Below are 576716 nucleotides of genomic sequence, written 5' to 3'. Positions count from 1 at the left end.
AATGTTAGCTTCACCAAAACATTTGAACGAAGCCACCATTTTCAGTTGACTATCTATGCGGTAAACAAATGACGATCGCAAAATATGTTTTATAGTACCGTAAAAATTAGCAGTTTGAAATGTTGGTAAACAAAGAAACAAATGGTAGGGAGGTGATAAAAACAGAAGAACAAATGTAAACATTAGAAGAAATAAATTACTCTAATACAATGAAATAGGTATTAATTTACTTACTAAAATTATATTTCACTAATGTTAACTTCACCAAAACGTTTGAACAGACCCGCAAACTTCAGTTGACTCTATATGCGGGAAACAAATGACGATCGCAAAGCATGTTTTATGGTACCATAAAGAATTTACAGTTTGAAATGTTGACAAACAAAGAAACAAATGCTAGGGAAGTGATAAAACAAATACATGCTAGGGAAGTGATAAAAATAAATGCTAGGGAAGTGATAAAATTGTAGCAGTAATGGCCATGTTCGGTTGAAACACATTCTTTGTGGTCAAAAGTAGTATAACGTACTAAAATTGCTATACTCAAAGTTAAAATCTGGTCGAGCGTAAAGCAAACTACTGATTTCTAACACCAAACGCACCATTAAAAATAAGTCACTCAGAAGGACACCGATGCAGAGATTGCTTATATCGTGAGTATTTATGTGTATCTAGTTTATTAAGTTGCCATAAATGTAAGACACAAATGCAAAATATTACGAAAGCAATAGTGAAATAAAATTAACATAACGTGAAAAAATAAACTTAAAAACAACATGCAGTCGTTGGGGATAGAATACGATAACATTTGTTTCGTAGTTAGCCTATCAATAAACCATTGAGCATTATAGCACACACTTCGAAAAGAAGCCTTTGAATGTTCCTTTCCAGAGTAAGCGCGGCGAAAGCGCAGTTACATGGAAAATTATTTTTTTTTAATTTATGAATTTGGTAGTTCCGGCATTTTATAAAATCAATATCTAAATTAAAAACAGATAATGACATAACAGGGTTAGGTTCGTTCTAATGGCGTGGGAAGAAAAACAGTAAGTGGAATCTTCATCAGAATTAGGCTATGTTGCAAAATTTCGGCATAGTTGTAGGCCTACTGCAGTCCCTATATGAAGCATTCCGTAAGAGAAGGGCGAACCCGCCAAATGTACCTGTAGAGGTAATCAGAGTTCAAAGTATTTTACCTGTAAATGAGATAAGGGCGAAGCCGCCAAGGACACGTTTGTAAATAATGATAATTTCTTTATACACTGAAAAACGAATACCTTTATTGAAAATTGCAATTAAATGTTCAATTTAATATTCCAACTTAATGGTGATCATAGATGACATTATGAATTCATCAATATTATGGGAATAATTTGAAACCAATATATTAGAAAAAAGCAAAGGGCATAGAATGAACTCAATAGTGGCAGACATTAATAATAATAATAATAATAATAATAATAATAATAATAATAATAATACTAATAAGAAAAAGAAGAAGAAGAATAAACACTTAATCGCACTGTGATGTGACATTATTTACAAACTGTCTGAAATTATTAATAAACAAAAATAAGTAGATGCCTGTCATGTTATTACTCTTGCTATCAAAAGTGGTCTCACTTGTTCTGGGAACAGAGGTGCTAATAATCCATTACATCATCTTCATGAAGATGTTCCTCTGAGTCGGTCACTGCTAGTTGCACGTTTTGTTTTCTGATCACGTCATCCAGAAACGTTCTGTGGCACATAGATAAGGAAAGCTTTCAGATACTTTATCAGAAGTGAGATTTGTTGGCTTGACATAGTACATCTTTGGCGAAACCAGCTGAGAGAGTTCGGCCTGTTCTTAATGCGACATTCGTTCACATCAACACTGGTTACGAGCTTAGAAATATTGGCATTCTGGAGGTCATAGTCACTCAACTACCAGAAATTACGATATACAGGTTGTATTTTCTCCATACCTAACGCGTTGAAGCATCCACAAGTACATGGCGGCCCTATACCGCGAGCTTGCACATGTCGAGATGTTTTCGTACTAATGTACGGTTCACCTTCCTTTTAATCTTTGCTTGTACGTTTATCCGTTTTTCGACATGTCTCTGACGTTTCCTACAAAAACCAGATAAGCCTGGTTGATTATCACTGTCACTATTACTCGTAATAAGCTATTACAATGGCCATAAATACACTTAATTCCTCACTACGGTTGTACTCCTCTGTGTAGTTACAACAACACTGAGACAATGAATGGCGCGCGCCTTCAGGCAGAGTGGCGTATTCGCCCTTCTCGTACGGAGTAATATGAATATTAAGAACCTGTCGCAGACTACGCAATTTCTCCAACATTACAAAAAGTGATAATTTCGATGTAGTAAGGGCGAGCTCGCCAACATCTGCCAGACTTATTTTGCAGATATGTGTCTTAAATATTCGGAGGAGTAAAAAACACAAAATTCAACCCTTGGCGGGCTCGCCTTCTCTTACGGAACGCCTCATATGAAGACGTTTGTAAGCAGCCCGCTTTTTCTCTCCATGAGTGTAGGTGACTCCATTTCATTTCAAGTTCTTTTTTAACAATGTCTTGGTGAAAGTATTGATCGAGTCCTAAGATATTAGGATGGTACTCTAAGAGCCTTCGATTCAAATTATTATGCCATCTGTCAGTGAGATTGCTCTATCTGTATTTTTCACTAGCTATACACATTCCATATTAGTCCGTATGAGTGTGTTTTAAGCCATGCTGAACAAAGTAATCGTTAAACTTTGTCTAGTTTTTATTTTGACGAGAATTCCCTATAATGATGAATCAGGCTTGTCGATGTAGTGACATGAAACATGTAAACATTATTCCTCTTTATCTGCATAATATTTTGCAAGCTCTAACTATTGTAGCTACTTTGCGCCACAAACACTGCAACGAAGTTGCATCTACTCACTTTCGTTCCAGGAAATACGCGTCTCTAAGCTTGTGCCATAGGCGTTTTAAAGTCCATTTTGACAATCTCTGATTTCGACTTCCGGCAATGGTTATAGATTAAATAGAGCAATCTCGTTTTGGTTGTATTTTTTTTTTTTTTGCAAGAAGCGCATAAACCAATGGAACAATCAAACTCTTGCAACTTTCTCACTGAAAAGTTCACTCTTTATAATGAATATCTGATTAAATTGCTTCCAGCAACTCTTGGAAGTTATACTGACGAAAACTAGCGTTAACTACTGTATTTGAGAGTTTCGCTAGCGATTTTCCTTCCAAATATTATTATTCTTTCATCTGTCCAAAAAATATCATTTCCTCCGATTAGTTGTATAGACAATGTTATGCCAGTTTTATTATTTTGTTTGGACGCAGTTACCAGCTCCTTTCTCTATGTCTATACACTGCTAGCGCTAGAAAAATTTGTCACATACTCGTAACCTAAACTTGATTCGATCGATGCGTTTACAGTAGAGTATGGGCTATGGAAATGTTAAACTGCCTGTTGCCCTATCTCCTGATTAGTGAACCTAGTAGGTATACAGGCAATAAGACTGAATAAAAATTACAATAAAATATTTAAATAATAATAAATTAATCAACCAATAAAATAAAATACAATTTTAACAAACTATGTTGTCTATAAGAATATAAACATAAAGTATAAGCAGCACCATAAAAGATAAAAAAATATGTTAGTATTTATCCTCTAGTTGAACGGAACAGTTAACTTATAAGTAACTGTGTTGTTTTCATAATAGCACAAGACAAAAGTAAATACATTAAAAAAACTGAGGAGGAAATTCAAGATGAGGCTGAACAAAAATATATTAATTTTAACCCTAGGTACTGCTACCAAGGATTTTCACAACTTACTACTACCAAGGGAGGTAACACAATTACACCTATCCTCTAGTTGAACGGAACAGTTAACTTATAAGTAACTGTGTTGTTTTCATAATAGCACAAGACAAAAGTAAATACATTAAAAAAACTGAGGAGGAAATTCAAGATGAGGCTGAACAAAAATATATTAATTTTAACCCTAGGTACTGCTACCAAGGATTTTCACAACTTACTACTACCAAGGGAGGTAACACAATTACACCTATCAAAATCATATACTGATCTTTGTTAAGCATTTTTGATATAAACAATTTATGTATTATTGACGATATACTTACAAAAAGTGTAAAATAACAAATAATCATTATATTTAAAAAAATACAGAACGATTCAAAAGTCCTGGTCCATTTTGTTGAAAACGTATACCTACCAAATTTAATGAACTTAAGATATGTTACTGGTGACACAATGAGGTAATTTAAAGAGTAAATTTAAATTTGTCTCCATTTCATATCAAAACAAATTCTTCAACTGCCTTTGACATGGTGGAAAACACATTTTTTCACGATAGTGTGTTTTCTCGTCGTTACAGTAAATGCCCGCCACAATTGAAAGTTGATTTCACAGAATTCAGTGTTTCCAACCAAGATAAGTATGTTGAAATATTACAAATTAGTGCTCTAGAGTAGCAATGAAAACCAGTGCCTCCTATGTGTGCTACAATTCTGCAATGCATGTAAAATTCATACGCAAAAGGCAGTGTTAATTAATCTATATTACACTACTAAATAGCTGGACTAGTTCGAATTATTGATATATTATTTATGTAGTAAAATCCCTTCATTTCGTGTTAAAATAAAATAACGTATCTAAAGTAATGTAAATAAATGATAAAAAGCTATATATGAGGCATTCAGAAGCAAAGTGATACATGTGACATTTAGTAAGTTTTGAGATAAGTGACTTTGAAGTTGAAACGGAAATTATAAAATCTGTTACAGTACTATGTTGCTGTAAATTTACAGTTGTATATGTTGGTACCTATATTTTAACTTCTAAATAGAAATTATCTATTTTAAAACAGTTTAGGTAAAATAGGGTCCTAAAGTCACTTGTATTATTTTGCCATTTTGTGGAAAAGTAATATAAGTACAAGGGTTTTCAGTATTTTTATATTATTTAAAACAAGAACAAGGACATTGCTTACAACATTGAAACATTTCTGTCTTAACAGCAATTGAGCTTTCTTATTATCATATTATAACAAAAAATGTGTCTGTATAACCGAAAGAATCAATCAATCAATCAATCAATCAATCAATCTTCTTAATGTATCCAGTTGTTTGCATACAACATAAAGTCAACTATAGTCCACTGTAGTATTTTCAGTTCTTCTTTTTCTTAGTAAATTAGGGGTATTTTGATCGGTGTTCATTATAGACGCATGTTGCTATTAGCCATAGTTGGGGTGTAGTCAATATATATTGCAGAGTTGTGTCTTCTGCAACTGATACTGATGATTTTAATTTACTTCTTTCGTGGTTTATGGATGGACAGTATAGAAGAATGTGTTCCATATCTTCATCATGATTATTACACCACATACCAGTAGGAGTATCAGAAAGGTGAAATCGGTGTAGGTATAATTATGTGACAATGTGATCTGTTCTGACTCTTGTTAAAAATGTTTGAACATGTCTGGGCAAGTTTTTGTAAATTTCCAGGTCATTCAGTTTCTTTTTAACGGACTGTAAAATTTTTCCTTTGTCAGAAGAGAGCCAATTGTTGATCCATAAGTTTATAAAATGAAACTTTACTGAAGTAAAGGCATTGGATAGAGATATCACTTGAAGAGGTCTTGGTTGCAAATATGTTGCCTGTTTCGCAACGTTATCGACTTTCTTGTTTCCAGGTATACCAAAATGACTAGGTATCCATTGAAATTTTATTTTCTTTTAGAATTTTTTTTTAGTTCACTTAGTTGTTTCTGAATTGGAATAATTCTATGTGCGTATAGGTGTGGTACATATTTGATTATATTAAATATAGCCCCCTTGGAGTCGGTAAATATTCAAATAGATCTTTCAGAAATTTGAGTAACACACTAAAGAGCAGCATCAATAGCTAGCAATTCAGTGTCAAGACTGGAGGAGGCTGAACATGGTATGAAGTAATTTTCTTGATATTTTGGAATATAATCCCCTGCTCCTGATGTTGTAAGCTATGTTCTGGAATTATCCATTTTCATGGAGGAATTTCATTTACAACTGGAGTTTTAGCAATGTGTGTGTCTGTGATATAGACTGGTATTTCTTCTTTGTTTATTTTGTAGAAATTACATAGGATATTATCCGACAGTTTGAAGAACATCTGAGATCTGGATAAGGCTTGTAATTTTAAATGTATTTTAGACCCTTTTTTAATACATAGTGTCTGTTTGGTTGAATATTATATTCAATTTCTAGGGTAAGAGTTGATGTGGTTTTTGGTACTCCGAAAGATGAGGGCTAAGAAAATTTCAAATTTTAAATGAAATTCAGCCTTAGTCGCTGTTCATTACGTCACTAGCCTCATCTAATGAAGTCACAACTCTCTCAGCTGAAACATCTATGTTTCTGTCATGAAGTGCATCTGTAGTGTTCCTACCGCGAATATTCCTTCAACTTCCTCTTCCACGCACTTTTCCACTTCCTACAGTCCTTATTATAGGCCCATCCTAATGCTTCAGGTCATCAAGGAAAGAGTGGGATGAATTTCATTAGTTATTGCAAGTTGCTCCACTTAGCAAAAGTCATCTTTATTGGATCACTGTATAGTTGGTCCAGCTCAATGTGTGCAGGCCTTCCACGAAGATGTTTCGAATATGTAATCTATTACCTCTCTCCATTATGGCAAATGAATTAGTCATACACAGAAGAAACGCAACAACAATATGTAAACAACGCACTTGTATTAGTTTGCCTCTCAGCCAAAACTCTGTATGCATTGTAATACAAGTGTAAGGCCAACATGGAGCAGCACTGACTGGAACTACACTCATATTACTTTTTCTCTGAACAGAAGTGACGTCAAAGATTTAGAATGTATACGTATCTCACTTAAAAAGAAAAAAATGTCACTTATATTACTTTGCTTCTGAGTGCCTCATATATCGTCGCTTATCTGACAAAGTGATGTAAGCGCCAAAACCAAAAATTTGGAGATACTTCGCCAGCACACTTCGTTGGACCATATCTATATTCTGACGAACTGGCGTACATCCATCTCTAATGGTTACTTGGCAGTGAACATCGTGTTATCGTCGTAAACGCCATTGCTCTTTCATTCTTTTTCAGACGAAATGGCGTATCAGACTCGCAAGTCGCTTACGTCTCTTCGTTAGGTATTACCATTTTTAAAATTGGTCGTTACGTCTATGTGTGCAGTGTATTGCTAGGCTCCCTATAATCCATGGATTGCCACGTGATGCCAAAAATGAACATTTATTTATAAATTCGAGCAAACTAACTATTTCAACATTATTAAGATGTCTAGAGTATGAAATTGGCACAAAAAGAAACAGATTGAATGGACTACAGTCAGAGAAGTCAGAGTGACCAAAGACGACCCTAACTGCGTTTTTGTAAAAACCAGTCATTTGGACGAACATTATGAGCAGCTATCTCTGAAATCACGGAATATTTCTGAAATTTTGAAGCTTCCTCTGCCTCTTCTTAATGTCACCTCTCCAAAGATTTCGGTTGAGAAGTACAACGATTTGCAGCAGCTATGCAAAGGGTCAACACCAGTAATAAGAGATGATTATAAAACGTTCTACAAGGAACTCCCACATTAATTCTAGGGTACAATAATTATTATTAACCCATGAACAATTTCAATATTTGTTTGTGTTTCTTAAAATTGTTTGTAAACAAATAAATACATTGAATAATTTCAAGGGAAAAATTGTTCCGGGGCCGGGTATCAATCCCGGGACCTCTGTTGAACGTACCAGCGCTCTGCCAACTGAGCTACCCGGGAACTCCACCCGACACCGTCTCAACTTTTCCCTTTATATCCACATAACTCGCGTGGGCTGACGAAACGCCAGAGACTCACATCGAGTGCACACATTCTCTGTGTGACTTGGAATTGTGGTTTTCTGTTAACGTACACAGTAACGTATATATTATGCAAATCTAATCTTTCAGGTAAAGCTCCCTGTAAAGCCGATTTGAATAATTTCAAGGGAAAAATTGTTCCGGGGCTGGGTATCGATCCCGGGACCTCTGTTGAACGTACCAGCGCTCTGCCAACTGAGCTACCCGGGAACCCCACCCGACACCGTCTCAACTTTTCCCTTTATATCCACATCGCGTGCACACAATCTCTGTGATTGTGTGCACTCGATGTGGGTCTCTGGCGTTTCGTCAGCCCACGCGAGTTATGTGGATATAAAGGGAAAAGTTGAGACGGTGTCGGATGGAGTTCCCGGGTAGCTCAGTTGGCAGAGCGCTGGTACGTTCAACAGACGTCCCGGGATCGATACCCGGCCCCGGAACAATTTTTCCCTTGAAATTATCCAAATCGGCTTTACAGGGAGCTTTACCTGAAAGATTAGTTTTGCAAATAAATACATTATTCATTAACCCATATATGCCCAGAATAATTTTTTGTTTTCAAATTTAATAAAATTGAATTCCTGAATGCATTAGCATTTATGAACGTAGAATTTTCAGAAATTTTTGTTATCGCATTTCTAGTTCCTGAGATATGATGTGTTGCGAAAACGCATCACCGGGCACATAGGGTAGCAATTATTACTCACATTGTGTTTTAATATGATGAATTAATAATTAAACAAGACGACATATTTTGACCTAACCTACTTTATTACCATGCACAGAATGTATTTTACATGATCTGAGACATTATTTCTGAAAATTAAATTCTTGAAAATATTTAACATTGGAAGAAACAAGATGAAAAGTTTCCATTTTATCTCATTATTTCTGAAAAAAAAAATCTTGGAAATATTTAACATTGAAAGCAACAACATGAAAAATTAACATTTTACATCATTAGATACATTATTTTTGAAAAGTAAATTCTTTGCAAGCAACACCTTGAAAAGTTTATATTATTTACATCGTTAGAAACATTATTCCTGAAAATGAAATTCTTGGAAGCATTTATAATGCAAAGCAATGTCACATTTTAGACATCGTTCAGTTTGACACAACAGTCACGACAGAATTGTCATTCCAGCGACATATCAGTAATTTAGAACCTTCATCGTACTTCATATCAAAGGAACCTCTCTGTTTTCTTCATATCAGCCAGATTTGTTAGTGGACACTTCTGTCCCTGTAAGGCTCATACCTATTTCTGTGAATATATCTACAACGTTCAGTGCATTTCATTAAATGAGGAAAATGAAAATTATGCATACAGTAGGCAACACTGTGAGACAATAAATCCAGTATTGACGAGGCTATGATACTTTATTTTGGAAGACATGGACTAAAACAATTTATGCGAGGAAAGCGAATTAGGTTTGGCTACAAAGTTCACTTTCTCACATAAGTTCATCTAGAAAGGGCCTCACCTTAGACAACCTATCGCTCTTGTCAAGTTGTGTGTTGCCATTTAGATGAAGGTTTCTTATTATTTCATCAAATCTATTGCGTCTCATAGCTCTGACTAAATTGAATCATTTCTTGTGTCGCTGCTCTCTTCACAGTATATTCGACAGAGTGGGACTTTAGTATATCCACTTACAAAAAGAATCCCAAGGAATGTTTTGAAATCATTTGGGGAAAAAATAAATTTATCCCTGCCTTTCTGCACCGCATACGCAACACTTTGGTTTACAATATCAAGTACAAAATTTTCATGGAAAAATAATTGAAAAATATCAATTGGCAATAAGTTCTTTTCATGTTGGGATTCGACTCACAATTTTCAAGTTCCTCATTTACTTTTCTTTTCAGTGAACAGTAACTTGGTAAATCACTCTTTTTCCATTTTCTTACAATAGTCACTCTATCCCCTGACAGGCTCTGATATTTCACGTATTTCTGCACCTTCTAGCATCTATTCATTCTGTGCCTGATTTTATATTATTATATATATTTTTCCATATAATCCCTTCGGCCCCCAGTTGATGACAATTTAGATTATTTATGTTTCCATCGAAGTCCTCGTCAGCACTGTCTTCATCGATATCACTTCTAGCTTCCGGTGGAGATATAAAAACATCTGTAAAATCTGCCTGAATTTTTGGTTCTCTTCCATGATTGTCATTATTTCATGTTCACTCAGGCCCCTTGTATATAAAACATGAATAGAATAACTATTTCATGCGAAAAATCGAATTCCATCAGTAAATATATGTAATTATTTCACTAATCTCAGAAAGACAGTTTTGATATTCCATATGAACGGTGTTGCAAAAACGCAACACCAACATTCAGGCATACATTACAGAAGTAACGTTTCATGCAATGTCCAGCTACTTTTACAAGACGTGTCCTAAGAGTCTTTAGATTGTAATATATACAAGAAAAGGTATAATGAAATTATAAAAATAAACAAAAATTGCATTCATTTATGACAGTCTGCAAACATTTCAACACTTGTAATAATCACTTCTTTTCTTCTCAAGTATTGCGCCAACAATGAATCAGTTACCAAATGTTTTCAATAAACCAGGTCTACCAACATCAGTATAATAGATAATATGTGCCATAAACTTAACAAATACTAAAAACCATATTTCACACACGTTTAATAGCAAAGAAGTAAAATGTTGCGAAAACGCATCACCGGGATAATATGGGTTAATTTTATGTAATTTTAAAAAATTCTTGATTTTGCTTTATTAAAATAAGTTTATAATCCTCTTTATTTCCTAGAATTTCAAATAATCATAATGTATAATAAAAATAAAAAATAAATAAAATTAGTCAAAAAATAAATAAAGAAAAATACAACTCAAAGAACAGCATAAATTAGTATTATACGATCAGTCATGTGTATGGCGTAAGTGCCTTCCTATTATGAGTGAAATCTTTCGAACAGACGTATCTCCAATTAAGGCCTTCTTGGCCTATAAGGTATCAAAATTTTAGAGTTTACCATTAGTCCTTATTAAGAGAAACAATAAACGAACTGAATCAATGTATTATCTTTGACTTGTCAATTTATTACTTTGAGTTGTAGGTCCGCATATAAATACACTTTTCTTTCAACTGCTCTCCTGTAAAATTACACATTTGTCGCTTACGCCACTTCGTCTTTTTAGCGACGATATATGAGAATAAGTTAACCTGAGATAGCCACCGGCGTAGCTCTGTCGTCTAAGGCACTTGCCTGCCGGTGAGGAGTTGTGCTTGGACATGTGGTCGATTCCCGCTTGGACTGATAATCTGGTTGGGTTCTTTCTAAGTTTTCCACAACCGTACGGCAAATGTCAGGTAATCTCAGGGGCGTATTTTGCGGACTACCGGGGCTACCGGCGTTAGCCCAAGGAAATTACAAAAGAAAAAGTTTATAACATAATGTAATAATTTTGTATTATTAGTTTTACCATAGTAATTAAAATTAAAGTAATTGTTAGATTTATATGCGCTCTCTGCTCTCGAAAAGAAACAAGTTGTCAAGGCGGCATCGCTGGAGAAACCGCTTGCTACGTGAGGTAGCCTGTGACCGTACCGCGCACGCTGTCCTGTCGCACAACTGCCCGTCCCCCCCTCTCCCTTCCGTTACCATCGTGCAGTGTAGGCTGGGCGAGTTGCCGCTCTCGTGATCGGTTTCTTCGCAGGCGCGAAGCAGCAATACGCTTAGTACGCTAGCAATTGAATGTGATTGTGTTCTTGCAGTGCATTATTTTAAATCTGTGATTTGTTCGAGTGTCTAAGAGTTATATTAATTGTGAATTATTAAGTTTTTAATTTCCCAATTAAGTGATATTGTGAAAAATATGGCAGAACAAGTTTCTGGAGACGTTTGTGTTGAAAATGACTGTGTAATAGAAGGTTTATTAAAGTGCCTCTTAACCGTCGTACATAACAACGAGAAAGTTGAAATTGTGAAAATGGAAAGACCAACTCCTGAGTTAAATTTGTCCATGGACGTAAAAGAAAAACAGCGAGAGTACACACGCCATTTCACTTCAACATCATACGGTAAGTGGAATTGGTTGTGTGGTACTTCTAAACTGTCTAAACTATTTTGCTGGCCATATTTGTTATTTAGCCGCGAAACTAATGTGTGGTCAAAAGAGGGGTTTTCTAATATGAACTCCCTTCGAACGTCAGTCCTAGAATACGACAAATCAAAAGCTCATATTTGTAGTAGCATGAAATTTGCAAACTTTGGGAAGACAAAAATTGATTTACAGCTAGATAAGCAAAAAGCTCTACACATCAACCAACACAATGCTCTTGTGAAAAAAAAATCGGGAGATTTTACTGCATCTTATTAACGCAGTCTGCTTTCTAGGAAAAAAAGAATTGGCTTTTCGGGGTCATAACGAGAGTGTGGAATCAGACAATATAGGAAATTATATTGAATATTTAAATTCCTTAAGTGAATTTGACCATTTACTGGCCAATCATCTTGAGAGTTCAACAGTATTTCGTGGTACTTCTCTCGCAATTCAGAATGACTTAATATTTGCTATAAGTGGGGTTATGATAAAGAACATAAAACCTTTTGTGGCCATTGTTGTTGATGAAACAAGTTACTGCTCTAATCAGAGTCAATTGTCCTCTGTTTTAAGATGCGTCAACAGTACTACCAATGTTCAGAACGGTTTATAGGATTCACAAATGTCAGTTCGGACAAAACTGCTGCTGCTTTGTTTCAGCATGTGGAAGGTGTTATAGCAGAATACAATGTCGGCAATAAGTTAATTGCACAGACATACGATGGTGCTTCAGTTATGGCGGGAAATATTAATGGCTTAAAAACAAAAGTTCAAGAAAAGTATCCTCAAGCACTATTTGTCCATTGTTACAGCCATGTTCTCAATTTAGTTTTGCAACAAACTACTTCATCCATTCCATAATGCCGCATATTTTTCAAAACACTGTCGGGTTTAGCTGCATTTTTCTCATCATCTCCTAAAAGATCAGAAAACTCAAGGAATTTATGAACAAGAAACTCCCAAAAGTAGCACCAACTAGATTGAATTTTACATCTCGGCTTGTAAATACAGTAAATGAATACAGATAAAAACGGACTGCTTTCTTTAAAAATATCATTTGTAATGACTCTGAAGAAAACTGGGATGATGCTGTAAATGTGCAGGCTCAAGGATATTTGAATTTTTTCACACAGTTTCAGAATATATTTCTTCTTGAAGTCTATGCTAGAGTGTTCGCACATACAGATGTGCTCTACAATATTCTTCAGACAAAAAGTCTAGACATAGCATACTACTTGCAAGAAGTATCAAAGTTAAAAAAAAAATACTATATCCGAGTTCAGACGTAGTGGGTTCCCGTCCATATGGAGTAATATGGAAAATGAAAATTCTTCACCCAATACAATGGAACCACCATTAAAGCGAAGAAAAGGAGATGATGAATTTAAATACAGGCAGCTGTACTACAGCATACTAGATCGTATGCACATGGAAATTACTGACAGATTTTCTGATTATGGAAAGCTTCAGTTCACACATCTTCCAGATTCTCAAAAATTTTCTGCTTATAGAGAAAACTTCCCGGATGAGGCACTAAACAAATTATTTCAGTCCTATAGCAGTCATTTTGATCAAGTACGTCTGAAAAATGAATTAAGTGTAATATATTCAGCAGAAGTCTTTGATTTTCCGAACAAACCTATCCATGAAATATTATCTGCCATATATGAAAACCAGCTGAACCAAGTTATTCCTGAAGTCCTTAAATTGGCAACATTAATTGTGACAATACCAGCTACGTCAGCATCGGTAGAAAGAACATTTTCTGCGTTGAAGAGAATAAAATACTACTGTAGATCAACTCATACACAAGAACGTTTATCCGGCTTGGCACTAATATCCATTGAAAAGTCATTTCTACATAAACTTTGCAAGTGGCCCAACTGTAATTTCAAGGACGAAGTCATCAACGTATTTTCGTCCCAATCAAGACGTCTGGAATTCACATAAATATGTAAGGAATTTTATTATAGGGATTTTAAAATATATTTTGTGTAATAATAGGGTCAGTGGTAGCCCAAACCCTTTAACCAGTATACGCCACTGGGTAATCTATGGCGAATCCTCGGCCTCATCTCGTCAAATACCATTTCGCAATCACCAATTTCATCGACGCTAAATAACGTCATAGTTGATACAGCGTCCTTAAATAACGTGAGGCTCGAATATGTGTCCAATTATACTACGACCTTTTACTTTACCAATACTCTAAAGAGAACTACGTAGTAAAACTGTTCAATTAGGAGATATGAATGCTTTCATGTTTGCTCCCTATTATGTTTAATTTTAAACAAAAATGAGTTTTATGCCATATAGAGGAACTATATTCATTTCACTAGATATATTCTATCAACGATCGTTCCTCGTATTATATAATTTTCAATTAACATTACTTTATTTTGGTAGCAATATGACCGAAAGAAGATGTGAAAATAAATGAAGAGCGTCTTTGCGTTTGTGGAAGCTAGACCTTGGCAATGTCGAATCGGCGGGGTCTTGCGTCATTTTAACGTTAATCGTAATCAAATAGATGGAGATTGTATTTGCCAAACTTCAACGAACTTGACCTTAACGAAATGTAACGTAAACGAACGTTGATCATAATCAATGGCTTAAACAATTCAAACTTCACTTAATAAAAATAAATAAAAAATATTCCAATTTAACACGAAATATTAGTAATCTACGTAAAGATTCTTATTTTTTGGTCCTACAGAATATATCTGTTATGGTAAAAATTAATATTAGAGGAAAAAAATTCGCTCTGGAGCCGGGGATCGAATCCGGGTCCTTGGTTCTACGTACCAAACGCTCTAACCATTGAGCTACGCCGAAGTTCAATCCACAGCACCAGATCGAATCCCTCTCCTCCAGTGTTTTTCCTTTTGTGCCCTGACTCCATGTTCGACATGTATGTTGACATTTTTATAAGTCAACCGCCATTATACAAGGAGCACACTCAGTTGAGTGACTTGGTGGCCAGGATTCCACAGTAAGGAGTACTGTTGCTCGAAATATCTATGCAAAGATTAATTTTTTTGGTCCTACAGAATACGTCTCTTACGGTAACAATTAAAATTAGAGGAGAAAAATTCGCTCCGGCGCCGAAGGTCGAACCCTGGTCCTTGGTTCTACGTACCAAGCGCTTTAACCATTGAGCTACGTATTTATACCTAATATGTGGAGATAAACCCCAACTGTGACCTTGTCCGCCACAAGTGTCACTATGGATTTTTCAAATGAAAAACCCCAGACCTGACCGGGACTCGAACCCGGCGTGGGTGACGGTGCGTGACAGGCTGAAGGTCTGACCACCCAGTCACCGCAGAGGGTTTGTAAGAACTAACATCTTCTTCATATAGTTTGGAACGAGTCAACTAAGTGCAGTTTATGTAGCGGCATGAAACACATAAATTCGAGAACTAAACTCGTTCAGTTGAACGGAGTTAATCATGCTTTAAGAGTGGGACGTTGTGGAGGAGCAATGGTGATATGGAAAGGATGGGAGAAGGTCGTTTGTTTTTCTATTTATTTCAGTTGGCCCATATACTGTATGTCTGAGAAAGTTAGACAGACGAACCCTAGGGTCTTCCTGACTCTCCACTGTATCAATTTAAAGGAGAGAGAGCGCATCGGAGCTACATGACACGACTCCCACAGTGCTGTGCTTATACTGTATCTATAGGTACAAATCCACTTTCCAGTAATGTGGCCAGTTTTTTGTTACGGTACCAGATTCGACTTCGCCTATTCCTGTCAGTTTCGTAACGGTTTTGAGGGACACTGGGACAGTTTTTATAAAAATTGTCAAAAAATGAATTTTCATATTCTCTTGTACGAAAATGTTGCTCGGGCACTTAGGAAGTTGATAGTAAGAGGTTTTTGCCTCTAAGTCTTCATTGAGATTCAGGAGCAATTTTTATACTGTATAGGAGTACTCCATACTGCATCCCATTTAACAAATTTACCATTTCCTCGAACTTACATTTTTAGATGTTCTAAATACTCCATGCGCATTCAGTTTTCTACAAATTCAATGAAAATTTTCCTAAGTGTCGATGCCTATATCAACAGAGATCTAACATTGAGAAATTATTTATCTTGAAAATTAAGATATAAAAACTATATAGGTCTAAAACAAAAAATGTAAAAAAAAATAAATGTCTGAATTTCAAAATTTTATTACGCCTAACTAATGAATTTATCAATGTTGAAGCATTGTCGATGAATCAGGGTCCATACTGAAAATAATATGAACTTGCTGTATTTAAATTTAATATGATTGGAACATTTTGAGTATATCACTAAATTGTCAGTGCTTAGTTTAGCTTGATTTGGCTATATTCAACGGACAGTCTATGGGGACCTTACAAACTCGAGCACAGTTTCGGATCAGTAGGCCATATATTATATATAATCATTTCCTTAGAAGAATTGGATACTTTAAACTTCTTTCCTCCATTTTAAGAGGATTACATACATACATACATACATACATACATACATACATACATACATACATACATACATACATACAGAACATATTAAATTAAATACATATGTTATAAAACACAATTGGATGCTCAGTAAGAAGGACATGCAAGTATTATAATATGATTATTATACTAGTACTTACGTTATACTACTTTTCAACAATAAAACGGTACGAAAGGACGTATTTGAACCAATCATCGCTGTTTATCGCTACAATTTTATAACTTCCTTAGCATTTGTTTTTTATCACTTCTGTAGCATTTGTTTGCCAACATTTCAAACTGCTAATTTTTTATGGTACTATAAAACATGCTTTGCGATCATCATTTGTTTCCAGCATAGATAGTCAACTGAAAATGGCGGCTCCGTACAAACGTTTTGATGAAGCTAATATTAGTGAAATAGAATTTTAATAAGTAAATTCATATTTTATTGCACTAGACTAATTTATTTCTTCTATTCTTTTTATACTTTCTTCTAATCGTATAATAGTCAATTAAATCCCATTCGAGTTTTTATTTTCTATAGATAAATCAAAACCTCTAGTGAGATTACTCTTGATAAAGCAATGTACAGGTACTATGCATCATGAAGATTAGTAATACAGAAATGTGAATATTAAATACGACTTATTTTTTCACATAATTTCTCCATGGCGATCGGCAGTTAGTAAAGGAATTCTCTGTGCTAATTGTGATGCTATGATACGGTTGGTGCTAATAATTTCATTTGCGCTACGAACAGTGAAGAGTTATTATTAGACTTCGTTGAATTGCCACACGCAGCATGCAATCAGGTTGCCGATGTACGGTAGTATAGAGGAGGTGAGCGACCGCCCGGTCTCGTAGTATAAGCAGTTCATGTTAAGAGTTGTGACCAGTCCAAATAGATAGAGGAGCTACAGTTAATGTATACCTAAGTAAGCACTTGTTTTTAGATTACTGTGGTTGGAATAGTCAAAGCTTAACATTTCAGTACAGACAAGAATTCAATCAAACATACTAAAATGAGAGTGTCGCTGTTCCAAATAATTGCCCCTGAAATACCCTTATCCCCGCAGCCAATCTTGACCCGTTGGGGAACGTGGTTGGATGCTGTTAATTATTATGCAGAACATTACGGCAAAATAATGGAGGTAATTGATGCATTGGATAGCACAGACAGTTCCGCTGTTGCAGCTACAAAACCATTGCCTTCTGAACAGCTATTGGAAGATATTCTGTTCATTGATTCTAATTTTAAAATCGTGTCCAAAAGTATCATCTTGTTAGAATCGTCTAAGCTACAACTCTTATAAGCTGTTAATATAATGGATAAAGTATCACAAACCGTTATCCAAAATAACAATTCACTAATTTCAGAAAAAGTGAAATGTAAGTTGAGAAACATTATTGCTAAAAATTCTGCCTATTCACAACTTCGTGTTATAAATGATGTACCATCAGGTCACGACAAGACATCTGAAGTTGGTGTATTAAAAGGTAGTGATTTCCGTTCTTTAAATATGTAGATATTACAGCGTGTGATGTTGAACGTACATTTTCCCAAAATAAAAATTGTTTAAGTGACCATCGCTCAAAATGTACGTAACTCTTCACTGCAATGCACATATTAAAGGATGATGTGAGTATCTTACATTAAATTTTAAGAGTTAATATATCTCACTGTAAAATAATTGTGTATTTAATGTTTAGACATATCCTACTTCAAAGATCATTCATTATATTTCTTGAATGCAAGATACAGGTTTTATTGTAATCGCAGTATACTGCTCAGTGTTTACATCAGAAGCATACTCCATCCTTTGCACGCCCCATTCTCATACAGTCTATACCGCGTGCGCAGTAAACCTTGCGATTTTCGTGGCAATTTCACGAAGCCTAGTTATTATATAGGGATCATTTAATCATGTATTGGAAGAAACTATTAAATTTCTGTAGGGTAATTAATTGATCATGTGAGGTATTAATTCATGAAACATAATTTTCTTGCTTCAATTTTTCTGCGCTAATTCCTAGTATATACTGTATGTAGATAACAATTATGTTTACTATTGAGATGTCCGCAACGAAATCTTGGCCACTGCAGTCTGATTCAGGTGTTCAGCGAATAACTGTATTTTTAAATTTTTTAATCTTATACAGTGACATCATTTTATTTTTACTTCAATTTTTATTGTACCTGAGTTTTTGAATGTACTTCACTCCCACCCCTTCTACTAAGGAAGTTCCAACTCCACACAGAACCAAGACCGCAGATAATAAGCAGTACTGAGTTACTGAGTATAGTACGTTCCAGAAATATGTTCGCGTTTTCCAGTGACGAAAGAGCTTTCAATATTGAATCATATTTTCGCACAGGTACTGTCCGTTTGCCTACGTCGCATCCCGATTTCCCCCACCTGCTTCTGCTCGCCCCTCTGTAATAGCTGGGCTGTCTTAGCTCTTTTCTGAAAACATTAATTTCTCTTAGGAATTGGAAGTTTACGTAATATTTATACAGCTGTTTAATTTAACTTAAATAAAAGGGCCTCGTTAAGTAATTAACTGTCACGTGATTTCCTCCCTTTCTACAATCCTGCGGCATAACCTCTTGGACGTACAGTAGATAGCATGTCTGAGTAATTTTATATTTTCGGGTCGGGCAGAAGTGAAGATTGAATTTACAGTACGTAGAGTAGGTACAGAATTATTTCAACATGAGTTACTAGTACGAAGGACGAAACTGGCAATTGGAATTAGATGCAATAGTCTATAGTGTGATAATATGCACAAAAGAACTGAAGCCTGTATCGAAATGAACGGCCACCATTTTCAAAATTGTGTTTAAATATTCATATTATGATTATTTTTCAATTTAACTTCTTTCTCTATATTGTACGCTAATGTGCTGTAGACAGTATAATATACACTGCATAATGAATATGTTCGCATGGATAACTCAGTTCGTGAGTAAAAACACTTATTCTTAATACAGTACTGTACTTTGATTAAAGAAAAACCTAATGAAAATTGTCAAACTCAAAATCGCGATATTTCCTACTTTCCGTAAATGGATGAACTACTTTTCTTCCTTCCTATACCTAGTAGAGTGATTTGTGTTTTACGCCAGTATCATCGAACTCCAGTCTTGGAGGGGGGAGCAAGCGGTGTTTTCGGTTTTCTAAAAGTATAGAGAGGTTAATATTAAAAATGTTAGTAAAAATAAAATGATGTCCCTGTATAAAATTGAACTACGTTAACAAAAACGAAATACTAATAAATGGAAAACAGTACTCTTTTTTGCTGATTCTGATGCGTTTATAACGGGTTTACGAGCGACACACTAGGCAGGATTTGACAGACTGTGGCGTGCGTAAGCTTTGTTATTTAACGATAAATTCCTGACAATATTACATGCTGTTACTGATCTATCCATTGTAGGGGATTACAGAACCCTGTTATCACGAACCATATTGTTTATTCCCCTCGTTTATCATCCAACATATCTTTCCTACCAGATAGAGGCATAGTACAGGGAGTGTAGTAATATATTATACAATCTTCTCTGGAACATTCAGTAAGGTTTGCAATTTACAATGCAGTTGTGAAGAAGAGCTTTGGCGAGTATTACACCTTTCCCGCTTTTGAATTTATAGTTGCTGTTTCATCTCTATATATAGCAGTATTATATCCGATTCAAAGGAGCGTCTGTGGGGCGAATGTGTATTACATAATGATGTACAGGTTGTTCATTTCACATAGAGTTCGCCTCCAGACCGTTGTAGCCTGAAGCGGTACATCGTTCGGAAACTACAGTAAATTATATGATTTGCATAAAAAATCCGGGACGTCGAATGTTTATTTGAAATTATGATACAACTGATTGATTCTGGATGAAAACTTGTGATATAATAGGACTAAAGGGATACGAAATATAAAGAACCGAAAAAATAAAAAATAGTAAAAGAAATATAAACTTCATTTTTTCCGCTTGTACCAGTCACTTAGCTGGAAACCTACACACTGAAGGTCACGTTATGAACCGGTTTTATCGATCGATAACTTCTCCGCTCAAGGCTACACGTGTCATCATACACTTGTGAGTTTGCAGTTGTAATATAGAATAATGTAATTTTGTCTGTGTCTTATTTCCAAGTGTAACTACTGTCTGTTTGTTTGTTTGTTATCAGTTACAGTTTGTTAGTGAAGTAAATTGTAGTTTATTTAAATGTTGCCACGGATATTAACACCAGAAAAAAAAAATATATATATATATATAATTTATGATACAAGATGTCAAACTCATGTAGGAAAATATGTCGTAGGTTTTTATAGATAAATTTTCCGAGTAGCCACTTCCACATATAAAGTACGAAACCTTGTTCTTATACTGTGTTGCATAATGTCTGACAATCTACGTAAACATTTCCGACAGAGGAAGGGAGAGGGATTACTGCTATTTAACCAGTGGCAAAGGTCACATTCCAGATTTACCCTGAAGTTGGGAAGTCTGATGGTTTTATCTCCGCCCAACTTCAAGAAAATCCTGGAATGTGACTTTTTTTATTTTAGTAGGTCATTTTACGACGCTTTATCAACAGCTTAGGTTATTTAGCGTCTAAATGTCATGAAGGTGATAATGCCAGTGAAATGAGTCCGGGGTCCAACACCGAAAGTTACCCAGCATTTGCTCATATTGGGTTGAGGGAAAACCCTGGAAAAAACCTCAACCAGATAACTTGCCCCGACCGGAAATCGAACCCGGGCCACCTGGTTTCGCGGCTAGACGCGCTAACCGTTACTCCACAGATGTGGACAGAGGAATGTGACTCCTGCCATTGTTTGAATAGCAATTTTATTACCCTTCTTCCCTCCTCTCTCGGAAATTTTACGTCGCCTGTTAGGCAATATGAAACGCTGTATAAGTTTAGGGAAACGATCTACAAACGAGATAATTCCTAAGCTAAAACATCGTGTTGTAGAAGACGGAAATTTTAAGGAATTCGATAAATATTAGTAAGTTCCCCAAAAAAAATTATGGTTTATTTAACGACGCTCGCAACTGCAGAGGTTATATCAGCGTCGCCGGTATGCCGGAATTTTGTCCCGCAAGAGTTCTTTGACATGTCAGTAAATCTACTGACACGAGTCTGTCGCATTTCAGTACACTTAAATGCCATCGACCTGGGCCGGGATCGAACCCTCAACTCGAGCACAAAAGGCCAGCGCTATACCGACTGCGCTATCCAGGCCGACTTCCCAAACAAATTTCTACTTATTTGTGCTTATTCTTGGATAGGAGATATGCGGCTCAAAATTTTCTACATCTTGAGGATTCTCTATAGTCCACGGAGGTAAAATAGCACAGCATTATATGCCCAATATATTTCTGCTATTGGATTTTGCAGGACATTACTAATGGGATTATCGATATACTGCATAATAAATAAACATTGGCTATGATCTACTCGTATGATATGCTGTAGCTCTAATAAGAATTATAGGGCCTACACTTTTTGAAGATAGGTACTGTAAATGCAGATGGTATCGCATGTAAATATTAGCACCGTTTTTCAAACGTATCTGATATTGAGAGATTAGGCCATGCCTGCTAAACTCGCGCTCCAAAGACGCAAACTAATACGGAGGTGGTGGTTACTAGTCTCCTGACTGCTTCATGTCTCTTGCATTGACTCAACGTAAGATAGGGCAGAGCGTGTGAACATAAACAGAGCTGTTTAACTAGTAATAGTGGCGGCTGGTACTGTGCATATACTTTGCATTCCTATTTTGGTAGATACTTATTACTGTAATAATTTTATCATCATCCACGTCATTCTCAGTAGGCCTATTGGTCTGTAAAATGTATGCAGGGTGATTCACGAGGAATTACCCCCACTTACACAGCATATTCGCGAAGACATTTTGAACAATCCTCATCATCATCATCATCGTCATCATCATCACTCATTCCAGACACTACACTTACACATACACTCACCCTAGCACACGACATAACTCTCCACAGATACACATCATGTACAGCGTGACCCGCCGAAGTGGTGTACAACTTGAAAATGGGTCACAGTTCTGCCACTATCCGCAGTCTGCGAAACCCGAATCACGCAAGTGAAGTGGGTGGGCATTGGAAACACACACACACACACATTCTGAACAAAACATGTCATACATATACATGGATCCATTTTTAAATATTTTCAGAGTTACACTAATTTGAAGTTATTAGAAATATCTTTTTTCCTTAAGTTTTAAGGTTAAAATAATATAATAACTATGGAATGAACTACTCAGAAGTATAATTTCTTTAATTGGCTATTATTCTGAAGCTAAAAGTGTGTTGTTACTTCCATAGTTGCTTCGTACAGATTTTTTTTATCAATGTTTAACTGAAAAATTACATTTTTCTTACGCATTTTTCACAATTGTTATAAATCACGCCATTTTTATAAACTCTCTAACACTGTACATTACGATGTAAAATTGAAATGTAAAGAATCAAGTCTTTAGCTTCAGGATACTAGACAATTAATTCTCTAAATTTTAATATTCTTTACCATTAAAACTAGAGACAGATACAAAACCTGCATCAACATATAAACAGAATACACCCAAAGCTACATTACACATTAGGAATTGAAAACAACAAATACATAAATTTTCTAGACATCATAATAACAAAAGTCAATAAGAAACACAGAAAACCCACAACAATAACAACACACATACAAAACACATCCAATCACCCAACACAACGCAAACAAGCTGCATTCCGAACAATGGTACACATACTGTTCAACATACCAATGAACCAACATGATTGCAAAGAAGAGCTAAACACAATCAAATACATAGCACAAGAAAACAGATACAACCCCAACATAATAGACAACATAATGCGAAACACAAAACATAATCACAAAAAACATAAGAATACAACACAAACACAAGAACACAAAAATTACATCACACTAACATACAAAAACAAAAACACACAAGATTGCAACCTCGTTCAAGAAATTAAATTACAACATCGCATACAGAACAAATAACACTCTACAAAAACATCTCAACACACAAACAACACAAACAAACAAATACAACCACACAGGCGTATACAAACTCAAATGTAACACCTGCAAAAACTTCTACATAGAACAGACAGGCAGATCATTTCAAACACGTTACAAAGAACACATCATAGCCATAATAAAATTACAAAACACTTTCATATATGCAGAACACATCACAAATTCTAATCACACCTACAGAGACATGAACACATACATAGAAATTCTACACATTCAACTTAAAAGCCAGAAACAAAACACACTAGAACAATACGAAATATACAGACCCACAAAAACACATCCAAATGAAATTCTCAACACACAACTCAATATCAGAAGGAGCACACTCTTTGACTCCACATTACACTACACAAACACACACCCATAGGAAACAAAACAAAAGGCGCCAAGATCAGCAACAATCAGTTTTGAAGATGGCCAACAGCAGGCCGAAACATGTCAATAAGGTAATATAAAATTTAACACGTGACAGCCACAGGCGTGGCTCAATCGGTTAAGGCGCTTGCCTGCTGGTCTGAAGTTGCGCTCGGGGGCGGGTTCAATCCCCGCTTGGGCTAATTACCTGGTTTGGTTTTTTCCGAGGTTTTTCCCAACCGTAAGGTGAATGCTAGGTAATCTATGGCGAATTCTCGGCCTCATCTCTCCAAACATCATCTCGCTATCACCAATCTCATCGACGCTAAATAACCTAGTATTTGATACAGCGTCGTTAAATAACAAACTAAAAAAAATAACACGTGAAAGACACTGATACGTTTTCCAATTGATATAGTGTCAAAAATTGTGTAATGAAATGTATAAAGAAAAAAAGTATTTTTAACAATTTCAAATTAGTGAAACTCTGAAAATATTGAGAATAGTATACATGTTTATATGGCAGTTTTTGCCTAGAATGTCTTCAGAAATAAGCTCTATAAGTGGCAGCAACTCCTCGCGAATCATTTTATACACATTTTACGGACCAATAGGCCTATTTAGAAAGACGAGGATGATGATAAAGTTATTACAATAATGAGTATATACCGAAATAAGGGTGCAAAGTATATGCACGCACAGTACCAGCCGCCATTGTTACTAGTACAACAGCTCTGTTTACGTTCACTCGTCCGGCCCTATGTTACGTTGAGTCAATGCAAGGGACATGAAGCAGTCAGTAGACTAGTAAACACCCCCTCCGTATTCGTTCGCGCCTTGGGAGCGTGACTTTGACAGACATGGATTAGGCACATCTTCCACAATATTGTGTCTCAGCGCACATTCCCCAATTATTAGGAATTACTTAGGAATGATGACCAGATTTTTGCTAAAGAATTATGACCACCACATTCTTCAGATCTTATTGTATGTATTAGCGTCGTGCATTACAGGCGCTATGTTCGGTTCAAGTCTGTCGAGTATAGCGAAGTTCGATATTCGCCGATGTTCGCTCTGCAGGAGGAGGCCTGTCGTGTTTGTTCCGTCTTGTTATAAAAAGATTCGCTGTCCTAGACTCCCGTCTCTGCACGTTTTTAACCGCTTAAGGAATTCAGCACAGATCTTGCATTAATTTCTATATGGAATAAGAAGAATTTTGTAATATCTTGGTTGCCTTTCTCTTGTTCGAACATAGCTGGACACGAGTATGTACTGTATCCCTGTTTAGTTAACAGTGCGAAGACTGGTTGGAACCTCAAAATTGTCATCAATAACATGTCACTCATGTAGCAACTAAGCAAGGAGGTAATGTGGTAGGGTGACCAGTTCCTTTCGGTCATGATACTAAATAGAAAAAGAAGGAACCAGGATGTAGATATACAGATCTTCAACCAAAAAATAGAAGTAGTAAATGAATTTAAATATTTAGGTATAACTATCACGGATGTCAATGAAGAAAATTTAGAAATCCAGAATCGAATTAAAGTCGCTAATAAAGCATAGTATTCACTTATCCCTCTAATTAGGTATCGTGGAGCCAATTGAAGAAGTCGAATTTAACTATATAAAACAATGATCCATAGTATAATTATCAGGTTTGATCCTGGGCACAGAAATGCATGAAGTTCAGAACGCACGACGATAGTGTTGTGTTGGTCGGTGGAGTGCGAGTGGAGCGCGCTGTTACTTCGTGTCTCAAAATGTAAACAGTCCGTCACAGTACGGCACAAAATATATTTCACCCTGTACAGATGCAGTATATACAGTACATTCCTAGTGTAGACAATAAATGTCTACCATTAAAGTATTAACGTGAGTTGTAACCTTCAATCAGGTGTCCCTACACCGAAGCCTGTTGCACGTACCGCAGCCAAGCAGCTATACACACAACGGTAATGCACATTACGGACCAACCTGTGCTGTTGCAGTCAGTTCTCCACACGGGTCATGACGTCATTTATACTCCGTGTAGGTACTGTAAACCTCATACTGGTTGCTCTGTGTCCCTAGGGCGAAGACGGATAATTATATATGGAAGTGAAAATTGGACTTTCACAAAAAAATCACAGAATGCAGTTGACAACTTCGAAAGAAAGTTGTTAAGAGGGATATGTGGACCAGTGGTAAGGGAAGAAAAATGGAGAATCCGATATAATCATGAATTATACACCTTACACAATGATATAGCTTTGTCAACTTTCATACTGATCAGGAAACTGCAATGGGCAGGACATATAGTCAGGATGGAGAAGGGAAGAATACCAAGGAGACTTTAGAGGGGCAATATGGAGCAAAAAGACATGTTGGAAGACCACGGAATAGATGGAAGGATATGGTTCAAGAAGATACTACCAGTTTGCTCCGATTGTGGAACTGGAAGTTGGCAGCAAGGGACAGATAAGAATGCAGAGGAAGAATTGGAGAGCCATGGCCAGAAAATGGGCCGAAGAGTCATAGGCAGACAGACAGATAGATAGACACATACAGACAGATAGACATATAGATAGATAGACCAGTTCCTTTCCCCTCCATTACATACACCGCTGACTAGTAACATATTTTATTAATCAGACTTAAGATGTAGCCTATGTAACAATTGTTCTTCCTCTTATACATACAGTATACACAAATGAGGTATATATTTCTTATTTGTTTATTTAACGACGGTGTATCAAAAACTCGGTTATTTAGCATCGATGGAATTGGTGTTAGCGAGATGGTATTTGTCGAGATGAGGCCGAAGATTTGCCATAGATTACCTGATAGTCGCTGTAGTGTTGGGGAAAATCTCGGAAAAAATTCAATCAGGCAATCAGCAGGGGTGAATCGAACCCACGCCCGAGTACAACTAATGATTGGCAGGCAAGCGCCATAGCCGACTGAGCTACGCCGGTGGCTCAACTGAAGTATATTTCTTGCAATAGATGTATCAGCTAGAACCTCAATCAGATGCAACAAATGTTGTATGCGATTAACATTTGGGGGAGCCCTAGAAAATTAACTATACAGGAATAATATACAAAATGTTAAATTTAAAGAAGCTGTCATAACAAAAATGAAAAGAATAAAGGTATGGTCACACGTCGCTACTTTTGCAGCGCTGCAGTACAAAAAACTGCGCAACTCTCGTACTGCGACGTGTGAACAATGGTGCAACCCGAAAAGTAGCGGCTGCCGAACCTGCTGCTCGCTACTTTTCCATGCTGCGCGCAGCTTAAAAGTAGCGACGTGTGAACAGGGTTCTCAGGTTTGCAGCCGCAGCATTTTTGATATCAGTTTTGTTGAAACTTTTGCTGCGGTTGCGACAAGTGTTGCCACCCAAATGTGGCAATGATACTTTTATTGTTTGGATGTATTTTAATGTTAGATGTGGTGAAAATAAATTATTTGTAACAGTTATTAAATGCGCAACACAGTCTGAGCATATTTGCTGACGATATAATTCACTTTTTTAATTTTCTGTTGCGTAGTTTCAAATAGGAGGGTTGCCAACATTGATTACGTGAATATGCTGTTGGTTATCATTTAAGTATATAGGCGTTTTTGAAAGCTTTATAGTAAAAATAATGCCAATTTCTGAATACTAGTTAGGACAGAAAAGCAAATAATATATAAGTAAGCTTTCGCATGAGTTTATTAATAATGTGTACATAACCACAAAATGTATATTGAGAAGTCAACACGGAGATGGAAACCTGCAGCATGACTGCTGCTGCAAAAGTAGCGCCTTATGTGTGAACAGACTCGTAACCTCCAGTTGCAACTTTTGCAGCGCTCGGGTTGCGCAGCACGAAAAGTAGCGTGCAGCGCGCTACTTTTGGCTTACGTGTGAACACGACACACAACTTTTGCAGCTGCAGTACAAAAGTTGCGCAGCAAAAGTAGCGACGTGTGACCGTACCTTAATATTATTGGTGGAGATCATCTGAGAGTGAATGCAAATTTCATTTCAAATGTTAGAAATGTTTGGATGGAGACGGATGCCACTTCGAACGAATCATGTGACACAGGTTAATAGACATTAGCTATTAAAAGTAGAAATAAAATTGTGTCCATGCTATTACAGATCAAAGCTTTGCGAGTATAAATGAAGGGTTCAGAGCCTTAGGGGGCCAAGCGTCATTAATTAAAAACGGAGAAATCAAGGGTTAAAGTTAAGTGAATACCATAGTTTAGTGAATATTGACATACCATTTAGTTTTAATATGAATACTTTATATTATCTGCTATATGTTTCACTGAATTATGGAAATCACTTAATTTTAACCCTTGTTTTCTCCGTTTTTAATATATTGCGCTTGGCCTACTATGGCTCTGAACCATTCAAATGTGCGGGTATTATCGATCTCAAAACCAATTCTTACACGGCCTTCAACCGGGAGTTTTCCCGCGCTCTTATGAACATAGGCCTAAGAAAAATATATGTTGTATAACAAAGATACATGTGTTATTAGAGAAAGAGTGCATTACATAATACATTCTTCACATTGAAGTTAATACAGAAATTGAAATGGAACGATCTCTTTATATTTGTTTGAATTTATATATAACTTCATTTATTAAAGTCATTAATTTGGCCACGAAACCATCTTTTGATGCGACGACAAATATTCCTCTACCGGTACTAATTTCTGATTCGCTAAAATAAGGTTAGTAACCACTTGGTACGATCTACAGAAAAGTTTCCCCATTCTCCTTTCCCCTTTTCCGACTTTTCCTGATAATGGAACTAGCATGTAGCTCTGAAACGTTGGACGGCTTCATAACTTGTCTTACACAGTCGAAGTGAAAAAAAAATCCCCGCACCACATTGATCACCGTGAAAGCCTCAAGTCATAATTCACTGGTAACCACTCTTTCACAACATCAAGTTTTCAAGTTGTATGAAGATGAAGTGGCTTATATCAAAAAGGACCGTGGGGAAAATTTCACCTGTGTAGTCCCGATTCCTTTGCCATCATCACACTATTATTCTTCTTCAATAATAACCATCATTTTCATCCATCATTCTTATCATTGTTATAGAAGTAATGGGTAATGACTGCGCTGTACCTCTTTCACCAGAAGAACCTTATAAAATCCTTCGTCCACACCTGTGGATTAACGGTTAACGCGTCTAGCCGCGAAATCAGGTGGCCGGGTTCAATTCCCGGTCGGGGCAAGTTACCTGGTTGAGGTTTTCCGGGGGTTTCCCTCAATCCAATAGAAGCAAATGCTGGGTAAATTTCGGTGTTGGACCCCGGACTCATTTTACCGACATTATCACCTTCATCTCATTCAGACGCTACATAACCTAACATGTTGATAAAGCGTCGTAAAATAACGTAATAAAATAAAAATAAAATCCCTCTGAGATCATTCAAATAACCACAGGAAACTCGTGTTGACGGAGACTGAAGTATTTTGGTAGCTGTATATCATGACTAGGCAACCCATTTTCGTTTCCAAACGTACAGAGGATTGAGTAGTTTCGTCTGGTAGCTTCGTCTGGTAGCTACATCTGATACGTTACGTGGATACTTAAGCAAGGTCGAATTGCAAGCAGGTGCGCATGGGGTCATTAAATAATAATAATAATAATAATAATAATAATAATAATAATAATAAAAATAATAATATTCAATTAACTCATTTAACGAAATCAATTCCGTTATGGTGAACAAAAACATATAGGCCTATATTCTGAGAGTATCAAATTCTTATATTTTACTATAACTGATAGTAAAACTTTGTTTAAGCTAAGAAAATGTTCTTTCTACGTCACATGACGTTACAGAGACAAAACAATAATAACAAAAATCAATATACAAATTAACAATATTTATATTTTACAAAATATATACAAATAATTCGTTTATCAAAACCTATCCCGTTGCAGTGAGCGAAAACATATATTCTGAGATTATGAAATGAAAATCTTTTACGAACATCACATAGGCCTAACATTTGTTTAAAGTAAGAGAATGTTGTTTCTACGTCATATGACTTTACAGGGCCATTTTATAATACATTACATCATTATTATTTAATGGCCCCATGCGTACCTGCTTACAATTCGGCCTTGCTTACGTATCCACGTGACGTAATAGATGTAGCTACCAGACGAAATTACTCGATCTTCTGTATGTTTGGGAATGAAAGTGCGGAGCCTAGTCATGGCATAATCGAAATAACTAACGCAGATATCTCCCATTAATTTTAGTTAATTGCAGAACATATCAGTGATCCCTAAACTTTGCAGTTAAAATTTGTTTGGCATATTATATTATGTTGTGAATTATTTCTAGATTCACATTTGCAGTGTTTATATGTGCAGTCGAGTTCTGAGTACTTAGATTTTCTTGTTATTATCGATATATTTCATATATCTGGATATCTCAGTACCTCAAAAGGACTATTTACAGACTTAATCACTGGCCATAAACAGAGCGGAGTTGCAAGACGACTGCGCTCAAAGTTATCAATTTATCAAGTGCATGAAATTATTTTAACGAGAAACTGACCTCAATGTACACTTAGCGGCAAAAAGAATGGGCCGGCCGACAATTTCTAAGTTCCAGAGACATATATTGCGCGTGCTCGTCTCGTCAACGCTGTAGTTTACTAGGTAACACATAATTAAACCATTTAAATTTGCTGTATTTTGTTTAAGAGTCTAAAATATGTAATAAAATCGAATGGCGGGTTGCTTCTAGATACATCAAAGCCCTTGAAGAGTGAAATAGTAATAAAATTGATAAATACAAAATCAACCGGAGCGAATATGAACAGGAAAACCATGTATTATGCCGAAGCGATATAAACAGTTACAGTAGCGTAAGTTGTTACGGCATTGGTATATTAAACAAGTTAGTAGTAGCTCAAGGTTCGAATCTCCCACAATCTTCTTTTTTTATTACAAAATTGCCATCATATGTGTTTCGCAAAGCTATAATTATGTGGCGATATCTCTTAGTATATGCCCAAACTCTAATAAATAATAAACCTCCCTCTCTCTTTCAAGTAATACTGCTATCTGTTAATATAACGTTCTGTCTCGTCATTTCGCTTGAAGATGGCACAGAAACAATAACTCATTGCCCTGGTTCGCATAGATTATTCTGCGTATGCTACTCTCCGACAGGACTTCGATTGGAGAAATGTCATTTTCTCCGACCAGGTAATTGTCTCCAGTAATATTCTGTGTATGCTACTCTGCGACAGGACTTTGATTGGAGAAATGTCATTTTCTCCGACGAGGTAATTGTCTCCAATAGCAATGATAGTACTGCCCTAGTTGATTGTATGAATGACCACCGATACGCTTCGCGTAAGGGTCGTGTGTTGGGGGTGGATGTCATACGATAGGGCAGGACTTCTGGAACGCATCCACGGTCTGTTTACGGCAGAAGTCTACGAACACATTTTGGCAAATGTAATGATCCCTTCCGCCCGAAAAAGATATCCAGAATGAACACTTTTCTTCCAGCAGAATAATCATCCGATAGACTACACACCGCCAACCGGATTCAAAGATGATTTACGAGGAGGCGTGATGTCGACCCAGTCGACTGGCCTCCAAATTCACCAGATATGAATCCGTTTCAAAATTTGTGGGCTGCAGTCAAAAGGATCCTACGCTCTAATTGGGCAGAACAACCACCCGTTCGGACACCTGAGGAATTGTGGGACAGAGTTCTGGATGCGTGGGAGAAGATGGCCAAGAATTTAGACCTGTTCCATAATCTTGTGGACTCCATGCCGCGCAGAATGAGGGCAGATGTTGACGCAGGTGGTTTGTGGACGAGATACTAGTCCCCACCACAGCCTTGTTTTGTTAATATATTAATACATTGTTTGTTTTTGTTAATTTAATTATTTATTTGTGTTTGATATGTGTCCGTTTTTTTTAGGATGTGAAACAAGTATTTTTGTTTATACAGACCAGGTCTCACCTACTAATAGCCCACAGGTGATGGCCAATAATATTTTTAAAAGGCAGGCATAACGAAGTTTGTTAACAAATGCCATTTCACATTTAAACTAATAAATTAAGTAAAAGTTAAAATAAAAAAAAATAATAATTTTTCTGTACCAGGAGGCGAACTCACAACCTCTGGCATGGATGTCAGACTTCTTACCACTGGGCCACACACTGCTCGTAAGATTTATTACGTTATAGACGGATGACTTTCAATGAAGAGACACAACAGCAATGACTTGCACTGGGTTACGTTTACACGAGTGAACCGCGCGATAGAACTTAGCATTTCTATCGACCAAAAGTCGGCCCATTCTTTCTGCCGCTAAGTGTACATATTTGCGGGCGCACAGGCAGAAAGGGTAGGAAACAACATTGATTTCTTCATAATACTTTCTTGGAGTAAACAGAAAAAAAAAACTTGTTGGGAAGAGCACGCTTTCTTCTAGAATTAACTGTTAGCTATGTTTGTTAACTTGCTGTGTAATAGTGTTGTGCCCCAATGGTCGCGAAGCCGCAAGAATTTTCATTAATCGTTAAATCCAATTTATAGTGGACAGGCATGGACCTGGCAGATGTTGGAATTATCGAAGCAATCTTGGTCACTGCCCTGAACAACACGTAGGGATTAGCATGACTGGTCGGCGACAGATACACGACTATCAACTTACGATTTCCGGCCATCTGCAAGAATAGTCAGTGTAGTCACGTAAATTATATTCCATGCATTGCTGGCTAGAACCTTAGAAACATTCTCTAATCTTACATATGTGTATATTGCATCTAGGACGATTTATTTACTAATATCTCAATATCTCTGTGGATCGCAATGTATGAAAATATTGTGTTATCATAACCCGTGATAGGAAGAAAGACGTATGGAAGTTCTGTCTTTCTTGATGCGTCTTAGGTTACTTACTTACTTACAAATGGCTTTCAAAGTACCCGCAGCTTCATTGACGCCCTCACATAAGCCCGCCATCGGTCCCTATCCTGTGCAAGATTAATCCACTCTCTATCATAATATCCCAACTCCCTCAAATCCATTTTCATATAATCCTCCCATCTACGCCTCGGTCTCCCCGAAGGTCTATTTCCCTCCGGTCTCCCAACTAACACTGTATATGCATTTCTGGATTCGCCCATATGTGGTACATGCCCTGCCTGTCTGAAACGTCTGGATTTAATGTTCTTAATTATGTCAGGTGAAGAATACAATGCGTGCAGTTCTGCGTTGTGTAACTTTCTACATTCTCCTGTAACTACATCCCTCTTAGCCCCAAATATTTTCCTAAGAACCTTATCCTCAAACACCCTTAATCTCTGTTCCTCTCACAAAGTGAGAGTCCAAGTTTCACAACCATACAGAACAACCGGCAATATAACTGTTTTATAAATTCTAACTTTCAGATTTTTTGACAGCAGACTAGATGATAAAAGCTTCTCAACCGAATAATGACAGACATTTCCCATATTTATTTTGTGTTTAATTTCCTCCCGAGTGTCATTTATATTTGTTACTGTTGCTCCAAGATATTTGAATTTTTCCACCTCTTCGAAGGATAAATCTCCAATTTTTGTTTCCATTTCGTAGAATATTCTGGTCACGAGACATAATCACATACTTTGCCTTTTCGGGATTTACCTCCAAACCTATCGCTTTACTTGCGATACGTCATAGGTGGTGAAAAATATTCAGTTGCGTAATTTGGGTGTGGAAACGCCTGTTAGACAAGACTTACAGAAACGAAATGCAATCAGACGAGGCGCGTATTTCTCCAAGTCCGAGCCCAGCTAAACTGTCCAACAGAGAAGAATTAACGAAGTGTCCCCTGCCAACTATGGCTGCTAATATAGTATAACACCTGTTACTATATGGGATTAAGAATTATTGCAGTTTTGTCAATTTAACTGTGTATAACTTAATTTTACGCCTATGATTGGGGTTCTGGATGATATAGGCCTATACATCTACTATCAGGCAGTACATCTCACTTCAAGATATATGTGAGAAGAAAAAATATTTGCATACATCCGAAGTCTGATTAGTGTAGATATTACTAGTCAGCGATGTATGCAATGGAAGGGAAAACGAACCGATCACCTTACCCCATTATCTCTTGACTTAGTTGCCTCATTAGTGATGCTTTATAGATGTCAGTTATGAGGTTCAAATCTGTCTTTCGTCAGTTAACTAAAGAACAACAAGTTAATAATTTGAAACTCCAATTTTCGGTACTTAAACATTTGTAATTATAATTTTTCAATTTTTGTAAATTTAATACATATTTGACTCCAAATTTTGATACCTAATAGTCAAATAAATGTAATTTAATTCGACTTGAATTTACGTAAGTATTATTCATAACCCTGGAGCAAGTAAAGCGATAGGTTTGGAAGTCAATTCCGAAAAGACAAAATATATGATTATGCCTCGTGACCAGAATTTTGTACGAAATGGAAGCACAAAGATTGGAGATTTATCCTTCGAAGAGGTGGAAAAATTCAAATAACTTGGAGCAGCAGTAACAAATATAAATGATACTCGGAAGGAAATTAAACGCAGAATAAATGTGGGAAATGCCTGTTGTTATTCGGTTGAGAAGCTTTTGTCATCTAGTCTGCTGTCAAACATTTGCAAGTTAGAATTTATAAAACAGTTATATTACCGGTTGTTCTGTATGGTTGTGAAACTTGGTCCCTCACTTTGAGAGAGGAACACAGATTAAGGGTGTTTGAGGATAAGGTTCTTAGGAAAATATTTGGGGCTAAGAGGGATGTAGTTACAGGAGAATGTAGAAAGTTACACAACGCAGAACTGCACGTATTGTATTCTTCACCTGACATAATTTAGAACATTAAATCCAGACGTTTGAGACGGGCAGGGCATGTAGCACATATGGGCGAATCCAGAAATGCATATACAGTGTTAGTTGGGAGACCGGAGGGAAATAGACCTTCGGGGAGGCCGAGGCGTAGATGGGAGAATTATATGAAAATGGATTTGAGGAAGTTGGGATATTATGATAGAGAGTGGATTAATCTTGCACAGGATAGGGACCGATGGCGGGCTTATGTGAGGGCAGCAATGAACTTTCCGGTTCCTTAAAAGCTATTTGTAAGTATTATTCATAATCCGTGAACAGTATTGTTTTCGATTTATCCTGACAAGATTAATAACACTTAACTTAGCTGGACCCGGGACGAGACCGTAAAATTAGGCAGCTTTGGCCCATTGTGGGTCCTCTATATATGATGATTGTCAAAGTCCGACAGGTGACCTTGGTGGCTCTCGTGAATTCGACGCTGACAGGTAGACCACCTTCTTCATCCCCGAGAAAGCCAGGTCGCATTTCGCAGATGAATATCACATGATATGAATGGGCTCGGAGCTTCAAGCCCTTCCTGATCAGCGAAAGCTAGCAGTTGGTTCATCCTGCCTCAGACCCTGCTAGAGCCAGGTGCCATACATACACGAGTAGCGTGATAAGCATCAGGGTCTCGGAATCCTAAATTCTTCCTCTATTAGCATCAGAAACAGGAATGTCCTCAAAAGTTCACATCAGCATATTTTTGATATTGCAGATGATAGTTGAAATAAGGGGGATGTGGAGAGTGTTGGTGGAATGTTAAATGGCACCTCGAGAAAACCACTCTGCAAGTTCTGTTTTGTCCACCACAAATTCCAACACGACCTGGCCTGTAATCGAACCAGGGCCACCAGAAGACTAGCGCGCCATCACTTGAGCCACAGACACGTCTTGTTAGTAATCTATAAACACTTTGTTTCAGTGCAGACCCATGTATCTCAGTTAAATCAAATATTCAGTCTACCACAAAATATTACAGTTTCTTTTTAATTTAATTGGTTTGATTTTCGGAAGGAGATACTACGATTCAGCACTGCAAGATTTCAAGATTAATTGCGCAACCCTGAAGTTAGACTCATTTTCAAACTCAAACCAACTGACTGCGCTAAGGTTCGGTTCGCTGCGTACTCAGGTTTCGAACAGGCAACCACACTTGTCCCTTGGCTGGCCCCCTCCGCCACACATTGCGCAAAAACGCAAATCTAACTGGATAACACTGATAACTTCTCTGCATTCTAACCGATTGTTAAGAAACTTTGTACAGACCTTAGAAGTAGCAAATATTTTTTGTGTACAAGCTCTACGTTTGTGTAGTAGGAAGTACCCCAGTATAGGGGTGGTTTTAGACAAAATTAATAACTTCTCTCCTATCAGACAGATTTTTATGTACTTTGTACGGAAGTTACAGGTAGCGTATATTTTTTGTGTACAAACTATATAAACGGTTCAGTAAGAGGAACTACCCCTTTCTAGGGAATGCATTTACACAAAATTAACTTCTCTTCTACATAAATCAGACTTTGTATACAAAGAATATATTCCACCTGTAAAGTCTGTATGAAATTTCATACAAATCTATTAGATACGAGAGAAGTTACTAATTTTGTTTAAATGCTTCCCCTATAAAGAGGTACTTCCTGTTATGCAACTGTAACTGTAATTTGTACACAAAAACATACGCTACTTGTAACTTCCGTTTAATTTTTCATAAAAATTTGTTAGATAGGAGAGAAGTTATTAATTCTGTCTAAATACATCCGCTATGAAGAGTTGTTTTTCTTATGCAAATGTGAGCAGAGTTTGTACACAAGCAATATCTAACACCTGTAAGGCCCGTACAAAGTTTCATAACAATCCGTTAGAATGAAGATAAGTTATTAATAGAGACGAGAATTTCATGCACTATAAAATTAAGGAGAAAGTACATTAAAACATGCACATTCATTTTTGTTCCAAATTTCTTATTTCACTTCATTTTTTTTGCGAAGTTAACGACTAACATTTCTAAATTGGTTTCTGTGAGGTTCCTGTGCTTGTCAGTCAATATGTTTTTGTAGGCAGAGAATGCCCTCTATACATCGCAAGAAGGTAAGGGTGCAAACTTAAATGAACATATTTGTGAAAGTGTCAGGTCAAATTCTTTATTTAAGTTTTCGCCACAAATAACATTCTTCATTGAACAAAAGAATCCGTAGTCCAGGTTCGCGTTAATGACTCTGTTCAATTTATTTTTAAAATGTTTTATAATGTTTTACAAAGAGCTGTCATAGAAAATATTCGGAAACAAAATAACAGTGCTTACCTCTTTACTGCAACAATCGAAGAATACGAAATCCCTAAATGATCTAATAAAATCACTTCCTTTAATCCACTGTGCAAGGAGTACAATTTTGGAACCTATAATTGGAGGAATATTAGAACATTAAAAACGCAAACAGAATAAACAAACACATTAACCACTTACGTGGTTCACACGCTGCAAAGACAGTTTAGCGAATGATTCCAATTTTAGAAGAATCTAAATTGCTATTGGTACTGGAAAAGGGAGAGCATATTTCCAACCTCCCTGAAAAAGGGTGCTTTTCACCTAAATTATTTGTCGGCAGTTTCCTTGAGCTTTCTATTTTTCCTTTCTACTCTTCTCAAAATATCTAACATAATACATCCATTTATGACACGCAGTCTGTAGAGGGTCGTCGGTAAAGATTTGTAAAAGTCAAATTCCGCCGTGGGTAAAGTGTTGAAATTTCGTATAGGGAAAGGTCCTCTAACATTTTACTGTGGAAATTTTAACGTTTTATTTCATTTTTCTGTTACTTAGTTTTTTCTTTACCTTCATCAATCCTGATTCCTGAAGCTAAAATAAGGGACATAAAAATCAAGAAACTGAGGTGTCCACTCAAAATCATTAAAACATGCGTTTAAACTCAATATAATGCATATTAGGCTATAAATTGCTTAAATATGCATTATGCATGTTTTTATCCCCAAAAAGGCCAAACAATGCAAACATGCACAGAAAAAATACACATTTTTGGAACCGAAAAGTAATGAAATGGATAAGTAATAAGTTTGAGTTATGTCCTGTGTTCCTATAAAACATTCATTTGCATGGAATTCTCGTCTATAGTTATTAATTTTGTCCAGCTACTAGATTTGCGTTCTAATTCATGGTGCGCTTGTTAAGGTTAGATAAAAATGTGTCCAATGTGTTTCTAACGGATATTCGATGTCATGTGGAAAATTTTGCAGGCCTAAAACTCGCACAGTGATCAAAATCTTCCTTATTACACGAGTCTTTTCTGCTGTTAAACCAAATATGGAATAGTTGCCGCCGCGTTACCGTATGTCCCACCACCTATAGTTATTTATGTAAATTCTTAAGAAAGCGAATGAATATGTAGGGTACGAGTGAGATGTTTACGGACGGAACGTCAGGTGAATCCAGGATATCGTCGTGATGAATACCGTTAAAATACTTTCCTGAGGCGTTACGTACAATATTTTGTTTCATACTATGTATATATATATATATATATATATATATATATATATATATATATATATATACGTGAAACGCAAGGCGGGGGCTGTCCTAGGAACGAGGAGGATTGCCTGCTCGAAACCTGGATAGGCGGCGAATCTTAGTGTAGTCAGTCGGAATGCGTCTGTCTAGCTTGAGGGTTAGCGCAATAGATCGTTAACGGTAGCAGTGCTGGGTCGTAGTGCCCTCCCCCCTGAAATTCCATTTCATTGTATTCTATCATTATGAAGATACCGCATTTCGCGTCTTGTTTGCAGTGGAAAGTCTCCCAATAGTTCCGACAAGGTCAATTCAAGAAATTACAGAGACAAATGACTTGTAAACCTTTGTCGACAGATAATGTTGCTATCAATTATTGCAAACTCTCCGCCACGAGAATCTCGAATGTGAAATTCTGGCCATTTATGTGCTAGACTATGAACCACTGACTAAACTGCTGCCTTGATTCTGTCAGACGTTTTGAAACAATTACTAACTGGTTAATTTATTTACACCAAGTCTCCCTACCATCCCTCTTGTCAAAGTAGAGCGTGACTGCAATGTAAGAAGAGCGTTGTTAACAAGCAAATTTCCATGTTTAAAATCAGAACATCGTTCTCCTGCTCTACTTGTAAACTACCTTGTAAGGAGGTAATAAGTTACTGTTCGCCATGGAAATATTAGGGCCAGACAATTAATTATTTCGATTACATTTCAAGGAATATTGAAACGACAGAAGGCTTCTTTATAAGCTACTTTCGGGTTTTCTATCGATTATTAATGTATCTGCACTTTTATCATGTGCAGCCTGTAACTGCGATGATTTCATATGCCAGACACGTGGCTTGGAAGGACAGACATCCTACCTGAGCCATCCTATCTGAGTCCTGACAGAGCCAGATTCTATCCTTAGGCGAATAGCCTACATGATTAGTACCAGGGTCCAAAGCACCAAGCACTTCTTTCTACGTCAGTCTCGGAAAACCCTACTAGTCAAGGGTCCACCCCAGGATATTTTAACTGTTGTAGATAACAGATGAAATGACGAGAAGAAGTGTGTTCGAGAATAATAGAGGGAAACGGTAGTACCTCAAGAAAACTCTCTGCAACTTCTTTGTAAACCATAGATTCCGCCATGACACGGCAAGATATCGATTCACATTTCATATGTATTTGAAATAGGAATTTCAAATGAGGAAATAGTGACGAACAGAATAAATTCTTTCAGAAAAATAACGCAGTAACATCGTCCAATTCTTACCTACTCGTTTTGCCGACTGAACTTCCTTGGTTTATCGGAAATTAAAACAATTAAAAGGAGAAGAAATAAAATTTCCATGATATATGTGCTATAGGCTATGTCTGATATATAGGGGGATTAAGAAACGGTTCCCGCCTACAGAAGTACTGTCGCTAAACCATATCTAAGGAACTGTGGCTATTTTATAATTTCCGGACGTCGGTCGCGTCGCGTGCCTGAATTTTCAGACAGCGCTGTCTCTGTGTGGAGAATGGAGTCCATTATACAGTACTCAGAATCTGTCTTTTTCTTTTGCTTCCCGCGTGATATTTGTAGGTGAAATTTCGGAAATGAAGTATTCCTCGAAGAATACTAGGTTCCTGGGTTCAGTTAAGATTATATCCGTGTCTGTTCTTAATCATGTTTCAGTTCCTCTAGCACGTTTTCCCTCAATTTTCCTTATCGTACCCTGGTGATTCCGATTCACATTTTCACTTGTTTCTTAAAATGTATGTGATGCTATATTATTACCATGGCAAATTCCGCTTCTTCCACAACGACATTGCTTCCTTGGTCGAATTGATAGCATGTAAAGTTGTAGCTGCCTACGATATTAAATCACGCTTCAAAACTCGAGACCTCAAATCCGCAGCATTACCCATCTACGTAGTCCAGTTATTTAGCAGTACTTCGAAAGAAGATTACATTGGCGCAGCCAGAATTTGGTCCTGGGGAGGGGAATTTTCTTTTCAAAGACTGACTATAATACATAGGGTAACAAAATTTTAATGTGTCATTACTTATAATTGCAGTTTGAACGAAACAGAAATTAACATTGGAATAAATAGATTCCCACTAAAGTAAACAGAATTCTATTTACTATTGAGTCCAAATAGACACAAATGCAGCATATATGCTTTTTTCGGGAACAATGCAATTATGTACAGCTGTCAAAAAAATGTGGCCGCATTCGTGAACAGCGAATATTTTCTAAGTCCACTTCTGAACGGGGTGACGTTACAAGATGCATGCGTTTATAAAAGCAGTTTCGGAACTATGGAGTCATTCAATATCTGCGTCTCGTAGAGCAGTGGTAGAGTGCCGCTTGATGATTCAAGCCTTGTTCGAGTTATTTTATTTTATTATCGTTCTTTAGTAATATGAATAATATTCAAGTTATCATTTATATTCTGTTATCATTCTTTAGTTAAACAAATAATATTCAAGTTACCATTTATATTATGTTATCAGTCGTTACAATACATAAATAATATAAATTTAATGTCAGATTTGGTACAATAAAGTTGCATAATACTAGTGTTAGTTATTTCTTGTTGTATTATTACATTATAGTATCCTGACACAATAAAATGAGGCGTGTAGTTGCAAAATCAGATACATCACTTTTTTCGAAAATGAGTTAATGTTATACCTATTTCATATCTTCATATGATTCTACAACTGCTATAGCACTGTTATGCTTCAAATTCAGATACATCACATGGATTTGTATGATGAAAGAATAGTATTCGTTGCAAATCCTTGGTTCCTTGCAAACGTTTTTCCTTCATACTGAAAAATTATGTTTTAGTGATGTATCTGATTTTGCAACTACATACCTCAAATGTAAAGGGGTCACGAGGACTTGAACCTAATACGTTGACATATAAATTCACACATTTTTTCGACTGAGCTACAGGGGCACAAGCAAAGAAACATACACGGAAAAATTGGCCCAATGCCCCTCCAAGACGTCCTGATGATTTGTGGAAGCTTGTCCAAGATGCCTGGGATGCCATGTCTAAGAAGAGTCGATATTTCAAAAGATTAGCCCATTCCATTCCCACTCGACTGCAAGATGTGATCGAGATGGTAGGAAGATGGACTAAAGATTGAATTGTGGCTTTTCGTTCTGCTTTTTTCTTTTTTAACTTTTAATTGTTTGAATTTTCTAAGCAAAAGCCAAGAAAGACATTTTTGTATAGAATAAAACCTTTCTTTCTTTTCATTTGCAGCCATAATGTAATAATAATAATAATAATAATAATAATAATAATAATAATAATGATAAAGTCATGGCATAACACATTCATGAACCTGATGTTAATTACTAAAACAGTCATAAAAGAGACAGCAGCAATTATATTTTCTCTCTCTCTCCTAAAAAAAACCAAACATAAAAGCACTAAGTTTGTGTTCGAACACACGACCTCACGAATACCAGCCTGGAACGCTACCATTAGGCTACAACACCGACAAGTAGAATATTTTAATTATAACTGTAGGTAACAGGCGACGTGTTCCAACAACATGTAAAATCGTCTGTCACCGAATTGTAGCGAAGATAATCGAAGGGAACTCCGCTTGTAGAGAGCGGCCACTTTTTCTTTTGACAGCTGTACATGTGCAATCCCTTATGACAACAAGCCAGTACCGTAAAAGAGAAAGCATTTTGAGTTTATCTTTCACACAACGTATCGCTTATTGCTTTGATGCGTAAACATGAGATGTAAAAGTTTCTCGCCTCCAGTTGATTTCGTTGCAATTTACCCTTAGACCAAATGTTTAATTTCACCCCACTTATTTTAATGTACGCACATTCAGAATTCAACATGTTTGGTTTGACAACGCCGTACAGTGTAGTAGATTGTAGCCTATCTCGTAGACAAAGTGTGCTTTTGTTTAGTCTTAGGGTAATGTATAGTAGCGCGTTTGCTTTTTTTTTTTTTTGTATAGTGATTATGGAATTAACGTGGTTTCAATGGCCTATAGCCCCAAAGCATTTTAGCGAATTTATTTTAACCTTCCAGTGATCGCGCTCGAACTGTCGCTCCACTGAGAATTATTAATATGGTTTTCCCATGTACCTGTAGGGGAATGTCGGGTAGGGCCGGACGGCGGGTGTGTCCGGACACTTACAGTTTTCGTAAATGCCGTAAGATGGAAGCATGTTCTTGAGTGCGTTTAGAAGCCTCCCTCCAGAGTACTGAATACACATCAGTGTGTAGCTCTACCTCCTGGTGTTAAGTGTGTAAGTCATTATTCGTGATTTCCATTGTGTTTGCTCTCCGCCTCAGTATTATTCAAGACATCACTACTTTGAAATAAGGTAAGTGAAGTGCATCTGCCAACTACTGTTGTTTTTATAGAAGTGTTAGGGAACTAATTGTAGAAGTGCGCTTTAAAATTCAAGTAACTTTAGAAATGGCGGGAATTCTTTCGTTGGCGTGTGTATCGGGTAAGACCGGACAGTGCTTTGTCGGGTAGCACCGGACACAGAAATAAAATGCTTTTCTGTGTTACAGAGCTCACTGTTGGAGGAGATAATGCCGAAATCTGAAGAAAAACATAATAAAAAGGGATGTTGGACCGAAGAAAATATGAAGCATGCCATGAATGATGTACTAATGGGAAAAATTAGTATTATAGAAGCAGTTAGGGTTTATGGCGTTCCGAAGAGTTCTCTGCATGACAGAATTAATAAAATAAAGAAAGGGGAGGAAACTAATGTACCGCCTAAATTAGGCAGATTTGAACTTACTTTCTCCGAAACATATGAAGAGGAACTATTAGCCCATATCAGACAGCTCGACGGCATGTTTATGCCACTAAGCAAGAAGGAATTCTTGAAATTGGCATATGATCTAGCCGTGGAGTTGAGATTGCCACACAGGTTTAACAAGACAAAGAAACTTGCCGGTAAAGACTTTTATTATGGATTTCTGAAAAGGCCTCCTGAAATAGCATTAAGAGTACCTGAATCCACTAGTATGATGAGAGCAGTGGGTTTTAACAAGCCCCAAGTAGACCTGTTCTTCAGCAAGCTTGTGAATTGATGGAGAAACATTCATTTCCCCCTTCACGGATATTCAATGCGGATGAAACTGGTGTTTCTTCAGTGCATGATAACTGTAAAGCGATGTCCGTGAAAGGAAAAAGGCAAGCGAAGGTGTAGCTCAGCCAAACGGGTGGATGAATGGTGACATATTTCTTGGATGGCTGAAACACTTTGTAAAGCATGTGTGTCCAAGTAAAGATAGCCCTATGATGAAGAAAATGAGAAAATGGATGAAGTGGTTTTCACAAAACCACATGTCGAAGAAAGTCAATAGTCAGTCAGCACTCCGTGCAATGATTCTGCGTCAATTGAGCCTCTCTTGAAGAAACTGTCCCCAATCCCTGATGCAAGCAAACGAAGACTTGCTACGAGAAAACGAAAGGCAGAAAAGAGTCAAATTCTGACTGGAACCCCCTACAAAGAGTCGCTGGAAGAGAAACAGGTTCAAAAGAACAAAAAGGATGAGAAAAAAACGCCGGAAATGCGCAAAAACTCTAAATTTGGATCAACCTTCAACATCAGTTCAGGCTTCTGCTTCCAGTGTGACTTGTTGCATATTGTGTGGTGAGAGATTTGAAGAAGACTGGATTCAGTGTGAAAAGTGCAAGAGTTGGGCGCATGAAAAGTGTGCAAATTTAGAAAATGCGACCTTTTATTATGAGTGTGACAAGTGTATGCAAGTGCAATAACTCTTTCTTTTCAATTCATACCATCTGTTGTACTTTTTTTAAAAACTTTTTGAATGTCCGGTACAACCCGCCAATATCCGAATCACTAGGCAAAATGTATATTTATAAATAGGCCTTTCCTCAGATTATTGTCTATTCATCAATAACAGTACACGTATATTGTTTTACAGCCAATCCATTTGTAACGGATTCTACATGTTCACACCTTAAATCCCTTTTCTTCTAAAAAAATAATTCAGTTTTACGAAATATTTTATAATTCTCTGATTATATGGAAGCCAAACATTCATTCTGAAAAATTTTGTTTTACAGTTCTTAGTTATAAAGGAGACTGACTGTTTTTAGCTGCTGTAACGGATGCTACCACCTCTCTGTTAAATTCATGACTTACCATTATTCTCACTGAAAGTTCAGGTTCTAGGATGAGGTTAACAAATTCATCTCTTTCTTGTTTATATATTAAGAATTGCACTTCATTTCTTTACAAGAATTTTTTAGAAATGACAAAAAGGTAATTTATTAATGAATTTTATACAGTGTAACGGATTCTACATTCAATTGTAACGGATTCTACAAGTCACTTTGATATGTAGCTATGGATCTTTTATGAAGTATAAGATAGTAAAAAATTAATTTTTGAAGTGTAGTAATTTAATATTTACTATTTTAAATTAAATAAATGAACTCTGACAATAAATTAAATTATAAACTTGAAAGGAAAAATGTATAGGAAAACAATGTAATACTGTTGGTTAGATATAGCATGCACTAAAAAAAGTTTTATTTTTGTGTACAAAGAATTATTAGCTGTTTTTAGTCTCATTAATACTTTCAAGGTTACTTCTCATCATAACATTAACATCGTTGAGAAACTCTTACATTTAAGCTGTGCTGTTGAGTCCTGAAATCAAATGTTGGGAATATTTCTACAATTTCTCCGAAAAAAAAGTACTTATCACTTAAATTTGTTATAAACTTATACCATACACTAAAAATATCTTTAATTTATATTTACAGTCTCATTAATATTTACAAGTTTATTTCTCATTAACATTAACGTCTTTGTGAAACTCGCGCATTACTCTATGTCCTTGAGTCTTGAAATCAGGAGTTGGCAATATCTCACCACAACATATCACTTCCTCATTTGGGAGCCATACACAGCATGCCCTTTTCTTTGAAGGACTCAGTGGTAGGCCTGAGTACATTTTGTACTTTTTTTACAGCTTTTCTTAAAGTGCTGGTACATTGGTAAGACCCAAAAGCCTTTTCTGGTTTTGACCCATCTATTGTCTTATTTTCTTCTGCTTTCTTTTTTCTATATTTCCTCATTGCTTCTCTCTTTGCCCGTTTTAGCATATCATCCAATATTCTATCTGACTGACGCCTTACCTTTAATTGGTCCCTTTTACTTTAATCCCCCTAATGATAATAAAGTGACGAATATTAGGACTTTTACTGTGGATATTTCATTCCCTATTAAAAATGTTTGATTAATAAATGAAATTTGATGTGATCTAACGATTGTAATGATTGCTAAAGTTAGTATTGAATAGATTAGAAAGTAAATGAATAATATATTTTCTCCAATATTTATAGTACTAATATTCACCCTATATGATTAATTGAAGAATATGTCAAAATTTTTCGGATTGAAAATTGGTTTAATCCACCAATATTTCTATCTCGATCTTTCTTCAGATATTCAGTCCATTTTTTTAATCTTCTTTCTTCTTAGTCCTAAATTTCAGCTTAGCCATATGATTATTGTATTTACTGTGATCTGCCATGATTCTGTAGAAAATTAGGCCTAGAAATCGTAAAAAAAGAAAACAGGTTGTCATGTAGAATCCGTTACAGTCCATTATGTTTTTAATTCACTTTAGAAATGCAAAAATATATGTAAAGGCAATGTTGGAACTGTATAATTACTTTCATGAGCTGTGGTTTTGTTTCTAACAATACTTACAATGTTATAGTAAAAAAGACAATTTTCATGTAACGGATGCTACATTGGTTAACTGAATTTCAAATAAGATTTAAATATAATTTGGTACATACCTTGAAAATGTAACAATCAGTTCAAGAAACTACAATCTTTATGCCATGCTTTAAAACAAAAATGGCCGATATCAGCTGATAAGATTGAATGCTATAGGCTGCCCATCCCACATATTTTGGAATCAATGTTGGGTACATGAAAAGTACCTACAAGAAAGATGCCTAAAACTTCTTTTACCTCTATAAAATTGAGGAAATCAAGATGGAACCTTAAAATTTAATGTGTTTTAAACTATTTGTAGTATGAAATAATACTTCTTTCTAAATTTTATATTTTTAACTACAATTCCCACTTTTCGTGGAATGACTGTTTATGATTCTTGAATAGTGTTATTAAAGAATTTGTTCTTTTCGTTAACATAAAACCAAATCAATATGAAAGAAAAATCTTAAGTGTCCGGACCTACCCGACTCTCCCCTAATCCCAGTTTCTTCCCAATTTTCATAGATTTCAACAATCAACTTCTCATTACTGACACAAATTTTAAGCTCTGAACTCGCATTTATGTATCAGTTTTTAACGGTTGAGAAGCGAGAGTCCGCAGCGACCTCTAATGACAGTTGTAACTGCAGCAGTTACTAACGTTACTATTAACAGTCTAGTATGTGCAGTCACGAAGCTTGAGTTTATGAGGGTACTAGGAACAATAGACTGTGCAGGTGCTATTTCGAATTGTCTCTAATGAGAAGATTGTAGCGATCCTAGTGGTTAGCAACTATCTATGGATGCATATTTACTACATATTGAGCTTCGTGACTGTATATACTAGACTGTGCTATTAGACCGCGCTAATCAGTATAGGTTAGTATAGGTTAGTAGGCCTATATATTATACATATATATTGATATTTTCTTTCCCGTGCGTTGCGACTAAAATGAAACTCGAGATGCAAGCTAAAATATTTCGGCTACATTGAGTGCCTGCAAAAATATCGGAGCGTCTTGTCTCTTGTCGTCCATATAATTACAATTGTATTGATTGAATGATTTCGCACATAATTTTTTCGAAGACAGGATATATTTTCTAAAACGAAATATTTGTCCATAACTTCTTTAAGATTGTAAATAAATTTTAGTCCTTTTATTTGCTTGCGAAATGTCAGTCCGCAGCGATTAGTCGGTGACAGTAACTTACAGCGACTACTGTAGGGTTAAATAAATGATCTTTTATAGTGCTATTCATAGACATTTCGCTAGCCCGCGTTACGAGCGTGCTAAACTAACCCCGGTTATCGACTGGTTACTTGTACGGGAATCATATGGTATCATATCGCTAACACTGGTTTATGAATTCGAAAAACGTTAGTTCGCTGATCATCCACCGGAAGCCCGCGCTAAGAATGTCTATGAATACGGCCCATAGAGATTTAATTAAGTGTGCATTTTGACGTGCTAATATTTAATATATATATATATATATATATATATATATATATTACATAAGTGTGTATTCTAATGTGTTAAGATTATAGAGGGTCATCATTTTATTTTTACTGACATTTATAATATTAACATGGCTATACTTTTGGATTAAGGGTTGAGAATCGGAAACATCCTTTGCTGCCCACTTCCACGACAGAAGTTCGATGATACTGGCGTAAAATACAAACAAGTCGCTTTACTAGGTATAGGAGGGAAGAAAAGTAGTTAATCCATTTACGTAATCTAGGAAATATCGCGATTTTGAGTTTGATAATTTTCATTAGGTTTTTGTTTAACCAAAATACAGTACTGTATTACCGTAACAAAAAGTGTTTTTACTCCATTCGGGCGTATTCATTATGCAGTATATATCATACTGTCTACAGCACATTAGCATACAATATAGAGATGAAGTTGAATTTGAAAATAATCATAATATGGATATTTAAACATATTTTTTAAAATGGTGGCCGTTCATTTCGATACAGGCTTCAGTTCTTTTGTGCATATTATCGCACTATAGACTATTGTACCTAATTGCAATTACCACTTTCCTCCTTCGTACTAGTAACTCGTGTTGAAATAATTCTGTTCCCACTCTATAAAAGAGTACTTTACGTACTGTAATTCAATCTTCACTTCTGCCAGATCCGGAAAGATAAAATTATTCAGACATACTATCTACTGTCCGTCCAAGTGGTTATGTCGCAGGGTCGTAGAAAGGGGGGAAATCATGTGACAGTTAATTACTTAACGAGGCACTTTTATTTAAGTTATTTTAAACAGTTGTATAATATTACATAGACGTCCATTTCCTAACAGAAATTAATGTGTTCAGAAAAGAGCTAAGACAGCCCAGCCACTATCCTTTACAGAGGGCGAGCAGAAGCGGGTAGGGGAAAACGAGAGCGACGTAAGCAAACGGACGACAGTACCTTTGCGAAAATATGATTAAATATTGAATGCTCTTTTGGTCACTGGAAAACGCGAACATATTTCTGGAACGTACTACACTCACTAACTCAGTACTGTTTACAATGACCGTAAGGCGAATTTGACTGCATACGCGGCCTTGGTTCTTTGTTGTGGACGGTTGGAAGTTTACTAGTAGAGGGGGTGGGAGTGAAGTACATTAAAAAGCTCAGGTACATTAAACATGGGAGTAAAATTAAAATGTTGTCCCTTTATAAACATGGACTTTGATATAATCAAAATAATTAGAGAACAAGACGTGGAAGTTTACAGTAAAACTTACAAGGGTTGTACTTGACGTCGAACACTCAGAACCGCTCAAAAACATGTTTATAATATAAATCACTCATAAAAAGGCGGTGGTATGAGTCAATTCCGTGCAAAACTGCGCGTCTTACCATGAGAGACATTTGAATGATCGCCTATTCAAGGTCTAAGACAGAGATGTGTAAATACTATATGTGACTCGGAGAGTGATTTCCCCTCATTACTTCCTCCTACAATTTAGGTGCGCACGAGGGAGGATGGCGTGGCTTTGACAAACACAACCCCTCTCTCAGAATCACATCATTGTTGCGGAGGGGGATAATACATCACGCACGATTACTTCTCATTTACATCCCTGGTCTAAGAGAAAAACTTTGGTAATTGAAAGAAGCAAAATATCGGTATAACAGCTCAAGAACACACGTATTTAAATGTCGTAACTATATTGCTACATTTCCCTTCAACAATGTTACAAAACCTCTGCTTAAAATATTTACGATACCCGGACAATATTTTTTTCTACTGATATGGTAGTGTTGCACAACTATTCAGTCTTCAAAGTACAGGTGTGAGATTTCAATGACGTGATCAAAGTAAATTGGAACTGAAGAATATGCACATCTGACGAAAACCACTGAGCTACGCCGATGGCTATAATAATAATAATAAAAAAAATAATAATAATAATAATAATATTATTATTATTATTATTATTATTATTATTATTATTATTATAACTAGTGTGCAATACAAGGCACGCACACTACAATAGTCTATATAGGGATATCTTCTTTCCTTACCTTTAGAATATTTTCTTTAAATATGGATACTCAATCTTTTTCTGAATATATCAGTGGTACTATACACAAGTTCACAGATCATTTTCGCCTACTTAAAACATGTGTGATGTGAGGAGATAGGTTTCGAAAATATTACCATTTCCTTGATTTTATAATTCATAAACTACATAAGTGATTGGAAATAAAATTTTCAAGCGTGTGTACATATTCTAAGAGGAGTAGGCCTACGTGTGCAGAAAACAAACTCTCTAGTTAAAAATAAGTAGAGAAGTCAGACTTTTCGCACATCTTCTCCCTTAACGACACTTTCAACTGTAGATATTATTCAGCGACGGATTTTAACAGGGAGAGCTATCTTCTAGCCGCAAATCTGTGACACGGCAACCGACTTTATTTCGGTCCCGGAAAAATCAACGATAGAGATTATATCGCCCACTAAATTCCACAGCATTTCGCACGGATTTGGACCCGCGAACATGGTATCCTACGGCCAGCACGACAGAATGACCGCCGAGTACGACGTATTTTACCACCCTCCATTCTTCTAAATATAATTAGGCTAAATTGTACTTCGCTCGAAATCTTTCATGGATTCGCTAATCACCTGTCACCTAGCCCTGTGGTCGACCACTGTCAAGTGGAAAATGTTAATGCGTGGGATGTTTCCCGTTCCATTTTCACTACAGTAGAATAATAGTGCCTGTCACGGTGTGTTAAGAGAGAGACCGTAACTTCAAATCAATCTTGGAATGGAATGCAATGGAATTGAATTGAATTTAACTGAGGGGGGGCACGGATTGCCCAGCACTGAGACCTATTAAGATCTATTATGCTAACCCTCGATATGGAATGAGTTGCATGCCACAGATCCCCTACGCGCACCGCCCTAACCACGATTCCCTTAACGACCGGTCCCTACAGCCGACAGAATCCATATACCATTCCTACTTCTGCAAATTCCCCTAAGCCCCCCTGTCGGTCCGAGCGAAACTCCTCCCCCGAGTAGATCCGCCTCGGGTGCCATTGCAGAAGCCATTCCCAGTTCAATCTTACTTGCGAAATTCAGTTTTTGTCACCATATAGGATGTTAAAATAGGCCTACTTAAAGCTTCCGTGCAATATCCTATTTCAGTCGTTAGAATATTCGCATGGTAGCGATGAAGAATGTGGAATCTCATTAAAGAACTGAGGTGACATAACTCAGAAGCTCTTAACCATACAGAAAATTCATCTTCCTCATGTGAATTCCATGCCATGTACGTACAGGTATATAGGTCTACACTGTCTAGAGCTAAAACACAAAATACGGCTATTTCATTTTGTACATTTTTCTAAGATTTTGTGTTGATCCTGGTGGTAGTGATGGTGTCACATAATGCGGAGCGTTACGGTATAACGTTAACGCACTTTTAGATGGTTAATTGATTGGCGTTCAGTTGTATAAAATGTGGTTGATGTTGTAAATTGGAGGTTTATTCATCAGATGATCTCACATACTATTTTCAAGAATTTAGTGAATTTTTTCCAGATTTTTTATTTCGCAGCTTTTATAGAACATATTATATATTGTCAAGTATCAGAATGGTATTAATTTCTTATATTGTTTTGTTGTGGGAGTGCTGCTTTATATGACGTTAGGTGGATTATATAGCGTACGGTTCTTGTTTATACGTCTTTGAATTTAATGGAGTGAATAATTTGAGGTGTTCTTATCCTTCTTTTGATATTACGTTGTCATGTGATGTTAATGTTCATAAATAAAACGTGAGTGGTGATCCTGTTTTTTTCAATAATGTTTGCGGGCATTATGTATGACGTAGATAGGCCTGTATACGTACAGTTTCCCTGAAAAGGATTGAGACGATTGAATATTCCTAAGTCTCAGATGTAAAACACTGCGCATGATCAGAGACCAGAGCACTGATACACAAGATAACGAATATTGAGTTACTTAGATTCAAGCTATTTGGTTTGTTACTAGCATCGTTCCGGAATTCACTTCAAAAACTGCAAAAATATGATAATATTACGTAAATAAGAGATAATATATACGTAAATTGTGTAGTTAAATCGACAATGGATCTTCATGACTAGATCGACACTCCGCACAGAAAGTGAAGTTTTCGTGTCGTTCCAATAGCCCAGACGCTAAGATCTCTGCGTGTTGCGTAGAAGAGAGCGAGTTCGATTCTTAGTCTATGTCAACGATTTTTTTTTCTAAATAACGTTGAAATACAGTTTTACAAAGTCCTCAGATTAAGTGTTAATGATCACAGAAATTACAAAATTACAAGTTATGATATTATAAACGTTAATCTGATGAATGCATTTATACACACACATACAATGTATGTATATATATATATATATATATATATTAAAAACTAACAATTAAAATTAAATTAAAAATATATTCCTAAGTCACACAGACAAACGATTACAAAGGTTTAGAGTCCTTAGGCCATGTCATTTGTTGAGTAATTATTACAATATTTTATTAGAAGCTTTCCCATATGTGTAATAAATGAGCTCGCACAAAACAATTTTTGTTAAAAGTATGGCTTTGGATTATTTCATTCTCACCCCTTCAGCTGATTTTAACTATTTTATCTACGTGTTTAATTTAATGTGCATTCAATTTAATTCATGTTATGATTGAATGTATAAGCACTGTTGCAGTTATTGATTAATTACATATATTAATACTAACTATTAAATGCATGTGTTAAGTAACTAATTGCAGTATCTTTTGCAAAATCTTGAATGTTCAAGTTGTCAATAATATTTCTGTACTATATACTATAAGACGTTAAAAGAATTTGCAATAGAGTTGAGATCCTCTACTTTATACTCACAAATTTTAATGAAAAAATATTTTCTTTCTTAGGATAACTACAAGTTTAACTTTAATAATATTCCGAATAGCTTTAATTTCATTATCTGGATTTTGTGCTTTTCTATTCAAATGTGTTTTATTTCCCTCTTTCATAAATTTTGATAAATTACACTGTACTTCTTGTAGTATTTAAGAATAAGAGGATAGTTACATTGCAGCTCATTACATATAGATTCTTCTTTTTAATACATGAGATTTGTAAGTCCCTGCATTATCTACATGTTCTTACTTTTGAATTTTTTCACAACATTGAGTGGAGAACATCCACTGAAGTGATTCTGAAATGAAGTGAAAAATACAATACATTTTACTCTTAATATCAGTAGTACCAGTAACATATACGTTTTTCCAAGATTCATTTTGTAGACATAAATGTAAATAATCACTAGATACAGCATTTACGACCCTTTTTTAGTTTTTAAATTAATATTTTGAAATTGTTCAGTAATATTGGAAACAGGATTTGTTTATCATGTTCATACAAGCCATTGATTATAGGTGCTGCCGAATAGGAATTCAGTCTAATTCAGTGTACAAAACTTTTATCAATGGCTGTGCTACTTCAGGTTGTATGCTGGTGGGGAAATGAGTCTACGACTAAGATTTCCAGTTTCAAGGAGTGAATTTAATTTACTTTTGCAGAAAAGTTCCGAGAGATAATCTATGTCTATATCACTACAGATCACAAATTCCATATGAGATTTCTAAAGTCTTTTCTTCACAAATTCAATGTTGGCTATAAATATTAATAAATATTAAGAAATATGAATGATTGTAGTTATAAGTCTGATTTACATTATAAAAAGCAAGACGTTACATTCCTCGGAAAGATTCGAACTTTTCGATGTTTGGTTTTGTCGTCCAATACATAAGCACGGACCTATTCAATGCTTATGTTAATAACCTACAATTTAGCTGTAGCAATGTGGTGTCATAACTTGGGGTTTGTTTACTTAATGTAATTAGATTTAATTTGATTAGCTTCGCAACAATTAGACTTCCTGTTATATCCTGTTATTTAAATATTTAAGTTAGAGTTGATTTATTAACTCTTACTGTGCAAGATGACCCTTATTTCAATAATTCTATATCACGTTAAAGAGTCATTGTCTACACTAAAGTATTATCATCACCCCACATTTCTCATCTTAATGGCGAACCGACGTGACATGAGACAGCGAGTTATAGCTCTAGTTGAGGCTGAATATGGGACTAGATGTGCTGGCCGTTTGGTCGGTGTTTCTGGAAGTACAGCCGAGAGGTGGGTTCATCGTTACCATAATTCAGGGGAGGTCGAAAATCGCCCTATTCCTGGGCGTCCCCGGATTTATTCATTGGAAGAGGCTGCTCTCTTATTCGAGGAAGTTCGACAGGATCCCTTTCGGACTGCTAACGAAATAAGAGCAGCATCTAACTTTCCCGGTTGTTCACAGACTGTGATCAGCAGGTTGAGGAACCGCGGTATTAGGAGCCGGAGGGCTGCGCAAATGGAAATATTGGGGGAAGCACAAGCTGTCGACCGTCTTGCCTTCGTTACCAATCGAGTGGATTTCTATTGGAGAAATGTAATTTTCTCCGACGAAACAACCATCTCGAGTGATTACGAAAGACCTGTCCGTGTCTATCGTGAGGAAGATCTCCCTCATGATCAGAGATATGTGCACCGACGTGAAAGATCGGTGCGCTTTAGCATACTGTCACAGTCTAGTATATACAGTCGCGAAGCTCAATACGTAGTAAATATGCAAACATTAGATAGTTGCTCACCACTAGGATCGCTAATATCGCCTCATTAAGGGCAATGCAAAATAGTATCGTCACAGTCTATTGTTTCTAGCACCCTTAAAACTCAAGCTTCGTGACTGTATATAGTAGACTGTGAGTAGAATACAAATGACGGGAACCCCCTGGTGGTAGGCTGGTGGTATGGTGGTAGGGGGTTCCATGTGACGTCATTGTGGGCGTGGCCAAAGTATTACGTCAGACGTGGGCGTGGCCTAAGTATTGCGTCATGGGCGGGGCTTAAGTTATGACGTCACGGAGGGGGTGGGGGGCTTAAATTATGACGTAGGAAAGGGGCGTAACTTAAATTACGTAAAGGTTAAAGTGTGACGTCATGCACACGTCAGGTATGTAATTGAAGTTGTGGTATGACAAGTTCATACATGTTTATCTCATCAATGTTGCTATGTGTGCAAATATAAAGCTGAGTCATATCCGGCAATTGTTCTCAGGTGAAAGACACAAGTTCATACATGTTTGAAAACTGCTATGTGTGCAAATATTACACATCGGGCGAAGAATTAATCTATCACACTTAAACACATACATTCTTTTTCTTAAGATTCTAATGTAATGGTAATTTAATTGATTGGGGAATGGGTGTTGGAATGTTGGATATAAATGGATAAAAAATTAATCTAGCACACTTGTAAATTAAACAGGATGTGGCTGAAGTGACGTTATAAATTTGTAATTGAAGTTGGAAATGGGGGAGGGGGGGTAAAAATTTGAAATACGAACGGCATAACTTAAAGTGTGGCGTCATAAATTTTTAATTGAAGTTGGAAATGTAATAATTTGAAATGCACATGTTCATACAAGTTTGTATAGTGGGGGGGGATAGACAAGTTCATACATGTTTGTATATTTGAAAGTGAGTTGTGAATGTTAAAATAATCACTATCTGCTATGTGTGCAAGTATTATGCAAGGTTGCTTGGTTGTACTTTAAGCCAATTGCTGAGTAATTGATAAAACATATTAAGATTCTAATGTACTGGTAATTGAATTGATAAATAGTAATGGGAAATGGAATTATTGATGGCGTAAATGGTTGTACTTTAAGCCAATTTATAAAAAAAATTAATCTAGCACACTTGTAAATTAAACACATACATTCTTCTCATATTATTCCAGTGTAATACATTTTGAGTGGTTTGTTTAGCGTATTTACCAACATTCAGAATGTGATATTATTATTTCGTAATACAGTAATTGTAGCAGATAAATCAACGTAGATGTATATGTTGAAGTGTGCAAATATTATGCAAACTTGCTGAATCACTTCCGGCGACGATGCAATTGCTGAGTAATGATAAAAGCATGTTCTTTAAGCACCTGCAACGTGTCATATTACACAAATATTGCATGATGCAAATAAAATGCAAGCTGTTAATTCACATCCGGTGAAGACGCAAGTGCTGAATAATGGCTAGCTGTGGTATGTTATTTTACACAAATACTGTATTGATAATCGCCATCTGCCATGTGTTATGTTGTGCATTAGGGATGTTGATAAAAGAAATCAGTAACAAAATAAAATTATATGTATATATTGAGTAAAAAATAAATACAATACAATGATTATTCACATACATTTTCAATTAATGTGTCCACCAAAACTGAAGAACTTTTACATTTTGAAAGGCGCATTCCACATTATTGTCTCTGCAGTGAAAGAAGCACATGTTCCTTATATAACACACTAATTCCACATCACTGTAATTAACCACAATAGTCCATGGTGATATTCGATGAAGAAAAACAGCATCCTTGTCCCGCGGAGATGATGAGTTCTTTTAAAATGAAGTTGTTTGCCTGAAACAAAATAAAAGCGGTGTAGAATGATACCTAATGTAAATTGTATAATAAGGGAAAAAAGTAACACATACTTACATTTTTCTACCCCACCATGTTTGTGAGAGGTGTAAGAGAATAAGACAATGAACATCAATGGATGTCCTGAAACAAAATAAAAGCGGTGTAGAATGATACCTAGTGTAAATTTTATAATACGGGAAAAAAGTAACACATACTTACATTTTTCTACACCACTGTTTGGACCATGTTTGTGAGAGGTGTATAGTTGATAGCACAGTCGTGTAGGATTAGGCAATATGCGGTTGTGTGTGCTGCTATAGGTACGCTTGTCAATACGTACATATACTCGTACAAATATCAATTCTAATTGAAGATATATTATGATATTTATAAAATGTTCGGCTTATTGCAATACATCATCCTCGTCAATCCAACTATTCTTTGAGTTAGGAAAACCATACCACTTTACATACACCATCCCAGCCTTCCTCCTCAAAATTTTTTCAACCAAATAAACATCTTGAAAGTTTGTCTTTTGAAGTTCCTCGGTGTAAAACGCTCCTAAAATAGGTGCACCGTCTAGATTATGAAGTATGTAAGTCGTTGGCTGAGTCTTTTGCACTTTTTTCACTTGGAATATTTCAGTACTCCATGATGGCAGATAGCCCTTGGTAAACATCTTTTTGTACTTTGATATTCTCACTAAATCACCAACCCGAAACTTTAACCTTCCTTCTCGCACTGTTGCTTGTACACTGTTTGAAGGAGTTGATTGTTTGCAACATCCATGGGTCTCTTCTTTATAGTTGAATGTATAGTAGCATTGTACTTCTTAATCAGTTGTGGCAATAGCTCTAACCAGCGATATGATCCAAGCGTTGTAAACTCTCGAAACATGTGTGTCTAGAGTGTTCTGATGAATCTCTCGGCGATACATGCTTTTTTTGTAGAAAACACCGAGTAGTGATTGATATTGTAATTTTCCATTAGTGATTTAAAATGCTTATTGTAATATTCTTTTCCCCAATCTGTTTGTAAATTTTTCGGAGTGTTTACCATTCCCCTTAGCAAGGAGTGCATAGCATATGTCACTTCTTTGCCAGTTTTATTTTTTAAGTTCTTTTGCCCAAGCGTATTTGGAATAAACGTCTATTACCACAAGTATATATTTATATCCTTTATTTTGTTTAGCATAGGGAATGAGTTCAATGAGATCGCTCTGGAAAAGATCCCATAAAGCTCTAGTGATGACATGACGCCTTTGAAAATGTTTGCGAGCTGGTTTATGAAGTTCTCGCGCAATCTTTGCTTTACTCATTCTATGTATCCACCTTCACGCAATTCCTCTTCTATAGCATGAATTTCGTTATCCACACCAGTATTCCCAGCACTGCGTGATGACACGAGAAGGACAAGACGTTCAACTAATTCATTTGGGTCATCCCAATGTTTATATTCTATTTTATGATTTGGTAGGGAAATATTCCAACTTCCACCAGTCTTCCGAAATAATGGAGCAATAATATTGTCATATTTCTTTGTATTTGATCTCCTAAATTCCTGTTGTGGGTCGTAATCAACACGATGTGCATTAGTGGATGTTAAAATATTTTTGTATTTATGTAAAACCTGATCATCATAACTATCAGTTGGGGGATCCATGAGAAACAGTAAATTATATAAACCAGATGTTCCTTTGTATCGTATATTGTTTACAAATACATAGCCTTTTTCAAATTTAATGGGTGTTTTGCCAATCACCAATTTGTCATCAATATAGCGAACACCATATATTTTATCATATGCTTTATGTCTTGTACGTTTTGAGATATTTTGTATATGCTCGCTAACAATGGAATTGTCCTCCTCATCCTCTTCTTCTTCTTCTTTCGCTTCCTTTTTGATGTAATCCATCATTTCTCCTCTATCATCTACATTTTTCTTCGTATTCCGTATTTCCTTTATTAACATATTTAAAGGTGTAGTAACTGGTTGAAGCACTTCGTTGAGTACATGTTGAGAGCTCAATTGCCCCTGTCTTAAGGCTATAAATTTGTGTTTTATAGCCTCAGAATGTCTTATGATATTTCTTTTCATCATTTCTTGAGATGTTGTAGCAGTTGACATCTTGCACTGCAATGACAAGCAGTTATGCCATAGTTCTTATTTTATACACAAGCTCTATGGTTGCAGTTAATTGCTGCTTGTGACCATATATATGAAACGATAGCCTATCACCCTTAGAAACAGGTGTTCCATTTTCGAATGCATTACCATTTACTTTTACGATTACATCAGCTGGTGTTGTAGTAACAGTTACTACACAATTTATTGGAATTTCAAAGTAAGTTAGTCCACTGGACAATTGATATACATTAGTAATATCATCCCACTTTACAGTTGAGAAAATATGGAAAAACATAACACCATAGAAATTATTTTTTATTTCACTAATTTCTTTTCGTATCTCAGCTTCTTCAGCATTGGTGATATATTTACAATCTTCATCATGTTCACTTAATTTTTATCCCATTGTGCATCCTGTTGTAACATGCGTTCATGGACATGTTTTACTGTCAGCTCATTCGATTCATTAATATATTTTTTAATTCGCGTTTCAAAATTATCAATAGCTGCACCAACAAGAGTTTCCAAAGAAGACTTAATTTTATCATCATTTTCGAGTACATATTCTTTAATTTCCTTAATAGATCTATCCACATATATTTTATTCGCAGCATCATCTGACACATCTGGATCATTGACACCTTTTAGTCGTACGTTACCAATAAGATAGTTGTTAGCACTATCGCGCGGGAAATCTTCTCGAAGAATATTAACTAATCTTTCTCTTCTTCTGTAAACGCTCCGTCCAAATTTATCAATACTCATACTTAATCAACGTCTTGATACCGAATAAAGATAAGAGTGATCATTTCCATATTATATAGCAATCCAATCCTTTGCGATATCTTCCCTTGTGTAATTCGCTTTCTAAATTCATTATTAAACACCGGGCATCACTCTTCCAACAGTTGGAACACATGTCTTTAAATTTATCAAAAGTCATATCCGGATTGACAAAATTCTCAAATATATGTTTCAGGTTCATACTGTCCTGTTTGAAGAGCACAATTAAGTTGCAATTGTCTCGAATAAGATGCTTGGGAATCTTTGCATAAGTCTGTCCGAGATAAAATAAATCGAGGTTTTTATGTCTTCCCATACTAAACAATTTCGATATTGTTTTTTGTGAATCAGTCATTATGTCATCAAAAATAAACTCAGAGTTTTCTTTTATGTCTTCAAATGGTACAATATCCTCGCTGGCATAATATCTAAAAAGCTCAATTTCTGGCACTCCTTCCAACACTTTTGCTAAATATTGATATTTAGGTTGGAACAGGGATTTCGAATAAATGTAGATATTTTCGAATTTCAATCTGGAGCTATGAAGAATCCAATTTAGCAACAAGTTTGTTTTTGCAGCATTACTCGGACCACAAATGATACATCGAATATGATTGGGAAATAATGTACTATGTCTTATGTTATTTGTATCGTTTTCATATTCTCCTATAACTTCAATTGGTAACGTCTGTGATTGTTTTACAACTTCCATGTTGCTTGATTGGTGTCAAGCAGTGTAGTGATAGATACAGGTGTAATTACAACTTTTAAATACTTCAACATATATGCAACAAGAATATGATTTTCGACATGGCGTTGCATTATCGCAACACGAATACGATTTTCGACATGGCGTTGCATTATCGCAACACGAATACGATTTTCGACATGGCGTTGCATTATCGCAACACGAATACGATTTTCGACATGGTGTTGCATTATCGCAACAAGAGTACGATTTTCGACATGGTGTTGCATTATCGCAACACGAATACGATTTTCGACATGGTGTTGCATTATCGCAACACGAATACGATTTTCGACATGGCGTTGCATTATCGCAACACGAATACGATTTTCGACATGGCGTTGCATTATCGCAACAAGAATACGATTTCCGACATGGCGTTGCATTATCGCAACACGAATACGATTTTCGACATGGTGTTGCATTATCGCAACACGAATACGATTTTCGACATGGTGTTGCATTATCGCAACAAGAATACGATTTTCGACATGGCGTTGCATTATCGCAACACGAATACGATTTTCGACATGGTGTTGCATTATCGCAACACGAATACGATTTTCGACATGGCGTTGCATTATCGCAACAAGAATACGTTTTCGACATGGCGTTGCATTATCGCAACAAGAATACGATTTTCGACATGGCGTTGCATATATGCATATTTTCAACAAGTTTTTGCATATATGTCACAAGAATGCCATTTTCGTATCAGTTGCAATGATGAAGGTAAAGAGACTGGATGTGCGACTAATTTGTATCCCGATTATGTGTAATGATGAAGAATCTCGATATGATTCTATAAATAATTGGGTTCAATATATTCCATTTGGAAAGAGAAGGAGATGTGCGCAAAAAGGATGTAGCAGCATTGTTCGAACGCAATGTTCAAAGTGCGTTGTTGGATTATGTATAAAGTGTTTTTACTCATATCATAGCAATGTAGAGTAGTACAATAAATTTTCGCTGTGTATATATGGAGTGCGTTTTCTTAAGTTATTTTATAGTATGCTTGTCAATGGTGGGGGACACATCGTTGGAGAACGTGGTATTTTAAATACAAATTATCAACAAGCCGGATATAAAGTGTGACAAGATAAAGCCCGAGCACCTGGTGAAAGAGCTTCAGCCTTTTTTATCTCGAGAGCGATGGGTGATGGAAAGCGAGAAATGACACTCTCCAAGTTGAAAGCAGCAATGAAAAGAAAAAAACAATACGTCTAAGAAGCAAAAACCTCGAGTGATAAAGGCACCGAAAAGGGGTGGTATTCTACCACTGCTCCCAATATTTGCAGGTCGCAGCGCATTAGGAGCTCTGTCCGGTGGTGCTGCACAAATAGCGAAAGCTGTAAACTCTGGAAAAAGTGATAAAAAACAACTTTCAGAATCTATGAGGCATAATAAAACTATGGAAGCTATTGCAATGGGAAACAAATCTGGTGGCGGACTACCTCTCCCTCTAATATTGGCCGGTTTAGGAACACTTGGAGCGGTTATTTCACAAAAGAAACCACCTGCAGGAAAGGGTTTGTATGTAAGAGAATACAAGGGTGGTAAGGGAATGCGATTAAATAAAAAGCCCTAAGCGATGCTGATATTCTTAATTATGCTCGATTTCTTGGCATACGAAATTTTCGCGGTGTTTTTATGAGAAATGCTTTGCCTAAGAAACCGTGGTATAAAGAAAAAATAATAATAAATTTAGATTCTGATGAGGGACCTGTTACGCATTGGGTAGCGCTTAATAAAATTAATAATAGTGAAGCATTTTACTTTGATTCCTTTGGAGATCTCCCCCCACCTATAGAGATAAATAATTACTTACGAGGTGTAACAATGAAATATAATACTAATCGATATCAGAAGTTTGATACAGAGTTATGTGGACAGTTAGCCCTTCAATTTTTGTTATAAATGTGAACGTAACAATATGTATGCTATCACAATGTCTTTCACAGTGACAGGTAACACATCAGAGATATCTTGTAGCTATCATCCACCAATCGAATTGGATGAAGATGCAGATTATGAGATAGGTCTCGTAAATTTCTCAACATATAACACCATACCCAATGTTTCTGATGGGAATAACAAATTTACATATATTACAAATGAAAGGAATGGAAGTAAAACGAAAACAATTACATTACCCACTGGGACGTATGAAATCGATGATATAAATAATTATATAATACATACAATGATGATCACAGAGAATCAGACTCGGCCGAGCGCCTTTGAATTAGTTGCAAATAATAACACATTACGCGCAGAAATGTATTGTGAACATGAGATTGATTTCACAGCTCCAGATTCGATAGGTAAAATGCTAGGATTTAAAAGCAAAAAATTTGAGGCTCACAGTAGACACATATCAGATTATGCTGTTAACATATTTCCAATCGCTCTTATAAGAATAGAATGTAATTTAACTGGAGGCTCATTTTTAAACAATCAGCCAACCCATGCAATTCATTCGTTAATTGTAAATGTTGATCCAGGGTTCCATTTGACTGAAAAGCCATTCGAAATTCGATATTTTAAAATAAATAATAATAAATATATTGATAATATTACTATCAGAATAGTTGATCAAAACGGAAAGTTGGTTGATTTTAGAGGTGAGACTATTACTCTAGAGTTACATCTTCGAAAAAGATGGGATTACAATTCCCTCAAAACTTCTATATCAGGACTAACACACCAACTAAACACGTTAGTTCAACTTCTGAAACCAAGAGATTGACATCTCACTCGATAAACTTACTTACAAAATTTGGATATAAAGTAAGGATATGATGGATCCCTTAAATGTGACTAAATCACCAATATTTGAGGAGAGAATAGTGAAAAAAGAAACGCATTCCTTTCTCTCGCAAAATCCTTCAGCCTTCAATGAAAATGATTCCATCAATATTCGTATTAAAAGTGAAAATTTATATATGCTTCCTTGTGAAAGCTGTATTTTTATTGAGGGAAACATTAAACCTCATGGCACTGCAACTAGTGCAAAATTGGTTAACAATGCAATGGCATTTTTGTTCGAATCTATACGACTGGAACTTAATGGGCAGCTTATTGACAGCATTAAAAATGTGGGCATTACATCAACGATGAAAAATTTGATTTCTCTGAATTCGTTTGAATCCGACATGCTTGGAAACAGTGGTTGGGTCCACCCCACTAAGGATGTTGATATTGTCACCAATACTACATTCAACGTATGTGTCCCGCTGAAAACTCTTCTTGGATTTGCCGAAGATTTTACAGATATCATAATAAATGCACAACTAGAACTGATACTTGTACGAGCAAAAGACTCTATTAATGCTCGAATGGGTGAGGATTGCAAGGTTACGTTCACAAGACTTCACTGGAACATGCCTCTAATTGCAGTATCCGATCCCGAAAGACTTCGACTTCTACAGATACTTAGAAGTGACTCGCCACTCAGCATTCCCTTTCGCTCATGGCAGTTGTTTGAATATCCATCACTACCTGCAACTAAACAGATTATGTGGAATGTTACAACAACCAATAAGCTTCTTAAACCAAGATATGTGATAATTGGATTTCAAACAGACAAACATGGAATTGACAAGGATAATAGCGTCTTTAATCATTGTAATGTTACTGATTTGAAAGTATACTTGAATGATGAATTCTATCCATAAAATAACCTTAATTTGGATATTGAAAGTGGTAAATTTGCTCTATTATATGAATTGTACAGCAAATTTCAAAATTCATATTACAACAAGCCAAATAATCCATTGCTATCAAGAAAAGATTTCATCGATAAAGCACCACTTTTTGTCATTGACTTCTCCAAACAACATGATGAAATAAAAATTGGAGCAGTAAATGTACGCATTGATATATTGACAAGCGTACCTATAGCAGCACACACAACCGCATATTGCCTAATCCTACACGACTGTGCTATCAACTATACACCTCTCACAAACATGGTCCAAACAGTGGTGTAGAAAAATGTAAGTATGTGTTACTTTTTTCCCGTATTATAAAATTTACACTAGGTATCATTCTACACCGCTTTTATTTTGTTTCAGGACATCCATTGATGTTCATTGTCTTATTCTCTTACACCTCTCACAAACATGGTGGGGTAGAAAAATGTAAGTATGTGTTACTTTTTTCCCTTATTATACAATTTACATTAGGTATCATTCTACACCGCTTTTATTTTGTTTCAGGCAAACAACTTCATTTTAAAAGAACTCATCATCTCCGCGGGACAAGGATGCTGTTTTTCTTCATCGAATATCACCATGGACTATTGTGGTTAATTACAGTGATGTGGAATTAGTGTGTTATATAAGGAACATGTGCTTCTTTCACTGCAGAGACAATAATGTGGAATGCGCCTTTCAAAATGTAAAAGTTCTTCAGTTTTGGTGGACACATTAATTGAAAATGTATGTGAATAATCATTGTATTGTATTTATTTTTTACTCAATATATACATATAATTTTATTTTGTTACTGATTTCTTTTATCAACATCCCTAATGCACAACATAACACATGGCAGATGGCGATTATCAATACAGTATTTGTGTAAAATAACATACCACAGCTAGCCATTATTCAGCACTTGCGTCTTCACCGGATGTGAATTAACAGCTTGCATTTTATTTGCATCATGCAATATTTGTGTAATATGACACGTTGCAGGTGCTTAAAGAACATGCTTTTATCATTACTCAGCAATTGCATCGTCGCCGGAAGTGATTCAGCAAGTTTGCATAATATTTGCACACTTCAACATATACATCTACGTTGATTTATCTGCTACAATTACTGTATTACGAAATAATAATGTCACATTCTGAATGTTGGTAAATACGCTAAACAAACCACTCAAAATGTATTATACTGGAATAATATGAGAAGAATGTATGTGTTTAATTTACAAGTGTGCTAGATTAATTTTTTTATAAATTGGCTTAAAGTACAACCATTTACGCCATCAATAATTCCATTTCCCATTACTATTTATCAATTCAATTACCAGTACATTAGAATCTTAATATTTTGTATCAATTACTCAGCAATTGGCTTAAAGTACAACCAAGCAACCTTGCATAATACTTGCACACATAGCAGATAGTGATTATTTTAACATTCACAACTCACTTTCAAATATACAAACATGTATGAACTTGTCTATCCCCCCCCACTATACAAACTTGTATGAACATGTGCATTTCAAATTATTACATTTCCAACTTCAATTAAAAATTTATGACGCCACACTTTAAGTTATGCCGTTCGTATTTCAAATTTTTACCCCCCCTCCCCCATTTCCAACTTCAATTACAAATTTATAACGTCACTTCAGCCACATCCTGTTTAATTTACAAGTGTGCTAGATTAATTTTTTATCCATTTATATCCAACATTCCAACACCCATTCCCCAATCAATTAAATTACCATTACATTAGAATCTTAAGAAAAAGAATGTATGTGTTTAAGTGTGATAGATTAATTCTTCGCCCGATGTGTAATATTTGCACACATAGCAGTTTTCAAACATGTATGAACTTGTGTCTTTCACCTGAGAACAATTGCCGGATATGACTCAGCTTTATATTTGCACACATAGCAACATTGATGAGATAAACATGTATGAACTTGTCATACCACAACTTCAATTACATACCTGCACGTGTGCATGACGTCACACTTTAACATTTACGTAATTTAAGTTACGCCCCTTTCCTACGTCATAATTTAAGCCCCCCACCCCCTCCGTGACGTCATAACTTAAGCCCCGCCCATGACGCAATACTTTGGCTACGCCCACGTCTGACGTAATACTTTGGCCACGCCCACTTGTGACGTCACATGGAACCCCCTACCACCATACCACCAGCCTACCACCAGGGGGTTCCCGTCATTTGTATTCTACTACTGTGATATCGTGTTGGGGTGGATGTCTTATGATGGACCTGGCGTTATAGAACGCATCGATGGCCGGTTTAATACGGTAACTTACGAACACATTGTGGAAAGTATATTCCATCCTTCCGTCCCTAGAACGTTTTCCCGAAGGAACATTGCTGTTCCAACAGGATAACCATCCCGTGCACTATGCCGCAAGCATTCAAAGATGGTTTCAAAGTAGACCCGAGATCGAAATCATTAATTGGCCTCCGAAGTCACCTGATTTGAATGTCGTCAAAAATTTATGGGCGGAATAGAAAAAGAGAACGATAGCCACCTATGCCCACCGACGCCATCGAAATCGAGACGAATTGTGGGATCAAGTTGTTGAAATCTGGGAAGATCTTGCCGGGGATTAGAATTTATTACACAATCTCGTGACATCCATGCCGGACCGACTTAGAGCTGTAATAGAAGCTGATGGCATGTGGACAAGATTTTAAGTTGACAGGTCTCTTTTTGTTTCTTGTGATTTTTGTTTGAGGAAAAATACTCTTAACTTTCAAGAAAGATTTAGTTTTTTAACGAAGTTCAGCCCACTTGTAAGACCCAGAAATTGGGCATAAGTTATTCATATTTTTCGACAAATTAGATAGTCTAGGAACTCTAAAGAAATTAATTACACCTCAATAAAAAGAAGTTTCACCTGGGATCGAACATGAGACGTTTCGACTAAGCAGTGGAACCGACACGCTACTATATGAGCTACCGAGACAAGACAGTGACAACAGCAGTCTAGAATGTAGATCCCATAGTAGGTATTTGCCATTCGGTACAGAGAAGCAATGATAGCTTTTGACCCTAGCTATGTTGTGAAATCGTGGACTTAAATGGCTGTCTTCTTCGTGATTCTTATTTCGGTCCTTGTCCTTGTTTTGGTCCACGTAACAATTCTTGCTGTATTTCTCATGTTATGTATCGTTACGTCGATATCGAGTGAACCGCGCTGTAGAACTTTAACTTCCGACGAACAAGAGTCGTCTCATTCCTTTTCAGGGTAACTGTACATCGACAGCTAAGTAAAAAAGGCCGAGTGCTATGACAAGGTTACAGTGGGTTAAATAAGGACGTAGATAAATGACAGGATGCGAAGGATTGTGACGAGTTAAGTGGGTTAGATGAAGGGGATGAGGGGTAACTAAGTGACATATCGATGGTGTTTGAATAAAGGGGTCCGAGTCATAAAAATGAGTTTTGAGATAAATTAAAATCAAATTTCGCACCCTTACTAAAATCAGAGAATATTAAAAAAATAAAACACCAAATGATAGTATTATTTTAGTTTTTACTCACTAAACATTAAATTGACAAGTAATTTTAAATCGAATAAGTTTTTAAGCAAAATACAAAAAAAAAAAAAAAAAAAAAAAAGAATTGACGTCTTTCCCCCATAAAATTGGTAACATATCCATTTGAACCTTTAAGTAATTACTTGTAGTGAAATAATGTAGGTGTAGGAAAGTGAAATAACCATATTGTAGCATGTATTGAATAACTCAAATTCTTTCATTTTAAACATTAATATTTTCATATTACAATACTCGACTGTTTATCAAACTCGTATTGTAATAGGATGCGTTACGATACTCATATCGCATGCTGGCCGTAGAATCTCATGTTCGCGGGTTCAAACCCGTCCGAAGACAATGGTTTTTAAACGACGATAAAATCCTTAGCATGGTTTCCTGTGGGAGAGATGTAAAGCTGCGGGTAGCGTGCTGTAATTTACGGAGTATAAAATAACTATGTTCCTGAAGTAGAGTTCCAGACAAATTTCGTCGCTCATGTTGAATTTCATGTACAATGAACTCAGCAGATTAATGCATCGCCAATTAAATTGTAAGATTATTATTGATTTCACAACATTCCAGTCAGAAGCATGACAGACATCGCACGCCTAATTTTCCACTATACACTATAATAAAGAACTACTGAAGGCATTTTTAAACATGTGCGAACAAAAACAACTGTTAAAATAAATACTAAGTTGTTTAATTATCGATTACATGTCGTTATGGGCTCCAGTTGAAAATAAGTACGTAATAAATAAATAAATAAATAAATAATAATAATAATCCATGGCGCCACTACTCTTGAAGGGCCCAGACCGACCAGCCGGCTGCTGGCCTCACGTCCACATGCCGAAGCAGAGGTGGACGATCATACAACCAGAATGGAGATATCGTGTGATTAGCACGATGATCCCCCAGCCGCTATAGCTGGCTTTCACAACCGAATTTCGCTATCTATCGTAGCTCCCCAAATGCATCACGATGCTGGGTGAACACAGGTCCAATACACTGGCCGAAATTTCATGAGAAAATTTCTTCCCTCATGAGGACTCGAACCAGTGCGCATTCCGTAACACGAGTCCTAGGCAGGATGTTGAAATTAATTAATATGTGTCTTTCAGGTTATAATGTGTAGTCCTACTCAAATAGCTCTAAAATTAAAATTGTGCAGCGTCGGTATCTCAAGCTCTACTAGGCTGGTCTTCCATCGAAGCGGCGCGGGTTTGAACTCAGGAAAGGTTGTAATGGAATTTGTGCTGGATAAAGCAAATGATCCTGGTGGGTTTTCTCTTCTATCATTCCACACTCTCTACCTTCCCCTCACACCACCTAGTTAAAAGTAGCCTGGATTGAAGTCTTGAGGGTAGTTCGGGATTCCAATGTCGATTTAGGAAGAGCTTGGAGCTCCGAACCATGGGGCTTATCTAGTACTAGTCCGAGAATAAGGCCTGACCCTGTCAGGTTTTGGACAATCGCTGCATACACAATGGACCAACATAAGCCTAAGTGCAAGAATACGTCCTGTGTTCGGTCTTCGAAAAGTCAAGCAAGCTAAGACAAACTTCCAAGAAATGGATAAAATGTGACAATATCCACACGAATTCACTGTTTTGATATTTGAAGTTATGCTATTATTGATATAACATACATGTCTGCGCAACCGAGATAATAATTTCATACGGTCCTTGGTTTCACCATTTCGCCTTATTTTGAAGAATAACATTTCAGCTGACATTTCCGAGATCCACTTCAACGTTAACCTACATTTACGTCTCCATCTACCAAACACGACTTTCTCCTTGATGTTTTCCTGTCTTGAGTTTACAAAGTTCTCTGTTTCCAAGCCGAGTGACGAAGTATAGTAAGCAAGTCGAGCTTTATAAGGAACCGCAGGAAGGTATAAGAATGCTTTTCTTGTTCTTTGCAAATGCGCGGGCAAGTACTCGTTGTGAGCAGCTCCTGAATTTTCATCTTGAAACTTCTTAGGTTTGAGAACTAAGTTATATTTCAGAGAAAAGGGAATGCAGGGAGTATTACTTATTAGTCTTATTACAATTTAATTGCCCTGCTGAGAAGTTGAGATTGTGCATCGATTAAAGTCGTGCACAACCGGTTACGAAAAACAGAAATTATATATTGCTATTGAACGCCTTGTGCTGTAGTCAGTATGCAAAGCTCTTCCTTCTCGTGGAGTGTCTCAGTGTTCGGCTTAACGAGTATTCTAGTTGCTTGTCACTCTCTGTGGATGGATGTCAAAACCGGAACACATTAAGCCATGCAGGAGTTCCAAGAGACCTTACAAGGACGCAATTTCCATCGTGTAGGCCTACTATTTAATTCATAATTCTTCCTCTCTCACTACATTCAATGAATGAATCAATAAGTCATCCATCCAACTATCCATCGGCTCATTGAATCATTCATCCATCCATCAATTCGTTGATTCATCGATTCATTCATCCATCGATTCATAGATTGATTCATTGACTGATTTATTGATTCACTGATTAGGTCATTAATTAATTGATTAATACATTGTTTCTTTCATTCATTCATTGATTTAATTATTGATTCAACAGTTGATTCATTCATTGTTTCATTCATCCATGTGAAAGTACTAGCATTAGATCTTGAGAGTAATTTCCTTTTTCTTAATAACATTCTATCTTCTTAAAAAATGATTTATTAATGAAATAATAATGCATCTGCTTAGAGTAATTAAAATGCATTGTATATTAAGAAATACTGTTTTAGAGGTATGAATTTTGAGTTTAAAGTGTAAACATTACTATAGAATATAGGTACTTATTTGATATTCTATTTAGTAAGTAATTGTAATTTATTCTATTCTTTCATTTCCTTACACATCACATTTCACATTATGCATTACACTTTTTCCCTTTGTTTTTACCGGTGTTCATTTGTCCATTTATATTTTAGTTATGAAGATAAGTGTATTGAAGTGTCCAATCAATAGTAGTTATATATCAAACAAATACAGTTCTTTTTTTTAAATTACACATAGTAAATTTCTTTCAATAGTTACTCCGTTGTACTCAGAAAATGTCAGTCTTCTGCCTAGCCTGGAAAGCATTAGGAGTGACCGGTTTAATTTCGAACATTCGGTCGGATGATCTACCTTGTCGGATGTTTCGGATGTTCTCTGATCTGTCGAATATAAACCGGTTGCAAGTCCTATTCTGCAAATTTCTAGCATCGGTGGTAGGCCTAACAGGATTTGACGATGAGAATATAACAATGAAAAATTAAATATTGGCAAGAGAGAGATGTAGGCCTACTTCAAATCGACTGGTCTTACAGCAGGGATGTCAAAACGCCTGTATTACGTGCTCATATTACAATCAATAAAAATCCAACTAGGTTTACTTTTCAGCAAGATAAAGTGGATTCATCGCTCTTAATGTGCGGATTCTTCAGAACACGCAGTACAGTCGTATTGACATCCCAGTCTTAAAGCATGTCTGACAGAAAATTAAACTCAAATGCCTTCGGTGAACTCGTTAGCTGAATTAAAATGAACCAAAAAAGGCGTGCACACTACAACGGAATGCACAAGAGAGGACTGATTTAAGGAATAAAGAATCTGATCCGTTTTCTAGATATTCGAATATCAATATACGTAGTAGAGTACCTCCTCTCGCTAGTTTAGAATATGGTCGATAGCTCTTGCTTCCCCCTTTCTTTCCTTACCCTCAATTCGGCCTCGTCCTGCAGGAATGGCACCGCACCAAGTTATTTCACAATATCTTCCCAGCCCTTCTCCGTACTACCATTGCAGAAAGTGGAGAAAAAAAGAAAAAGAAAAACATTATTTGGTTACCATTTTTTTTAAACCTGCTTCCATGAAGCGCAACGCATTATACATTGAGTATTATCACGTTTCACGAAGGAAATTTTCGGACGAAGGATTAAAATTTCCTTGTATTCCACTTCGATTTCATGTGTCCAACAAATATCAAATGAGTGTGTTCGCGCTTTAATTTCTCATTTCCAATGTTTAATTATCCAATTTGAGAGAAATATTGCTATTCTTTATCTAGAAGAACATATCCTTTGTGGTCTCGATTGAAAGTCCCAATGCAATGAGTTTAAAGCAGCGGGGACTAAAGCGGTTGTCGTGATTACATTGTGTAATCACAGACTTTCAAATGGGTACAAGGAGTTTCCTGTACATTGCTGTGTGTTTCATTCACGTACTGAAGGCAAGCAGTGGCTGGATCATGTCGCTCTACAAACTCTGTCTCTACAAGCAGTAAAAGGTGTTTTCGTAAAGAATGAGAAGAAGAAATTTTTTGTTGTTCTGTCGGACAAAATGTAATATGTTTACTTTGCTCAAGGATTCAATTAGGAGTATATAGAAATATTAATTGCCACGCTGAATAATATATTATTATTATTGTTATTATTATTGTTATTATTATTATTATTATTATTATTATTATTATTATTATTGTTCAATGCAGTGGCACTTGACTGGAGTCATTGGCCGTACAATGGCGATTAAAACTAAAATGAAAGATAGAAAACAAAATAAAGTGAACAATGTGCAAAGCGAAACTACGAAGGAGAAGATATCAGCATTGCTGCATTCTTTCTCTGGCCTCCCAGTATCTATCCACAAAGCTGACATATGAAAGCGCTGGACCAGTCTTAATGTAGCTTGAGTCCATTTTGTCTGAACAGCTACAGAGCATGCAATGGGGGATGGATAGTACACCCAGGCTGTATTATTATTATTATTATTATTATTATTATCATTATTATTATTATTATTATTATTATTATTATTATTATTATTATTATTATTATTGACCACTAAGTATGTATTGTTTCTATAGTCCAATTCTTCTGTCCGTGCATGAATATTGATATTTTTAGATCTTCTCCCTAGAAGGATAAAATTATTAGATTTTGTGTCACTAATTTTAATCTTCTTAATCTTTAGATAAGGTTAACTATTTATTAGCTATTTAATAATAATATTGTAGAAAAACTGATTCAATATTATGTGCCAACGAACTGTTAAACGCCAAGAACTGACACGTCTTAAATCATAGCCAGGCAAAGAAAGATGAAGTAAATAAATGTAAGGAAATGGGCTATCTAATGGGGTTTGAAATATCTCGTGCTCTAAAGCCTTTTAATAGAACAGAATTTCTCAAAAGAGAAGGCCTAATGATTAAAATAGCTTAAGTAACTTGTCCCTACGAAGGTTTTAATTTCGTAAAACTACGAACTTCTCGACCAAGTATCGAGAGAAGAATTTAGAAAATTTTCCTGATTATATTCAAGAGGAAGGTTAAAAAAGAAGTAAGAAAAATTGTGTGTTATTCACTGGCTATTGATGACAGCAGTGACATTACTGATCAGAGGCGGCTCTACAATATGAACTGCAGAGCTGCAGAACCGCCAATTATATGGACCTGTAAAATAAAAAAAATGTAAAACATGCCTTTATGTGTACTCTACTTCGTTTCATTTATATTTCCAATTAATTCTCCTTCGATTCGAGATTTTACTGTCTGTAGGAGCCTTGAACTGTTAGAGAATTTTGTCTGTAGTGTACTTTTCGGAACTGTGCTCGGCAATTCCTGGACCTCAACGTAGGGTAGTCGCTGGCATAAAACTGGTTTTCTTCGCCACCCCGTAAGACAGCATTAGAGCTGCAAGTGACGCAGCTAACCCTCGCAATAGTATACAAAAAAAACCGCCACTACCCCCATCTCCTTATGGCCTATTTTAGGAGAAAGCGTACACTGGGCACTGAGTTACTTTCAGTACATAAATACAGTTCCAGTGTCGAAGTAGATTGTGTTACAGTGCTGTGTGTAGTGTGTTTTGTCGGTTTTGTCAGTGTTTCAAAGTGTAAGTTTTGCTTTAAAATGAATGAGGTGAAAAAGCTTATCCATCAACCATTTTCGAAATTAACATATGAAGAGAAATTACATGTTAAAGAATTAGGACGTCCTACACCAAATTTGAATATTGAAATTTCTGGAAAAAGTCGAGGCAAATCATATTGTAATTTTATTTAAACTCACAACAATGAAATTTTATTCTTCCAACAATAATTCCTTTCTACAATTCGCCTTAAACGCTCTCGTCAACAATTGGATTTTCACTCAACACAGTATTCGTTATAGCACTCCACCGACGACAATGACAATTTACTTGGACTAGTACAAACAACAATGAACTGTTAATCTCAACTAATATTTACACAGCACTATTTACAAATCAGAACTGTTAGTTCTCAGTTCTTCTAGCTCAGTCACTCGAGTATCTCACAGTATCTCGAACCACAGATCTTCAGAGACAGTTCACTGTACTCGAACTCAGGTCCCTCCAACTGCGGTCCACTGCACTCGAACTCAGGTCCCTCCAACTGCGGTCCACTGCACTCGAACTCAGGCCTTCGGATGCTGACGCAGATGCGGACGCACACTCGAGTCGAACTCCGGCACACAAGACTGGCTTGCTTGCTCTGGCTTTCTCACTGACTGGCTGACTAATCAACTGAAAACTGCTGTCGTTCCTTCGCGACCGTAATTTATAATCACAGCGACGTAGCCTCGAAAGTTCCACTCGTCTCTAGAGATGGCACTCCAGAAAAAATCCAGAGCCCTCTCCTCTCTACCAGCACCAGATGCGCGCGCACTCTCTCTCCACTCTCTCGCCGCGTTGGCCCTTTCCCCTCTCCGCCGCGCGCCATCCCAAAGTGCTCCGCGCGATCTTCTCTCTTGCGGGACGCTGGTCGTGAGTTCGGATCTCACGTCGCTGTCACAATATATTAGGAATTTTAATACCGAAATTTATAATAGAAACGATTGGATTTGTGGTTGTGCTCATGAAAACGCTCTTTTCTGTTTCCCATGCCTTCTGTTTGGAGGAGAAAATTCATGGACAAAAACCGGAGTGAAGGATTTAGTTCATTTGTCAGAAAAAATAAAGAAGCATGAAAATTCTAAAACTCAATTGAACAATCAAACAGATTTGTCTCTGTTAGGGACATTAAATATTCAAACACAACTGGATTCTGCGTATTGGGCTAATATTCAGAAGCACAATGAAAATGTTTCTAAGAATAGATATGTTCTATCTAAAATAATTAATTGTGTGAAATTCTGTGGCGCATTTGAATTAGCGATGCGAGGACATGACGAATCGGAAGATTCAACAAACCGTGGTATATTTCGGGGTTTGAATGATTTCACCGCAGATTTAGATCAAACTTTGAAAGATCATTTACAGGGCTCGTCGCAATTCAAAGGTACTTCAAAAACAATTCAAAATGAATTGCTGGATAGCATGTTAGCAGTTATTCATGAAGAATTGTCCAAGGAAATTAAAGAAGCTCATTATATTGCGATAATGGCAGATGAAACAACGGACACTGCCGCAAAATCACAAATGGTTTTAGTCCTTCGTTATGTTAAAGATGGAGTACCAGTGGAAAGGTTTTGGAAATTTCTCTTACCACCAGGACATAACGCGGAAAGTTTGGCGCAAACCATCTTAACGGAAATTCAACCAGTTATTTAACCACAAAAATTAATTGCGCAGTGTTATGAAGGGGCTAACGTAATGAGTGGGAAACATGGAGGGGTACAGCAAAAGATTAAAAACGTGTATCCTGCAGCTCATTTCTTGCACTGTTATGCCCATCAAATAAATTTAATAATGGAACAAGCATGCTCACAAAATAGTGAAGTTAGGATATTTTTTGCAAATCTGCAAGAAATCCCAGCTTTTTTTTTCACATTCTCCTCAAAGACATGACGTCCTTGACAAAAAAGTGAAAAAAGAGTGCCGCGATCCGCACCCACCCATTGGAATTTTAACAGTCGGACAGTCAACGTGGTTTATGAGCATCGGGAAGATCTTCTAGAATGCATGATAGAAATGCAGGAAGATTTCACTCAGCCGGCTGTCATAAATCAAGCTTCCTCTATAGAAAGAATGCTGCACAACCAGACCTTCATTTTCTGGCTTACCTTTTTCCACCACCTAATGCCTCATGTTGATATTTTGTATAATCAGCTGCAAACAAGACAGATTGATCCTCAGTTTGTAGAACAAGCCATACAGTCTTTTGAAGATAGCGTTGGCAAAGTGAGGGAAAATGTAAACAAGATAATTGAAGAGATGGGAGCATATCCTTCCAATTCCGATTCAAAACGAAGACGGAAAGATGACACGGAAGACAGTCGCCGTATTGCGGCAATAGAATTATGCGATGTAATTACTGTCAGTGCGAAAAGCCGGTTTAAATTCACAGGTCATTTTGGTAGCATCTTCTTTGCTTTCATCATCCCATTTCGAAATTTATTCTAAAGAATTTCCTTCGAAACAACTGACCGCAACTATCCAACAATATTCAGGCTTAGAAAAAGATCGTCTGCAAGCGGAATTGTCAATAGTGTATATGAGGCCAGATTTTAGAAATATTCAGGGTGCTACACCGCTTCTGAATTTCTTTCTAAGAAATATTTTGAAGGAGAGCTTCAGAGAGACAATTAAGTTGTTGGAAATCCTCATAACAACCCCCATGAGCACAGCCGAAGCAGAACGCTGCTTCTCTACGTTAAAGAGAGTTAAGACATTTTTGCGAAGTGTTATGTGCCAGGACAGACTGAACGCGCTAGCAATGCCATCCATTGAATGTGACTACATTGCAAGTATTCCCAACTTCAATGACAGGGTAATCGAGAACTTCGCACATCAGAAGGAAAGACGAATGGAGTTTATATACAAAAGATAAGGTAAGAAATGCATGGCTTTCAAAATTATTATATTCTTACTCAACATTGTTATTCAAAAGCTTTTCTTTTAATATAGATTGTGTTTATCACACAGAATTAGAGATTTAGGCTATATCAATGTCATTCTAATTCTTACTTATCTATAGCTGAAAATTGTTTCATGCAGAACTGCCAACTATTTTAACTGCGAGCCGCTACTGTAATACTGATACAGCAAATCTTGAGATTTTTATCCGCGGGATTGATCAAGATGTTAGTACAGGAACCACATCTGGTTGTAGTTTTAATGCCAAATACCTTTCCTCCATCTCCTTACTTCACAGGCTGTCTGTCGCATGTAATCACTGTAGCTCGAGTTTTGGTCACCGCTGGTTTAAGCCCAAACGGACGAACAAATCCTATGTGCGGCTTTTTCCGTTAGATTTGTAAAATGCGAAGTCCCATGTCTACGCTGAGAATTTGGATGCATGCATCATATTTAAGGAGGACTCGTATAACTTTACGTTTCGAACGAAGAATATAATCCAATAATACCAGTTTTAATTTGAATATTGTGTGTATTTAAATAGTTTTGGTGAGAAATGTAGGCTATATTTTGATTTAATGTTGCATATAATTACTTAATTTGGCATTTTTCTTGTTTTCCACACATTTTTATGGCGTAACTTCGAAATGTTCTCTGAAGTTAGAGAAGTGATCGTCACAACCATGTTCAAGAAATTCGCGACTCATGGAGTGGTTAGATATTACAACATGCTTAGTTGTTTATATGCTTGGTTTTATCCAACTCCCAAGAAAAAGAAAAAAAAAAGTGACTATTTACACTTCAGAAACTGACGACTACGGGTAATCGACTCTTGAGTTCCGGCGAACAACTAGGCCTATTAATAGAGGACAGGGCGCAGATTCGCCTGGTCTACAGGAGGGTCTGTAATTGAAGGGTTCATAACTAAGCGGGCCAAGCGCGATTTACTAAAACCGTAGAAAACAAGGGTTAAAATGAAGTTATCACAATAATTCAATAGAAGCATATAGCAAGTAATATAAAGTATACACATTCAACCTAAACGATATGTCAATCTTCATTAGACTATGGTATTCACTTATCTTTAACCCTAGTTTTCTCCGTTTTTTAAAAATGGCGCTTGCCCCACTATGGCTCTGAACCCTTCAATTCCTAGTGTCATATCAATCGTTGCTGCCATTGAAAAAACTGGAGATCAGGGGTCTATCTCTCCTTGTCTCCTTAGTGGTAGTTGAAGTTGCAGAGTAGAGGCTGAAAGGAGCATAGAGAAATTCTCTAAAAAAAATACATCATAATGTGCCAGAAAAATAACGGAATAAGTAATCTGGGAAAAGTTATATCTGTGTTGAAGGGCAGATGAACTCTGGGCTAAGTATTGGCGACCTCACAAATTATCCTCTTTTTAAGTTTGTTTCAGTTGTATCCTGTGATGTTCAACGTAGCTACATTTTCAGTAGACGGGCTGGTCTTGACTTAGAAAAGGCGCTCTTTCACAAAAGAAACTCTGGGAAAATCTTTATTAATTTATTGCCATTTAAACTGCGGCTAAACAATTTATTTCATATTTGTTATTACATTTTTTAAACATAAAATTGCAATCAGACGTTACTTGAATCTCATTAAATTGGAATAAACTGTTCCAGATTGTTTTTAAATATTTATTGCATATTAGTAAGATCTTCAGTATATAGTTGCATGCATATTTTGGCAGTTTTTAGTGCATTTAAATCCTCGGTTTTTGCCATGTGTAACAATTGTAACATTCGACCGCCTAATGTCGTGAAAAGGACCCTACAGAAAAATGGCCTTTATATGATTCGCCTGCAATTCAGCTGCAGGTATTTATTTATTTATTTATTTATTTATTTATTTATTTATTTATTCTGATGTAGTTAAGGCCATCAGGCCTTCTCTTCCACAACACCAGGAATACAAATACAATAATAGAAATAAACAGAAAAAAATACACTATATACAAAGTAATGCTACACAAGAACAAAGAGAGAGAGAGAAACACTATAAACAAGGTAAAACCACAGAAAAATATACACAGGTTGCAGTCACACAAACTTTAAATGAGTGATTAAGTAAGTGGTTATAATTGACAAAGACAACCCTACGGTGGCGTGGATTTATGTTAAAATTCCCTAACGATACTTCGCTAAGAACAAGCATCTCACTTCTAAAAAAGTAGACTACATTCGTAAGGGATTCCTCACAATTGTAGCGTTGTACAAACAAGCTATAAATATTTAATTTCTAACATTGCTGGACACATGGCGGCGTGCAAAGCAAAATTTCAAATGAAGGAAAAAATGACGTAGAAATATTCCGGTTTCTTCTCTTTCCTCTATAGGGGCTTTGGTCTATAAAAGTTGCGACTATACTTAAAATGTCAGTACAAAGAAAGAAAGGACCTTCTCAATCTAAAGCACTTCATTGAAAATCTGGGTTACTTTTACTGTTTTTTTTATTGTTGGAATAGTATATTCAAATCTATTTACACGCAATCTGGAAATGAAATTGAGAATTCGCTAATACCACTTAACGCAAGGACTTAATTTAAATGCAAGTAAATCGCAGGCTATCTTAATAGAACATCAAAGATCGAAGTGTTACAAACAAAATTTGCCACCGATAATTGTAAATAATACTACTATTCCATACAGCTCGATTGTGAAGAACCTTGGCATTTATATGGATTGTCACCTGGAAAGAAATGAACAAGTGAATCACACTTCTAAATAAATATTTTCTATTATTCACTCATTAAAGCAACTGAACCACTTTCTGATAAATTAAAATTAATCCTTGTACAAACATTCGTTATGCCACACTTCGACTACTGCGATATTACATTAAGTAACCTAAATCCAAATTTGAGCAGCAGGCTACAACGTGTGCATAATGCGTGAGTCCGTTATACTTGCAATATTCGTAACTATGATCATGTTTCCGCGTCTTTCCAAAATTTGTCTTGGCTAAGGCTAAGTGACCGACGAGCCCTGCATTCTCTTACTTCAAATTCTCCGCGCCGCTACCCCAATTATTTGGCTTCTCGTTTTCAAAATTTATCCGCATATCATCAGCTAAGTACCAGGTCTCATCATAATTTACTCATTATACCCTAACACAAGACATCTTTATATTCATCTTACACAGTTTCAGTTGCTAGAAATCTCGCTTCCGAGTGATGTAAGGGGTTATTGGACAATAACTTCATTTAGGTCAAAATATAAATTCTTACTTAACAGACTAATTACTGATTAATATTTGTTGAAACTATCATCTGTCCAGTCTTATTATCATTAATTTTTCTAAATACTGTACAAAACCTCTAATGGCAAAATTTCATTACATTAATATTCTTATTATATAAATATATTTTAGATTTATATTTTTCCTCCCTATAACATAGTTCTAGTGAACTTATATTAAATTAATTATCATCATTTTACTGGCTATCTCAAATTAATTATAATTGATCGATTTAAATTAGATCATAAATTAAGTTACTACTTTATCTTATAGGTTTATCTAAATTTAAACAAACATATACTAGTCGTTAAAACTTAATTGAAGAATATTTCTGGAGAATCTTTTAAGTTTAGTGTAAATATTCGTAATTTAAATATGTATTGTATTGATTAAGGGTGGTTGAGTGGAAGAGAAGGCCTTATGGCCTTATCTCTGCCAGCGAAAATAAAACATTCTATTATTATTATTATTACTATTATTATTATTATTATTATTATTATTATTATTATTATTATTATTCTCCCCTTAAAAGCAATTTGTATGTAAGTAAGTAAGTAACCTTTTGTACTGATGGACATGACGTTATGAGACGAACATTTCATAGAATGAGCTTCTTATAAATAGAGCATTTTAGAAGATGGAATGCGTGCTCGTATGTTGGCGTGTTGTAAAGTCTCTGAAATGGGATAGATTGAATCTAGACTTACAGCAATCGTGTAATGCCTGTGTGGATCTGGAATGTACAAAGCCAAACATAGGCAGCCATTTCACAAAAAACCGTTTGGCCAAATTGCTATTGCGCTGTTCTGGTCATGCGATGTGATCTCAGCGAAAGGACGGAGTCTAAGACCATCAGAAACGGATAACAAGGAAAAGAGAAATGATAGTAGAAAGGACCGAGTGTTTTTAGACAAATAGCAGCCTCCAAGTTGCACTGAAGGTTGTCGGAACAGGGCTACTTAGCTTCCGAGTTCCGTCTCGCCGCACCAAATAATTGCCACCTATACACGCAACCTCCACTAAGCCTTTACGACATGGTCGGGTGCGAAAACAGGCCACGAGGCACAACTCCCTCATTCTCCGTCTCTCTTCATCAGGAACATTAGAATGGCGTTGTGGGTTACTTTCCCATTAGTAACTTTAAAGAAGCCGCCCATGAGTCTTTAAAGTGAGGCGACTAATGTCACAAAACGAGATCTACATTCAACTCAGCTTGTTTGAAACATTATTTCTTCAAGAAATTCCATTTATCTGGAATGCCTTTTATTTAGTCGCTCTCTGTTAACTTGTTGGGCACTAAATGTAACGCTAAAACAGCCCAGACATATTACTGAACACACTATCTCTTGAATACATTTAAGGACAAATTGTTCCAAAGCCGAGTATCGATCCCGGGATCCTTCGCTTAGCGCACGAATGCTCTACAGACTGAGCTACCCCAGGAACTATATACGACAACGTCACAATTTTTCCTTTATATCCACATAACTCAAATGGGCTGACAAGACGCCAGAACCCAAATTAGAGTGCACACAAATTGTGTGGATATAAAATAAAAATTGTGACAGTGTCGTATATAGTTCTTATGGTAGCTCAGTCGGTATAGCATTCGTGCGCTAAGCGAAGGGTCCCGGGATCGATACCCGGCCCCGGAACAATTTTTCCTTGAAATTATTCAAACCTGCTTTACAGGGAGCTACTACCTGAAAGCCAGATTTGCATTAGCCTACACCAGTGATCGTCAACTCGACTGAAAATGGGAAAGGGCGCTCGGCACTGCTTCCGTGCGGTGGAAGCGTGCATTACTTCGTGCTCGGCATTATACAACCCTATCTCCCGTTCAGTAGCGGCTCTTGACAGAAGCTAGCTGCAATGTTGAATAGAAGTAGTAGGCTATGTCTCAACAGTCGTCAGGAAATTCATTCACAGTTTCAAGAGCTGAACGTATGATGTCAGATTTCAAGATTTTCATAGCCTAGCTTTGGGAAAAATCATTCTTTTTCTGGAATTTTTCCAGAAAAATCGTTCTTTTTCTGGAACTTTTAAAAGAGTTTCGTTTCCAAGAAAGTACTAGTTTCAAAGAAGAGTTCAGAAATAACAGCAAGGGTCTGACATAACGTAATAATCACCCAAATTGTATATTGTTTCGGAACTAGTTCCGTTTTCAACAATCTTATACCATAATGCAATTCCAACCACGACAGCTGTTACAGTCAGGTATAACAGCAATAATTTGATCATTCCTTCTGTTAAATAAGGGATATTACTACTGCGTGATATTAGTCTCTAATAAAGCTTATTAATTTATTTGTAATAAACATTGAGATTAGTTTGGCTACATTTGCACTGTTCTTACCGTAGTCATTCATTCATAGTGTTCTGGCCAAGGGCAGGTATTTCACTGCAAATCCAGCATTCTCCAGGTTTTCTGTTTTCTGCCTTCCTCTTAGTCTCCGCATATGATCCATATAATACCTTAATGTCGTCTATAATCTGATGTCTTCTTCTGCCCCAAACTCTTCTCCTGTTCACCATTCCTTCCAGTGTATCCTTCAGGAGGGCTATACGAATTTTATAACACAATACAGTGCGGTATGTAAATTTGTGTAATTTTTTTCATTTTATATAGTAAAACAGTGACTTTGAAATAGTAGTAGTAATAATAATAATAATAATAATATTAATAATAATAATAATTATTATTATTATTATAATTATAATAGGCACAATCTCACAATTTGGTTTTCTTTCCATTCTTATTGCTATATTAATAGCAGACAATGTAACTGAAGCTGATTCGCCAATCAGATTAATTATTTAATATTGAAACGCGCCCTGCAAATTCATTGTAGTAAAAAATTTCGCTCTCCTTCCAACATACTCAATTCTGAAGGAACTACTGTACAACCAAGGAGAACATTTAGGCTGGAACTGTTATGGTCTCTGAGAGAGTATCTGGAGTGTTCCAGGCAAGTTAGTTGGACGGTACGTTACACAATACTCCAGTTCCTATGAGAAAGTTCTGTCAGAAACTCCTATTGTTATTTTGGAACAGAGTGTTCCGACCTATATTTCTTTTTCTGGAACTGTTATTTTCTCGTAACTGTTTCGAAAGTACTGTTATCTCATTTTTCCCTATATCATAGACCTATCTATTGTGGATGTAGATTGTGCTCGTGCTTAGCTTCAGCTAGAAATAACAGACTGATAGTGTGATAATGAACTGAAGGTGATATACGTACTGTATAAAAGCAGGAAAAAGCCTGTTTGATTTTTATTCACATTTTCCATTAGTCAGATTTCTCAGGCTTCATCAGCAGCTTTCGACAGACTGTGCATGTTCGGATCCACATACACATACGAACATTGTTTTCTTTAATGAATATAAGTAAATCCCACCACAGAACTAGCTAATTCATCTGACTACAATCTACAAAATTTTCTCAGTTCATGCACTGCTCAGATCATAGTGCATAATATTGAGCAATCAGTACGCAATAAAGAGGCTAAAAATCTCGTAAAATTAGCATTACAGAAGATCAGGAAATATTTTTACTAATGGTCATGCAATAACAAAATGAAAAGAAAAAGTAGAAATATAAAATGCAGTACAGCATTTAGTTTTATTCAGCTTTCATTTCATCCCTAACTTATCAACCAATTGCTTTCATACATGTAAATACCAGTATTAGGCATTCACATTACTTTAAGTTTAATTTGATCAGTATGAGGAACATTTATTATCACGAAAAAACAGCCACCATCGCAAGCCTCCGCTGTGCCCGCGGCAGCGAAACATGAGTGCAGCGGGCTTCAGAGCTGCCTGAGATGACGTCACAGGGCATCGAGTTGACAACCACTGGCCTACACCTTATCTGTCTAAGAAAATGGGGTTCATTACCTATAATAATGCCAATGTGGTGGCTGAGTGGTCAGATCTTCAGTCTGTCACGCAGACGGTCCGGATTCGAGTCCCGTTTAGACCTGAAAAATCCATACTGACACTTGTGACGGACAAAGTCGCAGTTGACGTTTTTCTCGGGGTTCTCCCGTTTCCCCATATTAGGTATCTACATCATTCCATCAACATCTCTGCATTTCTTCATCATTCCATAGCATTCCCCGAACGCTGGATGGCGACGCACAGTGTGTAATTTTCCCAGTCTAGTTGGACAAAAATCAAATTTCGACTTGTCTAGATATATACAGATGAATATGAATTCATGTTCTTTAACATTTGAAGAATATTGTGAAGGATAGCTTTTGCTGTTTTATCAGCAGCAAGTAATTTTTAGAACGGTATGAACAATGAGTCCTTTCTAACAATTCTCGCTCCTGTTCAGTCGTAAAGAGGCTTACTATATCAGTGAGAAAGAGCCAATTGTTCGTAATTTATTGTGTTGATAGACATGGAAACTGTTCAGGTAGGTACGTTCTTACTAATGTAGCTCCAATTTCAAGACCGTAAAGTATATTTCTTCTCTCAGTACGGTTTAAATATTACAATTAAAAAAATATGTTTTAAAGTTCTCCAAATACAATGTGAGTTTCAGCATAGTCTGTCACGTTCGGTTACAATTATTTTACCATTTAATACATCGTCAGAGTGTTGGATCCTTATTTTAAAGTTTGAGCGTTCTTGCGCATTTATCATTAATTGTTTTTTTTTTCTTTCAAACTGTATGAAATTTTACTTCTTTCCGTACTCCAACCCAGTACGGAAAATGAAACTTCACGTTACAGTTACTCTCCGGACTCCAGACCTACGAACATATGAATACACCATGATAAGCCTAGTATGAGAAAACTCAATTATTATCCTTTTGGACGGGTCTATGTTATTAGATGTTATTACTATAACCACAACTATGAGTTCAACATAAAATATTTAAAAATAATAGTCATAGAGCACAAAACATATACTTCAAATCATTTTTATGAAAACAAAGAGATAGCAAAGCTTCAGTACAGAGACATACTACCCAGCAAATCTTCATTATCGATCGGAGTGCCCTGTAATGCGCATTATATATACACCCTTGAATTTACCTAATTGAAGTGAATAAATTAAAGATACATATGGTATTTCTGTCAGGTCGCATTAACTTCCAAACTAAACTAAATTAATTTACTTACATAAATATTTATTTCACCTTTGTTGCACCGTTTCATAATATCTTTTATAATTCTCATTTTTACAATTGCATTTACAACATGATTCTCTCAAGGCCTCTGTATTGCATCGTGAAGATTCTGCCGCTGTAAGTCAGCTTATTTCCCTGTACCTCTACGATCACGTAGGTAATGACCAATATATAATGCTGTTCTCATTTCGTACGTTATGGGACATGAAGTCGCTACAGAGCGGCAGGAGTCAATATGACCAACCAACATTAATTAAATAAAGTAATTTACTGTTGTATTGAACTAATGGCAACATTTAACATAAAATCGCAATAAACTTGATTTACTGTTTTTCATGAACAGAATCCCTTATACTCCTTCTCATACCTCATTTTTTTGTTTGTTTGGATTTAATTTTCCCATTGCTTCGTTGCATTTTTCTAATACTTCTTTTGAAATCTCAAATCCATCTCTTAAACCTGCCGGAATGATTATTCGCAACAATTCTCTCCTGCTCGTCAACTGTTTGTTCAATGACCGGAACTATGGACCTTTTAATGACAGTATGGTCTGCCTAAATTTGGTGCATTTCCAACAAGCAATAATTAACAAATATTAAATATTTTATACTGTATATATATAGTTGTTTATTTAACGACGCTGTATCAACTACTACGTTATTTATAGTAAGTTTGAAAATATTACACCATGGATTACAAATGGTATAGTTAAATCAATCCGTACGAGAGACAAACTTGCAAGCAAATTAAGAAAAGAACCATTTAATATTATTAAAAAAAAAAAACAAATTAAAAAAATTTCGTAACATATTATCTAACGTAATAAAGAGAGCGAAAGCTAATTATTTCTCTATCAAATTAGAAAAATATAGCAATAATTCTAAAATGTTGTGGCAAACTGTGAGAGAAGCGGCAAATATTGAAGTAAATAAAAAAAGAACAATTTACTGAGATTGTTTCTCGAAATGGTTTAATCTTAAGTGATAAAAAACATATTGCAACAGAATTTAACTCGTATTTTACAAACATTGGCTTGGATATTGTATCGTCTATAAAAATAACAATTTTCTTAACAATGTAACTTCAGCAAATGTTTGTATGTATCTTTACCCCGTAACAGATGACAAAATAATCAATATAGCCAAAACTTAAAAAAAAATAATTGATCACCTGGTACTGATAACATAAGTACTAAAATACTTAAGATTGTTATAAATTATATTGCCAAACCTCTAACTCATATTTTTAATTTATGTTTTCTAAATGGCAAATTCCCAAATAAATTAAAAAATGCAATTGTGAAACCGATTTTTAAAACAGGAGACAAAAGAAATATGAACAATTATACACCAATATCATTACTTTCATGTGTTTCAAAATTACTAGAAAAATGTATTAAAATTCGATTAATGAATTATCTTGATAAACATAATATATTAAGTGATAATCAATTTGGTTTTCGAAAAAAAATCAGTACAGGTAATGCAATGTATTAAGTTACTAAAAAAATTGTTAGAGAATTTGATCAAGGTAAAAAATGTATTGGTATTTCCCTGGACATAAGAAAAGCATTTGATACAGTGAAACATGATATCTTAATTGAGAATTTAGACTTATTAGGAATCAAAGGTAATGCTCTAAACTTAATAAAATCATATCTTAACGACAGAGAATTCAAATAACGAAAATTGACAATTATTCAACTGAACCTTCAACTATTAATTTTGGTGTTCCCCAAAGCATAGTTCTAGGCCCTATTCTATTTTTAATATTTATTAATGAATTATTAAAAATTGACTTACAACAATACAATGGTGTTCACTATTCTTATGCAGATGACACAGTTTTACTTTTTGGTGGAAAAACCTGGTCTGATGCATATAATAACTCAAATAATGGACGTAAATTAATGAAAATGGTTTGACATAAATTATCTTCCTATCAACGAAAATAAAGCTATAATTATTCCATTCTCACTATCTGAAAAATGTAACAAACCTCATACATTTATATTAAGTATTAAATTACATAATTCTGATTGTTGTGTTATACAGTGTAAATGTCCGATCATTAGAGTCCTCTGAAGTTAAGTATTTAGGCATAATTTTCGATAATCATTTAAAATGGAACCAACACATAAATTACCTTTGTAATAAATTACGTAAAACAGTATATTATTTTGTTTTATTGAGGAATTACTTGTCAATAAGTTTGTTACGCACAATATATTTAACTTTATTTCAATCGGTAATTATGTATGGAATTAGTATGGGGTAGCTCATTTAAATCCAATTTTAATCCACTTTATTTATTACAGAAGAAAATAATTAAAATATATATTCATAAACCTATTGATTTTCCATCTCAAAATTTGTTTCTAGACTTTAATGTACTTAACGTAAGACAAATTTATTATATTGTATTAATAAAATTCATACATAAAAATCGAAATAATTTTGAATTGTATTCTCATAGTTATGAAACAAAAGGTATGAATTCTTTAAGATTGTTTGAACCAAAATGCAACACTGTTACAGTATTTAATCATAGTAGTAATTTAGGTCCAAGAATATACAACAAATTTATATTTAAATGTCCTAACCTTGTCAATTCTAACAGTTCTAGTATTCAATTAAAAAAATTATATATGGATTTTATAAAAATTGAAAATTTGTAAATTTAAATTTATATACTATAATTAGATAGTAGACATAAGACAAATTGTATTCTATAATTATTAATTTCAATTCAGGAATCCGCCCCTGAGCACGAGTTCTACTCTTTCAGGGGCGAGCTAAAGTTTTTCTGTATATATTATAATTCATGTTACGATTATTGGCAAAATAATAAATAAATAAATAAATAAATAAATAAATAAATAAATAAATAAATAAATAAATAAATAAATAAATAAATAAATAAATAAATAAATAAATAAATAAATAAATAAATTTAGCGTCGATGGGATTGGTGATAGCGAGATGGTATTTGGCAAAATGAGGTCTAGGATTCGCCATTGATTACCTGGCATTCACCTTACGGTTGGGGAAAACCTCGGAAAAAACCTAACCAGGTAATCGGCCCAAGCGGGGATCGAACCCGCGTCCGAGCAAAACTTCAGACCGGCAGGCAAGCGCCCTTAACGTGGCTCGTTGTACGTATATAATTCATACCTTGTATAGTGCGCAAAATGGGCCAAAACAAACCTAAGTTTAAGGATCCATGCAGGGTCCAGCTCTAGAAAAGCTAAGCCAAGAGGACTGTGTAGACCTCTCATCACAAGAAGTAACGAGAATCATGTACAGTTCGCGGGATAAGAGAGAAGTTTCGCTACACATTATTCTGAAATATTAGCCTACTCTATTAATCTTCCTATTTTGTTCGAAACTTTGACACACATATGGTGAATGGCTCAGTTTGAAGATTATATGAGCGCATATGATTTTTGAAAATTATTTTTAAGCCATTGTAAAAGAAAACAAAGTCTCATTCACCAATATACTAACGTATCAAATAACTACAAAATTATTTAAACTATGCAACTCTTACAATATTTATTTTCATTGTCTGGAAAAAGAATTCTTTACACGCATTGCATTTTTTCCTTTGCATTTTATCGTTCCTTCTATGAAAACACTCTTTACAATGGTCTCTTTTTTCGATTTCAATTTATCTCACTGATGAAATTTTTTCGAAATTTCCTTTTACTTTTTGAGAGACATTTTGTCATTCTCTCCCCTCGCATTAGTTGATCTAACTCATAGCCCAATTCCATTAGGAAATGTTTTCGTCTACTGTATACTGGTTATGTGGATTGAATTTTTTATTTATATGAACATAAAAACATAATCATTAATTCCTGCAAAGTAGGCCCTACAGGGTGTATACAAATTGGTGTCAAATATTGTGGAAACGTATTTCGAACAACAAAACATCGAAAATTTTACATATGAATCCTATGGGCTAGATTCAAAAGTCCCTAAATCCACTTTCACAAAATGAAGAATTCTAACAATAACTGAATACAAATAGAGGGAATTTTTAACCTAACAGTGACTTTTAACAAACTTTTTGCTTTTTTGAATTGAAACTATATACAGTAAATCATTTGGATTAATTGTTAGCAAGCAATATGTGGGCATAAATCAATTGTGAACAAAATTGTCCTTAGAGGGTTTTGAATCTAGAGGATTCATATATGGTCCTTAAAATGCTTAATTTCAGAGCTATGCTACTTTATTGCTAACAAACAAGCTCATAGCACAAGCGGCAGTAAGCTACTTATTACAAGACAAGATGTACGTCCCGTATTAAAAAAAAACACTTGTCACAAAAATTCCTCAAAATGGCCTCCTCCTGGGTCGACTCATCCTCTGTACCTGTGTTCCATGCTTTGACGTGATCTGTTAAAAAAGCCTGGAGTATTTCGTATTTGTTCAAATCCATTTAGGATATTTCAGAACATCAAATTAACTACAGAAGTTCAATAAACGTGGACTTCAAATGTTCTTAGACATAAAAAAAAATCATTGGATTTATATCTGGCGAACGGGAATCCACTAAAACCAACTCATCTTTGCGGATAACGGCGATTAAAATGACGATGTAATCTCAGACTAAAGTGAGCTGAAGCGACATCATCCATTGAATGATGCAATTCGTTTCTGAAAAACCACCGATATCTGGGTCCATTCAGATGTAAGAAATAAGGACCAATAAAATGACATTCAAAAAAAGGGAAAACAAATCTCATGGCCTGTTCTAAAGAAATGTTACAACATGAAAGCATATTTGAATTGAAATCTCTTCAGAAGTCAATGGAGTAAAGACAAACTCATAACTTTCACACTAAAAATTTTCAGTACCATATTTGTATGAAAGTTTTTCAATTATTTATTGTTAGGAATATGTACATAAAATAAGTGATACCAATTTGCATACACCTGGTGTATTAGGTAAATTGGAAAATTTCCTCAAAGTCTGACATACATTGGAAGAAAACAAGTGTGTTATGAAAGTCACAAGCAGGTACTCGTTTTGAAGCAGTAGGTAATGGCGAGTTTATCTGTGGTGTCAACTCCTCTCTTCGTTTTGTTGTAACTTAATGTAATATTATCTCAGGCTTTCTGTGTTCTTCTGAAGACAGACTGCACTCTTGTTTCATTGTGGCCAGTAATTTTGTTGCTTTATTGCTCTTAGGCACATACGACATAATTGCAAAGTCAGGATGAAATCCAATGATGGTTTAAAATATCGGTCTTTTACGTTTGGCTGCATGTCCACTAATATAAACTTCGTGACATTTACTACAAATGTTAGATTCTTGTTCAGAAGTTCTTTAACCGAAATATAATCTGCAAATAATTGTTGGTGGTGACGTTTCAACAGGTCTTTTCAAAGTTACAAACAGGCCTTACAACAACATTAGTTTATGACTTCGTTTGTTTCTCCTGGTACATTTTCTCGCTTACCTGTGTGCATTTCCGTTGCAAAAATTATATATATATATATAATACTATTATCACGTCAAAAAATAACCACAGCTGTATTCCAAAATTCCTCTGAATTTTGAAGGCATAGGTATATTGACAGAAGGAAGAATTCCCTCTGAATTCCACTAATTGATCATCTATAGTGGCATATTGGTGGGGCATTTATATATTTTGCATTTGTTCCGCAAATATTTTAAAAAGAGATCTAATAGCAGACAAGTTATCAAGACGTCGCCCAAGCTGTCAAACTTGAAATCTGCTAATATTATGAAAATACTGAGGTGACATTGCTGCACGAAATACACGTCGAAAATCATTGATCTCCAAGAGATATTGAAGAAATTCTCAGGCAGATATAGACACCAGCTAACATTAGAACATCCAAATAAGCTCTCATTTTATTTCCTAATGAAGAGCTCGCTATCCAGGGCTTTCATTAGAGCACTGATTTTCAAGCGCCTAGGTTTATTTTGTTTTCGCAGCCAAGCTGTAGGGGAGAGTCGGGTAGTATCGGACAGTGCGTTTCTTTCATCTACCACCATATGGTAGTACATGAATGACATGGTTACGTTTCTCTATGAGACATCACAGAAACGTAACCATGTCAATCAGGTACTATCATCATGTGGTAGATGAAAGAAACTCACTGTCCGATATTACCCGATGTCCGATACTACCAGACTCTCCCCTACTCCATAAATACCTACTGCACATTTTTGCGGGTTACTTGGAAACTATGTGTTCCTAGCTTACAATAGCGAATAGATAGGACAATGTTTTTTTTTTATTAAACAAGAATCGACATGTATTAAGAGTATGAAGTATAGCTACATTTGTTAAATGTACTCTTACTTTATTTGTGATAGTTAAATAAAATACCTATGAAAGAGAATATTGTAAGAGGACTGCCATTACCTAGTTTCATAGAGCTGTGTGGACCTATATATATGACAATAATAATAATAATAATAATAATAATAATAATAATAATAATAATAATAATTATTATTATTATTAATTAGTTAGTGCATGCAATTGGTATGACAATGCCTGCCGCTCTATAGAGTTTTCATTGTTAATAAATTTAGTAAAATAAAAGTTAACATTGATATCTCTCCAATGTTAAGTAAGATCGCTTTAATTGCAAAATACCTTTTATTTAGACAATATTTTACAAAATTTTACAGTTCAGTAAATAGAGAATACATAATGATAATTTCTATCACTATATTATGCGAAATGAAATAGTACTATTATACTCCGCTGCAAACATCTTTCATTTTACGAGAACCAATAGCGGAGGGAAGCGAATTAGCCACATCATTGTCTCTTACAATAGAGAGAGAGAGAGGGGGTGAGTGTGTGTGTGTGTGTGTGTGTGTCTGTCTGTCCCCACGTTACTTCCTCTGAGATCATTTGTAACGACGGACATTTGAGACAGTTAATAAGTAAATTCGACTATCTGAGATATTCTATAGGGCTGTCGATCATATCTTACTGACAGAAATTGCCTCCGAATGGAATACCATATCGCCAATTTCGACATTCGTGCAAAGTCCCCGAATTTTCTTTTGAAACAATAGGAAATAATCCAAAGAATAGTTACTTATGAGACTATTGTGCCGGTTGCCAAATCAAGTGTCGGATCCCGGATGATCCTGAATTGTCCTCTTACATTAACCCATTGTGCACCATTATATAATATGTATGTAAGTGCTGTTGATCGATCAAAATATTTAATCGATTATTTCAATTTATCGAGTTGAAAAATGTTTATTATACTGTAATACACAATTATTGTTAATTTAACTTGTGTTCGGTGATAAGCATACGTATTAGATGTTGTAGGCCTATATATGTATATGAGCCGTTCAGAGCAGAAGTGGTGTAAGTCAATTTTGACTTACACCACTTTTGCTCTGAACGGCTCATATAAACTAGGCTAATGATTCGGTCGTTATTATACAAATTTAAATGACATGAATATAAATTTTGCCTGTAAATGTATATACGAAAAACAGAGAGATTGCGAGAGAGAGAAAAAAAAACAAAGAGAAAGTAGGAATTGTATTTTGTATATTATTTATTTGAGCCGTTCAGAGCAAAAGTGGTGTAAGTCAAAATTGACTTACACCACTTCTGCTCTGAACGGCTCATATATTGTATCAATATATTACAAAACAACTATTTTAATTACTTACTAACATATTTACAATGAGGCTTATAATTTATTGTGTCAATTTATCCGTGAATTTTTGAGACAAACATAAATAACAATAAGTATGAAGAATCACCTAGTTAATACTGCTTCATTCATGATTTTAAACATCTGAGGGCATTCAGATGCTCCGAATTAAGTGCCGCTCTACGTTTAGTAACAATGTTTCCTGCATCACTAAACACGAAAAAACTTTTTCCTGTTAAACACTTCTCCACGATCGTCCAATTTAAATCCAAACGTTTCACAAAGTTTACCTCTCAAATTCTCATATGACATAATTGGGTTTACACTTCACAAACCACAGAAAACTGAGATTTTTTTCTTTGTCAAACTAAAACACACAACCTTCTTATGCAAACTCAGTACAGAAACTGCAAGCACCTGCAAAACTACAGCGGTCGAAACAGAAGACTGGCCCCTATTGTAAACGAATTACCAGATTTTAGAAAGAGGAAATAGTTACGCTCTCACTTGCATACAGTGTAGACATGGCTATTTTAAAAGCGATGAGGGGGATGAATCCCAGAAAAGTAGTATATGTATTTCATATGATAGGAAGATGAACTGACAACAATGTGGAAGTTTTCTTGGAAAACCATAAAACTTAATAAGGGTTTCGCATGGTTTTTCATCTTTCAATAGAGGTAAACTAGGTCACTGTCCTCATATCTCCATCTCTTTCTGAAGTGTTTGTGCAAAGATTTTCCCTAAGCTACCTGGTTTACAGTTAGAAACTAACAGTACTATTGTGCTTTTAAGTAAGCAATTTCCGAGGGAGAAATATTGTCGGAATTTTTAGTACGAGTTTGTATTAACAAAATAATAATTAATATTAACTACAAACGATTAATTTTAATCGACCCGATTATTCGATGTAATATTTATGATCAATTACTCTTACAACAGAAATTGATCGATTAATCGATTATTCTAATCGAGTCCACACCTGTGGAGTAACGGTCAACGCGTCTGGCCGCGAAACCAGGTGGCCCGGGTTCGAATCCCGGTCGGGACAAGTTACCTGGCTGAGGTTTTTTCCGGAGTTTTCCCTCAACCCAATACGAGCAAATGCTGGGTAACTTTCGGTGCTGGACCCCGGACTCATTTCACCGGCATTATCACCTTCATTTCATTCAGACGCTAAATAAACTAGATGTTGATACAGAGTCGTAAAATAACCCAATAAAATAAAATTCTAATCGATTAAATCCCAGAACTCAGACACACACATATGTATATATGAGTGTAGATGGGCTAATTATCATTCGTAAATCAGATACTGACAGGTGACCATTCTGCCTCAGCCCTGACAGACAGAACCAGATCTTATTTCCAGATAAGTACCTGATGAACCTCAAGGCTCTTAACCTAAATCTCTTAGGGCCGTATTCATAGACATTCCTAGCGCGGGTTTTCGGTGGATGATCAGCGAACTAAAGATTTTGCTATTCATAAACAATTGTTAGCGATATGAAATGATATGATTCCTGTACAAATAATCGCTCGATAGCCGGGGCTAGTTTAACACGCTCGTAGTGCGGGCTAGCGAAATGTATATGAATAGTACCCTAAGAAATTGTACCAGCACTGGAAACCAGTACTAGAACTGAGACTTCACCTGCTCTCGGGCTTGAATTCCATTCCCGGTTGCTCTGATTACCTGGTTGGGATATTTCAAAGGTTTTTAATAACTGTAAAGCCAATGACAGGTAATCTATCGCAAAACCTAGGTCTCATCTCGCCAAAGAACATCTCGCTATCAGCCAATCCTATCGATGCTAAATTACCGAGTAGTTGATACAGCGTCGTTAAATAACCAACTAAAAGAATACTTCACCTCAGCCTATTGTTACGATAGTGGATGGTAGACGACATTAGAAGGACGTGAATAATGTAAATAGAATGAAAGAGGACAGAGGACTACCCAGAAGGAACCTTTCTGCAAAGTCCACTTTGTTCGCAAAAAGACCATCATGACCAGGCCGGGAATCGAATCGATTCGTGCGGTTGGAAAGCTAGCGCTGTCTCACTGAGGCAGACACGCTGCTAGAAAAGCATCGTATGGAGAGCGAGGAAAATTTCCTGTTTTCGTTTTTCGGTTTGGAAAAATTTGGTACCTGGCTGCATTCACTACTTTTGCCTATTTGAAGTTTTATAGAAGTGCGTATTTCAAAAGTCTGTTTTGTGAAATATGTCACACTTAATTAACAGAAAATTTTTATAGCCTTATTTCCTGTTATCTGTGCATTTCGAACTGGCGGCTCAAGGTCAAGCAATGGACTGCATTTGCCACGTGTTATTACCCCAGTCCTGGACCTTTCTCCTCAACTAAAGTCAGCTGCGACAGCCGGAATTACCAGTGTTTCAGTTCACACTTTTCAGTTCAGTGACTCGTACGTGGTTTGTACTTTTCTATGACATCGATCCGCCAGTTCGAAATCCACGGATAAATAGCTATTTTTATGCTTTTAAGATTGTTAAATTGAGACGAGGGTGTAAACGACATTCTGACAGATACGTTGTTAGTAATAACTAGTGTCCTCTGTTTGGTTACTTTGAGTACAAGTTAGTGTACATCAGGGCTGGGCACCGGGAGCGAATCCAAACTATAAACGGGGACGCTTAATATATATCTGTCACGGTCACAACACTGCGCGAGGTTCGGCGGGGAAGAAAGGGGTTGAAGAGAAGTCATATGGCTCCCCGTGAGAGAGTAAATTATCTCTTGGTGCCCAGCCCTGATGTACATGGATTACAGGCCTACTAGCCTCGCTTGGAACGGAGAGTTGTGACTCGTTTCTCCTTGTCCTAGATCATATAAACCCAGATTGCTCTGCGTTATAGGCTTTGACGGTAACAACTTTTGTCAGGTTTACTATGCTGCCATCTAGTTGTTACATAAGGAGTCACGTCATAACTCCCATTTGAATTGCATTAGCGACTGTACTGCCATTAAGTGTTCGTTTACGGCGGACGGGTGGCGATCCTGGCGGTTGTTCTTTTCAAAGTGCAACCGATTTTAACATAGGAATGAGCAATATATATGTGATCTAGGGTTTCGTGTTTTTAAATCTACGTATTCCTATAGGCGCTAAAGAAAGGGTATAATACTAAGGTATAAAATATATTGTCACGTGGATTTAATAACAAACTAAATATTTATTTAAAGCACTTTATGGGCAACAGAAGATTATACTCACAATACGTAAAACGCATCTAAATTCTAGATAGGCCTACTTTTTTGTTTCGCAATCTATTTTCATCCAAGACGTAAAAACCAATATTCACTACTTTTCCCCTATTTACAAAGTTTTGAATATTTCAATTGAACTTTTTAAAATAATTAAATATATTTTATCAAAGTGAAAATGAGTTTACAAGTAATTAATATAAGTTATTGAAAGAGTTTAAATTTGAATATTCACAATTGAAAATGAGTTAATAATGAAATATGTAAAATATATTCCTGCCCTAATGTTTAAACTTTTGTTAATTTAGAAATGTTTGTAGGTTTTTGTATCCATATAGGCCATTACCTTCCTTAATGCCAGATTGTATAAGTTAATTATGAATAGACCTACTTGTTTTACACATTAATGTTGTAACCGAACACAGCCTATTTACAGTACATACATATCTACAGGGTGTTTCCGGGCTGGTGTTACTGACTTTCAGGGATGATAGGGAAGGGCACATGTATCAATTTGAGTTAAGAAACCCTGGTCCGGAAATGACTGAGTGGAAAGATATGAGCAAAAATATTTTTTTTTGGAAATGAAATAATTTTATTCCTCTGTGCACCTTATTTATGTGTATTTATCTGTATATCTTACACATACCGTATTCATCTGACGTTGTTTACGTTGTCCACTTACAGTATTCCGTTCAGTGCGCTGTCTGAGGGGTGGGGACAGGAAACTACACTAAAGCAATGCAGATGGAGTAATGTGTAACGGACATGGTCGGTACTGGTATGCACGTCTGTAGGCAGCAGTATATGTGTACAAGTTGCAGTATCCAGTCGATCAGTCCTAGTGAAATGGAGAAGTACACGAGAGCGGAATATGAAGACTTGAACTTCGAATACGGATGAGCAAATGGGAACAGTAGGCAAGCTCACATATTGTATCGGGCCAAGTACCCACGCAGGAGATATCCTGCCCATACCATCTATCCACGACTGTTTCAAAGGTTACGGAAAGGAGGGCACGTGGTGCCAAATTACAATTTAATTTCCACACAAATATTTTTGCTCATAACTTTCGACTCCGTCATTTCCGGACTAGGGTTCCTCATCTCAAATTGATACATGTGCTCTTCCCCATCATCCCTGAAAGTTAGTAACAACGGTCCGGAAACACCCGGTATAAATAAATAAATAAATAAACAAATGTTATATTTTATTTAACGACGCTCGCAACTGCAGAGGTTATATCAGCGTCGCCGGATGTGCCGGAATTTTGTCCCGCAGGAGTTCTTTTACATGCCAGTAAATTTACTGACATGAGCCTGTCGCACACTTAAATGCCATCGACCTGCCCGGGATCGAACCCGCAACCTTGGGCATAGAAGGCCAGCGCTATACCAACTCGCCAACCAGGTCGACGAATGAATGAATGAATGAATAAATAAATAAATAAATAAATAAATAAATAAATAAATAAATAAATAAATAAATAAATAAATAAATAAATAAATAAATAAGTAAATAAGTGGTGGAAATTACAATAATACAATAAATCACAGTAAAAGGCAAAATCATTTACACTGACTACTTGCTTCACGAGTCTCTACTCATAACCCTTTAAATGTTTCAAGTGCAAAATTTATTCTTCCTCCTGATATAACACATTTTCTCCTTTCCTAACGAAGTACTCGCTACCAAATCCTTCTATTAGAGCACTGATCTCCGAGTGCCCAGCTTTGTTTTGTTTTGGCATGTTCACTTGAACAGTAGACCTGAAGTGTGTATACCGCGCAATACTCCATACATATCTACAATGTTCCGGGTTGCTCGGAGCATCTCTAGGTAACCAAATAATAACTTACAACAAAGCGAGTGTAGTTCGTTCATAGACGCTGACATGTTGGCAATGTAGACTGTAGGGCCAGCTGGAGCGCTCTGTACATAACTGAGATGGTAACAAGGTAGCAATTGAGTGATGGAAAGCAGTTTCGATTCAATACGTCTACTCTCACCTTCAAGCAGGAGTGAGTCCATTTCAATAATCAGCTAATTATTTACATACTGTAGGCCTAATAGGGCTGTGTATATTCTCATGATTAACCAATTGACGTCAGTGTCAAGGATTCCTTATCGGTTTTTTTGTGAATCGCTGTGAAAGCATGAACTAGTACAATTCTAAATAATTCCGCTCCTGTGATAAGTTATACAATATATTTAACTTTTAGTAGTTCTCTGTTACATCTAGTAGGTACCGTATTCTGTCCCATAGCGTATGGAGATAAGGTTACGTTTGCTCGTAGACTACATTGGCGTGACGTAATTATTTGGAGCGTGGTACAAGTGCTGTCAGGGAACACTTGGCATTTGGTTTGTGATGAAGTTGACGTTATATTCATGATTTAAAATTAGACCTTGAGAATTGTGCATTATACTGATAAAGATTGATAGTACGATGACCTTTCCTATAATTTAAATTATTTTTCATTTAGTCATTTAATTTATTTTTACTGGTACTGGTAGAGTTAAAGCTATGAAGCTTCCTTTCCATTCAAACAGTATAAAATACAGTGCATAGCAAATATAAGTAACATCAATACAGAAAACAATGAAATAATAATAATAATAATAATAATAATAATAATAACAATAATAATAATAAGATCAAAATGCAGATGTGCTTAGTTACATGTAATTCTAAGAATTAAACAATTATAGTTTAGCATAGACAGGTTCAGGGAGGGGCTAAGAGGGGTTTTAGCTAGCCGTTATGACAACAGTTATATTTATCTTAACGGAGTTATTTTGCCTTGATGAAATTGAACCATACAATTTTAATCCTACCCCTTGAAGAGCAACTAGTGCATGCTTGCAGAACTGCGAACCAATTGTAGCGTTACGTTACTCATCGGAATACGTCATTCACCCCATTCATTGTATGTTTGCGAACATATACTACAACAAGGGAGCATATTTTTTGTCCACTTACACAAATTGTCGTATTTTAGTAAAACTAAAAGTGAAAACGGTTAAACAATAACACAATAAGATAGAAGGATTCATAACTGACAAGAAATAATATTTTCATATTTTTAATATATCAATTACTTACTTACAAATGGCTTTTAAGGAAACCGTAGGTTCATTGCCTCTCTCATATAAGCCCGTCATCGGTCCCTATCCTGTGCAAGATTAATCCAGTCTCTATCATCATATCCCACCTCCCTCAAATTCATTTTAATGTAATCCTCCCATCTACGTCTAGGCATCCCCAAGGGTCTTTTTACCTCTGGCCTCCCAACTAACATTCTATATGCATTTCTGAATTCGCCCATACGTGCTACACGCCCTGCCCAACTCAAAAGTCTGGATTTAATGTTCCTAATTATGTCAGGTGAAGAACACAATGCGTTGCAGTTAGTGGAGACGGCCTCCAGATGTGAAGGGTATCTGCGAATATATTGAATAAGCAGTCGTGGACAGCCGATGATTGGTCCTCCAGCTTGGTGGTAGGGCGAAGGGCTAACAACTCGTCTTCTTATTATAAATAAATTATTGTATGGTTTCGTAACAAGCTGTGTTTTACGGAGATGGATTGTCACAATAAGCCTCGGAATGGGATTGATTCCCTGGCACGACCACAGCAAAGGAATAAGGTTATGAGATTTGTTACTTAGAACGTAACTAGTCTTTATAAAACAGGAGGGGTAACATTAGTAGCAAAAGATCTAGCTCGATATAGAATAGACTTCGTGAGAGTACAAGAGGTTAGGTTAGATGGGAATGGCATATCATACATAGGAGATTACTTGTATTATATGGAAGGAAACAATAATCACCAATTAGAAACAGGATTCTTTGTTCATAAAATGGTAAAATCAGCAGAAAAAATGGTCGAATTTATCAGTGACAGGTTATCGTATTTAGTACTTAAGGGTAGATGGTGCGAGATCGTAGTTACAAATGCTCACGCCTCTACAGAAGAAAAAAGACGACCATATAAAGGATAGCTTCTCTGAGGAATTGGAACACACTTTTGATCAGTTAACTAGGTATCATATGGAAATTTTGTTGGGGGATTTCAATGCTAAAGTAAGACGGGAAGATATTTTTAAACCGATTAATAGAAAAGGGAGGCTACACGTCACTAGCAATGACAATGGAGTTAGGTTAGTCATCTTTGCCACATCAAAAAAATTTAATTGTCAAAAGTACATTCCCGCATAAGGAATACATAAATATACTTGGACTTCTCCAGATGAATTGACACACATCCAAGTAGATCACATATTGATAGATGAACGGAGACATACTAGTATAGCAGACATTCGACCTTCCAGAGGGGCAGACTGTAATAATCAGACCATTATTTGGTAATTGGAGAATTAAGAGAAAGACTATCAATAGCCAAGCGAGTAGAGCAACAAGTTAATATTAGTAGATTCAATATCCTGAAATTGAAGGACGAGGAAAATAAGCAACATTATCAGGTTGAAATTTCAAATAGGTTTGCAACTTTAGGAAGCTCCGACGAAGTTGAGAAAGAGTTAGATGTTAATAGCGTGTGGGAAAATATCCGAGATAATATCAGAATTGTAGCTGAGCAGGGCATAGGTTGTTATAAAACTAAAAAATAGAAAACATGTTTCAATGAAGATTGTTTCATGGTAGTAGAAAGAAGGAAAGAGGGAAAATTGAAATTCTTTAATATATCAATTACATATTTAAAATATAAATTTTGTAGAAGATGGACACAATGTACTCCTTGTTGGTATTACTAGGGTTAAGATAAGAAAGGGAAATTTATATATTAAAAATAAATATTCTACAAAAGTCATATTTGAAGATAGATCATAATATTCTAGAGACGAAAAACAGTCTTTGTGATAACCGACTATTGAAAGTAATCAATGTCTGACGGCCCTTTACACTATGTAGAGTCTACACTAAAATACGCTATTTTACTATTTACACTATCATAAAGAATGATCAAACATTATTTACACTAATGTACACGCTTTACATAAGAATATTATAATATAGTATTATGAAAGAAAATACTTCTTATTACAATACACAAAACTATACATAAGGTTAATAGTGTACATAGTGTAGATAATATAAATTTTAAATATTAATGTAACTGTTAAATGGGGCCATGCTTTGTTCTGCCCCAATTGACTAAACAAGAGTCGCGTGAGGCATCAGTGTAGTACTTCGCTTGCTGGAGGCACGTGTGTCGTCCACTTAAAATCTAAAGTAATATTTAATGTACGGGATAAAATACGGTCCCTATTTATAACATTGCACTCTATTAATTTTCTCGTTTTTTCCAATCGTATACAAATTAATCATGCCATAGTGTTCAATTCAGAGAAACATAATGAAAATGACGAAGTTGCAAGATGCTCAATAAACTTTTTTTTTTTGTTTTGTATCCGAAATAAGTGTTTTTATCCACCTTTGCAATTGCTCTCTACACATTACTCAGTCTGAGAAGCTGATATCACAGTCTAGTACATACAGTCACTAAGCTTGAGTCGTGAGGGTGCTAGGAACAATAGATTGTGCCGGTACTATGTCGCATTGTCTGTAAAGAGGCGATAGTAGCGATCCTAATGGTTAGCAACTATCTATGGATGCTTATTTACTACGTATTGAGTTTCGTGACTTTATACTAGACTGTGCTGATATATTGACTTTTCTGGAGGCAAGCACATTTCATATCAAGTAAGGCTCCTGCTTAAGAGAAAATTTTTTCTCAATGTTCTTTTTTCATTGTAGAATAGAACGAGATCTCGCTACATCATAATAATGATGATGTTTGTTTATTGCGATGTTCTACTGACTTATGTAACTTCAAAATTAGCCTTAAAACTATTAACTGTTATCACCTTCATCTCATTCAGACGCTAAATAACCTCAGAAGTTGATAAAGCGTCTTAAAATAACCTACTAAAATTAAAAAAAAAAATGTAATAGCAAATGTCTGTAAATTCACGCTACAGTCTTTTCTTTAGGAAGTCACTTTTTCTAAATGACTGACCAGATATGAATCCATTACCATGTTGGATGATTTTGAGTGCCGACTGGCAAAGTCGGCGTTGGAAAGATATTAATAACATAATGAAGAATTAGTGGCATTATTACGGACATAAATAGCCTAAAGAATGGGAACATGCAAATAAAGAATACTCGACGAATCTTCTGGAAGGTTTTCAGTCAAGTCACCCTTGTAACAGAATACTGTTTTTCCTGTAGTATTAGAGAGACTGTTGTTACTTGTTTACTCCACTCTTACAATATAACTTGAGACGATACGGGAACCAGGTACGGGTTTCTTATCAATAAAAGCGTGAAGAAATAGAACATCACAACCTCCTTGACATCATAAACAATCTTGACATTATGGACAGCAGGGCGGTGGGGGAGTTCAAATTCCCTCCACTATCTTATATTTGTCATTTTAGTTGGTCGCATGCCTACTACGGAAGAAAACCAGATAAGGGGAATGAAAGCGATACGTCCCCCGTAGATGAATTGAACATCATGACAGCTGAAGTATTTCCAAACAAGTAGTTAAAGCTATAACCAACCCAGTGAGGGAGAGAGCAGTCCATCGACTTGCTCCATCCAATCTTGTATTGTGCTTCCCATCAAAACGAAACCGTGTCGAACATTGAAACTGCTCGGATCTCTTCACCGCTCACGGTTACAAACATTCTGACGTGAAACATGTCTGTTAGAGGTAAAAGAGAGAGAAATTATAACGTTTTGACAAGAAAAGTATATCCTGACGTCTCTCGCGGTAGCATGGAAACAGAAGTGTAGAGGTATCGTATCGCACTCCTCGGACGAATCGCACTCCACGGATATTTTCAGTGCAGTGCGTTCACTGTAACGGCTCTACCTCATCGTCTCAACGGATTTCCTATCAGCTACTTAAAACATATGACGTACGATATTGACATTGCTGAAAACAGAGGAGTTTCGAGGTTAGGTCTATTAATCATGAGTGTTAGCGAATACGAATTTGTAATTGTTTCATGTTTCTTAATTGAAGAGGAAGAAACGAAAGAGATATTGTATACATAATGTATATATATATATGTATATATATAAGAAACGACTTGATTACTATAAGAAACATGTCTGTTGTATACATAATATATATATGTAAGAAACGACTTCACTACTATAATGAGAATGCCTCAAATTATATAATTCTTCGCAGTTTTCTACAAGCGAAATAAGTTTTCCGTCTGGCATTTTGGCGCAACACTGAACATGGCACAACAAAATAGTAACAGTTGAGCAATTAAAATTGTTTTATTAAATAAGGCCATGGTCGCATGTATCGGAAAAGTTGCTCATCTGAGAAACGTAGAAGGATTTACCGAGAGCCGATGCTTGCGATACGATGTTGTGAACGCGGTTACATAACAAGTACAGCAAAGGTTGTCATTTTCCGATCCGTGCAATTCGTCCGATGAGTGCGATACGATGTACTGAACGCTTACCTTAAGACAGGGCTGGGCATCGGGAGCGGAACCAGTATCTAAACGGGGACGCTTAATATACATCCGTCACTGAATTAACGCTGCGCGGTGTTCGGCGGGGAAGAAAGGGGATGAAGAGAAATTATATGGCTCCCCGTGAGAGAGTAGAATCCGTTCTTGCTGCCCAGCCCTGCCTTAAGATAATTCGAGCCTCGTGGTTTTTCACGCGATCCGACTCACTCCATTCTCTATTTAATGTACCTCGAGGTTTTGTAACTCATCCTACCTCTGGGTTTCCGTGGTTTTCTAAGGCGCTAAGGCAAATGTCGAGATGAGCCCCAAAAAATTTGTCCACGGATCTACTCCAGCCTCCACATAAATTTCGGTATTTCCAAATTGAAGTCTTCGTACTCGGAAACTTGGGTTTCCTGCATCATTTTGGGTACTTAGGGTGACCTTGTGTAATCGTCACTCGCCCAGCTGAAGGGGGCTCTGATGCCTTGTCTAGAGAGGACAGGGACAACCCCCTTTAATCACTCGCTCTGCTACGGCTTTTAACAACTTCAGCGATTCTCCCTTGTTGCTGCTCTGTCTTGCTGTTGTTCAGTCGTGCTTGCGAAATTCCTCCCTAACATTAGGTAGCTATTATGTTACGTCCATTTTCGACTTCTCCTTTTGAAAACTCCAACGAATAGATGAATAAAGGTGTGAGGGATGTGGCGAACAGTCTAGAAACTCGCATAGATTATTCTTCGCAGTCCCAAATTGCCTAGTAATGACGCACGCTTGCGCAGCTAACATTTCAAGTGTTTCTCTTTCCACATCCCTCTTCATTCATTCATGAGTTCTTCTTTCTTTCTTTCTTTCTTTCTTCCTTTCTTTTTTCTTTCTCTCTTACTTTCTTTCTGTCGGATATCTATACATAGTTAATGAAATATTAGGTAATATGGGTTATGTTCAGTATGGAACTAAGCTCATCAGCTCTGGAGTGAGAGGAATACAACAGGGAAGTCTAGGAGTGGGGAAGAGGCGGTGTGAAGGGATGACTTAAGCGATGCAACGTGTATAATATGAGCTGTTCAGAGCAGAAGTGGCGTAAGTCAAAATTGGATGATGAGGTTTAAAGTAAAAATTGTGTAAAATACAGCGCAAAGTAGCAATTAATATTCAATTTATTTGAACTATTGTTAGTCAGAGGATAGCACGAAGGAATTATTAATTGCTACTTTGCGCTGTGTTTTACAGATATTATTGCTGAGGTCTAGTCTTGTAAAACTCACCAGACTAGTAGTATTATTGAAACGGTCTTTAGCCCTTAGTCCATATTGAAAATCAAGCTGTAAATCGTATGACACTGTTTCAACTGGTGTTGAAGGAATTTTTTATAAATTAAACATTTTTCCGATTAAGACAAGATGTTGGAACCTAAAATTAAATTTATTTTGAATTTCAATTAATATTTGCATATAATCGTGTAACATGGCTTCATCACGAGCAGTTTCTATCTTTGCAAAATGAGCCATATTACCTTCCCGAAACGGACTTACGAAAAGTGTAACTTTACGACTGAAATCCCGTAATTTATTCAACAATGAGCTGGCCTTTTATCTGAAGAGAGACATTTAAATTGTTGAAGATTAATAAATTCTAATGCACCCTACCTCATGTAATAATGCAACTTTCATTCCTGAACCTTTTACTGCGATCTTCACCAACAAAACCATCGTATTTGTATGTGTGTACTAGTAACGCCGCATTATATTATGTTTTCCTCTTTCTTTCAAACTTTTGTGGCAGATAAGTTTTGACTCCAGCTGCTGTGAAAAAAATAAGCATTTTCCCTTGCAGTATTGAAAGAATTTGCCTGATGTTCACTTTTCCGTCATTTAGATTACTCCATTATGTAACCGTAGATAGGCAGAGTGAAATAGCTACTGATAGTACGCAGATAGCTGCGTCGACTATCCTCTACCTATATCAGGCCTACGTTATTCCGACGTGCCTTTCCGGCGAGCTGTTACACGGCTCTCGCGCTCCAAAGAAGCGGCCGCGCTCAATGAGCGCCGTTTGTGCAGGCCTCGTCTAGGATCTTTTATCTATTCCTTCAAGATATATATTTTTATCTTAATTATTGTTACCTTTAATATTAAATTTTCTAAAAAATTGTATCAAGGAAGTATGTTTCCTGAAGGAATATGTAAAAGCTCCTAGTCATACATACATACATACATGCATACATACTCACTCTCACACAGAGATACATAATGGAAAGGATTGTGCGAATAAAGTGTAAAGAGTATGGATAAGTAATTACTTATGAAGACATGGATAAATGTAAGGACAGGAAAACAAATATATTGAGGAATATAATAATGAAATAATAAATAAGTAGAAACCTATTACAGACAGTAAATAGTGCATATTTAGAAATACAATTTTCTTCTTTATGTAATGACAAGCAAGTGAAGATTCAAATAAAGAGTTAAAGTAAAGGGAAACAGAATGCTATGTATGGGTATAAATTCGTGAGATAAATGAAACTATAATTAGTGTTATATACGCGCATTTTGTATTTGGCCTAAGTGAGAACTTATTAATGACAGCACAGCATCATAAAAATAATAACTAAAATAATAACTATATCAAGAAAGGAAAGCGATTAAGAAAATTATACAGAGTGTTTAAAAAATACGGGGCATAATTTCAGCTATGTATTTCCCACATGTAGACAATCAAAATAGTTCATTACAACATGTGTCCGGAAAAGCTTTATTTCCGAGTTATGGCCTTCACAACATTGAAATTCATCGGAACGTTTTTCTTTCCGCAGGTCGTTGCCGTCAAAGGAGACATTAAGAGGCCACTCTGACAGTTCATTCCGAGGCGAAGGTTACATTCAGTGTTGTGTAGGCGTTAGACTGTGCGACATGTATTCAAATCAAGAGCTGGCAGAGATACACTTCATGTACGGTAAGGCGGACGGCAATGCTGCGCTGGCTCGTCGTTTGCACCAGGAGAGGTACCCACAGCGACAATGTCCAGATCGGAAGTCATTTGTACGTCTCCATTACCGTCTGTGCGAGTATGGAAAATTTAACTCTCCTGGTTAGGGAAGGGGACGACCAAGATCTACAACTCCAGAAGTACGGGAGGAGATTCTGGAGGCTGTGAACATGACTCCCTCTATCAGCACACGAAGGGTAGCGTTGCAAGTCAATGTTCCTCATACGACTGTCTGAAGACTGTTGAAAGAGTATCAATTGTATCCTTATCATTTGCAATGTGTATAGACCCTGTCACCAGCAGATTACCCTGCACGAGTTAGGTTCTGTCAGTGTTATTGCAGCAGTGTGGTGTAAATCCGAACTTTCCTGCCTTAGTATTATTTACAGATGAAGCACAGTTCACACGAGATGGCATAACAAATTTCCACAATCAGCATGTATGGGCGTATGAAAACCCACGTGCAACTGTTCCATCTCATCATCAGGTGCGGTTCTCCCTCAACATGTGGGCTGGTACCATTGGTGATCGATTAGTTGGACCCCATGTACTTGTAAACAGTCTTACGGGGCAGGCGTACACAAACTTCCTGGAAAACACCAAACCTCATGTTTTAGAAGACAAACGTCAACACATTCACTTCTTGCATGAAGGCGCTCCTGCACACTTCAGTCGTACGGCTCGCCGGTACTTGGATCGAAGGTTTCCTGATCGATGGATAGGTAGAGGTGGCCCAATTGCTTGGCCTCCACGCTTACCTGATCTGAACCCTGTCGATTTGTACTTGTGGGGGCCATTTAAAATCATTGGTTTATTCATCTCCGGTGCCTGATTTGGAATCCCTTCGGAATCGAATTGTGGCATGTAATGAGGACATACGCAATACTCCTGGAGTTTGGGATCGTGTTCGCAGGTCAATGAGACATCGATGTGAGGTCTGTATTCAAGCAGGAGGTGGACATTTTGAACATCTTCTGTAATGACAACGACCTGCGGAAAGAAAAACGTTCCGGTGAATTTCAATGTTGTGAAGGCCATAACTCGGAAATGAAGCATTTCCGGACACATGTTGTAATGAACTATTTTGATTGTCTACATGTGGGAAATACATACCTGAAATTATGCCCCGTATTTTTTAAACACCCTCTATAACTGCGAAAAGAAATTTCAATCTAAATGCGTCAATTAATATAAGCTTATACGTTGAATACCAATGGTGACAAGATAATTGACACAAATAAATATGATTACGTTGGACGTACTGATCGCATATTAGACCTTTAATTTGATTTCCACTGTAGGCCTACTTGAAGTAATTTTGTGTGCAGAGCAGATCTGCATTTGTTTGAGTTCAAGGATTTTTTAGTAAAAAGTGATCATTTACATATATTTTTACAGCGTGTCTGTCACTTTAGTCTGTAATAGCTGACCTCGAAAGAATTTCAATATGAATTCAGATTTCAATAATATTCGTGCCAGAATTAGGTCATCTTCGTGAGTAGCTGTCTGACAAGAAGTAACTATTTTTATGTTGTTTGGATCGGCGATCCATAATCTTGCTGTGAGGCCGTTTAATGTAAAATATACGTGACTCGTGGATCGGAAATGAGGAAGTACACCTGCCCGTTTAACTTTCAGTAATATTCCTTTTCTCTGACTTAATGTTTGTATTAAGACGTGCAAATTCCAGCACGAAAGGTTGGAAAATATTTCTCTTTTTCTGTTAGTATATATATGGGTATTCAACGTTGAATGTCTATACGATCCAATTGAAGAGTCTACACAAAATATTCTCTGTATTATAAAATGTTAATTTCAAGAGGCTTCAAGGTAGCAACTGTATGAATGAAGGAATTTGGAGTGGGAATAACGAATAGAGTAACTGGTATAAAAGGCAAGTTACAAGTGAATAATGTAATTTTTAAATGGAATTGATGATAACAAAAAGAAAGTAGAGCCGAAGAAGTGTAAAAAATATCCATGTAATATTCGAAGTTCCCCACATAGCTTACCGAGAAGAAATTCCAAATACTAGTATTCCACAATAAGTTAGTTCTAAAATTTAGATTTTAGTTGCTAATGAGAACATCTTAACCCTTACACTATGTTTGGGGACTTTTCTGACCCCAATGGTAATATTAAGTTCATTATCAACTTATAGCTATGCCATAGTAAACACTTTTAGGGCAACAAATAAATAAATAAATAAATAAATAAATAATTGACGTGTTTTGTATTCTTCTGTTATTTACATCCATGATGTTCATAAAAATGCATAATTATGTTGGGGTGATAAACGACCCCATATTTCTTTAAATTTGAAAATGCTCAACCTGAACATGGAAGTACTTGCTCCGTTGATACAGGAGAAAGTGTTCACTAGAGTTCAACAACGATCGAGAAATCAAGACTAACAGCACCCGCAAAGCCGAAAATCCGCACGACAATATTGCCTACGCCGTTGACTACTTGTAACGAACGATCAAGTCATCGGCAATGGTCAACTCTCGAACGTCAAGCAGCCCTGAATCATCACAGTTGATTATACCAGACTGAACTTCTATGTTTTAGTCTACTTGAAACAGCATCTCTACCTTCCAGTGTATAATAATCGGTTTCGCAATCTTTATTTAATTAGTAGGCCCTTATTAAAAGGTTAGATTTTTTTTCGTATGTTTGAGATCAAGTGTACAATCTCAAGGAAAAAAAATATATTAACGCTTTATTCTTAGAAATGCAAATTTATTTGAGAATTCTTTTTCTATTTATATAAGCATAGATAATATCTGTTAATAGAACCAGAATATTTTGATAATTATTATACTGTTTCGTTTTGTCTTTTTGTATCAGTAAAACATCTCTAATGCTATTTATTTCAATGATGTATGTTATTCAAAGTTACGAAATCTTTCCATGCTATTTCGAGAATAATGGGTAAGTCTTGAAGCGCACGAAAGTTACGAGACGAGACTCCAAAGACAAGTGAAACGAACACAGCGAGCGAGAGCGACAGTTACTTTTGTTCATCTCTAGTGTACACCTACTTAAATATAACACGCGGAGCAAGTTTCCTGCAATCGGCAAGCGGTAGAACTTGAAAGTCTAGAAATATTATGAACAGGAAAACGTCGATCATACGGGAATGTGTATTCAAGAGTTGTTATTTCATTACGAAAAAATGAGTCTGTTGGTGAATGAATGAATTAATTAATCCATGACTTTATTAATTCATGAATTAAATAATATATTAATGAATGAATAAATGAAGGATTGAATAAGTAAACGAATGAACATATGGATAAATGAACAAGTAAATAAATAAATAAATAAATATATATATAAATAAATAAATAAATTCTCCAGCAATATTTTCTAGGTATTCAATAATATTTACGTTGTCAGAAATACTTAGGTGTGACTGTGTTGTGACCTGATACCTTACCGGTGTGCGTGGGCGTGGATTCTCGTCACAAGAGACTACGTTGTACTGTTTTCTGCATTCTCTAGACTCAAACGCATTCTACTAAATCGGCGGAGTAGTTTACTTCTTTCACTATTTATTTAATAATAAATTGAATTTCCTTTCATTTTCTATGAAATAGATTCAACAATCAGCTCCTAATTTTTTGCAGAGTTTAGAAATTATAGCTGCTTTAGGGACATTTGTCTGAAAATTCTGAATAAATTATACAGTTTCTGTGGGACAGAATGATATTTAATAACTTGTTGCCAAATAACATTAGTCATACGCAAATTTTTCTCTTGTAGAGCTGATGAACTGGCAGAAAGACATGTAACTTTTGGGAAACAGATGCACATTTTCTTATAAAATAGTTTAGTTAGCAAAGAAGGAGGTTTCTCGCCTTAAAATTAAACTGTAACTAAAATGATGTTCCTTTTTCCAATGGTCCAGAAAAATATTACATTTTTAATTATGAAACCACAAAATAGAATTTGTGTTACAATAACGAGGAACTGTACTGTATGGTATGATTTTACAGCTGTCTGACTGAACTAATACCTTAATTATTTAGTGAGTATTTTTTTAAAATTACATACTAACTTTATCTTGATTAACACGCTAAATGCATTTAATTGACTTAGCTTAAAGGTTCATTTAATTGACTTAATGCATTCATCTCAGTTGACTTACTAATTCACTCAATTGGCTTAAGGCCATAGTCCTATCTAAAATCTGCTTCAAAGATTGACGGAATGGATCTTAAAAAGCAGGATAAACCATAACTATGGACTGACTTCAATTTAACAGACTTTCTTAAGCTTAACGATACCGGTACACTTAGGGCCGCTATTATAAACGCCATTGAAATCTTATGTTCAGTTTAAACTCAAAATTTTCATTCTGCTTCCTATTATTAACCTGAACTACAAGTTAATCTTGAATTAACTTGAGTTTAACTTGATCGGCAGTCTTCTGCCGTTGAAACAGCAGTTCATGGCTCAACACTGCAAGCCACTATACCATGGACACGAGAGATATTTTCCGAAAACTTATGAGTGACGGTGAGAAAGTGATCATTATTACTGAGCGACGACGGTGGCCAAGAACTTCTCGAAATAGAGTGCACCACTTTGAAATATAAATGAACGTAAATTTTAAAACAGATTCGGCTTTCGAAGTAGACAGACCTAATCTTCAAAAAAAAGCTTTACAGTGCCATGAAATATTGGGATCTGTTTTATAAACACACGAATAATATTACGTAACAATACTAAACTCATAAAAATAATTTTGTTATTTCACAAACTTCTGTTTCGTAAGCATTCTACACAACTTATAAATTACTCACACTAATATTATATTCAGGACCATCACATGATGGCTAACCGAATACATGTTCCATACGATTATACGTATATATAGGTGTTAAAAGGAATCCAATATTTTGGAAGGTGCTAGTATACATCAAAATAAGAAAATAATATCTAATAAACATGGGTCCTACAACACATAATTTCTCAGATCTGAACACTTGTTCATAGTAGGTGGTCAATGTGACGTCCATTCATGACAATGCATTCCTCTCCTCTTCGGCGTAAGGAATCACGCATTCTTTGAAATTAACCTTGTTCCTTCATGTGTCCCAATAACCAAAAGTCTAGGGAGTATAGGTTTGTGGAACGAGCAGGCCTATGTGTGGGGCTTCCCCGACCAATACAGCGGTCCTGAAATATCAGCGTCAGATGTTCATGCACATTGCGGAGAAAATGTGCTGGTACGCCATTGTGCATGAACCACATCTCTAGTCTCTGTTGACATGGCACATTCTCCAGCAAGGCAGGCAATACGTTAATAAGAAAGTCTGTGGTAGCACGTATGGCCCTATTAATCTACCACCAAGAACGCCTGCCCATACGTTGATTTAGAATCGGTGCTAATGCTTTGTTTCTTCAACTGCATGGGGATTTTCATCAGCCCACACATGCTGATTACGAAAATTTACATCATCTTTGCTGAACCTCACTCATATCCGCTACCAGACTTTGTTTTCAGTATTCCTTACGACATATCATTATTCCATGCCGAGGGTGTCAACTACGGTATGATTATTTGGTAGTCTATTGTATTGTAGGACAGAGAAATGCATTGCCATAAATGGACGTCACATTGAACACCACCTATGAACAAGTGTTCGGATCTCAGAAAGTATGTGTTGTAGGACCCATGTTAATTAGGTATTACTTTTATTGTTTTGATTTTGATGCATGCTATCACCTCCTAAATTATTGGATACATTTTTAACACTCTGTATATGTATTTATGTATTTATACATTCACATTCATAGGCTGTGTCCAGTTACAACATTTACATGTGAAACAAGTAGGCCTATTAATGTTTAGGTTAGGGGTTTGGACTTTTTCCATTTCTGGTTGTCACAATCAAAAAATTAACACACAACGTTTCGAAGGGTAGTTCCCCTTTTGTCTTCAGGTGGAAGGAAGTAGGGAAGAGAAAAAACCTATTGTTGGGATCGTTACGTACAGCTATTCTGTATGACTGATCGTCGATTCCTCGAATCGAAAAAATCGAATCGAAAAATCGAAAGAGAATTGGGAGGACAAATTTAAAAGGTACGCAAAACGCGTCCTTGCAAGGGGTTTGGGGGCTGTACAAGACTAAATATGTGAGCTCCAAGCCTGTTGGCCACTAGTCTCACTCCGGGTTACAATGCTCCACTGAAGGAACTCTAGAAAATTTTGAAGGGGAAGCCGAAATTGGACGTAACCTCTTAGGTACCACAAACGCGAGGGGGACTGAGATTTGATCAAGTGATCACGGAACGGGAAGAGGAAGAGCTGGCTGGTGTTTGCCGTTAGGATGGCAAGACGCTGTCATCTGTTGTTCGATGACAAAGCATGTGAAGGCCGTCGGAAGAAGCGCCGTGAAATCTAAATCTGCAATTTGAGAGGTCCCTGTCCTTTCAAATTGCGACTAATTGAGTGACCCCATATATTTAATAGACAATTTATAGGTTCTGAACTAGGGCATACGTCGTTTATATAAAGGGGAATATATATGGGGAAGGGCATATAGGTCCGTGGCCCATTTCTTATAGGGCTCATCCCGACATTTGTCTTACGCCTGAGGAAAACCACGGAATACCTTGGGCAGGATGAGTTGTCTCATATAAGAGACTAGCCAATTTGGCTATTATGTAGGAGGTGATTGTTGTCATGAGCCTTGTTGAATCGTCTCAATTTCGAGACCAGCCATTTGGCTATATGATGGCTCAATTACGAAGAGGGGTGAGAGATGTAATTGTTAATTAATTTGGAGTTAATTAGGGAGATTCATGGGGATATGAGTCCAGGTCCGTGGCCCATTTCTTTTAATAATAATAATAATAATAATAATAATAATATTAATAATTTATTTAATCTGACAGGATTACGGCCATAAGGCCTTCTCTTCCATCCTACCAGATAGCACATATAAATACAAAAAAGAAATACAAACACTGATGAAAATGATACAACTTAAGTTAAAGCCCTATAGAGGGTCAAGAGAGTCAACAGTTTTAGGGCTCATCCCGACATTTGTCTTAGCGCCTTAGGAAAACCACGGCAAAACCTTAGGCAGGATGAGTTGTCTCATTATCAGAGACTAGCCAATTGGCTCTTAGGTTGAATGACTCTATGAATCGATGGATCTATATTAGCCAATTAGCTCTATGATAGTTCCATCGATCAACAAAAGTAAATATTGTTAGGGAGGGATTTTGTTTAGCCCAGTTAAGACAAGGTCATTTTAAAGCGGTTGCACTATCCAAGGAGTCTCATGGAGTTGAGTCGTGGCTACCAAAACCTGGGAGTAACGCCAGCCTCCCTGTCCTCCTGTCTCAAGAGTATAGCTAATGGACCTGTCTGGTGTCTACGCCGTAACCTAGGATCATACTGGCCGAGGCCAGATAGAGCGGGTTGGGGTTAGCACGAGCTTCCGCATACAGGTTCCTAGCCAGTCGAGCAATGAACTCGTCTATGGTTGGCAACTCTAGTTCATCATGGAACTTTCTTCTCGTGGCGACTCGGGGGAGATGGGTAAAAAGTCGAATCACCTGGTTTTGGATAACTTGGAGTTTACGGAGATGGGACACTGCCGCAAACCCCCATGCGGGTGCGGCATAGGTAATGACAGAGCGAATGAGGGCCTTATACATGGTAAGTCCTACCCTCAGGTTGTCAGGAGTTAAGGCAGCCAGAATGGGATAGTGTCTATCAGCCCGTTGGCCTTACTAAGAAGGGATTGGATGTGATCTCGGAAGCTGAGATGAGAGTCCATAATGATCCCTAAATATTTAATTAGGTTCATCCACGGCATTTCTTGTCCGAAAAGTGTGGGTGGTGGTGGTATGTCTTCGAGCCTCGCTCTTAGTGAAAAGAGTATGGCCTGACATTTCTGTACATTGACCTTGATTCTCCAGTCGTGGAATCACGGCTGGAGGTTATCTAAGATCGACTGCAATCTACGGGACGCTAATCTATAGGTTTTGCCCATCGTCAAAAGGGCAGTGTCGTCTGCATAGGTATACACATGACTACTTCTGCCGTGGATATAGCGAAACGGGAGGTCATTAATGAATATATTGAAAAGTATGGGCCCGATAATGGAACCCTGTGGGACTCCTGCGTGAATTTCACGGGGGGTGGAGAAACTAGTGCCTACACGGGTTTTGAATGTACGGCCTCGGAGGTAGTTAGAAATGAGGCGTATCATTCCATCTGGGACTCCCATGCCCAGTAACTTAAGGAGGAGTCCCTCATGCCAAACCTTGTCGAATGCTCGCTCGATGTCCAGGTAAGCTGCAGCTACTACACGCTTCGTGCTCATAGCCCAGGTAATGTCCTCCGCCATGCGGAGTGCCTGGAGTGTAGTGGAACGACCAGGGTGGAAACCAAACTGCTCGTTCCTGATTTGGGGCAACACTACTTCAGTGAGGCGTCTATGTATGACCCGCTCCGCCAGTTTGCTGAGACAACTGAAGAGACTAATAGGCCTATAGTTGCTTGGATTCGGCTTATCCTTTCCGGGCTTTGGAAAGAGAACTACGTGAGTTTCTTTCCAGGGAATGGGATAGTGACCGGAAGTCAAGATGTTATTAATTATCTCTGCTCGTCGATTCCTGGCTTCGATGGAGATTATAATCTAGAAAGACCCGAAGTCATTTGCAGTATGTTGGCACTAAAACCAAACGGGATAAAGAAGATGGGCGTGAAGTGGCTAAAAATTGATGAAAGACACACAAAAGGAGGGGGTGGGGAACTGAAAAAATGAACAAGTGTTATGATACCGCGATAAAAAATAATAGAAAGCTAAAAAGTAAAAAACTAGTAACAAGGGACAAGATAAAAACTACTACTGCCACCTAGCGGTAGCAGACACTACTACTAATTACTAAGCTGCAACGCTAGGTTGCGTTGTCTAATGGTGGTGGAGATGACCCCAGGTGGTCTACGTGGTGTGGGTGACAGCATTCTTCCTCTTGTATTGAATATTTCTGATGTCTTGTTCAACTATGGGTAACCAAATATCCGGAAGAATTAGACTAGGTTGACTAATGGCATTGTCCGAAAAACTCATATGTGCGGCTTCCTTGTATTTCCTCTGAGTCAGAGGACGCTCAGTTTGTAGGATTGAAGTATTTTCCCACTTTATTTTGTGTCCGGATTCAAAGCTGTGTTGTACTATTCTTGATTTATCTATTAAGCATTGTTTGAAGTTGTACTTGTGCTCCTTAATTCTTGTGGACAGAGGTCTGCTCGTTTCACCTATATACACGCGACAACATTCACACGGAATGTCATAAATGCAGTCTCTGGTGTCCATGTAATTAGGTTTGGGTTTGTTGGACAGGATTCGGCTGAGTGTACTCTCTGATTTGAAGACCGCTCTGATCTTATATTTCTTGGAGATTTTCTTGAATTTTTCGGAGGTGCCTCTTACATATGGGATAACTATGGTACTCAGGGGGTCAGGGTGGGATCGTTCTTGTTTTCTTGGTTATGACTTATGACCTTTTTGATGAATTCTTTGGGATAACCATTCGTTACAAAAGTGTTAGTAAGTGATTGTACTTCATTTTGAAGGTCGGATTCTTTATTACAGATGTAGTTAGCCCTGTTGAGGAGGGTAGATATAATGCCTCTCGTTACATGTGTGGAATGGTTGGACTGGAAATGAAGATACCTCCCCGTATGTGTGGATTTCCGGTAGACTGTGGTTGCCAGTCATAATAAAATTTATGTAATCTGGCACAATAGACGGTAATGAGCCAAAATTGAAACATCAGTGCCGAAATGTATTCTTATATATTTCAATATTAACTCATTCTTAATTGTGAATATTCAAATTTCAATAATTTAAATATATATATATATATATATATATATATATATATATATATATATATATATAATTTATTTCTAAACTCATTTCACATTGATTAAATATATCAATTTATTTTTAAAAGTGCAATTAAAATATTTGAAACTCTGTAAATAGGAGAAAAATAATGAACATTAGTATTTACTTTCTGGTTGAAAAATAAATATATTTTTAAACAAAAACGTAAACCTATCTAGAATCTAGATGCGATCTACTTATTGTGAAAATAATCTATTGCCCATAAGATAGCTTAAAATAAATATTTTGTTTGTTTTTAAATCCACTTGACATTACATTTGGTACGTGAGTACTATTCTCATTGTTCAGTGCCTATACTGTCCTGTACTAATAAGCAGATGTCAATACACGAAAGGGTGCGGGGAGACGAGTTAGATCTCTCCATTCCAAGCTACGTAGTATGATCCATGTGCAAATAACTTGTACACAAATAACGAAGCGCAGAACTCAACGCAGTAAAGCTTTGCATGTTTTGGTTGACAAGGGTCATACAATACACACATTGATGTATCACATTTTATGTATTTACCAGTAACTTCTTGTGAAATTGAAAGAAGTTTCCACAAGTACAGGAATATCATTTTATTTTTACTAACATTTCTAATATTAACCTGGCTATACTTTTGGATTAACGGTTGACAACCGGAAAAACAGTTTGCAACCCCCCTTCCACGACTGGAGTTCGATGGTACTGGCGTAAAATACAAAGAAATCATTTCGCTAGGTATAGGAGGGAAGGAAAGTAGTTCATCCATTTACATAAACTTGGTAATATCGCGATTTTGAGTTTGATAATTTTCATTAGGTTTTTGTTTAATCAAAATACAGTACTCTATTAACAATAATTGTTTTAACTCACGAACTGAGCTATCCACGCGGACGTATTCATTATGCATTGTATATTATGCTGTCTACAGCAAATTAGCATACAATAGCGAGAAAGAAGTTAAATAGAAAAATAATCATAATACGGATATTTAAACACATTTTTTAAATTGGCGGTTGTTCATTTGGATACAGGCTTCAGTTCTTTTGTGCATATTATCGTACTATGGACTGTTGTACCTAATTCCAATTACCAGTTTCGGCCTTCATACTAGTAAATCATGTTGAAATTATTTTGTACCTACTCTATGAAAGAGTGCCTTACGTACTCTAAATTCAATCTTCACTTCTGCCCGACCCGCACAGATGAAATTACTTAGACATGCAATCTACTGTCCGTCCAAGTGGTTTTTCCGCAGGGTCGTAGAAAGGGGGGAAATCACGTCACAGTTAATTACTTAACGAGTCCTTTTTATTTGAGTTATTTTAAACAGTTGTATAATATTACGTAGACGTCCAATACCTAACAGAAATTAATGTTTTCAGAAAATAGCTAAGACAGTCCAACCACTAGACTTTACGGAGGGGCGAGCAGAAGCGGGTGGGTGAAATCGGGATGCGACAGTACCTGTGCGAAAATATGATTCAATATTGAAAGCTCTTTCGTCACTGGGAAGCGCGAACATATTTCTGAAACATACTATATTCACTAACACAGTTCTGTTTACTATGACCGTAAGACTACTTTTACTGTAAATGCGGTCTTGGTTCTGTGTGGAGGACAGTTGGAACTTCATTAGTAGAAAGGGTGGCAGTGAAGTACATTCAAAAACTCAGGTACAATAAAAATTGAATTAAAAAAATGATGTCCCTCTACAAACATTTCATACCCGAAAGAAGGGCTCTTTCGTTTGAAAACTTTGAATTGTAGCCTACATATTCGTTACAGGCTTAATGGATTTAAATAGGACTGCTGAATATTAAAGTCGTAATATTTATTATCTTTTTTACGTTTAAACAAAAGTTATAGTTTTTATTGTTGTGGAAGTATTGCATTATTTCATTTATTGCTATTATATTTTCCTATATAGCTCTATTTGTTTTTTAATGATATATAACCATGTATGTTTTTCTTATAAAATAAACAATCATCATTTCCTGAAACACTGTTTTCCAGATGAATTACACTAACATTTTCTCGTGAGCTCGCTGAACAATTACATGTATGCCCAGTAACGGTAGTTGAGACCTTGCAGCATCGTTCGTTGTTCAAATCAGTAGAGGGCACAGGTATGTGTTCACTAACCTTGTAGTTCAATGTGACCAAACACTGGGTTTTAGTTATAACTCATCACTTATTTTATGCTTTATTGAGGCCTGCTTAATATTACTAAGTAAATGGAGGACTTAATTAAAATTATACTTGTGAATAAAGTATCTTTATTAATCACTTATGAACTGTATTATTATATAACGCACTTATTTTGGATAGTATAGGATTTGGGAATGAGATATTTAAGTGTGTATTATTTCATACATTTAGCATGAATAATTGAAGAGTTTACGATGAAATATTATGTTAAAAAAAGTGGATTTATTTTATTTCAGTAGGTTATTTTACGACGCTTTATCAACAGCTTAGGTTATTTAGCGTCTGAATGAGATGAAGGTGATAATGCCGGTGAAATGAGTCCGGGATCCGGCACCGAAAGTTACCCAGCATTTGCTCATATTGGGTTGAGGGAAAACCCCGGAAAAACCTCAACCAGGTAACTTGCCCCGACCGGGAATCGAACCCGGGCCACCCGGTTTCGTGGCCAGACGTGCTATCCGTTACTCGACAGGTGTGGACTAAAAATAGTGGAATAGTAATTAATAGTTTGTTGCATATTTTCACTTCTTATGAACTACTAATTTTATCACGAATAATCACACTCCCCCCCAAAAAAATTAATAGTCGAAGCGCATTTCCTACATTTCTGCTGCGGTCGACTTAATAAATATGACGGATGAATTGGATAATTTGACAGGACTGATAGAATGTCATTTCACTGCGGTATAAAATTGTGTCCCCTTTGTTTGGTTTGCGGCGTGAATGAACGAATTTGATGATTAGACTTCGTGGAATTGCCACGAGAATCGCAAGGTTTACTGCGCACGCGGCATAGACTGTATGAGAAAGGGGCGTGCAACGGATGGAGTATGCCTCTGATGTAAACACTGAGCAGTATACTGCGGTTACAATAAAATTTGTGTCCTGCATTCAAGAAATATAATGAACGATCATTGAAGTAGGAAATGTCTAAACATGTAAATACACAATTATTTTGTAGTGAGATATATTATCTCTTAAAATTTAATGTAAGATTCTCGCACCATCCTTGAATATGTGCATTGCAGTGAAGAGTTACGTACATTTTGAGCGACTGCAAAGTGAACCTCCTCCGATGGTCACTTAAACACTTTTTATATTCGGAAAATGTACGTTGAACATCACACGATGTAATACGTGCATATTTTAAGAACGGAAAGTCACTACTTTTTAGTACATCAACTTCAGACATCTTGTCGTGAACTGATAGTACATCATTTATAATACGAAGTTGTGAGTAGGCAGAATTTTTAGCAATAATATTTCTCAACTTACATTTCACTTTTTCTGAAATTAGTGAATTGTTATTTTGGATAACGGTTTGTAAAACTTTATCCACTATATTAAGGGCTTCTGAGAGTTGTAGTTTAGACAATTCTAACAGGATGATGCTTTTGGACACGATTTTAAAATTAGAATCAATGAACAGAATATCTTGCAATAGCTGTTCAGAAAGCAAAGATTTAACAGCTGCAACAGGGGAACTGTCTGTGCTACCCAATGTATCAATTACCTCCATTATTTTTCCGTAATGTTCTGCATAATAATTAACAGAACCCAATCACGTCCCCCAACGGGTCAAAACTGGCTGTGGGGGTAAGGGTATTCCAGGGGCAATTGTTTGGAACAGCAACACTCTCATTGTAGTATGTTTGATTGAATTCTTGTCTGCACTGAACAAATGTTAAGCTTTGACTATACCAACCACAGTAATGCAAAAATAAGTGATTACATAGGTATACATTAACTGTAGCTGCTCCATCTAATTGGACCGGTCACATCTCTTAACATGAACTGCTTATACTACGAGACCGGGCGGTCGCTCACCTCCGCTATACTACCGTACATCGGCTACCTGATAGCATGCTGCGTGTGGCAATTCAACGAAGTGTAGTGATGATAATTGTCAGTATGCGTTTCAAGGCTTTCACGTGAATGTGACCAAAAAAGTCTATTGAGAATTTCACCGTGTCCTGGAACTTGACATTTCCAATGTTTCGGAACTACTTAAAGGTTCCATCATTAGGGCAGAGAAGTGAGAACCAGAGCGGACGTCTACTCTGTTGGGCTCGTTCATTCTGGCGACTGCGTCAGGCTCAGTAACAGTGTCATGAATGAATGAATGAATGAATGAATGAATGAATGAACGAACGAACGAACGAAGGCACGAATGAAGAAGGAAAGAATTAACAAAGTAATGAAGGAATGACTGGTGGGAATTGGAGCAGAAACATTTGAATGGCACGTAACACGCCTGTGCATGAGTAATTATGGCTGAGAGGAATTGTCTCGCTCTTATTTTCGCCTTTTCATATGAAGAAACATTGGAAAATTTAGAAGGAGAAAGCTGATAATGGACGTAATTTAAAGCTACCACATGAGTTTATGAAAATGAAGCATAGCAGAACAGTAACAGAGAAGGATCGCCGAAGTTATTAGAAGCGTGGGCAGGAACTTTGGAGACGAGTTTGTCGAGCCCTTAAACCAGGGGTCGTCAGCACAGAGCACGCTGGGGCTAGCCTCTCTTACCCGCAGAAAACGCAGTGCACTATAGTGCTCTCGTAGCTGCTAGCGGGTATGCTGTCTATCTCTCCCTGTTGCAAGACGGAGCGCAGGGGACGGCACCGCGTACCCATTGCACATTTCAGCGAGTGCCGACTACCACTGCCTTATGCTGTGCCGGTTTCCTGGTTGCAACATACGTCGCGCTTGATGAGGAGCTAGCCAGGAAAGTGTCCAACCCCGTGAACCAATCTCCGAATTTGGGAATGTGTAAGGATGAAGAATAAGATCTTTGGTGTGTAAGTAGTACCCCGAACTGTATTTGACAATGACATAGAATATCTAGGTATCACCAATCACATCCACGCTAAATAATTTAGTAGTTGATACAACGTCGTCAAAAAACTATCTAAAAATATGATCCATTGCACCTTTGCTCTAGTAGACCAGAACTCGTGTAACAGTAGTCCTGCAACTGGGAGTCCTAGAACTTCGTTTTCGAACTGGATTTAATTTTAATGGCCGTATTTTTAGACATTCTTAGCGCGGGCTTCCGGTGGATGATCAGCGAACTAATGTTTTTCGTATTCATAAACCAGTGTTAGCGATATGATATGACATGATATGATATGATATGATATGATATGATATGATATGATATGATGTGATGTGATGTGATGTGATGTGATGTGATGTGATGTGATATGATTCTAAACCTGTGGAGTAACGGTTAGAGTGTCTGGCCGCGAAACCAGGTGGCGCGGGTTCGATTCCCGGTTGAGGCAAGTTACCTGTTTGAGGTTTTTTCGGGGTTTTCCCTCAACCCTATTTGAGGTTTCTTACGGGGTTTTCCCTAAACCCAATATGAGCAAATGCTGAATAACTTTCGGCGTTGGACCCCGGTCTCGTTTCACCGGCATTATCACCTTCATCTCATTCAGGGGCAAAATAACCAAAGATGTTGATAAAGCGTCGTAAAATAACCTACTAAAATAAAAAAAATAAAAAACATGATATGAATCCCATACAAGTAACCAGTCGATAGCCGGGGCTAGTTTAGCACACTCGTAGCGCTGTCTAGCGAAATGTCTATGAATAGCACCCAAAGAGTTTGAATAAGTATTCATTGAATAATTTCGAGGAAAAAATTAACTTTACAGGGAGTTATTCCTGAAAGCTTGATTTGCAAGTATTCATTGTTATAATAGAGAGAAGTTACTAATTCCCCCAAAACAGTAATAACTACACCCGTAGGGCTAAGTCGTCAATGTGGTACATTAGGAGTAATATTCGGCACAAAACGTTGCTGAATATGACGAACGTAAATTACATAATCGAGGATCAGTGTAGGCCTATTGATATTTAATTACTTTTTTCTTCCTCCTCAAAAATGTTTTTCTCTACTGTCACATAATAGGTTTCATAAAATCAACAACGCTATATAAACTCAAACATGGGTAAGGCATTCGTAATTTTTCTAAACTGTTTTCTTTGACATACCGCAGTCAATTGAATACAATATTTATTCATTATTATGAAATTATAACTCTTGTAAGCTGCTTGTAGATAGTTATCAGAAAAATAAACATCGTATTCTGGAAATCTGTCAGGTAAAAAGAGCATTGCTGCTGGAAGATGACCTTTGAATTCAAAGCAATAGCAATAGCTTGTTCAATAATGCATATTTGTTTTTTCATTTCGAATATGTCATCAATTGTCTTTGGTGTTAGAAATGAAATCCTCGAAAGTCAATTCAGCACGAAGTCTCTTTATGTCTATGAATTTATAACTCTTGTAAGCTCTTTGTGTCTGGTTATCAGAGAAAAATGTATGATATTCTGAAAATCTGTGAGATAAAAATGGCATAACTACTGGACGATGGCCTTTGAATTGAAAGGAGTTTCTAGCTTGCTGTACTGTATCACATATTTCTTTCGCCTTCTGGGTTTTTATTCCCAAGTTGTCATCAATCCTTTTTTTTTTATTGTACCCTTCAGTAGTAGAAACTTCCACATGGTCTCGAATCCTGGAAACAGCACCTCATACTCAAAGTCTGGATTTGTTTATAGAGATATTATTATGAATCGCAAGTTCCTGTTTGGACATGATTGAATAGGATGTCAATGAAAGGAGACATTATTCGATGAAAAAATTAAAGCAACAATTTTTTAACTTTTCATTCTTCAGAAATTTCTCGTAACCACTGTCTTAAATGATTGCAGGAGAATGTAATATGTTATCTTTATCCCGAATTGCGTTGATATAGTCATTACTAGGCTTCGTGGAATTGCCACGAGAATCGCAAAGTTTACTGCGCACACGGTATAGACTGTATGAGAATGGGGCGTGCAGAGCATGGAGTATGCCTCTGATGTAAACATTGAGAAGTATACTGCGATTACAGATCTTTGAAGTATGAAATGTCTAAACATGTAAATACACAATTGCTTTACAGTGAGATATATTAACTCTTAAAATTTAATATAAGATACTCACATCATCCTTGAATATGTGCATTGCAGTGAAGAGTTACGTACATTTTGAGCGATGGTCACTTAAACAGTTTTTATTTTGGGAAAATGTACGTTCAACATCACACGATGTAATATCTACATATATAAAAAACGGAAATCACTACTTTTTAGTACACCAACTTCAGATGTCTTGTCGTGACCTGATGGTACATCATTATAATACGAAGTTGTGAATAGGCAGAATTTTTAGCAATAATGTTTCTCAACTTACATTTCACTTTTTCTGAAATTAGTGAATTGTTATTTTGGATAACGGTTTGTGATACTTTATCAACTATATTAAGAACTTATAAGAGTTGTAGCTTAGACGATTCTAACAAGATGATACTTTTGGACACGATTTTAAAATTAGAATCAATGAACAGAATATCTTCCAATAGCTGTTCAGAAGGCAATGGTTTTATAGCTGCAACAGCGGAACTGTCTGTGCTATCCAATGCATAAATTACCTCCATTATTTTGCCGTAATGTTCTGCATAATAATGAACAGCATCCAACACGTTCCCCAACGGGTCAAGACTGGCTGCGGGGGTAAGGGTATTCCAGGGGCAATTATTTGGAACAGCGACACTCTCATTGTAGTATGTTTGATTGAATTCTTGTCTGCACAGAACAAATGTTAAGTTTTGACTATTCCAACCACAGTAATCCAAATACAAGTGCTTACTTAGGTATACATTAACTGTAGCTGCTCCATCTATTTGGACCGGTCACAACTCTTAACATGAACTGATTATACTACGAGATCGGGCGTTCGCTCACCTCCTCTATACTACCGTACATCGGCAACCTGATTGTATGCTGCGTGTGGCAATTCAACGAAGTCTAGTCATTACATTTATCTCTGTGTTCAAAAATGTTTGCGAAGCGTTGGAGATATTAAATTTGACCACACAGTGCAATACCCAAAATTTTCAAATGACCTCAGGAAAATTGCAAGGTTGGAAATATAATTCGAAAGAGTCATCACATAAAGAAACAACCCAAAAAGTGCAAGTTTTGTTGCTGCAGTATGATAAATCTCACGTTTTTACGACATTTTAAGAATTTTACTCTTAGATTAAGATGTAGTGATTGCGTATTTCAAATCTAGCTTGCGAGATAAGAAACTGGTATATTTCAAGCTGTCGCATTAACAATTTTCAGAAAAAAAATTTGGATTTCCAGTCTGCTATTAGGCTTAATATCTCCAACCGTTCGGAACACTTTACATTCTAATAGAGTCCAGTCCAGTTCACTCCAGTTCAGTTGACCAGGCACAACTCTTGCAACAGAATGGACAAATCATCAGGTCTTGGGCAGTGTAATCCTGACGGCGAAACCTGCTTTAGTTTCATAGTGTTAGAGGTATTAAACCAGAACACACGTTTGGAGCTTCCGATTTATTTTGATGACGTTTCATAAATTATTACATATCCCATTTTCATGTATTAAATTAATGAAAAATTATTTTCCTTCATACATTTAATTTTCATTTATAATTAATAAATTTTTATTTGAATTTTAATTATCGCTATGTCATATGTTTTTCAAGGACAAATACAACACGTAGCAATAATAACAAGATGACGTCACTGCCACGCGATGCATAAAATTGTTCGCAATTGGTTGAAGCGAGAACTTTGAAGAAAAGTGGAATAAAAATAGAAGTTTATTTTGTCATAAATTGTGAACATAATTGAAAACATATTATGTGACTTTCACGGGTTAAATTTTAAGTTATCTTGTTAACATGTTTCGGCCTGCTATTGGCCATCATCAGAAATGGTTGTTGCTGGTCTTGGCACCTTTTGTTTTGTTTCCTGTTGGGGTGTGTTTTTGTAGTGTAATGTGGACTCAAAGATCGTGTGTGTTCTGAAACTGAGTTGTGTGTTGAGAATTTCATTTGGATGTGTTTTTGTGTGTTTGTATATTTCGTATTGTTCTAGTGTGTTTAGTTTCTGGCTTTTAAGTTGGATGTGTAAAATTTCTATGTCTGTGTTGATGTCTCTGTATGTGTGGTTAGCATTTGTGATGTGTTTCGCATATGCGGAAGTGTTTTGTAATTTTGTTATGGCTGTGATGTGTTCTTTGTAACGTGTTTGAAATGATCTGCCTGTCTGTTCTATGTAGAAGTTTTTGCAGGTGTTACATTTGAGTTTGTATACGCCTGTGTGGTTGTATTTGTTTGTTTGTGTTGTTTGTGTCTTGAGATGTTTTTGTAGAGTATTATTTGTTCTGTATGCGGTGTTGTAATTTAATTTCTTGAATGAGGTTTCAATCTTGTGTGTGTGTTTTTGTTTTCGCACTGTAGTGTGATGTATCTTTTGTGTTCTTGTGTTTGTGTTGTATTCTTATTTTTTTGTGATTGTGTTTTGTCTTTCGTATTATGTTGTCTATTATGTTGGTGTTGTATCCGTTTTCTTGTGCTATGTATTTGTGTTTAGCTCTTTTTTTTGTAATCATGTAGGTTGTTTGGTTTTTTGAGTAGTCTGTGTCCATTTTTCGGAATGCAGCACACAAACACACCCCCATAGGAAAGAAAACAAAAGGCACCGAGACCAGCAACAACCAGTTCTCCGAAACATGGTAAAAACGTAACATAAAATTTAACACGTGAAAGACACATACGTTTCCCAAAGTGATATAATGTTAAAAGTAAGAGTGCAATCAAGATGTATAACTGAAAAGTTAAAAATTTGCTGTAACTCTGAAAATAAAGAGGCTAAATAGGACATTTTTCTAGATAAAGTAATTGTATTGCATTACCTACACAATTCATCCATAAATGTTCCTAAATATTAAAGTTACAATTTTTACCGTAGCTTCTATGTCAACCTCTATTTGTACGGGTATGTAATGTAATGTAATATATGTATGTATGTGTGTATGTTCATCATACGTTTATGTTATGTGTATGTTATGTATTTTAGTACACATAATCGGAATGCACCGTTACTCGTTGGTAACACTACAAGTCTGTCTAAACATTTACATTGATTCTTACTTTAATTACAAATCGTTATAAATTGCTTTTGCTTTACCTATCTGATTGTTCTTTTGTTGTTTTATATCTGGACCTAGTCTGTCTCTTAACTTTGTAATTATTCATAATTTCATTATTAAATAACATGTCTTTAACGTATAACTTTCGTAGCCTATTTTAGGTCAGTAATCCATTCTATATTATCATCTCCATACCGTTATTACCATTTTCATTATTAAATACTTAGCCCAGCCTACTAACGTGTCTTTTCGTTATCTATAAATGATTAAGTTTCTCAAAGTCCATTGAATTTACAAATTGAAAGAAATAGTTTCTACAGTTCTTTATTAACCAATTTTTCGACACTGGTCAGTTTTCCCGTTTTAGTACACTGTTCATTAGTTTCTGTCTTCCACTTCATATGACTTGGCATTTGAAGAGGATGTGATCCACTGTCTGGTTCCCTCTATTGCAGGGGCACATTGGAGAATTTACTATCTTGAAGCGGTGGAGATATGATATGTATATGCATGTGAGTTTAATCTAGTTATGTATTTATGAAAAGTGACTATAGGCTAAAATGAAAATCTTTCGTTCCGTTGTACGTGCTCTGCGCAATATTTCCGCAATGCGTGCTTGTATTTACTAGTTGCTGCTGAGAAGCTGATTTCATATTTAACTCTCCAGTACTTCTTCTGAATTGCCGCTTCAAGTAAATTATTACAGGTCGTGCTAGGAAGTTATTAGAGACGTGATGCGAAACTTGAATGAAACGCTACTACTTCACTAACTCAGAATATGAATTTCAAACCCTGAGGCCGACTTTCGCGAATGACGATTTTATTTCCGTAAGACCACTACATTAGTGACTCAAAATTCATTGAGTAATATCTGAATTAGGTTAAAAATGTTTTATAGCTTTTCTTCGGTTCATATTAAAAACACAAACTATTACTTACTTACAAATGGCTTTTAAGAAACCCGCAGGTTCATTACCGCCCTCACATAAGCCCGTCATTGGTCTCTATTCTGTGCAAGATTAATCCACTCTCTATCATTATATCCCACCTCCCTCAAATCCATTTTAATATTATCCTCCCATCTACGTCTCGGCCTCCCGAAAGATCTTCTTTCTTCCAGTCTCCCAACTAACACTCTATATGCATTTCTGTATTCGCCCATACGTGCTACATGCCCTTCCCATGTCAAACGTCTGGATTTAATGTTCCTAATTATGTCAGGTGAAGAATACAATGTGTGCAGTTCTGCGTTGTGTAACATTCTTCATTCTCCTGTAACTTCATTCCTCTTAGCCCCAAATAATTTTTGCTAAGAACCTTATTCTCTAACACCCTTAATCTCTGTTCCTCTCTCAAAGCGATAGTCCAAGTTTCACAGCCATAGAGAACAACCGGTAATATAACTGTTTTATAAATTCCAACTTTCAGATATTTTGACAGCAGACTAGGTGACAAACTTTCTCAACGGAATAATAACACGTATTTCCCATATTTATTCTGCGTTTAATTTCCTCCCGAGTGTCATTTATATTTGTTGCTGTTGCTCCAAGATATTTGAATTTTTCCACCTCTTCGAAGGATAAATCTCCAAATTTTATGTTTCCATTTCGTACAATATTCTTGTACAATATACAATATACTTTGTCTTTTCGTGATTTACTTCCAAACCTATCGCTTTACTTGCTTCAACTAAAATTTCAGTGTTTTTCCTAATCGTTTGTGGATTTTCTCCTAATATATTCACGTCATCCGCATAGACAAGCAGCTGATGTAACCCTTTCAATTCCAAACCCTGTCTGTTATCCTAAACTTTCCTAATGTCATATTGTAGAGCGAAGTTAGAAACTAAAGATGATATTCCATCTGCTTGCTTTAGCTCGCAGTGAATAGGAAAAGCATCAGATAGAAACTGGCATATACGGACTTTTCTGTAAGTTTCATTGTGACACATTTTAATCGAACTAATTTAAAAACACAAATTATATTCATTTTAATTAAACATTTACGCAAATCATTTATAGTTGTAAAATGACTTGCTTTACCAAAGCATGATACCCCTATAGATGTCAATAATGAAATAAATTTAACGAAGTAATGAATTATAAATATGAGCACTAGTACATATGTACATAATAAGTCCGTTGTGTTTTCTTTTTCTCTCATAAAATTCAGCTAACTCTCAAATTTATCGGACGTAAAAATGAGGATAATGCCATGAATTTACTCTTTTGACATACACTTACTTACTTATGGCTTTAGAGGACCCGAAGGTTCATTGCCGCCCTCACATAAGCCCGCTATCGGTCCATATCATGAGTAAGATTAATATAGTCTCTACCACCTCCCTCAAATACATTTTAATAGTATCCTCCTCTCTACGTCTCGACCTTCTCAAAGGTCTTTTTCCAACCGGCCTCCCAACTGACAACCTATATACATTTCTGGATTAGCCCATACGTGCTATACATGCTCTGCCCATCACAAACGTCTGGATTTAATGTTCCTAATTATGTTAGATGAAGAATACAATGCGTGCTGTTCTGCATTGTGTAACTTTCTCTTTCTTCTATAACTTCATCCCTCTTAGCTCCAAATATTTTCCTAAGCACCTTATTCTCAAACACTCTTAACCTCTGTTCTTCTCTTAAAGTGAGAGTCCAAGTTTCACAATCATACAGAGCAACCAGTAATGTTGACATATAGGAATATTTAATCAACAATATTTTAAAACGTTTTAAAATAACTTTTAATACTATATTAAATAAATGCAATATAATGAATGGGTTGAGAATTACGTAAAAACGTATTCCTTATCGTGACGAATATTCTTATTTGAGCGTCTTTTGAGAGATGATTTCTTCGATATGACGTAAGTGCTTACATATTCCGTATTAGCGTCACATCGGGGAATACGTGAAGAATCTCCTGTTTTGTATAATATGCCTGGTTAGTAATGCATTTATTAGAGCAAGGAAAACATAACGACTTTTACTAGTAGCTGATTTTTCTTATATCTTCAGACATAATACCCCGTGGTTGGTGTTGAAATCTCTACTTATCCCAGTTTAGCGAAAACATACTTAACCCCCTTTACACGAGCACCCGCGAATTAAGCTGACGCAGGTCTCTTTGGCCTCGTTCATGATGCTCAATGATAATTAAGTTGATGATTGTGATTATGAAACCTGTATAGGCCTATTGTTCCAGAATTAAAAAAAATTTCTGATCGTATAACTGGACCTAGGAACTGGTCTGTAACTTTGCTTGTAGTTTTCTCGTTCAGCAATAAAATTCGTAAATCTATTAAATGGATCAAGGAATTGTCTCTTTCCGAAAAATCTCAAGGTTTAATGGTATCAGATTTCAACGCGCGAAATTCGAACCTAATAACAAAAATGCTAACCACTAGACCACCGATGGCGACATATGAACTCAAAGTACTGGAAACAGAACTACACAATATTATCACAGTCTAGTATATATAGTCACGAAGCTCAATACGTAGTAAATATGCATCCATAGATAGTTGCTAACGACAAGGATCGCTACTATCGCCTCATTACAAACAATACGAAATAGTACCTATAGAGTCTATTGTTCGTAGTACCCTTATAAACTCAAGCTTCGTGACTGTATATACTAGACTGTGATATTATCGTCATTCACGTATGATACACAAATTGAGACACGCATCGAGCTGAGATAAATGAATCCATCTGATTTGAAAGCAGAAAAATTATCTCTAACACTTTGGATAACGATAACAAATTAAAGTTTTGTTTATCTATAGAGGTTAAAATAAATATTTGAATGTTTGCATTAAACTCCCCTCTCAAGGAATGAGCTCTGAAACAAAGGAATTAAGTTAATTTGCTCATATGAAAATCTCATTCCCCCACCCCTCGTTTCTCGAGTCCATTTTGTGTAGAAGCGAAGGTTTAGTTTTATTTGTGTGCTCGAGGCGTTTCTTCCATTACGAATATTGTGTTTAACGATGTGAAGACTTTTGAGAGGTAGGCTTATGGTTATTCTATTTCTGCCTTCTAGTCGTACCTTATCACGTGTTCTGTCTCAAATTGTCTCAGTTGTCATTGCAACACAACTTTTTTTTAGTACAGGTAATCTGAATAATTGGACACATTTGCATCATTCGTTTAAATCAAACTCAAATGTCAAAAGTTAAACTTTACATCTGATCCATTGTTATCATTATTATTATTATTATTATTATTATTATTATTATTATCATTATTATTATTGTCAGGTGTTATTTATTTCACTGTGAAATAATTTATTGAAGGGCTGAGTATTATAAGGGGGTTATCAGCCATATTATGAAATGTCATTTAACCACAATGTAATTCTCAGCCCTTCAATTTCAACATCGTCTACTACACAGACACTTCACGGAATTCCTGTGAAATGGGACCTGTCTGATTCATTTTAACAATCACCTGTGTCCGATACGGATTTCAGATTAATGGCTGTAACTTTAAAGCAAGCCAAAGGTGCCTCTTAACATTAGCGTACAAGACTACAGGCTGTACTTTTCTCATTTCCGTAACATGGAATTGTGATTACCGGAGGAAGGAAAATCAGAAATTAAAAAAAATGTTTGTACGTTTAGTTTATTTGTAAACGGGAAATAGGCCTATTCTGCTAAAATAGTAGTTGGTTTTTGTTGTATCTCTGCTAGTTAATTATCTACAGATGATTCAAATTAATTGAAATAAATATTTCCTCTAATATATTGTGTTGAACAGCCCTGGATCAAGTAAGTGTTGATCTGAAAATTTTCTTGAATAATTAAGTAGCTATTATCTCTTAAATTTCAACTCCGATCAACAACGCATTATAATATAATTACACTGGTCAAAAAAGTTTTGCATAATACAGAATTTTTTATTTCTGAATAAGATGTGCCACAAATTTCTATGCATTTCTATCACATTTCAATTGCTTAAAGAAAAAACAAAATAAAGCTGTAAACTTCTTACACACATAACGAAAAAACTGTCTTATTTTGCAAAAAAAATCAAAATCTCAATGATTTGCCAAAACAAAACAAAAACATATCTTGAGTCAATTCAATAATGTGTGGCCTCCACGAACTCACAGACATTCCTGGACACGACGTGGCATGCTGGAAACCAGGTTATCAAATTCCTTTTTAGGAAGATTGTCCCTTTCCTGTATGGCAGCTGATATCAGAACCTTATGGTTTCTGGAGGGTGTGAACGGTTGGCAATTGCTAATTCGATAGAAGACAGACACAGAGCAGGACGACCACGTTGGAGTAGACAGGTGTCTACGTATTTCTGCACAGCGACGCCCTACATACATTGCAACTCAGTTACAGGTGTCCATTGCAGGGCTACTGGGGCCACTGTGTCAACTCAAACAGTATAAAATAGACAGCACGAAGTAGGGCTACGTTCCCAAAGACCTCTACAGATTCCTCGACTCACTCCACAGCACAGATCATATCATGTAACATGGGCCAGAGACCATGTAAACTGGACTCGAGAACAATGGAGGCAATCATTATTTACAGATGAAGTAAGGATTGGCCTTCATCCAGATAACAACTTTTTGTGTTTGTAAATCCAGTGGTCAACGTTACAATGAAGTGTTTGTGGCTGAACACTAGCAGTAGCAAGGTGGTTCAGCACTGTTCAGACCAGGAGTCGTATGGGGACGTCGCACACCATTAGTTCACATACAGGACAACATGGATGCATAGAAATATAAGAACAACGTTCTTCGACCCATCGTTACTAGATATGTATAGGATATTGGAGCAGGATTCACGTTCATGGATGACAACGCCCGTCCCCACTGTGCCGGTGTTGTGAATGACTTATTGCAGATACTTGGAATTCATAGGATGAATTGGCCAGCAGCTTCTCCAGATATGAACTGTGTAGAATAGGCATGACACCTTCTCAAAAGAGCAATTGCCAACCATTCACACCCTCTAGAAAACGTAAGGGTTCTGATACCAGCTGCCATACAGGAATGGAACAATCTTTTTTAAAAGGAATTGGGTAACCTGGTTTCCAGCATGCCACGTCGTGTCTAGGAATGTCTACGAGTTTGTGGAGGCCACACACATTATTGAATTGACTCAAGATATGTTTTTGTTTTGTTTTGACAAATGAATGAGATTTGGATTTTTTTTTTTTTTGTAAATTAAGACAGATTTTTTTTCGTTATGTGTGTAAGAAGTTTACAATTTTATTTTGTTTTTTCTTTAAGCAATTGACATAAAATAGAAACGCAAAGAAATTTGTGGCACACCTGCTTCACAAATAAAAAATTATGTTATATGCCAAACGGTTTGTTTTACCAAAGTATGAGAGTTACAGAACATCATACATATGTTTGGGATTACGTTTTTAAATATTATCCCATTTTCTGAATTTCACAGTTTCGCAACTATATGCAACTTTTGTATCAAGGCAGATAGGAAAGACCAGAGAGGTAGCCTGTTGGGCTCGTTATGCCTGGCTAATATAAGCGACTGATCTTCGGTATCGTGTTCTAATCACGGCATCTTCAAAGTAGGGTTGGAGGGCATAATAATTTTATTTCCCTTTTCAAAATTAGCTGTTCAAATTTTCTAATATTACTGTGTATTTCTTGCCCATAGACGATGATTATATACGGGTAGTAAGTTTTTAGGCTTCCAATGTTAATGTGATCAGGATTATTCACTTCGGTAGTCTATTCCACGTACTGGAACTTGACATTTCCAACGTTTATTATATATATATATAAGGTTCTAGTAACAAGGCAGATAGGAATGACCAGACAGGTCACCTACTCTGTTTGAAAGTGTATATAGCTCCGAAATGTTGGAAATGTCTAGTTCCAGGAAAAGGTGGAATAACCAGAAGCCTAATCCTGACCATATTCATCGTGAAGGAATACGGTAAATATGATGAATAAGTCTATTTACATAATAACCGGTTATTATTCATAATTCTCATAGTAATTGGGTAGAAAACGTTGGTCAGTATGACAGACATCAATGACTCATCGAGGATCGATGACAGGTTAGGTTTGGTTTATTAAGTTTCTTTTGATTTTGGTAAGCACACGAAGCGAGATGGCTCATACGTTCAGCACGGGACTCGCATTCGGGAGATCGGCGTTTCAAATCCCCGAATCAACCAAACTTTCTGTGGTTCTGCACAGTTTCTTAGTCAAATGCCGGGTTGAAATTTTAATTTCCACGGTCCATTTCCCTTCCTCTTCTCCGTAGAAAACGAATTTGGACTACATTTCATATCATTCATCTTTATCATTCCATTTCATAGACATATTCAGGTCGATACATGTCTTCGTCCTCTTGAAGGAGTTGCGTTCTCTTCGGAACTGTTTCTAGGTTCAAGCCTTTCGCGATATCGCTGCCAAGATTCATTCCTTCAGAGGACTTCCGAGAACACACAAAATAATTTTCCTTAAAAAAGAAGAAGAAGAAGAAGAAAAAGGAAGAATTAAAACCACTACCAAACCGTTTATTCTCATGCTAGACAGTTTTTTTTATTTTCCTACAATTGGCTAACTTGGCGCTTGACTGGTTTCTGAAATAACCGATTCAATTGGCGTGAGGCGTATCAGATGGGCAGTTTATTTTCAGCTGATCGGTCACTCTTATGAAGTGCTACGGTAAACAATTGAACTGTTGTGTTATGAACTTGTGAATTGTTATACTTAACGAGAATAATATTCATTTATCAGTAAATTTATATAAATAGGTCTAGTGAATTTTACTGTGTTGTGAGATTATTATGGGAGAGGAGTGAATTGTGTTCGGAGTTGTGAATTATGTGATGGGAGACGAGAAAATTCGTTTCCACCCATTTTTCCGAATCCTCATTCCTGAAGCTACCTTTTCCCGAAGCCAAGTTCCCGAACCCACGGTCCCGAATTTCATTTACTATTCAGTTTCCCGAATATATGTATTATGCGAGAAATTCAGAAAACAGTAAAAGACGAACTGACAATCACTACATGTTGTCACGTACATCAGTGACACACGAGCTCGTGGCAGAAGACGACCTGTACTTCCTCGATATTGCGGAATTCACATTGGGTAGACGCGTGAGGGCACAACCGAAGAGTGGCTATAACTTCAAACACGAATACGAATTATCTTGCAGGATTATCACAACTATGCATCCGACAACAGACACCTCGATTACCTGAGGGCAGTTGAACAATATTTCACTTTGTATAGAGAATATATAATTAATTATACAAGAATTATATTAATTGTTTAAAATACATTTGTGTGGTAATATAGCCTACACTACTTTATTATCGGGAAAATTGAAATAAAAAATCGGGAATGTGAATTAGGAAATTTATGCGGGAAAATGAAAACCAAAGAAATGTGCAAAATGTCTGTCGGTAATGTGGATTCGGGAATTTTGTATTCGGGAAAATGGATGTTCGCGAATGCGGATCGGGAAAATGTCCGGGAATCAGTGAATTGTGCCCAGAGTTGTGAATTATGTGAGAGGAAATTATTTATCAGTACGCTCTGCATAATTATAATGAATTATGCTGTGTGTTGTGATAATGTAAGCTTATTTTCTGATTGTATGCTACTGGTGTAGGAGAGAATTAAGGCAGAAGAAGTTGCAGATACATCTGTAATGAAACATAAGCGAAGGAAGCACCTTAAAAGTGGAGGAAAAATACATTAAATTAAGACGTACAAACTACTTGAAGTGAGTAATTTGCTATTAGCTAAGGCCTAGGTTATCTGAGGTTAAGACATCTAGAATATAGATGACAAAGCGCTGTTCAACCTGTTACAAGGAAGAAGATAAAATGTGGCAGTTGGACGATCTTGCAGACAATTACGATTACGACTACTATGACAGATGATACTTCCAGTGATAGCAGCTCATCCACTGATTTCGAATCTGATTCGGAATTGGCGTGTTGTTTGATAGCGACTAAGTTATTCACGTAAGATATATGATTTTGATTTAGCCAACCTATCTTAACCTGCCAACATCATATCCAAAATATAATATATAAATAAAGTAGACTAATATGCTGATTCACTTGTCAACAGTAATTTTGCGCTAGACATAAAAATAACAAATTCTTACTAATTTCGACCTCCTGAATTCAAAAAATAACTAGCATAATGTTCCATCAGTTCGGGTTCTCGAGATACACAATATAATTAATTTTCCATGCATTTTATTTAAAAGAATTGCTGTATTTCATGTATAACTATTCTGTTTTATAAATTTGACGACTCGTTATGTGAAAACAATATTAGTATAAGTAAGTCTCCATGTTAGAAACACTTGTAGAAACTGAAATTATTTTATTGCCCTTTTACGAGTCGATTTGGAGGGTGTGAAACAGGTTCGCGAGTTTACCTGATTTTACTTGTGTGTATTTCTTTCACTGTGAGATTTAATAACATTACTGTAGTTTATATTTTGCAATAGACCACCCTGTCAAAATCACTTATAGAAGCGGAAATTGTTTTATTGCCTTTTCGGTTCCATTCGGAGGGGGGAGAAACAGGCTCGCCGTATGAAATCGCTTCAGTTAACCAGGAGATTTCCGTGGTATTATTATTCTGTGTAAGACGTGTATTCCTTTAAAGTGTGCTTTAATGATAATATTCAAAGTACAATGGTTTATATGTGCGGATTTGAAGGTTGTAGCATTGCTTCTTGGAATGCAATTGGCTACACAAAATGTTGCTGCTTTCTGTGCGAATGGGACAGTCGCGCTCGAGATAAGCATTGTAAAATAAAAGTATGGCCAACACAACAATCACTAGATCCAGGGAAGGAAAACATTATACATCAATCTCTTGTACCTCAAACTCAAGAAATTTTTACCCCCTTTACACATTAAGTTAGGGTTAATGAAGAATTTTGTTAAAGGAATGAATCATGGAACTGAAGCATTTAAACATATCCAGGAAAACTTTCCTGCTATTGGTGACAGAAAAATAAATGAGGGAGTTTTCAATGGACCAAAAATTAGAGAAGAAATGGACAATCACTCGAATCTTTGTTGGAAAAAAAAGAGAGAGCCGCCTGGATTGCATTCAAGAAGCTTGTATTACATTTTCTGGTTAATCGTAAAATTGAGAACTATGAAAAACTAGTACAAAATTTACTGTTGGCGTAAGAAATGTGGGTTGTAACATGAAAATTCATTTCCTTCATTCCCATCTTGACTTTTTCCCCGATAATTGTGGTGATTTCAGTGATGAGCATGGTGAGCGCTTTCATCAAGAAATGTTAACTATGGAAAAAAAGATACCAAGGACATTGGAGTACCAATATGCTAGCAGATTATTACTGGACTTTAGCTCGTGATGTACCAGATGCCCAGTATAAAAGAAATATCAGAAAAAGAAAGCTGTAATCTTGTGAACAGTGAGCATTTAACCTTATTGTCTTTATATAAAGAAGTATTTTGAATGTATATAAATTTGAACATTTGTAAAAAAAACTGTAACCAACAACTGTCTTTTATTGTCATTTTCGTAATCAGGAGGTTCAAATTATATACAAAACATGTATCACATGTCCAGCGCAAAGAAAGTTAAAATTTGTTACGCAGTGTTATAATTTAATAGTGCAACTTTTTTATACTAACGTCGGTTACTTGACTTTGTCATTATATTGTGTAGATCTATTTATGAACAGAGTCGTTGCCCGTGGTGCTCCATAGGAGACCTGAATTGTATTATAATAAATTAATGAATAATTTGTAACTTCATATTTATACTTGCATATATGCATATTTATAATATTTTACCTCTATCATAATTATATTTATTAGACCTATTTTATTTTGAAATACATGTCCATTTTCAACACTGACCTGCTTGTACTGTGCTGTGTGTTACCACCCCAGAGATATCACGCACAAATGAACAGCGAGTAATATATTAGAAACAACCACGTGCTTTTGTTTATACGAGAAACCATCCTAAAAACGTGCCTAGTTTAGGTTATGTGACTTTACCACATCCAAACACGATCAAAATTATTGTACCACCTTGGAATACAGATTAAAATCATAGAGACTTCTTGCAAGTACAGACAGTAAACTTGATTGGTTGAAATGAATTAATGATTGATTGAATGTACTTATGTGAAGACTTATAGGGTGCTATTCATAGACAATTCGCTAGCCCGCGCTACGAGCGTGCTAAACTAGCCCCGGCTATCAACTGGTTACTTCTACGGGATTCAAATATCATATCATATCATATCATATCATATCATATCATATCATATCATATCATATCATATCATATCATAATCATATCATATCATATCATATCATATCATATCATATCATATCATATCATATCATATCATATCATATCATATATCATATCATATCATATCGCTAACACTAGTTTATGAATACGAAAAACGTTAGTTCGCTGATCATCCACCTGAAGCCAACGCTCAGAATGTCTATGAATACGGCCCATACTGACTAAACGGATGACAATGTAGTGGTAAAGACAAATGGTCATAATGTTTCCATACAAATATATTTAGCATATTTTGCCACTGAACAAAACCGAAGCGAATGAGTTATTCTCCTTCGTAAAGGAATTGCTACGGAAGTTGCATTTTCAAGTCACAGCTGTAGTTTATGGCAACAATAACATCAGCAGAAAAGCAATAACTAATTTTGCAAGTCTTTCAACTGAAATATTATTCATTCTAATATTTATGTCCAACCGCACCCTTTCCTTTTCTCTGCATGACTCTTGATATTGTGAAATGAATAAAAAATATTTGGTTAAAATAAGAAATGAAGGCTCCACAACTACTATACAAATTATACTCACACGTTATGTTCCTAAACATTTTTAGACCTCAAAGCATTATTCATTTAAGAAAAAATATATAATATGCACCATTGTTTATAGCTTAACTATAAATGCACTCTATTCTTTTTATTTTGAAAAGCAAAGTGGTAAATTTGTTTCGAAATTCTTCAACTAGCACATTTCCAATAGATTATTGGAATTAACTATATCAAACCGTGTCTCAAACCATGAGGATACTGCGAAGTTTATTATCATTATTAGTATATGACCGTCCATTATTAATATAAAAACCGTTTTCTACGTGAATGACTGAGTAATCGAAAAGCTTCTGACCCGTTACCCTGACGAAGCAAGATTTAAATATTTGAAACAATTTCTTGTTGGGCTTGGCTAATGGAAGGAGAAAAGTTGACGACTCAAACACACACTGCTCTATATTTACCAATTTACGGCATCATGAAGCAAAAAATATTGTTTAGAACCTAAGTTTGCACTTCATCGTCGAGTAGGATATCTGGAAAACTCGTCACAAGTTTTTTGTGATGGGTAACGTTCGTCATACATTAACGATTCGTCATATACCGTACTCGTCACATAAATTCAATTCGTGAGAATAGCATTAGTCATACAATTACGATAGGCCAAGTGACTTGGAAGCCACTTTTTTCAACGGTTTTATGTTTTCTGTTAAAAAATCATTTTGTTCCATAGTGCTGTGGTTTCTATGGTGTTAAATATTTCAGATAAACAGTTTCGTAACACTCACTTCAAAATTTACTGTGGAATATTTTAAGTACGGAAGAAGAAGTAAGGTTCACTAAGATAGGGAGAGATGTAAATAAATTTACTAAGGGTGCGTACAGATACGGAATTAAAATTTGGACCGAGTCTCGATGGGAGTCCACTTGTATGTAGGCAACAATTTCGCACGACTGTCCACAAGTAGCATATATACAGGGGCTCTTGTTTACTGCACATGCGCATTGTGGTGTAAGCGAAACTTCTACAATATAAGGGAGCTCCAAATTTTATTTCCGTATCTGTACATAATAAATCAAAATTCAAGAGAGTAGGAAAAAGGACAGTTTAACATTATGATCCATTATCTGATTGTATTTCCACTATCACTATTTTTCGTGATGGAAGTTTATTTATCAAAAAACCAACAGCTCATTCAAACCATTGTGTTACTGGGATATAGTTGAGGCATAAATTGTGTGGAAGCCATGAAAAAGAGCATTGAGATAAGTTAGCGGTTTACTAGGAGAGAAAACATGCCAGCAGACACAAGAAGCATTGATGAACTTCAGTATATTGCCACAAGTTACACTAGAACGCTTGAAGACGATAGATGGTTACTGCACTTCAACCCTAAGGCTGAACAGAAGGTAATTATTCTTGTCACCGACAGACTTCTCAATCATTTATCGTCATCCCACCATTGGATAATGGACGGAACTTTTAAACTTGCACCAAGAATTTTATTGCAACTAAGTATAAACCTTTCAAATTCGTTGTCTTGAGTAATGGGTTTCAATGGTAATGGTGTCAACGGAAAGAAAAACAAGACAATCTTATGATATCTTCTTTTCTCTTCTAAACGACGCTAGATTATCAAAATTCCAACGATAACCTATATTCAAGACTTATCTCAGTGGACTATGAAAATTCTAACACTACTGTTATAAGATCAGAGATTCCTGAAGCTGGGATATCCGTTTTTTTATTTCATCTAACAAGCAAACATTCTGATGGGGCAGATAAAAAACTTAATATTTTTTCACCATGTTGATAATGTCAAAACAAGTTCTTATACAAATTTTGGCCACTCAACAGCAATTACGAGGCCATCCAGAAAGCGATTTTCCCTGGGGTCGTTTACAGAAAGAAGCATAGTTTCATGGAAAGATTCATTAAAACAGATATAGCAATTGTTACGCTATTTGTCAACATATCCCCCACTGAAATTGAGACATTTATGATACTATAGGATCAATTTTTGTATCCTTATGTCATAAAATTCAGCCGCCTGAGATCGAAACTAACGTTTGACAGCCGTCTACACCTGTCTGTCGATTCCATGATATGACAAATGTCTCAATTCCGGTGGAAAATATATTGAAAATAGCTCAACGATTGCTGTGTCTGTTTCATTAAATTTTTCCAATGAATTTGTGTTTTCTTTCTGCTAAATTTGAATAAGTTCTTCTTTTGAAATTATTAACTTGGTAAAAAAAATAACATTTTTATCTGCCCCCATCAGAATATCTGCTTGTAAGCTAAAATTTCTGGAATCTACAAACAGGACGTTTAGCGGTAGATTATGTGAGAGAAGACAGTCATGAAGTGAGAGAGCAGTTTCAATCTACTGTAGCTCTTGGTTTTCTTCCTCAAGAGGATGTCGTGGAAGTATTCGGTGAATTTCAGCGGACAATGTAAAATTATTTAATTACAGTGTTCGACTGCGGAATTCACGGATATCTAGAATGATGCAGCATTATGGACATTAAAAAGGAGAATTGATAAGACGGCACCAAACAGTGACTTACGTAATCGCAGTCCTAAAGACTTCAATAATCACCCCACAATAAGACGTTCGGCACAATAAACTTCAGACTGCGATGCAAGTGTAATCCCTTATTCATCTGTCGTAAAAAATCTTGGCTTCTTTTTTGATAATAATCTAAGTTGGAATTTTCAAGTTAAAGAAACGATAAAAAAATCTGTTCCTCCATTCAATGTTTGAGTCGCTTGAGAAACTTCTTGCCCCAGCAACTAAAACTTACCCTAGTACAAACCCTAGTAATGCCGCACTTCGATTATTGTGACGTTTTGTTAAGTGATCTAAGTTCTGAACTGTCAGTCAAGTTACAGCGAGCTCAGAATATGTGCGTCAGATACGTGTGCAACATCCGACGATATGACCACATATCACCGTCCTTCGCAAGTCTTTCGTGGCTCCGACTTAAAGAACGCAGAACTTTACACTCTTTGTCTTTACTCTTTCGAATTCTGCACACCTTAACATCAAATTACCTTTCGTCTCGTTTCTCTTATCTATACTCTAACCACGACGTAAATACCAGATCACTTATCTGTGGCACGCTAAGTATACCTCTTCATAGAACATATTGTTATTCATAATCTTTTACAGTATCCACCTCGCGCCAATGGAATTCCTTGTCACAAAGTATTAGGGGCTGCAAGACAATAAACACCTTTAAGAACAGATTTAAAAGATATCCTTATTAGCATTTCACTCCAATCATACTGATTTAAACTATCACTGACTACATTGTTACTTCTTTCTTTTAGACGTCATCCTGATTGTGCTGTACTTTCAAAATTGTCTCATAATAATCTCTTTCTATTATCTAATATTATTTGAAATATATTAACAACATTCTATGTATTTTAGCTTAATTCTGCTACACAGTTTATTTCAGTGTTTAATTAATAGTTCATAGTATTTTGTTGTTTAATTCGTAAATAACTCTTGTATACATGTAACTCTAATCTAAATCAAATTGTTGAATTCTTTGTAAGTTCATGCATATGTATATACTCTTTTTGCTGGTTGAGTGGAAGAGAAGGACTTACGGCCTTAACTCCGCCAGCTAAAATAAATCATTATTATTATTACTATTATTATTATTATTATTATTATTATTATTATTATTATTATTAAAACAAATCTTCGGACACTCCTCAGAAAGGAGAAAAAATGGAAAATTGGGCTGAAAGACTGCGTAGTTTGGCAACAGCATGTCGCCGGCTCACCTACGAATACACACGAACTCAAGTGTAGATAGTTCACCGTTGTGGCTGAGGGGTTAGCGAGTCTAACTCCGAAGCCAGCGGTCCCTTGTTCGATTCCCGATCAGGAAGAGTTGCCTGGGCGAGGCTTTTTCGAGGTTTTTCCCTCACTCCTATGGATGAATATCAGGTAACTTTATCAGGCGATTGGAACCCCACTCATCTTCCCCACTTCCTTTCCTCCCCCATTATCCTTTCCTCATCATCCCGTTTCTGGTTTTTCAGATCAGATGTAGTTCAGCGATGTTGGATGGCTTCTGCAATGGCACCCGAAGCGGACCTACTCGGGGGAGGAGTTTCGCCTCGGACCGACAGGGGAGCCTTGAGGGAATTTGCCGAAGCAGGAATGGTGTATGGATTATGTCGGCTGTGAGGACCGGTCGTTAAGGGAGTCATGTGGTTAGGACGGTGCACGTAGGGGATCTGTGGCATGCAACTCATTCCGTGTCGAGGGTTAGCGCAATAGATCTCTATAGGTCGCAGTGCTGGGCCATCCATGTCCCCTCAGTTAAATTCCATTCCATTCTATTCCATGTGTAAATAAGAGCATTCCATCCCTTAGTCACTGCGGTAGGACTGACAGACTTCCTAATGACAGGAAACAGCGATAGGCCAACGTGTTATTCTCTTATTTAATTTGCAAGGAAACCGTCCATTTCATTGAAATAATGCAAAGCAAAAAATTACACTTTATCAGTATCTATAAAGATGAGAGTAAAATTCAGAATCCAACGGATATTGTCGGCCTGGTTGGCGAGTTGGTATAGTGCTGGCCTTCTATGCCCAAGGTTGCGGGTTTGATCCCGGGCCAGGTCGATGGCATTTAAGTGTGCTTAAATGCGACAGACTCATGTCAGTAGATTTACTGGCATGTAAAAGTACTCCTGCGGGACAAAATTCCGGCACATCCGGCGACGCTGATATAACCTCTGCAGTTGCGAGCGTCGTTAAATAAAACATAACATTTAACATTCGAACGGATATTACTTTCCAGTAAAACATTGTTAACATTTGGGACTAATATGGTAGAGCTATTAGAATTTTTTGTAGCACTGTATCCAAGGAATAAACTCTTAAAATCTCCGCAGTTATATCATTTCCGCTCTCTACATATTCCATGTCCTAGTTTACACTGTACACCGATTAAAAAAAACTGGAATAAAGTTTTCTTCTTAAAGTTCATCTAGCTGAATGTCTCTTACGAAATTTTCGTAACTAACATTTGGGTGGTGTTGTTATTGAGGCCCCACGTTGGAAGCCATTTGTGGGTGATGTCGTTGTTGAGTTCCCACGTTGGACGCCATTTGAGGGTGAGTGGTTATTGTGACTACACGTTGGGCGCCATTTGAGGGTGGGTGCGTCTCGGTGTTGCGTGAGATTCACTCAGGGTAGCCGAGGTACGGTTGTGGTGTAGGTTGATGTCGGGAATAATCCCAAGCCGGCTACTTATATAAAAGGCAGTGTAAATTCCAAAACTATAAGTTTATTGTCGTATTCACTTGGTAAACCCTAGAGTATGTATTTCCGGCTGACTTATAATTCAATCGTTGGTCGCAATTCTGTATCGACTCAGTTGCAGCTCTGAATAAGCTCTATCCGATACTATAAATTCAATACTCTGTCCCGTACACTACGATCGAAGCTCCTAAACGTTGGCGAGTAGTCTCGCCGATGACAAAGTTCAATCTATCGAGTCTTCGCCTGAAGAAAGACTATTAAGTTGGGCCGCCGACACGATGAGATGTTGTGATTGTGTCGACACGAAGCGAAATAGTAGTCCTGTCGACACCAAACGAAGTAGTTATTGTGCCCTGTATGTAGGGCCGCCGACACGATGTGAAGTTGTTTTGATGATCTCCGCTCCCCGTCACCCTTATTTATAAAAACCTATCCTACGCTAAAACTAACTATCCTATTGGCTAAAAACTACGTCACTAACTGGCCTAAAATCTATTCCCTATTGGTCCAAAGTGACCTCATAAGCTGGACCAAGATCTCTTCTTATTGGGCGCGAAATATGTCATCTCTAAATTTAGACTTTGGATTTCCCATAACCTCAAATTAGTTTGTATATCTCACAAGAATACCCGTTCTTTGGAAAACCCAAGCTTGGCAGTATCTTTCCCACGGGTCTAGTCCGACTTCGGCTTTTATGCTTCATCGAGTCTCTATACGAAACCCCGCTCAAGGTGGCCCTAAATCTGTCCGATGCTGACAAGCGACGAAACACCTGTGTGGGGAAGCTAATTCTAACGAAGTCGCCAGAACATCCCCGCGAATACATGTAATAGAAATATGGAGATATCACTTCGCTAATAAATCGGTCTCTCCCTCTCCTAATTACTGCTTCAAATGCCCATCTACATAACCATTGGAAATTCCCGAAAGAGTTTCCAATGTTATGAGATGTCCCCGCTTTCTGCCTATAACTAGCCTCATATTTCCCATACGCGATCAGCCGGTAACACATTATTTACAATACAATCTGATTATAATATCACTACAAGCAATTACAATAAATATTACATATATCTTCACAAGCCTTTCTATGTACACAACTCTCACACAATAAGCACAACAATGTACAATTTATATCCACATTTACATATGTACAGTCCCATTCATTCACATATTTACATTTGTTTATTCATTGATCAGTTACACACTCTGCGTGCTTGGTTGTACCAGCCGCCCTGTACATGTTCACCTAGCTGTACGCGTGAGACTAACTATCCTTACTCTTTCTCATTCCTGCCTCCTTGCCTCTCCTGTTTGAAAGGCCGCAAGAGTTGCTTGTGGTACCTTCCAACAGGTTTACTTTTTCCCCTTTCTACCAATTCGAAAGTATGGTCTCCGTATTTACTTTTAATTTCGTAGGGCCCCTTGTACAGTAGCTCCATGCGTGAGTAACGTCCTCTAAGGGCGGAGGATAACTTCACGTCCCTTAGCAATACCAAATCGCCGGGTGTGGGCTCCCATTTATGGCGATATCTTTTAACTTTACCGAGTCTATACTCAGCCTTTTTCCTGATTCGGTCGAAAGCTAGTTTACACAGTAGTTCCGCACTAGGAGGCTCACCCTCCTGTATTGCCTGCGGCAAACTCTTTATCATAGGATCGGGATCGATCCCTAACATAAGTTTGATCGGAGCTATTCCGGTCGTTGGATTGATAGAGTGGTTCATGACTCTCTCAATCACCTCACATTGCCTAAACCAGTCCTTATGGTTTCGGTGACACAGAATACGGAGGTACAATGATATATCCCTAAGCGCTCTTTCGCAGGGATTACCGCTGGGAAAGTATGCGGAGCAATTGTATAGCTTCACGCCCGCATCTTCCAGCCTTTTGCAAAACACTTTCGATTTATGTACCGACACATTGTCACTGAGCACCGCTGTTACCGGACCGTAAGTCGGTATGTAATCTCTAACCAGCTTGTCAGCACACAACTTACTAGAGATCTTTCTTAAAGGGTAAATCTTTACAAATTTTGTGAATACATCGTACGTAACAAATATGTACCTGTATCCGAAGGACGATGTGGGCATTGGACCGTGTTCGTCCACTGCTACAAGTTCATTCTTTTTACCCCTAATAATGATCTGTGGTACATTGTCATACCTTACATTTAGAGGTTTCGCCCTCTGGCAGACCTCGCAACGAGATATTGCCCTTCTAACCTTCTTTGACAGTTGCTTAATATAAAATGATTCTGACATAGTTAAAATGATTCTATCACTCCCAGAGTGACACATAGATAGGTGAAAGTTATTTATAAGTTCATTCCATACTCGCAGGTATGTATATCTTCCACTTCTGGATATCCCTACCATGCAATTTATACAAGATACCAGAGCGCAATCCATACACTTCGTCTTTCACCTGTGAGATTTCTCTAGCTTTGTCCATTAAGGCCCTTATCGTGGAATCCTCCTGCTGCAAATCTGCAATTCTCCGAAATTTTCCCGTCAGAGCTCCATTCCTCGTGGAATCAATTTTCATCACGGCAATTTCGTACGCGGGGGCGGTGATAGTTTCCGGTAGCCCCGATTTGGAATTCAAACGAGAGAGACAATCACCAAAGATATTGTCTGCCCCCGGAATATGTCTAATCGTCACATCATGAGCCAAAATTTCGTGCACATACCTAGATATTCTAGAGTTCGTCAATTTGCATCTACTCAGAAACGCTAGGCTCACATGGTCAGTAAATATGATTATCTGGCTATTAAAGATATACTGACGGAACTTCTGTAGTGCGAAGTACACAGCAGAAATCTCTAGTTCCGTGATTGATGCGTTGCTTTCGGTACGCGACAGTCCCCTAGAAGCTGTGGCAATCACATGTCGCTTATTATCTTCATCTGTCTGACATAGAATTGCTCCATATCCATATGAAGACGCATCAGTATAAATCTGAAAAGGTAGGCTGTCGTTAGGCCTTTCCAGCAGAATTGAGTCGGCGAAAAGCAGTTTCGTTCGATCGAATGCTTCCTGCTCTGCCGACCCCCACCTGAAGGGTGCATCCTTCTTCAATAATGCTCTGAGTGGGGCTACATGCTTAGCATAATTGACGAGAAACCGATTCTGGTATTGTAGGATACCTAGATATCTACGAACCTGTTTCCGGTTCCGCGGCGGCGGGATCCTCGCAATGCTCTGAATTCTCTCTTGGTCCGGTCTAATTCCGTCAGACGAAATTACGTAACCCAGGAAAACCGTCTCAACTTTAAAAAATGCTGTTTTCCCCAGCTTGACTGTCATACCAGCCTCTCTCAATTTAGTAAGTACAAAATCAATATCCCTAATATGCCTATCCACATTATTGCCATATATAAGAAAATCGTTAATGTACTGTGCCAGAAAACCTTTCTTCGAATCACCAAAAATTATGTCAAGTGCCCTTAGTAGCGCAGATCCAGAACTCGCGATGCCGAATGGGCATCGGGTATACTGATAGACTTTCCCGTTATGTAGGAACGCTGTGAATTTTCTCGAGTCCTCGTCCAGCGGAATCTGCCAATACGAACTGGTCAAGTCTAAACTAGTGAATATAGAACAGTCACCGATACGGCCTAACAAAGTGTCCACTGACTCCGTCCTGAAATTATCTTTAACTGAAAACGAGTTAACGTGTCGGGCATCGATCGTTACTCTTAAGCTTCCATTGGGCTTCCTAACCCAGCACAATGCATTTACATAAGGCGAGTCTGATACTTCTATAACGCCATCTTTTAACATATCATTAATGACTTCGTCTGCCTGATCCCTTAAAGATAGAGGGATGGGTCTACATTTATGCCGAAATTCCTCCATTCCTACCACCTTAATTTTGTGTGTATACAATCTACACAGACCCGGCGCGTCTGAAAAGACATTTAAATGGCTACCTACAACATCCATTAAGTGTTTTCTTTCACTCTCACTCAGGCCGTGTGCCTGGCTAACTTTATCTCTCACTATTTCGAAAGTATCTGTCTTCCTATTGTTAGACGCGACTACCTGCCTAAGATCGCCAAGCGAAATCTCATTACAATATCTGGCCCTACCGCTAATGAGATTACGTCCTATTTGTCTCGCCTGGACTAATTCGCCGATACATAACTCGCATTCTCCGCAGCCTACTTGACACACTCCCCTAGTTACCTTGTTACCTTCCCACGGATTAACCTCTATAATTACATTCTTACAAATTTTTAGATGCTCTACGAAAAATAACTCTTCCGGTAATCCTATCTCTTCCGCGGTTCTTTCGTCTACCTCAGCTCGAGCGTTATTGCTACTGAATGGGACATGGCCTACACTGCCGTTACCTGCCGTAACCCCTAGTCTGTTTTCCCTGAAATCTAATAGCGCGTGCCATTCATAAAAGCTTTCTACTCCAATAATGATGTCGGTAGTCAACCTTTGTATCACAAGAAAAATAGCATTTAATTTCACGTCTCCGCACTCTAACTCGAACCATACTTGATATTTTACCTTTTCCTTCTTCTTGCTTAGGGCGCCTGCACAGTACAGTGAACATATGGGTAACGTTTGCAGTTTTATTCCTGAATCCCTAACCTTTTGAAAAAATTCCAAGCTGCATACATTATTTGTGGAGCCCGAGTCCAACAACACACAACACTTTATCCCAAATATTTTAGCATCTATATAAGGCAATACATACGTCCCATTATTTTCTAACTCTGGGTTAGTAATCTCGCTCTGTCTCTTCACGCTTACCGCGTTGGTGGATTCTTTTGACAGTGGCTTACTGCACTTAGCTACAGAAATCTCCGAACCCTTGAGACTTCTGTCTAGCAGTTTCCCGAGTGCGATGCAGTCGGTTCCACTGCTACCTCGTCTCTATTTCTACAATTTATAGGCTCCCGGCCCATATTCATTCTGACCGGACTTTGCTGACGTCCGTTCATGTCTCTATTCCTGCTTTGTCCCACGTTACACTGTGTAAGTGGCCTATTGCACCCTTGTGAGGCCATTTCTTGTAGGACGTCTCGCCTATCTCTCTCCTGCTCCTGTCTCCTCCAATCGCCTCGATTTTGCGGTCCCCTGCTAAAATTAGGCTGCCAGAATCCCTGTCTGTAATTCCTGTTCCGAAGCCAGTGTGGTTGGGTTCTAAGCCTATTATTTCCATTTTCTTGTCTTCCCGTGTACCATCGTATGTGGTTAACTCTACGCACGGGACCAACACCTCCTAGATCGTTCCTCATCCTGTTATGACTACTCTGGTTATTCCTACTATTATTGTAAGGACCCCCAAAGGGCGGGTCAATCCTTCTCTCCCTGTTGGGACTTTTCCCTCCGTTATGGCCATTATGGTACCGACTATGTGCATTGTTGGGGCTCCTGTCACCACCCCAGTTACTCTGATTTTGGGCTCCTGTCCTTGGGGATGAAAAGGCCGTACTTGCCCCCTTCCCCGCTTTCTGGTCGGTGGGGCTTGAACCCTTTCCTTTGCCATGTTCATAATCTGCCTGTCCACTACATTCATAGTGCGTGGCGTCCGAACCATCCAGCGCAGTCAATAAATCTATTGTTTCCCCGAAGTCTCGGGGCCCTGCTACGATCAGATTATATCTTATGTTCTCGGGATACTGCGAAATCACAGTTTGGATCAGCTCTGAATCCGGTATTGGCGGATTGAGGCTTTTCCCTTTCTTAAAAATTTCAAGGAAATAATCTATCATAGAGACGCCTCTTCCCGCGTCAAACCTGCTCTGATTAATTTCCTTCCTAATTCTTTGTTGTTGTCTTTGTCCCCAGTATCTCTCCGAAAATTTTTCTCTGAATTCCTCATAAGTGACATTATCCCCTAGGGCCACTAGCGCCCAGTTGAGTGGTCGGCTCTTTAGGCTCTTTCGTACGACAGTCATTTTTAAGTCATCCGGCACCCCTCTTACTCTAAAGTACGTTTCTAGCTCACTTATGTAGTTATGTGGGTTTGAAAATTCAACCTCATCAAAAATAGGGTAACCAATCTCATTCAAAATGTGAGTGGGGTACTGGGGACGGCCTAAATATGCCTTGTCGTTTACACTTATGAACTCACTACGCACGTCATCACGTGAGGTCTGACATTCCTCACTGACACTATTGTTGACATGTCTTACATTTATGTTACTACCTGATGCCGGGCTCTCACTTGTGCCCTCTTGTCTAGAAACTGCACGGTCCGAGCTGCTATGTCCGCTTAAATTTGCGGGACTACCCCCATTTAGTACGTCGTTTATTGAGTTTAATTTACTTCTTAATTCTTCCAAACATTCGTTATCCGCCCTTTCTTTATTCTTTATGGCTCGCTTGAGACCGTCCACTTCCTGATCCATCTCACCTATTTTCTCTTCTACCGAATTCTGAATTTCTCGAACCTTCTCCACTATCGCTTCCTCAACAGCTGATTTTAGATCGCTATTCTCTCTCGTAGCGCTATCTCTAACCCTAACTTCTAAATCCTTCATACTTTCTGACATCCTATCCATAGCTATCTTCAATTGGTTCTCCATTCCGATCCCATTTTCGGTTAATTTCCCCTCTAGCTTCTCTATTTTGTCCTCCATCTTGTTTCCTCTTTCCGCTAATTTTGCAATATGATCTCTAATCTCTCTCGAACTTTCCCCCAATCTATTTTCCATTTGTTTTATTTGTTCTCTACTTTCCCTCAGAATCTGCTCTCTACTTTCCCTTGAGTTATTCTCTAATTTAGTTTCCATTTGTTTTATTTGTTCTTTACTTTCACTCAGAATCAGCTCTCTACTTTCCCTTGAGTTATTTTCTAATTTAGTTTCCATTTGTTTTATTTGTTCTTTACTTTCCCTCAGAATCTGCTCTCTACTTTCCCTCGAGTTATTCTCTAATTTAGTTTCCATTTGTTTCATTTGTTCTCTACTTTCCCTTGAATTGTTGTCTAATTTATTTTCCATTTGCTTTATTTGTTCTTTACTTTCCCTTGAGTTATTTTCCATGAATTGTCTCATCTGCTCCCATAACTGTTCTAGCGTCATTTCCCCTTTGTCACTTTCTCTCCTCTGTTGCTTTTCCACCGATCGCTCTCCCTCTATTTCCTGTCCTGCGTTACTCTCGACCTCCTCTCTGATTTCCATAATTTCCTCGTCCTTCCTTTGCTCCATGGTTCCCTTGTTTCTATTTCCTCGTCTTTCTCGTATTTTCCTAACTACTTTACTCCTATGGCTACGTAGTATCATCTATATGCTACTCTGTCATCTATCCGACGCTTGCTTTCCCAATAATAATCTAACTAGGCCTGTATTTGCACTCTACTCACTTCCAACAAATTACGCAATGCACTTATTTCACTTTCCCCCAAAATATCACACACAAAAAAAATACATATATATACCCAAAATATCACACCAGAAATTGAAACATATACACTTTATAATTATTCCCCCAAAACATCATACATATATATACATTTATTCATCTTCCCTTCATACTTGCCACCGCCTCTCCGAGTTGCCTTCTCTGTTGGTCTCCGTGTGGCCTTCACTGGTGGTGTAGTGATATCGCGATGGCCTGGTTCTATTCCCGCCTTCCAGCGTCGTTCCTCGGCTATGCAGGGCTGAAATGCTCCGTCCGGTCCTCCGCGTTGTTTGGTGCTGTGTTCGCACCCGGGGCCGGTCACTGGAACAGCTGTCTTCCTTCGAGCCCCACGTTGGAAAGCGCCATTTGTGGGTGGTGTTGTTATTGAGGCCCCACGTTGGAAGCCATTTGTGGGTGATGTCGTTGTTGAGTTCCCACGTTGGACGCCATTTGAGGGTGAGTGGTTATTGTGACTACACGTTGGGCGCCATTTGAGGGTGGGTGCGTCTCGGTGTTGCGTGAGATTCACTCAGGGTAGCCGAGGTACGGTTGTGGTGTAGGTTGATGTCGGGAATAATCCCAAGCCGGCTACTTATATAAAAGGCAGTGTAAATTCCAAAACTATAAGTTTATTGTCGTATTCACTTGGTAAACCCTAGAGTATGTATTTCCGGCTGACTTATAATTCAATCGTTGGTCGCAATTCTGTATCGACTCAGTTGCAGCTCTGAATAAGCTCTATCCGATACTATAAATTCAATACTCTGTCCCGTACACTACGATCGAAGCTCCTAAACGTTGGCGAGTAGTCTCGCCGATGACAAAGTTCAATCTATCGAGTCTTCGCCTGAAGAAAGACTATTAAGTTGGGCCGCCGACACGATGAGATGTTGTGATTGTGTCGACACGAAGCGAAATAGTAGTCCTGTCGACACCAAACGAAGTAGTTATTGTGCCCTGTATGTAGGGCCGCCGACACGATGTGAAGTTGTTTTGATGATCTCCGCTCCCCGTCACCCTTATTTATAAAAACCTATCCTACGCTAAAACTAACTATCCTATTGGCTAAAAACTACGTCACTAACTGGCCTAAAATCTATTCCCTATTGGTCCAAAGTGACCTCATAAGCTGGACCAAGATCTCTTCTTATTGGGCGCGAAATATGTCATCTCTAAATTTAGACTTTGGATTTCCCATAACCTCAAATTAGTTTGTACATCTCACAAGAATACCCGTTCTTTGGAAAACCCAAGCTTGGCAGTATCTTTCCCACGGGTCTAGTCCGACTTCGGCTTTTATGCTTCATCGAGTCTCTATACGAAACCCCGCTCAAGGTGGCCCTAAATCTGTCCGATGCTGACAAGTGACGAAACACCTGTGTGGGGAAGCTAATTCTAACGAAGTCGCCAGAACATCCCCGCGAATACATGTAATAGAAATATGGAGATATCACTTCGCTAATAAATCGGTCTCTCCCTCTCCTAATTACTGCTTCAAACTTCACAACACTCAAAACTGGTACTACTTTTTCTTTGGTCCTTTAATTGAAGTTAACATTTAATTAAAGAAAGTATTCATACATAATGCCTCTATTCATTTATTTGTTTATTCAAATTTTCTATATAGGTCTAATATCTGAACACAATACAAAACACATCTACTAAATTACGTTGTATTCTCAGATAAGACCACCACATGATTTTCAAATGACAAATGTATAATATATTTCCCACTGGTTACAGACCTCAGTCGCAATAATTTCGAGATATCTGGTATTCCAGTTGAGTGTAGTTTGAGAAACTCTCTTCTTGCTCTGCTTCGTCTACATTTTAGTGACAAATTTCACCTATGTGGAAGCATGCGACATAAAATAATAATCTGTGCCCTTCATTTTCTATTCACAACTACCACAAAACGTTGGTTCGTTAATCAGGAAACACCAGTGTTCTCGTGGGGGAAATCTTACGGTTACTTAAATATGGTTCTAATCTGCCATGTAAACCGCTTATCGTCCTACTTAATTCGCCGATAATATGTAAAAGTGAGTTCAGATAAAATCCTGTAGGTATTGGATATCGTGCTCGCTTGTTTTCTTCACTGTTCTATATCATGCCACAGTTACTAGCCTAGGCACACTTCCAGTTAAAAAATCGATCGATCTAATACCAACACACTTTTTTCTTCATAGATTACACTAGGGACTACGATCTTTACCTTTCGAAAACTAATACGTTGTTTTTTTGTCAATTTTTATATGTAGAAACCGAATAAGTTCCCGGGTTCTATACCCGGCCCCGGAATAATTTTTCCTTTCAAATTATCAAATCAGCTCCACAGGGAGCTATACCTGAAAACTAGATTTGCACAAGATATCCAGCCCGAGAAACATTTTGGTAGATAATAATTGTACAAGATTGTAGCAGATCATATTGTAATTTCTGACATGATAATCCAAGTTTCATATTACGTAAATTGTTTTGGAGTGTGGCTTACAGAGGGAAGATCGTAACTGAGTATCAATTGGTAAAATCGATTGACTGCAGTTCTCCTTTCCCCGATTAATTAATTTACGTGTAAAGACTTTTCTTTCGGTACCGCAGCCTGAGGCTTATTGTACCTATACCCACAATTATACACAAGACACGCACACACTGCAGGATAGTCGGGGGTCACGCACTTGGGAAATGGACAGAAAAACAGTCCCCGATATGAGGTCCGAATTAAAATCGCCCTGATTTCTAACCGGGAATCGAACGTGGGCCATATTGATCAGAAGTCCAGAACGCTACTTCGAGACCAAGGTGGTGGACAGATTTCCTCTTACTCGATTTATTTTCTTACAGTATAATATAGGCACGAAATTCGGTTTTAGGTTATGCTCTGAATTTTGAACATTGTGAACATTATTTATGGCAAGTAGAGCATCGCAATTGAGGCGCGTGAGATCAAAATGGGCTATGTTGTCAAAAGTAATTTTTAAGAAAAATTTAAAAAAATCCTACACCAAATACAAGGAAGATACAAATGCGGAAATGGCTCTAATTTATGAAGACGTCAATATTAAACATGCCTACCATGTTTATTCAAGTCATAGTGTCCAAATATTGGCTTTATAAGAAAATTTAAATTCTGATATCAATTTGGATGCATTTGTTTTGAAACTCGCTACTCTAATTTTACAACACTAGCTATAATGATGCTTTTGAACACGATTTCTTTAGAACAAAGATCTGAAAATGAATTGATTATATTTTTAATAGCGATATTCTGAAAATAGTTAGAAAACAACTTCAAGAACTGGAAGTCTTTTAGTAAATTATTGGAGAAATTGCAAGGTTTTACAGAAATTATAATAAAAAATAATTCTTCAAACATTTTCACAGGAAACTTTAACAAGAGAAAAGCATGTGCCAAGGCTATCGGCGTTCTCTTTTTCATCTTGTTCGTTTGCTGGCACTTTCCAGGTTATACGGATTTGCAGGTTTATCTGCGGATGGTGTTCTCCTTTCCAGAACAATCCAAAATATTTCTACAACTATCTTTCTACATCTGTGGCGTCGTGGTATAAGGCATCCCACCTAGGACCCGCGTTACGGAATGCGCGCTGGTTCGAGCCCTCATGGGGGAAGAAATTTTCTCATGAAATTTCGGCCAGTGTATGGGACCGGTGCCCACCCAGCATCGTGATGCACTTGGGAGCTATGATAGGTAGCGAAATCCGGTTGCGAATACCAGCTATAACGGCTGGGGGATCATCGTGCTAACCACACGATACCTCCATTCTGGTTGGATTATCGTCCACTTCTGCTTCGGCATGTGGGCGTGAGGACAGCAGCCGGCTAGTCGGTCTAGGCCCTTCACGGGCTTTAGCGCCACGGATTATTATTATTATTATTATTATTGTTGTTATTATTATTATTATTATTATTATCCTTCTACATCTACGATTTTGAAGTGATTGATAGTTCCATTGATATTGATACCCTACGGAAAATTTTCCTCGTTTGTGTAGTCAATATGATAAATATTGATTGCTCTAAAAGCATAAGCATGCTTCTCCTTTATATAAGATGCAAAAAAAAAAACGAACAGAGATATCTTGAATGGAAGGTAGCTGGTCGGTTTCACCGTGTCTTTTGTAAATTTCTTTCACTTGCGGCTTGGATATTCTTCGTAGCTAACCTTGAATACAGTTGCATGTTTCCCAGTGATAGTGTAATATTTTTTTCATAACATAATTACCTCTTCTTTTTTATTTGCTTCTCCACTTTTCCGAATACTCTGTCACAGGGTAGAAAACTGTTTAATGTACTCTCGAATTATAACGTAAAAAAATGAAATATGGCCCATTTTGTTCAGTTCAGTTCAAATAGCGGTTGGCATATTCCATTTTGATCAATTCATTAATAATAATAATAATAATAATAATAATAATAATACTAATAATAATAATAATAATAATATGTCCCATCTTGATCCATGTACTGATTTTCTGTATGCATCTTGCACGTCTAAAATAAACCATTTTGAAACTGAACCTTTCACTGTGTAAAGTCTTCAACCCAAACTCGCCAATGGCGCCAATAACTCATTTTATAAAAAAATGTCACATAGCCCACTTTGATCTCGTGCGCCTCAATTGTCGTATTTTGTGAATAGCTTCTACTAGTTAACTTACTGTTACTGTCTTCTTCAATTTGCCGGCAAACACCAGAAAGTGGTCTTTTTAAAGTGTCACGTATCCAACAAAATTATACCAGCCGTAGCGCCATTAAGTCACACCTAGAGTACATCTATCTTCCATATTAATAAGTGTAACAGTGTTTGACGAATCTGTTTATTACTCATAAATAAGGACTCTCTCGAAACCATCTTCATGACGCCTCTGTGGCTCAAGTGTTAGCGCGCTGGTCTTTCATTCAGACGGCATTTGTTCTATAAGAGGCCAATTTATCATGGAATCAGTGGTGCAGATGTTTTTTCTCTGGTATTTCCATTCCCATCTATCATTCCACGAATATTCTCAACTACTCCCTCATTCACCTCTCACCTGCAATATTAAAACTTAGCAGAGGTGAGGCCTTGGAAGTAGTGCCTGTGTCCAAACTAAAATATGAAAGCTTGGTCCCCGGACCACTGGGGCTTATCACTTTGTTTTTGAGCAGATGGGACCTTGGTCTATGAGGGGCTGAGTGAGGATGGCTCAGAGGTCAGACCTGAGGGCACGTATAGGACTTCAACAATCATCTCTTAAGTACACATGTAGGCCTGCGTGTGCGTGCGTGCGCGTGTGTGTTTTTTCTACTTTTCATTGATATCGGACAAATAGGAAAAGTCACAACTCTTGATACAGACATGGAAGATCAATTTTAGTTCGTCTTATCCTTTACCTTGATTCTATAGTCTATATGGATTAACAATTAATGACGTAGGAAAATTGACATCTTGACGTACTGAAGGATAACATGTTTGAGTACGATCTGGTTCTAGCCGAAAATTTATGTGACATTTGCGTTTAAGAAGAAATTACCACTCCTTTAAGAACAACGCAGACACCATCTGTACAAGGACATTTAGGCTTGCCTAATTCCTCACCTACTGATACTTGCTTTGAGAAATTGTCGCCATTTCCCCTGCTAACTCTTCATCTGCTGGCAAAAGAGAAAACTGCAAGACTCAGACGTAATAACGTCTGAAAACTGTAGGAAGGAGCTGAAGGAGACTAAGCAACAAAAGAAGTTAGGTTTTCCCACATATGGAAGCCATAGCAATGTTCGGCGTGTATGGGGAGGAAACTAGTTCATCAAACAATCTGGACAATAAAAACCCTATTTTGCCGCATATAGCGGGTATTACCACGATGGCAGTGCTACAGAACTTTGGTGTCAGTGTGTTGGAGAATGCCAAAAATTGTTTCACGAGGCGTGAGTGGAAAATGGCACCGATGAAAAATTCACACTTTAACAACGTGAGTAAGAGTATTATAAAATATTTAGGTATATTTCAGGAGAAAAATTTATGTTGTAAATGTTGAGTTTTAATCCTGTGTTTGTCATACTACGTTGAAATCTCCCCCATTATGGGAGAAGTCAACACTTCGGCGTCGATATGTATTTTCTTAAATACAGAGATATAAAACGATCACATTGTTACCAGATATATGAAATGTACGGAAACATGTTATCCATACATATTAGGGGAAAACGTAGAATAAAAATTGCATAAATGAGTGTCGAGATGTCCCTAAACGACCCTGTTTGCTTTTAAAAAAAATTAATTCACTTGAAAGATGCAATTTCGAATAAATGTGAATTAGCAGTTCTTCGGAATTTTTTAAATTTTAATTTTGTAATTTCTATTAATTTCTCTGTCTTCGAATAGTTTCAACAATGTTGTGTATATAATAATAATAATAATAATAATAATAATAATAATAATAATGATGATTTATTTTAGCTGGCAGAGTTAAGGCCGTAAGGCCTTCTCTTCCACACAACCAGCAAAAAGTGTATATACATATGCATGAACTTACAAAGAATTCAACAATTTGATTTAGATGAGAGTTACATGTATACAAGAGTTATTTACGAATTAAACAACAAAATACTATGAACTATTAATTAAACACTGAAATAAACTGTGTAGCAGAATTAAACTAAAATACATAGAATGTTAATATACTTCAAATTATATTAGATAATAGAAAGAGATTATTATGAGACAATTTTGAAAATGCAGCACAATCAGGATGATGTCTAAAGAAAAAAAGCAACAGTGTAGTCTGTAATATTTTAAATCTGTATGATTGGAGTGAAATGCTAATAAGGTTATCTTTTAAGCTGTTCTTAAAGGTGTTTGTTGTCTTGCAGCCCCTAATACTTTGTGACAAGGAATTCCATTGACGCGAGGTGGATATTGTAAAAGATGAGGAATAACAACATGTTCTATGAAGAGGTATATTTAGCGTGCCACAGATAAGTGATCTGGTATTTACGTCGTGGTTAGAGTATAGATAGGAGAAACGAGACGAGAGGTAATTTGGTGTTGAGGTGTGCAGAATTCGAATGAGTAAAGACAAAGAGTGTAAAGTTCTGCGTTCTTTAAGTCGGAGCCACGAGAGACTTGCGAAGGACGGTGATATGTGATCATATCGTCGGATGTTGCACACGTATCTGATGCACATATTCTGAGCTCGCTGTAACTTGACTGACAGTTCAGAACTTAGATCACTTAACAAAACGTCACAATAATCGAAGTGCGGCATTACTAGGGTTTGTACTAGGGTAAGTTTTAGTTGCTGGGGCAAGAAGTTTCTCAAGCGACTCAAAGAGTGAAAGGAGGAACAGATTTTTTTTATCGTTTCTTTAACTTGAAAATTCCAACTTAGATTATTATCAAAAAAGAAGCCAAGATTTTTTACGACAGATGAATAAGGGATTAGCGTGTTGTTAAGGGTAACAACTGAAAGATTACTGTTATTAAGGGAGTTAACTAAACGCTTATGTCCAATAATTATGGCTTGAGTCTTACTTGGATTAAGTGCAAGTCCGAAATTGGCCGCCCAAGTGGAGACAGTGGCTAGGTCACAATTTAACTTGTCAATCGATTCATTGATCGTATTGGGTCTGGAATGTATGTAAAGTTGTAGGTCGTCGGCATAGAGGTGATATCGGCAATACTGTAAGTTCTTTGATACGTCATTAATGTAGATAGAGAAAAGTAGTGGTCCTAATTCCGAGCCCTACGGCACTCCCGCCTTTGTGTATCGCCATTGGGAGAATTGATTATCAAGTGAAACACACTGTTGGCGGTCCCGTAGGTAGGAGTCCATCCAGCTCAAGGTATTGTCTGACAGGTGCAAAGCCTCATCTTTGCAAGAAGCAAGTCGATATCAACAGACCCAAAGGCATTGCTACTATGTAGCTAATTTAATAAATGTATCAACTTTCGTTTTTCTGAGATATGAGGAACATACATTTTCCACCACATCGTTACAAATACGCTAGAAATAATTTCTGCATTGTCACTAAGCTCTTGTTCCATTGAATAAATATTTGGTTTCATTTCCCATCTTACAAGAAGATAGTTTCTTAGCACACCAGCACATTGGCAGGAAGAACATTTACCGTTAATTTATCAGGACATTCTGCTGTGCCTCTTTATCCTAGAGTATCACCGATGTCTCACAATTGTTTAGTCATTTTATTACTGAAAATGAAAATATTAACTCAAATGAAAGAGTTCAACAATTTCAATTTAATCAGAAACTGACGACGTAGCATAGCCATTTAACTTGATTTCAAGAACTTTATAGAATTGGAGCCCATCTAAATATCAAAATAAATTATAACATTCGTCATAAAATAAAAACTTTTAAAAGCCCTGCTCATTTAAAATTATGAAATATATTTTATGCTCGACCATGCCGAAATGTAGTAATTATACACCTGGTAGCAGACCTTTAATGCATGTCATTAAAGTACACCTACTCATTAAAGGTCAGGTCTTTCAGCCAATAACGACTCAGGTTACAACTGTTCAGCCAATGACAGGTCAGCTTTCTACCGTTATAAAACCGCAAGTATCGATTATTCTCGGATATGCAATCGAAAGAGAATTAGCGAAAAGTCACGGAGGCTGGAAATCCAATACTGTCGCAGAAGGTTATGTTCTGTTACTATAATAATTAGCGTTAATTGTAAATAATATTCAAATAAATTCAATTTGTCATCTCGTTTTTCAATGTCTAATTTAATTTCAATGTTATCTCTGTAGGTTCTTATGGCCTAGCAAGGTCAATGTGAACATCTGTTCCTCGGAAAAAATCAATACTTTCGCGTCTGCGCACATCTCACAACATACGGGACATTGGCCAAGGTCAGATACAAAGAAAATTAATAATATCAAGTTAGAAATATGGTCGAGCATAAAAAGTTGTATGAAATTCGCCTATAATGGTAATTAAGAAGCTCGTATGAAAATTATGAAACTCGCTTGCGCTCGTTTCATAAATATCCATACTCGCTTCTTAATAACCTTCATTATAGGCTCGTTTAATAATGTACTATTATATTCCGTCATATTATTGCCACGGGTCTAACAAAAGCAAAGCCTCCGGTAGATAATATCAACTTGTCACTCAATAGTCTAAATGAACATTTCGTCACTGCTCCACCTGAACCATTACATAAACAAGAGACTCTTGAATTTCTCAGATCTTACCCCCAACCTGTATGGGATAAATTCTTCTTTAAATACATTAACCCGACTGACGTAATAAAGACGCTGCGACGTATGAAATCTAAAGCCCAAGGTGTAGTCAATATAAATATCTCTCTCCTGAATAAAATATTAGATATGATCCTGCCGACCATCACCCTTATATTCAATGCATCTATTATGACTGGGTCCTACCCCTCACTCTGGAAAATGGCATTAGTGAAACCTTTACCTAAATCTAACACACCTTCTACAGTAAACCAATACAGACCGATATCAATTCTTCCCACTCTTTCAAAAGCATTAGAACATATTGTACACGGACAACTTACGAACTATCTCGACGAACGCAAACTCCTCGATGACTACCAATCGGGTTTTAGGCATGGTCACAGCACTACTACAGCCCTACTTAAAGTGACTGAGGACATCCGTGAAGCTATGGATAGGGGTGAAGTAACGGCACTAACTCTTCTCGATTTCAGCAATGCCTTTGGTTCTGTTGATATCGACTTGCTTCTTGCAAAGATGAAGGCTTTGCACCTGTCAGACAATACCTTGAGCTGGATGGACTCCTACCTACGGGACCGCCAACAGTGTGTTTCACTTGATAATCAATTCTCCCAATGGCGATACACAAAGGCGGGAGTACCGCAGGGCTCCGTATTAGGACCACTACTTTTCTCTATCTACATTAATGACGTATCAAAGAACTTACAGTATTGCCGATATCACCTCTATGCCGACGACCTACAACTTTACATACATTCCAGGCCCAATACGATCAATGAATCGATTGACAAGTTAAATTGTGACCTAGCCACTGTCTCCACTTGGGCGGCCAATTTCGGACTTGCACTTAATCCAAGTAAGACTCAAGCCATAATTATTGGACATAAGCGTTTAGTTAACTCCCTTAATAACAGTAATCTTTCAGTTGTTACCCTTAACAGCACGCTAATCACTTATTCATCTGTCGTAAAAAATCTTGGCTTCTTTTTTGATAATAATCTAAGTTGGAATTTTCAAGTTAAAGAAACGATAAAAAAATTTTGTTCCTCCTTTCACTCTTTGAGTCGCTTGAGAAACTTCTTGCCCCAGCAACTAAAACTTACCCTAGTACAAACCCTAGTAATGCCGCACTTCGATTATTGTGACGTATTGTTAAGTGATCTAAGTTCTGAACTGTCAGTCAAGTTACAGCGAGCTCAGAATATGTGCGTCAGATACGTGTGCAACATCCGACGATATGATCACATATCATCGTCCTTGGCAAGTCTCTCGTGGCTCCGACTTAAAGAAGGCAGAACTTTACATCTTTGTCTTTACTCATTCGAATTCTGCACACCTCAACACCAAATTACCTTTCGTCTCGTTTCTCTTATCTATATTCTAACCACGACGTAAATACCAGACCACTTATCTGTGGCACGCTAAATATACCTCTTCATAGAACATGTTGTTATTCCTCATCTTTTACAATATCCACCTCGCGTCAATGGAATTCCTTGTCACAAAGTATTAGGGGCTGCAAGACAACAAACACCTTTAAGAACAGCTTAAAAGATAACCTTATTAGCATTTCACTCCATTCATACTGATTTAAAATATTACTGACTACACTGTTGCTTTTTTCTTTAGACATCATCCTGATTGTGCTGCATTTTCAAAATTGTCTCATAATAATCTCTTTCTATTATCTAATATCATTTGAAATATATTAACATTCTACGTATTTTAGTTTAATTCTGCTACACAGTTTATTTCAGTGTTTAATTAATAGTTCATAGTATTTTGTTGTTTAATTCGTAAATAACTCTTGTATACATGTAACTCTCATCTAAATCAAATTGTTGAATTCTTTGTAAGTTCATGCATATGTATATACACTTTCTGCTGGTTGAGTGGATGAGAAGGCCTTACGGCCTTAACTCTGCCAGCTAAAATAAATCATTATTATTATTATTATTATTATTATTATTATTATTATTATTATTATTATTATTATTATTAAGTATTTCGATAACTATTTTGCTTTGCGCAGCTAAATGAAATACACATAATCAATAAGACAGTGAAATAACTCATAGTTGAATGTAAATGAATAGAGAAAAAAGAGATGTTGTGAGACATCATCCTTTCAGTCACATTTTCCAAAACAAATCTCAGGATATCCTAGCGATTTAAAATGTAGAATCCTAAAGTGCTGGAACTAGAAATTGTTTCATGTAAGCAAAAAAAAGGAATTTATACACAGGTAGCATTTTCTCTGTTTGTGGGAAGCGAAAGGAATTAACTTTATTCTGTACATTGAATCCAGTTGTATAATGTAGAATTCCTTCTGTCGGTTAATGACGATGAATCTAACACCAGATTATTTACTGCCTATGGACTTGATGTTACCGATATTATATTTGGCCAATTGAAGCTGACGATTTGCTTTATGGTTACCTGGATTCACCTTATGGCAGGAATAATCCTCGGAAAAAAACCCCGCAATGTAATCAGCTCAAGCGGTAGTCGAACCCGGAGCATAGGTAAAAGAGCTACGTCGGAGTCTGTAGCATTATTCATTGTGAATTAAATTTGGCTTGTATATTTATGTGCGAAATGTGTAGGCTATTTCATTCCCTTTAATAACAGTCTTGCATGTTTTTTTCAGATTTTCTTGAAAACATGCTAATAAAACTGGAAGCAGTTAACGTGGCTTTTCCCATATTCTGCGTTAGGCTCGCGTGACGACGCTAAAGTAAGTTTGCAAGCACCTAAGTAATGGAGAAAATTTCCTGAACCCACATCGCATAAGTTAAGTTTATGTTCACATTATCTCAACAAGAGATACTAAGCAAGTTTTAAGTGAAACTTTTTAAGGTTTAGCCCATTCTCATGTAGGTTTTGAGTAAATTGTTTCTCCTTTAAACACCAGCTAGCCTCAAGTCGTAAGCCTGGTTTACACCCACCTACTGAAGCAATAAGCTCGAATAGTGGGAACGATATTGTCGACAGGAAGAAAAGCACCAACCTGTTATAATTTATAGGAGCTAAACAGAGTCGTGGTTAAGAGATTGCGCTGCAATGGGGGAGGTCGAGGGTTCCATTTCCGATGGGGTCATGCATTTGTTCTATCGATATGAACATTCCAAACTTTCCGGCCTCACTATGGTCCTGAAGTCCACTAAGGGCCGGTATTATAAACGCCGTTTAAACCTTACGTTCAGTTTAAACTAAAGTTTTTCGTTCTGCTTCGTGTTATAAACCTTAACAACCAGTTAATCTTGAGTTAACATGAATTTAACTTGATCGGCAGTCCCCTACCGTTTAAACTGCAGTTCAAGGTTCAACAGTGCAAGATGGCGGTTCCCGCAATAGCAGATGTTTTCCAAGAACTTATGAGTGACGATAAGTGAGTGATCAATATCACTGAACGACTACGGCGCCCAAGAATTTTTCGAAATATAGTGCGCCACTTTGAAATATAAATGAATATAAGTTTAAAAACAGATTGAGGCTTTCGAAGCAGACACCTCTAACCTTCAGAATTAGGCTTTATATTCCTAACCTTGTTTTGAAAAATTGAAACTCGGATACAACATGCAACAGAAAAATGAGAAAGTAAAAAAATATGTGTTTTAGGGATCGAATTTAAAGATTATTTGAAAAGATAAATTATATCTTTTTTACTTTTGAAAACATTCTGTTGAGTCTCTGCATCAATTACTAGTTGCTCTGCGCTATTTTTCCTCTGGAAGTCCTAGGCATACTGAAAACGATGGAATATTTCGAAGGTGTCCATAAATCTACTACAAACCTATTGAGCATTATACTGTGTGTTGCAGACATTCTCCTGGTGAGATTTATTATAGGACCTGATTCAAAAATACACTAATAATATGTATTACATAATTTTACTAGACTCATAATAATAATAATAATAATAATAATAATAATAATAATAATAATAATAATTGTATTGTTTGACTCAATCCTGTTTCATAAACATTCTAGACAACATAAAATACGCACACTAATATTATTATTTCATTACTCAGTTGATTTTGTATGGAATTACGTCGCGGTTGGTCATGCAAGGTTTAGTTTGGTTGCATTGTGTTTGGTAATATAACGTTGGTAGCCAGCGTTAAGAAACTATTTGAGGTTAAGCCTGACAAGCATACTGAAGTAAGCGGTATTTGTACTCTATAGGTTTTCTCTGATATCGAAGAACACAGACGTTTCTCAATGAAGATTCTCCATGGGCGTCGGCTATTTTAAATCGATAATGTAATTAAACGGCTACGATCGTCTTCTTTTCTTTCCTTGCAGTAATACTAATCGTATTCCACTACGGTTTAACTTAACCGAGACTCTGTAATACGGCACTTTGAGTTAAACTCACGGTTAGGTTTAACCAAGGTTTAACATAATCTTTAAATTAACCGTATTTATAAAACCGGGCATAAGATATATTTCTTTAGGGGAAAAAACGGCAAGCACGACTTCCCTACGGCTATTAAAGCCAATTACTTATAAAGGAAGGACCTTTAACCTTCTGCCATTCTGAGTCTCCATGGACTGTAACAGGGAACAGTGATGACCAACTCCTGCTCTTTTTGCAATAGCACTCTTCGCTGCACACGTCCAGTATGGTGTGCAGTAAGCATGGGCACCCTTTATGACGAAACTGTTACTGAAAGTTGCCAGTTGCTTCGTATTTTTATAGTATGGCATATTATACTTATGACAGGAAGTTGCAAATAGATAAGAATGTAGAGGAATATAGGGGATGAATAAACTCACTTAGAAGGACGAGCTGGGTTTATCTTAGGTTTCTTATTGTGAGGAAGGGACTAAGATAAACATATAAAACAAGAATTCATTTACAGTAGATCTCCTCAGTGCCTGAGAAGTGTTTCGGAATGCAGATGTGATTTACTAACAGATAAAACTCAAGTAAAAACTTCGTCTTAAAACGCTACAAAGAAATTTGTGACATAGTGTAAAATTAATTTATAATAGTAAATAGTAAATTAATAATAAATAATAGTGATAAAATTTTACGTGTTGTTAACAATGCCACGTAAGTGCATAAATGATCCTAACAGTTTTTGTTACATTTGCGGCGAAGTGGTGTTTGTTGTGCAGCGGAGAAATATCACTCCTGTTATAAAACAGCTTACAATCTTTATTTTGGTGAATTCTGCAAATTAGGAGACCAAAATAAGAGTTGGGCTCCACATATCTGTTGTAAGACTTGCTACACGAATCTTCTGGATTGGTTGAATCACAGGAGACCTTCGATGCCTTTTGCCATTCCAGTTATTTGGTTGGAGCCAAGAAATCACACTGACAACTGTCTATTTTGTATGGTACCACCACTCCGAGGAATGACGAATTATAAAAATAAGACCATTGTATAACCCAACATACATTCTGCTACTCGTCCTGTACCCCATAGTGATGAGCTGCCTGTTCCTACACCCCCTGAATCATATTCCATAGATTCGGAAGAAGAGCCTTGTGATCCAGAACCATCCACATCTACAGATCCTGACTTTGCACCTGATGTTAAATCTGAACATCACAAAATTAGCCAAAATGAACTAAACGATTTAGTGAGAGACCTGGAACTTTCTAAAGCCAAGGTAGAGCTGTTAGCCTCCAGATTCCAACAATGGAACTATCTTGCCGAAAATGTGAAAGTGATATTTTTTCGTGACCGTCAGAAACATCTTGAGAAATATTTTTCTGTGGAAGGCGATTTAGTGTTTTGTAGTGATGTTAGTGGCTTATTGAGTGCTCTGAACATTAATCACATTTCTGATCAGTGGCGGTTGTTTATAGATGCCTCAAAATTAAGTCTCAAAGCTGGCAATACTCCATAATGGCAATCAGTTGCCGTCAATTCCTATTGGTTATTCAGTGCATATGAAGGAATCATATGACAGCCTGAAACTCCTTCTTGAATCAATTCATTATAACACTTATCAATGGAAAATATGTGCAGACTTCAAAGTAATTGCAATATTAACTGGACTCCAACTAGGCTACACTAAACACTGTTGTTTCATATGCGAATGAAACAGTAGAGATAGAGCTTCTCATTTCATTAAAAAGGAATGGCCTTTACGTCAAGCTATGGAAACTGGAAAAATGAATATTAAACATGAACCTCTGGTGGAATCTGAGAACATTTTAATTCCTCCACTACATATAAAACTTGGTCTCATCAAAAACTTTGCTAAAATGTTGGAACAAAATGGACCGGCATTCAAATACCTAGTTTCAAAATTTCCTAAAATGAATGAGGCCAAGTTAAAGGAAGGAGTTTTTGTTGGCCCACAGATTCGTCAACTTCACCAAGATGAGATATTTGAATACCTTTTAAATGATGTTGAGAAGTCGGTAAATAATTTTTTGGGAAACAAACAAGCTGGAAACTATGAGGACCTTGTTACGAATTTGCTGTCTTCTTATCACAAAATGGGATGCAACATGTCCCTTAAATTACACTTTTTACACTCCCATCTGAATTGTTTTCCTGAAAGATGTGGGGAAGTAAGCGATGAACATGGGGAACGTTTCCACCAACAAATATCATTAATGGAAAAACGTTACCAGGGAAAGTGGAGTGCAAGAATGCTTGCTGACTACTGCTGGACAGTCATCAGGGATGCTCCTCAACTAGACTACAAGAGGGAAGCAAAGAGAAAGCACATTTAGAATAGGTAAGCGATGTTTTACAAGACATCAGACAGATTTTCATAGAAAAAATTACTATCGAATTTTTCTTAATATTACTCTGAAACCAGAACCAACCTAGCATTTTTGTTGTCATATTCGTGTTCAGCATAGTGTGATCCTTTAGAAAAGTGAGGTTTCATTCATGTCGCAAACAAAAGGTCAAAACTTGTTGTCCAGTGTTATTAAATGTGGCTGTGATGAAAGCGGTGGCCACACCAATAATAAAAAACATATTGCTAACAGGTATGGAAACACAAATGTCGGTAATACAGCTCGCCAATTTTCTCGCAATAAGTCACTTTCTCAATATCATTGCCATTAACGAAACACATATAATCCGATTTGGTACTCTCTTACAAGCATTATCCACTGGATTCAAAATTAATAGCAAAGCTTCCAATAAATATGCACAAGAATCTGCAATACTACTTAGTCTTGGTATTTAATGCTCGCAACCGTACATGAAATTTTAATTCAGGGTTCGAACTTAAATGAAGCAGGAGTAGTTTCTGTAGGCCAACTCTCAGAGGAAGCCCAAGAAACCAGAAATAAAGATTGCCGTATATATAGAGAGAAAGAAATACACGCAAATTATCACGAAAATATACAATGCAGGATTTACTGCACATGCTGATATTGAGCTCTGACCAAGTTCTCTCTTTTCTGGAGCACCCTTATCCTTGAAAAAGAAAGACAGAAAATTAATTTCCGAGGCCCGAAAATTATTGGAGGAACCACAAGTGATATTCTCAAGTGTTTTTGACACTGTTTACAGTTATTAGCTGTGGTGATAATGACAGCAGTAGTTCAGAGTATTTAAGTGATTGATATTAAGTGTGGTAAATTATGAACCGATATAGGCCCTACTATTTTCAGTATGATATACCTGCAGTGCATATAAGAAAATAAAATTTAAATATAGCCTAACGTTAAAGACGTGTTGTGTCAAGAATGTGAAGTGTTTCATATTCTGAACTACTTTTCGGTAAGTACTTTAAATATAATTGAAATAGTTGTTAAGAAGTGTATTTTGAATTAAACAGAATAAATTACTGGTAAAATGATCATAGGAACATGATTCACACAAATGTGAGTACAGTAGTGGCAAAAAAAACCGGACCAACCCTTGTAGCTGATTTCAGAGCCTTGTTCACTCCAGAGCACGATAGACTGACAACTAAGACTTTCGTGGTTCGAATCCTGCCTGGGAAAGAAACTTTTTTGTTCATTATTCAAATTTAATCTCAATACTTTTCGATTGGTAGTAAAATTCATGTTCTGTGAGTAAAAAGTTAATTAAGTAGTAAAATATCGCTGCAATCGAAAAGTATTTGGAATAAATTTGAATAAGGAACAAAAAAAGTTTCCTTCGCAGGCAGAATTCGAACCACGAAAGTCTTAGTTATCAGTCAATCGTGCTCTAGAGTGAACAAGGCTCTGAAATCAGCTACTAGGGTCGGTCCGGTTTTTTTATACTACTGTACATAACCAATACTATACAGAATTTTCGATCCTAATTCTTATAGACATATCGTCAATAATAATAATAATAATAATAATAATAATAATAATAATAATAATAATAATAATAATAATAATAATAATAATAATAATGATAACGATAATAATAATTTATTGTTAGGCCTATAGGCCAATAAAAGTATAATAATAATAGTAATAATAATAATATAATTAGTCTTAATTATAATAATATTATAGTTATAGTCTTTATTCTTCTTTTAACCCTCCTACTACCATGGGTTCGTGTCCACATCTGTGGAGTAACGGTCAGCGCGTCTGGCCGCGAAACCAGGTGGCCCGGGTTCGATTCCCTGTTGGGGCAAGTTACCTGGTTGAGGTTTTTCCGGGGTTTCCCCTCAACCCAATATGAGCAAATGCTGGGTAACTTTCGGTGCTGGACTCCGGACTCATTTCACCGGCATTATCACCTTCATCTCATTCAGACGCTAAATAACCTAAGATGTTGATAAAGCGTTGTAAAATAACCTACTTAAAAAAACCATGGGTTCGTAAAAGACTCCAAGAACACATTCAAAGTAGCGTATCTTTTTTGTTTTCTTATTTATAATTTTGAAAGTAATTGACTTACTTCCTTCGAGTGCGATATTTCGCTTTTTCTTACATTTTAAACACATGAAAAATTATTAATTGTTATTAAACTGAATACCATTGTGGTATCTAATGATCGCACAAAAGTTGGTGCTCCTTTTCATTCTTTAGTTGTCCTAAACAATGAAATAATTTGTTATATCCAGTTTATAAAGCACATCATCGTAGTCCTCATAAACTGTCTCCCATAAGGAATGTGTTTGAGACATGGGTAAACACATTAAATGATTCATGTGCCATATGAGAACGTTACAATTGATAGACAACTGATGATTATTAGAGGCAGAAATCCCTTCCGGCAGTACATTCTCTCAAAACTGGGCAAATATGGCATAAAATTACAAGCTGCATCTGATAGAACTACTTACTACGTCACGACTATAAAAGCGTATAGAGGGAGAAATGAGAGAACGGACCTAGAGAAGTAAAATATAAGGGGAAAGGAGTAGTTCTTGACATGGCAGAAGAATTATAATGAAGTTGAAGGAAGATCAAAACAGATAATTTCTTTAGAAGTTTGAACCTAGCAAGAGAGTTAGAAAGAAAACGCTCATCCTACTTGGAACAATATGAAAAATCACCGAGAATTTGCAGCTGAATTATTTGCTTGACAAACGGAAGAACTTCCTCTTTGTTTGCATTCCAAGAATAAACTACTATAGTTTCATACTGTCCAGAAAGAGTCTGGTGGTAACATTGCTCAGTACCATGAACTTCAAAGAAAAGGCAGAGAAGAGTGGAGCATGAAAAATATTGTAACTTTTTATTCTTCTTTTGCCACCACACACCCGTCAACAATGTGAGTTTAATTCTTAATAATTCACCCTACAACAATGGGTATTCCACTCAACAAAGCTACAAAATAGTCGTTATTGCACTCCACACGACGACAATGACAATACACTTGTACTATTGAGAACAACAGCAATGTACTCCTAATTTCAACTAATGTTCACAAAGCACTATGTGTAGAACAAAACTGTCAGTTCTCAGATCACAGTTCGTTCGCCTTGGCTAGATCTTCTAGCTCACTCACGTCGAACCCAAGCCTTCCAGATTCGGTTCTCTGCACGTCGAACCCAAGCCTTATAAATGCAGTACTCTGCACGTCTAACCCACATGTAGATTTACTGAAGACTAACTAACTGACTTTTGTCGGCAACTCACGGTGTTATTTACTTACCACGAACATCTAGATTGTTTTGCATCTCGAAGCTTCTAGACCTCCACAACAATCCGCTCCCAGATGCTTCCTTACTTCCGCCCAGTCACGGTCGCTTTTTCTTTCCTCTCACTCCGCACCGCGGCTAGGTCAGGGTTTCGTGTTTCCGTTTCCCCGCGCCCTCTTTCACGCCAGACGCGCGCGCAACTCCCCGACGCGATCAGAATATTCCAGACGGATGCCACAATATAATGATATTCGACAGCAATGCTACGAAGTCAGGTGTAGACCCTATGGACAAATTAGTAAGAGCTTACACAAACCGAATGACAAGACAACGGCCTACGATTATTTTATACAATATATTGAATATCAGCGTACTCAAAGCATTCAAAATTTGGATGCGCATAAATTCTGAACGGAAACAGAACAGTAATTACAAAAGAAGAGACTTTCTCCTGGAGTTGGGAATATCTCTAACATAACAAAACAGAAACCGATTGAGTGAAATTTCAGTGGCCTCTAATATCATACAGAAGGGAACAAAACGCAGATGATGTCACCTATATGAACGTTTTGTGGACAGAAAACATCAAGAGAGATGATGTACATGTTTACATGGTTTCTATTGTGCATAAGCAACATTCAAATTTGTGTGTAGTGTAAAAATGATTATGTTACAGTTAATGGAAATATAGTTATTGAAATATTGTAAAACTACTCAGTTTTATCAATATAATGCTGTGTATAGATGCAACAGTACATTAGTACGACCATATAGAAAAATTTAGTTCTTAAAAAAATCTTACTCAGCCCTTAAGGGAGGAGATGGGTGAAATTTCTAACTTTTGTACTTTTTGAGCTACTTAGTTCATTTTTGGCACACATACTTCACATAAGATATGTATGCGTGCTACAAATTTTCATCAATGTCACCCAGATATTTTCTGAGCTATGCCCTTCTTCTAAAAATTGGGGCATATTTTGAAAATTTATCTCCTCGCATAAATTTTAAGTATATGATGTAGAAAAAAATTACAGTATCTTCGATGTGCCTAGAAAAACACTAAGTATCCATATTTTAGAAATATATCTTTAGAATGGGGATAAAAATTATTATTTTGTCAAAAGTTATTTTTTTCTAATTTTCTAGTACTGTCGTTATACAAATTATTTTTTTTTATTTAAAAAGTATTTACATATAAAAAATCTCGTAACCTAATTTTTAACCATACTTTATAAAACATGTAAAAATTTCATGACCCTAGCACCAAAATTGTAAGAGCCTGGCGAAATGTGCTGAAAAGAAAATTGTGAGAAAACATGGTCCAAAATTTGCATGGAATTGAAGTTGCGTAATTTTTATTTTTCCGAGCGCCGCAAAACATTGAAACTTACTCAAGATATAATTAAGAGATTGCTAATTCATTTTTACAAGAAAACGAAAATGCTATTTTGACTGAAAATGACCAAAATTCCACCAATCGCAATCGTGCCTAACTTTTTAACATTAAAAGTCGCGCGGGGTGTTGCTGACATCCCAAATATAATGGGTTGTTATGAGTTATTTTCTAGTAAACAATTAAAATATTGTTCTTTTTTATTTATACAACCCTGTGAAATACTTTAATACATATCACATTGTTATAATTAATTAATGTACAGTAATGGTAATATTTCAATATTGGTTCACATGTAATCTTCGAACGTCTATTCACTCCTAATCATAATTGATATTTTGTCTTACAACGTAATAACAATGTCAGACAATCTGTCCATCTCAAACCCTATAACGCAATCGAACGGAGTTCTACAGGGAGACCCAATGAGTCCTATGCTGTACATCCTCGCCACTGAGGAAGTCCTACGTATTCCAGAGAAAGAAGAAGACGTACACATTTATGCATATGCAGATGATATAGTCGTCGGATCAACTGACATACAGAAACTCCAAGAAACAATAGGGAAAATAGACGAATGGTGCACTAAACACGAGTTGCACATAAACATACCAAAGACGGAAATGATGATATTTAGAAATGGGGGCAAAGCATCCGCAGCAGCTGAAATTAGTATCAGAGGACAAAAAATCAAAACCTCACCAGACTTTAAATATCTCGGAATGACATTGCAGCCAACTGCCATATGTTTCACAAAACACGTGACAGAGAGGACAGCCCAAGCAGTAATGGCAATGCACGACATAAAGAATATACGACTACTCAGCCTAGAAACAGCCCTATACATATTCAAGGCCAAAATCATGCCGATACTATGCTACGGAATTGAGGTTATATGGAATCATCTGACAGAAAGTAACCTAAATGCATTAGAAAAGGTAAAATCAACCTATCTAAAAAGAGCACTTGGACTATAAAAAACAACTAGATCACGATTGGTATATATCCTTGCAAGAGAACCTTTCCTAATAGAAGACATCAAACTTCGGTATTTGTTGCAACACACCAAGGCTTTTGGAAACCAAATGAAGATCATGGAGAGGAAAAGAGAAGAAGTATGGCCTGAGTTCTACGGCACCGGAGCCATGACAGACCGAACTTGGACGAGCCCAAATTTCGAACTGCGGCACGTCTTGACAAGACTGGCAATCCACGGCTTCCATCACCTAATCTGTACCAACAAGACGTATCACGACCCAACCCAAGCATGCGTGTGTGAATTGTGTAGTAAAGTCTGTGAACGCTACCACATAGAACTATGCACAAAAAGACTAAGATCAATACGTGACTACGCAAATGCAAACTAACTAAGGTTGAAACAATGCACATTTGTGCGCTTTTCAGTTTATTGTTATATTTTGTCTTACTTTCCAAATCACTTTCTTGATTTTTCAGTGAGCACAGTCACTACTTAACATCCATTGCTATTATTTGGTACACTAGAACGGTCAGTTTAGTCGCTGTCACTATTTACAATAGACCATTGTTGCAGCACTTCGTCACCCCATATCACTTAAGTCGTTATTATCTCGAATATGCGAATTCCAATTTCAAACATATTTACGGTAATTGTTACCTTAACAATTCTAAGAAAGGTACTGAAAGTTTAAGAAGTACGGGCTTACTCAATATGTAGTTAACAGCTCCATATATACGAATAGCATGCTCACACATCCACGCGACTACAAAAAGAGTTAATTTACTTGGGGTCACCAATGATACCAGTGGTATTCGAAGCAACAAAACAATCCTGGTGTAGTAGGATAACTTCGTTTATCTTTCAAGCCTCCAATGAAGATTAAATTTACGTAGTTCCACGATTTAAATAATCGGAATTATTCTTCATCTAACAAGCAAATATTCTCATGGGGGTAGATAAGAAAGTTATTTTTTCCCACCATGTTAATAATGTCAAAACAAGTGTTTATACAAATTTTGGCCACTACACCACAATTACAAGGCCGTCTATAAAGTGATTTTCCCTGAGGCCGTTTACAAAAAAAATCATAATTTCATGTAAAGATTTATTGAAACGGATACAGCATTTGTTGAGCTATTTTTTTAATATATTCCCCACTGGAATTGAGACATTTGTCATACTATGGGATCAATATTTGTATCCTTGTGTCGTGTTATGCACTTCTCTGGTTGATCCCACGGTATGACAAATGTCTTAATTCAGGTGGGGAATATGTTGAAAAACAGCGCAACAGTTGCTGTATCTTTTCCAATAAATCTTTCCATGAATTTTTTTTCTGTAAATGGCCCCAGGGAAAAGCACTATCTGGACGGCTTCTTAATTGCGGTGGAGTGGCCAAAATTTGTATAAGCACTTATTTTGACATTATTAACATGGTGGAAGAAAAAAAAAACTTTTTTATCTGCCCCTCCCCCATGAGGATGTTTGCTTATAAGCCGAGGTTTCATAGGCAGTGTTACAATATTCTTACTGTATTAACATAAATATTGCCATAATGTGTTGTTTCTAGCAATAATATAAAAGTATGGCTGTTATAAAAATCGATTTATAGTGAGACATAATATTGTCGCACCAGAATCTCAATTTCACCCACTGTGACTTGCTTGCAAAGCCAACGTTGCTCGTTTTTGCTCGCGAGTACACATACTGCTTCGTAAGAGCAGATGAGTTATCCACTACTGCTATAGAACTACACCGGTACAATTAAGATAATATGAAATTAACTATTTTGAAAATTACCGTTAGCTCTTTGTTTCACAGATATTTTTAAAGCCTGATATTGAACATATTGCCACGTAAGGAACGAACACATGTTTAACTATGACTTCTTACTAGAAATAATTAATTTACTACACAACGGTGTGAGATATTTCTTGCGCTCAGTCTATGATATTAACTTTTCAATCACCATTAAATTAGTGCTCTGACTGAATTTCATGTTTAGTGATAGGCCTAATTGAAACTGGTTTTTCTATCGAATTATAAGCATTTCAGTGATTCCTGCAGAAACTATGGTTCACCCCACATTTTGAATGACATTTATATAATTGTCGTCGTAACATAAATTCATGTATATAATTTTTATTTAGAAATTGTAGCCAGTCAAAACAGAAAGGAATATCAATTCGAGATTATATAGATGAAATATCTTACAAAATTATTTTACGTTTCACGTTCTGCCAAAATAATTTGTTTTCTAATCTGTATGTTACCATATGTAGGAAATGAGACGCCAATTCGAAATTGGTAATTTTACTAGAAAGAAAAAACGACCTGTCAGAAAAAAATCGAGTTCTGGACATTAGCACTATCTGTTAGATTGAACTTTGAACTATGTGACCTCACGGCCATCGATGTCTGCTATACAACAAAAATTATTTTTAAAAGGCCTGCACTTAACTTTAAAGCCATTTTTGCAGAAATTATAATTTCGCAATATTAACTTGAAATCCTCATAAAATGTTCAATTTCTTTACTTACCGTACGACAAACGTTTTTTAAAATCTTCAGAATTTAATTCTGAAGTAGAATTAAAAAAAATTGATTTTTCCGAATTAAGGTCTCATTTTCTAGACAGGGTCACATATTGAGATCAAAGTGCAAATTAAAGCTAGTTTCTCTTCTTACAAGTAAGAAATATAGGAAAACCTGAAAAAGCATTGGACAAAATTCCATGAGTTCGAAGATGACGTGGAGAACAGTATGTAGGCCAACCAGTCATCATGATTTCTCGTTTTTCACTATGCACGGTCAATTTCCGATACAACGCCGATAAGCTGTAACATGGGGGAGTGTGAAATACGACTCCCAACAGCTATGTTATATCGGACTTTTATTGTAGTATCATGATCAGCAGCAGCAACATCGTACTTAAAAATTATTTCTTCGTTATTCTAAACCAATATAGTGTAAGGTTGCCTATATCGCACCACTTTAGCATTTATAATATTTATTGAATAATACAGTTTTTATTTTCTACATTACTTTACAGAAATACATTCCCGGAACATTTACCTTTCATGTAAAAAAGAATCCTTGAATTTGATTTAATATTTTTTAATTAGAATGTCATTTCCGAAACACTTGTCAGTGGTGCCATTTACGCAACTAGTTTCCTAAATAACACCTGCAGTTTCTTAGATCGCACCTCTTTATCTGCAGGGAACAGGTTGAAGACAAGCTTTTAAGATTGAACATATTGAACAGTATTTAATATGAATAATATAATAAATGCAAATTTATTGAAATTAATGAAAGAGAGTAACGTTTTTTCAAATGAAATTGAAAAAATAGAGCATAAATTATCTAACATTTAAACTGCCTGAATGCGTTTTTTTATTGTTACACTTTCGCCATGTGCTTAACCAGGCAGTTCAGACTATAAACTGCGTCACCTTTTCTCCACGATTATCTCGAAGTCACCTAAGAACTGCTTCATGATATAGCTGTCTGAAATGGTTTGAAGATGGAAACATCTAAGGGCTCAGCCTATGAGTATTTTGATAAGGAAACTGAAGCAGGAGCACACCATTTTCCCCGAGATAATCTAATAGCTTCTAAATTGTTGGAATGGGTCGTATAGGTGGACATACAGAAGCAGCATTTTTTTCTATGGCAGGTTTGAGTGGCGAATAAAATGTTTGAGCTATTCGACAAATACTTCACTGTTAATGTAACCTGACTCAGAGCAAACAACTTACGATCCTGGAGGAGCACCAGCTGATAAAGCAAGATGCACTGTTTGACGTTTAAAAATTATCATGGGTAGCACAAAATACTTGGTGCGGTTGTACAACACACACTTGTTGTATTAACGCCCTTCACACCACTTGATATTGCACCCACCTGATAAATTCCTCGGTCAGCTAAAATTTTGGGGACTTCTTTTGTACGGTTAGAATTGCTACAGTTGCTCATATTGCACCGGTGCGAATTAGGCACCTATAAAGTGGTGCGAATTGAGAAACTACGTCATAAGTTATTATTTCCTTCATTCTAGCCTATATTCACTACATATTCGAAAATCGTACTAAGTTAAATGTATTTAATATTTCTTTAAACCAATAAAATCTTAGGATTATGGATTGCTTTGCATACAAATACAAAGACGTTATTTAGTTACAAGATGTTAGCTAAATATACATCCACCTGAGCGATTATATTATATACACTATCACCACACTGCAGACACAAAGAAGTGGCAGAAATCAAGTTACAGGGTGGAAGTTGATATGGTAGATCGTAACAATACCACTAAATGCCACACTACTACAGTAACTTATTTTAAGCTTGCAGTGGTGCCATTTAGGAAGCGGTGCGATTTATGCTACTCTACTCTATTCCAGTCGAAAATGAAATGTGGAAGATTTGTACGTACAATCTTTCTTACATTTTCATTGGTATTAATCGCCTATTTTAATTAGGTTTTGTATATTGAATTCCTCTTGACTGCCTAAATTCTGATTTTCTCCATCTATGTATGTCTATACTTTCACTTATTTTTACAGTATAATATTGAAATACTTCCATATATTTATTTCATTACTAAAATTGCCTAGAGTTCGGTAAGAACAAGCACTACTTTTTAATCAGACAAATTTCTTCATATATTATTGCAAAATCTCGTAACAAAAATGAGGAGTCAAACATAGATCTCTAGTAACAGTTTTTAGTGAATGTAAAATTCAAAACGTAGAAATAATATAAAAATTACATAATTTTCCATTACTATACGTAGATTAACAATTAGTTTACGGTTTATAATTAAGTACACAACCTTCCCTGTTATTTCACAAACTTCTCATGTCACACATCACAACACCAAGCACAATATTTTACAGAAATCTTCGGACTCAAATGTATCAAAGCCAGAAATTAATTTAGTTTGTCTACATATTCTAGAGTGTATTGCGTATGTCTTTAATGATCCATCAGCAATATTTTCTCTTAATTTTTACTGATTATCTAGCGACGCTGTAAGAAGTACGAGGTCTCAACGTCGATGGAATTGGTTTTCGAAAGATGGAGTATTTGAAAGATATACCGCTATTCTTCATTTGAAAACCCGAAATTCGCCTTGCGTTTAGGAAAATTTCAGAATAAATTGTTCTGAAATTGGATTAGGATTCACACTGGTGTGCAACCATCTTCTCGTATTAATTCTACAAAATATAATAACATATTTTTATTGGAACAAATGACAAACACAATAATGACAACAAATGGCAAGTGAATATAGCCTACATAATATATTTTAATTCTAAATTTATTGGATTCCTACTCAGTGTGGAAAGTCGGAAGAAAAAAATTAAAGGATGAGGCTGTTACTGCAAAACATTCTATTCTTGCATTTTCATTTATCTATCATTGGTATGTGAAAAGCGTTTATATTATGATGCAGGATTCCATTTTCAACAGCACAACAGCACCATTTGCTGAGTTTATCAATACTGATATACATATTTACGGACTTTTCACTAAAACGGTAATCTTAGGAAGAACTAGTAACAGACGATAAAATGAACCGTATTGGTAAGGTTCCATATCCTTACTGTTACTGAGATTTTCTTCATTCGCCCTAATGTAACCTCATCCCGCAAGGGTCGTTCAGCAACACGCACATCAGCAGTAGTCTACATGCAAGCATTCCGAGGTAGTCATATCAGACTTTCCCTAGATTTAACGATCACCTCGAGTTCAAAGTATGGCATTACCACTTGATAATCGTTTCGCATCTCTGTAATAATTTGTATCTGGCCCACACGTCCTGCCATTGTGATGTCACAGTGAATGTCTCAAAAAAGTATTTTAGCAATTAATAATTGCATAATTGAAGGAGTCAGTGGAAGACAATGCTAACCCACATCAACCCTATTTTGAGGTATAGTGCTTCTAAAGTTTGACCAAATCTGCAAATTTATTTTTACCACACTTATTTTGTTTAAGGGGAGACTGTACGTTCTATACAAGCAATGTTAAATCAGTATAATTTAGGAACAATTTTCTCAGAAACTATTTGTGACATTTTAACCAAATTTTCGGCATTATAATTTACAACTTTTCTGTATATAAAATACATATACATTTCTGTATATAGTCATTTTTTACTCATTTAAACATGAAGTGTATTTTTTATGATTTTTATCTCCAAGAGACAAATATTTTGAACTTTTATACCCAAAATCAAAATTGAGTTATGACTATTATGGGTTCAAGAGCTTCCAAAGAATAACAAAACATTGTCAGATGATGCACAAACATGCTGTAAAAATTTCATGGCTCTATGGTTTATAGCTCCTGAGAAAATTGTTCCTTAATACCACAAAAATAACTTTTCAGAAAAACTGGATTCAATTTTCAACATGTTATGGCTGACCTCAAAACATTCCTGCTCCATATGCTTGGTCATCCTGATATTCTTTTTCTTCTCTTGCCTTTTTCAGACCTCTGGAGTGTTGTCTTGTCTTCTTCCTAATCAATTCCACCTCATAGTCTGCCTTCTTCACACTCAGTTTGTCCAATTTTGAACAGATTCTACTATATTTACTCCTGACTCCATTCCTAACAATCCAATAACCTCTAGCTCTCCAGTGTTACCGTCATTAAAAGCTAGGACTGCCTCATAGACTCCAAATTACAAAGTTTCATGACCTACAAATACATTTTTTTTGGCAATTTGGTCCATATCACATTGTTTAAGGACTCGTTAGGATTTTGTGCTCATCCACGGAGACATTTGCGAAGAAGACATGGGTCTGCTGAAGATCGGAAAATTGGCTTGATGGCGAAACATACTGCTTCCGGTAGTGAATGTTGGTGTTTGTACTGTTCTCCTGTTTCCAGAGCACTGTTGTATTTGCATCAAGATGTTGATCCCGATAGACAGAGTTGATGAAATGGTGAGGCGTCAGTGGAAAGTTTGTGAAAATATATTGCCCAGATGTCTTGCTGCATTTTCTTTTCATTATCTATGTTTCAAAACCACGCGATTTGTACAGGCGTGAAATCGAAGCGTTGGCAGGCGGTTGTAAATAGTGAGGGTGAATATATTGTTGATGATTAACTTCTTTCTTATGTATCTCTGATATATTTATTGAACTAATGAAAAAAACGCTACGAACTTATGCATAAACCTAATATTACCGAAATGTTTCTCGGGCTGGATATTAAACAAGAAATATTGTTTTCTCTATATGCAGGAAGTTGATTTATTTTTGTCATCAGCCGGCACAGTGCAATAAATACACTCAGAAATAAATGTACATGTAGGCCTACGCTGGGGAAAATTTTTTCCAGTGTACAAATTTTCGCCAGATGAAAACAGAGACAAAATAATCGTACTAAAACGGCAAAATATAGTATCTTAGTATGGAGATGAATGCAAAATACACATCTCTGATCTTTCCTTTATTTTTCAACTGTATTTCATTCTATGCACATCTAATTCATTTTTCACTTTCTTAGATAAATAAGCTATAGAAGCTAAAGCGTTATCAAGCGGACAGGCCGACAAATTACTGAGATAAGTAATTGTTAGATTTTTTTCATAATAGCACCGTTATAAAAAAACGGAAAAAGCTAATGATGGCCAGCAGAAATAAATTATGTTGCCAGAATAACGGTTATCTGAAACATAAAAATATGTAAACGTGAAAATCTAAAAATTACAAGTAATTAAAAAAAATTGAAATTCTCAAAATGAAACTAATAAATTAATTGAAAAAATAAAAAATACACGAAATTAGAAAATTTCGAAAATATCTAAATTTTCCAAGATATCCGAATTATTCAAAATAGGTCTTCGTTAATTTTCAAAAATTTAAATAATAGAGTAAAAATAAAAAAAATTGAATATCTAAATTTCTTAAAAGGAGGGAACTTTTTTTAAATTTATTGGAAAATAATTTTTCTCCATTTTTTTGTAGAAAATTTTTGTTTTAGAAAAAGTTGTACTTAATGCAGAGTGTGTCAAATGGCTATGTTATTTTTTCCCAGGTTGTCCACAACCGTAAAGCGAATATCAGTTAATCTATGGCGAATCTTATGTCTCATCTCAACAAACACAGCCTTCCTATCAGCAATCCAATCCCATAGACACTAAATACGTTCGTACTCGATATAGTATCTTTAAATAGACAAGTAAGAAGTAAACAAATAATTTAAAATTAGGGTGCTATAAGCTATTGGTGGTAGTAACGTGTTACCCATGCTGGTATAGGAAGCGCTTGTGGCTGAGGGCCCCCAGAGATTGTCAGGCAACTCGTCAGCTGATGGTACATTATCATAGTTCTATCAGGGACTGAGTCAGGATGGAACACCTTTTAGTGCCGGATTCACGAACGCCACTGTGGGATTTAGATAATTAAATTATCGCATCACGCCTTTCAAATTCACCCTGTTTGCATACATACATACATACATACATACATACATACATACATACATACATACATACATTACATTACATTACATTACATAAATACACGCATACATACACGCACACACACATACATATATACCCATGGGCAGGTCTTTCACTGAAAACTCAACATTCTCCAGTCTTTCCTATGGGTATTTCTGCCTTCCTCTTAGTCTCCGCATAAATATTGGTATATAAAGTTTAATTAAGATTGGCTGAATGGGAGTTTAGTAGTTTCATACATGCAGGCACAGAGAGAAAAACATATATACGGAAAAAATAACACTAAAAAGCTCTATGAAGAATTGCGAACTCTCGAAAGGCAAAAAAAAAAAAAAAAAAAAAAAATGTTGATAGAGACAGCCCCACAGGTCATCTAAGAAGGACCACAAATGAAATCGACATATGTATATATCTCCTCAAAACACAGTGTCGAAATCTTCCAGAGTTACATCTTCATTCAAAAGACGACAGCAAAACCGAAATGAAGATGTATTTTTTGGACAAATACTAGTAAATAACCTGTAAAATATATGTAGAATAATTTTTGCATCTGCTAATATCATATATGTCCGGTCAAAGTACAAAAACTAGACTCTATGTTATATTTCATTATCGAAAATAAAAATGTAATTCACATGTATTGTATTTATTGTCTTTTGTGAATGTAAAACTTAAGTTGGAGCGACGAGATTCAGTTACACAAAGATTACAAACACAGATCTCATGTAGTTCGACTTTTTTCACTAGGAATAGTGGTCGCAATGGCTACTTTTCTTAAAAGTGTCGAGATCTCCCAGAATGATCCTATATGGAAGTAAAGAAGGTTCAAATTATTGAGCAAGAATTCATTGTCGATGTGAGGACTACGAGAAAATTAGTGATTGGTTCTTTTCACTCGAAGAGGTTCCTATATAATAGGAGAAGGGAGGATCGAGTGATAAATTCAAAAAGTAATATGAAGAATCGTATCGAGGTTTCTTCAAAATATATTTCATCTGAAAACAATTCAGAATCAAAGGACGAGAAACAAAATGAACTTAAAGTGAAGCCATCAACCAGTATAAATGACTCAGATGAGATTGCATCTTCTAAACATGGCACGGGAATGTGATCAACGCGGACTCTGAGATCGGGCCGCTGGCTGCCTCAAATGCTAGTGTTGTGCACTTAGGCTGGTAGACTTGATTTCATGCAGTTAGATATGAATTAGAAGTTTACCTTAATTCATTATATGTTACGACATTTTATATTTTGAGTTAATCGTATTTTGATTGAAAAAAAATTAAAATATTTAACCTCACAACGTGCATAATGTGATAATCTTTGTGTTACATATTTAATAATAATTGAGTAAATATATAACTAGGGTTTATTTGATATTGAATGTGATTAAATTGTTTTGGTGTAGGTTGTATCTGTTATAAAATTAATTAGCTATATTTCTTTAGAGTTCTTTAACTTTCTCTTTGAACTAACACAACGTTAGCTGAAAGTCAAATACAAGGGTTATCATGTAATCCACTCATCACACGACCTATATTTTTATTGTACGCTACTTCTACACTCCTCGTATTGTTACATTGTTTTGGGTTTTGATAGCCGCAAACTCCCTTTAATACTGCTAAACTTTTTCTTCTTTGTATAATCGTTCAATAATATAAACAATAAGATTTGTAAAACATTTTTTAATTCTGTTTCATTTATCTTTTATAAGATTTTGTGAAAATCTGTTTATTTTCGTTGTAATCTCAAAACTTTACAGTATCATTTAAGATACAAAAACGTGTGCGTTCTGCATTAGAAAATAGTTTCCAGAGTTAAACGTGGCAGAGGGATTTTTTACTATAATATCAAAAACAGTTAGCTGCCATGCTTCCTTTCGCGATACAATTTACCAATTCTTGCTTCTCATGACTGTATAACTATAACTCTTTCAGTAGTTTTATTTAGAAATAATCTTCTGAGATTTTATCTTGTCCCTCACAAATTACCATACGTCGACTTGTAAATGTAAACCATGTATAGTGATAATCAGAGCTAGGAAGTTTGTACAGAACTCATAAGTTATGTGAGCTTGGACTATATCTCTTCCGAATGAAATGTAGTAGAACAGCTCTTAATGTCAGTGAACCAGAACGATAAACATGTACAGCCGCGTGGTAACCAAACTTGTGCTACAGTCGTCCTCGGCCTTAGAACAAGACAAGAATAAACCAATAACATAAAAAAAATAATTTGTATTGATAAACTTCGTAATCCCAATCTAATGTAATTGACACATACGTATAAAAATAACATACAAATCATACAAATATGATCCTATCCTCATTATAACAAATAACAATGAATATTTACATTCTATCGAAAGAAATACTCCTTTTATGTTCAGAAAAGAAAAACAATATTGTACTCTGAAAATATTCGTTGTACGTCACAAAAGTTACTGGAGAAAATCTGAAATGTGATACAGTATTTCTTACTATCATCGGGTGAACAACATTGTGGTTTTAATATTGTATCTCGTATGTGGCACATAATATTAAAACCATAATACATTGTTTTCAATAAAATTTTTCATTTCTATTGTAATGTCAGCTAGGAAGTTCGTACCATAAATTTAATGTTGAATTAACTTTGACTGTAGCGCAACCGAATACATAGTAGCACAGCAGCACGAAACGTCAACAGACCAGGAAAACAAATAAGTATAAGTATTGACGGCTGGTAAATAAACTTTTCTTTCAATCAACGTTTATCGAAGAATAATCCGGGAAAAAATAAACGTGTTACACACTCCTGTTTCCATAATCATTCAGTAACAGATGAATTTACTTTGTATTAACATTGCATAAATAATAAAATAATAACAGAGTAGCTCATTTTGTTCAAAACCTAAAATATTAAAATAAATTGACAATATTCTTCAAACTACTCACAACTGTACACAGCTCCACAGAATGATACTAGCGTTGTTTATGTGAACTGCGTATAGTCTCTAGCGAGCGAGAGTAGGGCAAAGCGCGGGTGACATCTATACTCCTCGCTGTACTCAACTGAAATCTACTGTTTTGGTACGAACATCCTACCAATGGTGATAATCGTAAGCTTAAATGGAGTATTTAGTATACAATAACTTATTGATTTATGAAGCAGCTCCGTCTAAAAACTATCGGTGCGATTTTTTTTTCGCGTAGAATTATGATACGGTTATGGTCATGCCACAGTCTGCTATATACAGTCACGAAGCTTGAGTTTTGAGGGTGCTAGAAGCAATAGACTGTGACGGTACTATTTTGCATTGCCTGTAATGAGGCGATATTAGCGATCCTAGTGGTGAGCAACTATCTAATGTTTGCATATTTACTACGTATTGAGCTTCGCGACTGTATATACTAGACTGTGGTCATGTGTTGTTACAGAAGGGACTTCATTCGATCTACATCAGGCTCCATATTACCATGACTGAGAATTTTTCACTGTTATATTCAGGCGATCGGTCACTTACAATGAAAGCTGAAGAAACGACCACCTTGTCACCCCACTATGTAAACTAGAGAAAATCTTGGGGACAATTTCAGAGAATGCAAGACTTTCATAATATAAAATATGTATGCTACTTATCCATTTTCTCAGCGAAAAAGTTGTCTATACTCTTCCTCCTTCCTGTTTTAGAAACATAACGTATATTTGCAGCTTTTCAGTTGTCGGCCGTATTTCTTAAGACAAATTTGAGAATTTATTTGCGTGTGCCGAAATATTTCATACTAGTAAGTCATATAATAAATTATTCCAGACAAACAGTCTGTGAAGGAAACATCTCTTAATGATATAGACCATATAGCAATAACGTATAAAATATCAGAGTGTGTAGTATGGAATATTACGAAATAATAAAAAAATGACATTATTTCCCTACTTTGAGGGCAGTACACTTTCGAGGAGTTACAACTAATTCTGGGGTTAAATAGTGTTGACCCAATAATTTGGTTCTCTTGCACTTCTCCTTGTGATAGTCAACAGTCATCCTGAAACTTTTTCCCAGTCTTCGTGTTCTGAGTCACTTCCGCTCATGTTCTTAGACTTATTATAGTATTAGCAACATATATTTTTAACAAACAGCTAATTAGCCTCCGCAGCAGACCAATTTGTAGAACCAACGTTTTAATTGGAGGTTGAGGGCTAGTGTGTTAACAATAGCTCTGAAAGTTCTGCTATCACTTGATAATGAGTGTAACAGAGAAGAAAGTCCAAAAAAGCTTTCCCTTTTCTTCACAATGCCAAAGCTTAAAAAGACATATAGCCGTGCATTTAATTCGAATGGTCTTTCTTTTTAAACCAAATGATGTCCGATGGCTTATGCAAAGTCAAATCACTAACTCGGTTCATTCTGACGGGAGTTAAACTTTGTTTTTTTTTTCTAATGAGAATTGTAGTTTTAAGAACGATTAGTATATAAATTTAAATAAAGTAGGTCATTTCCAGAACTCAACATACCCACCGCCAACAAAAATTGAGATAATGGTGCTTTATTTTTTATTGACTTATTTTACTACACAGTATCAACATTTCAGGTTATTTAGCTTCTGAATGAAATGAAGGTGATAGTGCCGGTAAAATCAGTCCGGGGTCCAGCACCGACAGTTACCCAGCATTTGCTCATATTGGGTTGAGAGAAAACCCTGGAAAAAACTCAACCTGGTAACTAGCCCCAACCGACATGGTGGTTTCGAAATCTTTGTTATAGCCCTTATAACATATTATAACATTTCTTTACTCGTTTTCTTTTCTTGTTCTCGGCTGTTTTATTTTGTTGAGTTGTTCATTCTCTTAAAATTGCCGCTAGTAACAAAACATCCACATTCACGATTTCTTTTGAAATCTTTGTGTACAGACCGATTATTTAGTCCTGACAGCTCAGCGACGCGAAATAGGGGAAGTAGTAGGAGTAGTGAGGAGAGTTTCGGAGTAGATATAAGGGCGAGTGATCAGTAAAGGAATGCAGTACAGCTTAACTGTACTGGAAACACAACGCTATACCGTATGCGTGACATCTGATCGCTCTAACTGCAGGCGACAGACTAACCTGAACATCGCTTGGTGTAACTTAATGGACTCGCCTGACTCAGGAGCACATTGTCATCGACTGTCAGGACTAAATAATCGTACTATACAACGTGGTGGTTACTTTATCCGCTCAAATGTATGATGCGGAACGACCAACAGTGCAGGCAGCCAACGAATAAACTAAAGCAGAGTTTAACTTTGGTCGCTCTCGTTTATGGGCAACGAATATTTTCTTGAATCCTTATTACACGAGTGAATTTACACAGCTACATCCAAAGTAGCCATGAAAAGCGAATGAATACGCCCTGTGTCATATGCACTTTACCAGCTTATTTTGATCGTCGAAACTTTCAGTTTACTTGCTAAATGTACGTACGTCAATTAGAAAGGTCAAATTTGTATATAGAGTGCGAGTGAAGATTTTCTTTAGTGTTTCTAGTTGTCACTTCTTTAGTGAAACTTAGTTTCTTTTTGTTTATATGATGCGTCCATTTCCAAATGCGCCCTTGTCCATAAATATACGAAATTGACATATTGGTATCCTTGCATTTAGGTGATCATTTTCTATCTAAATATAGACGTCGTACAGTTTCAAAACGCATTTAAACCTGTATAAAAAGCATTTGAAAATTACGAACAGAATCAAATGCCCCTTGTCCACAACAGAGAATCAATCATGGCTGACTATAGCAGCAGTCATTAGTACAGGAACAAATGGAATCTTGTCCAATGCGGAGCTTATGAAGAATGTGATATTTACTTCCAAAAGTTCTCTTGTCCATTCCTCATTTGGATTTGTCATCTTAGGTTTAATGCTTAATTGTACAGAGAATTAAACATCTTTACACAATAATTTAATATGATTCTGTTAGTAATACCTCAATAGGCATAGAGCATAAGGAACTCATAAATTTGAACGACCAGTACAGCTGTAAACATATGCAAAGTTGTCTTGTTTTGTTGAGGTAAGTGGTGCACTGCAGGTTTTTATTTCTCTTACCGTACTTAATTTTTCTCACATATTCTCAGTTTAATCATTGCATTAATTATTACGTTTTAATTCATCATAGCTTTTATCAAGAATATGGATTAACGACAGCAGCCGTCTACAAGATTTGAGAGTGAGATTAGGCGAGTATCTGGTGCAGGGACACTCTCACTTAAGGCAAAGGGTCCATCGCTTACTGAGTCTGCACTTTGAAGAGGCCTGGGCTTACTTGCAATAGTTGGAATTTTACAAAGAACTTAAGACTGTCAGTGATGTTCAAGTTGAGTTGCCATCTGAAGATGAAAATGAGGGGGGTTTCATGGAAGATCTTGAAACTGCCAATGGCTAGAGAAATTGTAAATGCTATTTGTTATTTTCCTATTAATAGGTAACTATGATTTATCAAAATTCTGAATAGTGTTTCACTCATTTTTCATTAATTTTGTGTTAATGTTATTGATGGTCTTTCTTCTTTGCCTTAGTGGAGATGACCGATGTATACATTTATTTTATTTAGGCTTATAAATTGCTTTTATTTTTCAGTATTTGTATACCAAACAAGATAACATAGATTCTTTAATATTATTATTATTATTATTATTATTATTATTATTATTATCATTATTATTATTATTATTATTATTATTATTATTATTATAACTATTATTAAATATTACATTCTTTTCTGTCACTAATAAAATGTTTCATAAATAAAATGCCCCTTGTCCATTTTAAACATTTCCAAAATCACCCTTGTCCATAAAACAATTCCAAAATGAACCTTGTCTAAGTAAATAACCTTATTTTCAGCAAAACCAATAATAACTTGAAGTTAAATCTTTCAGAATGTCATTCTTCAATCAGGAATAAACAAAATACAAAAGTTTTATTAACATTTTCCAATCAAAAATATCAATAAAAAGCTTTTGTCACATTCCCTAAAATTAAACAGCATGAACAAGGATCCTTTTGGAAATGGACGCCTCATATAATCAATTCCTAGTGAAGGAATAGAGACTAATATGTTTTTTCCTCCGCGGTGAGGTTTCTTCGGTGACTAACAGACTTTCAGTTCTCGTGTATATATTGTTTTTTGAATATATAAAATAGCGGGGCGGACACGAAGTGCACAAAATGAAAGTTAAAAGATGGTTACTGATGATAGCATATTGCAACAAAGTGAAATTGAAGACGTATTTCAAAAAGATAATCAGTTTACTGTGAATGAATTACTCTCTATTAGTGACAATACTAACATCCCAGTTGCACAGACTATTGAAATTACGACAGCACCAGAAATGAATTTGACTTACGAGACAAAATTAGCCACATCTTCATCACTCACTAAAGAAAGTGATTATGCTTATCCGAGTAGGAAAGATAACACAAACTGGAATAATACTTCGGAAGTAGTAAATACATCCACCTATCTATATAATATTTTGGATTCAGGGCCATACATATTTATCCTACAAGCTAAAGACCGGGCATCACAACCAATGCATGCCCTCAAATTAGGGAAAATACTGTATGAATATTACCAAACCACTAATATCACTAAATTAAAACGAGCTGGCAAACACAGATATGAAGTGATATTCAGTTCCTATATAACGGCAAACGAATTCCTAAAGTTTGAGTTTTTGAATACGTATAAGCTTGAAACATTCATTCCGTTCGCTCATATTCATTCAAAAGGCATTATTAAAAATGTCGACATTGATATTTCGGAGGAAGAGATCAGGAATTATGGTCAGACAGATGAACAATATATTATTACAAACGTATATCGTTTCAGGAAAACGATTACAACAGAAGCGGGAAAAGTTCAGTTGATACCTACGTGTACATGTTTAATCATATTCAGATCGCAATTCCTGCCGCAAAAATTAAAACTGTTACATAGTTGCCTACCAATAATTCAATGTGAAGAACGTATATTACAATGTAAAAATTGTGCAAAATACGGGCATTCGACAAAGATATGTCGAAATCAAACTATCTGCTTCCAGTGTGCAGAGCACCATAATATCAAAGAATGTCAATCCAATGTGATAAAATGTGCCAATTGCACATGTACTCATAAAGCTGACAACCCTATTTGTACTGTTTTCAAAAAAGAAGACAACATAATGGAGAAAGTAAATGAATTAAAGATATCACGTTGTGAAGCCATTCAGATCCTTAAAGTTTCGGAATCTTACGCGGCGAGTTTTGGAACTGACGCAAGACCTTCCACACATTCCTTCGTTACATTCATCTCCAGAACATTTACACAAGATATTCCAAAATAATATTCAGCAGACACAACAGTTTCCACAATTACAAAGACCACAAGAAAGTCCATTAACTAGAAGTTAGAAACGGAAGATAACGCCAGGTATTTCACAGAAGAAGGATCGAGAAGCAAAAAAAAAAAAGACGTCCATACAAAAAACGACGTGGCCGAACCAAACGAGAGAAAAACAGATACATTCTGGACCTGTTACTCACATACTTCAGCTGTAAAAAATCACAAGAAAGCCATAAATCTACGAATTAAAACAAACTAGAAGTACCGCAGTATTTGATGGTTGAACTATCGCAATACAAACAAATAATTGCTAACCTACAACAACATTTACCTCAGACATCAGATAACACATGCTCACTATTGGATGCACAGATTAAAATGTTACAGAAAGCATTATCAGCAGAATGATACCTAGACTGAATAAGTAACAAAGAAATTATCCGTCCCGCAATGGAATGCATGGAGTATTAATTCCAAAACATCCTATCTATACCATTTTTTACGAAATAAAACTTTCGATATTATAATTATTCTTGAATCGTGGTTAAAACACCAACATATATTCAAATTCTCACAATTTAAGATTATTCGTCTCGACCGAACCACAGCAGGTGGGGGAGTGATGACACTTAATAGGCAGAATATGGTTTCCTCTCTTGATAAAATCCAAACTTTTATTGAAAATTTCCAGGCAACTGTTATGAAAATCCCAAATTTAATTGCTGTCTGCAATACTAGCGATGATTATTTTTCACAAACGTTTTGGAATAACTCATTTAATTTTCATGATAGTGAGCACGTTTTAATTCGTGGGGACTTCAATCTTGGGCTTTCCCCTGCACACATTCGAGACCAAACATATAATTGTGCATTTCTACATTAATTAAACAAAGATCAATTACTTCTCCTGAACACAGATGATTTTACGAGAATAGGTAATTTAACTCAAAATACCTCCTCTCCAGATCTCACATTCATAACAGCTACTCTTTATCCCAAAACCAATTGGACCATGCATTCATATCCTATAGGTAGTGATCATATACCAATAGAAATCTCAATCAATACTGCAGGTAGGTCGTTGTGACTTAGAGACATATTTGTGCAGGAAAAAATAAAAAACTGGGACCATTTTTCTACGACATTATTACCAATTGCTTCTAATAGGATACCGAATAACTCTAATCAGATTTGGATTCAATATATTCATAATTATATAACAAAGTATTTAAAGGATTTTTGCCCAATACGGAAAATCTCGAATAAACAAAAAAAAAAAAAAACCTCTCTCCTGGTGGACACCCGAATATGCGAAGGAAATAGCAAAGAGACAGATGCTATTTCATCAATATAAACATAATATAACACGACTAAATTTCCTACTATTAAAAAAACGGCACGCACAATTAGACTCTTAAAAACACGGAATCGACAGGGATGGAGAGAATTTTGTAATTCTATATCAGCAGAGCAATCTACTACAGATCTGTGGAAAAAATACGATGGTTTACAAACAAACGAAGTTATGAGTTCCAACGTATTGATGGAAATATATAAATACAAAACGTATTCTTGATAATGATAGCACCTCCATCTGCTAGGCATAAGGAATATTGCACACAACTGAGTGGTCAAGAGTCAGAGGATCATATGTTACTTATTACATCCTGTATCTCCCCACGAAGTTCAGATTATAATTAAGAAACATAAAAATGACACAGCACCTCGCCCGGATAAAATTTCTTATTCCGTGATAAATTATTTACCTCATATTTTTTTCAATTATATTGCACAAGGTTTTCATGATTTGATAACTACACAGGCTATTTCGATACAATGGCTCGAATGTTATGCTATCCCGATTTTAAACCGGGTAACAAAGCCATATAGCTAATAATTAGACCAATTTAATGTTTTTCGGAAAATTTTTGAAAAAATCCTAGCTCAAAAATTAACATGGTATTTAGAACGATACGGCCTATGACCAAAACATCAATATGGATTTCGAAAAGATTGCAACACCATCTTTAACTTAACACACATAACGACTGAAATACATAATGCATGGAAACAACAATCCGAGGTTTTTGCTACTTTTTAGATCTTGATAAAGCATATGACTCGGTATGTGTAGATATTATGCTAACTAAATTACATAGTTTTAATATCCCAACCCCGATTATCCATCTTATTGCTCAGCTATTTTATAATAGTAGGATATCTCTACATCCTTGGTTTCATAATAAAAATGTCCGCATAACATCACAGGGTCTACCACAAGGATCAGCTTTAAGTCCAATCTTATTTATTATATATATATATATATATATATATATATATATATATATATATATTCAGGCAATCAGCGAAATTCCCCTTTTAACTAGTTATGTTTTATTGTTTGCCGATGACATGGTTCTGTTATCCTGCATATTTTTTTTTTTTACAATTTAAATATAATATGTCTGATGTTCAAGAGGATATAAATTCTTTAATTGCAGTGATAAATAAGCTTGGACTTTCAATTAACCATGATAAAAGTGCGGGTATCTTTTTTAAAAAGGGGAAGACATATACCAACAACTCTAAGATGTACTCAACTTGGGTCCCGATGGTAAGACAAACTAAATTTCTTTCTATTATGTTTAATCACAAGTTAAATGGTCTGAGTATGCTACTAATTTACACCATAAATTAGTATCGAAGGGTAAACTGTTTCACTTTATTTGCGGACGCAATTGGGACACACACCTACGAGCTCTGTTTCGAATATTCAATAACCTTATTCAATCGACAATAGAGTATGGTGATTTTATTATAAACTCTTTACCATTGTATTGGATTAGAAGATTACGATCAATGTTATATCAGATATATAAAAACTTACTGGGTATACGAGGTAAACCTGCTGTTGCTGAAAATTTTCGAACTATAGAATTATAACCTTTCTTTTATAGACAAAATAAAAACACGATAAACTTCATTCGCAAACTATGGTCATTCACCGATTTACCACTTTTCCACAAACTTACACTCGCCATCCAACCACATATTTATACACCAGACCAAACCGATAATCCTATTTATTTATGCAGTTTTTTTGATTTCTCTAATTATGTGGGATGCCAAAGATTTAATCGTCCTTCGATTTATTGTATAGATTTTTCCATTCTAGTAAACTCTTGGATATTAGATACGAAACAATTTAACAAAGCTGATACATTTAATTCGCAAAGATTTCTGGCGTTTCTCAACTGTATACAGTCTAATAGTCTATTACCATTGATAATAATCTATTATGATGGACTAAAAAAACTAATGGTGTAGGGGCAACATTTTATAATTCAACCAATGAGACTTACGAAAAATTTCGATTGTCATCTACATAGAATAGTTACTCAGCCGAAGTACTAGCAATACGGCAAGCTTCGATTTCTATTAAACATTCTATTCAATCCAATATATATATATATATATATATATATATATATATATATATATATTTTTTTTTTTTTTCAGATTCCCAAAGTGCTATGTATAATATAACATCGCTACAAACTACACCATCATGCGTATGGCTAGAACTTAATTGTAAGGTTTTAATAAACTTACAATGCAAGGCAAGTATTTACTTTGTGTGGATTCCTGGACATTGTAATATAATCTTGCAAAAATGTACAATAAACGTTTGTGAATTACATTACAAAATCTCGGAAATTGAAAAACTCGCTCTGCTCATTTCTCAAACTCTTTCTAGACTTTCTTTAAAGCAGTTCCCAAACTTATGTCGTAATGTATTATTACATAATTATAACGATCTATTTAATTACTAAAACAATACACCTAATTATTCAGAAAAGCTACGCACAAGATAATGCAGACATTTTAAATATTTTTATTACTTATTAGTATGGAGAAGGAGTTTTTATTTTACGGTCGAAATTGGCATTCACAAAAAACAGAAAATAATGATATCTGCAGGACAAGAAAATGGAACATAGCCTCTAGAATTTAGACTAACTGCATACATTTCGATAGCGTTCTCAGATCTTAATTTTGTTATATTTAACTATCTATTTTACACAAGTATATCCGTAGTCACATCAGTATTATGAAATTTTGTATCATGGTACAGGGTAGGAGTTCTTAGGAAAATATTTGGGGCTAAGAGGGATGAAGTTACAGGAGAATGGAGAAAGTTACACCACAGTCTACTATATACAGTCACGAAGCTTGAGTTTTGAGGGTGCTAGAAACAATAGACTGTGATGGTACTATTTTGCATTGCCTGTAATGAGGCGATATTAGCGATCCTAGTGGTGAGCTTATTTACTACGTATTGAGCTTCGTGACTGTATATACTAGACTATGGTTACACAACGCAGAATTGCACGCATTGTATTCTTCACCTGGCTTAATTAGCAACATTTAATTCAGACGTTTGAGATGAGCAGGGCATGTAGCACGTGTGGGCGAATCCAGAAATGTATATAGAGTGTTAATTGGGAGATCGAAATGAAAAAGACCTTTGGGAAGGCCGAGACGTAGATGGGAGGATAATATTAAAATGGATTTGATGGAGGTGGGATATGATGATAGAGACTGGATTAATCTTACACATGATAGGGGCCGATGGCGGACTTATGTGAGGGCGACAATGAACCTGCGGGTACCTTAAAAACCATTTGTAAGTAAGGCACAGGGAAGGATGGATTTATGAGATTTTTTTTGTAAACGTAGGCTATAACACTTGCAGATTTTTATGAGACTAGTAAACTTGAACTATCAAGTTCTTAACATGAAAACATATAAATAAATAAATAAATAAATAAATAAATAAATAAATAAATAAATAAATAAATAAATAAATAAATAAATAAATAAATAAATAAATAAATAAATAAATAAATAAATAAATAAATATATATATATATATATATACTGTACATATATATGTATATGTATATAATTGTAACAGCAATTCCAGTGTTTGAGCCCATTCAATTTTTTTCAAAAGTTGACGCCACCGGCAATGATGACAATGGTATTTGAATTAATGATGACTGAGTCAGTGGTCCAACGCCTAAAGTTACCCAGCAATTGTGTTTCAATTGGTTCATGAAAACCTCGGGAAAATTCCAAACAGCTGTCTTGTCTCAATCAGGATTTGAACACGGGCCTGCTCCTTTTACGGCCAGATATTGTAACCTTTAGTCAATTGCGGTAAATTGGATATCCCTTACAGCAGTTTCTAATTACACCAACAGACCATAACCTACAATATCCAGCTGCTAATCTGTTTAGTAGATATCCTGATTTCAAGCGAATGGACATCTTGTTTGAACATGTGAAGGATCGAGTATAGGCTTACCGTATGCAAGCAACGGGAACAATATGAATGAACTGAATATCAGGATTAGGCAGTCAGTGGCTTATGCCAAGCCCAACGTGTTGGATATCACATCGGAGAACATTACTTTATACTTACACTGTTCAGAGAAGAACTTGGATTGACGACAGTCTCTAATTTCGTATGTGCGGTTTCTTCCTTGTAAAATCTAAGAAAAATCAATTTTAGTTAAGAAGCTGAAGCTGAAGTTTGAACCGAGTAACACATGGTGAATAATGCGAGTAAGGCTAGCCGAGACAGTGGGTCACCTCACGTATTGGTAATACCCCTACCATTCCACTTAAAGTCCTGTTGTTTACGTGATTGCGTGCAACAGCCAAATTTTCACTTAACTGTCACGCAAGTTCACGAAATAATAGGTTGGCATCACGCAGGGAATCCCTTACCTCTGTGCTTGGCCGCCCCTTGACTGCACCCGACTGCCGCTTTGCCAGGCTCCGAACGTTGACTAGATTACAATGATTGATTGATTGATTGATTGACAACTGGACTGACAGTGGACTTAATGACTGTCAAAATGCGTGTGGTTCGCATGGTACGTTATTATTCCCATCATGGCGTAATTCATTGAGGACATAAAATCCGGCATTATTATTATTATTATTATTATTATTATTATTATTATTATTATTATTATTATTATTATTATATAAGGTTATTCAAAAGTACGTTGACATTTTGAAATGTAATAAGTTTTTCTAATGTTTAGATTCCACAAAGATAAAAACACCAATTTGTTCGTAAAGAAATGGGATTTTATTAAACACGAAAAATTAAGTATGACCAGCACCGTGTTGTTCAATAAGAAATAGTCTTTCTTCTATGCTATAAACGGCATTAGTAAGCACATTCCTAGTGATGTTTTCAATGACATCCGATATTGATTGTTCCAGTTTCTCACGTGTAGTAGGTCTACTAAGAAATACCTTTTCTATAAACCATAACCAGTAGTCAGATAGATTTATGTCTGGTAACCTAGAAGGCCAACTCTTCGGGAAATGCCTACTAATTACACGATCACCCAATGTGTTGCGCAATAGTGTTTTTACAAAGCTTATCTTGTTCTTTGAGTTCAAAACGCATTTTCATTTTATAAGGATAGAACCGAAGCTGTCTTCTCAGAATTCACCACACTATTGACGCTTTGCAATTTTATTAGCAGTACAAACATTATAGTCTTAATTTTCACTAACTTCCTGGACTTATCGTAAAACTAGAGCTGCACTCACCTCGTTTTCTACTAATTTTGGTCCACCCGATCGATTTCTATCTGCAACTGAACCAGTTTCCTTAAAATTGTTCATGAACTTATGAAATGATTTTACAGAGCACGGTCCATTTCTCAATCCATGTAAAGTTCGATATCTTCTCAGTGCATATGCATATTGTCTATTGCATTCGTAATGGCACTGAAGGAGGCCAACTCGTAAAGGTAAAACCATTGAAAAAATTATTAAAATGACTCTCCTACAACTGCCGTCTGTATTCAGAACAACAATTATTGTTTGTACAAGCGTGACACAGTTACCATAGCAACGAAACACGTATGGATAAAAAAACCGCAAACTTTATAAACAGTAATGGTACCTATATGAAACCAATTTGTTGATACGTACACAAGATACAGCTGTTTCAAAATGGGAACTTACTTTTGAATAACCTTATATTATTATTATTATTATTATTATTATTATTATTATTATTATTATTATTATTATTGTTGTTGTTATTATTGCTTTAAATTCATTATCTTATATTTTGCATCTACAACTAAATTTTCATTAACTTCTTTTGGTTGTGGCAGCTAAAGGTCCATTCATACTTTATAATTATTTCTATTGTGTTCAATATGTGATCGGCCTTATTCCAAAGAGAGTTTTTTTTTCTGTTTTGAGATAGAGTCTTCATTGGTATCTTCATTGGTATCTGATTTCAGATGTATCAAATCATTTACAGAAATAAGTATTAATATTATATTTTGAATGTTTTAATTACAAAGATATTTAATCTGACTAGCAAGCTCGCCATATTTTGTACCTCGTCTCTTTTTTTCTACTCAAAGATTTTCATAAGTGGACGTAGGTCTTTTAATTATATCAGCGGTCTGTTTTCGCGGATTACCATCAACATTCCTGCATTGTTATCAACGAGATATCTCTTATGAGAGCCTTTGTGTCTCTTCTTCATATTTTTCTGCCCAAGGACAGGACATCTACTGCGAACTCGACAGTTTCCAATGCTCCAATTGTCCCTTCTTTACGCCTTCCTCTTAGTCTCCGCAGATGTTTAATATATCTTGAAATTGTTTATCAACTAACATTTTCTTCTTCCCCTAACATTTTTCCGTTCACCCTTCTTTCCAGTGCGTCCTTCGATAGGCAATATTTATTTTCCAGTGACCCAGCCAACTCCTTTTTTTCTCTTCCTGATCGGTTTGGTATTATTCTTTCTGTATCAAATCTTTCTAGCACAGCTTCATTTCTTATATTCTCTGTCCACTCCACACGCTACACCCCAGATCTACATTTAAAGTGTTTCTAGTCATTTCTCTTCACTTTTTCGTAATATCCATGTTTCTACCGCATACAGTGTTTCACTCCACACAAAGCACTTAACTATCATCTTACTTGGTCATTTCTCCAAAGGTCCACAGACTCTCATTTCTCTGTTAAAATATTCCGTTGCCATTGCTGTCCTTCTGACGTCCTGGCAGCAACTCATATTACTGCTTATAATACATCCAAATTACAGTATTAGGAGCTGTCCACTTGTCTATTGCCTCATTTGGAATTTGCACGTTTACTTTCTTTATTTTCTTCTGATAACCATGGAATTCATGTTTACTTGTCTCCCTATATTTTAAAATTTTAGTAGACTCATAGGCAAAATATGAGTGTCTTATTATGCAAAGTTTGGTACCAAGTAATTCTCAAACACGTGTAGAATATTATATAGGATTACTATTAATTTTTATATTGGTTATTTAATGATGCTGTATTCAACTACTATTTTATTTAGCATCCATGTTATTTGTGATAGCGAGATGTAATTTGGAGAAATGAGGCTGGGAATTCGCCTTGTGCTTGACTGACATTCGCTTTACAGTTGAGGAAGACCCAAGTAATTATCCAAACGGGAATGGAACCCACACCCTAGGGCAACTCCGAATTCGTAGACAAAAATGCTGTCACCCAAGCTACTCTACCATATATACATTTATGTTATATGGTGTATGTATGGTATGTATGCATGCGTGTGCGCGTGCGTGCGTAAGTTAAAACAGGTAAATGTAATTCTTGCAAATCAGGGATTTCGAACGTTTGTTTTTGCCTTTGTGAGAGTTGTGAGAAGCGATTACAATTTTTAAAACTCCTGATAAAAAAGTACCGATATATAGGCTAATTTGCCGATTTCCACCATTTTATTCAGATGTTTTGAAACGATATATGCGAATGTCATGAATTTATAAATTATGATATAAAAATTCTATTAATATATCGTATATAATTTTCATAGTTAAAACTATTATACAATTTGTTTTCATATCAATGTTATTATTTGTACATATTGCACAAATTACAACATGTATGTGTATTTCTTCGAAAGTTAAATATTTTCAGAAATTGAATAGGCCTACTTAATTCTTAATTCATTAAACTTTCTTACTCCAAACATATGTTAAAAAAATATGTTTTTATTTAACGACGCTCTACTATTATAACTAACATTAATTTATCGTGTTAAAATTGTGAAATTCAATATTAGTAAGCAGTCTTGAAGTGTATTTTTAATTGTTTTAATTTTACAACATTTTATCAAATGCGACGGTCATCTAGTATCTGTGTGAAATGAAGGTGATTATGTCAACGAAATGAGTCTAGGTCCAGCGCCGAAATTACGCAGAATTTGCTTTTAGTGTGTTGAGGGAAAACCCCGGAAAGTCCCCAACCAGCTAACTTACCTCAAACTGAATTTGAACCCGGGCTCGCAGTTTCCGACATGCAGATCACTACCGCACGCGGTGGACAAGTAGGCCTACACTCGTATGTAATGTAATACTAAAATGGTACTATTATTTCTTAAGAAATAGTTAACTAATTTATGCTGTGGTGAATATACTTTAACATTTTCTCATTATTTGCAATTCATTATCTCAGGAAAGGAAAAGTTAAGACAAGGGAATCACTCCATTAAGTAAACTCATAAACAACGAACCCGTTCCCCGACAGGCAAGCCTACGAACTGACTGCTGGCCTCAAATCCATATGCCTCAGCAGAGATCTTCAAACCACTAAGGAGTTAAATTGTGATTAATTAGCAGGATGATCCCATAACGTTCGCCATCTCTTGGCGTAATCCCCTCGTCATGTTTCACTGAACTACTACCTGTATCTGTTAAAGATTTGAGTGCAATGTTCCAAAAAGGATATTGCATTTGCAGAATAATGTCTCATTCTGCATTACATGATGCATTAAGCATCTAGGTGGAACACTTCGTGAAAATTTCGCTATGTAGTCCTAAGGAATTTGTCTCCTTGGAAGATAAAACAGTACAGCAATTTCGTGGCAATTTTTACAGTGCAAATTAGAATAATTGTGAATTATAGGAAAATGTAATTATGACAGAAAAGATCGAAGTAAGCCGAGAAAAACTTCTCAATAACATCTTAAGATGTCAGGAAGGAATTAACGCAAACCATGATGGCAAAGCGCTGAGACATATTACTGTACTGTTGTGCTGACCCTCGAGTTAGGCATATTCCCAAACCGCACCGGCTGGCTACATTGGTACTTGTCGATGACAGAGCTCACCTGCCCTGGAAGGAATTCGGAGTTGGGGGTAGTTTTTCTCTAGTAGTGGATGGAGAGAGAGAGAGGAAGTTTGAAAATAGGAATACAATGTAGCATGCATTATAAAAACGTTTCCTGACCAATTCTGCACCGCATTACAATGGAGTAGCTAATTCTGAATCACTTTCATCATAATCACCATCACCACCATCATCATCATCATCATCACCACCACTATCACTGTCACTGTCACTATCACTATCACTATCACTATCGTCTTCGTTATCCAAAGAAGTAATCAGATTATCCACTAATGCAGGCACTGTATTATGTGGAAATCTATATTGACTTTCCACTTTTAATGTATGTTGACAATAGCCATTCAATTGCTCTTTGGGGCGATCACGGTTTCTTTCCAAATTTTCTTTTCTAATTTGTTTTACCGTAAATTCAGACAAACCAGTGTAATATGCGCGCGTTTAGTGGCCTGAGTAAATGTGCAAGACTCTTATTTTTGGCTTCATTATCACAAATTTCTATTACTTTTACTATTAACGTACTTGGGAAATACTTTTTTTCTTAGGAGGCTGCATGATTAGGTACACTTAATTTTAAGCTCATAAATTTAGTTTCTATATACAGATACGCTTAGAGATACACTTAATCTCTATATAAATACAAACACTACGGACGAAATGATTGTTTGAATATATTATATTTACATCACCAATTCTATTAACTAGAGAAAGCAAACGTTCATCTTCATCTTCTACGTATAAATGGAGAGAAATATATATATATATATATATATATATATATATATTTAAGAAAATAAAAAGTGAATTAAACACAGTGTATTCACATCAAAAGTACCGTAAGCCAGCCGCTTGCTCCAATGTTAGCCTCATACCCCTCAAAACAATCACCCCTAACTTCTCCAAGGTTCAGGGCAGATGATCTGTGTCACCGACAGTATGCTGGTGTCGAGCAGGCAACTTCTTTCGTCGCTAGACCAGACTTCTCCCTTGCGCTTCCAGCCGGCGTTCGAGGAATATTATGCAATGATACAAGAATGGAGATCGGACGGAACAATGTTGGTACTTAACGTGGGGAAACGGGAGAATCCCAAGAAAACCCCGAATTGAAGTCTTGTCCGCAAATGTCAATATGAAATTTTTAAATTAAATATCCCAGGCCTTGCCTACACTCGATCTCGGACCACCTGCGCTATAGGATTAATGTCTTACTACTCAGCCGCTACCGAGTAACTGGAACGAACTATGAAGCCTACTATTTGGAGGGTTTCTAGCCAAAGGTGACTAAGCCACAAGGAAAAGGTTTGGAGATATTGAAGGGTAAAGAAAAGAAGCAATTGTTAAATCCACAGCAAGTTCTTGTATACACAACATTTATTTGGAACCAACAAGTGCCAAATGGAATATATAGTAAGAGAAATGCTAAATTCTTAATTAAGAAGTCTTGTTTCTAAAGCACTGAAAATGTTAGTCATGTATGGCTTAAAACGGAATGATATTTTATTTTCAAACTGAAGATATTAATTATATCTGACATAAAAATAAACATATTTTTTTTCAAACTAAAATGAATGTCACATAATTTGATTGTTTTTGGCATACAGTTGTTGAAAAAATAAATTTACTTATTTTATGAAAATGTAAGAAATATGAAGTTGACTATTTCATTTGGATTTATAAATGGGAATAATATCTTCAGTGTTGTCACTTCTAAGTTTTCTAAAAATTCATTATGAACAGGTGGGATGTAGTGGCACAAATAGATCAGTGTTTTAAGGGAGGGCTACACAAATATATTAAATTTTCTGACAAAAAATTGACTTTTTTAAGTAAATCGTTCCTAATACCACAGTCTACACGTTTCCAAAGTTTAAAGTGCGTAATATGAATGGAAACCCTCCTAATGTCGTTATAAGTAAAGGTCCGCGCACCTGAAGCGTCAACTTCAAAGTCATTTTTCTCCGCTATAATGTTTTGTGCATTTCTCTTTATCCAAATCACTAAGGTTCTCCAATTCTCTAGCTAAGAATCTGATTTTTTTTCTATATTCACTGTACCACACTTAATAATTTTGCGTACGATATTTTTTTCATAACTCTACAACTTGTAAAGGGAATATATGGCATAAAAATAATTAAAAATATATTGTGCTTATTTCACAATTTTTTTCTCTGTACTCTGGGATTACTATTTAAAAAATGAATGCATAGTTCTCTTCCTAACGTAGCAGTGGAGCTGTGTGAAATATTCAAATTGACTGAATGAAGTTTGCATGAGAAGCATAAGTTTGAAAATTTGACCCTCCCTTTTTTAAATTGAGTAACTGAAAAAAATAAGTATATGACGAAAGTCAAATTTTGGTAACTCTATTAGGTTGTTAAGATACATATCTGTACCTAAAATGAAAGCTGTGTCTCAAAAAATGTAGGAAACATCTATTTTATATTTGAATTAGCCTTCATACTGTAATGTGAATGGTACAATTGAAATTCATTGATGAACTCGCATACAAATTTATTGTCCTCTTCACCTGTTTTATTGTAGGGTTCATGATTACCATGTCTGCCCGCAGTTGGCCCCCTCTTATCTGCTTCCTTTTGAAGGAGAGGTCAATTTTACCATCAGAAATCTGTTACCAGTATGTTTATTTCAAAAGAGTTTTGTATACAACAATGTCCTCATTATCATCAAATGCTGGCAGCTTGTAGATTCCGGTGTAATTACGCCTTGAAGAATTACCCTTAGTATAATGTTTTCTTTTATTAGCAGATTCGACATAATTCATAATGAAAGCTGATTTAAGATCTCAGTCCAGTTTATAATAATCATTGAATATTTTCTGCCTCCTATCTGCTGTTATATCTTGGTTACAGTTTAGTGAACAATTGCATGATGAATCCATAAATACTTTTTTAGAGACAAGATTTCCTCTAGTGGTGTGTTAACATATTCCTCACCTACTCCTAACTTCCGTTTTCTTTCGCTTTTCTTCGATTCTCCTTCCTATTTCAACAATAATAATTCCAAAATATAGTAACTATTTCTTATAAAAAATACACCAGTACTCTTTTAACTTCTTGATTCATGTTTAGTAAACAACAAAATGACTGTCAATTCATATGCATTTGTTTTTTCATGTCATTTGATATGATTCACTAGATGTTTCTGGTTGGTTATGTGTGGCTTGATGGAATTAGCATTTACTATATTATGTCTATCCAATTTCACAGAGTGCAGCACATTATGTTTGAGAAACATGTTGATTGAAATTTGCAAAGAATAGATCTTTGTCTTGAGAACTGATTATATATATATATATATATATATATATATATATATATATATATATATATATATCAATTTTGAGGGATAGTCACCTTTGGCTTGAAACCCTTCATTTAAGTCTGGCAACTTGAATTATTGTGCGGCAATATGCTTTAATATTGGAATGAAAATGTTCTGAAATTAGAATAAAAAAAACTCCAGTCACTTCATAGGAGTAATGGAGGACTATAGAATTCAGAATCCTTTTTCCTTCATTAAAGTCGGAAAGTAATATAATTACAGTTTAATTGAATTTAGTTCACTCTTTAATTAAACACTTTTTCTCCAAAGCTATGGTCATCAGTGAGTGAAACATTTTGATGTACAATTAGTTTTGAAAATTGATGCAGTTTTGTGAACAAATTACTTAAGCGTTGCTGTTTTCTCCGCACTTGGCGTGCCTTTTCACTCCATTGTTCCATGTATTTCATCCTAAAAGTCAAAATTTGCAAATCATATATTTGAACTACAAAACAGAGACCATTAGAGAGTTTTCTCAAGTAATTTATGCCTATATATGTACAGTAGTAGTAAAAAAACCGGACCGACCATTGTAGCTGATTTCAGAGCCTTGTTCACTCCAGAGCACGGTAGACTGGTAAATATAAGACTTTCGTGGTTCGAATCCTGCCTGGGAAGGTAAGTTTTTTGTTCCTTATTCAAATTTATTCCCAATACTTTTCGATTCCAGCGATATTTAACTACTTAATTAACTTATTATTCCCAGAACATGAATTTTACCAACAGTCGAAAAGTATTGCGAATAAATTTGAATAAGGAACAAAAAAAGTTTCCTTCCCAGGCAGGATTCGAACCACGAAAGTCTTAATTACCAGTCAATCGTGCTCTGGAGTGAACAAGGCTCTGAAATCAGCTACAAGGGTCGGTCCGGTTTTTTTGGCTCTACTGTACAATAGCAGTTGGCGAAGCATTTGCGGGTCTCTTTGCTACACTGGAGACACGATGTAAAATTTCTGAGAATCGAAGTGGAATGTGTGATAGGAAAAGACGACGGTATGGATAGTTTGATTTCATATCATTCCACAGTCTATCTGTAACTACCAGAGACAATTTTTAAATGCAATGGAAAACTAAGGCCTAGTGCATAGTGCCATTTTCACAGGAGATAAACTCCCACAAGATTTCTATGACGAATGCGTCATGAGAATTCCTGAATTTTGTGCCATCATGGAAGTTTTCATTTATGGCACACAATGAAAGTGAAGTAGAGTGAAGAAAAGTTAAGCTGAATTATCCATTATTCAAACTATTGTAAGTGGCTTCGAAAACAGCATAGGATTTCCCACCCTTGTGCAGCCCAGCCTTCAGAGCTATTTTTTCCCCAAAACGTGGGAAATGTTACGAGTAAAAGATAAATTCAGCACTGATTATATTCAAATCTAGCCTAACTGTTTGGACACTTATTTCCAATCCGTCCTCACTTCGTGGTAAAATTTCGACAGAACTTCGTATATTCGTAAACATTCGTAAGTATTGGGACGCCCTCCTAATGCGTTTGGCGTTGGCAACTAACAATAAAATAAACATAAACGTGACGGAACGCTACGTCTGTATAGATAAAAGAAAAACTTGCGTATTCCCGACACTATATAGATGGTTATTATTGATGCATGCTTTGCAATGCTTCTGATGTGGCTGCAATAACTTTGAATGCGAAACAAAGCATTAAATTTGTACAGAGTTGAAATAATATAACTGTGCAAATTTTAACAGTTTATTTCTTGGATAAAGTACAAGAAAAAGTTGTAATACCATATTAATCCCAAGTGAATATTTTACTAAGAAAAAATGGTTTTCCTTTCAATTAGTACTATCTGTACAATTCTGATTTTACTCTTATCATTAAAGAATTTAATAAGGAATAATTTATACTTGTGGTAGCAGTGAGCGTTTACATTCGAGGGTCGAAGTTAACCTGATTTTCAATGCACTTGGCTTAAATTTTATACACAGTATTAGTTCTTTGCTCTTGATTAAGATCGGTTAATACAATTTTATTTTATTTTAATTTAAGAATACAGCCCGTCCTAAGACTATCAGGAATGATATTTCATTCGGATAAGACATTTCCGAATCATCACAGCACCATTTCCCCATCATCACCCCCTGAAGAATTTTCGGCTTCTCCAAGAAACACAGTAACATAATTTCTGACACGCTATAAGAATTTGATTTCTGAGTCTCTGCTGCCACTCAGAAACGGGATCATATATTCGTGTTGTAGTGCAGCCTCGGCAAATTTCGTGATAGTAATATTTTGGTGTAAATATATGGTTCAATTTTTTATTATTTTTGTTTTAATATACATACATTATTAGGTTTCAGGAAGTTGTATGTCAGCATTCTTACCTCAAATAAATTTATACAGTAATTACAAACATGTAATACAAATAAACAAAAAAAAATATCACTCTAGAAGGGTTGGTATAGTCCTTAAATTCAAAATATTTAGGGATATTCAGTCAAATTTTAAATTCCTCATTAAGATTCATACCTGCAAATCAATGAGTTATTTCAGTATTTTGAAAGGTAACTGATATTATGTATCTTGAAACAATTGATTACAACTGACACACTGAAGCCATTTTTCACCATGCTTGTCATCCTCGAATTTTCGTGAGCAGGATCTGCACAAGAATCGTTATGTTTATCATTCGGATTTTTCTTTAACCCTTCAGTACTCGCGTGGATTACAATAGTAATCCACTGATATTTAATCCTGTATTACGTCACCGCCTGCAGCACTGCGTAGCTGAGCGTCAATGCAATTTCTCGTCACAGTCTAAGTGAGGCATTACTGGTGTTTAGACGTATTTGTCGCAACGCTTTGGAAAGTTATACGGAGTTTTATCAAGTTATACGCAGTTTTTCCGAGTGGATTACCATTGTAATCCACGCGAGTACTGACGTCAGTTTCTTGCTCAGGTAAGTGAAATAGTTTTTATATGGTTATGAGTGATGCAATGCAGGAACTTTATGAAAAAAGTGTGTGATATCGTTCAATCCTCTTTGTAGTTGGCTCCAATGGGTACGGAAAATACAAGCAATATTTGCAAGTGGCTAGATGAAGATCTGGATGTTGGCATTGAAAATGAAAGTGATGATGAAAGCAACAAAGAAGATCTTTTGAATGAAGTTCACGATTCTAATTCAGAACAAAACAATGAGGAGGAGGATGATGATTATGGTGATGGTGATGAAAGACTAATGTCTATAAATGATGGAAACTGCTATACGGGAAGAGACAACACTACAATTTGGCAGGAAGAACCAGTATCTCTACGAGGGAGAAGAAGAGCACAAAATATAGTGATTCATTTACCGCGCCCTAAAAGAGCTGCAAAAAATGCGCGGACACACACAGAGTGTTTTGACTGCTTTATTGATCAGACAATAATCAATGTAATAGTAAGGTGTACTAATATTTATATTGAAAAAGTGAAGCGTAATTACGGACGTGACAGAGATTGCAAATTAACAAATGACGTTGAAATTCGAGCACTCTTAGGTATTTTGTATCTTGCCGGTGCTTTGAAATCGGGAAGACTGAACGTAAGAGAACTATGGGATAAAAATGGAACAGGTATAGAGTCAATTTACCTGACTATGACCTACAATAGATTCCAATTTTTGTTACGATGTCTACGCTTTGATAACATTCATGACAGGAAGGAAAGGAAAGAAATTGATAAACTGGCTGCTGTACGTGAAGTGTTCGAGTTATTTGTTCAGAATTCACAAAGGTGCTACATTCCAAGCGAATATGTAACTATAGACGAGCAGTTGGTTGCATTCAGAGGACGATGTCCCATGAAAGTGTATATACCTACTAAACCAGCAAAATATGGGATCAAAATTTTTGCTATGGTGGATGTGAAAACATATTACACTCATAACTTGGAAATTTATGCTGGTATTCAACCAGATGGTCCATTTCACCAAAGTAACAGTGCACATGCAGTGGTGAAGAGGCTGGTTCATCCCATCAAAGGAACAGGAAGAAATGTGACCACCGATAACTGGTTCACGAGCATACCTCTGTGTTTAGATCTTCTAGAAAATGACAAAATTACACTTGTAGGAACCTTGAAAAAAACAAAAGAGAAATCCCTCCTCATTTCACAACTACTCAAGACAGGGAAGTTAACAGTACATTGTTTGGATTCAATGAAAACTGCACAATTATTTCGTATGTACCAAAGAAAAACAAAACAGTGTTAGCATTATCAACCATGCATTATGATAAGGCAATGGATGAGGAAACAGGAGGAAGCCAGAAGCCTGAAATAATATCTTTCTATAATAGAACTAAATGTGCTGTGGATGTCCTGGATCAGTTATGCTCAGCCTATGATGTAAGCAGAAATTCACGCCGCTGGCCTCTGACTATTTTCTTTGACTTACTAAACATAGCAGGTGTCAATGCTCTTGTTGTTTATTCTGCAAACAAACAAAAAATTCTACGGAAAAACTTCCTAAAAACCCTTGCTCTGGACCTAATGAAGCCACTAATTTCCGAGCGTATCACCCAACAGACAATTCCAAGAGAAATAAAGAGAAGAGGAGAGCAACTGTTAGGCATTCCACAGACAGGTCAAGAAGAAGGAACACGGCCAGAAGGTATTGGTAGGTGCTACATGTGTGGTAGAACAAGAAACAAGAGCACAAGACAATCTTGTTCCCAGTGCTTGAAGAGAATTTGTCCTACTCATTCAGATGTAATTTGTTTGAACTGTGTAGAAGAAATGCATAGGCCTACTCAGATAATTGAATCAGATGTAGATTAGACTCACGTGTGTAAAGTGTGAAATGCAAACATAAACATGAAAGTGCATCAATATCCTTCTTACAATACACAAAAACATCTGTAAAATATTACAAGTGAAGTGAGAATGATTGTTACATCCCTGAATTTTTTCATTGCTACACCCCTGAGTGAGGTATTCGGTTATCAAATATGACGTAAGTAAGGTCAGCAGTAGTGAACTTGCGTTTCCCGTGGGAGAGATTAAGAGAGATCAAGAGTTCAGATGACCTTCAAACATCGAGTGAGCAACAATGCTAGATAACCTACATAATTATGATGATAGTGAACTAACTCATAACTATGATGCAACAATAAATGATGACTCAAAGACACGACCAGTGTTGAAATATTATGCAAACATGTCACTTGAATGCAATTTGTGTACTATCCATTTCATTATTAATATTTATATTTAATACGTTCCGTTATGCGTACCATATCTATTCTTATTACTGTAATAACTGAAAACAATATATTTCTTAACATTTAAATCTAATTCCAATGTTTAAACCTTGTCTGTAAACAAAAACAAATGTGGATTACCATTGTAATCCAGGTGAGTACTGGCGTTACGGATTTTAACGCGAGTAACGAAGGGTTAAGTACAGATGTTCTATGTTTGCCTCCTGAAAATGATGCTATTTCATTCTCTACCTCTTTTAACTCACTTAAGAGATTGGAAGTGCCATCGTTCTTGACTGCTGCTTTCGTACCTTTCTGGTTCTCGTCGAACTTGCCAAGAAAAATTGGCTCTTTGATATCATTTATATTATATTTCTTTCCACATTTGACCCTGCGATTATCAGCTATCTGCAACATACACAACATTCACAATATATTAAGGATGCTATGAATACACACACAAATGTTTTCTGTTTCATGCATTTGATGTTTTTTCCACTTGAGAATGTTGTTATACCATAGAAAATATTTAAAGAGAGAAGAAATTACCTCGTGGAAGGAGAAAAAGTCTAAGAAAATTACCTCCCAAAGCTGTGTTACATAATCAGTGCATTGATAAGTTTATATTTTTCAACAAGAAATATAAAATGTTAGTACTTACCATAGAATACAACTTCGAACACAGAACACAGCAAAAAACTATTCTTTTAACAAATGAAATCAGGTGGTGTATTCACTCACAAGTTAAAAGCTATAGAACTCATAACTCAAGTAGTTTCAAAATATATATATACGCTCACGTCACTGCAAGAACGTAGTGAACAAAATCTATGTTATAGTACAGCTTCTGCAATATACAGAGTGTTTAAAAATACGGGGCATAATTTCAGGTATGTATTTCCCACATGTAGACAATCAAAATAGTTCATTACAACATGTGTCCGGAAATGCTTCATTTCCGAGTTATGGCCTTCACAACATTGAAATTCACCGGAACGTTTTTCTTTCCGCAGGTCGTTGTCATTACAGAAGATGTTCAAAATGTCCACCTCCTGCTTGAATACAGACCTCTCATCGATGTCTCATTGACCTGCGAACACGATCCCAAAGTCCAGGAGTATTGCGTATGTCCTCAGAACTTGCCAAAATTCGATTCCGAAGGGATTCCAAATCAGGCACCGGAGACGAATAAACCAATGATTTTAAATGGTCCCACAAGTAGAAATCGAGAGGGTTCAGATCAGGTGAGCTTGGAGGCCAAGCAATTGGGCCATCTCTACCTATTCATCGATCAGGAAACCTTCGATCCAAGTACCGGCGAGCCGTACGACTGAAGTGTGCAGGATCGCCATCTTGCAAGAAGTGAATGTGTTGACGATTGTCTTCTAAAACATGAGGTATGGTGTTTTCCAGGATGTTTGTGTACGCCTGCCCCGTAAGTCTGTTTACAAGTACATGGGGTCCAAGTAATCGATCACCAATGATACCGGCCCACATGTTGAGGGAGAACCGCACCTGGTGATGAGATGGAACAGTTGCACGTGGGTTTTCATACGCCCATACATGCTGATTGTGGGAACTTGTTATGCCTCTCGTGTGAACTGTGCTTCATCTATAAATAATACTAAGGCAGGAAAGTTCGGATTTACACCACACTGCTGCAATAACACTGACAGAACCTAACTCGTGCAGGGTAATCTGCTGGTGACAGGGCCTGTACACGTTGCAAATGATAATGATACAATTGATACTCTTTCAGCAGTCTCCAGACAGTCGTATGAGGAACATTGACTTGGAACGCTACCCTTAGTGTGCTGATAGAAGGAGTCATGTTCACAGCCTCCAGAATCTCCTCCTGTACTTCTGGAGTTGTAGATCTTGGTCGTCCCCTTCCCAAACCAGGAGAGTTAAATTTTCCATACTCGCACAGACGGTAATGGAGACGTATAAATGTCTTCCGATCTGGACATTGTCGCTGTGGGTACCTCTCCTGGTACAAACGACGAGCCAGCGCAGCATTGTCGTCCGCCTTACCATACATGAAGTGTATCTCTGCCAGCTCTTGATTTGAATACATGTCGCACAGTCTAACGCCTACACAACACAGAATGTAACCTTCGCCTCGGAATGAACTGTCAGAGTGGCCTCTTAATGTCTCCTTTGACGGCAACGACCTGCGGAAAGAAAAACGTTCCGGTGAATTTCAATGTTGTGAAGGCCATAGCTCGGAAATAAAGCATTGTCTACATGTGGGAAATACATACCTGATATTATGCCCCGTATTTTTTAAACACTCTGTATACTCTACTACCAGAATTACATTATATGTTACTGGTATAATTTCATTATATATATATATATGAATAATAATATCAGAAAATTATCAATGTCACGAAATTATCCGAATTTGCACTATTTGTAAGGCTAGTGTTGGAAGAAGTGCCCCTATGATAGGTATTTCGTTGTTGCATACATTTCGCTAATTTGTTTCATTTTTCCCTGAAGAGGATATTAATCCAGATTGCGATACTATTACATGTAATGTATTGCTGTCAAATATTTACTTTCTCGCCGGGTTCGATCCCCTGTCAGATCTGTGTGGAATTTGGGAACACAAAACGAGGTATTCTAGTTTTCGTCTTTCATTCCACCAACGCTGTCCACTTTCCACCATATCACCAATAATCTGTAATAGTAAAAATAGAATGAGTGATATCTGGGGGTGGTGCGGGTTTTCGATGCTGATTTTGTTCTAAAGGTTTGTTTCACCTCTTAGTTTCCCTTTAGTTGCCAACCCTCATGCACTGTCTCACAGATTTGTGGCAGTGGCACAGTGTCCAACATACTCCGCTCCACCCTTCCTTCATCATATGGTAATGCATAATTCCTGCACGGAAATATCGAATGTACTTCGGTACATCATAATAATATATTTTAATTTAGTTATGCCTTACGAATATTAGTTTGAAAACAAGTAAAGCGTACACTGTAATGTCATTCACAACGTGTTGAATGAGCTGAATTTTCTTCAAATGTTTTGGTGTCGGAAAAGGGAGTATTCGTGTAACGGGAGTTTCGAGATTTTTTTTCGGAGATGTGGTTTAATATCTTTATAATCAGAGAAAGAAATTGTTAGAAGCAAATGTGTTTGGGATATTCCGGAGCATTGCAGGGAGAAGTGCATCAATCTACTGGGGGAATATGTGGAAGCATGAAGTTTTTTTTTTATTTCAACTGTAATTTAGTCAGGGCTCTAGCAAAGGGATCAACCCTCATATATTTTGCATAAAATATTCCGCATGGTTACATGAGTATCCTTGGCGCTACAGCCCATTAAGGAAGAGCCCAGACTGACCAGCCGGCTTCTAGCCTCACGGCCATATGTCAAAGCAGAGGTGGACGATCTTCTAACCAGAATGAATTTATCGTATGGTTAGCACGATGATTCGACTAGCCGTTATAGCTGACTTTCGTAATCGGATTTCGCTATCTATCAGACTGCCCAAGTACAGCTGTCAAAAAAAAGTGGCCGCACTCGTGAACAGCGAATATTTTCTAAATCCACTTCGGGTCACGGCGATGTTACACGATGCATGTGCTTTTAGAAGCAGTTCCAGAACTATGGAATCATTCCATATCTGCGCCTCGTAGACCAGCGGTAGGGAGCTCGCTTGATGGTTTGAAGGTTGTGAGTTCGGGCCTTGTTCAAGTTTTCATTTTATTTTTTAATCGTTCTTTAGCGATATAAATACTGCATTATTCAAATTATCATTTATATTCTGTTATCGTTCTTTATCGATATGAATAATTTTCAAGTTATTTATATTTTATCGTTCCTTTAGCGATGTATAAAATATTCAACTTATAAGTTGTTATATTCTGGTACCGTTCTTTAGCGACGTGAATAATATTCATATTATCATTTGTATTCTGTTATCGTTCATTAGCAATGTATTCAAATTATGATTTGTATTCTGTTATCGTTCATTAGCGATATAAATAATATTCAAATTATCATTTATATTCTGTTATCGTTCTTTATCGATATGAATAATATTCAAGTTATTTATATTTTTTCATTCCTTTAGCGATATATATAATATTCAAGTTATGATTTGTTATTTTCTGTTATCGTTCTTTAGCGACGTGAATAATATTCAAATTATCATTTGTATTATGTTGTCGTTCGTTAGCGATATAAATAATATTCAGATTATCATTTGTATTCTGTTATCTTTCGTTAACGATATAAGTAATATAAATTTAATGATGGGTTTAGAACAATACAGCTGCCTAATACGAGTGTTAGTTTTTTCTTCTTATACTCTTCTATTATTGCATTATACTATCCTATAACATAATACATTGGAAAGTTGTCACGAGTATTTGAGCCTGATACATTGGCATTTCAATTCCTCATTTCGCGACGTCCGACTTTCCTACGTTCTTCCGACTGAGCTATGTCATTTACCTGGTATTAATGTAATTCAGCACATTGTCAGAAACACTACAACTGAACATTCATTGCAATTATATTCTGAATATTTAATAATGATATAAAAAGGTTACGTTTATGATAGTAATATTTGTAGTTGTAATACCAACTGCAACAGCAGCAATGTTAACAGCAGCAATGATTAAGGACGTATTGCGTGGATACAGTACAATACAGATTTTTCGAAAACAAATTAGGACACTGAGGTCGAGATTATAAAATAATTATATTCTTCTTAACTCTGTAGACTTTGTTTGAAAATGATATAGTTCATATTATTATTTTCTAATTGAAGAATATATATATTTTATTATAATGAATGTTTTGCTGTTATTTTAAGGCCTAGGTAGAGGCTAATTCTCTGAGGAAACCACGACGCCATTTCTGCCTGCGACTTTGACTGACATGGCTCCACAAAAAGGTGGAGGAACGAATGAAAGTGTAATACGGGCTGTTTCATCTTGGTTTTTCGGCATCCGAGGCAGGTAGGCGTTTCAACGTTTCAGAAAGGACAGCCCGGAGATGGGTGCAAAATTATTAACGCTCGGCAATTTTTGGCCGAAAACCTGGGAGTGGTAGAAGGAAAATTTCAACACCACAACAGGACTCCAGATTAGTGCCAGAGGTTGAAAGGAATCCCTTTCACACCTCTGCTACTTTGAAGGCAGATGTTAATTTCCCTGGCCACGACCAGACCGTGAAAAATCGTTTAAGGGCCGCCAATTTGAGATCTCTACGTGCCATTCGTAGGGAAGTTAATAAGAAAGAGCATATAGAGGAGCGTTTAGTCTTTGCAGTGGGAAATGGTGATCGGGATTGGAAAAGAGTAATCTTTTCTGATGAAGTCACCTTTTCTACTACAAAGGAAGGACCCACTCTCGTATATTGTCCTCCTGGTAACCGATTCGACCACAGATATGCTGTCATGCGTGCCCGCAGTGGTAGAGTATCTGTGTCGTGTTGAAATTCTTCAATTTCAGCAGGATAATTATCCAGTCCACACATTTAAATTGATTCGGGACTGGTTTGCGAGGAGACAGGATATTGAATTGATATACTGGCCTCGTCGCTCTCCGGACTTGAACCCTTTAGAGAATATGTGGCCACAAGTAAAGAAGCATATGCGGAAAAATTGGCCCAATCCCTCACCAAGACGCCCAGATGATTTGTGGAAGCTCGTCCATGGTCCCTGGGATGCCGTGACTGAGAACAGTCGGTATTTGAAAACACTAGTCGATTTCATGCCAACTCGACTACAAGATGTGATCGAGAAGGAAGAGTTGGACTAAATATTGAATCGTGGCTTTTTGTTTTTTTTTTTTGTTTGTTTTTTTATTTTTTTTTTTTTACTTTTAATTGTTTTAATTTTTTAAGGCAGACGCCTGTAAGTTTGTTTTGTTTATGCCACGAAATATATTTTTGTTGAGAATATAATCTTTCTTTCCATTTGCAGCCATAATGTCATAATAAATAATGACACAGTCATGGCATAATACATTCATGAACCTGATGTTTAATTACTAAAACAGTCATAAAAGAAACAGAAACAATTATATTTTCTCTCTCTCTCCTAAAAGAAAAAAAAAAACATAAAAAGCCTTAGGTTGTGTTCGAACGCACGACCTTACGAACACTGGCCCGAAACGCTACCATTACGCTAGAGATTAATACGCAAAAGCTTTCATTCTGACTGTAGATATCAGGCCACGTGGTCCAAGAACATGTAACATCACCTGTCTCCGAATTGTAGCGGAGATACCCGAAGGGAACTTTGTGTCTAGAGAGCGGCCACTTTTTCTTTTGACAACTGTACATCACGATGCTGGATGGGCATCGGTCTGATACACTGACCGAAATTTCATGACCAAGTTTCTTCCCGCATGAGGACTCGAAACAGGGTGCTTTCCGCATCGCGAGTCCTAGGCAGGATACCTTAGACCAGCGGTCGTCGTCAGCACTGTGCACCTTCGGGCTAGCGTCTCTTACTCGGGGATAGAATATGCACTGGCGGGTATGCTTTCTGCCTCTCCCTTCTGCACGACGGTGCATATTGCGATACACTCCTTACCCGTTACTCATTTCAGCGAGTGCTGACGACCACTGCCTTAGACGACGCCACGGTGCGGTACTGGTTTCTTGATTATTCTCATCCCTTATAGGACGCCACTACCAAGTATTCGAGACAGGGGTTCAAATTCCATTCCGCAACAATTTCTCAACTGTAATATTTCATTTTCTTTATGCATTTGTTATTTGTTACAACTTTCATTAATTTAATGGTGTCCCTACATCACAATACTGTAGTTATTTTCTGATAATAGTGTTATTATTCGATCAATATTGTATGTTCCTTCATAATATGACATTGAATGTCATAAATTTAAATTTATGACATTCAATGTCAATTACATGATGTTAATTCATATGAATATATAGCATTTAAAAATGAATCTCATAATCATTTTGCTCATAAATTAAATCATTTTATTGATTTTGTATATTTCATAATATTCTTATTGTATAAAATTGTTTGTCTATATTTCCCAGTAGCATATCTGTGCAGTTAAAAATGTTCCAAACTTCTATGATGTGTAATATGACTTTCAATAATACAAAATAGTATATTTCGCTTAGTGTACAGAACATATTGATGGAATAACGGTCTATGTTGCCCGTCCGATAGTAAATTTATGAGCGGAATTACGATGTAATATTTTTGTTCCTCCTTTACAATTAGTAGATTGTAACATAGACCGTTATTCGGCCCAACGCTTCAATTATAGAAGTTGCGTGTGAGACATTTTGGAATATGTCTGAATTTGCGTCTTTTCAGCTACACCGTTACTTAATAATTCTATAAATGAAATTACTAATTCTGCAAGTACTTGCACAATCATTCAACTGGGCGAATTAATAAATACTGGCCTCTCTCTTGCATGTTTTATTAGAAAGTCTATTTGAAAAAAAAAAAAAGGATATGACCGGTCATAGTTCTTAATTTTTGTTTTTCAGTTGACTGTGACGCTTATGGAATATTGGTGATGTACATTGTAACACACACAATGCCGCTAGACTTATCTTCCTTTCTCCTAACGGAAATTGAGTTGCTGGAGGTTATCTGCACTTTATGGTTGATTTAGTCCGTTTATTTCTGAAAACGCTGCGATTCGAATAGCGGGATAACTATCGAATTCAATAACAAGCAAAAAAGCGAAATGTATTATCGCAGAGAGCAGGGCTTTTGAGTAATGTTATTCATGACTCCACTCTTATTCATCTACGTCGTCGAACTGCCGTGTTTATTGTTTACTCCGCGTGCATTTCAATTTCAATACTTTTGTTCTGTTGTATTACTGTTCTGTTACTGCTAGTGCTAATGCTCATGCCACTAATAATGTTTAATTTTGCACTACCACTATAATCTAAATACCTGTTACGAATTAAACCGCTCACCACAGCTGGAGATGTTGATATTACTAAACCTACTACTAACGCTATTGCAGTTGCTGCTACTGCTACTTTTATACAGGATGTATCAAAAGGTCAGGTCAATGCTTAAGGTGGTAATTCAGGACCTTATTTGTAACAAAGAATCCTAATATACTTTTTCAATATTCATCTCCGTTTCCGAGTTACACGAATATCACGTACCATACCTATCCCCATTTGATTCCACACCTAATGGACCTGTCTGATCGAGAGAAGGTGGGCTAATTGTCAGTTGTTTAGAGCAGATGCACAAAATGTCCCCCTCTCGTACGAACACAGGCTTCAGCACGCCGTCTGAACTCTCGCTGGACATTATCCAATCCGTGCTGGTGTATCTCCAATGTAGCCGTGTTAATCTTTGGAACGAGCTCGTTCCTGCTTGCTACCTCCGTTTGGTACACTTTCTCCTTCATGCAGTCCCAGAGAAAGAAGTTCAATGGTGTTAGGTCTGAGGACTGGGCTGGCCAGGCAATGGGATCACCCCTTCCAATCCATCTACCTGGAAAGTAGTGGTCTAACCATTGGCTTACTGAAAGTCTGAAATATGCTGGAGCATCGTCTAGTTCAGTGGTTCCCAAAGTGTGCTCCGCGGAGCCCTAAGGGCTCCGCGAATGATTCTCAGGGGCTCCGTCCGCAGAAGTTATGAAGATGACAAAAATTGCTAATTCCATTTAGTCTCTAGAGGGGAAAACGGAAACTACTTCCATCAAGCAAAAAATATATTCTGAGAAAGTAGTTTGCGTTCTTCTTGCTACATGGAAGCATTAATATTAGATCTACTCATCACTGGAACTATCTCGATCTTTCTTGCTTGCCAAGTACTCAATGATTCTCGAAATTTATTTTATTTGTTATATACTGGGCAGGCAGCATTTGTTATTCGTGGTACATGGAATCTACAATCTATTGACTATTACGTTACCTCAAAAAAAAAAAAAAAATATATATATATATATATATATATATATATATATATATATATACCTGCATCAACCAGTGCTCAGTCATAGGGAGATAACAACAGCAATAACCTTACTTTCAAAGAAGATAGTGCGAATTCCTGGGAATTGAGTTCGGAATATGCTGAACATGATCCTGTCTCAGAGTCTACGATGCCTAGTGTAGAGGTATTGAAAGTAACAAACGAAAATATTGTGATTTATATGTAATGATAAAACACACATTTTCGGTCAATAATACAGTGTTAATTGATTTTATGAAATATATTAAAGGTGATAAGTTACAGGTGTATGAACACTACTTATTAATGTTCATACAACTGTAACATATCACATTTAATGTATTTCATTGTGATTTATATTTGGACATGGGATTCACTGAGTTTGCTGATGGACGTCCACAGTGTGTGATCTGTAACAAAGTTTTTCCCAATAGTTCTATATTCCCTGCTAAGCTTAGACGGCATTTCTCAATTCAAAAATTCACAAATAAAACTGCAGACAACTTCGAAAGAAAAAGTGACGAACTCCATGTAGTTCAGACAAAATTTTACCTCGTGTAAAAACGAACAACGAGAAAGCACTGAAAACGTCGTACTTGGTTAGTCATGACCAGGCTCTTGGTGGTGAACCTCACCCTTGCTGAAACTCTTATGAAACCACTATTAGTGAAGGTAGTGAAGTACATGGTGGACGAGAAAACTGCAAACTTGATTTGCAGTATGCCCTTATCAAATAACACTGTGCATAATCGAATCCAGAATATATGAAAAGACGTAAAAAATATTATGATTTCCCGTATCAGCTAAACGAAATTTTCGTTACAACTTGACAAATCCACGGGTTTTGCCGGATTAGCTATGTTAATGATGTTTGTGCGATATGAATTTTCAGGGTTTGTCATGAAATATTTTGTTCTGCAGCCATTGCCATCCTCTACAAGCGGTACTGAATTTTTTTCTTCTTAATTGAAAACTCGATACCGTGGGACAATTGCATTGACGTATGCACAGATAGCGCTAAGGCCATGGTAGATCCTGTTGCTGGCGCTATTGCAAGGGTCAAGAAAGTTTTAAAAACTGCACAAGTAGTCACTGTGTACTACACCAACATGCCCTCACAACGAAAAAATGCCAGCGTTATTAAAGTAGGTACTAGACAACACCTTCAAAATTGTCAACTTGTTAAGGCATGACCTTCGCAGTGTAGGCTACTTAAAATCCTGTGTGAAGATAGCCTATGGGTAGTATACACAAGTCATTGTTAGTAATATTACACACAGAAGTGCGATGGTTGTCGCGCGGTAAAGCGTTGTCCCGATTACATGAAATTCGAACGGAAGTTTCTTCACTTTTGAAATACCAGAACAGTTTGCTAGCAGATTATTTGAATGATCTGGAATGGTTGTACAAATTATGTTACTTGGCAAACATTTTTCAAAAATGAATTCAGCACATACATACAAGGTAAACGGAAGACTATATTCGATGCTGATGACGAAATTGTCGCACTGAAGAAAAATATAGCGTTCTACATAGAAAGCGTCGACAATAAGGATCTTATGTTTCTCATTGACTTCAAACTTTATAGAAGAAAATAACATAACATTGAATATCTCATTCATAGCAATAATAAAAGAACACCTTGACAATTTGCTTCAAAATATAAATTAATACTTTCCAAGGGACACTCAGGAATCGATTCTAAAGAAATATGAGTGGATTGTAGATCCATTTCCAGTGATGTCAAAACCAGCAGTCCTCACTGCTTCAGATATGAGGTCCTTATAGACATGGTTTCGAACAGCCACTGTCAGGCATAATTTAAAAGCAAACATTTCCCAAATTTTGGGCCACATTAGGGGAAGATCTTTTGATATTAAGTTCAAAAGCTAAATTTCTCTCACTGCCCTTTGGTACTGTGTATCTCAGTGAAACGACTTTTTCGAGGTACAGGCTACAAAAACAAAATATCGAACTTGTTTGGACACAGAAGACGATATACGTCTTCAACTGACTTCTATGACACTGGACATTGACAAACTCTGTCGCAAGAAACAGGCACATTCTTCACATTAACTTCGGGTGTACCTGTAACATTGTAATATTTTTTAAATATCGTAACTACAGTACTTGTTAATATCATTTTGTAGATTTAAATCAATTATAGCCAGTATATTTTTACTATTGTTTCCTTTATTAATATATATATTCCATTTATGTATCGTGTGAAATATGCTTCATAGAACGTAGACAGATAAACTAAAAAGTAAACATTTCTTGGGACTCCACGAGAAACTTTTCCTTCAAAAAGGGCTCCGTGGCTGAAAAAGTTTGGGAACCGCTGGTCTAGTTGATACCATAGTTGCCTGGCCAGCCCGGTCCCCAAACCTAACACAATTGGAATTCTTTCTCTGGGGCTGCATGAAGTAGAAAGTGTACCAAACGGAGATAACAAGCAGGGAAGAGCTCGTTACAAAGATTAACACGGCTGCAATGGAGATACATAAGCACGGATTGGATAATGTGTAGCGAGAGGTCAGACGACGTGCTGAAGCCTGTGTTCATGCGAGATGGGGACATTTTGAGCATCTGCTCTAGACAACTGACAATAGCCTACCTTCTTTCAAGCATGCAGGTATATTAGGTGTGGAATGAAATGGGGATAGATACGGTACGTGATATTCGTGTAACAAGGAAACTGGAATGAATATTGAAAAAGTTTATTAGGATTTTTTTTCAAATAAGGTCCTGAATCACCTCCTTAAGGATTGACCTGACCTTTTGATACACCCTGTATATCAACTGTCATATAAGTCATAAAATTTGGAAATTGACTCTCTCAGATGCTAAGACGAATGTTAAGATAAGATCTAGATTCTAGAAGAGAGTAGAAAGCCGAGCTTCTGAATTTCATACTTTACTTTTTTTTTTTTTTTTTTTTTGGTATTCGAATTTAATTCTGGAGACCAATGTTATAATCTCGAAGATATGAATTCAGAGTTCTAAAGACTAGCCGAGTTCGAATCTCGGCTAACAGAGGTGAAAGTTGATGATGGCAAGATCTCGTATACCGATGCCTTTTAGAAACATTTCTGATTGAAGGCGACCATGTCGTAAGAAGTCAGTTTGTATGATATTGGTAATAATTTCTTTGGCGATAGTGTATCCCACGGATGCAGAACTGGGGAAGAGAGGTGGGGAAAAGTTTGTTCATCCGTTCACAATCCTCTTGCAAAACTGATCTTTAAGTTTATAGAACTAAAGGACTTTTGGATATCTATCAGCATAATTATATTTCATTTGGGAGTGAGAAACAGTGACACAACTTGGCACAGAATTTATAGCCTCAAAATTGTTTTCATAATACTTGATTATTTAACGACGCTGTATCAAATTAGCGTCGTTGGGACTGGTGATAGGGAGATGGTATTTTCGGGATGACGCCGAGGATACATCGTAGATTACATGACATTCACCTTATGGTATGGGGAAACCTCGGAAAAACCCAACCAGGCAATCAGCCCAAGCGGAGAGCATTTTTCGAAGTGAACACTATGAACTACACTTTCACAAGTCGATAAACTGATGTATACTTTTGTGTTAAGATGAGATACATAGTACAGAAATGTTCGGGAGAGTTTGTTGAAAACTCTGGGAGCGATAGAAGACGTCAAAGGAAATAAGATTTTCACTCAAACTGTAGCTATCGGGTAGCGGTTCAGATCAACACTACATGCTCTTAGAAGTGTTGCACTTGTGTCAATGTTATTCTAAAATTGTGTCTGAGGAGATCCTACATCCCGACCACCACGCTCCCCAGATCACAACTTCTTTCTCTAGGGTATTATGAAAAGCATAATTTAAGAAATATGAGACAAATGCATGGAGAAATTTTAGCGAGAATCTCATTCAATTGTGATCACGGGAACAAATAGGCAAATATTTCAATAGTCAACATTCGGACGTTGCAATGTCTAATTTATTACTACTGTTGTTGGACGCATATCATTTTTAGAATTCTAAAGAAATTGAATTTATAAATAAGTGACTGTTGAAATACCGTTTGTTACACTTTAAATGGCAAAGCATACAAATACAGAGTATGGTCTGCATAAAATATTCAATCTAGCTCCTAGCAGCCCACTATCCATACGACCTAGAGACTATCTAATGGATAGGGATATTATAAGGCATCTTCCAAGGACATGCTGCGTCGTACTGGAGCACCGCGGGTATGGGCTCATCCATAGATTTGGTTCTAGAGGTCGCTAGTGGGATTAATTCTGAATTGTCATTTGAAAGTTGTTCCCTGTCCTTTGGGTAGTGTAGTTGTGTTGTGATGGACTTGCTAATTAAAAGTTCAAAGCCGTATTTCAATGCGATCTTTTGTGCTTAAAACAGAAGTTTATTAAAATAGTAACAAATGGTGACGTGGAGTGCCTTGTTGGCAATTTCAGATATAGAAAATAATGTAATTAACATAGGTATATATTATGCAGTGTACTGAAAAAATTGTGTGGCAACAATACAAACGAATTCGGAAGTGAGTGAAAAAGTACAACTTTGAGGCTATCATGATCATGAAAATAAATTTGACGAGGCAATTTAAACTTACGCTATTCGAAATATCTGCAAAGTTATAGCATGTGAAGAACAGACGCTCTAGCCGCGTAAAATTATATGAAGAGAACTATCGATTAATGATTAATACAAATAGAAACGAAAGATTTTGTTTAGTAGCCAATTTTAATTTTCCGTGTAATCACAAGAGACCGCAATCTCAGCCACTACTCTTTGAAGTTAGAGGCCCTGTCAACTTAAAAATAAAGCGGTGCTCAAATAAAGGTTTTGTTTAGAGAAATATAACAGTGAAAACCGCAAGTTTCTACGAGTCTCCGTTCTCTCAAAACTGCGTGTATAATGATTAAAGCTGAGACATCTAGGACTGCAGAATGAAATCAAGTTAACTCTACTGCGATGTTTGTCGAAGGTAAATAGTACGAAGGGGTGGGGGATGGTTGCGTATAAGCATGCGAGTCAGGCAACAGATCACATTTTACGTTGTGTAGTGAGCAGTCCTCTAAAGTTATATTACCTACCTTACGTAACATATAATATTTATAACAGCTGAATCATCAAATATTTCAAGTTGATAGAGGAATTAGGCCCACAACATTTCGCATTAAGTGGGGGAAATATGATATGTAAATTATGTTGCACATAAATTAAAGTTATGAAACGTAAATTCGTAACAACATTGCAATACGAAAAAAAACATAAAGCACAGATTAGAACTTCAACTGAGGAAGAAGGACATTAATCGCATGTAAGTTCCAATTCAATATGTACCACATAGAAAGAGTTTTTTCACGATTTATGTGAAATGATGGTATGTGTCAATATACCAATAAATACGGTTGAAAATTCACACTTTAAAAGCTATATGCGAAAATACGTGAACTCTCCAGTCAATCAACTTTACGGAAATACTATGTACCGAAATTCTATGACGATGTTATTTCTCGCATACGACAAAGTGTAGGAGACAGTAAAATATGGATTTCCATCGATGAAAGCACAGACGCTGCTGGAAGATTTGTTGCGAACGTCGTTGCGGCCATTCTTTCACCAGACAAACCGAATAGAACTTTTTCATTAACATCTGAAGTTCTTCAGAAAGTGGATCATTTAAATAAAATCAGTTTTTCAAACGGCTATGGCACTGTTATGGCCAGATGAAATAAAAAATGATAATGTAGTTTCCCGAAAATTTTTCATTTAACTTGCCTAGCCCATGGGCTACATCGAATAGCCGTACAAGTCCTCTCCTGCTACAATGATTGGAACAGTTTCATACCAAATGCCAATATATATATATATATATATATATATATATATATATATATATATATATATATATATATATTTTTCAAGGCACCAGTTCGGGTTACGAAATTCAGAGAAATGGCCCCGGAGTCCCTCTACCGCCACAATACAATGTAAACTGAAAACTGTTCTAAAAAATCCTGGATATACTGCAGGTAAATATAAACAATAGTTTGCAGGGTGTCCATAAGGCACATCTAGTTCACAACATAATTTAGACCTACAACATTTTATGTTTGCGCCGCCCGTGACGACATGTCATGTTGAAAGGAGCTCCACTTTCGATAGGTTCGAGAAATATATTGTTGTTTACTGCATTAGACTCGACAATCCAGTAAATGACAACGTGACATGAGGTCCAGCTTATTCGTCATGTCAGTATACGCCTTATTCTCTTGTTTACTCTGTAGGACAGCGTACAGAGTCTGTACACTGACCTTCCCAACTGTCTCTACTTGCTATACCATAGTTTCGGTGCACGTAACATAACGACAAACGTCCTAGATGTCTCAGCTTTAATAATGATACACCAGCTTAGTCGTGACGTCATAACTCTAGGTAGTTCACAGCGATTCTTCCTTAGAGCTTCACTCAGTACGGTGAAACAACTATTGCCTTATTAGTTTATATAAATTTGTGTGCTATTGTATCGGAACTGCCTCATTGTTTTTGAGTGTTCAAATACTACAAACACAGATCTTGGACTAAATATTCATGTATTTCCTAATCGCCAAAGATCACCGATTAGATTGAAACCGTGGGTGAATTGAATAAATAGGGAAAATTTCGAACCCACCCGGAATTCAGTCGTTTGTTCTGAACACTTCAATCCAGAAGATTTTGGAATTACATCCCAGCTTAGGAATTAAATTTTGCGTATCAAAACAAGTAGACGGGTTAAAAAATTGCAAGTCCTTCCTTAAAATTGAAACCGGGTGAAATTAACGAACGTCATCAAAGTCAGAGAAAGGAAGAAGATGATAAAACGAGCAATAGACAAGCCACTATCAAGTTCATGCAGCGAACTTTGTGAGACAGTGTACGAAGAAGCAGGGACCAGTGATGATGCCAAATTTAAACACACATACAAATTGCAATGAATTAGGTGTGCAATGTGAGCTGGGAACTGAAATTTTCAGGGGGATTTGAAACTCTGAAACTTCTGAAATTGAGGAGGTAAATTATATGGATATGTCCTTTTGTGAAACTACTAGTAGCAGTAGTCTTGAATGCACTGACTCCATAGAAGAAGCGGTTTTACCGAAATATAACAATTTAAAAATGAACAAGAGTGTTATATATTTTTTTGTGTGGGAATGTTTACTCTCGCTGTTCGCCTTTTGTTCAATATCCAATCAAAATTTCGATGTGTATATTGATACAAATTTATCAGTTAAAACTTTGAATTTGTTTTTAAAAATGCAGATTTTAATGTGTTTTTGAAATTGATTACTTTTCTCTGATCGAGTTATCACTAACAATGAAACAATAATAAATGACCAACAATATGTTTACTGAATGTAAAGTTATTAAAACCTTATAAAAGAAAGAAACAATTGGTAAAATAAAAACATGTAAAATTTGAGATAATTCTTTTTAATGTGCTGAGTGTTGATTGCAAAATATAATAAATTTTGGTTATTTTTTTTAAATTAACAATTTCTAATCAATCAAAATACAAAATTTCCATTCTATTACAAGTTTGAAAGTTTCTGTGTTCATTGTCAGGGTCGGGGTATTCGCGACGAATTTCTTTTATTACACATGAAGGTATGACTTTCGGTATGGCATAGTTGCGCCCCGCTGTCAATTGGGAGGCCTAGGTATGGCATAGTGCAACCCGAAGAAATCAGGTAGCAGAATGGACATGGTATAGTTGTTCCCCGAAGAAATCAGGTAGCAGAATGGACATAGCATAGTTGCGCCCCGAAGAGACAAGTAGCAGAATGGACATGGCATATTTACGCCCCGATAGGAATAGTACACACGAAAGTGATTGTCATAAAATAAATAAATTACTTAAAAATATTATAGTGGTACCGGTGTACAAACAAAAAATACAGTTCATTTATTGTGTGTGATAGACAAAAAATGTTTTTTTAAATAGCTAAATTGATCATAACCATGCTGCGGACTTACACAATTGATAGACAAAGTGTATCGAACAGTGTTAAAAGAAAAGCTACGGAAGGCATTTCTGAGAGACCCATGAAACTCATTTGAATATGTCAGTTAATAAAGTACTGCCAACTTCGTGATTCTCATTTTAACGGCATCGATAATGAATATTAAATCGAATAAGAAATCAATAAGTTTGGTTGATTACGAGGGTTGAGTTCCCCTGATGTATTTTTCTCTACCTATTTCATCAGGGCGCAAATATCCCATGCCCCTTTTCTCTACATGATGGGAACGGGGCGCAACTATGCCCACAAAACAGCGACCCTTTTTTATTTGCTGCATCTTACCTGACCGTGAGGCGCAACCATGCCATGCCAATGTCTTTTTTGTTTCCTCTTCGGAGGGGATTCCAAGAATTAATCCAGCAGACAAACTGCCTTAAGCTACATAGCGTATGTTTGTTATTTACCTCCCGTAACTCTTCCCTTTCAAAATTAGTCTCCGCCCTCGCCATCATAACATGCCTAGCAGTATTCAACGCGTCTCTGTTTAGAACAACAGCGTGAAATGCATTATGAAATGTAATACATTCAACACTACCCTTTACATCTCTTATCATTGCACTTTCACAGGAACAGAAACACTCTTGATGGGTTACTCAAGAAGCACATTCACCACAGACACACCAGTCCGTGGTTCCCAGCCGGTCTCTATTCTTACTTCTTTCTTCCCGTATTCTTACAATTTCACCTTTTCTGGGCTCAAATTGATATGATGGCCTGATTCCAGCCATGATTCGTTGAAAGAACTATTTCATATAAGATACGACACCAGAAACTTACACTACAATAGGTAGAGACTGACGCGGGAAGAAGCTTACAATTACAGTATAAGCTCCAATTGCGGTTCGCCACTGTGGAGTTGTGACATTACTTCTGTAATTCCGGGAATTTTTAACTATGGATTGTCGCCGTTCTATTAATCGTACGACGCTCGGGTTTTCACAGAAACTAATTTCTACACCTACTCTGTTAGAATCATTTTCTACCTAAAAGTGCATTTTTTAATACATAACGTATTCATTATATGAGGTCTCGCCATCCTCATTGAATATTAACACGACTACTATGAAGTAGTCAATGTGTATTATCACCATTAAATCAAGAAAAATTCGTTCCGGCACCGGGAATCGAATCCGGGACCTCTCAGCTCTGCGCGCTGAGGGCTCTTTCCAACTGAGCTATGCCGGGACACGATCCACGGTCCCGGGTTAGATTCCCGGTGCCGGAACGAATTTTTCTCGATTTAATGGTGATAATACACAATGACTACATCATAGTAGTCGTGTTAATATTCAATGAGGATGGCGAGACCTCATATAATGAATATGTGATGTATTAAATGTTTACACTTATCACAAACCGTTGTTGAATATGACCATAATTGTACATTATGCAACGAGCCTATAATGGTAGTAATTAAGACGCGAGTATGTTTGTTTATGAAACGAGCGCAAGCGAGTTTCATAATTTTCATACGAGCATCTTAATTACCTTTATAGGCAAGTTTCATACGTCTTTTTATGCTCGGCCATATTTCTAACTTGAAATTATTCGTAAGTATTCATGTAATGGTTATTTAAGTGAGGAGCGGAACTGACCTTCTAAATTGTGAGATGTACGCAGACGCGAAAGTATTGATTTTTTTTCCGAGGAACGAATGTCATTGACCTTGATATAATCTAGAGAATAACATGAACATTAATCTTCATATAACCTGGAAATTGATTTAGAATTAAAAAACGAGATGCCAAATTGAATTTATTTCAACATTATTTAAAATTAACGCTAATTATTATAGCAACAGAACATAACCTTCTGCGACATTATTGGATTTCCAGCCTCCGTGACGTTTCGCTAGTTGTCTTTCGATTGCATATCCGAGAATAATCGAAACTTGCGCTTTTATAATGCTACAATGGTGATTTCTCATTGGCTGAACAACTGAACTATAATGAATAGGTGTAATTTAATGAGGTGCATTAAAGGGCTACTACCAGGTGTATAATTACTACATTTCGGCATGGTCGAGCATAAAAGTCATTTAAATATGCGCTCCTGCATACATGACTTACATAGGTTTAAATGCAGGTAGTAGGCCGTAAAACAGTACAATGAGAGGAGTTCGACCGGCACCGTGTGTCGTGTCCCGGCATAGCTCAGTTGGAAAGAGCCCTCAGCTCACAGAGCTGAAAGGTCCCGGATTCGATTCCCGAATTTTTTCTCGATTTAATGGTGATAATGCATTTTTTAAGTTGACAGGATTTTTAAGAGAGATCGGAGTTTGTACAATCAGCCAAATGACGACGAAGAGTAGTGACGCGCGGAGCTGACATGTAAACAGACTACTTTCGCATCAAGGACACACACCACAGTACACATATAAAGTAATGTTTTCAAGAGTAGGGCTGTGTTGTGTATTACAGAAGAATAAACTTGAACTTTTAAATGAAATTGTTATTGTTTCACAGGCACTACTCTTAATGAAATGTTTAAGCCTATATTACAACTTTGTTTGATGTAAAATTTTTACTTAAAATTTTACTGTATCAGAGGTTCTACTCTTAACATGTTTAGGCCTATATTACAATAATCTTTAATGTAAATTTTAAAATTAAAATGTTACCGTTTCATAGATATCGCTCTTAATGCAGTGTTTAAGCCAGGCCTGCACAAGGCTTGCGCTCTCCGAGCCGGCTCACAGCTCATGAGCGGAATGCAGATATTGGCTGCACTCTGTACAAGGGTGAACTGGAAGAAGTAATCTCGTACAAAATGTACACAAAAGGTGTTCATGGAATGAATTGCCGTTCAGGGTTTACAAAACTATCTTGGACTATTATTAATTAATAAACAAATATTTATTTTACAGAAATAATATAAATTATATAGCTATTTAAATGTACAATATCATTTTGTTAAATTGTTATTTATCAGTACATGAAAACGGTGTTTTATGCTGTTGGCAGCTGAAAGGAACAGTAAGCCTACTGATCGTAATGAAAGTAAGTTACAGATGTTCGATGCCCCTTTATTAAAGTTGATTATAGAGTGCAGTGAAATTTGTCTCTCGAATTAGCTATAAGATTTCACTATTTGTTTGTTCCACGCCGCTTATCTTATAGCGTTAGAATATCTTCTGTTTATCAAAAACTCTATGAGACATGACACTGTAACATACCCTAAGATTCACCTTTCAGTTTCCCCCTCCCTTGAAATTGAATAATCTAAGAAACGTGATTATCATGTTCAAGAGAACGTAAACTCTGTTTTCTATTGGATAAAATGTACAATGAGAGAAAGGCATTCTCAAATTTGAAAGAAAACCCGTTTTTTTAATGGTTGAAATTCTCAGTATGTATATGTAATCATAACAACAGAATCAACTTGTTTTTACGAAGGAGTGAAGTAGAGAGGGAGATTGACTTTTAGATGGGAAATTATTATCATGACAGATTTATAACAATACGATGCCAATATATATGACATATTTTGTTACTAACAATACGGTGCCAATAAATATTGCTTCGCTTATGTATAGTCGAGGCTAAGTTGCCCTATTCAAAATATCTTACATTTCCACTTTGAGTTGTATTTTGGGATATACGTATAGGTGACAAGTTTATATTGTCGCAACGTCCAATAAGCATTCTGCAAAACAAAAAAAAAAAGAGAACTTTTATAATAGATGTGTTTACTTATACTCGTTTCAAAATATCGTTCTTTGAGAGTACATATTTCTTATTTCTTTCATTTTCGACCAAAGATATCCTTCAGTAATAAAATTTATACAATAGCGTTCCAGTAAATCTTTCACAGCGGCTTCATTTGGTAAAAAAAAACACAATTCTTTTACAAGACAGATCTCTCATATGTTACAAACAGATTGTCTCTTTGTGTTGTGTTTGGGTCATGTTTAAAACTCCTTTTTACTTGGAGATGCTTTAGAAATTCATGTATTGACAAGGGGAGAGCATGTCTAATCTTTTGTAAATCGCAATTACCCTTCTACAGAACCACGAGAAATTAGGTCTTCATACAGCATTTCAGCAAACCCTTCACCCACACTGTATTTCCGATTGTTACTGATGAACAATATTACCTGTTTTGAAAGTGACACAGGAATAAAAGTTAACTTTATGACACTGCTATAAATTTTCTTCTCGTGCACATTAAAATTGTGTGTGACCGTAATAATGTACACTAACAACACACACAAAGCGACTTTGGCTTCATACTCCATCTCGGAAGAAAGCTTCCACTACACTTCTGCTGAGTCCTGCAAAACGCAAAAGAAGTAGCTACAAATGTCTCTACGTGTGGCCACCAATTTTGCGACAATTACGGCAGCTACATTTGTAGCAGAAGACCTGCGACAAATGTAGCTCGTGTGGCCATACCCTGAGACTCAAAGTTCAACATAAACAGCGAAACAGTCGAAGACACATCAGCAGCCAATGTACCAAAAGGCACCTTAGAAGCGATCTATTATAAAATACTTCTGATAAATGTAAATTTGATTAACTTACAATAATATATCAAAGTCCATCCTCTCTCTGATAGCGGTGGTGTAATTGTTGATTGTTGTCATTTCCAACTTTTATTCGCAAGATCCAGGGTTCGATACCAGGAGCCGGCTATCCTGACTTGGGTATTCTATGGTTTCCTTAAGTCCCTCCATTCGAATCCTGGGATAATACCAATTTCAAGGACCACGACCCAATTCTCGCCTGTCATCTTACATATTTCCCCGTAAAAAGTCTGCCACCTTTCCGACGGAGTACCGCGCTCGGAAAAACTGTGCGCGGTAGATACGACGGTAAACCATTGTAACGTGAATATGTCGGCAAAAAATATGCTATAAAAATGTCACTTTCCCCAATCTCGCAACATTACAACTGCACCACTATTCTATCTATATATGTGTTCGCTGTATTGAACAGTACCTTTCATATCAATGGTGTTCAGGTAGAAGGGCTTATTCTAGAAAAGAAAAGATTTTTCAGAAGCAGCTATAATTATAATTTATTAGTTACTTTATATGAACGAATGTAAACATAATAATTGTCAAACAACGCAGTTTAACGTTCTATAATTTATTAAATTTCAACTAATTACAGCAAAAAAGTCGCATCAAAAATGAGGGTTAAGCCCTTTTACCTAAACACGATCGATATATTCCCGCCATGCATACATTGGGTGAAATGCTAGCTCGCTGGTTTGGCATAACTGGAAACGTCGAAATGGATTTTTTGATGGAATGTAAGACGTTGCAGTCTGTTTTTCTCGGGATATATCGGTTTCACTGTCATTGCGTGTACAATCTTTGTAAATGTTTAATGTTAATTAAAAATAGATCAATCTTCCATTTCAACTTCTATAAGTATCAGATTAAGAAATAATATTATACAGATATTTTAATTGAAATGAAAATTATTCCAATCGAAATGTATTAAAATCGTAGGAAACTTCAGAATTTTGGAAGATAAAATTACTCGTCAGGGAATGGTTGTCCACAATATTAATTTTGAGAGAATTTAAAAGTAAAATGTTAATTTATTACTTATCTGCGTTAAGTGCATGAGAAAGCATGTGCCATTTAAATATCACAGCTTTTTCTTTGGAAGAATTGTATTCGTTGTGCTTCGTTCCCACATAAAAGGAATAATAGACAACGTAAAGAGTTTCAGGAATAATTGCCCTAACCATACAAACGGCATGCCTGAGTCATATTTTGAAAATGTGTATTTTTGTGAAAATCTCGAAATCAATGTTACATCATTAAAATTAGTATTTTCTGTTTATACTTATATAAGTTATTGAGAAGGTACATACCAAGGAATACTGCGTATTGGAAAGATTGTGATCCCTTCATGTTTCTCTCATCAAAATTATTTTATTGTTGAATTATCTCAAACACCAATGTAATTCGTTGTCTACTGTGTTGGGACTGAGTAACAGAAACTATAAATAAGTCATCCACAAAGGGACGCGAACGTGGACGTGTGTAGTTGTAATGGCAGCGATCATCCTCACATTTTCTGGTAAATCACTTTCCATTATGCGACAGGAATAATCTACGCCACGTTGTTTTTCGTTCTGTTAGCTTTAATCTGTAAATGTACGCTTCAAATATTTTACGAGTTAATATGTTAGCAAAAGCTGGGCAACTAAATTTTGCACTGCGTTATGAGACTCCCTCCCACCCCGGAGTGATCAATTCCACAAGTATAAGAACAATCCTACTTCTATGCCGTTTTGAGCACATTACAATGAACGTTAATGATCTGTGATGTTTTACAAAGAAAGAAAAAAAAAAGAATGAAGGTTCACAATGCTCTCTTATATGCATAAGATTTTCAGATTTCCTCCTGCATTCATAATTTCATTCCCCAGTTTCAAACAAATTATGAGATTTAATATAATTACTTTGGTACTTGAAAATTCAAACTGACGTCTGATTTTCCCAGAAGATTGCGTACATTTCCATTCATATCACTTGTTTATGTAGGGCGTTGCAATCAACTAGCTAGGCTATGGAATCATAAACCTCAGATCGCTAATGATTTAGAAGTAGCTGACGTTCGTTGAAGCACGTTGCTACGTTCGCTTTGTCTCAATTAGGGTTGCGAAATGCTTTTATTGTTATTCGATAACTCATATCAGGAATGAAAATTAATAAAATAGTTGTAAGAATTGCTTGTGGATATGCTATAAGTGATGTAATGTCTGATAACTGGATTCTTAATTTACCTAAATTATATGTAGTAAAGTATATCCGCCTTTCAGTTTCGTATAAGAAAATGTATATCGAATGTGAAAGAGGACTGCGTTTGTCAACATATCGAAATTTTGGCAGGGTATAACTAATGAACTTAAAACTTTGGGATTTGAGTCATGTTTAAAATAGATATTTGGAAATTATACATTTTTTTACTCATTGACATCTGCAATTAAAAACGTCATCTCTAGAAATCTTTACACTTCTTCATGATGGGATATGTAGTTATCTATAACAATTTGAAATCGAGTATGTTACCGTTCCAAAATTTCAAATCAACATACAGTTCTAATATTAATTTTGTCACTTCTTCAGCAAGATGAACCGAGATTTCAGAAGATATATTCTTCGTAATCAACAAAATGACGAATAAAAAATATTCCATTACTTATTTTGCTTGCATTAATTTACTCAACTTATGCTTGTATGACTGTATACATTTTTTATTAGTGTTCTTTAAATATTAGTAAAATTGTATCAGCTTCTTTTGTTTCTGGATAAGTGGAAGAGAAGGCCTGATGGCCTTAACTTTGCCAGAATAAGTAAATAAATAATTATTATTATTATTATTATTATTATTATTATTATTATTATTATTATTATTATTGTTGTTGTCGATGTTATAATACAAGTCTTTCATTTTCTTAATAATTCTTCCAATTATTAGAAATAACAATGAAATGACCTTTCGTAAATTGCTTTTCAATTACTTCTGATATGGTGATAATTTAGCACCATCCTGGATTTCCATTTCCGAGATGTTAACGCTGTAAAGCGGAATTTATTACCATTTGTGTTTACAACTAGGATGTATTAGTTTTGGATTGTGAGAGAAATACCCAGTAAAATATGCAAAAACCTCTTGTCCAGGGGTCAGTATCCTATTACATGCCATGAAAAAATTGCTTGATTTGCGACTTTGAATTTATCTGCCTGATGAACAATAAGTTACGAATTTTCATCGTCGCAAAAATCGTCTTCGGCCGCACTTTAATCCGGCAATATATTGGACATTTCACGACAGAAAAGAAACTTACAACTGTGTAATTCTTCAAAAAATATATGTATGTATAGAAGGGTAGGAAGTACTTTATTGTGTGAAGTCTATTGTCGTTTAAGTACATTAGTTTTCTTGTATTAAAGAATTAGATTTATCGTAACTCCATAAAAATCTCAAGTTTAAAAGGGCATAAACTTGAAACGACTTAAGATGGACATTCCAACAAAAGTTCATATAATAGCTGAGAGCACAATTTTCATAAATATGCATACACAATATTTTACGTTGGGAGATACTTTTTCGAAAACATTTCTTCCAAACCTCTTCTTCCAATTGACATAAAATCCATGGAACCTACAGTTCTAAAACACAATTTTCTAACCCTTTCTTTCCAAACCTCTACTTCCAATTCACTTAAACGCCATAGAATCTTTTCATTCCAAACCCCTATTTACAATTAACAGTATTTCAACACCAATACTTTTTATAATTGCCATAAGTATCATTGTTGCCTATTTCCATGACTTCACATCTAATCAGGGCCGAAATGATAAATTCTCGTTGTAGAAGCTTTTTGCAAATAGATGGCTTCCAATGTTATAGACACTCGCAGTGGAAAGACAAAACATATTGAAAATGTAAAAGGACAAGTGAATGTTCATCTCGTGCTATAACTATAACTGATGGAGCGGAAATTGTGTCTTTGAAAGGTTCTGCAGAGTCTGAACACAGTCATGCGCCTGATATGGAAGAGGTACAGTCGGTTGAGATTGTTAGTAATCTAAAAAAACGAATCGCTGCAGAACATTCTGAAATGCCACCAGAACGAATTCTCTCCAATGAAATAAGAGATGTGTCTTCAGAAACCTTAACAGTTCTACCCGACCGGCAAAATCTAAGGAAAACTGTCGCACGAGAACGGGTTAAGGATATTCCAGTCAATCCTCAAACGATCGAAGAACTTCATAACATTCCAGACAGAATTCGTACAACTTCAACAGGAGACAATATTTTATAGGATTCATATTAAGATGATTAGTAAGATCTAATCTACCTTGTGGGAGAATTGTCACCTTCGGAACGAGAGATAACATACGAAGATTGATAAGAGGTGCAAATTTGTATGTCGACGGCACTTTGAAAAGTAGTCCAAATATATTTTTTTCTGATATTTACAATATTAGGTTCTGTTATTCAACCTAGCAGACAGTGATGATGAAATCTTGGCTTTACCATATGTTGTTTCTCTGCTACAATCAAAACAAGAAGCTGCGTACATAAAGGTTTTGGAAATTGTTTCGGATGCGGCAAGAAACTTTGGTTGCCAAATGACCATGCTCCGAGCTGTCGTGTGCGACTTTGAATTAGGAATAATAAATGCTGTTCAAAGCATTGTTGGGAACCATATCAGAGCATTTTCCTTCCACCCACGTCACAATGTATAGAAGCGGATTCAAGCTGAAAAGCTCCAACAGCAATAACAACCCAGAAATTCGAGAAATAAAAATATCCGTCCAGATGACGTGTGCTTTTGCATTTGTACCTACCGCGAAAGTAGTGCAGCACTATGATGACACTGCTGAACACGCACCCGAAGAAATTATTCCTGTTGCAGAATACTTCGAAATCAATTGCATTAGAGGACGACGAGTTCGAGGACGAAGGAGAGCTACTAATCCACGCTTCTCTCCCCAATTGTGGAATCAGTATGATGCCGCCCTGGAGGGACAATCAAGAACGAAAGACTTATGCGTGTTTGTTTTTTTCGGTGAAGTACACAGTTGTAAGGTTTTTGCTGTTCGATTTCACATGGAATATCCCATGTGGTCTGTTGACGAGAAATGTGTGACGCTCGATAATCGAGACTGACTTGAGCGAAGAAGCATAAATAATACTTTAATTTTAACTTCGTTAACTTTACTACTGTTAACGTTATTTCGTTTGGGCGTGTTAAAATATTTGTATGAGATCAATCGTGAAGCAGACAAGAACGTAAACTTCTGTTCTTTCCTTTGTTCTCAAAATATTATGTTCTTTGCTCTGTTTTCTCTGAGTTCATCTCTAACTATTAATTGTAGACAATACTGTAAATACTTACTTACGGCTTTTAAGAAACCCGCAGGTTCATTGCCGTCCTCACGTAAGCCCAATTTCTGTCCCTATCCTGTGCAAGATTAATCTAGTTTCTGTCATCATATCCCATCTCCCTTAAATCCATTTTAATATTATCTTCCCATCTACGTCTCGGTTTCCCCAAAGGTCTTTTCCCCTCTGGTGTCCCAACTAACACTCTATGTGTATTTCTGGATTCGCCCATACGTGCTACATGCCCTGCCCATCACAAACATCTTGATTTAATGTTCCTAATTATGTCATGTGAGGAATACAATGCATGCAGTTCTACTTTGTGTACCTTTTTCCACTCCCCTGTAACTTTACCTCTTTTAGCCCCAAATACTGTCATTACTTAGGCTCCACAATTTTCTTTTCAATTTAATCAGCATAGTAGATTTAGGTTCAATTTACGACCGACTTCAGCGTAATATATTGTGAATTGTGAAACAGTTACCTGCCCATTTTGCAGGTAGCCACCATGTGAAATAACACTATATAATTTTATATTGTCCCGCGCCGTGGCGTAGTGGACTAAGGCATCCTGCCTAGGACACGCGTTACGGAATGCGCGATGGTTCGAGTCCTCGTGGGGGAAGACATTTTCTCGTGAAATTTCGGCCAGTGTATGGAACCGGTGCCCACCCAGCATAGTGATGCACTTGGGGAGCTACGATAGGTAGCGAAATCCTGTTGCGAAAGCCAGTTATAACGGTTGGGGGATCATCGTGCTAACCACGATACCTCCGTTCTGGTTGGATGATCATCCACCTCTGCTTCGGCGTGTGGGCGTGAGGCTAGCAGCCGGCTGGTTGGTCTAAGCCCTTCACGGGCTGTAACGCCACGGATTATGAAGTTATTGTTAGACTTTCACCAATAAGCGAAGAATTTCGTATTAAATTTTATTTTGATTTTACATGATATTGTGGCACACTTCAGTGAAGCAATCCATAATTCCACTTGCTTAATCTAAGTGTAGCAAGAATGTCTTGTGTTGTGAGTCTATCGGACGTTGGTTGGAAATCTCTTCAGTTGTACATCTGGTTGATTTCTTTCGATGATTTCCACAACTGTAAGGCAAATGTCATAAAATCTCTAACCCAGTCCTTAAACTATACCCGGAAAAATATGATTTCGCTCTAAAAAATTCCATTGACACTAACAAGTAATCTAGCGTTTGATAGAGGGTAGTTAAATAGCTGTTTAAACGTATGACTTTATTTAAGAAGAAATCTGTTTTGTCTCTAAGTACAAGGTCGGGCATGGGAACTAGGTGTTTTTGGAATGGCTTTTACTTTGTCATTATAAAGGGAGAGACGTGCGGCATATGACATTCCATTCCGTGGTTCATAGCATTTCACCTGCAGTCGCATCATGGAATAGTGGATGCATGTTTTCGTACTGTTGTTTTGTTGGGAATGGGGAGTAGGTGACCATGGTACGGCATGAGTTTTGCTACTGATTCAATATTAATCGCAACGATTCTGTTCCCGTGCGTGACACAATTTTATGTTGGGTTAAAAATCTTTGAAGAAAAGGCGCAATACTGAAGAATAACCCGCCAGGCCCCCAACGCAGAGTGCTCCAGAAAATGTTCAAAGAGTCAGAGAAGCGATAATGCTCAGCCCAGGCCGCTCTGCTCGAAAACATTCAGCTACACTTGGAATCAGCAATCGTACGGTAAGACGGATTTTGCATGACGATTTACATTTACACCCATATAAGAAGAATGGCTGTTTAGAAATTCAATGTAAGGGATTATCCCAACCATGAATTTCGCACACGAAATGCTTGCACTCCACGAGCAGTATGAAAACATGATGGTTGCAATGAGTGATGAAGTCCATTTCCACCTTAATGTAGCCGTTAACAGACAAAATTTTCGGTTTCATCAAGATGGGACACGGCGCATACCGTCAGAGCGTCAATGGCAGTTCTTTGCCCCCTGATTCCCAATCGTCTCATGGCCCCACATGTGATTTTTTCTATGAGGGTACTAAAGACACATGTTTACGATGATAAGCCCAGAATATTAGCTGAATTAAAGGACGCCATACCTCAACACATCACTGAAGTCAACAGAGATCTCCTGGAAAGGTTAGAGGTCAATTTTCGTCAGCGCCTTCAACAATGCGTCAACGCAGACTGACATCACATGTCAGATGTAATTTTCTGCTCATAATTGAAATGGTATGATCTCACATGTGGTTCTACCAATAAATTGTGTTGAAAACAAAAACTAAGTATTATATGATTGTTTTAAAAAGACTTGGTTCCTATGCCCCACTCTGTATATATTTAGTTCTAAAAATTCTATCAGTATTTCAGTAATTAGACGTTGAACTCTGCATTTAACGTTCATCTTTATAGTGTTATTGACTTTCACAAACTAAAGCTCCAAAAAGAAGTTTCTGAGATGTTGATGAAAACACACTACCAAATGCACGTTTGAGATACTTCCAACAACATTTTGGCACAGGAATGAGTCACAGTTGAAATTATGACAGAGCCCATCTAGTGTGATATGTTTATATGGATATACCTTCCTTACATTGGATAAAGGAAAATTAGAAAATTAGACACTTAGCCCCTTTGGAAAGATAGGTCTTCAATTATTTATATTCATATTTGTGTTTATTAACATTTGTATATAATATACCTGACATTCGTACGCACTGCGATTTTCTAATTATTCTGTAGGCCTATAATAAAAGTGAAAATTTTTCTAAATTTCCATTCTCAGTGTTTATAATTGGTGTCAATTTTTTCCTTTAATAGCCGATACTTAATTCTACTGAAACTCGGAATGTGCATATCTAAAACCTACGTAATACGATTAGAGTCCATTCGATGAAAGAGAAGTAAGATCAGCTGTAAGGAAAATATTCCATCTTGTCATCTTCTCGTTTTGAAACTTAAGGAATTTCAAATACAATTGAGCTTTGAGCAATACACTATGAGTGTAATGCCTTGTAATACAATTTTAGAAAGAGGCCGATGTCGAAGGTTTTCTGTACTTATTTCACATCCCTATGGAAAATTCAAGTTGGATTTTATCAGTCACGGATATATGATGTGATATGATATGATATGTGATATATGACACATGATATGATGTATGATATATGATATGATATATATGATATAATATGATATATGATATGATATATGATGTGATATGATATGATATGATATGATATGATATGATATGATATGATATGATATGATATGATATGATATGATATGATATGATATGATATGATATGATATGATATGATAATTGTTCCACCAGATTACATCTTTCATGATGGTCCTTCACAAGTCACGGATATATAGGGCTAGGATATGATGTATAGGCCTACGTATATTAGTTAACATTCTGAAGATTGGTTGGAAACTCATAAGCGACACCATTCTTTCATCACTCGTGAGATAACTAGGACAGGAGATAATGGTTTATGGTGGCCAGTTCCATTTTACCTGCATTCCATACATCGCAGTATAGTAACACTGTTCACTAATCACATTTGAGTCACAACGGCTATGAATTAGCATGCAATAAGAGACCTCGGAATATTTTTATGTGAAATTCGACATATTATTTAAACGTATAAGATGTTATTGTGGCAATTTAATTACTGGATAAAAGTGAAGAGAGTCTGTACACTATAAGATTTATATTTTTTTTTTCGGTCCTGTTTAATATCCCGTTGACTGAGCACTTGAAATTCTATCTGCGGAATAATCTGGCCGAATCCTGAAGACTAACGATGGCCATCTTCTACTGCATACTTAGAAAATTTACGGGAATTATGCTTAATTTACTCCAAGAGATTCCATGTCATGAATACCGGGATACTGTTCCTTACTGTTTTTAATGAGCTAAATTTGGAACTCTTTCACTAATGACACAATTCCCATCCAGGAATAAACCATGATGTGCTGGGGGTAATGATGTGGGAAGGAAGATTTCCCCCCTATTTTTCCTGGATATTTTCCGCCTAAGTTGATGCTTTCTTCTTTCCTTTCCTTACAACCTTAAGACCTGCACAAGTATTGCTTATTTAGTATTATCATTAGCTATCGTTTTATCAAAAGGAAGTCGTAATTCGTCTAAACATTGATGACTGTGCTGAAACTGATTCCAAACAACGCAATTGTCATGTTTGCTTCGCCATAACATTACTACTGACTAAGAAACAAGCGCTGATGGATATCACCTCAGTAAAACACTAATTTAATCTAAAACTGGTCAAAACACTATTTACTCCATGAGGCTGAAGTATGTCTTACTTACAAATGGCTTTCAAGGAACATGCAAGTTCATTGCCGCCCTCATATAAGCCCGCCAACGGTTCCTATCCTGCACAAGATTAATCCAGTATCTATCATCACATCACACCTCCCTCAAATCTATTTTAATATTATCCTCCTATCTACGCCACGGCCTCCCCAAAGGCCTTATTTCCCTCCGGCCTCCCAATTAACACTCTATATGCATTTCTGAATTTCCCATACGTGCTACATGCCCTGTCCATCTCAAACGTCTGGATTTAATGTTCCTAATTATGTCAGGTGAAAAATACAATGCGTGCAGTTCTGTGTTGGGTAACTTTCTCCATTCTCCTGTAATCTCATCCCTCTTAGCCCCGAATACTTTCCTAAGCCCCTTATTCTCAAAGACCCTTAATCTCTCTTCCTCTCTCGAAGTGAGAGTTTCACATCTATATAGTACAACCGATAATGTAACTCTTTTATAAATGTTAATTTTCAGATTTTTTGACAGCAGTCTAGATGACAAAAGCTTCTCAACCGAATAATAGCATGCAATTCCCACATTTATTCTGCGTTTAATTTCCTCACGAGTGTCATGTATGTTTGTTACTGTTGCTCCAATATATTTGAATTTTTCCATCTCTTCGAAGAATAAATCTCCAGTTTTTATATTTCCATTTCGTACGATATTCTGGCCATGAGACATAATCACATACTTTGTCTTTTCGGGGTTCACTTTCAAACGTATCGCTTTACTTGCTTCAAGTAAAATTTCCGTGTTTTCCCTAATCGTTCATGGATTTTCTCCTAACATTCACGTCATCCGCACAGACAATTAAGTAGCTGATATAACCCGTTCAATTCCAAACCCTCTCTGTTATCCTGAACTTTTCTAATAGCATATTCTAGAGCAAAATTAAAAGGTAAAGGTGATAGTGCATCTCCTTGGTTTAGGCTTCAGTGAATTGGAATAGCATCAGATAGAAACTGGCCTATACGGACTCTGCTGTAAGTTTCACTGACACATTTTAATTAATCGAAATAATTTCTTCTATAAAGGGTAGTTACGTTCCAAGTACCAAATGTCATTACCTTATTCCTTTGCTGTGGTCGTGGCAGAGAAACAGTCCCATTCCGAGGCTTATTGTATGGATTCGTAACAAGCTGTTTTTTTACTGTGATAGGTTGTTAATCCTTCGCCCAACCCCGAAGCTGGAGGACTACCCCTTATTGGCTGTCCAAGACTGTTTATTCAATATATTCGCAGCTGCCCTCCATATCTGTAGGCCGTGAAATGTGTCTGAGTTTTTAAAATAATTGGTAATTTTTGGCTGAGGAAAACATTAATATGGTGTATGTTTTGTGACTCCTCGAATTCGTTATGTCTGTGAACTCCCTGCTTTATCTTCAAGGTGTATTCACAAATCAATTACCCAAACTCATAGCAAGTGCGGCTTCTACTAGGTTGTGTTAAATCTTGTACACTTTTCTGAAACAAACAGAGTATCATGTAGGCCTAGTTGTAGTTTATCTAGAGATAAAATTTATTTTAAATCTTGATCCCTTTTGAATTGCGCGTGTAGAGCTGTCGTGAAATTGCATAATAAAAATTTAGGAGATGTAAAATTTTGCCTGATTCATCAGGAATTACTTCATTTACCGATAAGTTTAAGAACTAGGCGATAATTATGTCTGTCCAAATATATCTGGCAAAGTAAATGAGGTAATAAAATAATAATAATAATAATAATAAGTACAAAAAGAAGAAGAAGAGAAGGAGGAAGAGAAAAATTTTAAGAAAAACTTATAAATGTATCAGTGAAATTATGAAACTTAGCAAAATGAATGAGAGGAAATGTAGCGTTTTAAGGGAAGTATATATATATATATATCAGTGTATTTATATTATAAGACTTAACACATTCAATAGAATTACAAAATCTCATTAATGTGAAAATATTCATAATAGTTATAATTATATCAGTACAATTATAAGACTTAGCAAAATGATTCAGCTAAAAAGTGTTCAATAAGGTTAAATTAAAAAAAGTATAATTAGCCCTATATTAGTATAAGTATAAAAAACTTAGCAAGCGCAATAAGCTAGAAAAATTACTTAGGAAGGGAATTTTTTCGAATTAAAAAATTGTTCTAAAAAACTTCATAACTAGCTCTTGAAGATGGATCTAAATCGTGCGCATATATGCTGAATGCCTACAAGGAAAAGAGCGTACTCTATGGAAACCAAGTTCAAAAGACCACACCTGTGGAGTAACGGTCAGCGCGTCTGGCCGCGAAACCAGGTGGCCCGGGTTCGATTCCCGGTCGGGGCAAGTTACCTGGTTGAGGTTTTTTGCGGGGTTTTCCCTCAACCCAATATGAGAAAATGCTAGGTAACTTTCGGTGCTGGACCCCGAACTCATTTCACCGGCATTATCACCTTCATCTCATTCAGACGCTAAATAACCAAAGATGTTGATAAAGAGTCGTAAAATAACCTACTGAAAAAAAAGTTCAAAAGTGATTTTCATACATTAAAAAAAATCACTTGTGCTCTGATCGTCGGTATGGCTAGCCAAAGCTCTTGCAGTTCGATAAATACTGCACACAATGTCTCATAACTACTGTACACATTCTATTGCATTACATTGTATTGTGACGAAAAGGTATTGTTGCATAATGAAAATATAGCAGCTCGTGTTCGATTGAAGATATATTACGTTTATAAATTTACTTATTCTTGCACAGGTACTGATCACGTGCTAATTTCCTCGTATTTGTGCTATTTTCTCATATATCCCATCCTTTTTAAAGGACTGACGTAGTCCTCGGTAGTCAAATGGTTACTATGCTAGCTCTTAGATCCGAAGTTCAAACCCCGTCGAAGGCGCGGAAATTCTTTGGACGATAAAATCCGAGAGGGGAGTAATATTATGGATCTCGTGTTGCAGCATTAGGGCTTATAAATGAACGTGTCCCAAAATTGTCGATCATTTTCCATCCATGTTTAATTTCGGCTCAAAATACACTCTGTACTTCAAAGAGTAGTAAACTACAATTCTATTACTACTACTACTACCACTACCACTACTACCACCACCACCAATGCCACCACCACCACTACCACTGCTGCTGCTGCTACTGCAGTTACTGCTACTACTACTACTGCTATTACGCCTATTACTATTACTACCACCACTAATGGTGGTGCTTTTACTATTGGTACTAATACTACAACTACGAGTATTAATAATACTAGTACTACTAGTATTGTATTTAAGTAGTGATTTTGCGCGATGATCTCAAAATTCTCACTAATTCCGGCTACTTCGGAATATGAAGCGTTGCTTTATACTGCTAACAAAAGGTCGAATGAAATTATTAAATATCTGTAGAAACAAAAATGATGTATTGTGCGGTAATATTATACAGTGTTTTATGTAATATATTGTGTAATATTGTATGTTTATTCAGCAATTCGAAGACAGGTTTCAACCTTATAAGTGATACCAATAACACATCACTCATGAGGAAAGTAGGCTCCGAGATAATGTGTTAGGGTAGCCAGTTTCTTTCTTCTCCATTGCACACATCGCTGACTAGTAACATAGTTTACTAATCACTCTGACTTGAGATGTACACGCAACAATTATTTTTCCTCTGACACATATCGTCTAGTGAGATGCACTGTCTTATAAGAGTAGAAGCATCAGCCAGAACCTCAGTCAGAGATTTATCTGGGAAATCTCAGACCACGAGTGATATTTATTAGGACTATTTCGTGAATAAAATAAAAATGTATATAATATATCCCTAAAATTCGATCACAAAATGTTAATAATTGTATATTTACGAATACTTAACCTATTCAGACATTGTGAAGTTGAAATAGATGAATATAGATTACTGCAATAAAAAAATTCGATATTATTATTCAGTAATGCCAATTGCGAAAAGCGAAATACAGGTTTAACTATGTTAATTACATGTACTGTGTTTTACTCTTGTTATTATAACATAATTACTGTAACCTGATTAATACATTAATTAAATGAAGAATTGTTGAAAACGCAGCTATCAAATCTGAATGAAGGAATGTAATTTTTGAGTTAGCCTTTAATGGACATGGAATTAGAAGATGAAGATGTAGATGTGGAAGTAGAATTTCGTAGTTTATTTAGTACTTCGTTACATTACACACTACACCGAGAACTAAGAACTATGTAATATGTGTGGCGACAGCTACATAGCAATGCTTATGTATTTACAGCGAGACACATTGCTACACAGTGAAGCCATCTCTGAATAAATAATTAAAACACGAATTTTATTACGCCATACGGAAGGCAGTTTGATCAAAGACCTTGTATACATTACTAAACAAGTTCTTTGGGTTTGATATGCGATGATGTTACATAAATTTGAACATCTGACTTTCTATTAATTGTTTAATTTCATTCATAAAATACAAATTTTATAGGCTACAATATAGGTTAAGTTACCTGTGGGAGCAGGACCAATGTCAGCTGTGCCTTACTTTGACCGTTACTCAGTACTACAGGAAAGCAATTTTTATAGCTCACAAACGCATTCTCGCTGTAGTGTGTAACGGAACTAAAGTTGGATCTACACAGTTCAATATTCCAATCACGTATGCGTGCAATCTGGGAAGAATATTGAAAGAATCAAGTTTATAATGTACGTTCAATTAAGATGCATGGAGATTTTGTGTCTACATGGTGCGCCATTTTGAACGTCGTCTTCACTGCGTAAATATATTAATTAATATTAAATATCAATCTTGCATCCATTGCTTTAGAGTTGAAAGAAAAGTTTAACCGTGTAGTTGCATCTTAATGCATTCATGATCATCAATTTACGGGGAAACAGTTGGCGACAACGACTAAACAAAAAAACGACCATGCGATAAATTGATAGCGATAAATCTACCTGTAAAAATTATCGCAAAGTGTGACTGTGATTGGTTGGAATTCAAAATTTTATTACACTTCATTGGTCGAAAATTGAATTACGTCATATAAACGAAATAATGAACTTATATTTCAGTATTTGTTTTATACCGTCTTCCGCTGTAAGGGAAGCGGTAGCGCTTATGATGCAGGTTAGATTACCGGCAAGCAATTGGGTATGTAGCTCTTGTTTGGCGTTCTACGTTTTAAATTGTAACATTGCATAACGCAGAGTACAGTCACGGAAGAAAAATCTGGCCGATGAGCAGCAAAACTCGTAATGTTACTTACGCCGGTTTTGTTGTGATTATAACAGTACAGAGTGTCTAAGAGGGATACTGTTTACTCCCCCTAACGTTGCTGGGCTCGGAAGGAGAGGCTTTCGGACTGTTTCTGTTCACATTCCATAAGGTTGAAACTCTTGTGTTCTTGTCGACATAGGCCTACAAAAATTTTCTTAGTAAGCATTGTAGTAGTAATTTTCAGATAAGTCAATATACAATACAATATAGCATAAATATTTATTTGTTATTCAGTCTAAATGACTTATCAGTGTTTAAAAAAAAAGATAAATAAAATTTATAAATATAAATATTCATTGAAGTTAAAGGTTAAAATAATGCTAACTTTTCGCCTATTGGCATCTTTAGGCATTTGAACAATATTTTATATTAGTTACTTACGATACGTATATATTATAGAACGAATTGCATCATGAACAGCTCAACTTCCTGTTGAAATCCATACCTGCATTCTACGTTTCAACCATCTGAAATTATTTCGACGTCCGCTCAATATGAAGTTCAATATTGGAATCAATAAGAACCATAATATTCTATCATTGTAATGCATATAATTACATCAATAACAACGGCACAAACCAGTAATTGGTAAAAATATACGACCAAATGTATACATTAATAAGACATTATAGAAGTAATCAATTTTTATTACAAGGTAATATTTTATTTAATTTGAATTAATTTTAAATCTACAATTTAATCTTTGTGTCCTATAGTTGTTTTAATTATTGTCGTAAATTTAAGTAGAGATGAGGATAATTAATTCAACTATCACACATATCAAAACAATAATTAACTCAACTATAGTTTATAATTTAATTTGCACAAATTATTTTAATATGTTAGTTTTAAGATTGATTAATGTATATATTCAACAGTCATGCCTTTTACTGTAAATTAATGTATCACATGATATTGTTGGCTCAAGTGCCTGAAGATGCCAATAGGCGCAAAACGTTAGCATTATTTTAACCTCAACTTAATGAATATATATTTTATAAATTTTATTGATTTTCTTTAAAACACTGATAAGTCATTTAGACTGAATAACAAATAAATATTTATGTTATATTATATTCTACAGAAATTTGTTATTTCATTGTTTTTACCATTGCGGGTATGAGAAATGTTACTGATTTCATTATCATCTCCTCTGTTCGTCTATCTTTAGTCTATAGACCAGGGGTGTCCACCTTATGAATACTGCGGGCCAATATTAAAAAGAAATATTATTGGAGGGCCACAGACATCGTCCAATAATAAATTATTTACATAAATGTCTTGCTAATTAGTGATTATTGTAATTTATATTAATTAATAATACAGGTCTGTTCAAATATTATTTTAAATTTTAAGTTTGAAACTCTAGTATCGGGCACAGCTGCTATAGACATACTACGTTTATTTATGGTTTATTCTTATTTTAATATCTTCCTGGCAAAACAGACTGCCAATATGACGAAGAGTAAACAAAATTGAGAAAGATACAATACATAGGAACTTCGTTCTAAGACGATATAGAAGTGAACAGTCAGATAAAGTAGAATAAATATAAATTGATTGACGTAATCCAATACAAATGGTATAAATGAACATTAAAATAAATTGAAATAAATATATATAAATTAATTTAGGTAAACAATAATAGTGACGAAAGAGGAACATAAATAGATTTGTTAATTAGAAATAATTTTTGTGCGATTTAAGGAAACGTTTGATTATATAAGCGGTTTATTATAACTTATTTATTTACTCTATTTTTAAACCTACAGTATTTACTTTAGTTCTGAAAATAAGGGAAAATATACATTCCTGAAGTAAAATAATTAATATTGAATGTTCTTTTTATCACAAATTAAAATGTTCTTCTTCCTATGTAGCTCTAGTGATATACAATAGTTTCCTTCTGGACTTAATAATCTGTCTAGAAACCATTGGCATTGTTCACTGTATCCATTCTTCTACTTACAGAATTAACAAGGTTGTGGATATATCTATCTGACAATGCAACATCATCCCAAGCATCTGAAACGAGATCCCACAATTCGTCTGTATTCCTAGGACGCCGACCCTGTAGTTGTTCATTAACATCGCGTTGCACTTCCGCCCCACATTTTTTATGAGATTTAAGTCAGGACTTTTTGGCACCCATGGAACCTCTACGACATCATCCCTGTGAATGTTGAACCACCGCTGCACGGCAACACGTGTGTACGGAAGAAAAGTCGTGTTGGAATTTTATTTTGTTTTCGGGCTGAAACACACGCACACTAGGTAGCATCACATTTTCCAGTATATTGGTGTACTGATGCCCATTCATATGCCCATGAATCCTCCATAGCGCGCCGCCACCATAACCAGAAATCCATCCCCACACCGACATGGACAAACGACCAATGCGTTGCCTCTGGACCACATATTCAGGGTCAAATCTCTTGGATTGTTTCGGTCGATATACTTGCACTGGCCCTGTTCATAAACACTTTCTCATTCGAAAAGATGACCTTTTGCCATGGATGGTTGTAATGCATTTGGCAAAATGCGACACGATCAATTCGATGGTCTTCAGTCAGAACTTTACCGCCACTCTTCTCGGCACAATATTGGCACTATTGAGGCTTCTACGAGCCGTTCTATTGGAAGCAGGAAATCCCGTATCGGCAACAAGCATTTTAGAAGTGTGAAATGGAAAGTGCCTCGAACGTTCTATTAACATAAGATCGTGTTGTGGTGTTGATGCCTGTCTTCCGCTACAAGGTTTACGAGTTACGTATCTTCGTTCTTGATACTGCCACAGTTTAGTATATACAGTTGCGAAGCTTGGGATGATTTTTTGCAAATCTCGCGATAGTTGCTAGACGCTTGGAGCGCTGTGAGTACTAGGAACAATAGACTGTGTCACTGCCATCGTGATCTAATACAGGCCGTAAGGCAGACCATGTAACTGGCGTAACCTGATCACGAAGGGCGGCGTTTCAACCATATAAATTAGTTATCGTCTGCTAGGGAAAGAGTCTGTGATGAGGCGATAGTAGCGATCCTGGTGGTGAGCAACTATCTATGGATGCATATTTCAACTGTCTTGTTTGCATATTTAGTAAGTATTGAGCTTCGCAACTGTATATACTAAACTATGATACTGCGCTCACCACCTGGACGCTGTTCTAGTCGCAACTCCATAGCGTTCTCCAGCTTGCGCCGCGCTAAATCCGCCTTCCTCGATCAGTGCAATTACTTTGGCTTTGACGTCCATAGCTATCGAACTGAAATACTAATGATGATTTTCGAAGTGGTTGTGGCTATTTATAGACAAAATCTGTTGGTAAAGATGGACAGGGTCACGTGTCTAGGACTCTAGAAAAAACACGAAGTAGGCTATACAGTGGTCATAAATCATCAACGTAGTATGTCTGTAGAGTGAAGACAAACGAACAGAGGGGATGAAAATTACATTAACAACATTCTTCATATCCACAATGGCAAAACCAATGCCAAAACAACTTTCTATATGTCGACTAAAACACAACAAACGTTGCAATTATACAAATACAGTATATTGTAGACTTTAAACAAAACCATTCCGAAAGTCATTCTCTCGTAGAGTAACAGCTACGAGGGGAAGTCAATAGTGTCCCTATTAGACACTCTGAACAGAAACAGTCCGAAAGCCTCTCCTTCCTAGCCCAGGAACTTCGAAGGGGAGTAAACACTATCCCTCTTAGACACTCTGCACTGTGATAATCACAACAAAACCGGCATAAGTAACATTATGAGTTTTGCTTCTCATCGGCCAGATTTTTCTTCCGTGACTGTACAATAACATGGAGTACCTCTAAATTTAGTTGTGAATAAGCATTTTTGGTTAAGAAGTTCTTACACTTTTCCAGCGTTCAAATTTCAAGATACTGATTATGGTACATTGATTTACATTACATTAATATATTGTACAGGAATTACTCTACCAAGAAAATTCGGTGAATTACCATAGTGCGTAGAGCGCTGGGCCCATAATCTTGTGGACCCGGGTTTAATCCGCGGCATACCCCCGATTTATGATTTGTGTTGTGTAAGCCTGTGGTCTAGGAAACACGGGGTTTTTCTCTGGCAGCTCCATTTAACCTGTGGCGTCCCAAAATTCACCACCATCATCTCATCAAAGGTGTAACTTAGGCTAGCCTCCTATACCGCACCCTGGACAAAGACACTGTTGGTAAGTTGGTGTACACAACTTGCTTCATATGTGTGAATAACGAAGAGTCAAGTATCCGTTATTAGTAAAACAAAAAATAACTACTCCAAAAAATTTTCTTCCTTCGTTGCGGAAGAAGTCGATTGTGCTTTTAGACTCCCGAAGAAAATCAAATCACTGAAATTACCTTTCGGTACGCTAGTCCAGTGGTTCCCAAACTTTTTTGACTGACGACACACTTTACTGAACGCCCACGATATCGCGACACACTTATTTGATTTTATTAACAATAATAATGATAATAATAATAATAATAATAATAATAATGATAATATAATAAGTAGTACATTTCTTCTGAAGAAAGAGGTGGTAGAATTCTGTGTAGAATATTTTATAGCGGACGGGGAGATGATTACTGTTCATTGCACGGGAATTTTGTCGTTTTTAACCTCCTTTTCGTATAACTAAGACTTTCAAGTTCTAAGCGGAATTCAAAGAAGAATTATATTAAAAAACATAGTTATTCACACATTTTTCGGTTCCATGATGAAAAATGCAAAAAAAAAAGTGCCGGAACACCGTTCCACCGCGTTCCGCGAGAAAAAAAATGATAAAGACTTCTATGTAATGTTGTAGGTAGGTCGATGTTGAAACGCAATCGAAAATTATAAAAGAACAAGCAGCAACTTGAGTGACAATAGAAAAAAAAAAGGTGTGTGTCAAAAATCCTAAACTCTCTATGCTGGATGTCCGATAAAAGATTATCGTTTTTGAAAACTCGCCTATTTAAATTAATGTGAAATCTGCGTTTGGTGGGTTCCACAGAGTTTCTATATACGTGGCTCTATGGTTGAAAAACTGAACAGAGCATTGTTGCAGATGTTCACGTTTCATTGGTAAAGTCTGTGTCAAAATAAAATGTACCATATCAAAAACTTCGTTGCAAATGAAAAATACGTTGCAAAGAGACTTTCTGGTGGATGGCATAAAATTTATTTTTCAAATCCAAAAATTCGCGACACACTCTATGGAGCTGCGCGATACACCAGTGTGTCGCGACACACCGGTTGGGAACCACTGCGCTAGTCGACAGAAATGAAGACCTACGTTCGCTGGGTCGAGTAGTTTCCTCAGTTGTATACTCAATTAACATTTATGAATGTAGGGCTACGGATATAGAAATGACGTAAACCAAATGAGTGTGTCCTATATTCTACACATATATCAATATCCAGTGACGTTCTCTTTAAGTTTAATAATTGTCGTGCACATTGAAGCATTCTTAAGTATTGTTTGTCGCCACATACCTGTCGACTGGTTGGGCGGAAATCATCAGTTCCTGACAGCATGTGTTTTGAAATAGCTGTCAACGCCAGATGATTGAAAATAGGACCGGAAATTATGTGGTTTACTTCAAGGGGTAGCAGGCAATCACTGTGGCGAACTCATTCCGCCGCTTCGGTCTGAGCGCCTCACTCACGTCTGTCGCGTGTATGGAAAGATTTTCCTTTAAATATGTCCCAGGAACTTTCATAGATCGAACTGGACGGACTGGAGGACTCTAGAGTCTGTTCTTCATTATGCGTTTGAAAATTTGTTAAATTATTTCACTATATGACAACGATTGCTGCTTTTATGTGAAGAGTCCCCACCTGGCCGCGAAACCAGGTGGCTCGGGTTCGATTCCCGGTCGGGACAAGTTACCTGGTTGAAATTTTTTCCGGAGTTTTCCCTCAACCCTATATGAGCAAATGCTGGGTAATTTTCGTTGTTGGACTCCGGACTTATTTCACCGGCATTATCACCTTTATCTCATCCAGACGTTAAAGAACCTAAGATGTTGATAAAGCGTTGTAAAATAACCTATTAAATAAAAAAGTGAAGAATTTACTGTTGCTATTCCTTATCATTATAAATATGTATCGGTGGGTGATTGAAACATAAGAGGCGAAGACTTATGGCATATCGTCTTTGTTCCTGCAATAACCCCTATGTGCAAAACATAAAAATTTTTAGTAGGAAGAAAAAACACATTTATTCATCCTATGGCAGCCGTACATAAGAGACTGTGAATTCTTACATTTGCGAAACAAGGAAATATACAGTGCAAGCTCTTAAGTTCGACAGAAATCAATTTCGACATCCTATAGTTTGATTGCTTACGTAGGAGAATTAGACACGCCCCTATACGTGGACTAAGAAATGGGTTTGCCATTTAAATGGGAATTGGTCCTGTGTCTTGTAGTGTTACTTTCGATAAAGGAAAACAGAATATTTTATTGATTAGGACATCCATACTGATCACTGACTTTAAATTAATGAACTCTTCTTTTTATATTTGAGAATTGTGCCCTTTGTGAGACGGAACTTTCGAAACCCACTGTGGTACTAGAAGCGCATACACAAGTCTCGGGGCGGGCAGGAAATGAAAGTACAGTACTGTATTCGTTGATGGATAACCAATAAGAATGTGTATTAATTTCACCTGCCACACCCACTACCCTTATTAGATTCAACTTTCAATTCTGTTTTGTCGAATTTAGGGGAGTCCACTGTAATTACATATAAGAGATTTTATTGTTTGCTGTAGGGTAAACATTGGTAATTTCGTGATAATTTCATGAAAATTAATTAAAAATGCAAATGTGTAAATATATCCTTAATCCGATTTTTCATCCAAAAGACGATAATTTGCTGTAAAATTCTGGAGACATAAAATATTGGACACGTTCTTGAACAAGTGCCAAAAACCACTTTTACAACTTAAGCTAAAAGGTTGGTTATTTCATGATAACATTGGTAATTTCGTGATATTACATTGATAATTTCGTGAGAGGTAGAAGAATTGTGGAATTATTCTAACATTTAGCTTTTTTTAGAGCAGACTGGATGACAGAAGCTTCTCAATCGAATAATAATGCGCATTTCCACATTTATTCTGCGTTTAATTTCTCCCGAGTATAATTTATATTTGTTACTGTTGCTCCATTATATATGTATTTTTTTCACCTCTTCAAAGGATAAATTTCAAATTTGTATATGTCCGTTTCGTACAATATTCTGGTCACGTGACATAATCATGTACAGCTGTCAAAAAAAAAAGTGGCCGCACTCGTGAACAGCAAATATTTTCAGAGTCCACTTCGGGTCGCGGCGATGTTACACGATGCATGTGCTTGCACAAGGAGTTCCCGAACTATGAAAGTATTCCATGTCTGCGCCTCGTAGGCCAGCGGTAGAGTGCTTGTTTAATGATTCAAAGGATGTGGGTTCGCGCCGTCTTCAAGTTTTCATTTTATTTTTTAATCGTTCTTTAGCTATGTAAATGCTATTCAAATTATCATTTATATCCAGTTATCGTTCTTTATGGATATCACATTATTTATATTTTGTTATCGTTCTTTAGAGATATGAATAAAATTCAAGTCATCATTTGTATTCTGTTATCGTTTTATAACGATATGAATAACAATTATTATTATTGTATCTCCAATGGTGGTTAGCCCTATTTTACATATGTATATTAGGGCTATAGTTTCATACACAAAAAAGATAAGCATAAAGAGAAATAGAAAAGAAAATTAAATTAGCTTACGCGATGTAAACAAAACATAAACAAACCGTAAATTAGGCATTGCGATTGCAAAATAAATATCAGGTATCAATTTGAAACATACAAAAACATTAACAACACACATACGTAACACTTCTATAACACAAATACGCAGCTTTCCGTACCATACATCATAAATTAATACACAATAGTCACACAAACACAATCAAACTATAATTACGACATTGCGACGACATCAAGCATCACATAACTGACTCACATACATAACAAATCAAGCATCCGTTACAACACATACACTTCAACATAGTAACCACACTTTTAAAAGTTACAAATTTGGCTCCAAGAAGAATAAATAGGACACTGTTACTAATTACTATTCTTCTACAATTTCTTAAATACATCTGCAATAAATCTGTGAAATTCCGATAGGAATAATATTCACGTTTTTTATATTGTTATCGTTCCTTAGCGATATAGATAATATTCAAGTTATCATTTATATTCTGTTTTCCTTCATTAGCATTATAAAGTAATATTCAAGTTATTTATGTTGTTATTGTTCTTCCGAAATATAAATAATCTGTATTTTATGTAAGTAATTATTATAACACAAATAACTTTCTTTCTTCGTAAAATAGGTTATTTCATTTAGATAATTAAATAAGTATTATATAATATCTTATATTAATTAAACAAACCGATATTTATCATTTATATTCTGTTATCGTTCTTTAGTGATACTGTATAAATAATATTCAAGTTATTTATATTGTAATCGTTCTTTAGCGATATAAATAACATAAATTTAATATTAGGTTTGGAAAAATCCAGTTGTATAGTACTGGTATTAGTTTTTCTTTTTGTATTATTACATTATACTATCTTGAACCACAATAAAATGAAAAGGAGTAACGAGGAATTGAACCTGAGACGTTGACATCTAAATTTCGACGTTCGTCCGCTGAGCTACGAGGGCAAAAGTGTGGAAACATTTTCGGAAAAATTGGCCCAATCGCACTCTATGATTTTCCGATGATTCGTAGAAGCTAGTCCAGGATGCGGGGGGCAAGGGCTAATTGAGATTTCCCGATCTCTGTTCGGGTCAAACATCCTGATAGAATTAATATTAAACCCTTGCCGTGACTCTCGATGAAGTCCGGAGGGCCCAATTAGTCAAATCCACTCTCCTCATCTCCACGCTTGGGTCCCCTGGAATTTAATAAGATGCGAAAGAGATAGTGATGTGCGGAAAGCAACGGGATGTTACCGCATTTAGTCCTATCCTTCCCAAGAAAAACTGCAAACATGAACAAAGGAAGCTTTTAATAGAAGAAGAAGGATATTCTGCGGACCTCTGGAAAAAGAACTAAGGAAGAGACTAGTGAAGTGCTTTGTGTGGAGTGTGGCATTGTATGGGAAAGGAACATGGACATTACGACGAAATGAAGAGAAACGAATTGAAGCATTTGAAATGTGGATGTGGAGAAGAACGGTGCGTGTGAAGTGGACAGACAGAATAAGAAATAAAATTGTGTTTGAAAAAGTGAGTGCAGAAAGAATGATGCTGAAACTGATTAGAAAGAGATAAAGGAATTTGTTGGGTCTCTGGTTGAAAAGAATAATAGACGACATTAGGATATGTGGATCATATGCGGAGACTAAGAGGAAGGCAGAAAATAGGAAAGATTGGAGATTTCTGGGTTTGCAATGAAAGACCTGCCCATGGACAGAACACTTATGTATGTATGTTCAGAATGCCTGGAATATCGTGTCTAAGAACAGTCGCTATTTGCAAAGACTAGTCGATTTCATGCCCACTCGACTGCAAGATGATCGAGATAAGAGGAAGATAGACTAAATATTGAATTGTGGCTTTTTGTTTTGTTTTTTGAACGCTTAATTGTTTGAATGTTTTAAGGCCGACGCCAGTAAATTTGTTTTGTTTAAGCCACGAAAGATATTTTTATTGAGAATAAAATCTTTTTTCTTTCCATTTGCAGCCACAATATCATAATGATAAAGTCATGGCATAATATATTAATGAACCTGATGTTAATTACTAAAATAATCGTAAAAGAGAAAGGAGCCATTATGTATAGCTTGTCTCTCTCAAAAACATAACAAAAAAGAACATAAAAAGCACGAGGTTGTAGTCGAACGCATGACCTCATGAATAAGAGCTCTGAACACTACCATTACGCTATCGAATCACAGAGGGAATACTTCAATTATAACTGTAGATATCAGGCAACGTGGTCCAACAACATGTAACATCGCCTGTCTCCGAATTATAGTGAAGATACCCGAAGGGAACTTCATTTCAAGAGAGCGGCCACTTTTTCTTTTGACAGCTGTACTTTGTCTTTTCGAGATTTACTTCCAGACCTATCTCTTGTATATTGATTATTATTTATACAATGTTAAATTAAGGACATCGCTCGTTGTGTTAATTTTGTATTGAAATGAATAGTGACATTTATATTAACTTTCAAGGTTCATTACTTAAATGCTACGAATTTATGTTTCCGTAGGTGGTGATAGGAGGATAGTTTTGTAAAATCTGAAGCAGGCTAAGTGAGAAGAAATCTCAAAGAACTACCGACAGAAAATCTAGTATAATCGTGAACCTTGAAACACGTAACGCATTATACTGAAAATACAATGACTTTATTACAACCTTTTTTGAAAATTACATTGTCGTCACTGATGGACCTTCCACGAGGAAAGAATGTCAACAACTCTATGGAGAATTCGATCATCCCCAATAGAAGTGGAGTGAATTTGACGTCGTAATTCCCTACTTACGGGTTCTGCAGACCTGACCTATACAAACAACATGTAGCTCATTGATAAATATTATTACCACCATATTTCCATTGATCTTATCCTTCGAGCCGCACTATGGCCCGCGGTCTACTTAGCATCTAAGAGAAATGAGTGCCAGGGACATTTCCTTTAGGATAAAAGCGAGGGACACGTAGAACTGACATCCCTACTGCCATTAAAAGCCGAATGTCAGTAAAGATGGGAGCCTTAACTTCTTACCACCCTCCGGGCCGATTTGGCATGTCATGGCGTTGACTTTACCTTTTTATTATTATCACCACCAATGCTTCTACTACCCGAATGCCACTACTGCTACTATCACTACTTACTACCACCACAAATATTATGTTTTACCACCTAAACTACCACTATTTCTGGAAATATAGCTTTTAGATAAAGCTCCCTGTGAAGCATATTTGCATAATGTATACGTTACTATAGGTACGTTAACAGAAAAACAACAATTTCAGTTCACACAGAGTTTGTGTGCACTCGATTTTGTTTTCTAGTGTCTTGTCAGCTCACTCTAGGTATGTGGATATAAAGAGAAAAATTGAGACGGTGCCGGGTGAAATTCCTGGGTAGATAAGTCGGTAGAGCGCTGGCGCGCTCAGCCAAAGTTCCCGGGATCAATACCCAGCCCCGGAACAATTTTGCCTTCAAATTATTCTATCATTATTTCTGTTGCTTTCACTACTACTAATTTTACCACGAACACTAAATATAATGTTACAATCGGCATTAATAATACAACTACCGCTACTATTATTACTATTAATGATAAGATCACCACCACTGCTAAGATAATCACCACCACTATAGTATGAAACCTTTACTTTGAGTATTCTCAGTCACTACTGATATAAAGAAAATCAATAACAATCTCAACGTTATCTTAACCATTATTACTACTAATGTTACGAATACCGTCAAAACGCTACTACTAACATTGAAATAAATTCTACTGTGACTAGTACCAAACCTAACATCACTGACACCCCATTACTGCCACCAAAACCTCTACTTATGACAATGTCGCAACGAATTAATTGTCGTAGGATTTCCCCCACGACCAATGCAAGTTGCTGTATACTTAACAGCAGGACTAAATGTTTTCGTCTTTACAAGCACAACTACCTGCTATTCACACCCTACAATTAACCAATAATATTACCACCACGACAATTTGAGCTGCAACAACACGGAACATTTACGACTACAGCCACTACCAGTAACTGCTATTGCCATTACCACTGAGACTATCAATACAATTATCAACAAAACTAGCCACTATTACCTGTACCATAATGAAGAGTTTCTAATCTTAGTAACATCACATACAGAGTGAAAGGTAAAAAAAATTGGATGTTAATTCTGAAGTCATTCTGAGTCAAAAAGTTCATATGAATTTGGGTCCGTTTTCGAACGGTTACGGAGATATGGCTCTTAGATTTCACAAAAACTTCTAAGATTCCATTGTACAAACTCGCATTTGGAGACAGATAACGGACAAATTTAAAGTTTATATTCATGTATGCATACATACATAATATTCTAGACGTCGGGGTCGATGTTTTCGTACATTTTCAAAGGTACCTCCTTCTGCTTCAATATACTGTTGCGCTCGGGCGTGAATCGCGTTCATCCCTCGGGAGAGTTGCACGTAACTGTTCTTTATACCGCATCCAAAATAAGGTCGATTAGCGCCTCTCTCGTTTCCTCCTTCTTTTGCTATACCAAGTCTTTCATCCAACCCCATAGACAGTACGTACTCTTCGGAAAGCGTCGTTCATATTCAGCGACGGTACGCAAGGTACTTCCATCGCACAAACCATAAACATACACAATATCGTCGTATTCCGTATTCGAAAATTTATAAGGCATCTTGTTAAACACAACTTAACACTTCCGATAACTGTACCTGTATAACTACTGTAGTGTAGGTAGCTGACTGGACTGCTGTGAATTGATGACAGTGTAGGCTATTTGTGTTATCTGTGGGTTCTGTGTCATTACATCAGACAAGGTCAGGCGATTGGACATTTGTAATGCCCCACCACCCGGTTTCTTTCTCTTATCTACATCGTTCACAATGCAGATTCCAATGTTACGTCATTCATTGCGACCTTGACCTTGTCTCACGCCTCGTCTCACGTCAGCAGCATATGGTAACGTCTGATTTACATTGAGGAGAGACGTTTTACCAAAAAAATGCATCTAGAACCGCCATCGTTCGAAAACGGACCTATGTTCATATGAACATTTTTCACTCAAAATGGTCTAAGATATCGTATCCTAAATTTTGTATCTTTCTTCGTGAATCACCCTGTATAACTATTGTAACAACTAGCTATTAGCACCAGTACCATTACGAAGAACTGCTGTTAATAAAACACGGCTAACTATACACAGACGCCTTTACCTGCAGCTACTGTCACTCTCACGACTAATTATAAATATCGCCGCCATCATGATTAACTAATAGTCTACTATAATCAACACAATCTTGACTTAACAACTACCACAGGAACCACCACAACTAACTATTCCTACTGTAATCATGACGAATAACTACTACTACCGGCACCTTAACGATTAACTACTACAGTCACCATCACAAGTAACTCCTATCACCGTCATTATCGAGGTTAACTACTACCGCCACCACCACGATTAACTACTGCTACAACGACATCATCACGATTAACTACTAAAGTCAACATCAGTAACTACTACAGTCACCATCTCAAGTAACTCCTATCACCATCATTATCGCGGTTAACTACTACCGCCACCAACACGATTAACTACTGCTACAACGACATCATCACGATTAACTACTAAAGTCACTATCAATAACTACTACAGTCACCATCACAAGTAACTCCTATCACCGTCATTATCGCGGTTAGCTACTGCCGCCACCATCACGATTAATTACTGCTACTACAGCCATAATCACGATTAACTACTACAGTCAATATCATATTGACTAACTCCTATCACCGTCATTATCGTGGTTAGCTACTACCGCCACCACGACGATTAACCACTGCTATTACGGCCATCATCACGATGAACTAGTACAGTCACCATCACAAGTAACTCCTATCACCGTCATTATCGCGGTTAACTACTACCGCCACCACCACGATTAACTACTGCTACAACGACATCATCACGATTAACTACTAAAGTCACCATCAATAACTACTACAGTCACCATCTCAAGTATCTCCTATCACCATCATTATCAGTCCACACCTGTGGAGTAACGGTCAGCGCGTTTGGCCGCGAAATCAGGTGGCCCGGGTTCGAATCCCGGTTGGGGCAAGTTATCTGGTTGAGGTGTTTTCCGGGGTTTTCCCTCAACCCAATATGAGCAAATGCTGGGTAACTTTCGGTGCTGGACCCCGGACTCATTTCACCGGCATTATCACCTTCATTTCATTCAGACGCTAAATAACCTAGATGTTGATACAGCGTCGTAAAATAACCCAATAAAATAAAACCATCATTATCGCGGTTAACTACTACCGCCACCACCACGATTAACTACTGCTACAACGACATCATTACGATGAACTACTAAAGTCACCATCAATAACTACTACAGTCCCCAATGGGTGACTCACCGTCTCAAGTTACTCCTATCACCATCATTATCGCGGTTAACTACTACCGCCACCACCACGATTAACCACTGCTACTACGGCCATCATCACGATGAACTACTACAGTCACCATCAATAATTACTACAGTCACCATCAATAACTACTACAGTCACCATCAATAAGTACTACAGTCACCATCACAAGTAACTCCTATCACCGTCATTATCGCGGTTAACTACTACCGCCATCACCACGATTAACTACTGCTGCTACGACCATCATCACGATTAACTACTACAGTCAACATCATATTGTAACTCCTATCACCGTCATTATTGCTGTTAACTACTGCTGCCACCACCACGATTAACTACTGCCGATTAACTACTGCTACTATGGTCATCATCACGATGAACTACTACAATCACCATTATGAGTAACTGTTATCACCGCCATTATCGCGGTTAACTACTACTACCGTCACCATCAAGATCTGTACAGAGCATAGAAAATGATATAGAAACACCTCCAACTCAATGTATACGTTCGAGAGGCTATTGAAACGATATTAAAGCCAAGCCAATGGTGGCAAATATCGGAATTACATCTCATGTTACATTATTGGGATCCATTATGCTAAAAAAAATATATGTATATACGTCATTACCGATACTAGTATTTTTCATATTGCTTTCTAAAGGAGTCAATTGGTTCATAAATTTAAAGAAATACTGAACCACGATATTCATACCACAATTGGTTTTTGGTTTGGCATATGGCATAAATATTATGTGGAACATTAAAATGAAAACCATTCCCTCTGCTACCAGATCTGTTCAAATCATCGGACTGTGTCTGTAAATATTCAAACTTAAAAGGTTTTTAACACCTAGTCACTGACCAACTGAACAAATGTAGCTAATATAGCTGTTTTGTTTCCGACTGAAATTGTACACCGACTGCACAAAAAAGACGATTTAATAGTTAAACAAAATAATAATAATGATAATAATAATGTTAATCTTAATGTTAGAAAGCTTACAAATCCTGCAAATAATGGTTATTCTTAACATCGCTTTCAAATTGTCAGATTGGCAACACTTAAACCAATTTCTTCCAAACATTTCCATCGGAACACATACTGCGACTCAATGCAGCAAAATATGAATTTCTGTGAAGATACAATTTTCATCACAAGAGTTAAACCCTCGTGGGTTGGCTCGTAACAATCAATCAATAGCAAGACGCTGGGGAAAACTTCAAATTAGTCTTCTAGTTTCTTAATTCTTTCAAAAGAAAGTAAATAAGTACTTTTAAAATTTAGTACCTATAAGGAACGTATTATACTGTATTGTCATTTATAACGTCTACAGTTAACCTCAACAATAAACACAAGAAATTTTCTTGTAATAGTTATTACCTTTTTATATATCAAACTTAAATTGAAATCAGGCATCAGTTGGCTCAATAACGGACATAAATAATTATTATTAACACCGACACTTCCACGCACTACAATAAAATAAATTTGTTCACTTGCTAATTCTAGAAATCTTTTGTTAAACTCTTAAATTCACTCTAATCTGCACCAGCAACACTTCAGTGTAAGTTCTTATTGGTAGAAAATGAATGAACGCACATCCTCGTTTAATAGAAGTAACGAAATGTTTCCACTGGCTTAGGTCAGTTGGTTAAGAAGTTTGCCTGCCGATTCGGAGTTGCGCTCGGGCGTGGGATCGATTCTCGCTTGGGCTGATTTATCTGGTTAGGATTTCCAGAGGTTTTCCCCAACTTTAAGGCAAATGTCAGTTAATCTATAGCGAATCCTCTGCTTCATCTCACCAAATATATTCTCGCTATCACCAAACCCATCGAGTCTAAATAACATCGTAGTTGTTACAGCGTCGTTAAATAACTGAGTAAAAATGTTTATCTAAGTACACATCCACTTTATATAAAGAATTCTTAATTACAGTAGCGTGCAAATTAATCCGAACAACGTAATTATGCAAAAACACTCAAACGGGATAAAAAAGGATCTAAGACATACTTCAGTAATCTATGTGGCCTCCCTTGTTCCTAATGACAGCTCTGAGGCGATTTGGCATGGATTCCACTAATTTCCCCACAAATATTCTTCATTTCTTCATCGTGAAACCATACACCAATGAGGGCAGAAATCATCTTCTCCTTTGTAGAACAATCCATTTTTTGCATTCTTCTTTTGCAAATTGACCACAAGTTCTCAATGGGGTTGATGTCGGTTGAGTTGCCTGGCCAGGGGAGTACCTGAATATTCTTCTTGTTGAAGAATTCTGTAGTTTTTCGAGACGTATGGCATGGTGCCCGGTCTTGTTGGAACACACCTCTGCCATCCGGAAATGATTTTTGCAGCTGGGGTACGATTCTTGTTTCCAATAAGTGAATATATTTGTCAGAATTCATCACTCCCTTGATATGTATTAATGACGTGAATATTCGCCCCAGTGGTAGCCATTAACTCGCGGGTTAAGTCGACAGCAGTTAGTCTAGGATTTAATTTACTTTTCCTCACAATTAAACGATCATCTGCAGGTGAAATCTCCCTTTTCCGGCCACAGTTTCCTTTTTTCTAGGGTGTGATGGATCTAGTCTCCCTGTATCGTTTTATGATCGAATTAACAGTAGCCAAACCGATGTGACATTCTGCAGCAATTTGCCTCTGTGTCATAGAAGAATGCTCTGCTAATGTTATAATTTTAGACCGTTTTCGTGGAGTTGTATCCATTTGTGAAGACGACAGAATGTACACAGGATTGTAGTATTAAGTCTTCAACATAACTGAAATGCTTATAAGTACAAAACGACAGACAAAATGTTACATATTATAAAAGACAGACCTTCAACAATGGAATTACACGTACTACAGATCTCAATTAAAACTGTATGAGCAGCTGTGAGGCCAACAATGACAGAAAATCTAAAAATATGTCGTGTTCGAATTAATTTGCACGCTACTGTAGTTTTTTATTCTTGTTTCCTTATCTATCTCTGTTTTTCTTTCAAATGATATGGCTACAATCTCTTTTTACATTTTATTCAGGTATTTAAATCTTATAAATACACTTCACTGCTTCTGACTGAGGTTCTGACTGGTATGTATATCTATTAACAGGCAGTACATCTCACTTGAAGATATGTGTCAGAGGAATAACAAATTTTTGTATGCATCTGAAGTCTTATTAGTGTAATATGTAGCTAATCGACAAAGTATACAATGGAGGGGAAGAGGAACTAGCCACCCTACCACATTATCTCCTGGTCTAGTTGCCTCATAAGTGGTGCCTTGTTGGCATCACTTGTAAGATTCAGACCTGTCTTCGTACAGTTGACTAAACAAACAACATACTCTTTGCCCGTAGAGGCTTGCAACTAATACACAGAGAATGTCTTTGTAACTCTCTGCAAGTAATTGCATCTATATTTTTCACAGGACAATATTTTTCCAAAATTTGAAACTATCTCCATGGATTTTTCTGAAAGATTTCTTCCATTGCATCAACAATCTCAGTACAAAATGGAGGAGGTTCAATTAGGCCACCAGAAGATAAACGTGTAACCCATGATGGCATGCAGAATGCATGTCTTTTTTAATTTTGTGAACATGCTAGCGTAGATCTGGAAATTCTCCTTTGTGCTAGCAACCTAAGCCAGTCCGTCTCTCTCTGAGTTTTGTTATATTGTTCGCATAATGGTATCTTGCATGTGTTGTTCCATATGGAGGTTGAGAATGTTTTGGAAGAAGTGGTAAGCTGTTTTGTACATTTTCCATTATGAGCTGGACGGTTTTCATGAATATTTGGTTGATTTATTCCTGCCTGTTTCATAACACTTGCCATTACATACTCACATTCACCTTCTACACATTTTATCAAAGTATTTATCGTCATATGAATAATCCCAGATTTTCTCCCCAGTAACATCATTCTCAGTCTGTATAAACTATTTAAAATGAGAGCATGATCTTGGAGTCCTCCCCTTGTTCTTATTTTGTAGTAAAGTTCCTCTAAGTAGTCTTCATTAAGTCTGTGTGTGAGAATGTAAGTCACGTTATATTTAGACGTAGGTCTACTCGTATAGAGACTGCAAAATGCTGTATATTCGATGATGTTAGAAATTCTTTCTGGAATAACTGTGCAGACCTTTATGATATACACTACATTCCAGAGACGACTGCCGTCATATCGTCTGGAATTTCGATTTGAGAGTATAGACTTTTCCTATAATATAATTGTATAATACAGTGCCTGGATTATAGGAATTCGTTAAGTGAAACCAATAACTAACTAATCAATTGAAACCAGGAAAATCTCTTGCTTGCTCTGGGTTATCTCCTGGCAAATATCGACTGAGAGCTCTTGGTACTATATTAGAAGAAAATTGAGTGGCTGATGAAATATTTTATCTCTGCGGTTCTTCACAGTTCACATGGAGTTATGTGAGCTTATGACAAGATCTGAATTTGGAAGTTGTGCTTTCAATAAAATAAAACACGGGTGCTTGCTAATCCATGTCCCATTTTGAAGACAAAACCCAGTATCAATGAAAGAGTTTCCTATTAATTAATCCAATGACAATCATCAGCGAAAAGTGTTCGTGTTCTGGTATAGGACAAAAATAATGTGTGTTTTGAGTGGTAATATCAAGGTATTTCCAGAACTCCATATTTTCTCCCCCACACTCCGACACTCTTGCTACTATATCGTAGCCTACTGCCTCTCATGCAGTGGTATAAAAATTTCATCTAGTGCCTTTCTTGTTAATTTGTCTTCAGTTCCGATATATACTGGCTGCTTCCAGTTACCAAAGGCCCTATAACCATTACTACTCGCATACACTTGCGTGGGCACAATATCTTGTACTCGTTAGAATCGTACTCATTAAATTGTAGAAACTTTAATTTCATTTCATGACTTTCTCTGTTCTTCTTTTGTGTATTAACGCTCATGAAGTAGATTGCATTTTTCAATAATCCATTCCTTAGCTGAATGTTATTTTCCAATTACCTTAGTGTAGATGTACCTGACAAAGAATACGTCAGTATCTTTATCGTATAATTATATCTTGATAGATACTGAAATATCGTAGAGAAAATGCCCTAACTATTTCGTCATCTGCCGTCTTGCCTTCTTCTTTTGTAATTATATGTATTTATTTTTTGTTGAAAGTACTTCAGTGTCTCCTGAAGTTTGCTATCGAAATTCACTTTCCATTGTTCAATTAAGGTGCGTAATTCTTAGTTTTTACATTCAAGTTTGTTTATGCTCCTCCAAGTCTTTTATGATCTACTTTATCACCTTATTTTCTTAAAGCAGTTTATTGCATTCGCTAAGAAGTTCGTTATATTTACTTTGAAATTGTTCAGAAAAAAATTGGTTCATTGTGGTTTAATGGAGTATGAACATCATTTGAATGGTTCAATAATAAAATTTCCTCTACGGCTTCTTCATTCTATTTTTAATAAACCTTTCTACATATTGAAGTGTTTTCCTGAAATAGACGTCTGTGGTAATAAATTTCTATTGGCGATCATGTTTCTTTTCGATAGGGAGTTTGTCAATTTTCATTCAATAATATCTTCAAAATTATCATCAGTAAAATGTTGACTGCAAATCCTTTCATTAATAAGATCGAAAATATTTGTTACTATAACACCACGTATTTTCTTCCGGAAATGTAAAGGAATATATTTTATTCGTCTTGCTTCCTCCTCTGCTCTGAATTGCTTGTGTAAACTGCAACATAGAAAACTGTCCCTGTTATTGTTGGAAACTAAAATAAGAATGATGAGTATAATATACTGAGAATACCTTAAATTCCCGGACCAACTGAGATAATTTTGATCATTCACATGTTATAATATTGCACATCACATTCACAAATTAACAAATAAAATAATCACTAAAACCATTACAATTTAAAACATAAACTCTCACAACAAAATGCTTACTTTTGTATCAGCACACATGGAAAGTTGTATGCGGATTTTGAGCGCTCGCAACATACTGTTGAAGTTTTGCATCGTGCTGTCATCTAATGGCAAATAAAGTTACAGGCTCACCTATCTAAGTACAGATCTTGACGATCACGAGTAACTGCTACTACCTCAATTTTTGCTGTTGACTACTAATACTACCGTCACTATCACGACTAACTACTGTATTACTATCACAAACTTTACGACTAAATACAACTAGCGCAGGCATCACGACTAACTACTACCACCGTAACCATCATAAATAATTATTACTACCACCAACATCAAGACGAATTATTACTATTGTCAACATGACGAGTAACTGCTACTATGGCAATCATCATGGTTAATTTCTACTGCTACTACTATGGTCAATCACGATTAACTGCTACTGCCGCCGCCATCACGACTAAATGATAGCACGTCAATATCACTACTAACTCGTGCTACCATCACTGTCATTCATGACGAACTCCTACTACCACCACTATCAGGATTAACTATTATTACAGTCACCATCAGGAGTAACTGCTAATACCGCTCACATTACGATTTCTACTGCCACCACAACAGTCCTGAATATTCACTAACTCTAAGCACCGTCGTCATGACTAATTACTACTACTGCCAAAATCACGAAAAACAACTTCTATCACCACCCTCACTACTATTGAATTGTATTTGAATTGAATTTAAATGGGGGGAGGACTATAACATCCCTAGCACTGCGACCTGAAAGATCTATTGCGCATCCCTGTCATGATATCCTACTAGTCCAATAGTTTGACGTTCTTAATGAACTGAATCAAACTGCGAACTGGGACAGTTGATAGCCCACCAAGCTTCTGAAAATGTTTTCGAAAGATGAGAGCTCTTTGATGAGCGGGTGCATTGCAGTCGCACAATAGATGAGCTACAGACTCATCTCCCTGTGAACAATAAGGACAGGCTGGATTGATATTATATCCCATTCTGTACAGGTTCTTCTTGAGGACACAGTGTCCTGTAAGGAATCCGACTGCCCAGCGGAGCTTTTTCTTACTCAATTTTAACAAGTCACTCGACCTGCTTTTGTTAAAATCTCTTATGAGGTCCTTAGAGTGTCTGCAGCCCTCACTTGAGTTCCAGTAGTTTTTGTGTTTCTTGAGAGCCCAGTTTCCACTGCCGAAGTGAGAGTTGTTCTAAATGCTCCCGTTATTGCTATGCAGAACACCATTTGCAATGTGTTAAGTTCAGTCTTGCAGTTCCTTAACATAACTCTTGACCACTACGTAAGTGCGGCATAAGAGAGTAAAGGTCTTACCATAGTGATGTATATCCAATACATAATCCTAGGTTTTAGACCCAAATTCTTACCAAGCAATCTTCTACAGGTGCTAAAAACTTTGTAGGACTTGGCAATGCAGTAATCGAAGTACTTTTTCCAAGTTAGTCTCTTTTCCAGGATGAGTCCTAGATACTTAACTTGTGAAGAGTAGGATTTCCTCTCATCAAAAAGAGTATGTTCCTTCACGTTCCCTACAGACCTCATTCTAGTGAAAGGTACCAGTACCGTTTTATTGAGATTAACAGAAAGTTTATTTCTGTTACACCAGGCTTCAATCTTTTTCTGTGCAACTTGAATCACTTCGAAGATTGTATTAGGAAATTTCCCGTTAACAATTACAGCAATATCATCTGCAAATCCGATAGTAAAATACCCAGCGCCATTGAGCTCCCGGAGGAAGTTATCCATAACCAGGTTCCAAATCAGGGGCGAAAGGACGCCATCTTGAGGACGGTCCCTGTCTCTAGTCACCTTTAGCGTTTCCCCAAATAGGCTTACGATAATTTGCTTGTTTTTTTAACGTAAAGTGTATCCATCTACAGATAAGTGTAGGGACATTATGCTCTTGAAGGGCTTTTGACACCACTTCGCATGAAGTTTTATCAAATGCTCCTTATATATCTAGAAATGATCCAATGGCAATTTCCTTAAAAGCCAGCGCATTCTCAATAGATGAGACAACATGATGAAGTGTTGCTTCTGTGGATTTACCTGTTTGATAGGCAAATTGGTACTTGTGTAAAGGAAACTCTTTTCAATACTTTTTCCCTAATGTGCCTATCCACTAATCACATCCCTGACTAGGTTCCAATCCTCTCTGCTCGAACCTAAACGGAGCAGATTTGGTCGCCCCAGATCAGTCAATTGATCAATGTCTACCACTTTCGAGTCCGGAAAATGAACTCTTGCTAGATGAACCAGCGTTTCCATACTGAACTGCGTGTAACTATCATCTTGTAGTTTGATTGTGCTTACTATCTTGTGATCATGTTTAGCCATTAGCTTCACTAGTCTTACACTGCTACGAATATTTCTCATCGCCTCGCAGTGCTCCCTCCAAACCTACTTTTGTCTTTGCGAATAGCCTTGTAACCGGTAAGTTTCCTCAGATGTGTGGTCCAATCACCAGTTCTTCGTGCAAGTGTGAAGAGCTTCCTTTTTTACGTCTAAGTTCGCTTAGCTCTTTAGACCTACAAGGAACTTGCCTTGGCGAGCCAGCAACCTTAGCTTAACAGTTATTATGATAGGAAAAGAGAATGGACTGTTGCAACTGGGCAACTGCCAAAACTACATCTATTATAGAACGAATGTTCCTAGAGATACCCTCTGAAAATACTTTTCTGTTTCCATCCCAATCAGTTTTCTTCGGATTCCAATTGATCACTGGATTAGTGATCAAAGAATTAATTCTAAAATAGATGTACTCTTATCGGATGCAGAAGTATCCGATGGTACCCGTTTGAAACTAGATCCTCGGCTAATTTAGTCCCTAGCGTTATGTCGTTATCTTCCCTCTGTGTATTAGCAAAAGTTGCTTCGCTACATTTGTTAAGGATATTTAGGTCAGTACTTACCAGATATTCCGCCAGCTGTTCGCCTCTTGGATTAATGGCAATGCTTCCCCACTGCACATGGTGAGCATTGACATTAGTCCCTAGGATGATTTCCTTACCTGTCTCGTAATGGGCTATTAATATCACTGTCTCCGATGGCGGGTTCGGTTCATTATAAGGTAGGTACACAGTTGAGAACAATAAAGTCCTCTTTCTGCCCCCTTCAATTACGGATGTTTTTATAGTTGTCACTTCCCTAGAACAAAACTTCACTTGGAGCAAAGCATTAATCCAATTTCTGATATAAATGCAGGTTCTTGGCTTTTCAGTATTGGGACTATAGCGTGCGCCGCCAGTACAGTTAATTCCCCTGATAAAGGCCATGTATATCAAGGTTTTTGAATAAGAGCAATATATATATATATATATATTTTTTTTTTTTTTCCCTCGGCCAGTTTCTTGCTTAATATGGCAGAACCTGACTTACAATGTTATAAATTAAATTGAATTATTTTCATAATTAACCAATCACAATACTTTACCTTAGACAGCCTCTTGAGTTGAAGTGTTCCCAGAGATTCCAACATCCATGAACTCGGAGAGTCCTCCTTCTCAGCTGTTCTTCCTGAACTGCCTTTTTACTGGCATCGAATAGGTTCTTAAAGAGACCTCTGTCCAGCCCAGTAAATGCAGTCACTCCATTGTCCTTGCTTTTGGCAGCTGATTCCTCATCAATCATTATGATGAGACGTTGCCCAGTAGAATCAGACTGCCTGTGAACTACTTTCCAGCCCCTGGTTAAACAGCTGTATGCGTTTAAGGAGCACTTTCAGATCACTGGTTAGATCCCGGGTCCTAAATGCCTCTTTAAATGGTTTAGGAAGGTCTTTAGCCTCCACCACCTTAAGAACAAAGATGTCCCTGATTTGAACATCCATTTAGAAGTTCCTGAAGCCAATTGCAGTAGTCCTGATCCTCACAGTAGTGTATCAGGGCCCCACCTAGAAGTGAAAAGTCGTGAGAAGTGGTAGAGATTCGCCAGATTGCGCTTCATCAATCCCCCTCAGGATCGCCATCTGAATGTACTTAATGTCCTTGACTACAAACTCGTCATCAAGATAGGATACCCCAATCATGGCCATCTTTTAAGAAGCTAAGGCTTTCCTATAGGAGACTCCAGGTTCAATTCCCCTGTGTCTCTTAACAGGTTAAACCTTTGCCGAAGTTGGTATGTCTGTACTGGTCCCAGTTCTTTAGTGTTGCGTAGTGCTTCCAGCACCTTTCTCCTTGACCCTAGTCCTTTGCCATTTCCTTCTAGCTATCCCTGATAACTTTTTAGTGCTCAGGTGCAGACGATTTATAGAAGAGGTAGTGATGCCTATTTCCTTGTTAGATGATAGGTTTCCTCAACTGGAGAGTCCTGTCATCCCTTTTTGTTATAAAATCTTGTAGTCCCACGAGTACCGTAGAAATAAAGGTCACCCAACACAGAGCCCCGATTGTTTTAGGAAGGCTTAATACTGCAGAGTTTCGCCTGGTGCCCTGCAGAGATTGTTAGCGACACTTATTTTATTACTCCAGTGCCATACAGCCCTCAGCAGGATGCGTTTACATCTTTGCTTGAGTAGACCAGAGCCTAAGTATGGTAGCGGTGCTCCAGCTGGGAGACCCGCTGAGGTCCTCCAACTAGCAGTCCCTTTGGGTTGGATTTTGGATGGTATTCCGCTTCTTTGTCTGGTACCTCCACCGTGACCTCTCTGGTATGAGTAACTCTGACAGTATAGCACCCGGTTTTATTGGATACACACAAGTCCCCCCCAACAGTTTCAAGGTCATGCGGCTTGTAGGGGACGGGGGATCCTCACGACTAACTGCTACTACTGTACCATTATCACGACTGTAATTACTAGGGACCGTACTTTGTCCCAGGAGGCTAAAAGATTATGTAATACTGGAGTTTTCTAGTAGACGACGAACATGCATTTGCAAGCGAAGTACTTGAATGACAGCTCACGTGAATCTTGTTTGGTAAAATGAGCTAGAATAAAACATGGGTCACTTTAACAATTACACTAATTTTTACAATTTTAATTATTTACATTATGTACACTAGAGTGCGCTGTTTTTACTATTTACACTATAAGAAAGAATGTACGGCTACTTTATTCAAACATTATTTACGATATTTAGCATATTACAGTGTTGTGTATTGTTATGTAAGATATTTTGTTTCATAATGCTATAGCCTACTTATTTTGTAAATTGTGTACAATAGTACAAATAGACTAATGTTTGATCAATGTAAGCCTTCATTGTTTATGATAGTGTAATAGTGAAAATAGCGTGTTTCAGTGTGCATAGTGTAAAGGGCTGTCACACATTTACGTCTTTCAATAGCCAATTGTCTTAAAGGTTTCTTTTCGTATCTAGAATATGATATTTCTTCAAATATTACGTTTGTAGAATACCCTATTTATTTTTAGTGCTGTATATCAATTTTTCTCTATTAAGTTAATTATTCCTTCTATCCAAATTCACTTATTTGACATTAAATTGTACTTGTTTAAGTTTTAGAATTACTGCACATTTAACTAAACACGTTTACATTTTGCTCGTACTATTATCATTCTTGTTTATTTTTACTAACATTATTATTCCGTTGTTTTCTGTATTGGTGTTTTTTATATTTGCTATATAATTTTATACTGGTAGAGTGGAAGAGAAGACCCTATAAGTATAACTCTGCCAGTACAAAATAAATCATATAAGTAAATGAGCAAATAATTTAAATTGTAGGAAAGGTCATCGTAGTATCAATATTTATCACTAGAATGCATTTTCAAAAGTCTCCGAGATCAATCAAGTTAATAGAACATCAACTGCAGCACAATATGAAAGTGTTTCCTCATAGTAACTCTGTCACGCGCCAACATGACGTCACGTCAATATAGTCTATGAACAACTAACCTTATCTCCGTACGCTCTGGGACAGAATACGGTCCCTAATTATTACCGTCACAATCACATTTACTACTAGTTCCACTATATTTTGCTTGTTTTCTTTTTCCAACAAGATTCTCTGGCAGCCACTACTTTGTGGTCGAATTTCATAGTGTTCAACAATGTATATCAATAGGAATGTGTGGTCTCCTATTTCTGCCGAAACTTTTTGATCAGCGGTCATCAGAACACTGCACTCTTGGGCTAGCGTCTCTTACCCGCGGACAAGACACTGCCCTACTGTACATTTGTCGCTGCTGGTGGGTATGCTGTCTCTCTATCACTTGTGCACGACGGAGCATATTTCCTTACTCTCCATGCACTCTACCCATTTCAGCGAGTGCTGACAATCACTGCTTTTGATCATTATCTCTGGAAAACACTAAATGACAAAGTGTACATAAATTTTTCCCCATATAATGGAAGAATTTAAATTATTACGAGGGAAAACATAGCTTCCATTTCTGAAATGAGAATCGCGGCGAGTGATGCATCACTTCTTAAACAAGTGTGACAAATGTTTGGGGGGAAAAGGAGACACAGTTTCAGAAAATCCTTTCTTAATTCGTGTGAGTATATTATGTTTTCAGTACTTATATTTACTCGCAATTTACGTTAATGATTTGTTGTATGTGAAATCGAGACTGCGCTGAGCATCACCTATAGTAAACGCTTTGCGTAACCGAAGTCTTCGAGCGGCTTCACCAAGACCCGGGTTGCTACGTTGCGGTTTCTCTGAAATCTGTTCACCCCGTATTTCTACTATCCAATTGCTTCATCATTTTAAGTACCACAATTTTGGCCTCGTCAGATCATTGCTCTTCTAGAACTTTGGTACATTTCCTCCAATATGTTTCAGGTTTTCATTCGTATTTCAATTTACAACATTGGTTTGAATTCAGTATAAAATAAGAAATGTTTCTTTCATTTGTATAAACAATAGCTGGAAATACACAGACACAGAGAACTTATATATACTCTGGATTGCATGGTTTTGCATACTTCAGTCGTAATTCAGTGTTTGGATTCTTCAAGCCTTATTGACGTTAACACCCAAGCATTAAATATTGGAGTTTTTCCAAGAACTCTTTTTCCTTTTACCCTGTGCATTTTATGGCCGACAAAGGAAATATAAACCTCCTCTGACTTGAGCCCGTTAATATTTCAGTTGAAAGAACAATAAAATAAATGAATTGAAGTTTTGTGATGTATGCTTGTTTCGAGTAAGAAAACAGTACAACACTCTTAGAGCGAAACTGTGTTTCGTGATTATAGCTACTCTTACAGGCAGTATACCTGTAAAATTGAGGCTGAAATACAACTGAATATGCTTTCTATGACGAAGATCTGCGTTCTAAATACTTTAGAAATGTTTGTGATGTTGCTGTAACGTATTTAAAATTTTGTTTTCAACTTATCACTTTGGTAATAGGTCTTCACGTGTAATATTATGTATCCGACCAATTATTTGTGGTGGAAAATAAATGGGTGTTTTATGAGGTTCCTTGTATGGAAGGACATTCTTAAGTATTACGTTTTGTCTTATACAACGACTAAAAATCGCGTTAAAATTGCGTTTAAGTCACATTTGCGTGTTCGAATCCCATCTATAGCATGAAGGACTAAATATGTGGTAAGGGGTTAGGTACAGTTTACAGGATTAAAATTTTTCAAAATATTCAACTTTTTTTCCCCCTCCATTATTGTCATCTTGTACAATAGTGAAAATTAGTATGTGTAAAACCGTGTCCTTCTGCTATATGAAAAAATAACTTTACGATTAAAAAACATATTTATACATTTTTCAAAGTTCAAAATGGTGGCAATTAACAGTGCAGTGATGAAGCATTTCTCTCATTACTCATAAACTTGGGAACTTTTTCATGTTCTTTTTTATTTTATTGCTGAGACTCATGTTTAAAACTCATGTTTCAACTCATTCCTTAATAAATAATCTTTCTTTTTATTTCGTGTTAGAAGAAAAGACTGATATTTGACCACTTCTTTAAATGAATTTATTTTTTTATCAGACAATCTATCAAAGGCAGAGAAGTGATTTTGCATCACGTTGTAGATATTACATGCATAAATACATACGAAAAATTGCATCACAGAAAGTTTAATAGTTTTTGAGTTATGAAGAAAACGTTTCATCACTGCACAGTGAACTGCCGCCATTTTGAATTAAAAAAAATATATATATATATCATATCATATAGCAGAAGGACAGTGTTTTACACATACTAATTTCCATTATTATACAAGATACAGTAATGGAAGAAATATTTTTGAATATTTCCAAACTTTTACTGCTTTAAGCTGTATCTAACCCTTAAGTGTGGTTTTTGCTACTGTTGCTATGCGGAACGGTAACATTAGGAAATATTTTTCAAATCGTCTTTTTACCTTTACACAATCACTCTTTTCCAGAGAAGTATTTACCACGAAAATCCTTTGCTCTAATTTAAATATCTGTGGTGTCATATGAGCAAGCTTATCCAAGCAATTCACTAACACAATCAAAAGAATAACACTCAATCTAACATCAACACAACCACTCCTAAATCTAAACACTTCACTAACACAATCAGAAGAATAAACGCAATCTAACGTCAACACAACCACTCCTAAGTCTGAACACTTCAGTAACACAATCAGAATAATAACATACAATCTAGCGTCAACATAACTTACTCCTCCAGAAAGCTGAACTTGAGCGTGCGGGAGACGGTTTGCCGTATGTTGAATGGCTTTCATGCCAGTCGCGCGCCTTCCGATCGACTTACATTATGTAAGCGAATGCCCTGCATTATTATTAGCAGTTGCAGCAATAATAATAACAGTGGTGGTGGTGGTAGCAAAGTTTCATAATGAGTACGTGAAATTGTTTCTATAATATTAGGACCATTAAGCCCATATTTACAAAGATAGCATAGAATTTGTGGAAGACAAATAAGCGTTTGGATTCAGTTTCTTTGAGTCAGTCCCGTTTCATTTGCTAATACTCCTATAGTTCCTAAAATCGTTACATTAAGTAGATCGCGGTGCAAAGTTGTACTTCACAGTAATGTGATTGAACATTACTGCATTTCACTTATTTAATCCATGTGAATCATTATTTTAATATTTTGCAGTATGCAAAATAAACTTATGGGTATATAAATTAATACAAATTTGTTGTTAGAAACTTACCTTTTCAATGTATTTTTCGAAGGTTTCAGTAACAAACAGAAAACGTTCATCGCCATTTCTACATCTAATTCCATAGATGATGGACAAATAAGCGATTGGTAACTTAACTTGCACCAGATGATAGCTCAAATCACCGACTTGAAAAAGAGCTATCAGGCAAACAGAATATTCTATAGGAGAGCTATAAATTCGCATGTACAATTTGAAGAGTGTTGGTGGTGCATAGTTACACTCTTGGTTCAAAGTTGTCCAGTTTTACGGTATCACGTTTCCTTCAATATTTCGCCGATAGGATACGGCTGGGAGCTAAGTCGTTTGAGAAACGATAGATGCTTGATCATATTACATTTCTATAGACGATATGCAGCAACCTAAGCTGAACTACTAACATGTCATAATTTGTTACTAGAAATCTTCAAGGGAACTTAGAAAATGAACGAGAAATGAAAATGCATATTCAAGAAAAATGGACTAATAGCCTACACATAGTTAAAAAATGAAATCAACGGCAGTATAGCGGCAGAAACTGTATAAAAATTGTCTCAGCAGTTTTCGGTACCGAAGTTACACACACTTACAGATATGTATAAATCAATCATTTTGTTACATAAAGCATGTAGGAAGTAGGTTCTTGTGTCAGATGAACAGCAAATTATTTACATTCGGTATGATATTTATGTCTCCAATTGCTTTATGCTTACGAAATCTTCACATCTAACGAAGTAAAGTATAATCTTATAATAGGTAATATTATTTGTACTATTATGTTTAAATCTGTTGCATATTTAGCAAGGAGTATTGAATTACTTGTTTAAGAAATTGAAACTTCATTAGATTTACAGTTCATGACACTAGGCCTAGAGAAAAGTGAAATATTACAGAAAATTACACTACGGTAAATAGTACTGGCACAAACTCAGTAGATACTTCAGAGATACTGTGTCAGTTGATTATTTTCTTAACACAAAGCTTACAGTGCGCGGTAGTCCAAGTATCGAACATAGGTGGGAAAAAAAAAAAATTATCTCAAAGAAATTTGTATCCTCCCTTTCTAAACACATTGTTGCTTCAGGAATAATTAAGATAATAATTATCTTTCAGCGCATGTAGCCTGTGTAAACAGACAAATTTGCGATTGCACTCGCTGCAGCAAGAAGACAACTGAAAGACTTCTGTATTTTAAGAGCATGTGTGAAGTCTGTGTTGGGAGTGTTGGTATGTGAAATGGAGACCTCATTTAAAATTATGCCATATTCTTTCCATTAAAATTAATATTTAGTGTCATTCATTTTAAGATAATATCTGTTATGAACATCTAAAAACTAACACATATTTAAGTTTAATTAGTTTTATAAAATGATCTCTGAAGATCACTGCAGAAATACTGCATGCAATATAGAAATATAAGGTAACTATTTATATGTAGTTTTAGTAAAAAGTAAATGGCTGTCAACCCCTGCCTAATAGTCAGAAACTTTACTTTCATTGCCACGGGGAACAGAATCTCGAAACGTTTATTCGAGGTATGGCTTGCTGAATGTGATAGAAAGATAATTCCAGAAAATTGTTTCCGATCTCCGATAACGATTTGAATGAAGTCATGTGCGTCAGGAATCACACTAACAGCTGAATTGCGGCGAGAGGTGACAGACCAGTAGTGAGTGATTTCATAATCAGAGTGCACGGTGTATCACAGTAGCAATGCCCAAGAAATTCGGGCCTTTTTGGGAGGGGTACATAACAACCATTTCCGATGCCAAGTACAGTTACGTGAAAATCATAGTAGCCTGCAAAAAAAGGTGGTTTCGTTATTTCCAAGAAAGGCATCTTGTGTGTACCTAATAAGACTGGCAAAGCTCGGATGGGATTAATTCCAGAGTGGAAAAGCAAGCAAATCCACCCCTGTCACAAGTCGCCATACACCACGAGATGATATAAATTAATTCTATTCGAGTTTTACCAATCTTATTAAGTATACAGAAGATGCCTTTCTTGGAAATAACGAAACCTCGTTTATTGCAGGCTTCTTTTATTTTCACTGAATTGTACTTGGCATTGGAAAGGGTCGTAATGCACCCCTCCCAAAAAGGCTCGATTTTCTTGGGAATTTCTGCTGTGAGTCGCCGTGCACCCCGACTATGAGATCACTCACTACTGGTCTATCAACTCGCGCCAAAGTTCAGCTGTCGTGTGACTCTTGACGCAGATGATGTCATTCAAATTCGTCATCGTTACATTACAAAAAACTATTTTAATTAGTCACTAACATATTTATTAGGAGGCTTATAATTTATTGTGTCAATTTCTCCGAGAATTTTTGAGACAAACATAAATAACAAAAAATATGAAGACTCACCCAGTTAATACTGCTTAATCCGTGATTTTAAACATGTGAGTGCATTCACATGCTCCGAATTAAGTGCCGCTCTACGTTTAGTAACAATATTTCCTGCATTACGAAACACGAAAAAACTTTTTTCTGTCAAGCACTTCTCCACGATCTTTCAATTTAAATCCAAACGTTTCACTGAGTTTACCTCTCGAATTCTCATATGACATAATGGTGTTTACACTTTTCACAAACCACAGAAAACTGTTTTTTTTCTTGATCAAACTAAACACAACCTTCTTATACAAACTCAGCACAGAAACTGCAAGCACCTGCAAAACTACAGCTGTCGAAACAGAAGACTGGCCCCTATTGTAATCGAATTACTAGATTTTAGAAAGAGAAGAAAGTAGTTACGCTCTTACTTGCACACAGTGTAGACATGGCTATTTTAAAAGGGATGAGGTGGACGAATCCCAGAAAAGTATGGATTTCATATTCTAGAAGATGAGTTGACAACAAGGTGGAAGTTTTCTTGGAAAACCATAAAAATTAATAAGGGTTTCGCATTGTTTTTCAACTTTCAATAGTGGTAGATTATGTCACTGTCCTCATATTTCCACCTCTTTCTGAAGTGTTTGTGCAAAGATTTTTCCTACTCTATCTGGTTTACAGTTAGAAAATAACAATACTCTTATGCTTTTATGTAAGCAATTTCCGAGAGAGAAATATTGTCGAAATTATTAGTATGAGTTTGTATTAACAAAATAATAATTAATATCAACTACAACCAATTAATTTTAATAAACTCGATTATTCGATTAAATATTTTTGATCGATTAATATTAAAACAGAAATTGACCGATTAATCGATTATATCCCACAACACTACTTTTAACTATTCTAACATACTTTCAGCTATTCGTCCTGAACCACATTCTAACGAAATTCATTTTCCACTGCCCCGTGAACTACGTAATACTGATTCCGACAACAAATCAAAATCCGGAACTTCTGATGATTTACTGATGTATCTACATCACAGGGCCCTGATTTCACGCCTACTGTATATATTTATCTCAGCTACATAGAGAACTTAGAATGCTTTAAATGATCTTGTCGGATTGTGAGACTTTTCAGAGGGTTAAGCAGAGCCCGAATTCAGCAGTGGAACGTGATTGCTGCTGAAGTGAGTTACAATTTCCGAGTAATGGATTAGATTTACAATGAATTTGAGTTACAGTGAATGCACAGTGCATAGTAGTGTAAGTTCAGTGTGTAATAGTGTGTGTGTATGTGTGTGTGTGTGTGTGTGCAGTATTATGTAGTGAAAGTGTTTTGAGCAACAGAGCAGTGTAATAAGTTCTAGTGACTCCGTATTGAGTGCAATTAACGTATAATAATTAGATAATACACAGAATGAACCGTAAGTAATGTCATTAATTTCAAGGTGTTTAACATTGTAAAATATCTTTGGAGAACGAAAGTTACATTTCTTCGCATCAAATTTCCGCTCATTTAAGGACGAAACTATAATTCGTTCAATATTTCATTATCATAACACATTGCTCTCTTAATTTGACCAAGTATATTGGAAATTAATTCAATGGCTTTCCCGAAACATGCCATGAAATTTTTCATATAAAACAACTCTTATTTCGTAAAAAGAAACAAAACGAACAAAATTGCATCAAAGTATTTTGTTTGAAATATCAAAAAGAATAACCCCTGAAATTATTGCCATTACTTAGGGTTCACTCTGTACCTATGGAGGAATATTGAAAATGTTAGTAGTGAGGAGTGTATATTGAAGTAGAACATATCGTCTTTGTTCCTGCAATAACTCCTATGTGCAAAATATAAAATTTTTCATTAGGAACAAAAGACACATTTATTTATCCTATCGCAGCCGTACATAGGAGACTTATGTCTTACATTTTCGAGACAAAGAATTATAATTACATATAGGAGATTTTATTATTTGCTGTACCTATCAGTATTTAAGTTATTTAATGGAGCAGGAATCTGAAAATCGTTAAATATGTCACATAGGAGTTATTGCAGGAACAACGACGATATCCATATATAGACTTTTGATTGTATACTTCTCTTGTTGACTCGTTTTGTTTATATTCCTGCTATGCATTTGTTTAGCTTTTCTCTCATTAGCTTATGCCATGTTTTTGTATAAAGTTAAATTTTTTGCTTTAACTACCACAATGTCAAAACCAATTTAATAAATATTCAGTCATTCAATATACAGGTTGTTAAAACAGTATCCAATATTTTAAGAGGTGCTATTATGCATCACAACAAGAAAATAATGTCTAATAAACATGGGTCCTACAACACATATTTTCTGAGATCTGAACACTTGTTCATAGGAAGTGCACAAAATGACGTCCATTCATGGCAATGCATACCTCTGCCCTTCGGGGTAAGGAATCACGCACTCTTTGAAATTGACCTGGTTGTTCTTGATAACCGAAAATCTAGGGGATTTACGTTTGGGGAACGAGCAGGCCAAGGTGTGAGACCTCCCCAATCAATCCAGGGTCCTGAAATATCGGCGTCAAGTGTTCACGCTCATTGCGGAAAAAATTTGCTGGTGTGCCATCATGCATGAACCACATCTGTAGTCTTTGCTGACATGGCACATACTCCAGCAAGGTAGGCAGTACGTTAATAAGAAAGTCCTGATAACGAGCCCCAGTTAATCTCTGTGGTAGCACGAATAGCCCTTAATCTGTCGCCAAGAACGCCTGCCGATAAGTTGATTGAGAATCAATCGTGATGCCTTATTTCTTCAACTGCATGGGAATTTTCAATAGCCCACAAATACTGATTACGAAAATTCACAACACCATCTCTGCTGAACTCCGCTCATATCCGCAACCAAACTTTTGTTTCCAGTATTCCTTGCTACTTATCAGTATTCCATGTCAGGAGTGTCAACCACGGTATGATTTTTAGTTGTCTGCTGTATTGCAGGGCAGAAAAATGCATTGCTATGAATGGACGTCACATTGAGCACCTCCTATGAACAAGCGTTCAGATCTCAGAAAGTATGTGTTGTAGGACCCATTTTTATTAGACATTTTTTTCTTGCTTTGATGCATACTATCACCTCCTAAAATATTGGATATCCTTTTTAACACCCTGGAGATATTAATGGCTTTTACTCTAGAGAAGACCTGCTATGGCTAAGTAGACAGATCCAGGCAGTTCGAGTATGAGTCCCCATTAGGTCTGATATTTCAAATAAAAATTGCTCTTGTGGCGGAATAGTCGCAGTTGTGTTTCAGCATTCCTTCATATCTCATTGTTGGGCCCCGTTAGGACGGTACGGAAATTTTTCAAATCGGGCATTTATCCCATGAATTTTAATTTTTTCCGTGAGTAAGTTCAATTTCATAAATACAAGTGGGCGATGAACGTGAATACGTTTCTGGGGTCTTACACATCAATGTTATTCCGGCCGAGCTCCATTCCATTATCAATCTGTATCCTTTTCCAATCGCCGACTGATAACGTATGAAGGATGATGATACGAAGAGAGATGGCTACTCGAAACCTGAATACTTAGCAAGACAGAGCCTGGTTGATAGCTGATAGCCTGACCGGTTGTCTAGTCGGAAGGAATGTCCGAACGTTAAGCAATGGAGACACAAAAAGACGAGGCCTGGTCGGTAGACTGCTACATAGCCTGTTAGCCCGTTGGTAGCTCGTAGAATGAATCACCTCATTTTTCCAGCTACCAGCCACCTAAATGTTAGTTCAGACTAGTGCTGCTTATGATTAGGTTTTTCTCCGGAGCAGTTGTTTGCGCGCTTTCAGTCGGATGCCTCCGATTACCTCAGATTGATGCCGCGCAGGTTGTATATGTGCTGTTGCGCAGACATACACTTTCCGCTGAGCATTCCTTTAATTGGATCAGGTAGAGATTCGGGTCCGCTGACGTCCGCGTATCTTTTAAAATAAGTGTGTAATTGTTTGTTGTTCATTCTCCCTCTTTTATTTACCTCGCCCTCTCTATCTCTCTCTCTTTGGATTTTTTCTAGTTTTGCTTGAAGTGCTACGTTAGCTGACAGATTTTTTCTAGTTTTCAAATTCATAGGATATGTGGAAGGGCGTATTAGTTTTCTGTCATTGATCAAATTAATAACATTAAAACTAACTACAAAAGTAACGCAGAAGTAAAGCTTTTCAGTAGCTAATGTAAACATTTGTGGTTCTCCTGGAAACATTCGTTTATTCACAAGCTGTTTTTGTAAATTATCATTCTAATCGGTTTAGTTTAACGTAAAATATATTAAGGGAGTTTCAGAATGGAACAAAAGAAACGTGTGGTAACATTGGGTTAAAGTTTACTGTCCAAAATAATTTATTCAGATTCTTCACCGGACAGGATTGTGATCATTGTGTTAAAGGGTGTCTGTATTTGAACTGCCTCTTCTGAAATTTTCCACTCTTCCCCTGTAATAAAAAAATATAAGCGGATATCAACTTAAGGATAATTGTAATTGTATATTTACCATACGTTTCTTTAGTTTCATTCTGAAACTCAATATTTTAATCTAAACAGTAAAATATAACTCGAGTTGCCTTTTAAATATTCTATATATGTATGTATGGTTTTTATTGCCCCGAAAGTTACGTGTTATAGAAATGTGAAGACTTTGGGAAAAATAGCACTAAAACATTTTAAAAAGAAATTGTATTAAATGTTTTGCGTAATTTTAAACCTTCGAAAACGATGACATTGCTAATTAGTCGTCAATCTGTATCTGAATGGTAACAATTTATTGTTGACAGCAAGTACGAGTATCACAACCGCGGCTCTTATTGTTAAACACGTACATACATTTTAAAATTGAGACCTACTCAGCGAATTTTTCTAACCTATCCACGCCATAGAGATTTCCAAATACGGACCTGTTATCGTCCTAGGAGCGTTTGGCATTTCTGACAACACAATCACCGGCCCATCTTTCAAGTAAGCGGCTCATTATTGAAGTTTGGAATTCCATCTCGTAACATTATGCTGGATCAATCTTAGAGGGTCCTGTTTTGCTGAAATTCTTCTGCTTTTCAGTTTTTCATTCCCAATGTTAAGCTACTCTATCTGTACATAAAACCACGAAATTATTTATTAGAACTTTTATACTCGTATATAAATCAAAGTAAACACGCATTTTAAAATAGCTCAAAAGTGTATTGAAGAGTTCAATTTACTTACTGGAAAAAAGTGATGATTGCCGAATAGTGAGAGAGAACTTCACCCAAATCTGAGGTCTTGTCAATTTCTACTTTTACTGTAAGGTTCAAGGTGTGCGTACCTCAGCCTAAATGGTAAAGATTTAATTTTTTGACGGCAGCAACCATATTTGGGGCATTGTCTGTGACAGTGGCAGAAGCTCTGTTGTTTAATCCCCATGACTTGAATGCAACCAGCAATTTTGTCGGCTATATGACTTCCCTTGATGACAGATAAGTCCAAAGAATAGAAATTAATTGGTCACCTGTCACGTAGTGACCTGTTACTGTTACGTATCCATCTTGGCTGTTGGAGGACCAACGGTTTTTACGTCCTTTAATTCCGTTCGCAGTTTATTCTGAACTTGTCATATAAGTCGCCTAAAAGAACCTGTAATATTCACGTAAATGTAGATACGAATTGAAAAAAGGAAACAAGAACCCTGGTTAGTTAAATTATAAAGAATATTTTTTATGTTAGTCAGTTCTGCACACTATCACAATGTTCTTCTCACGTAAACCACATGCTTTATTTACTTAAATGAGAAACAGTGTTACGACACGGTAGTGAATATCTTGAGTTTTGATCCTTGAGGAAATCTTTAAATCCTGCATCTTCGAGCACGCAAAGTGGTTGCATATTTTTGGACATAAATTGAATTAAAGGTTTATCCAATTTACCTTTTTCAGCACTGTTAGATGATTGTGCTGAGTGCTCGAGCTGCTGCCCAACATAATTGTCGCCGCTTTCTTCAGGTTCGCAATCGTGCGATCGCTTCAAATGGTCTAACAAGTTCGAAGTTCCACGACCGTTAGAGTAAAAGTTTACAGAGTCGCGATACAGTAATTACCAGTATTGACCTTTTGGCAATTAATACATATTATTTTATCACTGCTCTGTGTGTAACAGAATGAACTATATGGCATTTAATGAAAGGGTTTTATTATGGTGCTTTCCAGAAAAGTGAAATTATTTACGTGGTTGTTTCCGTACTGAAAATACCCAAATATCTAATGTAAGGTTCCAGTGGGTAATAAAGCCCATCAAGAAATAAGGCCCAACTTTGAAATTCGCGGATCAAGGCTAAGAGGAAGAGTGATCACTCTGTAGTCATGTTGGGGGACTAAAATAACATCTGCCTAATATTTTGCGCGCAGCTTATGTTGGTAGTAATGGAGTAACAAGAAGAAAACGCGCCGAAACATTGTTGAGGAGACAAAACTATAATATTGGAAGTAAAGTTAAATGTAATACTATATTTCAATGCTCAGAATATTGAAAATTTTATTGGATGTTATGTTTGAGAGATATTTCATCGTTCCAGATACAGGTTAAAAATAATTTTTCCAAATCTCCATGACACAGATATACCCTCAAAATCATACTAGGTCTGTGATCGTGCAATAAGGCCCAAGCAACAACAGGTAAATAAGGCCCGGGCCTTATTTCCCGACAACTATTAAAATTTACAAGACGATTAAATAAGTTAATTATATCGTTGAGTATAAACTTCCACTTCAGATTCCAAATGTTTTATTTTTATTTTAGTAGATTATTTTACGACGCTTTATCAACAGCTTAGGTTACCCAAATGTTTTAATAATAATAATAATAATAATAATAATAATAATAATAATAATAATAATAATAATAATAATAAATATGTAGGGATAAAATTAAAGTAGGCTATATAAATAATTTAAGTACAGATTACTACTTTGCTCGCAGACATTACATTTAATCTTACGTGTTTGTGAACTGCAACCACTGGATAAAACAGACTATAGATCTTTCGAACACTATTGGGATGAAACATTGCTCATATACTGAGATATTCACCCCGAAAGGCGACTACATAAAGAGAGATTATCAGCAATATTTACACCTGTCTGGAATAAATGCATGACCGTACAAAATGTCGCCAATGGTTTCCGAGCCACTGGCATCTATCTTTTTGCGCCAGATTTATACCAGAAACAGTGCTCCAAGTTTGGTCACTGAACGTCCACTGGAACAACAGGAGTCAGAAATACCAGCAGCAACTCATTCACAAATTACAACTGAATCATCTTTATTTGGTATAGATAATAAAGCATTTGGCTCCCAGCCTTCGACACCTCAATCAACTACAATAGAAGGTAGCTAGAGTGATGACAATCAGGGTGCCAGAACAAGTGGAGTACAAATAAAAAATACTGGTAAGATAACAAGCCCATTCGCAACCATTCCGAGCACACCGAAGAAAGTAGCATGGGGGAAACGGGTAATCTGTAAAAAAGAATTAAATTATAAAGCAGTCACACTTACAAAGGAATTCTTTGTGAAAGTAACCAAAGAGAGCGAAGAAGAAAGATATAAGAAAGACAATAATAAACGAATGGGAAATAAGAATCCAACCTCTAAAAGGAAAAGCACTAAGGAAGAAAGTATTGAGAAAACGAAAACAATTGGTTTGAAAAAGACCAATATCTCCCAGTCGAGACGTGATGTTAATAAGGATTGGTACTGTTTTGTCTGTCAATCAGCTGAAGCATTGGATTGAGAAGTATGTATCATGTTCATTGTGGGTCCATGAAGTTTGTTTGGGCCTCAATGCCTCTGATAAAGATGTCCTTGTATACCCTAAATGTTTGGAATAGTCAGATTTTTTCTGTGACACACTGTTTCAGATTTTCAGAAGTTTATTGTTACTATTGTTTACAAGTACGATTGTTCAGGTATTCCAGTTCATGTAATTGTTTCTTCTATACATTTCACTTTATGTTATTGTGATATTAACTCTGTTTCCTAATGTGATGAGCTAATTGAAATGTATTCTCTTTGGGCTCTATTACCCTACGGCATGGGCTTTATTAACAGACTACTCGGGAAGTAAGACCCAGTTGTAAAGATTTGCTAAATTTGGAATAACAGGGAAACATTTTGATATATCAGTCTCTTCTTTTTGTGTTTTGTTACATAAATAAACATCTTTAGACATTACCTCATTAATATATTTCTAAACCAACTTCAGTAGCGGTCATAATAAAAGATCCGTTAGGTGGGCCTTAATACCCACAGGGACCTTACGTTTAGGAGAACCGGAAGACCAATACAATCCATCCTGGCACTTTTATAAATTGTTATTGCTTTTAAAGACAAATTAAAAAAAAACAGAGTAAGTTCACCTGCACTGACTGGCAGGCGCAAACAAGCTTTGTTCTCATCACCCCGACCTTCTGCCCAGCCGCCAGCTAGCTTACGATCGACCAACACGGTAACCAGCCAGGCTTTGTCTTGTACACCCCGACTTTCTGCCTAACGACCAACTAGGTTACGAGCGACCAACTCGGTAACGAACCAGACTCCATCACAGTCTAGTATATACAGTCATGAAGCTTGAGTTGTTGAGGGTGCTAGGAACAATAGACTGTGCCGGTACTATTTCGCATTGTCTGTAATGGAGCGATAGTAGCGATCCTAGTGGTTAGCAGTTATCTATGGATGCATATTTCCTACATATTGAGCTTCGTGACTATGTACTACACTGTGGCTCCGTCTTGTACGTACCCTAAGTCTTATCAGCTGGTGCGGTTTGGGAGTGCTCTTTGCTAGAGTAAAAGCGCAGGAGTTCTAACAATTAGTAGTCCTGGTCGTAGTGAACCATATTCGTAATGTAAACTAAATGTTTAATCAAATTATAATAATATTAATTATAAGAGTTAAGATTAAATAAATAGTGATATGCCTTAATATGTATGTAACATAAATAGGTGTATTTGTTCCTGGACAAATTATTTACCTTGAGGAATGCAATTCATGCTTGTACACACTATTGGAATGTTTGATATGTATTGTATGTTTGGTATGCTGCATGGTAGTTAATATCCTAACTCATATCCCAACGCTGCCAATTGTGTCAATTGCACCATCCCGTCCCGTCCCATCGGCGACAAATTGAGAAGTGCAACACACACATTGGAGTGCACGGCCGCATTCGTCCGCATGAAATAACGGAAGGCTCCTGAGATATAAAATGTACGATGTCTTAGTTTCACGTACTAGGAAATAGATGTTTTCCGGCCCTCATTATAACAATAGAAGTCGATTTTAGTTAAGCACGTCCTCAGTTTCTTATTCTTTATAAAGTACTAAGATGTATAACTAAAATTAAATTAGTGTTACATAATATGTTTACATAATGACAAAATTACATATTTTCACGTCATTTTATACGGAATGATTCTCGAAGTTTTACCGCCACTCAGGGAGGGCATTCCTGAAGGGCTAAAATGAAAAAAAAATGTAAATAAAAAAATAAGGTCCGACTTATAAGTCGCTACTGGCTATTGAAGATTTCAAAGTAGAGTCAAAATTTAATAATATCGCTACAGAGAGTAAAAAAATGGATACAGTTCCCACTCTTACTTGTTGGAAACTTCTGCTCATCAAATCTTGGTTTTACAAGAAATTTTCAAACGTGTCTCCTATCTCCACACACTTGATCACACGCTTATGAATCGGGCGTCGCATTCTTTAACTTATCGGGGCTGTTCCTGATGGTTGCTACGGCGTCATTAATGCTCACAATTAATACTTCACGTATGTTTACCTTAACCTGGTACACAAGAACCTTCTTCCATCTCCCGTAAGCAGTAATGAAACGTTTATATTTCAGAGCTGCATTCACATCAACACGTTTAGAAAATCAATAATTATTTCTGAGTTATACGTATAAGATAGGAGAAAACTTTATTAGGAAAATATGTTCGAGAACACTTCAGGAAAATACTCCATTAGTGGCGGTTAAACTTCGCGAATCACTCTGTATAAAACCATTTTTAGGTTCTCTTAGGTTCGATGACAAATTATAGTTATTTTCGTAGAGAATAATAATTACTTCAATTCAGGGCCATCAATTGAGAAACCGACAGTTTTAAAGTTCTTTTATTAATTATTTTAGGTATATTGCAGTAACAAAATTGAATATATTGTATTAAAATGTTGTGGCGCGGTTGTGCGTAAGTTCTTCAGTCAGAATAGGTAAAGAATAGCTGAAAATAATACTCGGAATAACATACTTGCCACCTGCTTTAAAAACAATTCCGGTAATCTGCAATTCTAGCAGAAAAATACTTGGGTCAGAAATTCGCTTGACCTCATTACATGGTTGGGTTTTCATGATATTTTCCCAACTGTACGGCGGATATCAAGAAATCTCATGGTGGATCTCAGACTTATCTCGCCTAATACCAGCTTCGTACCTTCAGTTCCACCAACGAGAGTATTGGATGAATGTATCTCTGAAATGAGTTTCATAATTAGACATGTGAGATTTGTTTATTTGTTTTTTGTGTTTCTGTTTTTGTATATATATATTGTGGAGGTGAGGTGTACGATCATCCTCTCCTCCTCTACTTCTTATAGCGGCTTTTATTCGCCAGATGGATGGTACTTTGGATGATTGGATGTGCGCAGTGGAAGACTTTTAGGAATAAATAGTGTGAATTTGTATAACAGATATAATTAACAATAATGGATAACAATATTACATGAATGATAAATGAAATAACATATAGGTATGGAATTAAATGAATGAAAATATCACAAGTTAATCTGAATAACTACCAAAGCAATGACTGAATCGTGGAGACTTTAACTACACTGGGCGAACATACTATAAGTCGTAATACGATCTAATACGCCCATTTCTCAATAATCAAATACTGACCTATTAATCATTTAGTTATTGAAAGATTCTCTCAATATATGTATATATAGCAACTAGATATAAACATTAACACGAACGCTCAGTCAGTACACTAACTCATAACACATGGCCCATTCAATTACAGATAACATAAAATCTGATTAACCAAACTCAACGTACACATGAACTCAGTATAACACAAAGAATTTACCCAGTACAAACCGTCACATGACTGATCACTATATAAATTTCCAATTCCACATATGTCTCACATAAACTGTGCAGATAGCACTAACAACAATATCTGTACTTTACAATAAAACAATGCCCGAGAGAGAGAGAGAGAGAGAGAGAGAGAGAGAGAGAGAGAGATACGATATATGATAAGTAACCGACGATAATTTCAGATACCAATGATCGTTTGAATAGCAACGGAACGTCAATGCATTCGATTGCTGAATACCGGCGTGGAAACCAAATAATAACCAATGGAGTAGCAAGTACTACAATAGATAAATGAGGCCCATACTATTCTAGTTCATTACAGCGTCTAATACGATGTAAGCCAAACCGTCTTGGAACATCAATACTACCTCACATATCAAATTATACCCCATCACGTAATCCCGCAATACAATACAACGTCACATAACACAATAACATCACTTCACGTAATCGCAATTACTTAACCCAAGACGTATCATCAGCGAGTAATTTCCATACACGATCTACCACAATATCTCAAACACATACAACTAAAAATGAGAATATCACAACCCAAATTTTCCTACTCCAATGATAGCAAATCTTATAAAACTTGTTGCCGTACTAAATCCCAAGATATATTTCAAACAAGGTTTCATATAATCCATAAATACTCAAGTGAAATATAATGACACACTATTCTCGAACAATCTATCACAATGAACTTAAGTTAACAGTGTAGAATACAGTTCGAGCTCTATTTCCCGAGTGCACGTCGATTGCCTGAATGAAGCTGTCGGTACACGGCCTGGCTGCTGAGTAAAGTTGTCAATACGGGCTCCGGCTCCTAAGTGAGTTACATACCACTGCCCGTAGCCAAGTAAACTCGCTTTCCCTCTCTCTTCGTCTGACGTAGTCAACAGGCCCATAGGATAATTTGGATAAGAAAATGAAGGAAATTCGTAGCGCTATCTATAACATATCTGAGAGCACTCTGTCGGGCGAAGTGACGTACTAGATGGACAGCTACGATGTCGAGCACGGCTCAATATATATATATATATATATATATATATACACACACACACACACACACACACAACAACACATACACACAGTTGCTCACAAATATAAATGCAGAGCAAAGCAGAGCAATCATTTTCACGGCCAGCTTGTGTAGTCGTGGATATTATTGCTTAGGTTTAGTCTTGTAAAACTCAACCAGACTAGTAGTAGTATTATTCAAACGGACTTTAACCTTTAGACCACATTGAAGATCAATAAGTTCAAGCTGTAAATCATAAGACACTGTTTCAACTGGTGTTTAAGGAATTTATTACGATAAATTTAATCTCCTTTCCAATTAAGACAACATCTTGGAACCTAAAATTAAATTCCTTTTGAATTTCAATTAATATTTGCACATAATCGTTTAAGGTGGCTTCATCACGAACAGTTTCTATCGTTGGAAAGTGAGCCATATTACCTTCCCGAAACTGACTTACGAAAAGTATAATTTACGACAGAAATCCCGTTATTTATTCAACATATCAGCAATGAGCTGGCCTTTTCCTTGAAGAGACATATTTAAATTGTTGAAGATTAATAAATTATAACGTACCTTACCTCATGTAATAATGCAACTTTCAACTCCTGAACCTTTTTACTGCAATCTTCACCAACAAAACCATCTTATCTATGTGTGGAGTAGTAATGACTCATTATATTGTTTTCTTCTTTCTTTAAAACTTTTGTGGGAGATAAGGCACTGAGTATTGACTCCAGCTGCTGTGAAAAAATAAGCATTTTTCCCTTTCAATATTGAAAGAATTTGCCTGATGATCACTCTTCCGTCTTTTAGATTCCTCCGTTATGTAACCGTAGATAGGCAGATTGAAATAACTACTGATAATACACACTACAACAGATAGCTGGCGTGGACAATCCTCGACACAATGCAGGCTTACGTCATTCCGACGTATTTTTCCGACGAGTTGTTCGACGACTCCCCCGTTCCGAAGGAAAGGCCGCGCTCAATGTACACCGTTTGTTCAGGCCTGCTGTAGACCGTCCGCGATGACTGTGAAAAGGACGACACTGATACCCCTTACACCTTGTATACATATGGTATAAAACAGAAATAATAATAATAATAATAATAATAATAATAATAATAATAATAATAATAATAGTCGTTTATTTAACCTGGCAGAATTAAGGTCATACGGCCTTCTGTAACACTCAACCGGGAGTAGAACATGTACATTTGAAGAGTCAGAGAAAAAACAATCAAAGTCACAATTCTCTTAATTGTGATGTCACCTAATTCAGTACATTACTGAAAAATGTATTGCTGTTCCTATTGAAAAATGAGGAAAGTATAACTGTATCCGTGGCGATAATTCTCCGTTACCAGTTTTAATAAAAAAAACTAAAGTTTTTCAGTAATATACTGAATTCGGTGATATCACCCTTATAATAAAATATGACTGATTTTTTCCCCTTTACTCTTCATATATATGACTTGAAAAACATATGAGATGATAGTTTATATAATATTAGGCCTGCATAAAGCAATTAATACATACAAAGTACAGAGGTCCTACTTATGATAATATAAAACAGATATATTACTCGTACATACAAATACATGCAAAAACAGACATTAAATACAAACACATACTTATTACATTACAAAGTCACATTTAAATATAAATATAGACAAATTCCTTATAAATACCTTATATTACATAAAATACATACTATTACAAATATATGTTAGTACATACTATGCACACAGTGGACAGTCATAATGTAGATTATTTTTGAAGTTTACAAAAGGAAAATATATTTTTCGTTTATTGCGCGATTCATTCGAGGATAGGTTTGAATGCGACTAACATAGCGTTGAGTCAGAAGATTATGAAAGTCTGATTAAACAAGAAATTTCTTTGTATACTACATTGCGGAGAAACATGAAGCGTCAATTGGAAATATCTACAGACTGCAATTGAAGGGTTCACAGCCATAGTGGGCCAAGTGCCATTTATTAAAAACGGAGAAAGCAAGGGTTAAAGTTATGTGAATACCATAGTTTAATGAAGATTGATATATCATTTAGTTTTAATGTGTATACTTTATATTACTTGCGTCCACACTTGTGGAGTAACGGTCAGCGCGTCTGGCCGTGAAACCAGGTGGCCCGGGTTCGAATCCCGGTCGGGGCAAGTTACCTGGTTGAGGTTTTTTCCGGGGTTTTCCCTCAATCCAATACGAGCAAATGCTGTGTAACTTTCGGTGCTGGACCCCGGAATCATTTCACCGGCATTATCACCTTCATCTCATTCAGACGCTAAATAACCTAGATGTTGATACAGCGTCGTAAAATAACCCAATAAAATAAAATAAAATAAAAAAAACTATATATATTACTTGCTATATGTTTCCATTGAATTATGATAATACCTTCATTTTAACTCTTGTTTTCTACGGTCTTAGTAAATGGCGCTTGGCCCACTATTGTTCTGAACCCTTCAATTGCATCCTCGATTGAAATTCGACTCAGGCAAGCAGAAGTGAGTGTTTGAACGATTATGAGATCTCTCGAGAAATCAAACCTACATTCAAGAACACCTGCACAGGGCCTTTGTTGTCGCGGCATCATCGCACAATAAGCTTGAATTCGCACGTCAGCACGCCTACTGTACCAGACCATGGCTGATCCCCGAAGAAAGTCCACTTTGGAAGAAAGAAAGAGTAAGGAGAATAGCATTTTCCTGCTCTTCTCCACAATCTGGAGAACGTAGAGCAAACATTTAGCCGTAAGTGACCAGGATTTTATCGTACTGATCTCTTCTCCAGTTGGCATTCTGACGTGCAAATTTAAGCCGTGCAGTGTGTTGCATTCCGATTCCATAGCAACTGCAGTCTTTTGAAGCTGCCGTCACGTTGGATTTTGCTCCTGCTCCGACTAGATTTCGATCTCCAGGTAAATGAATTTGTCTCTCTGAAGCGTGTAACAGCTCTGTGGATATTTCCAATTGAAACTTCAAACGTTTTCGTGACGTAGCGGTAAGATCTTCAGAATCTTAAGTTCATTCGTAATCTTATGACGTCACGTGACGCTGCTTTCCGGAAGTACAGAAACAGCAAATCTGCCGAAAAATTTAACAACTACAAAAAACTTAGAAACAAAACCACACAAAGCATTAGGAATGCTAAACGCCGTCACGCCCTGAGTCTCGTCGACCCGTCCATTCCCCAGCGGTGTCTTTGGAATAACTTACGTGATATGGGAGTAGGGAAGAAAGCATCAGAAGCTGAAGTTATAAACATACCACTTGATAAACTCAATGAATACTTTACCTCACCTCCCACTATACGACCTGAAAAACAGTCAAAACTAAATACAATTAATACTCTCCTAGCTAATCCTCCTCCTTCTCGCGAAAAATTTTTCTTCTCGCACATTGCTGATTCTGAAGTAAGAAGGGCTCTTAAAAGCATTAAATCTAAAGCACAAGGCTCTGATAACATAAGCATAGTCTTTATCAATAAGTTAGTTGTTATTTTGCTTCCTGTAATAACCCATATTTTCAATTCTTCAGTTATCACGTCTGTTTATCCGCAACTCTGGAAAACAGCTTTGGTACGCCCTCTTCCTAAAGAAAATTCACCTTCTTCTGCAAAAGACTATAGGCCAATCTCCATTCTTCCCGTTTTATCCAAAGCCCTGGAACGCATCATTCATAAGCAGTTGTCAGACTACCTAATAGAATTTAATCTTTTAGACCCTTTACAATCAGGATTCAGAAATGGCCATAGCATTTCTACTGCTCTGTTGAATGTTACTGAGGACATACGCGCAGCCATGGATAAACGACAGGCTACTGTACTAGTTTTATTGGACTATAGCAAAGCCTTTGATTCTGTTGACTTCGATCTACTCTTGACTAAACTACAAACGCTACACCTTTCTGATAGTGCTATCACCTGGATGTACTCCTATCTTACTGGCCGCCAGCAGCGTGTCATATCTAATAATCGTTTCTCATCCTGGCGTACTGTAGATACAGGAGTTCCTCAGGGATCAGTATTAGGCCCCTTGCTCTTCTCTATTTATATAAATGGAATTTCTAAATCATTTAAGCACTGCAGATATCAAATATATGCAGACGACGTTCAATTATATATTTCAGCGCGTCCTCATGCACTAAATGATAGCATTAATAGTCTTAATGAAGATCTTGATTCCATCTCTTCCTGGTCTCAACAATTTGGGCTTAACCTAAACGCATGTAAATCACAGGTTATTCTGTTCGCGAACCGTAGATTAATTCCTGAATTCAACGACCTGAATATTCCACCTGTGAAACTGAATGAAACAATCATCCCGTTTAGCTCTACTGTAAAAAATCTCGGAGTGCATTTCGAATCTAATCTTAGTTGGGATACGCATATTAAATATACAAGTAAGAAGGCATTCTCTATTCTACATTCACTAAAAAGATTGTATCATTATCCATCTAAATTAAAATAGACGCTGCTACAGACACTCATTCTACCTCACTTCGATTATTGCGACGTTTTGTTCAGTGATCTCAGGATTGATTCCGTCCAGAAACTACAGCGTGTTCATAACGCGTGCGTACGCTTCATTTGTAATGTTCGATACTAAGATCATATCTCACCTTCTTTCGAGAAGTTATCATGGCTTAGGTTACATGAGAGGAGAAATCTGCACTCACTTTCTCTACTATATCGAATTATGCACACTTCATCCCCCTATTATTTATTCGCTCGTTTTCATACTCTCTCTCGCTATCACAATATTAATACTCGATCACAACGCGATAACACGCTAGAAATTCCACTCCACACATCATCTCTGTATTCCTTATCTTTCACTGTTGCTACCTCTCGTCACTGGAACTCTCTGCCGCCTGAAGTCAAGGGCTGCCGAACATTGAAATCTTTCAAATCCAAGTTAGAAAATTATCTTATGACGAGTTGTCAAACTAACTTACTATTATGACAAGTGTTGTATTGCATGTTTCCACGTATTCAAATTTTTTTATGTTCTAGTGATATTTAACTTATTTTATATTTTTGTTTTCATATTTTCCGATAATGGTATATCTCTAATGTGATAAGTTGAGCTATATATAAACATAATTTTCCTTACTGTGTATACTTAGAAATATTGTATTCATTGTATGCTTTGTACTGCACTCTTTTATTACTGCTATTAGTATTATTATTACTATTAGGCCTGTTATTATTTTATTATTATTTATTATTATTATCATTATTTTTCTTATTTATTATTATTATTATTATTATTATTATCAATAATTGTCTTATTTTTATACTTTGTAGGCCTCATTTATTTATGACCTGCTGTTCACATTTTATTATGCTTTTTTCTTTCCTTCTCTATGTTATATATTATGTCTGATTTCTTCTTACTTGTTGTTTACATTTTATTATTATTATCATCTTATTCAGTTTTGTGTGTACTTTGTAAATTTGTAGAGTTTCTGTATCGCAGTTTTTACTCCTGGTTGAGTGTTAGAGAAGGCCGTATGGCCTTAACTCTGCCAGGTTAAATAAATCATTATCATTATTATTATTATTATTATTATTATTATTATTATTATTATTATTATTATTATTATTAACGACATGTTATTCGGATTGAAACTTATCTCATTGAGTCAAACAATAAAGGAATCATGTTTTTATTTAAGTTAACTCCAGAAACACAGTATAGGATCGTTGTAAAATATTAACGAAAATATACCGTCACTTTCTCTTTCTAAATCCCTCCGCAAAGGTATAGGACCATTAAACTGCCTAACTGCAAAGACGGAATTTAAATTTTCAAGTTTAATCACAAAATTCCTCATTTACTAATCATCATAATTACTACTCGGGACAGCTATATTTACCGGCGACTTGTTTCTAAACCAACTCGGGAGTACACTCAACACAAAATATTGATGCAATCAGTTGCTTCTTTGTCACTGTGCAGAAAGGAAGTTACTTCGGAACAGGCTTAACTGGATTGCACAATTGGTTCCAAATTATCTTACTTTTGATTGGAGGATCGTACACTACATATAAAATAGGCCTATCTTATTATTTTATCTAAACTTTCTCCACAGTGTTTTATTTAAATGATTTCTTAAAATTCTTATAAGGAAATAATTGTTAAAAATTAAATATCTGCACATAAAATGATTTTTAAACACTTGGTTGTCTCCGTACCTTGAGAGGATCTTTAGACGGATTAACAACAGCAGGAACATAAGAGCAAGAACGTACATCTAGCCCTTTTGCAGTATGTATCATCAGATTAAAACCAAGCTTTAAATTAAGGAATTGTTTACCACAATTTTCTAAAATTTTATTTCCGACCTCTATATTTAGGTACACTGCATGTAGATTTTTGGGAGTAGGACCTGCTAGGGCCACCATCACTATCTTCTGATTCCATTGCCACTATTTCACGTCAGAACCTATCACAATAACATCTGATTTCTTACTGCCTGCACACTACCACGAAACACGACTGGCACAAGCAAGACTGTTCCTTGTTGCTTTGTATGTACAAAATAGGCCTATATATTGAATATGTTTATTTCCTTTTTCTGTTATGAGGTTCTTAAAACATTCCAACCAACTTATTTGTTATTACATTCTTATTATTTATGTTTAGACTATTGAGAGAATTGCAGAGACCATTTCTCTGAGATATTTGGAAATAAACAAAGGAATGTTTGTCAGCGTCATTTTTGAATAGCCACAAATAGTGGTCACCGCGTGATTTCTTGTCACTATATTAATGTGTACCAAAATCAGGTTGTCATGTAACCTGGGCTCGGAGACATAGGAAAGCAATGTTTATAGAAATATGTTTTGCGACATTTGACTCACCGTTCCCGCCCAACACGCATATAAACATGATAGTGGCGCCCTCGGAGAGCAGCGGTATTCCTATTTGTCCCGAGTAGTAACTTCAAGGTTTTAATTTCTTTTACAATTATGAACACACAGGAAACATTCACAAGCAGCGGGACACTGATCAAGTTATTACAGTGACACGGTGAATCGACATTTAGTACAATGCAGGACAGGTGCAAGGAAAGGAGAAAAACACCCAAGAGAGAAATGTCCATTTTTCTGTCCGGAATCGAAACCATATTCTTTGAATTTTTAGCTAGAAAGTTTTCCGCTTAATCGGGGTGCTTTGACATTAATATTTCTTTTATTTTCCTGTTCGTCGAAAAGAAAATATCTGCTTTGCTGTTTGCATCTTTTAGTGTTTAAAATATGTATATGCATTTCGTATTAATTATAGTATTTATTCATTCTGACAACATTTAATCTTTGTAATGCTTTGGCTTGTTCACGTTAATTGTTCCTTTCGCCAGGAAAATCCCTTTAATTAAGCGGTTAACAGCTTAAGTGCCCCTTCCTATAGCAACACCAAACTAAGTAAGATGGACGAGTTAAGGCATAAAACTGACGGAGATATGATTTTCCATTAGAGGTTGGAATGAAATTGATTCGTTCACCACGATTTCTCAATGACTTGGTAAATGATGCGTAAGAAGAGCGAGAAGCCATGCAATGACTCTCCATTAAAGGAGATTGGAGACAGTCTCTTTAGTAGCTCTCCTTGTTTCACATATGCGGTTCTCCTGTAACTCTGTCTCTAATTAGATAAGGAAGCTTCCGTCTTTTAAGGGTGCGGGAAACAAGATTTTGAGCTGTATGCAAATTATACATGTTCCTTTTGTGGGAGTATCATTTCCGATTTCATAAGAAAGTTACAGCCTACCTATGTGAAAAAGCAATGAAGCTGCCCCATATAACATTCCTCCAATGCTCTCATTCACACAGTGAGATGGAGACGACGTTATTCTCACCAGCTTGTTGCTCTTATCCATATTATTTGTAAAGCCTAAGAAATTTGTTTCGAACTCAGAAATAATACTTCAGTTTACTAGAATTGGATATAAACTGCCGCCTCTTACTCACGGTTAGTGGAGTATTGTTTCTGAAAGTTTATCCTTGCTGAAATCGTCATTTCTCGTTTTAACATTTTTTCTAAACTGCAATATCACACAGCAAGTACAAATTCTTGCGAAACATCCTGATCAAAATGAAATATTCTGAGATGCCTTCTTCTTTCTGTCTAAAATATACACAGTAAGATGTATTTATTAATTGGTACATAAGTACGACATATATATTTTTTTTACTAATTTCGGCACCGCAGCCTGAGGCTTATTGTGCCTAGATCCACAACGCTACTGAACACGCACACACTGCAGGACTCCCCGTTTACTGGGTCAGTGTTTTACTGCCACTATGAGACACCACACACACTGAGACAGTGGACATACAACCAGTCCCCGTGAAGAGGTTCGAATTAAATCCCCCTGACTTCACGACCGGGAACCGAACCCAGCCCACCTTGATCAGGATTCCAGCACGCTACCTCAAGACCAAGGAGGCGGACAAGTACGACATATACTCACCACATTCATTTTGAAACCAGTAGAGCAGTTGGAAATTGGTACAGTCCGATCGGGCAAGCAGGTTGAAATGAGGCTTCTAGTTGCATGATGTTTACAATCCGTGTTCATTGAAGCTATTGAAAGAGATTTCTTCTTTTTTGAGTTCGCAGTCTCGTCATGGCCTGAAACAAGAATATATCTATTTCGGAAAAATATATTTTAAATTTACAAAATAACTTTATAATGGAGATATAAAATTTTTTACAGTTTTAAAATTTTGTAATTTCCTACAATTATTTTACAATATTCTACAATTCTTACAGTACTTTGGTGAGATGTAGTGAGATGACGTGAGGCCCGAGGATTCGCCAAATGATTAGGCCTACCTGGCATTTGCCTTCTGGTTGGGGAAATCCTCGGAGAAAACCCAACCAGGTAATCATACGAAAGGGATTGAAATGAAGTGAGGGCGAGGACTCGCCATAGACCATCCGGCATTAATCCCACGGCTGGGGAAAAAAACCTCGGAAGAAACCATTCAATGAGACCAAACGGGGGATCCAACTCAATCCCGAGCGCAGCTTCAGATTAGCAGGCCAGCGAGTCTGCCGACTGAGCTACATCGATGGTTCTACTAAAAATTTGCAGTACATAGCCAATCAGAGCATTAAAGTTACAAGCGCAAACGATTATTCATCTGTTCAGCTATAACATATAATACAAAACAAGTTAATTCAATTTAAGGCATAAACAATTCAATCAGTTATATAGAAATTGGTAATACATATAATGCAAATTACTTCAAATTACAAATATCAACAATTCATCAATAGAGCTATACAGATTACTATTAAATTTAAAGCATAAACAATTCATCTGCCAAACTATACAAACATATACAATACAAAGTAAACAGATTCATTCAATATACAAGCATGCTTTCATTAAGCTACACAAATTTGTACTATTTATATCAAGTACAGTATATTAATTCAATTTATAATCATAAACAATTCATCAGTTGAGCTATACAGACTACTATACAATTTACAACATATTTTCAACGTAGTATACACCGTTGGGGCTGTACACTAGTACGATACACCCGCCAATCTCAATGCTGCCAAATTAGTGGCTCTTCCGCTAGTTATACCAGATTTTAGGTACGTAATATTTAACGGAGAAAAATAGTTAACTTGCAAAATTTTGCGGTTATGTAACTTCTCACCGTACAAAAAAAACATTTTTTGTACTAATAGCATAAGAATTCAGGAAAATTTCATTCTTGTCTGGCGGTTTCCCCTAAACTGTCATTGGCAACACTGCTAATTATCGTCATCATTTCGTAATTTATCCAATAGATTATGTATCTAAAACCGGTAGAACTAGAAGGCAGGTTGCGCAGCGACACAAATTTGTACATAAATAAATTTAACGGAATTATTAGTATTAATGCGTTGGTTGATAAAGTGAAAAGTTCGATCACAATTGGAGATGTATTTTAATTCTTGTGCATACAAATATTGTCATCTTATGACACTAGATATCGTCTGCGGGACAGCGTTCTGGTCCTTGTGTAGCGAATGAAACCGTGAGGCTGTGCTAGGATATCAGTTCGAATTCCGCTTGTGCTATTTATCTGTTAGCATTTACTTAGACTTTAAATAACTGTAAAGCAGATAGGAAGTAATGTCATGGCGTGTACTCGGCTCATGTCTCAGAATACCATCTCGCTATCACCAAATCCACCGCTGCTGAATAACCGTGTAGTTGATACAGCATCATTAAATAACCAATTAAGGAAAAGTGTGATTATAATAAATGTCATTTTTTTACATTCGATATTTCTTAACCTTAGAAATGAAATGCTTGATAATATTTTTTATGCCTTACTTTTGATTGGTGTTTGGGAACAGATCGAAAGACATATTATGCTATTACAACCGTGACGAAAGTTGTTCTTTCTATAACAACTTTACTGATGCAACAGGCTTCCTTTCATCAACTCTACCACGAGTCTGTGCTTCATTGGTATGCACCACAACTCCTACTTCAAATGGCTGATCGGTAGAACTTTGGCAGCCATCACATGCAATTCTATCCATGTTCGGGGTGCGCTGTCAGCAGTCCCTTATAACGAACTCTTTCCAGAGTTAGTAACAGCCGTGCGTCACATTGTTAGAAGTCTGTGATGAAACTCGCTACAAGACATTATTTGAACACTTAATAAGTAAGTCCGTACGTAGAGTATACAAAATTCTAAAATCGCCAAGTCGTGGGATTAAATTAATGTCCCACTTGATTCCTCTAACTCAGTTTTTTACATTTCCAGTCGATTATATCCGTTTTGTGCACCTTTCTTTTTAGAAATTCTACAAATATTCTCATTGAGAGTTATACAAATCAACTACTGGCTTCAGAGCTCACATAAATTCTACAAGTCCTAAGGAATCTGATATATGTCTGCATTTTTAGTAGTGTTGTGGGACTTATCGTATAATCGATTCGATTAAAATTAATCGGTTGTATTTGATATTAATTATTATTTTGTTAATAAAAATTCATTATAATAATTCCGGCAATATTTCTCTCTCGGAAATTGTTTACTTAAAAGCACAAGAGTACTGTTATTTTCTGACTGTGAACCAGGTAGAGTAAGGAAAATCTTTGCACAAACACTTCAGAAAGAGATGGAAATATGAGGACAGTGACATAATCTAACTCTATTGAAAGTTGAAACACAATCCGAAACCCTTATTAAGTTTCATGGTTTTCCAAGAAAACTTCCACCTTGTTGTCAGCTCATTTTCCTAGCATATGAAATAAATACTTTACTGGGATTCGTCCCATCATCCCTTTTAAAATAGCCATGTCTACACTGTGTGCAAGTGAGAGCGGCGTAACTAATGTCTTCGCTTTCTAAAGTCTGGTAATCCGATTACAATAGGGGCCAGTCTTCTGTTTCGACCGCTGTAGTTTTGCAGTTGCAGTTTCTGTAATGAGTTTGTATATGAAGGTTGTGTGTTTAGTTTGATAAAGAAAAAAAAATAAGTTTTTCTGTGGTTTGTGTAAAGTGTAAACTCCATTATGTCATATGAGAATTTGAGAGGTAAACTCAGTGAAACGTTTGTATTTAAATTGAACAATCGTGGAGAACTGCTTAACAGAAGAAAAGTTTTTTCGTGTTTAGTGATGCAGGATACATTGCTACTAAACGTAGAGCTTGTGAATGCACACGCATATTTCAAATCGTGGATGAAGCACTATTAACTATGTGAGTACTTTTTGTTATTTATGTTTGTCTCAAAAATTCCCCGACAAATTGATACAATAAATTATAAGCCTCATATTAAATATGTAAGTAATTATAAATATTTGTTTTGTAATATAATGATACAATATATACAGATATACAACATTAATTTAATACTTAATAATTATGTATTACGGTATATTAAAACATTGTTTTCAACTCTATGAAAACTCGATTCATCTATAGATTAATCGATAAAATTCAAATAGTTAATCGATTAAATATTTTGATCGATCAACAACACTAATTTTTTAGATTTTATACCGGTAATTGTTTCTCTTGCTAGTCATTACGTTCACTCACTCTATTAATTCATCCATCCATCCAATCACTCAATCACTCATTCACTCACTCACTCACTCAGTCACTCACTCACTCACTCACTCACTCGTTTAGTTTTTAGTTGCTACGTTGCCTCGTTTTTCTTTTATTCATGCAACCCTCTAGTTTGAGGGTTGGGCGAAAATTAAAATTATTGGATTTAAACGCAAATCAAATAAAAGCGAAGAGTAAGGTTTCCTATGTTTTTACGTGCCTATATGCGTCATTACTGTTAAGCAGGAGACACAATATTAAGATCATTGTAGAAATATAGAATCTCTGTAGCTTAACCAAAAATGTCGTTAGTACTGAGCCCCGAGTACATGCATCCAATGTAATATTCACAGTTGAAGATGCTATCCGAAGATCTAAAAAACTTGTCTCAGAATTTCCGTCATAGCCGGCCCCGGTGTAACAGCTGAAGTGTGCAGCTTTAACGTTTAAGCGCAAGAAATGGTCATGGATTCTAATTACAGCTGTGTTGTCTTAGGTAGAGGCTCGGTGTCGTCCTAAACACACATCACGGGAGTTCGCCATGTGTCCCTCTAATGTGAAGTTAAGAGTAATTCCCATAAATGAGTACAAACATAGGGCTATATTCGTGTCAAGTCTTATTTGTCAATTAAGGGGTTAGGTACAGCTTACAGCAGTAAAATTTTTGAGTATATTCAACATTTTTTCCTCCATTACTGTATCTTGTATCATTGTTCATCGAAACTATAGAAATGCCTACCCTCTTTCCCCTGTAGAGTACATTGAGCCACAACCATGGATGAAGCAAAATTTAACCAGTCTAAAAAAAGGAAAACCTTTGCTATTGTATCAATTTTTTGTTATCATTCATACAGCAGTAATGGGCAAAAGAAATACTGGAGACATGAAAAGAGAGATGTTTGTAATGCAAGATGTTGCACAAATAGGAATGTGGAGAATGGCATACAAATCTTTAAAGAAAGTAATCATACGCATATCGCAAACCCTGCCGAGAATCGAGTTAAGGAAATAGTCGCTCGAGTGAAACGCAGGGCTGAAAGTAACCCAGACGAACCACCTCAAGCTATTGTTATTGAAGAACTATCTGAAATATAAAATGAACTGGCCGATAGAATGACAATGGTACGGATGGTGAATAGGAAACAATGTTGGACGTCCACTCTTCCCAAGAGATTTACATGATTGTGTGTTCTTGGTTCCGTGTGATGAAACTTTGGGAGGAGCACAATTTTTACAATTCGATTCCGGGTTAAATTATCCAGGTAGAGATGTAATATTCTTTACAGATGAAGCGCTTTTGCATGTAACTAGAAGTGACATCATCTATGCTGATGGTGCTTCTAAGTCTGTACCAACCATTTTTATTAATTATCCACAGTTCATGGTATTGTACGAGGACAAGTGTTTCCTTAATTTATTGTCTCTGCACAAGAAAAGATGAACATTCTTACCGAATTATATTTCACAACGTTAAATTAAAAGCTGGAGAAAATAACCTGAATTTAGCACCATAACTTATTCGATTCTTATGGACTTTGAGTTGGCTGCAATAAATGCTGCATCAACTGAGTTTCCTCATGCTGCCATCAAAGAGTGTCTTTTTCACTTGTTCAAGTCTATCTGGAGAAATGTTTGTAGCTTGGGCTTGAAAAATGCATAAATTGATCGACAAGCTAACCGTATAAAAATGACATTCGACAACTGTCAATTACTTTTGTACCACTGGAAGATGTTCAGGCTGTTTTAATAGTCTTATAGATAATATTGAGCCTGACGTAATGTATTTAGCATTGTACATGGAAAGAACTTACATCCGGGGAACACCTACTAGAGGAAGAAGAGCAATGCCACCTAGATTCGCACCTGAAATATGGAACACTTATAATCAGGTTCTGGCAGGACAACATCGTACAACTAACGTAGTCGAGGGCTGGCACAACCGCTTTCAGAAACACATCGTCACACGTCACGCGTCGGTCTGGAAATTCATGGAATTTATCAAGAGAGACCAAAGGAATAATGAAATTATAATAATCCAATTGCTTGGCGGGCATTTGAATGTGCTACACCATATTAAAAGATCATACCAACAAAATTTAAGTCGAGTAGAAAAGATTGTTCGGAATTACAACCACTGCAATGAAAAAGGACACATCAGAACTTACCTCAAAGCTATTTGTTATCATCTGAAGCTGTATGAAGATGAACAGGCAGACGAAATTGAGTAGGGAATTGAAGTAAATTTGTACAGTAGATGGGCGTAATGTATTGTAGAATCATGTAGTGGACGTAAAAATATGGACATAAAAATTGTGCAGTTGGACTGAAATAAAGTAGACACATACTTCATTGGACATATATTTATGGACATAGTGTAATGGGCATAATAAAATGGACATTAAAATTGTGGACATTATAAGAAGGACCTAACGTCTGTGTTTCTCATATGTATAACATTACTAATTATTGAGTTCCTAAGAATTTATTCGTTACAAACGTTGTGCATGGATAACTGAATAATACTCTACATCATTGGTCAGATGCATAACAGCACAAGATCAAGCAGGAAAGTTGAGAGGGAGAAAATCTAAAAGGCTACGTCCATTTCTTAAACATGTAAATGTATCATGATTGTGCATGCCAAGTCTCTTGGCCATCGCAATGAAAGGACATACACAGATTTGAAGGGGAAATAAGGGCGATCATGAGCCTAAATGAGAACCATCTTTTACTTGAATGGACTCGAAGCGCTGATATAAGAAATTATTCACACTGTTTATGTAGGTTGAGATACAAACAACCAGAGAAATTGACACTTGAATTTGGAAGTGTTAAGGTTAATACAATTGGTTTTCTAGGTTTCTGTGCCATATCTTTTAGAAATCATCCTTTTATCTTCTTTGTTTCGGGAAAGGAGAAAAGAAAAAAATTGTGCACGACATAAGTATCATATGATATGATATATTTATTCATCTATCATATATCTGCAAGACAGACCTGTTACAATTCTAGATCATACCCCAGATCTGCCTTACTTTACAATTTTAATCACCTATGCCTAGTCTCACAACTAAAAAAATAAACGAAAAGAAAACAAAACAAGCACACATACACACTACAAGATCAATTTAATACAAAGTTACTTTTAAATTTCTCTTCCCATTTCGTCTTCACTACCATTAAATATTTGCCCTATTTATTTAAATCTGTTATATTAGTTATAGTATATATTTTCTTATATGCTGCATATATATTCATATTCAAAAATTTATTATTTATACACTTTTTCCTTGTATTGTCTGTTACTTGACATTCCAATAATAGGCCTATATGGAACGCGTCTTCTCCCATGCCGCAAATGGGGCAGATATCCTTCTCTATGGTACCCCTCCTGTTTTTCAATTTCCATATTCCCAGTCTCCACCAAGCTAAGCCCACCCTCACTTCCCTATTATTTATTCTGATATATTATTCTTGTTCCCATGACGTTTTAATGTCTTTATAGTTATGTAATGTTCTCAATTCGTTGAAATATTGTTATAATTCATGTCTCGTAGTTTCATTACACCTCTCCTGTATGATTTTACAAATTACATTTAAATTCATTACTCCAATATCCTCCCATAACCATCTTAGACCTAATCTACTCACCTTGTTCTTTAAATCTCCTAGCCAATTAGATTTCAAATTCGTGTGACATAAGAAATAGGAACACTCTTAATTGGACATTTGTACTTATAGATAATTTCGAAAATCCTGAAGTTTTGGGCCTACGATGGTTAAGATAGGTTTATGTAGCACTCAGTTCTTTGTATTTTGCAGAAAGGACATCAACACTATTAGTACAACATGTAATGAGCAAACTTTGCTAGCTGCAATAATGCGATATAAAGAGATATCTCACAAATTAGGAAGACGAAAGAATTATGCGCTTCCATCTGTGTGGAAATTGTGGTAATGATGAAAGTTGTGTGGCCTTTGTGTTGTAAGTTTTAAGTCTAGAATATGGAGATATAAGAGATCACTCATACATTGACTAGTTCTGTTATGCTTCCAAATTCATATACTGTAAACGAATGAAGTTGAGTTCAGAAACAATAGTCTATTCTGACATTAACCAATTAACAATTAATGAGTAGGCTGCCGTATCTTAGTTCCTTTTACAAACAGTCATGAAAGCGTTGTAATAATTTTAAATGTTAATTGGAAAACAGTTGAAGACAAGAATGCATACGTCTTGTGAATCCCTATTAAGTCTCCTACTTTTCAGACTGACTGCTTTATGTATAGGTTTATCAAGAACGAGCATTGTGATGAATCCAAGAATTTATATTTGTTTGTCGGAAGAACCTCCGCTGTTATTCTTCATTAAAATTTCTGCAGTTAATTGTGTGAGTCTACCAAATGAAAGAAGAGTTAGCTGTATGCACGATAGTCTCTCTGGAAACATTTTACTTTGTAATTATACAAGGTATAAAATGAAAATATTGTCATACTGCAAAGATATTGTACATTTCGAAGTTAGAGAATTGTGCATTTTCAAAGTCACTGGCATTAATGAAGAACTAGTGCTCTTCTGCATCTCTGTCTAGTCTGATTTAACCTAAACTGCTGATCGGATTTTGTTCATACATATTATCTACGAGTCAATTTATCCGGAAGTGATACACAATTGGTTACATAATTGGCCTAACATTATCAATAAATTTTAGAATTACACCCTTCTGACAGTTCGTCTCCAGAAAGTTTCACAGCTCATCTCTTCACACAGAACCAGTTCTTCCTAACATATGCCGACCTGGATGGCTCAAGCAGTAGGAGCATGGCTTGGGCCGAAAAGTTGTGGGTTCGAGTCCCGCCTTGGGCATGGGTTTGTGTACGTACTAGTTTAAGAAAGCGGAAAACAGAAAACAGAAAAAGAGAAACAAAAAAAAAACAGATGGTAGGCCTTCTCTTCACCAAAAGTATGCGTAATTATCGTTGTGCCGTTGTGATGGAATTTGTCTTGGCCATCTCCAAAACAGCATATACTTTTTCTTGCTCCTTTGCCATTTTGCTTACACTAGCGTCTTGACCGTACATAACAATGCAGCGAACGGAACAATAGCGTCCCTCACCCAGCGTAATAACAGAGTGCACGCAAAAGTTTCGCCATAAAGCCCTGGTTTTTCTGAACCGACGCATGCGAGATGCGAGGCCCCGGACTACAGGAGAGATAGTGAGTAGTTTCTATAACTGCGAGATGCGAGATCTGCGCGCCTCGCAGCTATAGAAACCACTCACTATCTGCCCTGTAGTCCGGATTTGTAATGGCCTTGGTTTTTCTGAACCGACGCATGCGAGTTGCGAGGTGCGAGACCCGCTTCGCACAAATTCGGACTACACGAAATAAAGTGAGTGGTTTCTATAACTGCGAGGTGCGAGATCTGTGTACCTCGTAGTTATAGAAACCACTCACTATCTCTCGTGTAGTCCGAATTTGTGCAAGGCGGGCCGCGCACCTCGCATCTTGCATGCGTCGGATCAGAAAAACCATGGCTTAACGGAGCGTAGGAACGCAGTGCACGCAACATTTGCGCCCTGACAGAGCGCAAGAACGCAGCGCACGCAACAATAGCGATCCTGACCCAGCGTAAAAATCCAGTGCATGCTCTTAATACAGGTGTAAACTTTGAGAGATTAGCTATCCATTTATCTTTAAGGTTTCTTATGACTAAATACGTAAATTTGTTTAACCCTTTGCAGCATAGTGGTTGTTCAGAAGACTCACCGTTTTCTTTCTCTCTAAATTTTATGGCACAGGTATTCCACCAAGGAACCATCTATTGAGTAAACATAGAGGTGCCATCTAAGTTTTGAAATTGTGTGCAGAGTTATAATGATGAAAAAAATGATCGAAGCTTTGTTATGATCCATGAAATGAAAAAAAAAAATGAATTTGTGCTGCAAAGAGTTAATTGATTTGGAATTACCCTGTATGTAGTATCTAAGTTGAGGGCAATTATTGTCTGTATTCAAATGGAAAATATATTCTGATTTAATACATACATGCTGGGTGATTCAAGATTAATTACCCGCGCTTGAGGAATCAGTTGTACACGCCGTTTTGGACATAAAATATCATATGAACATCGGTCTGATTATATCGACAGTAAAAGAGTTACAGCTGATTGAGTCCTACGAACGTGGCAGTAGTTTTGAGCAGAACTAGGAGTTATTCACTTAAAATACACAGCAGTATTAATTCAAAATACTGTATTAATCATAAAATAAACATACTCACTTTGGAAGCAGATTTTCATATATCTCTACTTCCACTTCAATATACTTAGCCGCACGGATGTGAATGGCACTTAGCGTTCCGTACCTCGCCACGGCTGTCCCTGATAAGCGCAGCTGATAATCAGACTTATCTTCCCCTTCACCACCGTACTTCAAGTGACAGCGCAACCCTCCATTAAGTTTAGGTTCCAATGTTGTTATTCTGATGCAAGAAACTTCAAATACTGATTCACAGTATGTTTGAATTTTTACGAATAACATTCGAATTAATGTTAATCGGATTCCCACTTGAGCTGATTACCTGGTTGGGTTTTCCCGAGGTTTCCTCCAACCGTAATACGAATATCAGGTAATCTACGGCGAATCCTCGGCCTCATGTCGCCAAATATCTCGCTATCACCAATATCATCGACACTAAATAACCTATTAATGGATAGGGAGTCATTAAATTACCAAGTAAAAAACTCCGGGATTGCATTGTCAGTGATTGCCAAGCTCTAGAGCAGCATATCAAAATGAGCCATAGGTAGAATTTACCATAGCCGTGGTTCAACTCTCCTACAGTGGCCAGATGATTGACTGTTCACAAACAAACATTGTCATGGGGGCAGATATTTTTTTTCCTCCACCATGTCAATAACATCAAATCAAATGCTCATACAAATTTTGGCTATTCGAGAGAAATTACAAAGTCCGTCCAGAAAGTAAGTTTGCCTGGGGCCGTTTACAGAAATAGAACACAATTTCATGGAAAGATTTATTGGAACATGTAAGCAATTATTCCCCACCGGAATTGAGACATTTGTCATACAGTGTGACAGCCTTTGTATCCCTGTGTTGTGAAAGTCTGCCGCCTGGCATAGGAAACATTGTGTGATAGTCATTTGCACCTCTTTGTTGATCCCACGGTATGACAGATGTCAGTTCCGGTTGGGAATATGTTGAAAAGTAACTGAATAATTGCTGTATTTGTTCCAATAAATCTTTCCATGAAATTGTGTTTTCTTTTTGTAAACGGCCCAGGCAAACTTACTTTCTGGACGGACTTTGTAATTTCTCTCGAATGGCCAAAATTTGTATAAGCACTAGTTTTGACATTATTAACATGATGGATAAAAAATAAATAATGTTTTTTTATCTGCACTCCCCCCTGAGAATGTTTCCTTGTCAGATGAGAGTTCAATTGCTCTAAGTTAAAGTTATTCGTCTCTACTTGTCCGTGAACGTTCAGTGTGGAAGGGCGCTTGGCGTTTATACGTTCTGATGGCAGTGTGCATAATAGGAGACTTAAGCACTTCGTCATTTCAACACGATATTTTGACAAAAGCTGGGAAAAAGAATTTCTGTGCCAAAGTTCAGGAGATCATGTTCGATGTATAATTTGTAAACAATTTTTTAGAACCAAATACAATATAGGGCTGCAGAAATACTGCGATAATAAACATAAAGAAGAATATGAAAATGCTAGTGAAGACGATCGAGAACGATATACTGTATTAAACATTTGAAAACAGACCACAACTACAGTGAAATCAGCATGTCGGAAACTCGATTTAAGTGTAGTTATCATTTAGCGTATTTAATTTCCTAAAGAGGAAAGTTTTTTAAAGATTGGGAATTCACAAGAGAGTGCCTCGTTAGTGTTGGTGATAATATCTGCAAAACAGAAAAAGATAAGTTCAAAAAAAAATATCTCGAAACATTTGTAAGTAGGCAATAGACAAGGCATCAGGTATCGAGTTACAATTGCGGGAAAGTCCCGAAGAACACAAATGGTTTTCTCTTGCGATTGACGAAAATATTGATGCAAGTGATACAGCTCAATTGTGTATTATAAACCTGTTCTCCTTACTTCAAAATATTAAAAATGTCAATAATTTAGAATGCGGCTATAAAATTTATCAATAATTTAGAATCCATTATTCATTGTGTGGGGGGAGGGATCATATATAATGTAAGTAACTAATTCGATATTAAATAAGCGTGATATTACAGTTTCGAAGTAAACGGCTTGCTTGAATCTATTTCAATACCAACATAATCTATACAGAGTTCTGGATTTTACGTATAGTATCATAATTATAACATTTAACGTAAAAACGTTTTTTTTTTACATTTTGAAGTATACCACAATTACAGTTACAACAAAGTGAAAATAGCACAAATAATTGAAGGGTTCAGAGCCTTAGTGGGCCAAGCGCCATTTATTAAAACGGAGAAAGCAAGGTTTAAAGTTAAGTGAATACCATAATTTAATGAAGATTTACGTATCATTAAGTTTTAATGTGCATAGTTTATATTGCTTGCTATATGTTTCACTAAATTATGGTAATCACTTAATTTCAACCCTTGTGTTCTTTGTTTTTAATATTTGGCGCTTGGCCCACTATGGCTCTGAACCATTCAATTCAGTTCACGAGGAAAAACCAATGCTTGCATTAAATGAATTATTTTACAAATTTAACACATGCAACAAACAGAAATCCCGTCGTTACTGGTGTTGTGAAGATAAGGGAACATATAGGCTACAACAAGATATTACTGGTATGAGTCTTCACAGCATACAAATATTCGTTGATGGAGCAAGGAAACACAGCCATCCTTATATTAACAACCAGGAACGACAACTAGATGTAGTGCAAAGATAAGAAGAGTATAAGATGGGGGACAGATGGTTATGTACATTGAAATACAATCCAACCGGGAACATTGAAGAAAGTGATAGTGAAAACGATGACGAACAACTTGTGCTTATGGCACAAAAATTCTATGTATTCATAACAAAAAAATAAAATGCAGTAAAAAATTGTCTACTTTCATTCTGAACGAAGAAATCGGTTCCCGATTTCAGTGACACAAATGATTGATCGAAAAAACGTGACCCAAATGTGCTGAGTGACCTAAAATTCTCACCAATATCCAGTGACCGAAATACAACTTAGAGCGAAAAAAAACGTGACTCTAACGTCCGAGACCAATGTGTCTGTGACCCATACGTACATTGACCGAAAAACATTGACCAAAGTCGCTGCGAATCGTGTATCAAGGTACAATTTGAATGGTGCGCGTATAGTGAATTTAAAATTTAAGTTAAAATTGCGCTCTAAATTAATTTAGCTTGCGCTCATTTGAGACTACGGAAAACGGTAAGATATGGTCATATGATGTACAGTGCCGGAAAGAAGTAATGGGCCGAACTTAAATTATGTTTTAACGACACTCGCAAGTGCCGAGGTTATATCAGCATCGCCGGCGTGCCGGAATTTTGACCCGCAGGAGTTTTTATATATGCCAGTAAATATATTGACATGAGCCTGTATTCGACCTGGTCCGGGATCGAACTCGAAACCTCGGGCACAGAAGGCCAGCACTCTACCGTCTGCACCCAGGCTGACTAATGGGTCGAATCTTGGACGTTGTTTCATAGCGCGATTCACACTCTATCGCTCGTAAGGAGATTAACACGCCTCTCAGACGCTTGATCTTGCAAGAGTTAGCGATAGAGAATTCAGCTGCATCTTTTTGCTACTTTCGAATGCCTATTTAATTTCAGATTTAGGGGCGCAGGCTATGCGAAAGGAGCTAGTAAATATCTGGCGAGAACAAATTATTTTTTCTGAAAGGAAAGAACAAATTCTTGACTACAAACTGGAGAAACTAGATTTAGTGAACTGTGCTGATGACATGTCGTTTAAGGAATATTTTATGGTAATTGGGTAAGGAACAGAAGTCATAAAAATGAGTTTTTAGATAAATGAAAGTAAAAAGTCGAAGCCGTATTATATTTTTCTAGACAAATAAAACACATCAAAAGCTAGTATTATTCTACTTTTTGTACATCCCATTTGTAGAATTTAACTTGTGTATCCAACTGGGAACAAACTCCATTTGCACAAGAAACGACAACCCCCTTTAACCCAACACCATTATATAGCAATTTATATACAGTGTTTAAAAAATGTACTGAATGTAATCGGATTCTTAGCAAAGTTCTATCTAAGAAGAGCCAGTAGTAGAATTGTACTGTAACTTGCCCGGAAAATGTGTTAAAAGCAATTAGACTTTGTGAAACACAAGTATCTTGTTCTGAATTGACACCTGGCCACAGCTGAAGAACGTCATAAGACACTGAGGAGACCAGCAAGATACCTATACACTAACTTCCGCTGATCAGTTTAGATTTCGATCGAAATACTGTAACGTCAAATGAAGTTTTAGGGAACATTCTTTTTGTTTATTATTTGTTTTGTTTATCTTTATTTTGTTTGAGGAAAAAACTATATTTGTTTTGTTCTTTTTTTAGTCAGTTGAAGGCTACTAATCACACGTAGAAAGTTCGTACCAAAACAGTAGATTTCACTTGAGGAGTATAGATCTCGCACGCGCCTCGCTCTATTCCCGCTCGCTACAGATGATACATTGGTCACATAAACAACGCATATTATGATTCTGTGGAGTTGTGTACAGTCGTGAATGGTTTGAAGAACAGTAATAATTTATATTAATATTTTAGTTTCTGAACAAAGAGAGCTATTCTGTTATTTTAGTATTATTTACGTAGGCCTAATGTTAATATTATGCATGATTCCAAAAAAGTAAACTCATCTGTTGTTAAATAATTATGCAAACAGGAGTGTGTAACACTTATTTCTTCCTCGATTATACTTCGTTACATGTTGACGTCTCGTGCTGCTATGCATTCGGTTGCCTTAAAGTCCAAGTTCAACATTGGAATTATGATAAGAAATTCCTAGCTTCCATTGCAATAGAAATACTTTTTTTTAAAACAATTGAGCCGTTAAGAGCAGAAGTGGTGTAAGTCAAAAATGGGTAATGAGGGTTAAAGTAAGCATTCTATAAAATACAGCGCAAATTAACAATCAATATTCAATTTATTTAAACTATTAGTAGTTAGTGGATAGCAAGAAGGCCATATTAATTGCTACCTTGCGCTGTATTTTACAGAAATTTTACTATAAACCTCATTACCGAATTTTGACTTACACCACTTTCGCTCTGAACGGCTCAATTATGGGTTTAATATTATGTTCCACATACGAGTTACACTATTATATTGTCAAAATAGTTGTTCACCTGATAGTAACAAATACTGTATCATATTTCAGATTTGCTCCACTAACGTCTAGTTACGTGGAACGAATATTTTAAGAGTAGAAATATTGATTTTTTTTCTGATCATAAAAGGAGTGTTTTTTGTGACAAAATGAAAATGTTCATTGTTATTTATTATAATGAGGCTAGAATCATAATTGTATACTTTGTAAGTTATTTTTATATGTATGGGTAAATTATTTTAGATTGGGAGTTACCAAGTTTATAATTACAAATTATTGTATTTTATATTATTAGCTTATTATTTTCTTTTTCTAAGGCTGTGGACGATTTGAGCACATGTTTGTTTACCACCTGGTTGTACGTGTTTATAGTTCTGGTTTACTGACATTGAGAGTTGCGTTAATACTTTTCATTCGGTAGAGATATAGTCCAAGCTCATATAACTTCCCAGTTTTGGTACCAACTCCCTAGCTCTGCTAATAACTTGTAAGTGTTGGGCAGTAGGGTGGAGTGAATCTGTATATGATTTGTATTTTCACGTAGGAATGTGAAAAATATAGAGTTACTCTATTTAATTTTTTGATGTGCCCCAAGGGCTTTGAAGTTTCTTAAAATTACGTATTTTTTGTCTCTTTGTATATTTGTTCTATTTTGTTTTTCATTACATAGCTAATAAAATGCTATAAAATCACATATTTAAACTTTATTTGGAAGACTCTGAATTGGAGTTGGAATATACAGTAATTTTGAGGGGATCCAAAGGGACAAAATATATAGTATTTTACATAAAATATGACAAAAATTCCATTTCAGCCCATTTATTTCTTTAGTTACAATTTATTCTTGTTTTCTTTCTAATTTATTTCTGAGTGGTAACTAAATTAACAGGTCCAATTATCATCCATCTTTCTCTTCTTGGATCTAGTAAAACATTCTTTCTTGTTTTGGAACACGGCTGTCTTTATCACAATTAGGCCTACAGTATTCAATTTTTTGCATTTGCAACTGCATATTATATCAAATACTTTGTGCTTCTTCCTTAAATTTTGCAATGTTGTCATTTTAGTTGTCGTCACTATGTCATTTCTTACAAGGCTTCATTAAATCTGTGTATTGATCATGTAAGCATGAATCAGTTGTAATATTCTTGTATGACTGACTTTCGGAATTTATGCCTTTACCTGGATTTCCTTAGTTTTGATAGCAAATCTTTCTGAAATCTCTCCAACAGTATATTCTTTTGATTTGAAGTCCGATTTGAATTAATTTTTGACCTATAGATAATATTTCATTACGTTATGTTATATAGATAATTGTGATAGATTCAGCCCCCCTGACAATTCGAATACAGGTAGGAGATCAGATTTCGTGCATAAATATCAGAGATATTCTGATTTAAATATCTTGCAACATAAGAAGAATGAATTTCCATTAATTTTATTGTATTAATTATATCTTACCTAAGAGTTTTGTGATCATTCCAAATTTTCTTATAAATTGAGGTTTCTGTGACACTTCAAGATAAACAACAGGGGACCAAAAATATGCAGAGTCTTTTAACATGTATTTTTTAACAATGTCCTGGTATCCTGTTCAGATTAAATCACTGGAGAATATTCACTCGCTAAAAAATTTGAACCTCAAAATTTTGTGAAAATTTCAAAATATGATGCTCTTGGTGCACCTCTAAATATTAATCTAGAGAAAATATGTTTTGCATTGTTCTTTATATCACCCCACAACATTTATCTAGTATTACATTTTGATTCCATAAACTTCATATTTCTACTCAACCCTATTGGGCAGTAATTATTTCATTTGTTCTTAAACAGACTGAAACATCGGTCCTAAGATTTTGTAAAACTCCATTTTAAATGTATGCAGTGAAATAAAAAAAATCACTGAGATAAAGTTCGAAGTCGTTCCTCTCCACATGACATGCAGACAACCTATCTGAGGCATTTCATCTACAGAGACGAAACGGAATGCTTCATTTCTGCGCGGATGTCAGTAACCTTGCAAAGGTTAAAATTTTTATTTTACTGCGCGATTTACATAATATATGCTCATCTGTTACTTAGAGCGAATCAATTTTCTTCTCATCTTTTCAAGTGCGTTTCAGAACGGGTTACGATAACATTCGAAACAACTAATTTCAATGCCTTCGTTAGTGACAGCTTGTCTATCCGTGCTTTAGATCTCTTGGCAGGCGCAGTGTTCTGTACCTGTGATTTAAGGGTGGACGAATGAGAAGTAATATTATGTTACTGAATTGCCTATAACTTTCACATTTTTGGTCCTAGGGCCTTGAAATTTGAAATATTAGTTTAAAACAGATTTTTCTTTACCTTCAATGTTTTTTTCGGAATTTTATGAATAATAGCTTTTATTGTCTAAATTTTCCATTAAAAGAATTAAAAAATGACTTACCTTTTTCTAAAAGTTTGCTAAACCAATAAACATAAAACTGTGCACATGTGTTGCCAATACTGAAAATAACGTTTCCCTGCAACCAAACGTTTTATTTGGGCTTTATATTATTTTAAAAATATATTGGTTAAGCAAATGAAACTTCTTAATTTTTTTTCTAAGTTTTGTAATGTATAAAACTCACAAATATTAAACGAATCAAAACTTTTTGAAGGGAATTATTATATATAATACAGTTTTATGCTTGTGTGCAAAATTTTGTATTTTTAAACCTAACGGTTGCAGAGAAAAAGGTACATTATCATTGAAAAATATAAATTATGGAAACGACGTTTAAAGTTACAGTACTAATTATCTACTATCTCAGTTAATACAATGCACTCAAAGTTCTCCATATCCATAAAGAAATAGTAAGGCACAGCTTTGCTAGCACTGGTTAGATATTTTGCCTGTCTAAATTCCAAGAAAAGTTCTTTAACACAGACACTCCAAAATGGCTACTGAAAGGGGGAGTGACACATTGGGCCGAGCTGTGATATTTAGGGTGGTATTCATAGACATTTCGCAGCACGCGCTACGAGCGTACTAAGCTAGCCCCGGCTATCCACTGGTTACTAGTACAGAATTCAAATCATATCCTATCGCTAACAATGGTTTATGAATACGAAAAACGCTGATAATCCACAGAAAGCCCGCGTTAAAAATGTCTATGAATACGGCCCTTAAGTTTTAAACACCACGTAAGTCCATCAGACAAGCAAAATGCACTAATATTTGTGGAAATTGCAACATCAAGAAGGATACATGTGACTGAAATTAAATTTAGACCACATATTAGGTAAATGACAATACACAAATGATTAGAATTACAGAACTGTACCTGATCTGTTACCGTGGGATTTCAGTGTGGTGTGAAGCCTCCATGTGCTGCAATCAGAGCCTCTAAGCGTCGTGCCATGGAATCAAAGAGAGCCTGGATATGTTCCTGGGGAATCTCCCTCCACACAGTTTATATGCGAGCCCACAAAGAGTCAAGAGTGGGTTCTGAAGGACCATTACGAACAAGTTGCTGACCAACCATATCCCAGGCATGTTCGATGGGCGAATGTCTGGCGAACGTACAGGCCAGGGTAACAGTGATACCCGTCATTCTTCGAAGAAAACTTGCGCAATCGTTGCCACATGTGGCCGGGCATTGTCCTACTGAAATATGGCATATGGAGTTGCCTGAAAGATGGGCAGTACCTCGGGTTTTAGAACCTCCCTAATATAGCGATTGCTGTTCAGATTGTCCTGAATACGTAGGAGACGAGATCGCATATTGTATCCAATGGCGCCTCAAACCATCACACTAGGCGTTCGTCCGCTATGCCCCTAAACAAGGCAGGATCTCAGACAGAGTTCACCACGGTAGCGCCTAACATGTATGTGGCCATCATTGTAGGACTCACGTGCTAATACTGCATACGTGGACAATGCATACTTGCACTACCTTTCACGTTTCCACTTCGTTTGGAAGCTCTGCACTGACTGAGCAAGGCATAACACTGAGCTTGCTGGTGACACAAGAGACGTCACTATTGTGCCTATGTGTACGCCATCTCTCCGGAAACGTAATCAATTAATGGTGGTATACTGTTCTACACATCTCCCGAGTTAGGAGTCGTTCGGGAAATTTCACAAACAGTAGTGTATTTCAGTTTTTAATGAAGAAACTTATGTACTATTTATTAAAGCAAAAAAGAAATTCATTTTTTCACAATTTCAGCCTTAAAATATTTAAATGATCCATTACTTTTGTGGCACTGTACACTCGCCTTAAATTCCACCCATATCAAGCGGTTTAGCGATTTTATTTATTTATTTATTTATTTTTTGGTATTGTACACTTGTTTTAAACCTCGCCCATTATTTATATCATAACGTGCTAGAATGTAACAAGTTAAATTAAGTGTAACAAGATTTCATATACCATATAGGCTAGGACTATAGCATAAAATAATGTGAAATAAAAATTTTGATTCGCAATTATAAAAGAACAATTTGTTTTTTACAGTAATTAATATAGATTCGTAATTGAAATTGCGTGTAAGATTCCTTTCACTAATTTAGCCAATTGTATTAACTTCATTTTGTCCTCGATATTATTTATAAATATAGAGTGTTTTCTTTAATCTCTACGTATACAGTACAGCCAATCTCGAGAACGCTAGCGCTAACCGTTTCGGTACTCGTCACCAGTTTTTACATAACTATTCGTACTTCCACCCTATTATTGATCTCAAAGTCTGTTCTCTAGATATTCATGACCCCCCCGCAACTCCCCCCTTACGGCCATCTCTATTCCCCCGCCTTCCTTTTTGTTTGCACTTCCTGTGAGCCTGAAGGGAACACAAGGCCACGTTTGTGGCCGTCTTGCACATCGACCGCGTCCCGCCTCATTCAAAGTCACTTTTGCATCACGCATAGACCGGCATAAAACGTTTAAGCATTGGGCGATAAAAATACATAAGCCTAGTACTCGTCACTTTTCAACTCAGTTTTCTGGCATAACTATGACACAATGCAGTGCGAAAAAGAACATTATAAGACATAAACCTACGTACACATACAGACTTTGGCCCATAATATACAGGGTGTAGCCCACACCTGTGGAGTAACGGTCAGCGCGTCTGGCCGCAAAACCAGGTGGCCCGGGTTCGAATCTCGGTCGGGTCAAGTTACCTGGTTGAGGATTTTTCCGGGGTTTTCCATCAACCCAATACGAGCAAATGCTGGGTAACTTTCGGTGCTGACCCCGGACTCATTTCACCGGCATTATCACCTTCATTTCATTCAGACGCTAAATAAACTAGATGTTGATGCAGCGTCGTAAAATAACCCAATAAAATAAAATAAATATACAGGGTGTAAGGGGTATAAGTGCCGTCCTTTTCACAGTCGTCGGGGACGGTCTACAGGATCAAAAAATGTCCATAAAACATAGCGTAAAAACTTGATAGTTTTCAAAGAAAAAATATTATTTATTTTCTTAATTTATTTGCGTTATACTGCTTGTATCATAAGTAAAATTACAAATACAATTACATCAGTAGGTATATCTAGCAAAGAGTTATTATTAGTTTAAATAGATATTTGTGTGTTCTATTAAGTTTTCATGAAATTAAATAAAAATGCATGCTTAAATTTGTTAATATTCTGGCGTGAGAGACGTGATAGAAAATACGACACTTCTAATTAAAATAAATTACACAATATTACATTATGCAACGAGCCTATTATGGTAGTAATTAAGACTAACGCATGTTTGTTTATGGAACGAGCGCAAGCGAGTTTCATAATTTTCATACGAGCGTCTTAATTACCATTATAGGCAAGTTTCATACGACTTTTTATGCTCGACCATATTTCTAACTTGAAATTATTCAAAAGTAGGTCATGTTATGGCTATGTAAGTGAGTAGCGAACTGACCTGAATTATGAGATGTGCGCAGACGCGAAAGTATTGATTTTTTCCGAGGCCGAATGTCATTGACCTTGATACAACTTAGAGAATAAGATTAGCCTTGATATAACCTGGATATTGATTTAGAATTGAAAAACGACATGACAAATTGAATTTATTTGAATATTATTTACAATTAACGCTAATTAATATAGTAACAGAACATAACCTTCTGCGACAGTATTGGATTTCCAGCATCCGTGACTTTTCGCTAATTGTCTTTCGATTGCATATCCGAGAATAATCGATACTTGCGGTTTTATAATGGTACAAAGGTGATTTGTCATTGGCTGAACACCTGAACTTTAATGAATAGGTGTACTTTAATGAGGTGCATTAAAGGGCTACTACCAAGTGTATAATTACTACATTTATATAGTATATAAATTTAAATGTACAATTTTTCAATTTTTATAAAATCCATACATAACTTTTTAAATTGAATACTAGAACTATTAGAATTGAAAATTAGGATATTTAAATATAAATTTTTTATATATTCTTGGGCCTAAATTACTACTATGATTAAATACTGTAACAGTGTTGCATTTTGGTTCAAACAATCTTAAAGAATTCATACCTTTTGTTTCATAACTATGAGAATACAATTCAAAATTATTTCGATTTTTATGTATGAATTTTATTAATGCAATATAATAAATTTGTCTTACGTTAAGTACATTAAAGTCTAGAAACAAATTTTGAGATGGAAAATCAATAGGTTTATGAAGACATAATTTAATTGTGTTCTTCTGTAATAAATAAAGTGGATTAAAATTGGATTTTAATGAACTACCCCATCCTATAATTCCATACATAATTACCGATTGAAATAAAGTTAAATATATTGTACGTAATAAACTTATTGACAAGTAATTCCTCAATAAAACAAAATAATATACTATTTTAGGTAATTTATTACAAAGGTAATTATGTGTTGGTTCCATTTTAAATGATTATCGAAAATTATGCCTAAATACTTAACTTCAGAAGACTCTTTAATAATCGGACATTTACACTGTACGTATAAGACAACAATCAGAATTATGTAATTTAATACTTAATATAGATGTAGGAGGTTTGTTACATTTTTCAGATAATGAGAATGGAATAATTATGGTTTTATTTTCGTTGATAGAGCATTCTTGTCAAACCATTTTTTTTATTAATTTAAGTCCATTATTTGAATTATTATATGCATCGTACCAGACTTTTCCACCAGAAAGTAAAACTGTTCATCTGCATAAGAATAGTGATCTCCATTGTATTGCTGTAAGTCAATTTTTAATAAGTGCTATAAATCTAACTCTCGTATGGTAAAACTCGTGTAGGGAGTAAAAATTCAGCATTTAGTTCATAGCTTAAAAATTATTACTAAGAAAGGAAAGTAATATTATATTTAAAATGAAAATAAATCAAATATTGTGTTTAGTAAGAAATCAAAACGGAATTTCTGTATGTTAACTTGAAAATAAAATAGAATAAACTGAGAATGAAATTAATTATAATAAAGTAGCATGAAATCACAAGATATTTATTTGAAATATTTCAGTCCAATATATATTAATACTAATTTCAATTACGTATTTTAAATATCTCTTTAATTTTCAAGTCGACCTGGTTGGCGAGTTGGTATAGCGCTGGCCTTCTATGCCCAAGTTTGCGGGTCCGATCCCGTGCCAGGTCGATGACATTTAAGTTTGCTTAAATGCGACAGGCATGTAAAAGAACTCCTGCGGGACAAAATTCCGGCACATCCGGCGACGCTAATATAACCTCTGCAGATGCGAGCGCCGTTAAATAAAACAACATTTTTTTTTTCAATTTTAATTCATAGACTTATTAATTTCTTAGTAATTTATCTTATATCTGAAAATCATGTTTTAAATATTTAGTCCATAATAAACTAATTTTTTTGCCAGCAGTTGCGATGCACTTTGCCTCTTTATGTAAAGTTTATTTTTATTTTATTTTCTTCTGGAAGGGAGTTAACAATGTATGTTTAAAATAACTTCACGTTGTCTCAAATGTCATAGCTTCAGTGCCAGTACGTACGAAAATTTAAACATCAACCATACGTAGACAGACAGCACAGTGGATAGAAGACAGAAAAAGGAAATAAGCCCTAGTCCAGACCTGTAGAACTGTAGCTCCTCAGAGCGACTGTCTTACTACCAGAGTCGAGCAGATCGTCCCAAGTCCACGTGCTGATACACCGCTGACCTCACTGGGCTAAGCAGTGTCGCACGGAACTAGCCCATGTCGTCACCCTGCACCACCGCACGGGTCGCGGCGGACTGCTTGTGGAGCGGTTTAGTGCGGTGAACTTTTTTGTATCAAAGCATGAGCCCAAGCTTCCGCTTCTATCAGTTACTTATGAAGTGAGTTGGCGCGGGTTTGTGCTTGTGTGTGCGGTTCGATCAACGATCAGCTACTGTTTCAAACGTTTTCGTTTTTGATTTCTGTTTTTCAAGATGAGTACAAATAATGGTGCATCCCAAAGAAATACAGTCTCTGTGAGGCTGCTATTACACTATCAAAGTTCTTTGACAAAGAACATTATGATAAAATATTTCAACAAAGATCTTTAATGAAAGATAGGATTTGGGGTATATTACACTATATAAAATCTTTTAAAACACGCTTTCCGTGGATTACTTGATACGAATATTTACGCGTTAAGTTTATGATTTGTTTATACTATTATTTACGCGGTAAGTTTATAACATCATGAATAAAAAAAAAATTATGCTTGTTTAGCTGCAATTAGTTCAATTAGGCTATTACAATATGCATGTTACTGAGAAAGAAACGCCTTTGGGTTAAACTCCTGATCACAATACAAATACTGTATGTGGTCAGGGGTTAAACCATGGATTGCAAGACGTGATAAGAGAGGTATACATCAGAACTTATTGGAAGACCTACAATGAGAGGACTTGAAAAGTTATACAAATTATTATAAAATTTAATATTATATACTTAAAAATGGCTTTTAACGAACCCGCAGGTTTATTGCCGCCCTACATAACCCCGCCATCGGTCCCTATCCTGTGCAAGATTAATCCAGTCTCTATCATCATATCCCACCTTCCTCAAATCCATTTTAATATTATCCTCCCATATACGTCTCGGCCTCCCCAAAGATCTTTTTCCCTCCGGCCTCCCAACTAACACTCTATATGCATTTCCGGATTCGCCCAAATAATATTAATATTATATTATAAAAATGATTTATTTACATTTCATTTGCTTCATACTCCGATATCAGAATTTTTGTGGTAGCAACAATCTAGTTATATTTGCGTTCCGCCATATTTGTTTCAAGGTATAGAAATCTTTTATCAAAGATAACAAGCTGCACTTACATTTAATAAAAGATCTTTTATCAAAGGAACTTTTACAAAAGAAAACCCATTACACTGTCATATAATGTATAATATATATTTTATAAAAAGATCTTTGCAAAAAACTTTGATAGTGTAATAGCAGCCCGGAAAAACTTCATCACAGACACCGGCCGTGAAAACATACTTTCTAAAATACAATCTCTCTAGAGAAAAAGTAGTGAAGGAGAAAATCGCTGCTAGAAAGTTTAAAAATACAAAATCGGATGAAAATTTCAAAAAGTACCATAGGGGTAGTTTTTAAATCTGTGTTCGACAGCAGTGGAAAATATTTTAATTTTGTACTGTGTCCTGTATGCTTATGCCACACGAAAAGCGAAAGCACAACTAATGCGCGCAAGCAGGAAAAGAATAGAATGCAATCAACTGGTGGGATGACGTCACCGCACTGAGTAGTGCGGTGGGCTAAGTTGGGCTGCGAAACCCAGCGTGATGGGCTAAGAAGCGGTCGCGCCAAGCAGTGTTAGTCTTGGGTGGGCTGGGCTGCTTAAGCATTAGGACTAACAGTGCTGCGCTGAGGGCCAGTCTGCAGGACTGCTTTCTACCCGTTCTTATCCCACCCACCTTTTCTACCAGTGCGGTCATGGCGTTCTAGTTACGCACGGCTGCATGAACATTCATTCTTGCGGCGGCAGGTGTAAACTACCCTATCACGAATTACAAATGAACAGATAATAAATCCTTAGGAACATACCTTTAGAAAGTAAGAGAAAAATGAATGAGGGAAATAAATAACTTAAAAGACATGTAAAATAAATTTAAAAATGTATCTGTGCATATAATGTAAACAGGTTTACCTATGTACAGTATATATCGTCCTATTACTAGTAAAGCCGATTAAGTCCAATTTTTGTGTAAAATAAATAAAGTACATTCCCCTTCTTGTCTTTCCGTGCTCTGCATTCTACTAAAATGAAGTAAGTCCGAAATGTTGCATGCAGGCAACGAACCAATAATTACTTTATTTGAAGAATTTATTATGATTTTTCGTGCATTAATAAAGTTTTAATTCCTATTTTTACAAAACTTGCATTACTGGTCTTAACTGGTTTTACTAGTAATAGGACGACAAATAAATTGTACGTTAATAAGTGAGTGATAGCTATATGAACGGATGTCAATGTTGTCATTCAACCTTGTAACGCACTCCAGCCAAATAAATAATTATATAAATAAAAAAATGAATAAATAAATAAATAAATAATTAAATAAATACACACTAAGCGTACTGCAGTTTAAAGAGAACTGGAACACGGAAAAATCTAAATCCCTGAAGAAATACTACTTCCAAAGGAAATGGAAATACGATTATTTTGTTGTTAAAGACGAATGAATTGCTTGTTTACTGTGTCCCATCCAATTTATTTCTACTTGTCATTTCAATATTAATCTTTATTTCAACAGAGCCCATATTAAGAATTATGGAATGCACAAACCTTCGGGTAAGTTCATTATTACGAACTGTATATTCTTTATTTATATACTGTACTGTTAAATTAAGGACGTCACTTGTTGTGTTAATTTTGAATTGACATTAATAGTGACTTTAAGGTTCATTACTTAAATGCTATAAATTTATGTTTCCGTAGGTGATGATAGGAGGAAAGTTTTTGAAAAGCTAAAGCAGGTTAGGTCCATAGAAATCTCAAAGAAACTACGGACAGGAAGACTAGCATAATTGTAAACCTTGAAACGGGATAACGCATTAGAAATACAATGAATTTATTACAATTCTTTTTGAAAATTACATGCCGCCACTGATGGACCTTTGAACGGGCAGAGAATGTAAACAACTCTACGCGGCAGTCGTTCATCCCCAATAGAAGTGGAGTAAGGATGACGTCATATTTCACCTACTTACTGGTTCTGCAGGCCTGCCCTACCCTGTTACGTCACCTCCATCCAATATCCCGCTATCAGTTGACCTGTATCACCCCGACTGGGACCTCAAAGTCGAAGTCTATTTATTGCTTTACGTCATGTTTTCCTTTCAATTTTGTACGAAGCTGATCCCACAGTCACTTAGTTTTGTACTTCTGTTTTAATTAAGTCTTGTATTACAATAGATTCAATATAAATGTGCTTCTATCGTCTAATGCTAGCGAAATTGAAAAATGTTCGAACTAAGTTTCCTAAAAATAACAAATTAAATAATTCTTATATATATATTTTTTTGTTTGTAGCATTATGGTAATCTTCTGTTATAATGGTTGAGTGGAAGAGAAGTCCGAATGGCATTAACTCTGCCACTTATAATAAACCATTATTATTATTATTATTATTATTATTATTATTATTATTATTATCATCATCATTATCATTATTATAATTGGAGCAACATACCGCCAGCCAGGCTGGGACGGATTGGCAGATAGACATCAAGAAGAGACACACTTACGAGTTTTGCATGGGTGCGAATAAAAAGATAATTACAAAATAAGGTTGAAACTAACCTATCGTTCTCAAGAATTCTTGTTGACAAACATTTCACATCTGTGCAGTTTTCATCAGTAACACAATAATTATTAGGCTGTGAAATGTACAGCTGTCAAAAAAAAAAAAAAGTGGCCGCACTCGTGAACAGCGAATATTTTCAAAGTCCACTTCGGGTCGCGGCGATGTTACACGATGCATGTGCTTGCACAAGTAGTTCCCGAACTATGAAAATGTTCCATGTCTACGCCTCGTAGGCCAGCGGTAGAGTGCTTGTTTAATGATTCAAAGGTTGTGAGTTCGGGCCTTCTTCAACTTTTCATTTTATTTTTTAATCGTTCTTTAGCGATGTAAATGCTATTCAAATTATCATTTATATCCAGTTATCATTCTTTATGGATATCACGTTATTTATATTTTGTTATCGTTCTTTAGAGATATGAATAAAATTCAAGTCATCATTTGTATTCTGTTATCGTTTTATAACGATATGAATAACAATTATTATTATTGTAACTCCAATGGTGGTTAGCCCTATTTTACATATGTATATTAGGGCTATAGTTTCATACACAAAAAAGATAAGCATAAAGAGAAATAGAAAAGAAAATTAAATTAGCTTACGCGATGTACACAAAACATAAACAAACCGTAAATTAGGCATTGCGATTGCAAAATAAATATCAGGTATCAATTTGAAACATACAAAAACATTAACAACACACATACGTAACACTTCTATAACACAAATACGCAGCTTTCCGTACCATACATCATAAATTAATACACAATAGTCACACAAACACAATCAAACTATAATTACGACATTGCGACGACATCAAGCATCACATAACTGACTCACATACATAACAAATCAAGCATCCGTTACAACACATACACTTCAACATAGTAACCACACTTTTAAAAGTTACAAATTTGGCTCCAAGAAGAATAAATAGGACACTGTTGCTAATTACTATTCTTCTACAATTTCTTAAATACATCTGTAATAAATCTGTGAAATTCCTATATGAATAATATTCACGTTTTTTATATTTTTTATCGTTCTTTAGCGATATAGATAATATTCAAGTTATCATTTATATTCTGTTTTCCTTCATTAGCATTATAAAATAATATTCAAGTTATTTATATTGTTATTGTTCTTCCGAAATATAAATAATCTGTATTTTATGTAAGTAATTATTATAACACAAATAACCATCTTTCTTCGTAAAATAGGTTATTTCATTTAGATAATTAAATAAGTATTATATAATATCTTATATTAATTAAACAAACCGATATTTATCATTTATATTCTGTTATCGTTCTTTAGTGATACTGTATAAATAATATTCAAGTTATTTATATTGTAATCGTTCTTTAGCGATATAAATAACATAAATTTAATATTAGGTTTGGAAAAATCCAGTTGCATAATACTGGTATTAGTTTTTCTTTTTGTATTATTACATTATACTATCTTGAACCACAATAAAATGAAAAGGAGTAACGAGGAATTGAACCTGAGACGTTGACATCTAAATTTCGACGTTCGTCCGCTGAGCTACGAGGGCAAAAGTGTGGAAACATTTTCGGAAAAATTGGCCCAATCACACTCTAAGATTTTCTGATGATTCGTAGAAGCTAGTCCAGGATGCGGGGGGCAAAGGCTAATTGAGATTTCCCGGTCTCTGATCGGGTCAAACATCCTGATAGAATTAATATTTAACCCTTGCCGTGACTTTCGGTGAAGTCCGGAGGGCCCAATTAGTCAAATCCACTCTCCTCATCTCCACGCTTGGGTCCCCTGGAATTTAATAAGATGCGAAAGAGATAGTGATGTGCGGAAAGCAACGGGATGTTACCGCATTTAGGCCTATCCTTCCCAAGAAAAACTGCAAACATGAACAAAGGAAGCTTTTAATAGAAGAAGAAGGATATTCTGCGGACCTCTGGAAAAAGAACTAAGGAAGAGACTAGTGAAGTGCTTTGTGTGGAGTGTGGCATTGTATGGGGAAGGAACATGGACATTACGACGAAATGAAGATAAACGAATTGAAGCATTTGAAATGTGGATGTGGTGAAGAACGGTGCGTGTGAAGTGGACAGATAGAATAAGAAATAAAATTGTGTTTGAAAAAGTGAGTGCAGAAAGAATGATGCTGAAACTGATTAGAAAGAGAAAAATGAATTGGTTGGGTCTCTGGTTGAAAAGAATAATAGACGACATTAGGATATGTGGATCATATGCGGAGACTAAGAGGAAGGCAGAAAATAGGAAAGATTGGAGATTGCTGGGTTTGGAATGAAAGACTTGCCCATGGACAGAACACTTATGTATGTATGTTCAGAATGCCTGGAATATCGTGTCTAAGAACAGTCGCTATTTGCAAAGACTAGTCAATTCCATGCCCATTCGACTCCAAGATGATCGAGATAAGAGGAAGATAGACTAAATATTGAATTGTGGCTTTTTGTTTTGTTTTTTGAACGCTTAATTGTTTGAATGTTTTAAGGCCGACGCCAGTAAATTAGTTTTGTTTATGCCACGAAAGATATTTTATTGAGAATAAAATCTTTTTTCTTTCCATTTACAGCCACAATATCATAATGATAAAGTCATGGCATAATATATTAATGAACCTGATGTTAATTACTAAAATAATCGTAAAAGAGAAAGGAGCCATTATGTAAAGTTTGTGTCTCTCAAAAACAGAACAAAAAAGAACATAAAAAGCACGAGGTTGTAGTCGAACGCAGGACCTCATGAATAAGAGGCCTGAACGCTACCATTACGCTATCGAATCACAGAGGGAATACTTCAATTATAACTGTAGATATCAGGCAACGTGGTCCAACAACATGTAACATCGCCTGTCTCCGAATTATAGCGAAGATACCCGAAGGGAACATTGTTTCAGGAGAGCGGCCACTTTTTCTTTTGACAGCTGTACGAATATTTCGCAAGGCGCTTAAGATTACCGTTTAAAATACCACCTTAACGAATGCTGCTATTTATCTGATGTCTTCACGAAATTAAAATACAGGTAAGGGAACTCAAATTTAGAGTGTAAGATTTAGGACTTGTTGAAATTATAGGGAAGTGTGTTTAATTTCGAAGTTGCGCTTTTTGAATGGGAACGTGTTTATATTCGTATCAAAATTTTAAGTGTGTAGAATTTGATGAACGAATGAGTGAGTGAATTATTTATTAACTATAAATAGGTTTTCACCCGGTAAGTAGATACCGGAAAAGCAACAATACTATAGAAAAACTAAAGAAATACAAAGTAGGAACACAGTCTACTATATACAGTCACGAAGCTTGGGATGATTTTTTGCCAACGAGTTGCATTTCTCGCGATAGTTGCTAGCCGCTTGGGGCGCTGTGGGTACTAGGAACAATAGACTGTGTCACTGCCATCGTGGTCTAATACAGGCCGTAAGGCAGGCCATGTGACTCGCTTAACCCGATCACTAAGGGCGGCGTTTCAACCATATAAATTAATTGGAATGCATAAAGAGTAACATATATTTCTTTAAAATATAGTGTAATTGCATTAATAAAATTTAAAGCAATGATTAGGGGACAATTCAGACATAATTCCTTGCGAGTTACGGTGTAATATTATTTTTGGTGTGAAAATTACGTTGTTCGTATGTGTAATACCTGCCTTTATTTCGATTAAATATTGCGAAATTTCCTGTACATTCATTCATGTACGATTCAATAATTTTCAGTCGCACCGCACGAATGCTTAGATATGTTGAAATTATAGGTTATGTTTACTGTACCAGTTGCCTCTTTGTGTCTAATTCTAGCGGTCTCCAATGCCCTGTCACTAGATATGTATGTTATATCATATGGATAATATAGGTTATGTTTACTATATTTAACTTGTATTCCTATATTCGCAATTACACATTATAATTAAACATAATGTCATGTATGACACCCCCGCCACATTCTATTTTTCTTATTTTAATACTACAATTGAGTACTGAATTATTGTATTTATCTACTACCTAACAGACGAAGTAACACAATCGTACGTACACTAATTTCATAGGATTAGTATGGTAAATATTTTGTCCAAAATTAAGGAAGGTAGATGTGCTAAACTGAAATCACAACATAAATTCTTTTTTTTATTAAACCTCAAAATAGCTTCCATTCTAAACTTGAAATGTTGACGCGAACAGATATGTTAACATGTAAAATTCTCTTCAAATTAAAATAACATAGTTTTGTAATTATTTCTGCAACATATTATGCAACAAGAAGTAAACGGAACTTATGGACAAATTACACTAAATAAAGCTGAGCAATAATAAGCAATAAAGTTATAATATAATATTTCACTGAGCTCCATACACTGAAATAGAAAACCCGAACAAACGTTGCAGCCTGGTCTAGATCGAAAAAGCATTGACTGTGCCGTATTTCGCATTTTTGTGAAAAGCTATGTAAACTGTGAAATGTTCGTTATCGGTTGTAATAACTGTAAATGGCTAAAATACAATAATTTGAATAATAATATGGGACAAGGAGACGTTTGTAGTACTATAAATTGTAAGAAAAATAGGTTAGAGTTATCCTTCTTCCAAAAGATCCAGGAAAGTGAGTTTATTGAATATAATATATAATGTATGAAAATAATATATAAACCTTATGTATTTCATATTTCAATAGTGGAAGGAAGGTGTTAATTTAAAAAAAACACGATATCGAAAGTATAATACATTTTATGGTCTGCTAGGGAAAGAGTCTGTGATGAGGCGATAGTAGCGATCCTGGTGGTGAGCAACTATTTATTTATTTATTTAAATTTAAATATACAGAATAAAGAATATAGTTACAAAACAAACAAGAGTAATAGAAATAAAATAATACAAGCAATATAAAAAGAAGATACAGTAGTATTAACAAAATTTGAGACCGAATGAGCAGCGCTCGTGCTCGGTCGCAATTCAGATATAATATTAAAATAAAATAATAATAATAAAAATAAATAAGTAAAATAAAATAGGAACTAATATATAATTACAGCGGCAATGGAATTATATAATATAATATTAACACTAGAAAAGAATAATATCGCACGTGAAAAGTAGGACTACTATATATTTCAAAATTATAGAATACAAATATAATATAGGTTGATTAATTCATACACATAGGCTATAAATTTATTTAATCAAATTGAAGATATTAACACGTTTCTAATTTTCTTGTTATATGTTAGTGGGTTACATGTTAGAAGTTCTGGGTGTAATTTAGTTAAAGCATTGTACAACCGAGGGCCAACATTTATGCTATGCTTTAGACCAGCAGATGTGAGACATTTAGGTTCTACTAATGTTGAATTAATATTTCGCTTTGTGTCATAATTGTGTGTCTGTAATACAAACATATTACGATTTTTATGATAACATTTTAACAGCGTATACTTATAAATTTGTTCAATATTAAGTACATTAAATTCAGAATAAATTAATTTAGTTGGATAATCGAAACGTTTCTTCAAACAAATTTTAATTATTCGTTTTTGTAGTAAATTTAACGGACTAAGATTAATTTTTGTACTTCCACCCCAAACAATTATACCATACTGAATGATAGACTGAATAATGGCCAAATAAACATTTCGTAGAACTCTAATAGGTAAGTAGCATCGAAGATTAACGAATTTATAAATTGTTTTACGAAGCCCCTTACAAAGATAAGTAATGTGATGAGGCCATTTTAAATTCTGATCAATAATGATACCCAGATATTTGACATACGTGGCTTCTTTCAAAGGTGGACATTTACAACTTTTGAGATCTAAACAATTTTCACTGTGTATTATTAGTCTGTATTTATCGTTAAATTTTAATTGAGATTGAATAAAAAAAGAATTTATGTTGTGATTTCAGTTTAGCACATCTACCGTCCTTAATTTTAGATAAAATATTTACCATACCACTCCTATGAAAATAGTGTACGTACAATTGTGTTACTTCGTCTCTTAAGTAGTAGGTAAATGCAATTATACAATAATACAATAATTCAGTACTCAATTGTAGTATTAAAATACAGACAAATTGAATGTCCGGGGTATCATACATGATATAAAGCTTAATTATAATATATGATTGCGAATTTAGGAATATAAGTTAAATATAGTAAACATAACCTATAATTTTTATATGAATGGCAAGGAATTGTAGATGACTAAATTTAGACAGAAAGGGGCAACTGGTACAGCAAACATAACCTATAATTTCAACATATCTAAATATCCATGCGGTGCAATTGAAAATTATTGAATCGTGCATAAATGAATGTACAAGAATTTCGCAATATTTAATCGAAATAAAGGCAGGTATTACACATACGAACAACGTAATTTTCACACCAAAAATAATATTACAACTTAACTCGCAAGAAATTATGTCTGAAGTGTCCTCTAATCATTGTTTTAAATTTTATTAATGCAATTACACTACATTTTAGAAAAATATATGTTACTCTTTATGCATTCCAATTAATTTACATGGTTGAAACGCCGCCCTTAGTGATCGGGTTAAGAGAGTCACATGGCCTGCCTTACGGCCTGTAATAGATCACGATGGCAGTGACAGTCTATTGTTCCTTGTACTCACAGCGCCCCAAGCGGCTAGCAACTATCGCGAGAAATGCAACACGTTGGCAAAAAATCATCCCAAGCTTCGTGACTCTATATAGTAGACAATGGGTGAACTATGTACTACGTGTATCTCCATGGATGTCACAAAGCAGAAACCTGGAACTCAGTTTAACAATGAATGGAAACTGTTATTCTTTTTATTTGAAGATTCAAAGTAGGGAGATGGACAGTTTCTTATTTGTAAAAAATGTGTCAGGTGCAGAAAATATAAATTAAAGCGGCATTATGATGCGTTCCATAATGAAAAATATAGACACATCGCTAGTGATGAAAGGATGAATTTACTCACTGTACTAAGTGAGGACGTAAGGCTAAGTGGTATTATTTCAATTTGTATTTCATATGTTTAACAATCTGAAGTTCGATCCTGAAGCATAATATCGAGAAGGAAAAGACTGAAGACAAATTAAGAGCAAGTGTAACGGATTGCACTTAGTAGGTTAAGAGATGTATAAGGGTACAGTACATCAATTATTCATAGATTTCAAAATAGCATATAACTATATGACTCGGTTAAGAGAGAAATTTTATGTAATATTCTTATGAATTTGGTATTTCCAAGAAACTAGTTAGACTAATTGAAATGTGTCTCAGTGAAACTTACAGCACAGTTCGTATAGGTGAGTTTCTATCGAATGATTTTCCAATTCACTGCGGGCTAAAGCAAGGAGATGCACTATCACCTTCACGTTTTAACTTTGCTCTAGAATATTCCATTAGGGAAGTTCAGGATAACAGACAGGGTTTGGAATTGAACGGGTTACATCAGATTCTTGTCTATGCAGATGACGTGAATATGTTAGGAGAAAATCATGGAATTTTATTTCAAGCAACTAAAGCGATAGGTTTGGAAGTAAATCCCGAAAAGACGAAGTATATGATTATGACTCGTGACCAGAATATTGTACGAAATGGAAACATAAAAATTGGAGATTTATCCTTCGAAGAGGTGGAAAAATTCAAATATCTTGGAGCAACAGTAACAAATATAAATGACAATCGGGAGGAAATTAAACGCAGAATAAATATGGAAAATGCCTGCTATTATTCGGTTGAGGAGTTTTTGTCACCTAGTCTGCTGTCAAAAAAAAATCTGAAAATTAGAATTTATGAAAGAGTTACATTACAGGTTGTTCTATATGGTTGTGAAACTTGGACTCTCACTTGGAGAGAGAAACAGAGATTGAGAGTGTTTGAGAATAAGGTTCTTAGGAAAATATTCGGGACTAAGAGGGATGAAGTTATAGGAGAATGCAGAAAGTTATACAACTCAGAACTGCACGCATTGTATTCTTCATCTGACATGATTAGGGACATTAAATCCAGACGTTTGAGACGGGCAGGGCATGTGGCACGCATAGGCGAATCCAGAAATGCATATAGAGTGTTAGTTGGGATGCCGGAGGAGAAAAGACCTTTGGGGAGGCCGACACGTAGATGGGAGGATAATATTAAAATGGATTTGTGGGAGGTGGGATATGATGACAGAAACTGGATTAGTCTTGCACAGGATAGGGACTGATGGCGGGCTTATGTGAGGGCGGCAATGAACATCCGCGTTCTTTAAATCCATTTGCAAGTAAGTAATAAGTAATAAAAAGTAGAACATCATCATATTTCACCCCTTCTGGTCACAAAAGACAAATCGCATTGCGAAGAAGACTTTCAATACTTTCATTATTTACTTTCTTCAGAGTCTCGGATGTCCCCATACGACTAGAAGTTAGCAGTGAACGTCATTTGTTACTACCGCTCTCTCGTAGTGCATTTATGTTATCACGCATATACCTGTGACGTCATGCATACTTCAGACAAAACTTACTTGTATCGCGTGATAACGCACATTTTTCCACCTTCTAGTCACAACGATCATGAGTAAAATGTCTCATGAAGAAATGAAGTTGAGAATATTATTATTATTATTATTATTATTATTATTATTATTATTATTATTATTATTATTATTATTATTATTGTCACCTCTCAGCTTATATATTTCATTTTAAATATATATTTGAACAGACGCCGAGGAACAGATATAGAACAACAGCGAGATATCTTATCAACTCAGTTACTGATTTTTTTAGCAAGACCTCTCAAAAATGTTGATGATGTAGATATCATTAAAACGAACACTTAATAATGTTTATAGAAGAATTTTGCCCTAACCCAATGAAAATGTATCAGTCTGTTACCATGTCACGCAGTACTGTGAGACTCAGAAATATGTTTTGCTAAAGAAATGTAAAAGTTTATTTATGACCAGGTAGCTTATGTGCTTGAAAAAAAATATATTCTAATATTATTTTATAAAAAATTGGCATTAAAAACGCGTCACTCGTTTGATCTCTTTTGTAGGTCACTGATAATATTGTAGTTTATGTACAGTAGTGGCAAAAAAAAACCGAACCGTCCCTTGTCGCTGATTTCAGAGCCTTGTTTACTCCAGAGCACAATAGACTGGTAACTAAGACTTTCGTGGTTCGAATCCTGGGTGGGAAGGAAACTCTTTTTTGTTCCTTATTCAAATTTATTCCGAATACTTTTCGATTGCTGGAAAAATTCATGTTCTGGGAATAATAAGTTAATTAAGTAGTAAATATCTTTGCAATCGAAAAGTATTGGGAATAAATTTGAATAAGGAACCAAAAAAAGTTTCCTTACCAGGGAGGATTCGAACCACGAAAGTCTTAGTTACCAGACTATTGTGCTCTGGAGTGAACAAGGCTCTGAAATCAGCTACAAGTGTCGGTCCTTTTTTTTTGCCACTACTGCATATTATATTACTCCTTGAACCTCGAAACTCTGTGTCATAAAATTCTAAAACGCACGCCACTGTCGCGGTGATCTTGGAGACAAGAGCCATACTGTGGACTCGCCTTGCCAGCTGGTTAAAATCTTGCTCATACGGGCAAAGCGTGCACGGACCTGTTGTTAGCCATTGTCCAATCATTGATCCTATTGAAATCATTCTGTAACAGAATATTATCTTAGTGGCGTAGGTCTATCATTTCCCTGTACACGATACAATCATACGCGAATAAACGAACGGTGGATAAGATGTTAACCGGCAGATAATTTACGAAAGCTAGGAATAGAAGTGGACCCAAGACACTGCACTATGGGACCCCTGAAGTAATTTCTTTTGGGCTTAATAATTCCTCTCCCACCGTACTCTCTGAGTTCGACGAGTTGAGCATTCCTTGGTTCACTGAAGTTCCCTGAAATCAATTCCCGTTGCTTGTAACTTAACCAATAATATACCATATAGGACTACATCAAATGCGCGTGAAAGGTCAACAAACACTGCATCTACGTGACTATTTGATTCTATACTGTCTGCTAAATCTTGGCAAAACGTTACTAATTGATTCTCCCTTAAAACCACGCTGTCCATTATATTACCATATTGATTCATTCCAAGGTTGCGTTAGGTACGTTGAAATCAAGTGTGCCATCTGTTTCCAAACTACAGAAATGAGGCTGACAGAATGGCAAAGAATGTTTCTGTCCCTAATGTCTCTGTTTTTCTTTCACCTTAACTTCTTTTAAATCAGAAAGTCTCGTAAGTAATTTCATTTCGGCGGCCTGTAATCTTACTATATCCCTTTCCTTTGCAATCCATGTATCAGAATTGGCACAGATTGTAAGCTTGAATGTTTATTAAATTTTTCCGCTTCGTATTATTTTCAAATTTTTCTGGTTATACCTATTAATCGACTAAATTTTATATTTTGTCCTAAAGATCAGATATAATCTTCGAAATGTGAAATAGTTACGCCAAAAATATAAATCTCTTTATCTTCTAGGAGGATGTTTTCCATCATATTCTTCGATCTTACTGTATGTCAGTACTATATATGAAGTAGGAATACGTATTAATTTTAAATTGATTTACGTACAGACATTTAAAAAAATGTAATATAAAATGAAGTCCTGATGTACCATAATGTACACTCATGGAAAGAACAAATGGCTGGCTTAGAGACGTTTTCATGGCGGCCAAACTGTACAGTTGTACCCAAATTTTACATCATATTGTCCTTATGATTCTGATTGCTGTTTTTCCTCCCATGCCTTTACAACGAACCTGACTATGTTCTACCGTTGTTTGTTTCTTATTTACGTAATGATATAAATAACGAGGCATCCAAATATACGAATTTCATAAAGAAATAATTCCTGCTTCTCGCGATGTTCACCGCTCATACATATCTATATGGAATGGATATTAGTAAATTGTTGTTGTTGAAGTGTTTGGTAGCTCGATAGTATAGTCTCTGACTACTTGAAGAACAAAAGTTACTGTTTTCGATTCCCACTCAATGCTTTAGTTTTTATGAGTGTGTATATAGTTTCAAATTACAGTATATTAATTTTATTCCATTATCGCTATTGTAACATTTGCTCATATTGTGGCTTATTGTTTAACGCAAAAAAATCGTGATATCTTATAAAGGATTTCGCATTTGTCTGACACTACAGCGGTCTCCTTCTGACAATGAGACATCCGTTTCTATGATACATGTTTTGTTGTTAGCAACCAGCAGTTGTGTTCACACTCGGCGAGGTTTTAACTTTGATAAAAACATTTATGCTATTAAAGTCTGTTGGTTTTTATTTGGTCATCGGTTCGAGGACAGGTCTGAACCACACAAATGATACCAAGAACGCACCACTTATGAGACAACTATGCCAGGAGATAATAGGATAGGTTAGCCAGTCCCTTTCCTCCTCCTTTGCATACATCGCCGATTAGCTATATATACGAGTACCACTAATCAGACTTCAAATGTATACAAACAATATAGAACAATATTATACAGGATGGAAGTGAAATAATTTTGCAGATTGAAAGGGACGATAGGGTACACTGAAATGAATAGAAAATTTATATTACGTTTTGTGATTAAATGCACTGTTAATTATAAAATTAAGTCTGGACTTTCCGACAACATCGCCGCGAACACACGCTTCTCGCGATACAGATGTAAGAGGTCAACTAACTCGGTGTGTCTCGCTAGATGAGTGGTTTTCTGGCGCTGTATTGCAACCAACTCGCAGCGTGCAGTGGCCTGAATTTGAAACTTATTCAAATTAAATTTACAATAAAACTGTCCACAATATTGAAATATGCCATAGGAATAAATTATTCTTTATCAGTTTTCCCATCGATATGGCCGAAAATCACGATCCTACTCGCAACAGTTACCGAATAAGAGATTGTTAAACATTTGAGAAAGAAAAAAAAAACATTTTTATGGAAAAAAAAAACTATCAACTTTCCGCCAATATGATACTGATTTTTTTTTTGTTACATACAACATGATGTGTTTCATTTCCACCCTGTATACATAAATTATAAAGCAGTCAAATAAGATTGATAAATTACTTAGAAGTGACAATGCCAATTTTACTTAAGACTATACTAACAGCCTTTGACAGGCTTATCGAATGATTATTTCTAAACCTCGTGTTATATTGGCTAAGATACTAGTTCAGATATTATGCCCTCGTGTTTTTCGATGTTTAACCCAATGAGGATCAATAATTTTAATGACTTATGTTTTGTATTTCGACTCTAAATCAAGGCCTAAAAAAATAACAAAATTTACAGTAATTAAATTTGTGTAATTATTTTACACATTTTAGTTCTATTTCTTCATTTGATATTCCATCGTTAACGTTCTTATAATATTAATGTTACGACATATTGTCAGTTTTGAAAAATATGAGACAGACTGTAAGTTTTATTCAAGGGAAGGAAAACTTCAGCTAGAGTCAGTAAAGTATTATTTTATTATTATTATTATTATTATTATTATTATTATTATTATTATTATTATTGAATTTATGCTCATGTTATTTAACTCGAAATATCTAATATTTTGTCCGTATGCCCGTCATTGACTTATTATGTATTAGAATAAATAGCTTCAATGCTAGTTATAAGAAGACATTATTATAAATTATTCTTCTGTTCTATATCACGTTTTCAATCTTATGATAATTATGATTCTACGAGTAGATCTATCAAACGTTGTGTATCGTCCCTTCCCACTCGACTACAAAAAGTCGCTGACGACAGAGTTCATTCCTGTTTATATTTAATGGATCCCTAAAAACAGTCCTTTTCAGGACAACTAAACATGGTCATTTCTTTGTGTAACCGTGTCCACAATTTTTTAATTATTTTCTCTTCTTTCTAGTAGAAGTAGTTTGAGAACTTGCACGCTTCATTTCAGAAAACCAACCACTGGAAACTAAAATAATGCAAATAACAGTCACAGGTATAGAAACATAAAGTGGCCGGCACTGTTCCTTTTTTAACTCATCTTTTTCGTGTTTCTGACAACTGGAACTATTGCATTGTTGTTATTGTTTTTGTTGTTGCTGCTGCTGTTGTATCAGTCCGAACACAGGTTTGAACCTCATAAGTGACAATCACTCAGGGCCGTATTCATAGACGTTTCGCAGCACGCGCTACGAGCGTACTTAAGCTAGCCCCGGCTATCCACTGGTTACTTGTGCAGAATTCAAATCATATCCTATCGCTAACACTGGTTTATGAATACGAAAAACGCTGATCATCCACCGGAAGCCCGCGCTAAAAATGTCTATGAATACGGCCCTCAATCTTTTGATAAAGCTGCTTCTTGGTTTTTGGCCTTAATGACAACAAGACTCAGAGTATTTTACTTCGTTGCGTAGAGAGGTATGTGATAATTCCCTTCAACAGGTCAAAGTGTTGAGTATTGTTCTTGACTCTAAGTTGACCTGGGAAGGTCATATTAATGACCTGTGTATTAGATTGTCAAGAGTAGTTTATTTATTAAGAAGACTTAGATACCTTGTACCTAAATAGATTCTTAGAACCTCGTATTTTGTTTTTTATAATACTATTACTTATGGTACTCATTTGTGGTGAAATTGTCAGATAATTGATCTAGTATTTCTTTTGAAAAAAAAAAAGGCAATACACATTTTGACTGATTCTGATTTTGATGCTCACTGCAAACCTTTGTTTATTTCTGAAAGTATTTTAACTGTTGTGAATTTTTATATCTTACACTGTTTGATTAAAGTTAAGTCAAAATTAAACAGTTATTATCCACACAGTGAGATCCATCATTATGGTAAATATCAATTTTTTTATTTCATTTATTATATTCCATTACATTACATTAGCAGTGAAGCTTTAAGATGTGGAACAAGTCAAAATTTTACATTACAATTACAATTTTTACAATATTTTACAATTTTCTACAATTTTTTGCAATTTCCTACAATTTTTTACAATTTCCTACAATTTTTTTTTACAATTTTCTACAATTTTTTTACGGTTTTCTACAATTTTTTGCAATATTTTGGCGGGATGTAATGGGATGAGGTGAGGCCCGAGGATTCCCCAAAAGATTACCTGGCATTTGCGTTATGGTTGGGGAAAACCTCGGAAAAAAATTCAACCCGGTAATCAGATCAAAAGGGGTGAAATGAAGTGAGGCCGAGGAATCGCCATAGACCATCCGGCATAAGTCCCACGGCTGGGGAAAACCTCGAAAACAACCAATCAATGAGACAAAATGGGGGGATCCAACCCAAGCCCGAGCGCAGCTCCGGATCAGCAGGCCAGCGAGTCTGCCGACTGAGCTACATCGCTGGCTCTACTAAAAATATACAATACATAGCCAATCAGATTATTAAATTTACAAACGCAAACGATTATTCATCAGTTGAATTATAAAATATAATACATAAATTAATTCAATTTAAGGCATAAACAATTCAATCAGTTGAGATACACAGAAATTAATAATTCATATCATGCAAATTACTTCAAATTACAAATATATACAATTCATCAATAGAGGCATACAGATTATTATTCAATTTAAAGCATATACAATTCATCAGCCATACTATACAAACATATACAATACAAAGTAAACAGATTAATTCAATTTACAAGCATTCTTTCGTTAAACTATACAAATTTCTACAATTCGTGTCAATACAATTTACAGTATATACAATTCATCAATTGAGCTACACAGATTACTATTCAATTTACAGCATATACAGTTCATTATTAGAGCTATACAGACTACTATTTATTTTAAAAGCATATACAATTCATCAGTCAAACTATACAAACATATACAGTACATAGTAAACAAATTAATAATTAAATTTACAAACATATTTTCATTAAGCTATACAAAATTGTGCAATTCATATCAAGTAGATTAATTTAATTTATAAGCTTAAACAATTCATCAGCTAAGCTATACAGTGTACTATTCAGTTTACAACATGTACAATTCATCAGTTATGCTAAACAAAAATATACAATGCATAGTAAATAGATTAAGTCGGTATAAAACATATTTTTGTTGAACTGTATCAAATTGTACATTTCAAATTAAGTAGAATAATTCAATTCACAAGCATAAACAATTCATCAGTTGTGTAGAAGATATGAGTATGTATAAATTTGGTTAATTCTTTTCTAAACTTTTTCTCATGGTTCCTCAAATCTTAAAGATAATTAGGCAGTGAATTGAAGACTGTAATACATGAATAGCGAACTCTTTTCTTATAACAGCTTAGAATAATAGAGGGTAGATGAAGATCTGATTTATGTCTTGTATTAAAATGATGAATGTCTTGATTAATACTAAATATATCTTGGTTTTAATATACAGCATAATTAGGGAAAGATTGTAGTCACAATGTAAGGTCAAGATTTCTAAATTTTGGAAAATATTTTTACATGATGTCCTTTTATGCACACCAGCCATTATTCTTATAGCTTTCTTTTGTAAAACAAAAATGTGTTTAGCTTCAGACGAGTTACCCCAAAATATTAATCCATATATCATTACAGAGTGAAAATGTGCAAAGTATGACATTTTAAGTAAGTTTATGTCACGAATAGCAGATAAGGATTTAATGCATAACAGGCACAGCTCAATTTACGAGTAATACATTCTATTGCGTTTTCCAGTTCAAATGATTATCCAACTCTAAACCATGAAACTTTGTGCTTATAGATCTTTGACGTGAGTTCCATTTAATCGAATACTGTAAGAAACCTGAGCACTATTGTGTGTACTAAATTTGACTGCACTGTTTTACCAACATTAAGTGATAGTTTATTTGCATGGAACCATTCATTCATTCATTCATTCATTCATTAGATTTAGCACTGTATTGGAAGTGTTTATGAAATTATTGTATTATTTGCTTGAGTTAATCATACTTGTATCATCTGAAAATCAACTTACATGAGATAAATTGTTTATGGTCAAGGCTAAATCATTAATATAAACTAGAAACAACAATGGACCTAAAATTGACCCCTGCGGAACACCATGTTTAACATTTCTAAATTCTGAATAAGTAACTTTGTGACTACTTGGTATATTTATTTCTATTTTTTTTCTATTTGATAGGTACGATGTAAACCAATCCATCTTTAATACCATAAAATTTCAAATTTGTTTACTAATATATTATGGTCTACACAATCAAATGCTTTATCCAAGTCACAAAAAATCCCACCGACATTTAGTTTCGAATTTAATGAATTTAGTATTTCATTCACTAACCTAAAAGCTGCATTCTCTGTCGATATTTGTTTACTGAATCCAAACTAAAACTAATATATTGTTTGACTCCAGATAATGAAATAACCTATTATATATAACTTTCTCAAACACTTTTTGAGAATATTGTTAATAATGATATGGGTCTATAATTAGCTATGGTACATTTATCTCCCTTTTTGAATATTGATCTCCCTTTTTTTATACTAGATATAATTACCATTTTGTGACACTAGGGTTAGATTAGCCAAGTCTAAACAGTGGCTTATATCAGTTGCATTGTCTATGTTTAATAAACTTGCCTATAGTGATTATATTGTTAATTTTAATAGATTTACAGTAGGTGTGAAATTCGTGACTGGCTAATCAAAAATTCTTTTTATGAAATAAATGAATTTATGGAAACTAGTGTTGATATAGTATTTTAATGTTTGTTTATCTTGTTTTTCTTATGACTTTGTCTATGTATCTGCAATAACACGACTGTTTTTTATCAATAAATAACCAATAAGACATCACTCATGAGGCAATTAAGCCAGGAGAAAATGGAGTATCATTGCCAGTTTATTTCTACCTCCATTGCATATGTCGGTAACTAGTAACATATTACACTGATCAGACTACAGATGTATACAATTATTCTTTCTCTCACACATATCGTCAAGTGAGATCTACTGCCTGATAATAAATGTACATATCAAGCAGAAGCTCAATCACAGGTTGTATGGGTATATACAGGGTGGGCAAAATAAAACTGACCCGGAAAATCTGTAATATTTACAGGTATTATGAGTCTGTAACAATGAACATTCTTTGAAGAATATTAATTAATATATAATAATCCATTATTGCATCGAAATCACAGTTTTCTGCATAGTCAGGGTCATTTCCGCTTCAGTCTTATACTTACTTACAAATGGCTTTTAAGGAACCCGGAGGTTCATTGCCGCCCTCACATAAGCCCGCCATCGTTCCCTATCCTGTGCAAGATTAATCCAGTCTCTATCATCATATCCCACCTCCCTCAAATCCATTTTAATATTATCCTCCCATCTACGTCTCGGCCTCCCCAAAGGTCTTTTTCCCTCCGGTCTCCCAACTAACACTCTATATGCAGTTCTGGATTCGCCCGTACGTGCTACATGCCCTGCCAATCTCAAACGTCTGGATTTAATGTTCCTAATTATATTAGGTGAAGAATAAATGCGTGCAGTTCTGCGTTGTGTAATTTTCTCCATTCTCCTGTAACTTCATCCCGCTTAGCCCCAAATATTTTCCTAAGCACCTTATTCTCAAACACCCTTAACCTATGTTCCTTTATCAGAGCGAGAGTCCAAGTTTCACAACCATACAGAACAACCGGTAATATAACGGTTTTATAAATTCTAATTTTCAGATTTTTTGACAGCAGACTAGATGATAAAAGCTTCTCAACCGAATAATAACACGCATTTCCCATATTTATTCTGCGTTTAATTTCCTCCCGAGTGTCATTTATATTTGTTACTGTTGCTCCAAGATATTTGAATTTTTCCACCCCTTCGAAGGATAAATCTCCAATTTTTATATTTCCATTTCGTACAATATTCTGGTCACGAGACATAATCATATACTTTTTCTTTTCGGGATTTACTTCCAAACCGATCGTTTTACATGCTTCAGGTAAAATTTCCGTGTTTTCCCTAATTGTTTGTGTATTTTCTCCTAACATATTCACGTCATCCGCATAGACAAGAAGCTGATGTAACCCGTTCAATTCAAAACCCTGCCTGTTATCCTGAACTTTCCTAATGGCATATTCTAAAGCGAAGTTAAAAAGTAAAAGTGATAGTGCATCTCCCTACTTTAGCCCGCAGTAAATTGGAAAAGCATAAGATAGAAACTGACCTATACGGACTCTGCTGTATATTTCACTGAGACACATTTTAATTAATCGAACTAGTTTCTTGGGAATACCAAATTCAATAAGAATATCATATAATACTTCCCTCTTAACCGAGTCATATGCCTTTTTGAAATCTATGAATAACTGATGTACTGTACCCTTATACTCCCATTTTTTCTCCATTATCTGTCGAATAGAAAATATCTGATCAATAGTCGGTCTATTACGCCTAAAACCGCACTGATGATCCCCAACAATTTCATCTACGTACGGAGCTAATCTTCTCAAAAGAATATTGGACAAAATTTTGTACGACGTCAGCAAAAGTGATATTCCTCGAAAGTTACCACAGTTGGTTTTGTCCCCCTTCTTAAAAATAGGTATACATATAAATTGATATATTTCATATATATTTTCCACGGGAAAGATTTAGTTTGCCCTCACCGTACATTACACTCATAAATTAAGCATGTAAATCTAAATGGCTATTCTGGAGATGTACAGTATGTGGATTGTGCTCTGACGCTTTATTTTAATAGACTGCGACCGTACAAAATTAGCACAGAATAAATAATACTGCTCTCGTTACCATTCTACATGAAATATGTTGAGCGTAAACTGTTGTGTAAAATTCCGTACACAGTGTAAACTTTGTATATGATAAAGAAACACAGATTGCGCATGCAAGCCGTACGTAGCAGACACTTTCTCGCAAGCAACGACTAATTTCTGGTGTAAAAGAAATGGACCTAAAGGCTCGTCTTCATTATTAAATATTTAACAACAACATGTTAAATATAACATGTTGAATTTAACATGTATATGGATATTTCAAGTCTCAATTGACTTAAGATGTTGACTGAGTATGTTGAAGTTAACACTTTTAACATGTTGGCGTGTTTTCCAGCAGCAATGGAAAACATGTCAAGCCAATTCATTTGCTCGTGCAGCGTCGATACAGTTCGGTAAATTTCGTACAGTTTCCATAGCAACAATTAAGTTCCGATTTTGTTGCGCGTATCTTGATCATTTTTATACTATCATTGGTCCTTGGTGTTGGCTTTAAGTTGTTCGAAGTAATGGAATGGACAAAAGAAAATACGTTAGAATAAAATTAATGCACTGATGGAAAGACCTTGTTTGTGAGATGTGTCTGCAAAAGAATACAGAGACAAAACAAAGAAGGCCGACTGTTTTAGAGAACTGGAATTATTATTTAATTGTTCTCGAAAATACAATAGAGAGTTTTCGCACTCTCGTTGTACGCTAAACGTTAATGCTATGTTGACGTCAGTAATGGTCATATTTGGTGATGTATGTTAACATTCGTAAAACTTCGGAAAGAAAAATTATGCGATATTACCCGCTACTTTAACATCTATCATGTCGTAGGTCCTATGATAGTCAATCAATCGCGCTGTATTTTTTTTTAATTCAGATGAAATGGCTGCTCTTAAATTGTGTACTTCTTTGCTGTAACAGGAAGTATTTTTGCAGCACTATATTTTTATTTATTTATTTTATTTATTTATTTAATAATAACATATACATAAAAACGTTACATTAAAATACCCCGAAAGAGCAAAGCTCGTGTTCGGGGACAGTTCCGTTACATAGATACACATACTTTGTAGACAGAATACTTAAGAAAAAAGCTTACATAAAGATTATAATAAAATTGTTAAATAATAATACTAGTAATAACTGAGTGAAAAAAGAGACGATGTTTAGATTGATGGATTAATATTAAATTATTAGTAGTAGTATAATTAGTGCAGGTCATGTTGATATAGTAACCAAGATAAAATAGAAAAATACACTTAGGATAGAAATAAACTTGTTTTACAATACATGGTACATAATATATATATACAGGGAATTCTGTCATATAAATTTTTTAGTTCTGGATCTGAAAATTTCATTGCTTAAAGTAGTCAATTCTGGATGAAATTTTATTATCGAATTATATAGACGTGGACCATAATTTGTACTGTGTTGTAAAGCAGCAGATGTGAAATATTTAGGTTAACTAATTTAAGGATTTAATTTCGTCTTGTATTATGAGCATGTGGCTGAGCTACAAATTTCATTCTATTTTTATGATAGAATTTCATTGAAGAGTATTTATAAATTTGGTCAATTCTAAAAACATTCAATTCGGAATGGATAAAATTTGTTGGATAATCCAGTCGCCTTTTCAAACAAATTTTGATTATACGTTTTTGCAACATAATTAGAGGAAAAAGAGCAGTTTTTGTAATGCCTCCCCATCCAGTTATACCATATTGGATAACAGATTCAACTACAGCCAAATAAACCAAACGTAATACATGAGTAGGCAAGTAATGGCGAAGGTTTACAAATTTGTAAATTGTTTTACGTATCCTGTTACATAAAAAGGTAATTTGTCTATCCCATTTCAAATGCTGATCAACAATAATTCCCAGGTATTTCACATCTACAGATTCTTTCAGGCAAGGGCATTTACAGGTTGTTGAGATGAAAGAGTAATGGAACGGAGAATATCTGATGACGCAGAATATCTGCATGGAAATATCATATGTACATCGGTACATTAAAATAATATATAATATATAATATATATATATAATATATAATATATAGGTTGTTGAGAGTTTACAAAATGAGTTGTGGATTATTAATTTTAAATGAGATAGTGATTTCAATTTGTTCAATCCAGAGACTGTTAAAGAAAATGGCACCAAAGTAGTTTTAGTTATATTTAGAGATAGCAAATTTGCATCAAGCCAGGTTTTGATCAAATTTATACCTACATTGGCATGTTTATAAGTGTCCTCCCAAGTTAAACCACTGAAAATCACCACCGTATCATCAGCGTAAGAATAACAGGAGCCATTATGTACTTTCAGATCAATGTTTAATAAATCATTAATATATATTAAAAATAGAATAGGACCTAAAATTGTTCCCTCAGGGACACCTATATCAATATTTACATTTTCACTGATATTATCATCAATTTTGATTACCTTTGTTCTTTTGTTTAAGTATGATTGAAATAACTTATGCGCAATACCCCTGACTCCTATATCAAATAATTTGTCCAGAAGTAAACGATGGTTAATCGTGTCAAAAGCTTTCCTTAAATCTAAGAAAATCCCTAAACATTTAGAACCGTTATCCAACTCCTGCATAATTTTACCAGTGACTTCAATAATAGCGTCATCCGTAGATAATTTATTTCTGAAGCCATACTGATGTTTGGACAGAATTTCATTTTTCCCTAAGTAATTTACTAATCTGTTTCTTAAACATTTTTCTAATATCTTTGAGAAGCTAGAGAGCAAGGATATAGGTCTATAGTTATTCAGACTTTTTCTTTCCCCCGACTTATGGACCGGTACAACTACAGCGTTTTTCAGAGATTCTGGGAAAACTCCTTGGGTGAGATAGATTGAATACATAAACAAGCGGTTTTAATATGTTTAATGATAATCTTTAATGTGTTATTTGTAATTTTGTCGATTCCCGGTGAGACATTATTTTTTAAGTATTTAACATTATTATAAATTTCTTCTTCGGTTACTGGTGATAAAAACATGGAGGAAGATGCGTGCTTATTATGGTCACTACAATAATTTTCCGTGTTAAATGCCGATTTGTTGATGTTCGATGCAATGCTATGTCCTACTTTTGAGAAATATTTTTTAAATTCATTAGCTATGTCTTTTTTGTTTTTAAATATTTCTCCCTCTTCATTTAAAATCTCTGATATGATACTATTTTGGTTCACATTTACGTCTGTGGCTTCATTAATAGTTTGCCAAAATTTCCTAGGATTATTTCGATACTTCTGAAATTGAGATTGATAATACTGAGTTTTCATGTTTCTTATAATAAGAGTTAAGGTATTTCTGTATTTTTTGTAATAATTTATTATATTTATATTATCAGGTTGTTTTCTAATATTTCTGGCTATTTTGTCTCTTACACGGATTGACTTAATGATACCTGTTGTGATCCAGGGTTTTATTCTTCTTAATTTACAAGATACTTTAAGGTAAGATACATCTGTGCTTATGTCTATATAATTAGATATTAAATTTTGGAATACTTGAAAGCATAATTCGGCATTTTCACAGTTAAGCACGGAATCCCAATTTTCATTTTCTACAAGCGAAATTAGCTTATTGTAATTTATGTTTCTTTTTATATGGAGAGGATACTGAGATGTATTCGAGTTTTTAATTCCAATTTCGAATAATGCAATAACTGCATAGTGGTCGGTAATAGCACTACAGAAAACAGCAGGTACAAATTTCCAGTTACTCTTTGTTTTAAAAAATATGTGATCAAGGCAAGACTTAGAATCAGGCCGAATAATAGAGTGTAAAAATTTGACAAATCCATATTCGTGTAAGATATTCATGTACCTATTGCCAGTACTGTCTAATTTGTCTTCTAGAATTTGTATGTTAATGTCTCCAACAATGATTTGATTGCTTGTGTCTTTAGAATTAAACAAAAATAGTTCAAAATTGTCTAAAAATTCATTTATACAATTGTTTGGGGATCTATATATCGCCACAATGGAGAATGGAGTATTATTACATATAAAATTAAGATGAATAGAATTACATTGTGGGATATCTACATGTACTATTGTGACATCAATATTATTTTTGCAGTAGACAACTAAACTATCGCATTTATTATATTTATTCGTTTTGACAAACTTTTTATAACCTGGTAAATCATAACCAGAGTCATGATTTAACGAAATCTCCGTCAATATAATGAAGTCGAAAGGATTATTAAAATTTTGCATAGTGACACAGAATTCCAGGAAATGTTTATTTAAGCTGCGTATATTTAAGTGAAATAATTTAAAATCGTGTAAATTGTTACCAATGTAACTGTTGCAAGAGTTAAAGTCTTCCAAAACTGCTGTTCGAGTGTTATTATTAGCGGAATAATAATTTAGCTCATTTATTAGACAATCCATTGTTTAGAAATATTAACATTAATAGGAAACAAAAATCAGACAGTAAGACAATATTAAAATCGAGTTCTGAAATTGTCAGCAAGTTTTTGAATCCAAATCGATCTTCAACTTTAAGCTCGTTTACTCAGTCATTTCCGCAACCACATTCTCATTTTCTTTCTTTTCAAGGCCTTGTAACAAGCAATAGAGGCAATTACAAAAGTCAAATCATCTGAGTCCATTGTCCAAGGTTTGGAAATAAGACACTACCTACATTAAAATCTCATAGACTGTTTATGGTGGACTCCGCGAAGAAAGTCAAGTTTGATATGTTTAACGGTGTGGACAAAGTGTTAAATAAAATTAGCATTAACATGTTCAATCAACGTTGGGACGTTAAGGGTAAACAATTTAACTTATAACATTTTGTTGTTAAATGTTTAATAGTGGAGACGAGTCTTAAGATACTACCCCATGAGGCTTCAGTGTATGTCTAATCAATATCTGTTCATGAGAGCTCATTGAAATTGTATGTAGTCTGTTTCTCCTTGTAAATTATTCTTTTTTAATATGGCAATTTCTGGAGAAACTTTGCTCATTTCATCTTCGGTATCTTTTTATTTTTTCTTCGTTTCATTTAACATTCATTTCCATTTATTTGCTTTTAATTAATTTCGTATTCTCTTTCCTTCTCTTTTTCTTATTCCTATTTATTAGTTACCTCAGTTAAAATTGTTATATTTCTTCCTCTTGCGTTTAATTTCAACCTTCATGTCTCTATCCCTTTCCTTCCTCGTCTTTTCATGTTTTCCTTCATATTTTCCTTTATTTGTTTTTTATCTTTACATTTTGTATCGCAAACATATTTTCGGCTGGAAGATAGCCGATGGTTGCATTGTCAAATTTCTGCTCTTGAGATCCACTTTCAAAATATGGCAAGACCAATTGGACATTTTGAGATACAAACACTATGCTAGAGAATATTTTCTAGCTGTGTTTATGTTCCTCTGTTTTAATTTTAAACGTCTTGATATTTCACAGTCATACTACCATTGGAACGTATTTCTAAGAGACCATTCAACTCTACTCCATCGGAGAACGTTTGATGGAAATACTAAAAAGAATCCGTCAAGTTGCCGCCAATGCCTGAAGGATTGCTTGTGAAACCATACAATCGAGTAATCTTAATTAGTTTAAAACATTTCCACATTTAAGAAATTACGAAAGTTCACTAGTATACCATTTACGTACATAAAGTCGTGTTCAATTCCAAATGAGATTTCGGTTGAAAATTAATTAACTTCTGATGTTGTTCACGTGACAGACGTATAATTTGAGATTATAAACTTCATCTGAAAGTAGAAAATAGTCAGTGTAAGAATTTTCTGCAAATTCTCTGATGATTAGGGCATTTTGAGGCTTCAGAGAAATCATATAAACATTTGACTTGGTGAGAATTACACTTTCGGTATTCATGAACGCTTACTGGCTTTAGTTCAGATATTTTTTTTAAACTTTAGTGTGTAAAGTAAAACGTTGGAACTTTGCAGTTAAAACAGTCACTATTGTGAGCACGTATTATGTGCTGCAAATAAACGTACGTTTTATACATGGCATGTGATTCTTTTCTACAAGTGGAACAGGTTTTTCATAACAGACAAAGAAGACTTGATCTCACTAATTAATGTCTTTAAAAACTGTTTCCCCCATTTCCCGTAATTTTACATGTTAACAGCAACTGAAGTAATTATGTCATTGTTCAACTATTCTCTAACAACTTGGAGAGCTGAATTACGTGCATAATGCAAACCTTTCAAAATAATGAAAATTGTTTACATATATATCATGAGTAATAATTTGTGGCTGACCTATAGACCTATGGTTACGGATATTTTGCTGCTCTAAGGGTCCGTTGACACGATATGAGAATTTCTCGAAACGGGCATTTATTTGAATTGATTCTGTGCGGATAGCAGTGTACACATGGTTCGATTTTTTCCCGTATATGACTTAAATTTCATTATGCACGGGAAAAAAATGAACCGTGTGTACAACAGTGGCAAAAAAACCGGACCGACCCTTGTAGCTGACACAAAAGAATCTTGTGCTGTGTATTGTGTCAAACTGTGGTAATTTCAATATGGGTAGTGAAGCCAGAGGTATGTACTGCTATTTAATGTAAAAATACGCAGTTATCTTTGCCAAATAGAGGTAGAAATGCAATATTGATGCCAGATGAAAATAAAACTCAAAGTTTTTTTCGTCTGTAATTTTGAGGCACCGAAGGAAACAAAAGAGGTAAGAATCGGACAAATGCAATAAATTTCTTTGTTACAATTAATAATACAAAATGGATGTGTTTTGTGACTAGCAAAATTTGAATCTGTGACTCTGAAATCAGCTACAAGGATCGGTCCGGTTTTTGCCACTAGTGTACACTATTTTCCGGACAAAATCGATTAGAATAAATGTCAGTTTCGAAAAAATTCGCGTACCGTGTAAACGGGGTCTTACTCTTTGGAATGTACGGTCTTTAAATTTTTTAAATAAACGAATTTTTGAAAATAAATACAGTGCAATTGTAAATATTTAATTTTGTCATAATTTCATACGTTGTTGTACTGAGAATTTCTAAATGCATATAGGCCTATGCGCCGCTTCATGAAATACTCAAATACAAAATCATTAATAATAAACACCGAATTACTATACCATAGAGTTTCCCAAACTGTGGTCGTCAGTTGTATTTTGAAGATGATAAAAATATTTTATTATGCTACTATTCTTGGTTTTGTAGTAGCTGGCACTATAATTACGTCTATTAATAATAAATGATTACCTGCCAGTAAACTGTATAAATTTAAAATAAATACATGAACCATTTACGTGCAGCGTCAGAACGAATTACAGGTAAGTCGTATATTCAGAACTACCGAAACTAATGATTGAAAACAAGGAATATTACGTAAACCGGCGCGATAATATAAGGGTAAAGCTGTTATGGCTGAGAGGGAGAAGGATTGCAAGAAGCACGAAGTGGCAAATAGACCTCGAGTTAAATTGAATTAGATGAATCACGAAATTGAGGGAATGGGTGTGTACGCTCGAGCGCAGGTCGTCACATGGTATGTGTGGGCCCATAATGTATAATTCAGGCAGAGTGTCGTGCTTAGCTGAACAAAAGAAAGAATAAAACTCCCCAACACTTTTCAATTTACACGGAAACTCGTGAGCGATATTTATCGCTCGACACGTAAACTCTGTGTCATATTCTTTTGCAACAGTCTTCCAAAAGTCGTCCAATGAACTCGCCTCAAATCTGATCAATAACAACAATTTTTTCTGTGATATCATTCCTTTGATTGATTCGAATAATACAAGTATAAACATTCGGTAAAAATAATTTACAGTAATTACGTTTAGCATCGTGTAGATCGCATGTGAGATAAGCCTACTATAGAGCGTTTGGAGTTCGGGAAATACTATTGGGTATTTAGGCGTCTCTTAGCGGAAATGGCTCCTCTTTGAAAGATATATATATATATATATATATATATATATAAATATATATATATATATAAAGTAAGCTATTTATGTATTATCTAAAATATATAAAATAGCAGAGATATATCTAAATACTGTAACAAAGCATTGTTTTAAATATAAACGATTTATATTGCTTATAAATAGAGTTATATACAGTCAACTCTGGATATAGTGAACTCGGTTATAGTGAACATTCGGCAATAGTGGACCAAAATTGTTGGTCCCGACCCGCATACATTAAAAAGTACATTAATATTCCCGTTTATAGTGAACCCTCCCTTCGGTTATAGTGAACCTTAAAAATTGAAGTTACAAGAGTTGTATCCTGACAAATTCTTATTTGAAGTCAGACCTTCTTGTATGAAATTGAAAGCTGTGTTGAGAACAACATTCAAAGTTTCTTACTCCTTAGTCGAAGACAAAGGTAGTATTAGTGATTCCTAGATAATGAGCTGTATTGTAAATTCAGAAAACACATGATGACTTTGCCTCACTCCACTATCGAAGGGTTGCCATTCTGCTCTCAGGCACACTACTCTACTCTACTGTTATTTCTAATCCTCCACTGTCAAAGGGTTGCCTTTTGTTCTCAGAAACATTCCCATTATGATGGATATCATCGAAACAACAGAAAATGAAATTGCCTTATTTTATTAAAAGGGGACGGACATTATGTCCAAAGCATTAATGAAGGTAAGATTCTGATGGCTTTCGAACTCCAACCCCCTACCAGTTTCCATTAAGTGACCCGGGAAATTCCAAGGCTGAGTATGCAGTCACACCATAACAGCGTTTGTCATTTCTACCTGATCAGTCTGTTTCTAGTGTTCGAATAGTGAATGTACTGTATAAAAATGTCGAAGCGTAAAGTTTTTTCTTTCGAAGATAAGGCGAATATTATAAGTGACATCGAACGTTATCTTTCGCAAGCGGACATGGGTAGACAGCACAGTTTGAGTAACAGTATACAGTGTAGTCCATTCCACAAAAATGAAACATTTTAATTACTGTATAGTAATTTATTTTCTTGTTCACAATTTCATTTATGCCTGTTATTTAAGGTTAGGGGAGAGAGACTTCGGATTTAGTGACCCTCGGATATAGTGGACGAAATATGTAAATCTGCATAGGTTCCCTATATCCAGAGTTGACTGTACTAGTTTCTACTATTTGAAGTAATCGAATAAATTTAATATATTTACTACTGTTATTTTATATACGTTAGAAAATACGTAAATAATTATTTTAGTTATATTACAAAGAGAGTGGAGTCCACCGCTGTGCGCTGACGGTTAGCTTGCATTTCCATGAAACGAGCGAGTCCGGGCTCAAATCCCGGTTGGGACAAGTTACCTGGTTGAATTTTTCCGGTGTTCTCCTCAAAAACTTGAAGCAAAATTTCTGGGTAACTTTAACCGTTGTACCTCGGACTCATTTCGCCTTTATTAACATCATTTCATCTATCATATTTAATAGTTACATGTTGACCAGGAGACGTGATTCCGGTATCCACCCACAGTCCTCCTCCTAGTCCTGGGAATTATATTACAGGAATGCCATGCCCTTTTGTTGTTGTTATACTCAGTACTTCTTAGCATTTTCTTCTGACAACTCTTATTGCATTACTCATTTCAATATCGATAAAGTGAACTACATATCTTCAATGCAATATGTTAACAGGTTTTCATTTCTAATATTGAATATAGGGTGAAGAAATTTAAACACACCCATAAATTGACGAACGCGTCAGTAATAAATGTAATAATATGCGTAAATATTCACTGGCAGAGTGTATTTAATCATATACAATAGGGATATCCTGAACTAGCACCAACAGATAGCGCGCGTGTACTTTGAGGAATGCGCTTTGCGTGTGCATTTGTTTTCCGGCATATAAACATTGATGATGTTGTAGTCTATTATACTCTTAAAAACAACTCAAAATGACAAATTTTTGTTGGGTTCCTATATGAAGGGTACACGGGAAAAACGATCAAGGTCCATCAAAAATCGAAATTGAGTTAATAATGCCATATCATAGTGGAAAGGAAGTACTATCATGTGGACTAGCTAGTAATAAGAAATAATCGTTCTTGACATTCCACTACGTCAATTTCTATTAAATACACACATAAGAAAGTATTAAGTGCTTAAACTTTAAAATTCGTTTTTCTCGAAACTTTCTAAAATGGACCTTGATCATTATTCCCGCGTACCCTTCATATGTAAAAACCAGGGAAAGCCTTTTGTATTCATTCAGGTCCCGAAATATTCTGAATATATGTTTTAAACCTTAAAAATTTAACTAATTATATTGCGCCTCGAAAGTGCTAGCTATTAAACAAAAAAAACTATTTCAAGTAAGGAATTGCTGGCTACAGTTTTATTTGGAAGAGGGAAAAGAAAAATTAATAGAAGCATATGCAACCTCGACAGCAATCTATGTTAGTTTAGATTGCATTCAGTACTTCTAGGACTCTTCGAAATAAACTCTCGATTAACTGGGATGTTTATTATCCAGGACGATCCATAGTGAAATCCATTTCGTGAATAATGTTTCTAATATGCTGTATACTAATTATTAAAACCATATTTTTACTTCAAATTTTCAAAATCATCGTACTTATCATTCAAAACTGCATGTCCTTAACCTACTAAACACAGGAATAAATCGTGATACCGCGATCATATTGTATCATCTTACCTAACACTGCATTTGATCTTTCTGCAACTATAGAAAAAAATACGAGGAATTCAGTCTCGAAGTCCCTTCCCTATAAAAAAACACATTGGTGGCTGCATATTTACTTTTTAGCGTACGGTACTCACAATAGTAATGATCAAAGAGGCAATATTCACCTTCGACAAAGTTCCTATTTTATTTATTTATTTTTCTTCGTGCACCTCGTTCTCAAAGTTCTCGTTTAGGTTAATGAATATTCAGTTTACTCGTACCTATAGATATATTCTGCATATTGCAGATTTCCCATCCATCTCTTAAGGGGCATCGCTCAGTATTATACAAGTTTACGCTATTACTTATTGTAAAATGAATTAAATTAAATTATGAGGTAAGAAAGTACTGAATTATATTAAATTATACTAAGTTGTACAAAATAATTATACATATTATAATTTTGACACGGACAAAAAACCAACAAGCGGGAGAATGCAATCAACTATAGCATAAGACATAATATAGCCGTACAACATGATGGGCCGCATCGAAAGCTCCTGCCATCTAACGGTAAAACTTGGCATAAGATATTCCTATTGAGGGCTTTGCCGGAAGAAAGGCGGATAGACCTATACACCCTTCTTCGGGAAAAAGGTTTAAAATGTAGTGACTCATTCGCTAATTATAGTAGAGAAATTTTGTTTAGATTGTATTGTACATACCTGCAGGACAGGGCTGCGTGCGTGTATAACATTTTATTCAGGTGAGTTTTAAAATCTTAGATTACATGTATCTCAATTCGCCATATTGACGTATACGCTCTTTTTCCGGCAAACCCTTCAATTATCGTACGACGTTATCCACATAATCAAGGACGTCAACATTTCTCTCTTTTTCTAAAGTAATTAAAAATCCCATACACACAAAAATAATGTTGCTTTCGAAAGCTTCGTTAAATATAGAAATTATTAAACAAATATAGGATGTTGTGGGCAATAATTTAATGTATTTGAGGAATTCGCTGTAGGGAGATTATACTGCTTTTATTATTTACAAGGTAGCCGATCCCTATTTTCGAAGTGATTAAACTCAACAAAGGACACATATTTTTAAATCTGTATTTTAACGACTTTTTATAAGGTACGACGTTAACTCTTAACTCGAAGTACCGATCTCCCAGGCCAGTTTGGTATTTTGTTTCTGAATATTTGCAACACTGCTTAATGTTATGTCTTATCCTTTGAGCTATCGTTTAAGTCCATTTTTCAAGTGCTGAAGTATGGTTGTAGTCTATATCTGTTCACTTCTTTGTTGTCACTGTTTCTTATTAAATATGTAGTTATTGTCTGCTATAATTGCCGGTCTAACGGACTGGTATCTCGAATTACGTTGTAGATCGTCAAATTCAGTAATGCTGTAAGTTTGTTTGGTTTAATTTATTTTCTGTAATTAGTTGTTATTAAATCCCAGAATTTTTGAAAACATAATCCACAATGTGAGTTATACCCACTGATCATAATTTTCGGAAAATAATGAAGGAATAGCGCGAAGAAGAAGATGAAGTTGGTGATGAAAATGAAGTATGTGAATGTCTACATTTTGATGATTTTTCCAAAACGCTGATTTTATCGACCCTAGTGCCGATCTGACTGAAACACATTCAGAGTCAGATGACGAGTTGTCAGAAATATATGTATATATATATATATATATATATATATATATATATATATAATACTAATCCCTAATGAAGTTGTCAGATCAAGATAAAGATGAAACAGCCCCACCTCTTTCTCCTAATACTTTCCCAACAATTAACATATATCTTGGTGAAGACAAATATGTATTGTATAACGAACCGTAACGAAAAACCAGAAAAAATCCTTCACACAATATTACATAAGGTCTACCTGGTATTACCACAGTCTAGAATATACAGTCACGAAGCTCAATACGTTGTAAATATGCATCCATATATAGTTGCTAACCACTAGGATCGCTACTATCGCCTCATTACAGACAATGCGAACTAGTAACTGCACAGTTTATTGTTCCTAGTATCCTCATAAACTCAACCTTCGTGACTGTATATACTAGAGTGTGGTATTACCACATACGCTAAATACTTCGATAGTGCAGTTACTCCTGTAAATATCTATTTTGTAACCTTCTTCTTGTTAATTGATAAAAAATTATATTAAATTAAATATTTTAATTATATTTATTGTAAAAGATGTGTTTATTAATAAGAATATATTACTTTCAATTAAATGTTGGTATAAATTAGGTCTACTCATGGGAACAATAATGAAATATGCCCGATCACCTAGACCGATCTTTCTGTAAGTTTGATTTTAATATACCTTTCGGATTAAGAGTTAACTAGCGTCTGTGAAATTGCGACATCGAAATTGTATTTAGCGAGATGAAGACAAGGATTTTCCCCCAGATTGACATTCGCCTTATAATTTTGGAAAGAATCCAAATTAATCAGCTCAAACGGGATTCGAATTCATCCTCAAGTGTAAATTTGGATATACTAGTCCACCCGTTACCTCGAAATTGCACCGGTGGCATTAAACAATTTAAAATCTACTTTCAAAAATAAATAATCAAAAGTGTTCTATATTGCAGATTTACGACACACGGAAAAATCTTTATGAATTTAAATTGATATTCTCTTAAAAGTGGAAAGGGACTTCTGGATACCAACTGATCGAACACAGAAATATTTTGAAACATTAATTCAAGATAGTTAGTAAGAATATGTACAAAAACTAAAGTCTTGAATACACACTCAGTAATTTTATGGAAAGATACTGAGATTAAGTGATTATATTATTGTCCCAAAAGAATCATGAAATCTTCACTGAAAAAAATGAATAGAAACGGCAGTAACGTACCGGAAACGGTAACCGATAGGGAGATAGAGAAAGAATGTATAACAAGTAGAAATCCGTGATTATAATGAAATTTTAATACAATAAGATTCGAAAAAGAATTGAAAAAGTTTAGATATTTTTTTAGCCTCATGCCATAATACATATACTAGAGAAGCAAGAAAGAATAAATAAAGAAGATAAAAAATGAAGAAACGAAGAGAGAAAGGATGGAGAGATAGATAAAAGGAGCTGAAAATAATTGAAAGAAGGAAGTCAGAATGAGAAAAACGAAACCGGGAAAAATTACTTACAGGAATGTGTGTATGCATTGCCTACCAACTTCACTTGCATGATATGGTGGTTCAGCATATTGCATATAGATGGCAATTCTCTGACCTATTTTACAGTTGCAGACCACTTCGGCGGACCATGCTACGCATGATGTGTATCTGTGCGGAGAGTTTTCTCGTGTTCTTGAGTGAATGTACAAGTGTTCGTGTGAGTGCAGTGTAGGGAATGAATGAGGATGATGATGATGATGATGATAATCATAATGATGAAGGAAGAAGGGGAAACTCGGTGCCGGCTCGTAGCCTATTCCTGTCGAATAGTACCGAGTGGGATCCAGGCTTAACGTCTCCGTCCGACGGACGAATCACTATCAACAGTGACATATGGCTTCTTTTCATATGCACTGCGGAGAGATTTGGAATTTAACCCAGACATATTGGTGCACACTCTTGTGATTAGAAGTTGTGCATCGCCACTTCTAGCCCCAGAGGTAGGAATTTACACGAAAATTCCTGACCCCGCCGGAAATCGAACCTGGGGTGGCTAGACTGGCAGCAGACGCGATACCACACAGCTAACTCGGCAGATCTTAAAAGGTTAATTCATTCATAGTGTTCTGCCCAGGGGCAGGTGTTTTCACTACAAACCCAGCATTCTCCAGTCTTTTCTATTTTATGCTTTCGTCTTTGTCGCCTCATATGAGCCATATATCTTTATGTCGTCTACCATCTGATATCTTCTTTTGCTCGGAACTCTTCTCCCCTTCACCATTCCTTTCAGTGCAGCTTTCAGAAGGCAGTTTCTTCTCAACCAGTGACCAGGCAATTTCTTTTCCTCTTTTTGATCAGTTTCAACATCATTCTTTCTTCACTCACTCTTTCCAACACAGCTTCGTTTCTTATTCTGTCTGTCCATTTCAAACGTTCCATCCTTCATATTCACATTTCAAATGCTTCTAGTTGTTTCTCTTCGCTTCGTCGTAATGTCCATGCTTCTTCCCTATACAATGATACACTCCACACAAAGCACTTCACTAGTCTCTTACATAGTTCTTTCTCCAGAGGGCCGCAAATGATGTTTCTTTTTGTATTAAAAGCTTCCTTTGCCATTGCTATTCTCCTTTTGACTTCTTGGCAGCAGCTCATATTACTGCTTATAGTATCCCCCAAGTATTTGAAGCTGCCCACTTGCTCTACTGTTTCATTTACAATTCGCAAGTTTACCTTTTTTGCTTTTCTTCCCATGACCATGGTCTTCGTCTTGTTGCCATTTATCTTCATTCCATACTGCTCACAACTATCATTTAGCTCTAGCAGCATATCCCTTAGTATCATCTCCTCCTCTCCTAACAACGCCATATAATCAGCAAAACTTATAAACTTTATTCTTCTTCCTCCTACTATCTCTCCTCCCATGTTCTGAAAAAGTTTTTCGGTAAATCCTCCAAGTAGATGTTGAACAGGGTAGGTGATTATCCTCACACTTTAGAGTGGACGTAGTTTTTTTTTATTTTTTTTTTTAAGAAATTGTTGTGCAAAATTGTAATTAAATTATAATTATATAAGTAAGCTATCATCATTGTGCATGTTATGAAGTGCCCTAAATACTGTTATATTGTGGGACAACACTTTCATGAAGCAATTTTTCGACTTTTAGGGTTCTTGAAACTGACTTTTGCATAAACACTTCAGAAGTTTGTCTCTTAAGATAACCAGGAAGTGTAAATCTAAATATAAATTAGAATAAATAGAGCAACCCACATTTCTCTCTTTATCTCATAAATTTTTAAAGCTACTCTATTTGCGAATTTTACGACACATTAAGGAAACTGATGAGCATAACCTCTAAACGTTAATAGTCCATATGACAAATTTAATATAGTAGGCTATTTATGAAAAAATGAAAAAGAATAAATGGAAAACTGAGATGTAAGTGCCAATTCTTGTCATTAAGTAATTCAAAGATTTGAATAATTTTTACAGAATCCACAGACGACATTCAATTTTTGCTACTACAATGGGTTTCCTATGTTAGTCTGTGAATGATATATTATTTTTATTTTATTTATTTTTTTTAGAAATTTGAAAAAGTACATTAATTTCTCAAGTATCGAAAGAAAAATTGAAATCTTATTCCCAGACTAACCTAAGAAAATTATTTTAGTTACCAAAATGAAATGGTGTCTGTAAGCTGTGTAAAGAAACATTCAAACGTTTCCACAATAGTATGAGAAAAATTGGCACTTACAGCTCAATGTTTTAATTTTTTTCATATTCTTTAAGAAATATGTACTAATATTTTGTACGTTTACTAGAGTTTTAAAATATTCATGGAACAATCACGAGGGTTTTCTTAAACTGTCTAAAAATTTTCAAATGGCTAGATTTAAAATAATTCAGATACAGAGCAACATGTGGGCTGCTGTATTTTATAGTAGATTTGCACTTCCTAGTTACTTTAAATTGGGAAACAATGTTAGCATATCATATTAGGCACTGGAGTAGCTCAGATGGTGAAACGCGCTAGCATTTGCCTCCTGGTCAGAGTTGCGCTTGGAAGTGGGCTCTATTCTCGCTTGAACTATTTTTTCTTGGCTTTGTTTATTCCATGGTCTTCCCCAACTGTAAGGCGGAAATCTGGATATCACATGGCAAATCCTTTACCTCATTTCTGCAAATATCGTATCTCTATAACAAATGCTATCAACGCTAAATAACGTAGTAGTTGATGTAACGTCGTTAAATAACCTACCAAGAAATGATAGCATTTCCTATTATATTTGACGATACAATAATTTGAAAATTGAAAAAAAAAAAGTGTATGTTTCTCAGTATGGTTCTTTGAATACTTTCCAAACGTTTCCACTATGATACTGTATTTCTAAAAAAGATTAAGTCAATAGTAATATCACACTCTTGCGATAGAACTTCCATTAAGGATCCTCTTAGATATATTTCTAGAGCAGTAAATTATTAAGTATTTGGCTTTACAAAGTATAGATATCTCTCAATTTTCAAATGTTCACCTATTACAACAGAAGTAGCTGAACCTCTTCTGGTTGCTAAGGCAACATTGAGTGCTGATTTTAAATAGTGATGGCTTAAACCAGTCCTGGACATAAGAGGAGAAGTGAAAGGAACGGAATAACCCCCGCCCATGTCCTTTTTTGCTTACACCGCCTTATTAACTAACGCACAGTAAGTCTCTGTGCATCAGTGATGGATTTTAGGCGACTGGCGAGAACCGAAAGTTCATAAAAGCTATAATGCCCGCCTGATACAACCCGTCACTGACTTTCCTGCTTACTCGTACCGCACCAAAATATTACTGTTTCAGTCGGTGAAGATAGAGTGTGGAGTTAAGGGGTGATCTGCAGTGACTCAATCGAGTTAATAACGTCCAGGTCTGGTTTAGATGTTAGGATAATTTGGAAACAATTGCATAAAAACAGACCAATAAAAAGAGGTAAATCTGAAAATTTTATAGATCTATAGTGATGATAATAAGTGAAGATATTCTTCACCTTTTCTGATCACAATTGTCCAGGAGTCGTAACGAATTTTAACTTCATTTCTGAAATGCGGGACTGTTGCCTAATTAACTAAATCACGGCTGGGTCTGCAACCAAAGTAGCTTACTCCATTGCCCGAAGCTGATCTAAATAATGGGTTGCTGTGTAAGAAGAGAGTTTTAAAGTTTGGGGACGAAGTGGCATTGAATACATATGATTTAGGGGATAACTATTCTGCATCTCTCTTTTACGACTAACAAAAAGCAGACACAGGTGTTGAAAATAAAGCAATACAATGGCGACAACGAGGGGTTAACAGAATTTAGTAACAGGTTTAAGCAGGGGTCCCATTCCTTCTGAATGAACCCAAAAGTTTATAATTGCATAGGATGCTATCAACAGAAAAAAAAAAAAAAAAAAAAAAAATATCCGCATATTGTGGCGACTGATTATGGGTTCGAAATTAGAAAAGAAAACAGTAATATATATAATTTGTTTTTATTTTATGTGTAATTACAGTTAACAGTTTAATCGCAGTTATCATTTTTTCGATACAGTTTCATTATTTGTCACAGCCCATCTCAAGCATAATCTTCCTACTTGCTCATCTATTCATCATTATTCAACCATTTCCAGACTTGATATATATTTAACTAAATACAAATATAGTACTACAGGCAATAGTTTTATTTTCATATCATATAAACTTTATAATTCTTTACCCATGAATATAAGAAATAAGTCCTATTTTACTTTCAGAAGGTTAGTGGGAAAGGCATTGTTGGTAAATCGACTCTACAGTGTCGATGAGTTTAGTATATTACGTTTTAGATACTATTGTTTTAATCTTATGTAAATGACACATTTGTACATTTTAACCTGATATTGTACCATTTCTTTCAACACTTTTAATCTGTCTTTGTAATTGTCTGGTAATTGTATACTTATCTTGATTTTATTTCCATATCTATCCATATAGTTGTAGGCCATTTATTACATATTTGTATTTTGACGTTAATATGGGCTATATATTTGCTGAATGACATTACATTATCTATTTATGTATCTATCTGTCTGTCTGTCTGTCTCCTTCCGTCCGTGTGTCTGTCCCTGTCCGTGTGTCTGTCCCTATCCCTGTCCCTGTCTCTGTGTCTGTCTTTTTCGGATGTAATACAACAATTGTAATATAACTTTATATATTGTGAGAAATTACTAATATAGTTTAAGTGTGATTTTGAATCTTAACGGAAGGGAATGTGTATTCCCTTTCTTTTATATTTGTTACTACTGTGTTGTGCTTTTCCGCTCTACTTTATTTTTCATTATATATTTTTAATTTTTTTAAATAAATAAATAAATAAGTAAATAAATAAATAAATAAATAAATAAAAATATACAGTGCTTGTATTGCAGGATATTATTGTATGCCGAGGCTCTCTGCACGTACTCATTGTTGATGGATAACAAGGACACGTGATAGCATACCTTCAGTATGAGCTCATGTTAATTTGGTATATATTAATTTATTAAGTATTTTCGTTTTACTTGTTTCTGGTTGAGTAATGTCTATAGATGTTTCAGATGTTAATTTTTAATATTATCCGAAAAAGAATATTGCTTTCTCTACTCTTAAAGAGGTTTAATGGGTATTTTGTTGATATCTTTTCTGTTTTGGACTCCATAACATACGCTCTAGAAATGACTAACAGGCTGTGCTTTTTATTTTACTTTGTAGGATCGATGTTAAATTTTGCGCCGCATAACGTAAAAAAACCATAGGACAGGAAGATTAAATTGAAGTCCAAAATTCATATTAGTAACTCATTCAGTGCCTGAGAAATGTTACGTTATTTACACAATTCACTTTTATTCCTTACTTTGAAATGTGTGTGGTTAATCATGACAAAATCTGACTACTTAGTATCTTCTAAAGCGACAATTAAACAGACTAGTCAACGCTATTAATGCATATGTCACGTCATCCTAATTTACACTTGAAATATATTAATATTATGCACTCATAAATACGATTAGTAATGCTGATTTCGCCCCAGCTCAGAAACTTTAAGATGCCTTAACTTCAATCTTATGGAGATAATTTCTTATATATTTTAATGTATGTGTCAGTGTAAATAAATATTTATGAGACCCGTGTCTACGATAAGCGTATTGGAAGGACACGGACCATTCATACTCTAGTGTCGAGCGCTATTGGGTAAATTGAGAATACAAACTTGTTCAACTGCCTTCGAGGCGTGACGAGTTTGTTACAACATGGAATAAAATTATGCTGCGTGTTGCAATAAATTTTAGATGCTAAGCTTCCTGGGGTTACAGCAATAAATTAACTTGCCTAAAGTTCTTAAAAGAGAGATATTGGCCCATTGTGGTTCCTGCTAATGCATTAAAAGTGTAATTACAGCATGTGTAGCCTACGTCATTGTGCGTGTGTACTGACAGTTTGAGCCCCGTATGTAGTACATTCTGCCGCCTTACCATATATAACGTGAGTGTGGGCGTTGTTGTTAACCCGGAATTGCGGCGGAAAGATGCATTCAGCAATGCGTTATTACCCTCACGTTAATTTTAAGCACATTTCATATTAATAAGACTCGAGTTTTGGCCGCTTTCATTTTTATAACTACCCTTTTGTGTGTTCATATGCAGTAAATGCGTCATCGTTTGGTTACGCTACCTCTGCTCAGATGTTTATATTTTTACGATAGAAGATCGCGCTCCAAATATAAACGTCATATGACAACAGTAGTAGGAAAACCTATTTCCTACCTTAGTTACATATACAATAAAACAACGCACATTTTCGTTGGAAGGTATCTATAGTCCGGGTCAGCTTACTTAATACCCTAAGTGTGAAACCTAACCATTTTCCCTCCATTACTACATATGGTGATTTTCTAGTTTGCACCCTGTGTCGATACATATGTTACTTTGGAAGAATTGCTAGGTTTTTAAAGATAGGAAATAGTAAAAGTAGCGAGAAATGGCACCTTAAGCGAGGTCGTGGATATATTGAAAACGTTGCCTAACTGGTTTGTGACAAAGCGACAGTCGATACATTTAAGGAAATTCGTAATTGTGCTGATGCTGAAAACGTGGTCATACAGGTAGATTTCGCAGGAAACTTCACAGTCCAATATCAAGATGAGGTACAAATCGCACATTAGTGTCAGGATCAAATTTCAATTTTCAAGATCGTAGTGTGGCTGAATGATAGAAAGTAAATTACGCCATAGTGTAGGATTATTTATCTTATGAAATCCTTACAGTATATTTGTTTATTGACTACAAAATGACAGACCTTGAATTCAAATAACAGACTAACATTAAAACATTTAGTTTCTTCTCAATGGATCTTCCTCGCAATATTAAAACAGCGGTTCAATTTCGTGTATGAATATTTGACAACCATAAACTGTAGGCACAATTTTGACTTGGAGTTTTTAGTGACCATCGCAAGGGTGCTGCAGACGGAGTGAGGAAAACGGTGAAGAGATTTACAAACAATAAACAACTACGTTGTTTTGAAGATGCATGCGTTAGACTTATGTTATCAGCAGGCTTCGAATTTTTGTCATACTGAATTTATCGAGAGATATACCCTTGTACGGCGGGAGTTCAAATGTCTGGTGCTCATTGCATGAGTGGCGGTACAGTAGGCCTACGATGAATGTAAATAATGGAGCATATGACAAAACTACAACTTAATTTTAATGGTTAGCACAATAGAACAAATATGTTTGCCGCTCCATTGACTACAAATGCATTTCAAAATTAATAATCTGATAATAAGTAGATAGCTGAGAACCAGATTGTTCTATGTCCAACTTTTTATAAGAAAGAAATCTGTGTTTCATTGTGTTCCAGTTTCTGTCTGCATATATGAATCGAACAAAATTATAAATATTCCTATTCATAACGTTGCTATGAAGCTATTCCAAATTGTTTCATGAAGCTTTGAATGTCAGGAGCTTAAAATAGCTCTCCTGAAAAAAAAATAGTTAAATGGACTTGAAACAGTGTGGTTCTGGGCCATCGAAATATACAACAGAAGTTTTTATACCTAGTACAGTAGAGCATCGATTATCCGAAACAAATGGAGACGGGGGGGGGGGGGTTCGGATAACTGATTTTTCGAATAACCGATCATTTACGAAAACAAATTGTACCGGTCTCATAGGAGCAGTATGAAACAAAGAAAACCTGATATTAAACACAAAACTGTACATAAATATTTCGTATCATACGTCTTACAAATAACACAGAGAACTAAGTAGCCAAGCTTGGCTAGTTCAAAATGGCCTACAGTTTAGGAAAAGATGTCCAATTTTTTTTTTTTTTTTTTTGCTTCAGAGCTGAGACTCGTTTTTTTTGCCTCTAAATCTCACAAACAGCGCTAGCGAAACTTCTACATGACGCGCGCGCAATTTTGATTTTTTTTTTAACTGGAACGCTTTCGGTTAACCGATGTTTCGGTCAAGCCCCTACAGTCTCGGCTGCGCGAAACGAGGAAACCGGGGCAAATTGAACGCTGCGCTTGCCGCCATATTGTTGGAGAGCAGACGCATAATAGCAATACGTAAATCACGCAAATTAACGCTGTGATGATCTAAAATTGACAGATTATATCCATTTTCGACATTTAACGTAAAATTAGGACGAAATAAACATATTCAAAGTTACATTGATATGCGTTAGAACATTAAAGAAAAGAAAATACGTACGCAGCAATGTATAGAAAACATACTCATACATCCATAATTAGGCCTACACAATACACATTATAGCTTGTATAATTTTACGATAATCAGCAAATTGTTAGGTTTCAGAGAATCTACAATTATATTAACATACATTACTCTTAGATCACAAGACAAATATATGCACCTCGATTACACAAGTTCTTATTATAATCAAATTCTTAAGTGAAATAAATATGTGATAATCAGTATAGACTTGTTAAGTTTTAAAGAATCGAAAATTATATTACCGATACTTCTAGACCACAGGACATAGGTAATCTGGCAAAATATAATGTGCGAAGGTAGCCAAATTACATTGAATTCATTCTTCAATTGATCTGTATAGCGCTAAATGCGCTGATCGATCAATAAATCATTTTAAAAAATCTTCAATTAATAAAGGGAATGCTATCAATTATAAAAAGTATCGGTACCTAATACATTGCAAACAATAGGTAATTTGAAGACCTAAAAACTAAACAATCACTTTATGCAAGATAAAAAACCACATTTTTTACGTGTGGATTTTTTACATATTGTATTTTTATTTTAAACAAATAAAATAGATATATTATCATTGCTTGTGGAGTGATGGTACATAATTTTTATGCACATATATTATGTAATATCAATAAGATGCCATTCCTTGCTTTTGTTAATAAAATATATGTCCGGCAAAATGTAAAAGAGTTATTTATAGGTGAACTCTGAATCATAAGTTCACAAAGAAGGCTTAGCTATTATAGCTATTTGCTTATTTATTTATTTATTTATTTATTTATTTATTTATTTATTTATTTATTTATTATCTGTATATTTATTTATCCATATATGGATCTTATGGATCTTGAATGAAAGTTTATAATCTTGCAGATACATTCATTTACATAATAAAAACAAAAATTTATCTTTCCACTATTGTTTTAACATATGATGTGTAAGTCTAAATAATTCACTCTGTATGATTTCTCTACAGTCTGATAAGTATTCTTTATTGTCGTAAACTACTGATTGATTTTAATTATATTAATATTGTAACAACAGAGATAATATTATGTCGTACCTTTTGCAAATGGCTTGGAAAAATATACAGGGATGGTATTATCGCCACGCTCTCATGGTTAACATTCGTCAGGTCTTTGAGCGGCCTCGTGCACCAACATTCGGCAGGTCTTTCAAATTTAATTGTATTATTGTTTTCAATTTCTTCCATTATTAAATGACTCTTACTTGTCTAATCCACGTGGACTAAAACCGAGGTTGCAATGTCTTGTGCTGAGGACGAACATTAAGGTATGTGATTAATAATTATTATTAAAGAGTTATTATTAAGAGTTAAGAAAGCCAACATAACAAACTAGTGCTTATTCTTATCGTGGAAGTAGACGTGACAACGTGACGCTTAGAGTGAAACCTACAGAGCAACAATCGGGCGGCAAAATTATGTTTTAAAAGCACACCGCACGTTATTGTATGATCCCGACATGTTAAGCATGAGTCCGCGGCGATAATATATCATCTTTCAAAATTCTATTGCCATTACTTTCACACTGTTCACTAAAAACACCCGAGACAAAACAAAGGACAAGTATGACAATCGTGTTTACCGCTCTATTTCTACCAGTAGCATGGTGGCGTAAACATGCGCAGACTGGTTTCAATTTTGGACAGCACACCAGCGCTCTGTGTGAGTCTAGTATACTATTATAACGTCTTTGGTTTCGGTTGATCAGTATTCGGTTAATCGATGCTCTACTGCAGGCCTGCACAAGGTTTGCGCTCTCCGAGCCGGCTCACAGCTCATGAGCGGAATGCAGATATTACCTGTGATCTGTATAAGTGTGGACGGGGAGAAGGGGTGATCTCGTACAAAATTTACACAAAAGGAAGTACTATTACGAGTGTTCATGAAGTGAATTTCCGTTCAGTCTTTGCAAAACTATCTTGGACTATTATTAATTAATAAAAAAAATTATTTTACAATAATAATAGAAATTCTATAGCTACTTAAATGTACAGTATCATTTTGTTATATTTGTATTTATCAATACTTGAAAACGAGGTTTTATGCTGTTAGCAGCTGAAGGGAACAGTTGCCTACGGATTATAATGAAACATCAGTTACAGATGTTCAATGCCTCCCTTATTAAAGTCGATTATAGAAAACAAATACAAATGTTGATCCAAACATAGCAATCATTTTCACAGCCAGCCTGTGTAGTCGTGGATATTATTGTTAATGTTTAGTCTTGTAAAACTCAACCAGGCTAGTAGTACTCTATTATTCAAACGATCTTTAGCCCTTAGGTCACAATGAAGATCAATAAGTTCGAGCTGTAAATCGTTAAATGTTAAATGTTATGCTTTATTTAACGATGCTCGCAACTGCCGAGGTTATATCAGCGTAGCCCGCGTGCCGGAATTTTGTCCCGCAGGAGTTCTTTTACATGCCAGTAAATATACTGACATGAGCCTTTCGCATTTAAGCACACTTAAATGCAATCGATCTGACCCGGAATCGAACCCACAACCTGGGGCTTAGAAGTAATTAAGAAAGTACCTCTGATAAGACAATGTATTTCAAATTCATAAAAAATGAATACCGACTGTACCTACCTCGGGTAATAATGCAGCTTTCAAGTTCTGAATCTTTTCAATGCCATCTTCAGCAACAAAACAACCGTCTGGACTCGTAATGACGCATTATGTTACCTTTCTTTCTACCTTTCCAAATGTTGTGACAGATAAGGCACTGAGTATTTACCCCAGTAGGTATGAAAAAATAAGCATTTTCCCATGCAACATTGAAAGAATTTGCCTGATGATCAATATTCCGACTTTTAGATTCCTCCATACTGTACTGTAGCAGTAGGCAAGTAACGTGAAACAGTTACTGAGAATACACACTGCACTCCACTAGATAGCTGAGTGGTCTTTTCCCTCTCCTCTACCTATAGAGTCATTCCACGTCAAATCACACAGCAATAAAACACGACCTTCTCGGAAATGGTCGATATTTTTTATGAATTCCAGACTTCAAATAAAGAGACCCGTATTGTTTTATTTTCACAATTATTAATTATTTGTGTAGTTATGACTATCTGAAATTACGCAAATTATGCGCGCACTGTTACATAAACTCACTTGGAACTCTGTGTCTACAAATAATTGAGATTTGCGGTTTGGCGCATTTTAAAGAGTAAATACAACACTTTTTATTACTTTAGGCCTATCACTAATAAATTTAAAATTTGGCGTATTTTTTAATCATTTCTTTTTCAAAGCATAATTACTATATTAAATATCCAAGTTAAAAATCTGAAAAAAATATAGACTTGTTCCCTGATGTATTATCTGTAAACTACTGCCTTTAGAAATGTGGGATCTCCACACACATTTGTAACAATTTATTTTCCGGAGGCATGCACGCGCTCGCGATTCCCAGCTATGTACTACTTGCAGCCATAAATAGACTAGAAGGCTGTCCGCGGCAATTTTTACGAAATCCCCCGTTGCATGTAATATCTGATCTCGCAACACTACGAAAGAAATGCATTCATTCATCAAATGATCAATACCTTAAGGAACAGTAAATATCTAAAGTTATCTTATTATTGTCAGAACAGCTAAGAGGGGCAGCCCTTCACAATGCTGTATGTTTATACTGTTATATAGCGAAGTGTTTAAAGATAGCAAGGCTGGGTAAGGCAGTAAACTGTATGGCAGTAAACAGATGGCAGGAGACAAAATATAGAAGAGAAAAATAATCAGTCAGGGTTTGAATTTCACGGAGTGACGTGACTTCTATACAACATGAGTGATGGTAAAGAACGCGTAATATATAACAAGTGTTTAAATCCATTTGACCTTTCTAATCACGTTTTTTAAAAGAAAATACTAAGACGCATAAGTCGCGATTTATTGATAAAGCTCAATTTAAAGGAGTCTTTGAATTTGCGAATATGTGATTCGTTCCGTAAAAAATCTATCAACTTCCAGATAGGTCAGATGAAATTATATGTAAAGCCGGTAGTTCTTCTGATATTAGTAAACATGAATCAAATAAAAGTGCTGGCAGAGAGAGTGATTATCCCAGTTCTTCTTCTAGCAGATCTATGGATACAGCGCTAGAAATCACCAATATTGAGAAATTAAACAAGAGTTTGATGTCAGTAGAATCCCCTATCAAGAAAAGAAAACTAAAACGAAAACGATACCCTCGTGAAAAGTTAAAAAAAAATAAAAGGCTTTCAAGCAAGTAAAGTTTTTCATGTAGAAGATGCATCGTCATCCCTTCAAAAGTCGCCATATTTTATTTTTGACGGGATGCAAAGAAAATGTACAACCTGAAAATTACATAGTTAGGCCTATTGCAGACTTTTCTGAAAATTATTAATTTTAATACAAGATTGAGTACAAGGTGTGCATTGGAACAAATGCCAAGACACAATACATCCTTTCGTAGTATATTTCAAAGAAGATACAGAAATTCATCACAAAAATATTGTCGTCATCTCAGAAAGCATGAAACATGACACCGAGTCCTTTCATTGTTTTCAATCCGAAGCAATCAATTTCTTAAAGCAAGAATTCAACGATATGAAAAAAAATCATTTACTTTTCCGATGGATCAAGTTAACAATACAAAAACAAAAAGAATTTAAAAATAATTGCTTACATGAAGACGATTATGGAATTAGTGCTGAATGACACTTCTTTGCAACGTCGCATGGTAAAGGTCCATGTGGTGGCATTGGAGGAACTGTTAAAAGACTTGCCACGAGAGCCAGTCTAGATACAAGATCCTATAAAACAACATAAAAAACTGTTTGATTGGTCACAAAAAACATTTCTGAAGTGTCATTTACATTTTGTCCATTGAATAAGCACAAAAACCACACTGAAAATTTGCAGGCCAAATACCATAATCTAAAACCAATAACTGATACATTAAAATTACATTCTTTCATTCCGTTGTCAAAAACTGAAGATTTAGTAAAACAATTTTCTTTCAAGAAAGAAGGTAGGCGAATGAAAATTTAAAGTGTAGTGTGAATGAAAACAAACTTTTAAAAAGCATAATTTACAAATATTTGAGGATATCATAATAAGTAAATTAGCAGTGTTTTCTCAAGTGACTTGATCCCTACTGTGTGTAATCTTGCAACGTTCACTCGATCATCCAGCGCCGATAAACCTCCCAGCGCGCTTCAACGCTTCCCGTCCACTGCTGCTGCACCGACCGCTACACATTGCGTCGTAAGTAATTAAATTTCCATTAAACTATTGGAGATCCCATTGTGATTTTTTCTGTAATTATTAAGAATACTTCAGCGCACCTAGTAGGCACTTTTAGATTTTTAATACGGCTATTTCACATTTATATCTAACTTTTATAAATTGAATCATAAAATATATTTATAATAATTATGTTAAAATTAGTTAGTAAATATTTAACAAAAGACAGTACTTTAAGCTTTTAGATGCATTTTTCAAAAAAAAATTTTAACATAAATATCCTCGGAAATATGACGCTTTAAATGTTGCATTGTGCGATATTTTTAACGAATTTTAACATGCAATATTTTAAAAACATGTGGACTTAGGAGGAAATAAAAGTACACTTGTTGGTTTATTAGACCCACAGAGTTGGTAAAAAAAATATAAACGCAATCAGAAATATGAAGGTCAAAATTTGTATAATTTTGTGCGATTTGACATGGAATGACTCTATAGCAAGTCTGTGTCATTCTGACGCATCTTCCTCTCCGTTTCGGCGAGCGGTAAACACAGCTCTCCGGCCATGAAGGAGCGCGCGAGCTCGTTGAGCTCTGTTTGTGCAGGTCAGCTCTACTGTATATACAAACGATAATTTACACCTATTTATTGAAATAACTACCATTGCAATAACAAAAAGTATACATTCTGAGATTATGTAACTGGAACCTTTTCCAATTATCAGTTGTCATCATTAAACACAAATCGCTGAAAAATTTCGAAAGGTCACAATTAGAATCTGCATCTCTTGCAGCAAGAAACAATTGCAAATGTTCTGTATGTTCTTTTACTGCCACAGTGAACTTGAATACCACGTTGTTTTTCTACCTTCAGTTCCACTTTGCAAACTTCACAGAATATGTTACCATTCTTCTTCTTCTTCCTCTTCTTTCCCTTAGTTTAACCTCTCCCTTCTAGGTTCATTTACACGACCCACGACCTAACAGGTCCGCGACCTGATGTTACCATTCCTTACACAAAAATACTCATTTCCAAATTCCGAAATAATTAACTTTCAGTGTAGATATTGGTGGCATCATTTGTCTACTGGTCCCTCCTCTATAACTGAACGGTATCACAATGAAATGGTCGACATACAAACATACATAACAACGTGCACTCCTACATAACACAAGTCAGAAATCGCAGAGGTCTTCTAACCTGCTTGTGCCTTTGACTGACGTCATTAATGCACCAGGAGAAACTACTCCATCCCATATATATCCTGTGACAAATATGCTAAGCATGGTTATCAGAAACCAAAGGGATAAATATTACGCTTATCACCGAAGGAGAGATAAAAAATAATGGATCTGACACCTCGCTGGCTGTGGGAAAAAGTGAGACTAATACTTTCGACACATAAACTACATCATATTGAGCCTATAGGAATAAGTCATATGAGGTGTTGTACTCTCTCAATGCAACAACATGGATATCTGGCGTTTGAAGTAATGTTAAGTAGGTTAATATTTGAAAAATTAACTTAAAACCAATCTCGTTATATTTTAAATAAAATAAGCCATAACAGTTATTGTGAATTCGTAGTTCTAAAATTGGAGAATAATACAGTAATACAAATTAATTACCGTATGATTACCGTATGATTGTCGAGCTGTTGAAAGTAATTGAAAATCATACGTCAATGATGCATTTGTAGTACCTAATTTGATAACAAAAGTATATTTTATTCTAAACACCTGCCAGGTTCTTCACATTGTTAGTGTAATCTTTATGTAATATAGCAGCATATTAATAAATAGATACAATTTTATAACTTTTGTAAGGGCATTTTCGGACGTCATATCCTGAACGAATTTCTCACGTCATGTCCGGAACGCAAGTTTCACTTATTTTCTGGCGAAGTTTTCTTGGTATAAAGTCCCGAAAAACGTTAAACTTAACCTCGAAGAATGAGTGACGTCCCATATTTTTTCATTTGAAAAATCTAAAAAATTTCGCATAGATTTAGAGTTTTCCTAAAAGGGGAAATAATTGTTTCTGTTGTGCATGTCCGGAACAAAATTTTGACTCCAATTTTAGTCGCCACCTCATCATAAAAACTAAATTTTTGTCTCAATCGAAAGAGGGCAGATTCAAGAACATCTGCCACATTTTTACCCCGAAAAAATATCACAGAAATAAATGTAATTAACGGATTTAACCCCCAAAAAATATAGTCCCAGCGTCAGCCCGGAACGATGGTCTCTGCGGCCGTTACTTTGTGACGTGATTTGACTTCTGAGGTTGTATTGTCAATTAGGCTTTTACAAAGATTTTTAAGAATTGTAGTCCATCCTGAAAGCAAGAATCTTTATCTTTGGACCAATTTCGTATTAATTTAATGAGGGCTTCTACAAAGAAAGTAATTTTCTCCCATTCCAATTGATGCCAACTGTGGAGTTTTTCTCCATCACAATTTCGAACTCTTTTCAAAAACACCAGATTACATCCCACGCATTCGTAAACACAAGTAACTATATATATGTTAACTATTATTATATAATGATGTTTAAACTGTATGTAGCAAGGCTCTGGTAAATTTGTTGCTTCCAATTATTAAAATGTCTTGTTCTCGCCATTACCTCAATTCAGTTATCTTGTTCTAAAACGTTATCATTTTTCCGATTATATTCGTATTCATATAATACCGTGGATTCAACGTATGACAGAACTGGGATTCTTTCTTTCAGATTCATTAACTTCACTGGCTTTTATAATGTTAACTGTGAACAAGTCACTTCTTACTTAAAAAAAAGTATTACCAGCGCTCAGTGATGCATGGAAGACTTTACGAGTGGGGGATATTTTAATGTATCCCTGATATATATATATATATATATATATATATATATATATATATATATATATATATATATATATATACACACACACGCTGTCATACTGAAATATGTTAGGGTGAAAGTCCTTGCTATCTCCTAGTTAGTCCACCTTTCCTGATTCCTTACAATAATATGTCTGTATATTTCATTCGCCTTTAAATAATCACAGAACTCTTCCTTCATAATTCTTTGAAAATTATTTTCAAATTCTTTAGTGTCTCGTACGGATCATAAGAACAGTAGATCGTTAAACTGGAAAATTGTAATATCCGATGAAGCAAGGATTTCCTCTACCACTTCTCTCAATAATTGTATCCTCTTGAAGGATTCAGATCAACTGATTGGTATTAATATTTCAAAATCTTTGTCGCGATAAGTAGTTTCGCATTATCTTTCAGCCGAATGAGTGTAGTTTTATTAGTTAGTTCGCATTCCATTTCTGAAATCATCCAATGCCAGATAATAGTTACAATTTAATGGGGAATTTGCAAAACGACTCAGTCCACATTTTGGGGGTTTTGAGTTGAGAGCATGATTATGTTACTGTGTGCAAGGGGCATCGTTTAGTAGCAGAATGACTTTAATCCAGGACTTTTGTATAGTTTTTCTTAGCGGCAGAATGTTTCGTTAAGGAGTAAAACGACTTTAGTCCTGGACTTAGTTGTTTTGCCTGTCAAGTATTGAAGAAATTTACATTATATGTAATTTTAATCATACAATCAACTGACAAAATGTTTTTTGTCTGTTGTCATTGGTAATTCTTTAGTTTAGAAAATTTAATACGTTTGAAGAACAGAGCATGAAAATGAAAAGCAATATGCTCAGTAATAGTGCTAAACTTGTAGCTGAAGTAATAAGTTTTGCAAAATGGAGCCAATTGAAGTATCGAGAGAGAGGATTTTCTTGCTGTCACATTTGACTACATGGAAAATGTATGCTTGCCTAAACACCAGTTCAGGTTATGTACTACTATTGCCACCTTACCGTCCCAGCTTTCTCTGTGCACAACATGAAAACTAGTTAAATGTCCTTTTGTGTCTACCATGAGGGACAGGCCAAGAAAAGTCTTAATGACGTAAATGTAATTTTCTCCTGCACACTACTTCAATAACTATGTTCCATCCAGTATATTAAAGAACTGTGGTTGTTTTGCGACAGTTGTCCGAGACAAAATAAGAACAACACACTAATCAAATTCTTAATGGCATTAAGTGCTAAGAAACATTTCTTCAACATCACACTTTTCTCCATCAGATGTCTGGCTCTTGTGATTAAAAAATTGTTAAAAATAATGTTGTTCAACAATTGCAATAAGGTTATTTTATGAATTTGGTATAAATACATTTAGTTAAACAAGTTTGTGTCAGTAATCTAATAATTATGATGCAGGATTCAAGTTAATTTGCAGAACAACTTAATTCCTGAAGATAATTAAATTTTTTTACGATCTGAAGAAGAGTAGAAAAGTATGAATTTTTATACAAAAACTATTTCTCTTACATATAAAAATTATATTGTAACAATGTATGGTTCAGCGAGGCCAAAAACAGTTTTCTTTAATTTCCTGAAAACTACTTCCAAGTACTTAAGTCGTTTTGCAAAGTAACTATTGAATTCTTTTATTTACAGGTTCAAATGACCTTTTCTGTAATATCTTTTTATTCACTTTTTTCTTATTTATCTTTTTCCGGTCTTTTTTTTCACTGCTTACTGTACATAGCTATTGCAAATTACAATGCAGTATATTGTCCCCGACATTGTTCACAAATACTTGTAACGATAACTATTTTATTAGAGTACGCAAGGGGTTAGAATATAAATACAAATCTTGTAAAACTGGGCACATCACAAATATGACAGCACATTTTACTTTGAAATTATCATTTATTATAAAATTAATTAACACTGAAACCAATACCACACGCACCTACACAGTAGATGGCACGACATGAACAGTGACTCATAAAGATTGACCTAACATCTGATGAGAGTTACGATGTAGTCTATTTGCAGTGGACGTACCTGAAAAATAACTTCGTTTTATCTAAAATTGTAAGACACTGAGGATGAAATATAACCTAGGAATGAGTTTGGGCCAGGCACTATCAACGTTCTGAAGAAAATCTGAAATAATTTGAGTACACTTATGTGAATATCTGTTGAATTCAGCAGGTGATTTCAGTTTCTTTGTCTAGAAAGAAAATTGCTCTAGTTCAGAAAACAAATTTACATTCACTGCTGCGAAAATGTATTAAGTTCTTTAATTTATACGAACCAAATGGCGACTGTGGTAACACGATGTTGTACTAAGAACGTTTACACGTAAAACCAATTAAATTCCTTGATCCTTTCTCAAATAAAATCCATTCCAATTGCCTCCGTTCCTTACAATGTCCTCGACTCCACCGTTATCTCCATTCCTTCTCGACGCGATCTCGGGAACCGGTGTTCCATCCATCTTCCGACCCGCTTTAGATTGCCACACAATCTCAAGGGAGAAAAACTTATCTCCAGGCAGAAGGAAAAACAACAGCGTCGTTAGGGGTGGCGGTAAAAGAGGACTGCATAGACAGAGGGACAGTAGTTCTACACCATGTGTGATGGATTTCACTTTGCTAAGCTGATGGGGAATCCATAGATACACTAAAAAATACAAAGTCCTTAGCACTTGGAGTAACCTCTCGTGAGAGTAATATAGAAACAACACTTACTCTGTCGGTAGTCTCTCAAACGCGATACAAATGTTTATAAGGCGTTTCTGGGCAAGATTTTCAATAATTCAATAAAACATTCCTGTTTGTAGAGTTGTAACTAAACAATGATGGCTCAATACGCATACTCTTTCTGCCACGGCTCATGGTTTTTAAAGAACTCAAGCTGGAGTTCTTGAAGTTACCGTCAATACTAAGGTTGCAGCCAGGGTTATTGAGCTGTAGATTTTTCTCTAATTATGTTTCCACAAATGTAAGTATTTAAATGTATCGCATCAGGAATTATTGTCCTATTTGTTATGAAATGTTGAGAAATACATTATTTGGCTCTAACAGTCTGTAAGCGAACTTAGAAGAACAGACATTGTATGTCCAATATGAATTGGTTTCACCATTTTTGCATTATTGATCCGGGCTTTTTATTTCCTTAACTACATGAGAGGATATGTATCAGTAAGTAAATAAAGTTCATAATGCTGTATGTGCTGTCATGTGCAAACTCTGGCAGTGAACACATGTATCTCCAGGACATACAATATTTGCTTACCATCAAAGTAGTGAGAGCTGAAATTATTCAATAGAATTATGGTTTGTCCGGACATGCTACAGGTATATCTGTGCCTTCAAGTGAAACGGAATAAAGTGGACATACCTAAGCTAAATATATTATAAGTGACATAGAGTATCTGTGTACTACAGCTTGTCTGATCAGGATCTACATTATTTTCATCCTGAAAATAACGTAACGTAAATTAGCTACGTAAAGATTATAATTTTTTTTGGTCCTACAGAATACATCTGTCATGGTAACAATTAATATTAGACGAGAAAAATAAATTCACTCCGGTGCCGGAGATCGAACCCGGGTCATTGGTTCTACGTACCAAGCGCCCTCACCATTGAGACACGCCGAAGTTCAATCCACAGCACCGGATCGAACCCCCCTCCTCCAGTGCTTTCCCTTTGTGGCCTGACTCCAAGTTAGGCATGTATGTTGACATTTTTTATATTAAGTCAACTGCCATTATACAAGGAGCGTACTCAGTTGAGTGACTTGGTGGCCGGGATTCCACAGTAATATGCACAGTATTCAGTACAGTAATATGGACTGTTGTTCGAAGAATCTACATAAAAACTATTTGTTTTGGTCCTACAGAATACATCTGTTATGGTAACAATTAATATTAGAGGAGAAAAATTAGCTCAGGCGCCTGGGATCGAACCCGGGTCCTTGGTTCTACGTACCAAGCGCTCTCACCGTTGAGGAAAAACACTGGAGGAGGGGAGGTTCCATCCAGTGCTGTGGATTGAACTTCGGCGTAGCTCAATGATGAGGGCGCTTGGTACGTAGAACCACGAACTCGAGTTCGATTCCCGGCGCCGGAGCGAATTTTTTCGTCTAATATTAATTGTTACCATAAGAGATGTATTCTGTAGGACCAAAAAAATAATGTTTACGTAGATTCTTCGAGCAACAGTGCATATTACTGTACAGCAGTGGTTGTCAGCACTCGCTGAAATGTGCAATGGGTACGCGGTGCCGTCCCGTGCGCACCGTAGTGCAACAGGGAGAGATAGAGATCATACCCGCTAGCAGCTACGAGAGCACTATAGTGCACAGCGTTTTCCGCGGTTAAGAGAGGCTAGCCCCAGCGTGCTCTGTGTTGACGACCCTGGTGTACAGAATACTGTGCATATTACTGTGGAATCCTGGCCACCAAGTCACTCAACTAAGTGCGCTTCTTGTATAATGGCAGTTGACACTAACATAAAAAATGTCAACATACGTGCCTAACTTGGAGTCAAGCCACAAAGGGAAAACACTGGAGGAGGGGGGGTTCGATCCGGTGCTGTGGATTGAACTACGGCGTAGCTCAATGGTGTGAGAGCTTGGTACGTAGAACCAAGGACCTGGGTTCGATTCCCGACGCCGGAGCGAATTTTTCTACTCTAATATTAATTATTGTAAATTAGCTAGTTTTTCTTCACATATTCAAAATATTTTCCTGTTCTGGGATAATAACGTAATATGTCATCATAATCATCATCACCTTTACAAAAATTTCAACCTAACCCTTGTGAAGATATTCAAGCAACACCTTTAAAAGTAACAGGCTCCCTAACCATGTGGTCAGTTTAACAAAAGACTGCCACTTAAAACGACAAGAATAACAGACGCATGTTGTCTCTGGTGAAGAAAAAAAGATTTTATATAGAATCGATCCGGAGCGCGCTCAACTTGTGGCAGTGCGCTAACACTTAACGCAAATATCATTTATCTCTCCTGAGAAATTCATCGTTAGTTGAGCAGCAAAAGCGTCAGCTGAGACTTGCATTTGAATCCAGGCATTTTTGGTTTGAATATTTAGGAGACAAAGCAGATGTTCAGACAAGAGTTGTCTCGTTCCCGTTTCCTACGACAAAATGATAACATTTTTCCACTCTCCAGAATCATCCTCCCACCTGTGGAAAGAAATACTGCGTCGTATCATTTTCGAAAATCAGGTCATTACATTCTTATAGGTTATTCTTTATCTCGTGACACCAAGTGCATTTGTGCGCCGTAGCTTACAATAGAGACCTTAATGGTGGAGGTAAGGCAGCTAGCTAGCTTCGAATAGAAGGATAGCGAGGGAGGGAAGCTTCTCAGTCCACTTTCTGCTTCCTCTCACACGCAGGTAAGTTTCACGAGATAATAAATGGTCTATAATGTGAACATTCGACGTAGCAAATACTCACGAGAATTCGTGAAGTTGACGACTGCACCAGATTATTCGGTTTTGTCTGAATGTAGGAAATCAATCTTAGGTTTCAACTTGATAAATTTCTGTGTAGTTAATCCATATTAACCCTCCTGCTACCAAGGTTTCTTTTGCAACTTACTACTACCAAAGGGGGGTTATACGATTACGCATATCAAAATCATGGTACCAATTTTTTTGAATATTTTGTTTTATTTAACGACGCTCGCAACTGCAGAGGTTATATCAACGTCGCCAGATGTGCCGGAATTTTGTCCCGCATGAGTTCTTTTACATGCCAGTAAATCTACTGACATGAGCCTGTCACATTTAAGCACACTTAAATGCCATCGACCTGGCCCGGGATCGAACCCGCAACTTTGGACATAGAAGGCCAGCGCTATGCCAACTCGCCAACCGGTTCGACTACCAATCTTTATTAACCCTTCTCCGGGCAACCAGGGTCTGTCGGGCCCTGGCACTACTATTTTTGTTAATAAAATTAAAACTATAATTTCTACCTACTTGAAATTTCATGACTTTGTTAATTTCAGTGTTTTTTATATTTAGGGAGAAGGAAAATATCGTAGTATTTTGCACAAATGTACTAGAACACTTTTACTTCTTTAAAGTGTTAACCGGGCATGCAGGGTCTATTGGACCATAGTATATTTTATTGGTTTTTCTCATTTCGTAACGAGGTTTCACTCTTTCAAACCATTCATTGATAATCTGACGGCAATGGAATGTTGGCAAAATTATTTCCGAAGCTCAACAACAATGAAATTTAAAACAAATGGACCAATTATGCTCTATAATAAATATAAATAAGTCAGTGTGAAGTTATGCTAGCCATAATACGGTGTAGTTTATAATAGAAAGAGTGACTGAATCTCTCACCTTTACTTTATTTTTATATGGGAGTAATTATTATGGAAAAGCCGAAGAAAGTCAAAGAAACAAAGGTACGATCTTTAGATGTTACAGTATATTTGAATGTATCTTAGTTATGCTGTTATACTGAAGAGTTGTAATTAGGTCAAATATTCTGACAGACTCAGCGTAAGTACTTGTGTGAAGAATCCATTCAGGATTTGCTTAGAGAACCTGACCTAAGAAAAGACGATTCTAGCTACGAGCCAGACGATAACGCCGATAATAGCAAATCTGATCATCAGAGTGAAGCATCAGAAGTTAGTAATCATCATTTAGAGCCACAATATGACCCTGAAACCCCTGATGATGAGGATCTATCTATCAATGAGAAAAGCAGTTATCACCAATGTGATCCACAAGAGGTTAGTATCGACCATCTAGAACTAGGATATGGGGGGAAGCATTTGTTCAAACTGCTAATTTCTTTGGTAAAGATGGTACCACGTGGAACTCTCAGCCTTTTCCGACAGGCCGAGCTAGGGCTCACAATATTATCAAAGGGTCAATAAATAAAGTCACTCTTTCACCTGGGAAATCTATTGATGCCTTCAATCTTTATACTGATTTAGTTGTAAGTGACATAGATAAATAATCAAGAGGCTGAGCGGCTGTATTTAGAAAGAAATGTTGCACACCCATGGAAGTGTTGTAAGGACACTGAATTGCGGCCATTTTTCGGTCTACTAGTAACTGCAGGACACCTCAAAGCAAATTACACTAATTATGACATTCCGTGGAGCAGCTTGTATGGTGTTCCAGTATTTAGAGCGACCATGGGTCTCAAGAGATTCAAATCTTTGCTAGTGTTTACTTTCTTTGATGACAAAACAACAAGATCCATTTGCCTTGAGAAGGATAAGTTTGCCCTGGATATAGATGTCTGGGAAAATGTGAATTCGAATTAAAAAAAAAATATTAGGCCTATATTCCTTGTAATGATATAACAGTTGATGAGCAACTTATTCCATTCCGTGGTAGATGTCCTTTGAAGGAATACATGCCATCAAAACCTGACAAATATGGCATGAAACTATGGTGGGCTTATGACTCCAAAACCTTCTATCCCCTAAATGGTCTGCCATACACCGGAAAAGAAAACTGTGTAAGGGTACACTCTGGAGTAGGTCGAAGGGTTGTAGAAACACTGTCTTATCAAAGAACAAACAGAAATGTAACTTGCGATAACTACTTTACTGACAAAGAACTCGCTGAAAATCTCCTCATTAATGGTTTCACCTTAGTTGGAACAGTACACAAAACATATATATATATATATTCATCTCTCCTGAGTTTCAGCCAAATAAAAGTCTGGCAGAGTGTTCATCCATCTTCGGATTTACAAAATATGTAACATTGGTTACATATGTACCAAAACCAAATAAGGCAGTTGTTGTTCTTTCTGCAATGCACCACACTCAAACAATTTCGGAAGAAGAAAAGAAACCACAAATTATTCTTCACTATAATAGCACAAAAGGAGATATTGACACACTCGATCATTAGTGAATGCCTATGCGTACAAGAGACGTACAAATCGCTGGCCATTTGCATTTTTATGAATCTTTTAGATGTATGTGGAATTACTGCATTTATTGTGTGGATGAGCCTTCATCCTTCGTGGAATCTTGGAAAAACAGAACAATAGGAGGTTGTTCCTTGTAGCTGTTGCTGAAAGTTCTCATCCAACCTCAAATTGAAAGAATAGTTAGAGTAGGACTTCAGAAAAAAACTGTAATGACCATTGATCCTTTCATGCCAAGAGCTAGTAGGCCTCTACATCAACTGCGCCCCAACTACAGGAGAGCACTGAAAGGTGCCATATGTACCAGTATGAAAAACGTCGCAAACAAAAACAAAGCTGTGACAACTGTGGCCAGTCTGTGTGTAATGAGCAGAGTGAAGTGACCCGTGTGTGTAAAAACTGTAAGAATGATGATGAGTGATGTGTGAGAGTGATGACGTGTGAGTGTGTGAGAATAATGACGTGTGGGTATGTGTGTGTGTGCTAGAAATGAGAAAATCTAAAATTTGTTTAAATGTGTGAGAGTTTTACGGCGAAAGTAAAAATAAATTGTAGATCATACACTAAACATGTTTCTTTTATCGCATGAAAAAACTACTAAAATTATATCATTTATGTATATTGTCATGGATACTTTGGTCACTATAATAAAATCGTTATTAAAGAAGATTAATATTGTTTACAATAAAGTGATTTTCTTCTGTCAATGTATTCAAATGGCATGTGGGTCCAACGGACCCTCCTTGCCCATCAACGTTACAAAAGTAGGTTGCCCGGAGAAGGGTTAAACATTTGGAATATTAACAATGCATATATTGTTGACTATGAACCCTTATAAAATGTAAAAATATAAAATAATTTCGAATTTTTTAAAAATATGAGTGATTCAAAAGTCCCGTTCCATTTTGTTAAAAACATGTACGAAAATTTAATGAACTTCAGATATCTTATTGGTGACACTATGAGAAAACATATCAATGAAATTAAACTTGCCTACTTTCCATTTCAAGGCAAACTCCTCAACGCTCTTTAATTTTGACAGGGTGGAAAACACAGCTACAAGCAATGAAAGTCTCAGTATTATAAAATAAATTGTAAATCATTTCAGTTACCTTGTACCTCGAAATTTAAATATTCAAACAAAATATGTACTTCCACGAACATCTTCAAAGCCACCGGCGTGATTCAGTCGGTTAAGGCGCTTGCCTGCCGGTCTGAAGTTGCGCTCGGGTGCGGGTTCAATCCCCGCTTGGGCTGATTACCTGTTTGGGTTTTTTCCAAGGTTTTCTCCAACCGTAAGCTGAATGCCAGGTAAACTATGGCAAATCCTCGGCCTCATCTCGCCAAATACTATCTCGCTATCACCAATCTCATTGACGCTAAATAACCTCGTAATTGATACAGCGTCGTTAAATAACAGACTTAAAACATCTTCAAGATATTTGTTTATAATAAAAAATCTTTAAAAATTCTAAAGATAAATAATAATATAAATCTAAGAAAAAATATTTTTTTTTGCTGAAATTCAGGGATATGAACACCATATATACTACAATAAATACCTCGGAAAAAGGCTTCACTAATAATTAATTCTAACAAAATCACTTTCAGAATAACTATAACACAGAGCAATAAAAATTAAAAAAAAATTGAAGCAAAAATCATGATACTCTATAGGCTACAATATAAATAACAATATGAATACTGATATGAACAGAAAATAAAGAAATTGGAAGTAGACAAGCTCAGAAATGTAGAAAATTAACTTGCAAATTGAATTTCATACCTTGGAATTTTCATGACACAGACTACCAAGAGGGTAACAAGACCACCCTACTTAAATAACGCGAATTATTTATTAAAGTAGATTAATTATTTATGTTATTCATATTTCAAAATGTTAGTAGACATAACGGACAGAGACATAGAATTTCAAAAATAAATATGGAGAAAAATGAAAGTAATATTGAAAAATCATCAGTGGGATAATCCTATTACCCCGTTGGTAGCAGGAGGGTTAATAGTCATACAATCTTGCATTATATCCGGAAAGGATTTATTTTAGTAAAAATTATTTTGTGATAACGTGATACCATAAAATTATGTTTAGGCAATATTGATTTTGAGAGAGAGAAGGTATCAAGAATTACTTTCTTTGAAATCAGTTATAATTGAATCGGTCATTGCGAAAAGGGATCATCTACTATTTTGTTAATGTATTTTTCCTATATTCGTTCCCTTGGAGGGTCGGGCCATCTATCAAAGAAAAAAAAAAAGATAATTTATTCCGATACTTCTGTGTCAAGACCCTTATCCGTCGGACAGTTATTGTGAAAACGATTCCTTTGAGGGAGACGTTTCTTCCAAATTCGATGAAATACATAGGTACCAAAATTTATTTCATAACGCACATTACTTATGCGTAAAAGACGAGCAAAAAAATATATTCCAAATTGCAAGAAACCTGTGAAAAGTGTATTCAAAACAGAGTACCTGATTAGTGTTTCGTTTATATGGAGAACCTCCCTGTGCCATTTTTGCTGTACAGGAGATCTTTTAGAGGAGACAATTGTGTCTGAAAGAATTTTATATTCAAGATTTGAAAACAGACAAAGCAATATTTTTTCTTATCGTGAAGGGGAAGGAAATAAATGTCCAAATGAAATCTGCACTTCTCTCAACCATTCAATCTATGAACACGTGGTACCAGAGATCAGTGAATTACACTTATTTTGTGATGGATGCTCAGGACAAAATCGAAACAACACCATCACTCGATATCTCTTTTTTCTTACTGTTATCGAGATGTTCACCGAAATCAACATATATTTCTCACAAGAGGGAAAATTCGTCCGATTGTGACAGGAACTTGCCATTTTGAAGTGAGAGATTTGGCGTTTAGAGCAGAATTTATACGCCAGATGAATATCAAAATCTGATTTATCTCCGTTTATATTAGAGAGATCCTTTGTGCATAAAATTCACCAGGAAGAAATTAGTGTCAAGAAGTGGTCGCCAAATTAATAAAAAAAAAATTCTGTCGGAAGTATGAGTGTTGGTATAATATAAAATAAATATTTTGCTGTAAAAGTTGTTAGATTATTTCTACCTTATTACCTCAGTCTAGTATATATATAGTCACGAAGCTCAGTACGTAGTAAATATGCATCCATAGATAGTTGCTAACCACTAGGATCGCTAATATCGCCTCATTACAGACAATGTGAAATAGTACCGGCACAGTCTATTGTTCTAGCACCCTCACAACTCAAGCTTCGTGACTGTATATACTGGACTGTGGGGTATTACTGTGGTTTGATAACTTTGTAGGAAGACGTTCTTTTAACAGTTTTGAGGAGGATGGTGAGGAAACCTTCACTCTTCTGAAATTAAACAATATCAGGAATTTATTGTCCATGATTCCACAATGCTTTCATTGTACACTGAGAAAGTGCCTATAAATATTTATAAAATGGACGGTATTAAGAAACTGGACCATTAAATTCTACAGGAGTACCGTTATTTTTATGAGAATTTGTTTCTGTGGCAATGGATATAGCTTATTACATACATTGAATTAATTTTTTTGTGTTCTTTCATTGTGGAAGCTTGAAAAAAGTCAAGCTCCTTGTAAATAACATTGTTAAGAACGCTTTCAATACAACTATGAAGTTCTTTAATGATAACATTTCAATTTTTAACAAATATTTTATCCATCGCGATAAGGAATCAATTCGGGAAACCAATTTCCAATATTGTACCTAATGTATAAAACTAGAACTATTGATTTATCGTTAATTATAAAGCAGATGAACTATGAATAAATGCCTGACAATTCTTTCACCAATTCAGAAGTGAATATATTTTACCTTCGCCTGCAAAATTTCACAATCTGTAGATGATCCATTTTTGCAATGACCGATTCAATTAAGTGTCCACTATACCCTCAGTAATGTAGAATATTTTCAGGTTTGTTAAACGTTCCCGTTTGATGATTTAAAAATTCAGATATGCTGTTCATAAAGACACTTCATCTTCATGACCTTTGAAGAGTGATATAGTCCAGCTTTACTAATCAGAAAACCGCGATTAATTGTATACCTATGTACGAAACTTTGAAGTCAGTAAAACGAAGGTAGAATGTAATCTCTTTGGTTAGCATGTTATAAATTATTTTATGAGATTATAATCTTTAACAGGCCTGCACAAGGTTTGCGCTCTCCGAGTCGACTCATAGCTCGAAAGCGGAATGCAGATATTGGCTGCGCTCTGTACAAGAGTGAACTGGAAGAAGGCGTGATCTCGTACAAAATATACACACAAGTACTAGTACAAGTGTTCATGATATCAATTCCCGTTCTGTGTTTACAAAACTATCTAGGACTATTATCAATTAATAAAAAAAATATTTAGTTTACAGGAATAATACAATAATATAATAATATTTTGTCATATTTTTATTTATCAGTATATCAAAACGTGGATTTATGCTGTTGGCAGCTGAAAGGAACAGTACTGATCGTAATGAAACATCAGTTACAGATGTTTGATGTCTGCCTTTATTAAAGTTGATAATAGAAACAATTGCCCACAAATATAAATGTTGAGCCAAACATAGTAATCATTTTCACAGCCTGCTTGTGTAGTCGTGGATATTATTACTGAGGTTTAGTATTGTAAAACTCATCCAGATTAGTAGTATTATTGAAACGGTCTTTAGCCCTTAGGTCAAAATGAAGATCAATAAGTTAAAGCTGTAAATCGTATGACACTGTTTTAGCTGGTGTTGAAGGAATTTGTTACGATAACTTTAAACTTCTTTCCAAATAAGACAAGATCTTGCAACCTAGAATTAAATTCATTTTGAATTTCAATCAATATTTGCACATAATCATTTAACATGGCTTCATCACGAGCAGTTTCTGTCGTTGCAAAGTGGGCCATATTACTTTCCAGAAATGATTTACGAAAAGTGTAAGTTTACGACAGAAATCCCGTAATTTATTCAACATATCAACAATGAGCTGGCCTTTTTTTTTTCTGAAGCGAGATATTTAAATTGTTGAGGATTAATAAATTCTAACGTACCCTAACTCATGTAATAATGCAGCTTTCAACTCCTGAACCCTTTTACTACGAGCTTCTCCAACAAAATCATCGAATTTATATGTGTGGAGTAGTAATGACGCATTATATTATGTTTTCCTCTTTCTTTCAAACTTTTGTGGCAGATACGTATTGACTCCATCTGCTGTGAAAAAATAAGCATTTTCCCATGCAATATTGAAAGAATTTGCGTGATATCACTTTTACGTCTTTTAGATTCCTCCATTATGTTGCTGTAGATAGGCAAAGTGAAATAGCTACTGACAATACACACTAAACCAGATCGCTGTGGAGACTATCCTCTACCTATATTAAGCCTACGTCATTCCTACGTAGCCTACCTTTCCGGCGAGCTGTTAGACGGCTCAATGAGCGCCGTTTGTGCAGGCCTGATCTTTAACATTATAAACGAAAATCATGCACCTTTTCTACTAACTCGATTTACATGTATACGTGATATGAAATTGAGCAAAAATGATATATGAACGCAATATTTTAGGAAATTATGTCCCGATCAGCATGCGATCTGCCATGAGTGACATTCTCAATTACGCATAGACAGTGTCTTTCCCAATCACCACCGGTGCCTTGAGAGATTGCATAAGTATTCCTTTTATTGCAGCAAAAATTTCTACAGGGACCGTAGGAAAGATTTCAGCTTAGAGTCATAATGTTAATTTATTCCCTTCACTTTGCTCAAGTTTTGAACTTCCTTCAGAATTGTAGACTGCTTCACTCTTGAAACTCTGCTCCTGTGTACTATATACAGTGGTTTTATATTGCAACGTAACGAAATTAATAATGTAATTGTTTCACGACGTTAGTTCACTCAAATATGTTACCTTCCAAAACTTTTATGTCCTGCTACTTATTGTAACCTACTTATCTGATTACCGTACTTATCGACTTCTTCCAACATATGAAAGAAAGTAAGAACGTTTAATCTCTTTACCAGTGTAATACATGTGACGAACATCTGCACAAATCCACGATTAAATTCTAGATAGATACTAAGATATCCGTGTTGTATAAGCACTGTGAGTAGATTTTCTCCGAATACTTTAATTTCTCCTAACGTTGTAATTTTGTTCCTCTCATATAATAGTTGAATTGTCCCATAATCTTGAATTGAATAGGACGGTAGGATTTCCGAGACTATGGCTCACATACAAATGAAAATAGGAAGCATCAGTATCACTTTCCTTCGGCGCTGGAACCATCTCGATAGCATTATCATCTTCATATCACTTAGACGCTAGATAACCATAGGAGCTGATACAGCGTCGTAAAGTAACCAACTAAAAAAAAATATCACTTCCTGATAGATCTTCACAGATTAATTTTGAACCTGTCATTAACGGACAATGGCGTAATATTTCTACGGATGGAAATTTCATACAGATCAGGAGGCGAGACCTGACATGTGAACTTAGCGAGAGAGGAAAGTTTGGGCAATCAGAGCGGCAGTGAGGGACATAATTGAGTAGCCTAATTGCAAATATGGCTAAGTCCACTTTTTTCGGAAGTGAGGTTAAGAGTTATTCTTATGGAAAGTTGTACGTGGAATCCGAATTTCCTCTTATTTTCTGTAAAAAAAACTGAAATAAATGTGTTAAATTAGGCTTTAAAAACAAGCCTTCGTTATAAAAACGGCCACCTCCTAACGTATGTATGACAATAGCGGCCAACTCCACGCAAAACCAATCAGAGGCTTGAATTAGGTCATGTGACTGAGCAGATGATTATGGGAGATGGTAGAGTATGTTAATAACATTGATTCCTTTTTGTTCTGTGCTACAAAGTTGGAAAGCAATAACTTTACTTTCAAAGCGTCAGTGAATTTCTCCAGTATTTTCTATAAATTGTAATGTGAAATGACTTTCTATTAAAAGTAGGCCTATATTTATAACATTGATTTCTTTTTATTGTTTGTAGCAATGCAGTAAAGCAATAATTATACTTATAAAGAGTCAGTGAATTTGTGCAGTGTTTTCTATTTATTATGTTGGATTTCTTGATATTAATTTCATGTGTTTGCACTAATATGATATACTTTTCTTAAAATAATTATGTTTCTGTTTAATCTTCAAGAGATAAAAGATATTGAAATTTTTAAATCACTCTGCTACCCTATTTAAAAACATGAGTTGTGCTGTCATTTGTTACAAAAATAGCCACCTCCCATCCCTTGTTATAAAGCTGACCAAGTCCATTGTTATTTTTAAATTATATCATTATGTATGGAAGATGAAATATTTAAATGAAGCAAATTATTTATTCTAAGTTGCCAGCATACTGCAGAAAAAATTCAACTTCCTACGTTGACTTAAACGAACCAAAAAATTTTCTGGCCTCTTCTGAACATTTTTGACAAATGGACATGGCCGTCTTTGTAACTAGGTTACTCCATTGTTGAGCGTGTCGAGGATGGCCCACCTGTCAACGTTGGATTCACGCCACTCGGGCCATTTTTGTCGGACTGGGCAATCATCACATATGTAGGGCACACAATGGGCTAAATCATATGTAAGTGTACAGATCTGTCCCGGGTCCAGCGCTCTTAAAGGCAGCCAGCCAGCTATGGTACATAATTTGATTGTATTCCTTTCAATCGAAATGGAGATACATTCTTGTGCACGTGGATTTTCTGTAAACTTTTGAGATAAATATTCTCTTTCCTAAGTGACCAACACATCTAGGATTGAAGTACAATTGTTTCGTTATATTTTTATCGTGAATTATATCGATGGTTTCAACATATTTGTGTTTAATGAAATATATTTGTCACTTGAGTATCGGGAGACCAGATGATGGAAATGTCATCCACTTATCCAAGCCTCATTTAAGTTGCATGCTGAGTATGCTGAAACCATTTGCCATCATTTAAACCAGCGGTCATCAGCACAGTGTACTCTCGGACTAGCGTCTCTTACCCGCGGGTAAGAGATGCATTGGCGTGCATCCGTTGCTACTGACGGGCGTGGTTTTTGCCTCTCCCTTCTGCACGACGGTGCATATTACGATACACTTCTTACCCTTTATCCATTTCAGCAAGTGCTAACGACCACTGATCTAAACAATTCACCATTACATTTCCACTTATTTGCATCAATACTAGTTGCATGTTACTTAAAAACAAATATAGCTACATGATGTCAGAAAACAAAATACGAATGCGTTGAAGAAGTTTGTTGTTATTCAGTCAACTGTTCGAAGGCAGGTTTGAGCCTCATAATCGTCAGCAATAAGGCAACATTCATGAGGCAACTGAGCCTGTGGGGTGGCCAGTTCCTTTCCCCTTCCATTGCAAACATCGCTGATTAGTAATATAAGAGCCGTTCAGAGCAGAAGTGGTGTAATTCAAAAATGGGTAATGAGGGTTAAAGTAAACATTCTGTAAAACACAGCGCAAAGTAGCAATTAATATTAAATTTATTTAAACTATTAGTAGTCATTCGATAGCAAGAAGGACATATTAATTGCTACATTGCTCTGTATTTTATAGAATTTTTACTTTAAACCTCATTACCCAATTTTGACTTACAGCACTTTTGCTCTGAACGGTTCATATTACACCTATGAGACTTCAGATGTAGGCAGACAAACAATTGTTCTTACTCTGACACATATCATCAAGTGAGATGTACTCCCTTATAATAGATATTAGAATACCACACTGCGCATGCTCCGCACCAAAAGCCTGGTTCATGCCATGAAGAGATATTCGTTTTCTCGTTTCTCTTTAAATTTCACATATGTATGCTTATCCAAACATCTAATATTTGAAAGCAAGCGAATTGGTCGAGGGGTTAAAGCGTGTGGGTGCTATTCATAGACATTTCGCTAGCCCGCGCTACGAGCGTGCTAAACAGGATTCTTATCATATAATATCGCTGACACTGGTTTATGATTACGAAAAACGTTAGTTCGCTGATCATCCACCGAAATCCCGCTCTAAGAATGTCTATGAATACGGCCCTATATCTCTAAATTACGGGATCGACGGTGCGCTCAATTATGTTTTGTATTTTTAACGTTTAAAAATATATACCCTTTTTATATGGCTTCATATTAAATTTTTGAGTTTCTATATGTTATGGTTTAGAAATATTATTTATAGCAGCCTTACTGTGTAATATGAATTATTATTACCACTTTGAGTTAATTGATGTATAGAATTAAAGCGAAGTATATTGGAAAGACAAGATGCTATAAATAATATTAATAGACCATAAAATTTAGGAACTCAAATTAATATAAAGCCATATGAAAAGGGTGTATATTTTTACATGTAAAACATATAAAACATATTTGATGGTGTCGGTAATCGAACCATGGATGCCATACTCTAAACATTTACGCTTTAAGCACTTGACCACTTCGTTTGCCTTCAAGCATTAGATTTTTGAATGAGTGATTAAGATATAGAGTAAGATAGGGCAAGAATGCGCATTTTGTGTTCAGTATTTTTACGCAGCTATAAAACTACATAAACATCTTCAAAAATTAAGATATATTGCACTATGCATTGCAAAGATACAGAAAATGTCATATAACCCAGTAAAGAGTATTTGAGCAGAAAAAAGAAATAAATATGATGCTGATAAATTGCGTAGACTTACCCACTGTATGGTGTAAGACTGCGCTCGCGTTCGGGTATAACTGCTCATATTAATAATATTAATGTTACAACATCTTCATTGAAAACAATCATACATACTCATTATGATATCAGAAAAAGCTGACATAAATCACAAATTAAAGTTCCTTTCTGATATGAAGTGCAGTTTTCGTGCAAACATGGCACACTGAATCCAGTCCTCAACTGGAGGATCGATTTACTTCTCAGCTCAAAAAGGATTTCTGACGTTTGCAGCTTTCAATATTTTCTTCAATAGGAATGTTGCAATTTGGTTTCACCTGCACTTCTTTCGTCTAACTCTTATAATGCAACTTGTCTTTGAATGGAGATCCGGTTGACACCTCCGGTATCTTGCCTTTCCGTTTTATTGTGCTAATGTTCTGTGCTTTTTTGAGTGGTGATATCTGTTTAACGGAAATGTACCCATAAGACCTAGTGTCAATAACTCCACTTGCTGAATCCTAATAATATGGGGTTTCAGCTGAAACCTGTGGTACTGTATATTGGATTGTTGCTGTGCATTGTTACTGGATGTTCAGCGTCTTTCACTCCACTTGTTGAAGGTTTGTTCACCTGGAGTTTCTTCTGACACATCTGTCATGGAATTTCCAACTGTAGCTTCCTTCATATATACTTCGGTAAAAATAGAAATCACTTGATATATTGTAATTGGGTGACCAGGGCGATTAAACATCTACCTATCACACTCAGATGAATAAAATGAATTCAGAGATCCAAAAATCTTTCGTGTGGCTGAGCTTTGTTGCTACTATGTGGCTCTAGGGTCAACATATGGATGTGATTTCTCTTGCATGTGTGTTGTGTGACTGTCGAGCACCAACAAAAAGCACAATCGTGTACATTCCCTCGGAAATGCTGAAGCCGCTGTAGGAAGAACACATTAGCTGCAAGCAAACCATCTTTGTGGGGCAAGACTGCCCATGTGCGCGGTCTTACCCCGTGGTGCATCCCGAAAGAAAACACGCGATGCTGTAGAGTCATTACACTATGACATGTAAACAATATACATATGGACTCAGCATTAAAGCAACTACCTTTACGAATAAACGGTGCAACATTATCCATACTTACAGTGAAGAAATTCTACTAAAACTTATAAACATAATAAATAACGAAAACCTTAAAATTTCTCCCACTTAGTCTTTCAACACAAATAATTTCAAAGATGTCTTGACTGCCAGACATGGCTAGCTTCCATCTTTAACGACATGACGTTGGAGCAGTGGTACCAACTATGACTGATAAACACCATAAAAACAGTGCGTAGTCTTACCCGATGCGCATTCTTACCTCACTCTTCTCTACAGGTAGACAAAGAAAAATGAATCCTTGCTATTTGAAGCTGCGTTCTGCTAACTGATAAGAAGACATATTTAATTATTGATTAGTTTTAATGATCTCATTACTCTAAGGTAGAGAAAGTTGGATTGTCCTAAAGACCGAGCAAATATATTTCTAATGTTACAAAGTTATGAATCTAAATATCCAACGTAGGCCTATAAGTCAGCGGTTTATTAGTTCGAATAATACAAGACTGTAGTTGTACATAAAATTCATTGCCCAACTACAACTTATCGCAATTTGCTAAATGAGCAGCTTGAGATAGTTCTGAGAACGTTACGGTATAGGTTGAATTACATTGGTTAATTATGATAGAAACATTTCATTGTAAAATCAATATTAATTAAGTGATGTAGGCTCTTTGCGGATATTCAGCGTAACTATGCCGGAACATTAATCACTGCCTCCGGAAGTGTCAAGACTGAGAGACCAGGAAATCTTCGGGCTGGCGGCAGACAGCTCTGCCCACGCACAGAACTGCGAGGTTGCTACAAATAAAGGGAGCGTTTCGTTATCTTTAGGACTAGAAACTGACTTCTTACTCTATTTACACGGAGATCATTGCTGTATTTCGGATTTCCTGATAAATATGTTAATCACCTTCTTTTAATGTTTCCGAAATTTTGCACACGGATTGCGAGATTATTATATATAGGTTGTTAAAAAGTATCCAATATTTTAGGAGGTGATAGTGTATATCAAAACAAGATAAAAATGTCTAATAAACATGGGTCCTACAGCACACACTATCTGAGATCTGAAGAAATGCTCAATGTGACGTTCATTCATGACAATGCATTTCTCTGCAAGCACGCATAGTGCAGAGGGCGGCCACTAGAGGGAACCCAAGAGTTGGAGCTTAATCTGAGACGATTCTAACCGGCGTCGGAGTTGTATCCGGTGTGGCTTAGTGGATAAAGCATCAGCACGTAGAGCTGAAAACCCGGGTTCAAATCCCGGCGCCGGAGAGAATTTTTCTCTGTTCTATTACTCTTTCATCGTATGATGACGCAGAATATCTGCATGGAAAAAATCATATGTACTTCGGTACATTAAAATAATATATAAATATAATCTGTATCATAATTAAAATAACATATAATTCTAAACATGTGTGAAATGAAGTTATATTCGTGATTTACCTGCAATTTGTAGAGGGAAAGGTTTTCTCCCTCTGTAAATTGCTCCACAATCATTCGAACTAGATACCAGTGGTGTAGAGGGTAAGTCTAGCATGTGTAATTTTCATAGCGGATAATTGGAGGTGGAATTTTAACTCTCATTTCATTATGTGTTGAAGCTTGTCTTCTTTTTTACGAGTCTTAGCTGAAATTTGACGTTTGAAAGTTTAATTGACGTTATATACAAAAGACTTTATTGTTCAGTTAAGGAAGACTTTGAATTGGCTGTCGTTGATTGGCAAGTGCTTTCGTTCTTATAAGAAATGTAATGAATAAGGTATTGGAATGATTAATTTTCCTTTGACAAATGAAAGCTGTTTAGATTGCTAGGGAAGAATATGTTCCACCTTTCTTATCAATACGAATTTGGAAATAAATGCGGGTACGCCCTCACATAATATTTGAGTATGACATTGTTGTCGGTTTCCACCGAGCCACATTTCGTATTTACTCACTTCTACATCATCCATTACAATGATTAAAATTTATATTATATCTTGTCACAAACTGAGCTTGTGTTGTTATCTGATTCGTTAAATCAATCTAATTATCTTTGAACGAAAGTACAAGAATGAGGAAACTATAGCGAGTTAAATAATATGCTTCATGGTATATAATAAGATCAGGAAAAGACGAATTACTCAGAGCATTAAATGGAAAAACCGTGAAGATTTCAGACGTATCTAAGTTTAAGAGAAAGGTTGAAAGGAAATACAGAATTTCAGAAATTTATACCTGCAATTCTCTGTATGGGATTCAAAAAGAATACCGTAAATCAGTCTAGGGGAAGGAAGAACAAAAATTAATATGTGTATCTATCAGTATTAAGCTGATTTGTGTTCGAATAATCGTAAAGCAATAGTGAAAGTAGGAATTTTCTTACAAAATAATCGACAAAATTAACAGAATTGTTTGCTAATTTTTAATTAGGTCATGTAGGGAACAAGGAACGTTTAATATAATGGCAGAAGTGAAGGAGATAGAAACAGTAGCAATGGTAATAATGCTTTAAGGGTGTCCTCAGGCTGTGGTTTTGAATATATTTAGAGATATTCTGGAATAGACTCGAGAAAGTAGATGTTTCAGATTAGTTATCCGCTTTTCCATTTCAATAATATTTCTTGTGAATATAGTATGTCTCTACGATACTCATTTTTAAATGTTGCCCACTTCTGGATCGGGAAATTTAGAAATGTCAGAGAGCAACGGGAAACAATTGGTACAGTGTGGATGAAACAACGTTTCAATGTTGAGAATCATTTCTGTTTAGCAACTTAGAAATAAAATATCGTAGCGCATCGCTGAGCAAAGGAGGATTCGTGAATCCCTTTGATTCTTGACCTTCAAGTGGTATAGATATACTGTCCGCAGAGCATACCTCCCTCCTTTGGTACCATTACTGAGTTTGCGTGTGTACAAGCAAGCGGCAGCAGTTGTAGAGCAATAGCTGTGTCTAACCCAGACATGCTAGAAGCACAGTCTAATATATACAGTCGCGAAGGTCAATACGCAGTAAATATGCAAACATTAGATAGTTGCTCACCACTAGGATCGCTAATATCGCCTCATTACAGGCAATGCAAAATAGTATCGTCACAGTCTATTGTTTCTAGCACCCTCAAAACTCAAGCTTCGTGACAGTATATAGTAGACTGTGCTAGAAGTCAGACTCTAAATGTGCAGTTATGTGCGCGGATCGTCGATCTGAGCGAACTGCATCATTGAAGCGTTGCTCTTACCAGTTCGTAGCTGGAGAGGTGTACAATAATCCATTCTGCGCTTCTAGGGTTGGATTAAATACGCATTTGGACATTACAAAGAGCAGAAGGATAAAAAAAAACACAGTTATTATCAATGTCTATTTTTGACAATTGTAATATAAGAAACTCTAGGCTTACTGAATTATACTTCACAAAGTAGTGGTTTGTAAAGCATAATTTATTAATGTGATTTTGATACAGTATTTGAAGAAAAAAATACAGTAATTTCGAAACGACAAAAAGCGAACAAGTATTTCATTTTACGTAGTAAGTACTAATTATTTTAAATTAATAGACCTTTCTCTTTTTCATTGTTCGTCATGCATTATTATTTATTGGGACTATTGGTACACAAATGTTGAAGAAAATATTATACTCCTAATTAATTACATGCAGTAGGACATTGTGAAGTTTTACACTGAAATCATTTCCTTGGTGTATAACAATATAAATTGACATTAATATTAATAAATATAAATTAACCTTAGACTTTAAATTTACATATAGTTTATTTGGAAAACGTTGAGAGCAAATTTCGACAAGTTGGAAGCGTTACTGAAAGAAATTAAAAGTGTAGTTCACAAACTGTGAAGCGACTATATTCTCTTTATGTCAGGTTTAAAGATTTATTAATGTAAGTATATTCACATAATATAGTGACGTGAAATGGAAAATTCGCTTCTTACAACTTCAAGTGCCTCACATGTATTCCTTACTATATGCTCATCACTTACCAGCTTATGAAATGAAGGTCGCAAGTCTTCTAAACTTTGATGGCTGTGTTAGTACAGACTCCAAAACAACGCCATTGTTAAGTTTATTTTGCCGTGAGAGTACTGATTAAAAATAAGCGCTGGTGAATATCATATTTTGAAAACATTACTAATCTGATCTAAACTGACACAACACTATTACATCGACATGGGCTGATAAAATCCTTTCATTTTAAAATAATTATTGTTGGCTGAGGAAAACATTGTAACAATTATGTTATGTGATTCGTAATTTCTCTTCTTCGTTATCTGTGAACTCACTTTATTTATCATAACTTATTCACAGACAACCAAATCAGCACCCGTACTGAAACTGTATTACTGAAGCAAAGGCTGATATGCTGCTGTAGGTACAGTAGCGTGCAAATTAATACGATCAACATAATTACTTATGCAAAAACACTCAAACGGGATAAAAAAAAAAAGGATCTAAGACATACCTCAGTAATCTATGTGGCCTCCCTTGTTCTAATATCTGCTCTGAGACGATTTGGCATGGATTCCACTAATTTTCCACAAATATTCTTCATTTCTTCATCGCGAAACCATACACCAATGAGGACAGAAATCATCTTCTCCTTTGTAGAACAATCCATTTTTTGCATTCTTCTTTTGCAAATTGGCCACAAGTTCTCAATGGGGTTGATGTCGGGTGAGTTGTCTGGCCAGGGGAGTACCTGAATATTCTTCTTGTTGAAGAATTCTGTAGTTTTTCGAGACGTATGGCATGGTGCCAGGTCTTGTTGGAACACACCTCTGCCATCCGGAAATGATTTTTGCAGCTGGGGTACGATTCTGGTTTCCAATAAGTGAATATATTTGTCAGAATTCATCATTCCCTTGATATGTATCAATGCTCCAGGCCCTTCATGTGTAAAACAACCCCAAAACATTACTTTAGAGGGGTATTTGGGTGCTTGTTGGAGATGAGCTGCTGTTACTTTTTCGGATCCTTTCCGTACGTAAGAAACACGGTGGCCGTGGACCTCGAAATGAGACTCATCGGAAAAAAGTACGTACATTCTTCCACTCATTCACTGTCCAGTGTTGATGTAATTTTGCCCACATTAAGCGTATTTTGCACATAACAGGGGTTAGCAGTTGCTTCTTAATAGGCTTACGAGCCCTTCGTCCAGCTTCCAAAAGCCTACGCCGCACTGTTGTGACGTGAATATTCGCCCCAGTGATAGCCATTAACTCGCGGGTTAAGTGGACAGCAGGTAGTCTAGGATTTAATTTACTTTTCCTGACAATTAAACGATCATCTGCAGGTGAAGTCTTCCTTTTCCGGCCACAGTTTCCTTTTTTCTGGGCTGTGATGGATCCAGTCTCCCTGTATCGTTTTATGATCGAGTTAACAGTAGCCAAACCGATGCGATGTGACATTCTGCAGCAATTTGCCTTGTGTCATAGAACAATGCTCTGCTAATGTTACAATTTTAGACCGTTTTCGTGGAGTTGTATCCACTTGTGAAGACGACGGAATGTGCACAGGATTGCAGTATTGTCTTCAACAGAACTGAAATGCTTATAATTACAAAACGACAGGCAAAATGCCACATATTATAAAAAAAATAATAACGACAGACCTTCAACAATGGAATTACACGTACTACAGATGTCAATTAAAGCGGTATGAGCAGCTGTGAGATCAGCAATGACAGCAAATGTAAAAATGTGTCGTGTTCGGATTAATTCGCACGCTACTGTACTGTATAGCTCTGTCGAACTCCCCTCCATGGGGAATTACTCCCTCCAGGTAAGGGAATAGAAAGTGCACTTCGCACAGAGCCAACTGCACAATGTGTGCGATTGCACAATGTGAAGGTTTTTGACATGCCTGCTCTAAACCTTCCACTTTCAGAAATGGAGATCTCTGGTAGAATGAAAGGAGGAGGTCTTTTGTTGCAAAAAATGATGAGAGTGTAAAAGGCATAATTTGTAATAAGTTGTTAAGTGTATAGCTACGGATAATGTGAGAACTGAATTAACTACACACAGATTCTGCGATTTCAGGGTCATGAAGAATAATCTTGCGATGTTTGTCAATCCTTTTTCTATAGAAGTAACTTGCAATGTGAACTTAATTGATCTACAAACAGACTTAGTAATGAAAATCAACTGCAAAGCGTTAGTAGGTAAGAATTTATTTGCACAATTGTGTAAAGTGAAATAAAAGCGTCTGAGAGATTTTGCTGCCTCCCTTACAGCCAATTTAGCTTCACATGTTTGTTAAGAATACTTTTCTAGAATGAACGCTGCTAAATCGAAAGACAGATTCTCCCTTTCAGGTGATAATCTTTCGGCACAGCTGCGTATAGCTGTTACAGACATTACATTTTGAGCGTATATCCAAAGTTCAGTTCTAATTCTGTTTTGTATTATTTATGTTTCCCAAGGGGATATTTAAATATAAATTCAGCAAACCATAGTAAATTCTGATTGAAATAAATGACAGCTAGTGCTCAATGTTATATTGCCTATATACAGAGTGCTTAAAAAATACGGGGCATAATTTCAGGTATATATTTCCCACATGTAGACAATCAAAATAGTTCATTACAACTTGTGTCCGGAAATGCTTCACAACATTGCAATTCACCGGAACGTTTTTCTTTCCCCAGGTCGTTGTCATTACAGATGTTCAAAATGTCCACCTCCTGCTTGAATACAGACCTCACATCGATGTCTCATTGACCTGCGAATACGATCCCAAACTCCAGGAGTATTGGGTATGTCCTCAGAACATGCCACAATTCGATTCCGAAGGGATTCCAAATCAGGCACCGGAGAAGAAAAAACCAATGATTTTAAATGGCCCCACAAGTTGAAATCGAGAGGGTTCAGATCAGGTGAGCGTGGAGGAAAAGCAATTTGGCCACCTCTACCTATCCATCGATCAGGAAACCTTCGATCCAAGTACCGGCGAGCCGTACAACTGAAGTGTGCAGGAGTGCCATGATGCAAGAAGTGAATGTGTTGACTATTGATCAGTGGAGTTTCTTCTAAAACATGAGGTATGGTGTTTTCCAGGAAGTTTGTGTACGCCTGCCCCGTAAGTCTATTTACAAGTACATGGGGTCCAACTAATCGATCACCAATGATACCGGCCCACATGTTGAGGGAGAAGCGCACCTGGTGATGAGATGGAACAGTTGCACGTTGGTTTTCATACGCCCATACATGCTGATTGTGGAAATTTGTTATGCCATCTCGTGTGAACTGTGCTTCATCTGTAAATAATACTAAGGCAGGAAAGTTCGGATTTACACCACACTGCTGCAAGAACCACTGACAGAACCTAACTGGTGCAGGGTAATCTGCTGGTGACAGGGTCTATACACATTGCAAATGATAAGGATACAATTGATACTCTTTCAACAGTCTCCAGACAGTCGTATGAGGAACACTGACTTGCAACGCTACCCTTCGTGTGCTGATAGAAGGAGTCATGTTCACAGCCTCCAGAATCTCCTCCTGTACTTCTGGAGTTGTAGATCTTGGTCGTCCCCTTCCCAAACCAGGAGAGTTGAATTTTCCATACTCGCACAGACGGTAATGGAGACGTACAAATGTCTTCCGATCTGGACATTGTCGCTGTGGGTACCTCTCCTGGTACAAACGACGAGCCAGCGCAGCATTGCCATCCCCCTTACCGTACATGATGTGTATCCCTGCCAGCTCTTGATTTGAATACCTGTCGCACTGTCTAACGCCTACACAACACTGAATGTAACCTTCGCCTCAGAATGAACTGTCAGAGTGCCCTCTTAATGTCTCCTTTGACGGCAACGACCTGCGGAAAGAAAAACGTTCTGGTGGATTTCAATGTTGTGAAGGCCATAACTCGGAAATAAAGCATTTCCGGACACATGTTGTAATGAACTATTTTGTTTGTCTACATGTGGGAAATACATACCTGAAATTATGCCCCGTATTTTTGGAACAACCTGTATATTTACTTCGAATTATTTCTATGTTTTTCTGTGCCATATAATTTTGTTGATTTATTTTTGCTCAGCAATAACGTACTACTCTCTCGGACATTCTCTATAATAGTAATCCGTCACTGCTAACGAGAAATAATCAGGACTTCAGCTCCTCCTTCAGTTTTGCGGTTAATGAACTGAATGTTATCCGTGTAGTTTTCACTATGGATTCGGCGCTAATTTTTTTCTGGCCACGTCTGTCGTAGCGTTTCTCTTGTACATTTATGACACCTAAAATTTTTTTTCTATTGATGAGAGGATTTGAATTAAAACAACCTATCACTCACTTCTAGGACACGTAAAACTAATTATCATTCTCGTTCGACATTGTATCAACAAGGTCCACACCTGTGGAATAACTGTCAGCGCGTCTGGCCACGAAACCAGGTGGCCCGGGTTCGAATCCTGGTCGGAGCAAGTTACCTGGTTGAGGTTTTTTCGGGGTTTTCCCTCAACCCAATACAGTACGAACAAATGCTGGGTAACTTTCGGTGGTGGACCCCGGACTCATTTCACCGGCATTATCACCTTCATTTCATTCAGACACTAAATAACCTGAGATGTTGATACAGCGTCGTAAAATAACCCAATAAAATAAAAAAATCGTATCAACAAGGTAATGTAATCCCCCATTCAGAAGCCTTCACCTCAGGTACAGAATATGACGCTATTGGGCTAGCAATGTTCCGGAGGGTTTTAATTGGCATACCTGAAAACCAACGCAGAAATTTGCTAGCATAAGCCTTGATATGCCTGTTATCTCGAATGAGATTTAAGGTTTTTATGTACGTATATAAGAAAATCGTATTAAAGGTAGAATGTAAGTATCGGTAGGTCCCAATCTCCGCCATGTTACATTGGTGCAATTTGTGTACCTTTTTCTCTGAGTGTATTTTTAGGTAGAATCATGCAATTTTGCACTCTAGTAGACAAAAATGTCTTCAATCATCCTTGGATTTTTCAAATTATAATTGTAGAAGTCTTGAGATTGGTCAACAAACATATCTACATTCTCCGCTTAAGAGCTAGTAAATAAGCATAAAATTTTTCTTGTATCTCCGAGGTTTTTCTTTGGGCATATTGTTAGGAACGAAGTTCTGAAGTGATTTCTACAGCTACCGTGTGGTTGATGAAACCTGCCGTTAACTTGTAAATTATTATCGAAATTAAATACACATTGAATGGGCAATATAAAAAGTTATTTCAATTATTTTGAATACATTTTTATTTCAGCTTTTTTCACATTTATGTTTTAGTGACAGGAGAAATAGTAATCGATATTAACGAGTTCTCTTCTTGGAGGATATTATTCAGCTTTCCACTGTGAAATTGGTGCTGTCAGTGGTGGAAAAGTCAATTGGATATGCAAGAGAGGGGAAGCGTCAAAGTGTGGAAACAGATCAAGCCATTACACTGGTTGTGGGTTCCAATAGTGGCTTCATTTCGCCAGTAGGGGACTAAAGCATTCGTTACTGTATATTTTCAGCGTCAGATAGCGCCGCAAAAAACGAAACAGTAAAGAACTGGTTTAAATCCATTCTCGAATTAAACAAAACATCCAATTTCAGTTATGTTTAAAGATTGCTGCAGTTTAGACTCGTATTGGAAATATATTTAAATTAACGAGAAACTTTGTGGTAAGTGAACATTTAAATATACTTTTTCGTATTTCATTACAGGTTTCCAAATTTGATTACCAGAGTTAATCCTTATTCTGTTTGAAAATTTGTATAATTACAGAGTGGAAAATATTTATGTGTATGTCAGTATCGAGTGTTCCACAAAATCGTACTAACCTCACAAAAAGTTTGTCCTATAACATTGTAATAGCAATACAGAAAATATTTTGACGCAACGAAAGTTCATTTCGCTAGACCTGATATTCACTCATTCATAGTTTTCTGCCAAATTCACTGCAGACCCAGCATTCTCCAATCTTTCCTATTTTTTGCGTTCCTCTTTGCCTCCGCATACGATACACATATTATCTTAATGTCGTCTATCATCTGATATCTTCTTATGTCCCGAACTCTTCTCCCGTTCACCAGTCCTGCCAGTTCATCCTTCAGTGGGCACTTTTCTCAGCCAATAACTCAACCAATTTCTTTTTCTCTTCCTGATCACTTTCAGCGTCATTCTTTTTTCATCAACTCTTTCCAACACAACTTCAATTCTTATTCTGTCTGTCTAATTCACACGCTTCGATTTTCTCCATATCCGCATTTAAAATGTTTCTATTCGTTTCTCTTTAATTCGTCGTAATATCCATGCTTCTGCCTCATACAATGGCACACTCCACACAAAGCACTTCACTAGTTTCTTCCTTAGGCTAGTCCTGATATAGGAATATTTACTTAACTATTAGGCGGACGGAGTTTGTAAATGTCTTACATGGTGAATGTGCATGAAATTAAAAAAATATATATATTTCAGTGACAAATTGATGACATACTGTACGTATTTGCGAAACTTGAAAAAAAAAAAAACGTGTGATATAGCCTATAGTACTTAAAACCTCGATATTCACTCGATTCGTCTTAGAAAAAAAGCACTAAATTAAACAGCAAATACCTATATCACATATTGAAGGTTGAGTGTCTATTGATTTGCATGCAGCATCTTCCCTTTATAGTGCTCAAGGACTTGGTAGTATTTCACTTCCTTTTTAGCACGCACAGAACTACCAGTAATTAATATAACATACGAACAATAGCCTACTCGCATGAGTAGTTTCGATTTTTCTATTTTAATGGGTATTAGTCAGGAACAAACATTTTTCAGATAAGAGATTAGTCGTTTCAAATAGTCACTGTCATTAATCACTAATACTAAGTACTGCGATCGTGTGAGATCTCGTGTGCCAACACTCCAGCTTGGCACATTCCCAAATCATACCATCTGACTAAGCTAATGTTCGTGAGAAACCAGGTTTTGAAGCATGCACCCTCCCCTCACTTCCCTAGACCAGTTCACCCGCACCGAGCGTCGGTAGCCGGCAATTTGGAGAATAAAGGCCTCCCCACACCAACGCGAAATATTCGCATCCGTGGCGGCGACGAATATTTCGCGTATACAATGGCAACAAAATTCGGACGTTATCCCACACGGACGCGAAATATTCGCAGCGCTGACGGAGACCAAATTTCGCGTATCCAGAGGAATATCATGTCATAGCTCCTATGATAGTCAAACAATCGCACTCTTATTTTTATGATTGGAAGGTGAATGTCTGAGGAAAGCATGGAACAAATTTTGAAATCGAAATTGTTTTTTTAAACAAGGGGGGGGGAAGATACTAATTTGGAAGTGATCTGTTGAAAATAGACATTTATACCTTCAGAAGTGGTTAGCGGCAAACTTTTTTATTTTTCACGTTAGATGGGGTTCAAAGCGAATGAAATGTTGAGAAAGAATGGAAATTACTATTAAAAGTTATCGCTATTCAAAATCTTTACTGGTTTTTAATTTACGGCGAGTTAAAGAAGAGTATTTTTGACTTGGCGAAGAACTCGAGACAACCTCTTGTCTGTTAATACAGAAATCTTTGCTCTGATTGCAAATCCGCTTACAAAATATTTCCATCGCTTAAATTGTTTTAATTAGGTATGTGTTTTGAAATGTAATAATAAATATTCAAATAAATGTAATTACAATATAAATAATGCAATTAAAAAATAAATGTAATCACTATATTAAAATAAAAGTAGTTACAATATGAAAATAAATGTAACTGAAATATTAGAATATATTTAATTAAATTATTGAAAGAAAAGAATCAAAATGGCGAACGATGATACCTTAGATGCCTTACATGTTGTGCTTGCGGTTATACAAACGTTGTCAAAGAACTTAAAGCTCTGGAGGAGAGAACACATAGAAAAAAGAAAGAAGTGTGGGTGAGAAAGTGAACTCCACGTAGAAAAATACAGAAGTGCATCAGAAACAAGAAGGTAAAGATATCTGAAAAGATAAATTACATATGAAACGAATATTCAGAGATTCCCTCATAACATGAATTACCATCCCAGCACATATAAATAATTGAAAATAGTGAAGTGAAATAAAAGATCCTTTATTGGTAATATATTTTTTATTCCTACTCAGAGAGATCACATTCGAAGATTCTCGAACATTTAGAAATTTTCTAGGCATTGATGAGAGTACGTTCAACAAACTCCTAACACGATATAAATCATTTTAGTGCCGTGAAATCAATACATTCACATTTGGAAACAATTATTATACTTTAATTGTCCGCGTTTCTATTATATTGTAATATAATACGTCTAAACCCCCTCAATAAATACTTTATATTTTTTTTCATCATTAGATACAAAAAGAAAACTATACTGACTTTTATTAAACTTTTTAGCAAACTAATACTCCCTTGAATATATATTGGCTACATTCACATAAATGCGCTTTCAACGCAGAAAATATCATAAAATTCATACAGTATTTGCAGTTCTAAATATATGATCGTGCAAAAATAATATACAATACACGTGTGTTAAGTGCGTAACAAAATCTCGAAGACAGAAGAGACTCTACTTCTTCTCGTCTTTTCTAACTTTTATATGATTCTGTTATAATGCGTCCTTCAAGAGAAGACAAGAGATGATGCCAAGTCTAAAATCTGGTAGGGGTTTGTCCCACAAGTAGTGATATTCGCGTATAATTAATAAAATTATCCTTCTTATGTGTAAGTGTAAGTGTGAAGCGATATCTGCTAGGTGTAGATTTTGCTAATTTTTTCGGCGATGTATGCAATGGAGGGGCAAAGGAACTGGCCACCCTACTCCATTATCTCCTGGTCTAGTTGCCTCATAAGTGGTGCCTTCTTGGTATCATTTGTGAGGTTCAGACTTGTCTTCGGAAAATTGACTAAACAACAATCCTATAATATTATATTTAATATTTAAAAATTAATTGCAGGTAGGTTATTTTAACATTATGTAGACAAATATCGCATAATAAAATAAAAATATTAGCCTAAGTCCAAAACATTGATTATTACTGATTGACCTGTAGTGACACCAAACGCGAGTACTAATGTTAGGAGATACAGCGCGATTCCGTAAGGTTTAATGAAAACAATTAATAGGTCTATTTATATTTATTGAAACAACTCTTCTGTACTAGCTAATATAAAAGTTCCCAGAGTATTTCATAGGAATAAAATATGAATGAGATTAGTTTTGACAAAAAATTTCTATTAAATATAGGCTTATATCTTTGCTTTTAAGAATGAAACCTTTCCTAAACCAAGACAATTTTAACTTTGAACTATTAAACCTTAGTAAGATGTTAAATGACGCAAAGTTCATATAGATAGGTTCTCTAGAAATATATTTCTGTACTAAGCAATGCTATGATATTCTGAAGGACTGATAAAAGTCAACAAAGATGCGAATATGAAATTATTCCTTATAGACATGCCGTATGTAGGCTAGAATTTTTCTCTTAAAATATGTTAAAGATGTGAATAACTTACCACTTTCATTAAATTTCAATTGGATTGCATCTCATATTGCCCTTTTTTCCTTACTTGTAATCCTGTAGAATAAGTCGTATATTACTGGATGTTTCCTTACAATTTCTCACAGAACCCCATCATAAAATTCGCGGCGGCAGCGAAAAAAAAAACCGCGCAGGCGGCGAATCTAAATTTCAACGCTCTAGATTCGCAGACGTCCGGCGATATTTTCGCGTCGGTGTGGGCACACTCATATACCGCAATGTACACTGAGACAGTGACAACTTTGCGAAGCGAAATATTCGCCACCGGTGAGAATATTTCGCGTCGGTGTGGTGAGGCCTTTTAATACGGAATGGAGTTCGGACGGAATGACGTTGAACCCAACGTGTGGATACAGGAGCACATTCACACCCAGGGCGGGTTTTTGTAAGAGAACCAGAAGTTCCCAAATGAAAGTACGTACAAATAATAAGCTCTAATAATGATATTTCTTTAACTTTATCGCCCACAAAACGAAGAAATTACACGTAATTCAGTAAAAGTAGCCACAGTGTTCTCGTGAAAGCTCTGCACACCACGGACCTTTGTTCTTCTTCATCGTACTCGATGCCTCAAGATTTTTTTTTTAATTTCTGAAGTAATAATAATAATAATAATAATAATAATAATAATAATGCAATATTTAACGTACGTAGTTTGTAAAGGAATTCTCCTTGCCGTTCAGTGTTTCCATCCTTTAAATCGACGTTCAGTAAACAAACATTTCTACTCGTAAACTCCTTCACTGTACTTCGTGTATCATTTGTTGTTATGTATTGGATATTCGGAATGTTATAGCTAATAAGGTTGTAGTGTTTTTATTCGTGTTTCATCTCTCAATTCTATCGAACGACACTTCAGGCTCAGAATGCAGTACTAGAGAAAAGTATCAAAGCTTCAGCTTGGTTTACTCAAATTCTTTTCAAGACAACAGAAACCATCAGCTAGTTGTGAACCTGAAGATAAGCAGCGAGAGAAAAGTAGCAGTGGAACCGAAATTTTCGGTAAATACGTTTCTGTTCTTAAGTTAAAGTGAGGAAATAATTATGTTATCAAGGCAGCCATGATACTATCTCGACATAGGATGATGCATCACTCGAGCTATTGTTAATAGGCTGCAAGCGCCTTTATCTTTACAATAAAAGATCTCCCTTGAATAAGAGTGCAACCAGCAAACTTATAATAAACGTTTCAGGTAAAAGGAAAATAATTTCAGGGGCATATTTCTTTAGGTCTATATTTACTAGCATAACCATATGACTAATAAAGGATATAACTTTATTCAGCTATTGGATGCAGAAATTTATTATAATTAATGTTTCAAAATTACTTTTTCTGCTTAAGTCACATATTTCAATAATTTAATGTTACATTATTTTTCCGGGAAGTTCTTCAATTATGCTTGCAGTTTTCTAACCATCACTTCAATCTGGAATCTGAGTATTTGAAAAGGTCATGGTTTTTCACCGTCTTTTGTACTAGCCAAAAAATGTTTGCTGAGAAAGAGACGAACCGAGGCGAAACTCCCGGTAGAAGAAGTCATAGTCACTTATTAGCAGTGAGTTCCATACGACATCGCTAATTTTGTTGTCAATGAGCTAAGAATTATTAGTGAGGAATAGGAAGTTTTCAGGATTGTGGCCACACCACGGAAATTTACTTAAACATCACAATGTAAAGAAAGTACAATTTCAAAATAAGTGTTTAAACTATTAAAAGTTGACTGAGCATTTTTTAAGTCTTATGTCTTGGTCAACAAACGTGTTGGTAACGGAGGCCTAAAAATAATGGCGGTAGATATGTTCTGAAAAATTCAGTGTAAGGAAAAATGCGAAAATAACGCACTACAAAGTACTCATCACGGGGACAATACTGAGACCGCCAACGTTATAATGAAAACTAAAAAGAAGCAAGAAGATCGAATTAATTTGCACCTATATGAAGACAGACAAAATTGGAAAACAGAAATAAATGAATGCCAATTTCTCGCATAATAGACATAAATAATCTCTGGTGAACAATTAAGTTACTTAAATTTAATAAATAACTTAATAATTCATGGGTGATATAAGTTATGTGTTAAAAGAGTATCATCAAAATTAAAGTATAAACTATGTTTTATTGGATTAAATTCTTCCTTTCGGAAAACACTACAAATATAAATATGAATAAATTAATTATAATCTTGTAATCCCATTTTCTTTAGCTGGAACAAAATTAATATTTCCTTCATCTTTTCATCAGTACAATTAAAATTTCCATAGACTTAACATGGTTTCCAAATTGTTTTTTAATCCCTGTACCTGTTATTTAACATATAATTATGTTATAAATTTTTAATTTGTAATTACTAGAAGTACATTATACACGTTTTCTAAAAGTTTTATCATTATCTTTAACATTGCAATACAAACTACTTCGTATTCTCCTTGTTGACGAAAATTATTTTTATATATATTTAATAAGCACATACTTATCTTACTTGTTAAATATGTTGCAAAATCCGATTTACCTAAATCTGATAGGCAGTAATACTTTGTTTAGAGTTTCTATTAACTCTGGTCTTTTCAAAGTGTTTCTAATTCAACATGTGCTAGTTCTATTTTATATGGAATGGCTGTTTTCGTAATTTATTAATTCCGTTTATTTTTCTTATACCTCTTAATAGACAAAGTGTTATATCTCTTTTAGCTTCATATTTAGCTAATTTAAATTTAGAGAAAAGCGATCTTGAACACTATAGTAACAAACATAAGTTTCTTTCTTAACTCTAAAATTATTTGATTCTACATTTTACTCTCACTGGAAAAAAATATTTTACTTAAACTACCATAATATTATAGCGAAATAGAACAGTAATTGGCTTGAATTCTTTTAATTTCTCTATTCTATCTCTGTAAATTGCATATCTAATATTAATTATTAAACCCTTGCTATTTAAATTGCTTGTAAATAACCATAATCCAAATATTCCGCTAGTCTCTTGAATTTTATTTTCTTGGAATCTGTAAAAGAATATTGTTTAGATTTCGCTGACAAATATTTTTCAGCTTGTGTTTGTATAAAATGAATTGTATCCAACGCAAGAAGAGAATTAAAAAAAATAAATAAAACGTTTAGTTTTAAGAAAAATAATTTAAAACATACTAAAAATTACGTTAGTTGTAACAAAGTTAATTTGTCAAAATGAGTTACTTAAGTCTCAAGGTAAAAGTAAATTAATACAAAATGTATAAAAATTAAGAACTGAGAAATTTAGCTGAACGTGAGAAGTCGAAAATAAAGTAAGCTTCGCTTGATATCTATATTATAAAACAGATCTAAAATTAATAATTGATTTTACTGAAGCATTTAAGGGTAAAACAGTTTGTCGCGTTGAACTGACTGGTAACAGAAATTAGATTTATGGTAGTAAAAACGAGACAGTTACTGAAGAAGTTTAAACAATCGCTTATTATTTCATTTTTGATACTTAATTAATGGACAAGATTAAAACCATTATAACTTCCGGTGTTGGCCCTATCACTTGTCTTTGGAAATCCTTCGAACTTATGTATTTTATGTAATTTGTATAGATTTTAGCGGAATAATGGGTGAAATCGTGAAGATCAGAAGTCGGGATGAAAGGTGAAAATCATCTCTAGGTCAAAATGTTCAATGGAACATTTTTGAAGGTCTTGTAGGATATTTGGGCATGTAGCAGGTATGGGCGAATCAGAAAAGTCTATAGTGTTAATTTGGAGACCGGATGGAAGAAAACCTTTGGGGAGGCCGAGACATAGATGGGATGATAATATTAAAATGGATTTGAGGGAGGTGGGATATGATGATACGGATTGGATTCATATTGCTCAGGATAGGGACCGATGACGGATTTATGTGAGGGCGGCAATGAACCTCCTGGTTCTCGAAAAGCCACTTGTAAGTAAGTGCCGGATATTTAGAGACATGAAGAGTAGTTAATAATTTCTTCTTTTGGAGAAAAAGGACTAATTTTTTGGAATTTTCATAGGGTGTTAGGGGTCAGTATTATAATTTTGGAGTAGCGAGTAGAGTTTTGAGGAGTAGATGCAAAATTAGTGTTCTGAGTCACAAAATTTACGAGCTGGCGTAAAACTCTCATTTTGTATCTATTTATACTGGTACTGACATGTCAGTCCGGACTACAGCGGCGGCGGCGGCGGCGGGATTATGGAACTGACCAAGATGAGCAGATTTAAGTACGCACTCCTCAATGAGAAATCTGTGTTAATATCTTAAAATTATCTGTTTATTTTACAAAGACAGAAAACCACGTGGGTTAGGATGAATTATTTGAAACTAAAGAATATTTTACGCTATAGTAGTCCACACCTGTGGAGTAACGCTTAACCCGTCTGGCCGCGAAACCAGGTGGCCCGGGTTCTAATCCCGTTTGGGGCAAGTTATCTGGTTGAGGTTTTTCCGGGGTTTTCCCTCAACCCAATGTGAGCAAATATTGGGTAACTATCGTTGCTGGACCCCGGACTCATTTGACCGGCATTATCACCTTCACTTAATTCAGACGCCAAATAACATGAAATGTTGATACAGCGTCGTAAAATAACCCACCAAAAATTACGCCATAGAGGTACAGACGAAGTGTTATTCACTTAAAGATGTATGTATAAAAAGAAATCTTCCAGTGGCTATATTCGTAATGTTACTAAAGGTATCATTAGAAAATACAGTTAATTAGAATTTTCGTAATATTACTTAGCTAATTCATATCTCTGTGTGTGCGTGCGTGTGTGGAAGTTCCTCTTGACATGTTTTGCTTTAGACCAATAAACAATTATTGAGGAGAAGGTAATGATTGCCTTCTCTGCTGTTTGCTGAATGCTCTAGCTCCAGGCTTCCATACGTTGTGGCCTACTCTATGATTGCATGGTCATGGATACCAATAGGATGGACACATTCTAATTAGTTGACTAACTTGGCATGCAGACTGAGACATTGACTGACTTTCTGACTGGTAGACTGGCTTTCTGTTGCTGTCTTACCCAGCGTTTGAGTGCGAGGCTGGCTATGGTGCTGGTTTATTTCATAGTTAGCCGTTTCTCTTCAGATGAGGGGATGTTAATGATTTCGACTTGCAGGGAACAAAGCGCCCGACAGTAGGATTCAGCCGTGCAGCATTACCTGTGATTAGAGTATTGTTGCAGCGGGTAGCTAATTTACTTCATTTCATGCCGTGCGTTCACTGCATCCACTTGGATTTAGAAGAGCTGAATCGAAGTAATCCTCACTCAGCACTAGACATCATATTGCCCGTGGTTACGCAACAATTTAACTGATTTTAAAAAGTGAACTCCTTTTTGGAAAACAGTAATTACATGTATAAAACTAATAAATAGTTACACACTCTGTCATTGTGACCTATCCAAAAATGTAATGCGTATCCCGCAACCTAACAGACCGAATTCGATCTCTGTCACGGGAGTGGATAATTATATCTCTTTCACACGAATTAGGCGTATCCAATAACTTTTACCTGTCCTGTATCGTCTTAAACTGTTGTCATTCTCCATGTTCATAGCATAACCAGGAAGTCTTCATAAATGAAAATAATAATTTTAAATCATTAATGTAATGGGAGTAAAGAAGGAAATCTCGAAAATCCTTCAAGGTAACAATATGTTGCAGAATAAAAATTTGGTGTTTATTATTATTATTATTATTATTATTATTATTATTATTATTGTGATGAAAAGGATGGCAATGGCAAAATAATTGTGACATCGTTAGGACATAGGTTTAGTTAATATCTATGAGTAATTGTGACTTTCTCGAGAAAGCTATTATTTATAATCTTGCATGAAAGGCAGTGTTATTGCACATTTATTTAAAGTAATAAATATAGATCCTATGATATCTAGTCCTTGACTTTAGAAGGTGATATTGCCATAATTCTTCAGTCGAGCATTTTTGCACAAGAGAATGGTCTCATGCTCAGTACTATAGAAAACTGAAAGAATATCGAAAGCATTGTAATATTAATGAGAATGGTATGATTTGTGTTTATAATAAACATTTATATTTAGCAATTATTACTTATTACACAATTTTTATATAGAGTGGATCGGGGAAAGATGCCTAACTTTTTCTTAGATTGAAAAATTAAGGTATTGTTTATTTAGTTTTGAATTACATATTGAAATATCAAAGTCTGGAAGGTATTTTGAAACTATACTTTTGGTACAAAACAGAAAACATTAATTACCATGTTTATAGATACAATTTCCTTCTTACCTGCATTTTAGGCATCTTTCCCCGATAGTCGGGGTAAGATGGCAATTGCAATTAACACATTTATTTATGTATGTGTTTTACCCGAACTTGGTTTGATACATGTATATAACAAAAATGACAATCTGATGCTCATGGACACTTTCTCACTCGTTTATCACTACTTAGGAACACAGTCATTGCGCATATTTTATTGCCTGTGCATGACTCGTAATGTGACTTATTGCACACAATGAATTAAATCCAGTACATTTTTTGTCATCATTCTTTTTAGGCGGCGTTTAAAGGTACGGTAAGGAATCCCGTATGGTTACGATTCTCTAAAATAGTTCATACCCCCTGTTCTAACATGTTACATAGCAAGTTGAACAATGTGCTCAATCCACTGACCTCTGTCTCTGGACCTTACGTAATGTCTACGCATTCCCTGCAATAAAACAAAATAATAGAACTCTTGTAACAAGTTGTCATCTTATCCAGAAAAAAGTCAGCATCTTCCCCAAGTATCGAGGTAAGATGCCTAGTGCTGTGACGCAACCTAAGATGGCGGAACAAGGTAGTTATTTAACACTACAAACTTTAGAACCTTTACTACAATATCCATTACAAAGTTTTGACAGTTATTACATATACAAGGTTGCATTAAAATTTTAACATACCTTTGCAATTATATTGTAGAAAAATGAGCTGTTTTCTTGCTTTTCTTCTTCTCACAACAAGAACACGTGGCAAAATGAGTTAGTTTCCACTCTCCAGACATTCAGCTGTCTCAGTGATCATGAAGACAAGCGCGTGGCGTTCTTCCTTGGAAGAATGTGAAATTACAAAGAAATAAGCATTTTCCCCTATAGTCACCTCCCCCCGATTCACTCTATACTACATTTTTCTAGTATGCGTAAGACTGGTTTTAAGTGTAGGCTACCAATAATGTTTACAGTTTTCTCGGATGTTGTGTTGCCAGTACGTGCCGATATTGAGGCTGTAGGATTCCTAATGCATTTTAGAAACGTTATAAAATATTTGAAAACAAGAAAGTAAATATATGGCGGTGTTTGTATGTTCTCAGTTTTACTAGAGTCAGTTAAGGTAATACGCTATCAATTTACAGGGATACAATTTAAAAGACAACCTTAAGGTTAGAATTATACAGAATAAACTTATGAGGTATGGAAACAAAATCAAGTGTAAAGGGATGTAATACATTTCATAAACACTGCGAAATTTTCAAACTTAGGAATATAATGTTTCGTTTAAATGCAATTATTGACATTTATAAATACGATTTCGTTGCGTCACTTCACGCATAATGTTCTAATAAGCATAATAAAGTTTACATTTATGTCATACGCAGTCTTATCAATAGTACTGTCTGTTGAGAAAGAAACCATGTATGGTGGGTCCCTATCACCACGGCATGGCGCGTCCTCAGGTTGCGGATAGAGGAGACGGCCTCCAGATATGGAGGGTAGCTGCGAATATATTGAATAAGCAGTCGTGGAAAGCCGATAAGGGGTGGTCCTCCAGCTTGGGGGTTGGGCGAAGGGCTAACAACCCATCACCGTAAAAAACAGCTTGTTACGAATCCCTACAATAAGCCTCGGAATAGGACTGATTCTCTGGCACGACCACAGCAAAGGAATAAGGTTTTGAGATTTGGCACTTGGAACGCAACTAGTCTTTATAGAACAGGAGGGGTAACATTAGTAGGAAAAGAACTAGCTAGATATAGAATAGACTTTGTGGGAGGACAAGAGGTTAGGTTAGATGGGAATGGCATATCACAAATAGGAGATTACTTATTGTATTATGGGGAAGGAAACAATAATCACCAATTAGGAACAGGATTCTTTGTTCATAAAAGAATAAAATCAGCAGTAAAAAAGGTCGAATTGATCAGTGACAGGTTATCATATTTAGTACTTAAGGGTAGATGGTGCGACATCATAGTTATAAACACTCACGCCCCTACAGAAGAGAAAGACGACCATATAAAGAATAGCTTCTACGAAGAATTGGAACATACTTTTGATCAGTTCCCTAGATATCACATAAAAATTTTATTGGGGGATTTCAACGCTAAAGTAGGACGGGAGGATATTTTTAGACCAACTATTGGAAAAGAGAGCCTACACGCAATTAGTAGCGACAATGGAGTTAGATTAGTCAACTTTGCCAAATCGAAAAATTTAATTGTCAAAAGTACAACATTCCCCCATAAGGATATACATAAATATACTTGGACTTCTCCAGATGGATTGACACACAACCAAATAGATCACATCATGATAGATAAACGGAGACATACTAGTTTAGTAGATATTCGAACTTTCAGGGGTGCAGACTGTAATTCTGACCATTATTTGTTGATTGGAGCATTAAGAGAAAGATTATCAGTAGCCAAGCGAGTAGAGCAACAAGTCAATATTACTAAATTCAATATTTTGAATTTAAAGGACGAGGAAGCTAAGCAAAATTACCACGTCGAAATTTCGAATAGGTTTGCCACTTTAGAAAGTTCCGACGAAGTTGAGAAAGAATTAGATGTTAATAGCGTGTGGGAAAATATCAGAGATAGTATCAAAATTGCAGCTGAGCAGAGCATAGGTTATTATGAAACTAAGAAAAAGAAACCGTGGTTTGATGAAGAATGTTGCATGGTAGTAGAAAGAAGGAAACAGGCAAAATTGAAATTCTTACAGGATCCAGTTGAGGAGAAGAGAGATAATTATTTCAATGAAAGACGGGAAGCAAGTCGTACACTTAGGAATAAAAAGAGAGATTACTTGAACGAAAAACTGAATGAGGTAGAAACAAATAGTAAGAATAAAAATATTCGAGATTTATATAAGGGTATAAAGGAATTTGTGAACGGATATCAGCCAAGGGTAAACGTGATTAAGGATGAGAATGTTGACTTGCTTGCAGACTCTCCATCAATCCTAAACAGATGGAAAAACTATTTTGCGCAACTACTGAATGTGCATAGGCCAAATAGAAATGATCGGGACGAAATTGAAATACAAACTTCTGAGCCATTTATATTCGAACCCACACTTTCTGAAGTCGAAATTGCGATAGAAAATCTGAAAAAGTACAAGTCTCCAGGTATCGATCAAATTCCAGCAGAATTAATACAAGAGGGTGGAAGTGCATTATATAGCGAAATTTATAAACTTGTACTTGCTATTTGGGAAAAGGAAATTGTACCAGAACAATGGAAGGAGTCCATAATTGTACGTATTTTTAAAAAGGGGGACAAAACCAGCTGTGGTAACTTTCGAGGAATATCACTTTTGTTGACGTCGTACAAAAGTTTGTCCAATATCCTTTTGAGAAGTTTAACTCCGTACGTAGATGAAATTATTGGGGATTATCAGTGCGGTTTTCGGCGTAATAGATCGACTATTGATCAGATTTTTTGTATTCGACAGATAATGGAGAAAAAATGGGAGTATAAGGGTACAGTACATCAGTTATTCATAGATTTCAAAAAGGCATATGACTCGGTTAAGAGGGAAGTATTATATGTTATTCTTATTGAATTTGGTATTCCCAAGAAACTAGTTCGATTAATTAAAATGTGTCTCAGTGAAACATACAGCAGAATCTGTATAGGTCAGTTTCTATCTGATCCTTTTCCAATTCACAGCGGGCTAAAGCAGGGAAATGCACTATCACCTTTACTTTTTAACTTCGCTCTAGAATATGCTATTAGAAAAGTTCAGGCTAACAGGCAGGGTTTGGAATTGAACGGGTTACATCAGCTTCTTGTCTATGCGGATAACGTGAATATGTTAGGAGAAAATACACAAACGATTAGGGAAAACACGGAAATTTTACTTCAAGCAAGTAAAGCGATCGGTTTGGAAATAAATCCCGAAAATACAAATTATATGATTATGTCTCGTGACCAGAATATTGTACGAAATGGAAATATGAAAATTGGAGATTTATCCTTCGAAGAGGTGGAAAAATTCAAATATCTTGGAGCAACAGTAACAAATATAAATGACACTCGGGAGGAAATTAAACGCAGAATAAATATGGGAAATGCGTGTTATTATTCGGTTGAGAAGCTGTTATCATCCAGTCTGCTCTCCAAAAATCTGAAAGTTAGAATTTATAAAACAGTTGTATTACCGGTTGTTCTGTATGGTTGTGAAACTTGGACTCTCACTCTGAGAGAGGAACATAGGTTAAGGGTGTTTGAGAATAAGGTGCTTAGGAAAATATTTGGGGCTAAGCGGGATGAAGTTACGGGAGAATGAAGAAAGTTACACAACACAGAACTGCACGCATTGTATTCTTCACCTGACATAATTAGGAACTTAAAATCCAGACTTTTGAGATGGGCAGGGCATGTAGCACGTATGGGCGAACCCAGAACTGCATATAGAGTGTTAGTTGGGAGACCGAAGGGAAAAAGACCTTTAGGGAGGCCGAGACGTAGATGGGAGGGTAATATTAAAATGGATTTGAGGGAGGTGGGTTATGATGATAGAGACTGGATTAATCTTGCACAGGATAGGGACCGATGACGGGCTTATGTGAGGGCGGCAATGATCCTTCGGGTTCCTTAAAAACCACTTGTAAGTAAGTAAGTAAATAAGTTGAGAAAGAAAAAAATAGTAACACTAAATTTGCAAATACGGTCGTCTGTGTGTGATATATTTGTGTGTGTGGGGAAACAAACCTTGTTCAGATGCTGGCACATAGGTTTTGAATTCTGTTCTCAACTACTCACAGAAGCCTATTGTACTCGTATCAACATAAATAGTAACTTAGTAGGCTATTTGTAGAAATAATGGAAGGCGGATAGGATTACAGGGACACAAAAGACGTATAGCGATGCAAATCGATGGGCAACGTATGAACTGACACTAGCATTCCCTGTTCTCTGTAATTAAATTAGAAATCTGATATTACTGAAACTCAAGGAGTATTAACACGATTGTTATAATACTACATAACGACCGGCACTGCATAGGCCTAATGTATGCAGTCTTAACAAGTGATTGTCATAATCGTTATTGTTGACGGAAAATAACAATACACACGGAACAGCTGTATAAACGAGATTTTTTGTGCTGTCTACATAATAGGAAGAATTTAATATGATAAACTCACATTAAAATCATTCCATTGTATGAGATGTGGTTCATTGTATGCAACCCGTACGCTAGGGTTGAAATTTCGACTATAGCAAATGAAATTTGTGGTGTACAAGGACTGAGTTTTATGCGTTTTGCCCGGTGCTCGTATTTATTCTATCATCCCAGAATTGTATAGGATTTGTATAGCGAAACGCGGTGGACAAGAAGAAAATCCGACAGTTGACACCAAAGCTTCTATACTATATAGCACTCGCCATTCAGAAAACTTATTCTTTCTTTAACACTTAACCAGAAAGATCTGTTTTTTTATCTTTAATTAGAAACATCTGGTCTCTCAGACCAAGTTGCAAAAAAAAAAAAAAAAAAAACACTTTCAGAAAATTAACAATCTTAAACTCAATATTTGTGAAAAATAAAATAGCATAAGGCATATAATGAACATATTTACTGTAAAATAGCCTGACGAATTAGTCTAGACCAGCTGTTATTAGCACATTGCACCCTCGGGCTAGCGTCTCTTATCCGTGGATAAGACATTGCCCTATCGTGCACCCGTGGCTGCTGGCTGTGTGTGCTTTTTACTACTCCCTTCTGCACGAGGGTGCATATTTCGATGCACTACTTACCTGTTACCCATTTCAGCGAGTGCTGTCGACCACTGGTCTAGACTATTACAGATAAAATTTGCTCTTAGTGTTTACTCGAAATTAAATACACTTACTTCTGCAAATCTGGCTTTCAGGCAATAGCTCCCTGTGAAGCAGACTTAAATAATTTCAAGGGAAAAATTGTTGCGGGGCCGGGTATAGATCCCGAGACCCCTTGCTTAGCGCACCAATGCTCTACCGACTGGGCTACCCAGGAATCATACACGAAACCGTCATTATCTTTCCCTTTAAATGGAAGTATTGAGTCGTGCGCTAAGCGAGGGATTCCGGGATCGATACCCGGCCCCGAAACAATTATTTTCTTGAAATTACACTTCTGTTTTACATACTCAACACACACTTTTCTACTACATTTTAGGCAGATTGGTTTCGAACACTGTACAGTATACACTTCAGAGCACTTTTTCTCATCTCGGAAGAGGGGCAGAAATTATATATCATCTGGAACGCCGTCTAGTAGTTCACTGGGCACTGATGTGCCTTGTAACTCCTGCTGAACAAGTAATTTCAATATCTAACAACTTACTTTAGAGTGGAAATAACATGAATTCTTCCAAAACACTCACACACAGAAACACTGGTCTGACACCATGCCACAAAAAACATACGTAATTAGAAACATAAGGTCTCCCAGACCAGTAGACTTTCAAGAAATCGTTAATTTATCATCTATGTTAATTATTATTATGACAAAAACGGTGACATACAAATAACATCGTCATAAGAAGGTACACTGGCTCGCAAAACTTTTGTCCGATATACTGTAGAGTTTTCCTCGTTCTTAAGTTGGTATTTGTACTCACCCCAGTCGGCAGGTAGCCAACCATGACCCACCCCTCCTCACAACAAGAAGGTTGACGACAAGTAAGCTAGTTGATTCTAAACTGAAAGAGAATCCTAGTGTCATATTTGAATAAACATGACATATTGTAGATCCTCCTCTAGCCACAGTTCTTTGCGTTATGATGCGCGTATAGTTTATTTTCTTTGACTGTTGTCACAGAAATAACACTACGTAAATTACATTAATTAAAGTTGGCTCTAACAATCGACAGATTAATATCCTAAAAAAATCGTCTAAATTAAGACAATTTTTTTTGGGACTGTCTATAATTTAAACCTTAATTGTCAATTGTATCCCGTGGGATATGCAGTTTAATTTACATTTTTCACACAAAAAATAGGTATGCAGATTAACTCTCATATAGTAACGGAACGAAAATGTGGATGTAACGAACAAAAAATAAACAAATCATATAGAAAATAGCAAATGTCTGTGCTTTCAACACCAAACATGATATTAGCTGACTGCTGATTTAGAACATGCAAAACATTTCTCCATCTGTATATTTTTATAAATAATAGAACGGAGAGGAAATTAGTGAAAATTTTTAATTTCAAGTAAAATCAAATTATAGTATGCCAGAGATAAACTTCATTATTTCGTTTCTTCGCACTCCAGCTGGGTTTATGACATTTATTTGAAAACTGAATTTTCATCAATTTAAGTGTTAATGAAGAAACATTTTTGTAATGAAGAATGGTAGCTAATACAGTAAATGAAATACAGCTTTCCTTTTTAATTTGTTTTGATTAATATAATCAATAGCCACTCCAGTTACCATCATATCGTATAATGTTGTCTATTCTTCTCATGGAAGTTACCAACCCATTTATATAGCATTCAGACGTAAATACATCATCCCGAGCATCCTGTAGTATTTCCCATAACTGTTGTGACGTTTGGGATCCTGTGTTATCCAGGGTATCATTCACCGTGCGCTGAACTTCGGCCCAAACATTTTCCAATGATTGAGATCACGACTTTTTGGAACCCAAGGGACGAGTGAAAGATCCATTATTACAAACTGATGTTATATTGTATTTATACGTGCAGGAAAGATGAAAAATTATCCTGGAATGTTCTATAATACTCAAGATAAATAAACAACATGTTTTAAACATTTCGCTGCAAAATTGACTTAATGTTTTCATTTATGTTAGGTTACATATACCGTTATTGCTCTAAAATGTTTTGGGTTCGATTAGCTCGGTATACCTGGGACTCAGAATTCGAGTACCTCCCTCCCCAGAACATAACTTCTTCCAGAGTTCACTTCCACGTTATTTCATAGGACAAAAGTTTTGCGAGCCAGTGTACTGTAAACAACAAATATCTTGCATAAACAATATTAATAACACAAAAGATTTTAATTTCCACCAGGGTCTCACAGACCTATGTTTCTAGTTAAGGGTTAATACGTTATTCAACGACGCTCTATCAAGTAAGAAGTTATGTAGCATCGACGGTATTGATTATAACGGGATAGAATTAGTTGAGGCGAGTCCGAGGATTCGGAATAGCATTGACTTACATTCACCTTACAGTTCGGAAAAATATTATGGAGAAAACAAATCACCTAATCAGCCAAGCTTGATTCGAATCCACGCTCAAATATTGTATTAGCCAGACGCGTCACTGCCTGAGCTAATGTAATCCGGTCGCTACTTTGTTCTTTGTACAGACAAATCGTTCAAAAGAATGTGTACGTGTCTGGAATCGAATTAATCTTTCATTGATCTTGATGCCATATAGCTACTATTGTGTTTAACGCTCTGATAGTGATGACAACCAAGCGGTATTTCAGTTTATTTCACGGTACTGTATTCCATCGATCTTACTTCAGTATTGATGTTCCAAACTTTGGAGTAAGTCAAGATTTATACAATTTTTAGCGGGATGAGATGAGGGCAAGGATTCGCTGTGCATTACCTGACATCTTCCTTGCGGTTGGCGAAAACCTCGGAAAAACCCAACCAGGTAATCAACCCAAGTGGGAATCTAACCTAAACCCGAGCGCAGCCTCGGATCAGCTGGCAAGTGTGTCTGCTGACTGAGCTACACTTGTGGCTCTACAAAATATACAGTACAGAGGAAGCAGATTAATTCGATTTACAAGCATACACAAATTATCAGTTAACTTACTTATGGCTTTTAAGGAACCCTGAGGTCATTGCCGCCCTCACATAAGCACGCCAGCGGTCCCTATCCTGATCAAGATTAATCTAGTCTCTACCATCATATCTCAGCTCCCTCAAATCCATTTTAATATTATCCTCCCATCTACGTTTCGGCCTCCCCAATGGTAATCATCAGTTATGCTATAGAAAAATATAGGCCTACAATACGTAATAAGCAGATATATATTCCATTTACAAGCATAAACAACTCATCATTTGAGTTATACAAAAATATACAACACATAGCAAGCAGATTAATTAAATTTACAAGCATAAACATTTCATCAGATGAGTTCTACAAAAATAAAGGATGCATAGCAAGCAGGTTATCTAGTTGACTTTATAAGTACAAACAAGTCTTCTGTTGAGCTATACAAAAATGAATCGCACTTTTTTTTACTACTTCCAAGACACGTTGTTTGGCGAAGAATGGAACTTAGACCTTTCCATTTGTCTCTAATATCACCGTGATGTATTTACTACGTTAAAGAAAAGAACTAAGTCAGGAAGTTAGTGCGTTTCTTCACCGCTTTGACATCGAAAACATGACAACATATCGTTTGAACTCTGTTATGCTACATTAATATTTGGTATATTATTAGACTTGCTTACGAAACGTGTTTATACAGACATCAGTGAACGTTTGTATAGGTAATAATAACGTAATAAGTTGTTTAATTTATCATTATTATTTTATTCTTAAATTATTTCCATAACAGAGAAAGTTGTGTGCGTCAATACATGACCAGTAATTTCACTAAGATGATCCATAGACAAAGACATGATGAACGCTATCAGCATAATATTATAAACCTGCCGCACACCCAAATTCCCGTTCAAGAAGTCTTCTATATGAAGAAATTATGGGTTAATATAGTATTTTGCGTTCACAATTTTACAATAGTTCTAATAGTACTTCAGAATATGAGTATCATTACTGATCCTCGTACTCGTACTTATTAAATATTGATTCATGTTTCCAACTCCCTTAGTTATCCTCATGTTTTTACTATTGAATTATTTCACAAACTTGATTAGAAAACATTCATTCAAATAATTCGTAAATATGATGAAGACTGCATTACATTAACTATCAATATCTGTGATACCGTACTATATACATTTTCCGAATAATGAATTTGCACACATGATCAATAAATTATGCGTTTATGTTCCATTTTAGATTTTTAATTAATATTCTGGAATATTTCGGTGACATTGAAAACGTTTCAGATTTGTGCATCATGATCAGAAAGATTACTGATTAAAGTTTCCGTCGCATAGGAATTCAATCTACTATAAAATTATTACAGTAGCGTGCAAATTAATCCGAACCCGACATATTTTTACATTTTCTGTCATTGTTGGCCTCACAGCTGCTCATACTGCTTTAATTGACATCTGTAGTACGTGTAATTCTATTGTTGAAGGTCTGTCGTTATTATTTTTTATAATATGTGACATTTTGCCTGTCGTTTTGTACTTATAAGCATTTCAGTTGTGTTGAAGACTTAATACTGCAATCCTGTGTACATTCTGTCGTCTTCACAAATGGATACAACTCCACGAAAACGGTCTAAAATTATCACATCGGTTTGGCTACTGTTAATTCGATCATAAAACGATACAGGGAGACTGGATCCATCACACCCCAGAAAAAAGGAAACTGTGGCCGGAAAAGGAAGACTTCACCTGCAGATGATCGTTTAATTGTCAGGAAAAGTAAATTAAATCCTAGACTACCTGCTGTCCACTTAACCCGCGAGTTAATGGCTATCACTGGGGCGAATATTCACGTCACAACAGTGCGGCGTAGGCTTTTGGAAGCTGGACGAAGGGCTCGTAAGCCTATTAAGAAGCAACTGCTAACCCCTGTTATGTGCAAAATACGCTTAATGTGGGCAAAATTACATCAACACTGGACAGTGAATGACTGGAAGAATGTACGTACTTTTTTCCGATGAGTCTCATTTCGAGGTCCACGGCCACCGTGTTTCTTACGTACGGAAAGGATCCGAAAAAGTAACAGCAGCTCATCTCCAACAAGCACCCAAATACCCCTCTAAAGTAATGTTTTGGGGTTGTTTTACACACGAAGGGCCTGGAGCATTAATACCTATCAAGGGAATGATGAATTCTGACAAATATATTCACTTATTGGAAACCAGAATCGTACCCCAGCTGCAAAAATCATTTCCGGATGGCAGAGGTGTGTTCCAACAAGACCTGGCACCATGCCATACGTCTCGAAAAACTACAGAATTCTTCAACAAGAAGAATATTCAGATACTCCCCTGGCCAGGCAACTCACCCGACATCAACCCCATTGAGAACTTGTGGTCAATTTGCAAAAGAAGAATGCAAAAAATGGATTGTTCTACAAAGGAGAAGATGATTTCTGTCCTCATTGGTGTATGGTTTCGCGATGAAGAAATGAAGAATATTTGTGGAAAATTAGTGGAATCCATGCCAAATCGTCTCAGAGCAGTTATTAGAACAAGGGAGGCCACATAGATTACTGAGGTATGTCTTAGATCCTCTTTTTTTTTATCCCGTTTGAGTGTTTTTGCATAAGTAATTACGTTGTTCGGATTAATTTGCACGCTACTGTATAAATAAACTCTTAATCTACAAAACCCTGGCCAAAAGAACAAATATGTCCGGTGCACATCACTTTGTCTTCTCTCTACAAAGAATAATCACAGACTTAATTCGCAAAATACAATAGTCTTCTGGACTTAATTCCATTCATTCCATCTGTCCATCACGAAGATTTTCGTTCCCTTCAATATTAAGTAGGAACAGCAAAGAGTGTAACAGCTAGGAATGACCTCTTCAGGAAAGTAATACAGATGATGAAAGTGACTTTTTGGATTCAGATTGCGATTTGTAGTAATCTATTATGTTTCATTTTCAATTACCAGTGTAGGAGACTGTTACATAAAGCATTAAATGTTTTCACATTGCAATTATCTGTTATTATTATTGTTATTATTATTATTATTGTTATTATTATTATTATTATTATTATTATTTAAATACAAAATGATATAACTTGTTCTTGATAAATTAATGGTTGAAATAATAATAACAAAGCATTACTAACGCAAATCCTAGCCACCTACTGAATACTTAGAAGCAAATTGTAGTACTTTTTTCTTAATGTCGTTCATTTAATTAATGTTTTCACTTGTAAAAGATAAGAGTTCTATAAAGCTGCTTACAATTTCTTTTAACCACATCACATATTATAATTGAAATTAAAACTTTACGGAATTTACGAAATCTTAAAACTTTGTCATATTTTCTTAAAAGTAACTAAACTACACCTATACCTCTTTGCTTCTGACCCCGTTAGTTTTAGTATACCTTGTTTCATATGATATTCAGCGGTTCATAATATGTGAGTTCTATGACTTTGAGATGTTGAGCAGTAATCAGTTTATCAATTATTTTGTTTTAATCCCCTGATACTTTGATGAAAAAAATTGAATCACAGTGTTCAGAATATTCATTGCTAGGAACTCATAACATTCATAATTTAATTGATCTTGTTTTAAGCACCTTAGTGGTGGGAGCTTTAAATTAACATTAAAATAACAACAGCATTAACCAACACAAGAATATTAAAACTCTGTTTTTAACGTAGCTAACTCTGAGTGCTATTAGCAATAAGAATCGAAAGTTGCTCCTTTCCCTTACCACTCAAGTGCAGCCCATGTGATAGATTCATAGCTTCTTATAGAACATAAATCTGTGAAATGACTGTGTGATATTACAGGTCTTGGATCCACAGCTAATCCCTTATATGACTTACGGTCAAATTGACGTTTAATATTTCTAGGTCGCATTAATGATTCAGTTGGAAACACTAGTTAGGTTTCAAGTGTTTCTGGGATTTCCCTTACATCAACTAGTATAATTTCGAAATTTTTCTCTATTCTTATTTCCCATAAATGGCTAATAACTATCGGCGCGTCATTTCTCACCCATTATGTATATTATATTACCTACTGGATAATACATTGTATACAACTTTTATTAGTAGTTAAGGAAGTAATATGATAAATAAGAATAAAATAAATGTAATTAAACTTGCTTACTTTAGATGATATAAACTATGACGCAGTTTCCTATAGATTCGAACATTTTCAAGACAGTCACTGTTTTTCTGCTTCACAAGCTTTCTGTGATTTTATCTTTCTATAATAAGAGGCAGAATGTTTCCTTTTCTCTGACATATTAATAAATCTCTCTTATGACACGTCTCAAATCTTTACAGATTAAAGGCAATGTCTGTATATTTGTGTGTGAACCACTTAGATAACACTGACTAACGTGTTTTCCTTTTTTACAGGTAAGTTAATTGCTGTTAATGGGATTTGCTGTGCTGTTTATTGCGCATAACGTAAGTATTATAGATTACTGAGGTCATATTACGTGCTCGTTTTTTCCCTTTCCTGTTATTGAGTACGTATGTTCATGCATTTGGTACCTATATTTATACATATTTTTGTTTTAACGAATTTACAAATACGTGGATCATTTGTACGAGCTGTTTGGCAAGAAGTTGAAATCAGACCTGATGCTATTAAAACTTGATGAATAACAAAAACAATTAAAATGAAAACATTAAGATGAAATCAAAGTGCCATAAAAATATTAAAACTATGAGAGTGGTATAGCATTCAATGTAATGTAATATTCAGTATTAATGTAAAGAATGGGAGTCGCACATAATGACAGTGAATAAAATTAGATATAAATTATTATAGAAAGAAACAGCGGTTGATATGGGGAGAAGGAGAAAAACTAGGTTATATAGGCTCTAAACCGGACTTAAAGTTTTCAATTTAGAGTAAAGCGAAAGTAAAGAGATGGTCAGAAATATAATTATGGAATAATTAAAATTAAAAAAAAAATAGAATACAATTTTACTGTTACCTCTATTCATGCGGTGATGCCTTTGTATCGCAGTGACTGAAATACTTCCGGTCGTCACAACCCACTTAAATGCCTTGTTATTACTCAGTTATCTGGATTATTAAATTAGGGTGTGCATTCAAAAGTACTGCACAATTCCAGAAAAAAAAATGACCCCCCCTGAATTTTGGAAGTTCCAGATTCAACGCAATGCACGTGCTCAATGCTCCAAAGCAGTGGTACACAATATATTGGTTTGTAAGTTATTGAAATCAATTTTACTTCGATTGTTGTCGCGAGCCGAAAAGTGTTTGAAAAGATGAGTTGAAAATAGATCTAAGCTTATGTTTAATAGTAGATGAATCTTTATAAATCGTATAGTAAAATAGAATGATGGTAAACACAATATAACCTGCAAAAATAATTAAAAAACCATTTCCTAAAAAATATACACGAACCCTAAACGTTCTAGTCTGCAAGCAAGCACGCTAGGACAGAGCTATCAAAATACTTGCGATGAATTGTCATAATCAGGGTTGGCGTACTGTATCATGTTTGTTACATGACACTTAGGTACTAATTTGATCTTATTTCAGATCAATTTCGTTTTTTTTCACAACTAATGTTTCACAACAATTTTTACAACATTGCGTAATACTATTTAAATAATACTGTGTTGAAAACATTTTTGTATATGAGGACCGTTCTTTTTCAAAACTTGCTAACTAAAAAAAACTAAATTTTACAGGAGAGACAAAACACTGTAGTGAGCAAAATTTTGCTGTAACTCTCACATAGCAGAAAGCAAGTTTTGGAAAAATGATCACATTTTGACACACAACAATGAAGAGAAATAATCAAATTTTACTAACACGCCTTTAATATCATGTAGAGGCCTGCCTTATGTTAACGAATCCATGAAAATCTCAATTTTGCAAATTTTGCAGTTAGCAAGTTTTGCAAAAACGGTCCTCATATGGTTGTGGTGTGAATCACACACTGTAAATATCTTCAAGAGTCGGACTTCTTTTTCTGGAACTGCACATTGCTTTTATTAATTGGTTATTTAACCACTCTGTATGAACTACTAGGTTAATTAACGTCGATGGAATTGGTGATAGCCAGATGATATTTGGCGACATAAGGCCGTGATTTCGCCAAAGCTTACTTGATTTTGCCTTACGGTTTGGGGAAAATCTCGTAAAAACCGAACCAGCCCAAGCGAGAATCGAACTCTGGTTCGAGCGAAAGTCCAGATCAGCAGGCAAACGCATTACCGCCTGAGCTACGCCTCTGGCCTGCACAATGTTAAGGGAACAATATTTTTCTCCATGTATTTTTTTTAATAACGTCTTTTATATTTCACAAATATCCACCGCCTTGGGGTTCTGGTCATTGTGTAAGACTGCGGAATTAGCGATCCCAGAATCGAATTTTGGTTGATACAAGTTGTCTGGTTGAGATATTTTCCGTGGTCTTCCCCAACTCCTTAAGAGTAAATGACAGGTAACTTTCGGCGCTGAACCCTGGGCTCATGCCATCCATCCTGCTCAATTTCATACTCGAGTTTTCTTGCCATATGGGGCGAACAGAATCCTACCTAACGCTTGCCCCAATTTAAGAACAGCATTCTTGATCATTGCCAAATAGTAGGCAGAGACATAAATGTCATGTAGTCTACGTATATGCGCTGCATTATACAGGGACATCATTTTATTTTCAATAACATTTCTAGTATTAACCTGGCTATATCTTTGGATTAAAATTTGAGAAACGGAAACACCGTTCGCTACCCCCTTCTACGACTGGAGTTCGATGATACTGGCGTAAAATACAAACAAATCACTTTACTAGGTATAGGAGGGAAGAAAAGTAGTTCACCCATTTACGTAAACTAGGAAATATCGCGATTTTGAGTTTGATAATTTTCATTATGTTAATCAAAATACAGTATTGTATTAACAATAACTGCTTTTACTCACGAACTGAGCTATCTATTCGGACGTATTCATTATTCAGTGTATAATATACTGTCTACAGCACATTACCGTACAATATAGAGGATGAATTTAAATTGAAAAATAATCATAATATGGATATTTAAACACATTTTTGAAAATGGCGGCCGTTCATTTCGATACAGGCTTCAGTTCTTTTATGCATATTATCGCACTATAGACTATTGCACCTAATTCCAAGTACCAGTTTCGCCCTTCGTACTAGTAAATCATGTTGAAATAATTCTGTACCTATTTATAAATGAGTAGGCCTACCTTAAGTACTGTAAATTCAATCTTCACTTCTGCCCGATTAGAAAAGATAAAATTACTCAGACATGCTATCTACTATCCGTCCAAGTGGTTATGTCGCAGGGTCGTAGAATGGGGGAAAATCACGTGACGGTTAATTACTTAACGAGGCTCTTTTATTGAAGTTATTTTAACAGTTTTGTAATATCACGTAGACATCCAATTACTAACAGAAATTAATGTTTTCAGAAAAGAGCTAAGACATCCGAGCCACTAGCCTTTATACAGGGGCGAGCAGAAGCGAGTGGGGGAAACCGGGATGCGACGCAGGCAAAAGGACAACAGTACCTGTGCGGATATATGATTCAATATTGGAAGCTCTTTCTTCACTGGAAAACGCGAACATAGGCTATTTCCGTAACTTACTATACTCACCAACTCAGTACTATTTACTATCACTGTAAGGCGACTTTGACTGCATACGCGGCCTTGGTTCTCTTTGGAGGACAGTTGGAAGTTTAATACTAGAGGGGGTGGGAGTGAAGTACATTCAAAAACTCAGGTACAATGAAAATTGAAATAAAATAAAATGATGTCCCTGTAGAACAACTTCACAATTTATGAGTTAACCGTAAGGACAATGGTAGAAAACAAGCGAAAGGTGTGGGGGGAAATGGCTGCTATTCCTTCGTTGCCAGAACTAATGTGTACAAAACAAGTTTTTGCTACTGCTGTCATCTGTATGAGTTACTGACGTCTGTTTCCATGTTGAATGATTTTAGAACATGCATTATGCTGGAGTAGAGTTTTTTTGCGATGTTTTCGCAGAAGTAAGGCGAAAGTCATGTAATTCCATGGCCAAACATTGTACTTATCTCGTTAAATTCCATTTCCAAATCACCAATTTCAATAACACGAGACAACTCAGTTGTTCAGTCGGCGTCGCTAAATAATTGGTTGAACAATTGACATGCGACAACATTCCCTCTGACTTGATCAGTCAAATTATTGTTCGTTAGCACTTTCGATGGAAATTATTGGAATGTTTGCATAACTTTTCTGGTGTTATGGGATACAAAACTGAAGTGGAGCAATCAATAAGCTCAACACCGGCATACAATCTAATATCGCAATAAAATTCTGAAATGTAACTTTTAACAGCAACACAGAGAGAGAAAATATAGGCCTATAAACGAGAGATTATTATGAAAAAAAAATGCACTGGTCACAAAGCAAAGCGAATCTGCGTGCATCCTAAAGTTTTCGGAATCTTTCCCGCTGCTTATCCTCAGATATCTTGAAGGGCAGTTTATTGAAGTAATCTAGCATTATGTTTCTTGGAAACACGGTGATAGATAATTATGGAAATTTATAATTTCGTACAAACAGATTCTTAACGCCTTTCGTAAACTGTCAAAGGTGAGCATCATAATAATATCAAATAAGGGTTCTAAATAAGAGATACTGTCTCTTAATAGGACCCCTAGGTATCTCTTATTAGGGAACGAAATAAATAAAAATGAAATAGCTAACAAAGGTTATAAATTATTATCTTTCTTATTAGCTATCTGCCTTATTATATGCAACATTTTCCCAGCAATTTTATAAAATTAATAATAAATTTGTTGTACCTTACATTAACTTCTGTTCACTTCCTCAACGAAAGTTCAAAATGTGAAAAATTACTTTTCTTGCTCTTAGCTTCGTTGCTTACTTTCAACTGAGATTAGACAAAGAACACGATGTCTTAGAAACACAAACATTGATTTACCATAGTTGTCGAGAGATGACAAATTATACCGGAGAAATTAACAATGTATCTCTTATTAGGAACCTGTCTCTTATTTGGGTACTTTACCTTGTCCTACTGATCGTAATGAAACATCAGTTACAGATGTTCGATGTCTGCCTTTATTAAAGTTGATTATAGAAAACAGTTGCTCACAAATATAAATGTTTAGCCAAACATAGCAATCATTTTCACAGCCAGCTTGTGTAGTCGTGGATATTATTGCTAATGTTTAGTCTTGTAAAACTCAACCAGGCTAGTAGTATTATTCAAACGATCTTTAGCCCTTAGGTCACATTGAAGATCAATACGTTCGAGCTGTAAATGGTTAAATGTTAAATGTTATGTTCCGTCTTTTAGATTCCCCCATACTGTACTGTAGCAGTAGATAAGCAACGTGAAACAGTTACTGGGAATAGGCCTACACACACTGCACTCCACTAGATAACTGAGTGGTCGTTTCCCTCTTCTCTACGTATAGCAAGTCTATGTCATTCTGTCGTATCTTCCTCTCCGTTTCGGCGAGCGGTAAACACGGCTCTCCCGCTCCGAAGGAGCGCTATTTGTGCAGGTATGGTCTAGAGTTTATAATGAACAAAGTCACACATATTCAAACAAAATTGAATTTTAAATGGACTAAAATTTATAAGAACTCTTCATATTCCATACAGAACAGAACGTTACTTATGTATGATAGTACAATACACAAAATAAAAAAGAACCTAAACATATGCAACTTTCTTTGAATAAACAATTTAAAACTGTCCTCAAACGTGATCCGGATATTTGGAGTTCGGCTACGCGTAATTGGAGTTCTACTCTATTATTATTGCATTTAGGAATGTAGGGTAAACGTAACAATTTTAACATGAGAGAAAATAACGAAAAATAAACATTCGGATTATAGTTTGCCTTATGAATATTTAATAAAGATCCTAATGACACGGCTTTTCATTACAAGTTTTTAAATTATAGAAGAAATTTAATCGTTGTTCCCATTTATACAATTCATTGTTTCGCTCAAGGGCCTTTGTGATGGAAACAAACAAACATTATTTATAATGTCGGTTCATTTCCAAATTTACAACTATCAGATTTTTAGGTTTCTACCATTGTCTTTTGGTTATTTATCTACCATGCAATGTTGTAATATTGTGAAATGAAATGCATTCAAAACTAGAGAGCTGCAACAGTAACTATCTATATCTCGTAGCAGAGAGAAATCAATTACAAAGTTAACTGATTAGTTAACAAGCTACTAAAACATATAAATAAATAAATAAATAAATAAATAAATAAATAAATAAATAAATAAATAAATAAACAAATAAATAAATAAATAAGCAAATAAATAAATAATGAATAAAAATGTATTAGATTTTACCTAAAGTGATACTAAGTGTTAAAATAAAACAAAATATTCAAAATTATAACTCTATACCACGATAAAATTCTATATTTATCATGACTATGCGTGAATAAGAAGTCCGATTCCATAATTCCAACCATTGCCTTTAAGTGCCAGACTAAACAAATTAGATATGTTTGTTATTGCCCATTTTTGTAATATAATTTTTCTTAAATGTAATACACTTTGTACACTTCTGACGCTTATGAACCGGCACAATACTTCTGTCCAGTATTTAACGATGCTGTATCAAGTACCAGTTATTTTTTTTGGCGGAATTCTTGATAACCAGATACCATTTGGCGAGATGAGGCCGGAGATTTGCCATGAAATTACCTGACATTCACCTAACACTTCGGTAAATCATCGGAATAAAACCCTACCATATAATAAGCCCAAGCGGTAATCAATCCCATGTCCGGGCAGCACTATATATAATCTTCTATAATACTGTCAGCATTTTGAAATTCCACAGCTTTGAATAACTAATGACGCACAAATGATAAACAGTGAAATATTCGTAAATTGGAAAGTATATAAACTTCATAAAATATAGGCATATATGCAGGGTGAAAAAAATTAATGCAACAAACTCTGGGAGGTTAACCGGGACACCAAAACAAGAAATTTTTTCTAACGACATATTATATTCCTGTCAGGTATTGCTTTGCGGGGACACTAGATCTTTATGTAATGCAAACCATTATCACCCTTCATTGCCTTGAGTCTCATACAAACTATTTGCACACCACAACCACACAAAAAAGATTCAAAGTGTCTCCATTCACCTGTACCCATACACAAAGAATACATCGGTGGGACATGTACTAACTAACACGTTGAAAGATTGCAGGATTTTCGCCAATTTCCCCTCCTGCAATTATCCGGGCCACCAGATAATCTTCTAATTCGACTGGGATTGCATAAACAATATCATGCATCTCTCCTGATACAAAAAAGTCGAGAAAGGTCATATCAGGAGACCGGGGAGACCATGGTACAGGACCACCCATCGTACTGGAACCACACGCGACGTTTTGTAGCGAGTGGCAAGTCGTCCAACAGCTTTGAAAATGCTGTCGCGAGAAAATTGCATTAATGGTCGCCATTTAACCACCTAGGTAGAAGATACGGCCCAATGAGACAGTCAACTACATCTGCTAACACATTCACATAGAACTGCGCTTGACGTGAGTGCGTAAATGTAGCATGGGAAAATATGACATTAGAAAAACTGTTGTTTTTGTAATGAAGTTTCAAATGGACCGTCTGTGCTTATCTTGTTATATAAAATAATTTTATTAATTAGTTACATTAACGTTTTCGGTACTGGTGTGTACCATCAACAGATGAGTAAGTGATACTGTATGTTAACCTAGCCAATGGATACATGTGATATCATCATGAATAATACGTATGCATAAACATGAAATGTTATACCCATTATCAATTATAATAGTTACATAAAATGCAAATAAAACACTTACATACAATTAATTGGATAAAATCAGACACTTAAAACAATTATTTAAAACAGTGTTCATTACTGCTATGTTCAACGTTGTCTAGAATACATTATGTTTTAAGTTAATATTGATGTCGTAACAGTTCAAATTGGACAACCAGTTTTCAAGTTTCACTACGTTGAATTGTTGCACTATAATATTAAATATGTATAAAGTTGAGCTTTGAAATTTTCTTTCTTAATGGATATATTCACTTATTGTCCAATGTTATTCACAAACATAAATGTTGAAGCACTTGGAGGATAAAACATGGCTTGCTGTGCATTTGCAATATGAGTTTCTGCGCGTAAATTTTTTGAATATTTTACCTGACAATGTTTAGAAGTTACAATTCCTTTAATGTTGGGGTGTCACTTTCCGGATTCCAGTCTAGCCTTGCATACTGTGAACATACATATTGAGCTATGAGATTTAGTTGATATCGGTTGGTGAACTGTAAATGATAAGTAATAAACTTACGTGCAAACAACTGGTTGTGGTATGTATTCCGCGATGGCTTGGCTCAGACTGTAAGTCGGTTGGTGCTCACAACGGCCTTAACCTAGTGAACATCTAGTGGAAACGGAAGTGGAGTAGGGGGTGGGGGGACCGAAAACGTTAATGTAACTAATTAATGAAACCGAAAACTTTAATGTAACTAATTAATAAAATTATTTATATAAGAAGATAAGCACAGACGGTCCATTTGAAACTTCATTACATTGTAATAAGCTTATAGGAAAATTCATAATAAGATGAAATTTTTGTTTTTTTGTTCCGTGAAACCTGCCAGAGTTTGTTGGTTTAATTTGGTTTCGCTCTGTGTGTATATAATTCTGAAGTAAATGAAGTGCATGAATTGCCTTTGTCAATTTGGTTATTTTACAACGCTTTATCTAGCGTCTGAGTGAGATGGTAATAATTAAAGCAAGGTCTTCATTGCCCGCGTTCATAAGTTACCTGCGCTTGGATAGTGTGGTGTATGCCTAGCTTGTTTTGTGATGGGAGGGGAAGATACGGACGTTTCCTCCGTTGTATAGGTTCGGTGCGATGAAGGACAAAGTGCACCTTCTTTACATGACAGCGTTGTTGTAAATAAATGCATTGTAACATATCCTTAGAACTTTAATAACATTATATTATTAATAGAATGCAATACTGTACAACAGTTTTCATTTATGATTCACCTATTGATGGGTCCACAGTTCCATTACAATAAAGAACAATACATTTCCGTAAAGTGTCGAAAGAAAAACTCTTCGCCTATCACTTAGAAACATTTTGAACTGAGAAAATGTGCGTTCCACATCGCAACACGTGAGTGGTGCGAAACGAAAATATGAACTCTCACACGTATCATCTGAGGGCTCGCCATTAACCGACAAAATATCTCTTATTTCACACATTGTTGAAAATCCACAGTTCTTTTTCAACACGGTCCCAAATTTCGTCTTACCCGGTTCCAAACTTGGATGCTTCACATAGATTTTGGTACAAATGTTCGAGTTGGAGACCACTGGACATTTCGATGGTTTAAGATTCTAGTTGTTTTATTGTTGTGGGTACATCTTTGTAAACATATTTCATGTACAACAGATCTTCATAGAGTGGTTCCGAAAATAACGACTTCGCAACTTTTATTGACGTACTCGCTTCATCAACAAATGTTTGTATTACAACGCAGACTTCCTTGTAGTGTTCACAATAATACAATGCCGCCTTCAACCAAGTTCCCCACCGAGTTAAAATTGGCTATGGTGGCAAAGAAATTCCTGGTATGATATCTTTGAATTGCTGTTTTCGAGACGGGGACTTCAAAAAGATTTTCTTCCCGTTGGAAATTAAGCTGTCTATATCAGGGAATAACGACCGAATTTCTTCAGCTACCCTATGCAGACCATGGGCCAAGCAAGTTAAATGTAGCAGGTTTGGATATCTAGTCCGGATTTGGCGTGCTACTTTTAACATATATGCTGCAGCATCGGTCACAAAAAGGAAATTTTCTCTTTGTATTCCATCAGGCCACAAAAGATTCATAGCAGTCTCAAAGAGAATATCAATTGTAGAACTGTTTACTGCAGTAAGCACCTCGGTTGTTAACAAGCATTTTGTAAAGGTTTGTCCGGAGATAATATTCCAACAATAACATTGTCAATAGACCTTCCTTCTACATCTTCCGTTTCGTCTATCGAAACCCATATTTTATTATTTGCCACAGATTTCCTAATGGTGTTGATGACATGATCATAGCACGGGGATAAATATCTTTTCCGTAGGGTTGACTCGCATGGAACGTTTTGTCCAGTATATTTCTGCAGAAATGATTTGAAAGTAGCATTTTGTAACTTGTGTGACGAAATATTGGAACATACCATCATATTGTAGAGGTCGTTACAAAACTGTCTCTGAGTAGGCTTATATGAATTTGAACTCGATGTTGTGTCATGTCCGCCAAACAGCGTCATACTCTTTTATGTTATTTAGACACAGTGATACTGGATGAAAATTTTTCTGTGGTCTTTAAACTATATATGGATACTTGCAAAATATATTTACTCATAATATAGTGAAATAATAACGGCCAAATTCCTCCACATATTGTAACAACTTCTGTTTCTTTACGTCTGACATTACTGGCACTCTTGTTTACAACTCTGCACGGTCTACACGTGTCCGACAGACTGCTGTACGTATTGAGAATGCATCGAGACGCCGTACTCATCGCTAGTGATGTGAACGTGACGTCAGACTCTCGGTATAGTCCTTGTGCAGACAACTTGTATCGCGACAGCAGGCAATGAAGAGGCAACGAGGTCCGCGCTTTAGTAATAATGCCAGCGAAATAGTCCAGGGTTTTTGAGAGGAGAAATTTAAAAGGTACGCAAAACGCGTCATTGCAAGGGGTTCGGGGCTGTAAGAAACTAAATATGTGAGCTCCAAGCCTGTTGGCCACTAGTCTCATTCCGGGTTACGCTGCTCCACTAAAGTAGCTCTAGAAAATTTTGAAGGGGAAAACCGAAAATGGATGTAACCTCTTAGATACCACATACGCGAGGGGACGGAATGGGATCAAGTGATCTCGGGACGGGACGAGGAAGAAATGGCAGGTGTAAATCTGCACAATGAAAGGAACTGTGTCATTTCGCAGTGCAGGAGAAGTCGAGAAGACTCGTTTGTTGCCGTTAGGATGGCAGGTGTAATCTTGCACATTGAAAGGGGCTATGCCATTTCGCATTGCAAGTGGAGTCGAGAAGACTCTGTCGATGACAAGGCAGATTGAAGATCGTCAGAAGAAACGCCGTGAATTCTGAATCTGCAATTTGAAAGGTTCCCTGTCCTTTCGCATTGCAACTAGTCCAGGGTCCAATGCCAAAGGTTACCCAGCATTTGCTTTTAGTGAGTTGAGGGAAAACTCCGGAAAAAATCTCAACCAGGTAATTTGTCCCAGCCAGGATTTGAACCCGGATCCGCGCGTTTCACATTCAGGCATACTAACCGTTACTCCATAGCGGTGGACAATTTGTCAAATGAAAATGTTTTTTTTCCAAATTTATTATTATTGTAAGATTCAAAGAAAAAACATTGTGTTATTGCAAAATGTGGAATGAGAGAATTCTAAGAAAATGTAAATTATAATATCACTAACGGAGAAAATAACATCTTTACATTATGTCCGTCTATGTAGAGCTTATTAAATCTTGTGTGTTCCAACTGTTTTGATAGTTTAGATGTAAGGCGTAAAATACATATTAAACGTATTGGAGTATATTACGGTCCATATAATGTTTATATTAACTTACTATTGCGATAAACTGCTGTAGATATTCAACAAAAAATACAAAGTAAAGAATTTAGTAGCTAAATACATGAATAAAGGAATCATTCTTTTATTTAAATAGCAGTAAACGACAACCATGTGATCCAGTCCAGGTCCAGTTCAAAATAAACAAAATCGAGGCACATAGAGACTAGCATTTTTTGTAATTCCGTGTGAAATCAACATACTGAAAATGTAGATAACTTTGTCGTATTTGGCAATGTCTGTGATGAACTAAGAGAAGTACAGTTTTATTTTACATCTTTCTTTGTGTTTGTCTAAAGTAAAATGACTTACTCGAATTACTCGGTATCAGATTGTATTTTAGAAAGATTCTAATTTGTACCATTTATTTGTCTCGTGTATTCATTTTCTGTATCAAAGTAACATCTGTATCACCTCAAAGGGTAAAATTATTTCACATCATACTTCCAATTACAGAAATTGAAGGGTTCAAAGTCATAGTGGGCCAAGCGCCATTTATTAAAAACGGAGAAAGCAAGAGTTAAAGTTAAGTAAATACCGTAGTTTAATGAAGACTGATATATCTTTTAGTTTTAATGTGCATACTTTATATTACTTGCTATATGTTTCATTGAATTACGGTAGGCACTTAATTTTAACTCTTGTTTCCTCAGTTTTTAATAAATGGCGCTTGGCCCACTATGGCTCTGAACGCTTCAATTTATAAAACTAACGTGAAGATAGTGTAGAATATTCAGTTCAATGTAACAGCAGGCAAAGGAGTACAGTGCAATGTTTGAGACTATTTTATTGAGCTATACCGTGGCACTGAATGGACGGTGCATCATATACACTATATACACAATGATATGAGGGCATTACTTTTTCATTTAACTCCACCTGGTGGTTACGTAACAATAATTAACCGATTCGTTTACAATGGGACGCTCTATTCAGCAGCTCGGGCCAATGAGCCCTTACACCACCCCTACAAGCATACTGTAACCAGCTCTTGTGGAAACAAGGGTTCCATGTACGGATAATAGCTGAATCTAAATTTATAGCGTCTATCAACAATACCATGTATCTTCCGTTATATTAGGTATTATTATTAGCGCAGATATTTTATTAATAACGGCCGGTCCTTCGTCAATTTTCTCCTTTCATCTGGGACATCAAATTTAAGTCTGTGGAAGCAAATGATTCTGCCATTGTCTGCCAGATAGCTTCTGTTTTATTTCATTCTGCAATTTGTCAACTAGTTTGAGAGTTTCAAAACCACTGTCTCACATGTCAGAAATTGTTAACTGCTCGTTGGTAGGTAATAGGAAATTACACGATTCGTTGTAAATAATATCTTGATGGTAGAACATTCTAAGTACAAAAGTGCCACATTTTGTACGAAACAAAAACCCACGGCGAAAATTGTATCGATCGTTTGGAGATAAGTATATGACACTAATGACTAGGGACCGGATTTTTTGGTTTTTAAAAAGTCCACTTTAGGTTTTTGGAATAGGTGAAATAGTTTTGTTGTTTTTTTGTGTTTTTTTTTTTTTTTTTTTTTTGGTTTTATGTCCAACCTGTGAAAAGGGATCGCAAAAACTGCCCGATCGTTAAAACTGTATCCACACAGTTATTCTTAAAAAATAAATCTATGTTTAGCCTAATAAGTCAACATGGACCACGAAACTGCCCTCTTCAAGAACCAACCTACTGTATTTATCAAAATTTATGAGATTCGAAATTTTTGCTCCTTCCCTTTAACATTACTTGTAATTTGAATAAATTATTGTAACAATTAACTTTTTATCTAATGTAATTTGCCTTGATATAAGTACATAAATTTCAATTTCCAATAGATAAAATGTACAGTACACACACAACTTTTGAATTAAATTTGTTCAAACTTGATCAAGAATTATCAAGTAACAAACAAACAAACAAACAAACAAACAAATAAACAAAGCAATATTATTTACTGGTACTCTTCCTGGTTGCAATACATGACCAAATACTTTTCAAGATTCTCGACTGTAGTTTTTTTCTGTTGTCTCTCATAATACATTTGAAGGACAAAAAGGTTCTTCTGACAACACATAACGTCATAGGTGCAAATTTCATCGCTGCCACTGCAGCAGGTACCCACGCTAACTGATAATTGAACCTTACCCCCCCCCCTGAAGAATGGAGCACTCATTTTTTCAACCCTGGATTCCTCTGCAATACTTTCTCCAGTTTTAATGTATCGACTTCACCCACGTGGGTCTCGAATCCATTCAAAGCATCATAATCCGACGCATCCAAATCCACTTTTCAACGCTCTTAAAAATTATAACATCATAGGCTCACACAGACGTCCAAAAGATTTACTAGTCAATTAATCCAATAGTTTTTGTTATGTATATGTAACATTTGTTTCCAAATGATTTTTTATTATTGGAGGCTGGTCTCCTCATGTTTCATGTGAAATCCAGACAAGGCAAACACGTCTTTAAGTGTGTTACTTGAAACAAATTGCATAACGGTTATGCGTCACGTCATGTGATTGGTTGGTTGGTTCACTCACGGGTCCTGGTACTTGTTTTGTGTCAATGCCACCATTTGCATTTTTCAGTTGTAGCGACGAAGATTCCAAGTACTCGAATGTTTTGGAAGATCACTGAAATGCGCCTTGAGAAAAGCAAGGGAGTCATAGTTGTCACTGCTAAGTATAGATTTGGCCTTAGGGATTGAGACAGCCTCCTCCACGTCGAGAGTGTTCTTGCCTCTCCCTCTCTCTCCCCCTCTCTCGAAATGTATTGATATTTCTATCAAAATAAAACAATCAATGTATAACGCAGTAAGTACATGATAGCGCTTATCAACAATGATTTAGGTTTTTTTAGGTACTAAGTTCCAATTTAGGTTTTTTAGGTTCAACAGAATTCACATATACGACTCCTACGGTCATGATTCGGGAAAGTATTGAAGAAATTAAGAGTTCAGAATCAAGGAAAAAAATATGTAAAAACCTACAAACCCGGTTCCTACTAATGACTGAAGAGTCTGGAGTTTATATCTGTCAATTTATGTTCAAAAAAATTTCATTCTTATCCCAGTCATGTGCATATTTACTCTGATTTTGATCTTCCTGATGCTGTAGTTATTCTTGTATTGCTCATCAGTATCCTTTTTCGCTATGATTTCTTTTATTTTACTTTGGACACCAATTTAGAACGCAATTTTTACTCAGCTGCATTTTACGTATTAAAACTTATCTGCATCTATTGAATTGTTTCGATGAAATGTTACCAATAATTATATTTTCAAAATTCAACGATGCTATTCCGGTTTTGAGGCCTGACGGGTCAAATTAGAATTTCTGGTGGATAAAAACTGTGCTTAAAAGTAGAATTTTTGAGGTGGTTTGTTCCCCTTATTGCCATTCTACCATTATTCCATCAACTATCATCAATTTAAGATGTTATGTAGTACGCCCTCATGTTACAGCAAGGGTAAAGCCTACGGGAATTGACGAAAATAATAATAATAATAATAATAATAATAATAATAATAATATATTTTATTGGGAGATTTAGGGTCTTGAGACCCTCTCTTGTATTGAAACCAGGTCTACAATTGAAGCGTTGCACCTAATAATGGTCTATGTTACAATGTTTTTAAATCGAGTTTTTAATGGAATAATGCTCTGTATATTCTTACACAGCTCTAATACAAATTCTTTTGCAATATCTGTCTCAGAGGCGCTTCTACATGAGTTACAACCATGAATTTCTTGGTTGGAACAACGGTCTAAGGCACTAGTCACTTCTAGCGCATCCAGTTGTTTACATCGCATAGGGAGCTATTGGACGGGAGTTTGTTGTCTTTACGAATACTGGGTACTTGAACTGTGTGTCAGGTTTGGGTTGATGTATTACGTAACATGTACGACTGAAAAACAGTGACGATTTCTACGTCAGATATTGCCTGGCTAAAAAAAGTCCAGACAAATTAATATTAATAAATGGGAAGATGTGTCACGAAAGTCTCTGAGAGATAGTGTATACAACAAGGAAGACGAAGTCGCAAGTTAGTGCGAAAGATCCCCCAGTAATGTAAGTTCCTGTCGGTTATTTTTGCAGTATTTTATTAATTGTATTTTAATTTACACTTTACCTAGTGTTAGTTGGTCTATGTTGTGTTTTGCCACTATAGTTTATCTTAGAATTTTATCAAGTTTCTTCGTTTCAGGAATAGATTTGTGGAAATTCTTGTAAGGATATATTATACTCACAGCTTGCTCTTGATGTCAGGAGGGAGCTGTTTAAAATGTATTACTCTCTTACAGTCAGCAGTTAAAAACTGTGATTGTTACTGTCTTCATTATTAATAAAATTTATACTTAACTGATAAGCCAACTGTTGGAATGAATACTGAATATTCGGGACGAGTGTTGAAATTCCATTTTCCCAACATTTTCTAAACTGTAATATTTAGTTTTCTTTAATCATTTGTTATTGTTACAACTTTCATTAACTTAATAGTGTCCCTTCATCTCGATACGGCAGTTATTTTCAAATAATAGTATTATTATTATTATTATTATTATTATTATTATTATTATTTGAGCAATAGGCTATTGCATGTTCATTCATAATAAGACACTGAGTGTAACTTTCATAAATTACATGATATTAATTCACATTTATATATATATATATATATATATATATATATATAGAGGGTGTTTAAAAAATACGGGGCATAATTTCAGGTATGTATTTCCCACATGTAGACAATCAAAATAGTTCATTACAACATGTGTCCGGAAATGCTTCATTTCCGAGTTATGGCTTTCACAACATTGAAATTCACCGGAACGTTTTTCTTTCCGCAGGTCGTTGTCATTACAGAAGATGTTCAAAATGTCCACCTCCTGCTTGAATACAGACCTCACATCGATGTCTCATTGACCTGCGAACACGATCCCAAACTCCAGGAGTATTGCGTATGTCCTCAGAACATGCCACAATTCGATTCCGAAGGGATTCCAAATCAGGCACCGGAGACGAATAAACCAATGATTTTAAATGGCCCCCACAAGTTGAAATCGAGAGGGTTCAGATCAGGTGAGCGTGGAGGCCAAGCAATTGGGCCACCTCTACCCAAGTTATCCATCGATCAGAAAACCTTCGATCCAAGTACCGGCGAGCCGTACGACTGAAGTGTGCAGGATCGCCATCATGCAAGAAGTGAATGTGTTGACGATTGTCTTCTAAAACATGAGGTATGGTGTTTTCCAGGAAGTTTGTGTACGCCTGCCCCGTAAGTCTGTTTACAAGTACATGGGGTCCAACTAATCGATCACCAATGATACCGACCCACATGTTGAGGGAGAACCGCACTTGGTGATGAGATGGAACAGTTGCACGTGGGTTTTCATACGCCCATACATGCTGATTGTGGAAATTTGTTATGCCATCTCGTGTGAACTGTGCTCATCTGTAAATAATACTAAGGCAGGAAAGTTCGGATTTACACCACACTACTGCAAGAACCACTGACAGAACCTAACTGGTGCAGGGTCATCTGCTGGTGACAGGACATATACACGTTGCAAATGATAAGAATACAATTGATACTCTTTCAACAGTCTCCAGACAGTCGTATGAGGAACACTGACTTGCAACGCTACCCTTCGTGTGCTGATAGAAGGAGTCATGTTCACAGCCTCCAGAATCTCCTCCTGTACTTCTGGAGTTGTAGATCTTAGTCGTCCCCTTCCCAAACCAGGGGAGTTAAATTTTCCATACTCGCACAGACGGTAATGGAGACGTACAAATGTCTTCCGATCTGGACATTGTCGCTGTGGGTATCTCTCCTGGTACAAACGACGAGCCAGCGCAGCATTGCCGTCCCCCTTACCGTACATGAAGTGTATCTCTGCCAGCTCTTGATTTGAATACATGTCGCACAGTCTAACGCCTACACAACACTGAATGTAACCTTCGCCTCGGAATGAACTGTCAGAGTGCCCTCTTAATGTCTCCTTTGACGGCAACGACCTGCGGAAAGAAAAACGTTCCGGTGGATTTCAATGTTGTGAAGGCCATAACTCGGAAATAAAGCATTTCCTGACACATGTTGTAATGAACTATTTTGATTGTCTACATGTGGGAAATACATACCTGAAATTATGCCCCGTATTTTTAAACACCCTGTATATATAACATTTAAAAAGTAAATGCTATAATCATTTTTTTTTATAATTTAACCTTTTTATTGATTTTCTATATTTCATAATAGTCTCATTGTATAAAGCTGTTTATTGACTGTATTCCCCAATAGCATTTCTGTGAAGTTAAAATGTTAAAAACATCTATGGTATGTAATACGACTTTCAATAGCATACAATCGTATACTTCGCTTAATGTCAAAACATATTGTTGTCTACATTGCCCGTCTGATAGTAAATTTATGAGCGGGAATCCGATGTAACATTTTTGTTCTTCCTGCACAGTTAGCAGATTGTAACATAGACCGTTATTCGACCCAACGCTTCAATTAATACAAATTCATACCTAAAGCTTTAGTGAGACGTCCACAGGAGAGGACCTTTGAATCAATGATGGAAATAAAGTGTCCATCATAAGACAAAGAACTGTTCTCTAATAACAAAGTTCCTGATTCTTTCAATTTATGACGTCCTGGCTGCGCAAATGTGAATTTCGAAACCGTATTTTTGCGACCCAAAGTAAATTTATCGTGCAATGAAGGGTTCAGAGCCATAGTGGGCCAAGCGTCTTTTATTAAAAACGGAGAAAGGAAGGCTTAAATTTAAGTGAAAAACATAGTTTAATGAAGATTAACAAATTATTTAGTTTTAATGTGTATACTTTATATTACTTGCTATATGTTTCCATTGAATTATGGTAACAACTTCACCAAGGGGTCCGTGTTCGAGTCCCTGTAATGCCTGGAGTTTTGGAATTTTTCTCGGGATTATCTTCTTTCCCCATATGAAGATCTACATCATTCCTTAAACAACTCTCAATTCCTTCATCATTAGATCATTACATAGCCTATCACGAACGTTGGCTGCCTAGGCACGAAGGGAATTGACTTAGGAACGAGTGGGGTTGAATGCTCGAAATTTATCTACTCAGCGAACCTTAGTGTTGTCAGCCGGTGTGGGTTTCAGAATGCGCTTAGCTTAGGGTCAGCGTGATAGATAAGGTCGCAATGTTGGGTCGTAGTGCCCACTCTCCTCAAAATTCAATTGAATTAAAAGAGTGAATATATTAGCTGCATTATTATCAATGGAAAGGAAACTGGAGGTCACAGTAGAATCAAAGCTACATTATTAGTACAGCTCATGCATTATGTCCAGACAATCCCCCCCACTCTTCCTATAGAGCTGCGCACGAGATCGGATGAGTCTACTTACGAATTATAGGGGAATGGGTTAGCCTTTACCTTGAACTTGGTAGATATACGCCCGACCTTCCCTTCTACTCCTATCCCCTCCACAGAAATGTTGTTCCCCTACTGCGCATCGCGAGTGTCTTGACAAAATGCATGTGCTGTAGAAGTGAACATACTTATATTAAATATGTAGAAGACACAGGAATACGTAAAAAAAAAAGTGGACGCATGCAGAATGAGAGCACGAACGAACTTTCTGTTCCTGTGTGTGATATTCAAAGGAGAGTTTGGATGTAAGTGTACGAAAAAAATTAATTTTGTTTCTGAATTACAAAGTTGTTAATGTCAAATGTTTGTTGTCTTGAGTGTTAGCAACCGCATAACAAGCTGTGATATAAATTTTCCAGATTTGTTTGTTCTACGTGATGGGATAAGACTTTTACTAGCTAATCATTAAGATGAAGGAGATAAGAGGATACTTGTGTTTGCTGTAGAAGATGAGAGGAAAAGCTTTTCTTTGTAGCCGATAAATTTGAGAGATGCCCCCAACAATTTCCCAAATTGTACATTATTTATGCAAATATGGATGTCCACACTGTGTCAGTTGCATTTATTACTGACAAATACTAAAGATCTCCGGTCGCCTATATTCTTAAATGAAGGTTAATTGTTCTGTTTGTCTCCAGAAATTATTAAAATGGATTTAGACGTTTGCATCTTGTAATGTGCAGATCAGTGTATCAAGAGAAGTCTATATTAACAGTAATGATCCTCATATTATCATCTACTATAAGAACTACTGTAATAATATTTATCACAAGATAAAAAAGTAAAAAATACGACATTAAAAGGTACAAAAAAAAGATGATATGTTGAAAGTATTTGGGATGTTATCAAAAATGAAACCAGTCGATATGAAAAGAATGAAAATATTTGAAGGGTTCAGAGCCATAGTGGGCCAAGCGCCATTTATTAAAAACGGAGAAAGCAAGGGTTAAAGTCAAGTTTAATGAAGATTGACATATCATTTAGTTTGATTGTGTATACTTTATATTACTTGCTATATGTTTCCATTGAATTATGGTAATAACTTCATTTTAACCCTTGTTTTCTACGGTTTTAGTAAATGGCGCTTAGCCCACTATGGTTCTGAATCCTTCATTTATTCAATTAAAATCAAACATTAAAATGTAGGGAATCCAAAATTTATTTCTAATGCTTTAAGAATTTTTATATAAATATTACTTACCAACTTATTCGAGATTATATAGAAGATACTGCAATTTTATTGGTTATTTGAATTCCCTAGATTCAAAACCCTCTCAAGACCATTTTGTTCATAATTGAGTTACGCCCACATATTGCTTGCTAAGAGTGAATTCTAATGATTTATACCAGTGTTTCTCAAACTTTTCTGAAATGGAGAACCGCTTTTTTAAGTCAGAACAATTCCGCGGACCACCTTACTCTTGTTCCCTTCGAAAGCAAATTTGTCATTTATGCAGCATATTTTAATACCAGTATACTTACATTTTAATGTAGAAATAATTAATTAAAATTAATTTAATTCAATTAATTTTATATTAGTATTAACTAATTAAGTTAATGTTAATAGAAGAAAATTTCCTACATCGTCATTTGCAAAAACAGAAATAAAAAATTAATACAGAAACACGGCCGATTTTCAACAAGTAAAGATACAATTTTGGTAGTTCTATTATTGGTATACGACGTACAGTACGTGACCATTTGAATGTGAAGACTGGGTGTCAGCAAAACTATTAAGAAAGTCATAAATACACGAAAAGGTTCGGTACTTTGGTCCTGTTATGAATTCGGGTGATCCCTAGCTGGGTAACAGACACAGCGCCAGATTTACACGGAAAAGATGGCGAGAAACACCACGTTCATAGTGCTTTAAATCCCTCTTTTGTTGCTGAGAGTAGAGTGGGAAGGCTATAGACGCGTAGGTTAAGTAATTTTCATCAAATGTCAGTACTGGGAGAAAAAGTAAAAGGCGGTTGCAATGAGCCATTTACAAACTCTGATATTTTCAGCTATAGTGTGATACGAAATTCGATTGAATTTTATTTTTTCTTCTGTCTTTTTTGAAGGAACACAAGGACAGACATCGAGGACCACTGGTGGTCCGCGGACCATAGTTTGAGAAACGCTGATTTATATAGTTGGAACTCAAAAGTCCAATTAATTTGAAGCAAAGGGTTGTTGAAAGTCCCTGTTACGTTGAAAATTCCCTTTATTTGTCACCAATTCATATTAAAATTCTTCAATTTGTGGAAGTGGATATAGGGGATTTTGAACTTACAGGATTCATTTAACAAATGTATTTCATACCACATTTCCAGATTTAAAATTTAATCCCACTAATTTAGTAGAATTAATCATGCATGTGATAAAAAATTTACAAAATATTCTTCTGGATAAGATGAAATAACAAGTAAAGTCATAAAATACTCTTCTGAAATATATGTCAAATACACAACAATAATCCAATATACAAAAAGTGAGTTGAATGTGCTAAATATAAACCAATATAATTTTAACACTATTTTCTGAAATGTTTGAGAATATTATGTATAATAAATTATGTCATTATTTGTAATCCAACTATATACTAGTTTGAGAGCAGTTTCAATTTAGAATACAAAAATCGACAGAGAAGTATGCTTTTAGATTCATAAATGAATAACTGAATTCTTTACATTTCAAATTATATGTGATTTGGCTAAGAATTTGATTTTTTAGATCACAATATTATATTGGTGAAATACAAAAGATTTATATCAAGGTGAAAAATGGATTGGTTTACTTATTTACGTCTTACTTATCAAATCGAAAACAAATAGGCACAAAGCTACTTACTACGCGTTTAGCAATATTAAAAAAAGAGTTCCACAGGGATAAATGTTTTAGTCCATTATTGTTTGTAAAGTGACATCATTTTATTTTTACTTCAATTTTTATTGTACCTGAGTTTTTTAATGTACTTCACTCACTCCTTCTACTAATGAAGTTCAACCGTCCTCTACACAGAACCAAGACAACATATACAGTCATAGTAGCCTTACGGTCATAGTGAACAGTACGTTCCAAAAATATGTTCGCGTTTTCCAGTAACGAAAGAGCTTTCAATATTGCATCATTTTCCATTTGCCTACGTCGCATCCCGGTTTCCCCCACCTGCTTCTATGCGCCTCTCTGTAAATGCTAGTGGCTGGGCTGTCTTATCTCTTTTCTGAGAACATTAATTTCTGTTTGGAATTGGACGTCTACGTAATATTATACAACTGTTTAAAATAACTTAAATAAAACGGCCTCGTTAAGTAATTAACTGTCACGTGATTTCCTCCATTTCTACGACGCTGCGACGTAACCACTTGGACGGACAGTAGATAGCATGTCTGAATAATTCTTTGTTTTCGGATCGGACAGAAGTGAAGATTGGATTTACAGTACGTGAGGTCTCTTTTATAGAGTAGGTACAGAATTATTTCAACATGAGTTACTGATACGAAGTACGAACCTGGTAATTGGAATTACGTACAATAGTCTATAGTGCGACAACATGCACATTAGAACTGAAGCCTGTATCGAAATGAACGGCCACCATTTTCAAAAATGTGTTTAAATATCCATATTATGATTATTTTTCAATTTAACTTCATTCCCTATAGTGTACGCTAATGTGTTGTAGACAGTATAATATACACTACATATTGAATACGTCCGAATGGATAGCTTAGTTCGTGAGTAGTAAAAACACTCATTGTTAAGCTTAATACTGTACTGTATTTTGATTAAACAAAAACCTAATGAAAATTATCAAACTCTAAATTGCGATATTTCCTAATTTACGTAAATGGATGAACTATTTTTCTTCCCTCCTATACCTAGTAAAGTGATTTGTTTGTATATTACGTCAGTATTAACGAACTCCAGTCGTGGAAGGGGGTAGCAAACGGTCTTTCCGGTTCTTAATCGTTGATCTAAAGGTATAGCCAGGTTAATATTAGAAATATTAGTAAAAATAAAATGATGTCCCTGTAGATTATATTAACGATTTAGCCTTAACCATAATTACTGTATTTTACCGCATAAATTTTGTTTGTCAATATTATAAGTCTGATTATCTCAATTAAGGAGAGGATCACTTTATAAACACATTTAGTAAGTGTTAAATCTAATGAATGTTTGCCTTAATGCAAATAATCGAGCATTTACTGTTGACTATTACACTTTTACTACGTCATACTAATTTTGACCAATAAAACGGTACGAAACAACGTCTTTCAACCAATCATGGATGCTTATCGCACAATTCTATCGCGTCCCTAGCATTTGTTTAATTTTATCGCTTCCATAGCATTTTTGGTTTTATCACTAACCTAGCATTTGTTTCTTTGTTTGCCAACATTTCAAAACTGGACTGGTCTGGATGTCAAAAAAAAAAAACAAAACAAAAAAACAAAACAAAACAAAAAAAAACGAACAAGCAGAAAATTACAAACCACTCCAATCAATGCACAGCAGTTTCAAATATGACTCGCATTGGCGTTCAAGAACAAGAAGTAATAAAGATCTCTGGTCATGGCTATGCATTTTTCCTGAAACCCTATTTACAAATAAATGAAGAGCACCATTCGGAAATCCTGAATATGTTGAGGAATACACCATGTACATCAACGAGTTCCATTTCTTTTACGCACACGTCCAATATAACATCAACTGAACCACCAACCACTAAAATATTCAAATTTGAAAATTGTACTTTCAATAATTGTTCCTTTTAAAATTATTCATGTTTATTTTTTATTTCATCATCCTTAATTAAACCTTTCCTTGTTTATTTCACCATCCCTAATTAAAACTTTTCTAACACTTGTTTATATTATTTAGGTTATGTTATAGCTTCTGCTATATGATATTATGGATAGTCTCGTATCAGAGATTGTTTAATACTAAGATTTATTGAAAATCATCTGTCAAGTGACGTAGATTACTAGGATCCGGATAATTGTAATGGAATGCAACTCTTTTAATAAAAATGAAACCACAGTCTACTATATACAGCCACGAAACACAATATGTAGTAAATATGCATCCATAGATACTTGCTAACCACTAGTATCGCTACTATCGCCTCATTACAGACAATGCGAAGTAGTACCTGCACAGTCCCTTATTCCTAGTACCCTCGTAAACTCAAGCTTCGTGACTGTATAAACTAGACTGTGATGAAACTCAATCAACAAAGCCTTCTTGACTAGTAACCGTCCACAGAGTTCAATGAAGATTCCATAGTTGACACAACTGATAACAAGAAAACAGCTAAGCATAACACACTACTGCTATCTAGCGTAATATTTGTAATAGGCCTATTGAGATGGTACAATGATACATTTGAAGACAGTTGTATTTTCGTAAGTCAATTAATATTTTATTGTATTGGAGTACTTCGTTACTTCTAATCTTTACATACTTTCTTCTAATGGTGTAATAGTCAATTAAATCCCACTCGAGTTTTGATTTTCTGTAGATAAATCAAAACCTCTAGTGAGATTAGTGTTGATAAAATCAATTTAATCATATTTAGTACATGCAAGAGCGCTGGTGAGTTTTTAACACTATTAAATTAAGATGCTGATTATGGTGATGGTAATGATGGTGATGCTGGATACTATACGATAATGGTGTTGATGCTGGTGGTGGAGGCGCTTGTAATTGTTTTGGTGAATTGAATATTGGCGGCAAGAGTACTATTTATGATGTTGGTGATTATGTTGACAGCAGTGAATACTGTGATATTTGATAGAGTTGGTGGTGATTGTGGTGTCAATGGTGCTGTTGCTTGCAGTGGTATTAATCATGGTGGTTTTGAAAATGATGGTAATAGTGATATCAATAACAATGGTAATATTCAAAGCTGTAAGGCTTTTGCTAACGATACCGGTGGAGGTGATAGTACTGCTGAGGGTGGAGATTATGCTTTCAATCATAACGTGTGTTATGTTGTTTGTACGTAGTTATCATGGACATATTTTTATTCAGTATGTTGTTAATATTACATAGTCAATTCAATTTGTCATAATTAGAAAGGAGAAAAACTGCGATTTTGTGTGACTGATGAAATTGCGACCTGGACTAATCTGCCTTATTGTTTAGGAATTCGTGTTGTACACTGGCTCGCAAAACTTTTGTCCGATATACTGTAGAGTTTTCCTCGTTCTTAAGTTGGTATTTGTGCTCACCCCAGTCGGCAGGTAGCCAACCATGACCCACCCCTCCTCACAACAAGAAGGTTGACGACACGTAAGCTAGTTGATTCTAAACTGAAAGAGAATCCTAGTGTCATATTTGAATAAACATGACATATTGTAGATCCTCCTCTAGCCACAGTTCTTTGCGTTATGATGCGCGTATAGTTTATTTTCTTTGACTGTTGTCATAGAAATAACACTACGTAAATTACATTAATTAAAGTTGGCTCTAACAATCGACAGATTAATATCCTAAAAAAATCGTCTAAATTAAGACAATTTTTTTTGGGACTGTCTATAATTTAAACCTTAATTGTCAATTGTATCCCGTGGGATATGCAGTTTAATTTACATTTTTCACACAAAAAATAGGTATGCAGATTAACTCTCATATAGTAACGGAACGAAAATGTGGATGTAACGAACAAAAAATAAACAAATCATATAGAAAATAGCAAATGTCTGTGCTTTCAACACCAAACATGATATTAGCTGACTGCTGATTTAGAACATGCAAAACATTTCTCCATCTGTATATTTTTATAAATAATAGAACGGAGAGGAAATTAGTGAAAATTTTTAATTTCAAGTAAAATCAAATTATAGTATGCCAGAGATAAACTTCATTATTTCGTTTCTTCGCACTCCAGCTGGGTTTATGACATTTATTTGAAAACTGAATTTTCATCAATTTAAGTGTTAATGAAGAAACATTTTTGTAATGAAGAATGGTAGCTAATACAGTAAATGAAATACAGCTTTCCTTTTTAATTTGTTTTGATTAATATAATCAATAGCCACTCCAGTTACCATCATATCGTATAATGTTGTCTATTCTTCTCATGGAAGTTACCAACCCATTTATATAGCATTCAGACGTAAATACATCATCCCGAGCATCCTGTAGTATTTCCCATAACTGTTGTGACGTTTGGGATCCTGTGTTATCCAGGGTATCATTCACCGTGCGCTGAACTTCGGCCCAAACATTTTCCAATGATTGAGATCACGACTTTTTGGAACCCAAGGGACGAGTGAAAGATCCATTATTACAAACTGATGTTATATTGTATTTATACGTGCAGGAAAGATGAAAAATTATCCTGGAATGTTCTATAATACTCAAGATAAATAAACAACATGTTTTAAACATTTCGCTGCAAAATTGACTTAATGTTTTCATTTATGTTAGGTTACATATACCGTTATTGCTCTAAAATGTTTTGGGTTCGATTAGCTCGGTATACCTGGGACTCAGAATTCGAATACCTCCCTCCCCAGAACATATTGAGTGGGGTATGTAGGTATATTGCCAACATAACTTCTTCCAGAGTTCACTTCCACGTTATTTCATAGGACAAAAGTTTTGCGTGCCAGTGTACTGGAGGACTGGAATGCTGAAAATCTATATTCTTTTTTAAAACAATGTGTTAAAGGAGTAGCTGAGGAAGTTTTGGGAAGGGAGGAAAAGAGTGGACGAAGGACAGAATGGATGACTATAGAAGCACTGGAAATTATTAAGGAAAAAAAGAGACTGTACCATCAGTGGTTAAACTCGAAGAGAGAAGAAGATTTAAAAAACTATAGAGAGTGTAAGAAACAAGTAAAGAAGGTTATAATAAAGTGTAAAGAAGAATCATGGGAAAAGGTGTGTGCTGAAATTGATCATTCATTAGGATACAGAAGATCTGCAGAGGCATGGAGAGCTACAAGGAGGATGAGGACAACTAATAATCCATCACCAGCCCTAAATCTTGTCAGTATGGAGCAATGGGAGAAACACTTTGAAAATCTATTAGTTGAGAGAAGAATGGAACAGCAAGTCTCTAGGTTTACTAATAATACTTCGTCATATATGGAACCTTTTTTACAGGAAGAAGTGAATCAAGCATTAAAAAAAGCAAAGAATGGTAAAGCCAGTGGTCACTGTGAAGTAATGACAGAATTGTGGAAATATGGACCCCCGTTACTGAAAAGACTCATTTGTAAATTGTTTAATCAGATTTTGGAAGGTGATGAGATACCAAAGGATTGGTGTATGTCATATATAACACCTATATATAAGAAAGGAAACCGTAAAGATCCTGGAAATTACAGAGGAATTAGTGTCATGTCGTCTATTAGTAGAGTTTTTAGTAGTATTATTACAACCAGGCTAGAACACATTATAGAAGGGAAAATGTCGGAGGATCAAGCAGGCTTCACTAAAGGAAAATCATGTATGGATCACATTTTTAGTCTAAGACAGATAACTGAAAAATCATATGCAAAGGGCCAAGAAATTCATTTAATATTTGTTGATTTAGAAAAGGTCTATGACTCAGTGCCTATTATCAAACTTTGGGATGCAATGGAGGGTATTGGTATTGATTTACCAATTATTTCTCTCATCCGACGGATGTGCCAGCAGTGTCAGGCATCTATTAAAGTGGGGAAGAGATTGTCTATACCATTCAGAACGAATAAAGGACTGAGGCAAGGTTGTAACATGTCTCCTACTCTTTTTAAAATATATATACAACAAATATTAGAACAATGGAATCAGTCTTTTGGAGGAATGGGAATACCAGTTCAAGGTGGCACAATACATTCATTAATATTTGCAGATGATCAAGTGATAATGGCTCAATCTCGTGAGGATGTGAAATATATGATGAGAAAACTCCTGGATTCATTTGAAGCAGGTGGATTGCACGTAAATATGAAAAAAACTGAATATCTTGTAGTAGGTGGAAACGGAAGAGACATCTCCTTACACCAAGGAACTATTAGAGCTGTTCAAAAATTTAAATATTTGGGGTCATATATTGATGATTTAGAGAGTTGTAACTCCGAAATAGATAGTAGATTGGTACAAGCAAGAAAAGCCATAAGGATGCTGAATGGAGTACTGTGGAGTAGGACGATATTGGATGACACCAAGAAGAGGATTTTGACGGCGGTTGTGGAAAGTATAATGACATATGGCGCAGAGGGGTGGACATTGGTAGAAAGTAAAAAATCTAAGATTTTGGCAGTGGAAATGGATGGAATACGACGTGGTGCCAGAGTTTCCAGATTAGAAAGAAGGAGAAATGAAGAAGTGAGACGGATAATGGATATGGAGGAGACAGTGATGGACAGAATTGAGAGACGAACTCTTCAATGGTATGGACATGTCAGAAGAATGGAGGAAAGTAGGTGGCCTAAAACTCTTTTGGAATGGTCACCTCATGGTAGAAGGAAGCGGGGTAGGCCAAGAACAACCTGGAGAGGACAGATCCATAGATTGATGAGTGACAGGTCCCTGGAAGGAGATGAATGGCTTGACCGGGAAGATTGGCGAATGGGAATACAGAGTAACCGCTAAATAGTGGAGAAACCCTCAAAAGTAAAAGTAAGTGTACTTAACACTGTCATTTCGCATGTAGAGCAATTAAGCTAGAATTATTATTTTAGACCACGGATCACGTCAAGTTAACCACACCTAACGTTAACCACAATATGTAGTACTAATGAGTTGCTTTAGAAGCAGCCAAGATTGTACAGATTTAAAATGTGAAATGTTAATATTGTAGCCAATACTTTCTGTTGGCTTTCATTACATCACATAATCAAAGTTATTTTAGTTAAATTCTTTATCCACGATCTTTTAACAATGCCTTCTCACTCATACACTCACACATATTTCATCATATTAAGGGCAATGATTAGCCCACCGAGTGCAATAATCAAGTCATTTCTGCATGCATTTCGGTAATAAACTCTGTACCGAGTGCCGTAGCACATTAACATTAAATAAACTCTCAATTTACTGAAAAAACGCATATAAACATGGCATTATTTATTGTATATATTAAGCACACATGCTTTCACTTACATAAATAAATTAAGACACCAAATGCTGTCAATATGATAAACATTATTAGGTTGTCACGACAATTAATGGATTTGAAGGTCTAACCTCCATTGAATTACTGTACTCTTATTTTAAAATGATTATTAAAATTACCTATTGCTCAGGACCGTGAGAGATTCAAATTCAAATTCATATTTATTCACAATTTACAATTGAAATATTACATATGAGTAGATACCCGAAATGAGCATATGCTCGTGTTCGGGTACAGTCCAGTAGGCTCTAAATAAATTTTACAGATATCAATAATAATGTCGATGATAGAAATAATAATAATAATAATAATAATAATAATAATAATAATAATAATAATAATAATAATAATAACCGTGACGGAGATAATACAAAGAGAGTAATACAAATTAATAATAATAATAATAATAATAATAATAATAATAATAATAATAATAGTAATAATAATAGTAGTAATAATAATAATAATAAAACAAAATATTAACAATCATCATCATCATCATCCTTCACGAATTAGGCCTCTGTAGACCTGTTTCGGCCCCATCTAGCAGTCTTCTTAACGGTCTTCCTGGTCGACGATGTCCTCTAGGTTTATATTGCATCATAATTTTTGGGATTCTTGAATTTTCCATTCTTCTTACATGATCTAGCCAATTGAATTTGTATCTGGTGATTTTTTCTTCTACTGACTCTACTTCTAATTGTTCTAAAATTTCTTCATTCCTTTTTCGGTCTAAAAGAGTATATCCTGCTGTTCTCCTGAAAAATTTCATTTCCGTTGCTTTGATTCTGTTCATGTCTTTTTTCTTTAATGTCCAAATCTCGCTTCCGTATAGAAGGGTGGGTAATGCTAGTGTATTATATATTTTTATTCTTGTAGATTTTTGTACTAATTTAGCTTTTAATGTATTGTTTATTATTCCTAGAATTTGTGTAAATTTGGTAATTTTCTTGTTCACATCTTTTTCATTTTGATAAGATATTTCACAACCCAGATAATTGAAATTTTGCACTTGTTCGAGGCATTGGTTATTGTGTATTATCTTACTTCTCACTGGGTCTTGTCCTAAAAATGCCATTACTTTTGATTTTTGTGCTGAAATTTCCATCCCAAAATCTTTTAATATTTCATTTAATGTATACAATCCTCTTTGTAAATTATCCTCTGAATTGGAAATTATGACTTGATCATCGGCATAGAGTAAGGTATTTAATGTTAGAGCACTGGTTATTTTGATTCCTGATGTGTAGATTTGGTTCCATTTTAAAATAATTTCATTTATATAAATATTAAATAAAGTTGGTGATAGTGGACAACCTTGTCGAACTCCATTATTAACTAATTTTCTTTCGGATATACAGTTATTTATTTTGACACTTATTTTGCTGTCCGTGTAGATTTCTATTATATTTTGGAATAGCAAATTTGGAATATTTTTTTCTTGTAATATGTCGAATAAAAGGTCTCTTCGGACTTTATCAAAAGCTTTCACAAAATCAATAAAAGCTATATGGGTTTCTAAATTAAATTCTCTTCTTTTTTCCAACAATAGTTTGATACTAAATAATGGATCTACACATGATCTTCCTTTTCTAAAGCCATTTTGACACTCCAGAAGGAAAGTTTCAGCATGTTTTTTTAATTTTTCATTTAAAATCCTACTAAATATCTTATAACATGCGTTGAGGATACTAATCCCTCTATAGTTTTCAACATTCTGTTTATCTCCTGTTTTATATATGGGAATAATTACACTATTTTTCCATTCTTCCGGTAAAGTGGCAGTCAGATATATTCTGTTTAGAAATCTTAGTAATCTTTCTTGAAATAGATCTCCTGCATATTTATACAATTCTGAATTTAGGTTATCTTCTCCAGGTGATTTACTATTTTTCGTCTTCTTTAATGCTTCTTGTAGTTCTTCTTTTGTAATGCATTGTTCATCTGGGTTTTTTGTGTCCCAGATTTTTGAATCAAAAGTAGGATTGTTCCATAAGTTTTTGTAAAAGTCTAGGAATGTTTCTATTTTGGGGCAAGGGTTTATCTTGGCGTATTCCTTTATGTCTCTGTTCATGTATTTTAAAATTTTATATGTATTGGGTTTCATTTTATAAATGTCAGTTTCTAAAAAAGATATAAACTCTTTCCATGATTGCCTGTGTCGTTTTCTAATTTCTCTGTTAGCTATCGCCCTTTTATGTTTATAATCTATTTCATCATTAACGGATTTTGTTTGAAGGTATTTTCTATAAGCTATATTTTTATTTTTTATGATCTCCTTAATTTCATCATCCCAAGATCTTAATTTTTTCTTTTGTGTGAAAGCCTTATATTTTCCGATGCTCTCCGTGGCTGCCTGTGATATTTGAGTTTTAATATTTTCCCATTCTTTGTGAATGTCTTCATCTTCAGGTATTTCTAACATTTTTTGTTCAAGTCTTTTTTGATAAAGCCAGCGTACACTGTCGTCATGGATTAATCTAATTTTGTAACGCATTAATTCTTTTTTGGGGGAATTTATCTTTGTTAAATGTAGCCATCTTGGTGTATATCTCACTTTTGCTAATAGAAGGTAATGATCTGATCCAATGTCACTTCCTCTGAAGACCTTGACATCTAAAAATAATTCGGATAATTTTCTATTTGCTATAAAATAATCTATGATAGATTTTGAGCCACGTGCTGACATTAACAATAATAAAATAAATACTAAGACTGATAAAATAAAATATAAAACCACTTAGCGACTGTTAACTCAACTTAAATTAGCATATAATAACCAGAAAAAAATAACGAACTCGAGAATCAACAAAAAAGTTCGTTGTATCGCAGACGACAGCAACCGCCACGCCGTATTGACATTGTGATGCATTATTGGCAGGAGAGGGGAGCCGAAGGTCTACATCCTGACGTTCTCTTCGAATCTTTTCATACAATCGTGGGAAGTTAATGCTGAAAAACAAAATGTCTAATGGAAGTCTCTTTGTAAAACCTCTACACAAGGTGGTAGAAGAGGGTCGATTAAGTAAGTATTAAAATTATTACTATTTAAGAAAATAACTTTATTAAACAACCGTAAGTATTTTTTCTGAAGAATTTCCTTTGTTTAGTAACAATTTTAGAAATTTTCCGACTATATTCGTGGTATTTTCCGTTTACAAATTACAGGTGTTGTATTACAGCTCAAGTTTCAAGTGTCTTTTTTATAGTGGGCGCCAGAGTACTAAAACGAAAAACAAAATAATCTGACTGTCAACATTCCAATGCTATGGCCACTGCTTGAATGTAAGGTGAGCACATAGGAGAAGGTTTATAAGACTGAGCTAAGGATGTAAAGTAAATCCGTGGAGCTACAGCCCATGAAGGGCCAAGACCGACCAGCCGGCTGCTGGCCTCATGTCCACATGCCGATACAGAGGTGTACGATCATCCAACCAGCACGATGTGTTTAGCACGATGTGTTTAGCACGATGACCCCCAGCCGTTATAGCTGGTTTGCGAAACCGGATTTTCGCTACTTATCGTAGCTTCCCAAGTGCATCACGATGCTGGGTAGGCACCGGTCACAGACTATGGCCGAAATTTCATGACGAAATTTCTTCTCCCATGAGGACTCGAACCAGCGCGCATTCCGTAACGCGAGTCCTGGGCAGGATGCCTTAGACCACGGCGCGGGACATAAGATTGAGCTAGATACTTTAAATAGGCTAGAAATATTGTTCTCTGTTTTCTGGCCTTCTGTTAGTTAATATTGTTTCGTACGATGAAACCATATCGTCACGTGAATGCAAGAACTAGGTAACTCGAAATTTACGTTTTTTAGTTACCTCTTTTACAGCTTAGAAAAAATCGCACAAAATGCAATCCAGGATCTAGGTAACTGATCGAACGATACCAGCGACATCTATTTTCCAATATAAGAAATAGGTAAAATAAGGCAATAGAGATAAAAAAAACGAGACATATTCCTTAGTGCAATAAATAAGTAACTAGGCAATGTCACAAAATATGTAAAATCAAGTTACCTAGTTCTTGCATTCAGGCGACGATATGAATCGCTATTTGTTAAAAGGGCGGAAGTCCAAAAATATAAAATTTACGGGAGAGACAAAAAATTGTCGAGAACATCCACACTTTTAACATAAATTATAAAATGTTATGTTAAATTTTAACCATTTGTACTGAATTTTTTAAAGTCCTTTTAACATAAATGGATGTGTCTAAGGTAAGTGAACACATTTCAACAAAAAAATAATAATTTTGAAAAAAAAAATGTCTTCCACCCTTTTAACAAATAGCGATTCATATGAATTTGCAAAGGCGCAGAAATCAAACAAAAAAAAATTTAAAACATTAATTACTTACACGTATATAAGCAGATACTGCAAAACTGAAAAACTTTCAACGTTTTCGAAAGAATGAGCAAAGTTGAAGCGGGACTGGCTTATTTTGTTTTGACTTCTTGTATTCATTGACACTAGGAAGTCAACGGTTTTAAAGGCGAATTTACTTGCCTTTGAGAATCCCGGAATATCGGTAAAATGGGTAGCTTTGGTTTTTCTTGTGTTTCCTGGAAAGCATCTCTATTGTCTCGTTCTAATATCTAGAAAGTCCGGTTCAATGATACTGATACTGATAATTATGGAAATATTAAATGAGGGGAAAGAATCGTGCAAAATATGAAAATGCAGATTTTTTAAATATAAAAATTTGATCAATACACTATGAAATATGATTTTTTGGTGTCAATTGCATTGTACAATTCGCAAATCTTGAAAATCTTTATTCCCATACTGCTTGCAATAATGGTTTAGAATTTTAAATTTCATATTTTGCCTGTCTCTAATAATAAACACGTAAAATAATATAGTCTAATAATTAAGATGCAATTTTAATGCTTCTAGTGGTGCCAGTTTGTCTGCCGTAAACTACGTAAGAACCAAAGAAAGATTAATTGAACTACTAATTAAAATTAATTACGAATTAGGTGAATTATTAATTATCCATTGTCCTCAATTATTAATTACAAAAATTACTAATTTAAATCATTGTCATAATTATTGACTAACATTAATTATTCATTGAGATGACAATAATATCAATTGATAAAATCAATTAAAATTGAGTAGTCTGACAATATTTAACCTTATTTAAAGATCAAAACATAAGTGCGTAATTCGTGAAATATTCTCTACATATTTCAAATAAAAATTTTCTGCATTTATTAAAACTATTAAATTTCAATGTGACTCCTGGTTTCAAAATTTCGTTGGACCTGTGTAAATATCGCCACTACAGCCAGTGCCAGGGTTCGTGGCGCGTGTCCTTGAGTAAAAAACCAGTCAGTGTGCACTTGTTGCCAGTATAGCAGAGAACGGTAACACCCAACACGTCACGAAGGTAATCTGCTAATCAGAGTTGTCAGTCTTATTGGGCACTGACAGCGTCAAAGCAAGACACTCGCAATTTGCATATCTGGAATGTGTCTTTGAGTACACTGTCTAGTCAGTGGCATCTGTTACCACTTCGGCTGAGAGTGGTACCATCTCCTAGACAGATGTAACGTCAACAATCTGCCAATCACCGTTGTCAGCTTTCATGCCCACAGACTATGGCAAAGATAAGTCATTCGCTCTCAACGTTCGTATTACTTATTTAACGTGCCAGGAACGGTGACTTTAGTTATATCACAGTTCCAGAAGCAGCAACCACCTAAAGAGCCGCAAGCTTCAACCAGTGATAAGTCGCATGTAAAGTATCCAGGGCAGGAAAGGAACTATCATAATATCAACTCTTTATCAGAAACAAATGAGGAAAAGTTTAGATAAGGAAAAACAAAGAAAAGATGGAACTAGCAAGAAGTTCGAAAAAAAAAACAAAAACCACAGAAAAAATCAATCCAAGAAGCACTGCTTGAATTCGTCCAGTGATGAAGAATCCGATGTGGAAATGCAATTAATTAACTCTAGTGACTCGGAATATGGAGAAAATTATGATGATGGATAGTGCTTGTTTTGCACTCGATTTCTTCAGAGGACACCAGGGCCCAGGAGGGAGAACTCAGTGTTCAAAATGTCGTCGTTGGACACACGAAGACTGCGGCACTGATGAAGAATTCTTATTTGTCCAACTTGCTCAATACAGCGAAATAAGAATTGTGCCAATTAAAGGGGTCGCAAGATAAGTGCAATCAATTTTAATTTAAAATATTGCGATGGAAGTTTAATATTCTATCATTTTTTCTTTCTCTAGTAAAATATTAACGTTAGCAATAGTAGCCTAAGTAAGATTAGTACATTCACATCCAATTTGACCGACTTTGTGTTATTTTCGTAAACCATATTAATTTCACTTGGAAAAATTTCAAGTAAACAACAAAATTGCTGTTGAGATGAGTTAGATCACCGTTGCAATGACCACTTCAATTTTTAAATGTTCCTGAATTTATTAAAGTATCCACATGATTTAATAATGTTATATATTGCTTCAATTTTCACCCAATGATAATAATTTGTGTCCATATTAAAAATAAAGTTATATAACACACGTATATCTTATTTGGAACCTCTTTCTAAAACATTATTATTTCCCAGTTTTATTTCTTTTATAAGTTAAAATAACAATAAAAACTGACTAAAATTTATTTTGTCAATTATAAAAATAGACGAAATGTTGTGTGTATTCCACTCATTAAGATTAAAAATTTCTATTCCCATCCTCATTTATAAGCTGTTAAAGAAAACTGTCTCTTATTTGGATACTTTACCTTACTGCTCCTTTCAGCTGCCAACAGTATAAACCTCGTTTTCATGCACTGATAAATAAAAATATAACAAAATGGTACTGTACATTTAAGTAGCTATAGAATTTCTATTATTTCTGTAAAATAAATATTTATTTATTAATTAATAATAGTCCAAGATAGTTTTGCAAACACTGAACCGGAATTCATTTCATATACACTCGTAATAGTACTTCTTTTGTATATATTTTGTACGAGATCATCCCTTCTTCAGTCCACCCCTATATAGAGCGCAGCTAATATCTGCATTCCGCTCATGAGCTGTGAGCCGGCTCGGAGAGCGCAAACCTTGTGCAGGCCTGCTCTAGACCTATAGTCATTTTGCACTTTTAATACATAGGCCTACAGTTGCTTACTACTGTTGTTTCTAGACTCTTTTCATTTCCGACCCAATTATCCAGATTGCTGCATATCCCGATCATACTACCCCTTATTAGTCCGGATAATTGGAGTTCTGCTGTACTGTATTTCGAAAATGGGATTTTTATCTTATCTTTTCTATAACCCAAAGGTGGCCTCTTTCATACAACACAGAACTAATCAAGAGCATTGCATTGACTCATTATTCAGTATTAAGGATTTCTAATGTAGCCTACCTTCATGGTAACAACGTACGTCGTAGAACTATGCCTACTCAATATCCCGGCCATACTCCTTTCCTTAAGTTATTTTCTGTTTCCTGTTTCAAAGCACTACAACAGAGACTCCGAGATTAGAAATTCAAATCACCATAAGCGAACCAGAGCAACATCATTTCTAATTTTCACTTCGTTTTGCAGTAATCATTAATTTAAACCTGTCTAACCACATAAGAAGTTTTACAGAAATTGATTAGTTCTGTTTAGCTTTTGTGTTAATTTCTTTAAAGAGTCTCTTCTCTCAGAGGATTACCTCTTATCTTAATGTGTTCAAATTAAACCTAAGGTTTCTACGATACTCTTTAGAAACCGTGCACACGGAAACGTGACTGGATATATACATAGACTCTTTAAAGTTGTGAATATAGTAATGAAAATTACGAGAAGCAATTTTCAGAGTACGTAGAATTGTTTGTAATACCGCACAATTAAAGTTCATTTATTTGAGGCACAAATCGCCATATCTAATGTTTTATCTGATTCCTCCCATCTACCTCAGTATACTAATTATCTCTTAACTTTTATCGTTTTATCAACTCCCACTGAACACCTTTCACAAAGATCTGTTCTGACAACCCCTTACAAATATCCATAGTAAGGCACTTAATTTTTCCTTATATGTACTTCAGAAATTTTAGGTATTATTTCCAGTCATGTGTGTAGGGCCTACATATATTTAATAATAATAATAATAATAATAATAAAAATAATAATAATAATAATAATAATAATAATAATAATAATAACAATTTATTTATTTATTTAATCTGGCAGAGGTAAGGCCAGTAGGCCTTCTCTTCCGCCCAGCCAGACTCTAATTCTAATTTAATACAATTGCTTACATAGTTATTACATTAATATCTAGACCATAAAACAACATGAAAGTAAATAATGAAAGTTGGATAAGTAATGTTAGTGCGACAATAATAAACATTGGTAAGAAATAGTTATAATAATAATAATAATAATAATAATAATAATAATAATAATAATAATAATAATGAGATAATTTAGTTATTTATCTGTGATATATATAAACATTAAACATTGAGAAACCTGAAACAGCTATTATTGTTAACAAGAATTGTTAGAAAAATATTTCGTTAGCCTATTCTTAAATTGGTTTGATGTCTGACAGTCCCTGACATTACTCGGTAGGGAATTCCAAAGCCGAGGAACAGCCACAGTGAAAGAAGATGTATATGAGGATGTTCGGTAGGAGGGAATGGATAATATTGAGGAGTGTTGTGATCGTGTGACTAAGTTATGATGGGTGGATAAATTTTGAAAACGAGACGCAAGATAGACAGGATTGGAGAAATGCAATATGTGAAAGAGAAGGGAAAGACAGTGGATTTTCCTACGACCTTCTAGACGGAACCAGGACAACATTTCGAGCGATAGTGTTACGTGATCAGCCCGGCGAATATTGCAGTCGAAACGGACGCACATATTATGAACACGTTGTAGTCTCTGCGCCGAAGTAACGCTTAGGTCAGTAAGCAGAATATCACAGTAATCTAAGTGGGCATCACGAGTGTTTGCACTAATATTTTTTTCATGGAAAAGGGTAGAAAATTCTTCAATCGCCTAAACGAGTGGATTAATGAGATTACTTTTTTGCAGGTTTCTGCAACTTGAATGTTCCAATTTAAACTTTTATCCATATAAATACCTAGATCTTTACTGATTCACTGAACGGAATTTCGGTGCCGTATATTTTAATCGGGGATAAATTTGGTATGGTAATAGTGCTTAACAAACGTGAATGGCCCACAATGATTGACTGTGATTTTTCTGGATTTAGTTTAAGACGGAATTTCCTTGTCCATGTCCAGATTGAGTCCAGTTCGTCATTAATTTTAGTTATTGCATCATTTATTTCGTCAGTGTGGAATTTTATGTATATTTGAAGGTCGTCTGCATAGAGATGGTGTCGGCAGTACTTTAGAGATTCTGATATGTTGTTGATATAAATTGTAAATAGTAAAGGGCCAAGAACTGATCCCTGTGGGATCCCTGACCTCACGGCCTAACAAGAGGATGAACGATTTCCATCTATCACACTTTGTTGGCGGCCATTAAGGTAAGAGGCAAACCACAGGACAACGTGCTCTTCTAGGTGTAATCTTCTGACTTTACATATTAAAAAGTCAATGTCTACAGAATCGATGGCTTTGCTGAAGTCAAGTAAAGTCATTATTGTCAATTTACGTTCGTCCCGGGCCTCGCGTAGGTCTTCCATGATTTTAAGTAATGCTGTACTTATGTTATGTCCGGCCCTGAAACCTGATTGATAAGAGTCGAGAAGTTTGTATTTGTTTAAGTATTGTCAGTTGCTTGTGTACAATGCGTTCCAATGCTTTGGATAGGGCAGGTAGGATGCTGATAGGTCTATAGTCGTTATAAGATGTCGGTGTTTTGTTCTTGGGAATTGGGTGGACAAAGCGATTTAGTCAGTAGTCCGAAGATTGGTTGGAACCTCGTGACACCAATAAGGCATCACTTATGCGGATTTAAGCCAATAGATAATGGCGTATGGCGGCCAGTTCTTTTCCCCCTCTCTCGCATACAACGCTGATTAGTAACATAGTTCACAAATCATATTTCATGTGTTGCTAAAATTATTATTTTTGTTCTTCTGACATATACCACCAAGTGAGATGTACTGCCTGATAATAATGTATCAGCCAGAATCTCAATCAGAAATAATTTTCAATCACAAGGTTTAATAATCTAAACTTTTTAATTACACATCATTTATTATTAGTTATGTAATTTGGGACCCTCGCTAAAAGTAAAGCAAAAACACGTAAAATATTTGAACTGAATAAGCAAGAAGTTCAATAAAAATTTAAGTTAAATAAGCAGAGTATTATATGAATAACAATTTTTTTATTTTATCACAGTAGGCCTACTATCATATTTAATATACTTTAATTTTAACTTATGTCTATGCTTTAAAGTCAAGAACGACAGAAAGAAAATATAGTCTGAAGTCATTTTCAGCACTGAATCTCTTTCTGCTTTAATTTTAAAGTGTGGTGAATAATATAAGCTATTTCGCACAAAAACGTGGAAGACGTTTAAAACAGAACTGTAACGGCTTTATTCGCAAACACTGGCTACTCCTTCAAATCCAACCAGGAAGCAATTTTATGAATAACAAAGATTTATACTTTTTCTGTAATTCAAATTCAGTGGAAATTCCTTTTAATACTTTTCATTCACGCCTAACCTGTAGGATTCTAAAAATTGCTTTTCTTCCAATGGATTTCGAATTCAATTACTATTATTAATACTTTGCAAGAAAATATAGTCTGAAAATTTTTCCAACTAACGTAAAAATTGGATAACTCTGCTCTTACCGCTTTCATCCTCAAATAAGCTCATATTCTACTAGGAAGTCTTGAAGGGTATCGAAACACTCAGTTTCATTTGTAAAGAAACACTTTTCCCCAAAGTTGATTTTTTTAACGTTTCGATGTGTTATTGCATAATAAAAATGTTAAAATTTAATTCCTTAAGAAGCAGGTGTCTTTGGACAATTTCTGTCATATATATATATATATATATATATATATGTATATATATATATACATACCAAAGACTGGAGCAATATGATTGATTTTGCATGATCCTTGCTTTGTGAAAGAAATGGTTGGTAAGAAAAAGAAACATTTTGTTTTCAAGTTTACGTAACCCTGTATGAGTTCCACTTCGAGATAACCACTGAAGTTCAGTGTGAGCAAATGAACAGTTATAAATGATTCCCATTTCCTCACAGTGCAACAAAAATTGTGGAACGTTTTCAGCGCCGGCATTAATGAAATCAACTACTTTATATGCATTGTCTAATACAAGAATCTTAAGCGCGGGCATTTCTAGCCTTTAAACTAGGTGCAACAGTAATGTAAAATCTCAGAATCGTATTCAATCGCACGCTTATAAGATATCCTACGTCACTGTTGCACCTCGTTTAAAGGCTAGACATGGCCGCGCTGAACATGTCTGGTCTAGTACAATTTTCAATCCTTCTGGCATGAGTTTGCCAATAAGAGCTTGTCTGTTAATGCAACTATATGTCCTAGAATCATTTGACTTTACTGATATAAGACTGGAAACAAAATCAAATATTTCAATGCCATAGATTTCGCAGAAAGTAAACGAATGACTACAAAGCGAATCCAGTCTTCTGTATTCCCAAAAAAATGTTGTTCAATTAATTTAAATAAATCTCCGGCATTTCTCCGTTTCAAGGGTCTGCAGAATGAGAGGTCTTCTATCGATTCCCCATTAATGTACATGCAAAAAGTACTAAAATAGCTAAATTTGCAACATCAGTCCATTCATCAAGTCGAATCGCAAAATGAGGACTGCCATATTTCCGACATAGTTTGCCATGTAGGCCTATATAAGTTTGTGATTGATCGTGTTATCGGACAGTGTTACTCCAGTCATCTCTTATGTGAAAGATACTCCAAACATCAAATATGAATCGTCTAGATTCAAAACCCTTTAAACGCAATTTTTGCACATTTTCATGTTTTATACAATTCGAATCTGTATAGTGAATTCTAACAACGGTATAAATACTGAGATTGAAAGCCAACTCGATTAGGCTGAAATAGAGCGTTGAAAATTGAGTTTAGTTTCAAAATCCCCTATAGAACGTGAAACTTACAAAATTGTTAGATTCAAAATCCTCTATCGACAAAAGAGCCAATCGGTGATGAGGATGCGGTCACGTGCCAATATGGGGTCATGCATTCTGTTGTAGCTTAAATACGGTCCTGTTGTGAAATACATAGATGTGTTTTTCGTTGCAAATCACAGTAAAACATGAGCGAATTTAGTGCACATGCTTCTTTTGACCCACCGGATAGATCCGGAAAGCGACAGAGACAAAGATTAAGCTGGAAAAGAAACGGAATGCGCCAAGAAAGATAATTAGGGGAGAGTCGGGTAGTATCGGACATCGGGTAATATCGGACAGTGAGTTTCTTTCATCTACCGCACGATGATAGTACCTGATTGACATGGTTACCTTTCTGTGATGCCGCATAGAGAAACGTAACCATGTCATTCAGGTACTACCATATGGTGGTAGATGAAAGAAACGCACTGTCCGATATTACCCGATGTCCGATACTACCCGACTCTCCCCTAAATTTAGTCTTTTAACATACCTTCCAAGTTTTTTACGTACGCTTTTGTGTATTATTATTGCACTTAACATCAATACGGTAATTATTTGGTATTTTAATTATTACAAGTATTCTCCAAGAGTTTTCAAATTAAGCACAAGACGAAAATATTCCGATGTACAATATTACGAATGACTTATATAATGAAGTTCCGTGAGGTTTTTATCAACAGTAATCTCACTAGACGTTTTGATTTTATCGATAAATCTGCGAGTGGAACACAAGCATATTTACCTAGAGAACATCAAACCTCGAGTGGGATTTAATTGACTACTGTATTACACGATTGGAAAAATGTATATAAAGATTAGAAGTAACAAAGTACTCCAATACAATAAAATATTAATTGACTTACGAAAATACAACTGTCTTCAAATGTATTATTGTACCATCTCAACATTACGCTAGATGGCAGTAGTGTGTTATGATTAGCTGTTTTCTTGTTATCAGTTGTGGCAAGTATGGAATCTTCATTGAACTCTGTGGACTGTTACTAGTCAAGAAGGCTTAGTTGTTTCAGTTTCATTTTTACTAAAACATTTGCATTCCACTTGAATCATCCAGTTCCCAGTAATCAACGTCACTTGGCAGATGATTTTCAATAAATCTTAGTATTAAACAATCTCTGATACATGACTATCCATAATATCATATAGCAGAAGCTATAACAAACATAACCTAAATAATAATAAACATGTTAGAAAATTTTTAATTAGGGATGATTAAATAAACAAGAAACGTTTTAATTAACGATGATGAAATAAAAAATACACATGAATAATTTTAAAAGAAACAATTATTGAAAATACAATTTTCAAATTTGAATGTTTTAGTGGTTGGTGGTTCAGTTGATGTTATATTGGACGTGTGCGTAAAAGAAGTGAACTCGTTGATATACATGGTGTATCCCTCAACTTATTCAGGATATCCGAATGGTGCTCTTTATTTAATTTGGTTGGCGGGAAAAGGCACATAAGTCAAAAAAGTTAATTTTTCAGGAAAGACTTTCTTTTTAATTTACTCTTAACTGAATATAAGTGTAAAAATGAAATTCATTTATGTTGGTTAAAATAAGACCCTTTTCAATTTAAAATACAATAAATTTTATTATTTCAAGAATTAGAAAAAATATTAAACTTATGTCATTAGGTACAACAGAAAAATGGACTTTTTTTTACATATGTGCCTTTTCCCGCCGATCAAAGATGGTAAATAGGGTTTCTGGGAAGATGCATAACTATGACCAGTGATTTTTATTAATTCTTGTTCTTGAATGCCAATGCGAGTCATATTTGAAAGTGCTATGCATCGACTGGAGTGGTTTGTAATTTTCTGTTTTTTGACGTCCAGACCAGTGCAGTTTGAAATGTTGGCAAACAAAGAAACAAATGCTAGGGTAGTGATGAAAATAAACAAATGTTAGGGACGCTATAAAATTAAACAAATGCTAGGGACGCGATAAAATTGTGCGATAAGCAGCCATGATTGATTGAAAGACATCCTTTCGTACCGTTTTATTGGTCAAAAGTAGTGTGACGTAGTGAAAGTGTAATAGTCAGTCTAAACACAAAATACAACAGGATAATTTTATTCTAGAACATTACAAATTAATGTTCTACAGTAAAGATTACTCGCGTACAAAATTAAAAGAGAGGATTAATATTTAAATACAACATTTGTTGTTAGTATACAGGTTCCCTAATTCCTGTATGTCGAAATTCCTTTCTTGGTGGTTTAGCTTTAAAAAAGACAGAGTACAGGATGTTTAAAATCATGTACCTTTAGGCCAATTTAATTATAAGAATGCAACTCATACATGTTTCAAAGCTACAGCCAATTGGCATTTCAAATTTAAACGCTGTAAAAGTTTTTTTATATACAGAAATAAAACTAATGTTAATATCATAAAAAAATGAAAAAATTAACTCTGAGACTGTTTATAACGATTGTGCTTGTGAAGGAGCTCAAGATGACATCTTGCTAAACTTGTAGCCTATATTTTTTCATTTCTACCATAGAGAAAATTTATGTTTATTGGTAACATGTCAACAATTTGGATTCATTTTTGTTGAAGTTTGGTCCATAAACCATGTCACTAATTCATTTCTTTTATTTCCCTCGCATACATTCCTTTGAATTTCAATCTTCACTATATTCTGAACCTTGAACCATAGTTAAGTTTCAAAACTCCCTATTTTACCAATTTAGGAACATAACCCATTATGTATGCAAATTAAATAGCTATCTACTTCTTTTATTGATACAGTGGAAGCTCATAAATTCGACAGAAATCAAGTTCGACATCCTATAGTTCGACTGCTTACGTAGGAGTATTAAACACGCCCGTATACGGTCACTAAGAAATGGGTTTGCCATTGGAATGGAAATTGGTCCTGTGTCTTGTAGTGATACTTTTGTTAAAGGAAAACAGTATATTTTATTGATTAGGACATCCATATTGATCACTGACTTTAAATTAATGAACTGTTCTTTTTCTATTTGAGAATTGTGCAGTTTGTGAGACGGAACTGTCGAAACCCACTCTGGAACTAGAAGCGCAGGGCAGGAAATGAAAGTACAGTACTGTATTCGTTGATGGATAACCAATAAGAATTTGTATTCATTTCACTTGCACACCCACTACCCTTATTGGTTAGAACTTTCAATTCTGTTCTGTCGACCTTAGGAGAGTTCACTGTGTATGCAATTCAGATCTTTTTTTCTAAAACTCATCTTGACACCAAATAATGTTCTTAAACTATATATACTGGATACAATCTGATTTTTTCATGGACATATAAAACATTGCAATTTCTATAATATCATGTTTGAGGATTATTGAGGGTTTTGAATCAAGATGACTCGTATTATTTAAGCTCACTCATATGCAGTGGTGCACTAGACGTTTCGCAATCGAATAAGGTTTTGCAGTTTTAGCAATTCTGTAATTAACACAATAAGACGCTTCGAGAGGTATCTCATTGTCATTATTTGCAATAGATACAAACTATGATAACTTATTTTCACACTCGTTCACTTTTCTCAAAAAGACCTATCACAATATTACTCATATCACGTTACCAACCTTTACCCTACACACGGCTGACCCTTTTGGGATAGACCCACATCACTAGAAGTTACATGACTCGATAAGCTTAACTCAGCACTAACCACCGAATTTTCCACTCTGTTGTTTGTGCTTCAAACTAACATTTTCAACCACTTACCGATTTCAGATGCGAACGAATACTGCTTTACTCGAACTAGACTGACTCATAACTGAATAGCAAAGCACAAGCAGGCATGCACAATAATATTATTGTTGAAAATATAAAATTATTTCTTCTGGTTCCTTTTATAAGACTAGACAACGTTACATGAATTTAGAAATTTGTGATTGATTAGTTAACATTTTATTAGGCGGAGCTTAACCACTCCTCAGACTTAGTATGAATTTTCGAATATAATGCAATAGGTCCTATTATTTTCTATGAAACCTAATTCAAAATAAAATTCAGAGCTTCAAACATATCTGTAAACGTTTGAGTGGTTTGAAAGACAAAAATTATATCAGAAAATTATGCTTCATTGCCCATGTATTGTAGGCCTATATATAGGCCTAATATTATCCTCTGCATATCTATTAACTCAAAATGGGATTTGTAAACGCTGTGAATGGGGTGTAATTTCTGGCATTATTATTAAAGTACTGTAGTTCTGTTTATAGTAATAATGATAATAATAATAATAATAATAATAATAATAATAATAATAATAATAATAATAACATAACCTCAACTCCGCCATTAAGGACATATTTTAACGGATCCTGGAAGATGTGAACCACGATTTTGAAACCTCTGATATATGTATATATATAAATGAATGAATGGCGAATTTGCAAAACGACTTAAGTCCACATTTTGGGGGTTTTGAGTTGAGAGCATGATTATATTACTGTGTGCAAGGGGCATCGTTTAGTACCAGAGTGACCTTAATCCACGACTTTTGTATAGTTTTTCTTAGCAGCAGAATGTTAGGTTAAGGGATAAAACGACTTTAGTCCTGGACTTAAATTGTTTTGCCTCTCAAGTACTGAAGAAACTTACATAATATGTAATTTTAATCATACAATCAGCTGATAAAATGTTTTTTGTCTGTTGTTATTGGTAATTTTTTAGTTGAGAAAATTTAATATGTTTGAAGAACAGAGCATGAAAATGAAAAACAATATGCTCAGTAAACTTGTAGCTGAAGTAAAAAGTATTGCAAAATGTAGCCAAATTAAGGATCATGAGAGAGGATTTTCTCACTGTCACATTTAACAACATGAAAAATGTATGCTTGCTTAAACACCAGTTCAGGATATGCACTACTATCGCCAGCTTACCGTCCCAGCTTTCTCTGTGCACAACATGAAAACTAGTGAAATTTCCTTTTGTGTCTATCATGAGGGACAGGCTAAGAAAAGTCTCAATGAGATATGCAATTTTCTCCTGCACACTTCTTCAATAACTGTGCCCCATCCATTATATTAAAGAACTGTGGTTGTTTTGCGACAGTTGTCCGAGACAAAATAAGAACAACACACTAATCAAATTCTAATCTTGGTTGGTACAAGTTACCTGGTTGGGTTTTTTCCGGAATTTCCCTCAGTCCAAATGAAGCAGATTTGCTGGGTAGCTTTCGGGGTTGGGCTTCGGACTAATTTCGCCATCATTAATTCACCTATCGTCATCACCATCATCATCATCATCATCATGTCCACACCTGTGAAGTAACGGTTAGTGCGTCTGGCCGCGAAACCAAGTGGCCCAGGTTTGATTTCCGGTCGGGGCAAGTTACCTGGTTGAGGTTTTTCCGGGGTTTTCCCTCAACCCATTACGAGAAAAAATGCTGGGTAACTATCGGTGCTGGACTCCGGACTCATTTCACCGGCATTATCACCTTCATCTCATTCAGACGCTAAATAACCTACGATGTTGATAAAGTGTCGTAAAATAAGCTACTAAAATAAAATCATCATCTTACCATAGACCGGGTTAAGTTCACGGTGCGGCGTGCTGTACTTGAACAATAGCCCCAATTAGTGCAGCCTTCGAGTCCTCCTCCTTACAAGAGAAAAATACGCACAATAAGTTACTCTCAAGAAGAAGCTATTTGAATATTTTAAATGTTCTACAATTCAGGTTTGTGTCTGAATATGCATGAAACACTGTTGAACAATTATGTAGCGTATTCAATTTTGTTGGAGATAGAATTTCTATGTAAATTACTTTTTAAGACAAGTAAAATACAGCATAAAACCAAAAGGAATTATAAAATTCAGTCATCTCCTTTTTCTCATTGGATTATTTAACGACGCTTTATCAATAACTATGATTATCTAGCGTCTGAGTGAGATAAAAGTGATAACGCCAGCAAAATGAGTCCAGGATCCAGCACCAAAAATTATCCAGGAATTGCTCTTAATGGGTTGAAGGAAAACTCCGGACAAACCTCAACGAGATATTTTATTCCAACCAGGATTTGAACCCGAGTCCGCTCGTTGCACTATCAGGTATGCTAACTCTTCACAGCGGTGGACAGCTGCTTTTTCCCCTCAGACTTATTGAACGTAATGGAGGGGTTAATTATTGTTTATGAATTAATTATAGGCTATACATTGTGTTACACATTTTTGTAACTTTTAGTTCACATAATATATTATATTTTACTTCATTTGATTATTCATCCTACTGGTCATCCACAATTTCAGCTTCATTTCAGGAATAGCTTTTCCTGGTGACACCAAATTTTCGTATAATGGGTGACATTGTGGAGGAATCAGTCGCAGAAGTGCCAGTAAATCAGCGAGCTTCCTACTCTCAGTGGAATCTGGCTCTAAGTATTTTGTGGCAAATCAAAGATTGAATAACTTTGTCCACACACAAAAACTGCCTACTTTCCTAGGTGCTATAATCTTCTTCTGAGATGTGACATATTGCTACCATTTATTTTTCTTCTATTTCTTCCTCATTCTTATGCCAGTTTTCAACATTACGCTTTCCCGTCGTACTTACTGGAATTATCACAGGGCTTTGCTCTATATTTCGTGAAATATCCATTTCTGGCTACAAGAAAGAAAATAAGATTAATATCTCAAGAACAGACTTGTGAATCAAGTCATGATGAATTTATTACCTAAATAATTAACAAATAATTCTAAGGAAGTTTATAGGCCTTAACGCATAACGAGTGATGACTGTTTCAATTACAAATTAAGGGCAGTCATACACAAAATAATAATAATAATAATAATAATAATAATAATTATTATTATTATTATTATTATTATTATTATTATTATCACTATCATATTCTAAACGGCTTCGGCCTGATGACCCGTTCCGGAATCACAATTGCTCTTTCCATCGTCTCTTCGGGCGACCAACACCTCGTTTCCCTTTTCGTGTGTAGTTATATCGGAAGACGGTTTGATTCCATCCTTAGTACATGATTTTACCAGTTCCATCTGTACTGTTGAATTTTGTCTATTAAGTCAATGGCTTTTACAAAACACGCTATGAAATTTTTCACATAAAACAATTTTTATGTCGAAAATCAAGCAAAATGAGCAACATTATATTTAACGCTTTTGTTTGAAATAACTCAAAGGATGAGCCGCTGAAATTAATAACAATACTTAGGGTTTATCCCTTAGGTATATAATATTTATGTATACACTAAACTAGAATATGTTACACCGTACACAATATCTTCACAATACAAAATAACTGATTATTGAAAATTTTAAACATTTAAAATACCAGAAACCAAAAGTCAATAGTAACATTCTTCAGGGATTACTTATTCTTGCCAACCAAATCAGTTGCCTTTTCCCATGTGAATCTTAATCTTTGTAAGATCTGCTTATTCTTCTTGAATTTAGTGTCGGAATTCATTTTGCACTTTTAACAATGACAATTCAAAATATAACTTGTGATAATGCTTTTATTATTCTGTTCATGGGTATTCGTTTTTAAATTGTTTAGCAACATTAGTTGCTTACTTCTTCAAAAAGCGGATGAATCTAATAAGTTGCTTTGGTGTCGGCAACCTTAAACAATCTGTGTTACGCCCCATTTTCTGTTTACTTGTTATTCCGCAATGAAATGGTAGGTACTGTATATAGGATTTTGAAACTCCACTAATGGTGCGCAAGTATAAGTTTCACCTAGTTATTAATTACGTAAAGATGATTTTTCATGCTTGTGAATATTTTTTTTTCTCTCTCAGAAATTCACAGCCACAATTAAAATAATTATCAAACTTGGTAAAGTTTTCTTTAAACATTTCTGGTCCCCACTTAGTAACATTATCATAAAAAAAGACTGAGAGTACAATTCCACATAATGAGATTTGAAGAGAAAATTTGTCATCGTTCTTGTAATTATAGAAGTAGAGCCGTGAAGTTCAGTCAATTTCGCCGTAGTCGGACACTGAGTGGTCGCGTAGTTACCTAATCAAGGAAATTTCATTATTGTTTTCCCAATGAAAAAACCCGCTGTTGAAATCCATTGAGTTTGTCTCCAGGAGAAATTTTTTGGAGCAGCAGTGTCCTCTTAATTTCTGTTCCCGTGATATGGATGATCGTGAGCTGTAGAAATGATCCTCGAAAACTGTTTGTTTCCTTTTTCTATAGGAATTCTTTGTATATATTGTGGTGTTAAACAGTTTGTGTGCTATTCATAGACATTTCGCTGGCCCCGCTACGAGCGTGCTAAACTAGCCCCGACTTTGCCAGAGGAGGGACGAATTATTGATATCGCTAACATTGGTTTATGAATATGAAAAACGTTAATTTCGCTGATCATCCACCGGAAGCCCGCGCTAAAAATGTCTATGTATACGGCCCGTAACGTCTAAATTGGCTATGGAGAGAACAAGGGGCGATAAACACGAAAATTATTGGAAGAATAGTAAAAGAGAGGGCAAACGAAATTTCAAGGCAAGATATTTTTGGTAATATTAAAAACCTAGGATCACTAAAATACTATAGGGAGGTTAAACAGTTTTGTGAACAGGAAGAATATATTAGACCAAATTCAAGGGAAGAGAGAACAGGAATGGCGTGGTAGAGATTAGGTATCTAGAGGCTCAAGAATTACAGAGGGAACGTAGAGAAGGATATATGTCTTTTATATGGACTAGCGGAAGACGCAATTCATATTGCGTGGAAGTGTCAGGCAACGAATGATTTGAGAAATGGTTGGGTGGATAAAAAATTTCTAGAAATAAACGCTATAGTAGCTTATAAAAATGAATGGTGCCCTAAACGCCAGCAATCTGCATAAATTAGCAACATTTCTTTTTAGAGTTAGAATTAGATGGGAAGAGAATGTCAAAGCTCTAACGGATATGGAATTATAAATGTTCAGTAGGCCTAGTCGAACACGATAGAAAACTACGAAAAGTAGTCAATGAAGTTAACATAATAATTTTTACGAGATTCAGTATAGAAATTAAAAAGTTAAAGTAAGATTTTCAAATACAAGAGCTACATGTATTATTATTATTATTATTATTATTATTATTATTATTATTATTATTATTATTGTGAATGGAGGATACTTATAGGTCCAATATCTATTAGTTTTCATTATATTTATATAGGGTAAACGTTGGTAATTTCGTTGCAGTGGTTATTTCGTGATACTTTTTCTTTGCTCTTTCGTGAACTAACCAATGGTGTTACGAGATTCAAATTTCCGCCAAGGATTACATATGTTGTCCAGTTTCCAGAAACATATAGCTACGCTCTGTGTGACTATTGTAGCTGCTTCAGTGAGCTTTTATGTTTGGAGAGAGCACGTTAGCGTCGGCTTCTCAGGCGTACAAATCTTGTAGATGTTTGTAATTACATTACAGGCTTATTACCAAAGGTAAGCATATGATATTTGGTACAAAGTGTTATTACATCTTCATGAAATTTTAGGAAATGTTTTCGGAATTTTAGATACAGATGTAGTCGCCATATAGGCTTAGATTTACTAATATAAATCTTAGCTGTTTGAGGCGAAATTTTGTTGAGCATTACGCGTTACATTTTATACTATTTTAAAAATTGTATTACAATGCGAATTTTAGAAATCTGAAGATAAGATGTAATAGCAAAAATAAAAGGGGGACGCAATGGGTTCAATGTAGCTTCTGTTTGATTTGTTATCATGCTAAGTGCCAATGATAAGTGCTAGATGACTTATTTACTAGAATTGTGACAGAAGATGAAACATGGCTCCACCATTTTGGACCGGAGACAGAGGCAGACAATGGAGTGGCATCATGCAAATTCACGAAAGAAATAGAAGTTCAAAAGTGCACCTTTGGAGGAAAAAAATAGGCTACTGTATTTTTCGATTCAGAAGAACTCTTGCTTGTGGACATCATGCCACACGGAACCACCATTAATTCTGACGCGTATGTTGCAACTCTCAAGAGACTTCAAGCTCGACTGAGTCGTGTTCGACGACATCGGGAGAAGCAGGAAATTCTGCTATTGCACGACAACGCACAGCCATATGTCAGTCACAAGACCACAGACCAGATCAGAAAATTCGGATAGACAACACTGAAACAGCCGCCTTACAGTCCTGAACTGGCACCGTGCGATTACCATCTCTTTGGTAAACTGAAGGATCCCTTCACGGAACGTCAGAAGATGACTCCCTTGTGCACGCTGCTAAAGATTGGCTCAGACGTGTTGATCCAGACTTTTACCGTGCTGGTTTACAGGCCCTCGTTCCTAGGTCACGTAAGGCAGTTGAAAGGGACGGGGATTATGTGGAAAAGTGACATTTTGTTCCTAAAGGATGCATCTACATTCTGTGAAAATAACAAAGCTGTAGGATAAAAACGCAATTTTTAAACGAATGTTATGCATTACTTTTGGAGTTACCCTAGTAATATAGGCTATAGTAAAGTCGGTAATAAAAGTGTTCACCCTTTTGGGGCAAAGAAGATCCCTTTTCAATTTCAATTTTTCTTTTATTTCATTCTTATTATGTATTGATACGTATTTCTATGTTTTCTTGTTATGAATATTAGACGGAATTAATATGTTTGAAGTCTTGTAAACAATAAATGAGGACTTTATTTCACTTTAATGAATTTTTCTACAATATTCTTCTACCTCTCACGAAATTATCAATGTAATATCACGAAATTACCAAACTTATCACGAAATAACCAACCTTTAGCTTAAGTTGTAAAAGTAGTTTTTGGCACTTGTTCAAGAACGTGTCCAATCTTTTATGTCTCCAGAATTGTACAGCAAATTATCGTCTTTTAGATGAAAAAATCGGAATAAGGATATATTTACACATTTGCAATTTAAATTAATTTTCATGAAATTATCACGAAATTACCAGTGTTTACACTAGAGTAATGGCGGTTTAAGAACTGGAACACATCTAATCCGCCATGACGTGTACAAAGATTAACGAAATAAATAAATAAATAAATAAGTTAATAAGTAAATAAATGTAAATGAATAAGTAACTAAGTATTTATATATATATATATATATATATATATATATACATACTTAGTTACAAACTAACAAAGATTATTAAGCAGTTCTTGTTGTTTTGTAGGAATTCAATTTTCTCACTTGTGTGAAACAGTTTCTGTAAGTGGACTTGTATAATTTTGCTATAATTTGTTTGCAATTACGTACAAAACCTTACAAACTTTCATTTTCACTCTATGGTTGAGTCACAAAAGAGCTACGTTACAACTCATGAAATATAAACAATTAAGTTCAAATATAAAATATTCTTTCCTTATTTTTCTACCATAACCATAGGGGGTGACGTTACGGATAAGTTTATTAAGTACGTCCAGTTATTTCTAACGCGTACGATTATAAATAAAGGGAGGATTTCTTTAACCGGCGAACGATGAAGATGTTTTACGTACAAAGAATGGAATTGATGTTACAGCAGTTTTTTTTGTACACAACGTGCGAGGTTGCGGTAGAAATTCGAGCCCGCTCGTCGCCGACTGAAATGGCCGAACTCTTTTCTAATTTCCTGAACTTTATTCATAACAGACACATGAATATTCACTGTCAATTCTTTTCATACTCACTGACATCGAAATGTGGGCGGTGCGTGAAGAAAACAACCATCAAAAGAAGATTTCACACCAGCCTGGACTCAAAGGCTGGTTCACACTATGGTGTGTTATCATTAAAGACTTGGGAAGGGTCTAATTTCAGTTAAAAGAAAGTTGACGTGAAGCGTTCGTGTGTTCCGAATAATGTGGATGAAGAAATCTCTAGTATATAGAATTGCAGCTCTTTTAGCATACAATAACTGTAGTAGCGGGAGTTATGGTGGTAGTAAAGTAATAATTGGGGTTTGGAATTTTATGATCTAAAAGTTAAAAATGACATTGAGTGTATTATATCATTAGTTCTTTCTCATTTTCATTTTCTTCTTCATTTCATTTATTTTATTTCACAGATCTTAATGAGACTATATTATATCTTTTATTTTGTCTCATTTTCATTTCCCTCTTCATTTCATTTACTGTATTTCGAAGATCTTAATGTAGCAATGGTGATTTAAGGCAGTGATGTCAAACTCAATGCCATCATAACCCTACATAGAGCATGGTACACTGGCTCGCAAAACTTTTATCATATGAAATAATGTGGAAGTGAACTTTGTGAGATATTATGTTGGCAATAATGTCTACATACCCCACTCCACATGTCGTTCTGGGAAGGGAGGTATTTGAACTCTAAGGCCCGTTACACAGTCATCCGTATGCTACGCGCTACGGACTACGGATCCGTAGCAAAATACCTTACATATATGGGAGCTTACACAGTTCTGCGTACTGTACGCATCCGTAGGATCCATACGGACGTCCCGCTACGCGCTACGGACTACGGAGAAGAGATGAATACCTTGGACAAGTGTGGGCTTACACAGTCATGCTTACTACGCATAGCGTAGCCACATAATAAGCAGTAAAATTCATGTTTGAAAGCATTATGACTTTTGATACCCAGCTGTTATCAGTCAATTAGATAGAAGACAATGTTTCTGGGATCCTTTTTATGAATAATACAAAAAATAGAGGCATCAGAAGTTGTGGCGTGATATGTGTGACATTATATTGAAAAATTTTGAAGAAATGGACAATAACACACAATGAAATGCAGGTGAGTGATGAAGATGAGAGAAGACATGGCAGAAGTTCCAGAAAAAAATCTTCCGTTGAGGATAATTTAGTTAGCTGTTAGGACATTTTTCAGAAGTAGAAACTACATTATTGTATGGAAACACAGTCTTTCGAATACAAAACATGAACCATCCCCTTTTATTCCGTCCTTCCCATTCACATTACTTACTCAGTCTGTTCATTTGCCATTTTTCGGTGGGCTAATATTCAGAAAAATCGTACATCAGAATACACAAATATCAGTTCACATTGTCACACTGGAAACATTTCCCGACCAGAACAATAGTCTTCCTTGATGTCAATTCTTCGATCTCCATCAACCTCCAAAGATACTCTTTCACTCACAGAAATTTACCTATTATGGGTAACACACTACTTATATAATATATATAAAACCTCTTATCTATAAAAATAAGTTAAGGAATATTTAATTAAGAGTACCTAGTCAATATAAATATTTCCTCAGTGTATTTAAAACACATTTAATCTAAATCAGTGATTCTCAACCGGGAAGGGGGCTGCAGCCCTGAGGGTGACCGACCAACTGGTAGTGGGGTGCAATGAAAAAAATAATGGTGGTAATAATAATAATAATAATAATAATAATGATAATAATAATAATAATAATAATAATAATAATAATAATAATAATAATATAACAATTTTAAAAGTTGTACTTTGAACATTTTATTATCTGACAATTTTACGTTAAATTAAAACAAGCCAATTAAGTTTTTTCTTTTTGAATTGATACCAAATTTCATATTACTACTTTGTATGTTCTACATTTTACTCCATACCTCAGGCCAGGGAGCCGCACTAAAGCAATGTGAGGAAAAAAGAAGCCTCAAAATCAAAAAGGTAGAGTAACATTACAGTAGTCCACAGCTGTGGATTAATGGTCAACATGTCTGGCTATGAAACGAGCGGGCCCGGGTTCAAATTCTGGTTGGGACAAGTTATCTGGTTGGGATTTTTCCGGGATTTTCCCCCAACTAATTGAAGTAGAATTGCTAGGTAACTTTCAGCGTTGGACCTCGGATTCATTTCGCCATTATTAATTCAGATATCTTCATCATCATCATCATCCATACACAGTGCAGCGTGCTGTACTTGTACACGAGCGCGGCAGTTTGGCTACCCAATCATTCACAAGAAAAGGGTGATAAGCACAATAAGCTTCAGGCTGCAGTGTAAGCCTTCGAGTCCCTCCCCCGTACAAGAGAAAGGAAAAACATTACAGTACATTGTACACAATCTACACCTTAGACTTAGAGGCCAGCACTAAAATAAAGTGAGGAAATGAGAGAGGATGAGAAACTTTGATCTATATAGATTGTAACAAATATAATTGATGGTTTTGCAATTTCTTATAATGAACAAGAAATAATAAAATGTCGAATATAAATAATTTATTCATCTGAGTAATTTTTATCACCTTATGTTAACAGTAAACCGCTCGGTCCGACATAATTATGTAGATCCAGTTCAAGCTGCATTTATTGTAATTTTTCCAATTGTTCATCAAACGATTGAATAAACATGCGCAATTAGTTAACGGAACTTTCTTTCGGTCTCGCGCAAGTCACTATGTAGATTTATAAAAGCTTCCTTCAGGATTTTTAGAATTAGTAGCGGGTGAACACAAGTAGAATACAAATGACGGCCATACCACCTGTCAGACAGGCTCCCACAGGCTCCCCATGTGACGTCACAAGGGGCGTGGCCAAATTATTACGTCAGACGTGGGCGTGGCCAAAGTATTACGTCAGACGTGGGCGTGGCCAAAGTATTGCGTCATGGGCGGGGCTTAAATTATGACAACACGGAGGGGGTGGGGGCTTAAATTATGACGTAGGAAAGGGGCGTAACGTCATAAATGTCAATCTAAGAGTTCAAGGTTAAAGTGTGACGTAATGCGGGTATGTAATGGCATGACAAGTTTATCTCCTCAATGTGGGGGGCTTAAATTATGACGTAGGAAAGGGGCGTAACTTAAATTACGTAAAGGTTAAAGTGCGACGTCATGCACACGTGCAGGTATGTAATTGAAGTTGTGGTATGACAAGTTCATACATGTTTATCTCATCAATGTTGCTATGTGTGCAAATATAAAGCTGAGTCATATCCGGCAATTGTTCTAGTTCATACATGTTTGAAAACTGCTATGTGTGCAAATATTACACATCCGGCGAAGAATTAATCTATCACACTTAAACACATACATTCTTTTTCTTAAGATTCTAATGTAATGGTAATTTAATTGATTGGGGAATGGGTGTTGGAATGTGGGACATAAATGGATAAAAAATTAATCTAGCACACTTGTAAATTAAACAGGATGTGGCTGAAGTGACGTTATAAATTTGTAATTGAAGTTGGAAATGGGGGAGGGTGGGGTTAAAATGTACTTTAATCCAATTGTTGAGTAATTGAAAAAAATATTAAGATTCTAAAGTACTGGTAATTGAATTGATAAATAGTAATGGGAAATGGAAATTGGAATGTGGGAATTATTGATGGCGTAAATGGTTGTACTTTAAACCAATTTATAAAAAAATTAATCTAGCACACTTGTAAATTAAACATATATATTCTTCTCATATTATTCCAATGTAATACATTTTGAGTGGTTTGTTTAGCGTATTTAATACATTATTACCAACATTAAATTCATCAGAATGTGACATTATTATGATTTAGAGCAGTAATTGTAGCAGATAAATCAACGTAGATAAGTATTGCATGATACAAATAATATGCAAGCTGTTAAATTCACATCCGGTGAAGACGCAAGTGCTGAATAATGGCCAGCTATCCAATGGATGTCCTGAAACTGGTTGTACTTTAAGCCAATTGTTGAGTAATTGATAAAAAATATTAAGATTCTAATGTACTGGAAATTGAATTGATAAATAGTAATGGGAAATGGAAATTGGAATGCGGGAATTATTGATGGCGTAAATGGTTGTACCTTAAGCCAATTTATAAAAAAAATTAATCTAGCACACTTGTAAATTAAACACATACATTCTTCTCATATTATTATTATTCCAATGTAATACATTTAATGTAGTTGTACATGTTGTGTAATGCATAAGTGTGCAAATATTATGCAAGCTTGCTGAATCACTTCCGGCGACGATGCAATTGCTGAGTAATGATAAAAGCATGTTCTTTAAGCATCTGCAACGTGTCATATTACACAACTATTGCATGATGCAAATAATATGCAAGCTGTTAATTCACATCCGGTGAAGACGCAAGTGCTGAATAATGGCCACCTTATTATTATTATTATTAATATTATTATTATTATTATTATTATTATTATTATTATTATTATGGCTCCAATTTAATACATTTTGAAGTAACATTTATTGGATTGATTAATAATTTAATACATTTTGAAGTAACATTTATTGGATTTATTTTAAGCCATACATTATTACCGAAGCAGTTCGTAATATAGTAATTGCTTCTTCTTCTCATTATTATTATTATTCGTCATAAAGAAGATTAAAGTGTGACGTTATAAATTTGTAATTGAAGTTGGAAATGGGTGAGGGCTGTTTATAATTTGAAATACATACGTCATAACTTAAAGTGTGATGTTATAAATTTGTAATTCAAGTTGGAAATGGGGGGGGGAAATTTGATAAAATTCTAATGTAATAGTAATTTAATTGATAAATAGTAATGGGTAAGGGCAATTCGCAAGTGTTAATTGAAATTGGAATGGGGGAATTATTCATGGTGTAAATGGTTGTACTTTAAGCCAATTGATAAAAAAGTTAATCTACACACTTGTAAATTAAACACATACATTCTTCTCATATTATTCCAATGTAATACATTTTGAAGTAAAATTGAGTGGTTTGTTTAGCGTATTTAATTTAAGCCATACATTATTACCAACATTAAATTAATCAGAATGTGACATTATTATTTCGTAATACAGTAATTGTAGCAGATAAATCAATGTAGATGTATATGTTGCGTAATGTTATTACATATGCATAAGTGTGCAAATATTATGCAAGCTTGCTGAATCACTTCCGACGACGATGCAATTGCTGAGTAATGATAAAAATATGTTTTTGAAACACCTGGAACGTGTTATATTACACAAATATTGCATGATGCAAATAATATGCAAGCTGTTAATTGACATCCGGCGATTGTTCTCACAGCGTTTTATGTTACACAAATATTGTATTGATTACAAGTAAATAATAGCTATCTGCTATGTGTGCAAATATTATGCAAGGTTGCTAATTTTATATCCGACGATGAAATTGCTGAGTAATGATAAAAACATGTTTTTGATAATGACCTTGGAGGTAATATGGCTGGATGATGAGGTGAATTATTTAGAAGTGTAATGAAAGAAGTATTGCAGTTTGGAATAATTGATATTGAACAAGTTTAGACAGCAGTGGGAGGGGGGGGCAAGATGATGAATAATACGCTCGAATTTATACAACTATTACACTATCACATATTTTATAAAAGATCTTTGTCAAAAAAAAAAATTGGTAGTGTAATAGCAGCCATAGCGTTAATAATGTCTCACAATATTTATTTTTAATTTTAATTTAGATGATACTGCATCTCCAGTCTCGCTTTGAGCTGAAGAAGAGGAAATTGCACAATTTAAATGCTCTGAGTGTAAAAAAAAGTGACCATGATGAAGCGTGGTGAATGTTAAGCTCGATTATGAAGAATCTTTTCGGAAATAGTTTTGCACTGTAATTTCTTTTATGTCTTAACCATCCATTTCCATCTCACATAACCAAAGGGTTGGGATTCGTTTAGAGTTCCAAATGGGGAATGGGTTATTAACTATAACACTTTCCTTTCAAATATTAGTAATCCTTTTCCAATATTAATAATTGGTATATAGGTTTTCAAATATTAATAATCCTTAAGAATTGGTGTATAAGCTGAGATTATTCTAAACATATATTTTACAAGAATATGATATAATTCCAGTGGTAGCTTATTGATTTGGGAGCGGTGGATTCATTACATGTTTGTATGATAAAACCTGAGGATAATTGTGAGAATGTCAATGATTAAACTGAACCTAGTCTTTGGGGATGGGGATGTGCTTGGTAAAAGAAGATAGTAACAACATAAAATTATGCGTATATATTTATTCCTAAAAATAAATACAATGCACTGAGTAAGATAAATAGTAACACATACTTACATTTTTAAACATATGATATGAGTAAAAGCACTTTATACATAATCCAATAAGACACTTTGAACATTGTGTTCGAACAACGCTCTTACACCCTTTTTGCAGACATCTCCTGCGACTTTTGAATGGGATATATTGTACCAAATGATTTATACCATCATATCGATATTCTCTACTGTTATATGTAATCGGAGAACAAGTTGGTCTCACACCCGCTTTCTTTGTGATAAACATTGCAACTGATACGAAAATCGTAATCTTGTGACATGTACGTTACAACTTGTCGAAAATCGTAATCTTGTGACATATATGTTACAACTTATCGAAAATCGTAATCTTCTGACATATACGTTACACCTTATCGAAAATCGTAATCTTGTGATATATATATGTTACAACTTGCCGAAAATCGTAATCTTGTGACATATACGTTACACCTAGTCGGAAATCGTAATCTTGTGACATATATGTTACAACTTGTCGAAAATCGTAATCTTGTGACATATATGTTACAACTTGTCGAAAATCGTAATCTTGTGATATATACGTTACACCTTGTCGAAAATCGTAATCTTGTGACATATATGTTACACCTTGTCGAAAATCGTAATCTTGTGACATATACGTTACACCTTGTCGAAAATCGTAATCTTGTGACATATATGTTACAACTTGTCGAAAATCGTAATCTTGTGACATATACGTTACAACTTGTCGAAAATCGTAATCTTGTGACATATACGTTACACCTTGTCGAAAATCGTAATCTTGTGACATATATGTTACACCTTGTAGAAAATCGTAATCTTGTGACATATACGTTACAACTTGTCGAAAATCGTAATCTTGTGACATATATGTTACACCTTGTCGAAAATCGTATTCTTGTGTAACGCAACAGCATGTCGTTGCAATAACGCAACAGCATGTCGTTGCAATAACGCAAAAGCATGACGTTGCAATAACGCAACAGCATGTCGTTGCAATAACGCAACAGCATGTCGTTGCAATAACGCAACAGCATGACGTTGCAATAACGCAACAGCATGTCGTTGCAATAACGCAACAGCATGTCGTTGCAATAACGCAACAGCATGTCGTTGCAATAACGCAACAGCATGTCGTTGCAATAACGCAACAGCATGTCGTTGCAATAATGCAACAGCATATCGTTGCAATAACGCAACAGCATGTCCTTGCAATAACGCAACAGCATGTCGTTTCAAAAACGCAACAGCATGAGGTTGCAATAACGCAACAGCATGACGTTGCAATAACGCAACAGCATGTCGTTGCAATAACGCAACGGCATGTCGTTGCAATAACGCAACAGCATGACGTTGCAATAACGCAAGAGCATGTCTTTGCAATAACGCAACAGCATGTCGTTGCAATAACGCAACAGCATGTCGTTGCAATAACGCAACAGCATGTCGTTGCAATAACGCAACAGCATGTCGTTGCAATAACGCAACAGAATGTCGTTGTAATAACGCAACAGCATGACGTTGCAATAACGCAACAGCATGACGTTGCAATACACCATGTCCAAAATCGTATTCGTGTTGCGATACACAAGATTACGATTTTCGACAAGGTGTAACGTATATGTCACAAGATTACGATTTTCGACAAGGTGTAACATATATGTCACAAGATTACGATTTTCTACAAGGTGTAACGTATATGTCACAAGATTACGATTTTCTACAAGGTGTAACATATATGTCACAAGATTACGATTTTCGACAAGGTGTAACGTATATGTCACAAGATTACGATTTTCGACAAGTTGTAACGTATATGTCACAAGATTACGATTTTCGACAAGTTGTAACATATATGTCACAAGATTACGATTTTCGACAAGGTGTAACGTATATGTCACAAGATTACGATTTTCGACAAGGTGTAACATATATGTCACAAGATTACGATTTTCGACAAGGTGTAACGTATATATCACAAGATTACGATTTTCGACAAGTTGTAACATATATGTCACAAGATTACGATTTTCGACAAGTTGTAACATATATGTCACAAGATTACGATTTCCGACTAGGTGTAACGTATATGTCACAAGATTACGATTTTCGGCAAGTTGTAACATATATATATCACAAGATTACGATTTTCGATAAGGTGTAACGTATATGTCAGAAGATTACGATTTTCGATAAGTTGTAACATATATGTCACAAGATTACGATTTTCGACAAGTTGTAACGTATATGTCACAAGATTACGATTTTCGTATCAGTTGCAATGTTTATCACAAAGAAAACGGGTGTGAGACCAACTTGTTCTCCGATTACATATAACAGTAGAGAATATCAATATGATGGTATAAATCATTTGGTACAATATATCCCATTCAAAAGTCGCAGGAGATGTCTGCAAAAAGGGTGTAAGAGCGTTGTTCGAACACAATGTTCAAAGTGTCTTATTGGATTATGTATAAAGTGCTTTTACTCATATCATATGTTTAAAAATGTAAGTATGTGTTACTTTTTTTCTTACTCAGTGCATTGTATTTATTTTTAGGAATAAATATATACGCATAATTTTATGTTGTTACTATCTTCTTTTACCAAGCACATCCCCATCCCCAAAGACTAGGTTCAGTTTAATCATTGACATTCTCACAATTATCCTCAGGTTTTATCATACAAACATGTAATGAATCCACCGCTCCCAAATCAATAAGCTACCACTGGAATTATATCATATTCTTGTAACATATATGTTTAGAATAATCTCAGCTTATACACCAATTCTTAAGGATTATTAATATTTGAAAACATATATACCAATTATTAATATTGGAAAAGGATTACTAATATTTGAAAGGAAAGTGTTATAGTTAATAACCCATTCCCCATTTGGAACTCTAAACGAATCCCAACCCTTTGGTTATGTGAGATGGAAATGGATGGTTAAGACATAAAAGAAATTACAGTGCAAAACTATTTCCGAAAAGATTCTTCATAATCGAGCTTAACATTCACCACGCTTCATCATGGTCACTTTTTTTTACACTCAGAGCATTTAAATTGTGCAATTTCTTCTTCTTCAGCTCAAAGCGAGACTGGAGATGCAGTATCATCTAAATTAAAATTAAAAATAAATATTGTGAGACATTATTAACGCTATGGCTGCTATTACACTACCAATTTTTTTTTTTGACAAAGATCTTTTATAAAATATGTGATAGTGTAATAGTTGTATAAATTCGAGCGTATTATTCATCATCTTGCCCCCCCCTCCCACTACTGTCTAAACTTGTTCAATATCAATTATTCCAAACTGCAATACTTCTTTCATTACACTTCTAAATAATTCACCTCATCATCCAGCCATATTACCTCCAAGGTCATTATCAAAAACATGTTTTTATCATTACTCAGCAATTTCATCGTCGGATATAAAATTAGCAACCTTGCATAATATTTGCACACATAGCAGATAGCTATTATTTACTTGTAATCAATACAATATTTGTGTAACATAAAACGCTGTGAGAACAATCGCCGGATGTCAATTAACAGCTTGCATATTATTTGCATCATGCAATATTTGTGTAATATAACACGTTCCAGGTGTTTCAAAAACATATTTTTATCATTACTCAGCAATTGCATCGTCGTCGGAAGTGATTCAGCAAGCTTGCATAATATTTGCACACTTATGCATATGTAATAACATTACGCAACATATACATCTACATTGATTTATCTGCTACAATTACTGTATTACGAAATAATAATGTCACATTCTGATTAATTTAATGTTGGTAATAATGTATGGCTTAAATTAAATACGCTAAACAAACCACTCAATTTTACTTCAAAATGTATTACATTGGAATAATATGAGAAGAATGTATGTGTTTAATTTACAAGTGTGTAGATTAACTTTTTTATCAATTGGCTTAAAGTACAACCATTTACACCATGAATAATTCCCCCATTCCAATTTCAATTAACACTTGCGAATTGCCCTTACCCATTACTATTTATCAATTAAATTACTATTACATTAGAATTTTATCAAATTTCCCCCCCCCCCATTTCCAACTTGAATTACAAATTTATAACATCACACTTTAAGTTATGACGTATGTATTTCAAATTATAAACAGCCCTCACCCATTTCCAACTTCAATTACAAATTTATAACGTCACACTTTAATCTTCTTTATGACGAATAATAATAATAATGAGAAGAAGAAGCAATTACTATATTACGAACTGCTTCGGTAATAATGTATGGCTTAAAATAAATCCAATAAATGTTACTTCAAAATGTATTAAATTATTAATCAATCCAATAAATGTTACTTCAAAATGTATTAAATTGGAGCCATAATAATAATAATAATAATAATAATAATATTAATAATAATAATAATAAGGTGGCCATTATTCAGCACTTGCGTCTTCACCGGATGTGAATTAACAGCTTGCATATTATTTGCATCATGCAATAGTTGTGTAATATGACACGTTGCAGATGCTTAAAGAACATGCTTTTATCATTACTCAGCAATTGCATCGTCGCCGGAAGTGATTCAGCAAGCTTGCATAATATTTGCACACTTATGCATTACACAACATGTACAACTACATTAAATGTATTACATTGGAATAATAATAATATGAGAAGAATGTATGTGTTTAATTTACAAGTGTGCTAGATTAATTTTTTTTTATAAATTGGCTTAAAGTACAACCATTTACGCCATCAATAATTCCCGCATTCCAATTTCCATTTCCCATTACTATTTATCAATTCAATTTCCAGTACATTAGAATCTTAATATTTTTTATCAATTACTCAACAATTGGCTTAAAGTACAACCAGTTTCAGGACATCCATTGGATAGCTGGCCATTATTCAGCACTTGCGTCTTCACCGGATGTGAATTTAACAGCTTGCATATTATTTGCATCATGCAATATTTATCTACGTTGATTTATCTGCTACAATTACTGCTCTAAATCATAATAATGTCACATTCTGATGAATTTAATGTTGGTAATAATGTATTAAATACGCTAAACAAACCACTCAAAATGTATTACATTGGAATAATATGAGAAGAATGTATATGTTTAATTTACAAGTGTGCTAGATTAATTTTTTTAAAAATTGGTTTAAAGTACAACCATTTACGCCATCAATAATTCCCACATTCCAATTTCCATTTCCCATTACTATTTATCAATTCAATTACCAGTACTTTAGAATCTTAATATTTTTTTCAATTACTCAACAATTGGATTAAAGTACATTTTAACCCCACCCTCCCCCATTTCCAACTTCAATTACAAATTTATAACGTCACTTCAGCCACATCCTGTTTAATTTACAAGTGTGCTAGATTAATTTTTTATCCATTTATGTCCCACATTCCAACACCCATTCCCCAATCAATTAAATTACCATTACATTAGAATCTTAAGAAAAAGAATGTATGTGTTTAAGTGTGATAGATTAATTCTTCGCCGGATGTGTAATATTTGCACACATAGCAGTTTTCAAACATGTATGAACTAGAACAATTGCCGGATATGACTCAGCTTTATATTTGCACACATAGCAACATTGATGAGATAAACATGTATGAACTTGTCATACCACAACTTCAATTACATACCTGCACGTGTGCATGACGTCGCACTTTAACCTTTACGTAATTTAAGTTACGCCCCTTTCCTACGTCATAATTTAAGCCCCCCACATTGAGGAGATAAACTTGTCATGCCATTACATACCCGCATTACGTCACACTTTAACCTTGAACTCTTAGATTGACATTTATGACGTTACGCCCCTTTCCTACGTCATAATTTAAGCCCCCCACCCCCTCCGTGTTGTCATAATTTAAGCCCCGCCCATGACGCAATACTTTGGCCACGCCCACGTCTGACGTAATACTTTGGCCACGCCCACGTCTGACGTAATAATTTGGCCACGCCCCCTGTGACGTCACATGGGGAGCCTGTGGGAGCCTGTCTGACAGGTGGTATGGCCGTCATTTGTATTCTACTAACACAATATTGTCTATTATGCACTCTTTTTAATACAAATAATGTGCAGCCAAAAGCTTTCCTTGAAGCACACTCATTTTGAAACAAACAAGCCGACTGATATAATTAATCTGCTACGGATTTGCTACGCGTGACTGTGAAAGCAAACTGCCTACTAGAGTTGGGTCGATTCGTGAACGAATCGTTCATTCGAACGACTAATAATAAAGAATCGTACGAATCGATTCGTGGTATCAACGAATCGTCGTTCAAAAGAATCGTAACGAATCGTCGTTCAAAAGAATACTAACGAATCGGCATGGTATCGTAACCCACGATTCTATTTACTTGTTTGGTGTAACCTGTCAACGGACATTTCCGAATCGTGCCGAATACTCCCGAGCGAGAGTGAAATCAAAATACTGCATTTGTTAAGTGTGAAAAATAATGAACACTTACCTGAAATTTGCATAGTTAAATAGAGATGTAATGCAACAAATGTACTTCATAATAAGGTTCAGTTGATAAATTATAATTTAGAAACATTATCTTGGGTAATTTTGTAGACTAATGGAGGTCATGCTGAATGGTTCCAGCCAATGAGAAAGAGACAATCCAATGTCTCGCCTCTTATGCCATCTATGAGAGAGATGTAGAACGTTTTTGTCTACCCGTGGTTTGCAAAGGAAAGTGTCCTGTAAGTTGTTCGTTGACGAATCGTTGGAATCGCAGACTGAGAAGAATCGTGAACGAATCGTTAGAATCGATTCGTAATGTATGATTGAATCGTTGGAATCGACTTCTGAAAACGAATCGTGTTGCCCAACTCTACTGCCTACGGATCCGTAGTGCGTACTGCGTAGCATACGGATGACTGTGTAACGGGCCTGAGTTGCAGGTACTCGTACATACAGATGCCTCAAACTAGTAAGCTGTCTCGTTCGCGCAGGCGCATAGAGGCTATAGGAAATCAAACCAAAGACAACCTTTTAGAGCAATAACGGTATATGTAACCGACAGAAATAAAACATTGAGTCTATTTTACACCGAAATGTTTATAACATGTTGTTTATTTCTTTTGAGTATTATATAATATTCCAGGAAAATTTTTCGTCTTCCCTTCGCGTATAAATACCATGTTGGAATATAAATATAAAATAGATCATATCGCGTTTTGACAAGAATATTATGAATATCCATGGGAAAATGTATTATTTTCAAGTTAAAAGATTATTTCAAACACCAGTCATAGACCTATTCAGGTATTTCGTCCTATTGAGTCCACAAGGTTCCAGCCAGAATTATATCACATCAACACAACGCAGTGGATGTATTTATGTCGCTGTTTGGAGATGCATTTCCAGGCTATGAGGAGGAACTCCGTGTAGAATTGAAGAGAATTTGAGTTCCCAGCAATATATCCACATACTGGAAAATACTGTATGCTATGAAGCATGCACATGTTGCAACCTGATATAATTATATTTTTCCAATAGGACAATTTCTCCTTCTACAATTCTTTTTTGTATCACATATGGTTCCAAAATCATGTATGGTGTTGAAAACACAGACATTTGCTATTTCTATATGCTTTGCTTATTTTTTAGTTTGTTATCCACATTTTCTTTCCATTACTATATGAGAGTAATGTGCAAACCCTTTCTTTATGTATGCAAAATATAAATTAAACTGTTGTATCCTACGGGATATAATTGACAATCAAGTTTTAAATTATACACATAGCCATAAAAATTTGTCTTAATAAAATTATTTATCTGATATTTTAGAATATTGATCTATTGATTGTTAGTGTAATTTTTAACCCTTACTGCATAAAGTTATTAATGACTTGAAAAATGCGTTTCTGAGTTTAAGTTTGCTAGTTTGTGACTTAAGAATGCTTTCTTACCATTTTTATCTTTATTTACTTTCTGGGATAAAAATTAAGGACCGTCCCATAAATAGGACGCTATGCATAGTGGTCAGTGATACAGTAGCTGAATAGAATAACCCCTCTTTTAGTTCAAATAGTATTTATGTATTTATTATGTAGCAAATACATATACACATATTAGAATCAGTGGTTCAACTGCCCTCCTCACACAAGCCTGCGCATTGCACAACACTATTTTGTGTGGTAAGGGTAGAAACATTTAGGGTGGAGTCCAATTTGACACTTGCTGCAGATGAACTTTGCTTTCCCTGTACAATTAGCACACCTTCGCTGAGTTTCATTTTCAACTGGCCAGTGGTGTTGACCATCAAATCTTATGTCTCCTGATGGAATGGGAACAATTTTTCCTTAGTGGGAACTCACCCCATGTCTTTTCAGTACTGTAAAAGCCAGGAGACGGCAAAAGTTGAGGAGCGGTTCTGAAGAGTTTTGAGGCTTCATTTTTCTGTACAGAAACAAAGCATTTACTACGGCAACATCAAGAAAATAAGCGAAGATTGACCACCAATCTGTTGTTGCCGCTGTTGCTAACATCGGTACTGCCAACGCTGGTGCTGCTGTTTCTGTGTCAGCGCTGGTACTGCTGTTGCTGCTAGTGATGGTGCTGCTTTGCTGCTGCTAGCGCTGGTGTTGGTGGTGATTGTAAAAAAATTCGTAGCTCTACAGCCCATGAAGGACCAAGACCGACCAGCCTACTGCTGGTCTCACGTCCACATGCCGAAACAGAGGTGGACTATCCTCCAACAAGAATGGAGGTATCGTGTGGTTAGCACGATGATTCCCCCCTAGCTGTTATAGCTGGTTTCCGAAACCGGATTTTCGCTACCTATCGTAGCTCCACAAATGCACGATGATGCTGTGTGGGCACCGGTCCCATACACAGGCCGAAATATCATGAGAAAATTTCTTCCCCCATGAGGACTCGAACCAGCGCGCATTCCGTAACGCGAGTCCGAGGCAGGATGCCTTAGACCACGATGCCACGGTGCGGTACGTTGGTGGTTATAGTAGTAATAATAGTACTTGTAGTTGTAGTAGTATGATGGCCTTCTACCTGGAATTACCTTCCCTGTATTGGAAATGTTCATACATTAGCTTCCTTCTTTTCGGACGGCAGTAACTTGTGGGAGAAACCTCAGCTCTATTTTTTGTCTAATGTACTTTCAAAATCATTTGTTGCAGCTTTTATGTTAGAAGACTCTGGCATACTTTCATCAACAATGTCATCTTCATTATCATCATTACATATTTTTTTTTATTCCGCTTTACTAAGTAGCATTTTACTGCCAAGATTATTCAAATAAGCCTCATGCTCGTCGTCCGATTTATCACTGTATTTATTTGTATAATGGAAATCTTCTGGAGGGGTCCATATATTAGACTCTCATTATTATTATTAGTTTGATTTTCCATTAGCCCCAGAATTTCACTCACGGTTAGACTGGAAATAAAACAATGTTATGGAAACCATATACATATTATAGAATACTACAGGAGTACACACTGCATAGCGTCCTATTTTTAGGACGGCACTTTATTTCACCTTGTACCTAGCAACATATAAGAAAATTTTATTGTTGTTATATACCACATGAAAACTGAAGTATTCAACTCATTATGTGAAAATAAAAATCAGAAGTCTGTACCACCATTACAGAGTAACTAAGAATGAACCTACACGCGGTGCGTCACGAAATACTGTTACCCTGCCATCTTGTAAAAAATTAACTGGTGTGAACAAATGTTCGCGCTGAATTCAAATACTGCAACACCATAATACAATGTAATAATTTACCTTCTAAACAATGCCTTCAACTGTACTAAACAAGAAAAAGTTCCATAGAAATCAGTATTTTACACACGTCCCATTTTTAAGACGCTATGCAGTAATGGGTTAATTAATGTAATTTTATTAACGTAGTGTTATTAGCATGACAACAGCCAAAAAAAAATAAGCTATAGGTGTATTATAACGCAAAGAACCGTGGCGTGAGGAGGAGCTACAAAATGCATTGTTTATTAAATTTATCTATATCACTAGACCACTAAGTAAACATATTCTTTTTAAGTTTACTGAGTGGCTTGGTTCAACCTTTCTGTTGTGAGGAGGAGTGGTTTGTTACCTGCTGGAAGACTTCCTGCCGCCTACACTACTATCTTAGAGTACAAATACCAACTTAAGAACAAGAAAAACTATACAGTATAACGGACAAAAGTTTTGCGAGCCAGTGTACCAGACTCGGGACAGATGACGTAAAGCGGACGACAATTCAATCCTACCTGCATTCAGTGGTCTGTGACCGATCACATTGCCGTGTGCGAATGTAAGACCAGGGAAATTTCTTGTGCACGATTACCTACAGTATTTAGCGACAAGCTTGGTCTCGAACTTCGAAGGTTCGTTGGAACATACATTCTTTGCTGTAATTAAAATGCAGTCCTTAATAAATTGTTCGTCTGAATAAGTTCCATGTCTTGCGAGAATAATGCGTACTAGTTCATAACTTGCTCTCACAGCATTAACACTATACACCTCCATGCTCTACTAATATATATATATATATATATATATATATATATCCACAGGCGTGGCTCAGTAGGTTAAGGCGTTTGCCTGCTAGTCTGATGTTGCGCTCGGGCGCGGGTTCGAATCCCGCTTAAGCTGATTACCTGGTTGGTTTTTTCCGAGGTTTTCCTCAACCATAAGGTGAATGCCAGGTAATCTATGGCGAATCCTTGGTCTCATCTCTCCAAACACCATCTCGCTATCACCAATCTCATCTATGCTAAATAACCTCGTATTTGATACGGCGTCGTTAAATAACCAACCAAATACACACACACTTTAAGAACAGTGCGCTAACCGACAATTTATTATCTCAGTTTTCACAAAATCCCATAAAGCTTTCACCCATTCACGAAGTTATTATCGACGCACAAGACGCATCATGCTCTTCAGGCATATTTTCAATGAATAAAGTGCGTCTTATGTCCCTGAAAATATTGTACATAGCGAGGAATGTATAATAAACATCAATATAATGCATAGGTAATTATAATAAAGAATATGTTCCTTACGAAATAATTAATGTTTATTTAGATCACTCTCTTTAAATATGTGGTCATCTCCTTCAAACACTAGTATAAATTTAATGATGACTTTTATATTTCCTTGGGTCATCGAAATGTAGGCCCCTGTCATTAATATTACCTGTCTATTACTGGTAAGACTTTTTTTATTTTAACTATGTTTTTATGAAAAAGATCTTTAGTTTTCTCTTGGAAATGTACAACAGTGAATAGGCCTACATGTACTATCAGTAAATTCCATTAGCTTTAAAACTATGCAACTACGGTAAATAGCATTTAACTTGTTAGACAAATAATTGTAGTAGCTTATCGCACAGAATGAATGAACTGCTAACATAATATTTATTTTCTTTTAGACATTTTACTAGAACAACATGATCTTTTCCATCAAATCCTTTATATTCCGCTTGGTGTTTCAACTCGTAATATCGTTTTGTATTGTACTTTCTTATAAAGAAATACTGTTTGCGGCCACCGGCGTAGCTCAGTCGGTTAAGGCGCTTGTCTGCAGTCTGAAGTTGCGCTCGGACGCGTGTTCGATCCCCGCTTGGGCTGACTACCTGGTTGGGTTATATCCGAGGTTTTCCCCAACCGTAAGGTGAATGCCACGTAATCTATGGCGAATCCTCGGCCTCATCTCGCCAAATACCATCTCGCTATCACCAATTTCATCGAAGCTAAATAACCTAGTAGTTTATACAGCGTCGTTAAATAATCAACTAGAAAAAGTACTGTTTGCGTACTAAGCATTGTATATGATTTGCTACAACCCTACTTAAAAACACATTCTCTCATTCTACATATATTAAAAAATCAACGCAAGGTAGGGGATTCAGAGCGGACTTTATCTGTGGATTTAGACAGACTTTTCTTGAACCTGAAGTTCTTAGGTCTCCGCCTGCCAAAGCACTGTACTAGCAGCTTGGGCCACGCGATGCCCTGGGCCCGAGCTCGTGGCAAACCTGTGGCAGCTGCCACCAGTGACCGAGCTTAACACGACTGTTTTAAGGTTTGGAACAATTCAAGGTTTTACAATTTTTTGGAAAGATGAGGTGAGCCAGATGATTCATCATAGGTTACCTAACGGGTGACAACGAAGTTGTTCCCAAATACCCCATGTGGTTCCCGATCAAATGTTACGTCCGAAGTGATTCCCGTAATTATTAAGCACAGTATCCGAAATGGTTCTCATAATCCGGATGAAAGCTGTAAACAATGCAGAATTGGAATTCTCTACTTTATGTAGGTATGGTTTAAGGACATTATTTGTAGCTTTTCTGTTATTTGTGGTTAATTCTTTCTAGTTTTGCTGTTAATTGTTCTTAAAATGTTGTTTCTAGCATTGCTGTCGATTAGTAATGTGTTCATTTTGTGATGGCACATCAGTAACTTCAATGTCAGACTAACGATTCCACTCAATCAGGCTACCATTATTGAGGACAGCAGAAATTTGGAGCAATCGTCACGCAAGAACAGAAATCTCGAAATTGTGCGTCCTACTTTATTCATTTCTTGTACAAATGTTTGATTCTCCTAATATTCCTTGTCTTACTTTCAAGGTAACTTCCTAATTTTGGCGTAAATTTTTGTGTATACTTTTAAGGGTGGAGGTACACCAATGACCTGCAAAAGTCTAGTGAAATTCATTTTTTTTTTTATCTCAGCTACTATAAAAGCTAAATAAACTTGACTTTTCATGCTTAATATATACTTACATTATACTTTCAAGGGTAGGTATTTATCTGCAAACCCAGCATGCTCCCATCTTTCCTTTTTCCGCCTACCCTTTAATCTCCGCATATGATCCATGTAGCCCTACCTTCATGTTGTCTCTCCTCTGATACCTTCTTCTCCCCGAACTTTTCTTCCGTTCAATGTTTCTCCCAGTTTATTCTTCAGTAGACTTTTTTCTTCGTAGCCAGTGGCCTAACCAATTTCTTTTTCTCTTCCTGATCACTGATCAGATTCATAATTATTTTTTCTTCACCCACTCTTTCTAGCACCGGATCATTTATTAAGTCCACTCTCTACCCCCCCCTTGACACGCTCCATTCTTCCCCATAATATAATAACGATTTAAAGAATAATGTTGAATTTTGGATACACATTTTACTGAAATGATAAGAGAAGGAATTTAAATGTTTAGAACTGGACGAATATCAGGTACAAAGGAAACGACAATTACATCGAAAGTGTAATTATTGTTCAACTGGTCGTCCCAGTTTCACTCCAAAATAACCTTACAACAGAATTTTGAAGCAAGTTGTTGAAGTATCACCAGCGGCCATAACTCCAGATTTAAATCAGACTGCCGTGAACTACTCTAAGATGCAATGGAGTTCTTAATAAATACAAGTTTTTGCCTAACACTGTCTCTGATTTCCACAAAGATGAGTTATACATCCATAGACTAATAATTGCACAGAGATATACAGGATTATTTCCGATCTCTGTTAACAAATTTGAATGACATCATGTGCGTCAGGAATCACACCGACAGCTGAATTACGGCGAGATGTGACAGACCAGTAGTGAGTGACTTCATAATCAGAGTGCACGGTGTATCACAGTAGCAATGCCCAAGAAAATCGAGCTTTTTGGGAGGGGTACATATCAACTCTTTCCGATCCCACGTACAGTTACGTAAAAACCATAAGAGTCTGTTTCTTTATTTCAAGATAGGCATCTTGTGTGTACCTAATAAGACTAGCAAAGCTCGGATGGGATTAATTCCAGAGTGGAAAAGCAAGCAAATCCACTCCCTGTCACAAGTCGCCGCACCCCACGAGATGACATAAATTAATTCCATTCGAGGTTTACCAATCTTATTAAGTACACAGAAGATGTCTTTCTTGGAAATAACGATACGTCTCTTATTCAAGGCTTATTTTATTTTCACTTAACTGTACTTAGTTTTGGAAAGGGTCGTAATGTACCCTTCGCACAAAGGCTCTATTTTCCTGGGAATTTCTGCTGTGAGTTGCCGTGCAATCTATGAGATCACTCACTACTGATCTGTCACCTCGCGCCACAGTTCAGCTGTCATGTGACTCCTGACGCGCATGATGTAATTTAAATTGGTTATCAGAGATCGGAAACAACCCTGTATTTCATGCAATTATCCAGAGTATAATTGTTTTAGAAGTTCGAGTGTAGTAACTGAGTATCACATGTTTACAAATGCATACGCCTATACAACCTGGTAACCCATTCATCGCTTCCTGCCTCCACACAGTGTGTAATTTAGAGAGTCTAGCCGACGAAATATCGTTTCTCAAAAGTTAATTGCTTAATATTCATAAAATTTGGTATATAGCTTCAATTTATTGTCAGTAAGTTTTCATTCATTTAAATGAAAATAGTCACGTGGCTGGCGATCTATCACAAGTCGAAAGAAACGTTAATTCTACTATCGTAAGTTTTATTGTTTGTATAGTTTACAATGTTTTGTGTAATTGTATTGTCAAAGAATAAATTCTTATAACCAATTGAGGCTTATTTCTTTGTTTGTTGGCATTAATAACAACATGTAATAATTATTCAACGCATTATATCCTCTATAGCGAACAAGTACATTTTGTCCACGCTGTTCCAATTTTCTAGCTCCATGAATGTAATGTTCCTAGAATAAGCATTATTCAGATAAATTATTCTCGGACATAATGTTCGCCTAGTTGTTCTGAAAATATTACCGCATCGCATGGATATTGAAATCATAGTATGCGTTTTATTTGTTGCCGTATTCTTGTCATTATTTAGGCATTTAAACATACAGTATGAGAGAAATAGTTATTACCCTTGATCCAAAATATTATTTCATTGCGACGAGTGAAATTCAAACACTGAATGACCACGAAATAAGTTTGTAATTAAATATGTGAATGTATTTCAACTTGTTTGTATCTTGCCCGTGTACGGAAGTTTGTACTGTGTTGGCGCTGCTGTAAACTTGTTAAGGAAATGATAGATAACAGACTGTCTTTGGAGAAATGAGTGCAATTTGTTCGCTTATATTGTGTGTCGAAAAATTCTTCCGAAGTCAGGTGGCAAATGATGTAACTGTACCGGCCCCCAGGCCCGAAAGAGCACTCAATCCTATAAAGAAGTTGTTCAAAGAAAATTTGGAAATAGGGTCATTGCGGGAGAGATGCCACACATTTTAAAATAAAATCGTAGATGGCGTAACAAAAGTAATTTAATTATGAAAAATTAATACAATCTTACTCAAGTTTTAATAAAAAAATATAGCATATAAATATCTCTGAAATGCAACTTTACTTTAAGACAAAAATAATTCTGTGTGAATGGCCATCTCTCCCTTAGGGAGAGGAGAGACGGCACAGCATGTGGGAGAGATGCCTCACTTCATATTTATTCTTTTTATAATTTTATTCCTCTTCTTTTGTCTACCACAAATATTGCACATCGTTCCATAAAGTGTGCACGATTCATGCAGTCACTTGCAGCATTCCTGGCATCGAATCCAGTCTGCTTTTTCTTTTGTGGTGTAATAATTCTCCCAGCACTCTGTGCAATTATTACTGTCAACAAATTTATCGAGAGATTCAGATCCATCGCTGTCACTTTTATCGTTATTGTCTTCGGACACTTCAACATGTTGTTTCTTCTTCGGCTGAGGTTTCCCAGTGCTTTTCTTGGCTTTCTGTTTTCTGTTCTCTTGCCTTGTTTTGCATTTTTAATGTGTTCCGGTGAAGTAAGGATTCCTGCGCTTTGCTTCTTTCGGTTGGTTCGCGAAGCACCGACAGTTGGAACTGGACTAATTTGGTGTAGGTACTTCGAGGGAGTACCTGGGTCTGTTGCCGCAGATGTGGAAGCAACCGGAACAGCCGATTTCCTCTGCGATGTGGAAGCACATGGGTCGGTTTCCGCAGATGTGGAAACAACAGGAACAGCTGATCTCATAGCTTGCGATTTGGAAGCACATGGTTCTGTTGCCGCAGGCATGGAAGTAACAGGAACAGCCGATCTCGTGCCTTGCGATGTGGACGCAACTGGATGAGCAGCTGATGATGGTGCCTCAACATATGCATCACTTATTGAATAGAAATGCTGTGGAATGGCTCCGGGATTAAGTGGAAATATACCCGTAGCTTCGAATCCCGAGACAGCATTGCCAACAGAGGCAGCTTTCTTCCAGGCTTTTCCAATAAGATAGCCTGCCTGGTATCTTGTAATCGCCCTGTTCTTATGATGCTGCATCCACGTTTTGGCTTCCTGGTTGAAATAGGATTTAAGTGGGCCAAAAAATAAGCGGTCCAAAGGTTGGAGAGCTTGCGTGGTATGACTTGGCAGGCATAGTATGATCACATCATTAATATCTGCAAGATGCAACATGTCGAAAGAATTGCAGTGAGATGTGTGACCGTCTAAAATCAACACATTCTTTCCAGGATTTTCGTGGCAAAACAAATGCTCACGAAACCACTTCAAGAACAAGTCTTTGTTTATATATGATGATTTTGGGTTCATATACACATCAGAACCGTGAGGAAGGCCATCGACAAACTCTTTTTTTCTTGTTGACACCCTTCATCACAAAAACAGGTGGTAGAAATACTCCCTCCGCATTGTTTCAGGCGATAACAGTCACATTTTCTCCTCTTTCACGAGGAGTTAGGACGTGGATATCCTTGGCTCCTTTCGAAGTCAAGACCTTCCCTGGTTTATTTGTTAAATGAATGTCACTTTCATCCATATTAAAAATATTTTGTGGCTTATCCATAAGACTTTCTTTTGTCAGAACTTTTTCTAGAAGCTTGAAGAAATGATCTGTCTCCCTACGATTCATCCCCCTTGCCCTGGCAACAGACAGCCCCTCTGCTTGTCTTATAGATAATTTCGGATTCCTCTCCAAGAAGGAAGTGAGCCACGCATACCCTGCCATTTTCTTTTCATTGCAAAAATTATGCTTCACCCCAAGTTTCGTGGCAAATGCGTAAGCCAGCTTACGAACTGACTGTCGATCTGGAGCAAAGCCTGCGTTCCCTAAACGCTGAATGTGTGCCACTAGGCGTTTTTCGTTTTCTTGACCTAACACACCTGAAAAAAATAGTGCTAACTATAAACTCTGAATTCTTATCCTTAATGAGTGATTGTGTGAAGTCGTAAGTAGTCACAGTATTTTAGTTTACCTTGCGGACCAAGACCGGACTTTTTAAAATTCCCAGCTGCCATTCTCCTACTAAGAGTTCTGGGGGTACTCCGTAGGTCCTTGCGGCTTCCCTAAGGCCAATTTCTCCTGCCTTGTACCTCTTAACTGCCTCCGATAAAGCCTCTTCTGTCCATGTGCCCCGTGGAGGAACACCCTGCTTCTTTACATATACTCTTGGCATTTTCTAAACGGATATTAACGAAGAAAATGTGTTTAGAATAATTATTATTCAAATCGAAAATCTATTAATATATTTAATCCCAATAATTTCACACACAAAATGTTCAATAGCTCATTAATATTAATAATAATTGTGAATTTAGATGAAAATACGATAAAATTGTCGTTACTCAATTATATATATTTTCAATTGTTGCTGAAGTTTGAAACTCGAGGCAAATAAGAAAATAACAACATGTGGCGACTCTCCCGACATTGAGATAGAGATGCCACACTGGTCTAATATGGCGTCATTTGACGTTATGCAGTGAAATGCATTCCACATGTCTTCAATAGAAAGGTATTTACTTGAAAATATGACAGAATTCATAACAAAACACTTCCACGACATTATATGTATAAAACAATGCAGAACTACGAAAACTTTTCAGGTCAGAAAGCTGTACTCACATAACAAAAGTGCTGAAACCTTCCTTTCTTCTGCACAGAATCGACTCAGTCTGCCCAACGTATGGCTTTGTGTTCCTTACAACTACCTGAGAGAGTACCAAGAGCCATCTATTGACAGGAATAAAATTACACTTAGTGTGGCATCTCTCCCTGTGTGGCGTCTCTCCCGCAAAGACCCTATTTGTTATCCGAAGAAGGAAGGTCGTCCGAGATCAGTTCATACACAACAGAATGAAGGTCGTGTGACTGAGGAATCAGCACGTTCTCCTGGCAAACTGAAGTCTCAACGTCGGCTAACTGCCATGCTATGTATGAAGTGAAGCAGTTTTCAAATATCACGCATGATATGAAATTGTGCTTTTATCGACCGACCCTATTGCACATATTAAACGAAGATGATTTCGATCAGCTCCTCCAAATCGATTAGACCTGGCTGCAGATGATGTGATATGTTGAAACATCACGTCGTCTGATCTGTCGAAGTCAAATTTAATGTGCCAAGGTCTGTTAACAGACACAATTGTGTTTACTGGCTAAGTGAAAGCTCACATAATTTACAGTTCAGCATGACTACCAATCTCCGGGATAAATGAAGTAGACAACAGTGACATACCAGGGCATATTGGGTCTTTCTTTCGATTAAAACGTCACCGGAGATGTGTAGCTGGAACTGCTGCGGAACTACGTTGGTGCATTCTTACTTGTAGAGGATAACTTCGAAGACATTTGGTGGCAGAACGACGGAGCTCCGCAGCATTACGCACTGACAGTACGAGAATGGCTACATGGGTGGTTTCCGACAATGTGGATGGCACTTTACTGTCCTATTGAATGGTCCGCAAGATACCTCCGACATAACATCTGACTTTTTTCTGTAGGGACTCTTAAAGAATCAAGTGTACAAGCATGACATTGAAAACAAGGCTCATCTGCGCCAAGTTACTATTGAGAAGTTCATTTCAATTCTCATAGAATTTTGCAAGAAGGTATGGGAAAACGTCAACTTAAGACCTCAAGCTTTCATCATTGCCTTGTATGTTACTCAAGTTGAAAACTACTGTATGTGGAAAATCGATTAACATAATATTTTCTAATATGTTTTCAAATACTTCACAAATTTGCAGTTGTAAAACTAGGGAATATATAATATATTTGTTGGTTATTTAAAGACGCTTTATCAATTACTCGCTTACTTCGCGTCGATTGGTAATAGCGAGATAGTATTTGGGAAGATGAGGTAGAGAATTCGCCAGATATTACCTGGAATTTGCCTTACATTGAGGAAACCTCGGAAAAAACCAACAATGTAATCAGCTCAAGCGGGAATCGAACCCACGCCTGAGCGCAACTCCGGATCGGCAGACAAGGACCTCAGCTGACCGAGCTACGCCGGTGGCTTACATTTGTTAAAGCATTCATTCATTATCAAACATTTCGACCTTATTTCGTGTCCACCCAGTGAAATACTTGAATTATGTTGAAATACAGACGTGGACAAATTATTAGCAAAATTGAAGATTTTTATTATATATTTTTACAAAATATGATTCTTCAATTTAGACTACAGTTGACACTTTGTGTATTTCCAAATTATTAGCAAAATTGAAGATTTGTATTGTATATTTTTCAAAATTTACCTCCTCAATTTGGACTACATTTGATATTTTTGGATATTTACAAATTATTAGCAAAACTGAAGGTTTTTATTGTATATTTTTACAAAATTCGATTCTTCAATTTGGACTACAGTTGACATTTTGGATATTTCCAAATTATTAGCAAAACTGAAGATTTTTGTTTTATATTTTTACAAAATTTGACTCTTCAATGCAGTTTACATTTTTGCTAATTTACAAATTGTTAGCAAAATTGAAGATTTTTATTATATATTTTTACAAAACTTGACTCTTCAATTTAAACTACAGTTGACGTTTTTGCATATTTCTGTCTACTGTAATGATGGAAATATGCAAAATTGTCAACTGTAGTCTAAATTGAAAAGTCAAATTTTGTAAACAGAATTATCATAAAAATCGTCAATTTTGTTAATAATTTGTCCACGTCTGTATAAGCAAGAATAATAGTACTGATTCAAATAACAATAACAGCAATAATACTAACACTATAAAAATGATTGAGATGAAAAATTACATGATTGCAAGGGCGAAGGCTCTCAGGCCAAATCGGTACAATATTACCACACAAAACACAAGCGAAATGAACTGCTTTGTTACAAGTGACCAAATTCTACCATCTGTCGGAAAGTTAATGGAATATTTGTATATGGGCCTAGTGGAACCCACTCGTGCACTGGCGGATTAATTACCATTGCAGTTTAAGCACTGGATGCGGCGCGCAACTTCAGCTTTGCGTAAAACCTGGTCATAAATGTCGCTTACGACATATATGTGTGCTCGTTTTCAATTAAATTCTCTGTGTTGTCTCAGTTGCAGATCCAGTGTAGTGTCGGCTCAATATCATGAAAGTGCCTACTTCTGCTCATCCACGACATGTGTCAAAGTATAGAAAAACTGTTTTGGACTAAGCCCGCAATATTCCGAAGATTGTATATGCAATAGAAAAATAATGTGATAATTAGGGACCGTACTTTCTGCCGAGAGGTTACACGATTAAGTATTACTGCAGTTTTTATGCTAATCTGGGTTCATCCAAATTGTCTTATTTAACACTAAATTGCAATTGTTTAACTCTTTACAATTTTATGTAACTAAACACATCTCCATTTTGCTCTTATTATTATTATTATTATTATTATTATTATTATTATTATTATTATTGTCTTATCTCTTGCCAGTACCCGTAAAATTAACCAAATACATAAATGAACAAATAATTTAAATTGTAGGAAAGGTCATTGTAGTATTACTCTTTATCACTAAAATGCATTTTCAACAGTCTCCAAGGTCAAGTTTTGAATCATTAATAGAACGTCAACTGCAGAACAAACAAGATGCATGTGTTCCTTGATAATACCTGTGCCACGCACACACATCACGTCACGCCAATATAGTCTATGAACAACTAATCTTATCTCCTTATGCCCTGGAACAGAATACGTTTCCTAGTGATAAAACAATAGGAATTTAAATTTTAAATTCTTTATTTCACACAGTATGATATAGGCCTAGACCTATTAGTGAATTTAAGAACTAGTGTTGGTATATTAAATTTTCTTTTGGATTTTATTTGTCGCAGCTGTTTATGCAAAGCTCTAGAGCAGACATAGAAATAAGTGAAGGGAGGTAAATGTAATCCAGTTCACTCCTTCCACAATATTTCGGATGTTTTACATTACATGAACTTGACTTCTCTTCCGTTTAGGAATGTACAAAACTAATGCGGCATGACATTATATTACACATTTAAAATTTAGTTAAATACGTAATATAGGCATTCATATGGTCACTATAGCTTAGCACTGATTATAAATAATCATTTACAAGATATAGATGGCCTGTACTATTTGGTCAGGACTTAACAAAGCATTCGATTGAAAAAGGGTCGAAACTTAACTTCTGAAGACTGGTATGCACAAGACCTTGCTTTTAGAGGGAAGAAAGTGTTAATCGGTAAATGTTCTAATGTTTTTGAAATTTCGTGAACGGGGACTCAAGGATAAACTTTCCTACAAAACTAAATTTTTAAGTTATTATATTAAACCTTGTTGTATGTTACCGTTAAAACTCGAAATCCGTCAAAACCAGTTTCAACTAGTAAAAACTAGTTCAAGCAACTGTAAATAGATAGAAAGCGAGTTTTCGTAATATCTAGAACCAATGACAGGTTAGGTTCGGTTTGTTTAGGTTTTTGTTTGGTAAATGCCTAAACAAATCAAACATCTAAACAAACCAAATCTAACCTGTCATTGATTCTATATCTTACGGAAACTCGCTTTCTATCTATTTATATTTTTAAAAATTAATTTTTACTAGTTGAAACTGGTTTTGACGGATTTCGGGTTTTAACGGTAACATATACAAGAAAACGTTTGGCCTCAAAGTATTCGTAGGGAAGATTTTTGTAGCTTGGTAAAAATATATTATCTCCGTATAATGAATGATTTTAGAGTTCGAGGTGATAGAAAACTATATTTTATTAGTATCAGACCTGAATCAATAGAACATATTTTAATTGATTCTGGTTCACGTTAACACTTTGTTTAAAAAACTTAAAATTGTTTAACGTCACGTTAAAAGTGTTAATTTGTTTAAAAGAAGGTTATGTACCTTAGACAGACGGCCCGTTTCGACGCTGGTGCTGCGTCATCTTCAGTGTCCTATGAACTACTGTTGTTCCTGTTGATCTTGCATTCTGCCATTTGCATTCTTCAGTTGTAGGGGTGGGGGTGTGTTGCTCCTATTGTGGGGGTGGTTGTTTGTGTGCTATGTATCATGATGTCGAATAACGTGTGGGTATTGAACTGTAATCGTGTATTAAGTATATTTTGTGTGTGTGTTATTGTATATTTGTATATGTCGTATTGTTCTAAGATGTTTAACTGTGGACTTTTTGATGTGATGTGTAGAATTTCCATATCTGTTTCTATATTATTGTAGTCATGATTATTATTTATAATAAGTTCTGCGTAATTTGATGTGATGTAGGGTTTGGTTATAGCTTTAATGTGTTCATTATGTCTTGTTTGAAAGTTTCTTCCTGTCTGTCCTATGTAAAAATGTGGGCAACTATTGCATTTTAGTTTCTAAACCCCAGTTGAATTATATTTATTTGAATGTTTGGTGTGATTATTAAGATATTTCTGTGTTGTGTTATTTCTTTTGTATGCTATCTTGTATTTTAGTTTTCTGAATGAAGTTGCAATTTTGTAAGTATTGATATTGTGATATGTTAATGTTATGTATTTATTCTCACGCGGTGTTTGTGTTGGTTTGTTCTCTTTTTTATTTGCCTTCTTTATTAGTGTGTCTATCATGTTAGGGTTATATCCATTGCCATGTGCTATATATTTTGTTGTATTTAGTTCTTCAGTTTAAAGTGTGCTTACATTGAAAATGGTGATCTTCGTCGTCATATTATTTTTTTTCCCCCGCAGAATCTGTAGGTTCCTTCCACAAAGTAAAGACGTTTGGGAATTGATTTCCAATTTAATTTCTGGATTTAATAAATAAATTGACAATTCACATTCTTTTTAACTCTTTCTTGAATAATTGTATTAATTTTCTGTAAGAAATAAGCATGAAATACATAATGCAAATACATATAATTCCACTGGAATCCTTCAGGAAACAAAATCTTCATTAACAACGACTATGAAGAAAATAACAAGAATGACTATAGCTTCCACGCCGTTCTGCTGGATTAAAATACTGAAGTATGTATTCAGTTATTGGATACTAATTCTGTAGGCCAATTTTATCGTTTGAATTCAGAACTCTTATAATTGAAATGTTAAAGCGAGGTGACAAGATTCCTTTACAAGAAATGTGCTATAATTTAAGTGCAGAGTACCAAGATTTGACGAATACCAGTTGCACACATGAGAGGAGATCAAGACAGTCCTCGCCAGACCCGAGCGTCACAAGATCCGAGATGTGGCTCGGGTTACTTTGTGTGAGGAAACCCGACAAGTTTTGTCTGCTACTGCTTGCGTGCATGCATGCGTGTGTTGGGGCTACTGGTTGTAAGCCGATTCAGAGCAGTAGCAGGGCTGTCAAACCCAATTTCTCAAGTGATTCACTTTGTGGACTCCCACAGAGACGACAAAAATGCGAAGACCACACTCGGTTCCCGCCTCTTCTGAACAGAGTAATTAGGATTGGTGACGCCGGCCGTGAAAGCCTACATTCTAAGAATAATTAGGCTTAATTCCAGCTGATAGAGAACATTCTTGTAAATGAAGCACCTTTAAAATATTACTCTTATATTTCGATATACAGGGAAATCATTTTATTTTTACTAACATTTCTAATATTAACCTGGCTATACCTTTGGATTAACGGTTGAGAAGAGTAAATACCGTTTGCTACCCCCGTCCGCGACTGGAGTTCGTTGATACTGGCGTAAAATACAAACAGATCACTTTACTAGGTATAGGAGGGAAGAAAAGTAGTTCATCCATTTACGTAACTAGGAAATATCGCGATTTTGAGTTTGATAATTTTCATTAGGTTTTTGTTTAATCAAAATACAGTAGTGCATTAACAATAAGTGTTTTTACTCACGAACTGAGCTATACATTCGGACCTATTCATTATGTAATGTATATTATACTGTCTACGGCACATTAGCGTACAATATAGACAATGAAGATAAATCGAAAAATAGTCATAATATTGATATTTAAACACATTTTTGAAAATAGTGGCCGTTCATTTCGATTGAGGCTTCAGTTCTTTTGTGCATATTACCGCACTATAGAATATTGTACTAATACCAATTACCAGTTTCATCCTTCCTACTAGTTGAAATAATTCTGTACCTACTCTAGAAAAGAGTACCTTGGGTATTGTAAATTCAATCTTCATTTCTGCCCGATCCGAAAAGATAAAATTACTCAGATATGCTTTCAACTGTCTGTCCAAGTGGTTTTGTCGCAGGGTCGTAGAAAGGGGAGAAATCACGTGACTAACGAGGCCCTTTTACTTAAGTTATTTTACACAGTTGTATAACATTATGTAGAAGTCCAATTCCTAACAGAAATTAATGTTTTCAGAAAAGAGCTAAGACAGCCCAGCCACTAGCCTTTACAGAGGTGCGAGCAGAAGCGGGTGGGGGAAACCGGGATGCGACTTAGGCAAACGGACGACAATTCCTGTGCGAAAATATGATTCAATATTGAAAGCTTTTCCTTCACTGGAAAACGCGAACATATTTCTGGAACGTACTATAGTCACGAACTCAGTACTGTTTACTATGACCGTAAGGCGACCTTGACTGCATATGCGGCCTTGGTTCTGTGTGAAGGACGGTTGGAAATTTACTATTACAGGGGGTGGGAGTGTAGAATATTAAAAAATATGAGGTACAATAAAAATTTAAGTAAAAATAAAATGATGTCCCTGTATCTTGTCATTGTTACACCATAAAAATATTGTCACTAAACCTCGAATTTTTAGTTTCTACAAATCTTACTTTAGCACCTAAAATAAGCTCTATTCCAATGCAAAATAAGTTCTGAAATGACTAAATAGGTTGTTTTAATTACGTTCATAAAATACCATCAATTAAAATAATGTGTTATATAATACAGAAAAACATAATGTATCATAAGTAAGTCGCCTGGACCTATTCAAAGTTTTTTTATTTAATTTGTTATTTAATGACGCTGTATCAACTACTAGATTATTTAGTGTCGATGAGATTGGTGATAGCGAGATGGAATTTGGCGAGATGAGGCCGACGTTCCTGCTGTCATTAATGCTGATTACCTCAAGCGGTGGGAGCCTTAACCTCCCGTCACCCTCTCGGCCAATTTGGCCTGTAGTGGGTTTAACTTTGCTTCACCTTCATATGAAGAAATAAACATAAAAACATATTTTATTTTCCATTAGTAATTTACCTAAACTGACAAGCACAGCACGGATAGTGACCCGTTGTCCATCTCAACACATCTGTTCTCATTTACCCTGCGGGTCCGCAGCAGAAGCCGTTGCACTTGGTCACGGCACCAATGATTTAAGTTCACTACAGCCGAATGTTCACTATAACCGGTTGCAATAAATCCAGAGTTGACTGCATTTATGTATATAAATATGTGAGGCTACCTGAAAAGGGGTTTCCCAGGTAGCCTCACATATATACATAAATGCCTTAAGTCGGCAACATAATTTTTCAGTAGAGCAAAGTAAAACAAACCAGGACAAAGAATTGATTTTGAGATCTGTTAGAGTATTTCATGAACTTCATATAAAAAATACAGCTCCAAGGATGACAACAATTTCGAAACATGTTATATTAGCGTCCAGTTTTGTAAGTTCAACTTTAAATGCAATTTACTCAAAATCCTATTTTAAAAGTAAATTTTTTCAGAATTCAATAAAAAATTAATTTTGTCGCAGAAACATAATTTTTGTTTAAAATGTTCAGCACTTTCTTCTCTTTCCAATACAGTAAAAAACAGAAATTGATACTTGCCGACATAAGGTGCAGTTTCACAGGCAGCCTCACATATGCAGTGCATAAAATTTATCTTTCCACGCTCGCATGTGTGCAGGTGCGCTGTGTACTACCTCACCCGCTTTGCATTCGCGAGCGTGGGAAAATAAAATGTATTCTAAACATATGTAGGCCTATATCATATTAGGGCTATGTCATGTTTTAAACCAACCTTTTTTAACTTTATAAATTTTCGCGAAAAAAAAATTAAATAGGTAAAATAGTTTATAACGACCAACAATCTCGATCATTTATTTCCATAAATCGTGTATATAATAATTTATTTTCATATAGGCCTATTACATGGGGAACGAAATAGGTTTTTACCTAAAATCAGATGTCTAATTATTAGGATGTCTACCTTATAAATTTTATAATTTATAAATTAAGAAATTTAATGGAGTCACTTCACGGTTAATGGATCAGAATTATCAAACTGTATTTTCTCTAAACTATTTACTTGTAGATTGCATAGCTGATGTCGGGAATTATTCTCTACACTGAGTCCAAACATATCTTTCAACACTGATAATGAAATCTACAAGTAGTTATTAAGACTTATACTAAGTCTTATATTTCATAACACTTAAAAAAAAAGTGGGAAAATTAGAATACAGTATTATGTTCGCTCATTCTACAGACAATAACGATGCGAACATGATAGAACAGACAAGTATTTGTAAAAATTGTTTTACAAATTACTGTTGGAAAGCAAAAATATTCTGCTCATTGCTATGGTTTTTTGGTCATTGATTTTTCCTGTACTTGGGACAATAATGGTGGAACATGCATGTAGTTCATTTATATCGGAGAAGTCATATTAATGAAGTAGATACAACTTTATTATATCTTTTATTTGTTAGCGAAAAGTTTTGTCACAATAGATTAAGAGTTGTGGTGAACAACATTTTAGACCGAGCTCATAATAAAAAAAAAAAAGATTTTGTCCTCAACCTTTCAAGACCTTAATCTTGTGAGGATCATATATCAAAAAGGAGATTCAAAATTAGGAGAACACTGGTCATGTAATTTTTAGGCATTGGGTGAAACACTAGGAACCCACATTTATTCTGTTTGCAATAAAGTAAAATTTTACTTGTTCCTTGGAAACCAAATGCGGCTCTGCATTTGTAGCCATGAAAGTTAGCACGTAAGTTACGTAGAATATTAGAGGAACTTGAATTCTGTCAGTTACTAGATTGCTATAGAGTACCACCATTCCTTATTTCCAGAAGCTCACTCGTGCAATCAAGAAAACTCCTGAAGAAAGGCAATTATGGTAGACCTGCCATCTTGAACCTGCTTATAACATTGATGCTGCTAACATTATTAATTGGATTTCGACACAGGAAAACAGATTCTAAAACTACTAGCTAGAACGCAATTACTTTATTTCCTAATGACTAACGTTTTCCTTGGTGTGTTAACGAGTAATATTTTGACCACTGTCAGTATATCTAAGAAAATTATAATCACGAATACATTTTTACAGAACATAACATATGCAAATATTAAATTTTTCAAGCCTGCTTCACAGGAAGCTTCTACCTGAAAGCCAGATTTTCACAATATATTCGTCACTGTAGGTACGTTAACAGAAAGCCACAATTTAAGTCACACAGAATTGTGTGCACTCAAAGTTGGGTTTCTGGCGTCTTGTCAGTCCATTTGAGTTGTGTGGATATAAAGGGTATGGTTCCTGTGGTATATCAGTCGGTAAAGCATTCGTGCGCTAAGCGAAGTGTCCCGGAATCTATACTCGGCCGTGGAACAAATTTCCCCTGAAATTATTCAGAATATAACATAATTTTCTGCCGAATAGATCGAAGCTGAATCCAGGAGATGGAAAAGTAAAAAAAAAAAAAACGCCTTGTATATCTGTATTGAATTACACTTTCTGTATACCTTCGCTTTACAAATGGAATTCGATCTGTTGAAAAAGGATTCCAGGAATATCCCGGATGATATAGTAAATTATAATTGTATGGAGGCACCGAAAATAATATAATTCGATAATATTTGTCTGCATGCATGTGCAAAATAGAGAACATTGAATCATATAATAGGTAATTAATTGAAGTCGATCAGGCTGGATACAGGGATAAAACTAAACAAATTTTAGTAAATATTATAAAAATAAAGTAAAAAAAATTTTAGGACTACAGCACATTTTTACATCTGAGACATGACTGATATTGTGGTTGTTCAATAAGATAATAACAATTAAACCAAATAGTATTGTCATGTACCGAAGTACATCCGTGCAGGAATTCTGCGTTACCATAATATTTTTACTTGGTTAGTTAACGACGCTGTATCAATTACGAGGTTATTTAGCGTCGATGGGATAGGTAATAGCGATATGATATTTGGCGAGATGAGGCCGAGGATTCGCCATAGATTAACTGACATTTGCCTTATGGTTGGGGAAACCTCGGAAAAAAACCCAACCAGGTAATCAGCCTAAGCGGGAATCGAACCCGCTCCCAAACGCAACTCCGGATCGTCAGTCAAGCGCCTTAACCAACTGAGCTACGCCGGTGGTGCGTTACCATAATGATAAAGGATATATATACATATTAATTAAAACTAACATATCTAAAATATATAATTTTACAAATTAAATATACAATTGAACACAATTTCTAAAATCAAATAATTAATATAAATTGTCTTGTCTTGCACTTACGTCTAGTTATAGTGCAAGACTCAACCACCTGAGATGATAAAGGATGGATAGAACAGAGAAAAAATCTCTCCGGCACCGGGACTCGAACCCGGATTTTCAGCTCTACGTGCTGACGCTTTATCCACTAAGCCACACCGGATTCCAGTTCCGATGCCGGATCGAATCCTCTCAGTTTAAGTTCTAACTCTCAGTTTCCCTTTAAAAGGTTCGAGTCCCGGTGCCGAAAGGAGTTTTTCTCTGTTCTATCCATCCTTCATCATATAATTAAATCGAATATGTAGATTTATTCTTTAAAACTCTCAGAAACGCCGCTGTCTGTTCTGTAATTCAGATAATGTTATTTGTAAAAACCATTGGGAATGCTTGTTTTGTACAGTATAAGATTGTCAATAATTTTAAAACTTTTACGTTCTATACTTAAGCTTAGTCATTTCCTACAGAAAATAACAGAGGGAAATATTGTCATGTTGTCAGTGTGTCTGTTTCATTTAAAAACACTAGAGAACAAATGATAACTTTTTTTCTGCGATATAAATATAAATATGCAACTTTTACTAATTTCAGTGTGCTGAATTCAAAAATGCATTTTGTTTTGGCGTACCACTTCAGGTTTTTTGGTAATGTATCAAAACGTTATTTTTCCACAAAATAAAATTATAAATTACAGCGTGTTCGTAGAAATCATATAATTATTTTGTGTATCTGATTCGTTAACACGTTCATCTATTTTTTACGATGTATAACAATAAAATAAAGAGTTAAGAATTCATAGAAAATTAAGCCTATATACTGTACAAGCAAAACATTTTACTAAACTAAATTATAAGAGCAGAGAGCTCACCTTCATAATGTAGCCTATGTTAGACGTCCTCGGTTTCGCTTTTTCTCTTTCCATGGAATCTTAGTGTGTGTGAAGTCCTCGAGTATTCTCTTCAACACTCCAACAGTAATCGGCAATCATATTTACGTCTCAACGTCCCTGGTAGCGTTGCTCTACCTCTTTTAGATCCTGTGGAATCTCTCACCTTGCTCTTCGCTGAGGGCTCCTAAATTCGCAGGAAAGTAATCCATATGGTCCATTAGAAAGTGAAGCTTTAGGTTCATGTTACAACCGAGCACTTTGAACTTGTCCAACATGTTTTCTACAATTTCTTTGTGCCGTAGACCCTTCACGTTACCAAGAAATTTCTTCACAATTTCTTTGAATGCGTTCCATGCACTTTCTTCAGTTCCTTTCATTGTAAGTACTGGTGAAATTGTGGTCCATCATCAGCTTTCGAATTTGTGGGCCATTAAATATTCACTCTCTGATTTCAGCGTGTGACAATGAAGAAGATTTCGTACACAAGTACTGGAAGCAAGAAAGATTTTTGTCTAGTGCCTTGACAAACTGCTTCATAACTCCCAGTTTTATATATAAGTTAACAGGGGGAGTATTTATTTTCTTACGAGCAACGAGACTTACATTGTTAACATTTTTGTCTGCTGGCGTTAGTTGCTTTCTTTCAGGCCAGTTTACAATGTTCCAATGTTTGTTCCTGGCCCTGCTATCCACTCGCACAGGAAGCACGGAAATTTTGTGTATCATCCCTGTTGTCCCAATAGTAAACCAACAACCTTCAGGTCACTGCATATTTGCCACTCATGTTCATGATATTTAATTTTTTCGAGAACCAACCTTAATGTTTCATATGATTCCACTAGGACTGGGTAGAATGTGGAAATGGTATGGACGCTAATTTATTGCCATTAAAAAGCAATACTACCTTAAGGCTACTTTTTCGAAGAATTAATGAAAGCCTACAACTTTTGGGCTCATATACCTCCTCTCCCAACTGTTTTAGTAGATTTCTCACAACTGTTCAATATACCATCTATCTTCCTGTGTACAGTATTTCCGGAAAAGTTTTTCACCATTCCTATACCACGAAAATGTAACTCCAGGTGCCAACATGTTCTTCTCATGCAGTCTATAGCCTAGTAATTCACTTTTCTTTTTGGTGAGTTCTAATTCCCTTACAAAATCATTCAGCTCGGGTTAGGTAATTTTTTTTGGTGAATTGTCAAATTCGTCTGGATCAGAAGACATATCAGTATCTGCATTCGGGGAAATGCTTTCAGATTCACTGTCACCCAAGTTTGCTGGTGGTGTAGGTACAGGTAAGCCCATGAGAAACAGGCCTCAAAGCTGACTGAAGATTTGGATACTTAATTGATTTCTTGTTTACCTGTTGTAACCAGTAACATTACACACACAAAAATAACAGTCATCATAGTGATTCCTCTGCTCACCCCATACCATTGGTATAGCAAATGGCATTGCTTTCCGTTTTCCTGCATACCAGTAACGCAATCCTTCTACACAATTGTTACAGGCACTTTGAGGTGCAAATGATTTATCCATGTCACCAACTTTTACTTTGAAGTAAGCAAAATGTAGCTTCTTTACAAACGAATCTATTTCACGAACTTTTCCATCGAACATATAACACCCACAAATATAGCTAAACTTTTAAGGATTTTGTATACACTGTCTCCTATGCAATCCTGATGTATTCGCCATATTCAGTTTTTAAAATCACGCTTTTGCACTACGATTCTAGGGACTCCACTGTAACAAAATTCACACGTGTTCACAGAAGTAAGCCAGCTGCTCAACTGACAAGATTTAAGAACTGTAAATTAGGGTTTTCTATAAAGAATAACTTCCCGGCAAAGTGAGAAAGGGTATGGGGTGATAGGGCATGGGATGATGAAACATCATTGTGAGATAAATATTAGAAAAAAATATTTAGTTGTGGATATTTACTGCCATCAGCTAGGTGGCACCTCGGCTTAATGTATAGTGAATACTGCGTTCGAAGGAATTTGTGATGAATAAACAGCCTTCGTAGAAGGTTTTTCTCAGGATAAGCCTACTCAAGTTTCCCTGCTTTCCTTGGTCACTCTCCAGCTCCCTCTTACTTCCTCTACAGCTACCATCTGCAATATTCAAGAAAATCCTGGGATGAAGTTTTGGGTTGGTACGGGTCTTCGATGTTAAAGAGTTGTTTAAGGACTGTGGATTTATCAGATACTAGCCTGGGGGTGAGTTCTGGCTCTATGAAGTCAGAGGCAGGATGACTCGCCTATCTGTATCGATTTCACGAATAACAACCAGGCCACCTGTCTGACTGGCACGTTAATCACATATAGAGTGGACAATGGACAAATGTGAACCTATGTGCAAAAATCTGTTCCAGGTTTGGTCCTCAAGAAGTCTACCGACACAGATTCTTGCCTATTGTGAGTCAGAGCAGGTACTCCTTCATTGGCCAGTGTAGTGTCTAATATCAAAATAGTAGTAGAATTATAGTGTATATATATATATACACTTAACCTGGTAGAGATAAGGCCATCAGGCCTTCTCTTCCTCTCTACCACGGGGTTACATCTATAATATTAAGAATACAGTTACAATTATAATTACAATTAATATTAAATTTACAAGAACAATAAAATCAAAGTACTAAAAGATGGACTGATTAATAAAAGTCAGACAGTGTGCGTTAAATAATACTATAAAAGACTGTACTTCAGGATTCTATTCCTGTTTCCTTCTTTGTAGATTAATTTTATTGTCCAATGACATTAATGCTAATACAATGTAACATTAAAGTCGTTATATATACTTAACCTGGTAGAGATAAGGCCATCAGGCCTTCTCTTCCTCTCTACCACGGGGTTACAACTATAATATTAAGAATACAGTTACAATTATAATTACAATTAATATTAAATTTACAAGAGCAATAAAATCAAAGTACTAAAAGATGGACTGATTAATAAAAGTCAGACAGTGTGCGTTAAATAATACTATAAAAGGCTGTACTTCAGGATTCTATTCCTGTTTCCTTCTTTGTAGATTAATTTAATTTTCCAATGACATTAATGCTAATACAATGTAACATTAAAGTCGTTTTACGAAAGGGAAAATCGGGGACAGTACACCTGTAGACCTGAATTTCACCTGAGAATAATGTAATGATGTGTTGTGTTTGAAAAAGTTGTAATAATAGTAGTTAATTAATAGTGTTGTACCCAAAGTCCTTCACTGCAAACCCAGCATTCTACAGTATGTCCTATTTTACGCGTTTCTTTTAGTCTGCGCATACGATCCATGTATCTTAATATTGTCTATCATCTGATATCTTCTTCTGTGCCGAACTCTTTTCTTCCGTTCATTCCAGTGAATCCTTGAATACCGGTATGAAGGTTCTTCTCAGCCAGTGACACACACAATTCCTTTCCCTCTTCTTGATCAGTTTGGCATTATTCTTTATGCATTATTCCTTTTTCGCCCATTCTTTCTACCACAGCTTGTTTCTTATGTCTGTCCATTTCACACGCTCAATTTTTCTCCATATCCACATTTCAAATATTTCTAACACTTTCTCTTTACTTTTTCGTAATGTCCACATCTCCACCCCATAAAATGCCACACTCCACACAAATCATTTTACTAGTCTCTTCTTTAGTTCTTTTTCCAGAGGTTCGCAAAAAAGCCCCCTTTTCCATTAAAAGCTTCCTTCGTCATTGCTGTCCTCTTTTTGATTTCATTACGATCATAATCATAATCATCATCATCGTTCTGTGGAGAATAATTTTGTCTGTATTTGTGATATGAAATAAGATGTAAATTTTCCACTTCTCAAGCGACTTTTGTGCTCAACTGTTATATTTATTTGCTTTCGGCACACGACATATTTGTTGCATTTATTTCACAGTAATGAAGACCAATTTTATAAACAAGTGAAAAGTGTTTAGCTGTGTAAATCACTACAATAATATGAATATAAAACAGCATTAAACAGTAAAGCAAAAGAAAGGAACATATGTAAGTTGGGGGATTTGATCTTAAAACCCATAAGTAGTAATCTGTGATCCTGCTTATTCAGTTGGACGTCATGTGAAGTGCTTGGCTAGGTTTGGCTTCTCGAAGGCCGGTTCCAGGACGGATACTTTACTTCCGTAGACCTCCGTGGACTTCGTGAATCCGTTGCTGACACGTGGACCGTCCTACTATAACCCTGATACAGACAGGTTCTATCCTCAAACGATTACCTGTTAAGAACTAGGGCCTGGAATCACAAGCCCGTCCTGCTACTACGCTAAGACTTCAACCTAGCCTGTTTTTAATTATTGCAGATGGACAGGTGAATTAGAGGAAAATGTAGAGTGTTGATTGAATGAGAGAGAAACGGGAGTAACCAGAGAAAACACTCTGCAACGTTTACCTGGACGGAAGACCAGCCAGCTAGCCCTTTGGCCACAGACGCGTCCATGTAAATTGCACAGTGTAACGTAACGTCTTCGCCGCTTTATATTCATTTTAATTTTTTTTAATTGGTCATTTTACGACACTTTGTCAACTATGTTTTTCTAACGTCTGAATGACAGGAAGGTGATAATGCTAGCGAAAAGTGTCCAGAGTGTAGCGTATAATGTTCATTGTTTATTGTCTGCTACTATAACATAAAACTTGATACAACTTACATAATAACATTCCCAGTTCCCATTCCTGAACACCTGCTTTGTTAGTGCTGATATCATACCACTGCTGAGAATCTGAACGACATATTACATTTTTGTGTATCTTTAATCAATGGAGCAAAGGGGATGTCTATAAGTGACATAGTGGTAGTGTGGAAGAGAAGGCCTCATGGTCTTAACTCTATCAGAATAAATAAATAAATAAATTTTCAAATTTTCAAAAATGAAACAACGAAACTGCCCAAGTAAACGAACATTTCATATAATTTTACTCCTGTTCTAATTTTGAAACCAGACAAGAGGGTACAATTTTTCGAACGGTGCACTTTCTTTAACGTTTAGCTATCAATAAATTCAAAGGCCAATTTTTATTTGCGACCAAATATCTATACACTGTGAAAATCGTGATGTCATATCAGTCCCAAGTGAATACTTACTTCAGGGAAAAAAAATCATAAATATTAACGCTGTTTTACTCGATAAGTAGGCCTACTACCGGTAAGATGAAGTTTTAAAATAAAATGGACTGTTTTCTTGCAAATTAAATGAAAATATTAACACGTATTATTATTTCCAGCCGTTAGGGCATCTGGAAACCCTATTGGAGTGACTAAGGACCGGAACTCTGCTGCTCAGACAGTGTATGGGTGTGTGCTTTCGTACGTGAGCTGGCGAAGCATTGGTAAAAAAACGCAGACTTTCAGCCTAATTTTCTAACTACCTTGTACTAAATTACAAATCGCATAACAGGTTTTTATTTATTGTAATGCATTTCATTGCCCACTTCTATCTGTACAGTTGTATCACCTCGATTCTGATATAGTATTGTTTTACAGTTTCTGTAAGAGGTTATACTCAGACCATTTTTCGTTAGTTGATAATGTTAAGTAACATAATCACAATTTCAATGCAAATCACTATCTTATAATATTTTGACACTTTAAAATTATTATTTTCGTAATTAGGAATACATTATTACAAAGAATTACAGTACACCAAGAGTTAGTTTGTGTAACAGAGCAAACCCGTACACGCTTTGCCCGTACGAGCGTACTCTTGCCCCGCTGGAAAGGTGAGTCTACAATTCCGCTCTCGGATCCAAGCTCGCCGCATCAGTGGTGTGCATTTTAGGACTTCATGATACGAAATGTTTTAAAGTTCAAGAAGTAATAAAATACATAAACTATAAAGGGTGGAAGTTAAGGTAGTACATTAATTGATAGGAGCCATAAAACTCATTATTTAGAGTAAATTTTGTCAAATAAAAAAATTATAAGACTTACGGATAGTGAGATAATTACAAGTATTTCGAAAGCTCTGACGGCAATTACAAGATGTCTCAACGCCGCATAAGTAGTATCCCACACCCCATTCAATCAGCGACTTGAAGGGGGTGAGTTAAGTTCAACTACCTTTCACCGTGTATCTTGCAGCAGGTGAGGGGAGGACGGCAGCAAACAAATGTAGGCCTACTGAGCTTCGGTGCAATACTTCGCGAGCTAATCTGGGGATAATCTTCGCACAAAAATTACCTACGTAAACTCGGGTTAGGGACGCATCTGTTATTTGTTTAGTTTGTGTAATTTAACTTCAGAAAATGTAAATAATAACCCGAATTAACAAAATAGCTCGTGTCCGGGCGCAGTTCAATAATGAATGCAGAATTATCAACTAACATTGCAATACACTAACAATTCAATACTAAGTATGGCGTAATAATATTAATGTAAGAAAGAAATACGTACAGCAATAACAAGAAATAACGTGAAAATCAGGAAATTATATCCAAATTAGTGAAAACACTCAGGTTTGAAGTTTCAGTTACAATTAATGAAAAAATGAAACTGATGTAACCTTGTGAACAAGATGTAATTAACTTTGCAGTTTGTTGTTTTACAAATCACATTATGGGCGTTAATAATGAAATAAATAGTAATAAACTCTGTAAACCACATTCCGCTCATATCTTACAGTTACTGTTCAAAATATCCACCATCAGCGTGCGTGCAGCTTTCACAACCTATGACGAACTCTGGCCAGTAGTTCTTCACTGTTTTTCGAATTTCGTCATTGGCCTGGATGTCTAAGTACTCACGATTTGTGAACTCTTGGCATCTCGCAGTTTTGAAATAAACTAAACTGTATCGCTGTACGTCCAACTGCACACTAATGTAATGTAAACATCAAAACAGCTGATCAATTGCGAGTACTAGGCAAACTGTCTGCCGTCCGGACAGCGATGCCAGATTTTTAGACCTTCTGTACGTGACCCGACAATCAATGTTTCCAATGTTTCTTCAATCGATTAATTCGAAATCTGTGAATTTTCTAATTAAAATACTGTTGCAACGTGAACATAATAAACGTTCTCTTCGTTGTTATACAAGAAATTAAACCGTGTATTAAACAGTATTCGTAAAATTCGCGATCGAAATGTCGGCATGAAAGTATCATTTCTTCAGAAACTTCTAAAAAAACGAGTAAAATGGTATTATACTTTTTTGTTCGTTATATTTCAAGGAATCACATCCTACAATTAATGTACTACCTTACCTTCCACCCTGTATATATATATATATATATATATATATATATATATATATATATATATATATATACTGTATATCAGAGGTCTGCATCGTTTTCGCTCGAGCGCCAAGTAGTTCATAGCATAATCCGATAGGTAGCGCACATGCATGATGGGTAAAATTGTCGCGAGCGATAAATCCTCGAACGGTATAAGCCGAGCGTTAGACATTCGTTCTTGTTACAGTGATGAACTGTGTAGTAACATCATAGATGTTTATCATTTCAAAACTTTGCAGTGTTTAACTAACATCTCCGTAGTAAAATTACAGAACTTGCTTTAAAATGTAATGTAAATGTTGTAGGTAAATGTTCCCCCACCCACACAGTGATTTTGCTTTGCTATATCTGATAGATGTTATTGGATGTAAATGTAATTATTGTAAACGGAGAACACAATCATGATAATGCAAGAAATGTATCAAGTTTTCTAGTAATAATAATAATAATAATAATAATAATAATAATAATAATAATAATAATAATCTCTAATGATTAGTGTATCAATCTTTGCGTCTGTTACAGTTGTGCAGCATGATTATTCGTTGTATTATATTTTCTGTGACGTTATCTCTGTACTAATATTGTTATTAGTTTACACCTATATAATAATATTTTGTAAAACGTTTCTACATTGTCGCAGTATATAGGCGGAACACTATGTATGGACCTATCATATTATATATGTGTGGTAAATCAAGTAATGAATAATTATTAGTTATTAGAAATAATAACTGTATATCGAAGTTTTTCATACTATTTTATTTATAACTTCATGTTACTGTTTCAGTACGTTCCATAGACGTTTGTCATAAACGCAGAAAATAAAGCCTTATTTTTACCGTGTGAGCAAAACATATGTGTGTCTTATCTGTCGTCTTCCATACAAGATAAGACATGTCGGTGAGATGACCTTGTACTGTGCTTCTATTTATTACAAGCATATCACGATCGATCTTATCTCACTCGAGCGTGCGACATTCGACAGAGTTCAAGCGAGCGATTTTACTCCAATGCAGCACTCTGCTGTATATATAATATACTTAGCTACCTACATATAATAACTAGCTATCTATGTGAATAGACCTTCCTAACTATTTACACATTTTACTACAAATATCAACATTTAACAAAAAAAATTAAAAAGAAAACGAGCTGAAACGGAAATAAATAACTATATAAATAAAAATCACATAGAAGCATAAGAAAGCACCCACATACGTAGGTAGCTAACCACATAGCCTACGTGTCTAGCTACTTACACATAAAGCCATACGTCCGTGCCAAGTTACATGGCTCTTACCGAACTAGATACTTAAACTTCTACTTACGATCTCTGTGCAGATATGGTTACTTTTTTAATACCTATTGCAATTACATATCATTTATTATCTATTATCCACTTCTTTCCCAGCGTATAGACTCTAAAAACTTAAATACATGCTTAGGTACAGTAAGTACATAGACATGTCTATGTACTTAGGCCCTACATATAACTTATGTCTACATGCAGGCATACATACATACATACATAAATACGTACATACATACATACATACATACATACATACATACATACATACATACACACACACACACATGGTACTGCAATCGAATTTATCGTTTAAATGGAAACCGAAATCTAGGTAATTTTTCTCCTTTATTACAGTACTTGAGTTAATGTGATCAAGAAGAATGCTGTTGTTCAAGATAATTTATTTCCACAATTTATACTGAATTATTCTTTGTAACAGAAATGAATTTTAATGCTGAGATATATTTTTCTCGTTTCTCAACGTCTTACATTCACGCTACATTAGCCAAATCATGGAGGGAATTTTAGTTGTGCCGGGAATTGTGGTAACTTCAGTGTTGGTACAGCGTTGCAGTTCGTATTATGATCAATCACCGAGGTCCCGATATTGATTTCACTTACATGAGATAATTCACCACTGTCATGGCTACAGGGAGGGGGATATGGAGGCGCCGCCCCCGCCCCCATGCACCTCTGAATGAACCATTCTTGTGTTTCGTCGATATTGGCTGGGAAAAATTGTTGGAGAATAAGTGAGGCAGAGCAAGAAATTACTGAATAAATGCGCCCGTAGCTCCCAACGCTGGTTACCAGAGAGGGCCAATGCTGTTCCGAGAAGCGACAGTAGGGTGGTCCTCAGCTATATCTGTGGTATTTCGTTTAAAGTATATATTATTGTAGCTCTCTCCCCCTAAAGTTGTCTCAATTTATATAAAAAAGAACTTGTGAAAAGTTTCAAATACTTGAGAATTGGGAACCCATGCCGAAAACTGCTTTTTATGTGTTTATACATGATATGGAATTAAATTAATTAAATATAATTATATAATATGCCATTAGGAAAGTTAAGGATAACAGACAGGGTTGAGAATTGAACGGGTTACAACAGCTTCTTGTCTATACGGATGACGTGAATATGTATGGAGAAAATTCAGAAACGATTAGTTAAAACACGGAAATTTTACTTCAAGCAAGTAAAGTGATAGGTTTGGAAGTCAATTCCGAAAAGACGAAGTATATGATTATGTCTCGTGACCAAAATATTGTACGAAATGGAAACAAAAATTGGAGATTTATCCTTCGAATAGATTAAAATATCTTGGAGCAGCAGTAACAAATATAAATGACACTCGGGACGATATTAAACGCAGAATAAATATGGGAAATGCCTGTCATTCGGTTGAGAAGCTTTTGTCATCTAGTCTGCTGTCAAAAAATCTGAAAGTTAGAATTTATAAAACAGCTATATCACCGGTTGTTCTGTATGCTTGTGAAACTTGGACTCTTACTTTTAGAGAGGAACAGACATTAAGGATGTTTGAGAATAAGGTTCTTAGGAAAATATTTGTGGCTAAGAGGGATGAAGTTACAGGAGAGCGAAGAAGGTTACACAAAGCAGAACTACACGAATTGTATTCTTCAACTGACATAGGCCTAGTTAGGAAGATTAAATCCAGACGTTTGAGATGGGCAGGGCATGTAGCACGTATGGGCCAATCCAGAAATGCATATATAGTGTTAGTTGGGAGACCGTAGGGAAAAAGATCTTTGGGGAGGCCTAGACGTAGATGGGGGGATAATATTAAAATGCATTTGAGGGAGGTGGGATATGACGATAGAGCCTGGATTAATCTTTCTCAGGATAGGGACCGATGGCGGGCTTATGTGAGGGCGACAATGAACCTGCGGGTTCCTTAAAAGCTATCTGTAAGTAATTAGGCCTATGTAAATATGTAATATGATAAATAAGTTACTCTCGCACTTACTCCCAAATCTAGTTTTGCTTTCGAATATTTGAGAAGACTACAAGTCTCACTATGTTCTTATTTGAAGGCAACTTGCTACCAATGATAATTTGATTACTACCATCTACAATGAAATATGTATTTTCACGAAGTTTGTCTTTAAATGCCGTCCTAATTCTTAAATAATGTCATAAGACAAATAATTTCATTTGTATATCTTTCATCAGAACCAAGTGTTTATAACATCCACATGAGTCTTAAACCAAATGTACACTTGTGTGGTGCAGGGTCAATTTTTTTTTATCTGATTGTGCATAGTGTGCTTATGAGGATGTGAAAGATCTAGATATGCACGAGGTTGCTATTTATGGACAGTTTTGACACTTCCTGAAATAAAGATCAGGAGTTATATTTTCGATCAAGATAGAATCTCCAGCTCCTCACACACCAAGAAAGAAGTTCTCCAGGATGGTGAATGTCTTTGTAATGATTGGCTTATCAGAAAATTATTTCTGCGTTACTCAATGGTTAGTGCAGAATGATAATTGAAATAACAATTGGACCACAGTGCATCCTTTTGTCAATTACAGAGACAAAAACGAATTAAAACATAGAAAATTGTTACCTATTTCAGCGTGTCTTAAATATGCTACTATGCACTTTTTTCAAACGAAAATTAATACATTTTCTGAAGATTGAAAAAGTAATGTGAAAAATGTTATATATTTTCTGATGCGGCTCAATGCAAAAAATGAAAATAAATTGTGAATTTGTGTTTTCACGAAGAAGATTTCGGCGTTAGTGCTGAATGATGCTGTTTTGGGACTTCCCACTAAAATAGCCTTGTGATGGAATTGGCGGCATCACCAAGAGATTGGCAACAAGAGCAAGCCTTCAGCCCCATCAGGATTCCATTACGACAAATAAAATTGTTTGAGTGAGTTAAAACATTGTTAGTGGATATAATTTTGTGGTTGCGAGAAAAATAATGAATATGAAAACGAATGTAACTGTCAGTCTCGATAAGAGAAGAAAGCCAATATTAGATTACATGCTTTCATAGCAGTGTCAAAATCTTAAACACTAGTTAAAGACTATTCTTTGTCGGACGAAAATAAAAGTGTAGTTTCTTCTTTAAGTATGGCTACACTTTATTTCTCCATTTCACTTTTCTGTTTTTGTGTTAATTGTGTGGAATTTTTATTAATAATTGTGCTTGAAATAAGTGTTTATATATTCCTTCAGTTGATATTATAGTGTATAAATAAGGAATGTGTGTATCCAGGCGTCCATAAAGCGCGGCGCGGTTGTGTATTGACGCTGCTATTCAGCATCAAGCGCTAGGTTGTTTAAGCTAATTTACTGTAATTGCATTTAGGGCCTATGTATCCCCACCCCGAAATTTTGCACACATATAGTAACTAATTGAAACTAGGGAATGCAGTAATTTTTAAAAGATGTGTGGTAACTTCATAAAAATGCCATTTCAAAAATTGCATATTCGAGAAGAAATAACGCCTTACTTTTTATGTAGTGTTGGAATATGTATATCGTCGTTGTTCCTGCAATAACTCCTATGTGGCATATTTGAGGCACTCAGAAGCAAAGTAATATAAGTGACATTTTTTTTTTAAATTGAGATAAGTATATATATTCTAAATCTTTAACGTTACTTCTGTTAAGAGAAAAAGTAATATAAGTGCAGTTCCAGTCATTGGTGCTCCATGTTGGTCTTATACTTATATTACAATGCATTCAGAGTTTTGACTGAGAGGCAAACTAATACAAGTGCGTTGTTTACATATTGTTGTTGCGTTTCTTCTGTGTATGACTAATTCATTTGCCATAATGGAGAGAGGTAATAGATTACATATTCGAAATATCTTCGTGGAAGGCCTGCACACATTGAGCTGGACCAACTATACAGTGATCCAATAAGGATAACTTTTGCTAAGTGGAGCAACTTGCAATAGCTAAAGAAATTCATCCCACTCATACACCACTCTTTCATGACCTGAAACATTAGAATGGGCCTATAATAAGTAGAGTAGGACGTGGAAAAGTGCGTGGAAGAGGAAGTTGAAGGAATATTCGCGGTAGGAGCACTACAGATGCACTTCATGACAGAAACATACCTATATGTTTCAGCAGAGAGAGATGTGACTTCATTAGATGAGGCTAGTGACGTAATGAACAGCGACTAAGGCTGAATTTCATCTAAAATTTGAAATTTTCTTAGCTCTCTTTTTTCGGAGTAACACAAACCACATCAACTGTTGCCCTAGAAATTGAATATTCAACCAATCAGACACTATGTATTAAAAAAGGATCTAAAAATACATTTAAAATTGTAAGCCTCATCCATATCTCAGATGTTCTTCAAACTGTCAGATAATATCCTATGTAATTTCTACAAAATAAACAAAGAAGAAATACCAGTCTATATCACAGACACACTCATTGCTAAAACTCCAGTTATAAATGAAATTCCTCCATGAAAATGGATAATTCCAGAACATTACCTACAAATTCCACGAAATCTTTTCAAAAATGATCCTCCATACATTCTTAAGTTAAATGCCATGGAACTACTCTGCAGCTCATATAAGGATTACCTTCAAATTTATACAGATGAATCTCTAAACCCTGATGATGGAACATCAGGAGCAGGGTATTATATTTCAAAATATCAAGAAAATTACTTCATACCATGTTCAGCCTCCTCCAGTCTTGACACTGAATTGCTAGCTATTGATGCTGCTCTTTAGTGTGTTACTCAAATTTCCGAAAGATCTATTTGAATACTTACCGACTCCAAGGGAGCTATATTTAAAATAATTAAATATGTACCACACCTATACGCACATAGAGTTATTCCAATTCAGAAACAACTAAGTGAACTAAAAAAAAACTCCAAAAGAAAATAAAATTTCAATGGATACCTAGTCATTTTGGTATACCTGGAAACGAGAAAGTCGATAACGTTGCGAAACAGGCAACATATTTGCAACCAAGTCCTCTTCAAGTGATATCTCTATTCAATACCTTTACTTCAGTAAAGTTTCATTTTATAAACTTATGGATCAACAATTGGCTCTCTTCTGACAAAGGAAAAATTTTGCAGTCCGTTAAAAAGAAACCGAATGACCTGGAAATTTACAAAAACTTGCCCAGACATGTTCAAACTTTTTCAAAAAGAGCTAGAACAGGTCACATTGTCACATAATTGTACCTATACCGATTTCACCTTTCTGATACTCCTACTTGTATGTGGTGTAATAATCATGATGAAGATCTGGAACACATTCTTCTATACTGTCCATCCACAAACCACAAAAGAAGTAAATTAAAATCATCAGTATCAGTTGTAGAAGACACATCTCTGCAGTATATATTGACTACACCCCACCTCTGGCTAGTAGCAACATGCGTCTATAATGAACACCGATCAAAATACCGTTAATTTACTATGAAAAAGAAGAACTGAAATTACTACAGTGGACTACAGTTGACTTTATGTTGTCTGCAAACAACTGGACACATTAAGAATATTGATTGATTGATTGATTAATTCTTTCGGTTATACAGACACATTTTTTGTTATAATATGATAATAAGAAAGCTCAAGTGCTGTTAAGACAGAAATATTTCAATGTTGTAAACAATGTCCTTGTTCTTGTTTTAAATAATATAAAAATACTGAAAACCCTTGCATATATATTACTTTTCCACAAAAATATTTTCGTGGCAAAATAATACAAGTGACTTTAGGACCCTATTTTACCTAAACTGTTTTTGAATAGATAATTTCTATACAGAAGTTAAAAAATATAGGTACCAACATATACAACTGTAAATTTACAGCAACATAGTCCTGCAAAATATTTTTTAATTTCCGTTTCAACTTCAAAGTCACTTATCTCAAAACTTACTAAATGTCACTTGTATCACTTTGCTTCTGAGTGCCTCATTTATCGATTTTCTGATTTTTTCTCTCCTAAATAACCTAAATAGTGATACAGTAAATAAAATCTCCTATATGTAATTATATTTCTTTCTATCGAAAATGTAAGAATTCACAATATCCTATGTACGGCTGCCATTGGATGAATAAATGTGTTTTTTCTTCCTATTGAAAAATTGTATATTTTGCACATAGGAGTTATTGCAGGAACAACGACTATGTAAATATAATAAAGGCACATCTTATAAACTTCAATATTAGCGGAATTTGAATTAATTTCGTTACGGAATATGTATGGTAAGACTTTCCTGTGTTAAATTTCAACGTACCTCGTTAACATGTTTCGACCTGTTTCTGGGTCATCTTCAGAACTGTTCGTTGTTGGTCTTGGTGCCACTTGTTCTGTTTCCTGTGAGGGAAGTGGCGCCAAGACCAACAACGACCAGTTCTGAAGATGACCCATAAATAGGTCGAAACATGTAAACGAGGTACGTTGAAATTTAACACAGGAAAGTCTTACCATACATATTCCGAAGTGATACAGTGTTAAAAGGTGTGTAATCAAGATGTATAATTTCGTTAGTTATGAACGAAGATATCACCGTTTATACATACATAACAGTACGCGTTATTATGTAAAATTTAATTTTAAATAACTGCGAAAATAATTAAGTTTCACGAAAATAAATATGCACGTACATGTTATATCCATATATTCAATGGAATAGAAAAGGTTAACATAAACTCCAAGGCGTGAAGTTAAAAGTGTCTTCAAATTCTCCGTTTTGATTTGAAATGACTCATATCCCTTGAATTAAATCTGTTTTTTGTTAGACATAGATAAATTATTATACATCTTAAATAATGAATAATAATGTATATTAGAGGTCAGGTTATATCAAACAGGTATACTACTCGAGAAATGAAAAATAATACAGTAGGCCTATTACATTAGCTTTTCATAGGAATGTAGTGAAATGTATTCAATAGATACTGAGAAAATAATGCTTTTCTTTGTTGGATGTTGATAAATATATGGGTTCAAAATTCCGAATATATTGTATTCTACTAGGCTACACTTAAAAAATATTTCGTGCATTCTGTACTATTTTTCACAGTTTTCTTTCCTAATCTTGCACCTACACCAGGTCATTTCTTAGTTGGATTTTCTCCACGGAAGTTTCTCAATTTCACTTCACGCCCTTCTGTCTGATTGTGTTTCAATACCTGATCTGCTTCCTGGAGATTCTTCAGTGTCACTAAGAGGTCGTTTTTTAGATGGAGACTTAACTAACCATGGCCGGAACATCTTTAAATTATAGCTTATCCAATATAATGAAAAGAGGTTTTAATTATCACAAATTAACACAGTTTTCATCGAGACACAAATTGAAATAATTGTGCTATGACAGAGATTGCAATTTAGTATGGGACTGCGCAATATATTTATAGCCAGCAATAATTAACAGAGCTGTGTGATAATATGGGGACGCCCACAACAACAGTTCTTGGAACAATAGGTCGCTATCACTGGCGTAGAATGTTTTCGAAGCAGGGGAAGCAACCAAGATTAAGTTAGTAACAACATTATTATTAAATTCCTTATAAGAATACAATTTTACATCAGTAATTAAGAATCATAGATATTTGAATAGTAAAAGTAATTACTCCAGTGACAGTTTTATCTTATCGTTTATAATGCGAATATTATTTTTTATGGATTGTTTAATAGTAATATGCGTTACAAGAGCGGTATGTTGATGTTTTCATGTTCGAGGAAAAGATTGAAAAAGCGAAACGTAGTTGAGCTTTTTTAATTTCCGAGAACATGAAAACAAACATACCGCTCGTGTATCGTACATTATTTTGTGCGAAGATCGTTTATTACATACCTGAAAGAGGAATTTCTAATTAGTTGCAATGAAATCTCCATCTTGGTTTCTGTTCAATGACGGCAACTTTTAAAAACTAAAATATCTATCTTTAACATTGTTGCTATAAAATGTTTTGTGTGTTTACTATATTCCAGCAGGCCGTGATATACGTCTGTCTTTTTTCCCCCAGTCTATAAATGCGAAGTTAAACAAACGGTAAGGTTATGTAATGATTTATTTTTCATTTTAATATTTTAACAATATTATTTATATAACATATTGCAGTAATAACATCGGCATCTGGAATCTTGTTGATTTTTTCACGGCTTCCTTAATGTTACTTGCATTACAAATGCAGTAACTTTTGTGGTGTTGTAGAGTTTACTTAATTTTTGCAAACATTTAAAAACAATAATTAACAGTGCAATTTAGGTGAAATTGCAGTGGTAAGTTTCCAATTTATAATTACTACTATGTTAAACGTCTCTAAAAATAATATGTTAAAAGCCTAAAGCAGTAAAATGAATATGGCGCTTAAGCGGTAAGAAGAGGGAAATTGTTATGTGTGTTACGTTGGGAATACTGAATGTGGTATTTCACGCTTACCGCGTATTGGTTTTGTGCGGAAAGCAAGCAAATACGCAAGATCTCGCACAAAAGTTATTATTTACACAGCTACAAATAATCTTCAACATTTATCCACATCGTTCGACTTCTTACATTCATATGGTTTATAATTGTGTTTGCTATTTATACATATGTGAAATTGATAGATGAATCACATACATGGTAAATACATATGTGCAGTAGTTACAACCAAATGTCTTAGAACATATGTGTGTGTGCTTTTGTGTGTGTGTGCGCATTGATTACAATTGCCAAGACAGTATATTTTAAACCATAATTGTATAAATGAATGCCGGTATATTCAATGTTAAAAATTGAAGATATGGTAATACAATTAATTCAGTGAAATTCACATCAACATAAAACGCAAGGCGTAAAAAATATTTTTTTTTACAAACTAACATTGTTTTAACCTAAGTACATCATAATTTTTAACATGTTTATTTGCATTTTAATCCATGTAATTTTAACAATGACTTTTTTTAACTATGCTTACCAATATGTATATTCAATTATGTAACCTTTTTTACATACTATATGTGAATGGTGAATTTGAAAAACGACTTAAGTCCACATTTTGGGGTTTTTTAGTTGAGAGCATGATTATGTTACTGTGTGCAAGGGGCATTCTTTACTATCGGAATGACTTTAATCCACGACTTTTGTAATTTTTTCTTAGCAGCAGAATGTTTGGTTAAGGGATAAAACGACTTTAGTCCTGCACTTAAATTGTTTTGCCTCTCAAGTACTGAAGAAACTTACATAATATGTAATTTTAATCATACAATCAGCTGACAAAATGATTTTTATCTGCTGTTATTCGTAATTCTTTAGTTGAGAAAATTTAATACATTTGAAGAACAGGGCATGAAAATGAAAAACAATATCCTCAGTAATCGTGCTAAACTTGTAGATGAATAACATGTATTGCAAAATGGAACCAAGTTATGCATCGAGAGAGACGATTTTCTCACTGTCACATTTGACTACATGAAAAATGTATGATTGCCTAAACACCAGTTCAGGATATGTACTAGTATCGCCAGCTTACCGTCCCAGCTTTCTCTATGCATAACATGAAAACTAGTGAAATGTCCTTTTGTTTCTACCATGATAGACAGGCCAAGAAAAGTCTTAATGAGGGATGTAATTTTTTCCTGCACACTACTTCAATAACTGTGTCCCATCCAGTATACTACAGAACTATGGTTGTTTTGCGACAATTGTCCGGGAAAAATTAAGAACAATACTGTAATCAAATTCTTAATGGCAACAAGTGCCCAGAAACATTTCTTTAACATCATACTTTTCTCCATCAGAGGTCTGTGCTCTTGTGATTAAAAAATTGTTCAAAATAATGTTGTTCAACAATTGCAATAATGTTATTTTATGATTTTGGTATAAATACATTTAGGGTCATTCCACAGTAAGAGTTTCGTTAGTCACAGGACATTCAGAATGTCGTATATCTAAAACTAATAAATATATTCTTCTCCCGTTTTTTTAGCTTTATGTAGCTCAAAATCTGCTATTAATTTCATATTAGTTCAATGCAGTATTATTATTATTATTATTATTATTATTATTATTATTACTATTATTATTGTTATTATTATTATTTACTGAGTAAACAATAATAAAATGCAGCGTTAGTCACAGGACCAAGAAAAGTTGACATAATATGAAGATCATTTCCAATCCTCTAATTCAGAGCAGTCATAAGGAGGATAGGATTGAAATCTTAATGTGTAAGAGTGCTGTCATTACAAAACAAAATGAGACATAATTCATTAATGTATTACTCTTTGTTAAAATATTAGGGGAGGAAATGTGGAATGAAGTCACGTTAGTCACAGGACATGGGCCATGTTATTTACAGGACACATTCGTACACCAATGTACTGTAAATGAATCCACTAAACGATTTGTATAAATTGATTTACGGAATGAAAATGACAACCTATTGCCAATTATTTTATTTGTCACATTCAATTAAAAATTTAGATTTATAGTGACCACAGTTATCTCGGACGGATTAGGTACAGATATCGTATTTTATCTCTGCCTCTGTGCAACGCCATTTTTGCGCTGGGGAGGTGAGGCGATGGGAGGATAGATGTAATGCTTTACAATACGCTGACACCCACGTTGTAAGATAAGCCATTTGAAATTTAACGGCCACTGACCGGCAGAGATATAATCCGAGATCTGTACTTTCTTAATAATTGTGTCTATATCAACCACAATTCTGTCTTCATACTCTGGAAGACAGAATATTTGTTTCTTGCTCGGTCTGTCATTCGGTAGCAAATAACTTCAAGTTTTCCTTCTTGTTTCACACATTTATGATTTGGCCAAGGTACAATTTCATGCCCTAGGATACTAAGACAAAACTCCCTATTGTGTAAGTTCCTCCACATTCGGATTCATTTACAAGGTAGTGTTCTTCTACTTCCAATATACCTATCATTAACCACACTTTCCTGAAATGAAAAACAAAATTAGAAATAATTAGTCAGTTGCACTTACTAGGCCTACTACTAGACTACCCGACTAGTTAAGAACTGAGCTGCAAGTTATATTGGTTTCATTTCAAACTTAGTCGTAAACTTACCTGGTTTCCTCAATTTTTTTACCTTGAAGGTCATATTGTGTCTTTTCAATGAATACTGAATTCTGTGCAAATTCAAGAACAACAGGAGACTGCCCAGGTCTGATGTAATAGAGTGTCCATGTACCTCGAAACATTCTTATTTCTATACTTTCCCTTTTCCTTGTATATGCTTTCTCCAGATTCATTCATTCATTCATTCATTCATTCATTCATTCATTCATTCATTCATTTATAGTTTTCTGCCCAAGGGCAGATCTTTCACTGCAAACCCAGCATTACCCAATCTTTCCTATTTTCTGTCTTCATCTTAGTCTCTGCACATGATTCATATATCTTAAAGTACCCAGATACAGATATACTTTGCTCCAGAATATGACGGTCTCTCTTCCTGGAATTGGTAAACTCTTATAAACCCAATCCTCTCTTCAATCCATAGGCATGTGGAAAAAATACATTATGACAACAACTTCAACAACTGGCAACTCAGCTAAGTGTTTATCACTTTAACTTTCCTACAGTTAAGTGGTGAAGGGTGTGACCGTGTGAGGGAAGGCCGCCATGTTTTGGAGCAAAGTCTCGACCAGCCACTACAACAAATTTTCTGCAGTATTTACTACAGTGTGGCCTCTCAAAACTTTCAATCACATCATCCTTTTCACTCCTGCATCAACTCCATCTACTACGCCTTTGTCATGGGCAATCACAAAATAGCTCGAATCTCCTAGGAAGCCGTAATGACCCTCATGATGTAGTATATCGCTGGCTTAATGTCACAATCAAACCTAACCAAAAATATGATACATATAAATCCAATTCTTTTAAGTAACTTCCTGACAATTTATTTGAGGTATCTGTCCTGTGACTAACAACCTAGTGCATGGATTTTCAAAATGATTTCATATTTATAAATTTAAACTTATCTGAATACCATTTCAGCACCAAGCAGCCATGTTGAAAGCCTATCATTGAATGCAATATTGCCACCATAGGCAACTCCAGGGTTCCCAGATGCAAAGTTAAAATTTAAAAATGTTAGTTACAAGACACCATGGCTATTGGCAAACATAAAAGATAATTTCTAATAGTATATGCAGGTTTGAATACATTTTTATATTATTCTATACCAGACCTGCACAAACAGCGCTCAACTAGCGCGCGCTCCTCCAGAGCGGGAGAGCTGTGTTTACCGCTCGCCGAAACGGAGAGGAAGATACGTCAGAATGACATAGACTTGCTATAGGTAGAGGAGAGGGAAACGACCACTCAGCCATCTAGTGGAGTGCAATGTGTATTCTCAGTAACTGTTTCACGTTGCTTACCTACTGCTACAGTACAGTATGGAGGAATCTGAAAGACGGAAAAGTGATCATCAGGCAAATTCTTTCAATGTTGCATGGGAAAATGCTTATTTTTTCATACCTGTCGGAGTAAATACTCAGTGCCTTATCTGCCACAACATTTTGAAAGGTAGAAAGAAACATAACATAATGCGTCATTACGAGTCCAGACATAAAGATACTTACGGCTGTTTTGTTGCTGAAGATCGCAGTGAAAAGGTTCAGGACTTGAAAACTGCATTATTACCCGAGGTACGTACAGTCGGTATTTATTTTTTATGAATATGAAATACATTGTCTTATCAGAGGTATTTTCTTCATTACTTCTATGCCCGAGGTTGCAGATTCCATTCCGTGCCAGGTCGATTGCATTAAGTGTGCTTAAATGCGACAGGCTCATGTCAGTAGATTTACTGGCATGTAAAAGAACTCCTGTGGGACAAAATTCCGGCACACGGGCGACGCTGATATAACCTCGGCAGTTGCAGGCGTCATTAAATAAAACATAACATTTAACGATTTACAGCTCGAACTTATTGATCTTCATTGTGACGTAAGGGCTAAAGATCGTTTGAATAATACTACTAGCCTGGTTGAGTTTTATAAGACTAAACATTAGCAATAATATCCACGACTACATAGGCTGGCTGTGAAAATGATTGCTATGTTTGGCTCAACATTTATACGAGTATTTGTGAGCAACTGTTTTCTATAATCAACTTTAATAAGGGAGGGATCGAACATATGTAACTGATGTTTCATTATGATCAGTAGGCTACTGTTCCTTACAGCTGCCAACAGCATAAAACCTCGTTTTCATGTACTGATAAATAAAAATATAACAAAATGATATTGTACATTTATGTAGCTATAGATTTATATTATTTCTGTTAATTTTTTTTATTAACTAACAATAGTCCAAGAGAGTTTTGCAAAGACTGAACGGAAATTCACTTCATGAACACTCGTAATAGAACTTCCTTTTCTGTACATTTTGTACGAGATCACCCCTTCTTCCCGTCCACCCTTATACAGAGCGCAGCTAATATCTGCATTCAGCTCATGAGCTGTGAGCCGCTCGGAGAGCGCAAACCTTGTGCAGGCCTGTTCTATACCCTACAGCCATTATGCCAAATTATGTTACTTGTGACTTTGAAAAAGAGTAAAGACCAGAAAATATATAAAGTATGTCCTGTGACTAAAGTGAAATTCCTGACTGCCATAAGTATAATCATGAAAATAGTGGTGAACCGAAAGGAACAGCTGTTATGATTCACATATCTTCAAATTACATGAAATAAACTTGCAAGTGACATATAACAAGAAATTATAAGATGATTTTTTTTTCTTGACTGCAAAGTGATCACTTACTGTGGAATCACCCTTTAGTCAAACATGTTTATGTGGCAGTAAGCCAATAATTATGATGCAGGATAGAAGTTAATTTGCAGAACAACTAAAGTCCTGAAGGTAATTAAATTTTTTACGACCTGAAGAAGAGTACAAAAGCATGAATTTTTATACTAAGTTAAATCTTTTTCTCTTACATATAAAAATTATATTGTAACAATGTATGGTTCAGCGAGGCAAAAAAACAGTTTTCTTGAATTTTCTCAAAACTACTTCTAGGGACTTAAGTCGTTTTGCAAATTCACCATTCATGTATATGCCACTTAGTATATTTATGCAATTTGTTCACATGAAATTAAATTCTTTTCATTTGTCTGAAGATGCCGGACTTAAGGCGAAAACGTTTACAGCAAATGTATGTAATTTAAACAATATTGTATATTACATTAAATGGATAAGTCACAAGACTGAATCACAGCATTTTAAAGTAATAATATTAGAATTGACTTATCTTAATCTTAAAATTGAATTTTAAACTTAAGTGATTAAGATTCCTACTCCTTAAACTGTCGCCACTTTTCATTACTGTATGGATCAAATTTCTAACATTACGCACAATTTTAACACTTTGTTTCCTTAGTTTCGCTCCTCTGCCAATAACATACTCTGTTTTCTTCGACGGTATGCTTTGTTCTCGTTGTGGTTCTTCAGACGAAGTAGAAGAACCTGGATGCGAATCATTTACTTCGTGACTCCACCACTCATATTCATTAATCACTGCCGGAAAAATTCTGTCACATTGTAGCGCAACAGAGTATAAAACAACGCCTCGACAAATGTCTGAACACAATGAGCGAGTGGGTGAAAGCCATCAGGTGGAGGCAATGACTGTACCTGCTAGATACGGCAATGCTGGGATCTATATCTGCCACGCGCCAAAGGCTTGAGGAGAGTGCGGGCTTTTATGAAGGTTTACCAATTCCAGGAAAAGAGATCCCCATGTTTCGGAACAAATTATAACCGATCCTTTTATTTTGAACAGATTAGTAAAGTTGTCAGCAACGAGTTAGAAAGAGAATCTCTTTCTAACTCGTTGGTTGTCAGCCTACTACAACCCTACTGTTAAGGCTTGGGCAGTATATTGCAGAGTTTTGGAATGATTAATTTGCTTACGAAAATAAACTATGCATTCATTTGTTTCCTTGTCAGTGACTTCGAATCCAGAGCTTAGACTTCAATTTCCCTCAGAGGAGTTCAGTTTTCTCCTATCTACTGAGATATTTTTGTCTTATATTTATCTAGTCTCGTGCCACACTAACCTCACAAATAAAGAATCCCACTAGGTGCGAATATTTGATAGTAATTCACAAATTGTAATTGTAATTTGGCGTATCATGTAACTAGATACCTCTGCTAACATTTTCAGAACAGCCTTATTGCTTCCCCTTATGGTGGTCGTATCGCTGCATTTAATGTGAATTTATTGCTCTACCCCAAGTTACTCCTGCGAAGTACGTTGTGTACGAGACAAGAGTACAATTTAACATTCACTCATCGAAGGACATCGGAGGAGGGCAGCTATTTGCTTGTCTCCCCTCTACAACCAGCCAGCAGCCTGCCTTCACGTACCCCCGCCAATGTAATTACCCCTGTAAGAACAAGTATACATTAGGGTGACCAGATATCCTGCTTTTTGCAGGGTACTCCTTTTTGATCCCCTTATCCTTCGGCCTGCGCATAAGTTTGAAATCCTTATAAATACCCTGCTTTTAAGTTTATCCTGCTTAAAGATCTGCAAAATAAAATGAGTCCATTCTTTCATGGTTACTACCTGGTGAGCTATCGGAACGTATTGAGAAATATCTCGGATTAAGCAATTTGAAAATTCACTGATATGTTTTCAGAGAATAGAACCTAGATAACTATCAAAGAAGATCCCTCTTCTCTGACGTAACAAGACAAAAAATGTTTGAACTGCAAAAGGACGCTGTAATTACAAATTTTAAAATTTGAAACTAGAATAATATTATCATTCTAATACGTGCATATAGCTTACGACGACGACGAGGATAGTGATGATGATTGTGATGGTGGTGATGGTGATAGTGGTGGTGGTTGTAGTGTGGTGGTAAAAACAAACACAGTAGAAATATATGTCTGAGATTGGAATTTCTATTTTAGAGAATATTAGTATAAGCTAGTACAGGGACATCATTTTATTCTTAATAACATTTCTAATATTAACCTGGCTATACCTTTGGATTAACGGTTGAGAACAGTAAATACCGTTTGCAACCCCCGTCCGCGACTGGAGTTCGTTGATACTGGCGTAAAATACAAACAGATCACTTTACTAGGTATAGGAGGGAAGAAAAGTAGTTCATCCATTTACGTAACTAGGAAATATCGCGATTTTGAGTTTGATAATTTTCATTAGGTTTTTGTTTAATCAAAATACAGTAGTGCATTAACAATAAGTGTTTTTACTCACGAACTGAGCTATCCATTCGGACCTATTCATTATGTAATGTATATTATACTGTCTACGGCACATTAGCGTACAATATAGACAATGAAGTTAAATTGAAAAAATAGTCATAATATTGATATTTAAACACATTTTTGAAAATGGCGGCCGTTCATTTCGATACAGGCTTCAGTTCTAATGTGCATATTATCGCACTATAGACGATTGTACCTAAGGCCAATTACCGGTTGCGTCCTTCATACTAGTAACTAATGTTGAAATAATTCTGTACCTACTCTATAAAAGAGTGCCTTACGTTCTGTATATTCAATCTTCATTTCTGCCCGATCCGAAAAGATAAAATTATTCAGACATGATATCTATTGTCCGTCCAAGTGGTCACGTCATAGGGTCGTACAAGGGGGGGGGAAATCACATGATAGTTAATTACTTAACGAGACCCTTTTATTTAAGTTATTTTAAACAGTTGTATAACATTATGTAGAAGTCCAATTCCTAACAGAAATTAATGTTTTCGGAAAACAGCTAAGACAGCCCAGCCACCAGCGTTTACAGAGGGGCGAATAGAAGCAAGTGGGGGGAAACCGGGATGCGACGTAGGCAAATGGACGACAGTACATGTGCGAAAATGATTGAATAATGAAAGCTCTTTCGTCACTGGAAACGTGAACATATTTTTAGAACGTGCTGTTTACTATGACCGTAAGGCTACTATGACTGTACATGCGATCTTGGTTATGTGTGGAGGACGGTTGAACTTCATTAGTAGAAGAGGTGGGAGTAAAGTACATTCAAAAACTCAGGTACAATAAAATTTGAAGTAAAAATAAAATGATGTCCCTGTATAATGAAAATGAAAATTTGTTAGTCCAGGAAATTCTAAGTGACCGCATATTGATTATGTAGCCGTTGTATGTGGTTGAATTCGTAACTTCGGAATTGGAACAGGTACTGTACGCCTATTGATAGGATAGACTCTCCGTTATCAGAGGAAGCTTAACGCGGTCATGGGCGTGCCTGCAGTGTAAATGAGCCTTGACAGAAGCATCCAAACTACATGTATAATGAATGAGCAATCATTCGATTTCCGTTTGGGATATGAGGTAGATGCTCCGTTCTCCAGTCGGGAAGTGCAGCACGATGGTGATTTAATTGAGGTGTTCAACATTATAGCAGTTTAGCACCGTCAATAAATGATGCCGTGTTGTGGGACCGAGAGATGAGGCTGGAATACAGTTGAATTGTTTGTCAAAACTGACAGCCGGTGTCGGGCTCACTGAGGCGAAGGCTTTTTGTTCGCCCCACCCTCCCCTTGTCGACCATGGAGTATATTTGAACTTTTAATTAAATGTGATGTGTGCAGAGACTTTTTCACCCCTAAGGTATGATTAGTACGTAGTTTGGATAACTAGTTGATTCCATTAGCATAATAACTTTATTAAAATATGATGGGCATAGTGAAAAGTCTGAAGCACATTAACATATCTGTGTTCATTTGACGGCGTGTTAGGAATAAATTGAAACGCAATGCTTGTTTAATAATTACGAAAATGGATTTATGAAATACGATGAAACTTCAATGGCATTAAATGTTAAGGAAATAAAAATACGTTCCACAGAGATATAAGCTTTTTTTGCGAGCTCTCATAATTGAACAGTTTAGAACTGGAGGTGAAATTGTAGAAGTTGGAACTGAATAGCGCCAATATACCCACTATACATCCACTATCAATCAAGCAAAAATATAATATCTCCGAAGCTATTTACGGTATTTCAGTGTGATGAACATATTTCTTTCATATTTCTCATTCTATACTTTGACATATTATGAATATGAGGCGTTCCGTAAGAGAAGGGCGAACCCGCCAAATCTACAGTAGTGGCAAAAAAACCGGACCGACCCTTGTAGCTGATTTCAGAGTCACAGATTCAAATTCTGCTAGTGACAAAACACATCCATCTTGTATAATTAAATGTAACAATGAAATTTATTGCATTTGTTCGATTCTTACCGTCTTTTGTTTCCTTCAGTGCCTCAAACTTACAGACGAAAAAACTTTGAGAGTTTTATTTTCATCTTCCATCAATATTACATTTCGATGGCTCAGAACGAGACTGTTACAACTAGAAAATAGAGATTTTTCAGTAGAGCCATTTAAAGTTTTCCATTGTATATGGCAAATCAGAGACTCATGGCAGAACAATGTGCATTTATGTCCCAATAGGAAATTTTTAGAGTTTTAACACTTTCACATAGCATAGTTCTCAATTCAAGTGTTCAAATGATGGTAATAACTCAAAGAGTGAATTTTTTGAGTTGTAACAGTCTCGTTCTGAGCCATCGAATTTTCTGCCTCTATTCGGCAAAGATAACTGCGTATTTTTACATTAAATAGCAGTACATAGTCTATCTCTGGATTCACTATACATATTGAAATTACTACAGTTTGACACAATACACAGCACAGGATTCTTTTGTATCAGCTACAAGGGTCGGTCCGGTTTTCTTTGTCACTACTGTACTTGTACAGATAATTGATGTTCAAAGAGATAAACGAGATAAGGTCGAATCCGCCAAGGACACGTCTGTAAATAATGATAATTATTTTGTACAGTGAAAAACGAATACTTTTATTGAAAATTGTAATTAAATGTCCAATTTAATATTCCAATTTGATAGTGAACATAGAGGACATTATGAACTAATCAATATTATGGGAATAATTTGAAAACAGTATTTTAGAAAAGCAAAGAGCGTAGAATGAACTCAGTAGTGGCAGACATTAGTAACAATATAATAATAATAATAATAATAATAATAATAATAATAATAATAATAATAATAATAAAAACATTTAATCCCACTGTGATATGACATTTACAAAGTGTCTGAAATTATTAATAAACAAAAAATAAGTAGATGCCTGTCATGTTATTACCCTTGCTATCAAAAGTGGTCTCACTTCTTCTGGGAACATAGGCGCTAATAATCCATTACATAATCTTCATGAAGATGTTCCTCTGAGTCGGTCACTGCTAGTTTTCGTACTAATGTACGATTCACCTTTCTTCCTTTTAATCTTAGCTTGTACGTTTTTCCATTTTTCGACATATTTCCTAGAATAACCAGATATGCCTGGTTGATTATCACTGTCACTATTACTCATAATAAGCTATTACAATGTCCATAAATACACGTAATACGGTTGTGCTCGTCTGTGTGGTTACAACAACATTGAGACAATGGCGCGCGTCTTCAGGCAGAGTGGCGTATTCGCCCTTCTCGTACGGAGTAATATGAATATTATGAACCTGTCACAGACTACGCAGTTTTTCCAACCTTCTAAACAATGATAATTTCGATGTAGTAAGGGCGAGTCCGCCAACGTTTGCCAGTCTCATGTTGCAGATATGTGTCTTAAATATTCGAATGAGTAAAAAACTCGAAATTCGACCCTTGGCGGGATCGCCCTTCTCTTACGGAACGCCTCAATATGTATATCGCGATATTCTCTGCGGGATTTCTTCTAAATTATGATTATGATGATGATCATTAATAATAATAATAATAATAATAATAATAATATTATTACTATTATTATTATATTTTTACAGGCGTGTTCCATACTTATGTGGTCTACTTTGGTACACAACGGGCACTATTTTAGACTTATTGCGAGTATTTGATATGAGGATAAATGACAAGTGAAGATAAAAAGGTAATGCGGATTGGAAAGGAGTAGCGTCGTGGCCCTTGTATTGATACTATCCCATCATTGGCTTGAAATGAAAAGCCTTGGGAAAACGCGAGAAACCCAATTCAGGAGAGCCAGGTGCTGGCATCGAACCCCAGAATCTCGAATCAAATCCAGCAAAGATAACCAATTTTAAGGCCATACACGGTTAATAATAATAATAATAATAATAATAATAATAATAATAATAATAATAATATTTTATTTATTTATTTATTTATTTATGTATTTATTTTTTCTCGCATAGTTACGGCCATCAGGCCTTCTCTTCCGCACCACTAGAAATACAAATAATAATAATAATAATAATAATAATAATAATAATAATAATAATAATAATAATAATAATAATAATTTTTATAATAAGTTTTTTTCTTAGGCGGTTTAACCTCCCCATTTTCCGCCTAACACGTCACTGCGGGTAGGTGAGGAATAATCACTAAACCACACACTATAGACATCTAACAAGTGCGAGCCTCATGGGATTAGCATGACACAGGGCCACGGCAGGGACATCACAGAACATTAAAAAGACAACGGACAAGCACCCAATCCGTTGGAAGGAAGATAAATTTCTTCCATTGCCCACGCCGGGATTCGAACTTCTGGTTGATTGGTCGTATTTCGCACGCGCTATCCATGTAGCCACAGCGGCAGACAATAATAATAATGTAGATTCATTTTCCGGGCTGAGAGGCCGTGGTCTATTAGTTGGTTTTATACCAGACGTTTCGTCTGCAACTGCGGCAGACATCTTCAGTGGAGTGGTATCCGAGGTCGCAAGACTCTTCTCGGCGTACCTGAGGCAACTAATCCTGTGTTTTTTTTTTTTTTACCTTGGGGATTTAGTGAAGTGAGTTTTTAATGGGAGGCAGAGTAACTATCTCATGCCCCCATGTTTAGATTGCTACCAGTGCACTTCATTAGAACCAGGTACCCAGCTTCTCGAAAAAATCGAAAAATCGAAGGAGAATTGGGAGGAAAATTTAAAAGGTACGCTAAACGCGTCCTTGCAAGGGGTTGGGGGCTGTACAAAACTAAATATGTGAGCTCCAAGCCTGTTGGCCACTAGTCTCACTCCGGGTTACGCTGCTCCCCTGAAGGAGCTCTAGAAAATTTTGAAGGGGAAGCTGAAATTGGACGTAACCTCTTAGGTACCACATACGACCCAGCTTCTGGTTGTGCGAGCGTATTTATAGTGCGGCTCGAGGGCCGAGGCCTGTTGTCGCTGCGGTCCGCGCCGCTTTGTTCGCTGCTCCCTTTCTGGGTTCCGTCCTTTTGTTGTAGTGGCTTCTTATCTGTTCTGTTTAGGACCGGGTACCAACACTTGTTTAGCTTTACGCCTTCTTCCTTGCGATTAAAGTTGTTGTTATGTTTATGTATTTCGATCGCTTCTCTATGTAGACGGTGGAAGAAGTGCGTCGTCGTGCTCAAGATGTCCGTGTCCTTGAATCTAATGTTGTGATCGCCCTCTTGATAGGCATGTGCTGCCACTGCCGATTTGTCGATCTGTCCTAGGCGGCAATTCCTATTATGTTCTGTCAGTCTCGTCCTGACGCTCCGCTGTGTAGTACCGATGTAGACCTTCCCGCACGAACACGGAATCCTGTAAACTCCGGCGGACAGCAGCTTATCTCGTTTGTCCTTGGATGACCTCAGCATGTTCCGGATTTGCTTGGTCGGCAGGAAGGTCGTTTCCACTTCATGACGCTTCAGCACCCTGCTGATCCGGTCCGTCACATTCCTTAAGTAGGGTAGGAAGACCGTGCCCTTCTTAGTCGCTCGTTCCTGTGACCGCATCGACGGTGTTACTCTGGGACGCATGGCTCTCTTTATCTCCGGCCTTGAGTAGCCATTGACCATGAGTGCTGTCGCTACATGGCTCAGCTCCCGTTGGATGTGTCGTGGCTCGGCTACCCGCCTGGCCCTGTTGATCAGGGTTTTCATCATGGCCCGTTTCTGGCCGGGATGATGATTGGAGGTCTTATGCAGATATCTGTCTGTGTGGGTCGGCTTCCTGTAGACGTCATGACCTAGGGTGCCATCTGTCCTCCTTTGTACCATAACGTCCAGGAAGGGTAATCTGCCGTCCTTTTCCGTTTCCATAGTGAATTGTACTTGCGTATGGAAGCTATTCAACTGCCTCAGGAAATCCATCAATGATCGTTCACCATGGGGCCAGATTACGAACGTATCATCGACGTATCTAAACCAGCATGAAGGCTTAAGTGTCGCGGCTTCGAGGATCGACTCTTCAAGAAACTCCATATAGAAGTTGGCTATCATCGGACTTAGCGGGCTCACCATAGCCACACCATCCAGCTGTTCATAGAATTCATAATTCCATTGGAAATACGTTGTGGTCAGAACCTGGTGAAACAGGTCCACTACATCTTGCGGGTAGAACTTGTGTAGCAGCTCCAGTGTGTCCTTGACCGGTACTTTAGTAAACAATGACACCACGTCAAAGCTTACAAGTAAATCTTCAGGCCGCGTTCTCAACATCTTGGTTTTTTCTATGAAGTGGGTCGAGTCTCTGATGTAAGAACTCTTCTTTCCTACGTGTTGTTTCAATTGGTTGCTGAGGTATTTTGCCAGCTCATAGGTAGGAGAGCCGATAGCATTGACGATCGGTCTGTAGTGGACCTGTTTCACCAGGTTCTGACCACAACGTATTTCCAATGGAATTATGAATTCTATGAACAGTTGGATTGTGTAGCTATGGGGAGCCCGCTAAGTCCGATGATAGCCAACTTCTATATGGAGTTTCTTGAAGAGTCGATCCTCGAAGCCGCGACACTTAAGCCTTCATGCTGGTTTAGATACGTCGATGATACGTTCGTAATCTGGCCCCATGGTGATCGATCATTGATGGATTTCCTGAGGCAGTTGAATAGCTGCCATACGCAAGTACAATTCACTATGGAAACGGAAAAGGACGGCATATTACCCTTCCTGGACGTTATGGATCAAAGGAGGACAGATGGCACCCTAGGTCATGACGTCTACAGGAAGCCGACCCACACAGACAGATATCTGCATAAGACCTCCAATCATCATCCCGGCCAGAAACGGGCCATGATGAAAACCCTGATCAACAGGGCCAGGCGGGTAGCCGAGCCACGACACATCCAACGGGAGCTGAGCCATGTAGCGACAGCACTCATGGCCAATGGCTACTCAAGGCCGGAGATAAAGAGAGCCATGCGTCCCAGAGTAACACCGTCGATGCGGTCACAGGAACGAGCGACTAAGAAGGGCACGGTCTTCCTACCCTACTTAAGGAATGTGACGGACCGGATCAGCAGGGTGCTGAAGCGTCATGAAGTGGAAACGACCTTCCTGCCGACCAAGCAAATCCGGAACATGCTGAGGTCATCCAAGGACAAACGAGATAAGCTGCTGTCCGCCGGAGTTTACAGGATTCCGTGTTCGTGCGGGAAGGTCTACATCGGTACTACACAGCGGAGCGTCAGGACGAGACTGACAGAACATAATAGGAATTGCCGCCTAGGACAGATCGACAAATCGGCAGTGGCAGCACATGCCTATCAAGAGGGCGATCACAACATTAGATTCAAGGACACGGACATCTTGAGCACGACGACGCACTTCTTCCCCCGTCTACATAGAGAAGCGATCGAAATACATAAACATAACAACAACTTTAATCGCAAGGAAGAAGGCGTAAAGCTAAACAAGTGTTGGTACCCGGTCCTAAACAGAACAGATAAGAAGCCACTACAACAAAAGGACGGAACCCAGAAAGGGAGCAGCGAACAAAGCGGCGCGGACCGCAGCGACAACAGGCCTCGGCCCGCGAGCCGCACTATAAATACGCTCGCACAACCAGACACAGGATATGAAAGGTCTCACAACTAGAGCGAGACTAACAACCCTGGATGATCTTCCGTCCGACCACCTACCGGTGATAATGGAGATCATGCACCCAGTCGAACTCTCCCCAACCGCTGAGAAATTCAACTACAAGGAGGCAGACTGGGTGTTCTTTCAAGACCAGGTAGCCGCTACGCTTCCACCACTCCCCCCTGAAGTCACTCCGGCAGGGATAGATAGGTGAGTTAGCGACCTGACGGAGTGCATAAACAAGGCAAAGGTTGCTGCAATACCGAAACGGTCTTCACAACCGGGACGGATGCAGCTCCCAGCCTATATTAGAGACCTAAAGATCGCACGCAATAGAGCAAGAACATTGTGGAAGCGTACTAGGTTAGATCAACATAGAATAGAAATGAACCGCTTGCGCAGGCGGATCAGTGAGGCGGTCCACGAAACGGTCGTGGATGCTTGGAAATCCAAGGTTGAGACGATGGACAGCAGAAACATGTCAGATGTCTGGCGTGTATCTCGAGCTCTGTCCAATCCGTCTCAATCTATTCACCCATTAGTAGTCGGTCCAGATGTCACGGCCTTTACTCCTGAGGAGAAGGCCACCGCACTGGCAGACGTTCTAGAGACCACTTTTCAACCCGTGGAACAAAATTTAAACTTGCCCCATATCAGAGCTGTTGAGGAATCGGTTCGAGACCTCCTTAGCAGGGAGCCGGAAAATGGGATACGACCTACGAACACCCACGAGGTCGCCCATTTCATTCGTCGCCTCGGCCCTCATAAGGCCGCAGGAGCCGACGGTATCCAAGGAATTATATTGTAGCATCTCCCAAGGTCAGCTATGAAGCGCATAGCAGAGATAATTAATAACATCTTGGCTTCCGGTCACTATCCCATTCCCTGGAAAGAAGCTCACGTAGTTCTCTTTCCAAAGCCCGGAAAGGATAAGACGAATCCAAGCAACTATAGGCCTATTAGTCTCCACAGTTGTCTCAGCAAACTGGCGGAGCGGGTCATACATAGACGCCTCACTGAAGTAGTATTGCCCCAAATCAGGAACGAGCAATTCGGTTTTCACCCTGGTCGTTCCACTACACTCCAGGCACTCCGCATGACGGAGGACATTACCTGGGCTATGAGCACGAAGCGTGTAGTAGCTGCAGCTTACCTGGACATCGAGCGAGCATTCGACAAGGTTTGGCATGAGGGACTCCTCGTTAAGTTACTGGGCATGGGAGTCCCAGATGGAATGATACGCCTCATTTCTAACTACCTCCGAGGCCGTACATTCAAAACCCGTGTAGGCACTAGTTTCTCCACCCCCCGTGAAATTCACGCAGGAGTCCCACAGGGTTCCATTATCGGGCCCATACTTTTCAATATATTCATTAATGACCTCCCGTTTCGCTATATCCACGGCAGAAGTAGTCATCTGTATATCTATGCAGACGACACTGCCCTCTTGGCGATGGGCAAAACCTATAGATTAGCGTCCCGTAGATTGCAGTCGAACTTAGATCACCTCCAGCCGTGGTTCCACGACTGGAGAATCAAGGTCAATGTAGAGAAAGATCAGGCCATACTCTTTCCACTAAGAGCGAGGTTCGAAGACATACCACCACCACCCACACTTTTCGGACGAGAAATGCCGTGGATGAACCAAATTAAATATTTAGGGATCATTATGGACTCTCATCTCAACTTCCGAGATCACATCCAATCCCTTCTTCGTAAGGCCAACGGGCTGATAGTTAGACACTATCCCATTCTGGCGGCCTTAACTCCTGACAACCTGAGGGCAGGACTTACCATGTATAAGGCCCTCATTCGCTCTGTCATTACCTATGCCGCACCAGCATGGGGGTTTGCGGCAGTGTCCCATCTCCGTAAACTCCAAGTTGTCCAAAACCAGGTGATTCGACTCATTACCCATCTCCACCGAGTCGCCTCGAGAAGAAAGTTCCATGATGAACTAGAGTTGCCAACCATAGACGAGTTCATTGCTCGACTGGCTAGGAACCTGTATGCGGAAGCTCGTGCTAACCCCAACCCGCTCATATCTGGCCTCGGCCAGTATGATCCTAGGTTACGGCGTAGACACCAGACAGGTCCATTAGCTATACTCTTGAGACAGGAGGACAGGGAGGCTGGCGTTACTCCCAGGTTTTGGTAGCCACGACTCAACTCCATGAGACTCCTTGGATAGTGCAACCGCTTTAAAATGACCTTGTCTTAACTGGGCTAAACAAAATCCCTCCCTAACATTATCTACTTTTGTTGATCGATGGAAATATAATAGAGCCAATTGGCTAGTATATATCCATCGATTCATAGAGTCATTCAACCTAAGAGCCAACTGGCGAGTCTCTGATATTGAGACAACTCATCCTGCCTAAGGTTTCTCTGTGGTTTTCCTAAGGCGCTAAGACAAATGTCGGGATGAGCCCTAAAAGAAATGGGCCACGGACCTGCACTCATATCCTCATGAATCTCACTAATTAACTCTAAATTAATTAACAATTACATCTTTCCCCCCTCTTCGCAATTGAGCCATCATATAGCCAAATGGCTGGTCTCGAATTGAGACAAATCAACAAGGCTCATGACCTCCTACATAATAGCCAAATTGGCTACTCTCTTATATGAGACAACTCATCCTGCCTAAGGTATTCCGTGGTTTTCCTCAGGCGTAAGACAAATGTCGGGATGAGCCCTATAAGAAATGGGCCACGGACCTATATGCCCTTCCCCATATATATTCCACCTTTTTTATAAATGAAGTATGCCCTAGTTCAGATAATATTAATAGTCTATTAAATATACGAGGTCACTCAATAAGTCACAAATTGAAAGGACAGGGACCTCTCAAATTGCAGATTAGATTTCACGGCGCTTCTTCCGACGGCCTTCACATGCTTTGTCATCGAACAACAGATGATGGCGTCTTGCCATCCTAACGGCAAACACCAGCCAACTCCTCCTCGCCCCGTTCCGTGATCAATTGATCAATCTCAGCCCCCCTCGCGTATGTGGTACCTAAGAGGTAACGTCCAATTTCGGCTTCCCCTTCAAAATTTTCTAGAGCTCATTCAGGGGAGCAGCGTAACCCGGAGTGAGACTAGTGGCCAACAGGCTTGGAGCTCACATATTTAGTTTTGTACAGCCCCCAACCCCTTGCAAGGACGCGTTTTGCGTACCTTTTAAATTTTCCTCCCAATTCTCCTTCGATTTTTCGATTTTTCGAGACACAGGATCAGTTGCCTCAGGTACGCCGAGAAGAGTCTTGCGACCTCGGATACCACTCCACTGAAGATGTCTGCCGCAGTTGCAGACGAAACGTCTGGTATAAAACCAACTAATAGACCACGGTCTCTCAGCCCGGAAAATGAATCTACATCTATAGACTCCGGCCGTGAAAGCCGACACTGCAAAAATAATAATAATAATAATAATAATAATAATAATAATAATAATAATAATAATAATAATAATAATATTGTCTGATTAGTGTAATATATTATTAGCGATATAATTATGCAATGGAGGGATAAAGGAACTGTCCACTCTAATGCATTATCTCTTGGTTGAGTTACTTCGTGAACGATATCTTATTTGTAGAGTCCTGTGTTAGGTTATTTTAAATACAAGTTACGTGTACCTCGATCATACTATCTTCACGCTGCGGTCTCTGCCCGCGTGCTCCGATACTCTGTGTTTAAATCTGTTCGTATACCTGTGTCTATAAGTTGGTGTGAAACAGGAATAGTACTCATGTACGGAATATCACTTAATTTTAATAACAATAATAAAGAAGTATTTATCCAGAGACAAGCTTATATGCAATAAAAGACCATTTCTACCACGGTTAGACAAAACCCTAGATCATTTATATACCCAGATTGCTCATCCCTATGTTAAAATCGGTAGCACTTTGAAGAGAACAACCGTCAGGCTCGCCACCCGTCCGGCGTAAAAGAACACGAGATGGTAGTACAGTCGCTAATGCAATTCAAATGGGAGTTATGACGTTAAATGTTATGTTATGTTTCATTTAACGATGCTCGCAAATGCAGAATTTATATCAGCGTCGCCAGATGTGCCGGAAATTTGTCCAGGAGGAGTTCTTTTACATGTCAGTAAATCTACTGACATGAGCCTGTCACATTTAAGCACACTTAAATGCCATCGACCTGGCCCGCAAGCTTGAGCGTAGAAGGCCAGCGCTATACCAACTCGCCAACCAGGTCGACAGTTATGACGTGACTCCTTATGTAACAACTAGATGGCAGCATATGATCTAGGAAAAAACTGAACATTTTCAGGAGCCTTCACCTTTATTTTCGGGAGTCACTACATTTTGCCCCACAGGCAATGAGAAAATCATTCGAGCTAAGGTAAAGACACATTTACTGAAATATATTAAACAATATTAAATATCTATGCCTCTATGCTATGCAAACACACACTCTTTTACACGCTCTCTGCTCTCCGCTGAAGCTATGTAGTGACAATACCTTGAGATGCGCAACAAATGTTACAATATTAATCTAGGAAGCACATTCTAATTTCTTCCTACAGCCGCTTTTGTTAACATTATGTATTAGTCGTAGTGACATAAAAGAAATCGAAGTCTTAAAAACAAAATTGAACTCAATAAACAATTCAGGCACCACAATAATTTTTAGTCGCCATGGCTACATACTGCCCGAAGTTTGTCTACCTCTGATTTTTACAATAATTAATCGCATATAGACACTTTAGATTTGATTAAAATTTGAAATTAACAATTGAAAAACATAAATGTCAGCACAAATTTAAAATAAAACAAATTATGCGTGCGTGCTTTACGAGTCTCTCTATACATTACGATGAATGAAACATTTTAAGTGTTTCGAATTACAAATTTCTGCTTTCCGATAAAATTCATATTCTTCTTTATTAATGAAGTGCTCGCTTTCAAATTCTCCTAATAGGGAACTGATCTCAGAGCGCTCATATTTGTTTTGTTTTCTCGTGTTCGCTGAACAGAAGACCTGAACTGTGTAGTAGAGACTGGTGACGCCGATATATAGTACATACGTACCTACACTGTTGTGGGTCCCTTGGAGGTTTTGGTAACCAAACGCAGGACTCAAGTTAATGGAGTCATGAGGCTCAAAGTAGTATTCGGAGAGTTGAATAAGTAATAATGGTAATAATAATAATAACAACAATAATAATAATAAAAGTAATAATAATATAATAATAATAATAATAATAATAACAATAAGGGTACAGTACATCAGTTATTCATTGATTTAAAACGGCATAAGACTCGGTTAAGAGAGACGCTTTATATAATATTCTAATTGAATTTGGTATTCCCAAGAAACTAATTCGATTAATTAAAATGTGTCTCAGTGAAACTTACAGCAGTGACCGTATAGGCCAGATTCTATCTTTCCAGTTCACTGTGGGATAAAGCAAGGCGATGCACTATCACCTTTACTTTTTACCTTAGCTCTAGAATATGTCATTAGGAAAGTTCAGGATAGCAGACAAGGTTTATAATTGAACGGGTTACGTCAGCTTTTTGTCTATATGGATGGCGTGAATATGTTAGGAAAAACTCCACAAACGATTAGGGAAAACACGGAAATTTTTCTTGAAGAAAGTAAAGTGATAGCTTTGAAAGTAAATCCCGAAATTCAAAGTATATGATTATGTCTCGTGATCAGAATATTGTACGAAATGGAAACATAATAATTGGAGATTTATCCTTCGAATAGGTGGAAAAATTCAAACATCTTGGAGCAACAGTAACAAATACAAATGACACTCGGGAGGAAATTAAACACAGAATAAATATGGGAAATGCCTGTTATTCGGTTGAGAAGTTTTTGTCATCTAGTCTACTGTAAAAAAGTCTGAAAGTTAAAATTTATAAAACAGTTATATTACCGGTTGTTCTTTATGGTTGTGAAACTTGGACTCTCACTTTGAGAGAGAAACAGAGATTAAGGGTGTTTGAGAATAAGATTCTTAAGAAAATATTTGCAGCTAAGAGAGATGAAGTTACAGGAAAATGGAGAAATTTACACAGCGGAGAACTGCACGCATTCTGTTCTTCACCCAATATAATTAGGAATATTAAATCCAGACATTTGAGATGGGCAGGACATGTAGCACTTATGGGCGAATCGACAAATGCATATAAAGTTTTAGTTGGGAGACCGAAGGGGAAAAGACCTTTTGGGAGGCCGAGACGTAAATGGGAGAATAATATTAAAATTGATTTGAAGGAGGTGGGATATGATGGTACAGAATGGATTAATCTTACACAGGATAGGGACCGATGGCAGGCTTATGTGAAGGCGGAAATGAAACTCTGGGTTCCTTAAAAGCGTATTTGTTTTTTGTAAGTAATGAATATTAATAATATAAGGCTAAATTCCAATTCACTGCGGTCTAAAGCAGGGAGATGTACTATCACCTTTACTTTTTAACTTCGCTTTAGAATATGCCATTAGGAAAGTTCAGGATAACAGGCAGGGTTTGGAATTGAACGGGTTACATCAGCTTCTTGTCTATGCGGATGACGTGAATATGTTAGGAGAAAATCCACAAACGATTAGGGTAAACACGGAAATTTTACTTGAAGCAAGTAAAGCGATCGGTTTGGAAGTGAATCCCGAAAAGACATAGTACATGATTATGTCTCGTGACCAGAATATTGTACGAAATGGAAATATAAAAATTGGAGATGTTGTGTACATCAATTCTCGATGCCCGTGCGTCCTACTTTAAATGGTTCAAACCTACCCGCGCAAATGAGAAACGCTGCTTTCTCCCTCTCAGAAAGCAGGTTGGCTCGCTTTTTTCTCTTGTAAGGGAGAAAGCAAAGATCGCGCGGCGACGAGTCACGTTGGCAGTAGAAAATACCCCGAGGCACTGTGACGTCAAGGGCGTCCTCAACCACCATTGTTCCGAGGGGTATAAATATACTGCATCCCAAAAAAAAAAAAAAAAAAAAAAAAAAAACCGACCTAGAACATACAATTCAACTATTAACGTGTACATGTTTCATATAATCATTTACAGGGGAAAATACACTGCTGTTAGATGAGAGGGCAAACGGCTTTTAGCTGGGAACCTCGATCTAAAGTTAGTGAATTGCAAGTCGGGAACCAATGGAGGCATGGAATGCTTACCCTGCCTGCCATTTTAAACATCATTCATTCTTTCTTCGTCCCCTTTCATTCATCATCATCCCGACCTAGAACAGTATACAAGTACCAACACACAGACTGGGAACAATACAGAAACTATATTACTGACAACCTACCACAGCCCCTAAACATTAATAATATGGAATCCCTAATTAGGGCAGAGGAGCTACTACTGCAGGTGACGAATGAAGCACGACTACGGGCGGTACCACACAGACAAAAGACCGTAACTAATAAACGTGAACTACCGCCAGACATAATAAGACTAATCAGGACAAAACGACTCGCACATAGACTCTATATGCGTACACGAACAGACGATGACCGACCCCTGTACAGAGGACTACAAAACGATGTTAGAAACGCTATAAAGGACTTCGAAGCAAACAAACGACTAAGGCTAGTCACCAACCTAGAAAATAACCTACGCCACGATCCTGCCAAATTTTGGAAAATACTTAAGAGACTCAGAGGCAACACCATCCCACAATATCCAATCAAACTTAACAACAACTACGTTTTCAACACGACAGACAAAACTAGAAGCATTCCATGACAGACTACAAGAAATACATAACCACCAAGACAGACCGGAATTCGACCACGCCCACTACCAACGCATCACTGACACCGTCCAAGCGAGACCTGACCTATTTTTCCCTCTCGACGCACCAGCTGTGAACGGGGCAGAGAACCCGCTTACAACAGACTTCACGATAGAAGAAACACGACAGATAATACTAAAGACAAATAACAAATCACCTGGACCAGACTGCATACCGAACGTCCTGATAAGACAATATCCCGACCAAGCCATTGAGTTTCTGACAGCGATAAATAATGCTAGCTTACGCCTCGTGGCATTGCCGCCGAGGTGGAAACATGCACATATTTTGCTGTTCCCGAAACCCGGCAAGGATCTGACAGACCCGGGTAATTATCGCCCCATAAGTCTCACAGTTACAATCTGTAAGATCATGGAACGTATGATTAACCGACGACTACTAAACTATCTAACAGAGAATGACATAATACCAGAACCCAAGCCGGTTTCAGACCAGGAGTAGACATTGTTGACCAAATACTTAAAATTATCACACCAATCGAACTCGGCTGGACACGCGGAATGACATCGATAATGGTGGCATTAGACATGCAACGGGCTTTTGACTCTGTCTGGCTTGAAGGCTCCGTTACAAACTCCACAACACAGGAATGCCGCACATGATGATTCGATGGCTATCGGACTTTATCCGCGACCGCACTGCGCAAGTGAAGATCAACGACTCACTCTCTACGCCCACTACAATACATGGGGGCGTCGCCCAAGGCACGGTATTATCTCCGGTGCTATAAAACATCTATGTAGCGGACATCCCACAACCGCAACGACAGACTTTTAAACTAGGACAATTCGCAGACGATACCATACTCACTGCAACAGGACAAGGAATACGCACACTCACTATACAACTGAACTACTCCATAGCTCGACTAGTAGCATGGCTCGATCAATGGACACTTACAATTAACACTGAAAAAACACAAGTCATGCTACTGAAGCCACGACGCTACCCATCACTTACGCAACGTAACAGGAACCGCATACGAATTAGGAATACGAGACTTGACTATCGAAACGAACTGACGTATTTAGGCGTCACTATAACCAGAAAACTGACGCTAAGTAAACAAATTCCTAAACTTTAGACAAAGAATTATCCTTGCGACGAAACTACTACACAACCTAACCGGGCGCCCACGAGCCAGCTGTCTCCCGAAAACCATCATCATATTTAAATCCTTTATCAGACCAGCCATCCTATACACCTCACAACTCTACACCCGATTACCTGCCTCTAGCCTCAGCGGCTTAGGTGCCACGGAAAGGAGACTAATCCGCAGAGTCTATCTCCTCCCCCGCAACACGTCCAACGCAGCTACCTACAGATTGACAAAATCACTAACAGAATACATACGCCGCAAAAATATCCAATAAGTCCATAAAGCCATCCACAGACCTTATTCCCAACATTGTTTCGTACCACCGCCACCGGTAAACCCGACAATCACTATATCAAACCTATACCAGCAATACGTCCAACACAGACAACAACCCCGACAACCAAATCCCATTAGGCCCTAAACAGAGCGGATATAACAATGTTAATCGACAAAACGATGAAGCAAGTTAGACTCACGAACACACAAACTGACACAAACACCCGGCAGCGGAGGTGATAGCGGCGCCGGACGTCGGACCCGGCAGAGTCCTCCAATGAAGAAAAGAAGAAGAAGAACAACACACCCCCCAAACCAAGCCTCTCGAACCCCCCAGCTGTGCGGCTCGTTATGACAATATTTACGAATATATAATATCGCAGCCCGAAGAGGGCACTTAAGACCATAAAGCGGCCAGCCCCTGTAGGGGCTAATACAAACTTCGTTCGTTCGTTCGACTTCAGACAGATGGCGGACTTCTTTCTTGGACGTGAAGGAAGCAGGACGTGTCTGGAGCTCTCTTCTGATCGGTACACCGGCGAACGCAGCTACCTATAGGACTTCTCCATAGCGGACGCAGCCTACCCGGAACCAGTAGCCAGATTCTTCAGTGCTACAGCAGCGAGCGAGCGCAGCAGCCAAGCAGCTCTCGGCCAGGGAGGCTCGAGTCGCCGAGCATCGTACAGTCGATGACAAAAAAGCTCATCTGCCCTGAACCTTGGGGAAGTTAGGGGTGGTGTTTAGAGGGGTGTGAGGCTAACTTCGGAGCAAGCGGCTGGCTAACGGTACTTTTGGTGTGAATGCACTCTGCTTAATCCCCTTTCTACTTTCTTCAAAAAAACATTTCTCTCTTTCCATTTGTACTTGGAAGACGGCAGTGAACGTTTGCTTAATAGAATTGCTGGTGTAAATATATATTCAAAGTTAAGACGTAGCAATATAACTTTCGTGTGTAGTGTTTGCGTATATATATAGGCTAAGTGTATATAGTAGAATAATTTCGTGCGTTTGTGTGTATATATAGAGACTAAATGTATATAACAACTCTTATAGAATAATTCGGTGCGATAGACTAAGTGTATATAGTAATTCTTACAGAATAATTTCGTACGTAGTGTTCGTGTGTATATAGAGACTGAGAGTATTTCTAAGCTTACCTGTATATAGCAACTAAATTTATTAACTTAAACTTAAGTGTGCCTAATCATGCCGCCTCCTAAGAAAAAGAAAGTAATTCATTCCCAAGCACGTGAAATAATAGCGAAAGTGATAGAAACGTGTGATAACGAAGCCAAGAACAAGTGTCTCACGCATTTATTTACTCAGGCCACTAAACGCGCGGCATATTACACTGGTGTGTCTGAATTTACGGCAAAACAAATTAGAAAAGAAAATTTGGAAAGAAACCGAGATCGCCCCAATGAAGTTCTCTCGACTCCTGGAAAAAAACGACCAACTCGGCCACAGCATACGCGTGTTGATGTTGATGACTTTGATAGTTGTGTTATTAAAAATACTATCCACGACTTTTATATTCAAGAAAAGAAAGTGCCAACTGTGAGCAAGCTTTTGCCTGTAATTAGTAATAAAATTAATTTTCCATGGAGTGGTAGGTCACTAAATAGACTGTTGAAAATGATGAACTACAAATGGAAAAAATCCCAGTCGAAGAGAAAAATTCTAGTTGAAAGGGCTTATATTGTTGCTTGGCGACATAATTATTTGAGGAAAATTGAGGAATTCCGTAATCAAGGGAGATAAATTGTATATCTCGACGAGACCTGGGTGGACAGCAACCTAACTTTTAAGAAATGTTGGCAACATTCTGATGAGTTCGGCATACAGGCAAACCATAGTGCAGGAAACAGACTTATCGTCCTACATGCGGGTAGCAAAATGGTTCCTTAAGAAACGCAGAACTATTTTATAAAGCTGGTTCTGCGAACGCTGGGATTACCACTGGCAGATGAACCAGGTAAATTTCGAGAAATGGGTTGATGAGAAATTAATTCCCAATCTTCCGCCAAGGTCAGTCGTGGTCATGGACAATGCCCACTATCACTCTGTTCAGGTTGATAAGGCTCCAAATAAGTACGCGCCAAACTGAGACATGATAGAGTGGCTGGCATGGAAAAAGATGAAACACAAAGTGAGAGAAAATAACGTGACAGGAGATTTATCTTTGCAAAGATTAAAGGAACTTACAGAAATGGCTTTATCGTCAATAACTAAAAAGGACTGGGAGAGTTATTGTCAACATACATTAAAAGTGGAGAGCCAATACAGATTTCGACATAATACATTGCCTGCAGTAGTGGATAATCTAATTATTTCTTTGGATAATGACAGTGGTAGTGATAGAGATAGTGATGATAGCAGCAGTAGGAGCAGCAGTAATGATGATTATGATGATGATGATGGAAGTGATTCAGAATTGGCTACTCCATTGTAACGCGGCGCAGAATTGGTAAGTAAATGTTTTTATAATGCATGCTACATTGTATTTCTAACTTTCTCTCCATCCACCCCATCCACTACTAGTGCGAAACTACTACCCCAACTCCGCATTCCTTCCAGGGCAGATGAGCTGTGTCATCGACTGTACTTCTGTCGGTCAGGCGGCGGACACCTACGTGATCGGCACTTTTTAAAGAGCAGCCTATTGGTTCCCTTGTCGCACCGGCGCGCAGCGCGAAGAAAGCCGCGCAGCCCACGGAGGGCTGTGCGCACTAACTTCCTAGGCCAGGCGGGTCCCGGTCGGAGATTAGGTCCTCTCTTGAGGAGACCCCTAGCCGTCCTCGGTCCTTTGGCAGGCTTCCTGCTAGGGAGAGACTCTGTGCCTTTGTGCCGGAGTCACTGCCTAAAGGCAGGGCCTTCGGGCTAATTTGCTTCCCGTCCTCCACTCTTCTACTATTGTCCGGCCCTTCTGAGGGCTACGCAAATTTTCGTTCGGCCCTTATCAGACGGGTTCCGCAACGCTTGTTGCGATCAGCTAACCGGGCTAGGCTTCGGCGACCGGTCGGGCGTAACTGCTGGGCTGCCACCCCTAGTGGGAAAGGGGCCTAGCAGGTTCTTATACTGCGGACAGAGTGCCTCTTAGGCTTCCCCCTGATAGGATCGAATCTTAAATTCGAATGGCTCCAGTTAAGAGCAACAAGGCCACGAGCCAACCTAAAGCAGGTAGCGTAAAGCGGTTGCTAGTTTGCACTAGCCAGACAGGGCCCACCACCTCCTACTTGCTCGTGTCGCGTCCCGCGCAGATTAATCCTCGGCCCAGGCGTCGGAACCTGCGATCGAGTGGTCCTATACGGACGCCGCCTGTCCCGGTCCCTGTCGCCGAAATTCTTGAGCTTCGTCCCCCATCTCACCATCCCAGTCCCTTCTGGACTTTCGCGTAAGCTCACCCCCCAAGGTAGCTCCCAAGGCCACTGAGGTGAATTGTCATGACTTGCCCAGTCCTAGCGGACTGAGTAAGCCAGATAGAGTGAAAACTGAAGAAGTGCTGCCGATCCCATCTGGGTCCGGCGCACTTCAGGTCATTAAGGCCAAGAAGAAGAAGGGCTCAGCTAACACTCAACAAGGCGGCCTTTGTACCGCCAGTGAGCTCACCAAGGAAGAGAGAGCTGCTCTCTCTACCTTGGAGCAATTAGAGGCGACGACTCTTCAAGTCGTGACCGAGGAGGCAGCAACCCCCGCCGAACCTGAGGCCCCACAGGAGACGGCTGCTGCCTCTGAGGTAGATCAGGTAATTCCCCGCCACTCTTCCCCAGCTCGTACTCACGTGTCGGAGAGTGAGGACGAGGTAGATGATGTTGAGACGGCCCTCACTAGGCGACGTGGAGATATCCCCCCGTTATTATTACGCCAGCCTTCACTGGCTCGCTGGGCCGACTGAACCTTGAGTTCAAGGCCGAATACGAACCGTTGGGCTTATGCTCGTACCGGGCGCTCGGCGGGACGGCCGTAAAAAACTGTTTGCGAAAGGGACTACGCAAATCTTTGCAGGTTCCTGACCGAACGGGGAGTAGCGTACAACTTGCTGCGCCCCAAGAACAAGCCTCTGCGATTCGTTTTGAGAGGAATAGATATTCACACTGATGAGGACATCCAGGGCGAACTGGAATTCCAAAGCATCATCGTCCGGCGAGTGACGAGGATTCACTCATCTAGGACAAAGGCCAAACTCCCATGGTCATTGTCGATGTGGAGAATTCCCCCGAAACTAGGGATAGGATGAGAGCCTTGCGGCAGTGCTGCCTGATGAGGGTAACAGTTGAAGACTACGTCCCCAGCAAGCGCCCGCCTCAGTGCAGCAACTGCCAGTGGTACTACCACACGTAGGCTAGCTGCAAAGCGCAGCCTATGTGTCGAGCTTGCGCACGCCCCCATAGGGCAAGCCGCACGAGTCCCCGCTACGTCCGCAAACTGTGGTGGCGCTCACACCGCCAATTACGGAGGGTGTCCTGTAGCACTACAGGTTAGAGATGCCACGGAAGGAACGAGCAGGGCTGTCCGACGGAGGAGGGCAGAGCTCGAGGAACAGCGGACGCTCCAATACGAGTGGCTCCGGCAGCAGCGGGTGGAGCGAGCTGCGAGGCAGCAGCAGCTGTTCTGAGAACAGCAGCCACAGCCTCAGGCTCGCGCCCCTGAACAGGGGCCTCGTTGCGGAGCTACGCACGGAACTCGGGCCGGTCCGCCAACAGCCGCAACAAACGCAGCAGCAGCAGGCGGACATTCCTTCGATCTTGGATGTGCCCGTTGCCGCGCCTCTGTGGTCCACCGTGGCAGCGACAGTCCCCCAAACTGCTGCCAATAATGTAGGACCCCTTTCCCAGCTCCCTAAGCGCAACAGGGGCAACATAAAAGCCACCAAGTCTACCACGGTAGAGTCCATCTCCGCCCCTGTCCCACCGGCCCAGCAAAAAGCTATTGCAAGCACCTCGAAAGGCCCGACCGTTCAAGGTGCTACCCTCGACCAACTCCAGCACTTTGCCGAGGCGTTGCAATTAGCAAACCCCAACCTCCCGCCCGCCCCAATCCTAGAAGGATTAACGAGGGTGATAGTTCTCATTATGGAGAATCCTATGTCTGCCCTCCCGGAGATATTTAAGCTCCTAACCTCCCTCGTTTCTCTCAATGGCCAGACGAAGTGACGGAGATGCTAGGATGTGTATATGGAACGCCAGGGGCATTAGACATGATAGACATGAGTTCAGGGATTTCCTAGATGCTAATAATATAGACTTAGCATTTATAACAGAAATGTTCCTGACACCCCAAGTAATTTTAAGATGTGCGGGGTTTAAAGTCTATAGACAAGATAGAGCGGGTAGAAAGGCGGAGGTGTAGCGGTGTTCATTCTTTCTTCGATCGCGCACTGTAAGTATCTCCTTCCCCAACTAGCGGCATTAGAGGCAGTGGCTATTAGAGCCTACATAGGCAGACTCCCCTTTCTGCTTATGGCAGCCTACAGTTCTCCGGGCACACCAAATGAACGCGATTTAGATATAGTGACAAGTCTACCCGATAGATTCGTAGTCGCCGGCGACCTCAACGCGAAACACGCTAGCTGGAACCGTCAACGCCCCAATCGGCAGGGCGATAGGCGTTTTCTAAATTCTACAGGAAACGGATACGTCGTGATGGCCCCTATGGGAACCCACACACGTACCGGATGCTGCGAATCAACTCCATGACATTTTGGACATCGCTCTGGTGAAAGGTCTCACAACTAGAGCGAGACTAACAACCCTGGATGATCTTCCGTCCGACCACCTACCGGTGATAATGGAGATCATGCACCCAGTCGAACTCTCCCCAACCGCTGAGAAATTCAACTACAAGGCGGCAGACTGGGTGTTCTTCCTAGACCAGGTAGCCGCTACGCTTCCACCACTCCCCCATGAATTCACTTCCGCAGGGATAGATAGGTCAGTTAGCGACATGACGGAGTGCATTACGAAGGCAATGGTTGCTGCAATACCGAAACGGTCTTCACAACCGGGACGGATGCAACTCCCAGCCTATATTAGAAACGTAAAGATCGCACGCAATAGAGCAAGAACATTGTGGAAGCGTACTAGGTTAGATGAACATAGAATAGAAATGTAGGGCTTGCGCAGGCGGTTCATTGAGGCGGTCCACGAAATGGTCGTGGATGCTTGGATATCCAAGGATGAGACGATGGACAGCAGAAAAATGTCAGATGTCTGGCGTGTATCTCGAAATCTGTCCAATCCGTCTCAACCTATACACCCATTAGTAGTCGGTCCAGATGTTACGGCCTTTACTCCTGAGGAGAAGGCTACCGCACTGGCTGACGTCTTACAGACCACTTTTCAACCCGTTGAACAACATTTTTAACTTGCCCCATTTCAGAGCTGTTGAGGAATCGGTTCGAGACCTCCTTAGCAGGAAGCCGGAAAATGGGATACGACCTACGAACACCCACGAGGTCGCCCATTTCATTCGTCGCCTCGGCCCTCATAAGGCCGCAGGAGACGAAAGGTATCCAAGAAATTATATTGCAGCATCTCCCAAGGTCAGTTATGAAGCGCATAGCAGAGATAATTAATAACATCTTGGCTTCCGGTCACTATCCCATTCCCTGGAAAGAGGCTCACGTAGTTCTCTTTCCAAAGCCCGGAAAGGATAAGACGAATCCAAGCAACTATAGGCCTATTAGTCTCCTCAGTTGTCTCAGCAAACTGGCGGAGCGAGTCATACATAGACGCCTCACTGAAGTAGTGTTGCTCCAAATCAGGAACGAACAGTTCGGTTTCCACTCTGGTCGTTCCACTACACTCCAGGCACTCCGCATGACGGAGGACATTACCTGGGCTATGAGTACGAAGTGTGTAGTAGCTGCAGCTTACCGGAACATCGAGCGAGCATTCGACAAGGTTTGGCATGAGGGACTCCTCGTTAAGTTACTGGGCATGGGAGTCCCAGATGGAATGATACTCCTCATTTCTAACTACCTCCGAGGTCGTACATTCAAAACCCGTGTAGGCACTAGTTCCTCCACCCCCCCGTGAAATTCACGCAGGAGTCCCACAGGGTTCCATTATCGGGCCCAATCATTAATGACCTCCCGTTTCGCTATACCCACAGCAGAAGTAGTCATCTGTATATCTAAGCAGACGACACTGCCCTCTTGGCGATGGGCAAAACCTATAGATTAGATTCCCGTAGATTGCAGCCGATCTTAGATCACCTCCAGCCGTGGTTCCACGACTGAAGAACCAAGGTCAATGTAGAGAAATGTCAGGCCATATTCTTTTCACTAAAAGCTAGGCTCGAAGACATACCACCACCACCCACACTTTTCGGACAAGAAATGCCGTGGATGAACCAAATTAAATATTTAGGGATCATTATGGACTCTCATCTCACCTTCCGAGATCACATCCAATCCCTTCTTAGTAAGGCCAACGGGCTGATAGACACTATCCCATTCTGGCGGCCTTAACACCTGACAACCTGTGGGTAGGACTTATCATGTATAACGCCGTCATTTGCTCTGTCATTACCTATGCCGCACCCGCATGGGGGTTTGCGGCAGTGTCCCACCTCCGTAAACTCCAAGTTATCCAAAACCAGGTGATTCTACTCATTACACATCTCCCCCGAGTCGCTTCGAGAAGAAAGTTCCATGATGAACTAGAGTTGCCAACTATAGACGAGTTCATTGCTCGACTGGCTAGGAACCTGTATGCGGAAGCTCGTGCTAACCCCAACCCGCTCGTATCTGGCCTCGGCCAGTATGATCCTAGGTTACGGCGTAGACACCAGACAGGTCCATTAGCTATACTCTTGATACAGGAGGACAGGGAGGCTGGCGTTACTCCCAGGTTTTGGTAGACACGACTCAACTCTATGAGACTCCTTGGATAGTGCAACCGCTTTAAAATGACCTTGTCTTAACTGGGCTAAATAAAATCCCTCCCTAACAATATCTACATTTGTCGATCGATGGAACTATCATAGAGCCAATGGGCTAGTATATATTCATCGATTCATAGTGTCATTCTACCTAAGAGCCAACTGGCTAGTCTCTGAAAATGATACAACTCATCCTGCCTAAGGTTTTTCCGTGGTTTTCCTAAGGCGCTAAGACAAATGTCGGGATGAGCCCTAAAAGAAATGGGCCACGAACCGGCACTCATATCCCCATGAATCTCCCTAATTACTCTAAATTAATTAATAATTACATCTCTCTCCTCTCTTCATAATTGAGTCACCATAAAGCCAAATGGCTGGTCTCTAAATTGAGACGATTCAACAAGGCTCATTACAACAATCACCTCCTACATAATAGCCAAATTGGCTAGTCTCTTATATGAGACAACTCATCCTGCCTAAGGTATTCCGTGGTTTTCCTAATGCGTAAGATAAATGTCGGAATGAGTTCTATAAGAAATGGGCCACGGACCTATAAGCCCTACCCCATATATATTCCCCTTTCTTGTAAACGACTTATGCTCTAGTTCAGAACCTATAAATTGTCTATTAAAAGTACGAGGTCACTCAATTAGTCGCAATTTGAAAGGACAGGGACCTCCCAAATTGCAGATTTAGATTTCACGGCTCTTCTTTCGACGGCCTTCACATGCCTTTTCATCGAACAACAGATGACAGCGTCTGCCATCCTTCCGGCAAACACCAGCCATCTCCTCCGCCCCCTTCGCGTATGTGGTACCTAAGAGGTTACTTCCAATTTCGGCTTCCCCTTCAAAATTTTCTAGACCTCCATCATTGGAGCAGCGTAACCCGGAGTGAGACTAGTGGCCAACAGGCTTTGGAGCTCACATATTTATTTTTGTACAGTCCCCAACCCCTTGCAAGGACGCGATTTGCGCACCTTTTAAATTTGTCCTCCGAATTCTCTCTCTCTTTCGAGCTCATCATCAGACTTCAGACACTCCTTCGCCAGATGGAAAAGAGGTAGCTCTAGCGCGACCTCCGTCACTGGCAGCAGTCTCCCAACCAGGCCTACGCTATGGTTGTTTTTTGTTCGGACGTGTCTGCACACGGCCACCACTCCGGGAACAGGGAGCCAAGCTGCGCCCCTGTCTCCTCTGTTCTTTCCTACACCAGCCTCACTTCTTACGTATTCTAAACTTATTTTATTCTCGTCTCGCTACAAGTCTCATCACCACCTCCAGCCCACCCACTTCTCTCCCCTGATCATCCTTATCTCACACCTTCCTGACTTCGACTCCCCACGTATCCCGGCTTTTTCGATAAAACACAACCATCTCCTCAACTCCCCCTCTAGAGTCGGTAAGTCGCGAGTTCGCTCTGTTTGATCCGTCGCTGATAGAGGTCACCATTTTCCCTGCTCCAGAAGTCTGTAAGTCGCACATTACGCTGTGTTGATCCTTCGAAGTAGAGAACTAAACTTCTACCCGATTCCTCTCTCTCCCTCCCTCTCTCTCTCGTTATCCTGCCCCCCACAACACATAGGAGAGCAAGCCGATTTTCCCTAGGCACTCCCGTTAACCCTACCTCCCTCTCACTCAAGTCGCACTTTACTATCACCCATCATAACTCTCCCCGCATCGAAGCCTTAGGAAGAATTTCTAAACTATCAATTTCTATCACGACTCCCCCGTTACCCCTACCACAGACCTATGAGGGAACCATACTTACACATTCACTGTTATTTCTGTAATAAGCAATGTTAATTTGAAAACAGTCTTTCCTTTAAAGTTCACCACAGTTTCGTATCCCCCCACCCACAAACCACAGCCATCTTGTCACGTCGCTCTCGTTTCCCCTCCCAACCTCGACAACACGTCGGAGAGCGAAACGACCAGGAGTCCGGCGTACGACAGAGATTTATCCTTCGAAGGGCTGGAAAAATTCAAATATCTTGGAGCAACAGTAACAAATATAAATTACACTCGGGAGGAAATTAAACGCAGAATAAATATGGGAAATTCCTGTTATTATTCGGTTGAGAAGCTTTTATCATCTAGTCTGCTGTCAAAAAATCGGAAAGTTAGAATTTATAAAACAGTTATATTACCGGTTGTTCTGTATGGTTGTGAAACTTGGACTCTCACTCTGAGAGAGGAACATAGGTTAAGGGAGTTTGAGAATAACGTTCTTAGGAAAATATTTGGGGCTAAGCGGGATGAAGTTACAGGAGAATGGAGAAAGTTACACAACGCAGAACTGCACGCATTGTATTCTTCACCTGACATAATTAGGAACATTAAATCCAGACGTTTGAAATGGGAAGGGCATGTAGCACGTATGGGCGAATCCAGAAATGCATATAGAGTGTTAGTTGGGAGACCGGAGGGAAAAAGACCTTTGGGGGGCCGAGACGTAGATGGGAGGATAATATTGAAATGGATTTGAGGGAGGTGGGGTATGATGATAGAGACTGGATTAATCTTGCACAGGATAGGGACCGATGGCGAGCTTATGTGAGGGCGGCAATGAACCTTTCGGGATCCTTAAAAGCCATTTGTAAGTAAGTAAGTAAATTTCCGCAGTGGATTGGCATGTTCAGAGATGTGTCTGTCTTTATAAAGAGAAGATTAGCCTACATTCATAATATTCAGTCATATTACCGCAGGAAATAAATGTGCAGGATATAAATGGCAGAGTGTAGATAATTGCCTGGCTGTACTGTAGTAAGTCTTGTTCGGAGCTAAATCCCAAAGGACTAATTATATTTTAGTATTACAAATTGGACAAGTTTCCGCATTATAAACAAGTTTCTAACTTTAAATAATTATTGTAATAAGAACCTGTAGCCCTATAATAAAATTTTCACTAATATATTCCTTCGTGAATAAACCTCGGCGACGCTGGCGGACATAGTTAGTGCACTTTTGTTTTTGTTGTACTACAATATAAGGCTAATTATCATCTCGTTGATTTCTTTGTTCACAGTAATCTTCGCCTTCCTTTTCATTCGACCGTTTCCTTGAAGCCACTCGTTCATTATTTCATCTTTATGTTCAAGCGTGTCGTATATGTTCGTTTTGCCATACTTGAACCACGTCATTTTTTCATTATGTAGAGCTTATCTTGTTCCTTTGCTTTAGTGACTAATTTTTTCCTTCAGTGACAATGTGACATAGGATTTCGCCATGATGTCTGGCGGGGGTTTATTGTATTGTTTACACAAGTAATAATTTGTTTCACGAATTGGAAGCTTTCATTTCTATTCTCTCTATCTCTCTCACTCTCTCGTGCTCCTTTAACCGTTACCACAATGAATCTAATCGTAGTCAATGGCGCGTAGTTAGCTAGGAATTTGCGGTTTTGTACTTCACCTACCTGTTTTTTAATCTACTTTCACAATTTTCTGAGGGAACACATTGGAAATAACTGCCCTTCTTTGGATACAATAATACTCTCTATCTTGTTGAAGTTTTGCGCGGTATGACGTTACCTGTCCAAATAATAACTTGTTGATTGATATTAATAGCCAGACTGAGTAACTAAATATTCTGTGTACATAAGTATACATTTTTCTGCATTACGGAAGTATTTTGTGACAAATAAATCTAATGTCTTCTTTTTTTGCGTGGGAAGATTCTGTATTGCTTACAGGACGTTACGTCCATAGCAATACGTCCATTAGACAATTTGTCCACTATCTCATGTCCACAGCTATTTTGCCCAAGGAAATTGAATAGGTCATTAGAGAAAGGGCCCAAATCCACAGTTCTAAATTTTTCAGGAGAGACAAAAAAAGAATAGTGACTTCTTGTAATTTGCAGAACTCAATGATTTTTTCTCTCATGGTAGATAGGGTATCCACACACTTGCATGTAATGTTTGAATGTTCTACTTGCTTTAGTTTATTAAATACATTTTTATTAATTCTGCGAATTTGGGCCCTTTTTCTACTGAATTAGTTTAGACGACATCAAAAATGGAAATTGGGGGGAAAAAATTTTTTATTCTGCTATCATTGCATTAAAACAGTTAACTACTAGTTACATACAAACTATGTATCACATTTAGAAACTGAGGAACAAAAATATGCAGTTATGTGCAATGAGAAATCATCATAATATCTTGCTCGTCGTCTGCAGTAGTGTTATTGGTAGCAATATAGTTTCTATAATAGACAAGAGCACTTTATTTATTAATGCACTTTGTGAGTTTAATAACATCTTTGAATTTATTTGCATTAATAGGTAGCATTGTGGTATAAAAGGCTGTGTTGGAAAAGGTACTGTTTTAATACAAGGTTTTATAACTGAAATTTCTCACCCTCATGTCTCCACATTATCTTAAAGTTGGTCCCTAAATACAAACTCCTTATATTTTGTTATTTGACATTTATAATCTTTATTTGTTACAACTTTTTTGAAATACGGTCCATAAAGGGCAGAAACATAGTCTTTGATCATAAATCCTTTGACATCAACAACAGTGAATTTTTCATTTATCATTGTCTCCGACGATAAATGGTCAGTTAAAGTTGTTTACATTTGATACTCTTATTTCATTAACAAAATGAAATGGAGGTGTGGAACGGTGTGAGATGGTTTCGGATCTTTTTAGGGATTACATGAAGCCCAACTGTTAAGAACTAATCAACCGCATTTCCAAAATTTGGCCTCCACAGAATCTCTAAAATTGTCGACAAATAACACGCCACTGCACTACTTGTTTCGCCCTCATTAGTTATTGTTATTGTACCTACACTTACTTACTTACTGGCTTTTAAGGAACCTGGAGGTTCATTGCCGCCCTCACATAAGCCCGCCATTGGTCCCTATCCTGAGCAAGATTAATTCAGTTAAATTGTTAGACGAAGGCTTTGATGTAACCGACATGTCAGACCTCGGGCTAAAAGGTAGGATGTTAGTCTGTCCGCGGTAGTTTTCTTAATCTCCATATTTTATTGATGAGAAATCTGAATTCTTTTTTTTTCTAAACCACCGAAATATGTTGTATTTATGTAATGTTTTCGGCAATAGTATATTGTATAGTAACTTGCTAGCTAATTTCATACACTGGCCGAAATTTAGTGAGTAATGGAAAATTTTCCATTACACAAGCAGACAAGTAAATTTACGCACTTGAATGTACCTACGTTTAAGGTTATACTTTCCTTCAAATTCTGTCTTGCAGGTATTAATAATAATATTATTAAGTTGACAATGAGTAAGCAATACGATTACGCAAGTCAACAATGTGGCGGCAAAACAACAGCAAGATAAACAGGAAGTCTTAAAGTGAGAAGAGGGAATGCATCATTGAGTGAACAGAAGAACGTCCCATATCCTGGAAATGGGACCTTTTTCTAGTCAACCCATATTTTAACAGTAATTTTAGCATGCTTAGAGTTGGTTCAGCGGGACACTTTTCCACTCAACAGATGCGCGCTTACATCTAGTATGTTTATATGCAAAAAAGTGAATTAAAAAAAAGTGGATTTGGGCCCTTTTTCTAATGACCTATTCAATTAGTCCAGCAATCATTTTTTCACAAAAAATGTCCATTAATATTTCGGTGAAGAATTATTGTGTCCATAATTTTTTCCCAATTTTTCTTCGTTCACTAGTTTCTGTGCCAACTAAATATTTTGTCCTTGAATATTTTGTTTTTTTTTAGTAACGAGTACTTCTAATATGCAATTTACAGAATAAGGGTTGCTATGGAAATGTATTTAATTATTTCGTTGCATAATAATGTTTATTTCTATGGAAATAAATAGTTCATTGGTTCAGTATTAAATTTTGGAGTGAAAACATTTAAACTGGCTTACATGATAACAACCGTAAAAGGGCAGGACATGTTATGCCACAAAAATTATACTTATCACTTTCATTCACAACTTTATTATTATTATTATTATTATTATTATTATTATTATTATTATTATTGTTATAGTAGTGGTATAGTAGTAATATTAGTTTTAAATCATTTATGCAAGTGGACAATCAGGAATATTGGACACGATGTACTGGACGAGACAATAAAATGTACAACTTAATAAAGAGAACAAAGATAAATGTAGGACATAATAAAATGTGAACGAAACTTTCAGAGGAAAAATAGCACAATGGACATTTAGACTGTGGACGAAATAATAGTGGACATAAAACACTAAAGGACAAAAAAATATAGTGGACAGAATATTAAAGGGACGTACGAAACAGTGGGCGAAATATCCGTGGACATAGCGTCTGGGAACCTTTGCATTTTACAAAATAAATAATAGTATAATGTCTATTACGTCTAAAAAGAAAAGGGCTCACATTGGATAAGTTTCCGCCTTATTCACTTTTCACCTTGCCCAGAATTTACTGTATTTTCATGACATAGTAATACTTTGCCCTCTTCCATGGAAGTCCACACGGAAAGCAGGATAACGAAGTTCCGATTTTGAACAGTTAAATTCTTTGTTAACAACGCTATTCTTTCCTTGCAATCACAGTCTCTATTGACGAGAGGGATGATAGAGCGACTGAGCGTAAAGGAATTAAGTATTAATTGTTTCAAAATGTCTGAACAAAATGGAGGTTACAGTTTGTTCAGTGGTTCACTGTCTAGCCCGTAAATGAATAGGATTTCGCATTCGAGATTCTCGTGACGGACAAATTATATTTTACGCGAGACGATTTGTTCAATTTCAGCAAATTTTACATTAGAAATGATGAAAACCCCAACAATATTCGAGAAAAGTATTTTCAGCATTCATGATTTATTTGTCAGTCTAAAACAGGGATGTCAAAAAACCTGCACTACGTGCTCTAAAAAATCCAGAAAATATTTTCATAAGGGCGATGTTTATACTTTATCTTGCTTATATGCCTAGGTGAATCTTGTTGGATTTGTATCGCTTGTAGTATGAGCACGTAATATAGGCGTTTTGACATCCCTGGCCTAAGGTGTAGAATAGTTGGTGATAGCATTATTGGTCCACAAGTACTGCCTCACAGGTTGGCAGGCCGTTTGTGTCTACAATTGCTTGAAGAGCTTTTGTCGAAATTAATGGAAAACAAGCTACTGCAAACAAGACACGACATATGGTATCTTCGTAATGGTACGAGGGTGGGCCCAAAAGTAACAGAAACCGAACTCTTGCGTGCGCATGCTTTGTAGTTACGAGTTGTGCTGTTAGGTGGTGTTAGTGTGGGGTCTCCCGCGACCTTTAGTGAGCTGGCGTCAGTCTGAGTTAAGTGATTTGTTTGTGGTGCTGTGTTGTTTGCGTCCCTGTTTCAACCGTTTGGCGATTAGTGAGATGTCCGATCACAAGGAACAAAGAGTGTGTGTGAAATTTTGTTTTCCGTTAGGGAAAACTGCAGCCGAGACCGTTGGGATGCTTCGGCAAGCCTTTAATGATGATGCTTTAGGGAAATCACAGGTCTACGAGTGGTTTTCCCGTTTCAAATCTGGCAACATGTCAACTGACGACATGCCACGCCCCGGACGTCCTTCGACAGTAAGAAATGACGAAAATATTGCCAAAATCAAACGTGCAATTGATGAAGATCTTCGAAAGACCATTGACGATGTGTCTGAGTAAACGAACCTGTCATGGAGCACGGTCTAGCGAATTTTAACCGAAGATTTGCACATGAGGCGTGTGTCTGCAAAATTTGCTCCTTGCTTGCTCATAGATGACCAAAGAGAAAACCGCGTGAGAGTTTGCCGCGACTTGAAGAGTGAAGTGCAGAACGATCCAGATTTTCTTAAAAGAATTGTGACTGTGTATGAGTCTTGGTGCTATGCGTACGATCCAGAATCAAAGCAAGCATCGAGCCAGTGGAAAACTCCAAATTCACCACGGCCCAAGAAAGCACGTCAAGTGCGATCCAATGTGAAAACAATATTGATTAATTTTTTTGATGTGAATGGCATTGTCCACAAAGAGTTCGTTCCGCTAGGACAAACAGTGAACCAACATTTCTATTTGGATGTGTTACGAAGATTACGAGAGAGTGTGCGACGAAACCGGCCCGAAATATGGAGAATGGGAACTGGTTGCTTCACCACGACAATGCTCCAGCCCACACAGCTCTGACGGTCCGACAGTTTTTGACAAACAGCAACATGGTGCTTGCGCCTCATCCACCCTACACACCCGATCTCGCTCCATTGGACTTTATTTTTTGTTTCCACGGATGAAGAAATGTCTGAAAGGAAAGCGATTCAGTGATGTGGATGACGTCAAAGAAAACGCGCTAACCTTCCAGCACTGTTTTCAGCAGTGGAAAAAGCGTTGGGCAATCGTATTAATCACATGGACAATACTTTGAAGGGGACTAAAATACTATGTATATGAAGTTCAATAAAAATGCAAAAAAAAAAAAAACATTCCGGTTATTTTTGGGTCTTCCCTCGTACTTCTCTCACATTTATCGCTTAGTGCGGGATTGATGACCAATAGCCTTAGAAATGGATTGGTGTGGACGGTTCAGTGTGCCAGCAGGCAGGATAAATTAGATTGGAAAAGTCGACACTACGGAGGTGATGATCAGCTTATTATAGCTGCCGCTGACACAATATTAGACAATGGTGGACTATGCCAACAAATAAAAGCAAACTGTCTTCGCCGACATTAAGGGGTTAGATACAGCTTAGAGCAGTAACATTTTTTTAAATATTCAACATTATTTTACCTCCATTACTGTACGACTAAAAAAATATTTATATATTTTTTGCAAAATTCAAAATGGTGGCAGTTTACTGTCCAGTGATGAAGCGTTTCTCTCATAACTTATAAACTTCTTAACTTTTTCATGTTCTCTCGCTTTTATTTTATTGCTGAAACTCATGTTTACAATATCGTGCTCTTTCAACTACATTCCTTAATAAATAATATATCTATTTTTTATTTTCTGTTAGAAGAAAATACTAATATTTGTGTGTACAGCTATATTACCGGTTGTTCTGTATGGTTGTGAAACTTTGACTCTCTCTTTGAGAGAGGAACAGAGATTAAGGTTGTTCGAAAATAAGGCGCTAAGTGGGATGTGTTACAGGAGAATGGAGAAAGTTACACAACACAGACCTGCACACATTGTATTCTTCACCTAACATAATAAGGAACATTACATCAAAACGTTTGTGATTGGTAAAGCATGTAGCACGTATAGGTGAATACAGAAATACGTGTAGGAAATTAGTTGGGAGACCTGAGGGGGAAAAAGACCTTTGAGGAGGCCGAGACGTAGATTGGAGGATATTAAAATGGTTTTGAGGCAGTTGGTTTATGTTGATAGGGCTGGATTAATCTTGCATAGGATAGGGATCGATTGCGATCTTATGTGAGGGCGGCAATGAATCTTCGTGTTCTCTAAAAGCCATTAATTTGTAAGTAATGCTATATCGTGCTGTATGGTATGCCTATTTCTTGATAGAACGTGTTTACCAGCAAAAAAAGAAATTTCATTATCTCGTAAACGGTTAATTTGCCGATCCATGTGTAATAGAACTTTTTACTTCTCTTCGTTTTTATTTCTCACCCCTAAATTTTGACCATCAGGTTTGAAACAACCTGCATCAGTAGATATTACTTATAGAAGGATTGTAACTGTAGCCTATCATTTCTTTAACCATAGTGGAATATTATCTTTCTATCACTTACAGTATTATGGTTGACACAATGGACCAAAGAATGGTGTAATTAGATTGTTAGCAGAGAGATACGCTCTTCTCAATATCAATTCCCTCTCCACTTGCTCCCAGTCGGCAATCAGGAAAGCTATGGAATGATGATGGAATGGAGATTGGAAGGATTACTCCACATTATAAGTGAATAACTGTTTCAATAGCGGTTTTGGCTTTCCTATAGCACGCGACATTGAGACTTCCAACTTGCATTTTTCTAAGTTCTACGGTGCCGAAATCTGCGACTAGTTACGTTAGATTAGGTTAGTGTAGTCTTTCCGTATGTCTTGAATATAATAACCTGTGACAGGTTAGATTATGTTAGTTTAGGTTATTAGTATGCCTAGAAATCTGTTACAGGTAGTTTAGGTTAGTTTAGGCTTTTGGTATTTCTCGTATATAACACTAAGTGAAATGAAATGTGCGTTTCGCGTTAATTTTGAAGTCTTCTAACTCTTTATTTCACGTGTTAAATAATCACATTTAGGTTAGCTATATCTATCTATTCTTTCCAATGTTTTGGTATTTTCTGATATGTTTTCAAGTCAACTGATATATGGATTCTTCACATTGTAAACTACCTTCCCTCTGAAAATTAGACCATTTTTCCATTTTTTTTTTCGCTAGGAAAACTTCCAGTGTCGCGTGCTACTGAAAACCCACAGTTTCATTAACGCATTATTTCTTCATTACCGGTACTACATTCACGTACCATTATCTGAAACCGGGTCTCTAGTAAACAAGAGCAGGGGACCAATAATAATGGCATAACTAGCGAGTGATGTAGTTGAAGTACTTAGATGTCATGAATTCTTTATCATCATAAAGTTTGGAGTTGCTGCTTCTTTATTCGTAGAAGGCGACGCCTAGAGCGTGTTCGGAGGCTGCAGTCACCAACTTTCTGAGGCAGTGAATGGCAAATGGGTGTTGCCTTGGGTTTCTTAATTAATTTCCTGAATTTATATCAATGGAAGTTCCCTATACTTTCTGGAATATTGTCCTTGTTCACTCGAGCGGCAGCAGTGCAGAACCTCGAGAAATACTTTATTACTGTCAATGGCTTTATCACCATGGCTTTAATTATATTTATTATCTATTCTTTATTTATATATCAGTCTATAAGCAGTATTCACAAGACATTCATAGTTAACAATTCCATAATTTAAGCACATATAGTATTTGCTATATGGGTGTTAGACCAGCAGTATACTCCATCGGGCATTCTGTCTCGGACAAGACGATTTTGTCTCGGGTCATCCGATGTGAAGGTTATTACACCCATTGTTATGAGGCTGCAGCATACTCTGCCTGTGAAATTCTTCCGTTGCAGTAAGCTTCTGACTATAGGCGGTATGTCCCACACCGCCACATTATTTTATCGTCCCAAAAAGAGCTGCACATTCTTGGTAGCCTACGCTACAAAGTAAATTGTGAGACACTAAGGAATTCATATCTAATCAGGCAGGTATTAGATCATATTCTATTCTCCCGTACCAGAAATGCTGTTTCAAACACTTGAATAGTTCAGAGCCATATTGGGCCAAGCGCCATATAGTAAAAACGTAGAAAACAAGGGTTAAATTTAAATGAATATCACAATTTCATGAAACATGTAGCAAATAATATAAAATATGCACATTAAAACTAAATAATATGTCAGTCTTCATGAAACTATGGTAATCATTTAACTTTAACCCTTGCTTTCTCCGCTTTTAATAAATGGCGCTTGGCTCACTATGGTTCTGAACCCTTCATTTATGTGTGAATTTCGGAATTTTCACTGGGCTTTATGTTAGGATAGAATTAAAAAACATAAAGCTGTTTCTACTGGTCCGCCGCTGTGACTGAGTGAATAGCGCTTGCGCTTCCCAAACAATCGATTCGTAATCTGATTTTCGATGTGGACTTCGTTCCAATAGATTTGGTCTTCATTCCTTTTCTTTTATTTCGTGTTGCAAAAAAGGGCAAAATATTTAAAATGGATGTTGCAGTGACTGATGAAGTTATATGTAGACTGCTCATATGTAATCCATAATACAAAAATAACGGCCTTGTGAAGAATGCAAGGCGCAAGTATCAATACCTAATCTAAAGATAATTGAAACCAAGGCCCTATCCTTGAGCTTCCAAAATATTAACATGCATAGGCCTAATGCAAAGTACTGACTCACCATTACTATATTAAAGAGGACATACAGTTCCGAGTTACGTTCATCTTCTCTTACCGTGTCGAAAAATGAGGAGAATCCAGTGAATAGGAATTATAAAGAATGGACACTGACCGAATTTTCCTCCTCTGTTTTTCTGCGCACATGCTTTAGCGTATAATTCCAACTTCAAACGCTAGATGTCAGTAATCGAGCACCCGCCAATTGTGGAAAAGAATTCCGATTCGCTGGCAAGTCTGCTGTAAGGAATTTCTGCTGTCGACTGTTGGTGTGGTATTAGCGTCAACTCTATGGAAAAAGTCAGAACCTCACGCTGATGCAGAGAGAGCTGGTTTGGAGAGCATTGAAATAAGGCACTGACATCAAAGGTCCCGACGCGGAGTGTCCATAATTATAATGCCCTATACCAGACGCGGGCAAACTGGTAATCATGATTACATCCGGTAGCGGGGAGAGTTCTGACGTCACGTTCCTCCCACCAACTTCCACCTCCTCTTTAAGCGACCCTTAGTCGATGTAACGGATTGTTTTTGCGATGTTGAATACTCATAAACGCCCATTCCAAGTAGATTTGGAAGAAAAATTCTTCTGTTGTGCTCATGAAGAAAACGTGATATCCTTACTATGCAACAAAATCGTTATAGGAACGCAAAGAATCGATATACATAGACATTATATACATGTCATAAGAATCACAGCTTAATTACAGGTAAATAATCGTAGTTTGAAGTTTAATGCCTACAAAATAAGCTAAAATAATAATATTAACCAGATCATTTTTCTGCTTTCACAAATTTTTAAACAAAATTTCGCTCTATCTTTTCCATTTTCATTTCTATTCTCTCTATTTCAATTTATAGGGCCGGAACATACGGAGTGGCTTGAAAAATTAAAAACCGAAATATTAAGTAACCAGAATAGGGAGAAGGCGAATGCCATGACTCAAAAACAAAAGGAAATTCTTACCAGTTACATAGTTGCATGGGAAGTCGCAAAATCATTTAAACCTTCTAGTGACAGGGAATTTGTTAAAACATGTTTAATAAGTGTGACGAGTGTTATGTCTCTGAATAAGAGGAACAATATGAAAACTTTAGTTTGTCTCATCGTACTAACTATAGGGCGAAGATTGGAAGATATTTCATATCTGGTGGATGAGCAATTAAAATCTAGTATTTCCCAATTCATATTGTATTCACTAACTTAGATGAAAGTTCGGACATTGCTCAGACAGCATGGGTCTTAAGGTAATTATCATTTATTTTTATATCAACTTGTAATAAAATGTGTACAATTAATTTAATTGTAAAACATTGATGAGAGCATGCTTAACCCACGGCAATGATAATGTTTGCTCATACGTTATATTATGTTTCTCTTAAGTTCGCCACAGCACATGAAAGGGGTGAAGTATATTCCTCTACCACACAAACTCTCCTCTGTGTGGCGGGTAGTATCTAAAGACCTGCCCACCACTGCCCTATTAGGGTCCTACAAAACAGGTTTTCAATAATTTTTATTATACAACGATAATGAGCGCCTAGCGGTGTAGGCATACATACATACATACAACATACATACATACGTAAAGCTTTTTCATCACGAAGACTGGCTTATTATTCGGTTTACCGAAGGCTCGATTTGTTTCGCTCTTTTTGTGGGAGGACGGTTGCGGCTTTTGGATATAAAAGACAGATCACGTCATTGGGCCATCCAGATATTACAATTACCTATCTTCAATAGCAACAACTTACAACGTAAAACTATATCCATCAGTAATTATATTATTTCTTAAAATTGACATTCTATCTTCTTAGAAATGAGTTCTTAATGAAATAATAATGCATGTGTACTTACAGTACTTTAAAAACATTATATATGAATAACAACTTGTCTTTAGGTATACGTTTTTACTTTACTAATAAACTATGTACAGTACAAAAGTTATACAGGACGTATACACCGTTGAACGTAAAACAATGTATAAGCTATTCTTTATATAAGAGTTGTACAGTTACACATGATAATCGTTACACAACCTATCACCCTGGTATAAGCCTTGCACAGAAGGACAAAATGGCCGACTCCTTAAACAGCTGACAGTTTGTTTTCTGACTAAAAAAAAAAAGAAAAACTGAGCTAAACATCTCCTGCAAAGGAAGTTATACAATCGAAATAGAAGATTTAAACGATAATTTAATAAGTACAGAGGACATTGAAGACATTGATGGTGTAAATAATTGTGGCAATAGAAAAATAAAGCCGTACAAAACTTGTTTTTATCCATTTATATTTAACGATGAGAATTTTAAAGGAAAATGTAGATTTACCAAGCATATATATAAATCGTTGCTGATATTATAAAAGAAGATTTGAAGCTGGTGGATGTATAAGTTCTGAACTGCAAACTTTAATATCACATCGATGTCTTCACACATAGGGAAGAAATGAAGTATTGACTTAATTTTAATTAGGCCTAGATCCATGAATACGGTTACTATATTATATATTCTGTGTCCGAATTCGGGAAAATGGATGGGCCATGCCTTTTTTTTAAATATATCCTTCCCTGTCCTGTTGGGGTAGAGAATGGATTAAAGCACGCTTCACTTTTGTTACTAAATGTACTTGCCACTAAATTGAATAATTAAAAATAATGATCACAGATAATTTGAATCAACATATTTTATAATCCTGTGCAAAAGCTACACCAAAGAAGTCACAAAATGATATCAAATTGTCATTAATATAAGAAATTAGAGCTCTGGCGCGATTGAAAATTGAAGTGCTTATAACTGTAAATTTAGGAGTTGAATATTATAAGTGGTTAAATGTTGTCTTCTTCAGTATAAAGAAAAAAAATTCTATTTGCAATAAATTAATGAGTGAAAACTTCTTCCTTTCAGTAACCATTATTTAGACATTTATATCTGAAGTCCGTCTAGTGTAATATGTAGTTAGTCGGAGATGTGTGCAATGGAGGGGAAAAGGAACTAGCCATTCTAGCATATTATCTGCTGACTTAGTCGCCTTATAAGTGGTGTCTTCTTGGTATCACTTTTGAGGTTCGGACGTGTCTTCGTGCAATTAACTAAACAATAATCTACAATATCTCCTTTTTCCTTAATAATAAG

The sequence above is a fragment of the Periplaneta americana genome, chromosome 10 (genome assembly GCF_040183065.1).
Source record: "Periplaneta americana isolate PAMFEO1 chromosome 10, P.americana_PAMFEO1_priV1, whole genome shotgun sequence".
NCBI classification, from domain to species: Eukaryota; Metazoa; Arthropoda; class Insecta; order Blattodea; family Blattidae; genus Periplaneta; species Periplaneta americana.
Note: the sequence above shows the minus strand (reverse complement) of the source record.